At 38.0% G+C, this 576,716-nt stretch overlaps 4 protein-coding genes across 11 annotated transcripts; 1 reads left to right on the top strand and 3 right to left on the bottom strand.

Moving 5' to 3' along the window:
• Positions 1-12,829: 12,829 nt before the first annotated feature.
• Positions 12,830-18,459, bottom strand: SDHAF4 (succinate dehydrogenase complex assembly factor 4). Its single transcript, XM_084890412.1, has 3 exons — positions 18,367-18,459; positions 13,403-13,558; positions 12,830-13,251 (listed from the first exon to the last, which is right to left on the bottom strand). Exons 1-3 carry the CDS (start codon positions 18,419-18,421, stop codon positions 13,142-13,144), a joined length of 321 nt encoding a protein of 106 aa, XP_084746538.1. The 5' UTR covers positions 18,422-18,459; the 3' UTR covers positions 12,830-13,141.
• Positions 18,460-22,040: 3,581 nt separating this feature from the next.
• FAM135A (family with sequence similarity 135 member A) lies at positions 22,041-105,681 on the bottom strand. 7 transcript variants are annotated; one of them, XM_084890382.1, is made up of 21 exons: positions 105,315-105,681; positions 94,938-95,058; positions 89,503-89,582; positions 78,307-78,446; positions 78,127-78,197; positions 77,634-77,807; positions 74,314-74,440; positions 72,383-72,536; positions 67,120-67,197; positions 63,455-63,504; positions 61,150-61,305; positions 51,077-51,150; positions 49,701-49,855; positions 47,124-49,479; positions 45,209-45,369; positions 42,745-42,836; positions 42,142-42,239; positions 39,936-40,087; positions 37,817-37,927; positions 25,892-26,005; positions 22,041-23,431 (listed from the first exon to the last, which is right to left on the bottom strand). In XM_084890382.1, the coding sequence occupies exons 2-21, from the start codon at positions 95,012-95,014 to the stop codon at positions 23,226-23,228; spliced, it is 4,626 nt and encodes a 1,541-aa protein (XP_084746508.1). In that variant the 5' UTR covers positions 95,015-95,058; positions 105,315-105,681; the 3' UTR covers positions 22,041-23,225. The 7 variants fall into 7 exon arrangements, with proteins under 7 accessions (XP_084746508.1, XP_084746507.1, XP_084746511.1 ...); XM_084890381.1 differs by lacking the exon at positions 105,315-105,681 and adding an exon at positions 96,742-96,833; XM_084890385.1 differs by lacking the exon at positions 105,315-105,681 and adding an exon at positions 96,742-96,833 and having other exon boundaries at positions 47,124-48,897.
• Positions 105,682-179,586: 73,905 nt separating this feature from the next.
• COL9A1 (collagen type IX alpha 1 chain) lies at positions 179,587-266,236 on the top strand. Of its 2 annotated transcripts, XM_084890397.1 has the most exons (38): positions 179,587-179,719; positions 180,220-180,296; positions 181,465-181,542; positions 181,680-181,812; positions 187,937-188,333; positions 200,230-200,313; positions 201,014-201,034; positions 202,670-202,744; positions 203,068-203,103; positions 203,227-203,289; positions 210,877-210,930; positions 211,191-211,226; positions 212,663-212,686; positions 213,029-213,082; positions 214,304-214,357; positions 214,990-215,022; positions 215,740-215,796; positions 217,865-217,918; positions 218,332-218,385; positions 221,198-221,251; positions 225,683-225,736; positions 227,078-227,131; positions 227,270-227,323; positions 227,456-227,509; positions 227,938-227,991; positions 229,003-229,047; positions 230,328-230,381; positions 230,483-230,536; positions 240,499-240,552; positions 241,163-241,234; positions 241,785-241,820; positions 243,137-243,181; positions 245,347-245,379; positions 248,669-248,815; positions 249,017-249,071; positions 250,826-251,014; positions 258,186-258,263; positions 265,865-266,236. In XM_084890397.1, the coding sequence occupies exons 1-38, from the start codon at positions 179,706-179,708 to the stop codon at positions 266,044-266,046; spliced, it is 2,766 nt and encodes a 921-aa protein (XP_084746523.1). In that variant the 5' UTR covers positions 179,587-179,705; the 3' UTR covers positions 266,047-266,236. The 2 variants fall into 2 exon arrangements, with proteins under 2 accessions (XP_084746523.1, XP_084746524.1); XM_084890398.1 differs by lacking the exons at positions 179,587-179,719; positions 180,220-180,296; positions 181,465-181,542; ... (2 more) ...; positions 200,230-200,313; positions 201,014-201,034 and adding an exon at positions 200,790-200,938.
• A 9,377-nt stretch (positions 266,237-275,613) lies between these two features.
• On the bottom strand, positions 275,614-552,547 carry COL19A1 (collagen type XIX alpha 1 chain). The gene is made up of 51 exons (XM_084890396.1): positions 552,461-552,547; positions 538,802-538,928; positions 530,575-530,649; positions 528,955-529,054; positions 506,514-506,637; positions 502,614-502,889; positions 498,450-498,530; positions 494,915-495,040; positions 493,533-493,595; positions 471,943-471,987; positions 468,919-468,963; positions 434,263-434,316; positions 429,308-429,361; positions 427,657-427,692; positions 407,198-407,251; positions 376,362-376,415; positions 352,386-352,439; positions 345,050-345,094; positions 339,281-339,343; positions 334,715-334,750; positions 333,379-333,414; positions 333,230-333,283; positions 332,509-332,562; positions 330,139-330,192; positions 329,362-329,451; positions 328,555-328,599; positions 328,370-328,447; positions 326,783-326,818; positions 326,632-326,676; positions 326,487-326,540; positions 325,152-325,193; positions 321,438-321,542; positions 321,300-321,353; positions 320,988-321,041; positions 317,811-317,864; positions 315,877-315,930; positions 313,079-313,123; positions 311,099-311,149; positions 310,977-311,021; positions 310,492-310,518; positions 306,165-306,218; positions 303,413-303,457; positions 300,305-300,349; positions 300,152-300,214; positions 295,496-295,531; positions 294,936-294,980; positions 291,916-292,086; positions 290,170-290,236; positions 282,734-282,862; positions 276,033-276,110; positions 275,614-275,861 (listed from the first exon to the last, which is right to left on the bottom strand). The coding sequence occupies exons 2-51, from the start codon at positions 538,890-538,892 to the stop codon at positions 275,734-275,736; spliced, it is 3,414 nt and encodes a 1,137-aa protein (XP_084746522.1). The 5' UTR covers positions 538,893-538,928; positions 552,461-552,547; the 3' UTR covers positions 275,614-275,733.
• Between the last annotated feature and the right edge of the window lie 24,169 nt (positions 552,548-576,716).

The following is a 576,716-nucleotide window of genomic DNA, read 5'->3' as shown; positions in this document are numbered from 1 at the left end:
TAAGAAATATCTAGTTATTCAGATTTCGAAGGGGGTGGGAATGGGAAATATATTTAATTACAGAAATAGCAATGACATTTCATGCCTAAGCATCTTCCTGGCGACTGACCCTGGCGCGGTGACAAGGCCTCCTGAGTGCCTGCAGCGGGGATGGCGCGTGGGGGTGGTGAGGCCTGGCCGGAAACCAGCAGCCGCTCGTCCCCCCGCTGGTGATCATCTACGTCGGGCTGCTCCGTGCCAGGAGAGGAGCTTTGCCTTGGCAGAGTGTCTGAAAATGTCAGCGTTGCTTTCCTCTGAAACTACTTATACCTTTCACATTCTAATCGTTCTGAATTTTGGAAACTGTCTGAACATGGTGAAGAGTCTTTATTCTGTTATTTTGGCACTCGCTGTGCTTATATATTGATTCCCATCTCTAGTGAGTTCTTTTTAGATTTCTTGGTAACAATTCAATGCAAAAACAAATATGGGTAGCTTAAGTGAATTTAATGGTTCTGAAAAGTAAGTGGGGTCAGCCTTCCATACCCTGGAATTCTTGGTTTCATTGACAGAGAATGAGAGCAACTCTCTCATGGCTCAGCTTGTGGCTTCATAAAAATAACGTTGATGTCAGGACCAGTCTCAGACATTTTGAGACGAAGCTTGTTAATGGGTTGGATTCCTCCCTACGTGGCACTCCTCAGCCCGTCTGTCTTCTCTCAAGCAGCACATTAGCTTGGCCCAACCTCAGCTTCCTTAACCACTGCCTACCTTTTAAAATCACCTGCCCTACAGCTCGCGTGGTAACTTTTGCTACTTTCTCTTGCCAACGTTAAAAATCTTAGATGCCAAATCTTTTCGTATTTTGGGTGGTCTTAAAAATAATGCATTTTTTATTGAATAAGTCAATTCCTTAAAAAAAAAAAGGGGGGGGTACATTTTTACAGCAATTTAAAGTTTTAAGAAGGCTTCTCATTATATTTTCTAAGTTAAAGTAAACAGTATTATGAATTTAAATATTTTTTGAGTGACTTAAGATTATTTTAACTTCACCTCGGGGACTCAGCTGGACCAATTCCAGATGGGCCAAGTAACTGTTATTAGAGGGGACAGTCTCAGAAGAAAACGGGTCTACCTTCTGGGCAGAGAAGATGGCCAGGCTGTACGCTCTGAGAAGGACGGTCAGTCCAGCAGGCTTAATGCAGCACAGACGTTATCACAATAAGTAGTAGGCGGGAGCTCACACACGTGTGGTTCCATAGAGAAGAGAGATTCACTGCAAAGTAACAGAAGTGATGTCATATGCAGACAGAACATGGCAAGATGGAATTCAAGACCAGTAACTTGTTGTTGATTGGAGGGCTTTGTTTCTCTTAAGAGAGACAATGGTAAGAGTTTGACAGAGCTAGTCTCAGAGGGATTTGTGTTTAAATAATCAAAACAAGAATCCAGTTATCCAAACTAAAAGGTCTTAAATCCAGTCCAGTCATTGATCTGCAATTCAAGGCCAATGCCCTAGTAATAGCAGCTTGAATACTGTATCTGATTTCTATTGCAGCACATGAAGTTATGACATAGTGGCTTAAAACAACACAAATTTATTATTCACAGCTTCCTAAAAGAAGAGTTTGGGCACCAGTTAGCTGTGTCTTCATCTCAGGGTTTCACTAAGTTGAAATCAAGGTTTTGGCTGGGTCTGAGATCTCATTGGACACACAGAATCCTCTTCCAACCTCATTCAGGTATTTGGCAGAATTCAGAGCCTCGTGGCTATAGGACTGAGGGACTTGTTTTCTTGCTGTCAGTCAGAGGTCACTGTCAGCTGCTAGAGGCTGCCTTCAGTTCCTAGCCAATGATACTCTCACCACATGCATCTTACTTCTTCAAAGCCAGAGTTGGCTACAGTGGAGCCTTATGAAGGTAATGTGACCACTAGAATGACTATTTCATTATCTATCTATATACTAGAGGCCCAGTGCACAAAATTCATACACGGGGAAGGGGGGTTCCCCTTAGCCCAGCCAGCAAACTCTCTAAATCCGGGACCCTTTGGGGGATGTCTGACTGGTAATCAGTCTTTCCTCTCACAATCCTGGACTGTTGGCTCCTAATCAGTCACTTGCCTGCCTGCCTGTTCATCCCTAACTCTCCCCTCCCCCCCCCAGACTGGTTGCCCCCAACTGCCCCCCCCCATTGGCCTAGTTGCCCCTCACTACCTCCCCTGCCATCCTAATCACACCCAACTGTCTCCCCTGCTGATCTGGTCACCCCCAACTGTACCACCTAACTGCCTCTTCCCCCCACCAGCCTGGCCGCCTTTTACTGCCCCCTTGCTGGCCTGGTCACTCCTCCCTGCTGGCCTGGTCACCCCCAAATGCCCACCCCCCCCGCCAGCCTGGTTGCCCCACTGTTTAGTCATTTGTTCATCCCTCACTAACCCTCCCCACCACCACCAGCCTGGTCATAGGCAACCATCTTGTGAGGGTGAGGGTCAATTTGCATATTACTTCTTTATTATATAGGATATAAAAGCCTCATGTGCTAAGTGTCTGACTGTTCGACTGTTCAAACAGTAGCTATGACATGCACTGACTGCCAGCTGGCAGACACTCCAACCAGTAGGTTAGCTTGCTGCTGGGGTCTGGCTGATCAGGACTGGGCGAGATAGGCCAGACACATCCTGGAACCCTCCTGCAGTCTCTCCCAGGCTCCATCCTGTGGGGATTAGGCCAAAACCAGCAGTCCAACAAACCCTGAGGGGTCCTGGATTGAGGGGGGGTGCAGGCCAAGCTGAGGGACCCCACTGGTGCATGAATCCGTGCACCAGGCCTTTAGTGTTCCATAATGTAACTTAATCAAGGGAGTGATTTTCTCATTATATTCACAGGTCCCACCCACACTGGAAGAGGTGGGGGTTATACAGTTCAGGTACCCCAGGGGGAGGAGCCCCGGGGGCCATTGTGGAGCTCTGCCTATCACAAATACTGAATTATTCAACACTGAGCAAACATTTATTGAGTTTACTAAATACATAACACTGTACTGCACTCGGGTACCCAATAAATTCAGAATACCAAGATAAATGAGAAAGCCCACAACATAACGGGAAAGATAGTATGGGGGGGGGGGGGAGGGCAATGGTATATGTACACAGATAATAATTTAAATAAATAAATAAATAAATAAATAAATAAATAAATAAAGTATCATACATACACACACAAAAATAATGGGAAAGATAGAATTGAAGATTACTAAACAAGTTATTATGTCTATAATAGTTTATTGTGCAAATCACACAGTAATGATAGTGAAGGGGGTAAGGTATAGCTCAATAGGAGTTTGCTAGGCAGATAGTAAAGAAAAGGGCATTTCAAACAGGTGGCATGTTTATCTATCAAGATGTGGAGGTTTGAAAAGCCTGGTTGAGAGGCTGTGAATGGTGAGGCCTGAATGGAATGGATGGGGCCTGACCAGGGTCAAGGGTCAAGCCAGGTAGGACACAGAATATAAGGCTTCATCCTTGGTAGGAACCACTGAAGGAGTTTGTGAAGGCGTATTAAGAGATTAAGATCTCAAAAGACAAGTTGTGCAAAGTAAAAAAAAAAAAAAAAAAAAGACCCCATAAAAAGGATCAAAACATCTACTGAACAAGAAAAACTGAAAACAAAGTCTCATACAAATTAATAACAAAAGGGTGACATTTAATAGAAAATGAGCAAAAGACATGATAAAGCAATTGATAGAAGAAATGCAAAGGACTAATAAACATAGGGAAAAGTGTTATCATCCCTTGTCATCAAGAAAGTGAAGATTAAAATAGTGAAATATCACTTTTGCTATGAAATTGTTAGGGTAACAGCTACATAAAAATATGTATATATACTTAAGATTATTGAAGAACAATCCATCAAAGGTGAAGTGGGTATAGAGGTTTTATAGATCAGTTTTTTTTTCTTTTTTATACTTTATTTTCTAAATTTCCCCAATGAATCCGTATAAATTTAAATAACAATATATTCATTTATTTTAAGAAATAGAACTTCTGCCCCGCCAGTGTGGTTCAGTGATTGAGCATTGTCCCATGCAACAAGAGGTCATCAGTTGATTCCTGGTCAGGGCGCATGCCTAAGTTTCCGGCTTCATCCCCGGTAGGGGGCATGCAGGAGGCAGCCAATCAATGATTCTCTATCGTCATTGATGTTTCTCTTTCTCCTTCTCCCTTCCTCTCTGAAATCAATAAAATATTTATACATATTAAATAATATGACCAAACCAGGGTTGTCATCTCTGCCACAATGAATAATGTCGGGAATTACATCAGTACAGGGATATACTAACATAGTAGTAATCTAGGAATCAGGCGTCGTGCTCCAGGAGTCAAACTTTTTTCTTTGCGAGAATATTTCACTTATCTCATTTATCCCTACCCCCATCCACAGGACTAGCGACTAGATGCTGGAGTGCTGCTGCAGGCAAACCCAGTCTGACCACTGTGCCAGCCACGAATAAGAGCTAGCAGCAGGGTGATGGCTCTGCTCATAGCTCCTTTCCAATCTCAGCAAGTGCATCTCATTGGCAGAACGTAGTCCTTGGCATTCTAACCTCCACAGAACTGAAAGGCTACCCAGAAAATTGGAATAGAGAGCCTGGGCTGTCACCACAACCACCACAGGACATCTGTGCAGAGGGTAGTGATCTGCATGTCAGCCACATGTCTACAAGAGGGATGAGGAACTGCTGCAGGGATAGGCATGATCAGAGGCGGTATGACTAAGTAGCTGGAAAAAAATAAGGTCTGGCATGAATCAAACTTTTTTCCCCCCCCAGAGGACATTTCACTCACCTCATTTATTCCTAGCCTCATTCCACAAAAGGGTTGAAAGGAGAGAGAAGAGATATGTGCTGGTAGAGAAGGGCAGGGGCATTCTAGTCAGTATTAGTCTATATAAAACTACGAGATGAAAAGATTTGGGTTGTGTGGTCAGGTTGAAACACTTGCTACGTAGGTATGGATAACGGCAGAGAGCTGTGACTCAGATAACCAAGGGTTCAGATTTGAGGAGACAACCCTCTCGGAAGTCCTGACATTTCTGACCAGCAGAATGAACAGGAGGGGATAACTACCCACACAAAAGCTGTGTAACCTTTTTAAAAATAAGGGATCTGCCTGGGCCATTGGCTTAGGAATGAGGCAAAATATGAAGCTCTTTTGGCAAACCAAAGAATACAAATTTTATATGCCTTGAACGTAAGTACCAATCTGAATATAATGACCTCAAGTGTTAAGGAATGTACAGTTTTTTGAGGTAATGGTTACACTCCACAGTCTGTAGCATCTCAATTTACAAATTCAGAAATTTCCAAAGGGTTATTTAAGACATCCTGCAAAGACACTTTCTTGGTTTTTTCCCTTGTGGGTGTTTTCAGCTTCCAATATCCTAAGTTGCTTCTGAAAGCTTTGCTTTTCTTCTCCTTCTCACACCTGCATCAACAACAGACTCCTTTCTCAATCTGTCCATGAACAGCTAATTAGGAGTACTTGCGGTTTCAAGGTTTCAGACAAGATTCCACTTACTAAGACCAAGTTAGAAATACACGGCCTAAATATACCCATACCGTATTTTAAAGAATATAAGATGTTACAGAATTTTAAGCAACTTCCATGTAACTAAACTTCATATTCATTAATCTAGGCTAGGGGTGTCGAACTCACTCAGAGAAGGGGCCAAAATCTAAAATCCAGCCTAAATCGCGGGCTGAATGGTTTACTGAACAGTCATAAACTGACAATGTCATAAACTGACAGCGGAGTGCAGTGATGACAGCGCGGTGCGGGCCACATTGCAAGGCCTGGCGGGCTGGATTTGGCCCGCGGGCCTTGTGTTTGACACATGTGATCTAGGCTATGTAAAAGGCATAAAAATAAATTATAGGCTCAAATGTCCAATGTTTATGGAAGCATTCTTCATATGAGCAGGAATAGATATCTAACATGTTTCAGGGATTATTTAAGTCATTTTTACACTTAAAATTTTTTTCTATATTGTATGCCCCCATAAAATGGATTCTCAGCTGGCTGTTTCCTTAGATGATGGTGTGAATAAGTAACAGCTGTGTCTGCCAAAAGCCCTATAAACACCTTCTCGAGAACTAGGAACAAGTATACTTCTCAGCCTCCCCTAGGCCGCAGACATCAGACCTTAGTGTCCGCCAATCAAATACATCAACGTAAGACAAATGCAGAAAAGGGTGAGATGAGGGGAAAAGGAAGCTACTGGGACTTCATTTTGCAGGACTTCAATTGGCAGGAGTCACAGGGGTCCGGGGCCTGTGGTGGAGGTGGCTCAGGCTGCTGCCTGAAGAGGGACAGTAATTGATTTCAGGCAGCAGCTCCCTCTCCAGCCAGCACGCTTGTGCAGTTCTGAAACTCGGTCTTGGGGGCTCAGCCTGTTCTGCCAGCTCTTCCAGTGTCTGCATTTAGTACTTCCCTTCGGAAATGTGTGGTCTTTCAGGGGGATCTGCAAGATCCTCCCTTATCCAACTCCGTATCTGTATGAAGCCAGCTTTTATTACATGTCTACCAAAACAATATCACAACAGGTTGAATGCAGAAGATGATAGGAGAATACAACTGCCTTCCGTTAAGTTAGATATTAAAGACTAAAGCACTCTTCTTAATTGCTTGCGGTTTTGGAAATGTTATTTTACTTATTTTTCAAAAGATGTTATTTTATGTTGACATGTAATGGATTTATTATTGGGTTATTTTCAAATGAATTAAATATTTTACAGATTACTCAGTTTTTATTCATAATACAGCAAGTACCAATAGACATAACACAAAAGCAAAAGTTCTGCCGAAACCGGTTTGGCTCAGTGGTAGAGCATTGGTCTGCAGACTGAAGGGTCCCAGGTTTGATTCTGGTCAGGGGCATGTACCTTGGTTGTGGGCACATCCCCGGTAGGAGGTGTGCAAGAGGCAGCTGGTCAATGTTTCTCTCTCATCGACGTTTCTAGCTCTCTATCTCTCTCCATTCCTCTCTGTAAAAAATCAATAAAATATATTTTTTTTTAAAAGAAATTTAAAAAAAAAGCAAAAGTTCTTTGGCGTCCTAAACAATTTAAAGACCTAAAAGAAAAAAGTTAAAAGTATACTTTGACAGAAACCTAAGATAAAAAATTTTAATAGCCACTGAAATAAAGTAGATTATATCATCTTATATAAAAACCACAAATAATGGAAAATACTACATTTTTTTTAATTCTCTGCTGAGATTTGGGTGCATATAAGAGAAAATATATGATATTGCTCCCTAAAGAGAAGGAAAAGGAGGGAGATGCAAAAAGCAGCATATGTTAGAACCAAGGCCAAGAGTTTATAGGAATGCCAGAAAAAGGTATCTATTTCTACAAATGACAGAGCTTGCCCAGAGGACACAGAGCTGATTTGAATACTTACTAGTCACACATATTTCTTGGTATTCACTCATATGCTCCAACTCACGGACTGTGTAATAATATTTATAATTCATTCATGGTAGCCAACCCTTGCTTAGGGAAGTCAGAGGCAGCTTTAGTTCCAGTGTTTCTGCAGAGGGATGCCCACCAAAATGCTCCTCTTGAGCCAAGAATGGCTTGAGGAATCTTTCTACGTCCAGGAATATTAATTATATGATTTTACTCAATCCTATCTTCTTCTAGGTCAATGTCTAAAAAGGCTGATATCTGGCAAGGGCAGAACACGTTTGATCGCAGTATAAATATTTGACTAATAAGTATCTCAGTCAGTTTAGATTAAAAAGTTGAAAACCAGGTTTCTAGTATCAAAACCCCAGGAAGTAATAGCCTCATCAAACCTGGGAAGTCTGCTTTGGTTAGTTTGGGATGCATCAGAGTCACTTGCAATCCATTCAGTCTTCTGTCATTTGTCTGTTGGCACTGTTCTCATGAGCAGATCAAACCCACCAGATTTTATGCCAAAATGGCAAGGTCTCTGTTTCATTTATCGCAAAATACACCGATCCTAGCAGAATATCTGGCACATGGCAGACAAATAATTGGCACTGATTAAATGAATCAACTGAATGAATGAATGAATGAACGAACGAACTCATCAGGCACTCATCACTTTACTTTCCTTCCTAATTCATCAATCAGAGGCTAATAGTTGCCTTTTTTTTTTTTTTTTTTAAATCCTCACCCAAAGATATTTTTCCATTGACTTTTAGAGAGAGAAGAGGGAAAGACAAAGAGAAATATTGATGTGAGAGAAACACATTGATTGGGCCCTGTCAAGGAGAAGTCTGCAACCAAGGTACATGCTCTTGCCCAGAATCGAATCTGGGACTCTTCAGTTCGCAGGCTGACGCTCAATCCACTGAGCCAAACCGACTAGAGTTTGACTGCCATTTTTATCCTGCACTTATAAAAAGTACCTTCTTGTGCCAAAACCGGTTTGGCTCAATGGATAGAGCAGTGATTCCCAAAGTGGTCTATATCGACCCTCAGGGGTCTATGACAACCTGCAAGGGGTCTACGTCAGCGAAAAAAAAATTTGGGGGTCCATGAAATGAAAATGGGGGTCCACGATAGTGGATCTCAACATACACTGATAGTACCTATTTACTTACATCATATTATCTTATAATATAAAAACATATAAATTATTTATAAAAGAACCTATGAAGTAAAAAATTTATTATATATGTTTATAAAATTGTGTAAGTTGTAGGATAAAAACCTGCACATAATGATATACCAGTATCATCTTGTTACAAGCATACGCGCAGTAAACATTCTTGCCAATTTTTGTCTCAAAGCTTCGCGAACTTGCACCGACTTGTTCAATTCGACACTCTATAAATATGAATGTGAGAAAAATACGTTCATTCGTTTCCTGAATATTGAATAGGAAAGTGCTGAGAAAATATTTAAAAAAATATAAACTGGTAGTTTATCATAGAAATTATAGTGAATCAGTGTTATTTAGTTTGAGAATGCCGGAGAAAAGTAGGTACATTATTTTTTATTAAATTTTAACACTAAACTTCACTACAGTTAGAAATTTACAAAAAAATCAATATCAGGTAAGTAGGGGGTCTACCCAAAACCGAAAAACATGGCAAGGGGTCTACGGCACAAACAAGTTTGGGAACCTCTGGGATAGAGTGTCGGCTTGGGGACTGAAAGGTCCTGGGTTCGATTCTGGTCAAGGGCATGTACCTTGGTTTGCGAGCACATCCCCCCAGTAGGGGGTGTGCAAGAGGCAGCTGATCAATGATTCTTTTTCATCAATGTTTCTAACTCTCTATCCCTCTCTCTTCCTCTCTGTAAAAAATCAATAAAATGTATTTTTAAAAAGTACCATCTTCTGAAATTATCACTAAAATTGCTGATATATTAATAATTAACTAATAGAAAGTTTGCTCATTATAAACTATTCTATTCATCCAACATTATTTACCAGCAGAACGTGGCTTGAGGCTTCTTCTTAACTAGACTAATAATAGGTAATATTATATTTTGATTCATGTTAAGTTGCAACAACTGACATCAAAATAAGAAGAAATGCTGGACATAATTCAATTCCACTAAAACACCTATTATGTACAAGGCTCCATGGCATGAGCCTTGTACATAAAAGCTCAGCCTGTAATTTCCCAGAAATCCCCCAAGCAATGTAAAATTAAAGTGTTTAAACTATAATTACACTAGAAAAAGTCACAAGCTTTGTGTGACATTTTCTGAAAATCTGTAAATTGTTCTGTTAAACTTATCCATATTAATTTGGATTTTCTGAGAAACAGATGCGAAGATGGGATTAAACATGAAAGATATTTTTATTGGGGAGACTTGTGAATTATAAGGGGGAGGAACAGGCAGAGTCTAACACCTGTGAAGGGAAGGGGGAAGGGCAGGATTGAGTAAAAAGAGTCTCAGACAGCAGCACAGTCCTAAGAAAATTCTGGTAAGGCTGGTGGGGAGTCCTTGAAGCAACGTCACCCATCAAGGGAGTTGGCCACCATCTTCATTCCTTGTAGCCCCACCATACTCATTCACTGGCTAGAAACAGCATGAAGGAAGCATGGCCTCAGCACATTTAATTTGACTAATTAGTACTTCCCTTATCCAACTACATAGCTGTATGAAGCCAGCTTCCAGTAATGGATCCAATGGGGCAACAGCTGGAGTTCTCAGTTGATTCTACTTCCAATCAAGGGGACAATTTGCATATTAGCCTTTTATTATATAGGACTAGAGGCTCGGTGTATGAAAATTCATGCACTGAAGGGGGCGGGTCGCTCAGCCCAGCCTGCCCCCTCTCACAGTCAAGGAGCCCTGAGGCAGAAGGCGATCCGGTGATCAGGGCAAGGCATTGCCCCCATCATACCTCTGCTGCTGCCAATGCCAGCAGTGCAAGCCTTGGTCACCTGGTTACCTGATCCTCGGGAGGCTCTGGGTTGCTGGGTAGCCACCATCCGAGGCTTGCCTACACCTTGGGCTGGCCCTGGGTGGCTGGGGGCTGAGGGGACTGGGAATTCCAGATGCAGGCGCACAGCATGGCCAGACCCACCTGGGGGGGGGGGGGGCAGCGTGGCCATGCTGCGTGCCTGTTGCCCTGGTGGGGCTGAGCGCCACCATCTTGTGGCTGTGGGTGCTGCCATCCTTAAGGGTGTGGCAGTCAATTAGCATATTCCCTCCTTATTGGCTGTGGCTGCTGCCATCTTTGTGAGGTCATGATAGCCAATTAGCATATTCCCTCTTTATTAGATAGGATACTTAGGTTGTTACACATTTTATATTAGTTTTAAAGTATGTAAGCTACTTTAGTGTGCAATCCAGGTAAAACTAGACAACACAAAATAATTTAACACAGTATTTCTGAAATGTTAACTGTTAGGTCTGATCACTTCACAATTGGCTTAGACCACATTCCACTTATTAAGACCATTATCCTTCCTCTCTGGACCTTCCCAGGACTATATCCACCCTGAGTATTCTCTGCCCAGAAAAAGCCCGCCTAGAGTCCTTTAAATCTGACTCCCTGTCCCTGGGTGCTGGCACCATTTTGAGGCTCAGCCCACCTGGTATTAACTTAGTAAAAACCTTCACTAATTTGGGCTAATTAGAGGTTGACTAAATTACAGCTTAGTTTTATAGGAATGTGGTTATTACGTAGTATACACAGTAACTGCAATTAGAGAACAAATCTTGACTAAGAGAGAATGTTATGAAGACCAAATGACTAGTCCCAATTACCACACTAGTTTCTAGGGAGAACATACTTTTTAAAAAGTTTATTCTCTTTAACAAGTCTCCCTACAATCTTCTCATTGCACTTGATTCATAAGACACAAATAGTCCACTGCATTCTGTCTATAGGTTTTGCAAGCTTTCTTCCTAATTTAAGTGTAGCCTGAGGCTTCTGAAGGCCCAATCCCCGTAGCTGAGTGAGGCCACAAAACAACAAAGGAGGCCTTAAGAGGGCCCCAGTAGTTCCCATGCTTCCTTCACCCCAAATCCGTAAACTGGACTTGACTTCTCCTGACCCAGTTAGTTATCCAAAGGCCACAGGGGTAGGACCTAATGAGTCATCAGAACCAAGCTGGTCAATTCTAAGCACTGCTTTTTTCATATTTGCCCTCTGTACTTGAATTTCATGTTTCACAAATGAATATATATATCATCAGTTCACCTATGCAAATAATCACTAATTTTCTAACCGATGGCTTTTTAATACTTTTTATACTCATATAAAACAATTTCAACTCAAGTACAGTCAAACCTCATTTTTCGAATGTCTCCTATATTGAACAATTCCATTCTCAACTAAGTTGTTCACAGAAAAAATGTCCCAGTTGTCTGACAACCCTTTCAAGCTGATACCTCAGCATGACAAAAAGTGTCTCTCAGTCAACAAAGGAGAAAACGCTTTTGCGCCTAGGGAAATAAAAGATTAGCACACTTTCAAAACATAAAAAGGCCATCAAGAACGCTAATGTTGCCAATCCAGGCATGTGCCTTTGACCAAAACTGAACACGGGACCCTTCAGGCTGATATGTACTCTGCTGAGCCAAACCAGCTATGGCTTACGTTAATTCTAATGGGAAAAAATGATTCGGTTTTCAAACAAATAGCTTCTGCAACAAATTAAGTTTAAGAACAGAGGTTCCACTGTATTTAAAATTTCAGTTTCTTAATCCAGCCCCTCCCCCCCAGCCACCCCCCCCCCCCCCCCCGACACACACACACACAAACACACACCTTGCAGGAAGCCTAGAGACTTGGCAAAGTACACTCATGACTTAAGAACAACTAACATTACTGAGAGGTATGTGCTATGTACTGTGCCAAGTGGTTTTCAGGTTTTTATTCACTAAATCTTCTCAACTGCTCAGTGTGGTAGAACTAATTTTATCTCCAACTTACTGAAACAGAAAAATTAAATAACTTACCCAAGGTCACATAGCTAGTAAGTAGTAGAACCAGGTTTTGTACCCAAGTAATTTGGCTCCAAGTTAAAGACTGTTATTACTGTGGCTTTCTTAAATATAATGTACTACTTAACTCACTTTTAAAAAGTCGATATCAGCATCAAACAGACAGTCAAATGACAGCGGGAAGGATAGAGAGAGGTGGGGGAGATAATAGATCAACCAAAAGACTTGTGTGCATGCATATAAGCATAACCAATGGACGCAAAACTCTGGGGGGCGGTGAGGGCATGTATGGGAGTGGGGGAGGGGGGGAGACAATGGTAAGATGTATACATATAATACCTTAATAAAAAAATGAAAAAAATATAAAAAATAAAAAGTCAGTATCATCTAGCACAAGGCAATACAATCATTTTTAAAAAGTTGCTTTATTTACATTTGCATTTTATAAGCGGCTGATTAAACTAAGACATGATGAAAGAAGTGTACAATTCTAATCATCACTTATATACCCCAATACATTTAAGTTAAAATTAATATGTTAATACAGAAATATCTTCCCTTTCCTAACTTATGGCAGCATATTTTCTTCCAAAGCCATCATATACTAGTATACTTTTAAATACATTATAGAAATTAGAATATTAAAGGATATGCAGCAGAAATAAATTAATTCAGATGTGTGTATTCAGGAAAAGATAGAGATTAAAGAATATGCGGCTTAAAAATCAATACAGCGTCCTTTTCGTTCCCAGTCTCCATATCGGGTAGGTTCTGGGCCCCTGGGTCCACCTCTTTCTTCGGTCACAGGATTAACGTCATCTGGAAATCCTGAAGATGTGAACAAAGCAGTCAATAGAGACAGGAAAAGCAGTATGGTCAATTTTGAAGACAAGGTTGCTCGGTTAAGCAGTTAGGAGGCTGGACACCATGACTGAGCTACCGTGCAGTCTTGAAATGTGAGCAGCTTCACTGTACTTACTGGTCAGTGGTTCTTTCTCTAAATGGGTATCATCTTCTGGTGCATCAAAACGGCCTTGTGGTAAGTTTGGCTTCTTTAGGGGTTGTTTGGTAGGCTCAGACTTTTCTCCTTGAGAAGAACTTGTTTTCCTCAAAGAATGACACAGAAGGGGTGATCCTAGTAGAGTGATGATAGTGGAAAAATAGAAGCTGTTCATTTATTCTATTTTTAAAATTTAGTAATTTTACTGAATTTGTTTTTAGTTATACATTCACATTTGTCAATTTTCAAAAAGTAGAAAAGTACATACAGTGAAAATTCTTCCCTCAGTCCATATTTTCCAGACAACCATTTCCTCTCCTTGGAGGCAACCACTGTTATCAATGTGAAAAGAAGAGCTTTGAAATGAGCTGGTTAACCATTATCAAAACAGTAGAATCAGTTTTCAATACTGATTCCTGTCTGAATGGAGATGCAGAAAAAGAAGCCCCTTATGATATTTTGAAGCCACTTGGCTGACCACATCTTTGTTTATTCCTGATTATACACGATCTGTGTGGCACATATCCCCCCCTCCACGCCAAGAGGGGCATCTTACTATAAAGTGGGCCCACGTTGAAGTGCTCTCAGACATATGGCAAAGCAGAAGCAAATTCTCTGAGAAATAATTTTTCAATCCATTTCTCATGAAAGTCTCACAGAATCCCAGAAATTCTGGAGCCGAAGAACTCAATAATGAAATGAGGAATGTATGAGAGCGCACTGGAAATAGAGCAGTCCAGATGGAAGAGAGAATTAACAACCTTAAAGGGAGAAACCTAGCAATGACCCAGGAAGAAGAAAAGAGAGAACTAAGAGGGTTTTTTTTAATGAAAGAACTCTATCTCACTACATCAGAGGGAGCAACATAGGGTAACAGATATATCAGACGGAGAAGAAAAGAAGGGAACAGAGAGCCTACTAAAAGAAATAATTGATAAGAATTTCCCAAGCCCATGGAAAGAACTTTCAAATGGAGAACACCTAATTATAACAATCCAAAAAGATGTTTTCCGAGATAAATTTTCCAAGACACATTTTATTGAAACTATCAAAAATTAATGACAAAGAAAGAATTCTCAAAGCAACCAGTGAAAACAGGACTGTACCATTCAAAGGAAACCCTATTAAACCATCATCAGATTGCTCAACAGAAACATTACAAGATAGGAGAAAGTGGAAGGAAATCTTCAAAATATTTTTTTAAATATACTTTTATTCCTGGTCAGGGCACATGCCCAGGTTGCGGGCTTGATCTCTAGTGTGGCAAGTGTAGGAGGCATCCGATCAATGATTCTCTCTCATCATTGCTGTTTCTATCTCTCTCCCTCTCCCTTCTCTCTGAAATCAATACAAATTATATATATATATTTAAAAAGCTGTGGTTCATTTACATTATTGAAAGATCCCTTACCCTTTAAGACAGCATGGAGGGACCTGGAGGGTATTGTGCTAAGCAAAATAAGCCAGAGAAAGACAAGACTTGCATGATCTCTCTCACATGTGGAATCTAAAAAACAAAATGAACTGAAGAACAAAATAGATCCAGAGATATAAAACATGGAACAGACTGTAGAATCTCAGAAATAAGGCAGGATGGGTGAGTGGATGGGATGAGATTAACTAAATAACTTATATGCACATATGCATAACCCATGGACAAAGACAACAGTGCGGTGAATTCAGGCCTGGAATGGGAGGTGGGTTTTGGATAGAAGTGGCCAGTGGGGGGGGGGAAGGGACACACACATTCATAATACTGGCAACGATAAATATTTTTAAAAAATAATAAGATCAATAAAAACAACAAAAAAATTGAGCAGTATTAATCAAATCCCAAAAGAAATTTTATTTATTTTTAAAAAGAATTTGATATGAAAAGCAGATACCCGAGAATAGACACTTCTGAAAAATAAGGATAGGAGGTCTTACCCTACTAGATATCGAGATTAATTACAAAGGTAAGATTATTAAAGGCAGGTGGCATCAGTACATGAACAGACAAATAGAGTAATGCAATTGAAAAGAGTCAAAGAAATAAACTCAGGAATATGTATAGTCGAGGCCTGATGCAAGTCGAAATTTGTGCAAGAGTAGGCCTTCCTTCCCCTGGCTGCTGGCACTGGCTTCCCTCCGGCCCCAGCTCCGTCCAGAATGATGTCCGGTCTAATTAGTATGATATGCTTTTACTATTATAGAGGATTATATATATATATACACACATAATACATACATAATATATAAAATGTAAACTTGATGTATTTTATTTATTTATTTAAATTAGGGACTTATTTTTTAAAATATATTTTTATTTCAGAGAGGAAGAGAGAGGGAGAGAAACATCAATGATGAGAATCACTGACCCATTGCCTCCTGCGGATCCCCTCAGCCTGCAACCCAGGTATGTGCCCTTGACTGGAATTGAGCCCAGGACCCTGTAGTCCGCAGGCCGATGCTCTATCCACTGAGTCAAACTAGCTAGGGCTACAGGTAAACTTGATTTATGAATAGCTGGTAACATATCAGTTCGAGAAAGGGACCTGGGACAACTGGTTATTGCTATGAAAAAAAAATGAAATTGGTTTCCTGCCTTACACCGTACACAAAAATCAATTTCTGGTAAAAAAAAAAAAAAAAGACAAGACTATAGAGCTTTCAGAAGAAAATATAGAAAAATATATTTATGACTTTAGGGTAGAAAAGACTTTATTAGACAAGATCACAAAGCACTGAAATAAAAGAATTATAAGATTAAAATTATGAATCAAGACATTTTTGAAGCTATGTGATTGTACATACAGATTCATTATTGTATTCTGTATACTGTCTTACATGACTTAAAAAAAACAGACACCATACAAGTCACAAAAACAGCTCACAAACTGAGGTATTTGGTACTTACAAAACTAAAATAGGGCCGAAACAGGTTTGGCTCAGTGGTAGAGCGTCGGTCTGCGGACTGAAAGGTCCCAGGTTCAATTCTGGTCAAGGGCATGTACCTTGGTTGCGGGCACATCCCCGGTGGGGGGTGTGCAAGAGGCAGCTGGTCGATGTTTCTTTCTCATCGACGTTTCTAGCTCTCTATCTCTCTCCCTTCCTCTCTGTGAAAAATCAATAAAATATATTTTAAAAAACCCCAAAAAACTAAAAAAGGCTTAGTATTAAAATATGTGGAAAATATAAATAAGACAAACAATCCATGAAGAAAACAAAGATATTTCAGAACAAAACTAACAGTTTGAAAAGATTTTTAATTTATCTCACCATAGGGAAGCAAAATTGCAGTAAGATACTATTTCAGCATCTTACAGTCACACAAAAATGAACATTTCTGATGATATCAAGTGTTGGCAAGTATGTGGAGCAACAGGAATTCATATTCTTCTGGTAGAAGTGTAAGCTGCCAGTAAGAATGGACAATGAATGCCTTTATAACTGGCATCGTACTGTAAAATTGGACAGACCTCTACCTTATGCTCCAGGAATTCCATTCCTTGAACGAGAGCACCAATCCTATATAATAAAGAGGTAATATGCCAATTGACCATCACGCCCTTGTACCAGATGGCCACTCCCATGTGGTCTCAAGATGGCCACCACAAGTTGGTGGCAGGGGAGGGCAGTTGGGGGCGACCAGGCCAGCAGGGAAACAGTTAGGCATCCATCAAGCTGGCAGAGGAGTCGTTAGGTGATGGTGAGGCTGGCAGGCAGGTGAGCATTTGGGAGCCAGCAATCCGATTGTGGGAGGGATATCCAACTGCTGGTTTAGGCCCGATCTAAATGGGCAGTCAGACATCCCCTGAAGGATCCCAGACTGGAGAGGGTGCAGGCTGGGCTGAGGGACACCCGCTGCACCCCCACCCCCCCCACCCCCCCCCCCCCCCCGCATGAATTTCGTGCACCCAGCTCCTAGTAACATATAAGAATGTGTAGCAACCAAACCTGGTGTTTCTAGAATTATCCAAATGCTCATTGAGGAGAATGGAAGAATGTATGATATGTTTTATGTTTTCATAGTTGAGCAAATAACTACAACCTCTAACATCACTATGGATGAATCTCAAAATACACAGTTGAAAAAAAGCAAGTAAAAATAAAACAGAAAAAGGGTGGTTGTGTGAACACAACAAAATGTTAGTGTTATTACCTTGGAGTTTGGATAACGTGGGGCTTTCACTTTTTATATTATTCATTCTGGACCATTTAAAATGTTTACTCTTAACAAATGATATGCTTGGGGAGAAATGATTACAGAAAGGAAAACCAACTGCATAGAAACTTGGGACCCACGAGTATGAGGGGCAGTAATCCTGTTTCCAATTTACACAATTCCTCCCAGATGTCCTAACTTAAAACTATGCTTAGCATACATACTCTGTGGGTTAGGTCTGTACTACACTGAGAAAATGTCCAACCAAAAGGGATTAAGAAATACCAGTTTTCACTGCAAGTATCCATACTTTCCCTGCATTAACAATTCCTAGCTGCATCTAATTTTTATTATTTATTTGCCTGTGGCCCGCTTCTGCACTTCTCCAATTTTTTTTTTTCATAGTGTTAACTGCACAAATCCTCTGTGATGTAAATAAATAAATACACGAATGACTCCCATTCCCGAAGGGCCCACTTTTCCACTGTTGCCACAAGCATAGAGTCTAGTGCGCTGAGCAAGTCCCCCAATACGCTCCCGGGAACGCTTGCTGGGGGTCCCCGGGTCAGAGCAGCGCCCGGAGGAAGCGGGCGGCCGGCGGGAAGGGCGTTGGGATCGTCCCGCTCCGGTCCCAGCCCCGAGGGCCCAGCCGCCGGCACCCGCCGGGGCCGAGCGGAGTGACCGAGGAGCTCGGCGGCCTTCCGCACCCTCTAACGCCGCCGACACATCGGCTTCCCCTTCCTCGCGGCGCCGGGGACCCCGCCCGCGACCCCGGCTCCGGGGCCGGGCGCCTTACTTGCCGTTCTCCACGCTGCAGCCGGAGCGCGACCTACAAACCCCGCGGCGGCCATGGCGCGGACTCCCTCCTGTAGGAGGCGGGACTGCGTGAGTCCGGTGGGCGGGGCCTCCTCGTGGGGCGGGGCTTCCGCCCTCCAGCGTTTGGCTCAGGCTTTTTGTAGACAAAGGAGGCCAGGAGGGACGGCGGCCCAAATTACAATATTAAACCCCCACATCGTGGCTGAAGTGGGATGAGGGAATAATTTCGTTTATATATCTAAATCTGAGGGATTAGGTCTCTTGGAAGATCTCTTTTATAGTATACAAAGATTGAGCATCTTTTACCCTTTGCCCTCAGTTCTCGCTCTCGGTTACTTTTTAATCTATTGTTTAGTGAACTCCTCATCCGTCAGTCATTGACCAAATGACCTGAAAGATGAGTTTTGGGTGAAGTACAGGGCAAGGAAAAGCTTTCCGTCTGGTCCAGGCTGCTGTGAAAGGAGTCCTGCCAATTGGCCCCTTAAGTTCCAACAGTTCCAATTTGTTGGGAGCATATGTGGCAGACCAGGAGGCTTCATGTAACCCGTGGAAGTCTTTTTTTAAATTTTTATTTTATTTTAGAGAGAAAGGAAGAGAGAGGGAGAGAGAGAAGCATTGATGGCAGAGAGAAACATCCATGGGGTGCCTCCTGCATGCTCCCTATTGCGGGTGGAGCCCAAAACAGGGAGAGGGGGTGGTGGGGTGAAGGGGAGATGTGCCCTCACCAAGAATGGAACCAGGGACCTCTTGGTGCATGGGTCAATGCTCAACCACTGAGTCTCACTGGCCAAGCTGGAAGTCTTAACAGAATTATAGTATAGAGCTCCAGACTTTGTCTGACCACTTGACGTCAGGTGGCTATGCAATCTGAGTTTCCCAACAAGAACTGGTTGTTATCTTGTTATCTGGTCCTTTTAGATTTTTTTTTTTTTTTTACTAAGAGGAAGTGGTTTATACAGAACAGGGCCAGAGACCCCTCCGCCCCAAACAAACAAACCACAGCCAATTTTCATTAGCATACTTTTGACCCAGAGCTAATATCTACAGTTTAACAAGGAGTTCCTTGTGTGAGAAAAAAAACCTCAAAGATGGATTACAGCCCTAACCTGTTTGGCTCAGTGGATAGAGCATTGGCTGGCAGATTGAAAAGTCCCAGGTTTGATTCTGGTCAAGGGCATGTAACTGGGTTGCAGGCATATCCCCAGCAGGAAGTGTGCAGGAAGCAACTGATCAATGTCTCTTTCTCATTGATGTTTCTAACTCTCTATCCTTCTCCCTTCCTCTCTGTAAAAAAAGCAATGATATATATTTTAAAGATGGATTACAGATGAGTTTGCTCAATGCACTGACCCAGCTGGCAAGGGACTGGCTTTGGCTTTAAAGACCCATTTATGAGAGACCCTCAGGAACAGCAGCGAGGGGGAAAAATCCTCCTGGAGGCCGAACGTTATCTTGTAATTTGTCTGGAAGGAGATATGACATTTCCTTGGCACTGATTTAGTCAAGTGGTAAGGGACTGGGAAAAGGCTTTGGGATACTTCTGTGGAATTGGACCTCTCATAATGGCCCCAAAGCATAAGAATATTTTGATCTGATTGAATGCTCAAAAAAGGTTCTCATTGCCAAAGGGCTCTTAATCAGAACAAGTTTACTTCATTGCAAACATACTATACCAAAATTTTATGGTTTAAAAAACACTTATTCTCTCCCACTTTTTGTGCATCAGGAATCCAGGTGCCAGAGTGCCTCTGGCTCTACCTCTTAAATGAGGTTACAGTCAAGCTGTTAGCTGCAGTTCCAGCCTCATATGGAGGCATGACTAGGAGAGGGATCTGTTTCCAAACTCACTCTCATGATTGTTGGCAGGGTGTTTCAGTTGAACTACATGCCTCCTTTAGTTCTTTGCTATGTGGGCTTCTCCAAAGATCATCTCATAACAGAGAAGCTGCTTTTTCCATAGACTGAACAAATAAGAGGAAGGGGGGGGGGTGATCAAGATGAGAGACAGTCATTTTGAACCTCATCTCAGAAGTGACATCTATCACTTTTGCTGTATTCTAGCATGAGAAATAAACTAGATCCATCCCACTCTCAAAGGGGGGGTGGGGGGGGTGGGTTCACACAAGGGGTGAATACAGGCAGGTGGGGTTTTTTGAAGGCCATTTTGGAGGCTATCACAATGACCCACTCTGTAGACAAGAGTCTCCTTCTCCCACCAGTTTTCAGAGGCATCAATGCCATCAGAAATATAAAAAACTTCCAGGTCTTTTTGAGATTGGAACATGGCTCTGATTTTGCTCATCTAGCTTCCTTTATTTTCTACTGTTTACCAGAGCTGGTTCTCCAGCCTCTCCATCAATTCTAAGAGCTGCCTAATATTCTTCTTAAGTTTATCTTATTTTCTGTTGTTTTAACCAAGAATTCATATTGGTATACCCTATATAATAATAGCCTAATATGCTAAGTGTCCGGTAGACCAGTTGGCCACTCAACCAATTGAAGTATAATATACTGATATGCTAAGGCCACTTAAATGCTTGCTATGATGTGCATTGACCACCAGGGGGCAGTTGCTCTGATTGGTAGGTTAGATTGCTGCTGGGTCCGGCAGATCAGGACTGAGCCAGATGAATCAGACACACTCTGGAGCCCTCCCCAGCCCTGATCATGCACCAATGGGGCCCCTCAACCTGGCCTGCACCCTCTCACAATCCAGGATTCCTCTGGGGATGTCAGAGAGCCGGTTTTGGCCTGATGGCATTATGAAAAGTGGCTATGATGCGCATTGACCACCAGGGGGAAGATGCTCAACACAGGAGCTGCCCCCTGGTGAACAGTGAGCTCCCACAGGAGAAGTGCTGCTCAGCCAGAAGCCGGGCTCACAGCTGGTGAGTGCAGCAGCAGTGGCAGGAGACTCCTGCCTCTGTGACAGCACTAAGGATGTCCAACTGATGGCTGATGGACCCCCGAGTGCATGGATTTCATGCACCAGGCCTCTAGTGTTTTAATATACTTCAATCTCTAAAAGACAATTATTCTGTTTCAGATAATCATTCCCCAACCCACTCCTGCAATCTGAATTTGGAGGGGAATAGCATATGATAGCTTCCCTGGTGATCCAGAAGTAAAGTTTGTTAAATTTTTGAACCATGATTATGGATAGGCTTTTAAAACTGTATTAATACAACCAATAACCAATTAACCAACCATGATCATAAGAGCAATCTACCCTTAAATACAATTATATGATTATGAGTAAAAAGAATCCTTTGATTATCCTGGAAGAGATTATTCAAACTTAGAAATAAGCATGGCATTTCAAATTCAGGGTCAAGATACGTGAAGATGAAAAATGTGTGTGGCAAAAATACATGATAGATAATACATATATTTACATTTTCCAGTTACAATGCACTTGGTATATTATTGCTTAATCATTTCATTGAATTTTCAAGTACTTTTTTAAAAAGTAAAGATTTATGGAGAGCAATCAATGAAATACTGTATAATATATGCAAAAGTTGTAAGTTATAAAAATACTTTACAAAAGCTATAAGTTATATAATCATACTAGCCTATAATTAATATATTCAATTATAAATAAAAATATACCTCTAGTATTCTGAAAATAAGCAAGTGTTTTTTAGCTGTTCCTCTAGTCATTTGTTCATTTATTAACACCAGAGGCAGTGACACAATGCTAAAAATAAACATGCATCAATTATACAATACATACTTACAAAAACCTTACGTTTAATCACAACTGGTGAATAATGCAAGCAGACCTTCTATCCACCTTAGTGCACTATGATTTTCGCAAGTAAAACAATAAAGGAAAACAAAATTTAATGCTGTTCAGCACCTTTAGTAAAGTCTTATCATCTCCATATCAAAAACATTTGCATCTGTATCACCAAACATGTAAAGTTAGTTATTTTGTTCTATTTTTAACATGAATTATTTTATTTACATCACTCTATAGTTCAACAAAATTTAACAATATTTAAAAATTATCTAAATTCATAAAAGTATTTCATAAATTTCAACATTTAATTATTATGTACAGAAATCCATGAAAAAAGTTAAAAGAAATGTAGTCAGAAAGTTCAAGCAACATTACCAAATTTAACAAAATTCCAACTAAATCAAGGCATTCAAACATTCAAAAATCTCTAGATGTTGCTAACATGAACATGAAAAGTTCCAGTAATAAAAGGCAATGTGAGAAACAATGTTGAAATCACCAGTAGAAAATATATTGTAATAGGCATGACATATGTTTTAATAGTAGTAATGAATTTTTGTAGAAAACTTTTATAACATTGTCACTACCTCATTTGGCAGGGCTGAAGAATTGATTTAAAAAAAAATATATTTTAGCAGCCATAATTTTATTTCCAGTTAAAACATAGTAAAATGTTAAAAGTAAAATTTGTAATTAACTAAATATACCCAATACTAGAAAATTTAAAATCCCATGCTGTTCTAGCAATCATGGCCTCGAGTATGATGTGTCTGAATATATGGATTGTGGAAAGCCAATAATAATCAGACATACATATGGGCTTAAAGTTTCACTGAAATACTTATGTAGCAAAATATATTAAAAAGTAATAGAAAAGTAAAAAGATAAAATTTAAAAAATATTGCACAGCCATGTTACCTATAAAGTAAAGTTGATGTTTAAAAAGCACTAAATATGGATGATATAAATTATCTTCCATATAAAAAGGTATAAATATTTCTTAGAACTTACCAACATCTATAGTTTAAATATAATACATTATTTGAATCATTGTTGAATGAGGTAATTGTTAAGTATCTTAACAATGTTTTATCCTACTGGAAATATTTGAGAGCAGCAACCAGAAAGAATTTCTCTAAAAATATTTCTGAATCAAGAACAGCTATATGTGCAGCTCTCCCAATGAGTGAGTCAGCTGTATTAGGCAATGCGTTGATGACATTATATCGAACCAAATTACAGTCCTTGCTTTGCAAAATTGGGCGAAGCAAATTGTGGATCATTTCTGAATAGATCTGTCCTATGGAAAAAGAGAAAAAGTAAAGTTAGTTCACATGATTAACTGAAAAATATTCTATGCTATTTTAAAACTTTAATATATATATATATATATATATAATTTCAGAGAGGAAGAGAGAGAAACATCAATGATGAGAGAGAATCATGATTGGCTGCCTCCTGCATGCCCCCTAGGGGATCGAGCCTGCAATGGCTCACTGGGAATGGAACCATAATCTCCTGGTTCTTAGGTCAAACACCGGTTGGGCTCTATGCCTAGTTTAGTATAATTTATAAAATTTAGTTACTTTATTTCTATTTAAAGTAGAAAAAGTTGTCCATGTCTATGTGTCATATATATATTTTTGCTTAATCCCTTCACCTTTTCCCACTCAGCTCCCCAATCTTCCTCCCCTGATGTATTTAAATCTCTGTTTCTATTGTTTGTTAAATTATTTTTTTATTATATTATACTTTAAACCTGTATGGTTTTATTAATCAATATCACCTCAGTCGATTCAATAAAAAAAGTATTAAATGTTATTTTGAAAGATTTTATTTTCCTTTAATTATCATTTTTGAGACAGTTTTAAAGAAAACATGATTCTATTATTTACCTAGCCAAGTAAAAATAACATATTTATTATACATAATTCTTATCAATTTAATATTTTTAATTCAAAGCAATAAATATAACAGAGCAAATAGTTTTCTTCAACATTAAGTCTCCTATGATTCATTAAATCATGAAAAGGTAGCCATGCTGAGACATTTTGATAAGGCAAAATTTAAAACTTGTCTACAGCAAGTTTCCACAGCAGTTGACATTTCCCCACATATTTCCACAATACAGGGATTGATAAAAGTAGGTTAATAATAATAAATAATACAATAATTAATGGATAAATAATAATAAAGTAATTAAGGAATAAATAATACAAAAAATAAACTGTTCGTGTACTCACAACTGTAAACCTACTTTCGCCTATCCCTGTATTTTGAGAAGAATGCCAACTTTCTATACTAGTCAGAAGAACACTGTGAGTTTGGCTCAAAGATCAAAGAGGATCCTTTTTTTCTGCTCTGAGTATTTATTTAATGCTTGGTTATGCTTTTAATTCTAAAGTTATGCTTCTTTCTCTCTCTTTTTGGTTAATTCTTATAATGGACTTATTGAGGTCATGCTAAGCATAAAAGATCAAAGTTAGATATGTATACACATAAAACACAAACTACTTATAAGGAGCAAAACAGTTGTTAATGCTTATGCATTACTACATTACTAACAGATGAGTGCTAACACATATCCACAGAACCTATAAATTTTAGAAAGGCAGGTATTACATTTTGGAGGAGAGGCAGATAGGAATGAAAAGAAGGCAATCATATATAGAAGTACAATTAGAGAAAGGAGAAGTATTTTAGAGGAAGATTAATATCACATAGATTCACAGACAACCTCTTCTCTTAGTTTTCACTGCTAGTCAAGTTGGATTTCTGGTTTCAAGCTATTTAAAAATTATTCTTACATAGGAAGAAATCCAAACCTCTATTAGATTTTCCCTGTCCCCCAGCGGCAAAACAAAGGACATTTATCTAGTTTTAGTGACCCATCTGAATAAATCTCTTCTAAATTTTTGTCCAAAGTGGACTCTTACTATGACAAAAGTAAAAACACATACACACACAAGTTATTCTGATGTCTCCAAATACTAAGAAAATATGTTAAATGAGCAGAGTGCCAGCACCCTGCTAGGCAAGTCTAATACCAATGTATCTAAGAGTCTCTGCCTAAAGAAGCTGTTCACTGTCATAATGTGGGAAAAGCAAAGATTTAAGAATTTGTTTAAAATTAACCTTATTCCAAAAAAGGAACAGAGGCAACACAGAGGTAACACCCAAGTTCTTATCCTAAGCCTATAATTAACCACCAGGGACTTTGTATATGACACTTAGCATCTCTGGGCCCCAGTTACAAAGTGAGCAAACAGGACCGAAGTTTCCTTCTGGCGGCAAATAGCTATGATTTCTTTTGTTATTCAAAATTAGCAGAAGAATAAATAAATACATTCTTCATCAGCCACTATCAATAAAGTGGTGCAACTCCCTGTTGCCATCTGAGGTACAAAACGAAGATTCAGACCAACATGTAGCTTGACCATTACCCTGATCACCAGTCCCAATAATCCCGAGGAAATCAAAGTACAAATTGTTTATGAGGCAGCAAAATGGAGAAGCATTTGTAATTAGATGAGCTATTTCATAAGAACTATTACTGTTTCACTGGTAGACACAACTGATGTGGTGGGAGCAAAGAAAGGAAGAAAAATGGAGGAAGGATAGCTGTTAATATCAGTGGGTGGTCAACGAAGTAAAAGAAAAAAGAAGGATGAGACGAAGAAGAAAATGACTACAAGAAACGTTTGGGAGAAAACTCAGGTATAGCTATAACTCTTCAAAATACTTCTAATGACTTTGTTACCTGACTGTTTGTCCTTTAAAGCTGTTTTACACATTTCAATGCGGGCAGAGTGATAAGGAACATAACGATCCTGCAGAGATCCCACTAGCACAACATTTTTGAAATAATGAAGCCCTGTGAAAAGAAAATAGCAATTATAATGCAATAATTAACCAGATTTAGGATTTATTATTTTAAAAGTCTAGTTTTATTTTTTAAATGTATTTATTTATTTTAGAGCTAGGAAGAAAGAGGGGTAGAGACAGAAACACCAATGAGAGAGAAACATGGATGGCTTCCTCCTGCAAGCCCCCTACTGGGAATGGAGGAATCAAACCGGTAATATATTGCTTCATGGGCCAAGGCTCAACCACTAAGCCACAACAGTTGGACTAGTAGCATACTAAGTGACCAAAATATTTTATTTCCTCAGTAGCACTGTTTATGGTTTTTAAAATACCTACTGAATTTTCTCTAAATATCTATATATTACCTATAACCCCCTACCCAAGCTTCATTTATGTAGTGTATGTGCTCATATGAGACGTGTGTTTGCAGAGTGAAAGCAAGGATTGTGGTGTGGTGGTATGAGGGATGGGGAGAAATTAGATATGGTGGACTAAAATTCCATAGGAAATATTTCACATTCTTACTTTTCAAAGGATATTTCTCAATATTTAGTAATATTTCCCATGAAACCTATATTCTTCCTTTAAAAACAAATGAAACATATGAATTCATTTAAAGCTTTTTAACTTTTTTATTTCACTCTTTCCTAATGTTCACATTTTTTCCTTACTTAAATATGATGTCAAGAGGATACATACTTTGATTTTTTTTTGAGTAATAATAATAATGGGCTTCATGATCCATCCCTAGACCTGTCAGATTCCTTTATTTTTATATTCTATTAAACTAAGTGATTTGTGATATTAACTAAGTACTGAAACTATGTTCTTAACCACTTATTGTGGTTAATGTTCCAGTTTTACTATTTGTCTCAGACTAGTAAGAAATAAACATTTTATGTGATTATTAAATAACATACAAATCAATAATGGCAATACATTACAATTGGGGTGTGTAGTGTATACAATTTTGTTTCTGGAATGTTCCAGATTAAAATTTTGATACTTTTTGTCCACTGAAATTCATATTTTTAGATAAACCAACTGTGGGAACTATTGTGGATCCAGAATAAAGGAAGCCTTTGTAACTAAGGGTCCTAATAATGAGAAGACTATAGATCCCCATTCAGCCAGTTGAGACTGTATATAACCTTTATACCAAATGTAAGACCATTTTCCTTTTTTTTTTTTTCCCACAATGAGGAGATAACAGCAATTTAAGTATAGAAAATCCAAGGGATATAAGTAAAATAAACATCTACAATAGGAATTCAATTACACAATCATATTTTAAGGATATTAAGAAAAATTGATTTCCCCCTCCATTTTCACATTTCATGAGACAAATTCATTCTACTTTGGCTCCATTTGACAGCAATGTCTTCATCAGCAATTAGTGCTACTTTAGGAATTATCTACGTATCTTAGAGCAGATAGATCTTCAAAGTGGTATACATTTCCCCCTTAGGTAATTTAAGACTCTCTTAATTTGGAGGTGAGCGATAATTGTAAAGGTGTATAAAGTCCAAAGACAGGTTGAATGATTTTTTAAAAATGGGAGATATTATAGTGGTTTGCTACTGACAAGAATAATCTGTACAAAAGAGAAAATTGATGTGAGAGAGGGATGGGGCAGCTATTAAGCCAAGGCTTTAAATAAGCAGGGAGTAGATGGGCATGAATAGCTTTAAGGAAACTGATTTCCAAAATCCAACTTCCATATGAGCACTTTTCTATAAATGGCTTGTCCTGCTCCCACATTACAAGAAAAAGATATTTCTCCAATTTATTTCAGATTTTATCATGATGTATAGCCTTGGGGCACACATCTTCCATAAATCGAATTAAAATAATCTTTATATTTTTATGATGACATATTTACAGTAAATATGTACAACTGGATATGTTAGAAAACATATCCTCTGCAACTATTTCAAATGATAGAAAGTGTTTTTAGATGTCACCCTAAAATTTTATTAGGGGGTATACACTTTTGCAAAAAATTTTTAGTGGTTAAATGAGCCAAACATGTGAAAACCGTCCTACTATATGTCATTACTTCCAAGTGGTTTTTGATACTGCACTTTGTAAATCTAAGTATGCTGCTGTTACTGAAATTTTATCCCAAGTTGCATGAAACTAGTCATATAACAAAACAATTAGCTTCTTTATTTATCTAAAAGGTATATATATGTATACTCCATAAAGGGCTACCATATTGCACAATTTTAGGGGCACAATTCATACCACACTCTGCATAAACAATACTACTTGGAGCTGTGCATTCCATAGTCTATGCTTAATAACGTTCATTTTTATTTTTTCCTATTTTTCCTTAAACTGCCAGCATCTTCTATCCCCTCTTCACTCTTGCTTTCTATTTCACTGAGAATATGATAGAAAAGAACTTCCACATACTCCCACCTTAACACAAACCCACTTACCATACCTGTACTTTCATGTTCTGCCTTCACCCTAGCTCCTTCTGATGAACTGTTCATGCTCCCACCTCAGGCTAGCCTTTTTTTAAAAAAATTTCTTTATTGATTAAGGTATCACATATTTGTCCTCAACCCCCATTCCAACCCCCACTCCTCCCCACTCATGCCCCCATCCCCTATTGTCCTTGACATTGGTTAGGCTCATATGTATGTACCTAAGTCCTTTGGTTGATCTCTCCCTTTTATCCCCAACCTCCCTTTGAGGTCCAACAGTCTGACCCATGGATCCTTATCTCTGGGTCTGTTCTTGTTCATCAGTCTATGTTGTTCACCATTTCCCCTAGATGCGTGAGATCATCTCCTACTGGAAGTATACTTATAATAAAACATGAGACAAGCAATAATCGTTTAGCCCTTATACTTGTATGCTAGTATCCCTCCTGCTTATTTAAGGCTATGGCTCTAGTAGCTTTCCCATCCCCCTCTTACATTAGTTTTCTCTTTTGTATAGATCATTCTTATCAGTAGCAAAACATTATAATCTCTTCCATTAAAAAAAAAAAATCAATCAACCTGTCTTTGGACTTTATACAACATTACAATTACCCCTCACCCCCAATTCCTTTTTTTATTTTTTTTCAAATATATTTTATTGATTTTTTTATAGAGAGGGAGAGAGATAGAGAGCTAGAAACATCGACGAGAGAGACATCGACCATCTGCCTCCTGCACATCCCACACCAGGGAGGTGCCCGCAACCAGTGTACATGCCCTTGACCAGAATCGAACCTGGGACCGCTATATCCACTGAGCCAAACCGGTTTCGGCTCACCTCCAATTTCTTGGTACATCTTTATATAGTTATATCATAAAAATAGTAGGCATTACATTTAAAAATTACATTAAATATGCTTTTCAAAATAATAGCTTTTTGCAGAGAATATGATATACTTTAAAATATATATCTAAGATATATATATTTATATATATTTATATATAGATATATATACATATATATTTATTGAGTTTGGAGAGGGAGAGAAAGACAGAAACATCAATGATGAGAGAATTACTGCTCAACTGCCTCCCACACCTCCCCCACTGGGGATCGAGCCCACAACCCGGGCATGTTCCCTGACTGGGAATCAAACCATGACCTTCTGGTTCATAGGTTGACGCTCAATCATTGATTCAGCTAGTTTGGTTGATATGCTTCTATAGTGAAATGACACTCAGGTTGAGAATCACTGCTTTAGACTGACATCCTTGAGGGAAGTGTCTATGTCTCCCCAAGTTCAGGCATCTCAATGGAAGAAAGGTAAAATCAATAATGATTAGATTGAGGACATTTCTTTTTTTAAAAAATTGATTTTTAGAGAGAGAGGAGGGGAGAGGGAGAGAGAGAAACATTAGATCAGCTACCTCCTGCACACCCCCTACTGGAGTTGGATCCTGTAACCCATTAAGTGCCCTGACTGGGAATCAAACCTGCAACCTCTCAGTGCATGGGACCAACTCAGCCACACTGACGGGGCTAGTTGAGGGAATTTCTAAGACACTTTAAAGTGTTAGATTCCATGATGATGAAATAGAATAAAAGATCCTAATTCTATCCTAGCTGGTTTGGCTCAGTGGATAGAATGTTGGCCTACAGACTGATGGGTCCCTGGTTCGATTCCGGTCAAAGGCTTGAGGGCTTGATCCCCAGTAGGGGGTGTGCAGGAGGCAATGATTCTCTCGTCATTGATGTTTCTATCTCTCGTTCCCTTTCTCTCTGAATTCAATAAAAATATATTTTAAAAAAGATCCTAATACTGATATAAATATATTGTCATATTTTGAAATGTGATTCCTAAGACAGTACTTTACTTTTAAGATGTATTTTAAATTTAGTAATCAATCTATCTCAATAGTTTTCAACATAAATTAATACTAAAAATGTACTTTTGTTTAGATGATTTGATTTTGTGTTATCCAAGAACCAAGTAGTTAAATAGATTGTGACTCTTTTTGAATCTTTGGGTTTCAATTCCTTGAAATTGTGTTGGCTGGAGAAGGCACAAACTCAAAGTGAAACATGGTAGGCTCAGAGTCTCAATGGGAAGTAAGGGAATAGATAATCTGAGTTGAAGTCCATCTAATAAAAATGTCTGGAGTTTTTTTATTTTATTTTGGAAGCCTTTTATTCTAGGTTCATCTTCTCTGCACCTACACTGATTCTACCTGCTCAAAGATGACCTAGTTAACGGCCTTCAGGTTAGCACTTCCCTCAGCCCCTAAAGTGGCTAATTTTTGGGTGAAGTTACATTTAACTTGTGAAAGTAACAAGATTTTCACCATCTACAGAATGAAATAGAATTTAAAAAGTTTTAAAAATAATTTAGTTTACTTTTCAAGATTACCAAGAAAAAGATTAAAGTAAATCGTCAATATTTTTCTGTACTGTGTAATAACATGATTTATATGAACACTGTAAGTGATGAGTTTCATTTTCATTATTATAGTCTTCCTAATACTTTTGGAGTCTCATTTTTTTCTGAAACTTTAATGTTTTAAAGCAATTCATATTGATTCATTTTATCTACTTTTTGAAATTGGCTAAAGCCCTGGTTGTTTTGCATATTAAAGGACTTTTAGCAGAGTCTAGAGACATTTTTGTTGTCACACTGTGGATTGGGGGTTTTAAGAGTGCATGTTTTACTGGTATTTTGTGGGTAGAGGCCAGGGATGCTAAATATACCTACTATAATGCATAGGACAATGCATGATGACAAAGAATTATCCAGCCAGAATGTCAATAGTGCTGAAACTGAGAAAACCTTGTACTCATAAAACGGACATATTCTAAGCAATATTAAACTATTCTTATTATTACTTATTTTAAATACTATGTTAGAAAGAATTTGCTCCCTAAAATGTTAGCTGATGCTGATTCGTTCCCATATTTTCAGAAACAAAATACAAATGTTATTTACAAATCCAGTGATACCTATTATTAAACACCCCTATAATCTACTGGAAGAGAAAATTATCTTGAGCCACAGTAGCACAGCAGGAAACTCCTTTATTTGTCAGAAAACAACCAGTGGTAAAGAGAATCTAAGCAGATGTTTTTGGGAAGACCTTAAAAGGATAGTATGTTTTGTAAGTTTCAACATGAATAGATTCTTTTCTGCCTATATTTGAGCCCTTATAATGGAATGTAAAAGTGCCCATGATCCTTGTCTCTATGTAATCTTGACTACTTCACCATTGGTGTCACCTAATATATATATAATATTCATTTACCTTCCACATTGCTCTAGTTCCTTCATCTAAGACTTTGTACCTTTCACAGAGTGAAACCATAAAAGAGAAATCACCACTAGGACGTTTTGTTTAAAAACACCTAATAATCGCATTTTGGTTACTTAAAACGGTTATGTAAACATTGTTCTATGCTTTTTTGCTTTACTTATGTTTCTAATGTGAACCCATATATTTCTACATTGTGAATAAAGTAATTATATGTATGTTAGAGGCCCGGTGCATGAAATTCATTCACTCGGGGGTTCCCTCAGCCTGGCCTGTGCCCTCTTGCAGTCCGGGAGCCCTTGGGGGATGTCTGACTGCTGCAGTGGCAAGAGAGGCTCCCGCCACTACCTCTGCACTGGCCAGCCATGACCACAGCTTCTGGCTGAGCAGCGAGCCCCCTGTGGGAGCACACTGACCACCAGGGGGCAGCTCCTCCATTAAGTGTCTGCCCTCTGGTGGTCAGTGTGCGTTTTGGCAACCGGTCGTTCCACCATTTGGTGAATTTTCATATTATTCTTTTATTATACAGGATAGAATATACAGTGTAATAATTTCCTAGGAATTGACTACTCATTTCTCACAATTCTCTAAATGACAAAAAAGGGAGGAGGGGGACATGGCTCAAAACAAACTTGCTCCAACCCCTGTGATAATGTTATAATTTAAAAACCAATATTTGTTGATATTTAAAATTGCAATTAGAAATAGCCTCTAAAGAGAAATCATGTAATGAAAATATACATTAATGGCTTAACATAACATGGCTTGAACCATGCTTGAATGCTTACTAACTCTGTGACCTGCAGCAAATCACCCAACCTCTCTATGCCTCAGTGTCCTAATCTGTAGAATGGGGACAATAATAGTACTACTTCATAAAGCTAAATCAGCTAATATGTTTAGTATGCTTAAGTGGTATCTGGAATATAGAAATGTATGTTTCAGCTATTATTTATTCCAATATTTTAGTATTATTTACTGCACTGGTCATCATTATTAGAAAAAAAGTCTTCTTTCATGTTATAGTCCAATAATAATATTAATTGAATTTAGGCATATATTAATAAACTTATATCTGGGTATAAGTAGAAATCTTAAAACATGACAATTTTCATAAGTCATTTAAATAATTTTTATGGCTGGAAAAATTGACATTTAGATGAGCTGATATTTTGTTGTTGTTAATCTTCACTCGAGGATACTTTTTTCATTGATTTTTAGAGAGAGTGGAAGGGAGGGAGGATTGACAGAGAGAAACATCTCTGTGAGAGAGAAATATCAATTAGTTGCTTCTGGCATGCACTTGAGGCCAGGGGTTGAGCCTGCAACCAAGGTACATGCCTTTGACTGGAATTGAACCTCTAACCCTCAATCTACGGGCTGATGCTCTAACCATTGAGCCAAATCAACCAGGCCTACTTGAGCTGATTTTTAACAATTTTGTTAAAATATTTCCTAAAATAGATTCATGTGGGCAAATTTCTATTATCTAAAACACTAATATTATTTTAGTTCAGACACTTCTTCATTTAGAGCTATTTTTACTATTTAACATTTATTGAGTTTTAATGCTATTCAGAATGGTAATTGTTTACATTGCATTATCTCAAGTAATCTTTAACAGTCCTGTAAGGAAGATATTATTCCCATTCTACCAATGAAGAAACTAAGCTTATTTAGATTAAGTAACCTAGTCAGTGTTTCAACCAGAACTAATACCTATGTGTACCTTCAAGTTTGGCTGTTACATAGTGTTAGGCTGGTACAACCAGAAGGGAGGTGAGAATCTTGCCATACATTATAAATCAAATAATAAATTAATAACTTATAAGCAAAAGTTTTAACTATTCCTTTAGAAATAACTCAAGTGCAAAAGACCTACTCATATCTATTAATAATTATAATCTTAATTAGAGGCCCAGTGCATGGAGGGGGAAGGGGAAGCTCCCTCAGCCCGGCCTGCACCCTCTCACAATCTGGAACCCCTTGGGGATGTCTGACTGCCGGTTAAGGCCTGCCTGTGGGATCGCCCCTAACCCCTCTGCCTGCCTGCCCCTAACTGCCTCTGCCTTGGCCCCTCCTGCTGCAGCTTCATCCCAAAGGACGTCCAGAATAATGTCCGGAATGACATCTGGAAGGTGGTTTGGCTGGCTGTCTGGTCCAATTAGCAGATTACGCTTTTATTATTAGAGATCATGCAAATCTGTTTGGATGAAGAATGTCATTGAGTATATAATTTTTGTACGATTTTATAGTTATGTTTTTATTTTATTTTTATTATAGTAGTACATATATCTCCTTTTTGTTTTTATTTTCTTATGTTGCTAATTAAATTTTACTTTGTAAAATGCACAAACCCTGGGAAACATTTATATTTAATTTTACCTTTCATATATTTCCTTACCCATTAGGAGCAGTGGTAAAAACTTCACACTACACAAAATGGTTCTAGTTAGTGTAAGTTTTTCTCACATGAGAACTATACACTATATTTAAAATTAAGGATTTTATATTTGATTTTATAAGAATATCTTGCAGTTTTACTGATCATATATATATTTCTGTACACTGTAAGAAACTTATTGTTGATCTGTACCTTTAGAAACAAGGTCATAAAACTCAACTTATAAAAAAAGTTTCTTTCATTGATTCTAATAACAGACAATCCATGAAATAACCATCCCTGATTTTTTATCATATTAATAGCAACATTTAAGGTAGAATCCTGAAAGGCTAAAGCAGGACTCAAATGAAGTAGTTATATTCAATTACTAAATCTGTCCAGTGTTCATATCAAATGTTTTAAGAGCAGGATGGAAGATAAAGGATAGATTTAAAAGACCAAAGATTAAGTTTATACAGTCAAGTTACTTCAGACTTGGAACTATCAGTCACCAATATACGGATTTGATTTTCAGCTTACCATATATCTGACCTGCTTTTGGATACTGAAAATAATATTGAGAAGATCACTCATTAATTCAATGGATTTATACCAAACAACTATTAGGAAGAACTATAGTAAATTCTAGGTGTATATATATGAAGGGTGGAAAGGGTTGTTACAGCAAATCCTATTTAAAGAAAGGAAGATAAGATATATAAAAATGAGGCACATCAGATAAACTGTAAGGAGTATGACAAAATAGGTTCATATATAATATTAATAGGAATTCAGAGATATTAGCAATCTTGGGCTGTGGGACACAAAGAATCTTAGGCTGTGGAATCAAAGATGGCATTGAGGTGTTTCAAACCAAGTAATTTAGACGATAGAGTGCCCCGTAAAAAAGGATGAAAAAAGAGATTGCAAAAGAAGACAATATGTTCAGTAGTAAACATATTTAATTTAATATGTAAGTAGAGATGTCTAGCAGGCCAATGAGGATAGGAATTCATTGATGAAGTAAATCCTGGAAACAAAAGATTTGAGATATAAAGGCATATATTAGGTACTGAGAGCAGAGTAGCATTGAATCAGAGAGCATCAAGAAAAGCTTTTGATAGTAGGTGGTGCTTGACTTTAACTTTAGTTTTGAAAAGAAGGGCAAACACATCAGGAGAAACAGTAGTAGAAAAAGTATGGGTAAATGTAAAGAAGCATAAAACATGTGTGGTATGACTAAAGAAAAGGATGTGTATGTGGGAAGAGTACGAGAGTAAGCAATTAAAATAAATAGGGACCAGATTATAAAGGATTCAATGCCCTAAGCCTTAGAATTTAAACTTAAATTTAAAAGTTGCAAGGTATTATGAAAAGATTTTCAAATAGGAGCAATATAGTCTGATTTAATTTTTAGGAGATAATTTCATCTCATAAGGAAGTGAGATTGGAGAGAAGGGGTCATACAGGAGGCAGGGTAACCAGTCTGGAGGCCACAGCAATAACCTAGTAAGTAAAAAGTGATGGAGGTTGAATGAGAGCTGTGGCAAAGAAAAGAAAGAGAAGTCAAAGAAAGCTGAATGTTTCAGGGCTTGATAACTCCATAGATATGAGGAGAGAGGGAGAAATTGGAGTCTGGAACAACTTTTAAGTTTCAATCTGGGTAGATGATAATGGTGCCATTCCTATAGTTGTAAAATCCAGAGAATTAAATCTGAGTTGAAAGAGGGGGTGTCTGAAGCATCTGAGGCACCCATCCTATAATAAAGAGGGAATATGCAAATTGACCATCACTCTGCCACAAAGATGGCTGCGCCTATAGCAGAGATGGGGTTTCCTTAACATAAGATGGCTGCACCCACAGCAGAGGCTGAGTTCTGGTTATGAACCTTAACGAGCAATCAGCAGGGGACCTGAGGCTGCGCCTTCCACCCCTGCCCAGCGGGGCTTGATGGGGGACCTCAGGACGTGCTCCCCTTCCCGGAAGGGCTTGACGGGAGACCTCAGGCCACACCGCCCATCCTGGCACCAGGTCAGGGGACCTGAGGCTGGACCCCCCACATGGTGGGGCTTGACAAAGGTGAGACTGGCCAGGTCTGGATCTAGCCCAATTTGGGGAGGAGGGGAAGGGACCAGCCAGGTCTGGGTCTCGTGCAATTTTAAAGCCTACGTGGATGGGTGGGGACTTGACTCTGGGTCCTATGGTGTGCCCCAGACTCTGACAAGAGAAAGGTTTTAATATACATTTTACTAATTTTCTTTCATCTCTGACATTTCTATTATAGAAAAAGGGCAAATAGCAATATTAAAATATTTCTTCTAATTAATCCAATTTTAATGTGCATGAAGTTCATGCACCAGGACAATTACTAGTTTAGTTATTGACATTTAAGTGAGTATATTCAGTATATTGGGTTCAGTAGGCCGTAGGGATACAATATCTGAGCAGTGCCAATGGTGAAGAAGATGGATATGAAATGATACTATCAAAGGAGAATGTACAGAGTGAGAACAGCAGGTGAGAGAGGCTGGAAAGGAGCCTATGTAGGAAGCAGAGAGCCAAGAATAAAGAAAACCAAGAGAGGCCGTTTTTACAGAATTGGAGGGAGGAAAATGATTCAAGAAGGAGGGTATTTTCATTAATTTATGTATTGTTTATGGCTATTTTTGTGGTATGATGGTATTGTTGAGTAGTTGCAACAGAGATCATATGGTCCACAAAGCCAAATATTTATTATCTGGCCCTTTAGAAAAAAAATTTGCCAACCTCGGCTCTACAGAGAATAGTGGGGAAATAGGGGTGTGTTATTATCTAGGTTTCAGTTATATCTCTACTTTCAGAAGAAAGAGAAGATAACATTCTTGGAAGAAGATAAAGATGGAGATTTTAAAAAAATTTATTGATTTTTAAATTTGACTTGTTATTGAGAGAGAAAGGGAGAGGGAGAGAAAGAAATATCATTGATGAGAGAGAATCACTGATCTGCTGCCTCCTGCATGCCTTCTATGGGGATTGAGCCCACAACCCCGGCATGTACCCTAACTGGGAATTGAATCCTGACCTTTTCAGTGGAAAGAATGTATGGGGAACCGGTTCCTAATCACTCTGCAGCTGGTTTTTAAGATTGTGGAATATTCAATTCTACTTTTGGTGCTTCTAATATTACATAAGATAGTAAATTTATTATTTAATAACAAGCTAATAAGAGATGAAGAACAAGACTCATCAGTGGTAACAATGTGAAGAAGGAATAACTGTTACTAGTTTCGTTATTTACATTTTCCAGAAATGTTTGACAGCCTTAGTACAGGAAAGTAGAACAATAGAACAATATGTGTCAGTTTATAAGAAGATTCAAGATTGGGGTACGAGGCAGCTAGAAGGACAGGAGGGCTAGGATATGCAGAGGACTCGGTCAAAAACTGACTAACTTGTAAGGATTACAAATGGTAAAAATTTTAGGATAATTTCAATGTAGCTGTGCAGCTCTTAAAAAATAAGTATGATCATGTGAAGAAATTAAACCATGTTATCAATTGCTTAGTTTTAAATGTGAGTCTGCTATTTCATTTACCAAGAAGTTACAATTGACCAATACTTTTTAATCAGCAGAAAGACAGTAGATAATTTACTTGCTAAAGGTTTTTCTAAAAAGGATTTGCAAGTCAATGTTTTTATAAACTGTTACTATATACTTACCCGCTTTATTACTAAGCTTGTATAAGAAAGTTTGGCGAGGGTCTGAATGATCTCGACATGTCAATTGCAAAAGAGAACCTGATTTTTTCCATTTCTGCATAAACCACAGACCTAGAGAGTTATAAATGATATGTGAGTAAAACTAGAAATATATAGTAACATATGCCAAGGTTATTAATTTTAATATATTTCATTTCAGAAGAGACATCCTCCAAATTAGCATTCTGTTGGCTAATAAATATATTTACATAATATTTTCATTTTTTTTTATAACAAATGTATACACATCCACATATAGGTTAACTGTGGGTTAACGGACATTAAAATGGTTATTTCTTTCTCTATCAGTAATAAAATAGATAATGATCTATGAAGAATAAATCTGGGAAATTGATTTTGTCTTTCAGTTCTTTCATTGACAAATTATTAAGAAGGGGGAGATAAAACTTCAAACAAAGTAGTAGATCTGAACACCTAAGTACTGAGACTTTACACTATAAATAATTATAGTTAAGTTATGGCAGACTGATTATATAAGATCAACTCTGAGAATGAGGACTTGGTTAATGTTTGTTAGCAATAGTTGAATATAATTTAACTTTCATATTTAACTGTATTTCTTTATATTACCAGTTACCCATATTTAAATGTATTTTCTGTGAAACCCTAATCACTCTGGAATTGGTTTTCAAGATTATGGAATATTCAATTTTACTTTTGGTGCTTCTAATATTACAGAAGGGAAGAGGAGAAATTAAGAAAAAAAACTTAATTGATTAAATCTGATATTGAAAGCCTATTTTGGTGAAAGTTTAGTGAAGAAAGAAATACAAAGTATTGCATCTTATTTATATGGGGTTCTATCTTTTTATTATTATTTATGGATTTCATTTTTCTCATGTCCTAATTTTCAATCTGAAAACATTTAGAACTAGCTATATTTTGGATACCAGCATTTAAATAAGACACAAAAGAAAATTTTTTTGTGTGTGTGTGTTTTTTTGTCAATGAAAGAAGTGAAAGACAAAATAAAAATAATAGTTTTAAGGCTCAATAAAAAACAAAAACAAAATGAAATATAGTTTATCCTCTCAATAGAAATCAATTGACTAAATTATAAAAACCATTAAAAAAAAAAATCTAAGGAAAAACAAAGCCAAATAAAAAGTAAATCAAGAATGAGGGCCCTAACCGGTTTGGCCCAGTGGATAGAGTGTCGGTCTGTGGACAGAAAGGTTCCAGGTTCAATTCCAGTCAAGGGCATGTACCTTGGTTGTGGGCACATCCCCAGTAGGGGGTGTGCAGGAGGCAGCTGGTCATTGTTTCTCATTGATGTTTCTGGCTCTCTCTCTCCTTTCCTCTCTGTGAAAAATCAATAAACTATATTTAATTAAAAAAAGAATAAAAGAATGAGGTTAGTGATGTCCTAGCTGGTTTGGCTCAATGGATAGAGTGTCAGCCTGCAGACTGAAGGGTCCCAGGTTGAATTCCGGTAAAGAGCACATGCATCGGTTGCAGGCTTGATCCCCAGTAGGGTTTATGCAAGAGGCAGCTGATCAAAGATTCTCATTATTGATGTTTCTATCTCTCGTTCCCTTTTCCTTTCTCTCTGAAATCAATAAAAAAATACTTATATATTTTTAAAAAGAATGAGATTAGTGAGAATATTTTTTCTAATCAAAATGGGCTCTTAACTTTCATTTTAATTTCTTTAAAAATTTTAGAATTTATTTCCTCATAATACCACTGTTAAAATCAGTTAACATTCTATATAAAATATTTTATAACTTATATATTAAATATAGACATTTACTGGCTATCTGTTTAACTGATAGAACAACAGAATAGCCTGTTTATAAGATAAACATTTACTAAAAAGATTTAGTTTAATTAAAAAAAATGCTCTAGTTACTTTTTACAAATGTCAACTTCAATATAATATTCATTTTCTGAAATGACTTATCAGCTTATTTCATGGGCATGACAAAACAGAAAACAGCTACATATTTTTTTTCATGAATTTTCAAGTATGTGACAAATTGGCTCTAAAATAAACACACACTATATTTGACTTTTCTTCCCATACCATATTTTTATACTGAACAATAAAACTTTTTACCTGTATTAACAAGAGCACTGCTGTTGTAGAGTGTACCGAGGTGAGGTCCAGAAAGAGACAGAAATGTATGAAGTTTGTGGAGGTAATATTTAAACCTTGGCCTTGTAAGCACTGAACGAATTATTAAATTGCCCAACGAATGTCCAATAAAGCTTTAAGAGGAAAAAAAAAAGACATTTCTTCCATATGATATTTTTAAAAACAAATATCAAAGTGATATGACTACTCATAGATGTAAAATATTAAGAGTTAAAAATTTTCTAGTATGTTTTAAAATTATGGTTTGATACTTTGAAATGAGATAACTTACATTTTGAAGGAAAAAAAATGTTACTATAGTAGAAAGTTCCTATTAGTAATTTAAATTGCTTACTCTATGGAAACAATATATTATATAGAAAATGTTACTTATACTTTGTAATTGCTTAGAAATAAGTATAATTGCTTACACTTTATAAATAATATACACTGACTAGATAAATTTGTCTCCCTAGGCACACACACAATTATTTTCTTAAACAATAATTGAAAACAAACTTTTCTGGACCACAGTCAAAAGTAGGCAGTTCTTCTGACTACTCTCAAGGCACAGCTAAAACGTGCATTTTCCTACTATAAGTCTAAGATCATTTATAAAGTATTTCACCTTTATTAAGAAATAGTTTAAACGAAAAGAGCCTTTATAGTTTAAATGAAAAGAAACTTAGCATTATTTTACAATAGATAATATATGAATTCCTGGGGACAATAACAAAAAAAGAGCCCTGACTGGTTTGGCTCAGTGGATAGAGCGTCAGCCTGTAGACTAAAGGGTCCCAGGTTGGATTCCGGTCAAGGGCATGTACTTCGGTTGCAGGCACATTCCCCGTAGAGGGTGTGCAGGAGGCAGCTGATCAATGTTTCTCTCTCATCGATATTTCTAACTCGCTATTCCTCTCCCTTCCTCTTTGTAAAAAAATCAATAATATATAGGTATGTATATATAAAGAAATGAAAGATGTTTAAACACTGGTTTATCCATGTAACTAGTGAGAAGTTCAGGATGAACTTTCCTCCTGAACTGATTTTCCTAAAGCTGTGGGGTGAGAGTAACTAACAGTCCTCAATCAACTAGATCAGGCTTTTGGATAATGGGTGATTATAACTGACAACCTAATCTGAAGAGGGAATACTTTTGTGGATGAATGAAAAAATTAAATATTTTTCTCATAAAATAGTAAATGAATAAAAAAACATGAGGATCACTGTAGAAAATTTAGTAAGCAAGGAGTATTTTAAAATTCTATAAGTGAAGAGGATTAGAATGAGAAAATAATTTCTTCTCCCAACATACTTGTAGCTATCCCTATATCTTAACAGAAATCTGTTTTGTGTTTTTCTTTAAACTTTAAGTAGAAACTTGTTCATCTATTTCCCTAAAATGCATGTTTTAGCCTTGAGAGTAGTCAAAGAACTTCCCACTTTTGAGTGTGGACCAGAAAATACTTTTATACTTTAGACTGGAAACTACAAATGCTTATAGTATACAGAGCAAGCTTCTTCCTCTAACTTAATGGGGATATGAAGATAATTAGTTTATTCATTTTGAAGAATGAAGGTTAGTTTTTACTTAATTCCTAATATACTAGAAGAAATATTTTTCTCTCTCCCATGTATATCCTCAATATCTGATTAAATAATGAGACATATTGGTTTAATCACATCTCTTACTTGTAGAAAACTAACTTATAGTCATAAAACTTTGAAAATATTTTTATTGTTTTATGTGTTTATATATCCATTTTCCTTCTAACTTCTCTTTTTTGTAATATCTTTTTTGATATATAATTCACATACCATATAATTCATCCACTTAAAGTATATAATTCAATATTATTTAGTGTATTCAGCCATTACTACAAGAAATTTCATAACATTTTCACCAGGAAGAAATGCTATCCTTTTAGCTATCAACTACCTACCTGCCATTTCCCCCCCACTCTAAACAATCCCTAATCTACTTCTGTCTATAGATTTGCAAATTCTGGACAATTCATATAAACAGAATCACATAATATGTGATCTTTTAAGTTTTTCTTTTCTCTTCCAATTAATTTGAATTGTGATCTCCTATATTCAGAATAGGATGACAAAACTGTCACAAATATTTTTTAGGTTTTCTATAATTTATAGAGATATAAAAATAGTTGTGTAATATAGAAGTTACCTTATTTTTGAAACTGTTAGACTGTATATCTGAATATATTGTATTATCTCATCCAGAAGACGATCAGTCATGCTATCAAAATCAGCAAAAGTATCATTCTAAACAAAAGTAAAATAGACACATTACATACTGAAAATGTATAATCACATGAAAAATTGAACATAAATATTATTTTTAATTTAGGTACTAAAATATGGTTAAGAACAGTGTTTTTTAAAGATAATTTGGTGAATGTAATATTGATTGTATTAAAATAATCAAAAAATGGTGAGTTTCTAGGGAAAAAAGGTTCAATGTTCTTAATAACACTTCATTTAGTTGTTTAACTGTTTAGCCAACTACCAGCATTTAATATGTTATTTATAATGATTTCATTAATGGAATATTTGCATAGAAATGTAAATCTAGAAATTCTGCATATGTGAAGAGCTAACAAATAGAACTATCAATCATTTAATTTACTGGGGATATGCATTAATGTTAAATTTTTTAGAAATTAGAAAAACCATTTCTACTACTGTTGGCATTTTGTAGTAAGCAAACATTTAGGTAGAAAGTAGTACAAAATTATTTGCTTCCATTGAAAATACTGTGATATTGTACCTGATTTCTCTCAGACATAAGAAAATCAACTCTTCCCCCAGGCAGTCCAAGTTCAATATAAGTTTTTACTAATCGCAGATCTGCACTGTTTCCTAGAAAATAAAGAATTCCATCTAAGAAGATAAAGTAAAAGGCATGACTAACTGTGCCAGTTATAAACAGATAGTGCATTGTAAAACAGAGTCCTCAATTTTTATTTCAAAGCTGACTTCCATTGGCCAGACAATGTCTTTCAACAGTTTTGTCTCTTAAGTTTTGGTCACATTGATGCTTTCACTTTCTTACTTAACTGTGTCTTTAACTGTCAGCACTCACTTGGGTGACTGACTACTGGTTATAGTAGCTGTGAACGACTGACTGAAGTACTCCATACCATGACTACTCTAGATGATAATTTTACAAACTTTGAATTTATTTTAGAAGTAGATTTAATCTGTTGACTTTCCTTTGACGGTGCTGGCATAGACGAATGAAAATAAAAATCCATATAAATAATCTAGGATGGTTTATCTTAATTACTAACTTAAATAGAAATAGAAAATATTAATACACAAAATAGAAAATATTAATAATACATAAATATAAAAATCATTATTATCTTTAAAAATTAGTTTAGTAGCTTATTTAGGAATGAGCATGTCATTATCAATTGTTGAATTTTTACCCTCTCTATATAAATCTTTTAGATATTTCATGCACTGACAGGGATAACTGTTTTATTCCGAACTTTAAAAGAAACACTTCTAGTGTTTAATTACTAAGTATATGTTTCCCACTGGCTGGAAATATATTTAATCACATTAATAAAAGCTAGTGCTATTTAAGGTTTCAAGTTTGATGCTTAGTTGTAATAACTGGGAATACTGAATTTTATCAATAGTTTCTTACTTGATTTCTGATATATTAATAAATTTCTTTATATTTATTGTACTTGTTTCTGCATTCTGGGATTAAATCCTATTTGCTAGAGGTCTTTTTGACATTCAAAAAATTAATTGGCCTAGCTGGTTTGGCTCAGGGAATAGAGAGTTGACCTGCGGACTGAAGGGTCCCGGGTTCAATTCTAGTCAAGGGTACATGCCCGGGTTGCGAGCTTAATCCCCAGTAGGGGGCATGCAGGAGGCAGCTGATCAATGATTCCCTCTCATCATTGATGTTTCTATCTCTCTCTCCCTCTCCCTTTCTGAAATCAATAAAAATATATTTAAAAATAAATTATTTTTTTGCGTATGGGGTATGATACCTTTTTCAGACTTGATAACAAGGTTAGGTGAATGTTAAGAAACAAAATAAACTATGTTCCATCGTGTGTTTTTTTCCATTCTGCCATAATTTATATAACATAGGGAAAATTTTTTCTTCAATACCAGAAATTCTACTGGAATTAGCCTTGGGAGCATATTCATGAAAATTTTATTACTGTGGTGAAAGAGGTTAGTACTGGAGGCATTTTATTCCTAGAGAATGAGTTGTTTTTTAAAGAACTTACTATTTCAATCCATTTTAGTATTTTTATAATCTATAAAATCTTTTGTCAATTTGTTCTTATGAAATAACATTATAGCAATACCCTAATAGTCTAGAGATACTTGGCATCTTTTAATATAATTTTTAATAAAGAAAAAAAGTCTGTAATAATGTGAACAATAAAGATTGATTTAAAAAAATAATAAAATAAATAAATAAATAAATAAATAAATAAAAAGTCTGTTGAATAATAAAAATAGCCATCATAAAACCATGGCACTAAAGCTAGGTATTTAGAATTTAAATTAATCCCTAATTAACTAGTGAATCTTTAATTTTTTTAAACAATGTATTTTTATTGATTTCAGAGAGGAAGAAAGAGGGAGAGAAAGACAGAAACATCAATGATGAGAGAGAACCCTCGATTGGCTGCCTCCTGACAACCCACAATGGGGATGGAGCCTGCAACCCAGGCATAAGCCTGGACCAGGAATCAAAACATGACCCTCCTTGCTCATAGGTCAACGCTCAACCACTGAGCTATGTGGCTGGGCTGAATCTTTAATTTTAAGGTGTTAACTATTCTACTCCTGTGGTACCCATGAGGTTTAAAGCATCAAGCTAAAAGGGAACTAGGAAGACAATCAAAGGGAGACAAAATAATTGCTATGATCTAATAACTGGGGAAAAAAAAATCAACAAACACAAACAGTATCTCTGTACAGTGATGCTGTACAGAGAAAAATCCAGTTAAAATAAATAAAATGTTGGCACATGGATGTTAGTTCCATGTAAAATTTACTTAAAAGGAAATCTAATATTATACTTAGCACAATTAAGCATATTCCTATTTTAGAATATGTTTAAAATTCAATTAATTTAAGCAATTTAAAAAATCCTTTTTGCAGTTCAAAGAGTAAATAGAATGGAATGAGATTTATTAGGGAAATAAAACATAATTGAGTTGCTATGTGTTACATCAGTAGATGCTTCATACCATCTAAACCATGCACGCAGACAATGAGATGTACTCCATCTTCAGAACCACCCTCTTCTTCCGTGCTAAAGTAAGGGGCTGAGGATGCCAGCAGAGGAGCATCACTGTACATAAACCCAGGGAGTTTAAGTTGCTTCAATTCTTCTTTTGCCTGAAGGAAGCTAAAGCAAATATATTTAGTTTTAGAACCAAAAAGATAATCTGTTGAATTTATGGAAGAGAAGAGGAAGCCCAGAAATTGATTTTAAAATAATCAAAATATGTGGGATCACCTAAATGATTTAAAAATCAGAGAGTAATTTTCTTTACTATTTTTAGTATATATTCTGTTCAAATACAACTACTATTTTAAATCTGAAATTAAATTTAAGATATTCTTTTAAACTTAAAATTAACAAAGAAAATTAGAGGAGTGGAGTTAATGCTCTCTATAAAATTTTATATTTTATGCATAGAAAAGCTGGAAAAAGTATTGGAAAAATGACAATCTGATACTCATCCTGTAATCAAATCTTGTCCTTTTTACTCCTTTTTACTTTTAATTTTTGTTAATCCTCACCTGAAGATATTTTCCCATTGATTTTTAGAGAGAATGGAAAAGAGAGAGAGAGACAGAGAGAGAAAAGATGACTGCAGTCTAACTGGGGCCAGGGATTTAGCCTGGGATCAAGCCTGCAACTGAGGTTCCCCGAGTAGGGCCAGGGATCAAGCCTGGGATGGAGCCTGCAACCCAAGGTACGTGCCTGCAACCCAGAATCAAACCGACAAACCTTCCGTCTTGGGCAGAAGAATTATCCACTGAGCCAAACTGGCTAGGGTTTCTTTAATTTTACATAAACGGAAGGGAAGGAGCTGTTGTAAAAAGTGTAACAATAAGAATGAAGTTATAGTATTAAGTAGATTAAGTTATTTCATTTCCTCTAAACATATCAATCAGAAGGAGCAAAACCAAGAGGGGGATGTGACTAAATATAACTGGCGACATATATTCATTTGGAATGAGTAACTACTCAACTTGGATGCTGCAAACATAAAAAATTATTTTAACATTATATCATTTAGACTGATAAAAATAAACTCAAAGAAGCTCAACAGAGTAGGATACACTAGGTGAAGACCTATAGACCATGTTTTTCATTAATTACTTAGAAACAGTTGAGGTACCCAGATGGTGATATAACCTTTAGTTTTCTATCATACTATAATTCTCTAATAGGCTGTTATCACCTATCTGGTTTCACTAGCTTTAGGAACTATAGATTTTAATTATGTTTATAATCATATTAATTTGGGAATTTAAAAAATCTCCAATAGGCATGCCCAGACCTTTCACTTGAGGGATTATATCTCTATCTGGAGAAAGACAGTACAATATTTTGAAAGCCAGTGCCAGGCTAGTAAACCTATATCATCTTCACATTTTTCTGGATTTTTTTTTACTGGTCCATGAAATCTCAATTCTGGAAACCCTAACTTTGCTGAGGCAATCTGGGTCTGATAGGTTTAGGAAGTCTCTACTAACCACTTATTCATTAACTAATATTGTCCTTATTTGTTAGATGCACCTGACTTTTGTCTGGGAGTTAATGGGGCAAAATAAGGTAGTAATGAAAGAAGAGTTTTAATTGCAATTATTCCATACTTCTAACAAAAAAATAACCAATGGAAAATTTATATCAGGAATGTCTAGCCTATAGAATAGGACAATCATATGGGAAATTATAGGTCTGTCAAGTTGTATGAGTTCATTATTCCATTTTAGATAGCTAATGAAAGAAACACTTTTGTATTACAGAAACCAGAGAATATGAAATATTACCAGAGAAATACATATATTTATAATATTCATATAAAACATAAAAGCTATATGTTTCTCTCGCTCTATTAGGACATATTATTATGCTCCATTACTTACGCTTGTATTTGAGGTTTTGGTGAATTTTCATACCAGGAAACTGATGAAGTGAAGTTGAAAGAAGCGCTGCTTGGCTGCTTTGTAATGGCATCAAATTTACTTTTAGAAGGATGCTTAACACTACAAGGAGACTCTCTTGGTGCAGACGGGAAGGACAAACAACCAGAAGTACAGACAGCAGGCATACTTATACCATCCCTCAGAAATTGGCTGTTTATGTTTTCAGATTTTATAAGTCTTTCTTCTTCTAGTGCATCACTCTTTGTATAGTGAGCATTTACAGTTCCATCCAAAGCTGAATAATCTGTTTCTTCATAATACCCATTTTGAACCATCTGTTGATCCTGCTCTTCCTCCTCATCCTTTTTACCCTGTTCCTGCTGAAGATTACTAATTCCCTTTTCAGGAGTTTCCTTCTGAGGGCTAAGTGAATTGTTAAAGCTAATAGCACATGTGTCAGAAATATCTGTACTGCTTTGACAGCCAAAATAATTTTCCACTAGCCCTTGTTTTACCATATCAGGACTAGCTGAAAACGGGTCACTTGTACCCAGATGAGTTTCACTTATAACTGTAGGGGCTTCTGAATTTATATGTTTGAGATCTAATACATCACTATTTTTTCTTTTCACAGTTCTATCTTCACTACCTTCTATATGAGTAGAAATGGAACCTGAAACAACACAAGGGGAGCCTAAACAAACCGGTTTTGAATTTAATGTAACTGCTGTTCCTGCAGGGTTATTAGATTTATCAGGATTCTGGGAGTCTTTACACATAGTGTCCAAATTATGTTTGGAGTTGCAACTACTTTTTACAACACTGGAAGTATCTTCATCTGAAAAAACAACTTGTAAAGGGTCTTTAGTGCTTGAATTTAAGAAACTTATTGCTATAGTTTCATTGTCCAAATGCCCTGAAAATATGACACTCTGCTGTTGTAAAACAATACTTGAGTTTTTACTAGCATCACATTTTGGCAAATCAATGGTTCCCAGGTTTAAAACTGTTTTGCTATCACTTAAATGGCATTCGGGCACAACAGATTTCTTAGAATTTTCATCAGGTGACAGTTCATCATCAGAAGGTAGAGAGTTTATGGATGTCAAAGATGACTGTATTTCACTTACAGCACTTGTACTCTCAGTACAATGGCTTCCTAATGAAAATTTTATATTATAATCAGGTTTCATCAAAAGCTGAGGAAATAATCTTTCATTATTGTAAGGACCTTGACCTTGAACAATTTCGAACACTATATCCGGGTTAGGATGTGTTGCAAAAGAACTTGGTTCACTTTCAACACCTGAATCTGAAAATCTAGATGAGGCATATGTGGCATTAATATCTGGTAACTTAATTGTGTCTCCACTTACTACAACATGATATTCTTTTGTAGAAGAAGTAGGTTGATTACTTCTTAACTTAGCTAATGATTCTCCAACAGAACAGCACTTAACTTCCTGCAAAGATTCCTTTTCAAGTGTTTTGTCTATAGATTTAGATTTACCATTAGATTCTAAAGACTCAAAGTTGGGTAGCTGTATATTATCCACAAGTATTTCATCTCGTTGAAGCTCTGTCCAGGGACCTATTTTAACAGTTTTTTCCTCTGCACTGAAAGGATCTTTATTACTGGGATTTACTTCAATTGTCCTAATTCCTGAAGATGGAATTGCTTGATGATCATGGCAATCGTCTGATAAACTTCTGGTTGCCACACTGAGTTCCACTTGTGTAATTTCACTATCGTCCTGGGAGATATCAAGTTTACCTGAAATGGACAAATTTGCACAAAGATTTAGGCTGCCAGAGTTCAAAGGATTAAACAGGTCTGGTTGCATATTTTCAGTATCTGAAGACTTTTTTTCAGTTTTATTTGTTGGCAAATAGCTAGCTTCCTTTTGACTTGTCTGTCTGATGTAGGTCTTTAGGCCAAAATTATATCCACATACTGTGGTATCCAGACCTTCCTTCTGACTATGTGAAGGGTTGCCTTCAAAGCATGTAAAGAGATCACTTGATGCTGTACTTTTCAAACATTTGTAGCCTACCAAAACCACAGAATCCTTAGAGTTCTGTTTTATTAATTTTTTGGTATTTTCAGGTTTCATTGTTTTCATGAGTTTAGTGACCTTAACCTTGGATTTATTTGATTCTTCATTCTTTCCTTTTAGAGATTTTGGTAGCTGCTTTTCACCTTCTGTATAGCAAAAACTGGAGGCACCAGCAGGTCTGACTTTCACCTCTGGGCTAGAAAGTCCAGCTATAGATCTTTCTTCAGTCTCATATTTATCCATTCTAGTGGACTCTGATCTCTGAAGATTCTGAATTCCCATCCAGGGTGCATCTAAGTCTTTTATCCAAAGAAAAAAAGATTCAGGTTTAAAATATGGTCTGAGAACTCATATGATTAAGATTATTTTTCTAACTATAACTTCCTAATATCCTCAAAAATAAGTAAAACTGGACGGGAAAATAAATGGACCTACATTAGGGAATGGTTTTATGTATATTAGGAAAAATATACTGAAAACGGACACAACAGCTTATATATTTTAGTTAGATTATACTTACCTTCAATAACTGAATCTAAATACCTATCTTCAAAGATTATAGGTAATGAATTGAGATCTCCATCTAATTCACTACATTCAATAGGTAGGGGTGGAAGAGAACTGCAGAAGGAAGTATTTTTGATAGCGGTGCACATCTGTAGATGACTCTGAGCACTGAAAAATATTTCTTAAGTCAGACTGTAATTTTTAAAAATTACACCTAATTCCACTTTACAGACTCTATACCCATTCCCCTTCCCCTCACCATTCCTATGCTCCTTCCTCAAAATGTAACCTCATTATGAAAGAGCTCCTTGTTTAGAAAAAACTGGTAAGAAGAAAATTAGTTTGTTGACAATAAAGTATTAGCTTATAAAATTATGGCTTATTAAAAACTTATTAATTTCCATTATATTCTTTTATACTTTTTAATGTTATTTCAGTGACTTATCTATGCTTGATGTCTGAACTTTCTAATTTGCTGAGACTAGAATAAAGGTGAAACTCAAATGCCTACTAAAGACTTGATGGTAGGAAAAAAATGTATTCCATTACTATTGCTATACTTATCTCATATTGATTAATAAACCCAATCACTTAGCCTCAACAATTAACATAGTACCCTTCTTGTTTTATTTATACCCCTACTTACTACCTTTCCCCACACTCTATTACTATTAATAGTTATTTTTTAGGTAAATTCACATCTATTGAAATATACAAATCTTAGCTATCTATAACAAATGTATACATAATACAGATTATTTTCATCTACCTGGAGAGTATCCTCATGGTTTTTCCACTCAAGTCAACTCCCAGCTTAAGTCAATAAGACAACCAGTTTGATTTTTTCACCTTAGTTTTGCATGTTTCAAAACTTCATATAGATAGAATATTGAATCTACTCTTTTATGTCCAACTTCTTTCTGTGCAATTTCCTCAAAATATTCTTTAAAGCCAAAGAAAGGCAACTGAAATTTACTCAGTAACAGACACAACAGAACGTAGTTACTTTTACATATTACTTATGAAAATCTGTAATATGTAATAATGAATATAAGAGATTCTGACCTGTGGAAATAGAGATGCAACAGGATGGCCAAATACAAAGCTGGAGTCAGAGCTGTATGGGACTACCAAGGTTATAGTAGATCTGATTTGGGGAGGGGGGGGGGGGGGGGGGGGCCCAGAGATAAAGTGTAACACCCTTCTTTATATGGGTACTTCATAAAGTAATTCATAAGATTAAACCCAATTTGATTAAAAAGGATCTATCAGAACACCAAATAGTTCTCTTTCTTCATTTTAAATATTGTATATTCTGTCACTAAATTCTACAATAGTTATCTATGTGAAAGGAAATAAATAATTTAATTTTGGATTTAAGCTACTCACTGAAGTTCCTGGTATGCAATGACAGCTTCTCTTGGATGTTCAAAACAAAAGAATGCCTCAGAAAATCTGCGTACCTGAAAAATTCAAAAAGGAAATTTGAATAACATTGCACATTTAAAAAATCAATCAGGCATGGGATGGTAGGGAAAGAAACCCCTTCATTAGGCCTCCCATAACCAGCCCTAGGAGACTCAATATCCCTCCTCAGTGTTGCCAAAACACTGTATTTTGTGTGACACTGTGTGAAAGAAAAGAAACAATAGAATGTAGAATGAGGAATTTAAGTTTGCATTATAGATTTGTTTTATTTGCTACTATATCTGTTTGTCTTATAAGCTACTTTAATTGCCAATATAGTCCCACAATTAGTGCCCAGCACATGGGAAAAATGAATTTCTATTATGCCACATGTCAGGCATCCAAGTATGTGCCAGCTGAACTGAGTCACTGACTTATTGGAAGTGTGACTTTGGGCATTTCACCTGAGCCTTGGACGACTCAATTTTCAAATTCTGTTTAATACTTGTTTTCTGTAAAAGATTATTTTGAAAATAGATAAAAACAAACTATTTGATAGCAGTTTTTAATCTGGAAAGTGTATGTAAATATAAACCATTATAATTGCCAGTAGTTCACATTTTTCCTTAAAATAATTGCATATGTGAAGCCCTAGCTGGTTTGGCTCAGTGGATAGTGTCGGCCTGTGGATTAAAGGGTTCAGTTTCAATTCCGGTCAAGGGCACATGCCCGGTTTGTGGGCTTGATCCCCATTAGGGGGTGTGCAGGAGGCAGCAGATCAATGATTCTTTCTCATCATTGATGTTTCTATCCTCTCTCCCTCTCTGAAATAAAAAATACATTTAAAAAAATAATTGCATATGTGAATTATCTCCTCTTTAATGTGTAATGTTCCTTAGAGTAGGAACTATATTTTGACTAGAGGCCTGGTGCACAAATTCATGCATGGGTGGGGTCTCTCAGGGTGGCCTGCGAGGATCAGGCCCAAACCTGCAGCCCAATGCTGCCTGCAGCTCTTCCCTGCCACTCCCGCTCATCCCGGCCCCACTGCGCCTGCTGCAGGCTCATGCCCAATCAGTCCTGATTGGGAGAGGCTCACTCCGCTGCTGCAGCAGCGCTCACCAGCCATGAGCCCTATATCTGGCACCTTCCCAAGAGAAGTGGCCTGTGGGATTGGGCTGAAACGGGCTCTCTGGCATACCCCAAGGGGTCCCGGATTGTGAGAGGGCACAGGTCAGGCCAAGGGACCCCATTGGTGCACAATCAGGGCTGGAGAGGGACCGCAGGAGGGCTCCAGGGTGTGTCCAGCCCATCTCGCTCAGTCCCAATGGGCCAGACCCCAACAGCAAGCTAACCTACAGGTTGGAGCATCTGTCCCGTGGTGGTCAGTGCACATTATAGCGACTGGTCTGTGTTCTGGTCTTCAGTGCATGTCATAGTGAGTGGTTGAGTGGCCTTAGCATATCATTAGCACATTACGTTTTGATTGGTTCAACAGTCGACCAGTCACCAGACAACTGGACACTTAGCATATTAGGCTTTTATTATAGATTCTATAATATAGAAGATGATTGTTGTTATTCCCCCAAATATATATCTTGGTATGTTACAGAAACAAGTACTTGGGTATTGGTTGAATCTTCCATTATATTTGTATTTTGATCCTTACATTTTTAATTATGGAAGAAAAGGCTCTGTCAGCTATTGGAGTAATATAAAGCAACAGTAAGGAAATGGAAAAATGTTTTGCTTGGCAGGTACATGAAGGAGAAATGATTTTATATCTTGAAATTATATTACATCTAAGTTTCTTTTCTAAAGGGAAACATAATTTACGATTCTTTGGTGTTAAACATATATTGAATTGGTGACATATTTTACTTGTTATCAAGATGTGGCCAGTTGAATTTCTGACTTATTACACTTGTTTCCCTAAGCTGATGAGATTAGGTCTTCAGAGGAACAAGACAGTGAGAGAAGTAGGGAGAGGAAGATATGAGGAATCTATGAGGATGCAACTTGTGCCTTTACTTTCAAATGTCCATTTGCCTCTTTATCCTCTCTAACACTAAAGATGAGGAGAAATATCTGTCTGCTTGTCTATCTATTAAGAGATGTTTCCCCTGACGGCTATAAAATATGAAGAAATGCAGCCTGAAGTCATCTGGATTCCTGTAGTTGCAGCTGGGCCTGTAAAACTAGCTAGTTGCTTTTCCTTCTCTACCTTCTCTGATTCCTACAATAACTATCATTTCTTGATAGCATTCTACCTACCAGGCTCTGGGCTAAAAAGGCACATTATTGTCTCCCTCTTCTCCCCTCCACTCCCCTCCTCCCTCTCTCTCTCTCTCTCTCTCTTGATAATCCTCACCCAAAGTTATTTTTTCCATTAATTTTTAGAGAGAAGGGAGGGAAGGAGGTAGACACACACACACACACACACACACACACACACACACACACACACAGACTGGGTGCCGGGAATGGAACCTGCAACTGGAATTGAACCCATGACACTCTGGTGACAGGTTGGCACTCTCACCATTGAGAAACCCAGCCATGGCTCAATTCTTTCATTTAAACCATATAGAAACCCAATGAGTGAGGAAGTGGGCACAAAGAGATTATGTACCTGGCTAAGATAACATACCCAGCAAGTGATAAAATTGGATTCAAGTACAAACTTGAGAAATTCTAAATCTTGTGCTCCAAATCGCTTACTTCGTCCCTTCTATATAAGACTTCATTACCAGAAAGTCTTTTCTCTCCTCTATGCTACCATACAAAATTTTCTTTCTAAATTTTCTCCTGTCAATATTTTCATGCTGTGGCAATGTGTAATGAAAAAGCCTATTAACTGTATTGTGTAGGCATAATTAAGGTATGACTGCCACTTGATGGGGCAAAAGACATGCATAGAAACAATGTTAAAATTATAAATTCAAACTTAGGATATCAGTAATATATTTTATTAGGGGCCCAGTACACAAATTCGTGCACCTTGAAAGAACTGTGGGCTGCAATAGGCACAGGTGAGGGTCTTGGTCCGTCCTCCGTGCCCCAGCCTGGCCCCTACCGCCACAGCCTCCCTGCCTCCCCTACCCTCCCCGCGTCTCCTGTCTGTTGGCAGCCCTGCTCTGCTGCCGCCGCTCACACGTAGACGGCAGTGGCCCCGTTGTACCTGCTGCTTCCCCCATTGCCCCCCAGAAGCAGGGGGCGGTGGAAAAGCCCTCAGGGGCGGTGGGGGCTGGCAGCCACCCGTACATCCACTGACAGCACCAAGTGATCAGGACCGGCACTGGGTGCAAATGTTGGCTCCAGTGCTGGCAATGAGTGTGAGTGGGGCCGGCACCAGCAGTAGGTGTGAGTGCCAGGTGGGACTGTGGTGTGTGCAAGCAAAATATTTTCAGTAACCACCAGAGGCTTGCCCCAGTGACAGCGACTGGTGTCCTACCTTGGTTTGGCGCTCCTGCTCACCTGCTCCACCATCCTGCCACCCACCATGTTCTGCATGTGCCCCCCGGTGGTCAGCATGTCATAGTGACTAGTTGTATGTTCTGTGGTTAGGTCTATTTGCATATTAGGGTTTTTGTTTTTAAAAAAATATATTTTATTGATTTTTTACAGAGAGGAAGAGAGAGGGATAGAGAGCTAGAAACATCGATGAGAGAGAATAATCTATCAGCTGCCTCCTGCTCACTCCCCACTAGGGATGTGCCCACAACCAATGTACATGCCCTTGGCCGGAATCGAACCTGGGACCTTTCAGTCCACAGGCAGATGCTCTATCTACTGAGCCAAACCGGTTTCGGTACATATTAGGGTTTTATATATATAGATAGGAAAGGAGGCATGTCACTTGGGCAGCTTCACTGAAAGCTGCAATTTCACACTCCTGAGGGAACAACTAGCCCATTCTGTGCAGATAACTGGGGGAAGGAGTCCAACAAAAGAGAGACAGATGCATGCCCAGTGAAGTTAGGGTGACATAGGGAAGGTACTTGCCCATCAGTCAAACCTGGGGACAGAGATCACTGACCAGAGTGGTGGAGCCAATACAAGCTCATGAATATTTGGGAATACATAATCCTAGACAAAGGAATTTGTATGGTGTAAAAATGTGTTCCAGCTTCATATATATGTGTGTGTGTGTGTGTGTGTGTGTGTGTTCCAGCTTCATATATATATATGTGTGTGTGTGTGTGTGTGTGTCCAGCTTCATATATATATATATATATATATATATATATATATTTTTTTTTTTTTAATGTAGCTGTCCAATTTTCCCCAACACCATTTATTAAATAGACTGTCCTTACCCCACTGTATATTCCTATCTTTTGTCAATATTAATTGACAATAAATGCATGGATTTATTTCTGGGCTATTTTGTTCCATTGATCTATGTCTGTTTTTATGCCAGCACTATGTTGTTTTTATTACTATAGCCTTGTAGTATACCAGGTAGTGTGACACCTCCAACTTTGTTCTTCTTTCTTAAGATTGCCGGGGCTATTTGGGGTCTTTTGTGATTCCATATAAATTTTTAAAATATTTGTTCTAGTTCTGTGAGATATGCCATTGTTATTTTAATAGAAATTGTGTTGAATCTATAGATTGCCTTAAGTAGTATGGACATTTTAATTATGTTAATTCTTCCTATCACTGAACACGGCATAGGCTTCCACATATTTGTATTTTCCTAAATTTCATTTTTTTAGTAACCTATAACTTTCCAAGTATAATTTATTCATAGGTACATTACTAGTTTTTTTTCAATTGTAAATGAGATTGTTTTCTTAGTTTTTCTTTCTGATAGCTCATTATTGGTCTACAAAAAGGCCATCAATTTCTGAATATTTTGTATCCTACTTTACTGAGTTCATTTATCAGTTCTAGTAGTTTTTTTGTTAAGTGTTTAGAGTTTTCTATATGCATCCTTTCATCCGCAAATAATGACAGTTTTGCTTCCACCTTTCCAATCTGGATGCCTTTTATTTCTTCTTCTTGTCTCATTGATTGTCTGGATAAAATTTCTAGAATTATGTTAAATAAGAATGGTTAAAGTGGTTATCCCTGTATTATTCTTGATCTTAAGGGAAACGCTTTCAGATTTTGTCCATTGTTTGTGATGCTGGCTGTGGGTTTGTCAGATAAGGCCTTTATTATGTTGACATATATTCCATTTATTATGACTTTGCTGAGAGTTTTTATCATAAACGGGTCATGGATTTTATCAAATGCTTTTTCTGCATCTATTGATATGATCATGTGATTTTTATCTTTCATTTTGTTTATATGATATATCATGTTTACTGATTTACAAATATTGTACTAACCTTGCATCCCTAGAATAAATCCCACTTGATCACAGTGTATGATCTTTTTAATCAGGTATGCGAATATTTTGTTGAGCATTTTAGCAGCAAGGTAATTTTTCAAGTGGGAATTAAATCTCAACTTACATAAGTATTTGTTCCAATACTGATTAAAAACACCAAAACTTATTCCCTTTAATTTATTTCACCAGTTAATTTGTTAAACAGAAGAAGCAGATATTAGATTTTTATGCCTGGTTTTTGAAACGTTCCCAATAATTCAAGAAGCTTGCATTGGAGTTTATAAATGTTAGATCTCTTGAATGCAAAGTTTTTGTGCTAAGCCTCTGAGGACTATGAATTTTTAAATATCTAATATATACTGATATCAGACATGAGAATCTACTGTAAAATAAATACATTAATTAATTTAGATTTAAAAAACATTTTCTTCTCCATTGCCATACGGATTTATCTCAAACATTTAATAAATTAGTGATTTCAAGAAAACTGGAGTCCTGTGAGGACATAGTGAGAAGACAAAAATCTATGAACCAGGAAGTGGGCTCTCGTCAGACATGAAATCTGCCAGTACTGGGAACTTCACAGCCTCCAGAATGGTGAGAAATAAATATTTGTTGTTAAAGCTATTAAGTCTATGGTTTTTTTTGTTATAGCAGCCTGAGCAGACTAAGACAGAGAGATGAATGTGGCTGATACCTTCCTTCTACCCTTTACTCTCTTGAAAGCTGATGTCTAGAGTCCTGGCAACTATTTTTAATTTTAAATTGATTTCAGGAAAAGAGGAAAAGAGAGGGAAAAATCAGTGTCAGATAGAAACATCAATTGTTTTTTTTTGTGTTTTTTTAAAAATATATTTTATTGATTTTTTACAGAGAGGAGGAGAGAGGGATAGAGAGCTAGAAACGTCGATGAGATAGAAACATTGACCAGCTGCCTCTTGCACACCCCCTACCGGGGATGTGCCCGCAACCAATGTACATGCCCTTGACAGGAATTGAACCTGGGACCTTTCAGTCCGGAGACCGACGCTCTATCACTGAGCCAAACTGGTTTCAGCTAGAAGCATCAATTGTTGTGTCCTGTATGCACCCTGACCAGAGATCGAACCTGCAACCTTGGTTATGTGCCTTGATTGGGAATAGAGCCCATGGCCTTTCAGTGTATGATAGGATGCTCCAACTGAGCCACACCAGCCAGGGCCAGGAAAGTATTTTTTAACTTTGAATTATGCACAGAGTATTGGCCTAGACTTTAATGACAATACTCCTTACATCCAAAATTGTTGTGTGAAAAAAAAACACCTTATTTGAGTCACTGTTGGTTAAGTGTTCTATAATGTGCAGCTCAAATAGTAGACAACTACTAGAGATAGTATCCTACATAATAAGAGAGTAATATGCAAATTAACCATCACTCTGCTATACCCACAAACCATGCCCACCCGCCAATCAGAGCAAATATACAAATAAACCTAACCAAGATGTCTACAGCCACAGAGAGCAGGAGGGAGGCTTGGGTTTCCCGGGCAATGGAGGAAGCCAAGCTTTCCACCTGCCCTAGCCGGCCTAAGCCTCCACTCAAGGCTACAAAGTTTCAATTATAGAAGGTAAACAAATCCAAACAGAAATGGCAGCAGCCACGGAGATGGAAAGAGTGGGAGGTTAGGGATGCCCTCGGCAATGGAAGAAGCAAAGCTTTCCGCACACCCTAGCCTGTCCAGGCCTCTGCCTAAGGCTATAAAGTTTCAATTGTAGAAGGTAAATAAATTAGAGATACCAGGGCCTCCACTTGGGTTGCCAGGGGGCATGGTTGGCCTACAAACCACCGCAGGCCCCTCTCTCAGGCCGCCTCACATCCCAAGGGAACCCCCACCCTGATCTGGGACACCCTTCAGGGCAAACCACCTGGCCCCCACCTATGCACCAGGCCTTTATCCTATCCAATAAAAGAATAATATGTAGATTGACCATCACCCCAAAACACAATATGGCTGCCCTCATGTGGTCAAAGATCCTGCCCTATGTGGACACAAGATGGCCACCACAAGATGGCCAGCAAGGGAGGGCAGTTGAGAGGGACCAGGCCTGCGAGGAAGGGCAGTTGGAGACAATCAATCCTGCAGGGGAGAGCAGTCAGGGGTGACCAGGCCAGAATAGGAGGGAAGTTGGGGGCAAACAGGCTGGCAGGGGAGCAGTTAGACATCAATCAGTCTGGCTTGGGAGTGATTAGGGGGTGATCAGGCTGGCAGGCAGAAGCAGTTAGGGGCAATCAGGAAGGAAGACAGGTGAGCAGTTAGGGCCAGCAGTCATGTATTGTGAGAGGGATATCCGACTGAGAGGGATATCCTGGTGGGATCAGGTCTAAAAGGTCAGTCGGACATCCCTCGAGGTGTTCCAGATTGGAGAGCGTTCAGGGTGGGCTGAGAGACACTCCCCCACCTCCCCCGTGCATGAATTTCGTTTACCGGACCTCTAGTAATTCTATATGAAGCAATAATTTAAAAATACAAATTATGAATTAAACTGATTTCCTGCCTACATTATTTCAATATTTTCAACAGATATTTGCAAGAGTTGATGCCTTGTAAGAAAAAATATAAAGTATCACTAGATCTTACTTAAAGACTTAACTATGAAGACCCTACTTCCATAATATAGATGATAATAATTTTCAGAGTTATTGGAGGACAAATACTAAAAGGATTCACAGAATTAAAATAAAGGATTCACAGAATTGTATTTTTATTTACAGTATCAAGAAATACTGTATTCTTGCCATTGTTAGATAGAGAATGAAACAAAATTTCTTTGAGTGTGCTTTTAAAAACTGATTTCAAGTTTTAAAAGCTCTTCATCCCAAGATTATACTAATCATTTGACTGGATATTTAAAAAAATATATATATTTTTATTGATTTCAGAGAGGAAGGGAAAGAGGGAGAGAGAGACAGAAACATCAATGATATGAGAAAATAATTGATTGGCTGTCTCCTGTACGTCCCCTACTGGGGATTAACCCAAAACCTGGGCATGTATCCTTGACTGGAATCAAACCTGGGACCCTTCAGTCCGAAGGCCGACACTTTATTTGCTGAGTCAAACCGGCTAAGGCTGGAATTTTTCATTTTTATAGTTTTATTGTGTATTTTTGTTAACCATTTTAATTTGGCCAGAATTAATTTTTAATAGTGTGATGGTGTGAGAGAGAGATCAAACTTTCTTATTTTAACACAGTGTTCCCAACTATATATTGGGTTATTTATCCTCTCTTCATTTATTTCAGCTGCCACCATTCATCACTCAATGGTGATGTACATGTGTATATGTATACAGGATTGGGCAAAAATAGGTTTATAGTTATGAATATGGAAAACAAAGTTTATCTTGCACTATTTTTACTAGAGGCCCAGTGCATGAATTTGTGCACTAGTGGTGTCCCTTGGCCTGGCCTGCAGGATTGGGCTGAAACCAGCTCTCAGAAATCCCTCAAGGGGTCCCAAATTGCAAGAAGGCACAGGGCAAAGGGACCCCACCAGTGCATGATCGGAGCCAGGGAGGAATGTGGGAGGTTGGCGAGCTAGGGAAGGACTGTGGGAGGGCTTCAGAGCATGTCCAGCCCATCTTGCTCAAGTCTCAATTGGTTGAAACCCAGCAGCAAGCTAACCTACCAGATGGAGCATCTGCCCCCTGGTAGTCAGTGCACATCATAGTGACTGGTCAACAGGTCGACTGTCTACTCCCTGGTGGTCAGTGCACGTCATAGCAAGCAGTTGATTGGTTTTAAGCATATCATTAGCATATTACTCTTTGATTGAGAATCCTTAGCATATCATTAGCATATTATGCTTTGATTGGTTGAATGACAGACTGGATGACTGGACATTTAGCGTATTAGGCTTTTATTATATAGGATTAATTTTATTATTTTTCATATGAATAACTATAAACCTACTTTTGTCCCACACTGTATGTCTTGCCAAATTTGGAATGTTTTCAGTCATTATTTCTTTGAATATTTTTCAGCTCATCATTCTTTCTCTTCTACTGAGGATATAGTAGTATTTGTCTCACAAGTCCATGAGACTGTTTTTTCTTTTTTTTTTCTCCCTCAGTCTTTTTTCTCTCTGCTGTGCAGACTAAGTAAAATCTATTGGTCAGAATTCAGCTTTCTGGTTTTATCCTCTGTCATTTTTACTCTGCTATTGAGCCCATCTAGTAAGTTCTTATTTCAGTTATATTTTTAGTTTTATAGTTTACAATTTTTAACAAGAAATTGGTGTCTTTTTAAAAAATATATATATTTTTAATTGAGCAAGGGAGGAGAAAGAGAGAAAAATATCAATGATGAGAGAGAATCATTGATTGGCTACCTCCTGCAACCCTTTTAGGGGATTAAACTCGAAACACACCCCCCCCCACACACACACACACAAAAGAAAACTGTACCAGTTTTATACAACAATTTTCCTCAATTAAAAAAGTTATATCATTTAAAAATTTTGCCAAAAATAAATAAATAAAAACCCTGTTGAATATTTTTGTGTGTTTTTTTTCTATTATTACCTTTAGAAATCAGAGACAATAACAAAATAAATGTCTCTTTTCTGATTTATCAACATATGAAGTAAAAATCAGGCTTTTCACTCATAAGAAATTTCTGAAGATAAATGTTAATACTTATTAAAATGCTCTAATACCACTTTTCTTTAACTTACCCTCAAAGTATGGTTTTCTTGTGCTAATAAATGATGTAGTTCTTCATGTAGTGTTATAACTTCCAGAAATTGTCCCCATAAAGCCATTAGAAGTGAACAAAGTTGTGCAAGATTCATATTTATATGTTCTGCCAGTTCATCAGGGTTTTCTATTTTCTGAAATGACAAAAAAAAAACAAAAAACCCTTAACTGTTCTCTGAGACTTATTATAACACACCTAAAAATAATACATTATTGAGAATATTAATACAAAGGCACATTTTTAGTTTTAAAAAGAAATATGTGTGTATGTGTAGAAAGAAAACTGACCTGTGGTTTTTTTCTATTTGATAATTACTATAGCAATTTTCAACAACTTAACAAATATTTTAATATCTGAGGTATCTTATAACTGCAATAATGTCAAATCCAGTACAAAATTATAAATCAGGATTCTATAGAGCATGATCAACTTCAAATGCTAAAAACTTGGAATTTTAAATACAATATACAAATCATACTGAAAGTTAGAAAATTTTTGAAAGATGAAATCTTAATTTTTTCCCCCCCTCCAATCAGCGAATGTAAAGAACTTAAAAAGATCTGTAACTTCTCATAAAGGACTATCTATAGTACTGCTTTTGCATCACTCCTGTTTCTTACATTTCATTTTGCTGATGATAATTCTTTTACACAGTTGTCAAACACTTTTTCTCTTTATAATATTCATCTACTGTTTATTGAACACATTTTAAATGTTAGGGCCTAACATTCTACAGATACAAAGATTAATATGAGAAGCTCACAGTCTAGTGAGGAAAAAGTGGTGGGTAAACAATTATGCTATTATGAGTGTTCTAACAGTGGTATTAAATTATTCCATTTATTTAAATATTCACCTAAACTGATGATAAGAGTTCTAGGTTATACTATGGAAGTAGATTCTATTTATTTAAATATTCACCTAAAGTTAGGAGTTCTAGGTTATACTATGGAACTAGATTATACAGAATCTTATAAAAAAGCATTTGGTTTTCTTGAATGATAAAATAAGGATTTTTGAATAAAGTATAAAGTGTATGTGTATGTATGTGTGTGTGTGTGTGTGTGTGTGTTTGTATATATATATATATATCACCAAGGATGACTGCTTCTCTTTTGGACAAGCATTTTGATTATGAGGACAGGTATTTCTTTATTTCACCATGACGGTAGTCAGTTTTCAGGAAGATAATTTCTTACTGCAAAAATTTTGTATTCAATTACTAGTAATACTAGGACACCTACTCTAAATATATGGATAGATGCTGATTTCATTTCCCTATCCTAAAGAAGGCAGAAGTAGTATATCGAGTTTGAAGTTGAAAAGTCACTCCCATGGTACTATCTTAATACCACGGACAGCTAAATTTATATCTCTGAATCACATCTCTTTTGACCTATTACCTACTGGATGACTATACCTGGACGTGAAAATAAAGTTGTTCAAGTTCAAATTGTGCCAAATTATACTAATTATATCTCCATACCTTGTAATTATTAATTTTATTTCTCAGGGATCATAGCACCACAGTTCTGAGAGAGGACTTTAGTATGTTCATTTTGGGAAAGCAACTCTTAAAGTATAAATAAGCTACACTTCTTCTGGTTTATATAAATCTTTATATAAGTCTTAAAATGTTAATAATAAATTACTTTTATGTTAAAAAGAAAATTAGTATTAAGTTTGAGAAGGTATTTTATACTTATTAATGTAGGAATAAGATCTTACATTTGTGTTTTTTAAAATAGCCTTGATTATCATATCTTACATGGAATATACACTATTTAAAAACATGCATTGAGTTTGTTTGATTACAAAGATTTTTTTAGTGCCATTTTTACTGAATATCACAATATGAACATTTTCCTACATCATCAAACATTTGTTGAAAGTGCCATTTTAAAGTTGTACAAAAATTCGACCTATTGAAATAAAACAAATTTTCATTTCTGAATATCATTTTATAAAAATATGCTAGTTTAAGTGATGCTTTAAAAACTTGTCTAGAAGTTCTTTGAGTAAACTAATTGAAAAAAAAGCACACTTTTGATCAGTTGACTGCTATTTCACTTATATGCAGAATAACACACATTTTAAAGATAATTTTAACTTCACGCTCCAGTCAAATGTCTTTTGACTGTGCTTCTACTATAATCAACAATTTTGTTTTTGCATTTTAGGAAAGATAATTAATTACTAAGTTTTCTTAGACACAACTTTTAGAATAAAAAACACAATCCACTCAAATGACTTGATCATATGAATTTTAAAAATCCAAGTACCTTAACTTCTTCACATAGTTCAGTAAGCCGAGCTTCTACATCCATATCCTCTGAAAGGATTAAAGAGCAATTAGAGAAAGTATTTCAACGTTTTACCTGAAAACTATTTTTGAAATCATATAAATTAAATTACCTTTTAAAAAACAGAAATATTTTGACTATATTCAATGAATTACATTTCAACATAATGTATATTCATAAATACATTAATCATGTGGGCAATGTGATAATCATTAAATTCTATGCTCTATTAAATAGAGTGCTTCAGTTCCCATAAGAGGCTAACACAGTCAAGGAAATATTGCCTATTTACCTAAAATAACATGTACTGTAACATCACAGAAAAGACAAAACATATAATTAGGTTTTATTGTATTCCACATATTAAAAATTTCACTAAAGCTTAGTAGTCTGTCTTTTATTGCTTAAAGAGAGTTTAATTGATCCTTCTCACACAAAGGCAAGAATACTTTCTTTAAAATCCTGAATTCACTCATCAACTTACTATCTCATAAGGCATACTGAATGTTTACTACTTAATAAAAAGAATGATAAACATTTAATTTGATAAAATAAGCAGTTACAATTATACAGTAAATACAACCAAACTATGCTGTGAACGACAGATGTTCTACTGGTAACTAAAACTAGTAGAACACATATGTTTTGTAATTGACAAAATATATAAATAAAATTATATTTAGTTATTAAAATACACCAAGAAATAGATTACAAATTTGGTCAACCCACTGATAACTAAAGAAATCTGGTAAAATTTCACAAATTATTTCATTGTTAGATAAATCAGCAGCTTCTACTATTAAGTTTTCCAAAATTGAAAAGAAATCAGCAGCAGACCCTGTTTTAAAATCATAACTTTCATATGCCAATACTGTTTTCACATTACTCATGATCTTTTCATGTGATAGAAAAAGTTTTAGTAGTTACATATCCTAGAAATTTTTTAAAAATGAAAAATTTTTAAGTTTGAGTTTTGATACTTTTTAAAATCTTTACATAAAGGATCCAAATGCATAAACTGGTACATTTATATTATGGCTAGTGAAAGCTACTTCAATGTAACCAATATCTTAAAGAATGTTTAAAAGCAAAACTTAACCTCAAAATCTTTTGAGTTCAAATGACTTCAAAATCATATAGGACTGTTATCTGAGTTTAAAATTCTACTTCAATTAATTTTTCTTCTTAACATTATACATACACACACACACACACACACACACACACACACACACACAATTTTATAGAAATGTATAAATGTGATATATTATCTTACATAAAATAATTTTAGCTCCTCCTGCTAATCCTAGGTTAGCACCTTGAACATATTTTTCAAACATACATACATATACATATATTAAGTTTTGGAGTTGCTGTTTTACAAAAATGGGGTATTTTACACATTTTCAGCAATTTGCCTTTTTCTTTCTCTCAGCACTCCATGAAAATCTGGAGCCCTAAAACATTTTCTAAAATGGATGCATAATATTCCTTTGTGTGAGTACCACATAATTTCTTCTATACTCCACTTTGCCAGATGATGAACATTTATTTTGAGTGTTTTAACACTAAGAACAATATAACAATAAACATGCTTATACATATATCTTTACATACTAGTACTCTTATTTCTGTTATATAGGTTAACTAAAGTGGGATTGTTAGGTCAAAGGGTAAAGTCTATTTTCTAAATCCATCCATTCATTCATCTATTCTGTTATTCAACAGATATTTGTAACATAGCACAGAAAATGCCAATATAATGTTAGCATTTATGAATCAAAGATATCTTAATAGAAGTATTATTTAATAAAAGTATTAATAAAAATTATAATTTAATTCATTACAGTTCAGTTTTAAATCAAGTCTTTTCCCACACAACTAAAAACTGCGCCCTTCTTTATATAGGCCTTATTACATAAGTAGCATTCTGTAAAATTATTTAAAATGTAAATTGACAGGCTTACAAGTTTATATGAAAATTTTATATATATATATATATATATATATATATATATATATATATATATGTTTTCTAGTACAACTGCTTATTCTTTTTTTTAAAGATTTTTATTAATGGTATTGGGGGAGAAGTATATTTTTATTGCTAGAAAGAACACTAACACATTTCAAACAATCAAAGCATAATATGATAATGATATGCTAAGGCTACTCAACCACTCGCTATGACATGCACTGACCACCAGGGTTTAGACAGTTGACTTGCCAACCAGTCACTATGATGTGCACTGACCACCAGGAGGCAGATGCTCCAACTGGTAAGTTAGCTTGCTGCTGGAGTCCAGCCAATCAGGACTGAGCGAGATGGGCCCTGGAGACCTCTTGTGGTCCTTCCCCGGCTGACCAACCTCCCCTGTCTCTTCCCGGCCCTGATCATGCACTGGTAGGGTCCCTCAGCCTGGCTTGTGTCCTCTTGCAATTCAGGACTACTTGAGGGATGTCAGAGAGCTGGTTTCAGCCCAATCCTTCAGGCCAGGCTGAGGGACCCCACTAGTGCACAAGTTCATGCACTGAGCCTCTAGTGAGAATATAAAATTGTATTCCAAAGTAGTGATTATAACAAACCTTCAACTTTGTTTTTTCTTCCTGATAAGAAAATAATTTTCTCTCTTAAGTTTTTTTTTATTAAATTGTATTTATTAAGCTTTTTTAATATAACATTTAATATTCATAAATTGAGGTAAATTTCAAAATTTTTACATTTCTTAAGTGACCTGCTATTTAATTTAATTTAAATATGAAAGAAAAAGAATGATTTATAAACATATTACCCCCCTCCGTAGTTCTCTCTTAAGTTTTAATGAAAACTGACCCAACTTAAGTATTCTGAGCTAGTTTTCATCTGAGAAATGTTAAGGAAGATTTTGGCTCATTAATTTCCTTTTGTTTATAATCCTAAAAACTAGGAAACATGGTGATTTTATTTTATTTTTTTATTACTACAGTCTTTCATAACTTTTTAGAAATGTAATTGGGATGGTCTATCCAGCTCAAAGTAAAAACTTTCAATATACTTGTAAAAAAGATAGTAAATTAAATTCTAGTTAATAACAAACTAAAATATATAATAAAATATATCAATAAATTAAGGAGATTAAAATATTTCCTTTACAACATGTAACATACTAGATGGTACTGATACTACTTAACTTTTAAAATTTAGAATAAAAAATAAAAGCAAAATGATATAAAAAGCAAAACCAAATAATAAAGATGTTTCTCTTCTTTATTTCTGTAATGCATGAAACTAACTTCAGTTTTTAAACCACATTTCATTATCATCAGTCATACCTAAAGATAAATTGAAGGCAATATAATTAAATCAACAAATTCTGGCAATAAATATGATTTCCAAAACGTGCTGTTTGTGGGATTCTAGAAGAAAATGGAAAGAGCCAAAGAAATCTTTGCATTTATCATTTCTAGTTTTAAATAAAAACTTCAATATTACAAATTAAGAAATTAACCAAAGCTTATCTACAAATCAAATTCTAAAAGTTCTTAAGTAACGGTGGTAGAAACACACTATATAAATACATATTTATAAAATTTTGACACTAATTTAGAGCAAAATTTAGTACTAATTAAAAGGGATTATTTACTTAACCTATTTATAAACATACCTAGACAGGTGTCTTTCTGGGATCGTGGCTGTTTTCTTCTGAGGAGGCGCTCATAAAGGACCTGCATGTTGGCTTTGGCTAGTTATAAGGATTGCACACAGCACTAGTTACTATACTCCTTTTACAACAAAATTTATTAGAATTTCCAAAGTTGCTATTAATAGATTTAGCATTGATCTGATAATGCAATTAGATTAGAATTCTGAAGCAGAATCTTTGAGTTAGTTAATTAGCTTATTAGAGTTACAAATGATGTACATTCAAGTTTATATTACTATGTTCTCTTTCCTATTTAAATGTAAGCGCCACTCAACATTTCATAATCGATATTTTCATGTTTTAATTTTTTAGACTCAGAATTTTAGAGATGGCAGTGATCTCAAAGATCAGCTAAGTCAAACCCTTGCTTTTACAAGTGTGGATATTGGAGCCCAGACCAACACTTGCCAAAGCCTAGATTCCAGAACTTGTGACTCCCATTTTAGTAAGAGTTCTTGGCACCAAACCAATATTTAACTATATGCCATCAAAAAAATGTACATCATTCATCTAGGAGAAAATAAAAAGGCAAAAGCAGAAAGGAATTCAAGGCACATTTTAAAAGGCAAAGCAGAGTTTAGATACATTTTCAAAGCATGGTGGAGTTAAAGACTTCTACATATATTTATTTGAAAACTCAAGAAAAATGCTAAATAGTAGAAGGAAATAAAATAAATCTTTTAATCAAGAATTACTTTAAGTCCACTTATTAAAACTGGTGAATATGATGAGGTTCAGACAACAGTGTTTTAAGGATGTATTATCTAGTGCCTATAATTTAATTTTGGTAGAATAAAAATAAACAACATTAATATTAATAGCTAAGAATATGCAGTTTATTTGGAATAGTTGATAGTATTTTAGAGGTTCTCCTAGAAGATGCATTCAAGAATAAAATAATAAACTAAGTCAAAATAAATAGAAAATATAAATAGTAATGAAAAGTTTAAGAATAATACAAAGTATTACCAATACATATTTATTGAAGAGGAGTCTTGATTTTAAAAATCCCTAGGAAACTGCTATAAGCTATGTATTGATGCCTATAAACTTTTCAAGTAACAACAAAAACTATATTATGCTGTTTTATTTATTCAATCATTCACTCATTCAATAAATATATTTGAGTAAATAGATGAATAAGGTAGTAATAATTTTATTCTATTACTATTATTTACTTATTAAAATTAAAGTTTGGGTTTGCTTTAGAACTTTTTTTTTTTTAAATATATTTTATTGACTTTTTACAGAGAGGAAGGGAGAGAGAGATAAAGAGCTAGAAACATCGATGAGAGAGAAATATCGACCAGCTGCCTCTTGCACACCCCCTACCGGGGATGTGCCCGCAACCAATGTACATGCCCTTGACCGGAATCGAACCTAGGACCCTTCAGTCCGCAGACCGACGCTCTACCACTGAGCCAAACCGGCTTCAGCAGAACTTTATTTTTTGATATAATATTAACCATATAATTTAAAATAAAGTTGAAATTAAGTAAATATAAAAGCTCTTTTAATTATGAAATTTTCTACATTGCATCTAGAAGCCCAAAGCAACATATAGGATAAAAAAAGCAATTCTTACCTGAGAGAAACTTAAAGGCCTTGTAAATAAATGATCACACTGAAGTTAGAGTAATAAATTAGCAAAAAAGTGCTAATATTGTCTAACATATTTAAAATAAATCTTTGCCTTTGAAAAGAGATGCCTGATTTCTTTAAACATCACTTTCTTTTAGAGGAAGATTTTAAGTTAAAATGTAGTTCATGTGTTATTTCATTCACAAATAATAATCTATTTGAAAATTAAATGCTCATAGACTTCTTCCTTATACAAGCATATATAGGCCCATCTCGTATGTAACTCTCTACATCACATGTGTCAAACACAAGGCCCGCGGGCCAAATCCAGCCTGCCAGGCCTTGCAATGTGGCCCGCACCGCGCTGTCATCACTGCACTCCGCTGTCAGTTTATGACATTGTCAGTTTATGACTGTTCAGTAAACCATTCGGCCCGTGATTTAGGCTGGATTTTAGATTTTGGCCCCTTCTCTGATTGAGTTCGACACCCCTACTCTACATTAAAACCACAAGAAGCCCCGTCTTGCGGGAGAGCTTCTCTCATTCATCCCTATACTGAACTGATTACTTATTAAGGGAAGGGGAGAAGTCAAAGCTATTTAAAGACAGAGACCCTATTCTTTCCTCAGCATCTGACACATTAGGTACTCATAAAAAGCCCAAGGTAATTATACCATTAAGAAATCTTACTCCTAGAGCTGCCTTATACCCTCTATCTTTTGGATGTCTTCATCTTTCCTGCCAAACTCATGCACCATATTTGGTTCCCTTTAATTTCCCCTACTCCTTTAGAATGAAATTCGCTTTGCTAGTAAGTAACAGAAATGGCTCCAAACATGTACTCTTTAGCACTACAAGATAAGGCCTCCATAAATTCTACATCAAAACTATTAACAAATTTTTTTGTATAAGTAGTATTACACACGGCTTCTAAGTTTCACACCACTACTTTTTATAACACTACTTTTCAGGTATGTGGTACTGTCTTTCACTAATATTGTGGTTTAATAATTTTGTGGTCTGGTCATTAAATCTAAATTAACCAAAATTTATTATATAACTAGAGGCCTGGTGCACGAAATTTGTGCCTGGGGGGGAGGGTGTGTTTGTGTGTCCCTCAGTCCAGCCTGCACCCTCTCCAATCTGGGACCCCTCGAGGGATGCCCGACTGCCCATTTAGGCCCAATCATGATAGAATCGGGCATAAATGGGCAGCTGTACATCCCTCTCACAGTCCAGAACTGCTGGCTCCCAAATGCTCGCCTGCCTGCCTTCCTGATTGCCCCTAACCGCTTCTGGCTGCCAGTCTGATCACCCCCTAACCATTCCTCTGCCAGCCTGATCACCCCTAACTTCCCTCCCTGCAGGCTTGATCACCCCCAACTGCCCTCCCTTGCAGGCCTGGTCCCTCCCAATTGCCCTCCCCTGCTGGCCATCTTGTGTCCACATGGGGACAGCCACTTTGTGTGTTGGGGTGATGGTCAATTTGCATATTATTCTTTTTCCCCCCCTTTTTTATTAGATAGGATTCTCCTAAGAAAATGTCTGAGTTCCAAAGAACCAAGTTAAAAAATATATGCACCATAATTTTTCCATCAATTGAGGAAAAGTGATAGCCTAAATTCATCAATCCTACAAACAATCCTTTCATTTTAAAAAGTTTGTATTTTAAGCAGGATTTTTTAAGTCTCTTACAGGATTTTCCTAAGGGAAATAGAAAGATTCAAACTATAGGAAATAATAGGAAGGAAAAAGAAAATTTCAGAGGATAGTAATCTAAAGGCTTTCACACTTCCATTTTTATCTTTAGAAAGAACACATGAGCAAAAAAGAACAAACACACATTCCTATTGGTTGTGTTTCATGTATACATTGGGATTTTTGCATCAAATATCCTAAATAGACAATTGATACCTGCTTCTTGGTAAGTTAAAAAAGTTTGAACTGAACTAATGGAATTAATCAAACCCTCTGGAGTAGTTGATGATAGGGAATGGCACAATATCCAGCATTTTCTGACAGCTGAATTTAAGTAAGGTACAAATTATTATACTTTCTTATAGTTCTTTTGCATTCCCAAATAGGCAATTATAAAAATAGGCTAATTAGTCTCAAACCCAAGAACTATTTTCAATAACAGTAACTATTTTTAAATGCATCAATATTGTTAAAAGACTGAGATTCTCGAGTAACAAAAGAAATAAACAAAGAACCCTGAAAAAATTTAAGATTTAAAATGTAACTTCTGATTTATTCAAATGTAAAATAAAAATAATTTACTCGGTTCCCAGGTTCAATTCTGGCCAAGGGCACATGCCCGGGTTGTGGCCTCGATCCCCAATAGGGGGCGTGCAGGAGGTATCCGATCAATGATTCTCTCTCGTCATTGATGTTTCTATCTCTTTCTCTCTCTTCCTCTCTGAAATGAATAACATATATATATATATATATATATATATATATATATATTAAAAATAATTTATTCGGGCTGAAACTGGTTTGGCTCAGTGGTAGAGCGTCGGTCTGCGGACTGAAAGGTTCCAGGTTCGATTCCAGTCAGGGGAATGTACATCGGTTGTGGGCACATCCCCGGTAGGGGGTGTGCAAGAGGCAGCTGGTCGATGTTTCTCTCTCATTGACGTTTCTAGCTCACTATCTTTCTCCCTTCCTCTCTGTAAGAAATCAATAAAATATATTTTTAAAAAATAATTTATTTTGAAGAGATCACTAAAATGTGCTTTTATGATGAGCTATAACTTGATACTTTAAAATAAAAGCTTATTAAAAAACTATCATTGAAAGTCTAAGTAAAAACTTATTTCTGCTAATCCCAATAATTTGTCTTTTGTGAAATTATATATGTACAAGGATTTTGCAAACTATAAAGGACATACAAAGTTAAGGCAGTACGATTTTTTAAAATTTATTTTATTGAGATAGGAAGGGAAGAGGGAAGAGAGAGAGAGAACTATCAGTGATGAGAGAGAATCATTGATTGGCTGCCTTCTGTACACCCCTACTGAGGATTGAGCCTGCAACCTGGGCATGAGCCCTGAGCAGGAATCGAAATGTGACCTCCTGATTCACGGGTAAATGCTCAACCACTGGGCCACACCAGCTGGGCAAAACAATATAATTTTTTTTATCATCTACTGTAACATATATGTAGATATTATTGTTGGATTAAAATTAAAGTTTAATTCTTTTTTGAAATGAAATAAATAAGATCTGAGTTCACTTAAAACCAAATGTATATAAAAATGTCCCAAATACCTATACTCTTCTTCAATTTTTAAATATTTGGAAATATGAGTTTAATTTATGTTCCCATGATTCTATAATTATATTTGCTTTCCAATATACTTTCTGATTATAGTTGAAGTAGATTTTTTAATAAAAGCATATGTTCATATACTATCAAAAGACTCATTTCAAACTTAGCATCAAGAAGTTAGTTCTCAACATCATAAATTGCAGAAAGTAATTACCAAATGTGGAAAAAGATGGAACTGAGAGAAGGAAAAGTGAAGCACTTAACATTACAGTTTTAGTATAGAAAAACTATGTCAAAGCTGATAACTAGTAATAGGAGAATGAAGAAAATTACTTGACTATAAGATAGGTCTGACTACTTTAACATACCTAGTTCTAGTTTCTGACAAGAGGGTATCTCTTCTGTTACCGTGATGAAGTAGCTGTGCAATCCCTTGAAGGCTAGCAGCAAAGTGGCACAAAGTGTATAATGAAAATGATAAGCATGATGTAGGAAGGAGTCTGCAATAATAAAGCTGCAACCCTAAATAAAGAATAGATTTGGGATATAGAGTGTTAGTAACCAAAATATAAAAATGTTACACTTGAAATTTAAGAGAAAAGAAATGAAAAACTTAAGCATTTACTAATTACAGCTTTCCTAAAACATAAGAAATATGGCAATATTTTAAGGAGTTGCTCTTACTACAAGCAATTTAAACATGAAATGCAACTAGCAATTTCAGTGACAGATTTTTAAAACAAGCAGATTATGAGGGTTTTTAAAAAAAACAAAAAACTTTGAGGTTCAAATTACATTTGGACTGAGGGACAGATACTCTACTTTTATAGTATAAGTAGTGTCCTGGTGCACAGATTTGTGCACAATGAAAGAAAATTAATTAGAAGAAATATTTTAATATTGCTATTCGCCCTTTCCCTATAATAGAAGTATCAACCAAATTCACGATTGACAATGACAGATTGAAACATATGCGTGCGATTGGCGCCAGGGAGAGCTTTATATGTATCATATATGCGTGAGTGAACTTAGCCTTTTATATATATATAGAACAAACTTGCTTAATTAGACTTGCTTTCTGATTTATCTAAACTTTTCCCAGCCCAGTGAAGCACCTCAACTTCTCTTTCAGGTAATTGTTAGCAACACAGCAGTAAATACCAACACGAAACAGATTATTATTATAGATCACTCAGGGAGAACAAAGGGTAAAATATTTAACTGTAGCAGTGTTTGACTGTATTCTGCACAGTGAGAAAACCTGAAGTCATTTTCAAGGTTTTCAGTTGGGTCAAGTTTCTAAACTTTCTAAATCTCTGTTTTCCAGCTAATAAAAAGAAAATAGGATCCTACTGAGTCTTCTATCTACCTACTTCAGGAGTTCTGTGAGGATCAAATGAAATGAGGCACATAAACATTTGATTAAAGTTGTGTTCCTGGGCTAAAGAAACTCAAAGGAGACTAGTTGCTAGGGAGAGGAAGCCGGGCGTTGCTATGTGATGTCATTACATGGAGCCCACAGCAACCTTTTCTGGCTGGGCTGTGGGCTGCATTTTGCGCCATGGGGTCTTAGCAGCACTGGCTGTGATTTGATGGGGTACTGCTCCAGGGTGGTGGCAGGGCCTGTGTCCCTCCTGGGGGAAGCCAAGTGTTAGTTTGTTGGTGCCAGGTCCGCAGTGCTGTTTATTTTTAAATGGCCAGTGTGTGTCATGGCAGCTCTTGCATTGAGCATCTGCCCCCAGGTGGTCAGTGCGCGTCATAGCTACTGGTCAGATGGACCCTTAGCCTTTTCCTTTCAGAGGAGTAATGGCTATACTTGTACTACTACAAGTTGGGCCTAACTTTGCCAAATGTTCTTTACAGGCACTTTTGGAATGATTCTAGCAGGTCTGTTAAGAGAGCAAGAGGTGTCAATTACAAGTTTAAAAAGGCAAAGATCTCTATCTATTAAATTTAGTAAAATCTTTAAGTATCCAGTTAAAATTTCAAAATAAACAACTGGAACCAACCAATTTGTTAGAATCATATTTACTGTGTTTCCCCAAAAATAAGACATCCTCCAAAAATAAGACCTAGTGCATGGAAAGATAAGACATTCCCTGAAAATAAGACCTAGTGCAACTTTGGGAGAAAAAATTAATATAAGACACTGTCTTATTTTGGGAAACAGGGTAATTAGGTCTATAAGTTGTTGAGCTCAAAATATTAATATAAAAAAAATCACATTCACAGATAAAACATTAAAGAAACATCTCATTTTAAATAAGAAGGAAGGATCTATAAACATATTAGTTCTTACATCTGGTGATAGCTGTTTTGTGTAGTTAATACCGAAGACCACACTTTCAAGAGTTGGAATCACAGAATCTCTGTTTTGTGCTGGTGCATTTCTATTTAACCAAGTAGTCTTCACAGGGCGAGGAAAGCTGGAGGAATAAGTACATTATGATCACAATAGTCTACTTGAATAATAATTTAAATATTTAAAAAGAAAAGTCTTATAGGAATAGAATAAAAAGCAAAGGTTTTGCAAGTTTATGATTTCTAAAGTATTCCAAAGTAATTTTTCCTTTAGTAATTAGAATTATTATGAAAAGACATAATGAATATATATTTTTTAAAACTGAGATTAGATGCTTGAGATTATTTTTTTTATAACTGGGCTTCAGGGAGCCTCAAAGGATCCCGAAGATAAAACAGTGGGATCCAGAGCAGTTAAATGACAAATGAGGGTCAAGCTTTAATTTGGAAATAACGATCTGTCAGAACTGGTTACCAACTTTATAAAGTTAACACTTACGTAATCAAATATGGATACTACATAGATAAGTTGAGAGCTCCCACATTAAATGTAGGAAAATTACTAAATTTATTTGTGCCTCTATTTCTCGAAAAAAGGTATTTTCTTTCTCTTCACTAAAAGGCTATGAACTATTAAGATATTCTTTATATGTGCTTCAGGGCACCATCTCAACCATATATTATATGAACCACTGTTGCTAGTGTTAACATTACATTTCATATATAAAATTCTATAGAATAAGAAGTCTATCCTGTTTGAAAGTTTAAAAATCATACACAATATTATTTGAGATAAAGTACTGGATAATCATACACAGGCCAAAGCATATAGACTATTTGGCAATGTGAAAAAAGGGAAAAGACAAGAAAGTAAATCAGTTTTGCCATAAGCTGAGAATAGCCTTCATCTGCAAAATCAAAATCCCCAGTAAAGAAGGGAGCAAGTCAATGGTAAATTCCACTTGCTAAGATGCATTTTTGAGAACTGAGTTATAAAAGTTGTACATAAAGAATCTATAATAATAAAAGTATAATATGCTAATTGGAATGGGGGAAGCCAGGGCTGAAAGGGAAGCCCGGGTCCCGGGTGCCTGAGGGAAGTCGGTGCTGGCAGCTGGGAGGAAGAAGGGCCTCCTCTTGCACAAATTTCGTGCATCAGGCCTCCAGTTCATATATAACAAACAGGTTACATAAAAAACAAGCAAACAAAGAAATCCTAACCCCACTTAATTTGACATAACTGATTTAATGGCTATAGTTGGGTTGATCATATAAATTATTTAATGAAAAGGATAATATTATAAATTAAAATTTTTTCATTTTTGTTTCAAGATAAAAAATTCACCTATAATAAAACTTCAGGAAAAACTTGACGAAGCATAATGAGGAATATTACCCTTAACATGACCCCTCTACCAGCACACCACCAGCAAAAAGCTGTCCCTTACCCTCTCCTTACTTCCCTTCTCCAGCCTCATATACAGGCAAAGAAAGGCAGGGAAAGATGTTGCTTCTTTCAGGGCAAAATTCTAGCAGCAAGAGAGGGAAATCAGGCAGGGCCCATGGCAGCTAGGTAAAGAACAGAGCCTCAGATGTTGCAGGCCCCTAATTTTCTTTCCCAATCACTAACCAGAGCCAACACTTAATCCTCTTGGCTTCTGATTCTGAGCCAAAAATGTCTTCTTCCAGCAAACAGTCTCTAGGAGATGAGGTGTCCCTTTCTCCTACTAGTCTGTGGCAAAAACTGCTGCATTACAAGAGGAAGTACACATTTAACTCACTAGGATTAGTATGAATATTGCTACTATATGTATTCAAGGCCTTAGAAAGCAACATTAATAACCTGAGCTAATCTCTATGTACTATGTATTTTTCAGAAGAAAAACTAAGTCAGTGCTATAAAGAAAAAAGAATGGTAGATTTAGTTTAGTTAGGGATTCTTATTGAAAATACAAAAATAAGAGCTTCATAAAACTACAGAAATGTATTTCATAAACAAACTTTCATCATTATAACCTAATATGCAATTCATATAAAAGTAGCATTACATACTACTTATTTCAAAGTTATATTTCAAAAACCACTTTCTTGTTAGAAAGTTTCATTCAGTTATCATATTACATATTAATTCAATCAAAATCTAAAAAATTTTGAAGAAGTTTATGATAAAATAATATATAATAGTACATGGTTCTATTTACAGAAGTTACAAGCAATCGAGAAAAAACACTCAAAGTGCCTAAGAGGTAAGACAAAGATGGCCAAAGATTAGTTACTCATTAGAGAACTAGATCTTACTAGAGAATAAGGAAGGCAAAGCAAGTCATCAAACAGATCTCTTCCTGGCCTCTGCTCTAAAAGAGTTTATGGGAAAATACTATGGAAGAGGTTCTCACTTAAGTTTTTAAAACAATAAAGATATGCCACAGGAGGCTCTTACTTGTGGGCAATATGTTAAATTGTGGAAGTATTCTGCAAATTCTCAGGATAATTCTACAAAATTACCTACTCAATGTTCCCCACAAATTAGTCTAATATCATAACCTTTAAGCATCATCCCTAATATCAGTTGTTGGAATCAGATTTGTCAGAAATTATAAAATAGACAATTCAAAAATCCAATGAATTTGGAGTCTTTTCATATATTACTGATTTGAAGTGTCCATGAATTTCCCATACCATAAGGAAAATGTTTTATTATAAAAATGAGAGCTTGAATTGTATTCTTACATTAATAAAAGAAAATGTATCTCCCCAGGGTAGTGGGCAGAACAAAATAATTTCTCCAATGCATTTATTATGATCAGAATTTTATGCACTTTTAAGCTAAAGTGATATACATAATTTTAAAAGATTTAGTCAAGATGTATTAAAATTGATTGAGTTAGAAGACAAGAATTATATTGTATAGATTTAAGAAGATAAAATTAGTCCATCCAGACAAGAGACAAACAAAAATCTAAGAAAAAATTAATATACTTTTCCAGAGGATGAATAATTACAGTGTAGCTCTGCATGAAAACATAAATTCAGTCTAAACAATAATATACGGTTATTTTCAGACTGCATTATTTTTCTTGGTCAGTTTATCTGACAATGATTGCTGCATATTTCTGTAATAATAAAGCTATTATTCAAATGTTCCTATATTCTTCAATTTTATTAATCGAATATTTTAGTATAAAATGAAAGTATTTATTAAATAACTATGAATTAGAAATTCCTTAGTTCTTCAGTTATCTTTATCAAAGTATCTGTTTTCACTATAAAAATAAAAGATATTACATTAATAAAGACCAGGTATTGGGTTAAATTTACCTTATTAGTGGCTGGTGTAGTGCAACCAAAGATGCATGGACTGTAACAGTCACAACAGAAAGGTGGAAATAATCAAACATAACATTAACATGATGATGAAGACCTCTATGGATGTTAAAGTGCAGCTTCAATGTTCGGCTACTTATTAGTTGCAAGGCATTCAGATCATCTGCCCTAGAAAAAGCAACATATGTGCAAATAAGTATAGAATATTTCCTAAAGGCTAATATTCTGTAAAGCTGTTTAAACTATTCAAACATTTAGTTACTTATTTTTTAAAAACTGATAATGTAAATAAATTTTAAAGCATATTTACATATAGACAGCGATATAAAATCTTGTTTGATTTCACTACCTGAAGCTCATGGCATAAAGGAGTATGCTTAACCACTGGGGAAATGTTGAATTCTAAGAAGTAAATGAGGAATCTAATATTAACAGGTAATAGTCACGATTAACTATGGATTTTTAATTGTTTTCTTTGCCTACTTACGAATAATCTCCATCTGTAAAGTGCAAATCCAAGGATAACAGAAAACCCATTTCCTCAAGAGTTTCTTCAATCTGAAGAAAAATTATAATACAAAGTACTTTTAAAATATTTATAGAAATTATAAATATGCCTTGAGGCTTTACAAAAAAGTTATCTAAATATATATAAAGAGATATTTACCTTTTTTTCATCCAACAACATTTTAACTTTGAAGATCATAACATCATTTAAAGCAACCTCCTCATTTTTATATAGAATTTGAAATGTTTTACTGCAAATCAGAGAATCATGAACTGAAGCTGGAAAGGCTAAAGACGTACCTAAAACAAATAAGATACATAAGTGACAGGTAAAGGACAAAATATATTACAAGTAAATTAAAACTTTTACCTTAAAACACTGTAAACTTGATTATATTACTCCAATGCCAATATCATTTTATTTAGCAATATTAAAACATTTCTGATAATTTATTCATCTCTATGATTAAAAAATGAGAGATAAGTACATTATAATCATTATTAAGTTGTACAATTATCTTAATCCAAGAAGGTAATATGGAAATCACAAAGTAGATATTTTAAAAGTAAAAAATTGATATGTATACCACAAAAGAAAGCAAGTTAGTTTTTCATAGCTTGCATAATAAAGAATTTGGTTTGCTTTTGTCCTGGTTGCTAGGAAGTAACCTCTAAACCTTGGAATAAAGAGATACTAGGTATCTCTAATACTACCAACAATAAAAATATACTTAAAAAATAAATAAAACAAAACAATGACAAAAAGGAATCTGGCTGGTCATTGTCCCTGACTTCTGGAAGGTGATCTCTGAATCCTTGGAATTTCTCAGTGATAGAAGTGTCTCTGTTATTCATAGTGGGCTCTGAGAGTTTATGTTAATAAGGTGATTCAAGGTGGGCCCCTAGATAATTTATGCTAAGGAGATTCAGGATGGGAGTTGGCCCCACCAGTAAGACCAACCACATGATTAGAGCTGGGACTTTGAACCACATGATGTAAATCCAACCTCCAGGGAAGGGAAAGGGGCTTGAGATGATAATTCAATCAACCATACCTATATAATAAATCACAAATAAAAACGTTGGACATTAAAGTTTGGGTGAGCTTCCCTGGTTGGCAATATTCTATATTTTGTAACATATCAATATTCTGGGAGGGTAATGCATCCTGACTCCATGAGGAGAGAATAACAGAAGCCTCACAAATCTAGGATTCTCCCAGATCTTGCCTTATGCATTTCTTCTTCAGATTCTAATTTTATCCTTTTGCTATATAATAAAACTGTAAGACAAGTAGAATGCTTTCCTGAGTTATATGACTTATTTTAGTGAATTGTCAAACTGGCAAAGGTAATACAGGAACCAAACTTTATAGCCGGTCAGAAGTGAGAGTAATTTCAAAGACCATGTCCTTAGCCTATCAAGTATGGTCTGCCCTCTGAGTTGTTGTTATCAAGTCAATCCAACAGGCCACCTGCTGTCTTATTTCTCTATCCTCAGATATAACATGATATGAGGATCCATCAAAGAAACTGGAGATGTTTAAGCCAGAGATAAAGCAAGGTGGGCATCTCTCTGGGTCAGCAAGCCCAGTGTGGGATATCAGGGTCCAACTGGAATATAGGAGGGTGGTCTATTCATATTGGGCGGTAGTCTGATGTCTGAGCCTGTGCCTGGTGAGAAGAGCAACTGTAGTTAAGTATCAGAACCTGAGCAGGGTGAAGAGGGCAATCTAGGTGAAGGGGTGACTTAAGAGTGAGGTATTGGTAGCCACGCAAGCTGAGGAGGGCAACTGTATGGGAGGGTACCTAAAGTTGGAGAGCTGGAGTTCAAATTAGGTAAGGAAGGTGTCCTTGTAGATAGGCATCTGGTATAGGGTATAGGAGTCCAAAAGAGAAGACAAAACTTTCATATGGGGAGAGGGTAAGTATGGACAGTCTGACACACTCTGATTGAGCCCAAGTAAGGTAAGAAGGGTGTCCACATAGGGGAGTCAGCTGATATGAGGTGTTGAAGCCCAAGTAGCCCATGACAGAGAGGGAATAGTGACAAGGACTGGCACATATAAGGGACTGATTAAATCAGAAAATGTATTAAGGATGTTTAAATATACACATGTGTACAAAATGCACTCACTAGCTGTGTCCACTTAAAGGGCCTAGGATCAGAACAGCCCCAAATACTGATTTTTAGATACTATTATCTAAAAAGGAATCAAGGCTTTTAGAGAAATGGCTGAATCCAGAGCTGTGGCACCAATCGGATGAGAAAAGCCTGGTCCATCTTTTTATACCAGAAAATAAGAAAGTGCTAAAAGAATGGGAAGACACATAAAAAATACATAAATGCCTTCATATAATTCTGTAAATTACATCTGCACTGAGTGTTCCAAAGAAGAGCAGCTATAGGATCTTATAATATGAGAATGAGCCTGGTCTGTGGAGTCAGGAAAGCTTTTGTTGACAATATAGCATTTGAATTGAAATACCATGATAAAGTATTAGTTAAATAAAGATGGAAAGAAAGAGCACTACATTTCAAGAAGGAACTGAAATTTATTGAAGGCAAAGCTCATGTCTCATATTTCTTACTTCATATAATATGAACATGGTCAGCACTAGTGGAAAAAAATGGAACCCGTGTACACTGTTGATGAGAATGTAAAATGGTGTACTTGCTATTGAAAACAATATGAAAACAATATGGAGGTTCTTCAAAAAACTAAAAATAGGACTATCATTAATCCAGCAATCCCACTTCTGGAAAATAGGATCTCAAAGACATGTATGCATTCCCATGTTCATTATAGCAATTTCACAGTAGCAAAGAGGTAGAAACAACCTAAATGTCCATTAATGGATAAAGAAAATGAGGTATAGGATGGAATATTTTCAGTCTTAAAAAAGAAAGAAATCCGGTCATACAACATGAATGAACTATGAGGACTGAAACTACACGAAATAGGCCAGACAATGATTCTACTTGTACTGAGTTTATCCAAAATAGTCAAACTGACTAAAACAGAAAGTAGAATGATGGTTGCTAGGGGCTGAGAAGAGGGGGAAATGAAAAATTGCTTTGTATGATATAGTTTCAGTCACACAAGATGAAAAAATTCTAGTGACCTTCTGTATAACAATGTGCATGTAGTTAACAACACTGTACTGTACCCTTAAACATTTGTTAAAAGGGCAGATTTCATGTTATGTTTTTGTTTTGTATTAGCCACAAAACAAAAGGAATGAATGTTTTACTCTGGAGTGTTAATACCCCAGGGCAATATCCTATAAAATAAAATCCCAATATGCTAAGTGTCAAATCATTCATTTGACATTCGACCAGTTGCTATGATGTATGCCGACAGGTAGGTTAGCTTGCTCTGGGGTCTGGCTGATCGGGACTAGACGAGATGGGCCAGTCACACCTTGGAGCCCTTCTGCGGTCCCTCTTGGCCCTGATAATGCACCGGTGGGGTCCCTTGGCTGGGACTGTGCCTCTCGCAATCAGGGACCCCTCTGGGGATGTAGGAGAATTGGTTTCAGCCTGATTCCCAAAGGCAAGGCCAAGGGACCCCACCAGTGCACAAATCCATACACCAGAAAAGCCCTGAGGTTTCTGTCCTAAGATAAATAATAATCTTCCTGACATTCTGTATTTGGGCCTGAGTGCCCATCTATACCACAGCTTACCCAATTACAAACCTTTATCCCTGTTTTCAGGCTCACCGTTCACCTCCTTTCATCTATTATACCTGCCTAAAATTCCTGGAAGGTGTTCCAGAAGGTAGTTTGGCTCCCACTTGAGTTTTCTGTCCTTCAAAAATTTATTGAAATATTTGTCTGCTACTCCTTTTTGTGCTTTTATATCGCGATTACTAAAGAGTATTGGAAACAAAAAACCCAAAGCATATATGATGCTCAGTTTGTCTTGAGTCTGAAGCCCTCTTTGCTTTTAATATTTACTAGATGATACTCTGCCTATGAACTTAGGAACCACTTATATCTTTTTCATTGCTTTAATTTAAGGGTAAGCACTATGTTTTATACATAATAGGACTCAGCATTATATACTCAAAGGAAAGAAAAACAGAGTTTTCAATAGATATATGTACTCTCATTGTTTACTGCAGCATTATTCACGACAGACAGGATATGTAAACACCTGAATGTATAAAAAGGTGTGATATGTATTTACAATGGAATATTACACAGTCATGAGAAAGGAGTATATCCTGCCATCTAACAACATAGATTGACCCTGAACACATTATGCTAAGTGAGATAAGTCAAATAGAGAAAGACAAATAGTATATATCACTTATGTAGAATCTAAAAAAGTCAAATTCATAAAAAAAAAAAAGAGTAAAATGGTAGTTATCAAGGGATGAGTAATTTGGACATAGCTAGTTTCACATTTTGTTTTGCCACCCAGCTATGTATAAATTTAAGGTGTACAACATGTTACTTTGATACACATATATTGTAATATGATTGCCTTTGTAATTTTTTACATTACATAATTATAGTGAACTATTTTTTAATATATTTTTATTCATTTCAGAGAGGAAGAGAGAGAGAGTTAAAGAGAGAGATAGAAATATCAATGATGAGAGAGAATCACTGATTGGCTGCCTCTTGCACGCCCCCCCTGGGGGAATTGAGCTTGCAACCCAGGCATCAAGCCCTTGACTGGAATCGAACCTGGGATCCCTCAGTCTATAGGCCAATGCTCTATCCACTGAGCCAAACCAGTTAGGGCTGTAGTAAACTATTGTTGTCTATATACATTATAGTGTGCATTAAATCTCTACGGCTTATTTACTACACAATGAAGAGTTGTACCTACCCTTAAACTGCTCCCCCTGCTGGCCTGATTGCCTCCACTTTACCTCTCCACTGGCCTGCTGACCCCCAACTGCCCCCCTACTGCCTGCTCACTCAAAACTACCCCCCTCCACTGTCCTGATCACCTCGAACTGACCACCACTGATGGCCTGTTCACGCCCAACTGGCCCCCCTGCTGGTCTGCTTACCCCCAATGGCCCCGCCCTCCAAAAACCTGATCATCCACAACTGCTATACTACCCTGTCCTGATCACGCCCCAGCAACCCAAGCTCCCAGCCCCTTTTATTCTTTTCCTTTTTTTTTTTCCCCAGCACCTCCTTGAGCAGAGGCCAGAGTCAGTTAGAAGCAGGTATCTGGGATTTATTTATCTTCTATAATTGAAACTTTGTAGCTTTGAGTGGAGGCCAGGGCCAGCCAGCCAAGACAGGCAGGAAGTTTGGCTTCCTCCATTGCCGGGGCAACCCAAGCCTCCTGCTCGCTCCAGTTCCATGGCCTCTGCCATCTTGATTGGGATAATTTGCATACTTGCTCCTGATTGGCTGATAGGTGTGGCTTGTGGGCATAGCAAAGGTACAGTCAATTTGCATGTTTCTCTTTTATTAGTGTAGATGAGCCAAAACTTGACTGCTTCTCAGTCTTTCTCATTTCACCAAGAAGTCCAATAATAATATTTTACATGTATAGAACCCTTTACAATTTGCTAAGAACTTTTAGTTATTTCACACCTTATTTAACTTATTTCAACAGCCTTGTAAGGTGTAGGAAACACATTTCACAGATGAGAAACTGAAGCTCACACGTTATGCGAATTTTCCAAGGTAATATAAAAAGGAAGCTGGAGTCCTGATTCCAAGTCGCTACTTTATTAACTACAACAGAACCTCATCTTTGAATCTACAACTTCTAAAATACCAAAGATCTATATATCACAGGTGACCCAGATCAATACCAAAATGGTAACTAGAATTGTCTTGTTTTTCCAGAAACGTATGATCCTCTTTCTGTATGCTAAATAGCATTTCAATTTTATAAACCCTTTTCCCTGTTGTGTTACTATAAAAATGTAAATGTTGTTACTTATTTTAACATTTGGAACCAACCCATAGAACAGTGTTTCCCAACCTTCTCTCATGATGAGAATCACCTGGTGGAGTTGTTAAAACACAGATTCCTGAATCCCAACTAAGAAGTGCTAAACTAGAATTTTTGAGAACATATAGGTAAAATTGCATACCTAACTTAGTGCTCTGTATATAACATCTGTCTTAGAGCACTAGTTAAGTATACAATTTTACCTATATGTTCCCAAAAATTCTAGTTTAGCACTTCTTAGTTGGGATTCAGGAATCTGTGTTTTAACAACTCCACCAGGTGATTCTCATCATGAGAGAAGGTTGGGAAACACTGCCATAGAAAAAGCACATAAGATTTAACTACTAAACAGAATATGAATATTAGCAACCTTAATAATATAAAACACAATATATCTAACAGGTTGGGAGGTAGAGAAAAAGAGAAAATTTGAATAAAAATATAAGATTGTATATTTCCTTACTTAATAAGATGCCTGTCATATTTGATGAAACAAAGTATAAAGCCTTATGTATATTATTTGAAGGTATAGTAATGGTAAGATATGCTGGTGGGAATGCAGACTGGTGCAACCACTGTGGAGAACAGTATGGAGCTTCCTCAAAAAACTGAAAATGGAACTCCCATTTGACCCAGTAATCCCACTCCTAGGATTCTATCCCAAGAAACTAGAAACACCAATCAGAAAGGATATATGCACCCCTATGTTCATAGCAGCACAATCTACAATAGCTAGGATTTGGAAACAGCCTAGGTGCCCGTCAGCAGATGATTGGATAAAAAAACTATGGTGTTTTAATTGGCTCATTTATCTTCCTTTTATTAAGTTGTATAAGCTGCCTGTAGATGTTGGAGATTAAACCTTTATCAGTGATAACATTTGCAAATATGTTCTCCCATTCAGTGGGCTTTCTTGTTGTTTTGTTGATGGTTTCTTTTGCTATAAAAAAGCTTTTTATTTTGATGTAGTCCCATTTGCTTATTTTCTCTTTAGCTTCCATTGCCCTAGGGGCAGTATCAGTGAAGAAGTTCTTTTGGCATATGTCTGAGATTTTGCTGCCTGTGGATGCCTCTAGTATTTTTATGGTTTCCCGTCTTATGTTTAAGTCCTGTATCCATTTTGAGTTTATTTTTGTGTATGGTGTAAGTTGGTGATCTAGTTTCATTCTTTTGCATGTATCTGTCCAATTTTCCCAACACCATTTATTGAAGAGACTGTCTTGACTCCATTGTATATTCATGCCTCCTTCACCAAATATTAATTGAGCATAGTGATTTGGGTTGATATCTGGATTCTTCATTCTATTCCATTGATCTATATGTCTGTTCTTGTGCCTGTACCAGGCTGTTTTGAGAACAGTGGCTTTGAAATACAGCTTGAAATCTGGTATTGAGATCCCTCCTACTTTACTCTTGGCTGACTTCTGTATGTAAGACACCCCTCGATTTTCAGTCTAATTTTAGAAAAAAAATAGTGTCTTATACAGTACATGGAAAAATACAGTACTGCTAGAGAGATGTCTAAGACTCTCCCATTGCTTTCTTTGTGTATCCAAACTGAAACCAATTCCTGAATGGCCACCTCTGGCTTGTGGAGTCCCACCTTTTCAAAAGCTGCTCTCAAGTATCAGCCGGCTTTCCAAAGATCACACCACTCTAAATGGAGGACTGCAATTTGCCACCAAACAGTTAAGCTGAACCTAGAGTAAAGCCACTCCCATCCTTGAATTCCTAAAACAGTTAAGGAAACAACCTGTATCGAACCCATCAACGCCACTTACTCTTACAATGATTTCCAAAAGGCAGTTAACAAACTCCTAACTGCATCCCTGTAAAGATCTACCATTTGCTCTGATATCTCCTGCGCTTTCTAATTAAGAAAGTAGTACAATTTACACAGCCCAGAGCTGAGAAAGGAATGCCTTCTCAACTAAACTGCCCTGTGCTGACAAGCTGAATATCCATCCAAGAGGCCCATTACTCAACTACAGGAAATAAACATTTTGAGCACTCACTCTTGACAGACCCTGTGGATAAAACGAGAACTTCAATAGAGAATTAGTCAAAAAGGGCAATGTTGAAAAAAAAAAAGTCTATTCTCCACATTCAGTTCTCCCCCCCAATTTATTATGCCTAACTGAATGAACTCTTACTAGGTATCTACTTATTAATGGGAGGCGGGGGGGGGGGGGGGGGGGGGTAGGCTACTACTTCTTTGTTACCCAACCTTCTTAACAGGCATTGTGGAAAGCGGGAGGTTAGCTATTCTCAAAAAATTTCCTAAGTAAACTCTTCTCTAACATTTATTTTTAGGGAGATAGTTGAATTAAACTGAATAACTTGACCAAAAAAATGGTAGAAATATGTTTTATCTCCCAGATATTATTTTTTTATTTTTTATTTTATTGATTTTTTACAGAGAGGTAGAGAGAGGGACAGAGGGCTAGAAACATGGATGAGAGAGAAGCATCGACCAGCTGCCTCCTGCACATCCCCTCTGGGGTTGTGCCCACAACCAAGGTATTATACATGCCCTTGACCAGAATTGAACCTGGGACCTTTTAGTCTGTAGGCCGACGCTCTATCCACTGAGCCAAACCGGTTTCGGCTATCTCCCAGCTTTTATATGGAGAGGTCTACAATGGAGTTAAACAGGTACGTGTTCTATAGGGAATATATTTCCTGCTTCTTGGCATCCAAACTTTAGTAGAGAGGAATAAAACATATTCCAAAAGACCAAAGAAAAAGGATTATATTTTCTATACTAACTGCCAGTGGATTAAAATATTTCAGTCTGTATGTTTCCTGGAGTAGCACTTAATGCACTTTCCAATCCATTGCAAACTTTCCAGGATTGCTTCTAACTTCAAAGAAACTTACTATGAAAAGTCTCAGCCTAATATAACCTGAAGTTAGAATTTTAGTGTCACTGTTTTCCTACATAGATTCACTTTAGATCTATCTGAACAAGAAAGTGTATGTACTCTTGTAACACTACAGTGTTTATTTAGATGAGTCAAAATGTAGAAGTCAACATAAATAAAATGCTTGAGACTGGTCTTTTCACACACCTATAGTAAAGAGTGAAACCTGTGTATGATCCTGGTTAATTGGACATTTAAAGGATCAGAAAACAGATTGCTAAAGATTTATCATATGCCCCCTTATTTTTTAGTTTTGCTTTTTCCTATTCTCTCTTATCTAAGTGGCATCAAAATCTTAAAGCATTAATATTGAATAGAATCATAAATTCTATAAATGTGGAGCAACTTTATGTGGCATCAAAATCTTAAAGCATTAATAGAATCATAAATTCTATAAATGTGTAGCAACTTTAGGAGGCAGAAGGATGTTTATAACCTACCTACAGGCCCAATGAACAAAACTGGTGCCCAAGGGGCTCAGCCCTTGCAGCAGCGGTGGCTTGCCTGGGCCTTTGCAGCCCTGGCTTTGGCTTCATCTGGAAGGTCGTTTGGCTATCTGGCCTAATTATCATGTTATGCTTTTATTGTTTTTTTCCTAAATATATTTTATTGATTTTTTACAGAGTGGGAGGGAGAGGAATAGAGATTAGAAACATCAATGAGAGAGAAACATCAATCAGCTGCCTCCTGCACACTCCCCTCTGGGGATGTGCCCGCAACCAAGGTACATACCCTTGACCGGAGTTGAACCTGGGACCCCTCAGTCCGCAGGCCAACGCTCTATCCACTGAGCCAAACAGGCTAGAGCAATGCTTTTATTATTATAGAAGGTAATTATTTTACTGAGAGTTAGTAGTCTTAAGGCAAAAAAGGAGAGGATTGCAAAAGGTAGAAAAAAATATTTGTTAGTGAAAAATTACTGAACTGAAACCAAATCATACTGTTTTTAGAAACTGTTCCTATGTAGATATTTTCTATGAAACTGGTTTTAAAAATGTTACAACCTGTTTTTTAGGGATAGGTGAGAAAAATAGGGATAGATTATAAAAACAACATAAAGTAGAACTGTCATATAATTCAGCAAGCCTACACATCTACTTAATCCTACATAATAAAAGAGTAATATGCAAATTAACCATCACTCCTCTCCACAAGCAACACCCAGCAGCCAATCAGAGTGAGTATGCAAATTAACCCCAAACAAGATGGCTGTGGCCATAGAGAACAGCAAGGAGGCTTGGGTTTCTCTGGCAATAGAAGAAGCTAAGCTTTCCACCTGCCCTAGCAGGCCTAAGCCTCCACTCCAGGCTGCAAAGTTTCAATTATAGAAGATAAACAAATCCAAACAGAAATGGCTGCAGCCATAGAGTGAGCAGAAGGCTTGGCTCCGCTCCAGGCTACAAGGTTTCAATTGTAGAAGATAAACAAATCCAAACAGAAATGGCTGCAGCCATAGAGTGAGCAGAAGGCTTGGCTCCGCTCCAGGCTACAAGGTTTCAATTGTAGAAGGTAAATAAATCCCAGATACCAGGGCTTCAACTTGGGTCACGAGGGGGCATGGCTAGCCTGCAAACCACCACAGGCCCCTCACTCAGGCACCCCATACCCCAAAGGAACCCGCACCCTGATCCTGGACACCCTTCAGGGCAAACCAGCTGTCCCCCACCTATGCACCAGGCCTCTATCCTATCTGATAAAAGAGAAATATACAGATTGACCATCTCTCCAACACACAATATGGCTGCCCCCATGTGGTCAAAGATCCTGCCCTATGTGGACACAAGATGGCTGGGGAGGTCAGTTGGGAGGGACCAGGCCTGCAAGGGAGGGCAGATATGGGTAATCAGGTAAGTAGGAGAGGGCAGTTGGGAGGCACCAGGCCTGCAAGGGGGGGCTCTTGGGAGGGACTAGGCCTGCAAGGGAGGGCAGTTGAGGGTGATCAAGCCTGCAGGGAGGGAAGTTAGGGGTGACCAGGCTGGCAGAGGAGGGAAGTTAGGGGTGACCAGGCTGGCAGAGGAGGGAAGTTAGGAGTGACCAGGCATACAAGGAAGGGCAGTTGGGGGGGCGGGGGGGGGGACACCAGGCCTGCAGGGGAGGGTAGTTAAGGGGAAATAAGGCTGGCAGGGGAATGGTTAGGGGGTGATCAGGCTGGCAGGCAGGCGAGCAGTTGGACAGGCAGGCAAGCGGAAAGGGCTTACTATATATTTTTAAATTACATTTCAGTTCTTAGGTTTTTCTCCCTGGAAATTTCACATACATTTCTTTTTTCATTTGCTTATAGTAAGAGAGTTAAGAGGGAAACAAGTAATCTATAAGCAAGTCTGTTTTACTGAAAGTCTTAAATATATTTCTTATAAGAAGTATAATGATGCTCTTTGGTATCCTGTATTTGTACAAAATAATTATAAAAAGTCATAAGTCATTGGCTAGTATAATGTTTCAGATCTTTTTTTTAAGTTGAAAATATTCCTGGTTTAAAATATTTCTTGGCTTACCTGTTGCATGAAACAAACTAGCTTCTACTCTGTGGGGAACTCTTGGTGGAATTTTCATCGATGCACGGATCTGGTAAAAACTAAAGCAAAAGAGACAAATAAACCATTTAAAATACGCAATGCCCCAATTTCTATATAGCTATACATACTAAAGAAATAAATTTGATCTGCTAATATCATTCTCCCATAATATTTACCAATGGTAGAAAATAAAATATGAGATCCACAGATTAAATATTAGTGTGGGATAAAACCCAAAGGGAAATCAGTATATTTAAAGATAAATGGGAAAAATGTAAGAAATATATATGGTATTTCTTATTTAAATGAGAGAATGCCATCGCAACCAGAGGAATTAATAAGGCACTTATAGGAATTAATAAGTTAAGAATTTCATTGCTTAATTTTATTTTTTTAAAGACAATAAGGATAAATTATTCTATGTACAATTTTGAAAAATGAGTTATGTTAAAAATTGATTTCATACTATAAAAACCTACCCACTCAAAACAAATCTTAGATGTAACATGTTCTCTATCTGCCTAAAGTTTAATTACTGCTTAATCAATTATCATGTGACAACAATGGTGGCAAATTAAACACTAAGATATTTAGATGAGCAGGAAAAGAACCATAATGAAACATGCACAAGAAATGTTTCCTCACATTCATTTCCATTTACTCCTTATTGGGCTACAATTCCAATGTTATTCAGTAAGATATTTACTGATGTTTGTTTTTGTTTGTTTTTTTTTTAATATATTCTATTGACTTTTTACAGAGAGGAAGGGAGAGGGACAGAGAGCCAGAAACATCGATGAGAGAGAATCATCGATCAGCTGCCTCCCACACATCCCCTACTGGGGATGCGCCCGCAACCAGCGCACATGCCCCTGACCAGAATCAAACCCAGGACCCCTCAGTCCACAGGCCGACGCTCTATCTGCTGAGCCAAACCGGTTTCAGCGATGTTATTTTTTAAATATCACAATAAAATATTGCATAGGAATTACTTGAGAGTTTAAGTTTTTCATCTAAGTATCCTAAGTAATCATTTGAAAATAAACTAGCAAAGAAAATTTTATTTCCTAATATAAATTTAGGTAATTTATGTATGTTTATCTACCAGAGCTGACAGTAACATAACAGCTAAACACAAATTTGAAATTAACTAGCTTAAATGACAGAATTAGTAAGGACCCTAAGTAGCATAAAGAAAAGATGTAGCCGAAAATGGTTTGGCTCAGTGGATAGAGCATCAGCCTGTGGACTGAAAGGTCCCGAGTTCGATTCTGGTCAAGGGCATGTACCTTGGTTGCAGGCACATCCCCAGTAGGGGGTGTGCAAGAAGCAGATGATCGATGATTCTCTCTCATCGATGTTTCTAGCTCTCTATCACTCTCCCTTCCTCTCTGTAAAAAAAATGAATAAAATATATTAAAAAGAAAAAAAAAGGAAAAGATGTAAAAGATTTAAAAAAAAGATAAATCAAAATAGAAAAAAAGAGTAAATTATATCCTTGAAAATACTCTCACAAATAAGTCAAGCCTTATATCTAAAAACAGTAAGCCTCTCATTAGATTTTTAAAAGATCAGAAGCAATATTCTTCAAAAGTCCTCAATTGATAGGGAATCAGATTGAAGAATAGCAAATTAATAGAAGCTGTAATTATACATGCTATATTTATGCTGGTTGACAATAAAAGGGAATGATAACTCACTTAATCCTTATACCCAGTTCCAAACCTCCAATTATTTATAAACTACCTCCACTAGGATATGTTAAAGAGAAAACCACAGGCCCAAATAGTTATTTATGCTAAAACCCATCTCAAAGAACCTAGACTTAATACCTCACCCAACCGCAGTTTCAACCTTTTCTAGGAATGTTATCTTAATTGGTTAGTCTGGAATTTTCTGGCCACTACCTCAATGAGATAATCTGTCAAACAGGCCCTCTCCATCCACCAAAGGAAGTTCAGACAATCTGCCTGATAAGATCCCTTCTTTCCGTAAGATAACCTTACTTGAAACAACTCTATTTTCTAAGAGCTTTCTTGTCATAACTAGTTTCTGTCTAAAAGCGTCTTCCTCCTGGGGTTCCTCTCTACTTGCTAAATGGGATACTGCCTGATTCATAAATCACTCAATAAAGCCAACTGTTGAATTTTTATTCATTAACATATCTCATTTCAAACTCAACATAAATGAACTAATTTTGAGTCCTACACCCTTCATCTTCTTCAGTATTACTAATATTGTCTAAGTCAATGTGATTTAAAACTTCAGTGTTATCTTTTAAATCTCATATTACAAATTCTAAATCTGTAAAAAGTCAAGCAATGAACTGATATGCCCACTACCTATTTCCATCAATTAAAAAATGTTTGCCATGTTTGATTAAACTGTACTTTTTCCCTTTGTTGAGCTATTTCAAAGTAATCCTAGACATCATGCAAATCCATACCTCTTCATATATATCGTGTTTCCCCGAAAATAACACATCCTCCAAAAATAAGACCTACTTACAGGTTTCCTTCTGAGTGAAATATAAGGCATCCCCTGAAAATAAGGCACCCCCTAGGCTAAACATGAGAGATTTGGTCCACTGATTCTGAAAGAAATGGAGTCACAAGAAATTCACCAGGAAATTCAGGAATTGGATTGTTATGATGATGTTCCAGAAGATGATGACATGATTGTCATTGAATAAATGAGTAAATTCTTGATACTGTAGGATTCACAGTTTGTCTGGTTTGTGTTGACAACTACCGTACTACCGTACCGTATACAGGTAATAAATTTCCTTTATTTTCATTTAACAATAAATGTGTACCGTATGCTTCTTCATGGAAAAATAAGACATCCCCTGAAAATAAGACCTAGCCCATCTTTGGGAGCAAAAATTAATATAAGACACTGTCTTATTTTCGGGGAAACGGTATTATTAAGTGTTTTCTCTCAGCATCATCCTCTAAATGGAATCAATCATTAACTCCTACTATTTATTCCCCAAAATGCCTCTAGAAATTAAGGTGTGACAGATTGATTTTAAAAGTGTTTCCAATTTTTTTGCCTATCCCTGTTTCTAAATCTCTTGCAATGTGACTTTCATTAAAAAGTGAGTGTAGTCCCCAACCCCTTGAATCTGGGCCGGCTTTATGACTTGTTGTGGGAAATACAATGTTGCAGAGATGACAGTGTGCTAAAGCCTAGGTCTTACAGTCTTCTTATATAATTTCTTTCCCTTTAGAAACCTGGTTTTTCCATGAGAATAAGCTGGAATATGAGGGGTCATAAACATAACTGAGTCCATCCAAGTGAGGCAGTAAGGCTATTTTGCATCAACTAGTACCCAGCCAACCCAGAAAAGATTAGTCAAGCCAGCCCAGATCAGCTGACCCACTCAACTGATTTATAGATTTAAAGCAAAAATAAATGTTTATTGTTGTGATGCCACCGAGGCTTTGTATTTGTTATTAGCTGCATTACTATGGCAATATAGAATTAATACAGAAATTGGTGCATAACAAAAACTTAAAAATATGTGGCACTGACTTGGAGACCAAAGTAACAGGTTATAGAAGCAAGAAAAATAAGGAAACTATAGGAGACTTATAAAATGGTAACACGTGTTATGTAGTGAAAATTTATGTAAATATAATGTCAGCAATAACTTAGAAGAATTTAGACAATGTACCTAAGAAATTTTTGTACTTAGCAAGCTAAATTCCAGGCAGAAGGCTAAATGTCACTGGCTGCTCTTACCTAAGTATAAGATTTTGCAAGAAGGAGATAAGCTAAAGAAACAAGTGGTCATCTTACAAGCAGAATCTAAGAGACCAGGACTTGCTGGGTTAAAATATAAAACTGTTTCCCTAAAGATTTTTCAAAATAAAATGCAGCCATAGACAAAGATCAAATCACGGGTGTGGCTATAAATCCCTTTCTTAAGCTCTCTAAAGGAATTAAGGCAGTGTCTAAGTACACGTTTTGTTTGACAAGAGGGTTTTTGGGGAATTTAAGGGTATGATCCCACAGAATTCTGATCCTCCAGGAGTAGTGACTACATCTAGAGAATAGTCATGCCTTAAAATACAATTTTGGGTATAGGTTTCATGGAATGAGTTATATAAAAATATAGATACCCAAGAAAAAAGGAGAAGAAGAAAAAGAAAAAATATATAGATATCCATAAAGTTTTAAATTTTATTGGCCAAAGAACCACTAGCCTACACACCTTGTCTGGTCTTGTAACTTGCTTAGCCAATAGAATGCAGTGGAAGTAACAAGTAGGCCTATTCCAGGGGCCTTGAATCCTCTGCTCTTTCTTGCTAACCTGCCTCTACCAAGAGAAGCAGCCTCAGCTGTCCTACTGAGGGATGACAGATCATGTGGAGCAGAGCAGAGCACAATTTGTTTTATATTTTCAACAAAATGGCAATGCCAAGCAAAAACAAACAAATAAAAAACAACAAAAGATTTCTCTCATTCTATTCCTGTTAAGTCACAGCTGCACTACTACCATTCTCAGTACAGACCTTTGGGTATATATCTTGAGTAAGTGCAAGCACCTCTAAACTGTTCTGCCTGCTTCTATTTCTTATACACAACCAACCATCAATCTAATATATCACAATCTTCATCAAGTTAGTAAGTCCTTATTGTAATAATAGTAATAATTTCATTCTTACTTGGAAACCATCAATAGCTATCCTAGTCTCTAGTCTCAACTCTTCCCCAGATATTAAAAGGCTTTCACAAACATAGCCTCTACTTTTTTTTTTTTTTTTACTATCTTTTCTTCTAGAGAATATCCAATCTCCTAAGTATTTTTTGAAATAACATACTAATTCCCAGTTCCAAGACTTGATTCATGCTGCTCTCTCTTAGATGTGTGGATCTCATACTTTTTTTTTTACACCAATAATAAATATTATGAGACTGATATTATAAGATAATTTATCCTTTGCTTATCCAAGTCTTATTCATACTTTGATCCTATCATTCCATAATGACTTTCCTAATATATAACTAGAAATATATTTTTCCTAGAGCACTTCCTACATACACTTACTGAACATTCATCATTTTGTGTCCTTCTTTAATGTTTCAGATATATATTTTATTTTCCCTGAATACTATAAGCTTTTTAAAAAGGAGAAATGAGATCTTATACATTTTCATTAAAGTTCTCTCAATTATTGGTATAAATATATAAACATATGTTAAATATATCCAGTATTATCATTATATCCATGTAGATAATTCTCAAACATGTATTTAAAAATAAATTTCTCTGAGAAAATAATTACTTGAATATACCTCATTGTTTTCCTTATATATACTGGAACAAAAGTGTGTAATTAAATATAAAAGAAAACTGTACATATTATCTTATACAAAATATATAGTTTTCACATTAAAATACATACCCTCTCTGAAATAAATCCACATTGTAGAACTTGTTTAGCTCCACGGAGAATTCTACCATTGCTTGAATTTCAGTCATTTTTAATTTATATTCAGAAGACAAATCTGGTAACACCACCGTGGCTAAAGAAGGGGAAAAAATAATGAGAAGCTCAACAACAAAATACCAACTTACAAAAACACTACTATTTAAACATATTTGAGTATCATATATAGGCAGACGAGAAAAGTGAAGCAAATTAGTGTATCTAACTTAGACTAACCCAACAAAATAGCACCAGAATCTATACTTACAAAGTATATTTACTAATAATATATTTAGTAGACTAGCATTCTATAATATAATTTAAGGTATGTCCTGTTAGAATGCTTTTTCTAAGATTTGTTTCCCTTCGTGGCATATGATAATAAATAATACACCAAATTACTAAAAGAAACTCTTGACTTTATCTATCATAAGTGAAATAGTAACTCATTAAGGAAAAATAATAATCTTCTTCTAGTTCTACATTGCACAAAAAGGCAACTCCAAAGTTAACATTCTTTTATCCCCATTTATACTCATGAAGGTTTTTCTCTGTTAGGTGAAGTTCTTAAATCATATTCATCTTTAAATTTCAAAAAAATTTTCTTCCTCATTACAAAAACCTGAAAGCATTCATCTTCAAAAATGTTAAAATACAGATAGGCAAAAAAGAAAACACAATTCTATTCACTAAATATACACTTTCGTATATATTCTTCATATGTATGTGCATTTGTACAATTTCTATAAAGGGTATCAAACCACATGTGTATTTTATAATCAGTTTATTTCACTTAATTTTTTGTTGTTGTTAATTCTCACCTGAGGATATGTTTTTACTGATTTTAGACAGAGGAAAGGAGTGGGGAGAGAGAGAAAAAGAGAGAAGCAACCTGTGAGAGAGAAACATTGATCAGTTGCCTCCCGTATGCACCTCACCTGGGGACTGAACCCCAAACCTGAGTATGTGCCCTGACCAGAGGAAATCAAACCTGTGACCTTTTCGTATACAGGACAATGCTCCAATCAACTGAGCCACATTGGCCAGGGCTCACTTAATATTTTTGATGAACATCTATGTCAATAAATGTAGTTTTGCAACATTATTTTTAAGTGTTAACTATTACACTATGAATGTTATAATTGAAACAATCTCCTATTATTGGATATTTCACTGGTTTCCATCTTTCCACTATTTAAAAAAAGCATAGCTATAATCATCTTTATCGATAATACATGCTTTATAAAACAATTCAGAGAAGGAAGTATTGAAAGACAATTTCTAGAGTCTTGCGTTTCTGTATGTCTTGCAGGTAGAGACAATGACTACTTATTGTTCCAGGCTATTTTTCAAGGATGTGTTTAGCAAAAACTAAGGAAATCAGAGATAGTATTTCATTCTAGAACACAGGGCAAATATGTTTACTATCCCAAGTAAAAGAGATAAAGTGTCACCCTGAAGCATAAGTCAGGCAAGATTATTGTCCAAAAAAATAATATTCAGGTACCCTTAGCTCAGGGTTCCTCTACTATAACACAACCTACTCATATATAGGTGTAGCCTGGTACTCTAGCTACTTCTACTAGTATAAACTGTCCTCCTTGATCCGAGTCTCAAGCCTTCTGACCACATCCACAGCACTGGTGGCAGGATAACTTGTTAGCTTGCAAGTGGGATAGAATCTTAGACCCTTCACAGCTCTTGAAATAGTTCTTCATGGAAATTTGACATACAATCTGATTTTTATTAATTAAATGCAAAAGAAATGCCATATTCTTACCTCTACTGGTCAAAGCTTCATTTTAACATTATTAAATAAGAAATCTTGTATTTCCAGTTACTGATTCTTGTTAAAAATATATTGTTTCTCCTATGAAAAAGGAAAAATAACATCTCAAACAAAACAGTAAATATAAGAGTCCTCTTTAAGGAAACCTATGCTTTGTTAGTTATTTAATATTCTCAATATATCTAAGAGATCTATATCCTCTGTAAGGTTTAGGAATAAGTTTTAGAGATTTTGTTTTCATTCACAGTTTCATTAACTATTATATCTTTGTTAAAGATCCACTTGTACATATTTTAAAGCACAATAATAAATAGAATACTACTTTCTTCTGCTTAGTGGTTCAGAAAAAATCTTCATGACTATCCAAAACATTATAAGTCTATTAATTTTTAAGATGTAGAACTCAGTTTTTAAATAACTCCATGGGTAAATGATTTCAAAATCATTTCTGAATAAAATATGTGCATGCACAAACACACAATAACACGTGCTAAATTACCTAAAATATTTTGACAAAAATGTTGCCTAGATATGCTATAGTTTTTCCCAAACTCCAAATATTTATTGCTTAAATTAAAAATGAAATCTTTTGCCATTGGTATAATTATTTTAGGTACTAAAAACCTATACATATTAAACCCTAATATGTAAATAGACCAAACAGTGAAACAACCAAACTGGTCGCTATGATGTGCACTGACCACCAGGGGCATGCAAAGAACATGGTGGGCATCAGCTGTAGGGGGATGGTGGAGCAGGTAAATGGAGACACCAGACCAAGGTGGGGTGCCAGTTGCTATCATAAGGGTGAGCCTCTGGTGGTTACTGAAAATTCTTTGCTCCCGTGAGCCATGGTCCAGCCCTGCACTCACTCCTGCTGCCAGTGCAGCACTGGTCCAGATCTCTCAGCGCAGTCAGCAGTTTCAAGCTGCGGCTGCAGGCCCCAATCGCCCCTGGAGGCTCTTCCACCTCCCCTTGCTCCTGAGGGGCAATCAGGGCAGCAGCAGCAGCTGCTTGCATCTATAATACTGACAGTGCCAGCCCTGCTCTTATCTGCTGCTGGCACCAGTCCCAATCATTCCACACCGTCAGCGGGTATGAGAAGGGCCGGGGCCATCAGTGCATGGGAGCAGGGCTGCAGGCAGACAGCGGACTGGGGGTTTGGAGGGAGGGGCCAGGTGGAGGCGTGGAGGATGGGCCGAGACTTGCCTCTGTGCCCACCGCAGCCTTGTGTCCCACAGTTCCTTTTAAGGTGTATGAAGTCATGAATTAGGGCCCCCGTTGTTAGAATAAAGACCATGTGTACTCTTTGGCAGATAATTTCTTCTCTCCATCATAAAGATGTAGACTACCACCTTCCTTAACTGCTATTTTGAACCTTAATAATCAAATCAAAAAGCATAAGTTACATACAGTTATGTATTGAGAACAATCAGCCAATGACATATAAATTAATCTTACATTTAAACCTGTTATCTGGTGTAATTCTGGCCACCTAAATTGTTTAAATCTTCATGGTTGGTTCAGTCTAAATATCTGTCCTATTTTTTGATGCAGTTGCCTTTTTGATTGGCTAAGGCCCTAACACTGCATAGTTCCCGCTTGTAAAGGTTAAATATGCTAAGTCACTGGATTATATCCTGCTTTAAAATGGCCAAGCCACCTGTTACTAGTCTGAATCTGAAAATCATCACCATTCAGATGGCTTAAGCCTTCTTTTGCCTTCACAATTATTCACATGCATACACACTTTCATCAGTGATATTTCATTTAAAAAGTGATTTACAGTGAAGATGAGTTTATCAGAATCATTACAATAGAGGGGACATGGACAGTCACTGGTCTAGAAACTTTTGCTCCCACTCCTTAGACATCAAAATGAACTCCTGAGGGCCAGTCATATGCTATACTGCAGAAATTATAGAAATATTTAAGAAGATAAAATTCTTCTCTTTTGTGGAGAGAAGGTAGATCTTCAAAGAAAGACAAAGAGAATAGCTTGATAGACAAACTTTTTAAAAACCTCTCCCTTTTGATACCAAATACAGACCAAATAACAATATAAAATCGAAACCAAACAGAACAGACATTCAAAACTTTTTGGAGCACCTACTCTTACATCAGTTAACTTTAACTATGTTATTTTATTTAATTATCATAAAAATGCAAAAAAGCTGTTATTACTCTATTTTACAGGTGAGCAAACTAAGGATCAGAATGGTTACATAATTTATCCAAAGTCACATTTAGGAAATAATGAAAAATGACAAAAATCTCAAATGTATAAAACTCCACAGTTTACATTTAAATTTGCATATTTCTAAAGCCTACACCTGAATTGTTATAGCAAACAGATTCAATGATCATCAAGCCATAAGATAAATATACCAATAATAAAACAAAAACTGAAATCAGAATGCAACAATGAAAAAACATTTGCACTTGATAAATCACTACAGTCAATTTTCTATCTAATTAACATTATTCCCTAACCATGAAACATTCTAATTTCCCACATCCCATAAACACCATGTCTGAAGTTTTAAAGCATTGTTCTTGCCCTGACCTATGTGGCTTAGTTGGTTGGAGCATCATCCAGCACAACTAAAGGTCTTCTTGATCAGGGCACATACCTAGATTGTGGGTTAGATCCTTTACCCTGGTGGAGGTTGGGGGCATGTGGGAGGCAACTCTCAAAACAGAAAACTATTCATTTTGTATAAATGTGTTAATATAATAGAAAATCCATATAAACTTATCTTTAAACATAATGTAAAAAAAAAAGTTAGGAACTTTTGAGAGCCTTTCCATGGTTAACTTAGTATATGAGTATGAAGTTAAGAAACAGAAAAAACTTTGATTGCTTATTATGGGGCACTTAATGAAAGTGCCCCATAATAGCAATCAAAGCACTAAGCATGGCACTTGGAGCTCAATAAGTTGCTGACATTTTATTTTATCTCAATTTATTTTATCTCAATAAGCACCTCTCACATTATATGGAAAACAGGATTTAAGTTATCAAAAGCAGTTCATATATATTTTTCAGGGATACATCTATACCACATGTGTCAAACACAAGGCCCGCGGGCCAAATCCAGCCCGCCAGGCCTTGCAATGTGGCCCGCACCGCGCTGTCATCACTGCACTCCGCTGTCAGTTTATGACATTGTCAGTTTATGACTGTTCAGTAAACCATTCGGCCCGCGATTTAGGCTGGATTTTAGATTTTGGCCCCTTCTCTGATTGAGTTCGACACCCCTAATATACCATAAAACAAACCTGCCAGTAACATAAGACAGAGTGCCTTTGAATATATCATGTTATTATATGCCTTAAAAAAAAAACACAAAAAAACAGGATAGCCCAAAGTACCAAAAACTAGTTACTCTTTTTAACATAAAGAGAAATTCGGAAAGAACTACAGTCGTCATCTACTTCCTAGTTAGGGAATCTGCCCAGCATTCCTTAAAATATTTAGTGTTATTAGTTATCTCAACTAAGAAAAAAGCTCAGAATAAGAACAAATTACAATCCTCTTTCTGAAAAATATTCTAAGAAACAATTTTTCTTAACTGCCTATGCTTTCTTTAGTCTACATGTAACTTTGGTATCAGACAGACCTAGATTCTAATTCTGACTCCAAGCCTAAATTTTTTCAAAAAGAAATATTTATAATTGCTAGGTCAAAAGGTTAAGGCTTAAAAAGGTTAAATATACAAAATTTAAACGAAGCACTAAGCATAGCACTTGGAGCTCAATAAGTTGCTGACATTTTATTTTATCTCAATTTTTAAATATGATTTCATTCAAGAAAATGTCTATTCAAAATAATGCAACTAAACTAAACAGGCCATTAGTATAAGTTTCAATTGCATGGTTTGAAAATATTTTCATTTATAGGCCATAGGACTTCAAAGGGAGAAGAACTGGCCTCCAATTAAGATCTTGGAAACAAAACAACAAAAAACAAGACAGTGAATATTTCAACTTTCTAATTTGAACAGTATTTCTATTTCATTCCTTATTGACATTTCTCTAGTTCCCCCTGCCTGAAGGACTATTTCAGAACTTCTTTACCAAACTGGGGCCCTTGGCAAGCATTACATTAAATAATTATTATACTAACATAAAATAGTTGTAAGATTAGAGAAGAGGACTGGTGACAGCCTACAGTTTAATCTTATTACCTGAGGAAAGTAACTACAATAATTTTCAGTCTTAAAGTAGATCTGAGTAAGAATGAGAGTGGTTTTAAAATCTGGATTTTTCAATTCCAAAAGATAATAGTAATGGCAAAGGCTTCCAAGGTCTTAAATTGTGATTAACAATAAGCCCTTTCTTTACTGCTTAGACATTTACAATTAGCAGTACATATTTCCAATTGAAGCCAATAACTTACTGCCAACTTGGAGACATCAAAGAGCAGGTGTCAGAGATAACACTGCTCTAAAAAACCAGTCATGAATGAAGCAGCTGCATCCTTTAAGGCAACTTCAAGGATATTTAACTAAATGCTTCTAGTTAAGAATATATTAAGAACTACAGCAAAAGGAAAATTAATAAAAATTAACAGAAATAATACTATCAATATCAGAACTCTACATAATGACATAATTGAGAAATACTTTGTATATTAGATGGTCGAAGAGACCGAATCCCGTAAAAGGAAATATTTTCTCAGAATGCTCTCCAGTTGAGGGACAGTTCATAAAAAATATTTCATCAAAACAAAAATCACCTAAGGGGTTATTCAAGTAGGAGACATCTCTTAATGGTATATGCCTGACGCCTTTACATTCCCATTAAAAAAAGACTAATTTTTATTAAATTTATCACATCATTGGTAACCACGTACGTACCTGTTAAAAAAACAGTAATCTTTAAAAATAAAATTTAAAACCTTTGTGGAGTTGTTTCACTCTATTCCTTCTAAAAAATCTAGATCTGATTAACAACTTGTGTGCTTCATAACTTTTCTGAAAAAACCATTAGGTCCATTAAGAATGCTTTCTTCTTTACCACCACTCTGCTTCTTATTCTTACTCATCTCTAAACAAACCTTCTTCCTGACAAAGAACTCAGGGGGGAAAAGAAACCATCACTCCAGCCGAAACCGGTTTGTCTCAGTGAATAGAGCGTCAGCCTGCGGACTGAAAGGTCCCAGGTTCGATTCCGGTCATGGGCATGTACATTGGTTGCGGGCACATCCCCGGTAGGGGGTGTGCAAGAGGCAGCTGTTCGATGTTTCTCTCTCATTGACATTTCTAGCTCTCTATCTCTCTCCCTTCCTCTCTGTAAAAAAATCAATTAAAAAAAAGAAAAGAAAAGAGAGAAACCATCACTCCAGATCTATATGCTCCCATCTTTCACCTATTTCTTTAATGCACACGTAAGCATTACAAAGCTTACTGTGAAGCATTTTCCCCTCAATACTTTAGAGTTAAAGCAAAGGAAATCCTTGCCCTTTCTATCCTCTCCAGTGTTTCCCAAACTTCTCTCAGGATGAGAATCACCTGGTGGAGTTGTTAAACTACAGATTCCTAAATCCCTACTAAGAAGTGCTAAACTAGAATTTTTGGGAACATATAGGTAAAATTGTATACTTAACTAGGGCTCTAAGACAAAGCACTAATTGTATACTTAACTAGGGCTCTAAGACAAAGCACTAATTGTATACTTAACTAGGGCTCTGAGACAGAGCCCTAGTTAAGTATACAATTTTACCTATATGTTACCAAAAATTCTAGTTTAGCACTTCTTAGTTGGGTTTCAGGAATCTGTACTTTAACAACTCCACCAGGTGATTCTCATCCTGAGAGAAGTTTGGGAAACACTGAAACAATACCCATTCTCAAGGGTCTATTACCTACAGTAAACAAAGCTAAAATTTAAGATAAGAGAAACATTGTAGGTAACCAAAGGTATAACTCTTACATTTTCAGTGCCAAATCCTGGGGAACAAAGGCCATAGTTGTTCATACAACTAAATGCTGTAGCGTTTGTTTTGCTGTAAATGAACATTAATCTAAGCTAGTCCATAGTTCACAGCTTTCTACGACTTTTCACAGAAATCTAAAATTAAAACAAAACAAAACTAAATCCCAATGATTTGGGATTTAAGATTTCATTTACACACTACTACACAGTCTAAAAGAGATAAAATTAATACTTATGCAGCAATTTTTGTCTGTGGTGGCCCTAAGCATGTTTATAAATAATTAAGGCTCAGTCTGCTACTAAAAGATTACTGGATGGTTACTCCCTTCCACCCCCCGACCCCCAAATTACAGGTAGAGACACCAAGTCATAGAGGTTAAGTGGCTTCTATAACCAAATGTCATGAGTCATCATAAGAGTTTAGATCTTCTGACTTCTAGTCCTGTACCTGCTATCAACCATTAATTCTTAATTTCTAAGAGCACAGAATCAACTCATTAAAAAATACCAACAAGAATTTGTAAGCATTTAGTTTTTTAATGTATAGCTATCTAAAAATAAAAGACTTGCTTTTGAAAAGGCAGGAAAGCTTTCTTCCGAAGCAGCAGTTATCTATATGCACTGGAAAAAAATCATTAAAAAAACAAACAAACTTAAAAGCTGAGGAGTGCATCACTGTACCACACACACAATAACTGAGGTTCTTCCAAAAGAGGTGTGGCTTAATTGCGTCAGATCCTAACCTGTTTCTCTCTCTACCTTTACCTTTACTATCACTTTGAATAAGAAACTACATTTTTTGTCTTGGTGTTTCCCTTTGTACAACAGAAACCGAAAATTTTAATTCCTGACATAGACAGCATAGGGAAGAATTTACTGTTTGTGGACACCCATGAGATTCCAGAAAGAAATACATAATTAAGTTAATCTTAAACTCTGGGATAAAGGCAAACTTAACTAAAAGCAACTGCTTCAGGAGATGCCTTCAAAATAAGATATACTATATCATGATTTATATACAGACAAGTTTTATGTAAGCCAAATCTTGATCACAGGGAAATGGGGAAAATTTTTCCAAAACTGTTTAGAAAGGTCTTTTGCTCAATTAAAAATTTAATATTTGTGTTCTCACATATTTCTCCTTCAGTAAAGCACACTAATTCTATTATTTAGTAGACATTGTAGGCAATTACTAAAGGGGATAGAGACCATCAGGAAAATGATGCAATCGACTGAAATAGCAAATGTATGAAAATAAACACCCAATTTTATAAAATAACACTTTGTTAAATCTCATTGAAGATTTGTTCGTCCCCAAATTTTAACCTTATTAGTTTATAGCTCAGCCTTTTAACAAATCTTAACCCTTTATAATTTCATCCAATCTATACTCAAGTTGTTTCTCCTACTCTGTCAGGTACACCTAATTCTTAAAAAACGAAAACTTCAACCAGTAAGTGTAACAGGTTATTGCCACTGCCACTCTTTTGGTGACAGTTCCATTCGGTGAAGAAAGACGACGAAGAGATGTTATCAAACTGAAAACTGAACTAAAAAAAAAAAAAAATTGAGTAGACAGTCACCTTAGCAGCTTAGGGAGAAAGCAGAAGGGACCAGAACTGTTGAGTGAATACAAAGTTCAATGGACTGAAGTTAAGAGACTCGACCTAAGCAAATAGGAAGAAAAAAAATTCTAGGTGTGAGTGTTGGGGAGAGGGGAGGGGAATCAAGACTAGAGACCAGAATGGGATCAGAGTGGGAAAAGACAGGCGGAGGGGCAGGGGCCACAGCCGGACCGCGGCCGGGCTGGGTACCAGGGGAGGGAAGGGCTGGGGGAGTGAGGGCCTTCGAGGGGAGGGAAGGAGCGGGGACAGAATCAGCTCAAGCGATGCTGAAGCAGCAAGACGCACAATCGGAAACTAACAAAAGACCAGGAGGATGAAGCACCGAGAGGAGGCATACCGTATAGGAGGATAAAAGGCGGCCAAGGAAGAAATCAGAGATGTGTAAATGAAATCTTAAATCCCGGAGTGAGAAACCTGGTCCGGGAGAGGAATACACATCGATCGAGGGCCAGACCGGGGATGCAGAGCGAGAGGGGAGAAATCGAGGGGGAGTACCAGGATGCCCTGCCTCCCTCCGACCCGGGGACCGACCACCGGGGCGAAAAGGCACGTGGGAGGCGGGGGTGAAGGGGCTGCACCCCGAAAGGAGGGGTAAAGACAAGGGACGGAGGAGCAAGGATGGAGCAGAGGGCGAAGGGCAAGCAAGCTCCGTCCGGGGAAGGAACCGCCGGAGGGAGGGAGCTTCAGGCAAAGTCGGCCAAGGGACGCCTCCGATCCGGATCCGGGGCGGCAGGGGGCGGGGGGGACCCCGGCGAGCGGCGCCCCCGAGCGCACTCGGCACCGCCGTCCCCACCGACCTTCAGCGGGCCCGGGACCCGGCTCCGAGCGGGAGCCGCCGAGCCAGGGGCCGGGGCGGACGAGGGGGGCCAGCGAGGAGGAGGCCGCTTCCTGCCCGGCCCGTGGGAAAGAGGGGCGGCGGGCGGAGGGGAGGGGAGGGGAGGGGGCGGCGGTGTCGGGAGCCCGGAGGAGGAGACGGAGGAGAGAGTGAGCGGGGCTTACCTCTCGCCCGGCTCGGCCACCCCCACCGCCTGTCGGACGGAGGAGCTCGTAGTCCTACTGGAAGAATACGGCCCTTCTTCCCGGGGAAGCACCATCCCGCCTCGGGCCCCCCTCACATCGCCATCGCAGCCCCCGCAACCACCGCCGCCGCCGCCGGTTCGTCACCGCCGCTCGGCTACGGGCCCGACGAGGCCCCGGAGCATGCGCACTCGCCCCCGTCCCGAGGGAGCCCGGACCAGTCGGCGCTACCTGCGATCAACAGGTCCCCCGGCCGCTCGGCCCCGCCCCCCGCCTTCCCTCGCCGGCCCCGCCCACCTATCCCCTCCCCTTTCCGAGCCTAGGCCACGCCCCCTCCCAGCCGGGCGCCCCGCCCCTCCTCCTCTCTCCTCCTCCTCCGTGGAAGCCCTTCTTGGCCGCGGCTTCGGCTCCCAGGCCGACCGAGATTTCGAGAGGCTTGTCCGCCCCGGTACGGCTCCCGCTCCCGAGATCCCGCGAGAATTGGAGAGTTGCGTCAATAAAAAGCGCGAGGCCCAAGGGTCCGGCGGGGCTGCGGGCTGAAGGGAACTAGAAGAGCACAGGCGAGGAGGCGGCGGATGCTGCAGAAGAAGGAACCAGAGGAGGGCAGAAAGGGGGCGTTTCTCACGTTGTCCTTGATTCTTCCCTCTTCACATGCCCCCTGTGGTCCCGGATAAACTGCCGGTTCCTGCCCCACGCCCTCTGGGGAAAGGAAGCCGCAGGAGACCCACGCGGGCTCTCGACAGCTGTCTTTTAGGGGCTTGGTTGTTGCATTTCTTTGGGGAGATGTGGGTGCTGCTGCGGGTCCTTGTCAGTGACTGATGCTCCCGAGGGCGGGCGCGGGGGAGGCGATGAAGTGAACCTTTGCCTCATAATGCCCACGACCACAAGCAGATGACGGGTAGCCTGTGAAGGGTCATGAGTGGAGCCCACAGAAAGCTTTGTGGTGCATAACGCCCAGTAAGTTACTAAAACAAAGTGAATGGGAAGAAGGAAGGTGCGGCTGCAGCCTGTGTGTTAGAAGTGGATGAGGGTGATGGTTGTACAACAATATGTCTGTACTTCATGGCAATGAACTGTACTTTTTGTAAAGTGTTGAAATGGCACGTGGTATGTATGTTTTATCATAATAATAAAAATGAATTTGAAGGAAAAGCTTTGTGTACCTGTTTGGGAATATCTTCCCGCCTTGTAGTCTAGGCCATTTGGGAGGCAGGCTTGGAATATCATTTAACCACTGATTTTTCTTCATCTTGGTATGTATTTTCAACAATAGGAAATGTCCTGTTGTACCAAAGATAACAGCCAATGTCGTGCTTTCCTGGTTCTTAATCTTGGTCGTTCTTATTAATAGCCAAATCTCATTTCTCATTCGACTATCCTTTCTCATAAGGGCCTTTGTTATTTGTTTTGTGATCTGAATTGTATCCTCAAAATTGAAATCCTCTTCTATTTTTTTAAGTTCTGTCTCAGGAAAGTATACCAAATATTCATTTATTTGCATTTCTACATCTATGCCTTTCCTGAAATGCACTCTGTGCCAAGATGACATCCCTGTTACTTGTTCTTTTTATTCAAATCACATATTAAAATAATCTATGTGCCATTCAGTGTACTAATCATAGAGGATACCACCAAAACAATTTGGGTGGAGTATTTGCATAGTTACTTTATGATGTGATAGTACAGTGCAGATATGTGGTCAGAGAACTAATGGCTGGTTGTCAGAAGCATTAATTCAGTTGAGGTTGGGAGAGGTTATAAGTCAGGAAATATTGCAGGAGAAAATGACTCCAGAGAGTTATTGAAGTGGGATGTGTGAGGGGGAGGTGGGAGAGGTGAGAGATAAAAGAAGAAAGGGATCGCTTGAAGGTAAGAAACCATACATTGAGAAACATCACACCACTAAAACTAAGAACAATCTGATGCCATAATTCGAGGAAGTGAGGCTAGAGAAGTAGGCAAAGGTCAGGTCATGGTGAGCATTTTAAGGATTTTAAAATTTAAGGATAAGTTTAAGTAATATTTTTGAATACTAGTGTGCACCAAGTATAAGGTCCAGTGAGGATTAAGATTCAGTTCCAATTGTAAGAGTTTACAATCCAGTACGGGTAAGACAAGTCATCAGATATCAGTGAATTGTCTCTGTGCAAAGTATTGATGTAATCACTTGCAGGCACTAGGTGAGTGCCCCCAATACTCAAGGGTAAGATTTTTAAAAATTATATAATCTTAACAAATATGAGATGGAGCTAAACAAGGTTTCATTAAGGACTTCCCCATGGCTTAGTAACAGCTACAAACCATGAGGACAAATGTACCGTATTACTCCATAACAATGTTGTAATGTTACTTTATGACTTAATAGCTATGCCTATCTAGAGGAACCGCCATATAAAACTCAATTACCAAGTTTTTCTTCCTTGTAATGTAATAGCAAACTCTTAAAGATTATTTCTTTTTTATTTTAACTGACAATGTTAGTTGCTTGTGAGAGGGAAATTTGGAGCCTGGGTGTTTGGTGAGGGGAGGGAAAGGAGACTTTTATTGTATATTTTTCTGAGTACCGGTACACAATAGTGAGTGTATTAAAGAAAAATATTTGAGTCTCTGTAAAACGAATGCGGGTTTAAAAATGCATATACCGCCAAAACCCGTTTGGCTCAGTGGATAGAGCATCAGTCTGCGGACTGAAGGGTCCCGGATTCAATTCCAGTCAAGGGCATGTACTTTGGTTGCAGGCACATCCCCAGTAGGGGGTGTGCAGGAGGCAGCTGATCAATGTTTCTAACTCTCTATCTCTCTCCCTTCCTCTCTGTAAAAAATCAATAAAATATATTTTTAAAAAATGCATAATGTCTTTGGTAATGACATTATGGAAAAAAACCCTGATAGCTACATAATTGATTAAATGGCAAACAAATTTTTTCTATAAAGTGTGAAAGGTGCACTAAAGCAGTGAATTCTTGATTGCAGCTCAGATTACCTGGATTTCCCAAAAACAGAGTGTCTGCTCAGATCATTCAGAGAGAATCTGTCAGACAGAAGATATTCCTCCCACCACCATTCTACTGAATCATTTCTGTGAAGGATAAGTATCTAGTATCAAATGACAGTAATGAAATAATTTCTGAATATTCTCTTCCTTATATACTTGAAGCTTACCATGGTTGTTTTTAAAATAATATTTATACTTGATGCTAATTGATGTGTGATAGCAAACATGTTAGGGCAGTTATCTCTCTCTTATAATTATCTTGATTCCTGATCTTTAAACCAACTCCAGGCACATAGCGACTGCTTCATATTAGATCCTGTCACTTAGTTTACCTGTTGACTCCTCTTAGTCTATCCCAAATGCAATTCATCCTGCTCGTCTTTCCCCATTACACACAACTCCATCTTTCTCCCAACCTTCTAGTTTTTATTGATGATCCCCCCACCACCCATTTACCTAAGCCAGAAACACACAGCCATATTAGCACATAATCAAACTTCAAAATATTTTTCTGTATCTGTGACCCTATACATTTACATAACTTTATTTTCTAATTTCCTGATCTGTAATGTGGCTCCTATATAATAAAAGCCTAACATGCAAATCAACAGAATGGCGTAACAACTGCAGCAATGATTGGATTGTCACTATGACATGCACTGACCATTAGGGGGAAGATGCTCAATTCAGGAGCTTCCCCCAGCTCCCAGGCCCCAGGCCAGCCAAGGTGGGTGCCAGTGGGGAACTCCCCAATTGCCCCTCCAGTCGCCCTGCAGAGGGAGGTGACCAACAGTGGCAGCTGGCTAGCTGGTAGCGCCAGACTGGTCAAGGTGGGTGCCAGCGGTGACCCCCCATCACCCCGCCGGTTGCCCCACAGATTGGCCCTGATCAACAGCCAGGCCTAGGAACCCTACCTGTGCACCAGGCCTCTAGTATTATAATAAGAAGAAGCTGCTTCATCCAGGTGTTGTGAAATTATTACAAAGATCCTTTACAAAAAAAAAAAAAGTATTTATTTCTGATTTTTCCTATCACTGACAGAAGTAGTGAAAAGTAATGACAGATTAATATATCAATAGAACTTAGAATAAAAGACAACTATAATTAGTGCTTAAGTCCCTCTTAACAAATAAGATATACAACTCTAAATTCCTACAATTTGCAAGACTCCATAGGGAATTAAAATTAACTTCATGGTTTAAAATCTCTTCAGCAGAAATTTTAAGTTACTACTTTAAAAATACCTTTACTATTTTTTATCTTGGTTTAAAATGATCATATGAATACTATATTGTCATGATTAAAATTTGCAGATAAAAATTGTACAACGCTTTAAGCAAATCTTTATTAGATTTTAAAATAATTTATTGAGATGCAATTAACATGCTACACTTATTTAACATGCACAGTTTGATAAGTTGTTGCTTGTAAAATCATCACCATAATTAAGATAAGGAACATATCCATGACCATAAAAAGTTTCCTTGTGCCTCTTTGTAATCCCTATATCCTACCCCCTTCCCTACCTATACCCATACCTAAGCAAGCACTGAACTGATTTACTTCATTATAGATTAAATTGAGTTTTCTATAATTTATATGAATGGAATCATATAGTACATACTTTTTTGTCTGACTACTTTCACTTAGCACAATTATTTTGAGATTTATCTATGTTATTGCACATACCAATAGTTGGCTCCTTTTTATTGTTGAATAGTAAATAGTTCATTGTATTAGTCAGTTCTGGCTGCCATAACAAAATACCACAGACTCGGTGGCTTAAACAACAGAAATTTCTTTCTTACAGGTCCAAGACCAAGGTGCTGGCCTATTCAGTTCCTGGTCAGAGTTTTGTTCTTGGCTCTTAGACAGCTACCTTCTTGCTGTGAATTCACATGATGGACAAAAGGAAAAAAGATAACTCTTTCTTCTTCTTTTTATAAGACCACCAATCCTATTGGATTAGGGTCCCACATTTATGACCCAATTTAACTTTAATTACCTCCTAAAGACCTTTTTTAAAATACAGTCATATTGATGGCTAGGGCTTCACTTTGGTCCATGGGGGTTAGAGAAGGGGCACAATTCAGTCCATAGCATCCATTATGTGTATTACTTTATTCATTCACTCGATTATGGTTCTTTGGGTTGTTTCCAATTCTGGACTGTTATAATTAAAGCTACTATGAACATTTTAACATGTATTTATATGGACACATGCCTTAATTTCTCTTGGATAAACACTGCCATAGCTATAGGCTATATTAAAGATGTTGATATGCTTGTTTTAAATTTCATTCTGTTCAAAATACCTTTTAATTTCCTGTTTCACTCCATCTTTGCCCCACAGGATAATTAAAAGAATGGCATTAAGGTTCAAAATATTTGAGGATATATTAGAGATATTTATTTATTTATTTTTAAATATATTTTTTAATTAATTTTTTGCAGAGAGGAAAGGAGAGGGATAGAGAGTTAGAAACATCGACGAGAGTGAATCATCAATCAGCTGCCTCTTGCACACCCCCTGTTGGGGATGTGCCTGCAACCAAGATACATGCCCTTGACTGGAGTTGAATCCGGGACCCTTCAGTCCACAGGCTGATGCTTTATCCACTGAGCCAAACCGGTTTCAGCAGAGATATTTCCTTATTGATTTATAATTTTATTCTATTGTGGTTAGAGAATATACTTTGTATGCAGGAATTCTTTTAAATTCATAATACTTTTTAAATGGATCCTATTATGAACTATTTTTATAAATATTCTATGTGCACTTGAAAAGTCTATATTCTGCTATTATTCCGTGAAGTATTCTAGACATGTCATTTTTGTCAATTTGATTAATAGAATGTTGTTCAAATATTCTATACCCTTACTGGTTTTCTGTCCACTGTTTCTATAAATTATCAAGAGTCAGATGTTGAAAATTCTAATTATAATTGTGGATTTGCTATTTCTGCCTGTGGGTTTATATAACTTTTTATCCTTTTATTTTTAACCCATTTGTGTCCTTATATTTAAAGTGGGTTTCTTATAAGAATCATATAGATATGTATTGCTTTTTTATCCAAACTGACAATCTACCTTTTAATTGGGATGTGTAGACCGTTTTCATATGGTGTAATTATTGACATGCCTTGGTTTAATTAAACTTATCATCATTCTGTTCATTTTTTATCTGTGTTATCTGTTCTTTATTCATGACTTTTTTGTACAACCCATGCACTAGGAATAGTTTTCTCATTTTTAAAGGTTTCAGTTTTTTTTTTAAAAGTATGTGATGAAAATGTTAAGTGGCCTATAAAGCCTAAAACATTTAATATCTGGCCCTTTATAGAAAAAGTTTGCTGATCCCTGTTCTAAAATTTTGTTACTGGTTTTTTAAATATATTTCCCATATCTCTATTTAACATGTTCAATATTTCCTCTAGTTTTATGAATATGTGAATATGGTTATAACTCTTTTTTTAAAATCCTCACCTGAGGATATACTTATTGCTTTTAGACAGAGATATAGAGAGAAAGAGAAACATTGATGTGAGAGAGAAACATCAGTTGTTGTTTCCTGAATGTGCCCTGACCAGGGATCCAACCCAAACCTTTTGGTGCAGTGTTTCCCAAACTTTTGACATATGTGTACCCCTTCTATAATTTTCGTAACGCTGAGTACCCCTCGTACTCATGAGGACGTAGAATTAGGCGCAGCTAAGCACGGTGCAGTGCATATCCCCATCAAACTCTTCCCGTAACCCTGGGGGTACGCGTACCACACTTAGGGAAACGCTGGTAGGGGATGACAATCCAAACAACTAAGTTACCCTGCCAGGGCCAGTAATAACTCTTTTTAATATCCTGTATATTAATCTGTATCTTATCATCTATATCATCTCCAGGTTAATTTCAATGAATTGAATTTTCTTATGATGGTTTGCATTTTCCTGCTTATTTGAATGCCCACTATTTATTTGATTGCCAATATTGTAAATTTTATCTTGTAGGGTTTGAAAATTTTTTGTTCCTGGAGCTTGTTCTGGAAAACAGTATGATATTTTTTTTTTAGGTCTTGCTTTTATATTTTGACATGTGATATAAGAGCAGAATTTAGTCTAGGATAAATTTTTCCCTAATATGAGGTACAACCCTTTGAGTACTCTATGAAATTCTGCAGATTGTGATGTTTTTACTCGGTCTCATAGGAAGAGGCATCATTCTCAGCTCTGTATGAGCTCTGGGGATTGTTTATGCTAACCCTTTTCAAGGGTTTCCTTCCCAGTTTCAGGTGGTATTTTCACACATATGCACTGTTCAGTACTCAGATGAAGATTTGTGAGGGACTCACTGAAGATTAGCTCTCACCTCCCCTGTACTCTACTCTGTGATTTCTACCTACCACAGCTTCTCTGGACTCTCATCTCTATCTCCTCACTCAAGGAGCTCACCAGGCTTTGCCTGGGATCCTCTCCCGGATTTGCACTCTGAATACTCTCTCCATAAAATAAATTAGAGCAATTGTGGGGCTCATCTCATTTATTTCTTGTCTCTCAGGGATTATTGTCCTTTCTTGTGTGATATTCTTTTTCTTGAAAATTGTTATATATATATACATATATACAAGAGGCCCGATGCACGAAATTCATGGAAGAGGCTTGGCCATTGCAGCCCTGGCTGGCCCTCCCAGCCCCACCTTTGTCTGGAAGGTCATCCAGACAGTTCTGCTCTTTGGTCTAATCAGCATATTAGCCCTTTATTATATAGGGTATTTATTTAGTTGCTTTATGCAGGAAGTTTTGGGTGGGCAAGGGAGTAGTAATTCCAGTTCTTGTTACTCCATTCTAGCCTAAGCAGATGTTCACTTGATATTTTAACAATATTTTAAAGTTGATTTTAGAGAGAGAAAAAAGGAGAGGGAGAGAGCACTAAAAACATTGATGAGAGAGAAATATCAACATCATTTGGCTGCCTCCTGCACACCTCTTGCTGGAGATAGAGTTCAAAACCAGGGCATGAGCCCTCGCCTGGAATTGAACTGATGACATCATGGTGCATTGGTCAATGCTCAGCCATTGAGCCACCCTGGCGGGGCTCAGATTTTTTTAAGGCCCTTCACAATTAACATCTACCTACCATTCCAACTTAGCCTTTGTCTTAGCTAAACTGGAGGTATTTCAGTATTGGCATTTTGTTCACTTTCTCACCTCTACCTGAGTTTCCTTCCACCTTTTCTAAATTTGACACAACAAGACTGCTATGGTTTGAATGCTTATGTCTCCCCCTCCTCACCCCAACTCTTACGTTGAAATCTAACCCCCAAGATGATGTCATTAGAAGGTGGGAGCTGATTTGGTCATGCAGGCTCTATTCTCATGGATAGTAGTAGTGCCCTTATAAAAGCAGCCCAAGAAAGCTCCTTTGCCCCGTTTTCTCAGTGAGAACACAATGGAAAGATGCCATCTATAACCAGAAAGTGGGCTGTCACCAGACATTGAATGTACTAGTGCCTTGATCTTGGACTTTAAGCCTCTAGTCTAGAACTATGAGAAATAAATTTATATTGTTTATAAGCCACCCAGTTTATGGTATTTTGTTACAGCACCCTCAACAGACTAAGACAAGAAATAGATACCCCAGGCTTTTAGTCTCTTAGCATTAGGGGTCTTCTAGTTTCCCAGAGAATTTTTACTTTAGATTGCCTTTGCCATACCATCAGCATAGGAAAATAGAAGGGACTAAAAGTGGAAGATATTTTCTCTGAAACTCCTTTCAAAAATACTTTGCATAAGGCAGAAAAAGTTTGAGCTGGACTGCACCTAAATATAAATAATTTACTACTTAGGTTTTTCCAGGGAGAACTAGTCTACCTGTTGATTTGATACAAAGAAAAGACTGCTATTGAATTACTTATCTGGAAAACTAGATTCAAACCTTAGTGCGTCACTAATTGTGTTAATCTGGTCAAGCCATGTAACCACCTGCACAGAAGCTGTATCATTTGGCATTGTCCCACTACAGGCTGCTGTATGAAAACATAGCAGGGAGCCTAGTGTTTCTCTTAGTGGAGAGAAGGGCATATGCTTCCAGGGCCGTTTTTCTTCCAGGTGGAGGAGGAACTGTTGAATTTTCAGTTTTATTTAATCACCATCGACTCTTACTTTCTATTTCTTACTTCCACACTCCCTACGTTAGGATGCTGCTCTGTGCTTTATGAAACAGCTCACCGCTTCATCTAAGTCAAAATGAACAAATATGTATTGCTCTTTTATAACAAACAAGGCGACATAATTTGAAAGAACAAAAAATGATGATGTGGACAATGCATCATTTTATCTGTTAGCCACAGTGCTTGTGTAGAAATGGAGATGACATTCGGCCTTTAGCAGCAGTACTTAGGGCAGATGAGTAGTTTGTTGAAGTATGATTATAAAAACACCTGACTCAACAAACTATTTCCTACAATAGTTAGCTGGGTGGAGGCTCACCAAGTTAATAACTAAACCCAACCCTCGAGTCTATTGGCAGAGAGCATATTTCAGCTTAATGACTCTGTATCCACCCAGAAAGATAAAGTTGACTGTGAAGAGGAACATGACTCATTAGGTGCCTGAGACACTGAATGAGTGGCCTGTATTGGGAATCTTCTGAAAGGTGAGTTGAAGTACGAAACCAGTCTTTTGGAGACCACACCACAGTAAGCCTGAGGCAGATGATGATTCAAAAAGAGAGACAACCTTGTGCAAGAGAAACACAGGGCAAAACAAATAACCTTTGCATCATGAACACTTGAGTCAAGAGTTAGAAAAAGGAAACTAAATAATGTACCTACACAAGTTTAGAACATTTCCTATCTAATTATATTATTAAAGGACCTAATGTATTTAAAGGATATAGTCTAATGTCTGGCTGGTATATAGTGTCACTCAACATATGTTTCTTCCCTTCATCTCTCATCTGAGCTTTTTTTTTTTTTTTTTTTTTTTTTGAGAAAGAGCATCCTATCTAATAAAGAGGGAATATACAAATTGACCATCATACCCTCACAGAGATGGTGGCCCCCACAGGGGAGGCAGGATTTCCATAACACAAGATGGCTGCACCTACAATAGAGGCTGAGTTCCCGTAATGAGCCTTAAGGAGCAATCAGCAGGGATCTGAGGCTGGGCAGTGATGGACCTGAGCCTGCGCTCCCCTCCTGGTGGGGCTTGATGGGGGACCTGAGACTGCAGCCCCTGCCTGGTGCCAAGCCAGGGGATCTGAGGCTGCGCCCTCTGCCTGGCAGGGCTTGATGGGGTGGGGCCAGCCACGTCTGGATCTTGCCCAATGGAGGTGGGGCTGGCTGGGTCTGGGTCTTGCGCAATTTTGAGGCGCTATGGGTAGGCAGAGACTTGACTCTGGGTCCCCCAGCATGCCCTAGACTCTGACAGGAGGAAGATTTTCATATGCATTTTACTGATTTTCTTTCATCTCTGACACTTCTATTATGGAGAGAGGGCAAATAGCAATATTAAAATATTTTCTCTAATTAATCCTCTTTTAATGTGCACAAATTTCATGCACCAGACCACTAGTTTTAAGATAATATCTCTAACAGTTTCTAAGGTATCAGTGTCTAAAATCTAGCTCTCTCCATTCGTTTTACTCTTAACAGTAACCAAACATGATAGCAAGTATAGTTATCGGTATCAGACTTTTGCCATATGGCTGAGCAACTATTTTGGGAAACATTTTGGAATGAAGAACATTAGTTTACTTTGGTATACTTCCTATGATTTTTTCTCCCCAAAACTACCCATGGCCAAAATGTGAATTTTTAAATATCACTGATCACTCCATGTAGTTACTCATTTTTTAATGCTCAATCTGGAACCAATCTTTCTAGTTCTTTCCCTGAGAAAACAAATGATGCTTGAAATGGTAACAAATAACAAATAAGAGCATCGTTTTAGCTCTTCTATGATAAATTATTCCATAAGTACCACTAAAGGCCTTGCATTCTGGCCCTGGCTGGGTAGCCCAGTTGGTTGGAGCATCATCTTGTATACCAAAAGGTTGTGGGTTCTATTCCCAGTCAGAGCACATACCTGGGTCAATTAAAAACACAATATATCCTCAGGTGAGGTTTAAGAAAAATGTCCTTGCATTCTGAATTAGGGTGACAAACTTTCTCATACATTTAAAAATATATATATAAGGAATAAACAATCTAAAATATTTGCCTCTTTTTCAACTCTACCCAGTTACTAATTTACTTAATGTGTATAGCTAATATATAAAGTTCTATATATTTAGAAATATATTAAGTTCTATATATTTAGAACTTTATTAAACTTAAGTTTATAAAATAACCTTAATATAATTTTTGTCAATGACATTTAATCATATATCTCTCATTTAATGATGTTTTACTGAAGTTTTCTTTCTAGAAAATGCTAACATTGCTCTCCTCTAGAGCAAAATAGCAGGAAAAAGGTCACGAGGATTTACTTGACTGAGTATATATAGGCTGGATTCTAACTCTCTTGAAAATCCACTTTCCTATTTGAATTCCCCCTTTTCACTAAGTCCTTTTGACCCAGCACACACCCTTTTGGGGAGTTTCACTTCAACAGATACAACCTTGTTGTTGGGCCAGTCTGTCGACGGACAGGATGTAACTTGTAAGAGAAGCTGCATCAACAGTGTGCCAGAAAGACTGAGGTGGCCAGCTGAGGGGCAAATCTGCCTCTTCTCTTTACTTTGCTGCCCAGTATTTGGGTTCCTGCAGAAGCAGACTGCTGTTACTGATAACAGGCTCTTTGTAAGGAAAGGGGAGAATGCAGAATGCAGGATCGTTGAAGGGCAGGAGGTGCTTCCAAAAGAAGGAGAAAACAGCTATGAAGGGTGGTTTGAAGACTTCAAAGATTTAGCAACTTCTTATCTAGGGCCAGTGTGGGATGTGTGTGTGTGTGTGTGTGTGTGTGTGTGTGTGTGTGTGTGTAGGTGCCCATGTGAATGTGTATACAGGAAGGAACTAGCATTGTGAAATATCCTTAGACACCATTGATCACTCTGCCTGTTTTTGTAACACAGCAATAAAAAACAAACTATTTTGAATAATTTTGTAGCAGGAAGTAACGCACTGAAAACTGGAGAATGGTGATATGGAAAAATCTAAGAACCTACAACAACAGAAGCTAAATAACTTAACATACTATACATAATTGAAGGTAAGAGTAAATAGAAAGGGGGTTTTAGGCATCCAGTTTAGTTTACTAGGCCTCAAACGCAACTAAGAGTCAACTATGTGCCAGGCTTTCAAATATATTAATAGATTTTTAATCTCTCCTCTTCAAATAATTGTAACCCACGTTCTTTTTGCATTGCTGCTGTCTTAAATTCAAATAATAGTAGTAAAAATTGCCAAAGGAATTGACAAAAACAAAAGTGTTGGTAATTAGAAAAATCTAGCTAGCAAATATGAATGAGTTATTATAGAAAAAAAAGGCATATTTCACATTTCACCTTAGTCAAATTAGAGCAAGTTTTTCTTCTTGTTATGAGTAGAGATGTCGTGTGTGGCTACTTATTAGACAACCATTGTTTTTTGTCTTATAAGAATTACTAAAAATACAGTTCTGAAAATCATTTATATCTACATATAATCTAGATGATTATAAGAAGAGGATACCAGAAGTAATAATATATACACAAACAATATCATGATGAAAAGTGTTAAGGGATATGGTTCTTTGCCTATCAATTCTAATTCATTTATTATTTTCACAGTCTATCTCATTTCAAGACCTGTATTTTCATTTTCTTCTTTTAGACACAGAATACCTCTGTTGTCTTATCATGAATTCCTTCTTACGTGACCTTTACCTTTGTTTCATTGACAGAATGTCAAACAAGGGAGGAAGTGGAAAGAAGGGACTTGAAGATGTGCTTCTGGTGAAAACAAATTTTATCTATTTTCCAATTCTACTAGTGGGAAGCCTCCTAATTGTCATTTGCGCTACACTTCCGAAGTTATTGGACGTGTCTGAGGAACTAAAGTTCAGGGCAGCTCTTCATAGGCTTATTGTTTAGACTTGGTTTATTCTGAAGAATTTGCCTTACAAATGTTGTTTATAAAATGCACCTTATGTTCTTATATTAATTCTTTCCTTATCACTACTCTTTATCTTCACTTACCTTGTTCACCTCAGTTTGATTTATTATCCTTCAATAAATTGTCTTGTCCCTCATTCACTGACCTATTTTAAGATGCTGTATTTTTTATATTGACAGTGGATTCCTTGGGAAGAGGGAAAGTAGTGATTGGTGAGCTTAACTATTACTTCTATGACAATGTTTTGTGAGTAATGTTTGAGGGATTAAATAAATTCTATCTTTGAAATGATCATTGAAAAGATTGCTTATTTACACTCAAAAGAATTTACAACAAAGGACTGGATACTAAAATTGAACAAAAATGCATTTATCTACATGAACTATTCAAAATAATTAATTCTAAAATGTCTGTCATGCTGGTAGTGCACTCTATGAGAGGTTTAAACCATTCAGATGGAAGACAAAAAGTCCTCCAGACTTTCATACTAACCGTGAATACTCAGCTATGAGACGGATGTTTCTGTGACTAAGACTTGTACTTTGTGTAGCTTGTTACATAATCAGTTATAACCATTTAGAGTAGTTGAAATTAAAACAATAATCTTTCCTTTTCCAATAGCTAGCTTACATGTTAACAAGTTAAATTCAACCTTCTTTCTCATTAGTTTTAAAAAATTCTAGGAAATTCTTTCTATTGTATGCTATGAGAGATTTTGTTATTGGATTAAAATCTTTCCAGTAGATAATAGGTACATGAGTATTCTATATCATAAGCCAATACTACACTGCAAGGTAAATCTTAAAATGGACTAACTTTGATTTTTTCTCCTTTGTGTTATGGTAAAAATAGCCATGTTTTAAATTTTGCACACCACATCTCAAATTCTCCATTCTGAATCAATCTAACCACTTTCTTCTCACGCTCAGGACACTGGGAAAGTTCCTTGAGGGAAAATTTCATACTTTTATTAAATGTCTGCTGGGTCCTCGTGTGGTTGAAATATAGTGGCAACCATACTTTGGTAAAAACTGCTGTTTGAATTTTAACCCTTCTAGCTTGGCTCTTGTACCTGATTAAACATGGGGGGGAGGGGGGGTAGTGGGGGGGAGCTATTTACCTTAGCTTTCAGGTGGAGACTTAGAGGCTAAGGCAATTTTCCCTTGCCTGGGACCAGGACCACAAGAGTTTAATTCCCACTAACTCAGTAACCTTCAGAGATAGAAACTGTAGATAACCTCTGAGCTCTGCTTCTGTGTTATTGGCTATCACAAGATAGGGCCACATTCCAATGTCCAGCAGGATGTGACTAGCAATGACCCTGTGGGCTGACCCCAGTCTTTAGAATGTAGTCTTTAAGATTTAGAATTTAGAACAAAGGAAAATTCCTGTGGTGAACCTTTAAAAGGGACTTCCAACCCCTGAAATGGTGCAGTCGTGTGGAGACCACCTGCATGTGGTGCTCTTGTGGCTGTCCTGGTCAGATATTTCAATACATCTTTGCCTGCTTTTTAATCAATCATCAGCCTCTGGTAGTCTTATTCTGAACCCAGGGTTCGACCCCACAACATGGTTTGTTTGGTTTTGGTTTTTGAGAAGGCACATCTCTGGCTATCCTCCTACATTGACTATTCCTAAACCTCACTGCTGCACTGACTGCCCACATTTGGCCATAGATAGCCTTGCTCTTTCTTCGTTGACAAAACTGAAGCAGGAGTCGGGAACTTTTTCCAGCTTTGCTACCATTTGCAAACTTACGTGCTTCTATGCACATTCTACAGTTATCTTTTTCTGCAAGTGGAAGGGGTGTCCGCCTTCGAGGAAGGCTAACCCACTCATCTGTGTTCTAGATCACAGGCCCTCCAAAGTCTTATGCCTTTGCTCCATCACTTACTCTCTCCCTCTTCTTCTTTATTTTTTACTGGTCCCTTGTCACAGACCTTAGTCCTCTACCCAGTCCACAAATTAGGATGTTCCACAGGTTCCGTTCTCACCCCTTTTCTTCTCTCACGTGTAACATCACACAGGAAATTTTATCCACATCCATGGCTTCAGGCTCACATCAAAGGCATCTTGCATCTGCCTTCAGGCCAACTTCTCTCCTAAGCTCTTGGTGTCCACAGAATATCTCTATCTGCCCAAAGATAGAGATATCATCTCTATCATTTAATCATTAAATGTTCAAAATGAACCCTTTCCAACTGGACTGTTTTATAACCTTCTCTTCCAACTGAAAGGCACTACAGTTTGTCTAACTATGAAACCTAGAAATCATTTTTATATCTTCCCTCTCTCTGATTCTTTCATCTTCAGAGATTTACCAAGCTCTGTTGAATTTATTTATTTAATTTTCTATATATTTTTATTGTCTGTTAAAATTAATAATAATTAATACTTCTTAATATGGGCCAGGCATTTTTCTAAGAGGATTATGTGTGCCATCTCATTTCATCTTCGGTCACCAAATTATGTGGGTGGCTATTATTATCTCCATTTTAAAGGTAAGAACACTAGGCACAGTGAGCCAGAATAATTTGCCCAGTTCACTGGGTAGTAAAGGACTGAGCTGGGATTTATGCCCAGGCCTTTTAATAATCACACAATGCTGCCTTCCAACATGTCAGGATCCCAAATATCTCTTCAATTCACTTCCTCCTATTCTTTCTCATTGTGGTGACTTGATTCATGGCTTCCTTAGTTTTTGCTGGTGTAACTTCCTATAATTTCCTGCCCAAAGTCCATTATCTAGGATATGTCTGATTAATCAGTCTTAACCCAATTTTTTGGGTGTGTTGGCTAAACTATGTCTTTTTAATCTATAGTTTTGATTCTTAATTTTAGGAACATTTATTCAATTATATACTGGATTTTCCTCCCATTCCATGTATTTTCTTCTAGAATAGTGGTTATTTGTATGTTGTCTATATTTATCATCTTTTTATAATTCTCTCTCTTTGTTCTTATCCATTTCATTTTGTTATTCCTCAAGCCTGCCCTCTTTGTCTTTGACTATATTTTTATTCATATCTATTTTACCTTTTGTTGATTCTAATGAGAAGCTCACATCTGTAATAGTTTCATTTTATTCTTCTATTAATTCATTTTTCATCTTCTATTTTCTTTTCATCTCTCTTTTTAAAAAATCTCTTATTAGTCTTTCAGGCTTATTAATTTAGGAAGGCCAAATTGCTTTTAGTTTCTTTGAATCTTGGGAGAACTACTTGTTTAAAATTGACCCATTTTTCTAGGAAAGGTCCTGTGTCCTTTATTTAACTCTTGTTTGTCTCTCTCCTTTGTGTTTTTCTTCAATATCCATGTTTTCATCAGCAAAATGATGTTTTAGAAAGAATAACATATAAAGACACATGATAACTTGGCAGATGGAAGTCAGACTGCTATACATGGAAATGGTAAGTGTGAAGGAATATGAGGGATGCCTGGCTTTTCCTTCCCAGGTGGCAAGGATGCTGACTTCACATGACCTTTGGTTATGTGAGCCAATCAATTTCTCTGGTGGCAGGGCTCTGTGACATAAAAGCGGAGGCAGAGAGAGGACCAAGCAGAGATGCGGAGGGCTGCAGCCAGAAGGGGCAGAAAAGAGGTGGTGTCAGCAATGCATAAGCCAGAAGAAAGAAGTGAGAATTTAAAAGCCATATCGTGTTACACCACAGCTCATTTACGCTGAACATATGCAATTTATTCATTTCTGTCTATAACAAATCTGGTCTTTGGCAAAGCTTCTAGCTTCTGATTAGTAGAAAAATATTAACATTTTAAGCCTATGACATTTAAAATTTGCTGTAGCATGTAACCTAAATAGTCCTTCCAAATAAAGTTCAGTCTCATGGAAGATAACCCCTTAGGTACCTTCCATTCCCACATCTCCTACTAGTAACTCCTCCACAGGTCATGTCTAGGTCCCTGGAGAGAGGTGTGTCTTACTTGACTTCCTAATGGTGAGTCACAGTCCTCAGATGTAATAATCCCTTGGTCCTCTGGTTCCCATGTGTTTTCCTTTATATCTACGTAAGGTTAAACTAAGATACATTTCATTTAGCCACAATCCACAAGACACAATTGGTTATAATTCTTTACTGGTTTTGCATACCTAGTGCATATTTGCTATCTGCTTATTATCTTTTCTGGCAACAGTCTCAGATTCTCTGGCCACATAAGTGGTCATGTGACCTAATCAGATAATCAGAGTGCCTCACCTGCTAATCATAATTACCTAAGGAATGGTCTTGTACCTCCACTGGCCCTGTCAGAGCTCTTGGCTAGAGTTTTTTGTTTTTTTTTTTTAATATATTTTATTGATTTTTACAGACAGATAGAGCGTTAGAAACATCGATGAGAAACATTGATCAGCTATCTCCTTACACCCCTTACTGGGGATGTGCCTGCAACCAAGGTACATGCCCTTGACTGGAATTCAGAACCTGGGACCCTTCAGTCCTCAGACCGACGCTCTATCCACTGAGCCAAACCAGTTAGGGCTTGTCTGGAGTTTTTAATCTGGAGCTGAGAAGAAATGGGAAAGAGGTGAAGCTAGAACTACGGACAACAATGCCCCTTCCTTGACGGAGAAACTGTTCTGAGAGAATGAGACCAGCATTCATTGAGAAGCAGAAATAAGAACTAGAGAAAAATTCTAATGAAATTAAAAATTTTGCTTCCAATCAACCCCCCAGGCCAACTCTACCTTTTTCTTGTCTACTGTTTGGCTATTTGAGCCAATTATTTTCTCTTTCTAGAATTTGCTTTAATACTTGTAACCAAGACAATCAACGAGGGAAAGTTAAAATTGTTGCTTTATGGGAATGAAAAGTGTAAACTTGTACAACCACTTTGGAGAAACAATTTGTATTATCTATGTACTAAAGTTAAAGATATCCATACCTATTACCTAAGAATTCCACACCTAGATATTCACTTCTAAGAAATGTTTGCACAGGAATACCAAGAGACATGACTAAGAGTGTTTACAGCATCATTAGCTCTCAATCTGGTAACAATCCAAGAGCCTTCTGTAAGTATGAACATAAGATGAATACTTTATGACATATATTAATACAATTGAATACACATTGAGAACAGATAGATTTATCAGCATGGTAAATAAAAAGTACAATGATGAATAAAGAAAGTTTATTGAAGAAAACTATTATATGATTTTAATTATATAATTCTTAAAAATATGTAAAAATGAACAATAGACATAATTATATGTACTGCATACATGTGGTAAAACTGAAAAGCATGGTGTGAGATTGATGAAATTCAGGATAGTGCTTGTCTCTTAAAAAGGAGAAAGGGAACAAAGATTTTAGTTACTATGTGTTTTTTCTTAAGTTGTGTTGTGTGTACATGCATGTTTATTCTTTAAACTGCATGTATAAGTTATACTTTCTTATTTGTATGATATATATTTTTTAAAGAAAAAACAATTAATTAATTTGGAAGTAGCACATTATTAGGTTGGGTCCATTTTCCGTCTTCTGGTAATAAATCACAGGAAATTAGAAACATTTTAAGAATTCAACGGAAGGAGTTGTTACCAACTCTGATAAAAAATTGTTTTTATTTTAAATTTCTAATTATTTTATAATAAAATGAATAATAACAATAACATGGACACACAATTCAAAGCTGTCTTATCTAGAGGTTAAAACAGTGCTAGTTAATTAAAATAATGAAGTGGTAAAAGAGAAAATAAAGTGATATACCATAGCTATTGACTATTAACTACATTTTCATCCTCGAATGTCTTGGTTAAAGTTTTAGTTTAGTCTCTGGTGAAATACATCAAAAGCAAAATAAATGCAGGGATCTTTCAAAGTGGCAACATGGCAATGTCTGCCTTTGTAAAACTCAGAAAATGACTCATCTTCCATTTTAGGACATATGTTATTTTTTCATATGCGGTTGGGAACCATAGAAACTATGGCTGCAAACAGTGTTGGGACAAGCAAACACAGCTATTTTTAAGACTATGATGATTTTGAATATAATCAGCCCTGAACTAATAAATCATATGGAATTAGATTGGTTATATATTTAGTGTTGAGTGGATCCTGGCAACCTCTGGTCAAATGCTTTGCAATTAAACATCACAATACCTCCAGGTGTGAGTCCTCTGGGCCAGTACACAGATAAATATTTACATAAACCTGCTGCACAGCAGCTCTCTATTATCCTAGTAGTCCACATGGAGACACAACTCAAACATCAATAATAGGTACATCAAGTGCCTCCTTTGGGTTTTATTTACTAAATTTATCTTTTAAAAAACTTTTTAAATTTGATTTTGAAATATACATACACAGAAATGTGTAAAACAAAAATAGACAAGTGTTTCAAAGGGGAGACCAGTGTAACCACCGGTCCAAGAAATAGAGGCCAGCAATGTGCCTTTCCTGGAGCAACCCCCTCGGTACCTTTGACAAGGAACCACTATCTATCCTCATGTTTGTGCTAATTCCTTGTTTTGCTTTCTAGCTTGGCTTCCTAACGATGTATTACCAAACTACATAGTTTAGTTGTCTGTTCTTAATCCTTACAAATGGAATCATAATGTTTATGATACTGTGTCTACCTTCTTTTGTTTATTATTATGCTCCATTAGCTCCATCCCTGTTATTATATAGAGTTGCTCTCATAAAACTCCTTAATCTTTCTTATATCCTCTGCCATGCTTTGTAATTTCTATAGCATTCTGCTGATGAGAGGAACCAATAATTCTACTTTGGTATGTATATAATTACAATCTCCCTGGCTCTCCCAGCATATAATAATATATATTTTAAATTATAACTTTTATTCACCATGTGCTAGGACAGCATAAAACACTGTTCATGTAGTATTACTATACTCAAAATAATTCTATGTGGCATGTAGGTTTAACATACTGTTTTTAGATAAGAAACTGAAATTCAGAAAGATAAGTTCTGGGTGTAGCCTTTCTGATATTTAGGTTCAGCAGCACAAATCTAGTTTTTTTATTATTATTATTATTATTATTATTATTATTATTATCTTGCGATTTTAGTGACATTAAGTGGGTAAATAAGTAAACTTGCCATTTCATAGCAGTCTTTGTCTATCTCACAAAGCCCTTGGCATTTTGCCCTAAGGTTCCATTGGTGCACACGCCCCCACCGGGGAAGTGCCTGCAACCAAAGTACATGCCCTTGACCAGAATCTAACCCGGGACCCCTCAATCGCAGACCGAGGCTCTACCACTGAGCCAAACCGGTTTCGGCGGTGCTTGCATCTTTTGTATTCCCTTTAAAGTAACAGTCCCCCCCCCCCCCCCCCGCCCCTATTATTCACACAGCGGTCACTTCTTTCTGGCCTATGACACCTGCAGAATATCTCTGTAAACTTACTTTCGTGGGAGTATTAGAGAGGGGACTGCCTTCTTGTAGGAACCCAGGAGGAGGTCAGTCTAAATAGGCAGGGTGTCAGGGTGGGAAGAGCACAGAGCTGAGAGGCTACATCAGTTCTACATGGGCTTGTCAGCTGGCTGTGTGACCTTGGGTAAGTCACTTACCCACTATAGGGCTCAGTTTCTTCACGTGTAAGTGAGGGAGTTGCTCAGTAATTTTCAAAGTGGAGTTCAAGGACCATCCTGAGTTCTGACTTTAAATGCAGTATTTTTGGACCTCATAAAAACCCTCCAATGTGGGAATCCATATGTGTAACAAGCTCCCAAGTGATTCTGACACCCACCAAGAGTGAAAGCTTGTAGAGGGCCCTCTGGGAAGGCACATGGACATTCTTTTAATTCTTAGCAGCTGAGCCCATGGCACTGGCAGAGTCCTGTTGCCAGTTACAACCCCCCCAAGAAGGCAGGGGGTGTTATCAGTCTTGATTTACCTTAGTCCAGGTTTCGGGAGAGGGCTTTGAGATGTAAATCCAGTCTAGCACCGGGAAAGAGGGAATGAATAGGACCTGGGCCCACCCAAGCTTCTTTGATCCTAAGTTTTCCAGTGAAACCCCTTTGTATTTTGGAGGATAAATAAATGTGCTGTGCATTGCCTGTGAGTGTGACTGTCCCTCCATCAGGGTGACAGCCTCCACCTGGCACCCAGCTGTGGATCTATTTCTGCCTCTTGTCTCTTTCTTCCTTTTTTCTTAATCCCCAGCTCCTCCACTCAGGAACCTGTCCTTCTCCCTTTCCGTGAGGGACATGGAAAAAGGAGAAGCACCCCATCACAAAAGCCAACGAAGCAGGAGATATCTAACCCAAGTCTCCTCTAATTTTAAAATTCTGGGATAGAATTTGAACTTTGGTTCCTTAGTATTTTTTTTTTAATATATTTTATTGATTTTTACAGAGAGGAAGGAAGAGGGGATAGAAAGCTAGAAACGTCAATGAGAAAGAAACATCGACCAGCTGCCTCCTGCACACCCCCCACTGGGGATGTGCCTGCAACCAAGGTACATGCCCTTGATGGGAATCAAACCCGGGACCCTTCAGTACCCAGGCAGACTCTCTATCCACTGAGCCAAACCGATTTCGGCGGTTCCTTAGTATTTTTCGTTGGAGCTAGGTGCCTACTTATTGCAAAGCATTCTGTTTGCTTTTGTTAACAAAAATAAATACAAAGCCATTAAAATTTAAGGTGCTAAATAAATACTGGCTATAATTGCTATGAGTAAACAATGATAACACAGGTCTAAGGTATTAGTCATCAAAACAGCTTGGGGCTGTTTGGTATTCATAAACTGGGGGAAAAAAAGATTGCTCTGATGGAATTCTATTATATCATTAAGAACTATTAATACAATATAGCAGGAAAAGCAATATTGTCTGTCTACAGGACACAGCAGGGTCAGTGTAATTAGCAATGAATAATATAGAATGCTATATAGTCATTAAAAAAACCTAAATAGTAATTTAGAGTCTCAAGACAACTTTAAGCCCAGAGGTGTGGCTCAGTGGTTGTGTGTGGACCTAAGAACAAGGAGGTCATAGTTCAATTCCAGGTCAGGGCACATGTCTGGGTTGCAGGCCTGATCCTTCATGTGGGGTGTGCAAGAGCTAGCTGATCAATGGTTCTCTCTCATTGATGCTTTTATCTCCCTCTCCTTTCTTCTCTATGAAATCAATTAAAATATATTAAAAAAAACCCCAACAACTTTAAAAGTCAGTTTACTTAATTGTGAAATATGCTAAATATATCACCCAACAGATTGGAGACAGTCTGTTGGCTGATTTATTTTTACTTTGATTATTACATTTCTTGCATATTTTTCAAATTCCTTTGCAATTACTTAGGGGAGAGGGCTCTCCTTATACTATTTAACACTTTCCTGGAGCTATTCTTTATATCCTGAGGAATTGAGTCACCCAACTAATTGCTTTCATTTTTGTGTGATTTATTTTTCACTGGGAATAACTAACTTGAAATTTCTGCCTTTTCCCACCCAAAATAGCCTGTAGTCATTCTCAAACCCATTCCTGAGCCCAGAGGTACACTCATCAGTAAGAAGACTCATAAACCATGGATTCTCAGGTAGGGGGCTTAGCCCCCGAAGGAGATGATAATGGGATCTCCAGGAATGTGTGTAATTTTGAAAAGCTCCCCAGGTATTTTTCTCTAATGCTTGAATCCCTAAGCTGGATCCAAAACCTGTCACATAGCAGTTGTTCATATATTCAGTAGCAGTCTAGAGACCTTTAACACAGGAGTTGCTATGCTGCTGTAAAAACAAGATATTACTCTTTGAAGTGAAGAGAAAACTTTAATATCAAAAGTATATAAATGCATAGACAGGAATAACACTTTTCAAAATCGTATGGTTATTGATCTCTACATTGATGTTGACATTTTTATTTATTTTCTTAATCAATTCCCCATACCTTTTCCCACTTTTCTTCCTTCTAGCACACCAGAAAGGTAAAACAAACAAAATTGTTTAGTAATTATTCCTACTCTTTCTTTTTCACAGAAAACTTGTAAATTAATCTGGTCTTGAAGGATGGGTAGGCTTGATTACCTGAGAAAATGCAGACAGTGTATCAGTCAGAAGGAAGATGAGTGTGCTCAGTGACTTGGAATTTAAGAACAGTGAGAAGTCCATTTTGGCTGAAGTAGAGGGGAAGATGATGATAAGATGTAAGTGGAGGACCAATCCTGGCCAAATGTCAAATTTCAGGCTAAGAAGAGTATAAGAGAGAGGAACTGTTGAAGGTTTCTTTCTTTTATTTTTTTTTTACTGTGTGATTCCACTTCATTTTAAAAAAATTTTTATTGTTGAAAGTATTACATATGTTCCCCTTTAGCCCCATTGATCCCTTCTAACCCTCCCCCTCCCATCCCAGGCCTTCACCACTCTGTTGTCTGTGTCCATGGGTTATGCAGCTATGCGTACAAGTTCTTTGGTTGATCACTTCTCACTCACCTGAAATTTTCTTTTTGTTAAATGCAAAAGCAAACTTTTATTTTTCATTTTTTTCAAACTTTTATTTTTAAATTGAGATATAATTGATGTTTAACATTACATTAGCTTCAGGTGTACAACATAATGATTTAATATTTGCATATGTTGCAAAATAAGCACTATGATAAATCTCGTTGGTATTCATTATCATGCATAGTTGCAATTTTCTTTGTGCGATGAGAACTTTTAAGATCTAGTTTCCTGCTGAAGCTTTTTAAATGGAGACTCACATGAAACAACTGATGTTCTAGAAGATTAATCTGGCAGCTGGGTGGAGTATGGCTTGGAGAGCAAGCAGAAGCAAGGGGAGTAGTTGGGAGGACTGAAAGCAGGTCAGAGACAAAGAAGTCTTGACAAGCAACTGCAGAAAAGAGAAGAAGAGTAAGTCTTGAACAGAATTTAAATGAAATACCAATAGACATGTTTGCTTACTAGACTCTGAGAATAAAGAAGAAACAGATGCAAGGTCTTCAGTCTGGGGGCTTCCTGGGATCCTGCTTCCTTCAGAGTAGCCATTTCATTTCTTTTTTTTAACTGTCAAACTTCTTTTGTTGTTGTTGTTTATTTGTTTATTATTTTTAAAAAGCTTTATTCTTGAAAGAGTTATGCTCAAATGCTGTCTTTGCAACCTACTTCTGCTCCCATTCCTCCATTGAAATGGTTCTGGCAAAGATCTCCGACGATTTGGCTGCTTAAATGGAGCAGCCTCTTTTCAGCTCTTATTCTCTTAGCCCACTCTGGAGCATTTGGTAATGCTGACTTGTTTCTAGATTCTAAAATATTCATTTCCATTGTCTTTTATAACATTGTATTTGACTCCCCAGATTTTTGGTTATTTTTCAAAATCTTTTAATGATGGCTCCTCTTCCTCTGCCAATATTATTATATAAATATTGGTATGTGTACTGGGCCACCAGAATTTCATTCTTAATCTTATCAATCATATTCCCTGAAATCACCCGCACTACTGCCAAATTCTAACTTATCAACTTCTATAACTTGGCTTATCATCTATAACAATTCCCAAAGTTATAACTTATGCCCATATGGCTCTCCTGAACCACGGAATTGTGTTTCCATTGCCTTCTGGATAGCACCACTTGGATGAAGCATAGATATTTCAAAATTAATATGTTCAAAACTGAACTCAATATATTCCACTCTAAAACCTGCTTCTCCATCTCTATTTCCATCTCAATTAATGATCTTGCTCTCCGATTATGTGGCTAAGCTAAATCTATGCATGCTTCTCCACTAATGCTTACATATGGTCTGTTTCACATGGTCTTGCTCATTCTCTATCCTCCCTGCCATTGCCACTGAGTTTGTTCAGGTTCATGCACTTTCCCACTGAGACCCTTCCTACCTCATTCCAGTTCCTCCAGTCTCTGTCCACTCCATCTGTGCTCCACAGCATCACCAGAGACATTTGTCTAAAACCAATCTCTATTTATCTTCTGTGAACAAATAGCTTTCACTCTCTCTGGCCTTAAGATGGAATCCAATTTTTTTCATTATGGCATTCAGGGGATGATCTGACCACAAACAGCTTTTCCCAACTTATCTCCCATCATCGCTCAAAGCAATGCTCAGTTTCTGCTTCACTTAGGTTAAAGGTTATGTGAACAAAATACTTCATTTCCTGCCTCTGTGTTTTCACACTTTGTTCTTTGAGGTTTCCTTCTGAATTCCTCACCAGGTAAATTCCTATCCCCTTGTCAAAATCCAACTCAAATCACCTCAGAGACTGGTCTGCGACTTGTGCTGGACCTCTCTTTGCCATTGATTCAGAGCCTGATCCTCCACTTAGCGAGATAGAAACCTGGAGTTTTCTGAGAGTTTAGATGAAAGAGGATTGATTTATATCGGTTAGACTAATGGAATTCACATAAATACAACTTTGAACCAATTTATTAATTTACAATGAAAATCATAACTATCAAGCAAATTTTAAAGTTCATGATCACTAGTGTGGAACTCACTTATAGGAAAATCTCTATAGGAAGCTACATTATAATTAGGTTGCTAGTTGACCATGAAATCAGTGCAAGAAGGCTACAGTGAATGATACTAATGGCTGTTGACACCAACACAGCCTGCTGCATCTATCTACGTCCTAAGAATATATGTGCCAGATGGGCTAAATGTGAAAATATGGCAGGAATTTGCCTACCTGGGATAATGTTAGAGACAGACTAGAAAAGCCATTGCTCCCTTTTCTTAGACAGCAGTGTTCACTATGTGCCTTTTGGTCCTGTATCTTTTCTCTATAGCCACGAAACTTGAACATCTCAGGCTTTTCAAGCTGTGATTATAAATGTAGTCATCATGATTGCAAAGTCTCTGATAGATCCTACTGTCTGTCCCCTTCAGGGACTTCTAAGAATGCTTACTTGGGTTCATGCATAAGCCTTAGTAAACCCCCTATGGCATAAACACTGTAGCTTTCACACATTGGTATTTCCAAATAGCAGCAGCTCAAATTTAGAATTCTGCTGCCTACCTATAATAATAAAAGTGTAATATGCTAACTAAACTGGACAGCCAAATGACCTTCCGGACATCCTTCCAGACAATTTTTTGGATGAAGCCACTGTGGTGGGGGCGAGGCAGAGGCGGTTAGACGTGATCAGGTAAGCGGGAGATCAGGCAGGCCGGTGAGCTGTTAGGGATGATCAGGCAGGGAGGCAGAGTGGTTAGGGGTGATCAGGCAGGCAGTTAGGAACCAGCAGTCCTGGATTGTGAGAGGGATGTCCGATGGGTCCTGAATTATGAGAGGGTGCAGACCAGGCTGAGGAACCCCATCCCTCCCATGCACGGATTTTGTGCACCGGGCCTCTAATGTATTCATGAAATTGTATATCTACCACCTAGTGACTATAATCACTATCATTTCTTGCCTGAGGTATAGCATCTTAGGGGTCTCTCTTAGCCCTCCTATAATCTATTTTCCATATAGTAACTGAGTACAGGCATAACTCAGAGAAATTACGGGTTTGATTGCAAACTACCTCAATAAAGCAAATACTGTAAAAAAGCAAATAAAATTTTTTTTTGTTTACAAGTGCATATAAAAGTTATTTTTATGCTATACTGTGGTCTAATAAGTAGGCAAAAGCATTATGTCTAAAAAACAATTTATATACTTTAATTAAAAAATACTATATTGCTAAAAAATGGTAACCATCATCTGAGCCTTCAGTGATTTGTAATCTTTTTGCTGGTGGAGGATCTTGCCTTGATGATGATGCCTGCTGACTAATCAGGGTGGTGCTTGCTGAAGGTTGGGGTGACTGCAGCAATTTAAGACAGCAACGAGATTTGTCATACCAATAGACTCTTACTTTCAGAGCAATTTCTCCATTGCATTCAATGTTGTTTGAGAGCATTTTGCACTCAGAACTTCTTTCAAGATTGGAATCAATTCTTTCAAACAAAGTTGCTGCTTTATCACCTAAGTTTATGTAACATTCCCAGTTATTGGTTGTCATTTCAACAATCTTCCCAGCATCTTCATCAGGAGTAGAGTCCATATCAAGAAACCACTTTCTCTGCTCATCCATAAAAAGAAGCCACTAGAATAGTATCAGGAGATTGAAGCAATTCAGTCACATCTTCAGGCTCCACTTCTAATTCTGTTTTTCTCTTGCTATTTCCATCACATGTACAGTTACTTTATCCACTGAAGACTCAAACCCCTCAAAGTCATCTGTGAGGGTTGGATTCAACTTCTTCTAAACTCTTGTTAATGTTGGTATTTTGATCTCTTCCCATGAATCATGAATGTTCTTAATGACATCTAGAATGATGAATTCTTTCCAGAGGTTTTCAATTTACTTTGCCTAGATCCACCAGGAATTCAGTCTCTTGCAGCTATAGCCTTACAAAGTGTATTTCTTAAATAATAATACTTGATCCATGAGCTGCAGAATAGATGTTGTATAAGCAGGCATGAAAACATTAATCTTGCCTGGCCCTCGTGGCTCAGTGGTTGAGCACTGACCTATGAATCAAGAGGTCACAGTTGTATTCCCAATCAGGGCACATGCCTGGGTTGTGAGCTCGATCCCCACTGGGGTGCATACAGGAGGCAGCCAATCAATGATTCTCTCTCATCATGGATGTTTCTATCTTTCTCTCCCTCTTCCTTCCTCTCTGAAATCAATAATATATATTTAAAATAAAACATTAATCTTTTACATCTCTATCAGAGCTCTTGGACAGTAATATTTTGAAAGGAATATTTCTTTTCATGAGCAATAGGTCTCAATAGTGAGCATAAAATATTTAATAAACCATGTTGTAAACAGATGTGCTGTTCTCCAGGCTTTGTTGTTCCATTTGCAGACCACAGGCAGAGGAGAGTTAGCATTCTTCTTTAGGGCCCAAGGATTTTCAACTGGAAAGTGAGCACTGGCTTCCGCTTAAAGTCACCAGCTGCATTAGCCCTTAATAAGAGTCAGTCTGTCCTTTGAAGCTTTGAAGCCAGGCAATGACGTCTCCTCTCAAGCTCTGAAAATCCCAAATACAATAGCATCTTCTTCCAATATAAGGTTGTTTTAACTACATTGAAAGTCTGATGCGGAGTGTAGCCACCTTCATTATCTTAGCCAGACCTTCTGGATAACTTGCTGCAGCGTCTACATCAGCACTTGCTGCTTCACCTTGCATTTTTACGTTATGGAGCCTGCTTATTTCCTCATGAACCGACCTCTGCTGGCTTCAAACTTTTCTTCTGCAGGTTCCTCACCTCTCTCGGCCTTCATAGAACTGGAGAGATTTAGGGCCTGGATCTGGGTTAGCTTTAGGTTTAAGGGAATGTTGTGGCTGGTGTGATCTTCTGTCCAGACCCTAAGACTTTCTCAGCAATAGGGCTATTTCATGTTCTTTTTTTTTTTTTTTTTTTTACATTTTTACATGTTTATTTATATATACGTATATGGACATGTACAGATACACAAACATCTGGAATTCCAGGCAGTTTTAGGTCTTGGAGTTCTCATGCTAAATAAGACAGACAAGGTCCCTATTTTCATCGTGCAGGATGAGGAGCCAAATGGGTAGACTTATGGTAGTTGGAGATGAGAGTTCCAGACAGTGTCAGAAAACGTGGGGTGGGGTGTTGGGTGGAGGATCATTCAAAGTTCAGTCATCCTCTGAAATCTTGACCCAACCTATTTCATGTTCTTATCATTCCTGTATTCACTAGAGTAGCACTTCTAATTTCCTTCAACAACTTTTCCTTTGCATTCACAATTTGGTACTGTTTGGTACAAGAGGCCTAGCTTTCCACCTTATCTTAATTTTCCACATGCCTTCCTAACTAAGCTTAATCATTTCTAGCTTTTGATTTAAAGTGAGAGATATGTGACTCTCCTTTTCACTTAAATATTTAGAGACCATTTTAAGGTTATTAATTGGCCTAATGTCAATATCGTGTGTCTCAGGGAATAGCAAGAGGCCCCAGGAGAAGGAGAGAGACAGGGAAATGACAGGTTGGTGAAACAGTCAGAACATACACATCTATTAAGTCAGCAAGTTTCACGGTTGGTGGTGCCCTATTACAATGGTAATATCCAAGATCACTGACCATGGATCACTGCAACAAATACAATAATAATGAGAAAATATGAAATATTGTGAGAATTACCAAAATGTGACACAAACACATGAAGTGAGCAAATGCTGTTGTAAAAATGGCACCAATAGGCCTGCTCAATACAGGGTCCCCACAAACCTTCAATTTGTAATAAAGACAGTATCTGCAGATTGAAGCACAATGAAATGAGGCATGGTGGTAATGTTTAAAATCAGGTCAGCTTACGTTATTCCTTTGCTCAAAACCGTCTAATGGCTTTCCATTTCACTCAGAGAAGGGTTTGTCTCCTTTCATTCTCTCCCTGGATAACTCTGCTCCAGCCACACTGGCCTCCTTGATATTCTATGAACACACTGGCACACCCTGACCTTGGACCTTTGCAGTTGCTGTTTCCTTAGCCTGGTATTCTTTTCCCTTGATATTCTCATGGCCTCCCCTCTCACTAAATTTAAAAATCAACCTTCTTTATCTCCCATTTTGGCTTTATTTTTCTTCATAGCTCTTACACCATTTAGTTCACTGTGTATTTGTTTGTCTATTATCTGTGTCTGGTTATTAGATGATAAACCCCATGAAGTCTGAGGTTTTGGTTTTTAAAATATAAATATAAATATAAATATAAATATAAATATAAATATAAATATAAATATAAATATAAATATAAATATAAATATAAATATAAATATAAATATAAATATATATATATATATATATATATTTTTTTATTTCAGGGAGTAAGGGAGAAAGGGAGAGAGAGAATGAAACATCCATGATGAGAGACAATCATTGATTGGCTGCCTCCTGCATGCCCCCAACTGGGAATAGAGCTTGCAACCCATACATGTGCCCCAACAGGAAGAAAACCATGACACAAGGTCTGAGGTTTTGTCTCTTTTGTTCTCTGTTACATTCCCCCTGAGAACTGGGACACTGCAGGGTCTGCCACGTGGCAGGTGCTCCTAAACATCTGCTGAGTAAGTGAACCCAGAGTCTTTGCTTTCACTCCTTTCATGAAGGTACAGGTTTGTAAAAGCAATAATAGGACAAGTATTTCTATTTATCTCCTTTTTTTTTTTTGTTTTTTAAAGAAGAAAGTGTTTCTTTTTGGCTCCTGTATTAGGTTTTTTCAGTGAAACAGAACCAAAAGGATGTGTATGTGTATAAAAAGATCTATCTATCTATCTATCTATCTATCTATCTATCATCTTTATATGAGATAGAGATTTGAAGAAATTTGCTGGTGTGATTATGGGGCCTGACAACTCCATATCTGAAAGGTCGGGCAGCAGGTGGGAGACCCAGGCAAGAGTTAATGTTGCAGCTTGAGTCCAGAGGCACCCTGCAGACAGAATCACCTCCTTCTCTCACCTCCTTCTCGGGGGAACCTCAGTCTGTTTTCTCTTAAAGGCCTTCAGCTGATTGCACGGCGCCTATCCACATTATGGAGGATAATCTGCTTACCTCTAAGTCTACTGGCTTAAATGTTAACAGCCTCTAAACAATACTTTCACAGGAATATCCAGACTGGCACTTGACCAATATCTGGGTGCCATGGCCTAGCCAAGTTAGTACATAAAATTAACCATCCAGTTTCCTAGTCTTGCTTTTTCTGGCTCTTGGCATTCAGCGAGGATCTACTGATAGCCATTGTTCATGCAGCCGAATGTTGTTGGTAGTCTGTTGAACCTTGTGGTTCTTTTATTTTTCTGTATCAGCAGAAAATTTATTAATTTACCAGATTACTAGTTTATTCATTACTAACTTGCTTTGACCTTAGCTTACTCAATGTTTTCTCATCAGTAGCTTATTATTACAGTTCCTATAGCAACTAATTCTCTACTCCTAGTGTCTTCTAAGCTGATTTTAATACAGATTACTTTTTGAAAGAATAGACTTTTAAAATACACATAAATTTTAGGTTTAAAAAATGCATTTTAAATTATTTCATTAAAAGCTATCTGAGGTCTGAAAACAACAACAAAAATGTATTTTGGACATGATGTGAAAGCAGGAATGTATTTTACGAATGTTTCTTCAGTAATATACTTTTGTTTTCTGAAATACTGTTAACCCCATCATTATCCTTACCAACTGCTTTTATCTGAGCAGTTACTCTTTGATTATTAACTCTTCTGACTAAAGCCTAGCAGATGCCTGGGTCACAGGTTCAATTCTTACGTAGTCCAATTAGCCAACTTGTGTTGGTGTCTGCTGGCCCACTCCTAGGCCACCTGCAGCCATTGTGCAAATGTATGAAAACAGTGGTTCTCAACCTTTCTAATGTTGAGACCCTTTAATACAGTTCCTCATGTTGAGGTGACCCCCAACCATAAAATGATTTTTGTTGTTACTTCATAACTGTAATTTTATGGTTGGCGGTCACCACAACATGAGGAACTGTATTAAAGGGTCTTGGCATTAGAAAGGTTGAGAACCACTGTTCTAAAAGAATGCATTGATGTTTGCAAATTGATGATGGAAAATCAATTGGAAGTCCATCACCCTATTCACAGTGATTTAGTAGTATACGCAAAAGCACTTTGGAAAAAAGGGTGCTTTATTAAGTGTCTTCAATTATTTATTTGTGTCTTCCTCCTTAAGAACAGAAGAAAAGAATTCCAATGGAAATTTTTTTTTTTATATTCCTTCTCCTAGACATTCTGAAGATTTCTCTAACATTTCATGTTTTGTTTTGTTTTTCTTTCCCCAGAGTAACCTTTTATAGTCATGTGAAAATCACGATCTCTTAGATTTTCCTTCTGAACATCTTCAGTGAGGTAGGTAGGACTTCTGTAAGGTATTTGGAAATAAACACGACTTTATTTTGTTTCTTCCAGAACATTTTTAGATTAAATAGAAAAGCTTTGGAAAGCTTTGAGATATCTGGCACACAAGTAAGTCAATTTCTCACCTTTTTTTCTTTTTCAAAAATAATTTTTGCAATCGTGACTAGTAATATGATAGATGATTGAGGGGGAAATTTAGTTGGATGTTAGATATAACATGTTAGAAATAACTTAAAGTGATTTGAAATGGGTGATTAAGAAATTAAAAAATGAATAATTACTTCATATTTGAAATTTAGGCTGTGCTCTAAACAGCATTCTTAGATCACCAGTCATCCATCATGTCCTGTTTGTCCTCTAACAGTACAGGTACCTCTGACTTTAAGGGTTTGAAGTGAGGCTGCATCATTAATCCTAACTCTTCAGCTAATTTCTGACAGAGACCTTTTTTCAGATTTTATCAAGGTCAGGTGAAAAACTGCTCAAAACATTTTTTTTGCTGAGAACTAAAACTCCAGTGGAATATAGGATGCAGCTTTTTCATTTTGCAGTACTTAGATCTTATCCCTTCCCACGTCAGTGAAACAACGGACTTGTAGGGACTTGCAGAAAATTTGTGTCAGAATTTGGTAGCATGAATTTGTAGGCCTTTGGCCATGGTTTCCATAGATTCCCAGTTGACAAACTGGGCAACATTATATTTCTGTCTTTTGGAACTATTTTCACATTAATTAGCACAGTTGCTTAAGAAGTAGTTTTTTTTTTTTCTTTTTCAAGCCTTTCTTTATATTTTTCTTAAATAATTTTAAAATGTTTACATTTTTTTTAAGACAACAAATTCAAATACTGAAGTCCAGGTGCCCTGTGACCACTCCTGCTCCCTGGTGCCTTCTCCAGAGGCAATCACTGCTATTATCAGCTGGGGTGTTTGTTTGTTTTTGTTTTCTTTTACAGCCCCTTCTCTATGGGGTTATATACATATATGTAGAGGGTATACATATTAGGAATGTAGTATGTGTCGAAAGAGGCAGTCAAAAATGTGTCTTATTGTCCTCGTTTCTATTTTAGATTTTTTGCTGCCCACAATATTTATTATACTCAAGGTTTTGCTACACTTGATTAAATTTATCTGTGGACTTTGTCAGTTTCCAGACTTCCTTGTCCTTATCAGGTTCCCACACATTTCTAGTGATAGCCCTTTTTATTTTCTTGTTCTTTTGGCCCCATGATATAGCACAATGTGATACATACTTGCAACATTCACATACCGTGTCTTATCACCAAACATATTCTAATCTCAGCTAGCAAATTAGGGCCGGATCAAACAAAATTGGCCAGGAAAAAAAAAAACACTCTTTTTCTTGCAGTCTTTCTCTTTTAGTTTGCTGGACATGATAGAGGTTTTTGAGTGGCATGGAATACCAGTTAGGGGCTTTTTGGAAAAAGGAGTTGTAATTTTTAAACACCTTCCCTTTTCTGGAGTCACAGAGGGTTTTATGACCTTGGCAGTCTGAATCTATCTAGAAAGACTCATACTCTGAGACAGGATTGTTGTTTCATTGAAATGGAACAGGTAGCTCAGTTAGTCAACAATATCCAATAGTGACCACCCTACAGCCAGGACTTAACAGTAGATTTGTTCCTCATAAAAGTTAAGGCCCCGAATTTGTACAGAGCATCATATTTTACATGGAGGAGGAGATTTTTATCCAGGAATTCTTGTTGCAAGATTCCAACCCAAATCATTAGATTCTTAAATTCTGAGTCTGTACAGTCCCTTGTTTCTGCTTTTTTGTCTGCAGTGTTCTCCCGTCTTCATACTGTCCTCACCTCCGCTTTCCCCAACCGTGGCCCGCTGCGTGCAGTTTCGGTTCCCTATGACTGTAGCATGCATTCCGCTTGGTTTTGCTGTGGTATACATTTGCTGTGGCTCAGTTCCAGAAACACACACAAGTGGGCTTGCTCTGTTTTTGTTCCATCAGTCTTATGGTCAGCCGATAAATCAGCCAGCCGTGGGCAGTCTTGGTCCAACCACGTGTGCCTGGGGTGAGGAATGAAGTTACACACTACAAACAAGGGTATCCTTGGGTGGGTTATAGGTAAAGGTAGTTTGCAGAGGCAGAGGCTGTGGATGGGGCAGATAGGGTTGGCACTAGAAATAATCACAACTATTTAAATGAAAGCCTTTTGTTGATTCTTTAAATTTTTTTTTTTTTTTTTTTTTTTTTTTTTTTTTTTTTTTTACATAGACTTTGTTACAATAAAGTATGTATCGTTGCCAGCAAAGGCATGGTGTGATTAAAATTGTTGGAATACACAATGTGGGGATGGTAAAATTCACCACAGGAGCAAAGAGAAAAGCAGTTTCTTTTATTCTCATTTCTATCCTGTTAGGAAATGTACATTTTTCTCTTCTGTTTTATAAAAATACACGTAAAATACAATTTAAGATTTTATTTCACGAAGTTAACTTTTCTCTGTTACCTATACTATCTGGCACTTCAGTAAGAACTTCTGATTCTCTCCTAAAATGTATCCTGAATCTGACTATATCCCCTGGCCATTGTTACTTCTTTGCTTGAAACCATCTAATGTCTTCTCACTAAAGTGAAACCGACACCCAAACTTTTTATCATGTTTGACAAGAGCCTGTATCCTCTCACCTCAGCCAACTTCATCTCACTTCACTCTCCCCCATCTACTGTGTTCCACCCTTATAGAATCTACCTCTTCCCCCCACAGCTAGGCTTATTCTCATTTCTGCGTGTTTTCACTTGCTTGTTTGTTCCCTTTGCCTGGAACTCTGTTTTCCCAGATCTGACACAGTTTGCTCCTTCTTATCTGTCTGGCGTAAGCGCAAATGTCACCCGCACATACAGACCTTTTCTGACTCTCTGAGCCAAAGCAGCCTTTCCCCCTCATGACTCTTTATTCCATCATCCTTTTGAATGTTCTTCATAGCTTTTTCCACTTCAAAAGGGAGCTGATCTTATTTTTAGGTATCTGTATTTCTTATCTGTATCTATCCACTACAAGGCAGGTAGGTCCGTGAGTTAAGAATTTTGTATTGTTTATTGATGTATTCCAGTGTCTAGGATAAAGACTAGTAAACAGTCATCGCTATCCAAATATTTGCTGAATGAGTGAATAAAAGGAAGAACAAATGAATGCAGTCATGTTTCACATTCTGTTATGTTTCTTATCTGTATTAAAATACTAGGTGGGGCACACATTTTGAAATAGGCAGTCTTGTTTGTCCCTGGGCCTCCTTCATGTTATAATTACAAATCTACCGGTAAATTCTATCTGTATGTCTATAGATGCAAGTATTAAGTGTTTGTTGGAAAATTTCATAAATGACTACTCTCTCTAGAGGACACAATAAAGAAGCCAGAAAATTGTTCTTAGAGACAGAGAGATCTGGGTTTGAATCTGGGCAATTATTAGCTTATTAATTTTGCCACCTTAGGCCAGTGGTTTATCAGATATAAAATGCCTGGTACAATGCTCAGTGTGGGTGGAAATTGCTCTCATTACATTGTACACAGCTTTTATTAAATGAGTTTATGAGGCATTTTGTGTGTCATCTGTATTGTTATTGGCAGATTAGGGTTAAGTTTGAGAAACAGCACTCATGAGAAATAAAATTAATTTAATGCAAACTTGACCATTTGGTCAGATGCTATTTCAATATAGGTAGTCTTCTAAGTAAGTTTCTTTTTTTTTCATTTTTTTAAATTAAGGTATTATACGTGTACATATCTTACCATTGCTCCCCCCACTCCCATGTGTGCCCTCACCCGCCCCCCCGAGTTTTACGTCCATTGGTTATACTTATATGCATGCACACAAGTCCTCCGGTTGATCTGTTATCTCCCCCACCTCTCCCTAACTTTCCCACTGTAATTTGACAGTCTGTTTGATGCTTTACTGTCTCTGTATCTATCTCTTTGTTCATCAGTTTATAATGTTCTTTATTATCCATGAATGAGTGAGGTCATGTGGTATTTTTCTTTCATTGACTGGCTTATTTCACTGAGCATAATGTTCTCCAATTCCATCCAGGTTGCTGTAAATGGTAAGAATTCCTTCTTTTTTATGGCAGCATACCCTGTTTCTCCGAAAATTAGACAGTGTCTTATGATATATTAATTTTTTCTCCCAAAGTTGCACTAGGTCTTATTTTCAGGGGATGTCTTATCTTTCCATGTGCTAGGTCTTATTTTCGGAGGATGTCTTATTTTCGAGGAAACACGGTAGTATTTCATTGTGTAGATGTACCATAGTTTTCTGATCTGGTCATCTGCTGATGGAAACCTAGGCTGTTTCCAAATCTTAGCTATTGTAAATTGTGCTGCTATGAACATAGGGTAAGTAAATTTCTTAATAGTAATACTTTTTATCAAGAGGCAAAATAAATAGATATAAAAAGAATAGTATATTTTATAGTGTCATGTCTTATAAAATTTACAAATTTTATAATTCATAAGTAAAATGAACAAAGAGAAAATGAAGGTAGAGCTACATAAACTGGCTTTTGAAAACAAAAATAATCAAGTTTTGTTTATTCATTAATTTATCAAAAAAATTTTGAGTGTCTATTCAAGCTAGGCTTGGAGTGCTATATTGAAATCACAAATTCATTTGTAATATATAAGTGAATAATCTTAGTCTGTTTGAGTTTCAGGAAAGCACTTGGGACAATATTCTTGATTTTACTTTAAAACATATTTAAATTATATAAAATATAATATGTTACCCGGACCAAGACAATTCAACAATTTGGCAATAACAGTCTTTTGAACAAATGGTGCTGGGACAACTGGATATCCACATGCAAAAGAATGACATTGGACTCCTACTTCACACATAAAAATTCACTCAAGATGGATCATTGACCTAATGTAAGAACTACAACTGTCAAATTCTTAGAAGAAAACATAGGAGTAAATCTTTGTGACTTTAGGTCAGCAATGGCTTTTTAGATATAACATAAAAAGCAAAAGTGACTAAAGAAAATGTAGAAAATTAAGTTACATTAAAAAACAAAATCCTTTTGTGCTACAAAGAATGCCATTGAGAAAGTGAAAAGACAACCTTAAATATGGGAAAAATATTTGTAAATAATATATCAGAAAAGGAATTTAAGTAGAAAAAATGTATAAAAACTTCATGGAACTCAATAATAATAAGACAACCCGATGACAATGAGCAAAGAATTCAAATAGACATTTCCCCAAACAAAACATACAAATGGCCAGTAACTACATGAAAAATGTTTAATATCATTAGGCATTAGGGAAGTGCAAATGAAAGTCACAATGAAATACTACTTCACACTATAACTCTATGCTGCTATTAAAAAAACACAAAAACTGTACAACCTCCAGAAAATAGCACTTGGGACACTTGTTTATTGCTAGTGGGAATGGAAAAGGGTGCAACCACTGTGGAAAATGGTTTGGTGGTTCTTCAGGATGTTAAACAAATAATTATATAACTTGCAATTACATTGTAAGTATATATCCCAAAATTTGAAAATAGAGAGTCAAACAAGTACATGTATGCCAATGTTCATTATTTCAAGTATGCCAAGTAGCATTATTCATAATAGCCAAAAGAATTCAAATAGACATTATAAATGTTGAGAGTTCATAAATTGATGAGATAAAAATGTGGTTTATATTAATAATATCTAATAATGCCAATATGGTATACAAAAATTATATTTTCAGCTATAAAATAGAATAAAGTTACCATTGGGGAAACTGGATATATAAGGTACATGAGGCCCTTTTGAGTTATTTATTTAACTGCATGGAAATCTAAAATTACCTTAAATAAAAAGTTTAATTTTTTTTAAAAAAGGAATGAAGTTTGGATACATGCTTCAATGTGAATAAACCTTGAAAATATTATGCTAAGTGTGTGAAGCCAGTCACAAAAGAGCACATATTGTGTGTTTCCGTTTGCATGAAATATCCTGAATAGGCAAATCTATAGAAACACAAAGTAGATTGGTGCTTGCTGAGGAGACTGGTTAAAGCAGGTGGGTTTTCATGGCCAGTGGGTACAAGGTTTATTTTAAGGGAGACAAACTGTTCTAAAATGAGATTGTGGTGATGGTTATATAAATTTGTGACCATTCTGGAAAATATTGAATTGTATGTACACTTTCAATGGTTAAATTGTAGATTATGTGAATTTTATCTCAATAAAGCTGTTAAAAATGTTGTTTGGAGTAAAAATTACTGTTGGGATTTATAAATGAGGAGCTACATTTAAAGACATTTAAATGACTGAATATGCCACCAGCTGGTTTCACTTAAAATTAAACTAATTTATTAATCTTTAAGTCTATGTTTCTAATAGTTGCATACATATATTTATCTGAGTTATACCAAAGTAGATGGAGGAGAGAACCATGGGTTTTAATCCCTATAGCTCTCTTATTGTTTTTTTCATTGTAATATTTATCATAGTGAAAATTAGACAAATATCAGGAAATACATTTTTGCCTTTAACCAAATTTCTTTCCTACTCTCATGTGTTCCAAATTATAAAATTCCAGTAGCTTAAATTTTCATAAGGGAAATGTAAATCTGGTATAAGTAAAGACTCATTAATTCTTTTTTCCTGCTTTGACCCAAAGAAGTATAAATTTTTTTTCTTTGTGCTTACCATGTTATTTTTGTTTGCTGGTTTTTGTTAATCCTCACTGGAGGATACCTTTTCAATTGATTTTTAGAAAGAGTGGAAGGAAGGGGCAGAAGGTGGAAGGAGAGAGAAATTGGCGGGAGGGGAGAGAAACTTCAATTAGAGATAGATACATTGATTGGTTACTGGCCAGGTATCTAACCTGCAACCTAGGTACATACTGTTGACCAGGAATCAAACCTGTAATTCTTTGGTGTGAGGACCAACACTCTAACCACTAAACAACACTGGTTGCTATGCCTACCATTTTTATAAGATTTTGAACAACACAAACTGATGAACAAAAACAGATCCAGAGACAGAAAAACATCCATCAGACCATCAAACTTCAGAGGGAAGGTAGGGGAGGGTGGGGTAAGAGGGAGAGATCAACCAAAGGACTTGTATGCATGCATATAGGCATATCCAATGGACACAGACAACAGGGGTTGAGGGCATGAGTGGGAGGTATAGGAGGTGATGGGGGGATAAGGACACATATGTAATAACTTAATAAAGAAATGTAAAAAAAAAAAAAGGATTTTGTATTTTACGTTTTAACTTGCACTTTTAGGTCAAGACTGGGTCTCCAAGTCTCTGCCATCTAGTGGCAATATTGAAGAAATACAAGCTTTCTACACGCTTAAATGTATGTTTTTTATGTTAAAAGTCAAGAGTAGGATGTCTCTGCCTGGCTGGTATGGCTCAGTGGTTGAGTGCTGACTCATGAACCAAGAGGTCACAAGTTAGATTCCTGGTCAGGACACATGCCTGGATTGTGGGCTGGATAAAGGGTGTGCAGGAGGCAGCCCATTGATAATGTTTCTTTTTCATGGATGTTTCTATCTCTCTATCCCTCTCCCTTCCTCTCTCTCTTTAAAAATCAATAAAAAAATATTTTTAAAAAATCCCCTTAGAAAAATATTTAAAATGAGTTTTAAACAAACAAAATAATAGGATGTATAATTAATTAGCATGTATATATGCACTGATGGTAATGGCTTTATCTACTGTTAACATGATAAGAAAGCTATTTTAAAGCTGTCTTATAATATGTATATTAAATTCTCATAATAAGTTATCTTCTGAGTGATCAACTTTTATAACATTTGCTTGGACCAGCTAATTGTATTCAATGAAAGAAAAAGACTTCTTTACTAAATGTGGAAAATGCTCATGGTTAGTTTAAAAAGTAAAATAAAATACACTGTAGATTCATTATGGCTCACTTCTGAATAAATGTTAATTTACTTTTAGAAAAGACATGTCAGACATGTGGGCAACATATTCAGTAATAACTTGGGTAGAAATTTTAATAAATCCTCCTTCCAGATACTCAGCTGTAGCATTTATATTCAAATGAACCAGAGTCTTATTATTATGGATGAATTTAGAGAGAATAAGCTTAGAACTTAATTCTCAATCCCGTTTGGAACTGACACTGGCAGACTGTGAATCTTTCCATCTCTTTAGGAAATAGAATAATTAGCATGTGCCTGTGTTCGTAAATTATAAAGTTGTTCATTCTTAATAGGGTTGCACAGGGGAAGGAGTACAGGGGCTGGTGAAAACAGTACAGCTAGTGCATTCTCTTTTTACCTAAATGCATTAAGGGCTGCCATGTTCCATTGTACCATATTCCTCACAATCCTAAAATTATGGACTGCAAGAGTTTTAGGACTGAAATGGAACTTAAACAAGTCACCAGTCAAGCCACAATATTTCTGAGCACAGCAGCACTCTGGGATGTAAGACCATCTTTTTTGTTGTTGACACACCCTGACTCATGGCTACATGAACTAGGATGCCAACTGCCATAGCAAACCCTTTGCCAGCACCCATACAGAGACCATACCCCTACTTTTCATATTGGCTTGGTTTGTCTATCTATATACTTGCCTACTTTGGGGATGTGACTAATCATTATTTTTTCAGTTTTGATGAATTTCCAGAGATGTTCACTGGATGTACATATGAGAATGATATTTTAATTGTTTTTTTCCCCCAGAAAGATTATACGATTTGCCACTTAGAGGCCTGGATGTTATGCTCTGGTCATTTGGATGCCAGGGCCAGACAGCCAGTTAAACTATTAACTCCAGCCCAGAAATCTGTATAAATTAGGACTTTGAAATGGAAAACAGTGAATAATGTAGAAGTGTAGAAAAAAAAAGAGAGAGAAATGTTAAGTCTTGTAATTGACACCTATAAATTTTGAAAAATTTCCCTTAGGAATGAATATAGGGTGTCCCAAAAATGTATATATACTCTTTGAATAATTATAAAGGCAGTATTTATTAAAATACATGTCATTTTCAAAATTGAGTATATATTGTATACATTTTTAGTCACACCTATATATGGGAAAATAAGTAGCTGTCTTTATGGCAAAAGAAGCAGTTTGTCTCTTTGAAGATGTCCATTATTAAGAAAGAAGAGGAAATTCAGGAAAGAACTCAAGTGTCAACAGAAAAGTTATGGAAGAATCCAGAAGAGATAGCTGCCTCTGAAGCCAGACCAGAGAATAACTCAGTTCACAGAAACACGCACAGCCAAAAGGAGAACCGAGCATAAAGGATTTTGAGCAAGAGAAGACTCCTGATGACTTTGGATTCCTGTCCAAAGGATGGGGCCGCTAGTCATTACCATCCCTTGATGACAGAAGGGGGCAGCAGAGAGCTGCTAGGGTGACCTGGTTGAATTAGTTAATTTAGAAGATGAGAAATGCAAAGAAGTTGCAAAAAGAGGCTGAGAGCCAGAAAGCCTCCCACGGATTGTTAAAGAAGTGCTGGCTAGGCTGATTAGGTCAAACATGTCAAACTCAAAGGCTAACACAGGACAAATAAACAAGGTTTAACTTCATGTGGGCCGCAGAAAACAAAAGCTTCAATTTTCATAGAAATGCAGGTTTATTTCGATAGAGACATGCTGAATACAAAGGGCTGAAATAATGAGTAATCGTTAACATAAAATAATAGAACATCTTTAAAAAATTAATATTTTTTTCTTGAACATTAACTTACCAGACACTGAATAACTGCACAAATTAATAAGCATAACACATATAAACATATTTTTCTTGTTCTCTGAAAGCAAAATGTTTCCTGCTATGCACACCAAACAAGTCAGCACAAGGCTAATGATGTGGCAATCAACTGCTAGTATCAGTGGAGAGAAATAATGCGCCTGCGCATAAGGCACGTAAGGGAAATGAATGCAATACGATTATAGTAATCAGTCACTAGCGAACGTTGTAGTTTGTTATTAATAATTATGTATAACAGGATATTTTAAAAATTAAGTTACAAAATTTTTATTAAAACATTCTTACAGCCGAAGCCGGTTTGGCTCAGTGGATAGAGTGTCAGCCTGCAGACTGAAAGGTCCCAGGTTCGATTCTGGCCAAGGGCATGTACCTTGATTGCGGGCACATCCCCAGTAGTGGGTGTGCAGGAGGCAGCTGATCAATGATTCTCTCTCATTGATGTTTCTAGCTCTCTATCCCTCTCTCTTCCTCTCTGTAAAAAAAATCAATAAAATATATTAAAAATAAATAAAACGTTATTACATACCATTATATTGACTGGGCCACAAATACATTCATTGTGGGTTGCATGCAGCCCTCAGGCCAGGAGTTTGACATGCTTGGATTATGTGGTTAAGGCCTGTAAAGGAAGCTACCAGCACAATTCTCTAGCCCCAGAATGCCTTTTTTTTTTTTTTTTTTTTTTTTTTTTTTTAAATGCCATTCAAATACCCACTTTGTCATGGCTGGGTAATAAATGGCTCTGGTCCTAAGAGAGATACCAGCCTGTAGTACTTTATCCAGAGCCTATTACTCACATTTAGCCACATGAAGGGTACAAAACCGGTGGTGATATCAATAGTGAATGAGACTGTCTTTCTATCAGTTGCTTCCACATAGGTTCCTCGTATTACTCAGTATTGTCTCTAGGTGTCATACTTGACATTGATTTCTATGTTACTGCTGCTGAACTTCCATCTGCCTGATCTCAACATAATTTTAGAAGCAAGTCTGGACAGTTTGAGTACTCCAAAAGCAATCTCCCCATTGGTTCTGGGCAATGCTTTTGTTACATCTGTTCCTGGAAGTGTAATTAGCAACATCACTGTTAGGACCAAGGTCAAGTTCAAGCTAGTGAGCCAAGGTAGGGAGGAGCAGGCTAGTGCTGTGCTAGGAAGGCACAATAGTTTAGTCTTTTCATATATATATATATATATATATATATATATATATATATATATATATATATATATATATATTTCATTTTGTCTTCCATAAATGGGCAGCCCTGGCTCAACCATTGACTAAAGCCAGAAGGAGGTTGACGGCCCCATAGGTGGTGGTTGGTTGGTTGTTGATGCATTCATCAGGTGCTTATTGAGGACTAATAGAAGTGGTGCATTTGAACCAGCTTATACTGAGCCCGGAAAGCCAATTGTTAGCGTCTCAATAATATCACATTGATAGCCTGAAAAAGGTCATGAAGGGAATATTAATACCACAGAAATTGAAAAGCCCAACAAATGAACCTCCCACAATCTGTAAAACTGGGTGTTGTATCTTTACCAGGACACTACTAGGCATTAGGTCCACTGTTATGTCCTAATTCAGGTATGGGCAGAAATGATAGGATTAGCCCACCCTTTTCATGTCTTCTCTACTTTTTTCTTATTAGAATTTCCAAAGCTGCTCAGTATTATAAATCACTACAGTGAAAGATGACAATTTTTCCACTTACCCTCTGACTTTGCAGTTATGGATGTCCACCCACCCCCCTCCCAAATATCCCATTTCCGGTATGAGGTCAAATGGTTTGGGTCAGGTCGCGAGGTCATGGAGCTGGCTGTGTGGCAGAGGAGCAACATGAAATAAACAAACGAGAAGACAAGAAAAATAGTGTTCCCTTTACCACTCATTAACTTGAGTGAGACAAATATCCTCCCCAAACCCGAGTTTTATGGTCTATAAAATAAAGGGGCTTGGTCTAGTTATTTCTGCTCTGGCCTTCTGCATTACAAACCTAATTTTCTTTTAAATGTCAAGTATCTATGTACTTAGAGAGGGTTATCTATCATCATCTCTAAATAATTTGCTCAGAGCCTCTATTTGTACTAAACCATCTTTTTATTCCACAAAATTATGCTGTGTCAAGTCTCTCTGGGCCTTTGTATTTAATGTTCCGTTTTATGAAATGTCGTACCTTCTCCTCTGTCCATCTGACAAAACCCTGCTTGTGTGGCCACTGCTGTAAAGCATTCCAGGACTCACTCAGCACGCTTTAATGCGATTTTGTTGTTTCTTATTGCACCAGCAGCGCTCTCCCCTGACATAGCGGAGGCTGGCTATATGTGTGGGTCCTCCTGATGCTCTCCTGGCTTCATCCATATCCTGCGTATCCTCTTGAGTTCATTTGCTCCATTTGGCTTGGCTGAGTTTTGGATTCCATTACTGCTTGATTTTCCCTTCTCTGTCCACCACTCCCCACTCTGGACTTGATGTGTTAGAGCAGTGGTCGGCAAACTCATTAGTCAACAGAGCCAAATATCAACAGTACAATGATGGAAATTTCTTTTTGAGAGCCACATTTTTTAAACTTAAACTTCTTTTAACGCCACTTCTTCAAAATAGACTTGCCCAGGCTGTGGTATTTTGTGGAAGAGCCATACTCAAGGGGCCAAAGAGTCACATGTGGCTTGCGAGCCGCAGTTTGCTGACCACGGTGTTAGAGGATGCCTTTTTGTTTTTGTTTTGTTACTCCTCACCTGAGGATATTTTTCCATTGATTTTTTTAGAGAGAATGGAAGGGAGAGGGAGGGACAGAGAGAATCATCGATGTGAGAGAGCACATTGATTGGTTGCCTCCTGCACACACTACAATCAGGGCCGGGGAACCTGCAGCCAGGGTACATGCCCTTGATTGGAATTGAACCTGGGACCCTTCAGTCAAAGAGCTGGCACTCTATGCACTAAGCCAAACCAGCTAGGGCTAGAGAATGCCTTTGATATCATTTCCATTCTCCTTTTGTTCCTGACCCCTACCAGCCATTTCTCTTACCCCATTCCCATGCCTTATTCCGATTCCCGAAATACTGGCCAGATACCCAATTCCCTACATGCCTAAGAAGGCAGTTTTGATAAGAGCTTGGAAATTCTTTAGGGAAGGAACTATTCTTTCACCTATGTGTCCTCAACACTTATAATCATATAAGTGTTCAATGGATGTTTATTAAATACATGAATATATGAATGAATATGGCAAGAAGAACTAATCTGGCAGAAGCTCCTACTTAGGGGATACTAGTGAAAAGCAGGCTTCATCTCACTTTTTTTTAATAAATATATTTTATTGATTTTTTTACAGAGAAGAGAGAGGGAGAGAGTGTTAGAAACATCGATGAGAGAGAAACATTGATCAGCTGCCTCCTGTACACCCCCTACTGGAGATGTGCCCACAACCTAGGTACATGCCTTTGACCGGAATCAAACATGGGACCCTTCAGTCCGCAGGCTGACACTCTATCCACTGAGCCAAACCGGCTTTGGCCATCTTACTTCTTGAATGGTGATCACTGAGTTTGGATTTTGCCCTATAGATTGGGGATTCTCAACCTTTTTAGGGCCTGAGGGAGGATAAAACAAAAAAACAAAAAACCCTAGATATTTCTCCCAGCAAAATAATTTTCTACAACATACAAAACTTGCACAGAATTTCACCATCTTTAAAAATTCCCTTGAAGCCCATCTGTGAATGCCTGGTATAACCCAGTTATACCCAATGGAGAAGCATAGAAAGTTTTATAGTTTTCATCATGTCTGGATATGGGAAGATGAAATGATGCTTGAAGGAGGTGTTCAGAATAGACTCGAAGGTAGGGCACTCTGAAGAGCTAGGATCTGGGTGTAAGGTGATGAGGGGCTAAGATAGAATATGATACAGTGTGAATAAAAGAAATGGTTAGATATAAGAGACATTGGAAAGAAAAAATAGAGGGGCTTGATTATCAATTTTATGGAGGAACTAAAGAATAGTTATTCTGTGCTCTTGAAAAAAGGTTCTTAAAGAAGTTAAAGTCTGAGGCAATTGATTCAACAATCATCACTTTTTAAAATGAGTGATACTGATACACGTAAAATAGATTAATATTTCCAAATATATTGACTCATTTGTTGGGAACAGTAAATTTACCTGCCCAGTAATCTGATGACTTGATCATCATTGGCTTAGAAATTCAGTGGGAGAGAACAGAAGTAGGATGGAGGTGTAGTTTACAAGTTACCAAATTTTAAAACTACTGTGTTTCCCCGAAAATAAGACATCCCCTGAAAATAAGACCTAGCACAACTTTGGGAGAAAAAATTAATATAAGATACTGTCTTATTTTCGGGGAAACAGGGTAGCACCTTTCCTTCCCTCCCTCTTTCCTTTCATTCCTTTCTTTCTGTCTCTTTCATATAAAGCAGAACACACTTTTCTGTAAATTACACTTCCCCAACCATTTAAAAAGTGAAATATACCTATTCTGTTGTTTGGTGCTCAATTAAAACAAAATGCCTTCCTGTAAAACCTGTCCACGATGCCGTTGTACTTCTGCGTTCAGGTTGGTGAAGTCTCTCATACTTCAGCAATTGCCTATTTGAATTTATGATATTGCTTGTGTGCATGGAGCATGAGTAACTCTGCCTAGAAATGCATTAAAAGCCTGTAAGATTTAGAAGATATCAGGCTTAGCATAAATTAAAACTAGGCATTAAATGTGGTCTGTGGGGATAAACCTGAATGAATGCAACTATGTGAAAAAGATTAATACAAGCTCAGTCATTTGGAAATTCCTTTGATTACACTTCTCTCAGAAGATGGGAAAAGGTGGCCCATTTTTGCTATTACTAGGTTTTCTACAATCTTTAATCATTTCTCCTCTAATTTCTTTGTTTCTTTTTCCATTTTACCTTCCATTGCTCTTGTCTGTGAGCAAACACTCCTTTTGAGACTTACTTCTTTGTGTCTTTAATTTTAGTCTTCCATTTCTTTTTATGAAAATGGATCCATCTATTATGTTCTTTCTTTACCTGACCAGTCTCTTTATTGCCTCCTCACTTAGGTGCAAACAAGCTCAAATGGGCTCAAATAGGCTCACTATTATTTTATGTAATTATCTTCTCTTTCTCCATCCCTCCTTTGTTCACATCCTGTGTAGCTACACTTTTACTTTTTTAAAATATATTTGTTGATTTTTTTACAGAGAGGAAGGGAAGAGGGATAGAGAGCTAGAAACATCGATGAGAGAGAAACATCGACCAGCTGCCTCCTGCACGCCCCCATACCGAGGATATGCCCGCAACCAATGTACATGCCCGACCGGAATCGAACCTGGGACCTTTCAGTCCGCAAACCAATGCTCTATCCACTGAGCCAAACCAGTTTCGGCTGTAGCTACTCTTTTTGCCTCACCTCCCAGTATATTTTTCACATTAATTAAGATGCATGGTAGGTTATGCTATGACAACAAATACACGCTGAACTCTCAGAGGCTGAGCAAGACATGTGTATCCCTTTACACCACAGTCTGATAAAGGCTGGGAAGGCTGCTCCTCTCCCAGTGGCAACCGGGAGGCCTGGGCTGCATCCAGCTCAGCACTGCCCTGCTCGGGTGGAGTCCTTTGATTCAGCCACACAGACAAGGGAGAGAGTGTGCATGTAGATGAAACCCTTGACTTGAACTGCCCAGACCAGAAGAACCACCTCATTTCCCCTTTTGTTCCTTTGATGAGAAACAGTCATATTATCTCAATTTGGTGCATGAAGGTGGAAAATGTTGAGGAGCACATGGATTTTTGATGAGCAATAACGGTCTTGTCCTTATCCCCATTCCCTCAATATCATGTTTCTCACCCCTTTGAAGGAGTAAAAGAACAGGTCACAGCTTGATTATGCCCCATGTCCCTCAGGCTGCACCTGGGCGCATTCTGTGTCCTTCAGGCTGCATCTGGCCAATGCTTTGGAAGGCGAGGCTATACTAAACTGAATATATGATTTGAAATGTTAAACTGGCCTACACTGGACTGGATTTCTAAAATATTCCAACTGAGCAGAAAGCTATGGGGTCTTCCTGAAATGCTGTTAGGAGCCTGGAAAGAGATTTGACAAAGCATATTTGAAAATGGTGATTGAGAAAAATAAAATTGTTTGTACCTTATTGGGTTTAAGACTGTCCAATATAAAGCCTGTGTTGAGTTTAGAGAACAATATAATTAGATAGAAATAAAACTATGCCACATTTTATTGTTAAATGTAAGCTACATGAAACAAAGTCGTTTTTTGTCTTTGAATAAGCTTGGCGATTTTACTTCAATTTAGATGACAGAAAAGGAATCTTAATCACATTTTAAATTAAATTCAAAGATAGATGTAAAAATAATTGAAGTTTGGTGAAGGCCTTTCTGCTAAGAGTGCTGTGAAACTCTCATAATTAGATTACTGCTTAATGCCCGTGGAGCATTGCAGCCAGTGTGGATCAGGCCTAATCGTCAAGTGCGTCCCCTCTAAACAAAGCAAGTGCTCTGCAATGCCCTCACAGTGACCCCCTGAGTGGAGTTTTCAAATTCTAACAAATCCTCACACGTGCTTTTAACTTCTAGGGATTTTAGTGTGAATTATCATTTAAAGATAGAGTTTGATGAATAAAGTATCCCCATGGGTAATGAAAAAAGAAGTCTTTTGTTATGGCAAATAAAATACTTTAGGTATGAAGCGAATGACTCAGATGATATTCAGAGGGCTGGGATAGGCCTGACATGTTATCTCAACCTTCTTCTTCCTTACGCCCTCCCACCACAATCAGCCTTGTTTCTAAGGATCTCCAGAGGAAAAGGATTTCCACATCACACTGCTCAGCCATCCTTCTGGTCACTCAACTAAATCTGTATATTATTGATTAAACGGAATATTATTTATTATAGATTTCTTAAAGCCATGCCTATTGTGTTCTTACAATTTTTCTTACTTATGATTGTATTAATTCTTTACACTTTCAAGTGCCTTTTCTCTCCTGGAAGACAAGGCATTTATTTGTTAGGATATAGCAAATTGTTGGGATCTAAAATAATGTTGGGATTGAAAAGATATTTGTCATTTGGTTTTAAAATGGGAAGGATCCCACCAGGACATCTATGGCACATATGGACATCTATCTAATTTGCAGATTCTAAAGAACTCTGCAAGTTCATTTGATTGGTGGAAGAGCTGGGACTCAAGTGATTTTTCATGCTGGTGCTTTGTGCCTTATATAATAATTTCTCCATTCTGTGTACCTCTTTATGGACATAGAGTGGGTGGAAAGACTGAGTTGGGATATATGCAAGCAAGATTAGTATCAGTAACTAAAAAAGACGATGGACATATTGCTTAGAGGGTATAGACAAAATAAAATCAAAATTATTATTTGTAATTATACTCTAATTTGTTTAATTACTCTCTGCCTGACCCATTAAATTGTAAGCTCCAAAACAGCAGTAATATTTTAAATTATGTTTTAAGAACAGGCATATGGTTGCCATTTCTTAAAGAGATATTTAATTAGGCAATTTGTCATTTCTCTTTAAGTATTTTCTCTAATATTATATTAGCAGTTCCACAGGTGATTTCCCAGGTCTAAAATTTGTGAATTTAATGATTCCGTCTTTTTTCACAAAGTCATCCTTTAAATTAATTGCTAAAGTACTTTATATATATCTCTGTATATAAAAATCTCAGCTACCAAACGACTGAATGATTGAACAACTGGTTGATTGGTTGCTGTGACACAAACTGACCACCAGGGAACAGACACTCAATGCACAGGATCAGGCTCCCTCTTGCCTGGATAGGGCCTGTGGGGATTGGGCCGAAACTGGCTTTCTGACATCCCAGGTCCCAGATTGCAAGAGAGTGCAGGTCAGGCTGAGGGATCCCATCAGTGCATGAATCCATGCACCGAGACTCTAGTACAATATATACATGTTTCTAAATATATTGATATATACATACACACACACATAATATACATATATATGTACTAGTATATACACACATACATACATACATACATATTTCTAAATGTCATCAGAAAAGCCATGGTGTAGGGGTCTCTTGGAATTTTTGATAAAAGGATATTTCTAGTGGAATACTTGTTAATTGCATCATTTTAAAGTAGACAAATGGACCAATGAGTCATCTTACAAATTGAGAGCCACTATTGATGAAACTATCCATTGATGTATTTCATTGATGGATCATTCAACCTGCAGTTGGTCCAATTCTGAAGGTTAGGAGATAACTGGAGGTGTCCCTATAAATGAATTATAGATCTCCCTCCCTCCTTGATTTGACTTTATTTTAAATTGCCAAAGAGTACATTGATATATTCTCATACAAAAGTTAAACAAAATAGCAGTTACAGAGCAAAACCTAAATTTTTTCCTTAATAATTTATTAATATTTTCAGGCTGCCATAAAAACAAAACACCATAGACTGAGATTTTCTCACAGTTCTGCAAGCTGGAAGACTGAGATTACGGTGACAGCATGGCCAGGTTCTGATGTGAGCTTTCTCACTGGCTGTGATGGCTGCCTTCTCACTGTGTGCTCACATGGTGGACAGAGAGAACAAGCTCTCTGGTGTCTCTTCTTGTAAGGCCACTAATCCCATGAAGAGGGTACCACAGTCATAACCTATTGGGGCCCAATTACCTCCCAAAGGCCCCATCTTTAAATACTTATCACCTTGTGGGTAGGACTTCAACATACAGATTTAGGAGGGATACAAGACAGTCCAGGGAAATAATATTGATGAATTTGTGTAATGTTTGCTAATTTATATAATGTGAATTCTGTTCCAGGATCTGTCCTAAACAATACTTGCACGTTATATACATTTTACAGATGAGGAAACAGGGATCCAGAGAAAACACTGAGCTAATAAGTGGTGGAGCCGGGACTCAAATTAGGAGATTTCATCATAAAGTCCTTGCCTTAAATTCTACTTCACAAGATTCTCTAAGACCTCACTCTTTCTATAAAACCCTTTCAGTGGTGGCCAACCTTCCGGACCTCATGGACCACAGTTGGGGACCACTGGGTGATGTTTTTTTTGTGTGTGTGTTTTTTTCTCGCTGAGTTCATCAGGAGAGTACCTGATATAGCACGTGGCATATAGAACAGAACATGCTAAGCCTCTGGGCTGCTCCTCTTCCTGTATCCACCCTACCCTGCTTTCCTCATTCATGCTTGTCAGTCCTTAGGATTTCAACCTAGCAGCACTTCATTACGGAGGTTTCCCTGATTTCCCACCCCATTTATTATAGAGTAAGAAAATGAGATCCAGAGAGGTAAAGTTTTTCCAAGAGGCTGCCTTGCTACTTGGTATCAAAATTAGGACTAGAATTCATGCCCGTTGATTTAAGAGAGCTCTCTTTCAGCCCATTAGTTGGATTTTCTGAAACTCAAACTCACCACTATGACTCAAGGGAGGAATTCATAAGAGTACTATAGTCTTGGGCTTTGGAGTATTTTGGAAAGACACACTTTAGAAGTTGAATCTATAAGCTGATTTTTAAAAAAGCAGCTGCAAGATAATAGAGACCTCTCTAGACTTCAGCACAAGGCACAAAATAAAAATTTGAAATTAGTTCTGTGAAAGACAAGGTCACTTAAAATGATTTTTTTGGTTATAAGTTACACGAAGGTATGGAGGCAGTACTACTAGTATCTATTAGAAAAACAGAGAGGATCAAATTGTTTTAAGAATTTAAATCTAAATGTGTAAGTGAATATGTATTAGTTGCCTATTGTTACCAGCAAATTATAATAAATTCAGCAGCTTAAAACAACTCATTTATTATTTTACAATTGCATAGGTCAGAAGTCTGGTAGGCTTTGCTGATTTCTTTGCTATGGGTGCCATAAGGCTGAAATCAAGGTTTTGGCCAGGGTAGAGGCCCTGAAGAAGAATCCACTGCAAGGCTCATGTGGGTTGTTGGCTAAGGGTTATTTTCTGTTTCAGAGGCTGCCTGCATTCCCTGGCTTGTGGGCTTCTTCCTCCATCCTTAAAGCCAGCAACAATAGGTTCAGTCCTTCTCATACGTATCTCTTTGATGTCATTCTCCTTTTTGCATCAACTTCCCTGCCTTCTTTTCTGCCGTAACTCTCTGATTAACTCTTCCACTTTTCTCTCCTACTTTAAAGCACCTTGCTTAATAACATATTGGGCCCAGCTGAATACTCCAGGATAGTATCACTATTTTAGTGTCCATAGTCATAATCACATTGATATCTTGCCATATAAAGTCACACTGTTCTGGGAATTCGGGTGTGGAAATCTTTGGGAGTTCATTATTCTGCTTGCCAGAGTCTATCTTCTGGCCCTGAAAGAGTCACATCCATCCCACATAACCAAATACATTCATCTCATCCCAAGATCCCCAACGATCTCATCCCATCACAACATCAACTTAAATCAAGATCGCATCAAAATGTCATCACTTCCAAAATTCCAGATCTAATCACCTAATTTATCTAAATCAGAGGATAATCCTTCTTAAAGCACAACTCCTATCCTTTAGGCCTTTGAAACTAAAGAAATCAGTTATTTGCTCCAAACCTATGATGATGGGACAGGCATCGGATAATAGTTATAGACATTCTGGTTCAGAAGGGAGAAAATGAAAAGATGAAAGGAGTCACTGGTGCCAAGTGATTTTGGAATCCAGCCATGCAGATTTCATTAGATTTCAAGGTTTTGGGAGGAAAATCCTCTGGGTTCTTGTCTACATCCTCTTGGGCTCTTATTTCCTTTCTCAGAGTCACACCATCTTTTCCAAGAAAAGGAGCACAGTTTGCAACTGAGTAGTTTTGTCGGCCTGTTTTCTGCAGGTAGAATGGTGGGGGTCTGACAGCCTCTTTCAGTTCTGGCTGGCAGTGTTTCCACCGTCATAATATCCTCAAGAGTTTGGTGAGTCTCCCCTGTGTGTCCTGGGGGTTCACCTTGTACACAGGTCTTTCTTAGATAATCTTAAACTATTTAGGCTTCTGCTGATACGACTGAAGGTCTTTATGAATCACATCCATAGTCTCTTCAAATAGCCCCTGTGCAACTGAATATTCGGAACTTTTGAACTTTCTAAGGCATTAGCAGAAGGTGTTACAGACACATGTGCCTGCTGTCTCTGTAATGGGGCTTCCTGACGAAAGGATCTCTTCAAAGCCAGAGATGGTGGGTCAAGCCCTTCTCAAGTTTTGAATCTGACTTCTCCTTTGGCTTCAGATCTCCTCTGCCTCTTTTGTTTCTTTACCTCCTTATGATTGAATCCAGCCATAGAAATTTCTCTACTTTTAAGTGCTCACGTCTCCCTAATGTTCCTATTTTGGGATCCATAACCTTAATCACATTTTCAATGTCTGTTTTGCCCCATAACATAATATTTATAAGTTCTGTGGATTAGCATGTGGTAATCATTGGTGGGCCTTTTTTTTTTCTTTCTTTTTTTCTTTTTCCCTCCTACCTACAACAGAATATTATTCCACAGATCTATCAGGTCATGGTAGGAATATGAGAGGGGAGGTGGGAACTGAAGAGAGAATAGATCCTGACAGCCAAAGGAAATTGGAAAACATTCAATGTGTTACGGACCTTGATTTCAGAGTAGCTACGTACAGTAGGTTGGTGGCTGAGAGTACCAAGCAACTGCTGAGTAGCCTGACAAAGCTAGAAAAGCCTTTCTGGTTTGAACAGGAAGGTAAATGAGGCAGCAAGGAAGCCCAAGTAGAAGAAAAAATTGCCTTCATCTTTAGTCCTCATGAACAAGTCTGGCCATAGGTTATAGGTGTGCGAGTAGAGAGATACGAGAGCCTCACAGATCAACACTGAACTATGCTATTTTACGTTAAGTGTTTTTATTTTATTTTATTTTATTTTATTTTTTTTATATTTTATTGATTTTTCACAGAGAGGAAGAGAGAGGGATAGAGAGTTAGAAACATCAATGAGAGAGAATCATCGATCAGCTGCCTCTTGCACACCCCCAACTGGGATGTGCCCGCAACCAAGGTACATGCCCTTGACAGGAATCGAACCCGGGACCTTTCAGTCCACAGGCTGACGCTCTATCCACTGAGCCAAACCGGTCCCAGCACGTTAAGTGTTTTTAATTCACTTCTGCAGTAAGAGTACTAGCCTGCTGATCTCCTACTGCAGAGATTCTCATGAATGAGAGTGTCTGGGTGGATAATAAACCAATAACATCTAATTCCTGGAAACCCTTTACTTGGAGTACTCCTGTGAGAACACAGAGGCGTAATAGCTTCTATCGCGTCTCTGAGTAACGGTATGGTAATTGTCTATTTATTTTTTCCTGCAGTAGAATTATTCATCTGGATCTCAGGAGTCACACTCCTCCTAACCTGGCAGCTCCACAGGAGTAGCAGATCGTCAGCGGTAAATCATATGAAGATAGGCTGTGGCACTTCACTAAGAGACTCCTCAATCCTGGAAGAGTGTGCAGGCATCTATTTAAGGACTCTGCCATTTCCATCTGCTGCAGTTTCAATTACACTGCCAGTGTGATGTTTAAACTGCCGCGTACTAGAAAATTAATCAGAGAACCTCATTCATTCCAGTTTGCTTTTCTGCGGTGCTGGCTCACCAGTACAGATATATGATGAGATACCATATTTAGCTTAGCACGTAAATCAAGGTTACAAGAATACACAGTGACATTAGTGTGTTTAATACTCCTTTCCTGGCCCTGAAGGCTGCTTTCTAAATGGGATTCTTTCCAAATCCTCTCCATAGGGGAAAGTAAAAGTAATTTAGAATACAAGCCAGTATTTAGTAATTCACACAACATGTTTAATATGAAAGCTAAATCTTAAACTAAAATTTTATTCCAAGCACCAAGAATTTGGACGTAAGCCACAGTAATAACTGAAAGGTCTTCCTTTTCTTTTTTTCCTCCCTCTCTCTCTCTCTCTCTCTCTATCTCTCTCTCTCTCTCTCTCTTTCTCTCTCTTTGGTGGTGAAATAGAAACCATGATCAGGGAGTAACATTGTGTGCGTATGTTTATTGTTTTTTCTCATTTATATCTTTCTTAAAGATATAGTACTTAATATTTATATATGCTGGTACTTAAATATTGGGATATTACCTTTGCACTCCATCCCAGAGCACCATTCAGTCTTGTGTGGAAGTGACTTCTCTTCATGTGCCATAATCACCTGGGACAGTGTGGCTGGGACAGGGGAGTCTGTGTGAGTTTGTCTCTTTGCTTACCTAAATTTATGGCCATTTACTTTTGTTTCTTATTATCATTCTTCCATCCTGTGCCACAAATAATTTGTGCCCAAAGTCCAGTTTTATTCCAAGGTGAAGGAATTTAAGTTATAAGCTTCAGAGGTTTAAGAGTCATGATCAGCCCTAGTTGGTTTGGCTCAGTGGATAGACCGTTGGCCTGCTGATTGAAGGGTCCCGGATTTGATTCCAGTCAAGGGCACATGCCTGGGTTGTGGGCTTGATCCCTAGTAGGGGGCATGCAAGAGGCAGTCAATCAATGATTTTCTCTCATCATTAATGTTTCTCTCTCTCTCTCCCTCTCATTTCCTCTCTGATATATATAAAACTCTGTTAGTGTCAAAAGTCTCACTTGCCATCTCAGCCTGTGGCAGTGGCCTCTCCAGTGAATGTCGCCCAGTTACCTCAGGCTCTTAGCCCACGTCACCTTATGGTAGGAGCCAGAGATGACTTGAAAGAACAAGAAGGTAATGATAGGTTTTGAAAGGTATTTGTGGAATGATGTGCGAAGTGACCTTTTCTCACCCCCCCAACTCCCCACCCCTGCCACTGAAACCTTCAGTCAGTTCTATTAACCACATGAAAGATTTATTTTTCTGTCCGAATTGATGCCTAGCAAAGTAGAGACACATTTGTGGGGGCAGACACCCGAGAGCAGAGGAGAATAAATCACCTGAAATCTAGCATAGTTCTAGGAAGGGCTTTGGACTTGCACAGACCAGGGCAACTTCATTTAGAACTCAAGGAGTAGGGAAGACCCCAGGTACTATCTGTATTGTGCATGCTAACACAATAAGGTGTTTAAATGTCACTGTCAAAACCTTCATCGGCAAATACCAGTGTTGACTGAAAGTTCAGCTTAATAGAAGCATTTTTTTCCCCTTGCGAAAAAAATACAAGTGTGATCTTTGCCCTCCTGATATTATCATTCAATCTGGAAAGACTTGACCACAGTACAAGTGTGATCTTTGCCCTCCTGATATTATCATTCAATCTGGAAAGACTTGACCATCTCTATATATCTCATTCCAAACGTCACACCATTTATTTCCTTCCTAGGCTTACTCTAATCTCACTTGAAAATGACACAAAGCCATATTGCCTTGTCTCCCAGAGGTGTACCCTTAGTTACAATTAACTGCTCACTAAGGGGAGGCTGCTGTTTGAACAGTAAATACACTTTGCCACGTCTTTGATATCGAGTTGGCAATTTCGAGAACATATCATTTCATATGAGCAACAAAGTCAAAAATGTTTCAGGAAATCTGCAAGTCCAACACTGAAGGTCGGTTGTCTCTTCAGATCTGTGAGCATAGCCTGGGAGCGAGGGCTCTGCTCCTTGTTTGTTCTGAGGCCGCTGTTCAGTGAACGCCGTTTCAAGTATAAAGGGGGCTCTGAGTTTTTAACGTCTCACTGAAAGAAACGCTTTTTGCCTCTTGCCTGGCCCTCCTTAGACTTTCCCAAGGAGACATGGCTGGACCCACAAGAAGTTTCCTTGTCTGCTGTGGAGATGCCAGAAAAGCGACGAGAAGAGCACACCAGGCCCATTTATAAAGTAAAACGGTTTCAAGCCACAACGGGTAGCATTTCTAATCCAATTTTCCATGCTGCCTGCATCCGTAACATTGGAAGAAACATTTTTTCTAACGTGTTAAACATTTCTCTGAATTCTTAAATTTTAGATGTTTTATCATTTGGTACTGTATTTGAGATATAAAGAGACAGGGGGTTATTTTGTGTGTGTGGGAGTTGCTGATTTATTTGAATATCACATTAAGAAATATTCTGAGATGTGTCAAGTTGTGGCTATAAATACGTTGTTCTGGGAGCTGGGTATGTCATTGATGGGCTCTTCACATCTTGAAATAATTTGGAACAGGATTTCCTGCAGTGATATATTTGTTCTACCTAACTTTCCCGTGCTCCCAGGTACTGAAAATAAGGAAAGAGTAGCACCATCTTCAGAAAAATAAGGTGAATACACAGTCAATTTTTTTTGGTTTTGAATTTCAGTGGAATCATTCTGGGTTAAGTTTTGATGATGAACAAATTTGATTTGGCTCAATATTGTTGGCTCACCCTGTACAAATCATTAGAACCTCACCCTATTTAGTATTTCCTGCATGTAACAAAAATTTCTCTTGTTCAATAAGGACTTTACTAATACTTTAGTAATAACATCTAACATGTAGTATTGAGTGCTTCCATGTGATAGGCATGTGTTCAGCACTTCAATGCATTGTTTCATTTAATCCTCAGAGCAACTCCATGCTGTGGTATTATTAATCGTATTTTGCAGATGAAATTGTTCAGGTTCCATGAGGTTAGGTAACTTGACCATGAGGTTGGTAAATTGTGGAACTGGGGTCTATAAGAATAAAAGGGTAATATGCTAATTAGACTGGGAGACCTTCTGGACATCCTTCCAGACAATGCCATGGTGGTGAGGCCAAGGCAGAGGTGGTTAGGGGCGATCAGGCCATGAGGGGAGGGCAGTTGGGGGCAATCAGGCCAGCAGGGGGGCATTTGGGGGCGAGCAGGCCAGCAGGCAAAGTGGTTAGGGGAGATCAGGCAGGCAGGTAGGTGAGCAGTTAGGAGCCAGTCGCCCCAGATTTCGAGAGAGATATCCAACTGCTTAAGGGGCCCCAGATTGAAGAGGGTGCAGGCCAGGCTGAGGGACAGCCTTCCCCTGCCCCCATGCATGAATTTTATGCATCAGGCCACTAGTATAATAGTAATAATATTGATAGTAATAATAATAATAATAATAATTGCTAAGATTATATAACATAAACACATTGAATCTTCACATTAACCCAACAATGAGGGAAAGAAGAATAACAGAATAAGTTGTGAAGCCAGAGTTTGAACCATTTGACTCCAACTCTGGAGATTAAGTATTAACTATGAGTTTTAAGGCCTGATGTTCCTTATGATAGCCACAATTCAAATGTAAATGAACATTTTTAGGAAGTTCAGCTGTTTAGTTGTACTAGTTATATTCAAGTGCTCAATAGCCATATATGGCTAGTGGCTACCATATTGGACAACACAGATTACAATGCACTCCCATCATTGAAAAAACTTTTATTAAACAGCACTGGTCTATAATGTTTTCCTGATGAAATTTTAGTGAAATACTGTGGACTCCAGGTAGAGATTTGGGAAACACATTATGTTTTATTGCCAACACATGAACTAATCATCATTTGGGGTGAAATAATTTTACTAATAACTCATCAAATTTTATTTTTATTATTTTCATCATAAAGTTTATGGGAGAAAAATTTCTAATCTTGCCCCTAAATTCTAGGAATTTTGTATCTGTGACTTTCTTTTCATGGGCTACATAACTCCTAATAACCCCATTTGGGAATATTTTCAAAGAGACAAGATGTGCAAGAGAGTATTGAAAATATACCCCAAAATTGGAATTCTTCCAATGCACATATTTACAGATTTCTTTGCTAAGAGAAATAATGATATTTAAAATAACCACTCCCCCACACCCATTCTCTGTTTATTTCCTCCACATTATATCCTGCTTAGACATATGAAACATACCTTGTCTTTTCTGAATGGTGTTCTTTGCTCTATTCTAATGCTGTTTCAAAAGTAAAATAATGGAGAAGTAATTTTCTTACTCTGAATATCTTTGTATTTTTATATACATCTAAGTTCGGTTCTTCTCTTTGGATTTCTTTATTTTTAAATAATTAAATAAAAATAAGAAAATGCAGCTTACTGCTTAAATGCTGACATTCTGAGTACCTGCTAAATTAATTCCAATTTATAAAGTTATTCTGAATGATAATTTCAGAATTGATTGGATGCATTTCTGATGAAGCCCCGTTTCTATAGCAACACATTGGATTTACAGATTAAAAGACTATTCCAAACAGCATTAAGTAAAATTGCATATGCATAGGACGAGTCCCCTCATTCCCTAGAAAAATTTATTAAAAGAAGAAATTATCCAGCCACCTATACGTTGTCTATCCAGCCCTAGAAATAGTTAATTTTATAGCCAATATCCTCTGAGGGGAGAGGGCTCCTTATCAGCGAAGTAGTAGAGTGCCAGTACTGGCAGGTGAGGACATTGTTACTGACAGGTTACTTGTGGGAGTGTCTTTGGTGCCTGAAGTGGGTCAAAGGTGAAGCTAAGGTCTGAGCCTGGGAATGAGTAGTTCAGGCACCAAAGCAAAAACAAAACTGAAGTGAAGTAGTAGACTCAACATGGAGAAACCTCTGGAGAGCAGAATGGAGAAAAATGGGGCAATCTGAGACCGGGGTAGTGAATGTAGCGTTTCTGAGGAGGATAGCACTGTGCTGCCCTAAATAGCAATAGGAGATCTTTAAAGTAAGAACTGTGAGCTATATTTCAGCATGACGTTTTAGTACCTAGTCAGTGTTGAGGGATAATTCTCCATGGGTCTATTAAGTTTCTGTATATCTCATAAGCAGAGGCAATAACTATGCTTATTCCAGATTTTCTTTTCAAAGACTTTTGTAGAATTGAGCAGCCTTGGAAGATACAGTGTCTCTGGAACAAAGTCAAGTTTGTTTACTCACTAGTATAGTAAATATGTCTTCCTAAATGGCAAGGCCTGGCAGGCTTACTGCCCATTATAAAAGACTAGAGGCCTAATGCATAAAATTCGTGCAAGAGTAGGCCTTCCTTCCCTGGCTGCCTGCACCAGCTTCCCTCTGGCACCTGGGACCTGAGCTTCCCCCACAGCCCTGGCTTCATCCTGAAGGTGGTCCAGAAGGACGTCCGGTCTAATTAGCATATTAAGCTTTTATTATTATAGATTTGGGTTTCCTAAGCACTTCTGCAATGGGTCCCCCTATGAAGACAAGGATCACCTGGCCTTCTTCACATCACCCTGTCGGAACTGGGGTTCAGGGAACATGCACAAATGCTGCTACTGTTTACAGCTATGAATAGTAACCTGTGCTTTGTCTCTGACCCAGGAATCTCATGTCTTTGCCAGCGGCTATGAATCCCTGCTAGCCTATCTTATTAGCTTGCAATTAGGGTAACTTTTTAGGCCCTTCCCAGCTCTCCACACTCAGTATGGCTTGAACATTTCCTCATCTTCCTCAGCTTGAGCCCTGAAGCAATGAAAAACGTACTGTTATCACCTAAGGCGCCAACCAACACTGGGCTTCTGCTTCCTCATGCTCTCGTCACTGAAGTGCTGGGGTGAGCAGAGCCCTTGACCCTTTGACTAGGTTTCTGGCATTTCTTGCTGCCCTGCTTCCAAAGGTCTCGGGTGTAAAGGGTAGAGGAATATACTCTGTCCTCACACATAGGTGTTGGCTTGCACTGGGTTTTGTGTCTAGCAATAGCGTCTAGTTTTAACCTTATTTATCACATTTGAACATTTATGCAAAACCAGTAAATAAGCATTTTGCCCTTTTGTTTAGATTGCTTCCTTTTTTTTATCATCAGCGCTCTCTACTATCTCACATGGATACTGACATCTACTTTGAATGGGGTTTTTACTCTTAGATTTGGCTGCTGGGAACCACTCTTCAATACACATTATATGGCTTGCCTGGGTGTGGCAATGTGTTTGACAAGTCCCTCCTAGGAGATTGTTATGACACAACTAATCAATATTCAGGATATGGAGAAAATATTCACGTGACAAATGAGAAACGTTAGAACTTTAATCATAAAGCCAAAACTCTCTTAGTAACGGGAAAGAAACATTATTAGATTCTAAAATCATTTCCTGTTTTGTCCTCTTGCAGAGGATAACAAAATAAATGTAACTCACAGTTTGCTGATGCCGGGTATAAGATGCTTTTGAGAAGCTTTCAACCTGGTCTTGACTTGGTGAGAATTCCAAAAACACTTGATCGAGGATTCTTCTAGATCATCCCCTCCCCTACTTCATGCCATTACAGCTTCACACAAAGTCTAAGTTTCTGGAGGGAAAAAAAAAATTGTGTAAAAGTTTCTACAGAATGGAGACTGTAAAAGCCAATTTCCCTACTCTACAACCAGCTTGAGAGTTATTTCTGTTCTTGTCACATTCAATTTCCTGTATAACAAGGTGACCTTTTAAAAAATGCACAAATTAGTTGTTTTAATTTCATCCACACTACAGAAATTTGGGAATTCTAATGGCACTGGCAATTAACTTGTCCATTTGTGCCCAATCTTGTCACGCTAATGTATAATGATTGGTGCAGAAAAGAGCAGAGCATAAGTAAATAGGAAACATGACCTATGATTTATAATTACACATGCCTTACATTGACTTTGTATTTAGAAACAGTGCTGAGCTTTTAACCCTTTGAACTGAGTTTTCATGCAAAGGCATTAATTATTTTAGAGGCATTTACGACTCAATTTGTATCGCTACTCAGAGTGTCCATCTGTTCTTCTTGAGTTCTGGGAATTAGTGAAACCTACATGTTTATTTCCTGCCCCCCCCACCCCCCGCACCCCCAGTGGTAAAGTAGCAGAATATAACCATAGAAGGACATCTGCATATTTATTAGCCAAATAAAAAGTACAGTACAACCATTAAGATTTTCAAGAGTTTACAGGTATTACAATGATAAAATTTGGTTTGCTTTTATTTCAGGTAATTTTTTTTTTTTTTTCATTTTTCCCCTGGTAGTACAGATGAAGCAGCTATGAGGATTAAAAAAAAAAAAAAAAAATCTTGCAATACTATTAGATTTATACTAAATCGAGATAGTACTTAAAGTAAAAAGAACTAAACTGTTCTCTTTCACTCTCGATTTTTTATGTTCCTCATCAGCTGGTTGTAGAATTCCCAGCCCTGTCTCCTCCTGCTCATGCATATGAGCTTCAGATGCTGTGAGAACCTGTTTTAGTTTGGGATACTATTACAAATTACCATAGACAGGATGGCTTACAAACAACAGAAATGGGTTATAGTCTGGATCCTGGGAAGTCCAAGATCAAGGTCCCAGCAGATTTGGTGTGTGATGAGGACCCAATTTCTGGTTCATAGGTGTTCATCTTCTCCATGTGTCCCCACGTGGTGGAAGAGGCAAGAGAGCTCTCTGTGTCTATTTTATAATCCCATCCATAAAGACTCCACCCCCATGACTTAGTCACCTCCCAAAGACCCCACCTCCTAATTTATTCTATCCAATTTAGGAATTTGGGGTAGAGGCACAAAAAATTCAGTCCATAGCCGAGTCCATTTAACTTAAATATAAAGTTCAGAGGGAGTCAGCCTTGCTATCAGGGACTATTGCACATCTCTTAGAAAACATCTACTACAATGTACCAAGGCCAGTTAGTAAAAGCTGCCAGAAGATACTTGAGTCTCAAAGGCATTTTATTAAATGTTTCCAGATGTCAGCAGTGTTTGGTAAACCACAACTTTAGATACTTTGCAAATAATTGAGACCTTGACAATGTTAGTGCTTGTTGCAGATTCTCCACTTGTAAATCTGGTTGTCCCACCACATTTAAGAGATTTAAACTTTTTAAAACTTACTGAGCAACGTTAAGGTGGTGTGATATAAGAGCACACATTTTTAAAAATTAGTTTAAGGTCAGCACCAGAACGGCTACCCCTCTGTCATGCTGTTGAGAGATTCATATTGGAGCCTGATCTCAGTTGTCACACATTGGCAAGACTCAACCTCATTAACACTGACAGATGTCAATTCCTGTTCTCCAAATGCAGCTAATAGAAGGAAATCTCCTTTGGTATGCACTTTTCCAAAGAATCAGTGCCAGGGGCGAATGATAGGATTGAATTGTAGGAAGAAATTAGGAGTATACAAGAATGTCAAGTAAAAAAACAGCAGACAAGAACTGCTTTAGGAGTATCCTTGTAATTATGTTGGTCTAATACTATGTGCCAATTTAACTCAGATTTGTATGTATGCTGAGAAAAAAAAATCCTCATAATTAATATTTAAATTATAAATCAATAGTTTCTTGTCCTTTTAAGACAGTTCTTAAATAGCAGCTTTATGATTCTGTTTTTCTTTATAAGCATGTAGGATAAGTCAAAATACAAAAATTTAAGCAACAAATCATATTACACTAAATCTGATTATTCACTCTAGGGAGAAATAATTAGGAACTAAATATTTATACACATGAATAGATTTTTTTAAAAAAAAAAAAACCTAAGGCCATAGTATTTTATTTGAATATTGAAAGGATGTTATAAAAAAATCTTATGCATTTGACTTTGAGCAATTGGTAATCCACCAATTAGCTGCCGGTTGTCTTATTTATGTCCTATTGTATATTTGATTGAATTCATACAGATTGTGATATTTTATTTCCACTCTTTCTCTGTGTCATTATTTGATTTTACTTTGGCTCTTATAAAATCTCCTCTATGTAGGTATTCTTAAAATGTATTATGGTTGATGGACTTCAGAATGCAAGAGGCAGAGAGAAAGAGACTGAGCCCGAGCTTTGAAGTCAGAAGAAGTAGGCCTGAATCCCAGCTCTACCATGTATTTCTAGCATGGTCCTGGGCAGGACACTTAATTTATCAGAGCCTAATTTCTTTAAGTTACAATATTGGAACAATGACGGTCATCTTCCACAACTGTTGGGAGGATACCAGGTAATACCGTATGTATATAGCACCATAGTGGTTCTCACGTGGCGGCTGGTAGTATCAATCCAGCCCTCTTTGGCACACATTGAAAGATGATCTGGCCTGAAAGATGGGTCCAATAGCTCAAAGTGTACTCATAACTGGATTCTGATTCTGGTTGTTTATGGGGTAACCAACCATCTCAATGTGCCTGGGTCTGAGGTGGGAGTGTAGTTCCCAGGACCCCAGACTTCCAGTGCTAAAACTGGGACAGGCCTGGGAAAACTTGGATGAGTTGGTCATTCCAGATTTTTTGTTTATGTACTATTGAGGATAAAATGTGAATTCTTTGCAAAGATTGTGTGTGTGTGTGTGTGTGTGTGTGTGTGTGTGTGTGACATGAACCTAAGCCTAGCGGTTTTATAAAACAAAGAACCACTCATACTGAGTGTCATGAGAATTAGGTCTCACTGCATATTGCATATGGCAGGGAAAATAATTCTTGCACTTTGAGAAAAGAGTCTCAATCTAGATGCCTAACCTGAAAATAAAACCAACCAGGAATGAAAGGTAACTGCAAACAAGGCCAAGCAAGTTCCCCCTATATCCTGGACTTCAAAGCTGGAGTCATACAATCTCTTTGAAGGGATGATTTTTTTTTTAACAGTTCTATGTCTTGTCCTAATTACTATCAATAGTCTATGCTTCTTTGTTTTCTTGGCTCAGAGTCTTATTAGCATGTAAATATAATTTCCCCTCCCAAACAACTTTGCTGCCTCATTAGCAAGTTCAGCGATGTCGCATACAGCTGGTATGAAGATAATGAAGTTAGAATGGCTTGGCTAGTCCCTTGAGCAGTACTGGGAATATTTTAATATTTGTATCCATGTTTGTAGGGAAAAAAAAAGAAATAATTTGGTGAATAGATTTGATCCTATTTTTACCTCAGATACAATCTTTTTTGTTTTTGTTTTTTGTTAATCCTGGCCTCTGTTGACATGTTTTTCTTGCGCCGCCTGTGATTAGGATTCTGCGGGAGCTTGCAGAAATTGCTAACCGTACCATCAGCCTCTTACTAGGGTGCTTCCCAGCTCTGCTGAATCTCCACGGTCACCCCGCTTCTTCTCATATCCATCTGCCTTACAGCACCGGTCAATCAAAAGCCAGATTTGGTCCTTTTTACCTTTTTCTGGAAAGAAAAACCCAGTCTTTAAAAACAGATTCTAGGCTCTGACATCTTCTGTCAAAGGTATCCTTGAGCATCTAATTCTAAGCCTTCCCATGTGTCCATCTTTACAGACCTAACTCATTCCCAGGAAGCACTTTCTTTGTTGTGTTTATCATCATGTGTTGACATTGTTGTCACACGTGTGTCCTTCGTGCTGGATAGGTGACAGCGACCCACCATGTTAGCCTGTTTTTGGATATTTGTTAAATTGAGTTGAAGTCCTGGGGGTATCGCTTAAGGAACTTACTATTTACTACCTTGTATTTTATGTACTAAGGTTTATGTCTCTCTTTTCCTGCTATATTTTAGAAAGCTCTTGAGAGTTGAGACTTGGCTTTCTTTAGTGTTCAAAACTGCCCTGCATGTGATAGGTACTTTCTAAATGTTTCTGAAACAGCAATGACCTTTGCAGAGGACTGTATACTTTACAAAGTTTTCCCACCTGGATTAGCTCATTGAGGCTCTCAGTGAGCTCTCAGGGCAGTCCCCATCTGGCAGGAAAGGAACAGGCTCAGTGGTGTTACAAGACTAATGAATGGAAGGACACACACTGGTGGAACAAGGACGGTCTCAAGGCCACATCTGACTTAAGATGTCCCTGCTTTCTCGTCTATACTCTCCTGCCTGTGAAACTTCAATGTGCCATCGTTTTGTGTAAGTAGCTTTTCCTAAGCGTGGTCAGAATGGAGAACATCTGGCTGGAGGCACAGGAGAGCTTTGTGGAAGAGATGGGCTTGCTTGAGAAGGGCTGGGAAGTCTGCTTTGAAAGGGCATGCAGTAAGGCCAACAGAGAAGAGGAATGATGTTTCAGAAGATAGAACACATGAAGAGAAAGGTCCTGTATTTAAATTACTTTCACTATTCCACATTTGAGGAAATAGCAGTACTTAGTTTTGGCAGAAAAGCGGTTGTTTTTAAAGGAAACCCATGAATTACAACTATACAAATTAAATTTGTCACCAGTGTAACTGGTCACAGAGCAATAGGAATGACTATGGTGGGCTCTGTAAGCAACACAGCAAAACTCAGGCTTTTTATAAGCGTTCAATTTCTTAAATAAGCCTTTTTATGGTTATTTATAATCCAATGAGGGTCAACTAACTTGGGGTGTCTTTTTTTCTTTTTAAATAACTGCTCATAATAATGCACCAAGGATCTGTCACTTAGCCTTGTGATCTGACATCAAAGTTATTTATTTCTCGCCTTCTGTGTTTATAGTGTATATTTATGGACAGCTTTATTATGGTACAAATCTGTAGCCAAATGACATTTTCTGGCATTGTACCAAGAGATAGATTTCTACTGGTTACTCCTGTGATTCTTGTAATAACATTTTATACATTCTTCTGGCTTTCCAACAGTGTCCTGTCAGATAACAAAGCTTAAAAGAATATACAGCGGTGAAAGCCTCGAGAGGCCACAATTTCTCTACATCTACTTCTGAAACCAACCTTATGTAGCAAGTTATGCTTGGCGAGGCCAATAATTCTAGGTCATCCATTCTTTGATTGCTTCTTTACTGTTTTGTTCCACTTGACTAAATAGGTCCTAGGAAACACACCATGGGCATGCTGATTTCCACTTAAGTTGCTCCAGCTACACTCTGCGTTTTTCTCTGTCTCCCTTTTGAGCTCCACGAGAGAGCTCATTTCACTGTTCAGAGCAACTTCAATTTTCAAATCTTTTTTTCTGCCTCGCCCATTCTTGGCTCTGTGCCTTCCTTCTTGCAGTCTGAAACTATTGCTTAGTATGTAACCAGAATTCTCTTAGACGTTTCTTTTTGGACGTAGTGTTATCTTTGTTTACTGATCAGCTTTCCCCCAAGGACATGAAAGCTTCGCTAACTGCTTATGCCATTGACCCTTCTTAGCACCCAACTTTAGCCAAGCTTAGTAGTCTATTACTAGCATTGATGGAAAAAACAAATTGTAACTTACTAGTAAGTGGTAGCAAATAACTTGTTTGTACTAGAGAAGACACCTTGCCTCTTTTACCCCTGAGGCTGCTAACAGGGCCACCTGGTGTTTCTTCAGAATATAAATAATATATATATATTATTGAGTTTTTTATAGAGAGGAAGGGAGGGGGATAGAGAGTTAGAAACATGGGTCAGCTGCCTCCTGCACACCCCCTACTGGGGATGTGCCTGCAACTAAGGTACATGACCTTGACTGGTGTCTAACCTGGGATCTTTCAGTCCACAGACCAACGCTCTATCCACTGATCCAAACCAGTTAGGGCTGTTTCTTTTTTTTTTTTTTTCCTTTTCTTTCTTTTTAAAAAAATATATTTTATTGATTTTCCACAGAGAGGAAGGGAGAGGGATAGAAAGTTAGAAACATCGATGAGAGAGTAACACTGATCAGCTGCCTCCTGCACACCCCCTACTGGGGATGTGCCCGCAACCCAGGTACATGCCCTTGACCAGAATCGAACCCGGGATCCTTGAGTCCGCAGGCCGACGCTCTATCCATTGAGTCAAACCTGTTTTGGCTGTTTCTTAAGTCTTGATGAAATCCTCAAACTGAGAATCCTTTGCAGACAACAAAAAAGTTCTCCTAGAACTTGCCCCTCTATAGCTGAAGCACTTTTTACATTTCCCACTCTAGCAAATGGATTGCTGATTTATTTTTCAGTGACAAAATACTAATGGATAGGCAGCCTAATATAAGGTAGGCATAAACATTGTTGGACTGTTTACTAAATGTACCTTAATGATACTATTTTTCTCCATCCCCGAGTTCAGTGACATACAAATAATATTTTCAAAAGTTAAAACATGCCTTTAACATAATGAAATACATTCTACACATTATCATGCCTTTGAGGTTTTGTTCTCATTATCTCGACTGCCTTGTAACCCTTTCTGCCCTTTTCTGTCTTGTCAAATATGATTTATTCCTTAAGACCAAGTTAAAATGTCACTTTCTCTGTGAAACGCTTTTGAATCCTGGACAGTATCAATTACTTTTGATTTTCTTGTCTCTGGGACAATTTGTTTATGATTTTAAACAACTTATTTTCTTTGGGGGTTTCTTTTAGGCCAAAGTGTGCTTCATAGTTTTAGTGCGTGTGTGTCCTTTTTCCTTGAGGGCAAATAAGGCATTATTTGGCTCTGAAAATGTTCTTAGTACCCAGCACTGTGCTTTAAATATAGTGTTGGTTGAGCATTTGACTCCCAAAGACTATACAACATAATGTCTGCAGTAGGTAATAAAAAGGAAGTATGGGAGAGGTAATGAATTATTGATGTCCTTAACCGGTGAGAATTTAGAATCTGAGGCAAATCTTGATATACATAGAACCACAGGAAAATATAGAAATGACCTTTCCTGCTGCCATTACTTACGAAAAGCACCACTAAGGTAAATCTTTGGACACAGCTTGCTCAGTGAGGGCACCAAGTTGGTGACCAGTACAATGGGCAAAACTAATCAGCTCTTGCAGGACTGCTTGGTGGTTTATGAAAAAAAGAAAATAATAGTGGAGGATTAGGTGCACAGTGAAATGGAAAATATACTTAAGCAAATTGCATTTTGTGTGTGTGTGTGTGTGTGTGTGTGTGTGTACTCAGAAACAACACATTAGAGGAAAAACATTGGCTTTGATGTCAGATAAACTCAAGTTTAGTTTTGGCCTGTCATCTGAGATTCCCCTCGCAAGTTATCAAACATCTTGAAACCTCGCTTACCTCACCTATAAAATGACTATGACTGTGCTAATGCGAGGGCCCTTTCATCTTGTAAGGGCTCCAAGTTCAGCCTTTGAGAACAAGGGTTCTTTATCACCTGCCCATGTGTCAGTCGCTATTGCTATTTCTGGCATTAATCATGGTTTCAGGGATATTTGAAATGCAGTATTGGCAGGAGGTGGCACGCCCCTGTGGCTGCCCTTGGGTGCCTCTGGAATGTCTACTGAGACCTCTGCTGCTCTGTGGTTAGTCAGTTAGTTGGGAGTTTACAGTCCCACATGATTTTGGGTGAGAAAGAGAAGTGTTTCCCCCAGTTACTCAAACATGTCTCTGGAATTGTTTCTTTTTCAAGGTTACAGTAGTTACAGTTAAAATCCATCATCTTGACTTCAAGACAAAGTTCTTACACCTGGGCTTTGGTATCTACTTTGTGCTATATGATTGCATTTAACTTTTGTGAAAGAAAATGTGTAAGTACTTTAAGTGATGAGCATTTATGCAAGTTGTCCAACTATGAAGAGTATGACTACAACTTGTGCATAGAAAAAGGACTAGGAGAAAACAGTCTAAAATGTTAATGGTGAGTTGTCTCACTGAGTGATCTATGTCTACATTTTCTATAATTTCACATATTCTCAAATGAAGAAAACAATTATATATAATTATATATATAATTTCTTCATTCTCAAATGAAGAAAACAATTATATATAATTATATATACAATTATATATAATTATAAATATATATATATATATTTATAAACAGCTGTTTCACTGTTGCTACAGTGGTTAGTAGGGTTGCCTTTTCTTTGTGTCGTTTCAAGATTCAGTCAATACTGGAGTACCTTTTTGTCACCAGGTAACTATGGATTTATACATTCCCCCCCCCCCCCCCCCTTTTTCACCTAAGTTTCTTCACCGGGAAAACAGAATGGTCACAACTATCTTGTTGGATTGTTGTGAGGTACAAAGGAGGTTATGATGATAAACATTCTTGGAAAAATCATAGCATGTTATGAAAGAGAAGGTCTCATTGATGCTGAAGTAAACTTAAAGGATTCATAAATCACAGTTTTGCAGGAGGAAAAATCAAAAGTGAAGCAAATAACCAAAGATCTGAGTATTAAAGGGAGGAGGGGGCTTTGAATTGATTAACTTTGGTTATCTATAGGTGAATTTTTCAGTAGTTGTATATTTTCTAAGAGTTTTGAGTTTCTAGCACCGCTACATTCTTTCTTACTAAGAAGAAATAAATGCACCACTATTTACTGCAGCAGAGTGGGGTTGAGTGGGAGAATTAAGAAGAGTGCGTTATAATAACAAGAACATTTGTAGCTAAAATTTATTGAGTTCGAGGAATCATTTTAAGCTCTAGTTTAATTCTTATAACTATAACACGGGTACTTTTATTGTCCACATTTACAGGTGAGAAATTGAGTCACGGTGAGGTTTATTATCTCTCCAGGGTCTCCCAGCTAGCAAGTGTTGGTGCCGAGATTTGAACCTAAGCTGTCTGACTCTAGAGCCCCCAACATTAACCCTGGAGATGCCTTCAGGCTCCAAATTGGTGGTGGTGAGGGAGGGCAGAGAGCATGGCTCATATATATTGATGGAGAACAACCAAGAGTGGAATATTTGCATAAACATCAAAGTTATCTACCTAAAGACTGGAAATCAAATTCTAGTTGGATTTCTTTGCTTACGTTTCAAATATCAGGATTACACTGCCACCTAGTGCAGACAAAACATTTCGCAGAGCGTGAAAGCTAGTGAAATGCATATAAAATTTCATAGGCTGTAACATAAAGCAACATTTATTTAAGGGCTCTTTCATAAAAGAGAAGGAACCATTTCAGAATCAAGGTTCTCTCTCTTTCACTGATAAAGGGTAACAAAGAATTCAGGAGCACACATACTCTTTGGTTGATAAATGATAATAGTGCAGAAGGGAATCCTTGGGTTTCTGCAGTTAATTCGGCAGTAAATTTATTTTAAAAAATGTTTTTTATTTATTTATTTTAGAGAAAGAGGAAGGGAGAGGAAGAGAGAGATAGAAACATCAATTAGCTTTTTCCTGTACATCCCCAGTCTGAATCCAGTCCGCAATGCGAACATGTGCCCTAACCGGGAATGGAACCATGACCTCTTGGTTCATAGGTCCACGCTCAACCACTGAGCCTCACGGGACGGGCTCCCAAGTAAATTTCTTAATACACATCCAGTAAGAAAATTAGAATAAGTTTTTTTCATGAGCTCAAAAGTTACCAGCAGTTCTTATGAGTTCAACGGGTAATTATTTAAAAAATTAAACAAAAAGCAACAGATGAACAAAAAACCCTAAACAAACTCTGAGATACAGACCAGAGAACGAAGGTTATCAGAAGGGGAGGGTGGGGGGAGGATGAAGAAGATAAAGGGGGCCACGTGGTGAAGGAAGGGGACTAGACTTTGGGTGGAGAGCACATAATAGCGCATACAAGGGTCATATATTTAAGCTAACACCTGAAATTTATATGTTATTAACTGATGTAAAAAAATAAAATGAAAACTATTCAGCAAATACTTATGAAACACTCACAGTCTGCAAGTCAGTATCAGTTGCAAAGGTGGCCATAGCGGCAGCATTTCTCACTGGTCCGCAGCACCAGCAGCACCGGGGAGCTGGTTGAAAATGTAAATTCTCAGACCCAGAATTTTAAATCTCCGGAATCAGAAACTGCTGGGCGGAGCCAGCGCTATGCTTTTAACAAGCCACTCAGGTGGTTCTGATGAAGCTTTGGGTAGCCCTGCTAGAAAGGACGGCTGCCTGGCCTGCGTGGCTCAGGGCTGAGTGTTTACCTACGAACCATGCCCGGGTTTCAGGCTTCAGGCCCAGTGAGGGGCGTGCAGGAGGCAGCTGATCAATGATCCTCTCTCACCATTGATGTTTCTATTTCTATCTCTCCCTCTCCCTTCCTCTCTGAAATAAAAAAAAAAAAAAAATTATAAAAGAAAGAAAGGCTTCCCACTGTGCAGAGAAACGCAGATGGGCCAGCATGTGAGGTTATTGGAAGAAACCAAAGAGACTTAGGACATGCATCAGATGCTACAAACAGAAGAACCACAACGCAGCAAATATAAAGCAACAGCTCCTAGATGCGCATGGGCCATGAAGGGAATTGATTTCTCTCTTCCTTGGGAAAAATGGAAATGCTCATATTTTAGAGAAAGCACAAGTAATATGCTGAAAAGCTTGAGGGTGTGTGTGTGTGTGTGTGTGTGGTTTGTGTTAAATAACACATTCTGGTTTTTTAATGGTCCATGGCGAGAACACATTCATTTGTGAGTGATTTCAGAGAGAAATGGCTATCGTCATGGGGCTCCATTTGCTTGCTATGTATGATTAGGCTACAATTACAAGGATAGAACCAAAGCAAGCAGATTAAAAATAGAGCTTTGATTGTGGTGAAATTTCTTTACAGTAAAACTGAACCCAGTGCGAAACTGTGGGAGTCCTAGTTTTAGCAACTCCCTGATTGTTAATCAGCTTCTCAGCTGGAGATTTCCATGGTAAATTTTAGGCTCTAGCTGGGGCTGATTTGCAGCATCCTCACACAACTGCTGTGTTCTACCGGGCATTTTGGGTCTTTTATTTTCAAAACCAAGCTAGATAGAGAAGAAAGCTTAAAACTAGGCACTCTTAGGAAGCTAGTTTTTAGTGCTTGTTTGTTTTTATCCATAAAGTGAGTCAAAAATAGTACTCATGCATCTTTAATTAATGTTACTAGTTTTTGGTGACTTCACTTCAAAAGAATACTTGCAAAATAATATAGTCATATTAAAGCTAAGGAACTGGTCCTACTATTCTATGAATTTTATGAGGCATTTCAGCTGTTGTGCACGGCAAATAAAGAACTTCAGTGGAGAGGGTTCCTTTGGAAAATGCCCTTTTCCCCCCTGTGGATTATGGGCTGGCTTACCTTGTGTGATTTTGGTATGTCAGGGAGGGCCCTGTTGTACAATTCCTCCTCTGAAGTCCTACCATTAGAGGTTCAGTTCTTTGGGTTAATAAACCGCTCCATTTAAATAGGCCCTGGTCGACTTATAAGAATGAGCGAGTCTATGACCACTTGTGACTTGGCCAAAATACCTGCCCCTAGGGAACTGGAATTCTGACAGATGGAAGGAGAATGACAGGGCCTCATGGAAAGCTCCAACTGATGTGAGGAACTGGATGTCCCTATGCCATGAGGGCCCCAACAGGTAGTACTCGACTAGTAAAGGAATGCCGAACAAGTGGCACAGATATTCAAGGTTTCCTAGTTCCCAGCTGATCAGAGCAAACTCTCCATTGAGCTGAGGGAGGCAGAGGAGGAAAGAAAATTTATAAAAATAAAAAAAAGGAAACAATGCTATTTATTTTTCAATTAATTTAAAAATAAAAAAATGTTCAAGGAAGCAAAACTACCTTATGCTAGAATACCACAATTTATTAAGATAACTGGATCTTCTGAACCTAAATGTCCCTGTTATAGGACAGGACTGTCATATCCCCTAAGATGGAGCAGAAACAGACTATCCTGAGTGGGTGGGTGGGGTCTCTCTCTCTCTCTCTCTCTCTCTCTCTCTCTCTCTCGGAGCTTGGTTCTGGACAGAGAGTGTGTATGTGTGACATGGTCCTGACAAAATTTCTCTCTTCAGGTCTGTGCTCCCTGTAACCTGTCTCAACTTTGTTATAGACTACTGCTTATTTCCAAAGATATTCTGCTTGGCTCTGGTAATTATCGAGTTTAAGAAGAAATAAGAACTAGGGGACTGGATGTTAGGTTTATCAAGTATGAAGAAGAGGGAGCTAATGTGTATTGAGTAATTAGCTGTGAAACTTTGGACAAGTTACTTCATTTCTGTGCCCACTTTTCTTATTCATAGATTAGGAAACATTTTAGTCTTACCATACAGGGAGAGAATTAAAGTCATTAAACTTTGCCCTGACCGGTGTGGCTCAGTGGATAGAGCGTCGGCCTGTGGACTGAAGGGTCCCAGGTTGGATTCTGGTCAAGGGCATGTGCCTTGCATGCGGGCAGATCCCCAGTAGGGATGTTCAGGAGGCAGTTGATGGATGTTTCTTTCTCATCATTAATGTTTCTATTTCTCTCCCTTCATCTCTGTGAAAGATCAGTGAAATATATATATATTTTTTAAAAAGTCATTATGCTTTTGGCATTTTCCACAGAGTGGAATGCAGTAAAGTGTTAGCTAGAATGATGCAAATATGAGGAATGATGATCTCCTGAGGCAAGCATTAGATTCTCTGAGTTGCTATCTTGCTTAATTCTCAAAACGATTGTTTTAGGAACTGCTTTCAACCTGTTTTTCAATGAAGGCAACAGGGTGTGACAAGCAGATTAGCTAACTTGCCTAAGGATATGTAACAAGTAAACTTCAGAACAAACGGGGATTCAAACCTAGGTTGGATGGACGCCAAGGCTCCCAAGAGTTCCCACATCTCTTCCTGTGAGCTCTCCACACCCCAGTCCTCTGAAAGGTTCGCTGTGTTCCTATAGCGGTTCTCAAAGCGTCCTCTGTGTTCCTATAGCAGTTTGCCTGGGTTTTTCTAGTGAATTTCTCCACATCCTGAAATGTGTGTGGTTTTTTTTTTTTTCTTTTCAGCAAATTTTCCCTTGCTAATCCCTCCTTCAGTGTAACCTTGTTAGCCTTGGGGCCACACCCCCCACCTTTCCCCACCCCTTCCTTCTCCTTTGGTTTAAAGTGTCACCAGATGGCTCTGGTCCACTCTTTTGCTTGTAGCCCTGACTGGGGCAGGAGGAACCAAGGCTGGGTCCAGAACTGCACAGTCCTGGGGTGACAGTGAAGGGGTCTTTGGGGAGTACTGACTCCCCAACAATCCCTGCTTCATTGGGACGATTGGTAACAACAGAAAACCAATTGGGAAAATGAAGACCTTCTGGTAAGACCTTGACACTGGAAAGAGTGGTGGGGAGATGGGCAGGGGTGACAAGATGAGGGGAGGTGAAGGGAGAGATGAGAGGAGAGAGACAGGAACAGAGACAGAAATAGAGAGAGACAGATGAGACAAAAGAAGAAAAAAAAAAAAAAGCAAACATAGGAGACAGAAGAGAGAGACAGAGAACAAGGGAAAGACAGCCACCAAAATAAAGAGGCAGAAAAACAAAGATGAAAGAAGACAGAGACAAGGAAATATATAACAGGGAGGTAGGTAGAAATGGAAGACAGTGAGGTAGAAAAAACAACAATGACTGGGAGTAGGAGGATTCTTTAAATTTCTCAATAAGACTCCAAAGTAAAAAAAAACAAAAACAAAAAAACAAGAAACTATATGCGATTTGATCGCATACATTAATTAGGCTTTTACCATGCTTAAAAATACTAAAGTAGTCCCCAGCTGGAGGGACTTCTGTATGAGTCATTTTCTTTTCTCCTTTTCAGGAAAATTTCAGTTTTCTTCTTTGTATGCGGTTTCCTGGAACCCTGTGCGTCTGCGACTGCTGTCAAGCGTCGCCCAAGTAAGGGCCACGGTTTCTAGATTTTGAAATATCACTTGTTACGGGAGGGATCTGGCAGGGCGGTGGCTCAGTGAGGACTGAGTGAGGCATCCTTGGTCTCTCGTACCCTCTCTCCAATTCTGCTCTGGCCCTGGTCGACTTATAAGAAAGGGTGCTCTATTGTTTTCTGTGGTAAATGCTGGGCATAAAGCAGAAGTCATGGCTGTGATCAAAGTTGGCAGGAAAACCAGTTTGTTCAGATGGCTAGGTGGCTGGCTGGCTGAATGGATGGATGGATGGATGAATAGATGTATAGAAGCCATTAATTTGGGGTTACAGGGGCATTTGTTTGATGTACTGGGATGTCTGGGCCAAAGCTTTGCAGCTGTAAGATGCTTTTTCTGGAGTGCAGGATGTTTCTACCACCAGGTGAGTCTCCGCAGGGCACAAGGGTTGCATAGTTACAATAGGTGGAGAAAAACACTCCTTCGCCACAACCTTCCACCTGAGTAAGGAGCACCCAGTTTCATTTTAGGAATCCCCATCAAATGTTGCATTTAATCCTTTTCATGTTCTTCTTCCTACTCTTCCTCATTTTAGGATACTAGCAACAGTCCAGTTGGGACCCTTATTTGATCTCTTAGAATGAGCTTCTGAAATTAAATGTGCTCTTTATATTTTATTTAAGATTAGTAAATTAGAGACTCCACCAAATGCCCCCTCTGTTTGACAAAGATTCCTCAGAACTGCCCTATCCAGAACTCTCACTGAACTGGCTCAAGGCCGGCTCTGGATTCTCTTGGGAATTCTAAAATGTGTGGTGTTTAAGGAATATTTCCTAGCCCAAGCCACCCAAAGTTTTCCAAACAGGCCTCTCTGTCTGACACTGAGCCATTCAGAACGTTGTGCAGCTCCAGTTCCAAAAGGAACACATTCCCAATTTCCTTCAAAGGAACCTTTTCCCAGCACAAATTATTAAAGCACCTTTGTGCCTTGCTTCCCTTCCAGGATGAATCGAAATTAATGAGCTATAATCACAGTCATAGCGTGAAAGCCAAATACACTTACAAGCAAGCTGCTTGGTATAATGTAGTGTTTTAAATAATTGCTCAGCTCTTATTATTATTGACACATTCCCCACGATCCCAGTAAGAGGTGAGGTAAGAATGACATGTGATCTCTTTTGCAGGGTTTCCTATCAATTCAGTTCCTAATGGTGAAAATGAGCTCTGTCCAAAAGTCAGAATTGGCCAAGATGATTTACCAGGTGTGTAGCAATGAATCATATTGAAAATGCATGCCTTCTGTAAACCTATCTACAATATTATTTTATTTGGGTAGGCTGTGGAAAGGAACAAAACCAATCTCAATGTGGAATTTTCATTTTTTGTTCCCTTTTTATAGGGTTTGACTTGATTTCTCAGTTCCAGGTAGATAAAGCAGCATCTAGAAGAGCTATACAAAGGATAGTGGGATCAACTGCATTACAAGTGGCTTACAAATTGGGAAATAATGTAGACTTCAGGATTCCAACCAGGTAATATTAAAAAAAATTAGTCTAATCATCTGCCTCCAATGTAATTAAAAAAATACATTTTTATTGATTTCAGAGAGGAAGGTAGAGGGAGAGAGAGATAGAAACATCAACCATCAGCCAAAACCAGTTTGGCTCAGTGAATAGAGCATCAGCCTGCAGACTGAAAGGTCCCAAATTCGATTCTGGTCAAGGGCATGTACCTTGGTTGTGGGCACACCACCAGTAAGGGGTGTGCAAGAGGCAGCTGATCCATATTTCTCTCTCATCGATGTTTCTAACTATCTCTCTCCCTTCCTCTCTGTAAAAAAAAAAAAAAAAAAAAAAAAAAAAAAAAATCAATAAAATATATTTTAAAAAAACAAAGAAACAACAACCATGAGAGAGAATCATTGATCGCTGCCTCCTAAAGGCCCCCTACTGGGGATCGAGCCTGCAACTCAGGCATGTGCCCTTGACTGGAATTGAACCCAGAACCTTTCAGTCCGCAGGCCGATGCTCTATCCACCAAGCCAAACCAGCTAGGGCCCTCAAATGCATTTTTTTTTTTTTTTTTTAATAAAAAGCTAGCCAATGTTAGAGAAATTTCTTGCTCAATGTTTCTTGAATTATGATTTTATTTAAATATGAAGGAATTATTTACTTATCTCTCTACAGTGCCTGAATATATGAATGCCTTTCATGTTTTCAGGATGTAATTTCCCATTCCAGGGGTGAGGGTTGGGGATGGAGGTGGATCACTGAGACTATTTATTATACATTGATTCAGGTCAAGTTCTTATTACTCAATGCACTGTTTTTCTATAATTTGTCTGGTTTTCACTGAAAGAAGTCTCTGTGAGAAGTGCCAGAGGTTAAGCATAAATTTAACTAGGAGCCACTGGGTGGTAAGAGGACTCACAATGGTGCTGTTCAAACGTCCTGGTGCTGAAATGGAAACACACATGCAGTGCTTGGCTCCTGGCAGGAACCAAAGTAAAACTAAGGCCCTGGAGGAGTAGCTCAGTTGGTTAGAGCATAATTCTGATACACCAATGTTGTGGGTTCAATCCCTGGCCAGGGGACCTACAAGAATGAACCAATGAATGCATAAATAAGTAGAACAACAAATCAATGTTTCTCTCTCTCTCTCTGAAAATCAATGTTAAAAAATCAAAACTAAAGCAATGATAACTGGAACAATGGTAGTGATAATAATAATAACACCCCCCACACTTCATTTATCTCTTTCTCTGGAACTCTTTTTATCCTTCAAACAACTAATTACTGAGATGCTTTTGTGTATGTGTAAGTGTTGTCATCCCATTGTTATAAATGAGCTTTCAGTTTGATGTCACCTAGTACCTTATATGTGACTATTATGATTGCATCTTAATACACTGAAAAAAAATTAAGGTTCCTTTGGTAGATGAACAAGCAATTCAAGGCTTTAATAGAAATTATGGTGTAAAGGTAAATAATGATTAATTAGAACAGTAAAGAATAGTATAGAAACTCTAAATGTTTAAGATAATGAAAAATTTGCTGTATATATACTTTTGATAAAATTTCCAATTAACATTAAACCTCATCTTCATCACACCTCTGTGGTGGGACATTATTATCCATATTTTATGGAGGAGGAAACTGAAGTTAGAGAGTTTAAGTTACTTGCATAAGATCACAGGGTTGGGAGGTGCTGGGAAGACTGAAACCACAGGTAGAATGGCTCCGGAGGCTGTGCTTCTAGCCACGATTCGATGCCGACCCTGGAAAAACCATTCACATTTGGAACAATTAAAGGCATAATAACAGCAATTAAGATTTTTCTCTTATATTTTATTTTCATGCACAGAGCTGGTAGTTGTCTTCCTAAATAATTTTTTAAAATGTTCATATTTTAATTTCTTTAATAAAATAGCAAAACATGACAAAAACTCCAGTTTGCTGACTTAATTTTCTCTTCTACAATCTAAGGTACAGACTGGAGTATCACTGACTTTGAATTCAGAGACTGAAGGGCACATAGATCCCCTACCTCCTGTGCACCTTTTTTTGCTTTAAGGGCCTAGAATTACTCCAAATACTTTATAACAGGTCATAGTCAATGTCCCAGATTCTCTATCTCTGTGACTCTCTGTATCCCCACAAATACTAAAAACTCTTGCTTTACTGGCAAGGCTTATTAAGTTGAAAAAAAGAAAGGACATAAAAAAAAAAAAAGAAAGGATGAAGAAGGAAATAGGAGAAAGAAATCCAAAGAGAAGGAGGAGAGCCAAAGGCCTAAATGTAGTCCCAAATAGGTAATAAAGTCCACTCTTGGGCAAGCTACTTAAATACACTTAGCTTCAGTGCCTTTAGACTGAAATTAGGAGTAATAATAACTGATAAGAGCTCCAGTGAGGGGCAAATGTAAATCAATGGAGAGGGCTTGAGTAGAGCCTGGTACAGAGTGGTAGTTGCCATAAGTGGTGGAGAGCACTAGAATGAGAGAGTGTATGCAGGTGGGAGTCTTTTCTCCTTAGTGAATGCTTTCTTTTCAAGCTGCCCTCTAAGTCCTAATCATTAAAAACCAGGTGGCAAGACAGGCTGGAATTGCTCTCAGATCATGGAGGGGTTAGGCTGCCTTGATGTAAAGAAAATTTCTATGGAAAATATAGACTCTGAATGAGCAAAATAGAAACTTAGTAGTGGGAAGATGACTATGGCATTTGGGATGAACGAGATGGAGACACAGATTACTCTTACTTTTCTTTTCAATTTTATTTTGAAAGATCATGAGACAATATTTTGCTTTTTGCATTCTTTATTTTGGGCACCATAGTTTTTCATTCTCAACTCATACTTACAAACATGCCTTAACAAATACAATCCATACCTTTTCCTTGGGTTAAGGTCATAAACAAATGTTTCAAGGTCTAAGACTTATCTTTTATTCAAATCCTTATAGTTCTCCTTTTAAGATACTCAGTGCAGATTGTAACATAATGAAATAAATGATGTATAGGCCCAGTTTCTCTTAAATTATGTATGCTGTCAAGTTTACTTATCCATGTGCATAACATGGATATCCATGTGCGTATTTGCAAGAACAGAATCTGAGGTGTTTAAAAAAAAGACAGTGGGACTGACTGTTCTATAAATAAATGAGGACTTCTAAAATGGTCTTAGGTCTATACAAATACATATATATTTCATTAATTTGAGACAGAAAGAATTTTTTCTCTCTTATATTAACATGCTATTTTAGCCTAGTTTAAACTATTAATAACATTATAATTTTGATTAGGTTTGTATATATAAGCACACACAAATTATATATGTCTATATATGCATATAATCTTCCTGGACATAAAGAAAGATAGATAAATATCATTTGTTTAGTAATATGTCTATAAATGAATTGTTCTTCTAGCAACCTCACCATGACTCCATTTTTAAAAAGTTTTTGATATTACATAACCAAGTTAGAAGTAAATGGGGACATCATGCCTTATGCTATTGTCAACATAATCTCTTTGCTCACATAGCAGGAAAGATTGGGTAAAACACAAATTGGGAGGGATCCCTCACTTAACCTCATGTCTTTGCAAAAGAGTTGCTCAAGAAAGTTATCATGACTTCTAAATTCAAATCAAATGCTTTTTTTTCTTCTGGGACTGATGAAATCTACATCCTCGCTCAGCACATGTGTAAACACATAAATAGGTAACATAGAGTTTTAAAAAGCCTATACAAAGAGTTTTTTAAGAAAGAGAAGAGGACAAAGCATTAGAATTTTTCTTCTATAAAAACCTCAGACCTCAACAATAACTGTCTTGGACAAAAAAGAAAAACCAATTCTTTAAGCATCTAATTATATCCAGATTATTAAATGAAAATAATATTAAATAACCTATTTGTAACTTAAACGGATACTAGTCAAATTTCACCATTGGGTAAATCTTTTAAAAAATTATTTTGTTAATCCTCACCCGAGGATATTTTCCCATTGATTTTTAAAGAGAGTGAAAGGGTAGAGGAGAGACATAGAAGAGACACATCAATTGATTGCCTCCTGCAGGGCCCGGGGCTGGGATGGAGCCTGCAACTGAGGTACGAAGTAAGTGTCCTTGAGCAGAATTGAACCTGGGACCCTTCAGTTCGTGGGCTGATGCTTTATCCACTGAGCCAAACTGGCTAAGGCTGAATAAAACTTTTAAAAGTTATCTTCCAGCTCCAAATTGAAGTCATAGAGTATATATCACTAGTAATCATTTAAGAATGTGTACTGACAAAAAAATTCACCCAATATTATAAATAAGAGGCAGTCATTTTAGAAAATAATATCTAAAAGAAATCCTTGGAATGATAAAAGAGTATTCAGATGAAAAGTTTCACATTTTTATAAAACTAACAAAGCATTTAAATTTGTTGACATAGTTGACCCATATTATTGAAGGCTTGCAAAACTGTTTGCAATTAAGAGTTATATATTTGTTTATTGCTATTATAAGGATGACAAAGTTTTATAGAGTAAAAGCAAAGGCAGAAAAATCTTAGCAAGTTGAGTAATTTTATGTATTGCTAAACATGCTTAGAACAGAGGAATTTTTTGGTTTAGAAATTACTGACCCCAACAATATGTTTGGATGTAATTGGCAACAACACATATGCCAGTACAATAAATTTATGTGTTAAGAATTTTAGTTTGCAGCACATTAAGTCAGCATCCACTGAGGTATTTATTTTTGCTTTTCTCTTTTTACTCCTCACAAGAAGGGGGCTATACACCAGGAGTTTGACCTGGAGAGAGATTCTGTGGGACTTTGGTTCTTGGTCTGTAACTGTTCTCAGAAATGTCAACTTTTATTATTTAGTTAGAACAATTCATTGGCATCTACTTTTCCTAGCATTTCTTCCTTACTTAGGAATATTTCTAAACTTAGGAGGAGGAAGGTAGGAGGATAAAACCCTTCTAGCCCTTGAAGGTGAAGTTTACATTTAATATGTTTTGATTTTCTTAAAATTTTGGTCCTGGGTACTAGCAAGTTTGGTTCAACAGAAGGTAGTTGTTGCAGCCACAGATAACAGTTCTTGCACAGACTGGAGATGCCTGAGGGCCACTGATAGTCTTAGGCTGCCATTTAAAGCAATGATACAGCCGAAACCGGTTTGGCTCAGTGGTAGAGCGTCGGTCTGTGGACTGAAAGGTCCCGGGTTCGATTCTGGTCAAGGGCATGTACCTTGGTTGCGGGCACACCCCCGGTAGGGGGTGTACAAGAGGCAACTGGTCGATGTTTCTCTCTCATCGACGTTTCTAGCTCTCTATCTCTCTCCCTTCCTCTCTTTCTAGCTCTCTATCTCTCTCCCTTCCTCTCTGTAAAAAATCAATAAAATATATTTAAAAAAATATCATAAAGCAATGATACAGATTCGATTGTCAGATGGAGGAACAGCTAGGTTGGAGCAGAGGATTAAGAACTGTTCACTTTTCCCTTGTCATACATCTAGTGACAAACAACAGCTGCTAATTTAACATCACACTTCGCAACTCCCTAAAAATGGAAAACAGGCTCAGTGTGAAAGAATTACTCAAGTCTGAACAATTATCGATTCTCAGAATTCTTATATGGGTGGAGGATATAATCATGGAGGGAAAGACCCAAGCAATTATGGAAATAGCAAATAATCCTGACATGTTATGTTAAAATAAAATTAAAATTAAATAAAAGCTGCTTTAATTAAGTGGTCTCATAAACTAGTGGAGCTGATTTGGATTCCAAAAAATTTCTTCTTTCATACGTAGGAGAACTGGTGCCAAGAACTTTGTAAGAACTCTTGGCTGAGATGAAATTGCTGAACAGTAGCTCTTTAGGCAGCATAAATAGTAATATTGTTGGGATTGTGTGGCATTGGGAACTCTCTAGCTTTGAGGGAGGGCTTTTTTTTTTTTTTAATGTGTATTTTAGGATGGAGCATAAATGTACATGAATAATTGAACTTCTGTGAAGGCCTTTATGGACAGTCATGAAAGAACAAATAGTGCATCGTTTTTCACACTGTAGCTTTTCTGTAGAGCTAGAATCTAAAATAGCATAAGAGAAGATGATAATATGCATGGGTACAGAAAACAAGATTTATGTTTACTGTTTTAAAATTTGCTCAGGCATTTATATCCCGGTGGACTGCCTGAAGAATACTCCTTTTTAACTACTTTTCGGATGACTGGAAGCACACTTGAAAAGCACTGGAGCATTTGGCAGATTCAGGACTCCTCAGGGAAGGAGCAAGTTGGCGTGAAGATTAATGGCCAAACAAAATCTGTTGCATTTTCATACAAGGGGCTGGATGGAAGTCTCCAGTCTGCAGCCTTTTCAAACTTGCCCTCCTTGTTTGACTCCCAGTGGCATAAGGTTATGATTGGAGTGGAAAGGAGCAGTGCTACTCTTTTTGTTGACTGCAAAAGGATTGAATCCTTGCCCATAAAGCCAAGAGGCCAAATCAATGTCGATGGCTTTGCTGTGCTGGGAAAACTTGTAGATAATCCTCAAGTTTCTGTGCCGGTAAGTATAAAATCACACACTATGGTAGATTAGATCAAAGCCAGATTGCTAAAGATGAATACCTCTGAGATCTTCAGTAATCATCTACATGTCTTAAACAATGAACAGTTATTCATCGTTTTTTATTCACTCAAGCACTTCTTAGAAAAGCTCTCAGTACTATTTTGAGTATAGCATGTACCAGATAGAATGGGGATTCAGAGGAATTTAAGTAGATGGCTCCTGGTCTCAGGAGCTTAAAGTCTACTTGGAAGTTGCTATATGTCCACCTGGAGTACCCAGAATCCTTTGGAGGGGACTTAAACCAATACTCATGTGGTACATATTGTGTATAAATAATTAATGCAAAGATTCTAAGTAAGGTTAAGATGAATGATGGATTCAGTTAGTCAAGAATTCCATGCTTCTTGAAAGCAATGAACCTTGAAATGGAAAGATTTGAATTGGCAAAAGAAGAGAAAGTGCATTCTAGCTTAGAAGAGCATTAAAAAAAAAAGAAGCAGAGAATAAGTAGACCACATTCAAAGATCTGAAATGTGGTTGGTTTGAATGAAATGCATTTGAGAAAATGTCTGTGTGTGTGTGTGTGTGTGTGTGTGTGTGTGTGTGTGTGTGAGGGGAGTGGGTGAGGGAGACTAACTGCAGAATGTTGAAGATGTGGTTAGGAAGCCATATGGTGTCTGTTAAGCAAGAATGAAAATTGTATAGAGGACAAAATAATTATTTATTCAGAAGTAGGTCTTGCATGGAGTATTATAAAAGGAAAGAATTTTAAAGCTCTGTTCATAATTATATCATAGAGATCCATCGATGTAAAGGTAAGGAATAATATGACACATAACTGTGACAACAGTACCATATAATTCTGTCATTTTGAATTGTTAAATTCTCACTGAATAATTGTTTAAAATATTTTATAGCAGTATGACAGAATATATATATATATATATATTCACACACATATATGGACAAGTGCTCTTTGGGGGAAAAGAATTTATGAATCAATAAATTATTGATGCCAATCTCCCTCTCTCTCTCTCTCTCTCTCTCTCTCTCTCTCTGAGCTATTAAACTCTAGTTACCTAACTCATGTCATGAAATGTAGCAGCAGTGACACAACAATTTTGAATTGTTTCTCTGCTCTTCTCCAAAGGGGGAAAGGTTATCAGACATCTCAGTAACAGAATAGTTCAAATAACTTATTTCCAAGGGAAGTATTGTGATTTATGTGAAAGGTAGTGTGAAATTTCTATATTCTGCGATGGACAGGAAACAATTTGAAACTGCCACATTGCTGCTCTGGCTTGTAGACACTTGAGAAAGTATTTCTTCAATGAATTGAGTTATCACATCTCAAGTGTGCTGGGTCAGAAAGCCCATGGGACCACTGTGGTGCCATTCTGAATTCTAGGTAGTCTAACCTTTGCAATGGCACTGGGGTGGTTTTCAGACAACACTGAACTCCTGCAATGTCAGGGATGAGGAGGAAAAGACCTAACGTTATCCCCTCACTGTGTTGTATATTGATCAAGTCCTTGTAAAACTGATTTCTTGATTCATTAGCCTTGAAAACAGTACAAGTAATTATAATTCTGAATTCTGGTGCTAGAATGCTATTAAATTATCTGGTTGCCAGAACAGTCAAGCCACAATATTATTTCATTATATTACAGTATTGCCAATAATGTTAAAGCTGATTGTAAGTTTTCTGACAAGTCTGGTCGCATCACCATGGAGACTAGTTAGGACCAGTTACCTTCTACTTTATTCTGTCTAGTTCAGGAATGCAGCAGAGAGCCTGGGAGCTGCTGTTACATTTTGCTGCTGGTTCACCAAGGAGTTTGTCAGTCAGTACAGTGTAGCCAATGTTAAAAGTACTTGAAACAGACCTGAACAATTTTTTCTTTTGTACTGACTTCTGACTCTCCCACAGGAAACACAAGAGACTTAGTATAATAAGGGTATGAAAAATTTCATATTTGATGACATAGTGGTGGTAATGGTAGTGACAAAAACTAAAATAGATCAAGGATATAGGCCAAAAAATTTTCACTTATATCCAAGGACTTAGTGACAATGACAAATTCAAACTCGTCACCAAAATGCATTCCTCAACTTACACTCTGTATAAGAAAAAGAAGAAATCTCTATGTAAGAATAGCCCACTTATGCTTTAAAGAACATTTTATTACCCTTAATATACCAATGTAATGTTTTCAAAATTCTTTCATTCCCATTAACTTATTTGATCCTTGCAAAACTTTTATAAGTTGACAAGCTCAGGTAGGATTATCTCCATTTCTCAGTTGAAGAAGTAATCTCAAGCAGTTTCTGAGCTTTCAAGAAACAGGGTTAGGCATAACATTTCTAATCTACATTATTTTCTGCTATGGCAACTAACTTTCCTCTGATAAAAAACAAAAAGATGTGCGATCATATGTCCTTCTTTATAAAGCTCATCATTTTTATTTTGGAAGACATTTTTGATTTGCATAGATTTTCCCAAATTTACTTTGCAGGACAAACAATTAATTAATTAATTAATTAATTAATTAATTTATAAAAAGAAGGAACATGTCCTCAGACATTAATCCTACTTGTTGATTTACTTAACGAATGTGAATGTCATCATGTGCTTAAATACTGGGTATAAAAAGTTAATTGCAGCTTTTATGTTTTTCAGTCTATAGAGGGTGAGGGGTTGAGATGGTAAACAATCTATACTAATAAAAGGGTAATATGCTAATTAGACTGGATGTCTTTCAGCTATCTATCAGGACATCCTTCCAGACAAAGCCACAGTGGTGGGGGCCAAGGCAGAAGCAGTTAGGGGCGATCAAGCCAGCAGGGGTGGGAAGTTGGGGGAGACCAGGCAGGCAAGGGAGGGCAGTTGGGGCAATTAGACAGGTAGGCAGAGAGGTTAGGGGTGACAAGGCAGGCAGGCAGGTGAGTGGTTAGGAGCCAGCAGTCCCAGATTGTGAGAGGGATGTCTGACTGTAGGACATCCCCTGAGAGGTCCTGGATTGGAGAGGGTGCAGGCAGGGCTGAGGGACACCCCCCCCCCCCATGCACAAATTTCATGCACTGGGCCTCTAGTGACAATATAACACAATAAGGACCATGACAGTGAATGGAAGCACATGGGAAAAACTTGTCACTCAAATTAGGGCAGAAAGGCCTGAGAGTGGAATTCAAGGATGTTTCCTAAAGGAGATGATGGAAATGAGTAAAAGTTACCCAGATGAAGATAAGGTCTAATATTCTAGGCAAGGGGACTCTCATTTGTGAATTCTCATGTTTACCAAGTCTTTTCTTTTTAAACTTTATTAGTTTTCTAAACTGCTCCTCACTTTTCCAGACTAAGAATGGTCAAATACCCATACAAGTTCCCAGACAAAGTTCTCACAAATTGTCCCTTTGCCCTCTCTTTAAAAAAAAAATAAAAAATATTTTATTTATTTTTTACAGAGAGGAAGAGAGAGGGATAGTTAGAAACATCGATGAGAGAGAATCATTGATCAGCTGCCCCTTGCACACTCAACCAAGGTATATACCCTTGACAGGAATCAAACCTGGGACCTTTCAGTCTGCAGGCTGACGCTCTAGTCACTGAGCCAAACCAGTTTTGGCCCTTTGCCCTCTTTTATTTTATGTCCTATGATATCACCAACTGGCTGAAACTGGAGTTGCTGACAATTACTGAGATTAAGTGACTCCATGTCCCTTAGAAGACTTAGAGAGTGATGAATATTGGTATCCATCTATTCTGGGAGGTAGGAGAAGTACGTTGATAGGGCACCCTTTTCTCAATTTGCAAACAGCAAATATTCAGTATCACTATGTGAGAAATTTTAAATTAAAATGAAATGTGCCAGTAGCATGAAAACAACAATGAACAGTGTATTTTTCAAATTTCTTTCATGAAATTGGATTCATTCTAATCTTTGACACTGCATTAGTTGAATACTTTTTTTTTTTTTTCTTTCCAGAACCAATGGTTGCTTTTGTTTAGTGAGTAAAACAAAAGCTAATGTCCCTTCTATAGGCAATTACAGATGTCAAGAGGTAGCCCTAGGAACTGCTTAATAAAAAAGGCAATTGAAAACAACATTTGACAGAGCATCAATGCTAAAAGGCTCATTTATATTGCACTTGTTTGTGACTTTCCCCTGTCTATTGTCTGTTTTCCATTTTTAAATTGGAAAAAGAAACCAATTTCAGGAGGTTTTCCTAAGGCTTGCAATACAGCTGCTCACGCGGTCTACAACTCAAACACCTTCTCATCCTATGGTTATTTAGTGGCTTTGGAGCATTTTATATTTTTTCCCAATGTACTGCTGTAAGACATTGTTAGTTTTATTTTAAAGCAATAAATCTCATATTTCCTATTCTCCGTTGTGCATATATTTTAGGATGGTGCCATTTATCCCACTGCTAAGCTCAGTTTCCTGGCAGCATATCATAAAAAACATGTTACTTTATGACAGGTTCTTTATTGTTTGTTGTCAGCATGATTGCCTGGGAGAGTTATTTGGCACAGCTCTATTAGAAAACAAAGTTAGCCTTTTTTTTCCTTTTCAGGGATGTACACTGGGGGTTTTGGGCTGGTTTGAGGGAGGATAAAAGTTTATGTGGCATTACAAATCCTGTGTATATTCCAAATAAAGCAACGTGGAACGGGATTAATCAGACAGATAAGTGCTTTTAAAAGTATATTTCAAATGTGACACTCTGTTGTTTTTGTTAAATTAAGAGAAAATGTGAGAGTAAATAGAAAGAATAAAATAAAAAAACCTACCCAAAAACTGTTGATGGAGGAGCTATCTGTCCTGTTCTCTACTCCATAGAATTAAATTATACTAACCTCCAAATGTAACAACAGGGCAAGTGTCATAGATGATAATATGGAAAAATCAGCTATGAAGTTGTAATTAATATTGTTTCTGGTATTTAAGAAACATTGTAGGGAAGTTATTAGTGATTTAGGAAATGCATAATACCTACTATGCATAGTATCCAAACTATAAAGTTGGCTTATAAAATTGTTTTTGACAAGTACACCTTTTACAAATATGCTTTCAGTTGGAAGTAATAAATAAATACAAAAGAAATGGCAATGTTATTTGAACCATATTCATAGAAAATACTTTTTAAATCACTTTGATGAGACTTGATTTGAATGCTGTCAAAACAATTTTTTTGGAGATAAAACCTAGCCTGCTGCATTGTAGACCACATTAACAACATCAGCTGGATTTTCCACTAGGTGGCAATGAAAGGGGAAGAACACACAGTAAAAGAGATGCCAACATAGGGGAAGCCTAATTGGGGGAAAGGACTAAGATAACTAGAATAAAAAGGAAATGATGGTCATTTTAATGAAAAATTGAAAAAGTAAAAATTTTTATTGGCCTTAGCTGTGCCCATACTGTTGCAATTTAAAAAAAAAAAAAAAATCAGGGCTGTTCGTTTTTCTATTTCTATTAAAATGTGTGTGGACTAAGGGCATAAAGAAATCTTTGTTATGTACAATAGATTGGGTGGCTAGAAGGCAAGAAGTTAAATCAGTGATGGTTTTCCTTTTCCTTTTTTTCATTTTGATTTCTGCATGGTTAGTGGTTTTGGTTACAATATGTTGGTGTCAATAGACTCATGGGCTCTCAGAGCTGGAGGAAACTTGAGTGTGTCTAATCCAAATCTCTCAGTTTATAGGTGAGAAATGGAAACCTAGGCAGGGGAGAGGGCTTGCCCCAACTCTTAATCAAATCAGAGGAAAAATACTATTAATTCTTTTTTCACTATATTGCTTGTCCACTGCTATGCATTCATTTATTAACACTAAACAACTATTTATTAAATATCTGCTAAGTTATAGACAGAAATTAAAGCTCAAATGGAGCTTACATTCATTCTGGGGAGAAGAGAAGTACACAAATGAATAAGTGAGTAAATGTATAGTATGCCAGGTGGTCACAAATGCTATGGAGAAAAATGAAGCAGGAAATTGTGCCTGGAGAGAGGGCCTTATTGAGAAAAACATTTTTTAGGAGAAACCTGAAAGAGTTAAGGGAATTAGCATCTGGATATCTCAGAAAGGAGAATTCAAGGAGTAGGGAACATAGAGTGAAAAGAAACTGGTGTTTGAGCTGTCTGTTATGTTTGAGGAGAGCATGGAGACAAGTGTGGCTACAATGAGACTGAAAGACGTAGGCAGTGAGGTAACAAGATAGAGTAAGGATGGGAATATTGTGTTAGTATTTTGGATCTCCTTCTGTGTAAGATGGGAAGCTACCAGATGGTTTTTGGATAGATTATCAGTATGTTATCATTTATAAAAAGCATCTTTTTGGTTGCTGTTTGACTAAATATACTGTAGGGGGAGAGAAGTACAGAACATTTAAGGGATCCTTAAGAGAAGAGGGTGGATGTGGTACACAATGGGCAGATGCTGATAATATTTTGAGGGTAAAGAAACAGGATTTGAAGTATAAGAGAGCAGAATCAAGGATGACATCAATATTTTTTTACTGAGTTGGGAAAGGCTGTGGTGACAGCTGGCATCAATGAGAATATTAGGAGTTAGTTTGGAACATCTAAGTTGATCACAATTTTAGACATCTAAGTGAGGATACTGAGCAGGCAGTTTGATATGTTCTTCTGGAGTTCAAGCGACAGGTCCTGCTGGGAATAGAACTCTGGGACTTGTCAACATGCATATGGTATTAAAAGCTATGGAGCAAGATTAAATTACTGAGAGATGAGTGTGATAGAGAAGACTTGCATTGAACTCTGAAACAGCCAACATATAGAAGTTGCTGAGATGAGGAAGATTCATCCAGAGACTAAGAAAAGTAGCCTCTGAGATAGGAGAGAACTAGCAGATTATAGTTCCCTGAAAATCAAGAGAAAATAGTATTTCAAGGAGGATGGAATGGTCAACACACTCAAATGTTGTACATGGATCAAGTAAGATGAGGACTAAGAGTGGATCATTGGATTTAGAAACCAATGAGGGTAAATCTGAGAAAAGACCAATTAGAGTAATGGGAGGAAAAGCTGAGTTGGAAAGAATTCAAGAGAGAATGGAAGGGAAAGGAATTGGAGTCAATGGATATAGACAACTCTTTTATATTTTATAGGAAGAGGAACAGAAAAAGATGGCAGCTAAAGAGGGATGTGGCATGAAGGAAGGTGTTTGCGTTGTTGTTTTTAAGTGGGCAAATAACTCAGAATGCCTTAGCATGGTTCAGAGGATAACACTTCTTAATGCTATACTAGAGCAGCCTTCTTCTGCCTCAAAGGATCAGGCACTTATTACCGCCTGAATCTCCTCGAAACGCCCTTTTCAATTAGGCCGCCTTTTCCCCATCCCTATCTCTGTGGCAGACAAATTTTAATAGACATCCAATAATCAGCTACCCAACAATGTTAAAATTCCTTAGCTTAGAATTCAAGGGGCAAAAATCTGTCTACTCTTTGCAACAGCAAATTTGATCTCTTTTCTGCATCACTTTCCACCCTGGTACCTTGTTAGTGTCATCTCTCTTCAGAACTTGGTCACCCTCCTCATCTTTGCTTATGAAAATCTCAATTGTTTCTGGGCCCTACTCACATATGACATGTGATCCCCTTGTTGATATCACATGTCAACGCAATAGTATTTATTGTCAAACACATTTTTTTTTTTTTGCTTAGATACTGGCCTATATACTAAATATTTTTGTGCCTTCCATAGTTTTGATATCAAAGTACACAAATGTATCACATAAAGATATGTTGACAAAAAAATGAATAAATTACCACAATCCAGGTCTGCTACCTTCAAGTCATCTGTTCTCTTTCCTTTCATCATTCTGCTTCCGGTATGATTCAGATGATTGTCACCTACTCATATTTAACTACAATTCCTAGCTCTGTGTGTGAAACTGCATGGCCTAGTGTACCTAGAGTTGGGGAAATTTCTCATTTCAATGCAACTGAGAGCCTCCTGCTCAGTAGCTAGGAAGCTTCACTTGAAGGAGGTCCCTTATGATGGTAGAAACCAACATTTTCAGTTTGACATAAACTGAAAAGAAGAATGAGATCAAGTATAAGAATTCAACTATTTTTTCAAATATATGTTGCCACTGAGTAGACTGAGGCTTAATGAAACATCTTTCTGGTTAAAAAGAATATTTGAAGAGCTAGTTTTTAGGTATTTTATACTTGCAAAATTTAATCATAATTCAGTTTGCAAAAAAACCCACCCAAGCTTTGTGTCATTCTTATTAACACTGAGTGAAATTCCATAGTCTGTCAATAGAATTCTCTCAGGAGGAAAATATAGCTGTCTGCGATTAGTTTTTGTCTAGTTCTTTTGAAGGAATTAAATACCTTATTAATTTTTCTCAACAACCTAGCAAAATAAATAGAAATCACTCATCCTACTAAAGGAGTAGAGAGTTGGGGCCAGAATTACTTGCTTTAATGAGTTGTCAGTTGGACACTATTTTGTCTTAGGGGCTGGAATTATACCTTAGTTTCCTAAAGAAAATAATTGGATAATGCCAAGCTGGGCATATGTAAGGCACCTTACACTCACAGAAGTCCCTGAGACATGGCAAAGTATTTTATGTTGAGAAGGATGGACTGTTTTATCCCTAAAACACATTAACACATTAAAAAAACAAAACAAAACAACAACAACAACCACAAACATCTTTTTAAATTTCTTTGCTTGGATTTGTCAAATCTTACAAACTGTAAACTTTTTGTGGGGGTGGGGGAGAATATGTCTGGTTTCCCTGGAATGTTTCCTTTGTGCCTGGCTTATATTGGGGCTTAAAAGATGTTGCCTGAAGGACTAAATTAAAATATTTGTCAGATATATTTTGTCATTGTGCATTCAAAGAGAAGAATGATTCCAGGTATGAAAATGAGAAATGGGAGGAAATCAGCATTTTAGAAGTATAATGAAAGTGACTTTTACCAAGGAACTCTGCCAGTCTTCCTTCAAAATAATTAACATGCAAATTGGAATTCATATTGCATGCCGAAAAATGATTTTGTAGAGATGATTATTAGTACGTAGGTGGTGTTTATGTGGATGCACAGATGTGTTCAGAAACTTCTGATCTACGCCCCACTCTGAACAACACAGCCTGTATTCACAGATGAATTACATTTCACCCCCCCCATTATCCTGTGCCACAATTCCATCTCACATATTTAAACAGGTGTGCCAATTTATCCAGAGAGAATTACATTTTTTGAGAAAACAGCTTAATGAATCATTTTGCATTTGCAATAAGTATAATTAAAGCTTCTCAAGATGATTGAGGTATAAATTATTATTGAGAATTAAAATATTGCACACACACTCTCCATTCTAAGTCTGAGTTATTTCCAATTCACGAAGGACTTAGTGAATAAAATGATATATGGTCTCTCTTATTTTGATAGGTAGGGAGTGGAAATATATATTTTCTTATTTTGGTAATATTTTTTATCTGGTCACTGAGAAAAAATTAAAATTATTTTTCCTAATGATATTTCATTATATACATTAATATGAAACTGCATATAGAAATAGCTGTCAGTTTTTGGAAGAACACTAGAAATTTTGCTCTGGACATATTTCTGTAACAAGCATGCAAATAGGAAAAGGTTTGAATTCTTATGAAAGTTTCTTAGCCTAGTTCTGAAGTTTTTCTAGCAGATGTTGGAAACTAGCTTACGTAATTTTAATTTATAAATAATTCTTTTCTATTCATCTTTAATAAATACAAATATTCATCTATCATATGCCTTGGTTACCTCCTTATAAAATTATAACTCATTCTGTATTATTTGGGGAGGCTGAGTAGGGTAGTAGAGAATTCCCATTTTAGAGTCAGGCACATTTGGAATGCTAGCTCTGCCTTTTACTACCGTGTTTCCCCGAAAATAAGACATCCTCCGAAAATAAGACCTAGCACATGGAAAGATAAGACATCCCCTGAAAATAAGACCTACTGCAACTTTGGGAGAAAAAATTAATATAAGACACTGTCTTATTTTCGGGGAAACAGGGTAGCTGTGTGACCTGTGGCAAAATGATTTAACCTCTCTGCTCCACTTTACCCCAGGTGTGATCTGCTTCAGAGTTGTTTGAGGCCCTGCCAGGTAATTAGTATTCATTTAGGAAAAGGTTGTTCTATTTTTTCTCTTTTAAAATTCCCACTGCAATTTAGAACAAAACAAAATAAAATCTCTTCCAAACAAACAAAAGTATTCCAATAAAAATAGTGTTTGATGAAAGTAATTTCCTTACCTGCAAGACATTTTGTCTTTCCAAAGCAGTTCTTTTGAAGAATGTCAGTATAATAATATTAAATAGTTCCAACCATGAAGAAACAGATAATTGTCACACAATCCACAGATGAATTTCCATCTTAAGATATGTCTTGATTTAGTGGCTCACTTTCTTTTCATCCTACTTAAACTCATTTTTCCAGATGTCCACATCTTCTGGAGAAAAGGCATGGTAAGGTTGAGAGAAACAAGAATAATGGAGAAAGAGGACTCTAGGATACTTAAATCATATAAGAAGAGGCATCAGTGCAGGAATTTGCAAGTTTAATGTCTTATTCTAACCTTTAAGGGAAAACTTCATTTGTCGAACTTTCCATTCATTGTGGGCAGAAGGGAAAGATGTCATCCTTCATCCTGTCCAATTCTGACCTCCCATCCAGTAATTTCAACTCTGGATGATTCCATAGGAGTGGAAAAAATGTATCCAAGTTAATTCTAGATCCAGCAGATCTAGAGGCAGTTTGGCAGGTGGGATGGAGTACAATTCATTGTTTGACTAAAAAAAGAGATAATGTTTAGATTTGGGACCTGGACACTTAACTAGACATCCATATAATGCCAGAAGAATTGACTGACCAAGAAATATGGGTCTGACTTGAAATATCTAGCAATGAACGTTCTCAATTTAAGAGGGGCCAGCAAGGCACCTAGTGGCCTGCTCCTTGTGGAATACATCTGTGTGTGTCTTGTTTTGTTGTCTCCCCCTCCTTCCCCCCCCCCCTCCGCCCCCTTGTCTCCTGAAGCTCTCAGATTCAGATCTGGCCACTCCTCCTTTGGCCTGTAACTTTTCTATTCCACTTTTTTTTTTTTTTTAATCTCCCTCAGCACCTGTTAAAATGTAAGAAGTTGGATTTCTAGTGCTAAGAATTTTATATCTTTGCAACCAATGAGTAAAATTATATCAAATCTTTTTTTTAAATTTTTTTATTATCTTGCTTTCCCCCTGAGTCCTAGATTTCCCTATCATTTCCACCATTTCTGGTCTTTCCCATTTTTATTTCAGGCTGTGACCGCTCCATGGAGAATGTCTTCTCTAGCATGCATATTTCTTCCAGGATCAGATGTTCTTTCCTTGGCTTTATTCCTGGGTGCCACCTCTTTGGCTGCCGGTCCTTCATCTCCTCCCCTATGAACTCTTAGCACATGTATTCTCTGTGGAGTTCAGTAGGCCTGGGTTCCAATTCACCTCTAACTCTTACTGGCCTGTGACTAGGACATTTTTTTGTTCTCTCTTGTCTCATTTTTATAGAATGGACTTCTTGGGGGTTGTGGTGAGGACAGAAATAGAAAATCCGTGCCCAGCAACCGGTTTTCTGCTGGAGTAATGCAGAGCTAAAGACATCTGCATCCAATGATCAGAGAAACTTGGGATTCCAGCCCATTTCCAGGGGAAATTTATATTCAAGGAACAATGAAAGTCCTGGTGCACTGAGATCAACCAGTTCAAATTGGTCCCCAGTCACTTAGCAATTGGACCAACTTACCAACCCACCTCTCTCTAAAAAGACCGTTTCTGTCCTCCAGAAGCACCTGAATTGACTGTCTGCTTGCTATCTTTGTCCAGTTTGAACTTCAGTGGATGCTGATCCATTGTGACCCACTTAGACCCAGCAGAGAAACTTGCCACGAGCTGCCAGCCAGGATAACGGTGAGTCCCCCTGGACCGTCTGCCCCTTCCATCCAGCTGATTCCTCCACATCCTGCCGACTCCCATACTCCTCCAAACAAGTCTGGGCTTTTGCTGTCCCCATCGGATAGCTATTAAGGAAGCACAGCCTGGAGGGTAGAAACCACCAAGAGGCACCTGATTCTACCTTTGGTCGCTTACTCCCTTCCAAAAACGCTCCCCCAAGAAAGCTGAAGGTCTGCTCGAGGCCCACCAAGGCGCGCAGGCCACCCGAGGCGGCTCTGAGGACAGCCAGGCGCTGCGGTGGGACGGTGGGCGGAGGCAGAGCCTGGGCGGGCGGTTGGGGAAAGGGTTAAGGGGACTGTTGTCATTTTATCCGTCCTCCGGGCCGCCAGCTCTCCTCCAATCCCCAGGACCCTCTCCGGGGCCATTCATAAACAGGAGGCACGTAGGCCTCCCCCGCCCGCCCAGGCACCTTTGCAACCACTAACCCGGGGGCGCTTTTTGCACCACTCGGTGCGCCTGGCGGAGGCAGCCTGGGCCCGGGCATCAGCAGAGGGAGGTGGGCATGGCCTGGACGGCGCGGGACCACCGGGCCCTGGGGCTGCGGCTGCTGCTGTCAGGGCTCTGCCTGTGCGCCGCGCAAGTAAGTTGTGCGAGAGTTTGGGGCGCGGGGCGGGGCGCCTTCTCACGTTCCTTCCCCCATCTTTTTCTCCCCCAGCCCAGCCAGGCTCCCGAGCAGGTAAGCTGGAGGCGAAAGCGTGTTTGCATTTTTCCCAGCTCACACGGGGGGAAAGGCTGGGGGCGCAGCTGTGGAGGGAGCTCGGGTAGGGAAGGGTCGGAGCATCTTTTGGGCTGAGGGGGGCGCCCTCCCTTCAGCCGGGAGCACCTGCAGCAATCTGCAAATACCATGGGAATGGGGACCCCAGGTGACCCACCTGCCCGGGAAAGGGCACCTCCTCCCACTTGGGACCTAACGCTGCTGCAGGCTCAGACCCCAAAGGTCCTCGGTGTCTCCAGATTTAGCTTTAATTTTTAGCTCGGTTTCCTTTTACCTCCCCTTCTCTCCCCTCTCTCTCTCCTGGACACAGCCAGGGAGCCGGGGATGGCGGGCGAGAACTCAGGCCAGCGCCCCTCAACCTCCCTCTCCTGCTGCTCCCCCAGCCCGCGGTGGCAGCTCTAAACCTTGTGTCCTGCCGAAACCGGTTTTGCTCAGTGGGTAGAGCGTCGGCCTGCGGACTGAAAGGTCCCGGGTTCGATTCCGGCCAAGGGCATGTGCATTGGTTGCGGGCACATCCCCAGTGGGGGGTGTGCAGGAGGCAGCTGATCGATGATTCTCTCTCATCGATGTTTCTAATTCTCTATTCCTCTGTAAAAAAATCAATAAAATACATTAAAAAAAAATAAACCGTGCGTGCTGCCAGGGGTGCCCGCGGCTTGAGGACTGGCCTTGGGCAGCCTTGGCGCCCAGAGACATTTCAGCAGCTTCCCCAAGGCTCCGGCATCCCTCCCGCCCGAGCCGGGGGCGGGGAGTGTGGCCAGGGTTTGAGGTTTCACTGACAAAGACCCCATTGTAACCTGTCTGCTCACTGGAGCTTAGAAAAAAAACCAAAGTTTTCCTTGATGAAAGAAGCTTTTTCTCCTTTCTTTCTTTTACATTTAGAAGGGTGGAAAAGTCCCCCACACGCCCTAAGCAACATGCTCACACTATTTTCAAAGCTCAGCTGCTCCCAAGCGATAAGAGGGGTCACTCCTTAGAGTCAGTGAAATTTGGAGGCGAGGTGCAAAGACCTCATGCATAGAAAGCGTCCCTGCAGGTGAATCTGAAATGAGGCCGGGTGCTCGCTGGGAGTCAGGGGCCTTCTGCCCCTCTCTTCCCCATGGATCTTTCCCTCAAGAGTACGCCCCTCAGCCTTCTACTGGGCTGGAGAGATTTACAAAAAACGATATGGTAACCCATCTGATCCAGAGTGCCTCCAGCCTTAGCGGTTCCATTTGAGCCCAAACACTGACTTGCAATTACTGATTCAACCAAGGTATCCGGTGACCACCGTTTTCGAGATTGAATCCCTTCAAGGGGGGATCAGGCCCTCCCTTCCTCCCTCCCAGCCCCCTTTGGGTTTAGTGCACTTTGTAGAGGTGAGGCCCTGGGACCCCTCTCCCCATGTGGGGGGCTTAGATGAGGCTCCAACCCCACTGTTCAGCCTTGTTCAGAGCCCAGGCAACCTGTGCAGCTTGGAAGTTTGATCCATTTGCTCTATTTGGGTTTCAAAACCCGGCCTCCTCAGGGGGAGGAGGTGGAGGCCTCAGGACCCCGCGCCCAGTTTCTCCCTGTTGCCCAGTCTGTGCCACTAACCGCGTGTGCTGTTTTTGTCAGAGAGGTCCCCCAGGCGAGCAGGGCCCGCCCGGGCCTCCAGGGCCCCCTGGAGTTCCCGGCATCGATGGCATCGACGTAAGTTTCTCTCTCCAGCCCCCCTGTCTTCCAGTCCTGCCCTTTCCTACCCTTTCTCCAGAGGCTGCGGCTCTGAGGCTGCTTTTTGAGGGGACAAGTTGCCCCCCCCCCCCCCAAAGGCGGGATTGGACCTGGGTGACATGGGGCTTGGATCTCAGAAGACTGGGGATTTTCCGAGGGAGGAGGCAGTTGTCTCCAGTGGTCACGAACCTCCACCATGCACCTTGTTTCTGTCCCCATCGGTGTGGGGAACGTGGTGGGATTCTCTCAGAGGGTCCCCAGCATCTCGGTGACTGCTCTTTCCTTCTCTCCTGCCTCTCCAGGGTGACCGAGGCCCAAAGGGTCCGCCAGGCCCCCCGGTAAGTTGATCAGCGCGTTTGCACCCCACTGGGTTCCTTTGGATGTGGTTTGCAGCCACCTGTGTCCACAGGGACTCAACGCTGCACCTTTCTCTCTCCTTACCTCCCCCTTCCCCCGCTCAGGGTCCTCCTGGAGAACCTGGGAAACCCGGAGCTTCTGGCAAGCCTGGCACACCTGGCGCTGACGTGAGTAGGCGTGTGTGTGTGTGTGTAGGGGAGGGAGGAGAAGGGCAGGAGGAGGGGGGAGACTCAGTGCTGGGAGGCGGTAGACCTAGTTGGAACGGGCCGTGGCCCTGAATCTGCCTGGCTGACTCGGAGGCAGCAGCTTTCTGCCAAGAGGCCTGCCAGGGTGAAGTGCCCGCATACCTCAGGGCTCTCTGGGGACTGGCACGCAGCGCTGGCATTTTCAGCTTTCAGAAAAACAGCACTGGCACCAGGTTCCTGCCTCAGACCGTCCATTCTCTGCTCACCTTCTGCACTCTCAGCCCCACTTGGGGGCACAAGAGGTGCTGGGGGAGATGGACGCCTACTGGTCTCCGCTGGGGCTTCGGAGCACGCTGTCTTTGCTCTTGTCCTCTTACTGCCATTCCCTAGATTAATTCAGAAAAACAACCTCAGGCAGGGAAAAGGAAAGAAAAAAAAGAAATGGGTTGAGGGGAGGGCCGGAAGTGAGTGGGGTGTTTGGGGGTGGGGCAGGGCAATGAATGGCCAGCACACATGGAATAGGAAATTTAAAACCAGTTTTCTCTCTTTCCATGGGGTTTTCTTAGATAAGAATAAGCTGGCTAGGGTTGCATGAAGAGGAACCAGCAACTGTTGCCCAATATACCCTTCTCCATACTCCCTTCCCCCATCAGCAGGAAACTCAGATACTGACCCTAACCCTGAATAATATTTCCTCGGAGAAAGATTACTTCAGGACGCCCAGCTTCTCCCGTCTTTAGGCGCTCAGCTCATACTGACTGAGTTCCCAGTACAGGCCAGTCCTGGACTTTGTGGTTGAGACACCAAGTGGAGAAGGTTATGGCATCTCTTCTCAGAGCACAGACAGTGGTGCCTCCACGTTATCCTTCAAGTCATCACTTTATGTTGTTTCCCAAAACTAAAGACTTTTCTGACTCACAGGAAGCACCTGAAAACCGGTGGCTGTAATCTCCAGGAATGTTTGATTTGAGTTTAGGACAAATCCTTCATTTTGAGAAAAGCAAAATAGCAAGATTTCAACAGCTAGCAAGATGTGCTTTCTTTATCCAGATTATCATAATGAGGACATTTGTCTATGGTATTTATGCTTTAGGAAGTAGATTGTTTTACATTTCAAAGCCTCTAGTTTGAACTTTCTATGTTATGTATGTAAAGTGATAGTGTGTGAGGCCCCCAAGGATGAATATTTGGAGAATACAAGCTGAATAACAAATTAACTTTTGTATAATATACACTCTGAATGACTTGAAACAGTCCCATAACAAAAATGTCTAATAAATATGAGACCACTGAAAAACTAGTAGCCCAATATAGATTGGGTTTATTTTTGCATTTCTTTGAAACTTTGATTTGACTTTTGTGTGAAAAGAAATTTTATGATTGAATTATTATCATTATTATTTCTGTTAGTATTATCATTATTAATTTTTGTGGTAGTTGAAGCACTTGCTATTGAGTTGCAATAATCTCAGACAGAGGGCTAGACTTCTCTGTGCCTTTGTTTTATGGTCTTATGTAGCATGCTCAACGAATTCTTTATTTTTTACCTTAAGGTCAGAAAGATAATACCTAGTTTTGCTTTATAAACTCCCATTTGTTTATCCCTACATAAATAGATATTTTGGATAAACAAATGGGAGTGCTTCAAAATCTTCAGAAGTAAATGTAAATAACAATTTTTCTGTGTCTGCAGTTGCAGTACTATAGTACAGAACAAACCAGATTCCCAAAGTTTAAAAATGTAAGAGTTTGTGCCTTACTTTGATCCTGGAAGGCCCTCAGGGAGAGTCTGATGAGGATATTGAGTCAGTCTCCTGGGATTGAGAAGGAAAGCAAGAGAAAAAGAGAAAGGAAGAAGGAAAAAAGGAAGAAATCCATCTATGTGCCAGTATTTTAGGCATTTCCTAGAACTAAGCAAAATATTAACTATGCCAATTTGCACTTTTCTCAAGCACCCTAACAAACATCATTTCCTTCAAACTTACCGCACTCTGGAAAGCAGGTTTGGCTAATGTTATTCTCCACAGATAAGGAAACTGAACAGTTATGAGGAGACTAGGTTCCGCAGGGACCTAGAGTTCTTTAGTGGCTAAGAAAGAAACCAGATTTCTTGATTTTTAGAATTACTCTTTTTTAGATAGTTTTGCTTTAGTCAGATACAAATGAGGTTCTTAAATAGATGGATAATCAGAGAAAATAGAGAGAAAAAGAATAACTGTGAATTTTTAGAATCTGAATTACTAATGAAAAATGGTATGGATAATTCAGTGGGTAATAAAAATAACTTATAATTGATATTTTATAATTATTTATAAATATTTCTATGATTTTTATGAAATGGAGCCACATCTACACTAATAAAAGGGTAAGATGCAAATTGACCCTACCTTCGTGGCACTCACCAGCCAATCAGGAGTGAGTATGTAAATTAACCCAATAAATAGCAGGTTAATTTGCATTCGCAGGCGCCAAGTGGCGAGGGGAGGTACGGGCCTTTGGGCAGTGTGGGAAAGTGGGAAGGTGGCTCCAGGCTGGAGAGAAAAGATGGCTCGGGACGGAGCAAAGGCAGTGCCGGCAGCCAGGGGATGGAAGGCCCATTTTAAAAAAAAATATACTTTATTGAGTTTTTACAGAGAGGAAGAGAGAGGGATAGAGAGTTAGAAACATTGATAAGAGAGAAACATCCATCAACTGCCTCTTGCACACCCCCTACTGGGGATGTGCCTGCAACCAAGGTACATGCCCTTGACTGGAATTGAACCTGGGACCTTTCAGTCCACAGGCCGATGCTCTATCCGCTGAGCCAAACCGGTTTCGGCGGAAGGCCCATTCTTGCATGAATCTTTGTGCATTGGGCCTCTAGTAAGACTTATAAGATTCTTAGCCAAAAAGTTTTCTTACTCCACCCTTTGTCTCATTTGACATTTTAAATATGTCTTTTATTCTAAATTCAGGATAGACATTGAGAATAAAGAAAGACATTGAAAATAAACAGACATTGTGTTTGTTTGTCCCTGGACATAGGGCAGTAGGAAAGCTTCAATAATGTTTTTATAATAGGTGAACCTGAGTGTAATTGTAGGACCATAAACCTCCAATCTCCGTCTTCTGCTGTTTCTATCATTGCAAAGCTGTATTTTTTTTTTTTTTGCATTTAGTTAACATTACCACATGTTAACATTACCAGATGATATTTGGAAGAATTTGAAAGGAACATGGTTTAAAGGTAATTATCTCAAATTAAGTGGATTTTTGACAGAAAAGATAAAAAGTGGTGGCAGTTGTTATGCCTGAGTCTCCAGACCTGAGTCATTGGAATGCGGGAGGAAATTAGATCGAGGGCTGGTATGCCTTGTGCTCCCTGCCAAGCAGCAGCGTAAAAGTTCGAAACAGTCACCTTCACTATCATCCTATATAGAACTTTATCTTTTTAAACACTCATGTAAAAGCAATTTTTTCTGCCACTGGTAAAATTGCTCTCTTTTCTTTCTTTAATAAGAATTATTAAAAATTAAAATTGTGCGTGTGTGTGTGCATGTATGTGTGTGTAAATGTAAATGTGGGGGAAATATATATCTAATCTTTTAAAAATATATATTTTTATTGATTTCAGAGAGGATGGGAGGAGGAGTTAGAAACATCAATGGAGAGAATCATTGATTGTCTGCCTCCTGCAAGCTCCCCCCGCGCCCCCTCCCCCCCTCCCCAGGATTGAGCCTGTAAGCAGGCCACATGCCTCTGACCAGAATTGAACCTGGGACCCTTCAGTCCGTAGGCTGATACTTTCTCCACTGAGCCAAACTGGCTAGGCTTATATACAGAATCTTTTCCTTCCTGCTATGACTTTAAGTTCTTTGCCCCCATAGACATGTAAAATTAGAGAAGTCGGAGCTTGGTTATAAGCTTGTACCCAATGGACAACTATGTTATTATCTATCTTCTATATATATAAAAGGCTAAGAGAACGGCTGACTGGCCTGTAGGTATGATGCGCACTGACCACCAGGGGGTAGACACTCAACTCAGGAATTGCTGAGCAACAGCAACTTTGCAGAGTGCCCTCTTGCACTCTGGGACCCCTCAGGGGATGTCAGAGAGCTGGTTTCAGCCCGATCTCCTCAAGCCAGGTTGAGGGACCCCACCTGCCAGAGGGATCCCACTTACTCTGCTGATACCCTTTAAGCCCTGTGCCACCTCAGGTGCATCCAGCCAAGGAGGGACTATGGAAGGTTGGCTACAGGGTGTGTCTGGCCCCTCTTGCCCAGTCCCGCCCCCACTGGCCATCTTTTAATTTCCTTTCAATATGCATGGATCTGTGCACTGGGCCTCTACTCATTAATAATATTTCTAGAGACATGCTTATAGGCACTATTTGCTGTGACATGCTCAGTGAGCTCTGCAAAAACAGTATTTTATTTATTCTTTTAAAAAAAATATATTTTATTGATCTTTTTTTTTTTTTCACAGAGAGGAAGAGAGAGGGATAGAGAGTTAGAAACATCAATGAGAGAGAATCATCGATCAGCTGCCTCTTGCACAACCTCCACTGGGGAAGTGCCCGCAACCAAGGTATCGAACCTGGGACTGGAATCGAACCTGGGACCTTTCAGTCCACAGGCCGACGCTCTATCCACTGAGCCAAACCGGTTTCAGCATTTTATTTATTCTTATAGCATACATCTAAGATAGGAAGAAGAATAATTAGAATTAATTATAGGAATTATACTTAAACCATGCCCTTTCTACAGGAAAGAGGTTAGTACATACTCTGAATGTATATAACTATTATTCCTGGGGGATGTTATATGTTTAGCATAGTGAGTTATTATGAAATTATTCTCAAAAGTCAGTATAAGCAGAACTAGTAAGGCTTCAAAGCAATGTGAGAGGTCTGTGAGTACAGTGCCTGTGGTTAGTGTCTGTATTTGTTTGTTTGTTTGCAGAACTCTTTCCCAGAGAACAGGAAACATGTCTTATGATTCATGTGAGCCTTTCCCAGCATCTAGAACAGGGCTGATGATGTAATAATGATGACAATAAGAGTAGCTAACGTTTATTCAGAGCACGCTCTGCCAGGCACTGGTGTAAGCACTTGGTGTGTTATATCCCATTTAACCTTCCACATTGCCACATGAGGTAGATATTATTATTATTATAATTACATCTATTTTACAGATTAGGAAACTGAGGCACTATGTAGTTAAGCAACTTGTGAATGGTTGCATAGCTAATAAGCGGCAGAGCTGGGGTTTCAACAAAAAATAAAGATGATGTTTAAGGGACAGGTGTCATATCCTCACACCTACCAGGCTGACCTAAATTAATTTTATTCCATAGTCAGGTATTGAGTATGTATTAGATTCTTGAGGCAATGTTCTAGAATCTAATGGACGCATAGCTCTTGTCCTCCTGGAGTGTATTTTTTACATTTCTAAAAATGTCAATTTCAGCTCATGGAGTTTTATGCCTTTCTACATGGCTATTTCATAACAGAGTACACTGCAACATCTGATACCAGAATATATTTTCAATTTAATTCAGAGAGATTCCTAGGGATAGACATCTTTATCATGTCCTGTGGAGGACACTAAGTAAGGAGAGACCTGGAAGCAACCTCCAGGTTCTCCAGCCCTTTACTTGGTTCTGCTCTATTCTTGTGCAGCTGGAATTCTACCATAAATAGAAGCCACTGTCTCCTAATCTCATCAGTTATTCAAGTCACAGACTGAGGATGTCTAGTGGGTTGTGTGTGAAAATTGGCCAGGATTGTTCTTGGCGGACATATACATCAAGTGGGAGTTAGAGGTTCCATTAGTTAAACATGCTCCGAGGTTTAGAAAATCTATGTGCCATACATGCCTCCAGAGAGGGTTCCTGGATGTATGTTTGTTTGCTGAAGTATAGAAGCCAGCGTTCCATTCCCACAGCTGCTCAGCAACTAAGATGTTGGGGCTTGTTCCCAAATTAGAGTGTTGTAATCAGACTAGGGCAGTGGTTGGCAAACTCATTAGTCAACAGAATCAAATATTAACAGTACAATGATTGAAATTTTTTTTGAGAGCCAAATTTTTTAAACTTAAGCTTCTTCTAATGCCATTTTTTTCAAAATAGACTCACTCATGCCGTGGTATTTTGTGGAAGAGCCACACTCAAGGGGCCAAAGAGCCGCATGTGGCTTGAGAGTTGCAGTTTTCCCGACCACGGGATTAGGGCAATTGAAAATAAGAGACAGTCTGTCAAAAATTCTTTTGTGTGGGTTTAATAATTTTCTTCATTGGCACACTTCCAGTAATTAACATTTTTAATTAATTTTTTCTACTTTTATTCACTCTATGGAGTTATGAAAGAAATTAATTAATATAGAGAAATGTAAAAATGGTGACCAGTGAACAAATTTTCTCTATAAATTACATGAAAGCATTTTATTGATAATTATGTAGACTATGACTGATTAAAAATGGATTTTGATGATCCATTTTTAAGTAGGGTTTTTATAATTTCAAGGAAACCTTCCCTCAATTAATATCACTTGAATCTTTTTCAAAATTTGAATAATAGATAGGTTTTATAAGACACTTATATAATCATGCATTATGTATATGTACAAACCTGTACATATACACATACATAAAATTATCTTTAGCAAGGTTTAATTTCTAGATTACATTATAAATGACATCTAAAAGAGTCTAAGAGTAACTAAAATTAAAAATATAAAAATGTATCTTCACGAAATAGGAAAATTCAAATAACACAGTGTTATCTTGCTTTAATATCTACTTTATGTTGAGAATGACAATAAAATAAGTACTGGAAAAAATGAGCACTCTTTGGAGACATGCTTTAATAATTGCTTTAGTATTAAATATAAGAGTTATAAAGTGTTTTCTAGTAAGTGGCTTAAATTTTAAATACATAGCACACATGAAATTATATTCTTAATTATAGCATAGCTATTTTTATTAAGGAAGATAATATAGAAACATTCATGCTCTCAAATGTTTCAACTTTAAAAGCTGATGTTCTTGAATAAGCAGTCATTGCTAGAAGATGGCTAGAGGGCTTTACGTAGGTGGCTATAAGGTAATAAGGATATTGTTTATTTTAAATTCCTATCGAAGAAACATTAAATCAATTCTCAAGATATTATTAGAGAGTTATAGAGACACATAGTACTTTTATTTTATAAATGAAGTAAAGGAGGTGTTAAAACATAGATAAGTCACACAGCCAAGACCTGTTGTTCCATCAGATTTAGCTATTAGAATACTGTAGTTGCTATGTTGCATTTTTTTCAAAGCTATGGCAAAAAACATTGTCATTGAGCTCTGTGATAAACAATGTAGCTAGCAAGAAGTTAGGAATGTAATCACATTTATCAATATGAAGTAACTAACAGATGGCATGTTAAACATTACCTTTGAGTAAGAATATAGGAAGATATTTTTATGAATATTTGCATTATACATAGGTAACCATTTGAACATAATTAATAAATAAAATGAAATTATTAGCTTAATGATTTGACTAAGGATGCTATAATATTCTAATATCAACTTGCTTTGTTAGGGATTAACAGGACCTGATGGATCTCCTGGCTCTGGGGGGCAAAGAGGACAAAAAGTAAGTTAGCCTTCTGGTATTGCTTGTTGGTGTTAATTAAATGCCGAAATATAATTTTATTGTAATGACTGCAAATCAACTAATAAAGTTGTGAAGCAGCTGAAATACACTGTTCAACTAAAATAGTGTTTTGGCTGAGTTAAATTGAATAAAAAACACCCAGGTGGAGTGTTTTAATGATTTTAATATTAATACAGTTTGTATACTTACATATTTATACTACAAGAAGCTAAGTACAATGAAGCTATTTTTATTTTTAGGGAGAACCTGGTGTGCCGGGATCACGTGGATTTCCAGTGAGTGCATGTAAAGCAATAGAATTGCAAATCTATCTTTAGGTAAAAATTTGCCACTGTGGAAATTTTAAATGTAGTTTTCTACATAATATGAATTACAAAAAAAAAAAAAGTTATGACTTACCTGGCATGGTAAGTATTCTGAATATGTGTAGAAACACCTTAGAGAATGGACAGTAAAATATGTGTTTGTTTGTAGGTGGTATTTCCCAATGGAAAACACCTCCTCCGCTCTAATTGACAGAAAACATTTCTTGCTTAACATCAGCAAATTGAAGTATTCAGTGTTTAGCCCATAATAACACACTAGTTTCTTCATAACTGGTTTTTATCTCTTACTAGAGGCCTGATGCATGGAATTTGTGCAAGAGTAGGCCTTCCTTCTCTCTGGCTGCCAGCACCTGGGACCTTGGCTTTCCTCTGTGAGGGAAGCCTGCCTCCTCTGTGGGGCGATCATGGGGCAATGGCTGGGCCCCCGACCAATCACATTGCACCCACCTTGGCTGGCCTGGTATCAGACAGAGATAGCTGTGAAGAAAAGTGATTCAAGCCTGAGTAGGCGAGAAAAGAGTTATGAGGAACCCCAAGAGAGGAAAGGTGAACCTGGAAAGCAAAGAGAGAAAGTAAGGGATTTTAGGCAGCTGGTGTTCAGTTTATTAATAAAGTTTAATGAGCATATAGTTAGGGTTTATTATATACTGAGCCTTGTGCTAGGAATTGAGGCTTGGAGGATGAATATGATGTGGTTTCAACCCCTAATCATAAACAGTTTGGTTTGCTAAAGAGATATACAGTGTAAAGGAGAGGGGGATGGAATGCTAGTTTTAAAATCGAATTCAGCCTGTCCCATCATAGATCATTTCAGGAGTGGCACCATTTTACATTTAATATCTACTGCATTTGGTGTCTGGGAATAGAGTCCTGCCTGTCAAGGAGTGTGTGTTTGGACCCCTTTTCCCCGCTTGCCTCCCTGCGCTGTCTATTTGTCTGGGAGAACATCCAGATGTCATGTTATAAATTATAAAACATTGCACTATGTTGCTGTTAATGTAGGTTTCTTATAAAACACGACAAATGAAAAGCTCTTTAAACTGTCAGGCTGTGATGTGTCTCTTTGTGAGTGATGTTAAGTTTTCTTGAGGGCAAGCATGGGTGACTTCTTTACTTTGGTTTTCTTTAAAAGAAAGATTGGAAAAAAATATAACTGGTTAGCTTAGACATCAGAGGGACGTGTGAGGAGCTGGCACAAGCTTCCACTTCCTTTAGAAGCGGAGCCATGTTTGTTTTTCTTTATCCAGTGCTTTCTTTAGAACGAGCATCATGTATTTATTTAGTGATAGAGTGAATAATTTATTTTTGAACTGAGTCAGGCCTGTGTCTGCCTTTATACTAAATATAAATCACATGTCATTGTAATTTTCATTTTAATCCTTTAGGGCCGTGGCATTCCTGGACCCCCTGTGAGTATCGTCTTTTGATTTATTTTTTACATAGTCTATAAAAATGGCCTAGTTCTCAGATCTCAACCTTACTCTCCAACTAACATCCTACCTACTGGTGTTCATAGTGTCCCCCCCGCTATGACAGCACCTCTATTAGGCTAAACAAAATATTTTATTAGCTAGAGAAATTCCTGTTCTACTTTAGTAATTAAAATTTGGTCAGATGGCTTACTGTTTCTCCAGAGACCAAAGTTAGCACAGACACATAATTCTAAGTCAGTTGTTTATCATGCTGGATGTCAATTGTGCTGGGTTGTTAAAATATGCACCAGTGACCCTGTCCCTTTAATTTGTCTGCAGGGTCCTCCTGGGGGAGCAGGTCTCCCTGGAGAGCTTGGCCGTGTGGGACCAATTGTGAGTACTACAACGTCTTTTGATAGACATTCGCTGATTTAAAAGGTGATGTTATTAGGGAAGGCAAATTACCCAAACTGTATATTATTCTCTGGCACATCCAAAAGAATGACAGATGAATTTTATTCAGTTCATAATATCGATGGAGACCAAAGATAACAATGTTACCTTGTTTTTGTACAGTGATTTAAAATTTTCCCCAAAGTTTTTAGGGAAATTTTCTTCCCAACTTTCAGAATTAGTGATCAAGTCAGGAAGTGTCACCTCTATTTTACAGACTCAGCCAGGAGTGGGGCCCAGTGTTTTTTCATGAAATGATCAGTGAATAGGCTACAATTATTACACGGGTATTTATGTTAATGTTGTTAGTCTAATCAAATTAAAAGAACAGCTTAAGGCAATAAAGGGCTGAACTTCATAGAAGAAATTACTGGTCATAAGTGCTTGATGTTAATATTCAATACCTATTTCAAAAATGAAACACTGATGTGATGTAAATTCCTTGAGAGTAGGAATCACTCTGAAGTGTGATTATATGCCTTTCTTGTTTACTGTTTGACAAATTTACTTACTCAACAACTGAATGAATATGAAATGATTATGAAGTTAAATTAAATCTAAGATGCTTTTGACGTCTTCTAGTAGAAGATTATGAGGGAAAACATATGCCAGGAGTAAACTCTGGATATGAAGACTAATTGGAATCCATTTTCCCTGAATGGCTTGTTTGAACTTAGCCACATTTGATCTTCTGTCTCAATTGCAAGAGAGTGCAGTCACAGAGCAAGGGACAAGCACCAGGGAGAGTCTGGCTCTGCAGAGATTCACCTTCCATCTCACACCTTCAGGCTGGATGCAGGCCTTCTTTTGCTGCCATTAGATGGATGGCACTAGCAGTATTGTCCTTCAGTTCCTCTGCAAATCAGCTAGAAAAATATGTAGTGTTTCCAGGTTGTTTTCAGAATAGAGAAAGTGACCATTTTATAGAGAAGTTTGCTTTCCCCTAAGTCTTCCTCTGCCCTGTTTTATTCCTTTGGAACCCCTTCTGGTTTGGTGGAGCTGATTGGATTATGGGCCACCCATTGATTTTGGTGACAGGTATATGCATCACTGAGCTCTGTAGGGGTTTCTAGTCATATCATTCTCTCATGCCTCACCAGTTTTCTGCACTGTGTTTTGACATGTATGTAACTGCTGTGTCACAATTTTCAAATAACTTAGGGTGACCCTGGGAAAAGAGGACCACCTGGCCCCCCTGGACCCCCAGGACCCAGTGTAAGTTATCTGCAGCTTAAATTTCTCTGTATCTGAGATTTGGGATTAGAGAAACCTAAGAACCCAAAGATGGAAGTACCTTGTAATTAGCCATTGTCCTAAAATTCCAAAATAGCCACCAACTTTTTGCACTCATTCAGAACACTGTTCTTTTTAGGCAAGAAAAGTAGAGGAATCACAATAATTTTAAACGTGGTTTTCTCAGGGAATGGCTTACTCATTATATTTAAAGTCCTTTGATATTTGTGACTCTCAAATGCTCAGAACTTGGACGTATGAAAGAACATTTTCAAATGAACTAGTTTTTACAAAGGGTTTACACAGTAAGAAATTAGAAAATGGAAGTTCAAGTAGGAGATAATCCATATCTTAAGTTTATGATTCCAAGTTCCCCATATTTTCTATTCCTCTCATTTCACCTCCTTTCAATCCCCTGAAAGAAATAATCTACGCAATTTAGGGTTCTCCAAAAGATATACACCCATGAGGCAAGGTTTTGGAATATTATATCTCTTTGTTCCTTATATTTTTATTGAACAAATATATTTTGTCCAGTGAACTTTCTATTATCATTAGTAGTAGGTTTAAATATATTTAAGTGTATTCTTAATTCTAACGTTTTGTTACTTTAGGGAACGATTGGCTTTCATGATGGCGATCCGCTGGTAAGATGTTTTCCTCTGAACAAAATAGTTTTGAGTCAGAGACCATGTAATCTTCAGATGAATTCTCTTTAAACTTACCTCACTGGAATATGTTGTATTTCTGTGCTTTATTCAGATGACAGAGCAAGCCGTAGCATTAGTGGACTGGTAGCTTGTATACACTCAGATTGTAACTGTTTTTCATTATAGAAATATCTTTGTTTTTCTATAATAGTTTTACTTTATGTCTAAGGCATTTTGTTTTCACTAGATCACCCCCATTTTAAAAGACAGAAGTCAAAGACTTGTTTTACTTATAGACTGATTTGCAAATGATGTTGGTAAACTGCACTAAATGCAATTTTGGCACATTTGATGAGGGGCTGTGACCCTTAGGAGGGAGGTAATCCAATGGAGGGGGGAAGGGAAAAAGATCCAGTTATGGTATAATGGGTTATCTGGCTACATTTAAAAAAATAAATTAAATCTTAAATAAGTATGGCAAAATATTAGTATTTATTAAATCTGGATGGTGGATACATGAGGGAAAGGTTTGCTATATTCTCTGTACTTTTCTAAAGAAAAAACGAAATAATAAAAAAAAGGAAAGGGTTATTCCAAGTTATTTAATGAATATAATTGCATTGGGGTTCTATGGCTGGAATTCCTAAAAAAAATACCATTTTGCCATAAAGTGGAAACTCTAGTTAATGCATTTTCTCTCTATCTCTCTGTCAGTGTCCCAATGCCTGTCCACCAGGTCGCTCAGGATATCCAGGCATTCCTGGCATGAGGGTAAGAGAATAATTTCAGTATTTTATTTTCGAGGGTGTTATTCACAGCAAAAATAGAGCCTTTCCTTTAAGCCAGGGGTCTTCAAACTACGGCCTGCGGGCCACATGCGGCCCGCAGAGGAGTCTGATCCGGCCCACCAGGTTTTTTGGGCAGTGAGCGCAGCCGAGGTGTTACAGTAGGAATTAGTAGTTCATATAGTCCGGCCCTCCAGCTCTCTGAGGGACCGTGATCTGGCCCCCACTTTAAAAAGTTTGAGGACCCTGCTTTAAGCAGACCCCACTTGATGAGTCAAGCAAGTCTGCGTTTGCTCATGGTGTGGCTTAGTCTGTGTCCTTATTCATCCTAGAAATTCCTGCTGGTGCCCCCGACAGATCTTCCTACCGAGTCACAGATATGTGATTATACAGAGCTTTTGTCATTGTTCAGGGAAGAAATACTAATATTGTATTTCTTTGTGACACTTTAGACACCAAATTAAAAGTTAGAAATTTGCCTTCTATGAAGGGTGGGGGGAGTTGTACACATCATGTAGTTGAAACTATTTTAGTTTGAATAAGAAAAACAGCCAAGGCCGGTTTGGCTCAATGGATAGAGCATTGGCTTGGGGACTGAAAGGTCCCGGGTTCGATTCCGGTCAAGGGCATGTACCTTGGTTGTGGGCGCATCCCCGGTAGGGGGTGTGCAGGAGGTAGCTGATCGATGATTCTCTTTCATCGATGTTTCTAACTCTCTATCCCTCTCTCTTCCTCTCTGTAAAAAAAAATCAAAAAAAAAAAAGAAGAAGAAAAAAAGAAAAACAGTAAAATAGGCAAGAAAAGGGACATTCCAAAAGCATTTTTTCTTTCACTCTGCCATTATAATTCAAATTTTCCATTAAAAAATAAAAAGACAAAACCAAATGCTAGGATCAAATGGTTTTCTACCTCTGGTCTATGAGTCTGAAGTGATTTTGAAAAATGTCAGACCAATGGAGTTCTGCTATGATCTGAAATGCCCCAAGGCACTGATTTTCCAATTATGGTTTTTCCTAAGTTTACTTTTGATGGATTCCCATAGTTGCCTGGATTGGTGTCTTATTACTTACAAAGACTGGCACTCTCAGAATAAGAAAGGCTCTGAGAGTGAAAACTCTGATACACTTACGTTGGAATGTTCATTTCATACTTGCCTCATGTAACTGCCCAAAGCACATCCATGTGTAGAACAGCTGTCCTAACAAGAAAAGATGGGGATCTTTTCTCATGCTATGCAGCCCTCCCTGACTGCCTTTTAGAGATTTCCTTTTGCATTTAAAACTGTGCATTAAAAGAGGCAGAGAGTTGTGCATCTAGGGAAGTTCACACCTTTTTAAAAATGTTTTTTATTTCAGAGAGAGGAAGGGGAAGAGAGAGAGAGAGATAGAAACATCAATAATGAGAGAGAATCATTGATCGGCTGCCTCCTTCACAACCCCACTTGGGATCAAGCCTCAAACTTCGGCCTGTGCCCTGCCTAGGAATTGAACTATGACCTCCTGGTTCATAGGTTGATGCTACACCACTGAACTACACTGGCTGGGTGGAAGTACACTTCTTACACCAGCCCTTCTTCACCTCCAGGAAGGAGATGGGTCTGAAAGAGTCAGAAGGGTTTTCAGAGTAGCTTCCACAGAGCATAAGACACCAGGTGAGTTGGATCAGAGCTGTCACCTTGGAAAGTAACTTACTGAGAAAGACAATGCTCTTAATCCAACTGTGAGAGGAAGTTTGGGATGGAGGGATCTAGGGGCCTCAAGTCAATGAACCAAATTGCTGAACCAGGTTATGGAGCTTTTGTTATTCTAGAACAGTGTTTTTCTATTAACTAAGACTAATACTTACCATATGTAGCAGTCATGTAATACATATGGCATTACTGAGGTCATTTAAGGCAGTCACACAATCTTTTTCTGAGCAGCACATTGACACAGAATTAAGGAAGTAAGATCACTTAGTGAGCCTTCTGACCACTTTCTGTGCCAATCCCAATACAAGTATTCTTTTTTATTTGTTTGTTTATTTATTTATTTATTTATTTTTTCATTTGTTAGGGACATAAAGGGGCTAAAGGAGAAATTGGTGAACCTGGAAGACAAGGTCATAAGGTAAGGAAAATGAGTGTTGTAGTGTGTGGAAAAGTTTGCATAGTATGATCTTATTTTTATAGTAATACTCCCTAACACATGCACACCTGAAATATATATGCATACATGTTCTCTCTCTGTCTCTCTGTCTCCCTCCTCCCTCCCTCTCATTTTCTCCTGCGCATCTTTCTTTAAAAAAGCATCTAAAAAGTTACAGGTATTTATATTTAAAAGGTAAAATTTGGGTGGCTTTATTTGTATACTATAATGTTTTATAATTAATATGGATTACTCATGTAAAATAATGTTTTAAGGCATAGTAGAGTAAGGCAGAGGATGCCAAATAAATTTAAAATATGCAGATTTAGACCAAGCCTATTTCTATGCTCCTTTGCTAGAATAACAGCAGGTGTGCTCTTTGATTGCTTTTTTAGGGTGAAGAAGGTGACCAAGGAGAACCAGGAGAAGTTGGAGCTCCAGGACCTCCAGTAAAGTATTTTTAAAAGATTTAACTAGGACATGCAAATATTCTTTTCAGGACATTTGGGATATTTTCTATTTGGCATTTGGATTAATTGTATTGCATTAACATGATATTCTCTATTTTTCTGCCAAGCCAGTCTTAGGAAATTATTATTTTTTTCAAAATAGGAAAGATCCCCATTGTATATTCAAGCACCATTTTAACAGGAAAATTATACATATAGTTATATTTTTTCATTTACTAAATTTTAGGGATAGGCAATCTGGAAAAATATTGAACACTGAGAATGATATATATTTCCTGTGTTCCATGGCACTATTTATTACATGATATAATGAGAAAATTTTGTGTATCCTTAATATTCAGCAGGTATATCACCTGGATTTAATGTATCGTATGCCAGCATGCAGTTATTTTAATTAGAACATTCCCCTCTTCCCAATCTTCACCTGAGGACATGCATAGAGAGAGGAAGGGGGAGGGATGGGGAAAGAGAGAGAGAAAGAGAGAGAGAAAAAGAGAGAGAGAGAGAGAGAGAGAGAGAGAGAGAGAGAGAGAGAGAGAGATTGAGAGAGATTGGTTGACTTCCCTAGAGACAGAGAGAGAGAGAGAGAGAGAGAGAGAGAGAGAGAGAGATTGAGAGAGAGAGATTGAGAGAGAGAGATTGAGAGAGAGAGATTGAGATTGGTTGACTTCCCTATGCTCCCTGACCAGGGATCAAACCTGCAACCTGGGTATGTGCCCCAACCAGGAATGCAACTGGCAATCTTTTGGTGCATAGGGCAAACTCAAGCATATGAGCCACACTCCAACTGGGCTAATTAGAACATGCTTAATTGCTTGTCTTCATATCTTTTAATAAAAAGTTGATCCCTTGTGCTTTGGCAAATAGCTGCAATAACATGCACAGTGAGGAAATTGGGGCTATCAGCATACTTCATTTAAAAAATGTTTGTTAAATCAGAATTTACATATATGAAAATGGAAGTGCCACTTTTTGGTCACAATGAGTAATAACAACCATGGGAATAATAATTTCAAGATAGTCACTGAACATTGTAGCTAGCCAAGGCTGGGTCCTGTTCTCAGAAACTAGAATTAAGTAGGACAAACACGGGGCCACCCTTGCTCCGTTCTCCCTGCACAACTGGCTTTTATAAAGGTGCAGGGAGCGTGCAGATCAGTGCTTACCAGAGCCGATGGGAAATCAAGCTAAAGGAAATGAGTCAGAGAATCTGTAAGAAATAAACTCTACTTTTAAGCCATGTGAGAACTTTAAGAAAATCTGAGGAGTCCAAGGGTGTTTGTTCCAGAAGCTTGCCTTCCTCTAGCCTTGCTATGAAACACTGTTTGTGGGTGGAAAATAGAGATAAATAGTGTGAGAGACTTATACTTTATTTTTTACCTGATGAAAATTTGATAGGGACTTTAAAAAGTTATTTAAAAAGCCATTCCCAAAAATTCTACAAACAGGATTTTGCAAGGAGCATTTGAAAAGTGCTCATGGATTAAGGAATCTCTGTTGGGTGATTCATGGCTCAAATGGCCCATTGGGGATATCATTAGTGCTTGCTGACCTTCTGGAGTTTGGGGGTGGATATGTAAAGATGTTTTTGTAAAATTCACAGATTTTCACTTTTTAAACATATCTCTAGAAAGTTATGTACAGATTTAAAAAAATATATACATTTTGGAACATTTAAAAACAAGCTCTGCCCTTCAAAGTAGTCACCCTGAGGGATGATACCTGGCATTGTCATGACTCAGAATCACCTTTGAAAGGAGCAATTTGAACTGAGGTGGCCACATCTCACATCACATCCTAAGTGAATATCCTAAACTGGATCGTCCTGCATATTTGCATTTCAGGTCAATCCTAACTGGTCTACATAGACTTTGTGACTGACCTGGATGCAGAGTTGGCCATGGAATGACCCCATTTTCTCCACATGAGAGCACAAGGGGAATAATTGGCCTTGAGCTACTTTATTTAAGCCAGCTACCGCGGACAGTCAGCAAGGTGTTCGGAAGTAGCTACCCTACTTCTTGCTGAAGCATCTACCTATAGCTGCTCCCTGGGGAGCTCTTAGGCTCACTTTTCACAGGATTCATTTTTGGGGGCCCTTCTGCTGTGGGATCAGGGAGCCAAGAGGTAACAATTTAGTAGTGAAAGGGATACTAGAAATCACACTCCACACCTTCATTTTTAGGATTACCCACTCCGGTGCCAGGGATTGGATGAGATGGTTTTCTACTGGAGTTGGAGTTCAGAACACACTTATCATAACCCTGGAAATGGGTTAATGAATAGTGACTACAGGTGGCTAATGGAGACTTAAGCAGCTGCATTCATAGGCCACAAGCTTTCGCTGGTTAGCTTGGGAATTTAGTTGCCTTTGATGGCATACAATGGGGAGAAAAAAATTATCCCAAGGTCTAAAATCACAACCATGTTACATGTAACCAATTTACAAACCATGGAGGAGGTGAGATTGGCAGTGTATTCTGTATATATTAAAAGCTAAGTCATATGTATTACCATAATTTTCTGGTGCCAGTGATAGTTACTTCTTTGACATTAGTAATTGTTTGAACTCCAGGTGTGTAAGTCTTCAACATTTTAAACAAGGATTTATCATCAGAAGAATTCTCCTTGGACTTTTCTTTCTAAACTAGAAAAGTTCATCTATATGATGTCACTATTTGTTAATGTTACCTTAGGTTGTAATAACATCCTTCTGGATTAGTTTTTGTGATGAGATAAATGAGTGTGTGCTTCAACTACAATGATTCACTTTTCTTTTTTACATTTCCAGGGCTCTCAAGGACTGAGAGGTATCACCGGCATAGTTGGGGAAAAGGGAGAAAAAGTAAGAATATGATGATTATCCTATCTAATAAAGAGGGAATATGCTAATTGACCTTCACACCATTGCAAAGATGGTGGCTCCCACAGCCAATAAGGAGGGAATATGCTAATTGACTGTTACACCCTTGAAGATGGCGGTGCTACAGCCATAAGATGGCAGTGCCCAGTCCTCCAAGCCCCACCAGAGCGCTTGCCTCTGAGTCCCCCAGTCACCTCAGTCCTCCAGCCGCCCAGGATTGGCCTGAGGCACAGACAAGCCTCGGATGGTGGCTACCCAGCCACCAAGGGCTGCCCAAGGCTCAGGTAACTAGGACCGGCTAAGGCTTGTGCTGCTGGCAGTGTCAGCAGCAGAGGTGTGATTGGGTGTCGCCTTCCCCTGATGGCTGTGTCACCTCCTGCCCCTGAGGGCTCCCAGACTGTGAGAGGGGGCAGCTTGGACTGAGGGACCCCCTCCTCCAGTGCATGAATGTTCATGCACTGGGCCTCTAGTCTATACTAATAAAAGGGTAATATGTTAATTAGACCAGATAGACTGGATATCTTTTGGACGTCCTTCCAGACAAAGCCACAGCGGCTGCGAGGACTGAGGGCCAGTGGCACAGGAGAGGCCACAGCACGGGAGAGGCCGTGGTGTAGGCCGGTCCAGCACTGTGGTCGCTTTTGTAGAGGCAGCAGGAGAGGGGGCTGTGAGGGCCCAGTCCCGGTGCTATGCCTCTGAAGAATATGGACAGGGTATGATCTGTTGTGCCTCTATCTTCCACAGCTCCTCCTCCTGCTGGCCTGGGGGTCAGCACTAAGAAGCAAGGGCCGAGGGCTAGCAGCATCAGTGGCCGGCAGTGGCAGCAGCAGCAGGGTGATGGGGGCAGTGCCTTCCCTGATTGGCCCAGTTGCCTCCTGCAGAGGGAGGCCATACTGTGGTTTAGGTTTGCTCCCCATGGGGAGCAGGGCTAAGCCATCAGTAGGACATCCCCTTAGGGCTCCTGGATTGTGAGAGGGGGCAGGCCAGGCTGAGGGACCCCCACTCCCCAATGCATGAATTTTCATGCACTGAGCCTCTAGTCTATATATATATATATATATATATATATATATATATATATATATAAGCCTAATATACAAATTGTTTGACCAGGAGACCCGGAGTTCAATTGCTCGCTATGACATACGCTGACCATCAGGGGGTGGTGTGGAATGAAGGAAGGCCCTCGCCAGTACCTGGGAAAGGGAGGCCCCAGCTGGCAGCCGGAAAGTCCCAGTTGGCCCTGATCTCTGGCCAGGCCTAGGGACCTTACCCATGCACGAATTTCATGCACCAGGCCTCTAGCATAATATAAAAATGTATAAATGTTTAAATTTTTGGCCATTTAAAAATATCTTTATCTTCAACAACATCACTTTTTTAATTATTATTTTTAAAATATATTTTTATTGATTTCAGGGTAGAAGGGAGAGAGAGAGAGAGAAAGAGAAACATCAATGATGAGAGAGAATCATTGGTCAGCTGCCTCCTGCATGTCCCCTACTAAGGATCGAACCTGCAACCTGGGCATGTGCCCTGATCGGGAATCTAACCAGGACTTCTTGGTTCCTAGGTCCATGTTCAACTACTGAGGCATACCAGCTGGCCACTTTTTACTTTGTGTTTGGTGCTTTGTAGATGTTTGGTTAGTCTCACATTTCTGTTTATGACTTAGCTGATAAAAATGAGTAATATGCATAATACTTATCATGTATTATATATTTTAAATAGGCAAATAGTTATAAAGAGGGCCATTATACTTTACCTCTTTATCATTAATGGTGTTAACACTGGTAACACTGATGCAATACCTGAAGAGCCAGGCTAGGACAGCAGAAGATGGAAAGGGAGAGTGAGAGAAGGCAAGATACACTCAAGGACACCGGGGCCTTCAGTGGCTGTGCTGCCACGCTGATCACTGAGCTCCCCCCCTTAGCAGGGATCATACCCTTGTGACCGGAGTTCACCAACTTGTTCTTAGCCTGGTCTCAGAGCCCAGGTTCTCCTAGCATTTCCATAGCAAGGTGCTCTGTGCGATGCTGGGGAGAGTCAAAGAGGAATAAGGACTTTTGCAAGTTTGTTATTGGGAGAAAACAGCTAATTATAATGCAAACAAGAGAGCTATCAATTTCAGGACAAGTGGTATGAGGGAGTGAAGAACGAATAGATAACCTCGATGGGGAAACTGGGAGGGCTCCTGAAGGCACTGGCATCAGAAGGATGTCAGCCTGGAAGGATGAGGTGTTTCTTCTAGCAGAGGACTGAGATCAAAAGATGCCTGGCTGAGTGAATATCATAAGCAAAAGCAATGGAAACCTGAAAGTTCATGATGTGCTCAGAAGTGTCTGTCTTGCTCTTTATGTGTGCATGCATGTGTGTCTAGCTTCTTTATCAGACTTTAAGAAAACAGTTACCACTTCTTAGAAAGTATGTTGGGAAAGTAGGATCCAGAAAAAAATAAAATAAATAAAAAGCACTTTTGCCAACCACCACACCTGATTCTTACCCCATTTCCTTTAGAACGTCTATGGTTAATGGCTAATTTGTATCATTCCACACAGAAGCATACAGCCTTCCATTAACAACCAAACAAGAATAATTTGCACACTGTCAGTACTCAATAAATAAAATTAAATGTGTTTTTAAGGAGATGCACATTTTTGTGTATTGGAAGAATGATTTTGTGAATACTTTCTTTAGCTTCATTTTTTTTCAGCCTCTTTTAGGTATTCTCAGTCTGGCTGATTTCCTCTTTCATTTCTTTAAAAAACAAAAACATTGCACTTTAAAAAATATTTTATATTTCTATATTCATGTCACCTTAAGTAACATTCTGTGTGTATTTTTTCTGTTACTAAATAAGAAATCCCATTTATTTCACAGTTGCACATACCCAGGCCTTTGCTTTTTCTGGATTTAAATCATTCTTAATATATATGATCCCTCACTTTGAAACCATTCACCGATCTTGATATGCTTTTTATTTGAGGTGTTTTTCTAGTTGCTATTTTTCAAAATGTCTCATTTCCTCTGATTCCTGTCAAATTGCTACCAATTAAAAAAGAAAAGAAAAGAAGGCTCTTCTTGTGAACTCAGACCCGTTGAGCGGTTTCCTAGTAACAACGATTTGGGTCTGAGCTCTTGCTGAACAGCATGAGAGAGAAGGTGCATCAAAGCCATTTCTGTAACGCAAGGCTGGGCGTCTCTCTCACAACACAGGCTGAATGATGAAGCCAAACTCTTTCCCAGGTCTTCCAAACCCCTTCTTCCCTGGTGAATGGAGAATGCCTACTGGTTTGTTCTAGTTTTTAGGGATCAAAGATTTTCAGGGCTTTGTGATATTTTCTCTGCGGTGTTCTTTCTTCGATTCTACCTATGTCTGAACCTTCTATCACAGGTTTTCTAATTTCTAATTCTTACTACAGGCACTGTTCACCTGGATTTCTTGGCCTGACATCTATTCAATACTCTTTTGACTGTTTTCCATTTATTTTATCGTCTCCCCATCTCAACCCTGTTCATTAGAAGATGGCCTGTTCACTTCAATTGCCTTCTCGGTCACTTAATAGAAGAAAAAAAGATTTAAAGAAGGGGATTGCATTTTGTCACACAGCATATGTAGACAGCACTAAAAAATACCATATTTTTGTTTTAAAATCACATTTTGATTTTTATAATGAAAAAGAGGAGGTTATATATGTAATATATAACCAAGTCAGAGATAATTCAAGATAGATTTATAAAGCTTCGTAGTTCTTACGCCACATCCCTTGACAGGGTAAATCTGTTGTTGAGAGAGTAGATCAATTAATTGCTTTATGCAAACTGGTCCTAACATCTATCTGGGATGGGAGAGGGGCTGCTCAAATCCTTATTACAATCCATTCTTCAAAATCACATGGCTGGACTTCTGATTCTAAATCTGATTCTTTCTTGGTGGAAATCCAGAATCCCACCCCCCCTCCTCCCCCACTCAGCTCTAGCAGCAGCAGCAGAGTTCCTGGCAGCTACTTTTGGGGCGGCTCCTTGGTCTTTGCCATGAATGAATTTCCATAGGGTTTCTGAGTGTCCTGGAGGGGGACTACCAAATCTCTTCCAATAAATCTGCCAAGTTCTCCAGTGTCTTTATTCCTTCAGCAATCAAGAATGGGCACGGTGTTAACTTCAAATATCCAGAGTGCTACCAAGGTTTTGGTGTAAGCACTTTTGGTGGGATGAGAAGACGTAGACTAGAGTTTTCATATTTCAGGTGTCATATCTACTTTTTGGGGGTTCAGTGATGAATAGGATATATATCAAACACACAAAACCTCCTTTTTAAGTGGCTATTAAAATCCTTTAGAAAGACTGACATGCCCTTTAACATAATAATATATGACTGAACTCATCTTCATTTCGTCTGGTTTTTTGCAGGGTGCTCGGGGCTTTGATGGAGAACCTGGGCCTCGAGGTATTCCTGGTGCATTTGTAAGTAGTTTTCCTTTAACAACACCGCATGATGTGCTTTTTGTTGTTGTTTTTTTAAAGTAGTGATCAATGATAGATTTTTTTGCTATATGCAAATGTCCCCTACATGTGAATAATTAAAGTGAAAAAATGGGCACTAGTTTTTATATTTATTTAAAACATTTAATATTTAAGATAAGTATCTCTTTCTTGGGTTGACCTGTTTTTGTTTTTTTTCATAGGTAAAGTAAAATTGTTAAGCTTTTATCTTTGCTATGTTTTCCTTTCGTTTTAGTTGTCAGCATGCTTAGAATTATAGTAACTATCTCATGTCAAGTTCTTGGGTAGTTCTATCCTTTTCTTTCTCTATGACTTCTGATCTCATTATTCCATATTTTGACTGCCATAGGTATAGGTGTCAATATTGTGGGCTGCCTCACACCTTTCCCCCTTTCTGAAAGCAAATTAGGAAGCCATTCATTAATGATAACCTATACACATAGAGAGTAGAAAAGGTATAAGATAGAATTTCCAACTATCAAGGTCCTATGGTGCAGTGTGAAAGGCAGAATGTAACTAAACCATTCATTATAAGGTCAAACACTAGCGCATGTGGTAAAGGTAATCCAAGCAAGAGGCCCTCAGAGGAGGCTTGGCCTGGAGAGCAGCAGAATACAACTGAGAAGAAGCACCTTGAATGGGTGGGGTTGCTTTCGCAGACACTGCCACTGTCTGGAGTGGAAAGTTTATGCTGAGAAGATGCCATCGCATAGATAAGGCAGAACCACCTTGTGGAGAGTGTTTCATGCCAATCTTAGCAAGAGGAACTGATCCAGTAGCAATAGGAAGCCATTTGAGGTTTTAGAGGAGGTAAACAATCCAACAAAAGCTGTATTTTAGGAAGACACATCCCCCATCTGTTGCCACCTATACCATATATCAACAGGAGCTTGATAATTTTTACAGAAACCATTATTATTAACCGGGGAATTAAATAATATGGAGAAAAGCTTGGCAACGAATCCAAACCTTAACCCACCAGGATAATCAATGGGAGTAGCTGATATGTACACATAGTTACAAGTGTCAAAGTTACTTGCAACATGGACCTTCATTTTATTTTACCTATACATCCAAAGAGCAAAGAAGCATATGCACTTAAAATGAAAGTAAAAGATAAGTACTAAGTCTTGATGATTCCGATGGAAAATCATTTTTTAAGACACGATTTTTTTTTAGAAAAAGATTTCTTGAGCTAAAGCTATTGGGATGGCAGAGGTAAGGTGGATGGTATCTTACAATTTCAAAAGTCTATCGATAAGCAACTTTCGCTTACAGTAACAACATTTTGTTTTCACACAGGGTGATCAAGGACAGCGAGGACCTCCAGGAGAAGCAGGTCCCAAGGGAGACAGAGTGAGTTCAAAGGAGTGTTCGTCACCGCGAGCAGCATGATTTCTAGCGTCCTCTGCTGACTATGCTCACCTCTTTGCCATGTCCTAAGCGTGGTGATAATTGAGCACGATTTGTCTATCCTTTCCCTTTTGCCCTCAGGGGGCTCCAGGTTCTAGAGGAATTCCTGGCCTCCCTGGGACCAAAGGAGACACGGTATGTCTTGAGCAGTAGTCATGGAGCACATTTTTCTAAGCAATTATTAACTCAAAATAAAACTTTAAAAAAATAACGGAGGGGAGAAGAATGTGTTTCTAAGAGACAGTGTGCTTCTTTGTGTGTCCTTAGGGCTTGCCAGGTGTGGACGGCCATGATGGGATCCCTGGAATACCCGGAACAAAGGTAGCTGTGTGATTCAGTCCAAGAGCAAATAGGGCCATCTCTACCCTGGCCAACCAAGCTAGCGTTTCCATTACTATGTTACTGGTTTTGACTTCTTTCCTCCTTTTAATTTTTAAATCCAGTGTCCATTCAAAGTGCTTATTAGAATGGAATGCTTATTTGCTTGGTGGCAGGAACTCAGTCCCATTGATGCAAGTAGGCTGAAGGAAATTGTATATTTTGATTGAATATACAATTGTGTATTTTGATTTATATCCAAAGTCTTATCCCACCCCAACCTCTGCCCTTTATTGGGTCACATTATGAAAGTGCATGTAAGTCAGCTGTGGGGATAATCCTTTCACTCTGAGTCCTTCCTTTCTTAAAAGCAATACAGCAGTTGAGACAAGTTCAAAGATGCAATAAAAAACTATTTTCCCCCCCTGCAGGGTGAACCAGGGAAACCCGGGCCTCCTGGGGATGCAGGACTGCAGGGGTTACCTGTGAGTACTTAGCTCTTTAAATGCCTATTGATTTATATACATATAGTGATTTACACACATAGATATGAATTTTGGGGGAGAAACATATTAAGTAAATTGCTAAGGCCTGGGGAAAGATCTGGTGCTTTAATTTTTTTTTTTTTAATATTTACATTTTTGTACTTTTTCTCTGAGTAGCTATTTTTCTAATAACATACTAAGCTTTAATTTTACATTTTGCATCCCTCTTTAGTTCACTCAATCTTCTCTATATCTTTTTCCTAACCCTGAGCTGTGGGCCAGGGTCACATGCTTTCTCCTACTTTTAACCAGTTCTGAAGCTTTTGTTAGCAGGGTTGAGCTGTAAGACAGTTGTTATGTTGCACATTGTTCTTGATGGTAAGCTCAAAAACAACGTGAGACATAAGATACCGTTTCTGAGTATGTGCTATTTTGAATGATTCAAATTGGTGTTTCCCTGCATTAATGTGGCTAGAATTCCATGTGGATTATACCATGTGTGTTCTTGGCTCTTTGGAAGCAAATGTTTCAAGTTAATAAGAAATAGTTGGTCATACAGAGAACTGGCCTCAAATTTATTTTCTGACACTTTAAAAATAACCAGAGAATATTAGGATTCCCAATAGTATCAAATCTTAATTAGACCCAGCATTCTCCTGCCATTCTTTCTTTAACTTAAGCTTAATTCCCCCCTCCCCTCATCAGTCCTTGTTTTGTTGCTCAGTACATGAAATCATGCCGATAAAAGCTCCCCTTGACAAAATGTAAGTTCAAAAATAACTAGGGTGGAGGTAGGCTTTGCTTTATGGGTGTTCAGATTTAACAAGCCAGATACAGTAAAGACATACCTTCTAAATTCTTCAGAGTTGGAGAACTAGGAGAATCTTTCTCCCGCCAAATCTTTGAGGTTGTCATGATTCCCTCAGTCCCTGGGCAGTGTGCAGTAGGCTTGGCAAGTCCCAGATTCTCAAATAAGATGAATAAAACTGTGCTCTGCCTGCATTCTTTTAGGGTGTGCCTGGAACTCCTGGTGCAAAGGGTACTGCGGGTGAAAAGGTAAAAGATTGAGCCTTTTCAATTAATGCCTTTTTAAAGTTCTTTACTGTGTTAACATATTTAGTTATCATTTTAAATATTTACAACCTGCCTTTTATTTTATATTTGACACGAAGAAGAAATTAAAAAAGCTTTAAGTTTTCAAATGCTAATCTCTTTGCCAGCTGTGGAAAGAATACTCTGACAAAGTGTTGTTGATCAGATTTCCTTCTAGACAGCGTCATCTTTTGCTAGTGTAAAACGGAGGAAGGGTTACTCTAGTAAAAGTTTTACACAAGTAACACAGGAAGACATTATTAAGCCATACAAATTATGCCAGAGAATATTATTATGATGGTTAAGCTTACACTGAAAAAGATGTTAGGCATTTCTTGTCCACATACTGATCGATTAGTGCTTATATTCATTTATTATTTTTAATAGGTGAAAGAAAAAATAGATAAATAGAATAATGTAGAAACTGGGTACTATTAGATCACATGGCTACAGCCCTCCAATCATATTGGTCCATAGTGTGCTGACCAGAGACGTGCCTTGAAAGTGGATGGTGAGCCGAAACTGGTTTGGCTCAGTGGTAGAGCGTCGGTCTGCGGACTGAAAGGTCCTGGGTTCGATTCTGTCAGGGGCATGTACGTTGGTTGCGGGCACATCCCCAGTGGGGGGGGGGGGGTGCAGGAGGCAGCTGGTCGATGTTTCTCTCTCATTGACGTTTCTAGCTCTCTAGCTCTCTTCCTTCCTCTCTGTAAAAAATCAATAAAATATATTTTTAAAAAAAGAAAGTGGATGGTGAGAGATGGATGGGGAGATGGTGTCCCCAGACCAGTGCCTTCCCTGGAGCTTGCTGGAAGGGGTTCTCAACAGCACATTCTCTCATATTTCCTCATGTTGACATAATTGTTTATAATTTGAATAGTGTCAGTGTCAGGTAAAAGGGCTCCAAGAGGTATATTGGAGGTGAAAATGGTAGAGGGAAGACATATAGTTAATATAGTAAATAAAGAAGAATCCTCTCATATTCTTGTCAGGTAAAAACATTTGACATTTGACATTCACTTTTTTGGGCATTTTTGACACTTTCCTATACTCCTGGGAATAACAAAACATTATCCTGCATCTGAAGAACTGTGATGTATCCACCAAGAAGGAGACTGTACAACCTCCCACATTCTCAATGTAAAATCGAGAAATGAATGCTGTTGAAGTGTAAGACATCACCGGGCTGGGTGAGACAGATGGATGATTATGCTTACTGTCTGAATTACGCTGCATTTTACCTTTAGGGTAACACAGGCGCTCCAGGGAAACCCGGACAATTGGGGAATTCAGGCAAACCGGTAAGATGCCATAAGTTCTTCCCACATATTGTAACCTGCTATAATCACTAAACAAGGGACTAGGGGATGTTAACTTTTCTCTACCTGCTTCCTCATAACAGGGCCAACAGGGGCCGCCAGGAGAGGTGGGACCCCGAGGACCCCAAGGGCTTCCAGTGAGTATCCTTTCCTTAGGACCCTCCCAAAGAGCCTTCTCAGGGCTTTGCTGGGCCTTCCTTCCTTCCTTCCTTCCTTCCTTCCTTCCTTCCTTCCTTCCTTCCTTCCTTCCTCCCTCCCTCCCTCCCTCCCTCCCTCCCTCCCTCCCTCCCTCCTTCCTTCCTTCCTTCCTTCCTTCCTTCCTTCCTTCTTTCCTTCCTTCCTCCCTCCCTCCCTCCCTCCTTCCTTCCCTCCTTCCTTCCCTCCTTCCTTCCTCCTTCCTTCCTTCCTTCTTTCCTCCCTCCCTCCCTCCCTCCCTCCCTCCCTCCCTCCCTCCCTCCCTCCCTCCTTCCTTCCTTCCTTCCTTCCTTCCTTCCTTCCTTCCTTCATCCGCCTATGTCTCCTGATGTTTGAGCATGTGCGAGTCTATAAAGACAAGGAAACTGGAAAGCTATTTAGAACTACAAGGCACTTGTTTTTTTTTGAGGAAGTGGAAACGAAAATGAACTATTTTAAAAAAGCATGACAATCTTTTCTGCTCTCATCTCAGGTTAAGGAAATACTTTTGTGTGATAAAAAACAACTAAATCAAGAGAGAACTCATATACTATGTAATTCACCCAGTTAAAGCATACAATTAATTGATTTTTAGAATATTTACAGAATTGTGCAGCCATTGTCACAGTATATTTCAAGACATTATCACTCCCCAAAAAAGAAACTGTATTCACTTGTAGTCATTCAACTTACCCTTGAATCCTCTCAGCCCTATGCAACTGCCAGTCTAGTTCTGTCTCTAAAGATTTGCCTTTGCTGGAAATTTCATATAAATATTATTATGCAATATGTGGGTTTTTAAATAATTGGCTTCTCTCATTTGCATGTTTTTAAGCTCATCTATGTTGCACCATATATCAATACTTCATTTTTATTGTTAAGTAATATTTAATTGTATGGATATACCACATTTTATTCACCCCATTCATTCATTGACAGACATTTGGGTCATTTCCACTTTTTTGGCCATCACGAATAATGCTGCTATGAATATTTTTCTACAAGTTTTTGTTTAGACATTTATTTTCATTTATCTTGAGTACATAACTAGGATTAGTGGTAACTCTATGTTTAATCTTTTGAGAAAATGGAGGTTTCTTTAAGTGTGAGTTTGCAATATCTGTGTTGCAGCAAATATAGCAATGCATATATTCTCAATAGATATAACTTAACCCTTAGAGAGAAACTGATGAGGAAATTAAACATTATGCACTTCAATTTAACTTTAAAAAAATTATCTCTGCCCTTCTACTAGTAAGTTCTTCATTTTGAAAGCCTGCTGGGCAAGAAAAAGAACTCCAACTGGGAAAACAGAAACATTTTCAATCATTATTTCTTGTAAAGAATTTCTTGAGCATGATGAATTAGATGTTCATGATTTAGGAAAGTGAACTACTCCAGGTGTCTTGTGACATGTTAGCGCTTTCCCTTCTCACTGATACCTGTCACCTGATGTCTGTGGATTCCATAAGTTCCTCTGCAGCCACAGAAACCAGCTCCTGCTCCTCACTGTGCTCCTGGCTCTCTCACTCCTCACTTATCCTTTCCTTCTCTCTTGCTCAGAGCCTGTGAATATCTAATAAAAATACTTTCATTAGACTGTCAAAGCAATGAAGATACAGCCAGGTCACACTTCCACAACCATGAAGATGCTTATATGACTGGGAGAGGGCACTGGGACTTTGAGAATACTGACCATCATGTCTACGTAGTTTTCACTTGATAGAGTGGAAAACTGTATCTTGGAGCATCTGCTGTGTGCCAGCACCATGCACCGACACAAAAACTGACACAGGTAGAGAGGGCCTGGCCCCTCACCAGTAAAGTGCCACGGGATGTACAAAGCAACGATCAGAGGCAAAACTGCAGGAGGAGGCAAGGTGGTGTGGTGTGTGTGTGTGTGTGTGTGTGTGTGTGTGTGTGTTTAATATTCTCATGTGAGGAGTGGCAGATCCCAGAGGAAATTATGCCTATGCAATGTTTAATGTTTTGATTTTTGAGTTTTTATGAATCCAAATTGTTCCTGTTACTGAGGCTCAGAGCTTTGTTTGGTATTCTTCTTCACATATCCTATGTCCAGTAGGACCTTTTGCTTCTATTGCCTCCTTTTTCTAAGCTCTGTTATATCCACTCTTCTCTTCTTCGCCCTCCTTTACCACCCTGGCTCAGATCAGTCACTGCTGCTGGGATTATTTCTGTCATCTCCTGATTTGCCTTCTCAGTCTTTCCTTCGTCTCCCAGTGTCTACCCACAGGATACTTGGTATTGTGGTTGGGGTGGGTCTTCGGTCTCCAGGACTCTTGCACATTGCAGGGTGTCTGCATCTCTGACCTCCACCGTGGAATTCCAGCAGTGTCCCCACAGTCATGGAACAAACAAAAACGCCAAACCCAATTCCGAAGGCCTGGGGAATGGCAGCACTCCACGTGGTCACCCATCACCATGCTGCTGGTCTTCCCAAAGCACAGCTTCCATCATCCCTTCACTTAAAAATCATTAATCCAGCCGAAACTGGTTTGGCTCAGTGGATAGAACATCGGCCTACGGACTGAAAGGTCCCAGGTTCGATTCCAGTCAAGGGCATGTACCTTGGTTGTGGGCACATCCCCGATGGGGGGTGTGCAGGAGGCAGCTGGTCGATGATTCTCTCTCATGGACGTTTCTAGCTCTCTGTCCCTCTCTCTTCCTCTCTGTATAAAAATCAATAAAATATATTTAAAAAAATTATTAATCCATCTCCCCTGAAAGTAATAGAAAGGACAATAGCCTAAACAGACTGTTTATGCCTGGGTTTTCTTTCCATTTTCGGCCTTGCTCAGAGCCTGTGCTCAAGTCCATGCTAACTGCCCAGTACTTTCTGCACTTCCCCACCCTGCCTGCTTTCTTCTGTTACACCTTTCTTCTTCATTTATCTGGCTCAACTTCCCACGTACCTTCTGAGGTGTAACTAGCATGTGAATTCCACAGTGAAATCATCTCTGATTGTGTCCTGTCCCCCAGAGAGAAGTGACCTCTCCTTATTCTGAACCCCGTCATCCTTGGCCCATTTCCACCCTAGCTGTGGAAACTGCCGGAAGGGACGTGTCTGACCCACCTTCTGTATCTTACATCCCTTTCCTCAGGGTCTGCCACAAGTAGTAAATATTTCTTGAAAAGAGCTGAATTGGAGCTATCATAAATCTTGTTATGCTGCTTACGTAATAATTGACTTCTCACCTACTATAAATTTTTCAGGAGTGTCACGAGATGTTATAAATATTTCAGTTCTGGAGTACAGCTTCTACACCAAATCTCCTTGCTGAAAGATACATTAGTTCTTTCATTTTACATCATTAAATTCCGTTTCATAGACAAGTTCACACATTTTCAACTAGTCCTCACAAGTGGATCAGTTTTTCCTGCAAATCTCAAACTGAGAAGCTGAGTAGAAAGAATGAAAACCCATTTCTAATATGCTCTACTAATGGATCAGAGCTCATTTGAACCCGTCTTTGAAATTAAGTGGTATTCCCCCTTTCCACATCATCATTCCATTAACTTTTGCCAATACTACAGCAAAAAAAATATTGAAGTATTTTGGTATCTCTTGTGGTTATATGTGAGCATATACCTTTATCACTTGGACTGAGCTTCTGGCCCTCACCATGGCACGTCACTCGGTTTATAACTGAGTCTGGGTGGCTCTAGGTTTGAAGTAGGCAAGTGGCTGAGGCCTCTGATTTGGTTCTACCATGATGTGGTTCCCGGTCCAATTTCCTTTTCCAGGCCTCTCAAAACTAGCCAGGCTTTTGCTGGGAGGGAGGGGATTCGGTTCCTCTGATCTCATGATTCTTAATGGGATGAGTGCCATGCTGGTCTCCCTCCAGTTTTCTAAAGATTATGTAATTCCGGGGAAGCCTGAATCATGGTTTTTTTTCTTTTCTTTATTGATTAAGGTATTACACAGTGTCCTTATACCCCCATGGTCCCTTACCCCACTCCTCCACTCATTACCTTACCCCCTGGTGTCTGTGTCCATTGGTTAGGCTTATATCATGCATACACGTCCTTTGGTTGATCTCTCCTCCTTACCTTCCCCTTCCAGGCCATCCCTCTGAGGTCTGACGGTCTGATTGATGATTCTCTGTCTCTGGATCTGTTTTTGTTCATCAGTTTATGTTATTCATTATATTCCATAAATGAGTGAGATCATGTAATATTTATCTTTCTCCAACTGACTTATTTCGCTTAGCATAATGTTCTCCAGGTCCATCCATGCTGTTGCAAATGGTAGGAGTCCCTTTCTTTTAATAGCAGTGTAGTATTCTACAGTTTTTTAAACCACTCATCTGCTGATGGGCACTTAGGCTGTTTCCAAATCTTAGCTATGGTTAATTGTGCTGCTATGAACACAGGGGTGTATATATTCTTTTCTTATTGGTGTTTCTAGTTTCTTGGGATATATTCCTAGAAGTGGAATTACTGGGTCAAATGGGAGTTCCATTTTTAGTTTTTTTTGTTTTGTTTGTTTTTTTTTAAGGGATTTCCATACTATTCCCCACAGTGGCTGCACCAGTCTGTATTCCCACTAGCAGTGCATGAGGGTTTCTTTTTCTTTGCATCCTCACAGCACTTGTAATTTTTTGATTTGTTGATGATTGCCATTCTGACAGGTGTGAGATGGTACCATATTGTTGTTTTGATATGCATCTCTAGGATTATTAGTGACTTTGAGCATATTTTCATATATCTATTGGCCTTCCTTCTGTCTTCTTTCGAAAAGATTCTATTTAGCTCCGTTTCCCATTTTTTGTTTGGGTTGTTTATCTTCCTTTTGCTAAGTTGTATGGGTTCCCTTTAAATGTTGAAGATTAAACTCTTATTGGAGATAACATTGGCAAATATGTTCTCCCATGCAGTGGGCTTTCTTATTGTTATGTTGATGGTTTCTTTTGCTGTACAGAAGCTTTTTGTTTAGATATAGTGTTTATTTTCTCTTTAGTTTCCATTGTCTTAGGAGCTGTATCAGTGAAGAAATTGCTTTGGCATATATCTGAGATTTTGCTACCTGTGGATTCCTCTAAGATTTTTATAGTTTCCCATCTACGTTTAAGCCCTTTATCCATTCTGAGATTATTTTTGTATATGGTGTAAGTTGGTGGTCTAATTTCATTTTTTTTTTTTTTGCTTGTATCTATCCAATTTTCCCAACACCATTTATTGAAGAGACTGTCTTGATTCCATTGTATGCTCTTGCCTCCTTTGTCAAATATTAATTGAGCATAGTAGTTTGGGTCAATTTCTGGGTTCTCTATTCTATTCGATTGGTCTATATGTTCTTATGCCAGTACCAGGCAGTTTTGAGAACAGTGGTTTTGTAATGCAGCTTGATATCTGGTATTGAGATCCCTCCTACTTTGTTCTTCTTTCTCAAGTGAATCATGTTTCTTAAAGTCCTTCCCCTCCACCCTATTTTCAACAGCCTCAAGCACAGAGGCTCCCATAAGGTATGTTGTTGAGTGACTTGAGCTGTCTTCCTATCCCACCCAGGCCCCAGAATGTTACCCCTGTCAATAATTTGTGAAACAACTGTGATAGTTATAGTTTAGACAGATTTTTATCTAATCTGTGCATGAGGGAATATTTAAACCTACACCAGAGAGAAACAGAAACTATATATTTTTGTGAAATTGAATAGATTTAAAAATATCTTTGTGCCAAACCTAAAAAGTATTATTGTGGTAGGACTAACGTGATATTTTGAAGTTAATATGTAAATAGGTATGGAAAAGCAACAATTGATAGAAATTATAATTGATTTTCTGGCTTAATCAGCATCCTTTTTGCCAAAGAGAGGCACTTAGTATAGTGATTTATATTTCCCATTTCTAAAATTGGCAAGGTACTAAAGATAATGTTTATCTTTCAGCTAGTTAGCATTTTGGGTAATCAGGCAAACACAATCACTATCCCAGTCTAGAGCACAATGAAATAAAAATCCTTTTTTTGGGGTAAAATAATTATGACAATGCAAGTATTTTTCTGCATTATTTTAAAAGTCTAATAGTTTCATTTTTTAAAAGGGAGACTTCCAAATAGAATTATTTTTTTTGTATTTATTAAAATGAGCATTTTTGAGTAGCTCATTATATATATATTTTAAATACTATAGTGAGTCTTCAAATAACATCGGTTTAATCAATGTCATTTCCTCATAACATTGATGAGATACCATAGGAACTTAACTCTCATTCTTATCAATTAGCCTTTTATTATACATTGCTTCACCTAAAATTGCAGAACCTATTGATGATGTTAAGTGAGAATCTTCTGTGCTTGCTTCTTAAGAAAGTGCCCTCCTACTAATCAATGATCTTAACAGAAACTCAAGAAATGAGGACCAGATACTCATTTTGTCCAAGCACAACGTGTGCTTTTAAAGAAACATAAGAGAGTTGAAAGGCAAAAAACATGTAATCATTTAATTAAAAAAAACAATTTTGACTGTTTTTCTTTAATCTTTGAATGAAAACATGGATAAAAAATAATATTTCTATAAACTCCCTATGAGCCAGAGACTGTTCTAAGTGCTTCATGCATCTAATCCATCCTCTCAGATAGGTACTGCTTTTAAGCCCCACTTTCTAAACGAGGAAACCCAGGCACAAAGATTGCGCTGTGTACCCAGTGTTAGTTGATGCACGGGGAGCCAGACTCCAGGCCTGGCAATGGGCTCAGTGCCCGCACCTCACCTCTACCCGCAAATGCCTCCCTGCTCGAGTTAAGACTCCACAGGATGGTTCTTATTGGAAGTTAGCTTGCCAGATTCCAATGGTACAAGATATATTTAACAAATTTTAGTATTTGTAGAACTTTTGTAGTGAGCATTTATCAAAAGTCTAAGAAAAGCTCTTAAAGACAGACATACACAACATAAGCCCAAACAGATTCTTAAGTCTTACCCCAAGCCTACAGGATCAGAATCTGGGGGAGAAGGGTGGAATATGAGGAGGAATGGAAAGAGGAACTGGTGGAAGATACATAGTGAAATACATTTCTAAAAAGCCCTCCAGATTCTGATGCACAGCCAGAATCAGGAATCACTGATCGAGGGTCTGCATCTTTTTTTTTTTTTTTTTTTAAAGTTTTGCTTGGCTTTTTAAAAAGGGATGAACTGGCTGATGTATCTGCATATGTCAGAGTTATAGTAGTATGTGGTGGCACAGAGCATCCAAGAGCAAATTATAGCTTTTTATTATGGTGCTTACATTTTTAATGGCTATTGCCTTTCCCCTCCTGGTCACTTCAATTCTCGTATAAAAGAAGTTATAACTCTATTGTCATGGAGTGTGTAGATATTTGCCACTGGGCAGAATAACATTTTCCCTACCAGCCTTTCTCACCCACATCTGAGAATGTGTTTATCATCACAGCTGTTGAAACGTAGGAGATTTAGCATTTATTTAGCATGCTTGTGGTTACCAGGTCAGGGTTGATTGCTCTCTGCAGAATATGTTTAGTTTACTCTATCCTTTCAGAAATTACTGTGTATGTTTGATTATTCATGTTCATCTTAGTAACAGGTGAAATTCCAGAACTTGGAGAATGATTATGCATGTTTTTGCAATACCTAGACATGTTAAGCATGGCCATTAGAAAATCTTGCCCTAATGCTTTGTTTGTAGCTGTTTGATCATTGTTGTAAAAACAATCATTACTTTTTTCCCCCCACAGTGAGATGATGTGTATAGAAATAAGTACGTTTAGAATGGCTAAGGATTTGTAGGATGGAAGCGAAATGAAAATGAGGAGTTATATGCTATTTGTGCAGTAACAGATGAGTAAATGCTCATAATCTCACCGATCCTTCCCACGGTCCTACGAGTGTTGGGCTGTCATGTGTACACAAGTTCAGCAGAGCAGGCTGGAGGGTTCTGAGCCACTCATATGTTTTGCCAAGGGCCTGCCAGTGGTTGAGAAATACTTATGAACTGAATAATTAGAGCTCACCAAAGACAGAGAAAATAAGATTCCAGCAGAGAAAATCCTTGTCTTTGACTGGAAAGATAATTAATCTCTCCAAAAATAAATGAAAGGCTATACAATCCTTTCTTTTGACTTAGCCCTTTCATTGTGGAAGAGAAAAAAGGTACTATATCCATCATCTTTATTTTGGGTAAGATGGCATAATGGCTCATTTATTTAGAAGTGAATGCTTGAGGTTGTGTCAAGAGTTGAGTTCTCCCCTCCCAATATGATTAATTGTGTTCTTCACCGATGACTACTAATTGTTCTGTGAATTAAAGTCATGTTAGCCCAATGACATTTAGGATCTCAATCATGATGCAGTTCAGAAATTATTTGAAAATGCCAAAAGAGCAGCTTTACTAAAGAAAAATCTGTCTTGAACTTTGAAGTGCTGGGCCAAATTAATGGGTGGGACCTAATATTCTATTTATAGGTGAACAGAAGAATCTATCACAGTGATTGGTTTTCATTTAGATTTGTATCAAAGGCACTGTCTCTGGCTTCCAAGCTTCTTACATGGTGAAGGACCAATGTGTTATCCAAACTCATACACTAGTCAGGTTGTTTATATAAAAGTTTTAGAAATTTGCCCTGGCAGGATGGCTAAGTTGGTTGGAGTGTCATCCTATACACCAAAAGGTACTGGGTTCAATTCCTGGTCAGGGCACATATCTAGGTTGTGGGTTTGATCCATGGTAGGGGCATGTACAGAGGCAACTAATTGATGTCTTTCTCCCTCCCTCACTCCCTCCCTTCTCAAAATCAATAAAAATATTGATTTTATCCTTGGGTGAGAATTAAAGGAAAGAAGAAATTTTGGCAAGTATTTAAGAGCATTTCATTTAAATCACCTATAAGTCATATGAAATTACTGCTACAAAATTATGCCTCATAGTTAGAAACTGGTAATTTGGCAAATATTTTTTAACCCTTTTAGAGAAATTAAAAGTTCAGTAGGTTTATGGATCCTGACACCTTGTTCAACTTATAGATGAATGAATAGCATATGGGTCAGATCAGGATAATCTTACCAGAAGTATTTACAAATATTAAACATTAATATGAAATTGTCGTGTCATTTTAAAGAAAAACAAATTTCCATTTTTAAAGCATTGTCCAGTGATTATTTATCTAATAACCTCAGTGTTCAGCTTAGTTGAATATGCTTAGAAATAACACAAGCTTTTATCAGACAGCATAAAACTATATGAAGTTCTCAGGGAAAGAAATGGAAGAGTTCATGTGTCTCCTCAAAGTCCTTATTTTTTCAAATAAAAATCTAAATTGGCTCAGAAAATGAAATTAGAGTACTGCTGTTGGTGTGCCTTCATTATAAATTGTACTTTTCAAAGTGTTTAATCTTTTAAGACACATTTAAGACATGAGTAGAGCAAAGAATTTTTAATTTCAGAAACTATAAATTTCTACTATGTCTTTCCCAAGTTGCAACAGTAATTTAAAGGCAAACTTTTCTGTCTTCGTCTCCTTTTCACTCTTTTTAGGTTCAAGATCATTTGCCAGATAGTGCTTTAAAGTGTGCTGTTTATTCTGAGTTTTAGGCATGGTGTGGCATTCAAAAGTAATGTACCTACACCTCAAGCACACAGAGTCTAAATGAGGGGATAAAACATGTACATACAGACCCATCACATAAGTCAGGTGGTGATTTCGATGCTGGAAACTACCGGGTGCATTTCGTACAGATGTACCAGTTATTTCTAATGGTCTGTAACCACAACGAACAGCACCGACGGCATTTGCCGAAGGATGAACACTGAAGAGGCTGAGGCGTTGGTACAAAGGTGTCTGCCGTTAGATGTGAATACTTTAATGGCATATTCAAACAAAGCCCCTGGTAGGATGTGGTTTTATCGGCATGGTAATTAAGCATTTGGGTGTCTGTGTTGTGTTTTTCCAGGGCAGCAGAGGAGAAGTTGGACCCATGGGACCCCCAGGCGTACCAGGTAAACTGGTAAGTCATGTTTTCAGGCTCCAGCAGTTTATCTGCTTCGTATAAAACACGGTGCATTAAAAAAGAAATAAGCAAGGAGAGAAAAACGATTCACAAAGGGCAATTTAATCATCCTTTTTTGATTCTTGTTGTTTTTGTGAAGATGTGAAAAAAGTAAGTGGGTAATTTCAAACTATATTTAAAACGCCCTCCGAGGGCATTTTAATCAGTGCAGTTTGAAGCATACATTTTAAAACAGGGACAGACATCAGTTGCTACATTTGGCCTCTGGTTGTTCTTGGACTGGAAGGGACTGTGCTGAATGCCACCTTCTCCTCCTCCAGCTGGCTGCGCTTGTTTACACAGCGAGAGGAGCAGCGCCCTGGCAGGGGCAGGCTCAAAGAGCCCACTGTTGGGAAGGAGTGCAAACTGGAGAACAGGGAGCTCAGAGGTGGGGGAGAAGGGGTAGGGGGGCTGGTCTCTCTTCTGAGAATGTGGGAAAGAGGCAGGTTTGAGGAACAGGGTAAAACCAAAACCACACAGCTCATTAATTTCAGACAGGCGTCAACACACCCGGGGCCTGTGTGCTTTCAGCAGCAGTGATTCTGGGGACACGGTGTTTGCTTTTCAGGGTTCTCCTGGCAGCCCTGGCCTCCCTGGCCTGCCTGGCCCCCCCGGACTTCCTGGAATGAAAGGTGACAGGGTAAGAAGCTTTCTAGCCCTCCAAAAGGCCCCTTGTTTGGAAGGGATTTCTACGATGCTGAGAAAACCAATCCTGCTTTTGGCTTTGCTTTTAGAAAGTTCTAAATTTTTTGAACTTATCACAGAGAGCTATCAAGACAGGTACTTGAAATTACTGAGAGCTGATATTAGGAAGCCAAAAAACAACAACAAAAAAACACCCTATTAATATAATAATTTATCAGGAGGGTGGGGAAATGGAAGAAAGTAAAAATTTCTGTTGTAATCATGCTCTCTATTTAGATCTGAACTTACATTCTTACTAGTCAAATTGTACATGAATGGGATCAAAGAATGTCCCAAGTTGCCCCAATGCCCTGGGGGGGTGGGGGGTGCAATTGCCTGTTTCTCTAGGTCTTACCTGACTCTTATTAGGTGGTGAGAGAAGGAGATGTTCTCTTCTTTCACAATATTTGTATTTGTGCTTATCCACCAGCCCAATAAAGGGGGTTGAGTCATTTCAGACTAAATATTAAAACACTGAAAAAAATATTATATTTCATGCATTACAGGGTGTAGTCGGTGAACCTGGTCCAAAGGGTGAACAGGTAGGTCCTAGTTGAATGGTAGTATAAAATGCAGGGTTTAATGTGCATGACTATGCTCTACCAGCAGGGGGCACTAGCTGGCTTATGGGTGTAACCAAAATGTTGGAGGCCAGTGGTTTTTCTCGCTGTGTTTCACCATGAGTGACACCTAGAGTTTAGTTTGGACTGTAGCCTTAGTCACTGTTTTTATAAGCTGGAGCTAACGATGGCTCTGCTTCCAGAGCTACACATTTTCCTTCCTTTGAAAAAACTGGCCCTGCCTCTCTCCTTCACCAAATCGGTTTATTCTGATGAAGCCTTCCTTTTAAGTTTCTCTGTGTCAAGGAATTAACAAATAACCTATGCATATGAATTAGAATCAGTCCTTTCTCTGGAGATCTTTTCATACTGTAAGAGCCCTTTGTCAAAGATTACCTAATTATAAGGTTGCTGAATACTCTCAGTAATCCTTCATTTTAGCAGAAACTTGGCCTCACCTTCTGGCCACTTCCTTTTGTTTTCTTCTCACATATGGATTCTTTTAAATTTTATTTTTTAATTACAGTTTACATCCAATATTATTTTGTCTTATTTAGGTGTACAGCATACAAAATGCTCCCCTCAATATTTCCAGTACCCACCTGTCTAGGCCATTAAATTAAATTAATTCATTAACTAATTAACTAATTTTTTAAAAATATATTTTATTGATTTTTTACAGAGAAGAAGAAAGAGGGATAGAGAGAGTTAGAAACATCGATGAGAGAGAGTCATCGATCAGCTGCCTCTTGCACACCCCCTACTGGGGATTATGCCCGCAACCAAGGTACATGCCCTTGACCGGAATTGAACCCGGGACTTTTCAGTCCGCAGACTGACGCTCTACCACAGTGCCAAACCGGTTTCGGCTAATTAACTAATTTTTAATTTTTACTCAAGGACATGCTTAGAGAGAGGAAGGGAGAGATAGATAGAGAAAGAGACATATCAGTGTGAGAGAGAAACATCAATCAGTTAACTTTTGTACATGCCCTAACAGGGGATTGAACCCCAACCTAGGTATGTGCCCTGACTAGGAATCCAACCAGCAACCTTTTGGTGTATAGGATGACACTCAAACAACTGAGCCACCCTGACCAGGCTAGGCCATTTCTGATTTGGCCTGGCCACTGACAGCTAGATTGGAAAGCCACTGAGAGCATTTTGTATTTCTGCATGATCCTGGAAGCAGTGTGGCCATTTATGAGTGCCCATTAGTTTGACTAAGCAGGGGAAGGGGGGGTGCTAAGAATTTTAAAATGTGAGTCTTAAATTTTCAAATGTGACTGAATTTTCAGGGTGCTGCTGGTGAAGAAGGTGAAGCAGGAGAAAGGGGTGAACTTGTAAGACATCTTTTTTTTCTGGTTAATGATGGAGACTTACTGACTTCAAACTCTATTACAACATACATTTTTCCTTTTCTCTGCCCATCTTATCTTTTGTCTTCTTTAAAAGTTAAGATGTTTCTTATATAACATAACAAATGACTCTCCAAGATTACAGCCAAGATCAAGTAAGGCAGAGGGGAAACATTGAGATGGTGATAGACTGAGCCTTAAACCTTTGGAGAACAAAGTGTTCCTATTCCCTTAGACATGGTGAATTCTCCTGTGGGTTTACATATACACAATCAGGGTAATATATCATAAAGAGGCGATATGCAAATTGACCATCATACCCTCATAAGATGGCTGCCTACAACCAGGCCAGCAAGGGGGTTAGTGAGGAATGACCAAATGGCTGAACAAGGAGGCTGCAATCAGCTGGCAGGGGAGTTAGTGAGGGTCGACCAAACAACTGAACAGCAGGCTACATGGGACGATCAGGCCAGCGGGGGGGTCATAAGGGGCAACCAGGCCAGTAGGAGGGCAGTTGGGGGCGACCAGGCTGGCAGCGGAGGCAGTAAGGGGTGACCAGGCTGGCAGTAACGGGGCAGTTGGGGCCGATCTGGCCAGCAGGGGAGGCAGTTATGAGTGATCAGGACGGCATACAGAGGCAGTGAGGGGCAATCAGGCTGGCAGGGGGCGGGGGGGGGGGGAGAGGGCAGTTAGGGGTGACTAGGCAGGCAGGCAGGTAAGCGATTAGAAGGTAGTGGTCCAGGATTGTGAGAGCGATGTCCCACTGCCGGTTTAGGCCCAATACCCAGGATCAGGCCTAAACCGGCAGTCAGACATTCCCTGAGGGATCCCAGATTGGATAGGGTGCAGGCTGGGCTGAGGGGGCCTCTAGTGTGTGTGTGTGGTGTGTGTGTGTGTGTGTGTGTGTATATATATATATATATATATATATATATATATATATATATATATGTATATTATTGATTTCAGAGAGGAAAGGAGAGGGAGAAAGAGATAGAAGCTTCAATGATGAGAGAGAATCATTGATTGGCTGCCTCCTGCATGCCCTACACAGGATCAAGCCATAACAAGGGCATGTGCTGACCAGGAACCGAACCGTGACCTCCTGGTTTTTACGTTGACACTCATGTGCTGACTATAGAAAGTCTGTGAATATTGCCTCTCATGGAAAGAAAACATTAAAGTTTTAGTATAGTTAAAAAACTGTGGCTCACAGGTGGGCATTCTCTTTGCTCTAAAACCCTCCAAAGTGGTGACCCCCATCTCTACCTGCAGCTAAACCCACAGGAAGACAATAAGGACAAGTAATTGTTACTGCCAGGACAGCTAGGTACCTTGGTTCATCCTTAGGTTTTGACGACGTCTAGCATGACCTAGTGTGGAAGCTAATGTTTGGTCCTTGGGGGTGGGTGTGATGGATTCCTCATAAATTAGTTTTGGAGATCTTTTAGTGCAGGAAAATATTCTGATAATGTTTTTATTCAGATTTACAGGATTTAGAGTTCGTATAAATGTAACATTTGAATTAGGCAAAGCTTCCTAACTATTAAGCAAATTCCACAAATAATTATTTCTATTTTAGTCTTCTGTTAAAATTGTTCATTTTATGGACTAAGGGGAAGTTTTAAATCTTCTGTTCGGTAGTGAAGATGAACTAATGTGCTAAAACTTGAGCTGCATTCATATCTAGACTTGATGGTGGGAGATTTTTAAGGTGTTTTTTTTTTTTTTGGCCTAAAATATGCATATTTGGCTTGATAGACTTCCGGGATTCATTTTAAAATATTGTTAGAGTTTGGAAAACAAAGTCATAGGTTTAAATGCCTATTAGGTTTTATAACAGAATGCTAGTTTAATACCTTTTGACACTTTAATTCTCACCGCCTAGCATTTTAGATCTGGATGGAGCTTGGATAGCTCTGATTCAACCCTGTTACTTAACCAGATAAGTTAGCCAAGTTTGGGAGGTTCCCTGGCTCACACAGGGTAGCAAAGCTAAGTAGCAAAACTGGGAGGAGAATTCAACTTTTGAGTCTAATGGCTTTCTGTGGTGTCAGGGTTCATCTCTGTTCACGGTTTTCTATAGATTTCAGCAGCATAATATCTTTGTGAGTACAGTGTTCTAATATAATTTTGTTTTATTGATTTAGGGAGATACAGGATTACCTGGCCCAAAGGGAACTGTAAGTATAATGAACAGTAATGGTTCAAAAATAAAAATATCAATAATGCTGGAGAAAATGCAATGTTTTGCTTTATGAAATCATTCTGTAAATTCAATTCTTAATAGATTTATCTTCAAGGAAATGAATGTCTAAATTTATTCTTTACATAGTGGATTAATTCAAAGAACTAAACAACAGAGCAAATAGATCTGCCTATTGAACTAAACATTCTAACGGATATGTTTTTTCTTTCTTTCATATTACAAGTGGCTCAATGAATATATTACATGGTAATTTCTTCCCCAAATGGGCCATGTTTAAAGAACTGACTTGTGCTTCATGGTGATGAGAGAGTATAATTGAGTTTTGTTGGCAGTTGTACAATTTGTTGGCAAATATTTCAGTAATTTTCTTAATCTCCAGGGTATTCTATTTGGGGAAGTAAGATAGAGACAGAATGCATAAGAAAATGTAATAGAGAATTATTAGAGCTGAAAAACAATTACCTTTTTTAATTAATCATTTTGTAGAAACTAAACTGATGTCCTTAGAGATTAGATGAATTCAGAATGATAGAACCAATTAGCGGCAGACCTGGGATGACCTATAATTTGAAAGGCATGCACTAGGACAATAAAGATTTAGTGTAAGGAGAAAAGATGAAGCTCAGACCTCAATCTCAGATGTCACTAGCCACCAGCTGCCAGTGAGTCTCCAAGTCCTTCCTATTTCTGGAATCTCCCCCACTCCTCTCCATCCCTGTCCAACTTATGATCCTTGTGGCAGCCATGGACATCTAGAGAGAAAAGATAAAACACACTACCCCTGCTCTGCTTTAAATCCTTCAGGGATAATAGTTGATGGAGTAAAATTGGATTCTTAGCAAGGTGCCCACAGCTTTTGACAAAGTGTTGTCTGCCTTGCCTGTCTCCTCTCCTCTCCTTCACGTCTGGAATTGCATCTGTTTGCAGCTCTTACATGGCATGCTGTCTGGTGCCTTGTGCTGTTCACCCAGCCTGCTGCCTTCTGTTTCTTCCCTTAAAACAGCCACCTCCTCCTATACAGTCAGCCCCACTTTCTCTGGGGAGACTCACCCAGACTTGGTCACAAAGCCCTGCCCTAGGTTCTTTACACACCACTGAGGTGGCAATTATTACTAAGTTGTATTAACTTAGCTGCTTGCATCCAGCCTCTAAATGCCATCTCAAGATTAAAGTAACATTTTTCTGCCTAAGAATCGTAGATGGAAATGGTTTGGGATTGAGAAAATGTAAAAGATAAGCCACCTTAGAATTTGGTAATAAAGATGCTCTTTCATGGTGCAGCAATAATTGTTAATGTTCAAGCTATAAAAGAAAAATGAATAATGCAGTGATCACTTCATTTAAATTTGGACATAATACTAGGAATTAGCTCTTGATTCCTCACCTTTCTTTCTATTTCCCCCCACCCCCTTTCTCCAACACGACTCGGGTGATACTGATGAAATTAAAGTGTACTGTCCCAGAATCAGGGGAAATAGTCACTAACAGAAGACTTTTGCTGTCCTTAGTGATTTCAGCGTAGACTAACTTGATACCAAGTAAAGCCTGTTTCTACTTTACCATACCTCTCCTCATCTGAGGATTTCCCCCCAAAGATCCAGGATCCTTATCATATCCTGGTGCCTTGATCTCTTCATCAAAAATTTCTTGTCTCTTGTTCCAACAATATGTTAGCATTGTCAGCAGAAACTACACTGATTCGGTCTCCTTTGTTTCCTGCCAGCTCGTTAATGCATTTCTGCATTCATTTGGCTTCTCCTCTGGGTTGCTTCAGAAGCTCTGACAGTTCTGCACTCTAGTCACCTGACAACTCCCCAGCCTTCCATCGCACATCCTTCCCTCTCCCTGTCGACACTGTCTTTCAGGAAGTCTTTTAGCTGTAATTTCTTCCTAGGAGCAATTTTGACAGGTTGAGTTAGATGAATATCTTTTTTTAAAAATTTTTTTGCATAAAGAGAGATTGGAAAAAGCACACTTGCTGAGATTTCTTTGGATGTGTCTGGTGAAAGCATTCCTTCGTTGCCTTCTTCCCTTCAGTTGGAGACATTTGAGTGTTTTGAAGAGCTTTTTGTAGAGAAATGTTTCATAGGAAAAGGAAGCAGGATTAAGTTGCTTTATGAACATTTGTATCTTGAACTCTAGCATCCCTTGCTGCCTCCTGTTCTTCTTCTTTTTTTTAAAATATATTTTATTGATTTTTTTACAGAGAGGAAGGGAGAGAGAGATAGAGAGCTAGAAACATTGATGAGAGAGAAACATCGACGAGAGAGAAACATCGACCAGCTGCCTCTTGCACACCCCCTACCGGGGATGTGCCCACAACCAATGTACATGCCCTTGACCGGAATCAAACCTGGGACCTTTCAGTCCGCAGACCGACACTCTACCACTGAGCCAAACCGGCTTCGGCTGCCTCCTGTCCTTTTATCTTCTCATTCTTATTCTATAAACAACAGTACATTGTAACTACTGCGCCACAAACTCTACCAGAGGTAGCTTAACAAAAAGTGAATTAATTTAGTCTCTTTCTAAAAGCAGTTATTGTGCTCGAGGATTCTTTTAAATGCTTTCAGTGGCCTGCTTCCAGAAAACAAAAATCTAATGTGTATATGCTTTTGTGCTAAGGAAACAGTTTATTTCTAACTTCATAAATATTTAGATTTTTAACTTTTCAATACTTAAATTATGGACTTACTTGTTTTGTTCCAGTATTTTAAAAGCATTGATTTTAAATGCAATGTTGTCAATGTGGTGTTTTACATGCATTGGTTTAGTTCATGTTAGTATTTTATAATTACTGGATATATCTGGAATCTTCAAATTCTCCGAAGAATCTTATAAAAGCTAAATACCTCATGTTCTCAGAGATATCTTTGTTTTATGCTTGCTGTGTTGGTGATATACAAAGTAACATGTAAGAACTTGTTGGCCTTTTTGTGGGAAGAAAAAGTTAAGCCTTATTAACCACTAACTTGCTCTTAGGACGTGGCTTAAAGTATAAAGAATGTGGTTTTAAAAATGTATTATTTCAATCACCAATTTGAAATAACAACTGTACAAAAAGGAAAGATTCTTTAAAAGTTTGCTTGAACTGGAGTTCTAGGAGACTGGTGAGTTGTGTGGCACTGTGTGTCTACGCTGAGGAATTCTCACCTCTGACTGAACAGAACGTAGTAAACCTCAAAGTTTGAATATTAATACTGTAGCAATATTCAGCAGACTTGTACTTAGTCCTGGTTTCACCCTGTGCCACTTTGTTGTAGGTGGGTAACCCCGGGGAGCCTGGCTTGCGGGGACCTGAAGGCGGCCGGGGGCTCCCCGGAGTGGAGGGCCCGAAAGGACCGCCGGGACCCCGAGGCGTGCAGGGAGAGCAGGGTGCCACCGGCCTGCCTGGCATCGAGGGCCCTCCAGTGAGTGGCAGGGGACCCCACCCACAGCACAAGGGGCTGGGGCCCCCTGGCGAGCCCAGACACCCGCTCCTGGGCAGTGTGGGCGGTTGTCCTGTTGTGAATCCAGCCACCTGTCCCCTGCCACGTGTGCCCATGCACCCTGTAACAGAGCCCTGTCTGTGGCTCCGTGGGTAACTCACTGCTTTTTCCTTCCTGCCCCAGGGGAGAGCGCCCACAGATCAGCACATCAAGCAGGTCTGCATGAGGGTCATGCAAGGTAAATAAATCATAATGCTTGATGTTTTGTATGCTTTAAAGGAGGGAGTTTTTAAATAATACTCATGTCCGTTCTGTTTTATCCAACTGGTCGTCATCACAATAGCTTATAGCTTCAAAGAAAAAGAAAAACAATGCCTTTCTGGATTAGCCTGAGATTGTTTTTTGGCCAAAGGTATTAATTTACAAGAAAGTGTGTGTACACACACACCACACACACACACACACACACACACACACACACACACTACACACACACACACGCACACACACACACACACACACACACTTTCCCCTGTTGAAACTACAATTCTCAGGTATCTTCCCCTTCTTCAACACCCACCACTCTGAGTACCCAGCGCTGATCGGGGCTCTCTCTGTAGATTGCGTGAGAAGTAACTGACAGACTCCAGGCGGTAAGAGCATCAGGACAGTACGGCTGCTCCTGTACCACCTTTATAGAAAATCAAGAACTAGTATTTTACCAAAATGGCAGCATTTGTTCACATTCATGAACCTTTATCTAAACTGATCTGTGGCTATGGCGACTGCTGTTTGCCACAGCTGCTTCGGAACCGGCCTGGCTCTGCAATCACACAGAAAACGGAGGTGTGCCAACCCTCCTGTGGCAGGAGGCCTGGCAACCCTGGGCGCTCTGACAAGTCATTGTCGTACTCTGGTGGGAACCACTCCCGGCAGAAAGGAATACTCTTCTCTGTAGGCTCATGAGATGGTCTGATTTGTCTCGTAGACTGGTAGAGTTTTCCAGAATGAAACGGTCACCTCTGGATTTGAAAACCAATCTCTCTTTACTGCAGACATTGTATCTTGAAAGGATGCTTCCATTTTAAGCAGCACCTATCCAGAAAATGGTAACTTTGTACTAGCTCTTCCTTATGCAAGGCACACTTAGCATACTCACATTGCGACAGTTGTAAAATATTGGTTAGAAATGTGTTTCCAATTCCTATTCTTCTTTGCACCCTAAAGCGTGAAAATATATTACATCAGAATTTGTTCCTGAGAGTACTATAATGGGAACATTGCCTTGTTCTCTATGGTTTCAGTGGATGATTCTTAATCTACTTAATGGTTCCTGAAAAAGCCCACAAAGTTATTAATATTTAAGACAGACTGCAACCATTCCCAGGAAGCAGGCAATTTTTAATGTTTATTATCTACTCCAAGCATGAAAAAAAAAAAAAACTTTGAAAAGAAGAATTCATAAGAAGTCATGAATTCGCAAAATATTTCAAGTTACTTAGTATCTTCAAGCTAAACCTGTGAGGCTAGGTCTCAAATGGTGTCTTCATGCTCCTTCTGGACAATGTCCTTGGCTTTTAATAAGCTCCAGACATCCTTCTACCTCTTCAAAGAAACTCATTTTCTCCCCATCCTGGGCTTTCCGATAGCAAGCCAGGATGCAGGTGACACCCGCATTCTTTTAGAACATCGCTCACCCCAGAGCCCTGCGGTGTAGTTAATTTTTTTTTTTTTAAATCCCCATCCTTTTGTCCCTGGTCTCACACCAGCAGGACCAAATATATCCAGGCAGAGCTGAACAGAACAGCCCCGTGAAGCTTCCTGGCAGGGAGCCCCTGGGAAAATGATCCAACTTGATTCACTTCTCACCACCAATTTTGAAGTTCTGGTGACACTTTTTTTTTTTTAAAGGCACTTGAAATACCTCTCTTTTCATGTGTATCCCTTTCATGTCTCTGACTTTCCTGGGCTGTTTTGTTTATTATCTTTTAGAGCATCTTGCTGAGATGGCTGCTAGTCTCAAGCGTCCAGACTCGGGAGCTTCCGGCCTTCCCGGGAGGCCTGGACTCCCGGGGCCCCCGGGGCCCCCCGGAGAGAATGGCTTCCCGGGTCAGATGGGACTCCGCGGCCTCCCGGGCATGAAGGGGCCCCCTGGTGCTCTTGGTCTGAGGGGGCCTAAAGGTAAGCCTTTGAGCCCAGGTGGGTCCAAGGAACACACAGTCCTTTTTCAGGTGTATTCACATGTCCTACCAAGCTCCAGGTTTTCTGAGTGCTAAGATGTGTTATTCTCTTTTGCAATGCTGCTGGTAAGGATTAGAAAACTGTTGGATGGTATTCCCTTGACCTTGCTCTATGACAGTGGTCGGCAAACTCATTAGTCAACAGAGCTAAATATCAACAGTACAACGATTGGAATTTCTTTTGAGAGCCAAATTTTTTAAACCTAAACTTCTTCTAATGCCTCTTTTTCAAAATTAGATTTGCCCAGGCTGTGGTATTTTGTGGAAGAGCCACACTCAAGGGGCCAAAGAGTCACATGTGGCTCCACAGCCACAGTTTTCCAGGCACTGCTCTATGACAACAGTAAACACCAGCATTAAGGTCCCTTGACTTCCAGCATTGACCTTTTCCAATTATATGCTGCCTCAACCCTATCATTCAGAATTAACGACAGGACCTAGTACAGGATCATTCAGCTGTTTATTTTTTATTTTTTCCAGACTCTAAAATTAGTGTAGAGGTCTTCTAAGGTGACAACCAGCCTTAGGATGTTTGTATCGGTTACTTAAACGAACAAAACTTGTTAGCAGCACATAAGAAACATTACATTAAGAGTTGCAGCTGCCTCTCCCTTCTAAAATGTGACATTGATTTGGTTTTGATGGATTTTTTTTTTTTTTTAGTTCTGAAGTACAATCAAACTTTATTCCTTCTTAAACACGTGAGGGAGTACAAGAGAGTCTGTTTCTTCCCCCTCTACTTAAAGCACATTAAGCTCTGGTATCCAGTATTTTTTCAGAAAAACAGGGTTGTGGTTAGGTATTAAATGGGACTTGCAGAAGGACTGGCTGCCTCAGATGGCATTTGCCAGTTGAGGTGAGTGTGTGATCTTGGGGTGAGTGAGCCCCGGATCCTTTCCAGAGAGGATGAGATACAACAAGGAGTTTCTATATCGTGATGACTGACTGACTGCTCTCTGGGAAACTTCAGAAAGCTGTGGCATAAAATAAACAAGAGAAAGACTTATTTTTAAAATGGTGGTGCTCCCATTAGGATTAAATATTACGGTGTGAATGGTCAGAGGCCAAGCAAGCTGCCTCTTTGGATCTATAAATGAATTGCTGATGCATTTGGCTAACTATACCCTCAGCTGGGATAATTTCCTTAATTACATTGTTTTTGGCGTGTTCATGTTAACAAATGAACCCTGACTGGCACCATTTCAGAGTTTTCAGAGGCTACATAAAACCAGATAAGGAGAGAGCTCAGAGTTTATCTCAGAGAGAACTGGAGAAAAAATTTATCTGAGAAAATCGAATAGGCATTCATCGCTGTTCTGCTTTCAGCTGTTAGTTTAGAAACGCATGCCATAGGTGCTTTACAGTTAGTTCCCATTCATTCTGTGAACCATTTTAAGAAACTCCATTACCTTGGGCAGTAGCTGGCGTGGTTGGCTCCATTGGCGTACCTAGGATGTCTTCTTAGCTCTGGGGAGTTCACTTCGGAGCCGTGACTGTGAAAGAGAGGCCCCAGGAGCTTCGCAGCACCAGGGACCTTGCTAAGAATGCAGGCTCTCCCGCCCACCAGCCCCACTGATCAGGCCCCGGAGGTGGGGCCCAGCAGTCTGCGTTCTAACCAGAGGCCAGATCCCCATGCAGCTAAGTGCAGGAGGCCCATTTCCCACTGAAAAGGGACACCTGTAGGGCCCATAGAAACCACAGCCCTGGTGTCATTGGTTAAAAGGAAGTTTCCATATTTGGATAGAGCCTAACTTGATTAGTAACAGAACGCTCCTCCAGTCCCATCTGATTCCTTTAAAATCGGAAGCTGTTGACTTATTCCTAATTTGCTCCTTAGGAGAGGCTGCCTAGGGCTGCGTTCCGCAGGCGGGGCTGTGCGCTGGGACCACCTGAGGAGCTTTAGGAATAACTCGCCTGTGGGTCCCCTTCCCAGGGATGCTGATTTAACTGGTCTGGGCTTTGGAATTTAAAAATACACCCCAGGTGATTTCAATGTGCAACCAGGGCTGAAGACCACTGGAAACAAAGATGAAATTTGGAAACTCTCCTGAAAGCTCTTTTAAAAATATATTTTTATAGATTTCAGAGAGGAAGAGAAAGAGAGAGAGAGAGAGAAAGAGAGAGAGAGAGAGAGAGAGAGAGAGAGAGAGAGAGAGAGAGAGGAACATCAATGATGAGAGAGAATCATTGATCGGCTGCCTCCTGCATGCCCCACACTGGGGATTGAGCCCACAACATAGGCATTGCCCTGACCGGGAATCGAATGAACCTTGGCCAGGCTGGAAAGCTCTTAATAGCACTGACTTGTGGCTGGGCTGGCCTGGGATGGGCTGGGTTAGCCCCAGCAGATAAACCTAATATTGAGGAGGAGAAAGGTGCATTTCTATACTTGGAACCTGGGTAATGTCTCCACCACGAAGTCCATTCATCAAGCAGAGCTTGATCACATAAGGGATTTCCCCCTAATTTTCCTTCTGTATTTATGACGTAGTCTATAGTCTAGAAGCAATGCAGTCCTTTTCTTTTTTCTAAGGACTTTCTCTCCAGCGCCCTCCATCTCTTTCTTGTCACTGGATCCCTTTAAAGCAGCTCCTTTTTACGTTTCATTTCTTAAAACTTGGGGTGTATGCAAAAAAGTAATCAGATTTTTTTAAATCAATGAATGTGGTCACACACTTGGGAAAGTATGATTCTAGTCATTGGACTTGACCTCTCTTGTCCCCCCACATTCATTAACAATGGCACATAATAGAAAATATAGTGTTTCACCATCCAAAGGTTACAATCACCTTTTCCATGGGAATAAGCACTTCCCCATTTGAGACGTAAATGTTCAGCCCATTGGAGAAGAGAGATGCATTTCAATGTCAGCTGTTGCCATTTCCCCATCCCTCATAAAGATATGGAGCCTTGCTCTGCCATGTTGTCACTTTGAGATGTTTTTTTCTAGAGAAATCGTCATGTAAGTAACAAAGAAATAAGTTTTACTAAAGCTCTTAATAGTTCAGGCTATGTCTTAAGTCACTATTTTCCTCCTAAAAATTACTCTGAAAAACCCAGTCACACATTTTCAATAGGAGCCAGTAGAAATAGGCATCAAGTCATACTCAAGAGTTCAAGTCATTTATACATACGTTATATGTTTTTGTTTTTCATCAATATATCTCATACAACATGTCTCGGCCCATGCATGGTGTACATTTTATTTGTGTACTCAAACAGACGCAAGAGAACATCTAACAGCCTATGTTCACTTTGCTTGGTATTAAGTCAGTCTTTCGTGTCATAAATACCATTTTTGAATGTTCAGTGTGGATTCCTTTGAAGTCCTTACGAGTAAAGCTGCTATTTTTTCAGATATTTCAGTGTGAGTCAGACAGGCATGTCAGTATGTGAGTGAAGGTTTGAGAAAGTACAGTCATACTGTGACCAACTCTTTTTAAACTATTAAGATGCTCACATGATGATGGACCTCCCATTATAACTTTCTAACAAATCAAAGAGCAACAATGGAGCGATAAACATTTATTTAGTTTTAGCCACTCTGTTCATAATAAACTGTTTTTCTCTTCAAACTGTGTGCTTTGCTTCATGCCTTATGTAAAGCTGATTTTATAAGCTTTTTATATGTATTTTATGACACAATCAGCGAACAGAGGTGGACAGTGACTTCTTTGAGCTGCTTTTTGAACATCTCAGAGGAAGGCGGGCCCAGGGCTTGAGGAAGTACAATAGGTTAACCCTGGTGACAGACAGAACCAGGCTGTGGAACAGCAGTCAGCAGCATGGCTGTCTCGGGGCCCATCTGAAATTTGTTTTCTGATGACCATTAACCAGAATGCAGCATCACAACTGAGACGGCAGTCTTCCTCCTTGCAAGCAACGTTTCCAAGTTGTCATGGCTTCATGCTGAATGTGTTTAACTTTCGCTATCTGTGTGAAAGTTGCATTTTAATTTATAATTTCATCTCATGTATGAAAAAACATGGCACATTTAGAGATTCTCTTCTCACTGCCAGTCTTCAGAATTGCAGTGAAATGACATTTAAATTGCTAAGTTAACTGGAGTTCTTCAGCTGCTAGTTTTAAAAATGCCAATTGTCATATCTTCCTAATACAAGAAGACTAGATTAATAATGAGTGTGAAAAAGTAGCTTATGTGAATATGAGTCCACCCTGAACTCTGTTCCTTACACAGTAGTTACATAAATTTAAATTGCTTTGAGAATGTAGTTGTTTCACCATAAAGATATCCACACAAGGACATTCATAGTAAAAATCAAAGTATGATAACTGAACAGTCCTTCATAATGAGATGGTTGATATTTGACTAACGTATCGATGGTTGTACAGATGTGCTTCCTATTTTTGTTGTGTACATGCCTTTGTTTTTAAATTATTGCAAAGACTCAGTATTGAATGAGGTTGGGCTGATACAGATGTTTGGTAAAAATGATTTTGTATAGAATTCGTTACAAAATACCATTGCATTTTCTGAAAGTGCAGAAAATAATATCATACCATACTAATGAGAGAGCAGGACAATGCCTGCTTGTGCTGAGAGCACTAGAAGTCATTCAGGACCAGTGTGTTAATGAGGCAGAGTTTCTGGGTTTGGTCTCTGCAGGCAGCGGGATAATTAATGCAGCTTTCTTTCTGTGGCTGCTGATTCCCTGAATTTAATCAACTGTCATACAGATACACATGGTTGGTTCCAATCCAAACCACATTCTCTGTACATAGTGAGTCCATAGTAAAATGTAGGCACTTTTGATAGCACACTTTTAAAATTTTGAAATTCATTAATTTGTATTTGGTAATATTAACTTGCATTATTTAATAATCTTAAATATATAGGAAATATTCAGCAAAGAGTTTTTCTGTCACTCCTGTCTCCCATTTGCTGAGGTCATCTTCTTCCCCAGAGGTCATCACTATTGTTAATTTTTTCTATATCCTTACTAACTATGATATGCAAGGATATATGAATATAGTGTATTTGTCCTAGATCTGTGGTTGGCAAACTGCAGCTCGCAAGCCATATGCGGCTCTTTGGCCCCTTGAGTGTGGCTCTTTCAAAAAATGCCACGGCCTGGGCGAGTATATTTTGAAGAAGTGGTGTTAGAAGAAGTTTAACTTTAAAAAATTTGGCTCTCAAAATAAATTTCAATCATTGTGCTATTGATATTTGGCTCTGTTGACTAATGAGTTTGCTGACCACTGCATTCTTTAAAAAACAAGTCATATTGTATTATAGTAAGTGGTCTGGACTGTGTGTTTTTCACTTAACAATGTCTTGAAGATCATGTCAAAGAGCTTCCTGATTCTTCTTCACAGCTGCATAGTATTCCATTCTGTGGAAGTACCATAATGTGTATAACTCTTTAATGGACATGTGTTTTCAATCTTCTGCTATTACAGTAAGGCTGCAGTGAAGCTGCATATGTTCCATTTTTGTACAAATATCAACATAAGTTCTATATCTCTAGGATAAATTTCTAGAAGTGGACTTGCTGGGTAAAATGGTAGTTCTAATTTTGATAGTTATTAAGTAATTCTCCAGGAGACTGTACCAATTAACACTCGTATCAGCAATGTGTAATAGTGTATTTTTCAACAGCTAGAACATATTTAATTAAACTTTGGATTTTTTGCTGATCATGTAGGTTAAAATAGCATCCTTATTATCCTAACTTTACATTAATTCTGTTATGAGAGTGAAGTCAGGGAATTTTTTTTATATAGGTAAGAGCCTTTTATTTCATTTTACTGACTTTTTTGCTCATGTATTTTGCTTATTGTTTATTGTGTTGGTGGCCTTTTTGTATTGATTTTAGGAGCTCCTCATATTAGAGTTAGAACTCTTCATATCATACTAGAAAGGTCAACTTAAATCTGAGGTGGTGAAATAATCCTCCCTTGTTTTCTTTTGGTTCTTAAATTCATTTAAAATATTTGATACATTTGCCATTTATTCTGGCTTGTGGTGTGAGAAATAGATCCAACATGTTTTATTTCAAGTAGGCTACTCACTTTTGCAACACTATTTATTGAATTATTAAACTTTTTCCCACTTAGAGATGACACCTTTAAAACAACCTAATTCGTATGTGTATTTCGGTCTCTTTTTGGATTTTCTATTCTGTTTCACTGGTCTGTCTAATCATGTACCAGTCCCACAATATTTTAATGGTTTAATATTTGGTAGGGTTAATTCCCTTCAAGTTGCTTTTCTTTTGGGAATTCTTATGGCTATTCTGTTTTATGTGTGTGTGTTTTTTTCTATACAAACTTCAAAATCACCTATTTGGTTAAAAAAATCTGTATTTTTATTGGATCATGATGAAAATTCAGTGTAGGGCGAACTGATAACATTTATGATGATGTCATTCCAGATGAGAACATTTCCTCAGTCTTTTGATATCCTTTAGAAATATCAAGTGTTTTCATGTTGTATTTGCATATTTCTGATTAAACACATTCCTAGTATTTACTATTTTAATTGCTATTACAGATGGTATCATTTTTCACTACCAATTACTTTTTTATATATGAAAATTATTGATTTCCATATTTTAACTTTGTATGTTGCCATTTTACTGAATTATCTTGTTGTCTGTAGTACATTTGGAGTTGATTTTCTAGGGTTTAATATATATACACATAGAACCTGAAAACAGATGGTCTTCACTTCTCAAACCAAATGATAGTAGTGATACAGGGGGAATCTTGATAATGTTCTGACTGTTGTGGGGCTGCTTATTGTGTTTCTCATTAAGCATCATGCTAGCTTTTGGGTTGAGAGAAGAGAGTAATTTTTTTCACGTTAAGAAGGTAGCTATTGATTATTATTTTATTGACTGTTGCATCAGGAATGTGTGTTCAATATTTTTCAAATGTCTTTTCAGCATCTATGGCTGTGGTTATTTGATTCCCCCTCCCCCCTTTAGATCCATTATTATAATTAACTTGATTTTTGCTTTGCTACAATCTAGTTGTGACAATTTTATGACATTTTGGTTTTAGAGTTTGGGCTTTGATTAAAATTTAAAGTTACAGAACTTTATTTTTATATATATATAGCAATAAAACATTTCTCTAACACTCTGCAGGTGAATTGGGAGAAAAGGGAGAACGTGGCCCTCCAGGAAGAGGTGCCAAGGGTTTGCCTGGAGCTACAGGTCTGCCAGGTAAGTGTGATGTGTGGCAGGATGAGGTCGAGGAGTTGGCAGCAAGTGGGATAATATTTTAAAGAATTGTTCTTTAATTACTTAAGCATATCATGTGATACTCGAGAATGGCTGGCATCAATTTTTCCAGACCAACTTTAATGAAGACTTAAATGATCTCTAAGTCACATTTGTACTCTTTGTGAGAAAATATATGGCAGGACTTGAAATATTAATTTTTTAATGGATATTTTAAAAATTGTTGGCCCAGCCACATGCACTTCGTTTGAAATGCTGAAGAAATGGGGTCTTCTCCATTTCAATCTCAGTTGATAGTTTTCTGTTTTGTTTTTTTAATTTTAACTAAAAAGTCAGAGCAACAGGAAAATTCATCCAAAGTCTTCAAACTATTGCACAGAGAATCACTAAAAATTTATTTTAAAAGCTCCTGTTTCAAACATCCTGAACTTCTAGAAACCCATATCCCCAAAATAAATAAATATGTAACCTGAGTATTCCTACACAAACACAAAGAGCCACACACAGGCCACATATCACTGCTGTGTCAACTGAGGCCACAGAGCAGTCTGTGTGAGAGCCTGGATTCTCTCACTGGGTCTCTGTTCTCTCCTTACACACTGGTGACTCTGTCTCCCGGAGTTCAGGCTGCAGCACACTCGTCCACTGGGAAATGACTTATAGGCCCAGCCACAGAAGCCGCATAGCAGGATCAAAAAGCCAGCCAGCTTAAGAGCAAGAGTGAGGGGCTGTTTCACAACACACTCTCTTACCGCTGCTCAGTAAGGCTCGCAAACCCCGGAGCTGAGGAGAGGTGAGGTCAGAGGAGTTGGGCAGACAAAGGGTGGCTCATATTTCCACAATAGATTTGCAAAACTTGTTTTAAGGAAATTTAGAAAAAGAAATAATCATGTTCTAATTCTGCCACAGGCTTACGTATTCAATCATGGCTATAATTGCAGCCCCAAACATCATTGCTTTCTAATTATACATTTCATTGCTCCTGGGGATTGCTTTCTCATTAAAATACATTTTAAAAATATGAACACATTTGGAGATAGCTCCAACACTGCCTCTCTAAAACTGTGGGCTCGTCAAGATATTTTCATAAATTGATGATTTTGTGTGTGTGTGTGTGTGATTGGAAAAGGGAAGAATCTGCTTGGAGCTAAATAGGACCAAGGGAAGAGTATTTTAGAGGAGCCTGGATTCATTGATAGGTGTTTAGAAGAGAGAAACAAGAAGTAGAATTTACCGAGTCATTGCCTTTATCAATGGCAGCAATAGGAGGGTTTAAAGCTATTAAAATTCCATCATTACAATGGACTCAATTATCTATTTACATATAAGATAACTTACAACTTCTCCTCCCATTTTGTTGAGAAATCACTTCTTGAAACAACCACTTGCACTATTGGCAAGATGTTCCTCTAACAAAAATATATTATGGCTTCTGGTGACTCTTTCAAAAAGTCTGCTGATAAACAACATTTTAAGCTTAAAAATGGGGAGACTGAGGAAGACTAGCTCTGTATATGCAGTATATCAGGCTGCAACCCGAGGCGCATGATCCCCCACATGCAGTAGCCCACTAGGGGGGAAGAGGGGACGGTGCCCCTACGTCTGGCTGGAAGGGGTTGACAAGTGCTCCCTCCTGTTCTGCCAAAATAGGACTTGGCTGATTTGCTTTTCAGTACAGGAGACGTCCTTGTAGGGGCAAAATGGTAAGGTAGGACCAGCTCACCATTGGCCGCTCTACCTGGCCGTCCTCTTTTCTCCCTCATAAGTAAATTTGTTGCAGCTGGTCTTGGATCTCATATTTAAACTTGATTTATTAAAAAATGTTATGGGCTCCCTTTTGTAGGACTCCTGAGGCCTGCCCTTCTCCTCTCTGCCTTTGCCAGTCCTTCTCCTGCCTCCCTGGTACTACTCTGAAATTCCTGTCTTTCTTTTTCTGAGCTTCTGTTATACTTTCATTGGAAGGATATTGGACATTGTTTGTTTGTTTTTTAAAAAACAAAAAAACAAAAACAAAGGCTAACTTTCAAAAGCACACAGGCACACGGGGGCCTCTGTTATTGCACTCTTTGAGGCAATAGGACTTTAGAACCTGGGGAACCTTCACATCACTCTTTGCAGGAGCTCTCTGGAACCTTCTAGGTCAATATGTATCTTACCTAAAAGAAAGAACCCGCAGACCAAGGTACTCTACAACCTTCTCTGCTGTGCCTTCTGTTAAAATTTAAACGCAAACCCTCCTAAACAGAATAAAGATCATTTTGGTCATTCTTCTTTCTGCTCACCTATCTGATATTTGAAAAAAAGTGTAGCCAAGGCCTTCGTTACCTATCAATTACCAGAATTTCTTTATTCTTTCTGCACAGCGTAAGGTCTGACTCCCCTTCATATCTGTCACTTTGGTTCAGGGTTAAGAATTACATGGCCCTTTGGGCTGTAATGCTACATCACCTCATATGGACCACAGGTTATTATTATAGCATCACATCGACTCTCATTCAGCTGCAGCTCTAATGGCCACAGAGTACACAGATGCCATGTGGTTTGTTTCTTCTCACAGTCAGGAGTCAGGGCAGGTATGTAAGACGTCTGGGCTCTGGGACCAAGCTGCCAGGTGTCTGCACTGCTGTCTTACTTATTTTCAGCTCCTCTTCCTCTTAGTGCTTCAGTTTCTCCCCGGCATGACGGCAATAATAACCACACCTACCTTGTAGGGCCATCTAGGGGGGCCTATGTACGTGCTACCACATGGAAAGCACTTAGCGTAGCGCCTGGCATATGGCACACCTTCTGCAAATTGAGCTGTTATGATTGCCATTCTCTTTTTATATTTGAGGAAGTAGGGACTTACAAAGGACACATCTCCTGACAAAGTCCTCTCGGTAACAGGTGATAGAGGCAGATATTTATGCTTCCTGCATTCAGGCTCACTTAGTAGGCAAAATGATGGGGTGACTGGTTAGTAATAAGATTAGTTTGTCCCCGCCAACCCTAACCATTTAGTATCTCGATTCCCTTTCTGCCTCTTTCACATGGCTGTGTGGATCACAGTTGAGGCCCCTGGGACTCTAGAACCCCCTCAATCCCTGGCCCCACCTCCAGTTTCTTACCAGAGGCCCTTAGTGGCATTACTTGACTGGGTCATCTCATTAAGTGGAACTCTGTCTTCTGATACTGAACTTTGCAGTAAGTTCCTTGGCACTCTGAGGAGTTCAAAGAAAACTATTTAATTATGGGTCCTGACCTCCTTCATATGCAAACTCATGAGGGAAAGGAGTTGAATGAGGAATCATAGGTATGTGGCCACCAGGCCTGTGACTTGCGAGCTGAGCGGCTTTTCCCTTCTTGGATGGGGAGGGCAGAGCTGGCTTTACCCTGCGCCACACTGGATGGATGGGTTATTCTGCATTCTCCCAACATCTGCACACAGGTGAACTCTGCTGGTGACTGCTGAGTGGGAAAAGCAAAAAGCAAACGAAGGGCACATTTAGTTCAGCAATACGTTTAAAAGTAGTCATTACTCTTATTTCCATTGCTGCAACTATCACGCAAACAAACCACTATATACCTATTTCTTAAACATCTGTGCTTAAAAAAAATGTACGCTCAGCATAAGGTGAGAAATATAAGAAAGTCCCTGGCACATAAATCATTTTACATAAGCAATAGTTTAAAATCGAACACCCTACTTAATACTTTATTTTCGGGTTTCTGTGTTATTCCCCCTTTAAAGTCTTCATAAACAGTTCCTTTCATTCTGTGGTTTGCATTAGATTCTTCAGAATACTGGTGTGGCTTGGCCTCCATCAATGTGACAAGACTACCCTCTAGTGTTCGCACAGGGAATGACATAGACCTTCAGTTTTAAAAGCCACCAAAGTTTGGCAATGGCCTTTTCATAGGTCCTTGAAATTTCAGAACACTGTGTAGTCATCCGGCAGGCAGAGCAGAATGGCAACACTTTAGATCTGTGCTTTCTCTTCTTAAGACTTGAAAAGTAGTTTAAACATATTTGTTCATGCAGCTACTGGAGTTTTTGAATGACTTGGACTGTGACATTGTTTTACTCCCAAATTAGCTCTTAATAATTTTAGAGCACCTTTGAGAGTGAATGCCAGTGTCAGGGCTCATCAGAAACTGGCAGTCTGTTATGTGAAGGCTGGTTTATGTTTCCTCCGACCATTTCTACAGAGTAAAACCTGAGAGAAAAATCATTAGTTTCTTATGATAGGTGGAGCTCTAGAAAAATTAATACTATCTCTTGGCTATTGTGTCTCTTTCTACTTTATGGGAAATTCAGGCCCAAAAAATTAAACAAAATACACTACATTACATACACACACACATGCACACACACACACACAGACACCCTCCCTCAGCAGAGTTAACAAATCAATGGGTATGGAAATACAGTTAGGTAAGGTTAGTAGGCCCTCGTTTCTAACTCCAACACTTTCTAGCTATGTGATTATGGACAATTGTTTAATCTTCCTAACTCTCAGGTTGCACATGAGGAAAATGGATCAACAATGAGCACAGTGCGTGGGCAGGGTAAAGGGAAGGCACTTTGTGATGATGATAATTGATGTTGATGATAACATCACCCAAAGCTCTGTAGGGTGAATTGCTGTTTTTGCCAGAGGGAGAGTTGGGCTAGACGAGCCTTTTATAAACTAAATCAAGGCTAGACTGGATGGCTTTGTCAATTCCTTCCTCAAAGGATGAGCAGGAATCTGAAATGAACTCAGCGAGTGGGAAGAAAAAGCCTCTCCTACAAGGTGTTGAAATACGGAGCTAAGCATGAAAACCTATAATGTGCTCCTTCTGCTTTTTAATAGTCTGTGTATTAAAGAATGGCTTTCCTTAAATTGAAGGAAAGCCATTCTCTAGGCAGGAGGCTGGCTCTGCAAACGTTAAATAAAATTTTGAATTAGTTGCTAACATTATAAGTTGAGAGCTATTTATTTAAAAACTCAGCTTCCTACCTTCTCTTGAAGAACGTCAGAGGTCCCGGCAGTCCTGGTCCATGCTCCCTCCTGGCGGCTGAGAGCTGGAGCAGAGCCGCTGCCGACATCTGCTCTCTAGGTCATCACCGGCCTCAGTCCTCCATGCTGCCTCCCAAAGCTGATCTGGACTCTCATTATCCATTCCAATTTTCATCACTTGTGCCATCAGTTTTCTTCCAGAAAAGACAGGACTTTCTTAATCCAGGGCTGTTTCTTTATGACAGTGGGAGTGAGCAAACTTTTTTTTGTGTGTGAAGGAGCATGTGTTTTGGTTTTAGGGCCATGTGTATTCTGTTGAAGTGACTCAGCTCTACCCTTGTCTTGCAAAAGCAGCCATAAGCAACCTATCAACTAATAACCATGGCTGTGCTCTAATTAGACCACTTACCAAAGTAGGACTTGGCTCGTCGGCTGCCATTTGCCCACCATGACCTCCATACCGGCCTTGTCCCTGTGGTCATTTGGTTTGCAACCTTACCCTTGGGTGTTTTCTGCTCCTAATCGTGATTGATTTTAGCCTACACCTGGTATTGCTCCTGATGATGTGCATGTAAACCTCCTTTTATATGCACTTATGTCTGGCCTATATCTTAAACCTTAAAAAATGACCTTTAAGTGACCCCAGTGTGAATAGGCTCTGCTAAGGCCCGGTTCTGCTGGAGAATCATTCATAGGTGCTCTGGGTGAGAGAGGAACCATCTCAGGGGCCTCATCTTTAGAGGAAAACACATAATCACTGGCTTCATCACAACCTGATATAGTCGAATGAAAGCTTATGGGATAAACGCGGGGAAATTATATCAGTGCTTACCTACAGCCTTGAGATGGACATTATCAAAGATAATTATTCCCTTGAAACTTATTAATGTTTTGTCCTATAGCATTGCTTTATGTGGCTCTACTTTGTAAGCTTCTTGGGGAGAATGAGATGTTAAATGTAAAATAGGATCTCTAACCTACTTGCTTTCTAAAAGTATATGCGTTTATGTAATAAGATCGTGTAATAAGACCAAGGAGACATATATAACATCACCACTAACATAGAAAAGGAAAGCTAAACACCACTGAGAAGGAAAGAAACAAGCCTCAGCAAATGTGCCATTGAACATGCAGATTTAGCTTTCACCTTTTGGCCGAATGGACAACTTAAGATGGCTGAGATAGAAGGAGAGTCTCTATAGAACTAAGTAATCATCACAGATACAAGTTGTTTTACACTGATTTCTTACTGCCACCGTTGTAATAATAGCACGAAGCACTGCTGGTGTGGAGCGGCAAACATTCGGCAGAAATCCCTCTCTGTTAGGGGTTGTTGGTGCCTCACTGAAGGAACCAAACACACAAAGGGAAGAAATGCCCCCGAAAAAGTGAGACTGGAGTGAGGTGCCCTTGGGTTAGGGCCCTGAGTAGACTGTCAGGGAGCTCGGTAGGGTGCATTGCACAGTTCTCTAAAGACATTAATCAATAATACCCTCATAATTATAGTAATAGCCCCCATTTATCAGATGCTTTCAGGCATAGAATTTAATTACAAGGAAAGCATTATCCCATCAGAAAGTGAGAAATTAGTGACTTGCTAATGTCACCCTGTCTGTAAACGGCAGAGTTAGACTTCGAGCCATGTGTCTGTCTGCACAGCCTGTTCTTCTCACCACTGAGCTATTTTTATCCCTGTCTGCATATTGACCACCTATTAGGAGTAAGGGTGCCGCTACTGGAGTGCTGTGCAAAGAAAAGTACTGGGAGTCCTAAATGCCAGCTGCACCTGTGTGTAAATTTAGATCTTTGAAATAAGTCAGATGGAAAAGTATGTGGGTTATAAGACTGAAAACAACAAATGAACAAATAAGACAAACCAATAAAAACTCATAGACACGGACAACAGTATGGTGGTTACCAGAGGGAAGGGCAGTGGTGGGGTGGGGTGGGTAGTAAAGGGTAAAGGGGGTCAGATATATGGTGACAGAAGGAGATCTGACTTTGGGTGGTAAACAAACAATGCAATATACAGATGATGTATTACAGAATTATACATTTGAAACCTATTTAATTTTATTAACCAATGTCATTTCGATAAATGTAATAAAATAAAAAAAAAACAGTTTTGGGATTATGAAAAATAAACTTTAAGTTGGCTCATTAAAAAAGTCTAAAGAATCAGGTGTAATTAATTTTAATAAAATAGTTTCTTTAACAAAATATCACACCATGTATAAATACAAACATTATGAACAAAATAGTTTTCATTTTTTCAGAGTTTAGGTGAGTTTATAGTTCATCTCATTTTGACTTAGCCTCATTTCAGTGCTCAATAGACATATGTGGCCAGAGGCTACCAACTCAGACAGAACAGCTCTACAAAATGGAAGTGTGGGTTCAAGATGCTGAGATCTTACACTTTTAATTTCTAAGAAACCTAAGTCCAATGAAGGGATTTTATCATCGTCATCATAGCATCACCCATCATTTCTCAAAGCTCCTGTGTACACATGCTGGGCTGCAAGGTCTGGTGCCTACTGCCAGTTTGCAGCCTTGAGTGTTCTCGTGTTCACATTGGACATTTTTCTGTGTGTGTTTCAGGTGACCCAGGTCCTGCCAGCTTTGGGAGGAATGGCCGGGATGGTGAGCGAGGCCCTCAAGGGGTGGCAGGCATTCCTGGTGTGCCCGGTCCCCCAGGCCCTGCTGGCCCTCCTGGGTTCTGCGAGCCAGCGTCCTGCACCATGCAGGCCGGCCAGCGAGCCTTCAGCAAAGGGCCAGTCTAGTGAGAGGCTTAGTGCTGCTTGGCTGTCTGCATACACCAGCCCTGGCAAAGGCGTCGGAGGACAAACACCACCCGAAGCTGGGGCAAGAGACGACAGTGTATTACCTTCAACATTATTGCAGAAGTCCTACTTGACAATCAGATTTAGATCCATGGTGCTATTCAATAAATCCTCTTTCCTTTTCCTTGGAGGAGAGACAGCAGAGTCATTGGTAAAAACAAACAAAACCTCCCTTTGAATGCATTTATAATCCTGTTCCCAGGGTCTTGAACTTTAGTGTGCTATACATATGTGACAGTGCGGGCCCCTGGGCCAATAAACAGAAACAACCGTTTGGTTTACCTCAGTTGCAGTAGTTATTTTCATTTGTAATGGGATGTTCTCAGATGATTGCTCAGATATATAGAGGATTTGCAGACTAGCTATGAAGAAACCTCTCTGTAGTCAATAGAACTGGTGCCTAAAATCCCAATCAGTGTGCTCTCCGGAGTGACGAGAAAGAAAGGGCTGTGCTATGAGGAATGATTTCTTCACAGCACATGTTGGTTTCCATGGTCAGCCTGATTTTATTTTGTGGAATTGTACTGTATCCCAAACCTATTAACATTTTGAGCTCTTCTATGTGAAAGTAAAGAAGGACTTTTAATATCCTGTCCCGGGCGTAAGATTTATTGATGAGATTATTTATTTTTTAAGGTGTGAGGTAACATCTCTGGTTGTACCCAAGAAGAAATAAATATGGTTTCTTAATCTCTTGCATGTTTTCTTGTAAATAATCATGTTCAATAAAAAGGAGTCACTGAACTTATTTAGATACATTAAAAATTATAAATCACTGCTATTTCTCTAAGTTTATGTTTATATTAGTGCTTTTCTTTTTTTTGCACAGAGAAATTAATTCTCCCTATTGTTCCCTGGAAGCTGCTACCCAGGCACAGAAATCTATTGTATATGGGTGTGTGGTGTAGGGCAGACAGCTTCATAGACCTTTTGGAAATTCTAATGAAAGCTATGGACCCAAACCCTGGAAGAATGCACAAATGCTTATGCACAAACATGTCTGCAGACCGTTTCAGAGACTTGATCAACCCCTTAAGTCTAGCCTTGCTCAGGCTCCTGCCTTCATTGCAATGGTTTGTTAGCTCCCTCCTATTCAGAACGTCACTGCTGCAAAATGACTATTTCACCATTTTTCTTACCCATTTTATAAAAGCAGCTCCACTAAAACACTGGATTCTTATCAGTAAGCAAGGTATAGCCTGACCAACTCAAGCATTTGATTATCATGTACGTAATCACATTGGTTTGCTATTTTACCGACATCCACATAAATGATCGATGAGCCTTATTGAGGTCATTCTATGTCACAGTGCATACGAGACTTTGTCCCAGAGCCCAGCACAAAATAGTCAATGCCTTCAGTTAGTTTATGGAACTCAATTCTCTCAAGTCAAGGGGAATGAGCTCTAAGAGGGTTTTTTTTTTTTGTTTTGTTTTTTTCCTTCTGTGTACACTCTATACCTTTAAACATTTTAGCCCTATATATTTGGCCAAATCAATTATTGTGTAATCTGCATTTGGGATTCTTTCACATTGCTTCCAGCATCTATTCTGTACTCCCAGCATAGACTGTAGTTAAGAAGAGAGATTTCAACCTGGCTCCATAGATCATGCTATTTACGTCCCACTGAGAGGGACGTTATTCCTTCATGTGGAGTAGATACATTTTAGAAATAGAGTTATCAGTTTGAGCTACTTGAAATGATCATTATAAAAGTGGCAAACCTTCTCAGGGTCTGAGACATATAATCAAATAAATGCAAAGAAACTGCCTTGTCTTTTTCACCAAGTGGTTTTATTTTAACTGGAGTGATATAATTAAATACAATAAAAGAAAAATAAGGTTACCAAATAAATATGTTTCTCAGTTCGGTAATATAATATTCATCAGAAGAATATATTGCAATGTATTTTTTCATTTACTTACAAATAAAGGTTTAGGTTGATAAAAAAAAAAGATTGGCAGCTATGTTGAGAACAAAATGGAGAAGAAAATATATTTCTAATTTGTCACAAATATTCAAACCAGTTAAAAAATAATTTCATAAGAAAACAAAACAAAAACCCCTCAAAGGAACAGGTCATTCAAATGTTTTTACAAACTTGATATCTAGAAGGCTACCCACCAACCTCCACAGGTATCATAAGCAATATTGGAAACAACTACATACAAATAGATTATGTAAAACTAACAGATCCCCAGTGGTGGTGAAGTGAAATAGTTTACAGAAGCAGTAAATACTTGACAGAGAAATTGCAAACCATCCAGCAATGCCTCTCTATAAAAGAGTTGATAAATATTGAATTAGACCAAATATATTTTTGTGGCAAAACAGAAATCTTCAAAACCTTCAGGTATTTTTTAAAAGTTGGATGAAGTATTGCCGGGAGCACTTGCTGAGACAGGAGTGTGTGACCTAAGTTGGTTAGAAACTGGCAGGTTATTCGGGGCCACTGATATCCAACTGTTTTCCAGCCAGGGCTTCTGTGGCATTTTCATCCCAAATAACTGACAGTTTGGATAAGACCTATGGAAATCACTTCCCTGTCTGACTGAACTCATAACCTCACTGGCATGGTTTGGCATAATGACCTCTCTCTATCAGAAGAGTTGAGTGAATAGTCATATCAGTTATGCAATTGACTTGGTTACAGACACTTAATATTTCAATCTACTTAACCACATATTGCTATTCTTAAACATCATTAATTAAATCTGATTTATTTATTTGCAATCAGAAATAAGCTTAACGTAAATCCCTACTTCAGAAGACCACGTTTGATTGTATTATTTAATTTTGGGCTATTATGGTGTCTCTGACTAATGATAATCTTAAAGTAAACCAATATAAGGGGAAGGTCACTAGAAATACATAAAATTATACCAAGTGTCAAGGGAATTGCTTTTAGACATGTCTTAGAAGCTAAAGTAAAAGTGAAAAAGCAATAATAAGAACAATAATACTAGTGAACTAGTTTTTCTGTTTACAAATGGGCAATGGATATAAATGGTTTTGAAAATATATATATTTAAGAAAAGAATACTTATGCTCAATAAATACAGATGAAGTCCTTTCATTTCATAGAGTAAATAAATTTTAGTTGTATACTTCATCCTTTTTCATAAGCGTGTGCTCTAGGACATGGCAGTATTTTTTTAAAATATATTTTATTGATTTTTCACAGAGAGGAAGGGAGAGAGATAGAGAGCTAGAAACGTCGATGAGAGAGAAACATCGACCAGCTGCCTCTTGCACACCCCCTACTGGGGATATGCCCGCAACCCAGGTACATGCCCTTGACCAGAATCAGACCCAGGACCTTTCAGTCCACAGACCGATGCTCTACCACTGAGCCAAACCGGTTTCGGCTAGGACTGGCAGTATTAAGTCCATATGGCTCAGTAAACATTAAGCCTAAAGTGGTGATTATACAAATGTGTGGCTATGAATTCAGATGCTCAAATGCTTTTTAAATGATTAAGTAGAGGAGGTGCACCATATTCATTAGATTATCAGAAAGTATTGACTGCTTTATGTTTAGTCTTAATAATATTACTATTAATAGTCTTAATAAATGACAATCCATGCTAACTCTCCCTTAACATGCCTTCACCTTTTTGCTTTTGAGCCGAGTTTTCTAAGAACAATAGAAAGAGAACAAATGATGGAAATTGGCTCCAATGAAGTAACTTCCTTTTTGAGAATCATTTGAATTTGTCTTTGCCCTCCAAGTTGAAACTTTGTGTGTGAAAAGGCTTAAGAATATTTCTGAGAGAGCTTCTGGTTGGTTTACTACATGCAAGGGGACCTGAAGATGAGAATAGTGTAAGTAATTTATAAGTAAACATGTCAATCTATTGACATGTTTTAATGTAATTAGTTTCTGTTAAGGAGACATGCTGTGGATTAACTCATTATTGCCTATTATCACTAATGATGACGTTTATGAGTAAGTTACTAGTAATTGTGATATTCCTAATCTTGCACCGGCCTCTCTACTACAAGGAGTCCTGAGTGACTTTGGTGAAAAGGTCACTTTGTGGGACAGAAGTTGCAAAGGCCTGCCTGCTCTCTGACGTTCGCTTCTGTTTCTAATTATCATCTTAATCATTAGATCAGACCTTTCATGAGCTGCCACGGAGATGAGTCATACATGTAAATAGCGTGAACTAAGCATTGGTTTATGTGACAAACAAAACTATAACGACCAGCACAGTATAAACAAGAGCTCTGCAATAGACCAATTGACAGGTGACTTGGCACCTGTGTGGCTCATGACTGGTATGGGAGTGCTCTCGGTGCATTCTTGTCATTGTGGCCTAACAATGCAACTCAAGTGTGGCTCTTTGGCCACAAGAGGTGGTGACGAGTAGACATGATGTTGATAACTGCACCTCAGAATTCCTGGATTTAAGATCAAATTCTTTATTGCTGAGATAAGCGACAAGCATCATGAGTATATTTAGGAATCAAGGCCTCAAAGCATTATATCCACATGAGACTTAGAATAAAATTAGTGCCATTCCACTTAACATGAGTATGTTGAATTCAACCTTTAACAGTTTGATGAGGTAAAAAAGAGAACAAACAAAATAGGAAAATGTTATTTTTGGCACAGTTAGTTATAAAATATGCCATAAAACAATCTGAATTTAAATACAAGAATACACTGACAAGTATTTAACCCTAAAATATACTTTAAATAATACAGCAAAATAAAAAGTTGTAATCACCAACTTTACACCCACAAGCTTATTATAGTCAAACAACTGGCACCCTTTTGACAAACTTAAATCTTATTGAACTACCCTCCGAGTTCAATGAAGTCTCCTAATTTATTGGCAGTATTCACTTTTGACAAATTCATGAAGTTAAGTATCAATAGTTAACTCCTTGAGTTGTACTACTCACTATTGGACCTAAACATGAATTTTTTTTTTCCCAATGAGATTTTTCTTAGACTTGGCTTTGGTTTTATAAGCCTTCCTAATCATTGAGGTAGATTTTTACTGTTCTGGGTCTGTTTGTCTGAATGAGTTTTCTCTGTGTTTATCTTGTTCTTTATTTAATTTAACCAAAGTGACCAGATATTCTGGCATGATTTTGTTGAGAAAAATGTTGGGGTACACCACACAATGAAAATGAAGACATCCATTTGGTTTGTTTCTTGAGACTCCTACTGGTTAAACAAATTTAATTAATTAATGCTCCTGATACCAGCCAACCAATAAATAAATACAATTCAAAGGTTAAGTCACTTTGAAATATCCAGGCATAAAATGTACAAATTCAATTCTTTTCTGCATCTCCTCCTCTTAGAAGTCTGAGAGGAAATCATATAAAAAATGGGTATGTTCCTCAACACTAGAATGTTAAGAAAAAACATTGAGAAACAATAACAATACACATTGTGTCTTAAGGCGGTGAACATGAACAAATAGGAAAAATAATTTAAGAACAAGAGCAATGAGCAAATCTACAAAACTTTTATGAGAATTCATTGAAAAACTTCAGCATATAAACAATCTAGAAATTCTCAGTCTCAGGATAATATTACCAATGTTAGGAAAATTAAAATGGTATTTTGAAAACGAGGTTCCTTACTTTACTTTTGTAAACAGTGATATAGTTCTAGAAAAAAATAAATATTATACAAATCTAATTGTAAAATTTTAAGTACTTTGAACAATATGATGATTTATTGGTAGACAGTGGGTAATTTTATAAATGGTCAACATCTTGTATTAAGCTAAATAAATGAGTTTGCTTGTCTGTCAAAAGCGAGAATATATCCTGTATACAAGGTAGGATGACTTCTTAGGTGTTTTCATGTTAATCATTAAAATATGAGGGTAGTGTACAAACAAAAGTTACAAATAGTAAATCTTCAAGTTAACTAAGGTATATAAACCCACTGAAGAAATAAAATTGAAAGAGCTAACAAATCAAAGGTTATTTTGTCTGTTTCAAAGAGATACTTACAATGAGAAAATATATAAATTAACAAAAATTAATAAAACATAAGTTAACAAGGATTTATTTACAAAAGTAAAAAGAAAAGTGCAAAGGCAAAGGTCTGATTTAGTTGTTGTCCACTAAATGGTTTTTACCATTGCATTTCTGCAAGTCTGTTCAGCTCTGATACAAATTGCTTAAAAACACCATCTTGTGGACAAAAGGAGGTATATCACCGGTTCTCAACAGATGTGAGAGACTGCAGAAAGGCTAAATCTTATTTAACTCCGAAAACATACTCTTAAAAAATTATTTAAAAATCTAAACATCAAATGACAATTCTTACAGAGAACATATGTTAAGATAATTATTTAAGCTCCATAATATAAGTCATTAAAATTTTAAAGTTTCAACAATGTCATGAAATATAAGCATATGGGATTAGAATCATTAACTAAATTACTTTGATCACAAGATGACAAATTTCAGCGGTTAAGACTAGCTATGTTTCTGTTATGCTTAGGGGAAAAATGTTAATGTCTTCAGTAGGAAAGAACAATGAACAAACTCATGAATGATTTTTCATTTTTTCTTTAGATTACGATGGCCATGATTACTAATTGACGTTATACCTTGTTGTTGTTTTTGCATAGAAAGATTTCTATTTGAAGTGTTAATTTATCTTGGTATAAAATGTTTGATTGGAATTTAAAATATGTATATAGGGCAAAAACAATTTTAATTACTAATTGTCTCATGGCCTATAATTATTTTGTATTTCAACATTTATGTCGTCTGGAGTCCGAACAAGATAAATTAGGAAATTTGATAATTCTTCTTCCCTGCTGTGGACATTACTGACATCTATGTGAAAGCAAACAAATGTTTTGGAATGGAGTAAAATGATATAAGAGATTTGGCAACCACCAAGTTATTTAGGAGAGAATTTCTTACCCTACTTTGGGGCCTAAATTATCCATTTTCTTTTTTTTTATTAAAAAAAATAGGCAAATGCCAAATATCCACTTTATCTGGTGTTTATATTAGCTGGACCCAGGATGGGGTATCATTTATCCAGAGATGAGGCAGGAACAAGTGTTGGAAGGTAGATATTACAGTAAGGTGAGAAAGGCTCATCCCAGGGAACACAGCCCTGTTTCGATGGTTTTGCCAAAGATATATTTAGTCATACGTGTCAGTTATAAAAAATGAGTTTGACAGCTCTACTTTGTAATACACATCATATACCATTATAACCCCACCATACTCAAATCATCTGAATAAATACAAATTCTTGACACAGGAATAAACCACACCAGCATTAATGGAATTTAGAAAAAAAAAGAGAAAAAAAAAAGGTTCCTAAATATACAATTTGTAAGAAAGAATACATGACATAATCTGTGGAATTAAAATGAACAGAAGTTATGAAACAAGGAAATGAATTGAGTCTTTTGATGTAGATGAATGGATCAACTCAAAGAAAACAAAGGAAAATACATTGATCACCATCAGCAAAAAGTTCATGAAAACATTAAAATGCTAAAATAAAATAAATACTTCTTAATTAGTAAAAAGGTATAAGGATAAACAACCTACTAATATGAAAAAATAATTTTTGAAAACATAAAATATCTAGCTTCATGACAAATTCAATTAAATTAATGAATGGCAGATGAGCTATAAGCTTTCAGAAAAGTCAACGAATTAAAAGCTCCAGATATACACATAGCACCAGATTTAGATCTTTGTATATATATGGTTTTTTTTTTATAAATGATCATTGTACTAAAAAATGCATATGCATGTTCAAATTGTATAATTTTAAAACACAGCACCATTGTAAGTATTGCACAAGAAAGAGAATAAAGAACAAAATCAATTTAAAGTTAAAACCATTTGAAATAAATAAAATAACCTTGGAAAAAAAATAAATAAACTTGGAATTGAAATATACAACATAATTCAATATGAAATAACCAAAAGGTTGTATGTATGCACAACCATGTAGATATCCCTGACCAGCAGTCCATTAATCTACAAAGAAAATCAGTTCAACTCATGGGTGCATTTGAACAAAGCCTGTCTTAATCTAGGCATGCTCCCAACGCAACTCTGTTCACAGCTTTTCCAATTTCAGTGGGTTTGCCTTCCTAAACTCACTTTTCAATGAACAGATGAAAGCTGTCATCCTAGCGGCCTGATTTGGCTAAGGTGGAATCGGCCCTGTTTCTTGAAGAGGCGAGAGAGACCTCCTGGTTTCTGTGACAGGAGGGCTGTGGGCGCCGCAGGCTCTCAGCACCGGTGGGACCCAATCCTTAGATTTCAGCAGCATCCTCATGCCCAATGTTCCAGAAAATGAGTTGCTTTCAACCCACAGTCTCTCAAAGAAAATGTATGTTAGGCAATACCAGTATCATTTAGTGATGTGGTTGGCGATCTCTGCATTTCCGTTCCCAGCCAGAAGACGCAGTCTCTTGCAGCCCTTGTGGTTCCCCCTGAAGCGAGTGTTAACTCTTTGGTCTGAGCACCGGTTGTGTCTCCGGTCCCATGGCTTTCTGTCGCTGCCTGAACCCTCTGCTGCAGCTTTCTGGGGAAACGTGATTCTCCATAAGAGCTTCTGGGCTTCACCTTATCCACGTGCATCTGTCACACCACGGGACAGGGAAAGGGTTTTCTTTCCAGCCGCTACTCATCTTGTCCTTTGTCCTGATGGCCGGGCCTCCTCTTAGGGCCTGAGCGTGATGAGGTCAGAAGGATAATGGATACAGGGGTCCAAAGTGCTTGCTGGGACCAAAGACAGCTTGGTGCCTTCTCCACCGAAGACCTCTTGGGGGAAACAGCTTTATGTTTCCCAGCGGAGGAACTCAGCGAAGGGACCACAGTGCTGGGCTTTCCTTGTGGGACTCGTACACAATGGGGCGTCGTTTCTTCCTTTCCATGCCGTACATATTCACGCCGGTGATGACTGCTTTGAGTTTGGCTCATTATACAGATTTAAGAAAATTATTTTAATACTTGGCTATATTGGGTTTGGGGGGCTCCCTGATAAAACAGCCTCCTGGTAACCCCTCAAAAATATGATATAGAGTGAAACTCTTATTGCCTATCTATTTCTCTGCAGAAGTAGGATGGATGTAGGGTGGTGGGAGAATTCTTAAGCTATAAAAAGTAGTCAAAAAACATTCAGCAGGAGCAATGCACTATATCAAAAAAGATGGCATTTTTTAGCAATGATAGCAAATTTAACCACCAAGAAAAACCTCAAGATAACTCTGAAACTTTAAAATTCAGAACTCAAAGGCCAAATACAAGTTGATGAGACTACAAAATGTACCTCACCATCAGTCTACTAAATCATAAAACGTAATTTTCTCTTGAAGAAGAGCTAATGATAAGATTTGCTTGTGTATTTCATAGAAAACCCTGAATAAAAATCAGTAATGCTGAAGCAAAACATATGGAATGAATTTGGGAAAAATTCTTAAAAAATGCTGATATCGCAATCGCTATAGAAATAGGATTCAAATTGTTGCTTTTAATGTCTGCCTACACAAAAAAGAAAGAAAGAAAAAAAAAAAGCCACCCACATATCATGAGGGCTTGACTGTATGAAGATAGCTCCAACACAAGAGGATATCACCCAAAATCAAGTCCTCCTCCAGTGTGCTTATTTCCCACCTGTCCGCTGACGGGCATGAGATACAGGATAGAGGCAATCTTCTGGGTTACATCTTCCATAAGGTCCTGGGGGTCCCTGGGGACCTGGGGCACCTGGTGAGCCTGGCAACCCTGGAGCTAAGGAAATAAAAGACCCCATCACAATGTAGATCACATATGGCTCTTTCTTCCTACTCCCACCGACATTATTCAACCTCTCCTGTAGCAACACATAAGGGCATAGTGGAAAAGGAATGGCTCCTTGTCTTAGAAGCTTGCTTGTGTTGTACAGATAAATATCACTATTACCTGAAGTCCCAGGGAGACCTGGACTCCCTGGAATTCCAATTCCAGGTTCCCCTCTTTCTCCTTTCTGTCCTCGGTAGCCTAAGGGAGAGATATATAAAAAAAGAGAGAGACACAAAAGTAAGAGAATTCTATGGCAGCACAGTACAAATAAAAGCCATGTTTCTAGTCTAGGATATTTCTGTAATTTGTTCACTTAACATAGAGCTAATATACTACTTTAACTGTCTGTTTTTGCATTAACTACCTATCAAATTTACATGCCAGATTAGATGCAATAGGCAATGAGGATCTTAGAAATATGCAACTACTATAAGAAGTACAACTAGTCAAATGTTTGATAGTGAGACTTTGGGTACTGAAAACGATACCTAAGTAACTCAAATCAATCATTGCAATCTTCCTTCAAATAGCTATGACAAGGTGTGCGAGCGTCTTCAATAGGAATTCTGACTGGAGGGTAGGTTCAGGCTAAATATAAATATACTGAGAGTTCTGCTTACTACAAGGACAAAATAATTTGACAGCAAGAAACTGGACCTTAGTCTAAGAATTAAAGGGAATGAAAGGAACAAAAAATCATCCTTTTAATAAATGACAGTAAGAGTGTGAATATATGCGAGTTCACCCATCTCGGAGTCTGGAGAGGAAGAAATCGGGACTTGGTTCAAATGACTGTCTATAGCAACATGATATCCTTTCTAGTGAAGTTACAACAGCAACCTCCTGTTTAATATGGAACTTCAGCAGTTCCAGAATGTAAGGGAAGACTGAGGGATCCTTCTAAACTCACTTCATCAATTTAAGCTACTTTAACCAAAATAAATTAGGCCTAGGATCTCTGTACATTTTAAGACAAAAATCACTCCTGTTACTGAAGATGCTTATTATTACTCCAGGTAGAAAGATACAGAGCAGTTTGTGCCTCTTATCCATGCTTTAAGAAAGCATAAAACATTTTAGTCTGGGTTTTATATAATGTCTTCATCCATGTAAGACATTGAATAAAAGGTTCTGTGGCTGTAAGTTTTACAGTGATGGTAAATGGAGTTTTAATTTCCAACTTCCTCAGACTTAAACCATGGCTCATGGTCCTGATGGAACAGAGCGGTCATGCAGAGTCATGTGAACACACAGCAAGGCTAATGTATCTTACTTAGTCCTAACTTAGTTATGCCTGTCCATAAAGGTGTGTTATTATAGTGGACGTGATAGGAGGAGAACATTTAATGTCCTCTATGAACAGTATATAGAACCGATTATTTCCCATTATTGCTCAGAATTAGACATCAGTTTGGGAGCAATAGTCTTGACTTGACCATACTGTGTATACATTATTATCCAAATAACATTAGCAATGTAATCATCACATCGTTATTTCTTGGTTTCGGAGGTATGACCTGACCATAAATGTGAAAATATTCAAAAATAGGATTACATTCAGGATATATTTTAAGGTGCATACTAGAAATATACCCAATGGGAATCTTCACACATTTATATCTGAAAACTATGTTATAGACACTCAATACAATCCTAGATTCTAGAGAGAGCAATGGCTTGAACATGTGGCCCAGTGCCCTAAATTGATACATATTCAACTTCAAAATATTCTCAGGATTTCTTGTATATAAATGACTTTCATTTAACACATGTAAATAATAAGAAATGATGTTTGTACTTGGGGTCATTTTGAAAGCACCCTTTAAATGCATTATTTAAACTTTCCTGCAGTAAAATAACATTTCATGCCTGAGGTATATTTGATAGTCCAACCTAGGTTTTACAGTTACAGAAAGATTATAAAGTTGACCCTCAAGCTATCTCAGTAGGTGCTTAAGATCATAGGCTAAAAAATGAGGAAGAAAAAAATATGACTAAAGATATACAAACTTTAAAATATATATATATATATATATATATATATATATATATATATATATATATATATTATTGATTTTAGAGAGGAAGGGAGAGGGAGAGAGAGATAGAAACATCAATGATGAGAGAGAATCATTGATTGGCTGCCTCCTGCAACTCCCTACTGGGGATTGAGCCTGCAACCCAGGTATGTGCCCTTGGCCAGAATCAAACCTGGGACCCTTCAGTTTGCAGGCTGATGCTCTATCCATTGAGCCAAACCAGCTAGGACAAGATATACAAACTTTTGGTTAACAAGAGAATTATTAACAAGGTTGCAACACAATTCCAAATGACTAATATATCTGTTAAAATCTATATATTTAAATTTAGTTCTCAGATTTTAACTAAGGCAAAAATATGTTATTCCACATGAATTTAAGTGAACATGGTATCACAAAACAAGAATTAATAATTTGTATATTTGTATAAGAGGGTGACATATACACTTTTCCTATCAAATGTATTAATTTATTTGTACAGATCTCTCAGTTCTTTGGTTAATAACAACCTACTATTAACAGACAAAGCTGTTGAATTGCACAAGGTCCCAAACTCATCGTGGATGAAGGCTGTCATAAAGGGTCTTATTTTAGAATTGCTTCACAACAAAATTTCAGATTAGAATGCTAATAAAGTCAATAACAGATTTCTTTTAAAAAAATATATTTTATTGATTTTTTTACAGAGAAGAAAAGAGAGGGACAGAGAGTTAGAAACATCAATGAGAGAGAATCATTGATCAGCTGCCTCTCTCACACCCCTACTGGGGATGTGCCCACAACCGAGGTACATGCCCTTGATCGGAATCGAACCTGGGACCTTTCAGTCCGCAGGCTGACGCTCTATCCACTGAGCCAAATTGGTTTCAGCAATAACAGCTTTCTTACTATCTAGAATTAAACTTTTCACCCACTTAGGGTAGGCCTTCTCTGAAATTTGGAAAAGACTAAAAGGCGGGCCTATTTGCAAAGGCACATGTATTTTCATAGTCTGGAAGTCCGGAGGGTGACTGTCTGACATCACTGTAGTTTATGTAAGGAAGCAGAAATCCAACCACAGCAGCGTCCTCATCTAAAGCACCTAGAGGAATTAAGTGAAGAAATCAGGGTGCTGCTGTAGTTTTTCAGGTGGCAGGCTTCATTTATTGCCGGTAGGGAGAATTCCATCTTAATGCCAGGGATATTCTTCCAAAGTTATAGGTCTCTGCATCTGTACGCCTACTGGGCAAACGAGACCAGCAGAGGAGTGTTACTGGCATTTCTTCAGGTGGGGGCCTGCCTCAAGTTTCATCAGTGGTTCGGCCACCCTGGTTTCTTCTGCTAATGGACCACAGGGCCCTTCCGTCATTTTGACACACACATGCCTCCCATTCCTTAAGCTCCCTACTGCTGACAAATTTTAAAGGTCAAATCCATATCCATCACATGCACTACTCTATGGGCCACTGGCTTACAAATAACAGCAAGTTTCCTTCCTTCTAAACCAGTAACAGGTAAACTTTGAAAGTTTAAAAGTAAGAAAAATATTGTAATTCCCAGCAGTGCCTTTTCAAAACCGATGGAGGTTAAGTGCAACGGCTGGGCCTGTTTTCTCCTGACCCCACATCCACACAGTGGGGGACACATGGGGCTGTTTGTCCTGAGCGGACAGGGCTTTCCGCTGTGGCCTCTGTCTGTCCCGGCTTTCACAGAGGTGGAGAAATAGCTATGTTTTGGAACAAGTTGAAATAAAGTTCTTTCTCTTAAACTCGTTCAAGAGGCTCAGGTCTGTTAGGAAAATGCTCCTCTCTTGCTTACACACAGGAGAAGCCCGCTGGATGGAGGCTTCTTTGATCCTAACGTGGCACAATCTCCCTCATCCCAGGCGGGACAAATGAGGAGAGCCGCCCTGCCAGGCAGACTGAGGGGCAACGCGCACCAAGGAAGGTGCTCTCTGTGGGCAGCGGGAAGGCCAGAATCAGGAACCCACGGGGTGGTTAAACTGTAAGGCTGTTTGGAAATGCTTCTGAGTTTAAAGAAGATCCCAACAGTCACCCACTTTGAGAATTTAGAAAAAACATAAACGAGGTGACCCAACTCAGATCAGAATGATTTTCATTATTTTAACTTAGAGATCAGGGGGCTCCATTAGGGCCCCCCAGTTTTCATGATCACAACTCAGGCAGGAGCAGTACCTCTGTTTCCCAAGTTGGATCATGTACTTCTAATACTCTTTTATGGATCTTCTCCTTGCTTTTTACACATTTTCCGCTTTTTAAAATAAGCACAGGAACCTAGTGAGACAGACCCCTTAAAATGTGTGTCCTTCCCTACATATCTATGATATAATAAAAGCAGAATATGCTAATTAGACCGGATGTCCTTCCAGACGAAGCCAGGGCTCTGAGGGAGGTCGGAGTCCCCGGTGCCAGAGGGAAGCCAATGCCAGCAGCTGAGGGAAGGAAGGCCAACTCTTGCACAAATTTCCTGCATTGAGCTTCTAGTAGTAATATAATAAGGGACTCATTCTATAGTGCATATTTCAAACCAAATCACTTTATTTCAAATGAAAACGGATTTCTTTTCTGAAAAACACTGAAAAGCTAATTCTTTTAGAAATTTCAGAGGAGCCACCATCAAACAGAATTCATGAGTGGGCAGACACGCTGTTGCTCAGCGCCCACATTTCCTTTCCCTCTCTGGGCTGCGTCCTCACTTCAACCTTGTCTCAGACTCAGCCAGGCCATGTGTTAAGAGGACGGATTCAGCCAGCGACATCTGAGGTTTATATGGCCACTAGGGTAGCAGTTTTATATGCACTTTTTTTCCTTTTCTTTTTGAGAAAACTTTTACATTGAGCAAAGCTTTGAAGTTACATGTATAAATTCATCGTCTGAGCACTTCATTCTATTTATCTACCAGAGAGTAGCACTTCAATTCCTTGTGAACTCCTGGGGAGGCATCAAAAACCAAGCGGTAGCCTCTTGATTTCTTTTTTTCCAGTCAGGTTTCTCTGTGGCTTTATTTTTTTTAAATTTACTTGTTTATTTGTTTTTGGTTAACCCTCACCCGAGGCTATTTTTCTATTGATTTTTAGGGGGAGCAGAAGAGAGAAAGATGAGAGAAACATCGATGTGAGAGAAATACATTGATTGGCTGCCTCCTGCATGGGTCTGGGTTGGGGTGAAACCTGCAACTAAGGTATGTGCCCTTGACCAGAATCGAATCCAGAAGGCTTTGGTCCACAGGCTGATGTTCTATCCACTGAGCAAACTGGCTTAGGGCTTCTCTGTGGCTTTAGAATTATCAGTATAGCTTGATGACAGGCAAATATTCCTTCAAAAGTGAATTCCATAGTTTGCAAGTTTTATTTTTCTGCTGCATTTCTGGCATTTAACAAATACTGCAAAGGAGATATCAGGGAAACCCTGCGGAGTCACCAAGCTGAATTATACTCAAGACATGTCTGTTGTCAGAAACCCTCAGATGAGACCAAAGTTTTATCAACTTCACTAAACTTTGGTTTTAAAAAAAATTGAAAATCATTTGGGCAAGTCTTTCAAATTCAAGAATTGCATCCAAAATGTCTATTAGGAGTGGAAGCAGGCTGTAAGATCTCCTCAGCAGAACTGCAGGTAGAACTCATAGGAATCACATCACAAAATGGAAGTCTGGTTTCCAAAAGCTTTGCTGACACTGTGGACTTAGCCTTGCCTTTGAGATCCTTCCAGGTGGGCCTTCCCTACCCGGGAAGGGAGCCTGGAGACAGGTGTTGTGTGGACAGGTGACTCCTTGGCATCCTGACTTTCCACTGTCCTTGTCCTCTCCAACTGTCACTGTTTGAGGCATCTGTCCAAGGCTTTTCTCCTAAAAGTGTTAACAGTCCGTACTCTTCAGGTCTTTTGAGGCATCACACATCTTCAGATGGGCTTTCAAGCTCTTTGTTCCAGTCTCATAAACTCTAACTTCAGAACAGACCCAACTAATGAAAGATAATAATTAGCCACCCTCTATACAACAGTGTACACACAGAAGGCTGATTCTACAGTGCACCTGATTCTACACTTTTCTTCTGATTATCTGCCAAACTCTCTATTATGGATCAGGACAGCCCCCACCCATGCAACAGGCCTCTATCCTATCTAATAAAAGAGTAATATGCAGATTGACCATCACTCCAACACACAAGATCAAGATAGCTGCCCTCAAGTGGTCAAAGATCCTGCCCCCATGCAGACACAAGATGGCCACCACAATATGGCCGGCAGGGGGCGGGCAGTTGGGAGGGACCAGGCCTGTAAGGGAGGCCAGTTGGGGGTGATCAACACTGAAGGGGAGGGCAGTTAAGGGTGACCAAGCTGGCAGAGGAGGGAAGTTGGGGGCAAACAGGCTGGCAGGGGAGCAGTTAAACTTCAATCAGGCTGGCATGGGAGTAGTTAGGGGGTGATCAGGCTGGCAGGCAGAAGCAGTTAGGGGCAATCAGAAAGGCAGGCAGGCGAGCAGTTGGGAGCCAGCAGTCCTGGATTGTAAGAGGGATGTCTGACTGCCTGTTTAGGCCCGATCTCAGTAGGATCAGGCCTAAATGGACAGTCGGACATCCCTCGAGGGGTCCCAGATTGGAGAAGGTGCAGGCTGGGATGAGGGACATCACCACCCCCTTCCCCCCATGCACGAATTTCGTGCACCAGGCCCTCTAGTGTGTGTGTGTATGTGTGTGTGTGTGTATTGCCTAACTGTGATTAGCACGTTATAAATATGGAACGTTAAAGAACTGGTAAACAAATATTATACCTGAGGACTTACCTTGAGGTCCAGGATCTCCTGGTGGCCCAGGTAACCCATCCTTTCCTGGTGGCCCAGGCCTCCCATGAGCTTGAGAAGCCAACATTGCCGCCGGTAGCTTGAGTTGGGAGAGGAACACAGCCATCCTCTCTGCATTTATGAAAGAAAAAAATAATATATCATGCTATAAGAATACTTTTAGATTTAAAAAAAGCCAAATATTTTTTAATATGAAAGTCAATGAAGAAAAAGATTTGGCTTTCAATTTAAGCACATCTAATTTACCAAGTGGTCTGATTGCTGATTGGTGATTGGTCAAATAAAATGGGTTGCACAAAGTTGTTTGAATATAAATGAGGACCAGGTGTGCTGATCACAGGATCTGAGAGTGTATGGTGCATCAGACATACAGCCGATCTAGTGGACAGAACAGTTACCTAGAATCTAACTAACCTCTGGCAATGACTTGTGGAGAGAATTTAGGTATGAACCTAAAAAAATAGTTTTAAATAAATTTAAGCTACTTTCCAACAATCTTGTGAATGTGCAGTGATTTAAAATAGGTTTACAAATTCTTTGACATGCCCTTCCAAACAGAATCAGGGGAAGTCTAATTCCTCCACTCTCCAGTGTGGCCTGGAACTTATTTTTCATTTCTAGTAAATAGAAAAAAGGAGAACTAATAGTGTGTAACAAGGGAGACTAAGTCACCCAAGGCACTGAAGACACTCACAATGTTCCCTGGAGAGACCCACATGGGGACAAACTGAAGCCACCTGCCAGCAGCCAGGTAAGTCCACCTGGAAGTGGGTCTTCCAGCCCGTCCAGCTTGTGGATAAACTCCACTCTGCCTCACATCCTGACTTTGTTGTAGACAGAACCACACAACTAAGCAACCTTTCAAGTATCTGACCCACAGAAAATGTGAGATAATAATTTTTTTTTTAAGTCACTGAAGTTTTGAGTTGTTTTCTTTAAAAAAGAAATCCTCATTAGAGGATATGTTTTTATTGATTTTAGAGAAAGAAAGAGAGAGAGAGACATTAATGTGAGAGTGAAACATTTATTAGCTGCCTCTTGTATGTGCCCCAACCAGGGATCAAACCTGCAACCTAGGTATGTGTCCTGACTGGGATTTGAACCTGCAGCCTTTCAGTGCAGCGGATGATGTTGCAGCCAACTGAGGCCAACCAGCCAGGGCTTGAGCCATTTTCTTATGCAGCAACAGATAACACATGCAGTATTTGAAACTTTATATCCTTGAATGAAACTGCATTAGTAATAGATAAAACACATTTATCATTAATATATAGTTATAATTTTGCATATCTACACTTTAAATGTAGTTATATCTTTATTATATTAAATTATAAACTGGGTGTTTTATAAACAAATATGAAAGTCAATGATTATAGCTTGAAACTTTGCAAACTATTTGTGTTTTGAATTTAAAAGATATATATATATATATATATATATATATTAATTAATATATGTGCATTTCAGTATAATTTTTCTTAATTTAAGACATATCTCATTGAATACCTTTAATGTCTAAATGCAAGTATCATCCATAGTACTAATTTTTCCTCTCTCATGTATGAATTAAGTTTACAAGTAATTTGCTTGGGGTGGTTTTTAATATTTTCAGTAAAACAGAAAATTTTAGAATAATTGCTTTTAGCTGTAAATTATCTAGCTTTAAGATATGCTCAGAAATAGCCATTTAGTATAAGGTAATTACTTCTTCAGAACCCTACTCTAATGCTCTATTATTTAAAATAGCATGCTTCTGAGCCTCTAAATAAATTGTAAAGACCTGTGTTTTTTATTGCCTTTCCTCTGTTTTCAGCGATTTTTCACCAATGAAACTGTTTTTGGCTATGCTTTCTAATGAGGCAGGAAATTGAAGAGTTCAGACAGGAGCTTGCACAAGCCAAACTCACAAATCCCATCTGCCAAGGCAAACCCTCAAACAAATAAGACCGATGGTTTGCCTTCCTTGGAGAATGAGTTCAGTAATGCAATGCAAACATTAATAATAAAGTAATGAGAAGTCACCTATACGAAGAAGGGGTATTCAGATGTCATCTAGCCCACGTTTATCTTCTATTTCACAGATAGGATTTGTAAATATTTCCAAAGAGAGAAATTCATCTTTTCTCCTAATGCTCATTCAAATGTTTAACTGCCCATTTTCTTGGTACAGCTTCAGCTTATTTTCTTTTGCTACTCCATAATGGAAACAGAGGGCAGCTAATGAGTATTTCTCTTAGGAAATCAGTCACATACTTAAAACCATTGTTACTTCTTAGCCTTTGGGTTAAACAACTTTTACTCGTAGGCTTGGTAATCTGTTTTGTAAACCACTTTTTGGCTCCCCTATCCCAGGGCTTTTCCATACATCGCTTAAATGTGGAAACCAAAACTAGATGCAGTTCTCTCATAAGGGGCAAACGCATCAACAGAGTAATTTCCCCTCATATTGTAGTAATTATTTTTCTGATTCATTTTAACTGCAAATTCAATAGCATTGGTTGATGAATTCATATTCATTTTGTGGTTCATCATCAACCAAAGGTTGTTCCTGCCACACTTAACTCTGGCCCAGTCCTTTACCACCTTTATAAATAGGTTGCTTTGACATGTTATTGTGGGTTAGGATGGTGGACTGAACACATACATCTGTTTTAACTCTTTCCTGAATCCCTGAAAAACAGATGAGATATTTTTAAAGGCATAAAACCACAGGAATAGAGAGACCATGAAAGGAGAGAGTATAACAAAATGTTGGAAGCTGACAACCAGAAAGATGGGAATTGGCATTGCTTCTGGAAATGGGGGTAAGGGATGGAACTAAAATAAGGAGAATTGGTTCAAAGCCTGTTCAAGAAATGGTCAGAAATCTCTGTATCTGCTCTACACAGCTGGGCTTGCCCCTGCCCAAGCCTAGCAAAAGACTGAAGGTTTGTTATCTGAAAAGGCTAAACAGACGGTCTCTGCGCTGGGGGCCACACCCTCCACTGAGATGTGGGCTTTCCTTCTGAAGCAAGGAGAATAAATGAGCATTCACAGGTTCTGTGCTAAAGCCCCAGCTCAGTTTTCCAGCTTTGCTCCCCAAATGCTGGCAGCTGGGAGGAAGTGGAAGTGCTTTCATTGGGGGATCTGATCATATTAAGAGGAGAGACTTAAAGACACTGAAATCGGAGGATTCCTCAATGAAAAAGCCCAGCTAGATTGCCTTAAAGTGAAGCTCACGTTGCCATGGTGTATCAGTGGTTGAGGGTTGACCTATGAACCTAGAGTTTACCAGGTTCAATTCCAATCAGGGCACATGACTGGTTTGCAGGTGCTATGCCCAGTGGGGGGCCTGCAGGAAACAGTAGGCCAATGTCTCTCTCCCTCATTGATATTTGTATCTCTTTCTTTCTTCCTCTCTCAAATAAAAAAACAAAAACATATTTAAAATAATAAAATGAAGCTCACAATTGGCAAGCCTCACCATTCACTCACAACTCTCAATTTGTTAGAACACAATTCTTATGCAGGAACAGACAGCCATGGAAATCCTATAAACTGAATGACAGATCCAACAACAACAACAAAAAACACAAAACAGGAAGAAATTAGATGAAATAGAGATTATACTATGGAAAATATTTTTAACTGTAACTGTTTTAACATGTAAAAGTTACTCTGCTTTTACAGAGAAAGCTTTCTTGAAAAGGAGAACCGTGACCTTGGAGCTCTATGACTTGTGAAAATAGAGTTATTCTTTTTTCTTTTTGTAAGTAGTGTTCAGAAGCCATGGGAAAGAGATTTCTAAATGGAAAAGTAAATGGACTGAATTGGGTTAATCTTGGGACAAGTGAACTAAAGTGCTAAATAACTAAATTCTGGGTTTCAGGAACAATTTTGTTTGGGAGAAGTGAGTTTTGTGGGACTGGTGCCAACAGAGGTAGAAGGAGAGGAGGTATCACAGGTGGAGTCTCAGCGTCAAGATGTCTCAGGAAAGAATCTCCTTATGAGCCATTTGAGAATATTGTCTTGAGGCTGAGACATCAGGGGCTTGTGAGGGAGCAGGACTCAGCCAGGCTGGAGAGGCTGAGAGAGGTGATGGGAGAGATGCGGTGAAGCCAGAAGAGAGCTGGGGAGACTGCACCTGCAGGTTCCAGTGGACAGGGGGGGGGCCCTGAGAGAGAAAGAAGGGGTGGAAATGCAGAGGGGGGGCTGGAAGACTGAGAGGAGGAGTTGTCAAGCAAGTGCAAGCCAGGCGAGCTGCCCCAAGACAGCCAAGAGCGATCCAATCCCCCTGGCCTCCTCCGCAGCAGGCTGACAGCCTCTTGTGGGAGTAACCACAGAATGTCTGGGAGTGGGCACCCCGGGAGCCTCTCCCAGGAAGAAGGAGCCATGTCTCCTCTGCTCAAGGCATAGGACATGGCACCGGGGGCCAGGTCTTCACCCAGCGCCCGCAGGACTTGAAAATGAATATCTCGCAGATCTCAATGCAAAACAGTTCCTGGTAGTGCTTGGTTATATTTTCTGACATTCTTAACCAACTCTTAAGAAAGTGAGACTAATGAACTGCTGAAGTATTTTATATACATTTTTATCTAAAGTCTTTTGCAAAATTGATGTTCAACATTAAAGCTGCTTGAGATGAAAAATAAAATAGAGGTGGGCAAAGGGTGGGAAGAGATGGGGGATGTCTGTAACAGTGTCAACAACAAATTTTTTTTTTTCAACGATCTCTTTACATCATCTATTCAGTGTGGTTTGTTTGAGTCCACAACTCCATGCCAAACAATAAAACATTGAGACCCATCATCTCATAAATGGAACTCACTATATTTACCATAATATATAGATTATCCTGCAATGTTAAGACATTTTTTTTTACATCGAATCTAGAAAGTATTATCAACTACCACTGTTATTTCAATAAAATACCCATGGGCCCACCAACCCTTGTAAGAAAAAAAAAAAAAGGTAAACTGAGATCAACAGCACAAATTCATGATAACATTTCCCCCCCAATTTTGTCACCGAAGTGGCTGAAAGTCCCTGTGTTCCTCTGCTCTGTGTCCAGTGTTCATGTGAAATAAAATAATGTGCACTCAAGCACTGAGATTTTGGTCTCTGATGCTAATTACTGCTTAAAATAATCAGAGCTTCTTGGAGAGTAGCTAACTCCATATTTGCAGTAGAAATGTTAATAGATGAACTTGGGGCATTTTGTAATCTTATTCCTTGTAAATTTAACAATCTATTTTTAGCTTAGCAAGGGCAGGGCTCTCTGCAAAAGAAGCAGAAACTACTTTGAGAGCCAATGTTTATTTATTTGTAGTTCTGACAAATAACTCCCGCTCTATTAAGTTCACAGTGGAGGGGAGTGATCTTGATTTTAGCAAATCACCTGACAAAATCATGTGATATCCTGTGGATAAAAAAAAAAAAATGCAGAGTAGATTTCAGGACAACTACATGGATTCAGCACTCACAACAACAAAAGACTAACAGATGGCATACAAATGGGCAGGAGGAATGCAATGGCATTTAGAAAGGCCTAATCCTTGACTCTTTTTTAAAAATTTAAAATGACTATCAATAATTAGAATGATGAAACTTCCCCTTCCCCTCCCCCAGAGGCATACCTGTGACATTCCTCTCCCCTTCTTTCCCCCACATGAACCTATTACTCTAACCTCTAAAAGACCCACAAGACTTGCAACCAGGGGAACAATGGGCAGTGGCAGCTTGTCCCAGGCAAGCCCCTGAACTGGTCTGCAAGGTCCTCTTTTCTCTGACTTCCCAGTGAGCCAGGGCAGCCAAGCCTACGCTTTCCTGTTGCTTCTTCTATGCTTTTCTTTATTTCCCCACCCTAAGTGTCAAAGTTCTGGCTGCTGTCAATGAATTCTTGGTTGTTTTTCTAAAAAAAACCCCACACAATTAGAATAACGAGATGTTTATAAAATTTAGAGATAACACAAAGTTATGAAGGTCAGCCAACCTGCCTTATGAGACAACATTCCAAAAGGTATCTTCAGGTTGGAACAATGTGTGAACAAGAATCACTTGAAATTTAATTAAGAAGTAACATAAAATAGCGCAGTAAGTAAAAAAGTAACATAAAATAGATTTTAAATATGGAAAACAGTGAATAATGAGAAATAGCTAATTTAAAAAACTTTGTACAAGAAAGATCCAAAGTTGCTAGTTAATTAAAAACTCAATATGAATCAATGATGTGATATGGATGCTTATCAAAAAATGCTATCTTAGGCTGTGATATTGAAGTGTCTGTATCAGGGGTCAGAAAACTTGCTCTGCAAAAGTAAATATTTAGCTGAGACCGGTTTGGCTCAATGGATAGAGCGTCGGCTTGGTGACTGAAGGGACCCAGGTTCGATTCCGGTCAAGGGCATGTACCTTGGTTGCGGGCATATCCCCAGTAGGGGGTGTGCAAGAGGCAGCTGATCGATGACTCTCTCTAGCTTTCTATCTCTCTCCCTTCCTCTCTGTACAAAATCAATAAAATATATTATAATAACTGTAGAAAAAAAATTAAAAAAAGTAAATATTTAAGGCTTTGTAGGCTATACTGTCCCTGTCACAACTACTTAATTCTGCCACCCTAGCAGAAAATACATAAAGGAATGAGTGTGACTGTGTTTCAATCAAACTTTATTTATGAACACAAATTTGAATTCTAGGTCATTTTCACTAGTCATGAAATATTCTTTTTGATTAAAAAAACCATTAAAAAATGTACTGCCCTGCACCTCCCCTCCAAAGTAAAACCCATTCTCCTTTGGGCCGCACTAAAACAGATGGTGGGTGGATCTGGCTGGTGGACCATAGTTTGCTGACCCTGGCCTACGTCAAAAGACACTACCCTGTTCAAATACTCTTTGGTGAATGAAGGATATTTAAAGATTAAATATTTCTAAAGGGCAATGATCATGGAGGAGCTGGACACACTCCACTAAAGAGAAAACAAAGGAGGATATTCAAAAATACATGGGCCCTGGCTGGGTAGTTCAGTTTGATTCGAGCATCGTCTGGATACGCCAAGGTTGTCAGGGCACATGCAAGAAGCAACCAATGAATGCAAAAATAAGCGCAACAACCATGTTTCTCTCTTCCTCTCTGAAATCAATAAATAAAAAAAGAAAAAGGAAAAATACCCGAAGTGTGGTCACACTTGAACAGAGAAAGATACTTTACCTGCGTTGTTGCAGCAGACCAAGAATGATGATGGGAAGTGACGGTGAGGCAACTTTAACTTGGCATAAGGAAAATGTTTCTATCAAACACTAGTGGAGCTTCCCATCACAAAGCGGGCTGCCTCTTAAACTTGTTTAATGACCACCTTTTGAGAATGTTGCTGGCAGGGATTTCCCACAATGGATGAGAATTGGTAAAGGATTCAGAAATGTTTATTAAGCAAGTCTAACCTTCAAAAATCCTTTGTACCTCTTGATTAATATACTTCTTTATTTCTTCAAATGAAACTGCATCAGCCTAAAGAAGAAAAAAAAAAGGTCTGTTAAAATAGAGCCCAGCAGAAATGGAGAACAGAAATATTGAGTTGGCATGCATACTTGAAGCTTCTATACAGATACATTTATCAGGCAAAATGCTTTTGGCCACTGACTATATTAAGCAATACATTTGTTTTGTTTTGATCAAATGCTAGAAAGAAGTTGAAGTGCATAATTGCTTTAAAAGCTGTGGGCTGAAATCATAACCAGTGATGTGAACATATTTCCTATTGAATGGGGAGACATGGTTTCATATAATCAGGAAAGACATTTCCTATTACTTCATCTTCTGAAGTTATAGAATTTGAGCAGTGTTATCATGATGTTAAATATCCCAGGCACAGCTAAACTTCTAACCAATCACTGGACACTGGTACAGTTATTAACTCACTGATATCATGCATTTTCAAAGGAAGACAACCTAGAAAAGAATTCTAAGTATTCCAGATTATTTTTTAAATGTTTTGTGCATGGGATAAGACTTACTAAGTTTTCTGCATGTCATGGTAAAGTTTATTCTGTAATTTATACTTTGCAGGCCTATTTCTACTAAGTAGTTTTCTTTTTTAAGAGAAAATGCAAGTAGGTAAATAATGTCAGTTGAGTTTTTAATTTCTTCACAAATAAATTTACATGACGTTGACAAAGAATCTACCCATATAATAGTAATGTTTTACCATAGACCATGATATTTCAAAAGGGAGCTATCATTTTTTCATGATGAATAGGATTTCAAAGTATTTTATTACTCTTCTTTGTATTTGGTGGTTACTACCCAGGGGTATAAAATGAAAGACAATGTGATGGGCTCAGATGATGATTGCTGTTAGGACTCAGTAGTTCCAAGAATGTCCTATTTCAACATTTTATTTTCACTGCAGATGGGACAAATAAACTTGAATTAATGCATCAAATACCAATTATTGACACAGCACCGAGAAGCCATTCTACAGGTTTTATTCAAGTAGAGCTCAGGGGAAGTGGGTAAAAATAAAGAAATATGAAAATTATGGGACTGCTCAATTTGGCCCTGTCTGGTAATGACATCTGAGGACAGCATGTCCTTAACTCCCTGACCTTACTCCCAAACACTCCTTTCTTCCTGACATGGACATTTTCACATGAAGTTCCTCTGTGGAGTGGCACTCACCATGCTTTCTGAGGATTTAATAAAGACATGGGCTTTTTTAACCAAACACTCTTGGCCCCAATGGTCTCCAATTCAGAGCACGACTCAGCAGCTCTGCTGTTCTGATATTCATCAAAGTGAAGTTTTAATATGAAACAGATGTAGTATGTATTTTCTGTGTAGTGGAAGGAGGCATTATAGATAGTACTTAAGAGGAAGCTTTGGAGTCCGTCGAACCTGGGTTTGATCCACTAAATAACTGTGACCTTGGACAAGTTTTTGCTTTTGCTAAGTTGGATGGAAAGAACAGCCATCCTCCCAGGTTCATTGAGAGGATGCAGGGAGGTCACATGTTGGAAGTGCTTTGCAGAGGGTCTGGTACATAACTTGAAAGAAATGACAGCAACTGTACCCTCACAGGGACCACTTTAGGCTCATTTCATTTATTTGAAGGAACTATTGTTGCTTTCATGAGAAAAGGGATAGTGGTCAGTACCAGCCAGGAGTCTGGAGCTCTCAGTACCACTTACCGGAGTGCCGGGGATGCCCGGGATGCCAGGAGGGCCTTGGTGCCCGGGGGACCCCACAGAGCCCTTGTTTCCAGGTGGCCCCACAGGACCAACGTCTCCCTTCATGCCTGGAAGGCCTGGCTTTCCCTGTTCACCTTGTGGGCCTCGGTCTCCAGGAATCCCCTGATCACCCTGATAAGGAAAGAATTAAGTATAAAGAATGATCTCTTCTACAACAGCAACAGCTGTAGCTCAGACAAAGGATCGGGATGGACACTGGAACTACCTAGCTGTGGGACTTTGGGTGAGTGAATTAAATTCTCTGTGACCAACTTCCTCTTCCGAAAAGTGAGGGTGTTAATAGTGTCCACTAAGCAGTGTGATGCTGAAAATAAAAGAGTTAATTCAAGTTTGTGCTTAGAACTATGTCGGGCACGCTGAAAACACTCAGTGAACGGTAATGACAATGTCAGGTGTACTGTTTCCAGTCTAGAATAATGTCAGTTTTGAAAGTCAGTAGCAGCTGTCACTTTAGGCCTGGGTCTCCTTTGCAATAATAAAGGATGATTACAAGAGGATTTCATCACTGAAATTTTTCACTCAGAAAAACAAGACACTCAAAATACCTCCTAAATCATGTACTCTCCCCCCTCCCCCTGCTTGCTATTGTATGTTTCGTCTTTATTAGATTCTGTGGGTTGATTTCTATACAGATGTTGTGTGTGTGTGTGTGTGTGTGTGAGAGAGAGAGAGAGAGAGAGAGAGAGAGAGAGAGAGAGAGAGAGAGGAAGACAGATAGATCACGGTAGGTGTTTCAGTTATAGATATTTCTAATATTCACTTTCATTACTCCATGTGGTAATGACCAAACCAAATATGATGAAATGATGCACTGAGGCTGCCCTATATTTCACTGTATTATTCTTTTATTTGTTGTGGCTCCACTGCAAAAGTCCAAAGCTTATTTCTCATTAAAAACTAGAGGCCCAGTGCATGAATTCATGCATGGGTGGGGTTCCTCAGCCAGTGATCAGGGCTGGTCAAAGGGAGAGACCTCAGGAGGTTGGCTGGCTGTGGGAGTTGGCTGTAGTAGCACAATGACTTCCAATTGAGTGTCTGACCCCTGGTGATCAGTGCATGTCATATTGACCAGCTAGGTCAACCAATTGTTTGGCTGCTTAGGCTTTTATATATATAGATGATGAAAACAAGTGAACAATTACTGAGACCTGTTTGATCATGGCATAGAGAGGTGTAGAAAGAAGCCATGTAGATCAAGCATGTCAAATTTGCAGCCCATGGGCCACATGTGGCTCACAACAAATCTTCTTGCTGTCCAACCAATACAACGGTATTTAAGAAATGTTTTAACAAAAATATCATAACTTAATTTTTACAATATCCTGTTATACATAATTATTACTAATGAACTACAATGTTTGCTAATGACTTATTACTATAATTGTGTTGCATTCATTTCCCTTACACGCCTTACATGCAGGTTCACCATTTCTTTCCACTAATATTAGAAGTGAGTATTTTAGCAGCTGATTGCCACCTCATTAGACTTGGACTGACTTGTTTGGAGTGTGCAACAGGAAATATTTTGCTTTCAAAGAACAAGAAAAATAGGTTTATTTGCGTTACGCTAATTAATTTGTGCAGTTATTCAGTGTCTGGTAAATTAATGTTCAAGAAAAAAATATTAATTTTTATGAAAATGTTCTATTATTTTATGTTAATGATTACTCATTATTTCAGCCCTTTGTATTCAGTATTGTCTCTATTAAAATAAACCCATCTTTCTATGAAAATTGAAGCTTTTGTTTTTTTTGTGGCCCAACTAAACATAAACATTGTTTATTTGTCCTGTGTTAGCCTTTGAGTTTGACATGCTTGATATAGATGGACCTAATTTTAGTGCTACTGTCTTGGTTATAAAAATGTATTTGTGCCCAATTGGCATGGCTCAGTGAGTGAGTGTCGACCTATGAACAAGGAGGTCATGGTTCAATTCCCAGTCAGGGCACATGCCTGGGTTGTGGGATTAGTCCCCAGTGTGGGACGTGTGGGAGGCAGCCTATTGGTGATTATCTTTCATCATTGATGTTTCAATCTCTCTTTCTCTCTGAAATCAATAAAAATATTTTAAAAAAATGTATCTGCATGCAAGTATATCAATCCAGATCACATTTGGAGAAATATCTGAGACTATTAACATAAAAAAATAGATAAAAGAAATACTAGCACACTTTGATCAATACCCTGATCATGTGCAAAATAAACACAATCTTTAATGTATTAAAATTATTTTATAATCTAGGGACAAAGATGCTCATTATAGTGATGTTTATAATATGAAAACTGGGAGAAATCTAAATACCCCCAAAAGGGGGACTGAGTAAGTGAAATAAGGTATATCCAAACAGTGGAATAACGTGTAGCCACTAACAAGTAGCAGCAGCTGTATATTTACTGACATGGAAAGGCAGTCATTATATATTATGAGGCAAAAAAAGACATTTACAAAAAAATTTGAATTCACTTTTATAAAAAAGTATATATTCTTTTGTATTGATTCATTAAGTATATGTATATGTTTTGAATAAGAGTGAGAGAAATGGAAACTGGGTCAAAATATCAATAGTGCTTGAATGTAGTGGGGTAAGGTAGATTTTTTTTTACTTTCTTCATGTTATTTCCTCTATTTTCATATTTCCTTCAGTTATTATGAATTATCTGTGGAATTATAAGTAAAAGCTTTTATTCCACAAATCCTCCTATGACATAGGATGATAAAGCTTTCCAAACCAACAAGACTTAGCTGTTTAAAAAAGCCAGCCATGCAGGTGCATTTGCCACGTGGCCTGATTCTGGGTCTTCAATGGTCCTGCTTTACTTTTAGCCAGATCTAGGATCACATATGCTCTACCCTTTTCATGCTGAGAGATTTATAGGAAGTCTACATACATAATTGGGAAGTCAAATGATGGCACAGGTGTAGCAGACAGACTTAATAATCAAAATAATAATATACATACACGTTCTCCTTTGGGGCCTCTGTCTCCAGGCTTACCCACGATGCCCTGAAAAACAGATGTCAGCATGAAAAGTCACTGCATGTCGAGATTTCCCTTCAGTTCGGTCCTCCAGGTATTCTGCGGTTGTGCATCAGAACACTTATTTTAAAGTAGAGGCCTAGTGCAGGAAATTCATGCACTCAGGAGCAGGGGGGGTCCCTCAGCTCAGATTGCGAGAAATCTGAGGGACCAGATCCCTCGCAGGCCAGGCCGAGGGACCCCACTCGTGCACGATAGTGGCCTGGGAGGGATGTGGGAGGTTGGCCAGTCAGAGGGGGACTGTGGGAGGGCTTCAGGGTGTATCCAGTCCATCTTGCTCAGTCCGATTGGCTGGACCCCAGCATCAAGCTAACCTACCAGTCAGAGTGTCTGCCTCCTGGTGGTCAGTGCATATCATAGTGAGTGGTTGAATGGCCTTAGCATATCATTAGCATATTACGCTTTGATTGATTGAATGGATGATCAGACAACTGGACACTTAGCATATTAGGCTTTATTATATAGGATGGTATTTTCCATACCTGAGCACCTGGTAATCCATCTTTTCCATTTATTCCCTGTAAAGACAAAAAAATGGTTAATATTTCTAATTCTGCACTGACAGACATGGTTAAATACAACAAAAGGGTAGAGACCCAAGGACTTCATCATATTCCTGCAGAGATTTTGGTGATGCAGTATGGTGAAATGGAAAACAAAATCGATAGAACCAGATAGTAGTTCCACGTTTAAATTCTGACTCTGCCACTGAAAAGTTCCATTTACTTTAGGCCAGTGGTCAGCAAACTCATTAGTCAACAGAGCCAAATATCAACAGTACAACGATCGAAATTTCTTTTGAGAACCAAATTTTTTAAACTTAAACTTCTTCTAACACCACTTCTTCAAAATAGACTCACCCAGGCCGTGGTATTTTGTGGAAGAGCCACACTCAAAGGGCCAAAGAGCTGCATGTGGCTCGCGAGCCGCAGTTTGCCTACCATGGCTTTAGGGCAATTTACTTAACCTTAACAGCATTGGCTCCTTCACTTAGAAAGTCAGGGTAAAATAATGGCCTTAAGACAAAAGATTTAGTGAAATAGTAGAACATGCCAAGCTCACTGTAAACAGGCGACAGGGTGATTTTCCTTACTTATTCTATCAGGTACGTTCTGAGAAATAAGAAGGTGCCCAATAGTGCCGGGTGGCTGGTGGATGGCATTTACTGCTGCTACCTCCTTACAATTTTTCCAGCACGAGGAGTCATTCTCAGTAAATGGTCTCCGCTGCTGCTGGGGAAATTTCATAACATGGCCAGAGCATGATCTTAATATGAAATAAACTGTCAGTCAGAGAAAGAATGTTATTTTTCAGCTGGAAAATATAAAGGGGAAGCAAGGGATGTGTAATCACGGTTTCTGAGTATCAAATAGTGGCTTTTTATTAGTAAACTGCAAGTTTTCTGAACTTTATATAAGGGAGTTCTGGAGGTGGTAATAAAAGCTCAGGGATTTATAAGACGGTGAGAACTATCGGCCAGGAGATGTGAGAAGGAAAAGCACTTGGGGGGTCAAATGAAATACCTAGAGTCCGAGAGCAGATGTGTTTTTGAGATTTGATTTGAAGAGGGAGATCAAGGTGAGGAAAATGATTTCTTAGCCAGCAGGTGATTTCATGGACATGCTCCTCTGAAAAGCCGAGGGGACTTTCATTGTGCGCCCGGGAATGGATTCTATGCCGAACTGCAGACAACCTCATGTGCTCAGCGCTGTAAATTACACTATCGTCTGTCACAGCTGAGAGCCCAGCCAAAGTCCCCGACCTCTCTGAAAGATCCTGGGAATTGTCCAGAATACTTTTACTGAGAACATGTTACCCGAAGGGTATGGTTCAAAGAATTTATGACATCCAGAAACACAAGCAACAAAGATACAGCTGACTGAGCAGAGGATGTGAAGAAACAGCTGTGCCACTTGATTAAAAGAAGATAAATCTAGTGTGGAAATCTAGTGTAATTCATGTCTTTGGTAACAGTATAGGAAAGGAAATAACCCTTATAGTCTTTTATTTTGGGGGGTGGGGGTCTCATAATTCATCAAAGACTGTCCTGTGTGTTTTTTTTGCATATGAAGGTGTTACTAACTTGCTTTTCATAGCATATCCTGTTCTCAGAGATTTTTTACAATAACCTATGTGTACTGGACTTCCGCTCCCTCCCCTCATCTCACTTCTCTGGAAGAATCCATTTCCGGTAGAGCCAACTTTCTGTCTATTGTGCCTCTGAATCTGAGCGTCCGACTGTGGTTGAAGAAGACCACGAGTTCTTGCTCACTTGTTCCAATCTAAGTGAAGGATGGCAGAGGGCAAGCAGCCCTCCTGCGTTATCAGGTTTCCCTTCTGTATTTTCTGACTTGACTCCCACCCCTTCTCTCCAAAAATACTCTTTCACATATTTCCTATCTCTTCAAAAGTCCAGCATCATCACCCCACTCTTCAGGGCCAGCCGATGACCCCGATTCTTCTTCCCCTGAGGCAATAAACAGGAGAGAACCACCTTCCCTTCCCTCCACCCGACCCACCAGTTACATGCATTTGTATTTTGACTTGTGTCTCCTGTTAAAGAGGAATGAACAGCCCCCATTCTCTGTTAAGACCAATTTCCTTTTGTGAGTGGAATACCAGTCTTCTACACATGCCCAAAGTTACCTGCACTCTCTTACATCATCTGAATTTCCTCTCTCAATTGGGCCATTCTTATCAAGATGCTAACATGCTGGAATCTCTCCCACCACAACCTCCTCTTTGCAAAACCCAGTGTTGGATTATCAGCTCTCATGTCACTTGCCTGTATGTTTATCACTCCTTTCTTTTAAAACACTTTCTTTTAAAACACCCAGGAAGCCTCATTCACCTGGTTTTTCTTCCCATCTCTTGGCTGCACTTTCTCAGTCTTTCCGCTAGATCCTCCTCTCTGCCTCACCACAGTGACTGTTTCACCCCGGCTCAGCTTTAAGTACCCTGATTGGTTTCTGTAGTCCAGCCTCGCCATTAACTCCAGATGCTTCTCTCCACTGCTTACTTGGCATTCCCCTTGGATATCTACTTGTGCTTCAAGATGAATGTATCTCACCTAGACAATTCTTGGTTTTCCCACCCCAAACCACCCATCTCCAGTCTTTCCCATCTCACCAAACACTTCACTCCGACACGATGGCTCATTCTCCAAACCACAGCTTTGTCTCCCTCACATGCCACAGCTGGTGCCTCAGCCAGTCTTGTTGGCTGTCCCTTCAACCCCACCTCTTCCTCCTCATGATTTCCCTGTTCTCACCATCTTTCTCTCTCATGGGGGCTATGGCAGTTCCTCCTCACTGTTCTGTCTGCTTTCACCCTACAGTCTGCTCTCCATACACTGGTCAGAGTGGTCATTTAAAATGTGGTCAAATAGTTTTCCTTCCCCTCCACAAACACCCCAGCGAGTTTCTATCAGGATGCAAGTGAAATCCAAGCTCTGTTCAGAACCGAGAAGTTCCTTGTGGTCTGGCCACTGCCTACCCCTACCTCAGGATCTTTCCCACTTTTCTTTAGCTTAGTTCACTCTGAACTTCATGCCTTTTGCTGTTTTTTAAACACATCATGCTCTTGCTAGCCATTTCTTTTTCTTAAAATAATGCCCCCACCCCAACCTCCTCAGGACTTGATCTCTCACTTCGTGCAGGTCCTGCTCCAATGGCTTTCCTTTTTTGTCCACCCTGTTAAAGGCTACTCTAGTACTTCACCCTGTTTAGATCTTCTTCTACCTGAAATTGTGTGTGTTTGTTGTCTGTGGCCCTATCACAGCATGTAAATCCCATGAGTTGCTAGCACGCAGAACGGTGCCTACCATAGAGTAGGTGCTTAAGAAATATTTGCTGAATAAACAAATTGCCTTTTGTCTCATCCCCTAGGCACTCTGTGGTAAGCATTAAAATGAGATGTTGTTCAGGGGTTAGAAGTGGAAAGTTGGTAAGAGAAAGCAGGGATTAAACTAATATTTATTGAGCGCCTCCCATGGGTAGGCACTGGAAATGCTTTCCCTATGTCATGTTACTCAAGTGACTCACAATACCCTTGGAGTCATAATTCAAACCCAGATCTTCCTAACACATTTTTTCACGTTGCCTTCTCTAGGGAGGTGGCAGTCAGGGAATGCACCAACCCTGAATGTTTCACAAAGATTCTAAGCGGCCTCATGAGTTCTGTGCTGCTTGTTTACATTCAGTACCCTCTCCTCCTTTTACATACAGAGCAAATAAACAAGCAAAGGGAGCAGTGACCTTCTTTGTTTTTTATTTTTTTAATGTATTTTTTTAAATAGATTTCAGAGAGGAAGCTAGAGGGAGAGAGAGATAGAAACATCCATGATGAGAGAGAATCATTGATTGGCTGCCTCCTCCATGCCCCCTACCGGGGATAGAGCCTGCAACCTGGGCATATGCCCTGATTGATAATTGAACTTTGACCTCCTGGTTCATAAGGTCGACGCCCAACCTCTGAGCCACTTTGGCACAGCAGTAGTGACCTTCTATAAAGAAAAAAAACCTGAGACTGGGGTATGTCTTATTCATCTTTATATCCCTCCCTCTGGGCTCAGTACATCCTTAGCAAACGCATGGATATATGTTGAACTGGATTAGTAGGAATGACTGTTACAGTGTCACAGCAATACTATATATCAGCAGCCCAGAGCTCTTTAGGACACAGGGGGATGATATATTTGGCAGCAGTGATTTATGAAAGTGTAGGAACAAGGCGCATAGATAAGGGAGGGATCCTGAGAAAACAGCTTCTACTTTAATCTTTAGCTTCACACACAGGTGTTATATCTGTGAGTCTTGTTTCTTTATATTTTAGGATGTGAAGGGCCATTTTATTTTTAAGTCCACTGAGCACATTAGACTTAAGAAACAATGAGTTTAATTCGCTGACACTTAAAACGAAAAGAACCTCAGCTTCGTCTCCCTTGTGTAAGACATAAAGATACCTCATAGAGAGCCAGGACACTCAGTGAGAGCCACACCCCAGAATCCATTTGCAGAACCTCACTTACTTCCTGAGAAACAACTTGCTTAAATCTCAGGTGTTCTGAGGAGATGGAGAGGAGGCATTGCTTAGAACATTTCTCAAGTTGGCAAAGTTTAAACCACGGAAGTTCTTACCGGCTTTCCCGAGAGTCCTTCCGGTCCGGGGAAACCAATGTCTCCCACAGGTCCTCTCTCCCCCTGCGGAGATGTCCACAAATGTTAGTCACCAAGAAAGCTTTAGAACTGCACGTGATGCAACACACGTACAACTGTTAGTAATGAACTCACCGGTTCCCCTGGAACTCCTGGAGGCCCCGGGGCGCCAGGTTTCCCCTGGGAAATCAAACCAAGGAGAACTGTTAGGAGCCAAATTACTGAATGATGCCACGTGCTCAACCCCCACACGCTGAGCTTAATGTGCCTTTAGGCTGTGGCACTGCACTCAGATGGCACTCCTGGTGGGACAGAGTCCCAGGAGCCCCTACTCAACCCTGCAGGCTCCTAGGGACAGGCTGGGGAACAGTTCCATGAAAGCACACATGTGTGTATGTTGGGTAGGTGAGTAGGAAGGATAATAAGTTTTGAAAATATTAAGAAAATGCATTTTCATTTCTGGAAATCTCTCTGGTGCCTATTTGGCAGTTTGTCTTTACTTTAGGGGGGAGGGGGGAGGGAAGGCACAGAGGCTAAACAAAATCTTGCCTAGACTTTGAGTTTCACAAGAAGGTTTCTAAGTAGGATAGCTTGGCAAAGAGCATGTTTGACTTGAAAAGCTGTGTTTTGTTGAAAGGGAGAGGACAAGATCGATTTGTTCCAATACACATGCAGTGACAACAGAAGAATCTTGGGGGAGAGCAGAAGGAGACCACAGGGATGATACATGTAAGAAGGATGGTCCCACAGATTTCTGGAAGTGGGAAAGTGCAAGGGTCCAGAGTGGGCATAAAGACGTTGCCTTTGGGAAGGAACTGCCCATGATCCCTTGGACCTAACGTGGTTGGAAAGACCGACTAAGCGGGGATGCAGGTGTACGGTTGAGACCATAGGAACCACAGTGGGTTACGAGGGAATCTGAAAAGGGAGGGCTTTCCCCATTTGCTGTTTGGAGTTTTGGGAGGAGATCCCCTCCCAGGTGAAGATATGGCTGAGCAGTGAAGATGGGCAGACGCCAAGCCTGAGAGAGCATCCTGGCTCTCCACAGCCTGTGTGGGCAAGCAGAGACTCCTGAGATTCCTGTGGGCCCAAGTGGGGGAGCCGAGTGGTGGAGGGGAGCGCACCAACCGGAGGTCACACCCACTGCCCACGCATACAGATACTTCTTCTGTGTCCCCAAAAGCCATTCTGGCAGGGCTGGGGAGAAGAAGCCCGGGGAAACCTCTGGACAGGCCTGAATATGCGAGAAAGGGACAGACTGGTCTGCTCTAGGAAGGGCAGGGCTGGGTTCTCTGGGTACTCAGCAGAATGGTGGTGATGTGTTTGTCCAGGTAGGTCTCAACTAGAACAATCACCTTACATAGTAAGAAAAAAAACTAAAAATCTACCATTTTAAAGTGTAAAATTCAGGGATATTAAATATATTCCCACCCTTATGTAACCATCACCACTATTTCCAGAATGTTTTTTCTTCTGAGCCACCATCAGGTCCAGTTATAAAGAACTGTCATGTATTTAATTACACTGCCCTATATTTGCAAGGTGTAAAATTTCTACCCCTTCTCGATTTTTGTAATTGTCAGTGCATTCTCTTAATTATGAGGTAAGAAAACTGCAATTACCCCTTATTTCAATCATGCTGTAGTTTTCAAAAATTTCTTTGGAATTCTTCATTTGGATTGAGTCTGTCACTCATTTTTTATCTTTATTTAAAAAATATTTTTATTGATTTCAGAGAGGAAGGGAGGAGAGGGAAATAGAAACACCTATGATGAGAATCATTGGTTTGCTGCATCCTGCATGCTCCCCACCCGGGCATGTGTCCTGACTGAAAATCAATCCTGGTTAATAGGCTGCCACTCAACCACTGAGCAACACCGGCCGGGCACTCATCTTTTAAATACCTTCAGTGGTTGCCAATGTTTTTCTCTGGTGAGAGATTTAATTTAGGGTAGTAGCCAAAAGTGACCTGTAGCACACGTGGGTGAATACAGTGGAGTATTAAACTGCATAATACCCTGTGGAAACAAACACGGGGTGTGAGTGAATCTAAGTGGTGTGGGTTGTATGGGCAATTCTGCAATTCTGGAAACAAATTTCCAAATACATTTCTAGGATGGTAGTGAGGGGAGGGGAAAGGAATGGGATAAAGTGTGAGCCAACTTTCAAGAAGAGTACTTTCTTGATTAAAAAACTCTGTAGTGTTGCTAAAGAAAATATTTCCATGTTACTTTTCAATCATACTAATATTTTCGCTTGATCTAGAATAGCTGAATAAGGAAATATCTCCTGTAAAGGATGGTTTTCAGTGGACTGTGGACAGAATTAATTAATTGTTGTTCTTAGATTTAGCAATAAAATAAAGTAGAGTGGCTACTGGCCTTTTAAGGGACGGGGGTGGTGGGAGGTGGTGATGGAGAGTAGAGGGGTGCTGTGGCTGGTAGCAGGGGGTTCTGGGTGGTATTGGGTCGTGATGGGTGGTGCTGGTAGGACCCTTTGTATCTTTCTCATGTTCTAGCACGTGGTTTCCACTGACTTTCCTACCCTGCAGGGACACTGAGCAGGAGGATAAATGGGCTGTTATTCATAAAGCATGACCACAAAATTTTAATTAGAGATTTGTGAATGAAGATCAGAACGATCCCTGGGGCTCAGAGAAATGATTTCAACCTTTCCTGCAGCACTTTCTATTCATCTGAAAAGACCTTGATGAGATTAAAACATTTGACATCAGAGAGCAACAAAGATGATTGATATGATTGAAGGGCTAGTTTATGAGGAGACATTAGCAGCAATAAAGCTGTGCTAATAATGCTGGGCTGAGGAAAGTCTCAGGCAGATTGCAGTTTAATGCAAAGAACCTGAACTACATGCCCCAGGATGAAAACTTTACCTTTTGAGGACCAAGAAACCTTGACATATGACAAAAGCAGAGCAACAAAACAAACTTCTCAAAGCTGTGCTTGTATATTAATGTACCATCACAGGTAACTGGCCTGCCCTTATCCCGTTAGTGAGTTGGGAAGAATAAAAATACAACAGAAAATAAGAGGTGGAAATGAAGAAAGGAGCATTCTTCAAATGGGAGAGGGACAGGTAGCTTTGTTAAACTGGAGGTTTCAGGAACCTCGTATCATAGGAGTTGCCACCTGCTCCCCAGTCCTCCTCACAATCCTCAGCTGTAGGTTTACTGTGGAGACAACTGTTTACTTGAGAAAATAATGAGAGATAATTTGGACTTACCACCATGCCGGCTACTCCTGGGGGACCCACTGGGCCTCGATCTCCCTTTTAGGGTTAAAGAAAAATGGTACTTATAATGATATCTATAGAATCTTTACCTATAAAATTAGTGCTTAAAATTATTTAAATTTGGTAAAGTTTTTCTTTGAAATTGATAAGCATTATTAATGTTAACTGATGTGAAGCTAGAGGGTATAGATAATTGGAAAAGTAACAAAATAAGTAGCCAATTGAATGTGTTAGTAAAACTAGATAAAATAATCTTAATGAAAAGAAGTATTCATCTGGTCATTTCTATGACCTATTGTTAATAGGACCCTATATATCCTTGCAGCTAAAATTAGTCAATATTTTTATTCCACATATTTAAAAGTAATTCATTAAAGTACTTGAATTTTACTTAAAAGCTTTCCCTACACTTGTGTTATTGGGTATAGGGTTGAATAAAAATATTTAGAACAAGGGATTATGTAGTTCTCATTAGCCCAATCAGAAGATCTCTTTAATTGCTCTGAACAGTAGAGTGACTCAACGTTTTGTCCAAAGGCAACATGGTATTTTAGATAAAGCTGACCATGCTAAAAATACTAACGATTATATCTATATGGGATAATAAAATGGCAATTTTTATTGAGCAGAACCTACATTATAAACTTCCTAACTTCCTTCAGGGACATAAAAGAAGACCTGATTAAATGGAGAGATACGTTTTGTTCTTGGAGGGCAAGACAATGTTGTAAAGGTGTCACTGCCACCCAACTAATTTATCAATTTAATACAATTCTTATGAAATTGCAGCTTAAACAAATAATAGTATAGCTCACTCATGATAATAAATAGAAGATAAAAGAAAAATGTTAAAATAAGATTAACAATACCAATATTTAAACACATAATATTCCATCCCTTCTATGATCTCAATTTTGTGTATTCCAACTTTGGATCACCATCTCTTATTGTCATAATCTACTCACTTGGGTACTTGAATTCCTGATACTTGATGCCACCAAGACCTCTAATCCATTAATTGACAAATTTTTCATTACATTTCACTCCCTGGATGACCTCTCTATTTATCTATAGTTTAAACTCCATGGTCACTTGTTATAACTATTCCCCTGTGTATACTGGTAACTCTTTTGACCCATTGCTACTTCTAGTGCTCAACTGTCAAAACTACAGTAAAACTTGGTTTAAATACAGCTCCCCTCCTATTCTGTACTTTTGCCTGAGAGTCTGTACATGGCTGGAAAAGCACTAATAATTTTGCTAACTAGTCTCACTTCAACTCATGACCACGAGTCTTAAAGGAGCCATCACTTTGCAGTCCCTGAACTCTTCCTCTCTCCTAGAAGATCTTTTCCTTAAATCTCCAATCTCTTCTCCCTACCCCACTCTCAGATGATTACCTTGCTTTTTTCATCTTAGAAAATTTAATAAATCAGAAAAGAACTTCTATGGAATCCAACCAATTCATCTCTCTACATATCAACATGTGTACCACTATGCTTCTGTTTTCCCACCTGTTACCCTAGATGAACTACCCTCTCTGAAAACAAATCCTCCATTTATACGCTAGGTCCCCATCCCTCTTAGCTATTTAGGGACAACATTTCAGCAGTTCTTCCCTTTACTTCTATATAATTCATCAAATCTTCCTACTGGATCATTCCTTTAGCATACAAAACATTCTGGTATTTCTATAGTCTTAAAAATCCATTTTATCGCCACCAGCTTTGCTCAATTGTTGAGTGTCGAGTGTCTACCTATAAACCAGGAGGTCAGGGTTCTATTCCCAGCCATGGCACATGCCTGAGTTTCAGGCTCAATCCTAGTGTGGTGAGTACAGGAGGCAACCAATCAATGATTCTCTCTCAACATTAATGTTTCTCTTCTCTTCTCTTCTCTTCTCTTCTCTTCTCTTCTCTTCTCTTCTCTTCTCTTCTCTTCTCTTCTCTTCTCTTCTCTTCTCTCTTCTCTTCTCTTCTCTTCTCTTCTCTTCTCTCTTCTCTTCTTTCTCTTCTCTCCTCCTCCTCCTCCTCCTCCTCCTCCTCCTCCTCCTCCTCCTCCTCCTCCTCCTCCCCTCTTCCTCCTCCTCCCCTCCTCCTCCTCCTCCTCCCCTCCTCCTCCTCCTCCTCCCCCTCCTCCTCCTCCTCCTCCTCCTCCTCCTCCTCCTCCTCCTCCTCCTCCTCCTCCTCCTCCTCCTCCTTCTTCTTCTTCTTCTTCTTCTTCTTCTCTCTCTCTCTCTCTCTCTCTCTCTCTCTCTCTCTCTCTCTCTCTCATTGAGAACACTTAGCAAGTACAGAGTTTAGTATTGTAATCTATTGTCACGAAGCCATACAACAGATCTCTAGAACATACTTTTCTTGCCTGGCACATTCTTCCTGCAGAAGACTTGGTTAGCTCCCCCTCGCCTGTTTCAAGTCTTTGATCAGCTATTGCTATTTGATCAGACAACCCTATTAAAAAATCACCTTTCTCCACTTCAGCACTCCTTGATCCCTTTAACCTGCTCTTTTTCTTCCCATTAGCACTGACCAACAATATAATTTAGTTATTTGTGCTTACTCATTTAATTTCTATATCCTCTTCTTGGAATATAAGTTCCATGAGGTTAGGGATTTTTGCCTGTTCTGTTCCCTCATGTACTCCCAAACATAAAATAGTTCCTGGTACAATAGTAGGTGCACAGTAAACATTAAACATGTTTGAGTGTTGAAGCAGTGAATGCATTTCTAAGCCCTGTACTTACCTTTATGCCTGGAAATCCTTCCAGCCCTGGCAAACCCATTGCACCAGGTTCTCCCTGTTAAACAGGAACACAAGGAACTCAGGAGCAATGATTAAATGAATTTCAAACACTGGTTTTCAAAAGCAAAGATATATTTTTCCTAAATCTACTCCCTCTAACATTGATTCATAATCTAGCAAGTAAATGGAATGCTTTATTTTGAAGCATTTGTATTCTTGCTTTTGGTGTTTGAAAACAGTTTGAGAATAAGGCTATTCCCTGGAGAAGTATGAGTCTATTTTCTGATTAGTTGTTTTTATTCTGACTAGGAATCTAATCAGAATGAATCCATCTAGTTGGTGGTAACTCCAATTGCAATAAGAATTAGAAGAAAAAGCTGTCTTAATAACGTCGGCCAATTTGGGAGGTTCCCGGGGCTGCTAGATTACTGGGAATAAGACTATGTATGCCCTTTAAGAGTAGAAGAAGATGAGTTCTCATAGCAGAGTTTGTCATCCTCCAGTCTTCTCTGAACCTGTAACGGGACATGAATTGTGATGCCAGGAGCAGCATTTCAATGATTTTAAAAGTTACTGATCAGTCTGGCCAGCGGGGTTCAGTGATTGAATGTTGACCTAGGAACCAGGAGGTCATGGTTAGATTCCTGGTCAGGGCACATGCGCAGGTTGCTGTCTTGACCACCATTGTGGGGCATGCAGGAGGCTGCTGATCAATGATTCTCTCTTATCATTGGTGTTTCTATCTCTCTCTCTCTTCCTTCATCTCTGAAATCAATAAAAATATATTTTAAAAATGTTACTGATCAAGCTGATGGGTGACTGATAGGAGATGGGTAACCATTTCCATTAAAAAAATCTTTAGTGTGTGGTCTCAAGCTTACTAGAGACTTCTGATCCTCAAGGAACACATTTAGACAAGTTAGAGTGAAAGAAACTGCTCACTTTGAACAAATAGACTTTAAAAAAAATATTTTTTTGTTAATACTCATCTCAGGATATTCCCCCCGCCCCCCCATTGATTTTTAGGGAGAGTGGAGGAGAGAGGAAAAAACAGAAATATAGATGTGAGAGAAACACATTAATTGTCTGCCACCTGCATGAGACCCAACCAGGACCCAGGCTGAGGAGGAGCCTACAACCAAGGTACGTGCCCTAGATTGGAACAGAACCTGGGACCGTTTGATTTGAAGTCTGACACTGTATCCACTGAGGCAAACTGGCGAGGGCGAACAAATAAACTTTTTAATCAAGAGAGATAAAGTGGGTAGCATAGGACTTGATAATATTTTTCTTTTCTCAATTTTTAAAAAAAGTAATTATTTTTCAATTATAGTTGACATTCAATATTATTTTATATTAGTTTCAGGTGTACAACGTAGTGGTTATAAAATTATGATTTCTAAAGCGAGTCCCCCGATAATTCAAGTATCCACCTGGCACCATACATAGTTCTTACAATATTATTAACCATATTCCCTATGCTGAACTTTACACCTCTGTGACTATTTTGTAACTACCAGTTTGTATTTTTTTAAACCCTCACCTGAGGATATTTTTCCATTGAATTTTAGAGAGAGTGGAAAGACAGAGAGAAATATCGATGTGAGAAAAACACATCAATTAGTTGCCCCCTGCACAAGCCCTGACCAGGGCCCGGACTGGGGAGGAGCCTACAACTAAGATATGTGCCCTTGACCAGAACTGAATCCAAGACCCTTTGGTCCGCAGTCAGATGCTCTATCCACTGAGCAAAACCTAGGGCTCAATTTGTACTTTTTAATCCCTATACCTTTTTAACCAGTTTGGCTCAGTGGTAGAGCGTCGGTCTACGGACTGAAAGGTCCCAGGTTTGATTCCTGTCAAGGGCATGTACATTGGTTGCGGGAACATTCCCGCAACTGGTAGTTACAAAATAGTGTGCAAGAGGCAGCTGGTCAATGTTTCTCTCTCATCGACGTTTCTAGCTCTCTATCTCTCTCCCTTCCTCTCTGTAAAAAAATCAATAAAATATATATATAAAAAAAACACCAGAAATAGACTCATTAATAATGCTTCATAAATCTTTTAAAATGTCTATAACTATGTAACCTGTCAATAAGAAAAAAAAAGATATTCAAATTTTATTCTACATAAAGCTCTGTAAAAGAGTCTTTGGGTTATTGGCAAAGGAAACAAGCATTTTATTCTCTTTGTTTACAATCCCAACAATCCTCAGGACAGAGAAAGGTGCTGAGACAATCAATAGTTGTTTGGAAGCAGCTAATAATAAAATATTTAATTGAAATCCACTTACAAATTGTACACCAAAGAAATGAAATGGAGCACCTCAGAAAATAATTTAGGTAATTTTCATCTATAAAGGTCTACTAAGTTGATTAGAAACAGGTGATCTGGTGCCATGGGGCCTGAAGGATTCTCCGAGAGTAAAGCTACCCCTACCCACTTCTCAATGACTTCTCCATCTTCTATTCTGTGACCTAAAATCCTACCATTTCTACCTTATTTTTAATGGCATTAGATATTATTTTCCCCTTCTGGGCAACTGATGGGAAATGAAGGCAGTTGCGTGGTGGTGCTGACATAGAGACCAGAAGAGTATTTTCCAAGTTTTACCTAAGATAAACCTGAAGGTTTACACAGGATTTAATTTCATGATTCCACATTCTGATTTTGTGCTTCACTCACTTAATTAATCTTCTAAAGGCAAGGAACATCCTTTAATTAGCTTCGATTCTCTATCCTTTGTTGCAGCTAAGAAATTTGCAGTGTACTCTCTTAAAATTCTACCCAAATTCCTGCATTGTTGCAATCAACTTTCCAATCCAAGTGAATTATAATTTATCTTTATTATAATGCTTTTTTTTAAAAAAAAAGCTTTTTTTTTCCACCTTAATCGTCAGTTATTAATGATAAAACTTGAATGTTGCAGAAAAGCTAGTGAGAAGTCTAGGAGCCCCTAAATGATTCAGAGGGGATGTTTTGTGTGTGTGAGGATGAGAAGGAAAGACCATGAGGAAATTTTTATCAACAAGATGAAAGAAAATTAAAACTAGGATGAAATATATAGGTGGTGTATGCATAACAAATGTTACAGATAAAGCCCTGGTCGATGTGGCCCAGTTGGTTGAGCGTTTTCCAATGTGCCAAGAGGTTGCTGGTTCGATTCCTGGTCAGGGCACATGTCAAGGTTTCTGTGGCTTGATCCCCAGTAGGAGGAATGCAGCAGGGAGCCCAACTATCATTCTCTCTACTTCATATTAAAAAAAAAGTTACAGATAAAGCAAGGGAAGAATGGGTAGCAAAACAAAGGAAACTTCTTGATGACATATTTGGGGTTTGAAAATGCTGGTCAAAATCATGCTTTCAGGAGAAAACAAATTGGCTTTTAATATGCAGTGCCCCATAACAAAAATACGCTCTTCAATCCATCTTCTTTGAAAATACATTTAGTTGTGAAAAGATTACTTCGTATGGTTTGTTCTTTTGCTCATTTAAAATTTATTCATCTAGTTTTACCAAACTGTAAGGAAAGGGCCTCACATTTTCTCACATGATGATGGAAAGTGGTTTGAACGTTTACTTCTTTAATTTCAGGTACAGTTGAGTCCAGGTATATACCCCGAAGTTAAAAAAAAGGATATACAAACGTAATATAAATGATGGAAAGTATGCTTATAAAGGACATGAAGGGAACACTGCCAAAAAATGAAGGGGCTGTAATTGAATGTGGGGGGACTTTCACAGTGATGCCCCCTGGCGGGTAGGATGCTTGAGAACAATAACCATTCTTTTAGCAGCTGAGGACAGGATTTCTTTCTGAGCTGAGTGTTAACCTCCTGGTACATTACTCCCAAGAAGCGGGTTTATGACAGCACAGCACATCTCCTGCAGAATAATTGCCTCACATTCAACGCAGATAAACAGTCTCCCTGCTTCCTTTTGCTGGGTAGATAGCCGACATATTAAAGGATTTCTTTCCAGTAACTATTTCTCTCTTCTACAATCTACTTAACATGGAATCAATCATCAACATTGTTCTAGTAGAAGAAAGTGTCCCATTTATCAGGAGCTGTGTATGTGCCTTCCTTCACAGGGCGATTTTAAAACAGTGATGAAAGAGACGAACGCCAAGGGCAGTGACTTCAGGACGGATGCGTCTTACAAATGAAGAGCACGCTACTGGCATCTCTTCCATGGCTCTCCTGCCGCCTCCAGCACATTAAATCGTGAACATCTAAGAAGGTAGGGCATCTCTGCCTGATGCTCCGCTTTCAAACTTTAGTCAAGACATATTTGCTAAGTGACATAAATCGTGGGAATATACATACCATTGGGCCAGGATCACCTTTTGGGCCCTGTGAGAGAAAAAAAGGAAAGCTATTTTTAAAAGCATGATGGAAGCAAAACTACCAAAGAGGAAGAAGCATTTTTGGGGGGTCTGATTTGCTTTAATACACATACAAATATTTGCAAGTTTTGTTCATCTACAGTTTGGATTTGAAGAATGAGATGAAGAAACATAATTTGATGGAACTTTCATGACAGCAATTGATTGGAAATTGATTTAGTTCTTAGACTTTTAATGCGAAAAGTGGCACAGCGATGCATAATGCTACTTTTCATTATTTTTGGCTGTGTACATTTTCTCAGTTTTATTATAATTGGTTTTTATGTCCTCCAGCATAACATTTTGGTTATATCTGTAACAGTATTTTTGTGTGTGCACTTTTAGGAGTTATTTTTGTTTGTGTTGTTTTGTTTTAGTTGTGGTTGTTCAGCTAAGGTATGCTTGGTGATAAACAACTGTACTCACAGGGGGTCCAGGAGGTCCTGGATAACTGGGAACAGTCACGCCTCCCTTAAAAAAAAAGGATGATAAGAATTATATTAATCCATAACCAAAAAGCTATTCTATGTAATTATAAAGGCAAATACCTGGATTTTATATAAACTGCTCATTCCATTTCCTTCAGTGAATGGCACACCCTTAGGAAAGAAAAGAGACATAGAATTATTCCTTTATTTTTTTTTTTTTACAAAAAAGGTATTTTTCCTGTTCTATTTTAGGAAGTGAGTTTAATACCATAAGTAAAACAACACGATGTTTCTATTTTGGGCTCTTCCAAAGCAAATGTAGAGGAAGAAATGGGAAGGAGTGTGAACTCCACCTGGAGCACACAGGCACATCCAGGAGGGGTGTGATGAATGCTCAGGTTTGACAGGCGAGACGCTAATGCACTCGGAGGAAAAATGTTATTGGTGCATTAAAATTCAGCTTCCGAATTGCCGATTTATGCAAACTGTTTACAGCCCGCTGACCTGCAGGCTGTACCACAGTCCTGCTGATGAAGATGTGAATAGGGAACAATTTGGCTACTGAAAAGTCATTTTTCCCACAGTCGCTTCATACTAAACAGAAAATTAAGGTTAAATGGGACGGTGTTATTCACAACCCTCTGTGGCTGTTTCTACAAAAACATATTCTTGAGAACAACGGGGAATAAGAACTTCCTAATGAAATTGGCTTGTGATTGGAAAGTCCCAAAATAACTAACACAGAGAACTCATTTGAGACCTTTAAAAATCACACGCGTTGGCATTCAGGAAAAATTTGCATATGAAAATTTTACTTAGGATCTTTCATCATTTTTAAACAAATTTCCATACAATCACTAATCTGCATTTCTCTTTTTACGGCTTTCACATTTCCCGTGCAAAGTTGAAGAAGCCACCATTTCACTGTTTTAGGATAATGGTTATCATTTGAAGACTTGCATCTTCAAATCACTAGTGATGGAAGAAAAAAATGCTCCATTCATTTACGTCTTTATTATTTCACTCACTAATTTGACAACTGCTGAATGTCTACTCTATTTTAGTGTGCTAAGTCCTGGGACGATGGAGGATAATTTTGTCCGAGATTCCCCTCCTCACCCCAAAGGTGAGAGGCTTCCCCCAAAAGACAACATTAATCTGTCTTGAAGAATAAGTAATTTTGGAGGATTCAGGGGGAAGAGGAAGATTTTTTTAAGCCCGTTATAAAATACAGGTCTCTTTTGTGGGTTCAGTTTATATTTTGCTGCTTTGTCCACTGGAGAGGGGGTGTATCTTAGGATCTGAGCCCCAAATGCTTTCTGTCCTGTTTCCCTGTCAAGGGAGAAGGAAAACAGAGTGAAAATCCCTCCTTTGAGTGTGCAAAGTCTACATTCCCATAAAGACTATATTCATATCTCTGTTGTCTTCAAAAAGTCACAGAGGAATTCTGCCCCTTCTCCAGTGAGTTTGGCTTCTAAAGTATTCCTAGGAGGCAGGGTGGACCACAGTTCTGCTGCGATTTGAGCATGGCCCCACACGAGGGCAGACTTGCTACAGAGAGAGGTGCCTCTTCTCTTCGCCTCCTGACCAAGTGCATATCTGTCTCAATCAGGAGCATAAAAACACTGATGGCTCTTGTACATTTTATCCAGCAGGTGCTATATAAAGAGAATTTCCTTGCATCTCAGACATAATGGACTGCAATGAACACATATAATACCAAACCCTGCACCTACTCACGTCGTTGGAAGGGATCTCTTTTTAAAGCCCACCTGTTTTCTGTGAATGAGGCTGGCTGAGGTTTAATGACTTTTTCATGACCCCCCAGGCAGGAAGTGGAGAGTCTGGGCACCTACCCAGGTCTTCTGAGTCCACAGCAAGGAGGCCTGCAGTATGCAAACCTGAGCACTTCTCACTGGAGCAGAGCCAAAGGGGAAACACCAGGTCTCCCCAAAGCTACTCTGGCTAACATGTATATGGATACATAAAACACAGGTGACTTTTTATCCTTAAGAACCTCTACATGTAGTGTGACCTCTGAGATGCAGACGTTCTAAGTAGGCAGACACAGATTTAACTTTTAAACCTGAAGCAACTCACAGGCGGGCCAGGAGGTCCAGGTCTCCCAGGAGGTCCTTCGCTGCCCTGCAAGGGATATTCAGACCAAAAATCAATGGTTTAGACATTTCCACCCCAGGCTGATGGACCAGATTGTTCCTGCTCTGAGAACCACAGTTTGAAATCAATATGGGCTGTCCTTGTGTTTTGGCCTTGCAAGGTCTTCTTCAGCTTGGCTTTTCTCTTTCATCAGGAAATACATGTCTAGACCGCATGAAAGGTAAATGCCTTTTCCTATACTCATTCAGATCCTTACTCTGGGAGCCCAGGGATGAGGCTTATTTTTCGATGGAGCCAGACAACCCAGGAAATCCCATCCTGGGCTTCGAGAGCAGCGGGGGGAACTCTCCACTTGTGGGGGTGCAGAGCAGAGCTCGGGCAAGCAGGGGACAAACCACTCACGTCAGCCTCACCGCTATGCCTCCAACTTTTGGGACCCATAGGGGTCATCTGCGTAATCTGACTAAAGTAGAAAATCACAACCTATTTCATGTCTGCAGGAAGAAAAGCCTCTCTCACCTCCTAAGCTCATATTAGACTTTATAGCCAAGTCAGGCATGTCCCACGGAACAGAAGTGACTGTGGTTCGACACTCTTTCAGATAAATGTTCTGTACAATTTAAACAGCCTCAGACATTCTGTTTACAGGAGAAGCAGACTGAAAAATGAATTCAAGTTGAAACCTGAGAAATGGATTTCACTTTTATTTTTATAAAACCAGAATGCTGATCAGTCCATAACAAGCAGAGATATTGTGGTCCTTTTGGTGCCTTTAATAAATTCTTCCTATAAATTTTCTTTTAGAATCTTTTAAGTCCCTTAAGACCATTGGCATGAAATGGTTAATTTAAAAAAAAGAATTCAGAATTCCTACTTACTGTGTCCCCAAATTTTGAGGGATTTCAACCCATTTCTATAAATTTAATGAAGGGTTTCAGTCCCATCTCCCCATTTTTAAAGAACAGCATCATAAGAAAACCTTTCGTTTGTATCTTTGTCAATGAAAATAAACTGTAAAGTTTTTCTTGCCATGTGTCTGACTGAGAATGTGACAATGAGAATATTGTATCTTTGCCCAAATCGCTTTGATGGCGGCTATCTCTCCAGGACATGTCAGATTCCGCTGACTGCGGGCAGTGTCCTTCCAGAATTATGTCATAGATCTCACGAGCTATGAGGGGACAACAAACAAGGGAAAATGTGTGCCCGTTGAAAAGACTTTTATTCCTGGCACAATTAAAAGACATTTTTTCATCCTCAACTGCGCCCTAAAGCTCATCCAGTGTGGAATCCCGTTAACTTCAAAAGGCACATCTCTGCCCGAATAATTTCCACAGAGAACAGAGAAGAAAGGCTGGCGGGGACGGGCAAGTGCCTTGGAACACTATCAGGAAAACATGCGTTAAGACTATTTAGAAGAAGCACATTGTTTCCTTTCACATTTTTGAGGGGATTCCTTTGTTTCCCTGATGCCATTTTGTCCCACTTTGGTGATTTCAGGGCAGAAGCCACTTGCATGCCTCGTGTGGACTTTTGATTGTTACTGCCCTCATCTGCATAGCTAGTCTTAATTCACTCATTTTTCTGGCTCTGTCTGGATTCACATTGCGGGGCCGATTTAGATGCTAAATCAGGTAAACGTATGAAGCCCTGTGGCCTTCCGGTCTGTCTCCTGTATTGCTGCTCCTCCCTTCTGACCACAGCAACCCATTATTTGCGCAATCAGCAGCCTCTCCAGGAAATAAGCCGCCCTGGTGAGGAGGAAAGAGGAGGAAGCTAGGCAACCAGGAATTGGGACCATGGGGGTGGGGAAACAAAACCAGGGAACCCAGCTAAGGGAGTCCCTAAGGCATCTCAACTGGGCGGGGAAAGAAGGACACCTGTAAGAGGCACGGACTTTAAAATGTACAGATGTTGCTAAGACAGGCAGCTTGCAGATAACCACTCACAAGACAGTGAGGCATACAACCAATCCCAAGAATATTATTAAGGCACAATTCTTTGAAAAGACCATTTAGGAGCTAGCAAGGTGTAATCCACCCCCTACTTAAAAAAGTGGGCGCCTCCTCTCACCCTCACCCTTCTCCCTGGCACGCATTGGGTTCCTGACATCCCTGTGGTGCGGGGGCACATCCCTGCCCCACGTGGCGTATGGCTGATAGACCTGAACACCCGGCCGTGACATGGGAAGGCAGCTCTGGCACTGCCTGATCCTGGGACCCCAGCTGCCCCTTTTCTAGGGCGGATTTCTCTCAATAAACGTTGGTTCCACTAATCGCTTTTTTCTTTGGTTTTGCAGGACAATGGAACTCAGACTCAAACCCCCACCCTTTGGTTTCACTACTGGTTCCTTAGTAAATTTCTCCCACGACTCTCACATAACAGAATTGCCGGATTTTCTCGGCAGCCGCCTGCTGACCAGCCTGCTCTCCGAAGCCTGGGCCCCTGTGGCTGTAAGCCCCGACACAGACAAGAGGTGCTGGGACTTCACCTCTTCAGGAGGCTGCTCCCACTCCCCCTTCCACAAAGCGCCACGGCCAGGACCCGGGTCCGGCTTCGCCTTTTGCTATATGGCGCCAGCGTTCTCTTCATCTTTACTCTAGGAACGTATTTCCTGTGTTCGTTCAGGCCAATTTTTTGACCTACGTCCTTCTAAGCCCACTATCAGAAGAGCTATTCCCTGACATCAATTCCACTGTGGTGATCTCTTTGTAAATGGCCTCAGCCTGCCCCGACCCCAGGCCCCAGTTCAAACACTAAAGGAGGCTTCTCCTCCGTACCTTGTCACCCTTAGATCCAGAGGGACCCGGATGCCCGGTTCTTCCCAACAAGCCCTGTAAGACACAAAACTAAGTTCGCTACAGAAAACAACAACAAAGTGGCCACAGGGTATTGACAGTTGGTCTAAAACTGATACATTTTGAAGGTCATTTAATCCTAATTAAATCAGTCTTACAAGCTTCCATTTCTTTAGGCTGATGCAGCAGCTGTAGCCTGCTGATAAGCTCTTGCAAGGGTAAAATTTGTATTTGTGGCTGCTTTTCACCTTGGCCAACCACATTTAATGACCTTAATTGGAACCTTTTGATACATTTAAGAATTTAGCCTTGCTGTTTAAATGGCAATTTACATAACATTATGCCTTCCTAAATGAGCTATAATTTTGGTAGCGATCAACATTTTACATACTTCAATACGCGGCAGAATTAACAATGTGCATATTGAGTTATGTGATCTGCAACTTACCAGTGGAAAATAAAATTTAATGTTAATTCTTTTTTTGAGAATAGAGTTAGCTATAATTTTCATGGTTCCTTTCACAACCCTCTTTCTTAATTTTTAATTTTAGTCTACAATTTAAAGCCAGGTTTGTTCGTACATAACTGTGGTGAAAGCAAAAATGATAAAATTTTAATTATGGCAAATCCATGATTCAACACATTAAGGAAAGTGATTACATTCTCACTTGTGTGGTAAATACCATTTGCATAGGAACTCTAAGAAGGGAAGGGTTGCAGAAGTTAAGAATAGTGTTGCTATCTTTAGCAAATGAAAATACAATATTTGGCCGGGACCAGTTTGGCTCAGTGGTAGAGTGTTGGCCTGCGGAATGAAAGGTCCCGGGTTCGATTCCGGGCAAGGGCATGTACCTTGGTTGCGGGCACATCCCCAGTAGGGGGTGTGCAAGAGGCAGCTGATCGATGATTCTCTCTCTCATCGATGTTTCTAACTCTCTATCTCTCTCTTCCTCTCTGTGAAAAATCAATAAAATATATTTATTAAAAAAAAAAAGAAGAAAATAATATTTGGGCCCTGGGTCCTGGGGCTCAGTTGGCTGGAGTGTGTTCCCATGCACTGAAAAGTCTCAGGTTTGGTTCCTGGTCAGGGCACACACACAGGCTTCAGTTTCAATCCCTGGTCCTTTGCTTGTAAGGGCAACTGATATATGCTATAGAGCAACCTATCTATGTTTCTCTCATTGATATTTCTCTCTCTCCCCCTCACCCTTACTTCATCTCTAAAAATCAATGAAAAAACATATCCTTGGATGAGGATTAAAAAATACACTATTTGGGACATTCTAAAAATATTGTTCAGATGACATTAAAATTGAACTGAGTGTCCTATATTTTAACCGGAAACACTAGACTTGAGCTTTGCTTTGATGAGAAACTGGATCTAGCAGGTGGAAAAGGAAAATATATTTTATTTTTTTTGAAACACAATATAACCAAAGACACAAAGACGATGGTGTTGTGTCTGAGGGTAAGTGAGAAAGGTACTGAGTAAAGTAGAGGGCATTTTCATTCATAAATGGGAATGAAAATAAATTGAATCTGATGATCCATGACCAATTTCTTCCCTGTAGAAAATAAATTCTTAGTTTATGGTGCTCAAGAATGTAAAGGTGTAACCATCTAAATATCTCTTCCAAAGGTTAATGCCAAAAAAGTACAATTAAAAAATGGAATATTCTTTTCTATCCAACTTCTTTTCAAATAACTAGCTTAATCCCAGACTTATTTCTGGTCAGGTAGCAACCCTGAACAACCTTAATACTAAATGAAAATAGTAGATGCTACTTTTCTATGCAACAGCTGGAAAATCTACATAGAAGCATAGAGAACAAAAAAACAATGAAAAAATATTAGTTCACCTTTCATCACTCCAGCAGATATGAACCATGGGCAGGACAGTTCTAGAAAATACTTACAGGGGGTCCAGTTGGACCTGGAGCACCCGGAATGCCTGGAATTCCTTGAAGACCCTAGAAGAGACAGTTCCTACCATAAAATCTATCAGATCAGTGAAAACAAGGCATTTTACTAAACCAAGTAATTTTACTATTGAAAATTAAACATCTATGTTGACTAATCAAAAACCATGATACATGGTTACAAATACCCTATTACAAATACCCAATTTCAAAGAATCTTGTGTAATGGGGAGGAGGAGATCAATGGGGGAATAAAGAGGGACATTTGTAATATTTTCAACAATAAAGATAAATTTAAATAAAAGACTCTTGGGGAAAATCTTATGTGTGCTTGTGTTAAATAATGTGGACATATTCTTTCTTCAAGATGATATCATCATCACTGGTAATACTATGTGTGAGTGTGTGTGTTCATCCACACCGGCATGTATATGTGTGAATGGTATGAGTTAGGACAGTGGTAAGCAAACTCATTAGTCAACAGAGCAAAATATCAACAGTACAACGATTTAAATTTATTTTGAGAGCCAAATTTTTTAAACTTAAACTATACAGGTAGGTACATTGTTATTAACTTAATCAGGGTAAGTAGTATTTTGTGGAAGAGCCACGCTCAAGGGGCCAAAGAGCTGCATGTGGCTCAAGAGCTGCAGTTTGCCAACCACTGAGTTAGGATATTGTACTGGCTCTTTTTATTCATCCACCATTATTCTTTTTACAGGTGTATAAGTAGAAAGAAAAAAAATTCCTTTGGGAATGGCAGCTCTAAATATCTGGAAATTAGAAATGCTATGCCACAAATTGCTTTATCTAAAAATACCAACATCTTCATAAAATTCTCTCCATATGTATATGTATAAAATATGCATTTACTTATGTAATTTTTTGCTACTCTTAGTTTCAGCACTGAATCAGCCTAGAGATGCTGAGTGAGTCTTTAGGCAGTCTAATTTATAAGCTTGGGACTCATTAACCTTTGATGATCACATTAAACTTTGAAATAAATCTCAGTCCATAAATAAAAAAATCATTCTTGGCAGTCTTTTTCTGAACAAGCTGAAATTTTGGAGTAAGGGTAAAAGTTTCTATGGATGCATAAAGGGCAATAAGATAATTTTAGAAGACAAGGTGGTCATTAAAGAAGATGAATACATATTAAAGAGTAGGACAGTCAATTTAGCATATAGTGCCAAGCTAAAATATAAATTAAAATTTATTGCATAGATATTCAGGGACAACTAAGTTCTTTCCCTGCTCTAATATTTTCATTTTGCAAGTCCTAGCCCAGCTGCTACAAGAAAATTTATTTATTCATTGTAATAATTTATGGCTGACAATATTTTCACGTCCTACTTATTAATTATTATTCTGAGATGTTATAGGAAGGCCTGCATTCCAAGCAAGAATTTACTTTGACTATAAGATGTGTGTTCTATTTGCAACTTACAAATTGCTACCTTAAGTTGTGAAACATCTACAAAAAACACAGAAGATAATGTCACTTTTTCTAAGACCAATAAACAAACAGACAAATCCTGTCTCTAAATTTCCAGATAGAACTTAACTTTCTGGAATTCCCTATATAATAAGAGTCTTGTGCAAGATATTGTGCACTCTGTTAAAGGTCCATCAGGTGTCCTTAAGGAAAAAAAACACTAAGATAGCAGAGGAATAATAGCAATGGATTTCAATTCACCAAAAGGATGAAGTATCTATCCTATTAAATCAATAAAAATTAACTTCTAGTAAATTTGACTTAGAGTCCCTTAAAAAAAGGCCTGAATTCTAATTATTTCATGGTCTTTTTGTCATTACCTTCTCAATCGCCTGTGAAGCCTACCTCTTGAATCTAGGCACTTAACAGATATTAGAATATTAAAATCAGTTATTGTGCTTGTATTTCAATGAAACATCATATGGAACATGAAGAAGCAACTCTTAATTTGAAAATAAAATGCCCTTACAGTCTTATTTATGAATGAAAATAAATATTATGTTCCTATTCTTCAATTTTCAATTTGGAAAAAATCAAGAGCCAACCCTCAGTTTTATAGAATAGGATCTATATTAATGAAAAAGAATAATACACAATGATCACTTACAATTTGAAATAAAACTCCAACTCAAAAAATAGATCTACTTTATACCATTATGATTTTCTGTACTAATATCAAGGTTAATATATGCCAGATGGCTTACTTACTTTCATTAAGAATTATTAGCATCAAAACTGTTTAAACTAACAACAATTCATCATCCTAATAGGTTTTTCTAGTAGTTAATGTGAATTATGCAGGAGAAGAATGATACCCTGAGCATTACCATGGCTTCGAGTCAGAAACTTATAGCATCATCTCAAAAGCACATTTGACTTTGAACCTTAGTCTGGGGATGGGCAACTGATTTAAGCTAGTCCAATCAGATTCTTTTCTCCCAAGGGTTTGAAAGTTGAGCAGACACACTGACAAAACAAGGTCATTGAAATTGAGTCATATTAGAGCCAAGTTCCAGAAAAGCCCTGCTGAGTTCTGGGGCTGTTCTTATCCCTAGATTGGTTCTTTAACTATTCTTCCCATCCTACTAGCTATCTTGGGATATTTGTCAATGAAACCCCCCTTCTCCAACCCCATGCTTTTTTTTCTTCTTCTTAATTGTCTTTTTAAAAAATTTAAATTCTTTATTGTTTAAAGTATTACAATGCTCCCTTTTCTCCCATTGACCTCTCCCCAGGCACCCCAACCCCCATGCACAAGCCCTCATCCCCCTACTGTCTGTTCCAATGGTTTTGCTCATATGCATGCATACAAGTCCTTTGATTGATCTCTTGCTCTCACTGCCACCCCACCACCCTTTCCCCCTTGGTCTTCCCTTATACAACTCCTGGATTTTATTTTGGGAGCGCTAAAATTATCATCTGCTACATGAAAATAGAAACATAACTGATATATTAACTTTGTGTTTTAATTTCATTGTCTTAAAAACTGGACCATTGATAATAAACCTTAACATATTAATATATTTAAAATGTTGCTAACATTTGAAAAGACCTAAGTCTTTATGTTTTTTTGTTTTGTTTCAGTATTAAATATGAATTCTAGAAAAATTATGTCTTTCTTTTGATGAGTTACATAAAGAGAATCAATAGGACTATATTATCAGAGAAGAATCTTTTACCTCATCGCCTTTCTCCCCAGGTATGCCAGGGTAGCCCCGTTCTCCTTTGCTTCCCTAAAAAGACAACACACTCAGCAAGTACACCCAGTCACTGTGTCATCTTTTGAAATAATGACAGTGTCTTTTCTCAGGATACTTGGGCCATATAACTTGGACAGAGTTAGGGAACAAATAAATCACATTTGCCAATGGCTATATACCAATTTTCCAAAAATATTTTTTGTAAGAAGTAGTGTATTTCACAACAGGTTTCCTTTTTTCACACTGAATTGGAGGTCACACAAAGGGGAGTGAAGAAGAGACCTTCCTTACCTTTGGTCCTTCTCTGCCTGGGATTCCTGGAGGACCCCGTGGCCCCATGTCACCCTGGAGGACAGGGGAATAACAGGTCTGAGAGAAGGCTCTATGTGTCACCTACAAAGCCCATCCATACCCAGCCTGCCTTTTTACCTTCTGGGCTATAGAATCATACTTTCCAGGCTCACCAGCGCCTCCTTCTTCTCCTTTGTTGCTTTTCAGCCCAGGGACACTGGCTTGGCAGTTGCCACAAACGTTCTAAGGAGTAAAAAGACAAGGAGACTGAGAGATTCATGAAAGTCATCTATAAAAGGGAGGCTTGATCAAATTTGGAGTTCTAATTGAGCGGTTGCCAGAGATAAGTGATAGAACAATTGCTATATCATCACTTTCAGAAACTTAATTTATCCAATTTGAAAAGACTATTTTTTTGTGAAGTAAAAACTTCGCAAAAGAGATGCCTGAGGACTAGTCACTAATATCTAGTCACTAATATCTGTTTCTGATACTGGTGAGCTACTTAAGAAACATGTCTATGATGATATTTTAAAAGGAAAATTCTAAATAAATAAGGAATAGACATGTCAGTCAAGACTGATGTCAACTGCCTAGTAGCATGTTTAAAAAAAGAGGTGGGGAAATTAAGAATAAAAAGAGAGGTGGCATTATAGCTTATAATAACAAGCAAGATTACAGAGCTCATACAGCCAGTACAATAAATTCTTAACAGAAAAAGAAAAAGCTGTTAGAGAATTCTACATAGTTTACCGACATTTTATTTGTCAATGGAAGCACTCATGTGATTAATAATTACTTGAGTGACTTGGACCTGACTTCTATGTCAGATCCAAGTACAGATAGGAAATCTAAGTGGAATTACCTTTTAATTGCCTTCTCAGTAACCTTTAGCTGTTGGAAAAGGCTTGAATTTAAGTGTCTGAGCTTCCAAGATAAACATCTTACCATGTATCTAAAGAAAAATTGTCTGCAAAAAGCCCTGGAAAGGCTTATTGTTAAATAAACTGTTAAATGAAAATATTATCAGGAAAGGCACAAAATAGGAACCATTGGATGGGAGAGAAAGTTTAGTTTTAACAGTTGACAGAAGATAGGACACTAGAAGCCTCTACCCTTTCATCCCTTTCACCAAAGGGAAGATTCTTTAAGCATGAAGAGGGAACTAAAGCTTGCTATTGTGAAGCTAGAAAAAAAATTGCTCATGGCTGTTCAAGTTCAATATTTTTGACCCATTGAATATTAGCCTAAGTCTGATTTCCAAATAAATTAGTTTCCCTGGAAAACTAATTTTATATGATAGTGAAAAGATTCTAAGACAATTCATCTAAAAAAAAAAATGCTGGGCTAGAGCTCTTTGCATGGTAGGCCTTCTTAGTTCTCTTCATGGTGGGATGTGTAAATGGGGACTAAAGTACTCATTGTTTCTTAAACTAATTTCACCATCAGGATCTTTTTACAGACGCAATGAGTTGGCAGAGGAGTTAAAAAAAATACATATACAATTGTAGACGACCACTTATAATGTCTGAAAAACCATAATGACAGAGAGAGAGAGATGCTGAGGACTTAAGAGAACCAAAAAGTTTCTCATATTTAAAAAAGTATGAAAAATGAATTATTGTATCTATAAGCATACATATAAATGTAGAATATCAGTAGAGAGCAAAACCCTGACATATTAATATACAACAACATTTTAGAATAGAGTATTCAATGGATTATTTTAATAAAACATAAAAAATATGGCAATCATTAAGAGTCAATAGAATTTTCTAAGTGTCATTTCAAACTGTCCTCATCTTCTGTAGTGTAGGATTACCAGAATGGTAAATTAATGGTAAACTAATTTTCATTAATGGTAAATTAGTTTTTATTAAGCTTCTTGAAAAAAATGTCCTAAGATTTCCTTATGAAGAAGATAAGGATGCACCGATTATTAGTCAATACATAGGGTATCATTTGTATCTGGAATTATTTCGCTCTTTTCAATACTTTAATCAAAGATATTTTTGAAAACAGAAATCAGGATGACTAAATTTGCTAAAGACTCAAGACAGAGAAGGAAAGTTAATGAGTTGAATAACAGGGTCAGGATTTAAAATGGCATTATTAAGTTGGCCTAATAGAGCCAATCCCCAATCTAAATTTCTGTATTAGATTTTGCTTCGGGGAATTACAAGCTTTCCTATTCTATTGAATACAGTTTGTGGGGACTATCAGTCAACGTTTCCTGCCCACCTCTTGCCAATCGGCTCTCCTGGGTCTCAGAGCCTCAGCTGAGATGCTAGGCCTGGAAGAATGGCAGAGAGCTGGATTAGAGGGGTGCTGCCCTAGTGAAACTGTCTGAATTCCAAGAGCCTTGCAGTCCTGGTCCCTCACCATGTCAGAGCCTACTCTGTCTTTTTGAGCCACCCCATATCCCATCGGGATATTCATTTCTGCTTATGTGTATACATTTTTGATCCTTACAGTAAAGAACCCTATTTTGGAATGGTATGACACTTACAATTCGGCTATTTACAATATTACTGCATTGTAAAGAACTGAGACAATGTCTGAGGACTTGTATTCCTATGTTCATGTTACACTTATGAGCTGTGTGACTCTGAGCAAGTTACTTAACTGCTGCGGGCCTCAGTCTTCCATCTACAGAATGGGGATACTACCACAGCCTGAACTCACAGGATTGTTGTGAAATTAAGTGAGATTACAAAAGTAGAGCAGCACACTGCCTGGCATGTAATTTTAACTCAATAAATATAAGATATTCTTGAAATGCCCATAAATATTCTTTTCTTATTAGACAATGTTGACCTTTGAAGGTTTTAAAAACTTCTATAATATATTTTTATATATATTCATATTGAAATTCATATTTACATTTATATATATCTATTCTCAAAACTTTAATCACCTAACAAGTATATATACTAGAATTCCTGAGTGTTTTAAATTCAACAAATATTCCTGCTGCCTACTACTATGTAAATAATTATACAAAACATTGGGTAAATGCCAGGAATATAAAATAAATACATATACACACACATAACCCAAATGTATGTGTCTCTCTCTGTGTGTATACACATATACACTGTCCATTCACACAGAGACAGATAAAACACATTAACATTTGAATATAATGTAAAGAATCAGATTTTCATGTGGGTTCACTCTATCTTAGCATACCATGAAGAAATGCAAATACATAAGAGTTATGGAAGTCCCATTATCATTCCCCCCATCTGTTTTACAAATAAAACACAGGGAAGTATTAGAGAAAAATGGCAGCAAGATTTATTCCCTCTGAGATGGAAAGAAGTAGATATACTTCTTATTTGACAGAGTAACAGGTGTTAAGGCAATTGTTGGCTTTGGATCTTGAGAGTTCATTTTGTAAACTCCCATGATATCAAACCTCAGCCTTGCAATCTAGCTGTTTATTGAGAAGCACTGGTTTTCATCCTGGGTCTGGCCAGGGCAGATACAGAGAGGAGGATTCGGTTTCTCAGTGGTGAATAAACACCCGTTAGGAGAGGAGAGAATGATCTACTCAAGGGTGTCAGTGACAGGATTCCTTCCCGGTGGTTCATCTCAGTATTAGCATCTCTCCCCTCCCCCCACTTCTACACCCAAAACGGGAGGGTGGTGATGAAGGAGAGAGTAGAGGGATTAGTATAAAGGGCGCAAGGTACATAAAAATACATGTTCCTTTTTTCTATCTTATAGATGTTCTGCCACTTAAAAATTGAATTTTAGTTCAGGCTAAGCAATTAACTTCTTGTAAAGATTTCCTTTCAGATTTTTCCTGGAAATTAACATGTAATTTCTTACATAGCAACAAAGTACCTTGAGCAAAACACCGATGTCTCCCAAGAGAGGAAGTGCAATCTGTGGTTGAGAAAGAAGCAGATCCATGTATTTGTACATATACGGGCACACAATACGATGCAGACATTCAACACAATGTAGACATTTTAAATAAATACTCATTATTCCTCTCCTACGAACAGCCAAACACATGCATATTATTGTTTTGATTCTGTGTCTCTATTTCATATTTTCATGACCATGGCAACCTTTATGCCAACCCTAACATATTACTGGTTTTACACTTGATCTCAGCCGAAAGGCTGAGAAGCAATTTACTGTTAACGTTTTAAATAATGCATAAAGGTAAATCATTTATTCAAAGAAAATCACTCTTCTGCCAGGCAAATTATCAAGCTGTTGAAAAATATAAAAATTACAGGATGAATTTGCCTTCAAGTTCTTTCTCACTGAAACTTAAAAGAGCCTATATGTGGCTTAAGGGATGGGCAAGACAGATCCGGAGGGAATTCAGGCAGTGTTTTGGCCTCATGCCTTAAGTTGTCCCTTCAAAGAGACACTGTAAACCCAAGGAACACTTTACAAGATTCCCAGATGATGCACCGTGATTCACTCGGTGGTGGAGTTCAAGTACTGCTGAAACATGCCTCTGCATGTAGCTTATAAAGGCACACAGGGCCCAGCCAGTGTGGGAACTAGAAGGATTTGTGAGGCTTAGAACTGAGGCCAGATTTGGATTTTATTATACGAAACTCTTAATGCAATGTCATGTTCCATATGGCCTCTCAAATTAGAGCTGTTGAATCTGAGGCTATTTAAAGATTTCTCTGTCGCTCAAAGCAAGATTTAAGCTAAAATAAAACTTTGGAACACACAATTAGTGCCTAAACTCATTTTGTAAGAGCCCATTCCAGACACTTTTTTGTAATCTAATCATTTCAGCATTTTAAAGCCACAGAATCAATGGCTACATACCATATTGTAAGTAACTTACCTGCAAACTTCCATTTAGAGAAATGAAATTCATTTAGCCACTAGCATTAGAAAGAACAGAAATTGTGGCTATAGATTTTAACTCAATTTTCCATGGGATTGAGACATTATATGCCAAGGCACAGCCTGGGGCAAAAATTGTACAGCTGAACTATACCCTGAGGAAGTAAATATTCATCACACACGCAAAAATGCTGACACAGCTTGACTTTTTCCCCCTCTACAAAATAATGGGGACAAACAAAATCACCAGGCAGTCACTGAGCATTCTAATTAGTTTGGACAGCAAAACTTGCTTGGTAGGCTGTTTGGCTTCTGGGTGTATTAAAGGTACATAAATCAGGCAGTCTGTTGACATACCGGGTCACCTGGGGGGCCTGGCAGGCCTGGCTTTCCATCCCTCCCTGGAGCTCCCTGAAAACAGAAACATGTTCACATCTCCGCACAGAGGAACAGGTGAGATTAAACAGGTTGTGGGGGAGGAGTCGGCCCAGACTGTCCTTACATCATTCCCCGGAGTTCCTGGCAATCCAGGGTGGCCTCGAGGACCCTGGAAAAGGGGGGAAATAGTGACTTATGAGGATGGTCTTTCAGTAATTTCCCCCAGGTCAGCAAGCTGGATTTTCGGTGCCTCATAAATTGGCTGAGCCACTAACCTGAATCCCTGGCTCTCCAGCTGGTCCTTGGGAGCCCTGAGTGGAATGAGATGCAATGATCAAAATTCTGCCAGCAATGTCCATGAATTACCCAAGGGGATAAAGGGCTAAGGATGGGTATTTACTTAGTGGAACCACGCGGCTTACCACCAAGCACACCCTGAACACTCTCTGCAAAGTCATCCCAGATTTTTGGGTGACAGGTAAACACTTCACTAGATGCCTGTTTCTGGAAACATCCACATGGTTTGGCTCAGCTGCCACACAGTTTTGCTCTCTCAGCACCATCTTCAGTCCCTGTACCCTCATGAATGCACAAACAGTGCATCCAAATGCTACTTCTTCAGAAACTGACCGCCCACAGAGTAACTGGATAAGGGCTTCCTTCTCCTGCTTCTACTTTGTGTCATTTCTCTGTTTGAAGAAATTTCCAGAACCGGTGTCCAGTGACAGGAGTAGGAAGTAAAACATTAGTCAGCTGTCGGTTTCTACTTCAACAAATCAGAGTTTGAGGTACGGTAACTAAAATGAGGTTGGGTGGTCATCAGTGACCCTAATGATGACAGCTCCAAGACTAGTATGTGACCAGGGAGCACTAAATGAGGAAGTGACAACCAAGTAAGTAAAGAGCTGGTTTCCCCGCAGCTGGCGTCAGCAATGGCTCCCAGACCTTTCCTTTTCTTAAACAGTCACAGCACTGTTTTTGTCAAAGCTACTTTTGTTCCCTATTTGTGCTGTTTTTTTTTTGTTTGTTTGTTTGTTTTTTGCTTCAACCTCCTCTGCTCCCCTAATAATTTTCTGATCTATTTTCTTTTACTTCGTTTAATCTCCAGTGGTCTTTTATAGTCTTGCCCTGGAAAATCAAACACACAACTGACTTCACTACTGATACCTCCTTTTAGCTTTCATAACTTCATTATAAGAGCAGTTTCCCAAATGTCATTAAAATAAGCATGTATTCCATTTTTACTGGCCCAGAATCATTGTGTTTTTAAAATAGCAAATAACAAGCTTTATTGCTTATTATTATTTAGTCAGCAAGTATGCATACACTGGTCATTATTACCAGGCACTCTCCTTATAGCTAAAACATGTAAAAAAAAACTTGCCTATTCTTTGTCTTAACTATTAAAAACAAATTCTCTATTCTTTAAGATAATACTTAGAGATGTTTCATATCATCCCTTTCAAACATAATCCATTCACTTTAAATATTACCTTTTTATTTTATTCTACTTAAAAGCAAATAATAATCTATGATAACCTAATAGTAGGCATTTCGATAATTGTACAAACATTCACTCGTACTTTTTAGTATATAGAATAGAGGAATGAAAGGTTAGATAACTGTTTCTATTCCATAATCAGTGTATGTATGGCCAGCCCTGTAAGTCACACACTGAGTGCCCTCTCTGTGCTTTGTAACGTATCCTCAGTGCCCTTTAATTCTCTCCCTCTGACCAGTATTTATTGGTATTTCCTCCTCAGACCCTTTTATTCTTTTCTCCTTTTCAAACTTGTCACTGGATTTTGTTTCACAATATTGGAATCAACAGGGTTTCAAAAACTCAATTGGATTCCACTTACTGTTCGGCCAGGAATTCCGACCCCTGGTGGGCCTATGTCACCTGGGGAGCCGTGGACACCAGGCAGTCCTCTTTCTCCCTGGAAATGAGCCGCTTCTGTTAGTGCAGTGCCCAAAGGATGTAAGCTTTATGGCTGTATTATATTAATGAATAATTCTTTAAAAATCGTCTATGATATTTTTATACCTTTGGCCCACGGGGCCCAGGTGCTCCAGGATTTCCATCCAATCCCTAAAAGAATAAAAAAGGTAAATACATTTCTTTTTCTAAAAAGGTTAATAACATTTAAGTAATCATTAACTCAAAATTATGTTATTGTTCTCCATCCTTCTTGAATAAACCCTTTTCTATAAAATAATAATAAACAAGAAATACAAATTTCACTAGGGTATGGGTTTTATATAGTTACATTAAAATACCTTTTCTTCTTTAAAATAAGGCATGCAATACTGAGAACTATTTATCATTATTAATTAATATGAAAGGTCAAAGGGGATGAGAAAAATGCATATGAAGCAGGCATACTGGTTAGATTTTCCCAGCTAACCAGTTTCCTATGTCCTGGAAACAGCCTGGACCAGCAGGACACTTTCTGCAAATGACCACCTGTGGCCACACCTGCAGAGCCCCAGGAAGGAAAATTCAGGCAGTTCTTCTGTTTCAACATAGTGTCCTAGCAAGGCTTATTGTTTAAAACTGGTGTTCCTTACTGGGCTTCAAAGATCCCTAAAGAATCTATGCCTTCTGCAGAGCGGGCCTGTGAAGCTTCCAAAATTGGCTGTAAAATGGTGCATGCACATCTTTCTTCAGAAGAAAGGCCCTTGCTTACATAAAATTTCCAAAGAGATTAGGTCTCTAAGCTGAAGAATAAGATGAATATTTATTTTTCTGCAGATCTAAACATGTTCCTGTACTTCTGACCTGAAACTGGGAGCACACAAAGGACAACTAACAATCTTTCCAGGGAAATATAGATAAAAGAGCTGTACTTACAGGATCTCCAGGCAGGCTTTTCCCGGGAGGACCGGCCTCACCTTTTGGACCTGGGAGCCCAGGAGGGCCGATGATCCCACCTGGATCTCCCTGCGGAAAACAGGTAAGATTCTTACTTCCTTGGCCAGGTTCATGGTGGGAGGTGTGGAGACAGTAGTTTCCATTCATTGAAATTCTTATTATAGCCAGTCAAACTTCATTCATTCACTCTTTCTACAATATTTAGGAGTGCCTAATACATGCTAGGGCACTGTTCTAGTTATCTTAAGTGCTTTTAGATTTTGTAGTGAGTTATGTTAAAAATAAGTTTCGCAGTATCATGACATATGTATGTGCATAAATATATGCACAATAAAGTAATTTATTCATAAAACTCATCAGCTGATCTTTATGCTTTCTTTAAGTTAGTCCCCAGAAATGGTTCAACACTAATATCCTATTTCCACATGGACATCAAGAAACAGGTCCTGAAAGATTGAGACTTCTTAGGTCCATATCAGAGGAAGCAGCTGAGTCTGAAGCAGACTTTCTGAGTCCTGAGATCTTCCTCTCTGAGTTAGTTCATTTTGTCAGATTGTGTTTTTATGCCAGAACCAGGGCTTCCACAAATGCATAATATTATTCACCCGATGGTTTATATGGCTGTCACTTCCCTTCATAACCCTAGCAGTTGAGTCCTGAGTCCTGTTCTTTCACTGCCCCAATGCCCTTTGACCCTCTGCTTCTTCCTCTGCCTTAGCCACTTAATATGCACAATGAGTAAAATGGAAGCTATACCTTTTCTCCTTTAATGCCTTGTTTTCCTGGGATACCATGTTCTCCTGGCAACCCCTAGACAGTTTAGAATTAAATGGAAATAACAATTAGAAAATCTCTTGTTATAATGACACTAGAGGCCTGGTGCATAAAATTTGTGTACAGGGTGGGTGGTGGGTGTCCCTCAGCCCAATCTGCACCCTCTCCAATATGGGACCCCATGGGGGATGTCTGATTATCAGTTGGTCGGATCCCGCAAGGATTCCAAAATCGACAGTCGGACATCCATCTCACAATCTGGGACTGCTGGGTCCTAACCACTTGCCTGCCTGCCTGCCTGCCTAATTGCCCCTAATCACTCTGCCTGACAACCTGATTTCCCCTAATTGCTTCCCTGCTGGCCTGACTGATGCCTAACTGCTCCCCTGTCAGCATGATTGCTCCTAACTACTCTCCCCTGCTGGCCTGATCACCTCTAACTGCCCTTTCCTGCTGGTCTGATCATCCCCAATTGCCTTCCCCTGAGGATGCTAGGGGACTGAGGCTAGATGAGGCGGTGCTGATGGTACTGGGGGCTGAGGCTGGATGGGGCAGAGCTGAGGGGCCTGGACGCTGCCATCTTGTGGCTGTGGACACCACCATCTTGTGAGGGCATGGCAATCAATTAGCATATTCCCTCTTTATTGGCTGTGGGCACCACCGTACCATCTTGTGAGGGTGTGAGGGTCAATTAGCATATTCTCTCTTATTAGATAGGATTTTTTTCTGAGTCTTTGTCAAGAAAACAGAATTTTAATAAATAAAGTGTGTGGGGATGGGCTGAATTTGATATTTTAGAGAGGAAACATTTTAGTGAAAGTATGTTGATTCAAGGGAAATAACCGGGGTATAGTGGAAAGAAACTAAACAAGGTAGAATTCAACCAAATATTGCCAAGAAGGAGTGGGATCCTGATGATTGTAGTGTCTCATGATGCAGAAGGACAATAGGATAAATAGAAAAATATGCTTTAGCTATATTTCAGCAGTAGGGGTCCTTCCCCTTTTGATTTTGTTCTCTCTTTTTTAGTTTCAGCCTCTATTACTTCCCTTTACTTCCTGGGCATCTTGTGGCTTCATCTGTGCCACCAACATTTTTTCTCTTTCCATAGGATCTCTTCACTAGGGACACCTGTAATGGTTCATTCACTGCCTTGGGGAATCAACAAAAAGCTTATCTCTATGAACTGAATGTTCAAAGCACTGAGCAGAACAAAATGCACTACAAGATAGACCTCTGGAGTATGCAAAACAGAGCAAGGGCTCATGGAGCTGTCTCCAAGGTGATGGCCTAAGGAGAGATTCTAATACTTGTTTAGAGGGTACTGGAATTGTGGCTAAACAGAGATCAGTTTCCAAGAAGATAGGGGCAAGCATTTTTCTTGTTTTGCTCAAGTGAGGACTGATGGTATGTCTCAGCTCCAAAGGTGCCAGAAGGCTAGGGAGGTAGTTAGTCCAAGGGACAGAAGGCTTACTTGGAGGCATGTTTAAGGAGCATGTGTTTATGTGTGTGTGGGGGGGTGTGGTGTGTGTGTGTGTGTGTGTGTGTGTGTGTGTGTGAGAGAGAGAGAGAGAGAGAGAGAGAGAGAGAGAATATGAATCCACTAAATATAGTTTATAATGCAACCTGAGGACCTTTCTCTAATTGCATTATAGAACTATTTTCAGCCAAAAGACTTGTTCTTTTGGGAGGCTCACACAAGAAAGAACAACAGAAGCTTTGGAATATATATATATATATATATATATATATATATATATATATATATATAATTTTTTTTTTTATGGAGAACTGGACCAAGGCCAAACATAATGGAAATGCTTGCTTTCTCTCTTGATTTTCCTTATTTCTTTTGATGTTTCCCATCTCCTTTACTATTGGTACACCAATGACAAGCATATAAAATGATAATTTAGTTAACATGTGTCCCAAAGACCAATTTATTAGGTTATTGATATTAAAAAAGACCTCACATGAATATATGAAGGTACTGGCCTCCACAATAGCCCTTGACATTAGCTATGATAACTTCTTTTTTTTTAACAAGAGAAAAACAAATTTAATTACATACATATATATGGAAACCTCAGATACATGAGTGTCAGAGACCCCACATACATGAATTATTTAGAGGCAGACAAGCAAAATGAAGTATATATGACATCCTGAGCTAAGGAATGCAGTTAGACACAGGGAGCTATGATCACTTTAGTGGTAGAGATGACCTATGACTTTAAAAAATGCAGCAGAACTCAGTCAGTCACATGAACAGATGTTGAGATTCTTTAAAACAAGTCTCAGTCTCAATTTAATTTTCAAATATCAAAGACCCTTGTATCTACTAATACATACAATATCTCCAGGTGGTCCTCTGGGTCCCATAGAGCCTGCAGGTCCTTGCTGACCCTAAAGTAGAAGGTGACATGTACTTTTAACTGGCTAACAGAATGTACCTGAATATATATAAAACATGGTGTGACTTATATCTGTAGAAATGTGGACCTTCCACCCTGCTACCTTCTCTGAATAACACTGAAATGTGCTGTGGGCTTACAAGAGAGCTTTAAGATGTTCTCACTTTAATGGATTTCATCAGCAGGTGAGGCCTGGATAACTTGCCTTACCTGTTGGTGGGAGCATCTCATGTGAATCTCTCCTCCACCTCTCAACAGGGGGCCTTTCTTGGGACACTTCCCCAGATCCCAGATGGGGAACTCAAGCATCTCAGGGATGCACAATTTTGGCTTAGAAAATTGACCCCTGAACCCTGCTTACTTTAAGAAAATAGTTCAGGGACATAGATTTAGCTCACATTGTTTACTCTTGACACTTTTAGGGGTGCTATTGTGAATATGTTCTGAAAAAGAATTTAAATCCCTATTGTGAATCAAAAGGCACAGCTACTGTGTGTGTAATAAATGCAGCCTATGAGGGGAAATCACCATGGAAACATGATAAAGCTGCTGAGAACATTTGTGAAGAAAATGAGTGGCACTAGACTACCTTGTTTCACATAGAAATGGTGATAACTCCAAAATTATTTCCTCCTTTATTTCAGTTATTTCTTATATACCTTGAGTCCTGGGCTTCCTATTAAACCCGGGGGACCAGGATCTCCAGGTTCACCCTAAGCAAAGGAGAGAAAAGGAAATTAAACCGGTTACTTTGATTTTCACACTATCATTAGATTGGAGATGCAATTGAAGAATGTCAGGAGATTACCTTTATTCCTTGTGATCCTATTATCCCCGGTTCTCCCTGTAAATAAAATAATCAGTGTGTGTGTGTGTGTGTGTGTGTGTATATATATATATATATATATATATATATATATATATATATAATGCTTAAATTCAGATGGAGATGAGCATTTGTTGTCATGAATTCATTTGCATTTCCACTAATTAGCATAGACCAAAGGGGGAAGACATGACGAAGTCAAGGAGGGTTCATTCTAAAACATGATTTAAAATACTTATTGCTAATAAATAAACAACATTTTTCTTTTCTTTTTTTCTTTGTAAATTTTTTTCTGTGTTGCTTTTGACACTGTAAACATCACGTTCATCACATTCCATTAGCATTAACTGCCTTCTCCACTCAGCTGACATTGTTACAATTTGCCATAGGCTAATCTTTTATCTCAGAGAATGAAAAATTCAGATGAGGAGGTAAAGATGAGTAGAATTGAAGTTGCTGTGTCATGGTGATTCTACTATCAGGTTTATGTACTTAATTAAAAAAACAAAACAAAACAGAAAAATAAAGGTTATACACAAGACAATGATATTGGCAATATTAAGTTTGCTTTTATATTTCCCATGACTTATTATTGACCATTTTGATAAAATTATCCTGGTTGATAAATCTAATTTGTATCATTAAGATAATTTTTGAAAAACTGTATTTTGTATTTTATATATCTTACTAGAGGCCCATTACATGAAGAGATTTGTGCAATAGGCTTTCCTACCCTTGGCTTCCAGCACCAGTTTTCCTCTGGCACCCAGAACCCAGGTCTTTGCTCTGGCTGGAGTCTGCCATCTTTGTCTCCACTGAGGCACTCCATTTCTATAGATCCCTTCACCTCCCCTCCACCCCCCGCCCTCCCTCTCATAGTAGGCGTCCTGCCCCTCCTGTCCACTCTGCACTTGGAGCAGCTGGGCAGCCACCATTTTTTACCTTCTAATTTGCATACTCACTCTGATTGGCTTAGTGGGCATAGTGAAGGTATGGTCAATTTACATGTTCGTTTATTATTAGGTAAGAAGTGGGTATATTTCAAAAGATTCATGTCCAATCACAAAAAGTAATGGGTTAAAAAAATATACTCTACCCATACCAGATGTTAAAGTATCATCAGAGGATAAAATTTAACAAGGTTTAAAATTTTTCATTTATCAAAATAAAAGAGTCAAAATACATAGAGGAAAAGGTAAAATGCTCAGGGACCTTCTTTCATCAAATCTATTAGACTCCAAAGTAAACATACCAGGAATCAGAGAGAAAGAAATCAATGAAGTAGAAAACCCAAGATAGTGATAAAACATCCACTTACTTTATCTCCCTTTTCACCTTTTGTAAAAGGTTCCCCCTAGGAAAATGGGTAGAAAACAGAATCAATTATAAATACTTTTAGAAATAAACTCTCCAGAACTGAAATTGAATATCCTGCAGGGCAACCCAGACTCCATTCAGGCACTCCTCTGCAATGGTCCAGAATACCACACAGTACCCTGTACAGCTTAAAGGCAGTATATGAGAATTAGTTACAAAAAACTTACACATTCCCAAATAAACAATAAGCTAATCATTCTAATACTATTTTGAAAATCCTGAGTGGATGACAAATTGAAATTGAAATGCTGCCCAAGTCCAAAGTTTCCTTTTACACAGTTCACATAGAAGGTAAACACACACACACACACACACACACACACACACACACACACTTTCTCTTATTAGCTTCTATTCCTGAAGTTCTATGCCCATAATCTCATTTACTCTTATATCAGTGCTATGGAGAAGACATTGTCTCATTTCAAACATGAGGAAAGAGATTCAGAAAGTTATTTCCCCTAAAATAGCATGTGAACTTTATGCTCCCTTATTTATCATGCCTATAAACTCTGAAATGTAGAGATGTAGTTAATCTTGACTAACACAGCATCTCTGGTGTACACTGTTGGTACCCAATAAAATTTTAGTAAATTAGAGAATTTAAAGTTATGCAGATATTACAATAATGGCTGATATTTGTTAAATTCTTATAGTGCACCAAACACTTCTAATCACATTATATGTATGAAAACATTAATCACCATATGTTAGTGGATTAGGTACTAGTAGTATATTCATTTACAGATGAGGAAACTGAGAAGTTAACCAATTTCGCCAAGGTCACATAGCCATCAAGAGGTTGTTCAGGCCGAAACCGGTTTGGCTCAGTGGATAGAGCGTTGGCCTGTGGACTGAAATGTCCCAGGTTCAATTCCTGTCAAGGGCATGTACCTTGGTTGCGGGCTCATCCCCAGTGGGGGGTGTGCAAGAGGCAGCTGATCGATGTTTCTCTCTCATCAATGTTTCTAACTCTCTATCACTCTCTCTTCCTCTGTAAAAAATCAATAAAATATATTAAAAAAAAAAAAAAAAAAAGAGGTCGTTCAGGGTTTAAACCCAGGCAGCCTGACTTCAATCTCTGTTTTGAAGGCTTTGGTTGCTCAATTTGTTTGATTTAATTTGTTATTTGATTTATTTAAATTAGGTGAAATGATAAGGACAAATTAAAATAAATTAAAAATATTTCTTTTGCAAGAGAACATGTGAGAACAATCATGGACACTCTCTAAGGCCCTCTTAGGGTTTGTCATTCTTTTCAACAAATCACTAAAGAGAAGTAAGTGGTTACTAAATGAACCTCCGTGATTTTCACCTCCTCTCCTATGAGGTAGGAACTATGGGGCTCACCTTCTCTCCCATTATTGCTAGCCCCCTTGCAGATACATGGGCCTTACAGTTAGTTTTGGCAATGAAATGAGAGCATAAGTGACATGTGGTACTTGCAGGCTACTGCAGGGAAAGTCCATTCACAATCCTTCAGTCCCACACTTCCTGCAGTAATGACTAAGAAGGTTGTGTGTACCAGATGGCTTAGCTACATGGTGATAATCAGCCTGGAAACTGAGTGTGGTTTGGAGTAGAACACTCATTCCTCCCAATGGAACCATGCTGGGCATGCAGCACAAGCAAGAGATAACCTTTCTTGGGTTAAGCCACAGAAATGTCAGGGATAATTTGCTGCTTAGCATAACCTCACCTACTCTTACTAATATGTCCCAATACTTAGCCAACATGATTAAATCTCTTAATATTGGTTAATTTCTCACATTAGAGTAGAGCTTTATTTACATTCTTACCTTTCAGCTTTAATTCTTAAACATCTACTTGACTTTTAAGATAGGAGATGATGTTAATTAGATATAAGCAATGGGTAACACTGCTTATATAACAGCTCATTTCTGCTTATCTTATGTCATTGCTCATTTAGAGCCACTATCAGGCCACATTGACTAAAGTAACTGGTTTTAAAAAACGCACAAAAACAGTAATCTGCTTGTTTAGAGACTTGATGCTTAGTCTAACTCCCATGGCTACTGCCTGGGTCAAATCACTTAATTTTTAGAACTTCTCTTTCATTATCTACAAAATCATGGGATTCAACTAGATGATCTATTACATGTATTTTAGCTCTGATACGTTTCAGGAGACACTTAGTCAAATACTCAATGTCCAGTTGTGGGGGGCACACTGCCATTTGAGATAGGTAGTTCAGAATTTAATTTGCCTGAATTTTTTGGATGAGTTGTTTGAACCTTCTGGTTACTATGCAAAGTCAAGTCCAGATCCTGTTCTAGAATAGACATGTTGAGGCTATAGAAAGCTAAACTTCTCTGCATAATCATGTAAAAATGTGCTTTTTTTACGTTGCGGGGGGGATGTCAAGCAAAGTTGTATAAGGAGGTGGGATAATTAAGGAAGTAATAGGGAACTTGCAAGAAGACGAATTAAAAGAAAAGAAGGTTGTTCACCTGGGTAAGCCTGATAGGTGGGCTGCCCCCAAATGTTGGTGGTAGGAGGGAATGCCAGAGGGAATCTCTGAGGAGTTGTGAAATCCTCCAGTCCTTGCTATTCAAAGTGTGACCCATGGGCCAACAGCAGAAGGCCTGCCAGGGCGCTTTGTGAGAAATGCAACTTCTCAAACCCCACCCAAGATCTAGTGAATTAGAACCAGCTTTTCAAAAGGATCCCCAGGTGATTCAAGTGCACCTTTGAGAAGCAGGAAGTATCTCCTTTTGCTATACACGTTCCCGATTGTCCAGTAGAATTTTAGTAAATCTTATTGCCAGGCCTGCCATCTGTCACGTGGAAATTAAGGGTCAGTGTTCAAGCTTGGAGAGGAGTCAGTGGAGATGTGGAGAAGCAGTTAGGAGTTGGTAAGAGGTGTCAAGCGTGGAGCATCAGGAGTGAGTTGGCAGATGGAAGGGGCAGTGACCACTAGACTGGATTGTGGAACATGTGAGTTTCCTAGACATTCATGGGAACACCAACTTGGGGAACCCTGTTAAAGATCGTTACTTTCTGCAGAGGGTGGGGTGGAGGTTTGGGCTTGATACTAAGGGCAAGCATGACCTCTGAAGGTAGGAGAATGTAGGGTACCTGGGTCACAGCACTCACTCTGAAGTTGCCTGAAAGTTTACTGTCATTGCCAGAGATGTTTAACCTTTAAAGCTGAAGCCCAGGGAACGTTTTGCTTTGTAATATTGAATACGTTTAATAATTGTTCCTGTTTGGCATGCAGACATTTTAGTGCCTCGTCATTCATTATCCCTGGTGAACCAATATCCTTTATTCATCCTGGCGGGGAAAAGTAAAGGTGATTTTTAACAAGTATGACCTTTTTGTTTATTTAAAAAAAAAATGAAACATTTGTTAAGTCTGGCTCTTGCTGATTTATATAAAGAACTCCATAGCTTGTCTGTCTGTTTGTTTTAGCATTTAAAAAAAGTTATTTTTGTAACTAGGACTCATGTAATCTCTATATGTGGTCCTATTTGAATACAAAGGATACTATAGGGTTCCCCCACCATCAACAAAATAACTAAGTTTTTAAAGAAACTGGCCTCAGTAACAATGACAAGTGGCTTGAGAGGCCACTTTGATCTTACAAGAACCAAAAAAGGAAAGTAACTTCAGGAAATATACTGAGAGCAGTTGTTGTAGCAAATAGACAGGTTCCTAATTTTTTTGATAAATTAGCCCCAGTCTTTAGATATACTGATTTAATTATTCATTTCAGCTACAATATTTATAGCTGGGAAGCTTAATGGTTTTTAAATCCTGGTTCTAGAATCAGACTACTGAAGTGGGAGTCATGGCTCTAAGATTTATTAGCTGTGTAACCTTGGGCAAGTTACTTACCCTCTCTGTGCCTCAGTTTCCTCAACTCAGGGTGATAGGAGCCTACCTCAACTGGTTTTCTTTTGAAAGAATTAAATCCCTACAAGTAAAATGTGGGGAGCGACTGTGGGGTTATTCCTCAGACTGTGCTGTGGCAGGGCCACAAACAAGTCCCAGCTTGGAGGGCAGAGCCCTTGTAGCATAATTAAGCTTGACCTTATAGCCCTCCCTAGCTCCTTCCTAGGTAGCTAATGGGCTGCGGGAGGTGCAGCGAGTGCTGCCAAAACAAGGTGAAACTCACAAGAACATTGTAAACATGTTGACCACTATCCTTGTTTTGATCTCACTATCAAATCAAGCCTGAGCTTGCAGGCAGGATCTTTCTGTGTCCTCATCCAGGCATGGGAGATCTGCCGAGCCCCAGCTGTATTCTCTTGTCTGCGTGGCTGTAGTCCTTCACCACCCCTCCTCAGGGTCACCGAACCCTGTGGCTGTGCTGGCCCGGCACAGTAAAAGACTCAGTGCCTCGCATAGAGCACTTGCTCAAATATTGGAGCTACTGTTCTTGGCCATGGCAGGGGCAACCAAGGTATATAGAAGTGAAGCTAATTAGGAAAAACATACATTTTAGATATTCTTTCTTGGCCCTAAAAGCTAAAATACTTACAGATTCTCCTTTTTGGCCTTTAGGGCCAACAGACCCTGGAAATCCTGGTTGTCCAGTTTCTCCCTTTCAAAAAGAGAGCAGAAGAGAGATTTTGCATGAGGTCAGATGAGATGAGTACTGTTGTGACGATCAGAGTCAGACTAATTGCTCGAGCTGCTTCTAACCTATTATCTTCCCAAGAGACAATGACAAGTTCTTAATGGAGTTAGGCTACTTGCATAGCAATGTGTTTGCCAGCACTTCACAATGCCTTTAGGTCTTTTAGACATCCATAATATTCGCTATATTTAAAATTAATCTGAAACAAAATTATTTTTCTGAGAAAAGAACGTCTAGAGGAGAAAAAATTATAATTTTGCCCTGCTGTACCAAAAATTTTTTGTGTGATCTTACAGACATCAGATTGTTTAACTGACACAATAATCCAGACTTATTTTATTTCAGACACTTCTTTCTTTTTTTAGCTGGGGGGTGATGGAGGAGTGGAGAGACAGGAAGACAATGGGTCTCTCAGCTGTTTTCAGAATTTACATTGCAGCTTAAATGATTGGCTATGGACAAAGAAGACATTCTTGTCAATGCAGTGACAGCATCAGCTTAGAAATGTCTAAGGATGTCTTAGATCTTGAAGAGGAATTTGTATGCAACATATAATTGAAAAAAAAAATACAATTTTAGAAATAATACTTGTGGAGAGGAAATTATCTCACTAATCAGATTTCAGAAGAATCTTCAGCACTGTGCTACTTTTTAATGTTTACCAAAATCCTTGACTATGGCATACTTGTATATCCCATAAACATAGCCGCTAGAAGTTATATAATTTTTTTCCCCCTTAACCTCAAGAGCATTTTTGCAAAATGATGTTTCTAGGCTTATACTTTTCTCACCTGTTTTGTCTATTTTTTTTATTAAAAAAATAAATACAGAAAACATAAAGTTGAATTATGTCAAACCTCCATGACCCAGGCCTCCAAAATTTAAAAAAAGAATTAGAAGGTATCTCCTATATTTCCCTCTCCATTCCTGTCCCAGGGAGAATCACACTCCTGAATTTAGCACTCATATTTTTAGTCCATATGTTTGTACTTTTACTACATACATGAAATCATAAACAATATATTATTCTGAATATTTAAAACAAATTCTATAAATAGCTTAATCTTGTATATAACATTCCGTGACTTGTTTTTTTCACTGAACATTGTTTTTAATATTCATTTCTATTGATACATATAGAACTAGTTCCTTCATTATAAGTGTTGAATTATGTAATGTTATATAACTATCCTATATAAAAAAGCCTAATATGCTAAATGTCTAGTCCTCTGGTCAGCAGTTCAACCAATCAAAGCGTAATATGCTAGTGATATGCTAAGGTGGTTCAAATGCTTGCTATGACATGCACTGACCACCAGAGGGAAGATGCTCCAACTGGTAGGTTAGCTTGCTGCTGGGGTCCAACAATCAGGACTGAGCAAGACTGGCCGGACATACCCTGTAGCCCTCCTGCGGTCCCTCTCGCCCTGATCATGCACTGGTGGGATCCCTTGGTTTGGCCTGTGCCCTCTCGCAATTCGGGACCTATGGGGGATATCAGAGAGCCAGTTTAAGCCCAATCCCGCAGGCCAGGCCAAAAGACCCCACAAATGCATGAATTCATGTACTGGGCCTCTAGTAGCATTATATAATGCTAATGTACCAGAGCTTAGCCATATTCTATTTATGGGCCCCTGGGTTGTCCCTAGCTTTTCTTCATTATAAACAAGGCTTCAATGAACATCTCAACATGTGTCCCCTTGTATGGACATATTTGTTTGTTTATTTTGAAGCCTCAAACAATAGTCTACCCAAAATACTTCAAGTACAAACTGATTACAGTCCTGTAATAAGTGTTGGCTTAATTCTAGATTCCTATCCAAATCAGTGTCTTGTGATTTTAGATTAGAGGAAGAGGGAGCTTGTCATTTGTAATCGGTAGACAGGATCATGTTTTTAATTGAGTTTCCTAGATTTTTGGAATATATCTCATAAATTTAATCTTGATTTTATTAATATAATTATTTTTCATTCTAGTATCTAAGTATCTAATATGCCACCAATCTTATACAGGCAAGGAGAAGGCATTTTCCCCTTAGAGAGAATATCTTCCAATCAAAGTAAAACGAGGGAGAAATTGGTAGATACATTTCAGGGACCAATTGGTGTTGGTTTTAAAGAGGCAATAAAAAGTTGTCCTATTATGAGCACTAGGGTGTACAGTGTGACCATCCTATTACCTATCTGGTAGGTGCTAAAATCCCCAGTGCACACTAGTGAAGGAAAATATTCCCAGTAGTTAGACTGATCTGCAAAAAATTAAAGTAGAATTCAGGAAGGGGTCTAGAAATGACTATAAAATTCACATCTGCACAATACCAAAAGGGAAGTGGGGATGAACATGGAGAAAGAGTAATTATATTCATAGCTCATATTCACTGAACTGATGTAAATAGGTCTCCTTTGGAATGTAGATGAAGGGCCCAGCAGAGACTTTGATCCATCTCTCTGTGTGGTACATTGATGTGGTTGGGTTTAGAAAAAGATGGCAGGAACCAATTCCCTCATATAAAATCCTGGAAACAAAAGCATTTCAGACCTGAATCTTAGACACATGTGGGGTGCTTTTTCACATTTAAAATGGATGCTCAGTGATTTGTCACTGTGGATATGAGTTGAAAGGCAAGTGATGAATTTATTTAGCTTCAGAAAAGGCTGTCCCTGGACACTTTAGTGCTATTTTTAAACTTGGTGCTTTTGTGGCTTTATATTTTCTCTCTGACAGTGGGGCCCCCAAAATCCCTGCCAATTTCTCAGAAGTATTTAAATATTCACCACCTTATCCCACTGTCTCTGTAAAAAAGCAGTTCTTCTTAATCACCTTACAAACACATTATTCCTTCTCCACATTTAGTTAGTTGCAGTCAAGTTCCAGAGCAGAGATCACTATTTCAATACTGGTAGATATGTAACATGAGGGCCACTGATGGCTACCATTATGCCTTCATGTTCCTTTCTGTCTCTTAGTGCTCCTGACACTTGGTACAGGATGTGGCTGCTAAACCAGGAGTGACCCATGTATAGAGTCCCTGGTTGTGTCTGTTCTAGTGCATCTGGGTAGGGTTCCAAATTTTGCTGGTTTTGTGATTCTGTTTTGCCCATCAGCATATTGAGAAGTGATAATTCATTTAGGTGCTGAAATTGTACTTCTCGTTAAGTCTTTTATTCCACAACAGAAATGCTGTCCCTTTTCTGTCAAAATGACGGTGGAAGATGAAACAATGAGCAAGACCATGTGTTAAGGATGGTAATGCCTAGTAACACCAAAAAGAAATATATGAGACCTCTGAGAAGAGAGAAAGTCTGGAGTGGATGAACAGAAAGGAACACGTCTTTAGTGAGGGTTTAACATGGGTCAGGTGTTATGCTTTCAGGTAAGCTCATATCACTGCATTTATTTTTAATCTTGACATCAACTTTGTTTAGATACCATTATGCCCATTTTTTACACGAGGAAAATGACACTCAGATAAATAGAGTGAATTTCCCAAGGAGACACAGCTATTATGAGCACAATCAACTTTTGCCCCAAAGACCATGCTCTTTCCACCATTCACTGGTTTTCAACCTGGCTGCCAGTTAGAATCATGGGCAGTATTTTTAAGTGACAGTGATATGTAACCCACCCCAGATCAACCAGAGGTGTGCCCCAAATCAGAGTCTCTCATGATGGAAACTGAACAATGGTATTTTCTAAAAACCCTCCAGGTGATCCCAGGGTGCAGCCAGGGTTTGGAATAGGGGTGTCGAACTCAATCAGAGAAGGGGCCAAAATCTAAAATCCAGCCTAAATCGCGGGCCGAATGGTTTACTGAACAGTCATAAACTGACAATGTCATAAACTGACAGCGGAGTGCAGTGATGACAGCGCGGTGCGGGCCACATTGCAAGGCCTGGCGGGCTGGATTTGGCCCGCGGGCCTTGTGTTTGACACATGTGGTTTGGAACCACTGTAGTCCACCGCAGGTGCAAGCAAATCTGTGGAGCAGATTGCAGGAGCTTTAAATTCTCACTACAGTGATCCTTGAACTGAACTATAATTTAAAAAACCAATGTATTGATTCAGAACAGCAGCCTGGGTAAGGGAGGGGTGATTTCACTCCTCTAGCAAATGCTATGCTTAACATTTTTTAGTTTATTTTATGGATTATTTATTGGCAGTCTTTCTCCTGTTAATTAAAATTCTTACAAATCATTTTCTATGCACATTTATATCAGGTTTTACATCAGGTTCCCTGCAGACTCTTCGAGAGGTTATTTCTTTGAGTGGGAGGAGGGGACAGACATGCCACTGGCTTTTGTAATTCCATTGAAGACTCTGAAGCAATTAAAAATATTTGAGCAATAGAAAAGCTCCTTAGAGCTTGAAATACACCTGTTTCACAGAATCAAATTTCTCATCATTGAGGTCTTAAGAATTTCCAAGTAACATATGTTTCCTAATGAACATAGCAGAACAGAAGCCAGCTGTTTTGTTTCGAGAAATGAATCATCATTTAAATACTTTAAAAGTGCCACAGCTCCCTTCTTTGCTCAGCTGTCCTATGTGACAAGCTCTGTGGCTTTATTTTGCTCCCCCCCCCCTTAGCTTGCAGGTGTCCAGTAGTAATTGCTTCAAATGTAATGTGTTCTTTACGGAGGCATAGGAATTCTGTAAGCTATTTGGTTACAGGAAATAGTGCTAATGTACTAACAGTACAATCCAAGACGCACAAATGGCTTGTTATTGCTGTATAATAAATATTTTGGCTGTCTTTTGAGGAATGTCAAGGTTTTATTTATTTTTTTTGCAGAAAATTTCATTTTCAATGGCCAGTCTCTAAAAAGCCCTGACTTCCTGTGGAAACTATCTTTTAGCAGTATTTTTTGGTGATGGATGTATGATCTTGTGACTAGATTGGCTGCACTGATTTATAAGGCAAGAAAGTCATATTTCCTTGGATTTCATGTCGAAATACCCTGCCCTCAATCAAGAGGATTTTTACTGGGTGAATGAATGAAGGTAGCACTCACAGGCCACATTCCCTCAGAGTATTTTCAAACCCACTCATCTCTGTCTGTAGATTTAATGTGTACTGTGCCCCCCGCCCCCCGACAATGGCACATTCACACGAATCCAAGGTCATCACAATTTCTGAATCAAATGGGAGAGAAGCATCTTTCTGAGCGGGCAAGCAGATCTGTCATCTTCACAGCTAACACAATTAAGCCTGTGAATGATGATGATAAGAATGCTTCGGACACTCATCAGCAGTTTAATTTTAAAACTGTTTTGAAAGAATTATTTGGTTAAACCATGACTGTACATTATAAAACCACCAAAAAGATGCTCCCACAATGGGCTATATTTGGATACTTAAGGAGACACAAAAAGAGTGGGCCTGAGCCTGAGGCATCTTGCTAAAGGTTTTGTCATCTACATGGACACATGTAGCACTTAATTATAAATGGAGGCTTGTACCCTAACTTCATTTACCTTGTTACAGGCATTTCCCCTTCATGTGTTCCCTTCCTTGTAGCAACTGCCGCTGGGCCGTCTTCACAGAGGAGCTGATTTCAATCCCGCTTCCTCTGGACGGAACCCCTGTGGCAACAGCACCTCCCCTGACATGTGAACGCGCGACTGTCTGAAACCCCAGATGTTTTTATTCATTTTGAAAATCTGATTACCTTCTCTCCTTTTGGGCCACCAGCTCCATGTTCACCAAAGTTTCCCTAGGTAAACATAAAACAAAAAACACACAACATTTATCTTTTAATACATTCAATCTCTACTTTAAAAATATAAATAGATAATAGTACTGTAACAGTTCCCACGGGTACCATTTTAATCACTTTTGCCTCTCTCACCTTCCATTAACTATTCCTGCAAAATTCCAACTTTGGGTACACTCTCATCTTCTCTGGGATGTCTCCCTTGGGGTGACTCTGGAGAAATATCATTTCCAGGGGAAAACTGTCCCTACTCCAAAGTAATGCCTGGGAACCTCACCATTCCATGGATATGATTCTCTAATGTTGTTCGTGATATTTTTGTTGCTTAGTATGATGGACATTGTGTTAATTGGCCTCTTGGCTGTACTTGCCACTCTCTTGACTTGTAGATTCCTCACCCTCTTTTTCTTACTATCTCTCTGATGCCCCCTCCTCTTTCCCCACCTAATTGGCAAAGGCTGCACCTCTTCTAGGCTCTTCCCTCCTGTAATATAACATTTTCTCCGAGGCCTTCTTATCTACCCTCATGATTTAGGTGTCATCTACCATACACAGAGAAAATTGTAACCCTGCAAACGAGGTCTCCTTTCTGAGTTTTGACTCTATATATATATATATGTATAATTTTCTATTTGTTGTATTCATTTGCAAAATCTAAAAGAAATTCATACTCAACAAGTTCAAAACTAAATTTAAAAATATAAGCCCTGGCTGGCATTGCTAAGTGGTTAGAGCACTGGCTCATGCATTGAAGGGTCATGGGTTCAATTCCTGGGCAAGGGCATGGACCTGGGTTGCCAGTTTGAACCCCAGCCCTGGTGCAGGAGGCAACTGATATATGTCAATGTTTCTCCCCCTTCCCCCTAAAAATCAATGGGAAAATTATCCTTGGGTGAGGATTAACAACAACAGCAACAAAAATACAACAGACACACACATACATATATAAGAGAGAAAGATGTAAGAATTATATCATCCTGTTAACATTCGTTAGTTCAGAAGTATGAGAATGACTAACTTCTTCCTAGTGTAAGTCTTCAGTTTGAATTGTTAAGATGAGTGGTGATTTCATTTTAAAATTGAAAAAAAAAAGTCAAGGAAAGAAAACAATTTGAATTCACCCTCTACGTTCCATGAATGCTTCCTTCTTCAATCTGCATGTCCTCCTTACCACCACCCTATTCATTCCTCTGGGACAATCAGTCTGATGGCCTTTGTCTCCAAAACCTCTTCTCACGCTACCTGCCTTCACTCTGGGAAGGACACCATTGTGCCTTGCTGGATCACTCAGTAGCTCTCTCGATGGCCCTCTATACTCCACTCTTGCTCCCCCCCCCCCCCCACACACACACTAAATAAGGTCAGAGTGAGATCTTTAAAAGACATCCTAACTTCATTCCTTCTCAACTTTAACAAAGCCATCAAAACCAGGCATGAATTGAACTCATTTTCATCTTCAGCATCATCTTGGCCAGTCTTCTCCCTCATAAGTTCCAGCTATAATGGCCTTCTCTCCACTTCTTAAATGGACCAAGATCCTTCCCATTTCACCCTCTAAATCCTTCTCCCCAACAACCTAGAGGAGTTAAAGATGCTATGACTGGAATGAAGAAATGCCTCTTCAGTACTAAGTCAAATTATTTTATCCATATACTCCATTATTCTAAAATTTTGATTTTCCTGGTGGATTTTCCACCCAGAAGAACAATAGTGTCATTTACTTCCTAGCAGAGCACCATATGTTTGCTTCACTCAATAGCTAAGCCAGGAAATTTATCTAATCAAGGATCCGCAGGGCCTCTATAAGTGTTTTCCATTCTTGGGCTAACAATACTCAATGCAGATTCAAAATTGAACTTCAGGAGCATTTATTCATTGACATTTAAGATTCTCTTCTCTACTTTCTCAAGATAACTGCACCAGACAATTACTTGGCTCTACAGAAATAATAAAACATATTATTATTATTGTGAAATAATAAGACATTATTACTGTGAAATAATAAGGCATATTATTATTGTGTTTCTGGGAACCTGCAATTCTGCCTCAGATACTATTCTAATTTTACTAGGTCATTTTTGTACCCTGGTGTCATGTTATTTGAATGCATTATTATAAGCCTTTTGAATAAATATAATAGCTGTACAATTTTGAATGTTTTTATTTAAAAGTTCCTGGTGTAGTGTTGAGGGTTTGGGTTGAAGAGTGCTAATTAGCTGGCCCATTTCAAGAATTCTGGGATGTCCTTTGTTCTTTTGTGGATTGTGGTGAACAGAACTTTGAAATGTATACTCAGGCAAGTGGGAAGACTTTAAGCTATTTCAATGGCCCTGGAGAGGGTATTTTCTAGAAAGAAGGGAACATACCTAGATGTATATAGGTTCAACCATAAGAGATGGCCATTTTATAGGCCCTAAAGATTCAAATATCAGCAGTTTCCTGTGGCTCAATATAGTAAAAGAGACCAAGGACATGAACCTTCTTCCAGGATATAGGGTAATTAAAAATCCCCTAGTTTAGCCCTCGGGGAGTTTGCTATAAAATCCTAAACGCGAGGGAACATAACAATACAAAACAACAACAGGTGATCTATTATGGATTGAGTTGTGTTTCTCCCCACAATTCATATGTTGAAGCCTTTAACTCCCAGCACTTCACAATGTGACCTTATTTAGAAATAAGTTCTTTGCATATGCAATTAATTAATGAAATCATACTAGAGTAAAGTAGACCCCCTGGTTCAATACAATTGGGTCCTCATAAGAACACACTTTGAACCAGAGACATGCACACAGGGAGAACGCCATGGGAAGGTGGGAGTTATGCTGCCACAAGCCGAGGAATCACCAGGAGCCAGGAGGGAGGCCTGGAACACGTGCCTCCCCACACCTTCCTAGAGAGCATGGCCATGCTGACACGCTCAGTTTGCACTTCCAGCCTTCACGACTGTGAGACACTGAATTTCTGATGTTTAAGCCACTCGTGTTGTAATATTTTGTTACAGTAGTCTTAGCAAGTTAATATATAATATGTAGCCTTGAAAATAAGACCTAAAGCTGGCTTCAAGCCCAACCTTTCAGTTTCTTGCAAGAAGCCATTTCACCAGCTCCAAGTGTGATGGGCCACAGAGGGGAGGGGGAAACCCAGGAGAGCCTCAGGGTTCTCTCTAATAAAACTAAGATCCAAAACTAAGATGCATCTGTGCCTCAATTCCCGATATTCTCCAAAGCTACTGGGTCTTATATAGGGAGAGACAGGAAGTTAGGACTTAAATTTTATTTCCCAATCTTTGGGCCCAGAGGGTTGCTTCTGGTGTCTCTAAGGAAGCCTTCACTTTCTGTGCCATTTTTGGGTTCAACTCACAGCTTGGGAAGACCATGAATATTTGATTTTGGAGAAAGGTTTTCTGTCCTTCCTAGTCTGTGAATATTAAAGTGAAGTTATGACTTGATATGCTAGCAAATCAGTGGATTTTTTTGGATCAACATTTGGAGAAGTGAACACCAGAATTGGCTGCTGGGGGACACAGCGTCAATCTCCAACAACTGAGACTGATTTTCTGCACATTTCACCGAGTGTGGTAACGTAAGATAGCACAACCGCACATTTTCACTGTGGATCTATAAAAACAGCTTGAAATATAAAATATGCCATTCTGTGGCCTCCACAGATAACACTTTATCCCCCATCTACAATGTTGTCAAGGGGCTCCGGATCTGATGGCTTTAGCAGTTGACAGAGCCTATCAAAGTCTTCCGAAAATCCCCAGAGCTGGAGACAATGAAGAGCAGTTTGCTGGTAAGTGAGCAGATTTTCCTTCCGGGGAAGAATATGTTCAGTATTCCTACTTCTTTGCAAACAATCTTGCAGATTGGGAGCAGCTGTTTTGCAAATTATTTTTGTGATAGAGAGGGAAATCTCCTACCTTTTTTCTTTGCATCCTCATGTGGACATGAAAAAATACAGATAAACACATTTGGATAATCTCCCTGACCTTAGTCTCTCTCTATTCCTTACTTCCTTTTTGCTTCCCTATTTGCTTTTGGATTTGTGTTGCAGGGAGAGAAAGGGTCTTTTAGGTCTGACCTTCTCCCTCTGATGGCTTAAGAAAAAATAGAGGGGTGGAGGGGAAATCAGCACTTGAACAGGACCCAAAGGCGTGTGTGGGTAGCTGCTGGTCATCTTCCTGGGGTCGCTGCTTCAACAGGCTGCCCAACCACTGTAGCCTCTTCGAGCTGAGGAGCTGAGGTTTAGGACTTCAGCGCAGAAATACATAAATCAATGCCAATTCAAAAGGGAAGATTATTTTAACCTTGAAATGTCACTTTTATATATCAATCCATGTTCCATTATTTAATCTCCATGAAAGTTTCATTCTGAACCCCCCCCCCCCTCAATCCCCCTCCCTCTGTGTTCATTTGTTACAGCCATACTATCTGGCTTGCATTGAGTTGCAAAATAAAAGAACCTCAGTATCCAAAAAATAGATTGAGGTTTGGGATGGGGCAGTGGGGGTGGAGGGGAACACTGCCAATGAAAACATACTTCTTACCCATTATGGCACATCTGGCCCTGTCTTCTGTGAAGCTGAGGGTGAGAAAGGGGTGGCTACCTTTCAGAAACATTGGTCCTTTCAGAAACATTGGTCAGTGTAGGTACCGGGATGTTGGGCCTCACCTCTATCAATGTAACAGCTCTAACGCTTTGCAGAAGGAAACCAACTGTAGTGTTTGGGAAGTGGCCTTGCATTAATCCCCAGATGGGTCTAAGCCTCCTGATGCTAAGTGCCTACAATGCATCATTTGGGGAAGAAAAGCTATGGTCTCTCTCCCTCTCTCTCTCTCTCTCTCTCTCTCTCTCTCTCTCTCTCTTTTTTTTTTTTTTTTTTTTTTTTTTTTTTTTTATCCAGGAAGTTCCAGTTCTACAGCCATGTTTTGAGCACATGTGGAGTAATTACCTGGGAGCCCCTTTCCTGTAATGGCAATAAGAATAGCTGGAGTTCTCTTAGGTGAATTAATTAGCTAAGTTCAAAGAACTGGCTTGCTATTGGCCCTGGCTGAATAGTTCAGTTGGTTAGAGCCTCACCCTGATACACCAAGGTTGTGGGTTCTATTCCTGGTCAGTGCACACACAAGAATCAACCAATGAATGCATAAAAAGTGGACGAACAAATTAATGTTTCTCTTTCTCCCTTCTTCTATTCCTGAAAATCAATCAATCAATTTTCTTTTATGTTTTTATTTTAGAGAGAGAGTAAGGGGAAAGGAAAAGAGTGAGAAGGAGAGGGAGAGGAACGGAGAAATGTCAATAGGAGAAACATCGATCTGTTGCCACTAGTATGGCATCCCCACCAGAGACCTAACCCAAAACCTGAGCATGTTCCCTGACTGGAATTGAATGAGTGATCTTTTGGTGCACAGGATGACTCTCAACTAACTGAGCCACATCGGCCAGGACAATCATTTTTTAAATGTTTTTTAAAGTATTGGTTTGCTATCAACAAGACTCTCTACTCACTTAGCCCCATTTTTTGAAATATAACCTTAATGCTTAAAAATTTACATTCTTTAGACTAAAATATAAATGCTCCATATATCTTCATTTAAGGGAAAACCGACTCATTGGCAAGATAAAGTATATATACAAGCAGTATTAGGAGACCTGTAAAGATACGAGCTTTAAAAGTTTTGCAAGGGATAGCAAATATTTAAGTAGCTGAGTCGCAACTTAGTAAATTTTATACTAAGAATGAAAGTAATATAGTGTGTTCTCCAAGTTTTTCTAGCTGACACTGTGACATTAGAGCCAACTAATTCTCATTATTTTGAAGCATTTATGATAAATCCTTTTTTGTAATAGATGTCATTACAAAAAAGCATTGTATTTTTATTTATTTTAGACATGATTCATTTACTTTTTTCACTTGTGCCAAGCCCTAATGTTTTGAATAAGCTAGTATAGATCTATTCAGAGAATGTTTAATTATACCAAAAACTTTATTCCTAATATAATTCTCCCTGGAAAATCTAAGTAAATGAAAAAATGTAAGATAAGCTTACTTAGGAAGTGTAACAAACTTTCCACACATTTGAAATTTAGCAACCCCAAATGATGTAGGCCTTTATGCTGAACTTAACCTGATGAACAAAGAATTGGGATTTAAAAAATGAATTAGCTCATCATTTAATAAACACTTTTCTGAGCACCTGCTATCTTGAAGGCCCCTGCTAGCACATAATGTCTTTTTGGGGTTTCTAAACAAAAAGGAATAGCAGTAGTCAGGAATTTATAGGAAAGCATAAACTAGAGGAGTGTATCTGAATTTGTTTGTGTAGAGGCACAATGACCAGCACTGTGTCAATGATGAGCTAATTTGTATGAAAGGGATCCTCGTCAGTGGACAGAATACCTTACAGCAAGGGGTTACACCCAAATATTTGTTATTGAATGATGATGAATCAATCAATAGTCTCACACAGGTCTCTCAGTCTTACTTCATTGCCAGCACCTTGTGCTTTCTTGGAGAAGAAGAAGCAAAACTGTCTTGTCTTATTCCTCTCAGATACTTCTCCATGTCAGGATTCCACCCATCCTATCTGGAATTTAAAAACCTTGGGGAAGTTAAAAGTGGCTCCTCCTTGAAAGATGGGGGACCCCCTGCTTTGACCTATGGGATATAAATATTTGCTTGACATTGTAGTGTAGCAACTGTTGGTTTTGATAAGAAACCTATCAGCAATTATGTTACCCAGAGCTTCAAGGTAGCAAATAATCTCTATCCTCAGAGAAACTGGATATATGCCATTATCAATGTGAAATATAATTTTTGTATTTATTGTTTGCATGCACATTTTTAAAATTTGAAGTGAACTTTTTTTTTTTAATATATTAAGAAAATATCCTGGTTTTGAAAAAAAGATACTGAGCAAAATATTTTTTTTAGAAATATTTTCAGTACGAAAAGATATTAAGAATATGTGACCATGATTCAAGTCTGAGAGTTAGGAATTAATGTGTGTGTTTTGTTTTTCAGAAATACAATCACATAGCCCTGGTTGGCTCAGTTGGTTGGAGCACCATCCTGTACACCAAAAGATGTGGGTTCGATCTCCTTAGGGGTGCATACGGGAGGCAACTAATAGATGTTTCTCTCTCACATCAGCCCCCTTTTTCTCTCTCTCTAAAATTCAATAAAAACATACCTTGGTGATGATTAAAAAAATAAAATTTAAAAAATATGATCAAGTGAAATCTCTGTGTATATAATGTGTGAAAATAAAAGGACACATACCTTATGATAATATCCACTAAGATTCTGCTGCATTTCTTGTGGTCCAGGAGGTCCCTGTATTAGAAACAAATAAAAAATAAAAACCTAAACATTTACCAAATAATGTGAATTTAAATAATATATCTAAGAACTCTTGAAATCTTAGTTAAGGAAAAGGAAGAGTATGTTCAGTCAAATATTCCAATTAATGGAGAATTTACAGGGGCATTAACTCAGCAGGTTCCTAAAGGTATATCAAGGTTAAATCCTGCATGAATTCAAAGAGGTCCTTAATGGGAACATGTAACATTTCACCAGAAGGTCAGCATCAGCATATTTTTATTAAAAGGAATTGTGCCCATAAAACTCTTCAAGGGAAGAGATTTTAGCTTCAGTTTATTTTTGACACTTTTCATAGGGCTTTGATTGATGTGTTATAGAAATGTGTGGCCACTTGTTATTAACTTAGAAAATATGGGAAAATATGTTTTCTATTGCTTTATCCTTTTGAATGGGTTGCACATGACTTTCAGGACAGGAAAAGATGTTTGCTCTAAGACCACAGATTTCAGATATTTAAACACATACTTTTTAGTTTATATGGAAACATTTGCTAAGCACTATGGTGAGCTTTGGGAGACAGTAAAGATATAAAGGTTTTCCCCCTAAAACTTCCAAAAAGAGAGAAAGAGAAGAGTTGTTGTTTTTAGTTTTTCAGGGATTAAATTTTGGGGAGAGGGCCATAAGATAATACAAAGCTTAGCATTATTTTAAATCAAGTAGTTCAAGCCAACAGAGAGGCCGCTATTTAAAAGAAAAAGATTGCAGTCCAGCGGTGCGGCTCAGTGGTTGAGCTTCAACTTATGAACCAGGAGATCATGGTTCAATTTTCCGTCAGGGCACAGGCTCAGGTTGGAGACTCAGTCCTCAGTAGGGAGCGTGCAGGAGGCAGCCAGTCAATGATTCTCTCTCACCATTGATGTTTCTACCTCTCTCTTCCTCTCTCTGAAATAAATAAAAACATTTAAAAAAAAAAAAAAAGATTGCGTATTTCATAGATCTTTAAGATGCCCAGGAGAAAATATTATAGAAGCAAAATTATTTACATTTTACCTTAGAGGATAAGACAAAGAAAGATTATGATTGAGTAAACCAAACATTACTGTTGAATAAAGATTATTTTAAAAAAAGAAAAAAAGAAAAAGGTATTTATAGCTTTAAAAAATGGAGAAAAAATTTAAGGAACCATTGCCAGCTGCACACATTGATCTAGGTACCATGGAAAAAAATTAACATTAACATTTGAGACTGGTATTTCTTAGGAAAGACTTGTGACTAATGATCTCTTCTAATATGAAACCTCTGCCTTGTGCCACTAAATGTAGAGGACACAGAGATGTAGTGATGGATGTTGGAAGCAGGTTGGTATAACTCTTAAGAAAATAATAGGCCTCCTGAGTAATGGGGCCGTCTGTGATTGGAAAGACAAATGATGCTGTTGCCTTGCTGAAGTAAAAACAAAGCTAATGTCAGAAAAGAACTCTCATCGCATTATATATTGCTCATGTTTGTTTTTTTTCCCCTCCCTGCCAGCCAGCTTTGTGTAAAGTACCTAGGTCAGTTAGATGAAGCAATGAGGAAAGCAATCACTGAGTTGGAGATTGCTGCACAAAGGTTCCAGCCAAGAAGATGCAAGTTAAAAACTTGTTCTTGAAACTCATGAGACATGAGATTCATACACATTGATCCACTTGCAATTATATAATGTGGTAAGAAGTTTTAGATGCCATGTGTAGTATCATTAACAGGTAACTCAGGTAGTAGATGCTTGGTAGATGGTGAATGTGTGCTAATAATGCCAGTTAGAAAAAAGAATAGTGATACAGTGGGTAAATTTTGCTTTATACACATTCAATCTAGTTAAAACGGGAGTCTTATAATTAGGGATCCCAAATATGGCAGAATAATTAGTAATAGAGTCCTTAAATAAAGCAAAAGGAGCAATCAAATAATAATAGCAAATATATATTGCTTATTGTATGCCAGGTGTTATATCAGGGGCTTTATGTGGATTAATTTATTTAATCCCCACAACGACACTATGAGATACCTAAGATCATTATTTCCAATTCAACAGTACAGAAAATGAGGCTTGAAACTGTTAACTGGCCCAAGATCACACAGCTGGTAAGTGGCAGGGCTAATGTTGAACATAGGCAGCCAGGGCCCAAACTCTACCATCTTAATTTAAAAGCAGACTCTCAGCCTAAGATAATGTCTTCAGTAATTTCTTTATCATGCTGACTGTGCTGTTGAGAATACTAGGTGATCACTCTCCCATGTTTTACTTCCCATACTGAAATTGAAAAAAAAAAAAATCAACAAAACTGGTACTCAGCACTTCTCATGAGCTAGACTGTGCTTGATGCAGGGGGTGGAGGGGAGTGGAGGTGGAGAAAGAAATAAGAACTTTGACTTTAGATGTATTGTAGTACCAGCAGATAGCTGTTCCCTACATCTCCCATCTATCTGCATATAATCACTCAAGACATGCTAGGAAGATTATGCCTGAATATTACAAAAAATTCCTCTCAATCCACAACTGTACTAAAACGCATCCTATCTTTGTTTGCAGAGGTTAGAAGAGCAGGTGGTCAAAGGGTAGAAGTGGGCACCTTCAAAAGGGGTCCTGGGAGGGAGTGAGGAGAAAGAAGCACAACAGCAAACAGTGTGAGAGGGGTTTCTTGGTACAGAACAGGTAAATGGATGAAATAGTAAAAATAACAGGATGGTGATAACTTTTTAACAAATTGGGTGAAAATGGGTCTGATCTTTTACAGACTGGCTATCTGCCTATAGCACATAGGAGAAATACAGAATATGTTTCTCATTTTGTATCCTGACCTTGCTGTTGAGTGTATCATTGGGGATAGGGTAGGAGAGCTCTAAGATCAATATCAAGAGCATACATAGCTCACAGAACGGAGCCACTGGCCAATAGAAAAGTTTGAACAATATTATTCAGATATCCACAGGATTAATAAACCCTATAAAAGTCACTGCCATGTTTTCATATGTTGTGTTCTTGCTATAAAATGTCATATCCAAAAAGTAGTGCTCCAAATGGGGTCAATCTGAAATTTTAGTCTCCTCTGCTTAATCGGCTGATGAGCATTTATGATGACATTTTCTTCCTTGTTCTTTCAGTCACCGGGATACTTTGGGTACCACACATTTCAAGTTGAATGTAACAGAGATTTATCGCTAACAGCCTACCCTGCAGGCAATACTTCCCACAAGCTCTCCCAGGGGGCTGAAGAAACCCTGCAGCAACTGAAAGAAGATACCAGCACAGAGTCCTCAGGCTGGCTACCTGTGCGCTGAGAGCAGTCAGTACAGCAGCCACTCACTGGGTTGTTCTCAAACTGTCAGAAGCAAACAACGGTGATCAATGTGGCAACAGTGACCACAGAGAAACACTCTGCACATAAATGCCAAGAGCAACTCTGCTTATGGTAAGAAAAACAATATAGACCCTGGGGTCTTGGAATCCGTGGCTGTCCTATTAGCCACCTTCCCCAAGAGATGGGATATTGTGCTATTTTCTATTCTAGCACAAAAGCACAGTTGGAGAAGATCCAAAGAGCCATTTGTTTCCTCCTTTAGCAAGAGCTGTCAGTCTTGTAGACGATCAATCAACTCCGAGGAAGGACAAGTAAAGACCTGTGATAAGTGACAGGTCTCCTGGCATCACGCAGTTTTAGTAAATGCTCCAGGGCACTTGGGAGGTCACTTTCTCTGAGGTTTGCAATTATAAGGATTCCCCAGGATGAGTGGAGAAGAGAGGTCAGTTATGGAGGGCATATCAGCCTTGAGTAATGCTCACAGGAGCTCCACTAGGAAAACCATTTGCAGATTTATAGAAAAAAAATGTCCCAAATCTGGCTCAGGATGGTGACCTGCAATACACTGATACAGAAATCATGGTCATGTAGTGTCTATCTTTTACGCATTTCTGCTTCACTCTATTTGTACTGGGTTGGGAGACACAGGACATCTGGGTTAATGTGATGGGTACACAGTTAGAGAGCAGCTTTAAAGTGAATTCCAGGGAGATATTCCTGTTCAGAATCCAACTTTCCTTAAGTGTAATTACCTGAGAGAGCCTGTTGTTGTTTCTTACTGCAAAGAACCAAATCAAGTGTGAACAAGTGAATTAAAGCTACATTCAGTTTGGGAGTGTATACACTCATCAATAGTTTAAGGATTTTTTTTTTTTGGGGGGGGAGCTAAAATCTTGTTAAAGATGGAAAATAGAGAAATATGTCCGCCACCAGCATCATCAGTTGGGTAGTGTAAAAATGGGGAGTTGATTGCATGATCAAAGATTGGAAATGTTCTCAGTTAAAAACCATGTTTCCTTAGTCCTGGTCCCAGCTTCATTTTCATTTCCAGCCGGTTGATGTAGCACACTTAGTTGGAAGAACTCAACTTTTGCCTCCCCCCCCCCCACTTCCCTGATCTTTGCTATAAACTCTGTGCAAGTCAAGGTTCAGATCCTTTGATTCAGCTTTAGCACACTGTAGATATTCTAAATCAAGGTCTCCCTGGCTCCTAGGTCAACTATTTCATTCCCTCTCTGATCCTCCCTCCTGAACTATTTTCCTTTCTCCCTTGCATCCTTTAGTTCTTCATATTGCTGCTAGTGTCCTTGAGCCATCTGGGTGCCACTCTCCAGGCACCATAGCTTTTCAACCTCTTATTAGGAACTCCTTTCAGGGTTCACAAATACATATTTTCAGGCTACACATACCTGCCTTTGGCCTGTGGGTTTCCAATTAACTTCAGTAACAACCTCTGAAATACCAAGAGCCTCTGTGAAGAAAGTTGTACTAGTCAACTCTCTTTAACATGCCAAAAATTGCTTTGTGATAGAACAAATAGAAAGTTTGTTATTGTAAAATCATTTGTGCTAATTTTCAAGAAGTGGTCCCAATTTTCTAAAAGCCAGTAAAAAAAAAAAAAAAAGGCAGAATTCCTTCATTTTTATAGCAGTGTAGTATTCCATTGTGTAGATGGGCCATAGTTTTCTTTCTTTCTTTCTTTTAATATATTTTATTGATTTTTTTACAGAGAGGAAAGGAGAGGGATAGAAAGTTAGAAACATCGATGAGAGAGAATCATCGATCAGGTGCCTCCTGCATATTCCCTACTGGGTATGTGCCCACAACCAAGGTACATGCCCTTGACCGGAATCGAATCGGGATCTTTCAGTCCGCAGGCTGACGCTCTTTCCACTGAGCCAAACCAGGTTCTGCTGTACCATAGTTTTCTAATCTGATGGGTATTTAGGCTGTTTCCAAATCTTAGCTATGGTGAATTGTGCTGCTATGAACATAGGAGTGCATATATCCTTTCTGATTGGTGTTTCTAGTTTTTTGGGATATATTCCTAGAAGTGGGATTATCTGGAGAGCATCATGTTAAATGAAATAAGCCAGGCAATGAAAGAAAAATACCACATGATCTCACTCAATTATGAAAAATAAAGAACATTATAACCTGATGAACAAAAAGATAGATACAGAGGCAGTAAAGCATTGAACAGACTGTCAGACTACAGTGAGATAGCTGGGGAGTGTTGGGGAGGATGGAAAGAAATCAACCAAAGGACTTGTATGCATGCATATAAGCACACCAATGAACTCAAAACACTGGGGCAGGGGGATGAGGGCATGCAACAGGGAATAGGGGAGGGTGGGGGAAGATGAATTGGGGGGGAAAAGGAGCTATATGTACTACTATGTGTAATACTTTAAACAATAAAAAAGAAATTTAAAAAAAAGGCAGAGATCAGTAATTTCTTTTTCCTTGGTAGTAAAATAAATATTATAAATCCTAAACTAATTCACAGGAATGGGAAGATGAAGCACCTTTCAATAGGCAGTATCCTGGAAAAGCTAATGCCAGAGTTTTTCTCTCATATAAATTTCCATCTCTAACATTATTTATAACTTGTGCTCTGACTCTAGCGGCTTATGAACATGCCTGTTTTTCTAGTTGGAATGAAAATTCCTCGCAGGCCAGGAGTTTACATTTTTTCATCCTACCATAACACGGGATGTGGTACATAGTAGCTCTCCCTTCCCCCCAAATGTCTGTTGAATTCAGTAGAATAATTACTTTTACAAGAAAAAATCTGAGGGGAAAGACAATTTCTTGCTCGTTGGTTTTGGTTTCAGTTAGAAATGGCAGCAAACAGAGCACAGGTCTTGCTGCTTCCAAACTCACCAATGACAGGGCCAACAGATTGAGAGTGATCTAAGAATCCCCCTAAATAATTAAAAACTAAGTTGCAGCAAGCTCCAGTTAAGTAAGAAAGAGCTTATAAATAGATTAAAATATATATATAAGATTAATATATAATATTATTTATATTTATATAATATATTATATAAATAAAATTTATATATAATAGATTATATTTATATAATAGATTAAAATATATAAATAAGCTGATAATAAAACCCAATGCCAAAATATTAAATATTAAAATATTTAAATATATAAATATTAAATATTAAAATATATAAATAAGCTGATTTATATATTTATATAAGTGGATATTATTATATTCTCCAACAAGGAACAAAATGAGAGATCCCTTTTGCCAACCTAATCGCACAATAAACAAATAGTAGAACCAAGTCTAAGAGCTGTCCCACTGTAATATATTCCTATGAAAGTCAGACTCAGGGCCCTCACATTCAGCATGAGGCTGTGAGAAATGGAGCTACTTCTGAATCAAAGTTCTTGGGAATAATTACTTATTCCTCTCTGAAATAAGTAATATATATATATATATATATATATATATACACAATATATATATATATATATTGTATATATATATATATTTTTAAAATTTATTATTTTTTTTTAACTTATTTCAGAGAGGAAGGGAGAGGGAGAGAGAGAGAAAGATTGAAGTATAAATGATGAGAGAGAATCATTGATCAGCTGCCTCCTGCATGCCCCACACTGGGGATTGAGCCCACAACCCTGACCAGGAACGAATCATGACCTCCTGGTTCATAGGTTGATGCTTAGTCACTGAGCCATGCTGTCCGGGCTGAATGGATTTTATTTATTTATTTATTTGTTTGTTTGTTTGTTTGTTTATTTTTTACTAGAACTACAATGCAGAAAGTTGTATTCTAATTCTGAGAGAAAAATCAATAATGCTCTTCAGATAGAAAATATTTGGGAAACCGCCAAAATCGGTTTGGCTCAATGGATAGAGTGTAGACCTGCAGACTCAAGGGTCCCGGGTTCAATTCCGGTCAAGGGCATGTGGGGATAGGGGGTGTGCAGGAGGCAGCTGATTGATGTTCCTCTCTCATCAGTGTTTCTAACTTTCTATCCCTCTCCCTTCCTCTCTGTAAAAAAAAATCAATAAAATATATTTTAAAAAAAGAAAATATTTGGGAAACCAATTGCTTTTTCTTTTAAACACACATCCTTTTACTTATCTTAAATATCTGCTCTAAAAGAATTTTTATTTCTCTTGGGACTTAATTATGTAGGTTTAGCAACTGTAATTTTATAATGGTTTATTTTTCTGAGAATGCATCTGCTACAAATTTTTTTTGTGATTGTGGAGATGCCACGAAATTGCTGAAAATGCTCGAACTGCAAATATTATTTCTGAAGTCAGGAGAAAGTTCACTGATGTTTATATTATGTTTACATTTCAATACAGAACTTCCCCTTCTGGTATTACATGTAGTACAGAGCTACTACGCACCACATATATTAGATAAATTTAAGGTTCCTGAGAAGAAGCTCTTATTCCTCAAAGTATTCCACCTACTTTCTCTGGTTTATGCCTAAAACTCCATAAAGGTAGTTGAATTATTTGGCATTGGGTTTTATTATCAGCTCAAATGCAAATGTTCCTGGAGATGTAAAACTAACCCTTCATACTTAGACAGCTCAGAATAATTCTAAAAGCGCTTTCACTTATATTTTCTTGGATAGTAGGATGGTGTGATTGCAAAACACATGATATTATTTGGTGTTCCTAATACCCAAGTGAGATGGATATTATTATATTCTCCGACATGGAACAAAATGAGAGATCCCTTTTGCCAACCTAATCGCACAATAAACAAATAGTAGAACCAAATCTAAGAGCTGTCCCACTGTAATATATTCCTATGAAAGTCAGACTCAGGGCCCTCACTTTCAGCACAAGGGTGTGAGAAATGGAGCTACTTCTGAATCAAATATTGAGGTTAACTTAGCTTATAAGAGGTGGGAACTCAAAAATAAGCTCAGGAGAAACTCCTATTTCAAGCTAATCAGAAGGGCATATTACATTCATTTGTCCAATATACAGACATAAACATGAAATTGGAAGTGCCCTCATCATTAAGTAGATGCTTTCAAGTGTTGTTGTTTTTTTCACATTGAAAATAGAATCTAATGAGTTTTTCTGGATGATGAATAAGTCAATGAAAGTATTTAGGTCAACATTCTTAGACAGACGAAGTTTCTCTATAAAAACTTGAATGGAAGAAATAGAAAGAAGAAGAGCAAAGCAGGTAAAAGAAAACATTACATGAGAATGAGAAGGACAGAATTGGGGAAAGTATCAACACTTCTGCTTTAGAAATGGTAGGCCCTGGGCTAAGCCCTGGGAAAGAAATAATGAGCAAATGGCAGAGAATGATTAAATAAATATTAATAAATAACAATACTTTCCCTAAGAAAACAATAACTATACAGATATTATTGAAATCTGTAATTTTATAATGGGTTATAATGAGGTAGGTATTACCATTATTTTGCATGTAACAAAAGGTTAACCATCTTATTCAAGGTCATAAAACTAGTAGACAAAAGCTAGGTTTCAACTCAACTCAGCCTGATCCCATAGCTTTGATCTTTTCTCTTTTGTTTATCTGCCTCACAGTAAGTGGGGTGACAAATAAAAAAAATATATATATATATAGATCATCTTAAAGCTGCTTTAAAAAATCATGGAGGGCATTTAATAGAATCCCTTAATGAGATACAGAATCAATAGGGGCAAGAAAAGAGAGTTCCAAGACATATAGATACACATTTTTCAAAGATATAGATGACAAGAAGAGATCAAGAGAAAGTGACTCGTATGAAAAGAAGGCAGACACTGAGAACTGTTTAAATCTTGGAGGGCTTAGATTAGAGAGAGATAAGGAGAGAGGTTTCTGAGAAGGCAAAAGAAAGACGTTGGCAATTTTTAAAAACATATGTATTTTTATTGATTTCAGAGAGGAAGGGAAAAGGAGAAAGAGATAGAAACATCAATAATAAGAGAGTATCACTGATTGGCTGCCTTCTGCATGCCCATACTAGGGATGAAACCCACAACCCAGGCGTGCCCTGACTGGGAATCGAACCATGACCTCTTGGTTCATAGATCCATGCTTAACCACTGAACCATGCTGGCAGGGCGACTTGGTAATCTTAATCAGCATCTTAACTTTGAGGTTCAAATGACACCAAACAAAAGGTAAAAATTCATAGCATTTATGAGATGATAGAAGGAAAGGAAAAAAGAAAAATGGACATAGTAGAAACAAGACTAGCTATCCCAGAGAGTAAATTGCAAGGGGATGACTTTGATAAGCTTAAATTCCTATGAGCATGAAATTGCAGCGAAGAACAGTTATGGGAAAATTGTCACACTTAGAGGAAATGAAATATCCTTCAAATAAGACTACAATAGCACCCACTGCCTTTGCGGTGGAGGAGAGATTTGTGTATTAGCATTCTGGGAATCTGAAGGATTTAAGTGATACAACAATACACTGGTTTAAGCATCCGTCAAGGGCATCTTCTGGGGACGTCTAACGAAAGTAATAGCAGCTTTGTTGGAGGCCAGCAGCCACACACTCATTCTGGGTTAATCTCCGGAAGTCCTGAGCAGCACTGTGATCCATGTTCTTCTCTCATCGCAGCCAGTTTTCCCCTGACAGCAGCATCTACCTGCACCATGCTCGGGAAGATCGATAACTTCTAAGCATCCCAGCCTAAGATATTGCCAGCATTCTTGGTTCAGAAGTTCAGAAGCAGGGCGATTAATAGGTGAGGAATTGCAGCAAAGGCAGCTTCTGAATCTCGAATGAGAATTTATCACATCTGCCACTTTGGACATTTTTCAAACGATTCCCCTGTGTGTTCCAGGAAGTGCTCACTTGAGCTGGGCTTGTCTCTTCTGGCCTGCATACTGAGCTGTGTAATTGAGGGAACTCAAGCAATAGGCAGTTTATGGTTGTATGAATAAGCAAAATACTCAATATGTGACCTGATTGTTTTCCAAAAACGGCACAGTCCCCGGTTTTAGTTGTCATTTTGGAGCAGGAGTGGGAGGATGAGACTGACAGTGAATACATTCAATGGGTATAATTAGCCCATTTCATGAAAGCAGATTTTCTAACTGATGCTATGAAGCTCATACAATTTTAACACTTTCTTTTCTACCGGAGAGAGGGGATATTTTTTTTTAAAGGTTGCTTATTTTTCCCCCTGATCTCATGAAACAAATCCATCAAATTGGCATACAACTCTTGCATTATTGATAGAGTGGGAAACTTTTGACTGATTTCCATGACATGATGGTTGGGGAAAAATGATTCCTCCTCTAATGCTGCCATTATGCTTAGCCACCACAAAATATTTCAAATTCCCCTCTCCTCAGTATGTCCTACAAAAGGAAAAATGTTATTTGTCAGCTTCCTGCAATACGAGGAGCAGCAGGAATTTTGAGAGTGCCTGGCCATCCCACAGAAGCAACACCATCCACCCATTACAAAGTGATAAAGCCACAGGGGCATGACAACCAGTAAGGATGGAAATGTGTGAAACAACTTACTTGTATCCAGTGGTGTCCCCCAAAGCTCACCATCAGCAAAACCTGTACCTGGGGAACAACTGTGCCTCTACCCCCTGGTCTGACCTCAGGCATCTCTCAATATGCTGCCCACATCTGGAGGGAAGGTGGTTCCCATAGCAGCACCTATCAATGCTTTGAGTTTCCATTTACTGTAATTAAGTGATAGCATTCACTCTCTTTCAAAGTGTTGGTAGAGCCCGGGAGGCACGGCTTAGTGATTGAGTGTTGACCTATGAACCAGGAAGTCATGGTTTGATTCCTGGTCAGCGCACATGCCGAGGTTGTGGGCTTGATCCCTAATGTGGGGTGTGCAGGAGGCAGCCGATCAATAGTTATCTCTCATCATTGATGTTTCTATCTCTCTTTCCCTCTCCCTTCCTTTCTGAAATCAAATATATATATATATAAAATTTAAAGCGCTGGTAGAATGACAATGCTTTCTGTGCAAGGAAAAGGCAAGTTCGAAGGTAAATTGCTAGGATTTAAAATATCCAGGCTGATGGCCTAGCTTATACACTGCCAGCAGTTACACAGAACCCAAGAGCGTGGGCAAAGTTTGAATAGTTGGGGACATTCTGAACAGCTCTGGGGGGAAAGCAAAATGAACAATCTGTAGGTTTTATTGGGGTGAGTGTTTTGTAGTCTCCAGTTTCAACTTGAATGTGTAACATCAAGGTTTCTGTCTGATCTAATAATAAATCTACAAATGACAATTGTTAGCTCAAGTGAACACCATGGCTACAGAGGGCATACTCAGGGCAGTTCTAATTAAAAAAAAATGCTTAATTATTTAATTTTTAAAACATCTAGGACTATTCCACAGAAAAGTTCAGAGGAGTAGATACTGACACTGTAGGCCAGTGAATAAGTAATTAGTGATATTAACCTTTGCTAATCCCATAAAATGACTTTTCTATTTTTGAAAATAAATTTAGAATATTTCTAGTATGTTGAGAAGTATAGGAAATTATACAATAAATATTGATGAATCCACAATCCAATGTTGTCAGATTCGAACCATCTGCCATATTTACTTCAGATCTTTTTACTTTTTAACAAACATACAGATAGAACTAAAGCTCCTGCAAATCTTTTTTTTTCTATGAAATTTCCTTCCATGTTTCAGACCCCCCACCCAGATAATGCTGAAAACTTGTTGCTTCTCTAGTCACATAATTTCTGTCAGCATTTCCTTTGATCAGAACAGTTTCCTGCCACGTTTCAGTGCTTTCGTAGAGAAAACTGACTGTAGGGATTTAGCAAAGCCCCTTACTTTCCAAGGCCCAGAGTTTTCTTATTGTTAAAATGGACATAATCTGTTCTTGCCCACCTCACAGAGCCATACAGTGGTAAAATTAAATTTCTGTAAGGAGACACTTTTGAAAACTCTATCATCAAATACAAACTATATGGTACCTTAGGAAATAAATCTCCCTTTCTGAATATCTCCTCCAAGGCCAATCAGATGTATTAAAACCTTAATGTCTAGCTGAACTGGTTTGGCTCAGTGGATAGAGAATTGGCCTGTGGACTGAAGGGTCTCAGGTTTGATTCCGGTCAAGGACATGTACCTTGGTTGTGAGCATATCCCCAGTGGGGGGTGTGCAGGAGGCAGCTGATTTATGTTTCTCTCTCATCGATGTTTTTAACTCTCTATCCCTCTCTCTTCCTTTCTGTAAAAAAAAAAAAAAAAAAAAAAAATTATATATATAAAATTATATATAAAATTATATATATAATAAAAAAATTATATATATATAAAATTATATATATAATACATACATATATATATATAATCAAAAGTCTCAAAATACATATAATCAAAATACATATAATCAATATGTAATAAAAAAAATATATATTTAAATAATATATATTAAAAATTATATATAAAATTTTTATATTATTAAAAATAAAACCTTAATGTCTATCCGCCACAGAGAAATGGTGCATAATTCATGCCCTGGCCCAACTAATAATAAATTTGGTGGCCATACCTAGGATTTTAAATATTCTGTTCTATAATTGCTATACAGAATACATGTTCAGATGTCTCAGTAGTTGGTTTCATAATCCAAGATGAAAAAATGTAAGTAGTGGCTGCAAAATAAAATCCCTTTTCTTTAGAGTGGAGCTATAATTAGTGAAAAACCCAGGAAGTCAGAAAGGGGCTACTAATGTCTCACTGCTGCTGTTCACAGGGAGAGAAGAAGAGTAATTAGGGAATCGGACCCTAGTGCTAGTTTTCACCACCTGATAGCCTCAGCTGCCTCACTTGCATGTCTACATATTCTGTGGCAACACAAGGTGACATCGGAATTTTAGCAATGTTGGCAACAGCTGTTTTGTCTGGGACCATGACCCTAGTGGGGAACAAGTGGCAATAAAATGATTAACTGGCCATGTTTCCATTTTATAGGTCGTAATTATCTTTGTTTTTAAAACCTAAGGAAGTCACCTTATTTTTAAGAAATAAAATTACCATACCCATTGATTCAAATAAATCAGGGATCTTCACACTATGGCCCGCGGGCCACATGCGGCCCGCAGAGGAGTCTGATCCGGCCCGCCAGGTTTTTTGGGCAGTGAGCGCAGCCGAGGTGTTACAGTAGGAAAGTTCATATAGTCTGGCCCTCCAGCTCTCTGAGGGACCGTGATCTGGCCCCCACTTTAAAAAGTTTGAGGACCCCTGAAATAAATGCTTAGGTTCATTTTTTCATTAAGATATTATCATTACAGTACATGGCCCTTGGTTATTTAATAGGCCCAAGAGACTCAGATTCTTTGCTGAAAGGAACACTGAAAAATATGACAAAACCCTGATCAGTTCAAGGCTCCTGGAAGGGATGTTAAGAATATGAATTAAGTTCCCAAATGAGACATAAAAGTTTCAAAATACATATAATCATCGACCAGGCGTTTGGATAAGAAGTCAAATGTTTCAATCAGACATTTATTTTGTCATCCGTCTTACTCAGCAGTCCAAAATGTTTGGGGTACTAATTTGTTTTGGAAGTGGGCCTTGCTATATGTGGAAAACAATAACTTTGCACCTCGAGTTCTCAGTATATCATACAATACATAAAGTTGGAGATAGAAGACATAAAAGTTGAGGATAGCAATAGATCATGGGTTACAGGTACAGTTCTATGGTGTTTTGAAGGCATACATGCTCATTGCTTTGGCTGTTCATCTGATCCAACCTAGAACTTATCAGAAAGGAAGCAACAGGACAAAATGGACTTACTTTATGTGATTAGAGTCTCCATCTTTGAGGAAAAATGTAGCAGCCGCTGGATTTAGGCAAGATTAAAATTAAATGGGCTACTAACAAAGACTTGTCAGTTTTCTTTCAACAAACAAACCTACTTCCTGTGTATGTAAAGACTAAAAATATCTGTTAAAATTGATGTGGACATTAGAATTATCAGTAGAAACAATGATGTTATCACATGAAAATAAAAATCTAACCATCTCAGGTACAACCACAAATAAGAAGACTTACAAAGAGAGATGTGACAGGTTGACCATTTTCCTTGCCATTTATTACCATTAACTACCCAGCCTCCCCTCCTCCTACTTCCTCTCTCATTGGGCCCTGCATGATAACAGCTACTCAGTTCCAAAACCTCTTCTGATACTATTCTTCTCCTAGCTCCTTTACGTTTATTAAATACAGTCAGCTCTTTCCCACCTCAGGCCCTTTGATGCCCTGATCTTTCTGAGTGGGAAGTTCCCATTCTGGCCCTCACATGGCTAGCTCCTTTTATGGTAATGTCATCTAGAAGTCACTCAGAGACACCACCTGGACCACCTTATCTAGAGTAACAACTCTTCCTTCCAAATCATTCTCATATACTCATTCAATTCCCCTATACTTATAGCACCTCAGGCTAAACTGAAATCATTTTGTCTGCTTATTGAATTGCTCATTAATCACTGCTCCCCCTCCCACACAACAGTGTAAGTTCCTGAAGGTAGAGGCCTTGTCTGTAGTTTGTGCGTTGCTATGTTGTTTTTTAAACCACCATCTCAATGTTTGTTATAGTGATTAACACACAGTAGATGATCAATAAGTATGTGTTGAATAAGTGAATTCAATTTCACACTCTAAGTTTACTCTTTTAATTGTGTACCACTGTGGTATAACCATGACCTTCAGGACTGCACAATGAGTCACACTTTAAAGGTGAATGAAGTTCTATCCTGAAATTAAAGCTATAATAGAAACAACAAGGTTATATATATTTTAAACCATATTGTTGTTTTAGAAAAGAAGCTTAACTTCCATTGGAGTCAGCTCCCACAAAATTAGCACTGTAGACTTTTGTTAGCATTTTACAATAGATGGGCATTAAAGATCCATGAGCTAAGGGCTTTCACTTCAAGAGAGCATCTCATTGACATTGGAAATGACTGTAATGAAACAGCATTTGTATTTAAAATTCAAGATAAGCAGAAAATGCAACAAAACCCTAAAAATAAATTTTGAAAATCATGTAGATTTCCAATTAAGCATCACTGAAAATTTTCCATACCTTGAACTTCCTTCAAAGTGTTATTCTTTGCTCAGAGCTTTACAGTGAAAACAGTAGAGGGTGCTGCTGCCCCACATTACAAATTTCTTAAATTTCTGTTTTCAACACAAATTGCTATGCACTGAAATGTGACACATTTGAGCCCACTGCTCAATTCTCATGCTGCAATAATGAAACAATGCACAAAAACAATGCCAGAAAAAAGAGAAAGGAAATCAAGAGCCCTGTCTGGAACAGAGAGAAATAATAACACATCTTAAAATTAATGTGGTTTTAAATAAACACTTTTTACAGTGATGATGAATGAGAAGTAAAGTTAATGTCAAATGGATGGGCTAATCGTAGGTCCTTTAATGGCTCATTAGTTAAAGTCTCCTGCCCTCCCTTCTGCCTGCCTCATTCTCAGCTGCTCCCCTCTCTTTTCTGAAGCAAAGAAAAATCAGAATGTTTTGAAATAAACTAAGACATTTCATATCTCAAGACTTTCCAAGTCTCATTATCATAACAGAAAGCCACTATTTTCTGTTGCTTATTCTACTCAGATAACAGAAGGCTTTAAAGAATAAGAGATATTTTTATTAGAGTGAGAGGGATAGTAGTTGAGACTTAGAGAAGATCACAGCTAATAAAATGCAACAGCTCAGATCATGGATAAACCAGCTCCACAAGCAAGGAAAAGGCTGTAAATCAGAGAAGAAAAAACATCAATGAAAAAACAATGCTTAGACATGGTTGTTAGCACTACTACTACCTGATTGTGAGTAACTTTTAGGTATCTCTTCGTGAGTAGATTTGCATACCTAGAATAAATATTCCATGTTGAGCATATGGCCTTTCATTTTAGCAATTGTTTGAAAGACATTCAAATGTTTAATTGAATTTTGAGAAATTGGTAAGAGAAAAAAATGTGTTGGCTCAGTTACAGATTCAAGACAATCTCTTCCATCTACAATACTATGTGAGTGAATGGATGCTCTGAAAGAGTGATGGCTTTAAGTGTATTTAGATAGAGAATTTTACAAGAAAGTTCTTTCACATTCTTGGCATTTGATTCTTCCAGCAACTGTGTAAAGTTGACGTGTCATTTCAAATTTGCAGAAAAGGGAAGCCCAACACGGAAATGCCAAGTGAACTGTCCGAGGACACACTCGTGAGGAGGATCAGTTTCCTCACTGTCTGCGTACACTGTCCCACTGTCCTATGGCTCTGCAGCATCATGAGTTGCCTTGGAAAAATCAAACTATTTTCTGTGTGTGGTGTGAAAAGTAAAGCTGATTTAGTCAAATTGTAAACTGGAAACTTTTCTTTCACACCTGTGATCCAGTAGAATAAAGTTGGGTTTAAGGATCAGTTCCTGGGTGTTAATTCTGGCTGCTCCCACTTACACTGGTGTGGCCTTGGACATTATAAACTGAAGATAATTTCTGCTTCTCACCAAGCTGTGAGGCTGGCACAAGGCATTGGCAGGAGAGTACCCTAAGCAGAGCTAGTGCAGTAATAAGCTCTCCTGAGCCATTCCTTTCTTTTGAACTTATTTCCTCGTTAGTGCTATTTCGTCCCCCTGGGAGATGCTTAATGCTTGTATGCTTCCTCTATGAAAAACTGCTCTCCACCATAATTTCAGTGTATTTGCTGGTACTAGCAATCCAAGACTTCTCTACTTAATGGTTTTCCTCCAGTGAAGAATATTCATTCAAAATGAGATGGCAGAAGTTATTCAGGGGCATTTAAAAGCTTTTCCCCTTTATAGGTAAGATCAAAGAAAAAGCTGGACCAATGTTTTATAAAAAAAAAAAAAAAAAAAAAAAATTCATCATAAAGTATTCTGGCTAGCTCTATTAACCAGTTAGCTGCTCTTCAAGCATTTTGATTAAGAATAATCCTACATAATAAAAGGCTAATATGCAAATTGACTAAATGGTGGAACCAAACAACCAATTCCTATGACATGCACTGACCACCAGGGGGTGCGCACAGAACATGGCGGGTGTTGGCAGTAGACAGCAAAGTGTGGAACATGGTGGGCGTTGGCTGGGGTAGGGATGGTGGAGAGGTGAGTGGGGGTGGGTGGAGGGGTATCAGACCAAGGCAGAGAGCTAGTCGATGTCATCTGGGTGAGACTCCAGTGGTTACTGAAAATTCTTTGCTCCCGTGTGCTGCTCACACCCACTGCGAGTCAGGGCCCTGATGGCTCAGAGCCGTCAGTGGGTGCAAGTGGGGCCAGTGGCATGAGTGGGGCTGCTGGCAGACAGGGGACCAGGGGCCTCGGCGGATGGATTGAGACCCACCCCTGTGCCCACCACAGCCTCGTGACCCACAGTTCCTTTCAAGGTGCATGAATTCATGCACTGGGTCCCCAATTTCATTATATTAAGATTACATATGTGTAAATTTCAAATGAGTTTTCCCCAAAGAGAGGAAAAATTGCCATTCAATGTGGGGAGACGAGGAGCTAAAATGCAGGAATATGTATGGCTTTGATGAAACACTAATTAATCAAGACAATTTAATAACATTAGTTCACTAGATCTACTTTTAGTAAATATTTCATATAAGAATTTTTTCCCTAGGAAATATACTTTTTCAGTGGGAAAGAGGTTATATATTAAATGGAAAGTTGTGGGGAAAATTATTCTTTGTAAACAACATCTTTTTGGTACAAATCTTTCTATAAAAAGTGAGAAAATACAAATTTGGCTTCAGAACAAAGATTCACAAGTAGAAAAAAAAATGGTTAAAATGTTTTAATTATGGGAGTTGCTTCAGGCCATTAAAATTTCTTTTAGTTCTATTTTTAAAAAAATTCTTTGACACTCCCTAAATAACAACACTGCCTTTGATTGAAGGAAAATCTCTAAAGCCCCACAGGGAAGAACATTTTCTTGAAGAAATTGAGTAGAGAAGGCTGTTATCAAAGGATCCATGCCTTCTAATAACTCCTATTCTTCTTTGGTTCTTTTCAGATAATTACACTGAAGTTTTTTCCCCTCTAACTTTTCTACGGGCAAATTGCTTACAAATACATGCTAAAATTTTATACTCTTCATTTGAAGGATAGTACATATTATTTGATTGCTATTTGATAAGAGAGATAAAATGTATATATTTTTACATTTCAAATTATCTTAAGAAATTCTAACACGTGCTTCAGGGATCACACATGCAAGCCACTAGAGTGAGTCATACACCGTCTCCCAATCTCAACCAGAAGTGTTTTGGCTCTGATCAGCCTTTCCCTCTTTCTCATGTTACCTTCCTTCCTGCTGTGAAATGGGGCTCATGTCACACAGGGTCCAGTGTTAAAAACAAAGAAAATATAATGTTTTGACTCATAAATGTCCACAAAGGTTAGAAATTACAAATAGTCCCATGGGACATCTTAACAGAGATAAGAAAATATTCTGCTGATACTTTAAAAATAGTAAATAGACTAGAAGAGATAAATCAAAGAACTTATATACTTGTGTGTATAGCCCATGGTCATGAGCAGTAGGATAGTGAAGACCTGGGAAAGTGGGTAGGGACTGTGAGGAGGGAGTGAAAGGGGGAGGGAATGGGAGATATCATTAATACTATCAACAATAAATATATATTAAAAAATACTAAATAATATGATAGCTGCAATGAATGGTGCTCATTCTCTCAACAGTCCAACTCTACTGTGCCACTAGAGTAACCTATCAATGAAATCTGGCATGGGACGCTCCACTTAGAACTCCTCACAGATTTTATATTGCTGCATGACCGTGGGGTTTGACATGAGGCTTACCAGGACCCTGCCTGGGCTTGACCTGTCAGTGCCGTGTCAGAACTGCGTGGGCTGCCCGCCTGCCGCCAATCCCCAGAAATTCAGCACGTAATTGTTTTTGTTCAGGCTGTTTTCTTCTATCCACACTACATAGCTTGCATTGCATTTTTTTCCCCTCTATTTACTACTCTGAAAAAACCTTCTCAACTTTTTTATTTTTATTTTATTTTTTTAATCACATTCCATTTTTAAAAAAATATACTTTATTGATTTTTTACAGAGAGGAAGGGAGAGAGATAGAGAGTTAGAAATGTCGATGAGAGAGAAACATCGACCAGCTGCCTCTTGCACACCCCCTACTGGGGATGTGCCTGCAACCCAGGTACATGCCCTTGACCGGAATCGAATCTGGGACCTTTCAGTCCCCAGACCGACGCTCTACCATTGAGCCAAACCGGTTTTGGCCCTTCTCAACTTTTAAAAAATAGCTTTATTAGGAGTAACTGATATAAAAAGAACTGTAGATATTTCGTGCATGCGATTTGATGAGTTTGGACAAATACACACAGTTAAGGCAGACAATTTGAAATGTAATAATATAAACATTTTATTCTCTTATCAAATAGCATAAAAATATGTAATATCTCTCAAATGAATAGTATATAATTTTAGCATGTACTTTTAAGCAATTAGCCCATGTAACAATCACCACAGTTAAGGTGTTGACATATTCAACACCTCCCAGTTTGTTTCATTTAGTTTTTCTGTTTATTTCTGTAGTAGAACACCTAACAGGAGGTCTACCATCTTAACAAATTCTGAAGTGAATGTTATATTGTTAACGATAAGCATTATGCTATATAGTACAACTCTAGAATTTATTAATCTTGTATAACTAAAACTTTATACCCATTGAATAACAACTCTCCATATCTCCCTTCCCCCCTGCCTCTGGCAACCAACTATTGTGTTCCCTGCTTTTATGAGTTTGACTATTTTAAAAATTTTATATAAGTGGAATCATGCTGTCTTTGTCCTTCTGTGACTGGATTTCACTAAGTATAATGTCCTCCAGATTCATCCATGGAATTGCTTCTTTTTGTAAGGCTCAACCTTTATGCTTCAATTTTCAATTCCTGAAGGAAACCACCCCAACCATTATCTTTTCTAAATTGTCACCCTCTGTTCACATTTCTGTGGACTAAACTTGAATCCCTAAAAGACAAGGACACTCATTTTTTTGCAAGCCCAGCTCCTACCAGAGTGGTAGGCATCTAAATGGCCTTAAAAAAAATGTTTGTGTAATTGTTAAACAATGTGAATGAGGAATAGTTTCATTGCTTTTATGAGCTAATTTTCTTCAAATATTAGTTTATATGATCTTGAAACGACTGATTTCAAAAATCTCTCTTCATTTTTAACATTTTGGAAACAATAATCCTCTTGCTAAAGTACATTATGCTTAGGAAATGAAACAAAGGTGGTAAAGAAAAACGTTATTTTACTTTCCTGTCCAATGCTGCCCTTAGCTGATTCTTGTAAGTATGAGTAGGTGCTTCAGAGGAGTTTCTGCAGCCTGCTGGTATGCACATCATCAATTCAACCAAACATGCAAATAACTTCAGAAAAACCCAACAACTGATATAAACTATACCCCAAGACATAGGTTTTTTAATTCATGAAAAGATATTTTAGTCAACTAGAAGAGTTATTTCAGAATAAAAAAAACAAAACAAGGAGTTTCCATAAACCATAATTCTTAAACAAAAAGTAAGCTGATGGTCTAGTATCTTACTTTTTCTTTTAAGTGAAAACTGACCTATAATAAAAAATCTTCTCTTTTTTTGCTTAGTTTCCTCCCCTTATTTTTGTAGTCTAACAAATTGGTATCTTATAATATTACAAAGGATAAAAAAAACATTTTTCTTTTAAATACTGTAGACTTAGAATTCAGTGCTACTGTATATTAGACCCATAGCTGAGTTTAAGTTATAAATCTAATATTTGAAATAAAATAAATACCTCTCTATCCAAACATTTTGGAAATAAACTAAAACCTGTGGAATTGAATATTATACATATTTTCATATAGTTGCATTTTTTTAATCTTCTAAATTCTCTAGCCAAATCATTTGATCTGTAGTTGAGAACTCATTCCAGGATTTGGTGTAATCCTTTTCTCTCTTGGACATTTGGCAAGCTTGTCATAAAGGCCTTCAAATTCAAATTCCTTCTTTGAGAAAACAATTATCCTGTCTTGACTGCAGCATCATACATTCAGAAAACATATGAAGGTCTAATCTTGCCTTTTAGCATTCACCAGCTTTTCTTCTTTGTAGCAGAAAACAATTATTGAGAATCCTATAATGTGTTCTCTGTTTTGCCAGAGACCTTGGAATAAAAATCAACAAAGCTGATTCCTTTGAAGACTAGATTCCAGGGTGCCAAATTCATGCCTCTTTTGTTAACCCCCACTTACTTTTATAATCAATATCAACGGACACCAGTACATTACTGGCAGAACAATTCCCTTGAATGGCTAAAGTAGATGAAATGAAATTCATGACAAGACAGCAATCATTTTTGTCACATGAACCACACCCTATTGGAGTCTCAAAGTTCTAGGTCTGGCCTGAGCCTTCTAATGGTGGTTCAGGACTTTAAAAAGTCCCTTACTTTTGGTCTTCATTTTCTCATCTACAAAATATTGTACATTAATTTGTTTACTTATTCATCAAGTAATAACCACATACTACATGCCAGAAATTTTGCTAGGCAATGGTGACAAAATAGAGGTTTAAAAAATTCATAGTGCAGTGGGCAGACAAATAAGGAAAATAACAGTTGCAAAATCATGTGCTATATCTGTAGGAAGGATAATGTTATAGGATCATGGAAGATGACATCACACTTACTGAGAGCCCCTGGCAAAGGACATGTAGGAGAACTGATGTCTGAGCTGAATCATGAAGACAGAGGGATGCTTTTTTAGGTCTGTGGGAGAACATTGTGAAGTATGGCGTTTTTGAGATAGTAAAGGATGATTACACTGTAAATTGCAAATGAAGGAAGGGCACATTGGAGCATAGGCAAAGATGGGTCCAGGGCAAACTACGAAGGGTCGAGTATGGCATACAGAAAATGTGGGATTCTATTTGAAGAGAAGTTATTAAACAGTTGTAAGCCAAAAAGTTACATGGTTAGGGTAATGATTTAGAAATATTCATCTGCTTATAGAAGGTAGAGGCAATGAAACCAGCTCTGAGATGGCTATAAAAACACAAATATGAATCGATAAGGGCCTAAACTATGTCAGTGGCAATGAGGAAAGAGAGAAGGAAGAGAAAGTTCATGGGTTACTGGGATGTAGAATTGACATAATTTAGACACTATCTTGATGTGGAGGATGAGGGAGAGTTTGGGGCATTCTACTACTTTTGTAGTACATAGGAGACCTCCAAGTGGAGATGCTGGAACTCAGGAGGAATGTCTGGGTTGAAAAGACTGAGAATCTTTAACCCATGGGACGAAAAGGTAGGGAAAGAGGGAATCTTGGGGAGCACACGAGACTTGGTTGGAAAGTTTGTAAGGAGAACATTCTGAGAAAAGGGAAGCGTATGGAAAGTTGCCTTCCCTGTTTACAGAAATTCCGACTTAAGGGAGACTTAGGGGAATTCTGAAGGCGGAGTCCCTAATTATTCCTTGACCTTTCCAAACAAGTCTGGGCATGTGCAGACCCCAGGTACTTACTGGAATCCTTATGCCTAATCTTTGGGTGCCCTTGTCTTGAGGACAATGTAAACACATATGTTCTCCCAAATAACTCACCCTACTGATTGTATTTAAAGATAAAAACTGCAATAAAAGCTGAATGAGGCAGGCAATCAGGGCTGTCTGGTTGTTATAGCCAAGCAGTCCTTTAGCATCTCTTTCACAAACATGCCAGAGTAATCCATTTATCCACTGCTCACGTCTGCTGGCCAGCTGGCAAGGGAATGTTGTTAATGAAAGAGAAAAAGAAAAAGAAAAAGAAAAAGAAAAAGAATGGTCCCAGAGGTAGGAGGAAAAAGGTGAATGTCACTAAACCAAGAGAAAAGAGAGTTTCAAGGAGGCAGCAGTCAACAATGAGAATTCCTACATAGCAGCAAAATAAGATGGAGCCTGAAAAGTGTCCTGGGAATCTCACACTGTAGAGACCATTGGTGACTACAGAGATGGCAGTCGCAGTGGAGTAGCTTAGACATGAACCAGATTCTAGTGGGTTAAAGAGTCAGTAGAACTACAAGAAATGAAATACTTTTTCGAGAAGCTTGGGATAAAGGAACAGAACCACTAATTGGCTAGAAGATCTTTATAGCTTTCGTTAGCAACAACATTCAATGAAATTTTACTTACAAAAGAATGTATCAAGAAATGGGGCATGCTTCCCCAGAGATCTCACTACCAGCCTGGCTATTAAAAGAAATTGAGGAGATGGAGTCAGGTGGGTTTGTAACAGGATTCATGTAATGGAGCCTTGGCTTAGAGTGCTCATGCAGGCAGTATAGTTGTTTCTGCAGTGTAATGAGATGCGGGTGAGGTGTGTGGACAACTACCAGCCTCCCTTATCTTCTGGTTGATGGGGTGGTAGGAGGTATAGGCAGTACAACCATTTTCAACAGTAGAAAGATGTAAATTATTACCTACCAGGGAGTAAAATAGCCCATAGATAAACACACAGAAATGAAGAGGGATTCTCTGCAAAAAACAGTCATCCTATTGTTTACTCACAGGGGGCCCTGGGGGTCCTGGTTTTCCTGGAGGACCTGTTTTTCCTCGTCTTCCCTTAAAAATAAAAGAGAAACAGACAATAAATGATGTGACTCCATTTTCTTTTAAGATGAGACAATATTAAATGGCAATGTTAAAGACAGTAAAAATTAAAAGTTAAAAAAAAAAAACATTCCAAATCCACATGACCTTTAAACATCAATGAAGCCTGAAAGTTATGAGCCAGATATTAACAATCAAGATGAGAAAAACAGTGCCTGGAATAAATAAATCTTAATTGTCATTAGCAATCCCTGATACTCTAATAAAATAGTATAAAGTATCTGAAAGATGACCTAAGATTGGCATTTTATCTGATGATTCCGTGGTTTCAGATGCATTTGTCATCTTAAATTGGTGTTTCTCAAAGAGTGATCTGAATTCTAATTTTATACGAGTTGCCGAGGATGGGATTGGATGTTAAAAATGATATTATGGGCTCCGACCTAGACTTACTGGTTTAAAATTTCTGGGGAAGGAAGCTGTGAATCTGCATTTTAAAAATCACTTCAGGTAATTCTTATGCTCACTAAAGTTTGAAATGCACTTCCCTAAGTCATATCATAATTATATATGCTGTATAAAGTACATTAATGAACTCTTTTCTTCCCTTTGGGTAGTCAAGCTCTTTTATAAGGGAACTAAAACGTATACTTGCTTATTAATTTTCATTATTGTAACTGAATGTTAACTCCCCCAAATTTACAGCCAGCTAAATTCCAATTGTAAGAGTTAGAAAAATAAGATCATGCTAACGTTTAAAATTGTAATTGTTTACCTAATATCCTAAAGAGTGGTTATTTATTAGAAATTAATTCTCTTTAAAATTTTCCCTTTCTAATAGAAGGAAGTAAGCTTAGGTATTGAAAACGTTTTGAATAAGAAGAATTTCTGAGCATGTTTTCTAAATATGGCCATGCTATTTCATTGTTACTAATAACTTTTTAGTTACCACATTGGTAGTATATTAATACATATTAAGGCTTGTTTCTACTGAAAAAGTAAAAATTATTGGGTTGATCTTGTAAGGACTTTTTGGGAGAATTATAAGCATAAAAACAGAAAGGCCCATTTCATTACTAATTTTCTTGCTCTAAGTAAGGCGAAGTTTGATCACTCCGTCTTGGAGTGGGGTAGCAGGTCCAGTGGGAGCTATCTAATCACATACTACACTCTGATTCTGTGGAAATGCTTCTATTGTGGCTGCAGGCAAGTTAAATTCATACCACCAGGCCTTTTAAAAACAGCAGCTTTTTCATAAATAATCCTAGCTAACATCTCCAGAACAGATTTTAAAACATTTTATCAAAAATAAAAATACAATTAGTGGTATTTTCATCTACCCTCTGTTTTAGAGAGATCTGTGAACACTGGAGTTCCTTTGGGAGATTGTAAGATTGGAATAAATATATAATTTAATATTCTGTATCTACAAAAATGTTATACACATGTACGTCATTTTTCTAGTCTTATACAATAGTTTAACATTCTGAAAATCAATATATTGGGTCTTTCAGTAAATGTAAGTCAATTAGCCCCTGAGAATTAATCAATGATAAAAATGTTTACTTAGAAAGTGGAAGCACTGTAATCTAATTCACAAGAGGACAAAGGAACAAAATCAATGGCATTCAAGTAGTTGGTTTCTTTTTTAGGTTGAGGTAAGTTAAATGCAGGATCAACGTTAGTGTGCATTCTCCTTTCTTTAAAGGAGACAGATTTATTGAGTTGGCCAGGAAGTGGGGAAAATGAAGCTGACTATTGATCAACTTTTATCGCAGAGTTAACGTTGAAGACAAACCAAGTGTCAGATACTGCGATATAGCATTGGCATGTCTTAAGATGAGGAGTGAAAAACATTCTAGATTCAGTATGGTTGGGCAAACATCCAGATATCTTGAATATCACTGCTGAATTACACGATCTTTTAAGTCAGTCTTGCATTGTCGGCGTGCACTGATGTGTATGTCTAGAGTGCAGGGGAATGCTGATTGGGCTTATGCATCCTTGCTAAGAGTGTTCATGCAGATCAGATATTTTCGAGGCTGTTAAATTATTGGAACATATTGTGGGCAGGTAACTTCAGCCAGCACATGGTGTCAGTTTAAATGTGGTTTCTAGTCTTAAATTCCTAGTAACACCTAAAGCAGATTTGAAGAATTTTTTTAAAGGATGTGCTTTACAAAGCAATGTAGTCACCATGTTCTTAGCCGTTCCACCAAATATATTTTAGGAACAGGGTTTACTTTCAGTCCTCCTCTCAGCAACCTGTAGAAGGGGCTTTGACAAGACGGGGCAGAAGGGTGAATGGATGAAAACATGGGTGGAAACTCCAGAATATTGGGGGCCACAATGTAATAGTTCAAGCCCATTCCCAAATATCATCCTTCCCTCCAAGAAGCCCCAGGAATGAACTCCTTTGCCTTCTTCCCCACAATCAAGGCCCCCAAGCTGCACTGAACACGGTCTCATAGATTCGTATTCCTCCAAAAGATCTCTCTTTTCACTTAGAGGCATCAGGGAAAGGCAAGAGCCCACTTAAGAGACAAAGTAGATTTTTGGTAAGGTAAATTTTTTATGATTTAAGCTGGGATAATTTGGGGTGTATTTTATTATTAATAATTGTGCTAAGTCAACAGGCATAAACTGCAACTCTCACCCTAGGGCTAAAATGAGATCCCTCCATTTTTCTGGGGAGAGTGTAACCAGTGAATCTGTTCTTTTCCTCACAGGGGACAGAGGAATTAGATGCGGCCACCTGGTGCCAGGGGCTGAGGGTGGGCTGCTGACACTGATGGGAGGAATGGTTATGGTGTGTTTGCTCCCCTTTCTGTCTCCTTTTACTTCAGTTCCTTCATTCCAGGGCTCACTGGGGACCCATTCATTGTAATGTGAGACAAAGAGTAGGGAGTTGGCTGTGGGTGGGGATGAAAATCCTGGCAGATTACAGACACATGCTGAGCTGCGTGAGGCCTTCCTGGTTAGGATTTCTTTTCCCAGGTCACCATTTGTTCCTAAGCAAATTGGAGTCTGGCCGCATCTCCAAATGGATGGAGAACTACTGTTACAGCATAATTACACTCAGTTAATCCAACACTTTTCTAAAAACTGGAACATAAAGCACAAAATACAGATTTACTATATCAGGTTGCCCTAGAAACCTCCACGCTCAACATGTCAGTTTCCTGCTTGGCAAAAATGTAAAGGTTATTAAACAGTAGTTTGGATATTTTCAGAATAATTTAAGCCCAGTGGTGCTCAAACCTGATCATGAATCAGCCTGGCCAAGAGGGCTGGTTAAAACAGATTGCTGTCTCCACTTCCAGAGTTTCTGACTTAGTGGGTTTGGGGTGAGACCTGAGAATTTGCATTTCTAACAGTTTCCCAGGAAGGCTGATGCTACTGGCCTGGAGACCACACTTGGAGAGCTCCTGCTCTAAATCTCAAGCTCTCACTTCACATTTAAAGTCAGCCAATCTTGTAGAGTCCCTAATACCTTATAAACCTTGTAGCTCAGAACTCAAGAGCTTGAGTTCTGTCGTAATGTGGACCCATTGTCAAGTTCAGGAGCACCGGGACTGAAATCTGGCTTTTCTCTTATGGAAACTTTTAGTATCAAGATGTCATTTCTGTGCCTGGCTGGTGTGGCTCAATGGCTGAGCATCAGCCTGTGAAACAGGAAATCACAGTTCGTTTCTCAGTCAGGGCACATGCTCAGGTTGCAGGCTCAACCCTCAGTAAGATGTGCAAGAGACAGCCAATCAATGATTCTTTCTCATCATTGATGTTTCTATCTCTCTTCCTCTCTCCCTCCCTCTCTGAAATCAATAAAAATATATTTTTTAAAAATTATGTCATTGCTGTAAAACTGATACTTAGACTTTGCAACAAGTTTGTTAAGGATTAAAGAAAGAGATCATATACAAAATTCCTATCACACATCCACTAGGATGGCTACTTTAAAAAACAGAAAATAAATATTGGTGAGGATGTGGAAAATCTGGAATGCTTTTGCACTGTTGGTGAGATTGTAAAATGGTGCAATTGCTCTGGAATGCACTATACAGGTTCTTAAAAAAATTAATAGCCAAACTACAATATGATCCAAAAATCCTACTTCTGGGTATATTCAAAATAATTGAAAAGAGGGTCTTGAAGAGATATTTGCACACCCATGTTCATAACAGCACTATTCAGAATATCTGAGAGGTGGAAGCAAGCCAAATGTGCATTAATAGGTAAATGTATAAACAAAATATGGTATCTATACTAATAAAAGGATAATATGCAAATTGGTCATGATGCCCTCACAGTAACAACTGAATAGCAGGCTGCATGAGGCGACAGGCTGTCAGGGGTGTTAGCAAGGGATGACCAAATGACTGACCAGCAGGCTGCATGGGGCGACCAAGTCAGCAGAGGGGGCAGTTGGGGGCAACCAGGCCAGCAGGCATGGCACTAAGGGGCAACCAAGCCAGCAGAGGAGGCAGTTGGGGGCGACCAGGACGGCTGGGGGTGGTGGGGAATTGGGGGCGACCAGAATGGCAGTGGGGGCAGTTAGTGGTGATCAGACTGTCAGGCAGAGGCAGTTAGGGGCTATCAGGCAGGCAGACAAATGAGCAGTTAATAGCCAGCAGTTTTGTATTGTGAGAGGGATGTCTGACTGCTGGTTTTGTACATCCCCCAAGTGTCCTGGATTGGAGAGGGTGCAGGCTGGGCTGAAGGTACCCCCTACCCGCCATGCATGAGTTTCGTGCACCTGGCCTCTAGTATATGTATAATGGAACATTATTTAGCCTTAAAAAGTAGAGAAATACTGTTATGTGCTACAACATGGATGAATCTTGATAACATTGTGTTAACTGAAATAAGTGTAGTGAAATGAGTCACTACAGGATAAATACTGCCCGATTCCACTTACATAAGGTACTTAGAGTAGCTAGATTAATAGAAACAGACAGTAGAATGGAGGTTACCAGAGGTCGGGGTGGAGGAAGGGAATATGCTATTTTAGTTTTACAAGCTGAAAAGGTCCTGGAAACCTGTTTTACAACAATGTGAATAGACTTCACACTATTGAACTATACACTCGAAGATGAGAATTTTATATGTGCTTTTAACACAATTTTGTTTTTAAAAGCACTCCAAATGCAATGTCTGATACATGGTGGTAATAATAAATGTTAGTCCCTTTCTTTCCTGTCTTTCTACCATCTTGAATCCAATATCCAGTTCTCCTTTTTTTTTTTTTAATTTAAAAAGATTTGACAATATATCAAGAAAACCTTCTAAAATATGCACTGTGGATCAGTTTAAAAGTGTAACCAATTCTTAACTATGCACATGGAATTTTTCATCTAAAATAACTATCAAGATGGCCATTGAGAGTAGAAATAGAAAAAAATAAATTGTGGGTTATTCATACAATGGACTACTATATAGCAATGAAAATGAATGGAATATAACTACCTGCAACAGTGTGGATGAATCTTTCAAAACATAATGTTGATCCATTTATACAAGGAATTAAAACAGGCAAAACTAACCTATTCTGTTATAACAGGTTACTGATGTAAGAGTGGGGGTATCTAAAAGAGCATTACCGGTGTTTATGGGGTTGGTGACATGGATATTCCTTACTGTGCGCTGATTTACAGGGGTGTGCTGAATTTCTGAAAAACCATCAAGTTGTATTTGTATGGTATATGTATTTTTCTGAATATATGTTATACTTTAATAAAATTGAAAAAATGCCCATAATAAATTTGGCTCAGTGGATAGAGCATCAGTCTGCAGACTGAAGGGTCCTGGGTTCAATTCTGTCGAGGGCATGTACCTTGGTTGCGGGCACATCCCCAGTAGGGGGCGTGCAGGAGGCAGCTGATCGATGATTCTCTCTCATTGATGTTTCTAACTCTCTTCCTCTCCCTTCCTTTCTGTAAAAAATCAATAAAACATACTACATTTTTAAAATGAAACCAGATTACTACAATTAAATACTTTTATTTGAATTATCTGATGACTTTACCTATCTGCATTTACTATGTGCAAGGACATGGAGGGTCTCCATTGTCAGGAAGATAAAAGCAAATCAAGGCTTTTTAAACGAATAACATCTACAAATCTGCAGCAGTAAAAATAACCTGATGCATCCAGGATGACTTGCAGGAGGAGAGCACGTGTTTCTTAAATTAGCCACTTGATTTATAAACATTTGGCCCCCACGAGCATTAAGAAGGGAAGAATGCAAATAATGGACGACTGCTACTAATCTGACAGATGGTTTTTGCTGTAGATGAGGATGAGGGTGATAAGGATACAGCAGTAATTGGACTTAAATAAAGGATGGTATGTAGACCCCAAACCCATGGAGGAGATGTGTGTAAATAGTCTCTCTAAATTGCCAGGTCTTGCTAATACAGCTGTCTCCTCTTAAATATTTCTGTCCCCATGTGTGTATTTAGCACACTCTTAGGCATCAGCTCAGTCTGAACAAGGTATCAAGGAAATGTCAAGGAAGAGGAGACAGGGCCTTGACTGGCACCCACAACTGTGAATGAGGTGTTAATTACACAGGAAAACATTACACACTATCTGGGAAGTTTCATTTTCTTTTTTTACATTGTGAGCGGAAGTAAGATTGATGGCAGATGTTGTAAAAAGTTACCACATTTTGAAATCAGTGATAGGTGAAAAAAGGGGAATGGAATACTTATGTGCACAATGAATAATATCCTAAGTGCATTTTATTTCTTAACAGAGATTTAAAAATACACATATGACAGCCACAACACTAGTCACAAAGGTCTCATTATTTCAGGGATCAGACAAGTGGCTCTTGTAAGGACATGGGAAGAAGATGTAATTCAGCATGAGCAAACGATTCGAAATAGGTTTAGAGCTCAGGGAAAATGAATCCACACTGTGAGGCTATTCTCTACATTGCCTTCCTCATTCAGATTGGAATCCCAAAACTTCTAAATCATTCCACAATTTTTCTATCTCTCTGTCCCTTTCCTTTCTTATATTGGGTGGAATGTACAAGTAACTTATGTGGCTTTTCAAAACAAGTCAGACATTATGACATTATTACCTAAGCCCCCTCAATGGCAACTGAACAAATGATAATATGAATAAATGATAACACTACATCAAAACAAGTGGTGTGGTCTATGGTCAGTAATGTCGACAGTCACTGTTCAAGATTTCTATTAAGTTATCCTGTTGATACCAACTTGGTCATGAAAATAAATATAGCCAAGGTTTGGCCTCTTAACGCCTTCTGACTGGATGGACCCAATAATCTACTCCCCTCTTCTGCCTTGAGCTGTCCATGTTATGCTAGGAAAATATAAGAAAGGTCTATGAATAATGACCATTAAAATGGTTACCACTGATCAAATGCTTGCCGTGGTTCAGGCATGCTAAGTACCAATTATGTGATTTCATTTAATCCTTTCAAAATCTCAGTGGTAGGTTGTATTGTTCCCATTTTACAAAGCAAGTTTAAACATCTAGCTCCAAATTACTCTCCTCTTACTTGGGGGGGGGGGGGGGGGAGAGGGGAGGGGAGGAGACATTTAAAATCAAGTATCTGACATTATGCTAAATGAAATAAGCCAGTCAGAGAAAAGATACAAATCACATGATCTCACTCATTTGTGGAATATAACGAACAACATAAACTGATGAACAAAAACAGATCCAGAGACAGAGAAGCATCGACCAGACCGTCAAACCTCAGAGGGAAGGTAGGGGAAAGTGGGGGTAAGAGGGAGAGATCAATCAAAGGACTGTATGAATGCATATAGGCATACCCAATAGACACAGACAACATGAGGGTGAGGGCATGAGTGGGGAGAGTAATGGGGGAATAAGGACACATATGTAATACCTTAATCAATAAAGAAATTAAAAATTAAAAAAAAACACACACAAGTGTATCGGATTTTAAAACCCATAATCCTCAGGTTTAAGGTGTCGTTGGTGGGTATCCTGATCTTTCACAATTTAGGTTACTTTGCTGCTGTAATTGTTGAAGTTCTCTTGTTTTCTCACAATCAAGCCAGATTCTTAAGTGTCCCACTTATTTGCTCTTAGGAATTTGGGTCTTACTAGTTCTCACCTGCTCATCTGATTCCTGCTTGCCCTCGCCTCAGAGTCTCCTCTGACTTCTGCAGGCCCGCCAGCATGCCAACCACAACCTTCCATTTGGATTTGTCTGGACTCCTGATTGCCTTGCCAAACCACCAACTCTCTCAGCCCTGATCTCTGGCTCTGTTTCCTGGGCCTGCCATTGTCAATCTCTGCCAAGGCACTTGATTTGTCTTGGTATCAGGGGTGGGGCATTGGCAGGGTGTGGCTACACAACTTCCTGAACGTGCTGTGATATATTTCAACATCTTTGTATCACATTAACAGGGCGGATGCTGGAAGTGCCCATTTCTGCATATTTGGAAGTTCCCAGCAGGTACGTGCCAGACTGGCGGAGGGGAATCAGGCCTTACAGTCTGCCTTCCTCATCCGAGCATTATGCTACTGGGCTGCCACATCAACATACATCTCACAATGCCTCAGGAATGCAGAATTTTCTCCTCCATTTTTATTAAGGGAATTAGTATATTTTTAATCTCAGAGTAGGTGAAATAACAGGTAGAGGAATAAATAATGCATATAAACTGATAGCATGTTATTGAATAGACATGTTAAAAGGAAAACAATGCAGTGAGGTTCCTCAACAAACTTCAGACAGGTCAGAATCTGGGCCAGTGGAACAGGAATAAGCTCAGCCTCACTAAGTACAGAACAAAAAAATCACTAATGACATGTTACGTTTGGATTTGAGTTAGTAAAGTTATAAAGGGTGTATTTTCACCATTTTTTTAAAAAATATATTTTATTGATTTTACACAGAGAGGAATTGAGAGGGACAGAGAGTTAGAAACGTCGATGAGAGAGAAACATCGACCAGCTGCCTCTTGCACACCCCCTACTGGGGATGTGCCCACAACCAAGGTACATGCCCTTGACCGGAATCGAACCCGGGACCTTTCAGTCCACAGGCCGATGCTCTATCCACTGAGCCAAACCGGTCCCGGCCATTTTTTTTTTTTTTTGAGTTGCCTCCTTTAAAAGATGAAATGTATCCTCAAGGGGTACAATTTTGGAACTTCATTTTCGATGTGAAGGATCAAAATGACTAGCACCAAATGAATTCACAGGAATGCATTTTGTAGCTATGCAATAACTGCTTGGAAAATGAAGAGAATTCCAGAGGATCTGTAAGATGAAACTATAAAGGTCACCCAGTTTTGAAACAGAAGAATTTTCCATGCATAATTCTCAATTCATTAATTTGAATTAAAAAAAAATCTTTATTGTTGAAAGTATTTATATGTTCCCCCCCTTCCCACTGACCTCTTCTAGCCTTCCCCTACTCCCACCCCAGACCTTCGCTACCCTAATGTCTGTGTCAATGGGGTATGCATATATGCATATAAGTTCTTTGGTTGATCTTTTCCCACCCACCCACCCACGCACCCCATCCATACACCCCTGCCTTCCTTTTGAGATTTGACAGTCTGTTTCATGCTTCTATGTCTCTGGATCTATTTTGTTCTAAGCAAAAGAAGCTAGTCAGAGAAAGACAAGTATCATGTGGACTCTAATGAACAAAATAAATTGATGAACATTAATATGAATTTAATGGATTAAACTACATTTGATTTTTTAATCAAACCCTATCATAAAGGCGAATCTAATAAACAAAATAAACAATATAGAACAGACTAATCAATACAGGGAACAGACTGACAGCTGTCAGAGGGAAGGAGGTTTGAGGGACTGCGTGAAAAAGGTGAAGGGATTAAGCAAAGAAAAAGAACACTCAGACAAAGACAACAGTATGGTGATTATCAGAGAAATGGGAGGGGATATAGAAGAGGGTAAAAGGCATATAAATGGTGATGAAAGAAGACTTGACTTGGGGTTGTCAGCACACAATATAATATGCAAATGATGTATTATAGAATTGTACACCTGAAATCTATATAATTTTATAACCACTTTCACCCCAATAAAATGTTTGAAAATATTTAAAAAGATGAGTAAATTTGATGGTCTGTGTTTTACATAAGAGAAAATGCATTAAAAATGATTAAGTCTGGATCTTGCCTTCAAGGTAGAAGAGGAGGGAGAGTTATGCCTAACAGCCATTGAATAGACCTGTTCATTTGGTTATAGCTAAGCTCGGGAGTTCTGGGGAGGAATAGTGAGTATTAAGTTCTTTGCCAAACTACTCATGTTCTACCTTTCCATAACTCTCTCCAACCTTCCCTTTGGTAGGGGAAGAAGGGCCGTGGGACATCAGATGGGAGGGAAATGTTGGCAGTGGAAGCTGTCTGTACACCTTCAGCAATAAGAAGGGGGACTAAACCCTGAAAATTCCCTTCAAATAGGGGCAGTTCTCCCTGGATGCTTCCGCACTGACATAGATGTATGCATCCTCTTTGGTCCTTCTCCCCTCTAAGACTTTCCACCAGCCTTTCAATCAAGTGTGTTCAGAAGGTATTTCCTAGCCTGCCGCTCCTGATCTTGCTTGATTGATATAAGTACTGAGGAAATGTATTAATGACCTTCAAAAGCTGAATACTTGGGGACATGCCATTATACAATTACTGGTTATATTTTTTCTTGATTTGAATATTTTTCATTTCCTTTAACTTAGCACTCAATGTCACTTAAAACTGTCACTGGGTAAGGCAATCAATCTGTCTCCCCATAGTCTCTTTCTCCTTCAGCTCCAACCTTTTCCCAGCATAAGGTTAGGGTTTCCCAGTAGGTCCTTCCAGCCCCACCAGTGGGTCCTTTGTGAACTATGTTAATGTTTTCCTTTGACTTTTCCATCCCCTGTAGGGAACTATCTCATGGGCCAAAATCCTGGTTATGTCTTGTTCTCTGCACCCTGATACATGTAGTACACACACACACACACACACACACACACACACACACACACACAAATACACACATAGAGCCTCTCCAACTGATCTTTCTCAACTGCAAAAAATTTCTATAATAATTTTTAAACTCTCCATTTGTTCACTACCAGCTCTTCACAGTGTTTTCATAGGACATTTTTCCTACTCTCAGCTGTCTCATGCCCAGATTCATTCATTAATTCATTCAGCAAACACTTACTGACTTTCTACTGTGGCCAGAACCTTTTCTACACTGTGGAAATACCATGTCCTTGTACAGTTTATATTCCAATGGTCATAATAAATAGTAGTAGATGATGAATTTCATGCACTGGGCCACTAGTAATATGATAAACAGCCTTGCACTTGTATTTCTATATATTGCTACTTTGTAAATTGTGAGAGGGTGCAGGCCAGGCTGAAGGGAGGGACACGGGAGTTTGGCCAGGTCGGGAGGGGCTGCAGGAGGACTCCAGGATGTGTCTGGCCTATGTTGCTCATTCCTAATCTGCTGGACCCCAGCAGCAAGCTAACCTACCAGTCTGAGCATCTGCTCCCTGGTGGTCAGTCCATGTCATAATAAGCGGTTTTGCAGCCTTAGCATATCATTAGCATAGTACACTTTGATTGGTTGAATGGCTGACTAGATAACCAGACACTTAGCATATTATGCTTTTATTATATAGGATAAGGCAAAGTCTCAATTGTGTTTTTCTTCAGGTTTTCTATAATGGGGTCTTTTGTTGCTGAAGTCTTCCACCCAAGAAAAGACCTAACAACCCATGGAATCCAGAAATTTAGCACAATTTTATTTTCTCTGCTAGAAAAACTTTATCCTATAAAATGTCAATTCAATTATTAATACATGGTAAATGCAGCAATAACACAATTCACTTCCAATATTTCAATTTATTCAGCTAAATGCTAAAATACCTAATTGGAAATCACAAGGGACTTCCAGTTACATAAAACATTAGTGGTCTCTTTAACAACATCATGGTGGCAAATATTTTAAAATGGCATTTAAAATGTAAACTGAGCAAGATGAAATTAAATCTGGGCCTCCTGATCCAAAGTATCGGTTTCTTAGAGCTTTAAAATAGAGTATCCACTTACTATAAGCTCAATATATGGTTACCTTAAAAAAGACTTCCATCATATTTCATAACATCAAGGAATGGAAATAGAAAGAATAAATCCTTATGAAACATTTGCAGTCCATAAAACATTTCAAAAAGTACTTGTCAACCTGTTATAGTTTACTCCTGATGTGTTGCTGGGTTTTACAAGCATCTCTATAATGACAAAGAGAAGAACCTCTCAAAACTGTTGGAAAATATATTATAAGTACAAATATCTTGGGAGGTAGGGAGCCAGTTGCATTAAAATTTATTCACCTAGCACTTTATTAAATGGAAAAGTTCACCAAATGACACTTCCAAGCTTCTATAGGATAGTGTTGACTATTGATGCAGGAGATGGGGACATCAGTAAGCTGAGAAGGTACCTTTGTATGAATAAGAAAAAGACACCCTGACCCTGGCTGCATAGCTCAGTTGGCTAGAGCACTGTCCAATATGCCAAGGTTGCGGGTTCAATCCCTGATTGGGGCATATACCAGAAGCAACCAATGAATGCATAAATAAGTGGAACAATAAATCAATGCTTCTCTCTCTCTCTCTCTCTCTCTCTCTCTCTCTCTCTCTCTCTCTCTCTCTCCTCTCAATCAATAAATAAAATTTTTTAAAAAATGTAAAGAAAAAGATTCCTTCCTCCTGGTGGCTTCAGCCCTACGCTGGGGCACACAGTTGGTTTGTGGGGCATGGGCTGGACGTCAGCCCCCAAGCACCTGTTGACTGGTTGCACTTTCTCAGGGCAATTGTGCTAAGTGACAAGTCCACAAAAGTCTCTGGAATTCTAAAAGAACCACTAAACCTTTCCCATGGTTTTAGTGCTAGCAAATTTAATTGTGCTCAAGTAGTTGGAAGTGAATATTGTAAGCATGATATCATAATTTAGCAATTATTGAGCATCTATATGTGGCACGGCCTGTACTGGTTACTTTACATACATATTTTTCTAACCATCACTTTTGGACAGGCATCCTTAATATCATTTCTGTTGCATGACTGGAGAACCTGAGGTTCAGAAAGGCTGGGTAGCAGTGCCTGGGCTGCAGAGCCAGGGCTCACCTACGAGTCTACATGACTCCAGAACCCGTGACCTTTGAGGTGTACATTGCTGACATGGTGTAGAGGTTAACATTTTATTAATAAAAAGTTCAAGGAGCCAGAGCTCTCTACAAGGCATGAACCTATCAAATGATGAATGGCCATCCTTCCATTGGCAAGGTTTATGGGTTGCTCTGGCTACCCCCACCAAGGTCATTCTACAGCAGGAGGAATAGCATCTGTGTCACCAGCCAGCATTCATGTGCAAAGTTTCAGGTCAGGGGAGAGAAGGAAAGTTGAAAGGGTTAGTAGGGAAATGAATCAAGGCAGTTCCAAACAGACAAGGGGCTGGGCAGAGACAAATAGGCAGAGAAGCTTTGGTACCAGGGGTGGTCTCTGACGCCACCCATTTCCCTCTACCGTGGTTACAATCTATTTTGTTTATTCTATTGTATTTTTTAAAACAGTCTGATTGTGACCCACTCAGTTGATTTCTGACATGCTAATAGATCGTGACACATGGTTCGAAAAATATGGCTACTGCAGAACCAGAACTTGGCAGTGGACTTTTGTTAGAACCTGACAACCAATTTCTTTTTTTTTTTTTGACCCTGAACAAGTCACTTTAAATTCTTTAAGCCTCAGTGTAATTATCTGAAAAGTGGAGGTAATACTCCTTGAGAGAGAGGGATGTTGTAAGTAACCAGGATAATATAGCATTGCCATAAATGATATTTTATTGCTATAATATTGCATATATTAATGTTATTGCTATAATAACGGATGAGATGGTCCAATTTTATTCAGTTTTGTGACCAAGTCAGCTTTAGCCATGACAAAATTAGGCATGTTCATCTTACCTAAAGCAAGCCAGTCAGCAGGAGCTTAAGCTCAGCCATAAAGTTAGTTATCTTCACAGACCCTCCTCTAGATACCTTCAACTGTGTCTTGTGTGCCTGTCTGTACACCTGAATCCAACACATAATTGCCTTTTCCTCTGCACTCTAGGCTGTTAAATTCTTTGTGTAAAATGCATCCTCAGATCTCAAAAACAGTCAGACGACTGTTCAGACTTGACCCCTTAACTTCCATTTTATCTTCTTCCCAAGGAGAAAACTGGGAGAGGAGGGGGTCTTTTTCCTCTTAGAATACTTTTCAGACATTCCATGTACAAAATCACTTTTAGCCTCACAGGTTATCTTGACCTGCATATAGATTCCAAAAGAACAAATCTAGGTAGCCAGAAATAAAGCAATCACAAGTAAAACAAGTTATCCTTATTTTATACAGAATATGGGTACCTGCATTCTAAGTCCTGGTATTACATTCTGCATAGCTGAGAACTCCTTTTAATAGCTAATTCTTTTTAAAAATTTATCTATATTGTTGAAAGTATTACAGATGTCCCCTTCCTCCATTTATATCTCCCCCCAACTCCCACTCCTCCCCTCCCCTCAGGCCTTCACTGCACTATTATCTTTGTCCAGGGGTTTTGCATATATGCATACAAGTTCTTTGGTTGATCTCGTCCCACCTCTCTCTCCCCCTCCCCCTTCCATCTTCAATTCCTCAGTCAATTCCATGCTTTATGTCTCTGGATCTACTTTGTTCTTCAGTTTATTTTGTTCATTAGATTTCACATATAAGTGAGATCATGTGATACTTGTCTTTTTCTAACTGGCTTATTTCACTTACCATAATACTCTCTAGGTCCCTCCGTGCTGTCTCAAAGGATAAGAGATCCTTCTGTTTTACAGCTGCATAGTATTCCATAGTGTAAATGTCCCACAGCTTTTTTTTATATACTCATCTACTGATGGGCACTGGGGCTGTTTCTGGATCTTAGCTACTGGAAATAGCACTGCCATGAACATAGGGGTGAATATATTATATTCTAATTAGTGTTTCAGAATTCTTAGCATCTATTCCTAGAAGAGATGTCATGGTTAAATTCACATTTCTCTTAATTATACTGTTTTTACTAAATTTTTTAAAATATATTTTTATTGATTCAGAGGGAAAGGGAGAGGGAGAGAGTAATAGAAATATCAATGAGGAGAGAGTGTCATTGATGGCTGCCTCCTGCATGCCTCACACTGGGGATTGAGCCACAACCCAGGCATGTGGCCTGACAGGGAATCAAACCATGACCTCCTGGTTCATAGGTTGATGCTCAACCACTGAGCTACACCAGCCAGGAACAAGTTAAACTATTTCAAAAGCCTAGTTAGGTCCTGGCCAGCTTGACTCAGAGTGAATAGAGCTTTGGCCTGTGGACTGAAGGGTCGTAAGTTGAATTCCAGTAAGGGGCACATGCCCGAGTTGTGGGCTCGATCCCAAGTAGGGAACGTGCAGGAGGCAGCCGATCAGTGATCCTCTCTCATTATTGATGTTTCTACCTCTCCCTCTCCCTTCAGCTGTGTAATCAATAAAAAATATATTAAAATTAAAAAAAGCCTAGTTAGTAATACTTAAATAAGAAAAAAATTTTCTGCTAGTGATTAAGGTTTTGTTGTTACAGTTTTAGGCTATTGTCAGTACAATTCACTAAATTAATGCTTTCCTAACTCTATTGAAACATTTTAAAATTTCCAATTTGATGTGCGCTGGTAATTAATAAAATATAATAAAACTGGATTGCTAGAAAAAAAATGAAATATGGGCATACAAATTATAAGTCCCAATGTTTATTACTAAATTCAACAGACATAAAATTATATTTTAATAAAAATAATCAAGGGAACCACCAATATAGTATTTCTGAAAAAAGTGATTGCAGATAAAATGTAGTCAATCAGTGTTGAATCACAATAAAGAACTTAAATATGGAGTTATATAATAGAAGAACTAACTATTGATAAACACACTAAACAGTATTAATTCTAAAAACGTTGTTGTTAATATTATTAAGTAGCTCAGATAAAAACTGCAATTCTCAAATGAGGAGACATGTAATATTAGATATACAATAGTCATCATCTTGCATCTGAAATATTGAAAAGCAAAATGGGGACAGGGAAAGAAACATGATGTAAAAGTGCACTACAGTATTCCACTTTCATTCTTGATACTTATAATAAGAGCAAGTAAGCACACTTTTTCTTTAAAGAGTTAAATTAACTATTAAGTAAATATAAATATATTATATAATAAATACACCTTGTGTGACAGGTGGACCTTGAGAGTAGTTTGCTAAGTGAAATAAACCAGTCAGAGAAAGACAAATAACCATATGATCTCACTTATATGTGGAATCTAATGAGTAAAATAAATTGAAGAACAAAATGGGATCAGAAGTATGAATACATGGAACAGACTGGTTGGCGCTCGAGGGGAGGATAAAGAAGTTGAAGGAAATACCTAAGGAACATACATGCATTTCCCATTGACATAGGTAATAACTGGTAAAGGTGAAGGAAGGCGGAGGTGGGGGAGGGTGGTGGTGGACAAAATGGAGGGAGGGAGGGGGACTCCTGCAATAATGTCAACATTAACAGATTTTTTAATTAAAAAAAAATCCTGTGAAGCTTCTTTTACCATCAGTTACTTAGGGTTATGAATAAGTAAATAACAAATTTTACTTCCCTAACTTGATTAAAATAAAAAATAAAATAGTAGCATAAAAATACACGACTGCATTTCCTCAGATTTTTGTGTATTACAGTTGACAAGCTAGCCTGAAAATGCTACATGTTGTGATGTGGCCTTATTGCTCATGACTTGTAGGCAGCAAGTACTGCTGTGACCCTCCATGTGAGTTCAACAACATACCACCTCTTTTATCATCTGTTCTACTTAGATCCGACCACAGCAAACTGCAGCTCTCGAGCCACATGTGGCTCTTTGGCCCCTTGAGTGTGTCTCTTCTATAAAATACCACGACCTGGGCAAGTCTATTTTGAAGAAGTGGCGTTAGAAGAAGTTTAAGTTTAAAGAATGTGGCTCTCAAAAGAAATTTCCATCATTGTACTGTTGATATTTGGCTCTGTTAACTAATGAGTTTGCCGAACACTGGCTTAGATTACACAGAAATGTTAAATTGCTTTAAAAATTTCTAAACATGTATTTTAAATTTCTGTACATATTATGGTTTGGTAACACTGTGCATCACACTTGAATAGCACTGCACAGCGCCATGGTTTAATTCTTATCTATTGTTTGGGGACAAATCTCCACTCTTCTGCTTCCTTTTACATCCTTTTAACTAAGTAGACAGTAGTCTGTGCTTTAAAAGGAAACAAATAAAGGGTCAATTGTAAGAAAAATGCAGGTAAGACAGGGTCTATTTCCTTTGTCCTTGTCCCCCTTTCCTCTATCTCCATCACATAGATCTCCCAGGGACATTCTAGGCCCATCACCCACAATGGTCTTGTTTCATTAGATGACTTTTTCTCACTTAGTCACCTGTCTTAGCTCATTTCTGTGTCTCTAGAAAGTGAAGCTGCTGACATTTTTATAACAAAATCAAATTAAGTAAAAACAATTCTAAGTCATAGAATATTATACAAGAATGTCCTAATTTGATTTTTCAAGGGAAGATCTGAGAAAATTTCATAAATCTGCTCATCTTTGGAACTGTGATATTGCTAGAAAATGTGTCTAATTGTTGGAAATAATGTGGCAGGAACAGAAAGGTCATCAACTGTTTGTTTTTAAGAAAAGTCATTATAGGTAATTAGATTTGAAATGGAATAGCAAGATAGAAAGAAAGAATATAGAGGTGGAGCAGGAGGGAGATAATTAGGAATGTTGCATCTCTTAAGGATAGAAGATTAGAAATGAAAGCCTCATCACACTAAATGCTGTGGGGAATTCACCAATTTAATTTTTGCTCTGGTTTTTCTTTTACTAGAAATTATCCAATAAAAGTATATTAGACACACTTAAGTCATGCAATTTTGACAGAATATAAAAGAAAGGGAAGAGTGCACCATCTTAAATATTAAATTAGAAGCATAACCTCTTTTGAATTAGTAATTTTTGTGCTCTCACATTTTAAAAGGTTTTTATCTCTATGGTAACCATGCAGAGAAATACACCATATTCATTTCTATCAGCTCCCAGTGAAAAGTATTTTAAGCCCATCGTAAGTTAGCAGTATACCATATAAAAATTTATAACTATAATCACAAGGATTTATTGATAAAAGACACAGGCAGGACCACTTATCTGGTAAACTGGTCTCTTGACATTTCCTAGCTTGGGAATTATACTTAATTAGCATGCTTCAAAAATTTTATATCATTTGAGAAAAAAATAAATGACAGTTTACAGAATGTGTACAGAGCTATAAAAAGTGAAAATTGCCAAAAGCAATAAAGATAAGAACAATTTAATTTTGGCAATATTTTACTCTGACATTACTTACATTATACCAATAAAACTAAGTTTCCCAAGAAGTTAGAACTGTATTCTAGCAAAAATGGATTTATAAAATGAAATGAATGAATTCAGACAAATGGCTGATAACAGAAATGTTCGAAGATACCCCTGGTAATTTACAAAAGAAAGAAGGCATAGACAGAGGAGATAAAAAGAAATGCCTACATTTTCACCAGCTGCTTCAAGAACCTAGGAAAAGTCTGAAATTGCAGCAGTAGACCTTTGCTTCTCCAAATGGCCCACCCCTCTCCACCAGTTTCAAGTTTGGCTTTCTCTGCTTCTGTATTTCTCTCTGCTTTCACTTGACTAAATGGGGCTTGCTGTTCATGAAGGAAGAAAGCAGTAGCCATCTGAAAACTATGAACAGTCTTGAGACTGAGGCCTCTTATGAACAGCAGAAGTTTTATTCAATTGTGTCGACACTGAAAAATTCTTTCTGTATGAGATGAATATGCACAGTTTGGATTCCTACTTTGCCCCCTAAGTGAGTGGCCATGACCCTCTTACCTCCCATGTGTCCTCAAAGTAGAGGTGCTGGTCCATATTTACCCATGTGTGTTTTCTAACCTCTGCTGGTACTTCTGGATTATCATTGTTTCCTGTTGCTTGCACCTTCAATTTTTCCCTACTCATTAATTCCCTTGCCTAAGTTTACCAATGTAGTCAATTACCAGAAAAAATAATTTCCTTAACCTCTCCAAATGTGGTCGGATGTCATCTTCATACCCAGCTTCTGAAAAAAAATAGTCTCTAATCCTCTGACTTTCTCAGTACTTACTACAATTCCCAAGACCTAACCTGTACAATGTCCTATCCACCTCTGCGCAGAGCAGTGAGTCTCAGAAACCAGCTTCATTCAAGATCACTGATGGCTTTGCCTCAGACCCCAGCCTCTCTGATGCATCTGAAGCATTTCCGATCAGTTGACCACCTCCGCCCTTTCAAAACTTTTATTATTTCTCCATACTTTTAACAATCTCATTCACTTCACAATCTACTGCTTTTAAGATTTTGCCCTTAGTTATTTTCTTTCTGTAGTCTCTCCCTTGGCCATTCTACCCACGCGAGTGGCTTCAATTATCACCATAAATTGATGATTTCCTAATAATAAGCTCTGTCCCTTTCCTTATGATCTTAATCCAGATTTTAAAGGGTCAGCATTTTCTATTTGCAGATCCTTTCAGCAGATATAATGCTATAGGCTTGGAGTTGACTCTTCCCTCAAAGAATATTGTCCTCCAGGGTTTTCTACTTTGGTTAAAGCCACTATCACCATTTCAGATTTGAAATGTCAGTAACCCCCATTTCCCCTGTTAATCCTCACCTGAGGATATTTTTCCATTGATTAATTTTAGAGAGAGTGGAAGGGAGGGAGGGAGAGGGTGGTAGAGGAAGAGACAAAGCACCAATGTGAGAGACACAGATTGATTGATTACCTTCCACACAGGTCCACATGAGGGCCAAGGGTCAAACCTGAAACCCAGGTAAGTGCCCTTGACTAGGAATCAAGCCTTGACCCTTCAGTACTTGAGCCAATGCTCTGTTCATTGAACCACACTGACTTTTGATGCATAAATCCATTGTCTTATCTCTGTGCTCATTTTTTTCCTCTGATGTCTGTCCCATTTTGTCCCATTTCACTTTGTGTTTACAAATGTGACCAGAGGTTTGCCTTTTATTACTTACTGATTAGACTAAAAAAACAGTTCTGTCATCTACTCCAATATAACCCTCCCCCCCCCCACTCTCTCTCTCTTTTTCTCTCTTGGTGGTGAGGTGAATATTATCAAAGTTTTCATTATGTCTTCACTTCCACTTAAAAGCCATTGTGGACGCTGCTTTGGTAATAATATGGATGGTGTTTTATTCTGCCTCTGATGCAGATGGTATTGGTGCCAAGTTTGGTTGGTACCCAACTACCATGGTGTTGGCTACTAATGACTTCTGTCTGCACCCATCTGCCTTAGTCTACAGGAGCTGGAGATACCTGAAAAGGTACTTTCCCACCTTGACCGGTTTGGCTCAGTGGATAGAGCGTCAGCCTGCAAACTGAAAGGTCCCAGGTTTGAGGTACTTTCCCACCCTGACCGGTTTGGCTCAGTGGATAGAGCGTCAGCCTGCAAACTGAAAGGTCCCAGGTTTGATTCCAGTCAAGGGCATGTACCTTGGTTGTGGGCATATTCCCAGTAGGGAGTGTGCAGGAGGCAGCTGATCAATGTTTCTCTCTCATTGGTGTTTCTAACTCTCCCTCCCTCTCCCTCTTCTCTGTGAAAAAATCAATACAAAAATATATATTTTTAAAAAGGTACTTTTCCTATTCCCACTCAGTGTGTTTTTGGGTATCAAAGCCTAGCTCCTTGCTCCAAGATAGGATAAAATCTATGATGCTCCTGATTGCCTTGTGGGATCAGGATGAAACTAGACTTCTGAAGCGACGTTTGCCTCCTTTTTCTTCTTTTTTCAGGTTTCTTTTATAAATCATGTGCACAAGAATTCCATCTTAGATCACTATGCTTTTAGGGAAACCCAACTTAAGCCACTTCCATGATATCTCATACAAAACAGGCACTAAATTTATTTTGCAAAATAAATTACATTTGTTTTCAATAGCTCTACTTCTCCTTGAAAAATGAAATATAACATATTGAGAAAACTAAAGTACTATCAAATTAAACTTACTTTGAGAATTCTGCGCTATCAACTAAAGTAGTTCAAGCAATCAGGAGATTCAAGTTCTCAGGAGAGAACTTGGGGGTCAACAGAGGTGGGGCAAAGACCCTTGCCAACCCTCCCTGCAACATGGCAGGCACCTGAACCTTCTCCCATTCTGAGGGAGGTCTCCTGCCCCCTTGGCTGCTTCGCTTCCCATGCACAGCTCAAAGTGGGACCCAGGTAACAGACAGAGACTTGGCTGACAGCAGCTGCCCTCTCACTGCAACAAGACTTATTTAAGAGGTCTCATACCCATGGTGTGGGCAAGTGGGTTTTTAATATCCAAGTCCAGCCTAGCAGCAGGAATGCTCAGGCCCTTCTCAAGAAGGGAAATAATCAACTCCACGAATGCACACATGGTAAATGAGATTGATGCTAGAGTGTTGAGTATGACAGATGAATGATAGCGAATTTCTCAGAGGAGAGTAATGTGGCTAATGGAAATAAATGAATATTCTAATAAAAAAAAACTGATTGTACTGTTCAAAAAGCTGTTCCTAAAAGGTTAACAAAAATTCTTATTAGCAGAGCATCCCACGGTAAAATTGCACAACATGTTATGAACCTAAAGTAGTCTTAGTGTAGCACAAATAAGTTAAAATTTAAAAGTTATCAAGACTACAGTATAAGATTTCCAAAAGTCTCCTATTATTTAAAGTAAAAAAGGGGGTGACAGTGTAAGAATATCATGTAAGGAAAAATATCCTGAGAATAATTTACATCTAAAAAATTTGTGCTTTAGAAAATTAACCTTCATTCGAAACACTAATAGCAAGATACCCATGAAAATACACACATGGTGACAAAACAAGCCAGGGGAAAATCATTTGGGAGGGGATAAATGGAAAAGAATCCCAAATCAAATTTAAAGAAAATATCCCTTTATTAACTTTTGGTCGAGAATATGTTTGTATATTTTCAGAAAACAACTCTGAGACCATCTGGAATCCTGTAATAGAGAGGAATAGACAGAAGTGCTCCAGCCAAGAAGACAGAAGAGACAAAATTCAGAGATGGAAGATGCTGACGACGCCTCAGCATACCAGCAGACAGCAGCTGTGGGTTGCTGAAGAATGCCCAGGACCAAACCAGAGATGGCCAGATCTGCATTACCACCATTTGTCCACCAACCAGATCTGAAATATCATGGCTGACATGTACACATAAGGAACTATCTGGCATTGAAATTGGGACTCAAAAGAACTGTTGGCCCAGAAAGGAACTCACTACAGACTGATTCATTTGCTTCTCAGCATAACCATTATGGCTTGTTGCAGTTTAGGTTCTTACAAGGGTATTTCTTGGATCACATGATCTCACACATCTAGAGGAAATAATGAACAACATAAACAGACCCAGAGAAAGAGAACTAGTGATCAGACTCTCAAACCTCAGATGGAAAGTAAGGGAGGATGGGGAAAGGGGAAGAGATCAACCAAAGGACTTGTTTGCATACATATGGGCCTAGCCAGTGGCCATGGACAACAGAGGTTGGGGAGGGGGTGGCATATCTAGGGAGGGGTTTGGGATGGGAATGGGGGAATAAGGACAATTATGTGAGACCATAATCAATAAAAAATAAATAAATAAAGTAGTTCAAAATACTATGGAATTGTACCAAATTAAGGTAATATACTATTTATTAGAAACATAATTTGCTAGCTTTCAAAGTCACTAGGCCATAAAAATACTTCAAGTTCCAAATGTTTTGCATTTCTGAAAACTTATTTTAGTATTTCCCAAATTGATTAATAACATGTAATTATTGGTTTTGGCAGCCATCCACACATATATTCACTGTGTCCAAATGGATAAATAACGTTGTACTTGACATTTCCAATGGTAACTGTACCAAGTAGGTACTAATGTATTCAGTGCGATGTGCTGAGTAAAAATATGGATGCAGGAGTATTAGCATATCGCCACTGTGGTGTAAAGTGTCCTCTCCTTTCTATTCCCTTTAAGTGTTTATGTGGCTTAGTAGGTAATATTTTTAAGACTCTTTCATAGAACACCCGTCGCCAGGGTGCTTTCAAAGTGCTTGTGGCTTAATCCCATTATATACCAGAGGGCTGAGTTATGATGAAACACAGATTTAGATGAGAATCTTGAGTGATTTGCCAGAAGTCACAAATCAACCCAACTCTACAGCTGATAAAGAGCAGCTCTGACTCCCACCCCTGCTCCCCACAAACCAGGCAAGGCTGGTTCCCAACCGGTCATGCCAGATAAGCAGGCCATGGGGACATAATGTCACTCTTTACAATATGTAGAGACCACGACAGGACCAACAGGACGCATGTGCATTTGTTCCTTATAATGTCTGGCCTTAATTAGATAATCAAGTAGCTTTGGTTACATTCTCAATATTCTCCATTTTAAAGACATGCAATCTAGACTTTGGTTTGAGACCACAAAATAAAACACGGTGCTCCTTGGGGGCATATGTGTGGAGGGGTTTGGGATGGGAATGGGGGGATGAGGACAATTAAGTGATATCATAATCAATAAAATTAAAACAAAAACCAAAAAACAAACAAACAAAAAAACATGGTGCTCTCTCTCACATAGAATAACTAAGACATCCCTGCAGACTGGAGAATGGCTGAATGTTTCAGGACCTCAGTTCCCTTACTTGGTGGACTGGAGCGAGATTACAGTTCTCTTTCAGCTCTAACATAAAAAATGTGATGACCCTGGTATAGGCCTTCCTCTCAGGCCCCTCCCTCTGCAGTGGCTCCAGTCTCCCCAAACCTCAGGGCCTGGGTGTCTCCAGTTGGAAGAACTTCCTAAGAGATGGGATGCTATTTCCACAGCAGACTTAACACCTTAGGTCTGTTAATATAAACAAGCCACTTAGTGTCAGATTTCTGTTTGAAAAACATGAAACAATGCCTTCTTTACTAATCCAAATAACAGAGATAGCTTATAAAACTATTGTGTTACACAAATAAATACTCACTTGAATGAATAAGAAGCCTAACTCCTTGTGGCTTAACGACTCATACATGCATTATTGAAACACAAACATTGGTTGTCATCTTTTTTTTTTTCCTGTGGTTGTTGTTGTCACAGCCTTCCCAGGGTCCTTTGTCTTCTGTTTCAAGTGTTCTACAGAGACTCACTAATTAGAGTGAAGTTTACCACGGTGGACCACAGGCACACTGTCACTGGATGGCTATGATATTTAACTTGATCTAAGGGATGGCCTACTCTCACAAAGTCTGGGCTGCATCTCCCACTGTGTCTCTTTTTCACCAGTTCTAATTAGAGTGAGCTAGCAGTTGTCTCCCAACATCTTGTTCTTTTGATTTATTGTTCCCACCAGTCATGGAGTGCGAGGCAAAAGTGGAGGATTCTTGTCCTTGCTCCACAACTACTCTCTGGCGGACACTTGTCTTACATTAACATGTATTAACTTCTTCCCCTTCTTCCTGCCTTACTCCATTACTTCAGAAGCTATATTTGATGTAGCCCTGGGGACACCAAGCTAGAATGAGCAGGAGTATCTGGGTGGCAGGACACTAGGAAGAGATTTTGAAGTACAATTTTTTTCAGATAAAGCAGACTGATGTCATTCCTTGAAATTTTGTCGTTTTCTGAAATTCTGATTCTATATCTCGAGGGGCATTTAACTGACAAAAACCCTAAAATGCTATTAAAAATTTTTACAGATATTAAATCACACCTAAATATGTGAAACAGTAAGTGGTGAAGTCACATGCTTAATACTTAATCACATGCTATTTGGGACTTCATCAGTTAGGACTAGCACAGGAAGGTAATTTGTAAATGATCTATTTTTGCCCTGAGAAATGCATCATATGACAAAGGGACTAAGACTAGTATGTAATTCTTATATTCTATACTGATTTCTCATTTAATCACTGAAATGAGGACTAAAACAATGGAAGCATGTAGGTGACTTCATACACACACAAACAACATATAGCACTCAAAGCACATAAGCAAGAACTGAGTAAAGTCGGGTTACAAATGTGTATAACCTGTAAATATGATATATAGTGACACAGATACGTATAGTGTTTCAATGCCTTACATTCCTAGTACAAATGCTACTTCATACAAAGAAAATATAAATGCAAAATAAATCATTATATGATTTAGGATATGGTAGAATTTATCTACTACAGTATATTTTTTTCTCTCCCCAGGTGGCAAATTTAACTCAATAAGAGTTTTCTCAATTATATAAAATCATCCCATCATAAGTATTAATTTGAAAAGTCTCATAGGTAAACTGGAGATAGCTAGATAATCCTAAATGATGAGTTTCTAGAAAGACAGCAAGACAAAGCCAGCAATATCAGCCATTAAAACAATAGTGAAGTTTCCCCAAAGTGAGCTTCAAAGCTCTGCAAAAAGAAATGCAGTGATAATTGTAGATTTTATCATTTTTATCTCTGACTCTCATTAGTTTTATAAATTCTAGTAAGGTGTTGGGGGAAAACTGCCAATCTCTTGGGACCTGAACAGGGTACACACTTTCCCAGTTACCCATTAGAAATGTCAGATAGGATCAAAGTTGATATCTTTTGTAAACTCTCAAGGTATCCTCAAGGAGACTATTTCATAGGAAGTAAAGTGGAAATTTAAAACATGCACAATAAACATGAACTACTCGTTGAATAAAGAACCTCTAAAATGTTACATAAAATATGCATATTTACACATTTATATATGGATCCAACCCCCCTTGCTCCTGTTCTACCTAGGACCAGAGCAGAATTATTATTTAAAATAATTTTCCTGTTAGCAATCCAAACTCTTGGTACAAGGACACTAGTCATAGCTTTAGTGAGTGAACATAATTTTTGTACATGCTCACTGTGCATTTTACCGGTCAATGTCAGTTTTAATACATAAAGATAGGAAAACAATCTCCTATTTCCCTCTAATGATACTGTACAACTAACCAAATTACTTTGTGAGCTGAAAATTTATCACTATTCATTCTTTTCTTCATAAGGTTCCTCCCCCAAATTCAGGCTCATGTAAAAGAATTGAATTGCAACTACAGAGAATTATTAGTGGTTCTCCCAGCCCCTGAACTTGCTTCATTGAAACTCTGAGGTCATTCTATGGCTGTGGAGTTAGCAGGGTGGAATAAGCTATCCTAGAGTGGGAAGAAATGATTTTATACTGTGGGGAAGTAGGGCAGTCCTGATCTGCTTTACTGGCTTGCTGTGTTCTATGAAGCCTTCACTGAAGATGGGTAGGCTATCTGGGTAAAATTTTACTTGAAAAAGATATCAAGTCCCATAAAAGCAAATCAGCTTAAGGAAAATTTTGCTTACATGAGTTCTATAGCATGTGCTGATTTCACAGAGGCAGTGATTTTGTTGCCCTTTTTCCCCTAATGAGATTGATATAACTCAGGGATTATTAGAGCATTATTTATATTACTTGTATCTTCTCAGATAAAGGATATGAATCAATCAATCCAGAAACAAGCCAAAAGAAGGACAAGGTTTTTCCATGAATACTTGGTGAATTTATACATGATCAGCACAATTTATGCACTAAATAAGCATTAAGGCCTAAGCTACTCTATGATGAAGACACCAATCCTCATCTCTAATCCTTTAAATAAAATTTTTTTAGGTATTTCATTTTATTATGAAGCTGGGTAAACACTGGGCCTCATAAAGCTTCTGGGATATTAGAACATGGGGGAGGACATACAAAGAAAGAAAGAATTCAGATAAGAGTTCAATAAGATGAGTTCAATGGAGTGGGAATGAAAACAGTCATTTTACTTTATGACTTTATTTTAGTACTTTTTTTTGGCTAACTAGATATTCCCTTTAGTCAACTCCTACCGTACTACTCTAAATTTTCTTCCATTCTATAAACAGCTTCAATCACTAGCCAGCAGTCCTGGATTGTGAGAAGGATGTCTGACCAGTGGGATTGAGCCTAAATGGACAGTTGGACATCTCTCGAGGGGTCCCAGATTGGAGAAGGTGCAGGCTGGGCTAAGGAACATCCCCTCCCATGCATGAATTTCGTGTGCTGGGCCTCTAGATTTTTTGTGTGTGTTTTTAAAAATATATATTTTGGAGGATTCTATTAGGAATATTAGGAAATCCTATAAGAAATCCATATCTCAGAGGGAATGTTTATAAACATGCCAGTTCTTTTGAGATGTTCATCTAAATGTCAATGAATAGGGCTCAGCTCTGAATTTCCTCACCATTCATAAAGATACCTTTTCCAGAGTGCCCTCTAGTTCCTACCCTTATCCCTCTACTAGATTTCCCACTTCTGCCTCTCCAATTTATGTTTCCAAGTAGAGGCCTGGTGCATGAACTTGTGCACAGATGGGGTCCAGCTGCCCTCCCCTCCCATTGGGGCCAATTGGGTGGTGGAGGGGACATGGGAGGTTGGCTGGTCGGCCCTGCCCACTGGTCTAACTCCCAAACTCCTGGTCATATTCCAGGTTGAGGGGACAATTTGCATATTAGGGGGAGGGGATGTGGGAGGTTAACTGGTTGGCCCTGCCCACTGGTTTAACTCCCAGTCAAACTCCTGGTCATACTTCTGGTTGAGGGGACTGCTATTAGCTTTTTATTATATAGGATTATTATATAGGATGCTCTCCTGATTATCCAACTAAAACCTCTCAGCTGGCACCAATTCCAACCACCTCTTTTCTTATCCACCATCTCTATGTTACAAATTTAAATCCTATTGAGCCCTCCTTGCATCTTGAACCTCTCTTATGTTGACTTATTGGCCCTGCAGTGTCCTGGCCCTCTGTCCTCCTCATGATGTTTTTTATTATAAACTCCAATGAAATGTAAAAATTACTGGCCTTATCTTTAAGTATGTGTGTGTATGTATATATACATATGCACACTCACAGATACATTTCTATGCCTAAAAGAGCTGAATTCTACCTAACTCTTGCACAGGGAAGAAATAGTGGCACTAATATGGACCTAAATGTAAATATGAAAGCATGCTCATTTCTTAAATGAATTAAGCATGCTCTCTTTCAAGTAGCTTATAAAACAGATATCACTGAGAATATTTTAAAATAATCATTTGTAAATGTGGATAATATCAATAATACTTACTTCTAGCTACCTTTTCTCTACAAATATAACACCTGTAAAAGACCAATAATAAAGACAAACCATGTCTAACAGTAGCTTTAAAGTCTGTTCTTTAGTTTCTTACACTGTATCACTCTTGATAGAAGAGAAAATGAAGGTAATATAAAATAATCTAGACTCTGCATATTTATAAATAGAGCAAACTTGCAGAGAACAGTGGGTGAACTTTATAATTTGAATATATTCCTCCACAATTATCATGAAGAATAGATAAGTTTAATTTATTCTTTAACCCAACTTCTGAAATGTAAGTTTTGCTAGGGTACAATCTCAAATTCAAGCATTATTATTTTTTAAAAAGCCTCATTAAAATATTTTCTTTATTTTAGCTATTATGACAAAGACCCTCATAATTATCTTACAGGCCAAATTAAGACAGGTGAGTGGGAAGGAAGTAGAAATCAAATGTATTTGTTTATGATTTGATTATCATGCCACAGGATATTAATGGTAGACAAGATGGCAGCCTTTGCTGGTGTTACATAGAAATGCCAGACCCTATTCTATTCAGGATACATTAATGATTTGAATGAGTACTTAGAGGGGAGACTCATCAAAATTTGAGACATATAAAACTGGGTACTATTTCACTGGGGAAACAAAACAAAACTAAAAAGCCCAACTAATAGAATGGTATTATGGACTCATCCAGAAGATGAAATTTAATAATGACATGAATCAATTTCTACTCAGTGATTCAAAATGGCAACTGTACAACAACAGAATGGGTGACTATATGACTTGGCAGGGTTTTTCATTAAAACAAAAGGGGAGGAAATGAATTGACCACATGTCTGTATGCACAAAAGTGCAATATCATTGTGCCCTTAAAAATTTGTTAAGAGGGTAGGTCTCAGGTTAAATGTTCTTCTCACAGACACAAACACATGCACATACACATGTATACACATGTGCTCTGCCATCTCAAATTACTTAGCGAGTATAAGTGGGTGGTTTTTTTTTTCAGTTATAACTGAAAAATCTGTTTATTATTATTTTCTAGATTATTGAGTTATACTTGATAATTAAAAATTGTGCATATTTAAGGTGTACATCTTTATGATTTGATATATAATACTTCATACATGTTGTGAAGTATTCACCACAATCAAGCTAACTTAATCCAGCTATCATTTCATATTTACTGTTTTGTGTGTGGTGATAACACTTAAGATATACCCTTTTAGCAAATTTCAAGTATATGATACAGTATTTTCAACCTATGTTGTACATTAGAGCTCCATAACTTATTTATCTTGGATAACTGAAATTTTGTATCCCTTTACCAACATATCTCCAAATCTCTCTCCCCCCCCCACTAATCACCCTCTACTCTCTGTTTCTATTAATTAGACATTTTTAGATTTCACTTATAAGTGAGAATATGCAGTAGTTGTTTTTCAGTATCTGGCTTATTTCATTTAGCATTATGTCTTCTAGGTTCATCCATGTTATCATAAATGGCATGATTTCCTTTTTTTTTAAAGCTGAATAATATTCAATTTTGTATGTATGGAAATATATATATTTCCTTCTTTATACATTCCTCTGTCAATGGACATTTAGGTTGTTTCCATATCTTGGCTATTGTGAATGGAGCTGTGATGAATAAGAATAAATATCCCTATACTATCTGTAGAAATTATAACATTTTGTCTTTCTGATAATAGCATTCTAGTAGATATGACATCTCATTGTGGTTTTGATTTGCATTTCCCTGAAGAGCACGTTTTCATATACCTGTTAGTCATTTGTATGTCTTCCTTTGAAAAATGTCTATTAGGTCTTTTGCCCATTTTTAAATAGGATTATTGATTTCTTTGCTATTGAGTTCTTTATATATTTTGGATATTAATTAGAAAGTATAAGTTATCACTAGTTTTCCAGGAAGGTGTAGTTCTTAGAAGAAAAATGTTCCCTGGATGCTGAAAAATGCATTTAATTCAGAAACAGATGCAATATACACCTTGGCCATCACTGTGAGAACACAGAATAAGAAGCTTAGAAATTAACTTCATAAGGTCATTTCATCCATTTCTCTGCCCACAATGGGTTAAATGCTTAAGACAGCCTCAAAGCACAGATCTAAGGAAGTAATTTTTATCACTAAAGACTATTTAAATTTCTGATTCAGGTAGATTAATGAACTCTAAAAGGGAATGGGGCTACAGAGTTAAAGGGGTAACTACTGTACACATTTGTGCTGCCAATCTTGAAAATATATAGAATTTTCTGAATTGTCTCTGTCAAAATCTCAAATTTCAGCTCAAAACTCAGATGTCAGCCTTCAGACAGTTGATACTCTCCTTATGCCTCTCTGCTTGTTATATTTTGGTTTTATTTCTATTAGTGTTCAGAAATAAGTAACCCCTGAATTAGAGATGCCTGCTAGTTGTTCCAAGTTTACTTACCCTCTGACCCTCTTTTCCAGGTGGACCTTGGGGGCCTTGAATCCCCAGGGATCCCTATGAGGAGAAAAGGATACATGTTAGTGGCCTGTTTTCTGTACACCCTCCTCACAAAGAATGTTGTAAAAATTAACACCTACTTTACTGTTCAAACAAAACTTTTAAAGTGATTTGAGCTCTTCCAAGATTAGACTATGAAATATATTAACAATGATGAACTGTTCTACTCTGAATGGTCTATCTTTATAGTTAACTCCAGAAAAGAAAAACGGTGACTCCAATCCTGGTGTGAGGTCTAATGTTCACTCCCAGTGAAATATCCCACGTGATCAGAACCATGTTTCACCAAACTAATGTTTGCAGGCAGAAAAAATATATTTAAACACTATAAACACAATTATATTTTCCGTAGAGAACAGCTCTGTAAGTATCGCTAAGAAAACACAAGGTATGAGAATGACTTCAACATATGTCTATTCATAACCTTTAATTTTTAGTATCATAGACATTATTTAATACTTTCTCACAATATTGCCAAGTGGTAGGGAAAACAAACATTTGTTCAGATCATAAAAAAGGCCCAGGAAATGCCTGGTGTTGTTATTCTGAAAGTCAAGTCTCCTGATTCTTACAGTTACTATTACACAAGCATCCCGATTCATCATGACACTCAAAATGACAATACTGCTGATTATATAAAATCTTCGGCAGTTATTGCTAAGTTGTTACTGCTCTGAAAGCTCATTCTGAATATCTCCTGATCTTTTTCTTCCTTATTCACCTGTAATTGTGGGAGATCTAGGCTCTTTTTTCTCAGTCCACATTCTCTCATCAGTGAGCTTTGAATTCTCTAGGCTAATAATTCTAAGTTTTATAATCCAAGTTTATTTTCTGCGCTGAAGATCCACATATCCAACTCTCTGCTTGACCATACCCACGGTCTCCTCTAGCTCCTGGACATTCAAACTGAGGCATGTAGAACAGCGAACTTAGGACCCTCTCTCAAAAGTGAGACCTTCCAGCATTCCTCAACTCAATAAACCCATACAACATCCTCTTGGTGCTCGTGACAAAATCTAGACTACATCCTCCATACATCCCTGCCTCAAATTTCTTCTTCACACCCAGTGCCCAAGTTCTTTTAATGCATTTCCAAAGTATATTTGGATCCACCTATATCTATTCTTAATGCTCCCATTATCGATTCTTGCTTGCTCATCTGTAAGAGCTCCCTCGTTGACACTAGACACAGACCTACCATTCTCTACATCACAGCCACACTGACCTCGAGGAAACCCAGCCTGACCTTCCCTGACTTTCCACATGAAGAGATGGTGGCCTGTTTCACAGTCTCACAGTGCCTTACACTTGACCTTTAAAGTACTGGCGACCAGTTCATTTAAATGATTGTTCCTGCAATGATCAGTTTATCTCACAAGACTCTAAGGACAGTAGATAAATCTGTGTTTTATTCATCGTGCATGTGCCTATTAATGTCTGCGTAAAAAATAAAATTCATATAAGGAAATTGATTAACTCCAATAAAAGCTTTTGGGTAAAGGCAGTGATTTTCAAATGATTTTGCAAATATTTTTGATTAATTCATCATCTATTAAATGACTTAAATGGCTTGAATAAATGAGAAGTCTAGTGTATATATATATATATATATATATATATATATATTCAAACAAACTTGAAATCACGTTCATTTCAAAAGAAACATTTTATTGTTACCCAATTTAAAAATAATTAGGATTCATTTTCATAATATGACCTTTTTATTTAAAAGTCATGGCTACTATTAAACTAAAACATCAAATGTGCTTGTGATGACCTACTTTATCGTGTATATATTCAATTTTTCCTTTTTTCATAGAAACTAAATTTTCATAATTTTACTATCTAATTTATTTTGAATAGAAAAAGGTTATAAACATTTTAATTTTTTTATTCAGATAGGTTTCATTTGACTAAAGTCAGAATTTAGTATAAATTGTTGAAACTAATTTTCTAAAAACATTAGTACAAAAAATTCTGCACATACCACTAATCCACAGTATTCTCTATAAGTCTTTCTGACTCTTTCATAAAACACCAATAAAGTATAGGTATTTATAATTTTTAATTCTTTTATCTATTTTGGAAAATTTTAATATTATAGGGACATACGGAGTCTATGTTTTACTGACTTAGGCAGGAATAAAATCCTAGGAATGAAAATAAAGTTTTTTTCTTGCTATGAACGTGTTATGTAACCAAGAAAATTTGGCTTATTAGGCCATTATAGGGTTGGTAAATTCCTAATGTGTATAAGAAAACAAATGCTGAAAACCAAATATAATAAGTATTAATTACAATATAATTATAGGGAGTTGTGTCATTATTTACAAGAAGGACACAATCTTGGCTCTAGATTAAACGCTTTCCTCTTACCCTTAGGAAACTATTATCATTTCATGAATAGTCAAACTTATATATAACATTTTTGATATCCATCCAAATGCTGACAGCCCTTTCAGTGTTTTAAATATGAGCCACTAAAAATACACACATCATTCATTAATGGAGTACAATTAGTTCTGAGCCACATATATCAGTAATAAAAGTTTCACTTCCTTTACTTTCTGAAGAAGTTACATAACAAAAGTTTACATAATGTAAAAATATTAAAATTGATGTAAAATGTTAAAATATATATATGAGATTAAAAAATATATATGAGAACATTTTGTGAGCAATGTCCAAACAGTAAGATAAAGTTCACTCACATATATAACCCACTTATATGCCACTTGGATCTTCATGATTCTGAATCCTCCCTTCACCCTTAACCTATGCTAACTCTAGGACCTATTGAAAATTATTTTTAATTTCCAATGGAATATTCAGTATTTGAATTATTCATGACCAATTTTTAATCCCTAGCCACATTGCATTAATGTTCAGAATATTTTTGGGCTGCCCTTTATAAAATATTATTTGAAATTTATAAAGAAAAATTATATGATATTGTCATTAGTAAAGTACAGGCCAACAACTGCAGAAAAATCGTATTTTTTATAATGCATTAAAATTTGGTGATGAGTTATTATTTAAATTATCCAGCTCACTACTCCCCTCATTTAGTAAAGTCTAAAAATGGACTTACTTACCACATACTATGACAATTACAGATATACTGAAGCTCTAGCCTACTTAAATTAAACTTGGGTAGAGCCCAGCATTTGTCTCAGATCTCTCCCATAATTCATTCTTACTATGGTCTTGTAAATGCCATTATGCATGTATTTTACTTATTATTTTAATTAACTAAGAGTTCTAGAGGATTACTTATATATTTATTTTTAATTAAACTTATTGGGGTGACATTGGTTAATTAAATTATATAGGTTTCAGCCCTGACCAGTGTATCTCAGTGGTTACAGTGTCAGCCTGGGCACAGAAGGGTTTTGTGTTCGATTGCTGGTCAAGGGCATGTACCTGGGTTGCAGGTTTGATTTCTGACCCAGTCAAGGCATGTGTGGGAGATAACCAATCCAATCCATGTGTTTCTCCCACATGGATGTTTCTCTCTCTCCTCCTCATCCCTTCCTTCTATTCTCCCTAAAAATCAATGGGGGGGGGGGGGGAATCTTTGAGTGAGGATTAACAAAATACAACAACAACAAATTATATATGTTTCAGGTATAAAATTCTACAATACATCACCTGTATACTGTATTGTGTGTTTACTTCTCCAAGTCCAGTCTCCTTCCATGACCATTTATCCCTTCTTTATCCTCTTCTACCTCTCCCTCCCTCCTTCCCAGAGGACAGAGGATTCATTTCCCCCCCACCCCCACTATCTTCTACCATACACAGAAGAGACTCAATAAACACTTAGTAAATTGAAAGAAAAAGAAAACGCAGTGATAAAATAATAATAGGTGGTGGTGGTAGGAAATAGGTTTCTGCTGTCCATATATTCATATTCAGTTTTAAAACTTGGACTTGGACTTTAATACCTTCAGTCTCCTCTTCATTCCTCATAAAAAGTGATCATTCCATTCCTTGATGACAAAGAGTAAACTGTCTTACAGTTAGTTCATTTAAGAATTATCATTTACCACCTATAACATCGCCTCTGTTATGAAACTTACTTAAATCTTTGACCTCTACTTGACTATTTGAGATTTAACAGATTATAACATTTTTCTAGTTAGAAAATCATACCTTTAGTAACTATGCACATAGCACATCTGCATAATGTGTATATTATTTTCTTTGATTTAATTGGTTGAAGAATAATACCTATCTATTTCTTTCTACTTTTTTTCCATCCAGTTAGTCTGCTATAAAAATAGCTGTAAATTGTTTTATTCCTAAATTCCACAAATGTAAAGATTTTTTACTTTTTGGAAAGAGAAACTTGAGAATATATTTAGAATAGTCACAATGTAAACATCTGCATGTGTCTATCAGGCTTTTTTTTTTTTTTTTAAGTGGAATTCTGGACAATAAAAATGTTGACCAATAGCGAAATTCATGAGGCTGTTACCTCTTTGGGTTAGGATAAAAATATGCACAAACAGTTCAGTCCAGTTAAGCCATTCTAAGTTTCAGTGGATACCTGTTATAGAGGGTCCCATTTCACACAGCCTTTTCTGGACAATTGGCAGATTATTTAAGACAGACTAGAGCTTATCATCAGGGAAGCTCCTGTAAATATTTAACTGGGAAATTACTTAGAATTAACTGGTTCAGAACATAATTTTGAAGTGTTTAACAAATACAGCAGATGTTTAGTAGAGTTAATAGGTTAGATTAATTGCATGTGAACACAGATAAATTGTGAAAAGAGGCAAGCCATATTCATAACTTCTCAACCAAAGAAGGGAGCTCAAGTGAACAAGGAAAGTCTCATTTTAATGTATTATTTACACTCCCTTGCCAGGAATGTTGAGGAACATATATCTAAAACTGACTTCAACAAAAATGTTGTGCAAGTAAGTGTATTTTAACTGTTATGATTATTGCTTTGGAATATACTTCATAGACTTGAAACATAAGATTAAGCAAAAACTGAATAAATTCTTAACATGCCACTAGGGCATTTTTTGTGCTTCAAATAGAGTACATAAAATTAAAATTGAAAACAGACTTTATCTGTTATTATAGAAAGTTTCATGCTTTAATATGAGAACAATGGGAACACATTTTATAAGTTGGAGACATCAGAACAAACTACAAAAAGCAAATAAATAAAAATATAAAAGGCATGCAGTCCAGTCATGGGAAGAGATTTTCATATTAGTTCTGAGAAGTGGCATTTAAGACTTTATGCTCATAAATTAAAGGAGCAACCATTTTTATGTTATTTCACAGAAGTATAATGACACAAGAAAGAATTTCCCTCGGGGTGTGTAAGTATTCAGAAAGAGAAATTCTATGTTATATTTCAAAAGCCTATCATTTTATCATAAGCAGTTGTCAGTGCATGCTAGGAAATAGGTGTCTTTGAATAAACAACAATAGAATCTCTTCCATATACCGAAAGAAGCCCTTCAAGCCTGTCTAGTAACACTGGCAAGAGAAAAATAAGAACTGTCACTAGAAAGAATACTCAATGAAATATCTGTGTGGGCAGGAATGCTTCAATCAATCATTATCATTTACAGTAAACAGGTTTCATAACTAGATGGACAATTTTACCCTACCTTTGACAATTTAAAAATTAGAGGTCATTTTTAGTGCTTTCAAAACTTAACTTCATTCTAAAGTCTTGGCAGCATTTTAAACACGAGACATAAGTGAATTATGGTCTCATGTGGATGCAGGGATAGATTTTAATAATAATCTTTTTCTATGCTTTTGAACTCAGAAATCACATTTCTTTTTGTTATATAGATTCTGAAACAGCATGACCTTAGTCTATACTGATTCAGTCAATTAAACTAAAAGTATTATAAATTAACTAATAGATTAGATAGTCTGTAAATTGGATTCTGTTCTTTTCTCTAACAATGATTTTTTGCCCTTATTTGAGACATTCCACTTCATAAATTGTATATATTCTTGGTTCCCTTCCACTTTGTATATTACCTAGCATAATGGATTGCATTTAGTAGGTGTTAAATGGATGAATGACTGCTAAGATTCTGATTCTTTATACTTCTCTTGGTACTTCTGCTATAGTGAGAACATTAATTGTCATAATTACAGAAATTCCAATTTAGAAACTTACATTATTCATCAACAAATCCCACTTGATATAAAAGTAATTCAAGTTATAATTCTTATACTTCTATATGAAGAAGTTAGTCCTTCATTAGAGGAAGAAATACAACCTGAATTCTTTGATTTATCTCTTAGTGATGAGCATTAAATACTTAGTTTTTGAAAAACAACAACATGAACTGAAAAGATTAAAGCATCTAATCCAGGGGTCCTCAAACTTTTTAAAGTGGGGGCCAGATCACGGTCCCTCAGAGAGCTGGAGGGCCGGACTATATGAACTACTAATTCCTACTGTAACACCTCGGCTGCGCTCACTGCCCAAAAAACCTGGCGGGCCGGATCAGACTCCTCTGCGGGCCGCATGTGGCCCGCGGGCCGTAGTTTGAAGACCCCTGAATTCTAATCAAACCATTTATTAATAAGAAGTGGAACCAACCAAGTTACTTAAAATGTTATCATTTAAAATAATGTAGTTTCACATTTGGTAATTATTCTTGATTTACTTTTATTTGTCATAAGTAATTTCACATTTTGGTCATATCATGTTTGTAATTATTCTAGACTATGAAAAACTGTGTAGATTTGCTTTATTTGCTTCACCTAATAAATGAAGTCATTTGATTTTTGTGGACTCAAAGGTCTGTTGACAAGTAAAAATAAATTGATAGGCTATGGTCTGTCAAATTCACTTGTATCATGTCTTAATGATTTATGAGGGAAAATATATATGATTTATTCAGTTTTAATGATTAGTCTGATCAAATAACAGTCTGTATTTCTGGACTGGATTTTCCACAGGTGAGTGTCCACATGGAAACATGGTTCCATTGCACAAAACGGGAATAATCTACACATTCTAGTAGGCTGTTTTTAAATGCATTCTGATGTTTTCTGAGGAATGGACAGCATAATAGAAATGTAAGTCCAAATGTAATATCATCAATAACTTTTGTGTGTGGGTTAAGGAACAAATGACCAGAATGAAGAAAACTTAATCTAGTAATTTCAGGGTTAAAACATAACTCAATACAGAGATGTTCACACATCACATGAAAGACTCAGGTATTTAATGCAGATAACTGGAATGATGATTCATACAATATCAGGCCAAGTTACAACTGAGTAAGCTGGTGAAAGCCAAACTTTTAAGAGGGGAAAATGCTGCATACTTTAATAAAAAATTTTCAATACTAAAAACATACATTTAAGTACTTTCTCCTAGGAATTAAGATTTAACTATATAGTGCATTTTAGTAATTTATGCATTATTTAATCAGTAAAGTAGTTACATTATCTATTTATCAGCTTTTAATAGATAAGTTTTTATATTGATAAAAAAAGACTAATTTTTGAAAATATTAACTTGTCAGACTTAGTTAAATACATCTCAAGGATAACTTCTTTTTGCTTTTAAAAATCTTTTCTGAGGACATGCTTATTGATATAGAGAGAAAAGGACAGAGAATTTGATCTATTATTTTCTCATATCAGGGATTGGATCCGCAACCTAGGTATGTGGCCTGACCAGAATCAAACCCCACAACCTTTCAGTGTACAGGACGATGCTCCAACCAACTGAGCCACAATTGCAAGGTCTCAGTAATGCATGGTGTATATTGTAGGTCAATGGACAAATCAGTCTTATACATATTTCTTTAAATAAAAGAATTTAGAAATGGAGTAAAACATTTACCCCTCATAATCACACCTACTTAATGATTGGTTAACTTAAGGCTGTGTCAGAGTAACTTCAATTCAGTGCCAGTGGCATTATAAGATTAGTTGTGATGTGTCATATTGACCCTTCAGGATATTGTTCCTATGTCACTCTTCAACCTGTTGGGTTGGCAACACAATATGTTTTCCAAGTAAGCAGAACTGATTTATCAAAGCCAGAAACAAATCACTTCATTTTCAAGCTACCAATCAAACACTAGAAAGTTAGCATGAAAGTAAATTGCAATTATTGTTTTCATAATATTTCAATAAAATGGAGGAATCAGAAAGTTATTTTCAAGCTTCTGAAAAAGAATAGTGTATCAAGTGAACAAATCAAGATAATTTGAGAGTCACTGTACTAATATAAAGCTATAACAAGAATACAAACAGTAGTGGGTAAAAAGATAATACAAACAACCCATAAAAAGACTTTCATACTTGCACAGAATCAAAAGACAGAAGCCCATCGTCATTTCAACAAATCTTTTAAAAACCTTCACTCACTCACAATACCAAATTAGGAAGAGGTTAAAGAATTGGCATTGAGTACCTGCTATTGTCAGAAATCCCACTAATCATTTTACGTAAGTGATTTTATTTAATTCTAACAACACTAAGAAATAGAATTTTCCCTTTCATAGATGAGAAAAACTTCCTAAAATAACACTGCAAATAAGAGGGGGACCTGAATCAAACTCAAATATGTCTGACCCAAAACTCTACCCCACTTCCAATGTATTCTACTTCCACTTCCAAAGAAATATTTGGAGCATAACATTTATGTGAATATGCATCATCATAGTGCATGAATGGAGTTTCAGGTCAATCTCACCAGATTTAAAACACAGAATCACTTTTATGTTTTTTATACATAGAGGTATTAAACCTTCCAGAATATATTAGGAAACTAATAAGTGGTTGTAAAACAGGGTGGCATTCTATAAAAAAAAAAATGGAATGAAAAATCAACAGCCTGAAGGGAAGTAAAAATAGCCAAGCCCCAGAAAGCCATCTGAGGATTAGACTAGGTGAGGAGCTGAATGGGGCAGTAGTAAGGTTAGTAATACTGTGGTAAAAGAACAACCATTTGCTAGGGTTTGTTTTAAAAGGTATAGCATGCATAAGAGAATTCTTGGTGACAATTCTCCATCCATTAGTTTGCATTTCTACTTGTCTTGCGAGTCACTAACTGCTCTATGTTCTGAACTATATTTTTACCCTTCAGGTAGTTGTCTATCCAAAAGGCGACCTAGAAAGTGCCAACTTAATTCTGGCTCTGCCACCAAATGCTCTTGTTGACTTGACTGACATGTCCTAGACCAAAAAGATAATGGCCTCTTGGTTTAGCACATTGCTCGCTCAGCACTCATTTGGCTAATGAGGAAGACAGAATGGGTCTCTGTAAGTTTTATTAAGATGTCGTGTCCTTGTTGATGAATTTGGATTGCTGCCTCACATCTAGGGGAAAGATCAATTCAGAAACTTAAGGAGAAAATAATCTGGCTTTCTAAGGTGAATTTGGGTAATTTATAAGATTTGTTTAGCTGGTGGGGTCTGGGGTCCTATAGGTTGGCCTCATCTACTTGCTTGGGGTCATTAATGGTAGCCCATAATAAATGCCATATGAGACAAACTGAACACTTTTGGTCTTAGCCTCTGCTTGTAGGGATAATCAGAATGGTTGATGGAGTAGCATACTCACAGGAAAATTTGCCAGAAGTCAAGTCAGTAACACAGAAAAGAGGGAGGAGCCGAAACTGGTTTGGCTCAGTAGTAGAGCATTGGTCTGCGGACTGAAGGATCCCAGGTTCGATTCCAGTCAGGGGCATGTACGTTGGTTGCGGGCACATTCCCGGTGGGGGGTGAGCAGGAGGCAGCTGGTCGATGTTCCTCTCTCATCGACGTTTCTAGCTCTCTATCTCTCCCCCTTCCTCTCTGTAAAAAATCAATAAAATATATTTAAAAAAAAAAAAAAAAAGAGGGAGGAATATTGTTGGGAGACAATGAATCTTTCCAGGGTTTTTCATGTTCCTGCGTGTCTTATGAGGGAGATACTAAATGCCGTTTTGTTCTGCACTCTCTTATTAAGGCTGTTTCTATTGAAAAACAAAGGGCAGGTTTGCTTAATGTTCTGAATATTAAAGAAAATGTCTCCCTCTGGGGCAAAGAGAAGGCTTCCTTGTAGACCAGTGGTTCTCAACCTTTCTAATGCCACGACCCTTTAATTCAGTTCCTCATGTTGTGGTGACCCCCCAACCATAAAACTACTTTCATTGTTAATTCATAACTGTAATTTTGCTACTTTTATGAATTGTAATGTAAATATCTGTGTTTTCTGATGGTCTTAGACGACCCTGGTAGTGGTTCTCAACCTATGGGTCATGGCATTAGAAGGGTTGAGAACCACTGTTGTAGACCATTATGAAAGAGCTGGGTTTCCTGAGCATGGAGTTCCTCAGTTGTGACACAAACATACTGTGTGTCAGTACCAATGGATTACTCCTGAGGCCTAGCAGCAGGGAAACCAATTTCACACCTTTCACAGTTCTTGACACTGGTAAGTCAAACCTTGCTCTATATTGGAAATACATCTGATTTAATTAAATAATTCTTTATATTTAATCTCTAACTTTTTAAAATAATGTGATGAAAAAGAATTTAAAGAAAAAATATTATTGCCGAAACCGGTTTGGCTCAGTGGATAGAGCGTCAGCCTGAGGACTGAAAGGTTCCGGGTTTGATTCCGGTCAAGGGCATGTACATTGGTTATGGGCACATCCCTAGTAGCGGGTGTGCAGGAGGCAACTGAATTCAGGTCTGCATGACTCCTAAACTACATTTCATGAATTTTTGGTTTGTTAAAACAGTTGAATAGTTAATTGGAATAAATATAGTTCTAATCCTTTTAGAGAGCAATCATTTTAAAATTCAATTTTATAGATAAAAAATGTTAAATTCTTAAATAAAGTGGAATTGAGTTAAAGTAATTTCTGTGTAGATTCATGACTTAAGTACACATTTTTATGCATATAATTTTTTAAAAGTCTTTTCTATTTTATAATTTTCCATTGGCACATAAGATACATTTTAATGTTTTTTCTAAATTGCTAAATATCATGACATAAAATAGTTCTTTCATGAAAGTACCAAAATGCCAAAGTAGAGCACTTTTAGGATAGAAAATTTGACTAAGTTTTAAAATACATAATTTAGAATTCTGATGAAAACATTTTAAAATGTCTTTTGAAACAGAATCAAACTATAAACAGAAGGGCAGAAGGAGCTATTCTTAAATCATGCATCCGATGGAAGATATATAAATCACCTCCCTGACAAATGAACTGATGGTAGGTTTTCTACAATATAAATCTTCTCTCAGGCTAAACATAAATCTTTCTAGGGCCTTAAGCATCAACTCCACTATATTTCTTCATAGAGTCAATAAAAATAGCCTTATAGTATAGAAATGCTTTCTATTTTAATCAACAAATTCATTTATATGTCTTTTGCCCTCAAATTTTAGAAGAAGGCTGGGTTTTTAATAAAATTTCAACTGCTTTTCTTCTACTGGCTCACTCGTACCCTAAACATCATTGAGCTGGATCGCCAATTTCAGAAAGTTAACAATGAATTTAATGTGAATTCTGAAACATTTTAAGGCTAATAGTATTAATTCAAATTCAGGCAATTCATAGAAAGAGCATATAAATAACCCATATTTTAATATGAAGGAAATCTAAAACAATGTTAAATTGAATTGCCTGTTAATTACTATGCTACAGAACATATGTTTATCCTAGTCAGAACAGAAAGAGAAATTATGCTTCATGCACATTTAACAAGAATACAATATTTCATTCACTTAAAAAGAGAAGGCCTGGGGTGGGACAGGGGCTGGGAGGAGGGAAGTAAAGGGGGGAGAAATTGGGGGACACCTGTAATACTGTCATCAATAAAATAAAATTTTAAAAAGAGATGGTTACAGTTCCTTAGAAATTTTAGTAAAAAAATAATTATTTAATAGTTGAGTCTGTGATTTAAATGTATTTAAAGTGAATAACCAAATTATAGCATTAGAATTCTAGTAAAAAATATTTTTTCAGAAATAACTAAATGTTTTTGTGTAGTACCAGCATAACTATAGTTGTACAAATACTTGTAGGACATTTATGTATTAATTTCAAATGATCAGTTTAAAAATGAGCAATTTTATAACCAACTGGTTGCTTTTTTCTTAAACCTAATAGGTTCCAAAAAGGCAAAAACAGTACCTTGTGTAGTGTCTGACACATAGAATTTGAGTAACTGGGCAGGTTAAAAGGAAGGAGGCAGGGATGGAAGGGGCCATCTTATCTACTGATCATTTCTGCACCTTGTTTATGCTAATATATATATTTTTTAAAAAAGATATTGCAAGGCTTCCCTTATATGAATACTGTATTGTCTCTTGTGCATTAGGGCCATCTTTAATTTGTATGTCATCTGACTTATAAACAAGCAGCTGCAGTTTCCTCTCAGTTGCTTATGGTATTTAGGTAGCTTTCATAGGGTGAAATCTGTCCTCCATCTCTGTGCCTTTTTCCCTTAAGCTGGATTTCTCTGGGCCCTAAGGAACTGGCATTTAAAGTCTCATTTAGTAAGCACGTCTAAGACACTTGCACTGTTGACTCTCTAAACCTTTGGCTTCTTGTGTAAACATTTGGTGCCATCTGAATGAGTCTTTAATAACTCCCCAAAGAGACAGGGCCAGAGCCACACAGTCATGTTCCTTGGGAACTAAAATTAGTGGGTAAATGATGTGAGGTAGCACTGTCCTGCCTTTCTCCACCCATCTCTTCTGACATGACACGCAAAGGCCAAAAGAGAAGAGAAGGAAAGAAGTATTAACCAGTTGCCTCATTTTAATAAGGCCTCGCTTCTGGTAAGGATTTTAGCAAAACTTGACTATGAAAACAGCAGTATATTTATTTGAGGAGAAGCTGGAAATAGTGAGTAAATAGTAAGGACATAAAACGTATACACAAGTTTAGGAAGTTATATGGAAAGACACACTACATTTACACAGAATTAAGATTTTAACAACAAACGACAAAGAACCAAAGGATCTGTACTTATTATAGCTGCATATTGAAATGTAAAGATTTATAGTTATATTTAAATGTCAAGAAAAGGTTAATGTAAAATGCCAAAATTGAAAAATACAAATAAACCAGAATGGATCTTTAACATAAGTTTTCATTATAATCTTAGATACATTGTTTTTTAAACAAACTTGGAAGTTATTACATGTTTTCCTTATTCAGTGTTGGTTTTAGCCCACATAAATATAGGGTACTGGGCTGCCAGTTGTATAAAAGTGTAGCACATAAAATTATGGACAGTACATAATACTTGATAATGATAATAAATAACTAAGTTATTGGTTTATGTGTGCATATATATGTAAACACACACACACACACACACACACACACACACACACACACATCAGAGGCCTGGTGCATGACATTCCTGCACTGGGGAGGGGTGTCCCTCAGCCCAGCCTGCTCCTCTCACAGTCCACCTCCTCTATCGATTGCTCCAAAGAGGGAGGCCCTGCCCATCTACTGCAGCCTGCAGGCCGGTGGCCTGGGCTTCCCTCTTTGGGGTGATTGATCGTGGAGCCCTCCAATCAATCACCCCATGGAGGGTGGCCTAGACCTCTCTCTTTGGAGTGATTATGGAGCCCTCCCCAGCCCGATTGATTGCCCCGCCACCGGTGGCCTGGGCCTCCCTCTGCAGGGCGATTGTGGGACCCCCGCAACCAATCCAATGGCACCCGCCATGGCTGGCCTGGCCTCAGTGCGTGTCATAGCGTGGTCATCTGGACAGTCTTTCTGCTGTTCGGCCATTCGGTTGATTTGCATATTATGCTTTTATTATTATAATTATACATAATACATGTACACATATATATTCTTTACTGTTGACTGTATTACAGATGTCACCCAATTTCCCCAACTTTGCCCCTCTCCACCCAGCCCCCACTTCACCCCAGGCTTTCATGACAATTTTTTTCCATGTCCATATTTTTTTATGCTTATTTTAGAGCAGGGCTGGGGAATGTGCAGCCTGTGGGCTGTATAAAGCCCATGACATTATTTGGCCTGGCCCTGCCAAGGCAACCGCAGGCAGGACTCAAAATTCAAGTCTAGGAGGTTTGTTTTTTTTCATAGCAACATAAATTTATACTAAGTGAATTATATTAAGCAATGATGTTACAAATATCTAACTGGCCCTTGGCCAAATAAAGGTCCCCCATCCCTGTTTTAGAGTATAGTCTCTTTACCTATAAATAAAAAGTTTGCTGTATAACAGTATGCCTGTTACCCAGGCAGCAGTCTCATACATCTCATACTTACTTTGTCTCTTAATCACATCATTTCCTCTTGTACTTGGTTTAATCTTGTGTTGTTTGGTACAGTAATATGACATACAGCTTATAGCGTAGGAGCAATATACCATAACATAGCATAGGTGTACTGTAGGCTATTCCACCTAGGTTTATGTATAAGTGCACTCTAATGTCTGCTTTGAAAATTATAAATGCCAACAGAAGAGACATTTTAAACTCATCAAGAACTCACTCTCCCCCCAGTTTTATTGAGATAAAATTGACATATAATATTGTGTAAGAGTCAGGTATACAATCTGATTTTATACACACATATATAGTGAGATGATTATCATAATTAGGTTAGCTAACAACTCCATCATCTAACATAAATACCTTTGTGTGTTGTGTGTGTGTGTGTGTTGATATCATGTAAGATTTAGTCTGTTAGTAACTTTCAAATATCTAATACAGTATTGTTAACAGTAGTTACCATGCTATACATTTGGTCCCCAGAACTTACTCATAACTCTAAGTTTTTATCCTCAACCAATATTTTCCAATTTCCCTCATTCTCCACCTCAGCAACCCTAATTCTATGATCTGTTCCTATAAATTTGGTTCTGCATATAGGTGAAAACATTTAGTATTTGTCTTTCTGATTTATTTCACTTAGCATAAGACCTTCAAGGTCCATCCATGCACTTGCAAATGGGAGGATTTTCTTCTTTTTATGGCTGGATAATTGTATATTCATTTACTCATTCATCTATCAATAGACTTAGGTTGGTTGAATCTCCTGGCTATTCTGAAGAATGCTGAAATGAACATGGAAATACAGATTGTCTCTTTGAGATAGGACTGCATTTCTTTTAGATATGTACTCAGATCATATGGTAATTTTATTTTTAATATTTTGAGTAACCTCCACACTATTTTCCATAGTGGCTGCACCAATTTACAATCCCACCAACAATACACAAGGGTTTCATTTTTCTCCACATCCTCACCAACAAATTTTTGCTTGTTTTTTTTTATAATAGTCATTCTAACATATGTGAGAGGATTTCTTACTGTGGTTTTGATGTACATTTCCCTGATGAGTAGTGATGTTGAGAATCATTTTATGTACTTGTTGGCAGTTTGTATGTCTTTTTTGAAAAAAAAAAAAAGTCGATGTAATTATCTGTGTGTGTGTGTGTGTGTGTGTGTGTGTGTGTGTGTGTTTGCTATTGGATTATATGAATTCCTTATATATTTTGGATATTAACCCCTTATCAGATATATGGTTTGCAAATATTTCCTCCCATTTCATAGGTTGCCTTTCCTTATTTCTTCTACACTTGGCTTCTTTCATTCCTTTATCCATCTCCTCCACGAAGACCCAATTTTATACCACCAGTTCAAAGGAAAGTATAACCAAGAAACAAAGTAACATTTCATTAAAATAGATGGATAGTTTTATATATTGGATTTATGAAATAAAATGGTTCTACATGATTTTTAAAATTTAAAATAATAGCCAAAGCACAGTAATCCGCAGGGACATGAAAATACCAGTGATAAACACAATCCTAAAAAAGTCCTGTATCCAAAAGGATTACCTTGCATCAGTAAACTTAGTGTTTCAGTGTGCTCAATTACTATTGCTCTCAATTTCTTATTAAGCAAAATTCAAATAAAACCAAAACAAATATGGTGTGAATGCTTTCCAGGGAAAAAAGGGTTCAACATTTCCCACCCGTATTTATTCAGGGCAGTTCAGGTCTGTATGCTTGGTCTCTGAGGTTCTATGTGCTGGACTTGCTAATGCTGAGTCCTGCTCAAATGCCTTTCAGCATAACGATTATTACTTATCTCATTTTTTATTCTTATAAGTATATTTCCAGTAGGACATGATCTCACTCATCTAGGGGAAATGGTGAACAACATAGACTGGTGAACAAGAACAGACCCAGAGATAATGAGCCATGGGTCAGACTGTCAGACCTCAAAGGGAGGGTGGGGATAAAAGGGAGAGATCAACTAAAGGACTTATGTGCACACATATGAGCCCAACCAATGGTCAAGGACAATAGGGGGTGGGGGCATGAGTGAGGGGGGGGATGGAATGGGGGGGATTGAGGACAAATATATGATAAAGAAATTAATTTTAAAAAAAGGATTATTGATGGACGTACAAGTGGGTTGTAAATGTGCAGATGGAAGGTCCTGGTCATCCTCTAGAATCAATTAATCAGGAACCAAATCACCGGTACTAATAGAGAGTCTGCATTTCCTGGAAGTGCTTCTGAAAGTAGTCAGGTTGGGTGTTTTTGATACAGATGCTGAAGTAAGGAGTAATTCTAAAATGTTGGCTCCGCCTCTGAAAGAGGAAGCTGTGGAGAAAAGTATTCGACACGCCTTCAGAGCATTAGTTCTCACCCTTGGCTGCACATTGGAAGTGCTGGGGGGGGAATTAAACAGATGAGAGATTCTCATTTTTATTTTTATTTTTTTGCATAAGGTTCAGCCTGGGAATTGGAGCCTTTAAAGCACCTCAGGTGATTCTAATGTGCACTACAGGTGGAGAAGCACCGATCTGTGGAAGGAAGTGGAGTCTGCAGCATAGTTAGATGTTAAGCCCTGTGACTCCAGGTGTGGTCTGAGGACCAGTAGCATCCGCATCCTCTCATTACAAATGTAGAATCTTAGCCACCCCACCTCTGACTTATGGAATGAAATGTGCATTTAAACAAGACCCCTAAGGTTCACATGCACATTAAATTTTGAGATTGTCTTCAGTCTGAGCCCACAGGAGTCCTTGAATGGTTAGGTTAAGGCTATAATTAAAGATACCTTCCTAGCCCTCATTTCCTCCACTTAACCAAACAGGCTTCAGTCTCACTTTAGTTTTACTATTATGCCTCCCAAATGGAAAGAGCTATTTCTTTATTACAACACATTAAGTTGAATTTAAGATGAAAGCTAGGCTTTCTTCAAAAGTCTCAAGGAATTTTCCAAGTAGGAAAAGAAAGCTCGTTCCATTATAGTGCCAGAAACAGTGGCTTTCAACTCCCACTGCATACATAATTACCTGGAGAGCTTTATAAACGTACTGGTTCCACATCATATCTATTGAATTATAATTTCTCAGGGTGGAGGCACACATTGGTACATTTTAAAGCTCTCCCGTGGAGTTTAGTGTGCAGCTAGCTATGAGAATCACCGTGGTTGAACTCTAAGTTTATTCACTCCTATATATTAGTGCCTCATTTCTTTATTTTTTATTTTTTTGTTAATTTTCACCCTAGGGCATTTTTCCATTGATTTTTAGGGAGAGTGGAAAGGAGGGAGGGAAGGAGAGAGAAAGAGACAGAAACATCAATGTGAGAAAAGGACACCGATTGGTTGCCTCCTGCATGCTTCCCAATGGGGGCTGAGGATCAAATCTGCAACCCAGGTATGTGCCCTTGATTAGGAATTTAAGACACTCAAACCATTGAACAACACCAGCCAGGGTTTGGTGCCTCATTTCATTCAAATATAATAGACTCAGTCATTGTGGCTTCCTTGAGACTGTTATCAATCACTTCATTAAAATGTATCAATGTGCATTATAAGATCAATTAAATATTTAGTGTGCATGGTAATTCGGCATTCATTTAAGTTCATCCCTATTTCAAAGTTAACAGTTGATTATCTACATTAATAAAGTAATGCTGACCTAACCAGTTTGGCTCAGTGGATAAGATTGTTGTCCTGTGGACTGAAGGGTCCCAGGTTTGATTACAATCAAGGGCATGCACCTTGGTTGCAGGCACATCCCCAGTAGGGGCGTGCAGGAGGCATCTAATCAGTGTTTCTCATCCATGTTTTTAACTCTCTATCCCTCTCTCTTCTGCTCTGTAAAAAATCAATAAAATATATTTAAAAAAATAAAATAAAGTAATGCCAAGTATACAGATGGTCATATCCAAATAGTACAAATTTTTTTCCTTTATGAAATAAAACATTTCCTTTCATTGTCGTTTTGCCTTGACATATCCTTAGTTAAGTATAAACATTAGCTTGTACCGCTCAGTATCTGCCAGCTGAGTAGTGCCAAGAGACACCTATAGGGTGCTACTTGGCAGGAAGACATCAGCTGTCATTTAAAAATCTACAAAACTGATACCATCCAATACAACTTTCTGATTACAGAGCCAAAACTGCACATGCGGTGAACTGATACACTGATAAACTGCATTTTGGAACTGGTTGAGCAAATCACTTGACTGAAGAGAAACAAGCAGGGGACTTAACCCCAAATCACTGCCAAATAATTTTAAAAATAAATTCCACATAGTATAAAAATTGAATAATGTACAGAGAAAGCTTCCTCTAAATACACAGATTTTATTCCCATCTTGAAAACAAAAGCTTCAAGCACAGAATTCCATTGCAAATAGAATTTGGTTATTCCTAATAAAGTCATCTTTTTGGTTTCTTAGATTTTTCTATTTATACTTGTCCCTTAAGTAAGCACTGCAAAGACTATGTGTAAGACAAGCATGTCAAACTCAAAAGCTAACCAAGGCCAAATAAACAAGGTTTAAGTTTATACGGGCCAAAAAAAACACACAAAAGCTTCAATTTTCATAGAAACAGGATTATTTTTATAGAGACATGCTGAATACAGAGGGCTAAAATAAATGAGTAACCATTAACATAAAATAATAGAACATTTTTATAAAAATTAATGTTTTTTCTTGAACATTAACTTATCAGACAATGAATAAACTACACAAATTAATAAGCAATACACAAATAAACCTATTTTTCTTATTCTCCAAAAGTGAAATATTTCCTGTTGTGCACACCAAACAAGTCAGTACAAGACTAATGATGTGACAATCAGCTGCTAAAATATTCCCTGCTAGTATTAGTGGAGAGAAATGGTGTGCCAGTGCGTAAGGTGCATAGGAAAATGAATGCAATATGATTATAGTAATCAGTCATTAGTGAACGTTGTAGTTTGTTATTAATAATTATGTATAACAGGATAATGTAAAATTTAAGTTATGAAATTTTTATTAAAACTTTTTTTACATACCATTATATTGGCCGGGCCACAAAAATATTCCTTGTGGGCCACAAGTTTGACATGCTTGGTCTAAGACATTACTAAAGTATTGTCCAAATGACATTGTCTATTATATAGCGACACGTAAATGTTACCAAAGCCATACACAGCTTTTGAGATTCCTGTTCTGCTCTGTTGGGAAAAGCTCCATCCAGATGCTAGAAGACTTTTTTCAATGTGAGCTTTTATAACCAGGACAGGTCTTTGAAAAACGATGACTTAAATTCTTAACTTATGTCATTAAGTCACACCAACATTAAATTCGAGAGACCTCAGGCTATAAACGATCATTCTTTAATTAAAAACTTTTTTTCTTTTCTATTAGGCTTAGAGTCATTCTTAAATCAATTCTTTAAGTTAAATGAGAATCCTTAATGGCCTAGGAACAAGATCTATAGTAGTAAATTGTATATAAATATAAAATGATTACATATTTATGATTAAGTTCTTAATAAATGATGAACTATTTAAATGAAAATAACCCCACTGTGTGCACATTATAAATTTTTCTCATAAACGTGTTTCTGAAATATCGCCATTTTATCATTTTCAAATCTTATAATCAAATCATACAGAAAAAAAACAATAGTCTTGGACAGGTGTGGGGAAATGTAACAATCCACTTTAAATAGGTAACTGTTCTTACCACTGGGTGATTATGATTTATTTTGTTCTTTTTCAGTTTGTAGAGTATGCAGAACTGTCCCTGCTTCCATTAACTTTAAATGTTCTATTAAGAATGTATAATCAACCATCTAAGGGGTAAAATTATGAACCGCAGGGAAGGAAGAAAGGTATTGCTCAGGACAGGTACTGCTTCCAGACTTTTCTGGTAACCACTTATGTAACCTCAGTTCAAGTATGTCACTACTGTGAGTAGATGCCCCATTTTTTAACATTTGGAGGTTTGGCTAACTCCACCCTGAAGTCACTATCAATTCTCAAAATAGTCTATGTGGGTTAAAATTCTGGTGTAGCATGATGTAGTGTAAATAATAAGTAGGATAACATATTTCAGTTTTACATTTTGACTTAAAGCATACTTACAGTTAAGGCTGGTGGTCCTGGAGGTCCTGTTTCACCCTAAAATAAATTAAAGTTGCAGTTACCAGTAACCTCTTTTTACACATAATCTTTATAAATTTTCTAAATAGACAGAAACAATATCTGAATAGATAAATAAATCCTGAAGAAAAGGAAAATAGAAGTTTATCTTGATAAAAGCACACGGAGAGATGCATCACCTGCTTTGAACTCTCATGCTATAAATATCACCTGGTGCATGCTCATGCTTTTTGCAGGACTTGTTTTGAAAAGCTAAAATAATCTGATTTCTATACTTTTGTCCACTGAACCAAAATTAGAAAGAATATCTCTTCAAATATGATTACTTGCCAATGCAACAGCTGGGACGTGTCATAATGACGGGCACTTTTTCTGACAAAGTTAGTATGAGGATCAGCAGAAATAATAAATGGATGTCCCCACTTCATGCCTCCCAGCTGCAAGAAGTGGTTCCATTTCCTCTTCTAACACTCGGCTGCATTGGCATTGCACTTGCCATTAATTGTAAAAGGCTCTGCCCATATTTATGTATTTTTAAATACTAGCATTGCTTTGCTGATGTATGTGAATACAAATTACCAGATGGATGTATTGACAAACGAGTCAACGTCTTTAAAAAATGGTCCATCTAAAAGTTCACTATTTTCTGATATGTAAATATGTCCACCCATATGCCACCTTCTTGTATCAGTGCCCCTGTTTAATACATAAGAACTCTGAGTCATTAAGACCAAGCATCATGGCTCTAATCCTTATTTAAGTGGAGACGATGGAGAGCATATGCTGTGGCATGGGGCACTGGGACCTTGTAGTCTCAGGTTGAAAGTATCTCTATAACTTTCTCTTTTCTCATCTAATATAGTCAGCTCAAAAGTTAAGACAGCATTGTGTAATCACTATTTGGGGGAATGGCTGAATACAAATGACCAATCCTTGTCAAGAAACATTGATGTAGCTTAAATGACTCACTGAGGACCGATTTACAAGACCAGCTTTAAGGCAGAGGTAAATATTGACGACAGACAAAGATTTCTAAATGCGCTGATGGTGGAGAACTACATATAGTGCAAAACACCCACGCCTACTATTCTCATCAAATTGGGATCATCCAATGACCTTGCGCCAAATGACTCTTGCTTTTACTATTTCTTAATTCTCTTTTCAAGGTCAATTGCCAATATGCCACTAAACTAGTAAAAGGGCATATAAGAAAAGGTGGCAGGAAATGGAGCATTTAGACTAAGATGCTAAATTAGCATTCTTCCCCCCAAAGGCCACCTGCTTCACCATTACAGCAGCAGCTCAGTGTTCCTGGCAAAGTTCCCTGATACAGGACACGGTTGCTAATTTGGGGATGGAATACCCAATGCTGTTAAGCAAGAAAGAGAAAAGGGAAATCTTATAAGCACAAATTAATGTTGACTAGCAATTGTGCATTTAGTCTCCTCAAACTAATTAATTAACCAAAAAATAAAAAGGCTTTTCTTGTTCAGATGCCTTTAACATAAAAGCCTTTGGTTCATGTGAACAAAATTAACTTTTGGCAGTTAAATGGCATCAATGAAAAGTCACTGCCCAGGTTCTAGGGAGTTTCCTGAGAAAAGATCGGCACTTTTCTCAGTGAGTCTGATACCTTTTCTCCTTTGGGGCCAGGTGCTCCACGGGGACCCAAGTCACCTTTCAAACCCTGTACAAAAAAAAAAACACCAATGTGATTTCTACACACAGTGCACAGAAAGCTTCAATCTCTAACGAGTCATTAGTCACAAAATAAATCATAATTTACTGAGCTCCCAAACCCCATTCTGCAGTGTGTGGAACGGAGAGAAATAGAGACAACTGGCAGTGAAATGACAAGCAACATCTGCGCCGGTGTGGGTACAGATAGGTTCAATCAGTGTGAGTCCTCTGCGCCGGTGTGGGTACAGATAGGTTCAATCAGTGTGAGTCCTCCATTGTGCATATCTGTGCAACTTTGCTTCCTACTAGAATAACATTAATTCACCACCTGGGAGAACGTCAGTTAGATCTATATAAGCTTTAAGTATCCACTTTGGATTAAATGTATAGATGATGTAAATACCTCTGATTTAGCATTAATTTGCCCCCAAAATTCAAGATTTAAATAAAAAATATTTTTATGTCTCTATCAGGAAATCTCATTGTTTGGGGAAAAGAAATGAGAGATGTATTCTTTTCCAATCACTCACAAAGCTGAAGCTAAAATGTAATCTCTTTTCTATTTTAAAATATGATTTAGTTCTTGAATTTCTCTCTTTTTTTTTTAAACCTGGATTTATGAAGCTATCAAATGAAACTATATAAAATACAGCATACCAGATAGTAAATATATTCCTAAATCTTCTAGACGCTTGGGTATTTTAGTGGGTATTTAGTTGATTGACTCAGAAATGACAGCTTTCAGAATATCACAACACATTTCACCACAGGAGATCAGTTTTATGGCCAAATGTACTCACAGTGTAAATACAAAGAAAGCTAGATAGACACACTCTGACTGTGTGGTAAATAGGAAAAAATATATTTCCTTATACTTAACACATTGAATAAGGGAAGAACAATACTGGAAAAAGAAATATTCTGAAGCCATACAATACACAGAGAATCTAGGCGTCTTACTATTCCTGAAGGGTCCAGCTATCACTGCTCTGACATTTTGTAGTAAATAAACAATGCCTAATGCCATCACCTATAGCTTACTCAATGCAGAACCCAATGATAAATGTAAAGGAACAAAAGAAACTGGATACTTAAAATCTTGTTGCAGAGAATATGTGAAAACTATAGTCTTTAAGAAAAAAAAAAAGAATGAAAATAGCATCTAATTGGGAAAAAAAACCACAAAAAAACCTTTGCAGTTGCATAAACACCTTTGTGGATGTAACTTATAGCGATGTTTCTTTCATCATTACCTTGGAGTAGTGATAGACCAAAAATGAGTGAAAAATAAATCATATTTGAGATGTGATATTCAGGGTTGGACACAATCTCTCTTCCCTATTGTAATACCCATACAAGCTAGAGTTTTGAATAAAAAGTCCTCCTCCTTACCATTTTAATTTTTTTTTCCTTAACAAAAATCAAGATCACTGCCCTTATAGAACTCATGCTTTAAGAGAAAGGTGATTGGCAATAAATAGGTCAACTGGCAGAATGTGATAAAGCTGGTAAGGAAGAGAGAACTACTACTTCAGCTGGGGTGGTCAGAAACAGCTTCTCTGTGTAGATGACATTTGTTGTTTCAAAAGATCCAGCCATGCAAGGATCCTGGGGAAAAGCACTGGGGTTGAGGGAACAGATAGCACACAGCCCCCCCCTCCCCCCCCCGCCCCTGGGGTGAAGGAGTGTCATGAGTAAGCAGACCAGGAACCAGAGAATAAGTCAAGGTTAGCCAGGGGTCATGGCATGCTAATTGCTGTCCATGGTAAGAAGGATAGGTTTTGTTCTAAGTACAATGGGAAGCCACTTAATGTTTCAAACATGGAAATAACCTGTTGTGACTGTGTTTCAAAAATAAACCACTGGCCACAACATGAAAATAGACTAAAGGCAGCCAGAGTGGAAGCAGAAAAGGAGCTATGGTGGTAGAGAGGGAGAGATACATCAATGTCTGAGAGAAACATTGACCAGTTGAGTTCTCATATGTCATGGGGATTGAACATGCAACCTAGGTATGTGTGCTGTCTGGGAATCAAACCTGCAACCTTGCCAAGACCGGTGTGGCTCAGTGGATAGAGCATCAGTCTGTGGACTGAAAGGTCCCAGGTTCGATTCTGGTCAAAGGCATGTACCTTAATTGCGGCATATCCCCAGTAGGGGGTGTGCAAGAGGCAGCTGATCGATATCTCTCTCTCTCATTGATGTTTCTAACTCTCTATCCCTCTTCCTTCCTCTCTAAAAAATCAATAAAATATACTTAAAACAAACAAACAAAAAAACAAACAAAAAAAACAAAACCCTGCAACCTTGTTGGGGTATGGATGATACTCAACCAACTGAATCAACTGGCCAGGCAGGAGTCACATTTTATGCATAACCTTTTGTAAGTTATTTAAGCTTCCCTATAAAATACACCATAAATAATAATTATCTGGAAAGGTGGTTCTGAGAATCATATGTTGTAAGAACACTTAGCACATGGTAGGTACTTAAGAAATGCTGCTTCTACTTTTCAAGTCAAGTTGAATGGATAATCAATAGTTGAGTTTTGTACTCAAGTTGATGGATATGTACAATTGTGCTTTAACTCACATGAGGATAAAATGCAATTGAGAAGTATTGCTTTCGTCAAGCTTCTGCTTTTATGGCCACTGAAGTGGGCCCATGTAACTCATGGCTTCCTGTGACAGAGTACAATGATTTTAAGGCTGTGGCATCATAATAGGCTCTGAGAAACAGATCTGTAATGCTTTTCTCAAGTGCAATTTTTCTCCTCATGTCACACTGGTGCTGCTATCAGTGGTTATTGAATACTGGGGAGAAAAAGATATAGTGCTCACCACAAAGCATAAAGAATCAAATGGAACAGACTCTGAATTCAATATTGAATAGGGTAGGCATCCATTACCATGGTTCTCAATAAAATTCATGTATATAAAAATTCTCAAAAATATAGTACTTGATTCTGTATGCGATGCAGAGACAACACTTCATCCAAAGGCAAGTGGAAAGCTGAAGGACAATTGTAACCACATTTATAAAAGCAGGTAGATGATGAAATTAGTTTTTATTGGAAGATCTACTCATGATATGTAGAATTTTTGAAAATCAGAAGATGATACAAAATAATGTTATTTGTTAAAATTTTTAACCCATCAATGATGTTTTACCCATCTTCCACTGTCTGCATCTTACTCCCCAGCAATGGCACCAGCTATTCAAATATTTTTTATTCAGGATTACAGACTGCATTGGTATAAGGAGATTAACATGATTATTTTAGGGACATCAGTTGCCGTAATTCTGATAAGGAATGTTTGAAAGACAATAATAAAGATGCAGAGGAAGAGACTAAACTCAACGATTGAAATCTACTTTCCTAAGATTATATAATTCCCCAAAACAAATGAGTGAATAGCTATTTCTACTGGAGACAGGCGTATTTTATTTAATATAGTTTCTAAAAATATAGTTTCTAAAAAAAAAAAAAAGCAAGGGTTTACATAGCTCTTACTGTATGTGAGGCTTGTTCTACATGCTTTACATAGGATAAGCCCTATCATCCTCAGCAAAAGCCTCTGCATTAAGTTTTATTAATATGAAGACCCCATTGTGTAAATGAAGAAACTGAGGCCAGAGAGTATAAGTAATGTACTAAGTAGTATGACAGCCAGGCAGTGGCTGAGCTGGGATCTGAGCCCAGACATCTGACTTCAAAGGCCACATTAACAATGTTGCAAGTCTCCCTCTCAAGTCTTCCTCTGAGGTGCCATTGCTGAATGTGTCTCACAGTAGGTCACAATCATAATCACTTAATTATAAACTAAAATGTCTTAAACCTGGGGTCTTGTATTTTGAAGGCTAATTTGTAGCAATTCAAAATTTTGACAATTTCAATATATGTCTGCCATGCATTATTTAAACTATACATTTTGTATGCAATCTATAATAATAAAAGTATAATATGCTAAAGAGACCAGACAGCTGAATGACCTTCTGGATGACCTTCTGGGTGAAGGGGGGGCTGCGAGGGCTGAGCTCCTTGCATGAATTTTGTGCATCAGGCCTCTAGTATTTAATATTTAAACTGTATGTGTTTAGTCAATACCGTTGGTTTAATACCCAAATATTCTGGAGATCAATCCACAGTTCACACACACACACACACACACACACACACACACACACACACACAGAGGGAGGGAGGAGGAGGAAAAGAGAGGAAGAGAGAGAAAGAGAGTCAACATTGAACTTAGAAAGATGTCAGAGCCTTTTTTTTCTATTCTAATGAAGGCAGTCCTACGTGGCAAAGAAATGTCTTGCCCCAAATGCCAACATTATCCCCTTGAGAGAGACCAAACCACTGTACCCTCCCCTTCAAACAAGGTCTACACTTTCTGAAGAGAACTTGCACATTTTGTAGGAAAGCTTGCACAGAAATTATTAAAAGATACATTTATATCAAGGTATATGTAATATGTAAAAATAAAGACTATAAAAAATGCCTTTGGTTCGTATAGTAGGAATATTAAATTCTTCCAATTTTCTCTGACTTGGAAAGAAGCTAGAATGAGCTGGCCCATTGAGTTCATTCACTACACATTCTAACAGAATATTCCTGAAGTTATAATCCCCATCATGGCTTGACTTCAATTCAAATGGAAATAGCCACTATAATAGCCTCCATTCCCTAGGAATGTGTACCTGTGCTTACTGAAAGTCAAAGTCACTGTCATAAGTGCCGAGTGATTTTTAGCTTGCAGAGTCTGTTTACTTCGGCATTGAAAAATAGACAATAGCAAGGGTGGCATGAGTTAGTGGGAAAATAAGAGACTTTTCAGTTAAACGTGTAGGGTGAAAGGATGATTTTGCCATTTTTTTTTTTAAAAAAAAGAGAGTTGGGCTTACATCTTTTCCATTAATGCCAGCCAGACCCGGATCGCCTTTTTCTCCTTGTTCACCCTAGAAAAAAAAGCAATTTATACAATGAAAAATATTATATATAAAAAGAACCTTTACTAAGAAAAAAATAAAAGAGTTACACTGTTTGGGTATTTATAAAAAATGTGATTACTTTGTTAATCCCTTGAAAGAAACATTTCCTTAAAAAACAATTTTGAGTTCTAGAATCAGAGAGAGGGTTATAGGTCTAAGAAAAGCTGCATAAAAATGATTAGAGTAGAAATAAAACAAGGATTATTTGTTTGCCTCTATAAGCAACAAGGAACTTTCTGGAGGGCAATCTGACAATATATATCAGGGTCTTAAATCTGTTCATTTCATTTGGCTCAGTGATTTCACTTCTGAGATTGTAACATAAGGAAATAATACGAGTAGGAAAAAGAAATACAGACTAGGTTATATTACCACAGTGGGTATAAAACTGGTAGAGAAATGGCACCCAGTGGATCAATATCTCTCACTTATCAAGTTCTCTTAATCTTGGCATCATTGGCATCCGCTGTTTAGCGCTCCTCTCTCCATTGTAGGATGTTTAGCATCATCTCTGGCTTCTATTCTCTAGAGGCCAGTAGCCGGCCTCTCCCTCAGCTCCTCTACTCTCAATCCTGAAAAATAAAAATGTCTCTAGACATTGCCAAATTTCCCACAGAGGGCAAAACTGCCTCTAGTTGAGAACCACTAATATATTATATATCATGAAGATATATGTAACAGATTTGTAATATGAAATGTTACAACAGGCTGGAATGATATAATAAACAGCATGGACTTCATTAAGAATAAATGTGCAGTTTTTAATTCTCTATAGGTTAGAGAGCCCACTTAAAAATGAAAATATTAAAGGAGCAGAAGAAAATATAAGTGAACATAGCTTAGAGCTCATAGTAAGTAAGATGTCTTTAAGCATGAAACCTAGAGAAGAAATTTATAATAGAAAAAAATTATATATGTGATAAAATATTAATTATATACTTGTAAGACAACAATAAATACCACAAATTAAACAAAAAGGCAAGTGAAAAAATGGGGAAAAGTATACGGTGACTTACTAGTTAACACACAGTTTTTATCATACATAAGGAAAAGAATAATATCTCAATTGGTAACTGAGCAAAGGATATATAAGGTAATTTACTACAAGCAATAAAAACGAAATGCAAGATGACATTAATATTTTAACTGGTATTAATTCATCAGGTTATGTTTGGAACTAGGTGAACTCTAAAGCACCTCCATTGTAAATTCTATCATTCTTGGGGGGGGGGGGTGGTGAGGGCAGGGGGAGTTCTATATCCAGACAAAAACATAATGATATTCAAGCATTGCATACTAAATAACTCCTAAACAAAAGAAAGTTGACAATAGTAGCCAGCTGTTCCTTTTTTATTCACTAGGGAGAAAATGAGTAAAAACACAGCACTACAGATTTAAGCTAGAATTAAAGGAAATTTTATTTACCACCAGAGGTTGTTGAAGAGTAGAAGCATTTAGATTGCCTTTCAATGTCTGGAGAAGTTCAAACGCAGGAAAAAATTAAAAATACAAACCCAACAGAACATCTCTGAAGAGTTCTTGGAAAATACAGTAAATCATTCTAGACTGATAGAAACTTTTTTTTTAATATTTTATTGATTTTTTACAGAGAGGAAGGGAGAGAGATAGAGAGCCAGAAACATCGATGAGAGAGAAACATCGACCAGCAGCCTCCTGCACATCCCCCACCGGGGATGTGCCCGCAGCCAACGTACATGCCCTTGACCGGAATCCAACCCGGGACCTTTCAGTCCGCAGACCGACGCTCTACCACTGAGCCAAACCGGTTTCGGCTAGACTGATAGAAACTTAAAGTGCAATACCAACCGAAGGAAAGAGGATGAATGGGAATTAGATGACATTTAAGATTTTTCCAATGTCTATTCTTTGATGAAACTAACTTGAAAACTATGTGAAAAGTTAATGTCCTTCCAAATGAAACCACAATGCTTTGGTATTTAAGCTATTACATTTAGGAAAGTAGGGAAACCTTTTTATAGAGGTTGAATTAATCAATTATTATCCATTATGCAGGTACAGTAGTTACTAACATTACTAATGTTTCAATAGACACCAGCAATAATATATTGGCTCCTGTTTTATGTTCACTCCTACATGCCAGACCCCATGCGAAGTGCTTGCATACTGTAGTAAGGACTCTTTTAGATTCTAGCAGTAATTATCAGTGGGGGTTCTCATCTCCATTTACTGATGATAAATGAACATCTCAGGGGACATATGTAACTTTCACACGGTCAAAGAACTCCTCCTATTATCTCAAGTTATTTGCTCAATTACTTTGACTCATAGGGACTTTCATTCAATTGGTCTAATTTGACCTTGTACCACATGCCCTCAGCTTCCTTCAGTTTTCAGCTCAAGTTGTGGTGTTCAGTTCCTATAGGAGCTGTCGACATCTCACCTCAAGCTCAACTTTCCTTCCTATCTTTGTTTTCCTAACTGTAGTGTTTCTGAAGCTGGAGTATTTTTTTTCATTCCCAGAAGGCAGCCTGGAAGGAAGGCGGTGTGGGGGAGGATATATTATACGATCCCTGGAAGCAGTCTTCCACCAAAAAGTGACAGGAGCTGGTGGATTCATGTGTCCATGTCCATTTTCTAGCCTGTCATGACAATTGCAAGGCATGTTCCACATGATTCCTCAGAAGGTCCCCAGCGTAACTCAGTTCCAGTCCCCTACAATGATAACCAGCCTAAAACACACCCTGTTATTAACTTTTTCTTGTTACTTGACTTATCCTTCCCACCCCCTAACACCTGTTTCTTGAGATCCCTCTCAGATAAACTACCTGCCCCAAGCATTGTCTTGAACCTTGTTTCAGGGTAACCCAAGTGAAGGTGATGTCCATCAGCCCCCAGTGCCTGCATTTTTTTCCATACTCAAGATCTATCCTTCAACTGCTTTGAAGTGAGTGAGGAGCAATGGGATGCAGACAAGAAGTATGGAAGGTCTGGTTCAATGTTTCCCTGAAAATGGAAGGAGGCGGGTGAAGCAGAAACTGACAAGAGATGTTATCACTATACACACCCTGGACCTTCTCTGTCTTCCCAATGGCGCCAAGCTCAGAGAATCCAACTATCCATCTTCTCTCTTGTTCCTAGGCTGTTGACTAATTCTAGAGACATTTATATAAGTGGGCAGTTAAGCACCATTGTAAATTCATGATAATCAATCTCATTCTAGGTTGTTAAACTACTCTATTACCTTCAAACCCTTAGTATTGGGATTTCTGCCCTTACTCTCAGGTGACCATGCTTCCTACAGAGAAAACAGAAGCCATCCAAGACGCTTTCCCTGGATGCCTTGAAATCTATGAATTCACTTAGATCTATTCCATCATTCCCTCTATTCTTATGCATGGAAGAACTGTTTCATTCTCTCTTTAATACTTATCCCTCAACCTGTGCTTTCAATTCCATCTTCTCTCTTCTCATGCAATTTATGTTTAAATTTATGCCCCTTTACTCTGAATCCTCAACACTCTTCCTCCTACTCACTTCTTTCCAACTACAGTGAAACATACAGTTGAATCTTTTATGGAAACAAAAACCTCTCACTTGCATCTCTTGTCAGTTTCTGCTTCACCCACCTCCTTCCATTTTCAGGGAAACATTGAACCAGACCTTCCATACTTCTTGTCTGCATCCCATTGCTCCTCACTCACTTCAAAGTTCACTCCAGATCTCCCTGTTCCCTTCCTGCTCCTCAGAAGCTTCTCATTCCAAGGTCTCAGGAGCCACCATTAGACACCTTCTGGTGTGTTTTCTTCTTTGAGCCATTTATAGCTTTTATTTTGACCAGCACCCTCTGAGCAATACTTGCTTGCTGAGACACTATAATATTTTCTTCTACTTCTATAACCACATTTTCTCATTTTCTTTTGTGCTGGGTGCTCTAAGCATTACTAGCCTGTAGGGATCTGTACCAGATTCTTAAATTTTCCCTTTCAATGGACTTTCTCTAGGTATCTTCTCCACTTTTATAATTATAGGGGCCATCTATATGCTAATGAGTCTCAAATTCCTACTTCCAGAATAGACATTTTTTTTTATCTTTAAAGTACAACTTATACACCATAATAATGACATGTTTTGCTTGTACAGTTCAATGAGTTTTAGTGCAATTATTTCATTGTGCAACCATCATCAGATTGAAGGGTTTTCCTGTGCTCAGTTTGTAGTCAGTTCCTATCATATCTATAACCCAGGCAATCACTGATACACTTTCTCTCTTCTTTCCCTCCCTTTCTCCTTCCCTCCCTCCCTTTTTTCTAGAAATTTCATATACAACATGCAGCTTTTTTGGGTCTGGCTTTTATGATGTAGCATAGTGGTTTTGAAGTTTACCCATGTTGTTAGAAGGATAAGTACTTCATTACTAATTTCTGAGCAGTATTCTTTGTATGAATATATATGTACTGCACTTTGTTTATCCACTCGCCAATTTCCCATATTTAGCAATCCTATATAATAAAGGGCTAATATGCAAATCGATCGAACAGTGAAAGGCGAAACGACTGGTTGCTATGATGTGCACTGACTACCTGGGGGCAAACATTCAATGCAGGAGCTGCCCCCTGGTGGTCAGTGCACTCACACAGGAGGAACACTGCTCAGCAAGAAGCTGGGCTCATGGCTGGGGAACACAGAGACAGTTGCGGGAGGCTCTCCTGCCTCCACAGCAGCGCTAAGGATGTCCGACTGCTGGGTTGGGCCTGCTCCCTGAGAATGGGCCTAACCTGGCAGTTGGACATCCCCTGAGGGCTCCTGGACTGCCAGAGGGTGCAGCCAGGCTGAGGGTCCCCCTTCTACCCCCCACCCCACACACACACCAAGTCAATGAATCTCCTGCACTGGGCCTTTAGTTCTAAATAAGATTGTTATGGACAATGACATACATGTATTTCTGTGAACATGTATTTTAACTTCTCCTGGGTAAATAAATATCCTGGAGTGTACTTACCAGATCATATAATAAGTGCATTTTAACTTTTTAGGAAACTTCCAAACCTATTTCCAAAGTGCCTGTATCATTTTACATTATCATCATCAGTGTATAAGGGTTTCAGATTTCTACTAATCCTCACCAACAGTTGGTATTGTCAGTCTTATTTTATTACAGCCACTCCAGTGGGTGCAAAGTGATACCTCACTGCAGTTTTAATTTGCATTTTTTTAATGATTAATGATTTTTTTCATATGCTTATTAGCCATACACATATCTTCTCTGATGAAGTGCCCATTCAAATATTTTGCTCATCTTTAGTTAATTTTCCTAACTTATTATTGAGTTGTAAAAGTTCTTTACATGTTATTTATACAAGTTCTTTACATATTATCAGATATATAATTTGTAAATATTTTCTCCCAAAATTTAGTTTGGCTTTATATTTTTGTAATGTGTTTTTAAACTTTAAAATTTTCTATATCTTTATTAAGGCATAATTGACAATAAACTACACATGTATGATGTGTATAAATTGATAAGTTTTGATGTATATATTTGCCCATAAGAAACATCAACATTATATTAACAAACATTTCCAAGGATTTTAATTTGTTTTGTTTTTGCATTTCCTTAATGACTAATGTTGAGCATTTTTCATGTGTTTATAGAGAGTGTTTATTCAAATTATTTATTCCTTTTTAAAAAATGGGATTTTTAGAGTCATTTATATATTTTGATACAAACCTTTTAATGATATATGTAATTTGCAAAGATTTTCTCCCAATGTGGTTTGTTTTTTCATTCTTTTAGCAGACTCTTTAAAAAATGACTTTAAATTTTTATAAACTCTAACATATAAACTTTTTCTTTTATGGATTATCTTTTTAGTGTCATATCTAAGACTTTATTTACAAATAAATTTAGTTATTTTATAAATTGTATAAATGCACCTGTAATGAATAATGTGACAGATGTGAATTGAAAGTCTTTTATTTAAAAAAATTAATATTTAATTATTTCAACAGTTTTGTTAGAAAACAACAACAACAAAAAAAACCTATCCATTATCTACTGAATTGTCTTTGTACCACTTTTAAAATTGTCCATATATATGTGGGGTTATTTCTGGGCTCTATTCTTTTCCATTTGTCTATTTGTCTATCTTAACACTAACATGATACTTTCTTTATTACTTTATCTTTATGGTAAATGTTAAAATCAGATAGTATTAGTCCTTCAGATTTTTCTTTAAAAGTTGTTTTGCTTATACCAGGTTATCTGTATTCCCATATGACTTTTATTTTTACATTATTTTATTTTTATAAGTGGCAAAGGAGGAAATTATTGAAGATATCTGCTATTCCATTTTCACAGTAGGGAAACAGTCGTAGACAAGACTCCCAGCCCAGTGCTAAAAGACCCAAACTGTTCCATCCATGACAACAAACTTTCACCTCATGACAGAGTTGTCTTCACTGGTGGGTAGGAGATGATTTTTAGAGTATTCAATACATTTAAATGGATATCAAATTCACTAATGCATCATTTAAAATATAACCTCCTTTGATTTTGCCCCTTTGATTCTTTTTCCTACCTGTTCCATTTAATCTTTGATTAAACCACTTTGCTGGACTTAAAACTCTATCTCCCAAGAGCTTTAATCATGTCTCCACATAGCTTCTCTCACCGCATAGGAGAGGATTAAAGATGAAGAGCAGCAACAGGCTTGATGAGGTTTAACCTAGTCCTGCAGAGAGCAGCTCAACTTGCCTTGGCCAGGGCAAAGACTTTCTCCCTGCCACCCTCTCCACAGATCCCTGCACTTTTGCACAGATCCCTGGGTTCCAAAGAGCCATGCTAGAATTTAAATCACCTGAGGATTCTGGGTCTGCATTCTCCTTATTCACTGGTTTATCTCCAACTTTTAGTGCAAGAGCTAAACTATAGCACTTCCTTGCCCTGGCCAGTGTGGCTCAGTTGGTTGGAGCATTATTCTGTACCCAAAAGGTGGTGGGTGCCATTCCCATTCAGGGCACATGTCCAGGTTGTAGGTTCAATCCTTGGTCAGGGCACGTGTGGGAGGCAGCCAATCGATGCTTCTCTCACATTGATGTCTGTCTGTCTGTCTTCCTCTACTCCTTCCTCTTCCTAAAATCAGTTTTAAAATCTAAAATCAATTAAAAAAATAAAAATGAACTACAGTAGTTTCTCAATTAATGATCATTGAATGGATTCATAAATTAATAGAATGGCCCTAGCCAGTTTGGCTCAGTGTATAGAGTGTTGGCCTGCAGACTGAAAGGTCCCAGATTTGATTCTGATCAAGGACACATACCTTGGTTGCAAGCTCAATCCCTAGTCCTGGTCATGTGTGTGGAAGGCAACCAATCAATGCGTGTGTGTCTTCTTGCCCCTCTCGTCCTCTCTCTCAAAAATCAATGGGAAAATATCCTCTGGTGAGGATTAACAACAACAACAAAAAATAGAATGAATCTTAAAAATCTGACAAGGAAGCTTAGCTCCATTGTCCTTGAAATTATTTTGACTTGATGGGCCCACAGCACAGGAAGCCAAGATTTCTGAATGGCATTTTGCTCAGCTACAAACCTCAGAAGATAGTCTCTGCCCTTCCAGGTCTGGGGGCCATTATGGTGATTGTGAATAAATACATAAATATAAGTATAAATGTAAATATATATAATCATAAATTCTCCTTGAAATGAAATATAATGCAATGACCCATTAATCCCATTTTAAAGATGAGGGGAAAAAGGCATTAACACATAAGTCAAGCATTTAAAGCCCCTCATGAGTGACTTGAAGGATAGATGTCCAACTGACAGACGTGAAGCCTCTACTGCCCAGTTTTCTTCTAAGAGTAAGTAAACTGCCCATATGACTTTAGATCATATTTAATGTAATTTTGGTATGGGGGCTATCCATGTGCAAAAAAAAAACAAAACAAAAAAAACCAAACAAACCAACTTTAGTTCACAAATCTCATCCCACATGAAAACGAACTCAAATGAAATTTAGACTCAAATATGAATCTAAAACTACAAAATTTCTAGAAAGAAACATAGAAGAAGTCATTTGTGACCTTGGGTTAGGTAAAGGTTTCTATTGTGTTATGTAATTTTCATATGCCTCGTATCATTTTAATTCCTTCGATCTTTTTTTCACTGCCTTCATTTTATTAAAAATATTTTTAGCATGCCATTTTATTTTCTCTTATAATTATGTAGCTTTTGTGAGAGTTTTAAAAAGTATTTGCTTTAGCCGAGACTGGTTTGGCTCAATGGATAGAGCGTCGGCTTGGGGACTGAAGGGTCCCGGGTTTGATTCCAGTCAAGGGCATGTACCTTGGTTGCGGGCACATCCCCAGTAGGGGTTGTGCAAGAAGCAGCTGATCGATGACTCTCTCTCATCGATGTTTCTAACTCTCTATCTCTCTCCCTTCCTCTCTGTACAAAATCAATAAAAAATATATTTTTTAAAGTATTTGCTTTAGCACTTACAATATGCATCTTTATCTTATCATAATCTAGTTCCACTAATACTGACTTAATTTCAGTAAACTATGGCAAATTTACTACAATTAAGCTTCATTTCCTTCCCCTTTTGTGTATTACTATGGTCATATATATTATATCCATCTAGTATAAACCTAACAGTACGGTGTTATAGTTCTGCTTTAAAATATGCTTTTAAGGAAATTAAAAGTAGAAAAGAGAATAAAAAAGTATACATTTATACACACATACATGCATACATATAGAGAACTTTTTACATTGACCCATCTATTTACAATTTCCAGTATGTTTCCTTCCTTCTTATGCATTCAAATTACTTTCTGTTATCATTTATTTTCACCCTGAAAGATTTCTTTAATAACTCTTATAGGTCAAGTCTGCTGGCAAAAATTCATTTTATTTTTTTGTTATTTGGAAACCTATTTTTGCCTTCATCTTTTTTTTTTTTTTAAATATAATTTATTGATTTTTTACAGAGAGGAAGGGAGAGAGATAGAGAGCTAGAAACATCGATGAGAGAGAAACATCGACCAGCTGCCTCTTGCACACCCCCTACTGGGGATGTGCCCGAAACCAACGTACATGCCCCTGACCGGAATCGAACCTGGGACCTTTCAGTCCGCAGACCGACGCTCTACCACTGAACCAAACTGGTTTGGGCTTGCCTTCATCTTTGAAAGATATTTTCACTGAATATAGAATTATTGGTTGACAATTTATTTTTGAATATGCCATTTTTACTGTTTTCTGGTCTCCATTGTTTCTAAAGAGACGTAAGCCACTATTCTTATTGTGATTCCATGCACATGATGGTTTTCTCTTGGTGCTTTCAAGATTTACTGTTTGTCTTTGGCTTATCAGCAATTTCACTATGATGTGTCTACATGTGGTCCTCTGTGATTATACTACTTCGGTTCTGTTGAGTTTCTTGGATCTAGAGACTAATATTTTTTATCAAATTTCGGAAGTTTTTGGCTCTTGTTTGTATCTTGTTTAATATCTTTCCCCCCCTCCTGGGACTCCCATGACATAAACTGGTTTCCTTGGGATCACTCCTATGTCCAAATAGTTTAGTGATAATCCAAGGGTTTAGACAGAAGTTGTGTTCTAGCACCTCAAGTCCATAAGGCTTCCACCCTTTTCTGATCAAGCTGTGGATGGGCTGGAGAATTCATTTAATGTTGTAGCCCTTTGTCAAATCTTTCTTCTCACTTTTTTGCTGGGCTTATTCAGATTACCCCTGCATATATACATGGTTTCCCAATCATCCTTTTATCCTGTTAGATTGCATATGTATTTTATATAAAATGCAAATATATTTTTATATTATATGTGAGAGCAATACAAACTCTAAGAAAATAAATTGATATATGTTATAAGGAGACAGCTCTATTGCAATAGAAGTAAATCTACTCAGTTTAGGAGATCAGAAACAAAACACATTTCTTTGGTGAATTATTAAGGTGTAAAGATTTAAATAAACTTATATAATTAGTTTTTTCTGTAATTTAAACTATTAAAATATTTTATTGATTATAAATACACACATATAGTATACTAGTAACCTATATATATATATATATATATATATATATATATATATATTAAATAAGTTATAAAACAGAACTTTTATAAATTATTTTCTAATATAAAGATATCTGTGATTCATACCTTATAATAGATAATAATTTACTGCTTTGTTGTTGTTATTTATGATGATAAAAAAGAAGTAACTGAGTATGTCTCTGGAAGCTAAATATATACTGAGAAACATGATAGATTTTCAAAAACTGCCCAGCCAGAGCTTGAGGTTCTAATTGTGATCTACTGAACTGAGTCTGACACTTGGAAACAAAAGGTCTAAGTCTAATAACAATTCTGTCTCTACAGCTATGTGAATCTTCATAGTCTTTCCCATTATTGGCCTTTTGGGAATTTAACTGGCAAAAGCAACTAACTCCTATACCTAGTATTGTTATAATGTTGAAATGAAAAAAGTTATATGTAAGGTGCTATATTATGAAATACATGGAGGCTGTCAATGGGGAGGGGGGAGTAGGGGAAAGAGACACCTGTAATACTGTCAATAATAAAGATAACTTAAAACAAAACAACACATGGCTTAACACATACAGGATGCATAAAAACAAAGGCTGAGACAATTTTATCTTAGAGACCAATGCCCCTGCTTTGTAAATCTTCACAATGACTATCTTGATAAACTTACTGGTTATGTCACAAATTGTAATTCTTTTATCTAAATGGATTAGAGCCAAGATTACTCACCTAATTGCTTTTGTGACATAAACCTAATTAAGTTATCTCTTCAATGGGAAGAACTTAATCTAACAAAATAACTTCTATAAAATCAGTCATATCAATTTCCTTTAGTAACTAAACATGTAGATATATTAACAATTACAGATTATAAACTTATTGTGGTTCATATTTTGTATATAAAAGAACAAATAGTTTTTCAAGAAACACTCTCTATAATTCAACCATAGGAAGACAAACAATCTAATTTAAAAAAATAGAAATAGTCCCAATGTACCATGCTAGCAAGATGATATGCTACAGCCCCCCTTCCCACTTAGCTTAAAATTGTGGTCACAACTTTAGGCATGACAAATAATATGGCCCAAAGTATTTTCAGATTAGCTGAGGGGGGCAGTTGGGGAGAGGACAGAAGGGGAGGGTGGAGAGGGGGACATAGAAAGGAGAGGAGGACAGGAGAGGACAGGAGAAGAGAAGAGAGGGGAAGTGGAGGGGAGGAGAAGGAGAATGAATGAATCCTGGGAAATGTGATATAATAAGAGACTGCCTCTTAGGGAAGCCAGGCCTAAGTTGATGTCTGAGCAAGTGGATGGAGCATGAGCAGGGAGTGGCAGGATGTGAGATATGCTAATGTAGGCCCATTCCTCATAAGTCTAGTCTGCCACTCTCCTAAGATGCACATAGGCAGAGACACTCATTAGGTCTTCCAAAAATATTTTTGAATGAAATATCATCAAGGAAAATTTTGAATAAAACAAGGGCATCTTAAATGACAGTGCTTCTGGCTGATTTGGAACTCATGCCATATCTAGAGTGAATTTTCAAAACTGCAAAGTCATCTGGGTATTAGTATAAAAATTTCTGCATTATAATAATATATGTAATAATATTTCAGGCCCTTTTAAAATTCTCTATTTTATTTCATTTTGTGATGAGGAAAGAAGATAAAACTTTATACTCATTGGAGAGAGACAGTTCATTCTGTCACAGCTGCTGCCTGGGAATCCAGTGAGAATGACTGATCTAGAAGGGAACTCTCCACACTCATAACAGGCAAATCGAAATGAGATCCAAGGACCAATTCCTCTCATGCTGTCTGTAACTTGTTTTTTGTTTGACCAGGATGCATGGACTAGAGAGTTTTCTTCTCTGTTTGCTTTGGCATTAAATCTATAAACTTTCTACAAGGTCTCACTCAATTAGAGTCAGCAAGATTTATAGAGGGAAGAATTTAACACCACTAAAACCTTTCAGGCTTCAGTTTCCTTATCGATAAACTTGTCTAATAATATCATCTATCTCTTGGCATTATTTTGAGCTGCTGCCTGAGAAATGTGTTTATAAACTGTGCATAAGTGTTACTTATTTCTGTTAAAATCAAAATATGTAATTAATTAATGTAACCATAAAACTGACTGTTGTGATTATGTAAGAGAATATCCCTGCTCTTAGAAAATACACAATGAAATATTTAGAGATAAAGGGCCATGACAAAAGTAACAGTATCAAATTACTGGTATATAAAAATAAATATTTGTTTTCCAAATACCAAATGACTATTTAATGACATTAAGAAATTACTGTTAAAGAGGGAAAGGGGGGTAGGGGAGGTACAAGAGGATAAAAGGGGAGGAAGGGGTGATGGAATGGCACTTGACTTAGGGTAGTGAGCACACAATATAACGTATAGATGTAGAATTATATGCCCGAACCCTCTATAGTTTTATATTAACCTAAAGGATATAGGTTAATAAATAAATTCAATAAAAATTTAAGAAGCCTATAAAAAGGAAATTACTGTTAAAACTTATAAGTGTGATAATGGTATAGAGGTTATATAAGAAAATGTTCTTACCATTTAGAGATACATATAAAACTGTCTGGAATTGCTTCAAAATCATAAAGGAAGGGGGTCTAGCTTAAACAAGATTGGCCATGAGTTGAGCCAGTTGGTGTATTCATAGGGATTCCTTATCCTATTCTATATACTACTGTTTGTTTGAAATTATCTTTAATAACTTCTTTTAAATGCCTGACTATAGGTTCTTTATTTTATATAAAGGTAAGTGAAATATATTTTTCATGCCCACAAATAAAGAGATGTGTTATTTATACATATCTTTAAACTTTTTAATACCTAAATAAAAACTTGCTTAAAGGGTAAAGCCCTAGAAATTAAAGTTATTCATTCACAAATGATGTCTAGCATTAGATCTTCTATGCTTGAGACACCATTCTCAGAGCTTTGATTTATTTACCTCACCACAGCACCATGGATTAAGATCATTTCCCCCATTTTTTTAGCTAATAAGTTGGCAGAACCAGGGTTTGGACCCAGGCAGTTCTACTCCATGGCTCAAGCTCTTAAACTTTAGTCTACATTTAAGTTCTGTACCTAATTATTGGTCAAGTTCCTATGCTTTAGGCAGGATCTACATCAAAAGGAATGAAGGAAGGCTACTCCAGAACAAGGTAAAGGTAAAAGTACAAACATAAGGACCAGCAAGTTACTTGGTTTGAGGCAAGCACAGGATTCTGAACAAGAGAAATGTTGTGAAATGAAGTTGGAAAGTCAGACAAGACTGGATTGTGACCTACCATGAAGAATAAGTTAGTGGTGTCAGAACAGCCTTCAGTAACTATTTGGGAGGCACTGACTCTTTGGAGTGGAAGATTGACACTATAGTTTTTGGAGATTAATGGAGCTTTATCTATAGGGGAAATTATTGGGAGGGTTGAGATTAGAAGTCAGGATTCAGTTAGAAGGCTACTCCAACAGGTTAGGCAAAAGCAAGAAAGGCTGGAGTTTATGCCAATATGTGGAAATGAAAAAAGAAGGGCAACAATTAGAAATGAGATGCTCCAGAAGCAAGAGATAGAGAGAAATAAGAGTTGATGGAAATGACAAGTTTGGGGCCTGGGCAAAACTTGGGAGGATGGTGATGTCATCACCACTAATAGAAAGAGCAAAATGCAGAAAGAGAACCAGATGTGAGAGAAAAGAGGAAGAATTTTGTTTTGAACACATTGAACTACATGAAACAAACAAGCCTTCCAAGAAGACAGGTCTAGTAGATAAAAGGGTATAAAGTGGACTGAAACCCGGAGAGAACCCAGGTGGAGGGTGTAGTTTTGGGATTGAGAGGTGATAGTTGATCAGATAAGACTAGCTGAGACTGCTGAAGGAAAAAGGGAAGGCAGTTTGGCTGGAATCTCTAACAGTATTTTGAGTCTTTTTAAGATACATGAATGCTGTCTGCTATTATTTTCCATTTAAAATAGAACTCAATAAACTCTTTTGTCTGAATCATGAAGAAATATGAGGTGCTAACATCTCTTTTCATAGAGTGCTTTGATTTCCCAAATGATCCTAGTAAAGTATTTATTTATTAGTAGTGAGAATGGTTTAATTTTTTACTGTCCCATCTGGGAACCAACTAATAGGGAAAGGACAAATCTCAAAAGCAAGCTTGTAGTGGAGGACTAAAAACCCTTTTCAGATAATTCAGACATGTAATTCTATTTTAGATGGAGGCATCTTTATTTTCTGGTCTATATTTCTCAACAGTGATAGTGTCACAATTCACTATTGAATTGGTAGTCAAGTCTAACCAATATGAGAAGTAAAGAAAATGGTACATAACTTTTTACTTGCCTTGAACATAATAAATGACTGAAACCATAGGAACGAAGAAAGAAAACTATAACAATGCTGCACTTTTAAATAATTTCTAATTTAAGTTTAAATTTTTCTTTAAAAACTAAAATAAAGATCTGCCCTAAACCAATTTGACTCTGTGAATAGAGCATCGGCCTGCGGACTGAAAGGTCCCAGGTTAGATTCCAGTCAAGGGCATGTACCTTGGTTGTGGGCACATCCCCAGTAGGAGGTGTGCAGGAGGCAGCTGATTGATGTTTTTCTCTCATCAATGTTTCTAACTTTCTATCTTTCTCCCTTCCTCTCAGTAAAAAAAATCAATAAAATATATATATTAAAAAAAACTAAAAACTAAAATAAAGATCTGTTTCTTACAGCAAGGCCAATAGCAAAGCATTGTCTTTTCCAGAACCCATATGAGTCAGAATATTTAGTCTAAAGCTTTAAGGATCAAAATTAATTATCTTTTTTTTCTTCTTCTTCTTAGTTTATGCCTCCCATGTCAAAACTCGATGTTCGTACTTCGTTTCAAACTTTTCACATTTTCCATTTACTGCAAATTTGGGCTGAGGGAGCCCATTATTTGACTGGATTTTATAGGGTATTAGCAACTCTATTCAGTAGGGGTTCTCTACGAGAGAAGGAAGAATATTAATCAGAGAGCTGCTAAGTAAGCACAGCTGGGAATCCTTATCAACAATCAAGAACCAACCCCACAAGGCAGTTAAACACAGCTGGGAAGCATTCTGTCAGATCCAAGTCTTAGCAGCCAGTAAATGGAAGAGCCATGATGCAAATGGCAGTGCTTATGGCTTTAACTTTTAGAAAACTTCACAAGCTTATAAGAACATTGGTGATTTGCTTATTGTGAACAAAGTAACCAGGCAATTCTTTTAAAGACTTTAAGCTAGCAGTGTGATATTTATTTTAATTTTTTTCCCAACCATCATAGTTGATGCTTCTCAGTAGCAAATGAACTTTCCTTCAATGTAGCCTTGTATCTGTGCCACAAATATGCAAAAGGTGCTACTGCTTGTACTACGTACCACAATGAAAGAAAACAGGGAGGGAAATGTAGAGATAGGCTTATTAGTTAATAATAGAATTTCACTTTTTTATAATTCCATTTTTGAGGAAGACTATAGAATGAAAAATGACATGACAAAGGGTTTTTGTTTTGCTGTCTTTTGTGTTGGTACAGCTAGTGGTGCAGTCAGATAAGAGTCCGTTATAATCACTGAGTTCATCCATAGGCCATAAGTGGACACGTCTGGGGTGATGCCTTTTGATTTTGAACCACCAAAATGACTTTTTTAAAACACCCAAAGTCCTAGCAAGAGGAGAAGATTTCCAATGAACAACTGTGCTCAAATCTCTACTCTATACATTTTAAAACTGCTACTACAAAGTTAGAATTGGGAAACTTGGCATTGGATCCACAAAGCTCAGTGGCCTCTCATGTAAATCCAATGTTGGTAGTACAGATCAGGACTGGTTTAAAAATAAGTGTTCCTGGAAGAATGTTTATGGGGTTATAGCCACACTCTGCAGTCAGACTACACACCCAGCTAGCAGATTTCAGTCTCGATAGGACTTGGGTGTGGACTGCATTATGTGATTGGGTTTGTAGATTAAAATAACCACTTCTTTCAAATCTCAGTTGTTGTGCAAGAATCTCTGGATTCATTAAAATATAAATTTCACTGCACATGCCTAGACTTCTTCTCAAGTAGATCTAAGGACTTAGGAGAAACAGGCATTGCTAAGCACCCAGGAGATTCTGATGTAGTTGGTCTGTAGACCACATTATGGAAAACACTGGATATAATCTAGGTTCAATGCCTTTCATTAAAGTATATCCATTGATAAAACAATTAATAACCTCAGCTTAAGCTGAAACACATATACCCTCACTCTTCTGAAACATGAAAGAATTTTTCTATACACAGTAATCTGTGTCATTAAACACTTTTACAGATGAATTATTATTATTATTATTATTATTATTATTATTATTGTAGTTGTTATTTTTTCCCCTGTGCTCCTGAGCAGCTGCATCACCCTTGACAGGTCACAGTACCCTGGGATATTTCTGTGGCAGATGGAAAAATCATCTGCTTGGGACTGCATCCAGGTCAGAGTGAGTCTGCATGAAGATGTTACTTTTAAATGACATTTTCTTTCTATGTATATTCTTTGAAACAAAAAACAATGTAATTAATTGTAAAAGTTGTTTTCTTCCTGCCTTCATAGACTTACTGGGGGGGAAAAAACTTCTCTATTTTTCTTTTTCTTAACTAAGCAAAATAAATATATCCAAGCCCTAGGTTACCAGAGCAAACTCTCTAAGTGGAATATGACATGAAGAAAATGTATGTTTTAACAAGGCCCTGAACTGTGTTTTCCAAAGATCCTAATGGGCCCATTGTAGTTGCTATAATCTATTAAGTTCAATTTATGTAGGTGGAAAGTCCTTTAATATGCATTTTATGATAATATGCATTTTAAGATGTCCCCTTGACATATATTATGCACACTACTGAACCATAATGACTATTAACACAGTAAAATTAATAATACACATTTTTAAATGGATTAAACTTTCAAAGACACTCAGGAGAGAGACACTTTTCTGAGTAAAGTTTCTGAAGTAAGAGACATTCTTTGCAGTTTTGTGTACAATGAAATAGATGATTAAGGAACTTTTGAAGATGTTCAGTAATGGTTAAGGGTTCCAGGACCCAGGTCTCTGCTTTTCCCTCTCTAGGATAAGTTTTAAGAGGTCCTAGATTTTTCTGACTAAGCTCTGTCTCCAACAGATCTAAATGCAAAGCCTCTGAGTCTTCCTTTATTTTTTGTCTCCTCTTCTAATGGTGCTGAATGTACCACTGGACCATGGACCTCTGGATGGCAGAAAGGGTGTTTCTATTGAGAGGAAAAAGTAGAAAAGGACTCGAATGTGTCTCGATTTGGCATTAGTCACTCTCCATGAACTCATTTAGAGTCTCTTCCAAAATAAAGTCAAAACCTGGCTAATTTAAACAAGTGGAATCATTAAGCTCAAGATTCCAAAACCATCCCACACAACGAAACTCAGGTTAAATACTTCTAACCTTGTACTATCAAAATTTCAATAGCGAGCAGTTCATTTTCGAGTCTTCTATTGCCCAAGGAACGGATCTCTCCTCTCAAAGACATAGCTTCAGTATACTTTATATGTGGACTCCAACTACAAGTAGGGGGACCTGTACCTACCCAAATGAAATCTAAAAAAAAAAAAAAAATCCCCTTAAATACAACCAGCTCTTAAACGAAGCCCTTAAACCAATTCAGTAAAATTAATTAACATGCACAACACATTTGATTCCTTCATTTGTATTAATTCCATCTTTAAAGTGAGGAGAATTATCAGTCTCATATAAAAAAAGAAAAGATTTTAGGCTGGTTGCAGATAACTCCACAGCAACATTCAACACTCAATAATGTTAGTAGACCAATAGCTAAAATGTCTTCAAGAAAACAGACTGTTCCAAGAACTATAAATCCAACTAAGCTGTCATTAAGTATAGGAAAAATTTTTGAGGGGCTCCCCACATAATCTGCATATACATCTTTCATGAACTTAACATTTTTATATTTATTTTAGAGAGAGAGATTGAGAGAGTGAGAGATTGACTTTTGCTGTTCCACTTGGTTGCTTTTTGTAGGTGTCCTCATCAGAGACTGAACCCACAACCTTGGCATTTTGGGACGACACTCTAACAAACTGAGCTTATGTGGCTCACGAACGTTTTAAAAACAAAACTAGAAGACAAGCATCAACCAAATAAAAGAAAAACACTAAACATGTGTGCAAAGACTGAACACAGATCCCATTTAGCTGTAAGATTAAAAGAAAAATTGGGTATTGTGAATAGAACAAAATATTGAAAAATGTTAAAATTACATGTCTAACTGTCTAACAAAAACTGGAAGGAGAAGGGAGGGAAAAAGTGAGTGGCAATGTGAGCGCAAGAATTCCTTTATCATTTGTGATGAGATATTTAAAGTTCATCTTAAAGCCATATTAAGCAACAAAGACTAGCATATCAATAAAACTAAGGAAAAAAAAAACTAATGTACTTCATTTAAGTCAGACAATTGCAGGGATGGAAGAAATGGAAACATATTAATTCTGCCATCCTATAGAAGGAAATCAAGATACTGAGGGGAAATAGAGAACTTAGCTTATGACTATAACATCTGTAAAATGTGGGGTTCTTTGGTAAATATGACTATTTATTAGCAGGTAAAGCCAGGAATTCACAACTTATGCTTTATCATCAAATGCTAAAACTTTGGCTACATTTCATGCTTTTTCTTTTCTTTCTTCAATCAAAGAAAGGATAAAATAGGATCTTAACTAGCATAATAGAAGCCAAATCCATTTACCCTCTTACACTAAAACTTTCAGTTTTATAAATGGCAAGAATAAAGAAAATAGAGAGCTTCAGAAATTCCTGGGAAATGCCAAGCAAAGAGCTTATCTAAAGTCTCTTTAAGCCAGCACGAGTCTCTAATCTTTTGTCTGGAGACTTCACATGGATCTTCTAGCAGGAATATTCTTCCAAAAATATAAAAGTTCCCTACCATAATGATTGCTTGCTTGGAGGTCAGGTGGTGCCCCTCCCGGGTGAGTGAGCTAAACATGCCATCAGCTGAACTCTCAGAGGGAACCTCTTGATGTTATTTCCTGGCGATTCTTCTGGTTGAGCGCTCTACCGGAAGCTGTGCTTCAGTCGGCTTTTCAAAGTTCTTTTCCTTTTTTTCCTCTGATAGTCACTGCTTTTCATTTTGTCTCACAACAGACTCCCTCTGGTTCTCTGTACATCCTGTGGTTTATCCCTCTCTGTGCCTCTGAGTGAATTTTTCTATTTGCTTCTTCCTTGTTCTGGAGAACTACTTATCCTTCAAGATTCACTCATGGATCCTTACCCAATTCACTTCCCTCTGCCAGGCAGAGTTAAGCACCTCCTCCTCTTTCTTCTCACAGCATCCTTTATCAACCATCGGACAGTTTGCCCATGATCTTCAGAAAAATGATCTGTCTCTTTCATCTCTGTTAATCTTGTGCTGAACATAGTATCCGGTATACAGTAGGTAGTAAGTAATCAAACAAATGGATGAATTAAAAACAACTATGTTCTAAAATCTGGCATAACGTTTGGGAAAAAAAAATCAATATCACCTTGGGTTATGATTGGCATCAAACTGCTTTGAAAATAAAGTGAAGGCTTTTTAAAATCCACTGATTCTAGATAACCACTCTTGAGACAAAGAAAGATATTAAGAGAGGAGAGGACAAGGTAGAGACAGATACTAAGAGCTCATGGAAATTAGCCACTGACATAAATTTCTGAGATTTTGGAGAAGAAAAAGTCAAAATACAGTCATGTTTTCTCAATTAAAAAATATACATGAGTAAGTTGGGTATTGATCCTTGGCAAAATTCTAGAATTATTACACAAATTGGTTTTAAACTATTAGTAAAGAATATGATTACGAAGAGGGTATATCACATTAAAAACAAAACAATAATTATGCAAAGGTTATGAGATTGGTTTATTTACTTCAGTTAGACATGTGTTGGATAAATGTGGGTCAAACTGCAGTGAAATAAGGGAGTAAATGGTTAAATAAAAATATTTATTTTTACTTCATTCAGGTTTAGTTGTCTAGAAAGAGGAGTGCAGTGGTGTGCCACAGAGCTTTGTGTTATTCAATATTTATATCAGTTATTCACAAAGACCCAGAACTTATCTATACAAAATCCGTGGCTATCACAAAGCTGAGGAAAGTGAATATTGCAATAGATGTCAGAATAAAGAGTTAAAAGTTGACAAGTAGACACACTAGGCTAAAACCCCAAAATAAAAGTTGGCACATATAAATATAAATGTTTACATTTTAATTAAAAAAACACAAAACATGTCTGACAGTAGTTTAGACCCTTTATAGTCTGCAATTCATTCTAGCTCTACACCTTTATGATTCTAGACTCTAGAGGTAATGCAGCCTCCTTTTTCAGGGGAATCCTTGCATCAATTGGAGGTGGAGCCAGGATTAGGGCTCAGCTCTACTAAATCCCAGTTCCTTCACTTTCGCAACGCCGGTTTTACTCTCTGTTCAAAACACACTGGAAGAACTCTGTATACGAATGAGCATCACAGTAACAGGACGCTGATGAGCTATCGTATCGTGAGATTAAGGCTGTGAGGAATATGAGGATCTACAAGCCAGAATCCAAGCAGCACAATGGAAAAACCCTGGAATTCTAACATGGTTTAGAAGAGCACATTAGCTACCTTCAGCTCTCCAAAAGGTTGTCAGTCACTTGGAAAAAGGAATAATCTGAGAATGCAGTCTTCTAAAGGATAATAACTGAGATAAATTGGTCAAAATAACAGGCATTGGATAGATTTTGGCTTAAAATAAAGAACTTAGAATAGTTGCTATTTAGCCTTAATAAGCAGAGTCTAGATGACCACCTGCCAAAAGCTGAATAACAAGAGAGTCAAAGTGGATTACCTCCTAAGTTCCCTCTTACCAGGTAAGGACCCCTTGGTTTGACCAGAGCCTACAGGGTGCTACTATGTGACTCAGCCCTTTGGTTTCTCCCAACACGTCAACTCCATGAATCATCTGTACCCACAAGTAAACCTTAAGTGGAGGAAGGATCACTATCAGAGAAGCCCTGGAACACAGCCAGCTGGTGAAGCCATCTGCATTGCCACACTCCTCCCCAGGGCTGGACAAGTGCAGGTACTTAAAATAACATTCCACGACATGTTTGCTCAAAGCATTAATGTGTCACCATTTTGTCTTTATTTTTTTTTATCTCACGGTATAATTATTGGCGGAACACGAAGAACAGCAAGGAGAAATGTAGAAACGACAAACCCAATGTGGATTGCTTTCTGTATCGTGTCTAATTCGTCCTCAACTGCTATTAGAGCAGATCACTGAGGGGGGAATTAGTTATATGGCTTAAAGGGGATTGTGGAGATTAACAAGGAAAAGTAGGGACCAAGAATAATTTCTGTAAGAAGTTAAACTACGAAGCAATAGATGTCCGTAAGCCCAGATGAGAACTTGTCACACAGTCATGGCACAACATCCACTTAGGACAGCAGCTGCACCAACACCTCCATTTTTCTGTGCAGTGGAATTCTGCTATTTAAGTCTGGTGGGACACACTTGTTCAGTAATTACTACACAGTGAATTGCTTTTACACTGAATGTGAAAGAGGTTCACATGCCAGTGGCTTCTAAATAAAAATGCACCTGTCATCTAATATTTGGTGATGTTGAATTAATTATCTTCCTGCCATCTGGAATGCAGTTCCTACAGTTTTAGTTAATAAAATATATTAACTGAGATTTAGTGAAAACAGGCAATGATGAATATTTGATGGTTATGCTGAGCAGAAGCAATTGCTAGATTAATTTAAAAATCCATTTCATTTAAAAAAAATTTAAAACATTTTTATACACTAAAATCTGCTACCAAGTGAAGAGTTGCCTTTACCTTACTCTTAATTTAATTGAGTACAAAAATCTCTCCAGAGTCAGCTGTTCATGAATTCATTTATTTATATGAAAAATTCTCTTCCTTTCTGAGAGCTTCCTGAAATAAAAATAGAATGTACTAGTAACCTGAAAAGAGAATCAGGCATGGATGGGATGAAAGCAAGACAGGTGGAAAAGAAAACTGTGGGGGTGGGAAGATGAAGAAGAAGCTGAGGAACGTAGAGCCAAGGGGACGTGGAGGAAGTTGAGTCTATGGCATAGACAGACCCTGGAAAAAGGTAAGACGGGCTAAAACATAAGAGTAGAAATCTGAGAAAATGCTAGAGCCTGGAGTGAAGAAACAGGATAAGTGGAATAAAGATCAAAATAAAAGCAAGCCCAACCATTGTAGCTCAGTATTTGACCTATAAACCAGGAGGTCATTGTTCCATTCCTGGGCAGGGTCAAGACACATGCTCATGGTTTCAGGCTTAGTCCCTGCTAGGGGACGTGCAGAAAGAGGCCAGTCAATGACTCATCAATGATTCTCTCTCATCATTGATGTTTTTATCTCTCTCTCCCCCTCCCTTTCTCTCTGAAATAAATAAATAAATAAATAAATAAATAAATAAATGAAAAAATAAAGAAGCAAATAATAAACCACCCTTTTAGAATATTCAGCACTAATTAATGAGAAGCTATCAAAAGCAGCCTTAATTATTATATAATGATTGTTGACTAAACACTCATTGTGTGACCCCAAATTTCCATTTCTTTGTCCCTAAATTATATACAATAGGGACTAAATACATTTCTTTAACAAAACCAACCTAAGGTCACTATGGTCAGAGGTTCCAAAATTCTATATAATTGCAACTAAAAATTAGGGCACAATCAATAGACAACCTTTAACACTACTGTGAACTTAAAAAGATACCACAATAGCTGGTATTAAAAGAACTGTATTATTTTATTTTATTGAATCAGGAGCTAAATAGCATCTATTTGGCACTGTGTTTCACAAATAATAAAAAATAAAAATATGCTAACTGTTCTATTCTCTGCACATCCTATATAAAAAAAGGCTAATATGCAAATAGATTGAAAGGCGGAACAACTGAACAACCAAACAACCGGTTGCTATTATGTGTGCTGACCACCAGGGGCTGTGCGTGGAACATGGTGGGTGTCAGCAGTAGGCAGCAGAGCATGGAACATGGCAGGTGTTGGCTGTGGCGGGATGGTGGAGCAGGTGAGTGGGGGCACCAGACCAAGGCGGGATGCCAGTTGCTGTCATTGGGGCGAGACTCTGGTGGTTACTGAAAATTCTTTGCTCCTGCATGCCACAGTCCTGCCCAGCGCTCATGCCTGCTGCCGGCAACAGAGCCACCACTCACACCTGCTGGCACCCAGCACTGGCCCTGATCGCTTGGCACCATCAGCAGGTATGAGCAGTGGGTGTGAGCAGTAGCTGTCACTCCAATTGCCCCTGAGGGCTTCTCCATCTCCCACTGCTCCTGATGGGCAATCAGGGCAGTAGCTGCTGCTCGCTCCCAGGACTGCACCAGCCCTGCTCGCACCACTAAAGGCAACCAGCCACAATCACACCACATCGTCATCGGGTGTAAGCGGGGCTTGCACTGTCAGCGTGTGGGAGCAGCAGCAGCAGAAGCATGGCTGCTGGCTGACAGGGTACCAAGGGCTGAGGCAGGAGGGGCCTGGTGGGGGTGCAGAGGATGGGCTGAGGCCCGCCCCTGTGCCCACAATAGCCTCACAGCCCACAGTTCCTTTTAAGGTGCAAGAATTCGTGCACTGGGCCCCTAGTTTTAGTATATTACTAAATATATTAATGTTTTATGTATTGTCATTTTTGAAACATCATTTCAAGTGCCATACATATAAAGTTAATTTTGATCTCTAACTCTACTTCATAAATTCAATAGCAGGAATCTGAAAAAATAGGGTTGATTTTGAATCAAATTAATAAAAATAATAATTATCAAATATTTCAAAAAAGAAACACTACTTAACCTTGTCTACACTGCTCTCCTCCAGTATGGGAATAATTAACTGAATTCTTCTATGTGCTATGCATTATGCTGGGTGCTGGAGAAAAAGGCATAAACAGACACATATGGTTGCTGGACTCATGCTGGTCTACTCTAACAGATGGAGATGGAGAGAAATGGATAGATTTAAACTATAATTGGGTCATAAAACTGATGGACAGAATATTGCTCAATAATATTAATGGCTACACCTTTGTCATAGTCTTGATTTTAATTGGAATAACTTAATATAACGTTATTAGTGATATTAGTATGACATTCCTTAAGAAGTATAAGACATTTGTGACTCTCTAAATCAGCTTGGTCTGTACTTTTCTTTTTCTTGATCAAGAATATTTCCCTATTAAGGGCCTCATGACTACTTTTGACACTGGTGTATTAAAGTTTTCTTCAATAATCCATATCCCTTCCAGCTTCTGTTCTATTGTGTTTGCCCATATCACAGCCAGCTTTAACATATATAAAAGAGATTTTAAAACATCAAATTGTAGTTCCAATTATGTATCCATTCATTGGTTGATTCTTGTATGTGCCCTGACTAGAACTTGGACCCACAACCTTGGTGTATTGAGATCAATGCTCTAACCAACTGAATTATCCAGCCTAGGCCACAGCCAACTTTTGAGAGAATGTTCTAAATGCTCTCATCTGAAATTTACTCTTAAACAAATTCCAAATTGGCATTTACCCTCATTATTACACTGAAATTACCTTTGCCAAAGTCATCAATGACCTATAGTGACAATTGATATTATTACTTTATTGACTCCTATGTAATGTTTTGAACATTTAAACACTCATGTTCTTAAATATTTTCTTCTACTTGGCAACACATTCTACTTGTTTTTCCTGTACTTCTACAGATGCCTCTTTTCCATACTCTTCTCCCTCCTCTACTCAACTTCTGAATATAAGTTTCTCCACTCACAGTCACAGGTTCTATTCTACTTCCAACCTCTCCTTATGCAATCTCACCCACTCCCATGGCTAAATGCTGGCTACCTCCATTTGTAACTGCAGTATAAACTTTTCTCTGAACTTCAACTTAGGTCTAATGAGATGCCTTACAAGCCTCTCAAATTCATGGTATAAACCCCCATCCAAATGTGTTCCTTCTCCAAAGCATGATGTCCAGAAATGTGACAATAATCCCTATCACCACTTTTCTCTTCATCCCCAAATCACCAAAATCAGTTGACACTATCTCCAAATTATATCTCAAATCTGTGTACTTCTTTCAATCTCCACCAAAACTGCAATCATCTCTTGCTTGACTACTGTAGAGGTCTCCTAAATAGTCACCCTACCTTGACCCTTTCTATCCTTCATCTTTCACCAATCCACAGCAAGACATAAAACATGAAGAAAATTAAAATAATTGGAACGAAGAAGCCAAAATCACTATATGTGAATTTCCTATAATACTATCATATATATCCCATTGCTTTCAACTAAAAAACCAATAGAATTAATAAAATTAGCAAATAGAGCCAACAAGAAATTTAGTAAATGCACAGGTACTTAACAGAAATCAAGAGCTTTTCCAAATATAAGCAATATTCACAGTCCTATGACTGCCAATTATTTTCTTCTTCCCCACACCCCCTCTTAAAAACCCCATACACTGTCTATAAGTCAGCTGAGTTGGCTGCAGGGGTTTTTAGACACAGGTGATCAGACCAGTGGTGAGTCAATTAGATTATCGATATTCACGATGGGGACATGAGACTCCATGACCACAGTTTTTATTAGCCCTGGATTTAATAAAGTTACACAAACTGAGGGACTAGGCTGCCATTGGGAGTGGTCTTTAATACTAAGCTTAAGCATCAGCAAATAAAGTCAGGTTGTAAGACAAGCAAGAGAACAAAGTAGTTTCCCAGAGAAAGAGAAATCATTCAGCCAGAGAAGAAAAGAGAATGCAGAACTGTGTAGGTCAAGCATGTCAAACTCTCGGCCCACAGGCTGCATGTGGCCCACAACATATATTTTTGTGGCCTAGCCAATATAATGATATGTAAAAAACATTTTAATAAAAATTTTGTAACTTAATTTTTACAATATTAATATTATATATAATGTTATGTGTAATTATTATAAAATCCTGTTATACATAATTATTAAAAACAAACTACAAAGTTTGCTTATGACTGATTCCTATAATCGTGTTGCACTCGTTTCCCTATGCGCCTTACACACAGGCGCACCATTTCTCTCCACTAATACTAGCAGTGGATATTTTAGCAGTTGATTGCCACATCATTAGTCTTGGACTGACTTGTTTGGTGAGTGCAACAGGAAATATTTTGCTTTCAGAGAACAAGAAATATAGGTTTATTTGCATTACACTTATTAAATTGTGCAGTTATTCGGTGTCTGGTAAATTAATGTTCAAGAAAAAATATTAATTTTATAAAAATGTTCTATTATTTTATGTTAATGATTACTCATTTATTTCAGCCCTTTGAATTCAAAAGGACTGAAATAAATAAAGGTTTATTTGTCTCTATTGAAATAAACCTATATTTCTATGAAAATTGAAGCTTTTGGGTTTTTTGTGGCCCACATAAACTTAAACCTTGTTTATCTGGCCTATGTTAGTCTTTGAGTTTAACATGCTTGTTTTAGGTTCTTAAGAGCTTTTTTAGTTCCTAATTCCAACCCCGCTGAGGTTCAACCACACTCTGCTACATCCAGAATCAATATGTATATTTAACATAAACCAATGTACCAATGCTATTTATATTTTGGAACTAGGTGAACTGATACTAATTTCATAAGAGAGACAAAAATAAAAGCAAGAACTTAGCATATTTCTATGTGCTGGGCACTGATTAGAATCCTTTGCATGATGTGTACATAACCAGTAGGTATCATTATTATTCCCAGTTGAAAGTTAAAGTGGGTAACTATCCAAATATAAATGTCTAGCAAGCAATACTATAAATGAGTAAAAACATGCAAGGAAACATTTGAAAAGAAGAGAAGTTTTAGTGCTACATATTAAAACATATTATAAAGGCTAAAGTAAAATAATGTGGTGTCAATATAATAATAACAGAGAGAATACATATCTTCCCCCAAATAATCTTAGTACATAAGAATTAGCATATAATAAAGCATCATGAACAAATGTTTAAGGAAATTATTATAAGACACAAAACTGAGTTGGAAAAGTTGATTTTCATTTTCATATTAAATTAATCACCAAAATAAGTTTTAGAATGAAGCAAGGATTAACATATATAAAAACAAAACTGGGAGAAATGAGAGTGAATATTAAAACTGAATGATTTCTTAAAGCATAAAAATTGAAAACACAGAGGTAGATAAGGAGATTTTTTTAAAAGACCCCAAGTGAAATAAGAAATTTAGAATTTCTATATATCAATATATAGTAAAAGATAAAAGCAAATCTTAAGATGAGAATATTTGTAATTCAAATGATATAAGATTATTATCTGAGTTGTGTATGTGTATAAACATTTAACTAGATATAATTAAGGAAATGCAAAATATAAATAAAAAGTTAAATAGAATAATATTTATTGAGTTAAAAACTTGTAAACATTAAAAAATCCAATGCTTAAAATAAGTTAGGCTAGAATAAAGATGCAACAACAGCAAGTGTAAACTGGTTTACAAAAACAAACAAACAAAAAACAACAACACACAAAACCTTTCAGGAAAGTTAATTTTAATATATGTATCAAGTATTTTTTTTAAATTTCCATAATTATTAACCCAATGATTCTAATTCCTGAAATTTAGTTTAAAGGAAGAACAAGAAATATGTTCAAAGATGCTTGTCAAAGTATGCCAATTCTGCATTATATGTATTAGCTAAAAGAAAAAAAAATTGAAAATACAACAACTAGGAAAGACTTGAATTTCCAACAATGGAATGGTTAAATAAAATATAACATATCCATATAAAGAAATATTATGTATTTATTAAAAATAATACTTGAAAATTTAACACTTAAGTAATATCAGAGCCCTTGATGATTATTCTCCTTTGTTTCATGTCTCTCCTTTTTATACTTTATTTTTTCTATAGCCACTATTAAAGATTCAGCAAAAGCATATTTCACATAATCTACAGTTATTCACTAGCCCTATAAAGAATGTTTTTTTAAAGGCACACAATCAGTAATGACTAACATTAAGCCTCTTGTTTGGCTATGGGATCACCATTACACTTCCCAATTTCCTGCTACCATGGCTAATTAAAAGTTGGCATGGTTACTCCCATACCAATTGGCATTGGTCACAGATAAATTTCTGTGATTTTTTGAAATCATAGTTATTATTCTACTCCATCTGTTCTATTCAGTTTTTAAGTCAGCTGTCAAATTAAACAAGTTAGCCCTTCCTAAAAGTTGTAGAAATTTTATATATTACCAAGGTAAATAAAATAATTGCATAACATGCTTTTGTTCAGTAGAATTCTACAAGATGAACTAAGAGAGAATTCACAGGAAATAATGTGACGTGTCGACAGTGATGATGGGGAAGTGCTATAATTATAACAGTAGTTAACATTCTTGCATTAGTTTTGAATATGAGGCATAACTGCCAAGAAAGTTTTAATAGTAAAATCCTAAAAATACATCTCAACTCTGACCACCTGCTTTTTCCAGTTATACTCTCTGTTTTACATTATCTAAAATCAATAAGCTCAGGAGATTATGTAAAAGTACTAAATCATTTTTGGTTTAATTATTTGATATATTTCCCTATTCCCATTCCAATTAAGAATTTCATTTTTCTATAATATTTTCCTATTACATACAAAGCATCCCTACCATTTTAAAGAGAAAAGTATCTTTGGCACAGTCTCCAAGTTCCACTATGTAATCATAATTTTAAGAATTATACTGCAAGTCATGGGAGAAGAATAAGAAAAAATATTCTAATAGCTAAATCTACTCAACCTTTTCACTCTGGAATTTGTTATACTAAAATAAAACATTTATCTCATTTGTGTTCAATTTATTACAAAAGTAGTCTAATTTTTCACCCTTCATGTATCTATAACCCTTGCAATCTTGCTGTACAAATCATCAAGAAGTGGTATCTATTTTCCTACTCCTTAGATCTGGGCTGGACTTAGGACTTGTTCTAGTCAACTAGATGTGGCACAGATGATGGGATGCTAGTTCTGAGCTGGGGGCCTCTAGAGGCCTTATATGCTTCTGCTTATCCTATATAATAAAGGGGTAATATGTAAATTGACCATCATTCCAACACACAAGATGGTGCTCCCCATGTGGTCAAAGATGGCTGCACCATGTGGACACAAGATGACCACCACAAGATAGCCAGGAGAGGGCAGTTGTGGGCAATCAGGCCAGCAGGGGAGGGCAGTTGGGAGAGACCAGACCTGCAAGGGAGGGCAGTTGTGGGGGACCAGGCCAGCAGGGGAGGGCAGTTGGGGGCAATTGAGCCAGCAGGGGAGGAGATAGGCATTAATCAGGCTGGCAGGGGAGTGGTTAGGGGGTGTCAGGCTGGTAGGCAGGCAAACAGTTGAGAACCTTCAGTCCTGGATTGTGAGAGGGATGTCTGAGATCAAGCCTAATGGGCAGTTGGATGTCCCTCAAGGGGTCCCAGATTGGAGAGGGTGCACACTGGGCTGAGGGACATACACTCCCCCCCCCGCCCCCAATGCACAAATTTTGTGCACTGGGCCTCTAATCTTTTATGTTTCTGCTTGCCTTTATCTTGAGATCAAGAACAAGATAATGTTGGAGAATGAGGAGACACATTATCTATCAGAAGCCAACCTAGACCAGCCACTCTCAGCCAACTTGCCAGCTAAGAAGAGATATATAAGCAAACTGAATAAGATTGGCTGAGACCCAAGAATCACTGAAATAAAGCCAGTCTAAATTGCTAATCTACGGAATCATCAGCTAGATTAATGAATATTGTTTTTAGCCACTATATTTTGGGATGATTTGTTAAAAACCAGTAGCTAACTAATACATCCTTGTCTCCTATTTACTTATTTAGAAAGAAAACAAGGAAGTAATATTAGCAAATTAAAAATTTTGACATAACTATATAAAATCTATTTTCCTCATGATATCAATATTTACATTTTTCCTATTTTGGCTGTTGGGGATATTAACATTTATAAACACTTTTAATTTATGGGTATTATTTAACTCTTACAATGATCCTCTGAGGTAGGAATTAGGGTTTTTTTATATAAAAGGAAACTAAGGTAAAGAAAGCACGGAAAATGTCCAGATTCACATAACTGTCATCACAGAGGTAGATGGGAATTGAATAAAGGACTATATCAATCCATGTATTCCATGAGAATCAATCTACCGTATTTTCTGGCGTATAAGAGGACTTTTGAAATGGAAAAAATAGTCAACCAAAAATCAGGGGCAAAAGAACAAAATTGTACAAAAATTACCTGCAGATCTTGATGGCAAAGTAAGTCTTTTCTTCGATGTGTGGGGTAGTCTTATACAGCAAATATAGGCCTAAACCTATATTTTAAATGTATTGATAAAATTAGGGTGTCGTTTTATACGCCGGAAAATACGGTACAACCAAACTGTAGAGTTTAGGCACTTTTTGGAATTGTATTTTAGAAACCAAACTTGTGTGCTCCCTGAAGAATGACTTAGATCCTGTCCCCAGAATGATCTGAAGATTAATCTATGCATATACTTACTCACTTGGGCTTTTTCTCATTCTCTAACATTTTCTCATTTTAAAAGGGCCAAAATGTCAGTGATCTTTTCAAATTCTCAAGTTCTAACGTGCAATCGATATAACAACTGAATGAAAAATGAACATATAAATAAGTAAAAATATATTCCAGTGTAAAAGCTCTTGATTTATTTGAAATCATAACTATTGTTTTTAGTAGCAAATGATTACTATTAATTGTCTCCTGGACTATAATCTAATTTAATACTAACAGTCAATATTTAGTGATTTACTGGCAGGCAAAATCATGTTTTTGTGGGACTAGTATAAGAATAGTCTCAATTTCTAAGTTTGGTTGTGTCTCAGGTGCTGGTACATTTTTAATACTTAAAAAGCAACTAGTGTTGATTTTATGTATGTCATGTAGCTTTCTGCCTTTAATGGTTGCTTTTGAAGACGTGATAGGAGGAATGGAAAATGCTTACTAGAAAGTGTCCTTACGTGTCTATTTTATGGCTTTATCATTAATTTTGGTTTCTAGACAAGTGATTACTGTAGAGCAGCAGCCCTGAATCCCTTTCCTGCTCTTTTGCTGTGAGAATTTGCTTCTACATGTGCCTAAGTGCACTTAGATATCACTACCAAATGAACTAAAATCAACATTTTACCTAGAAATTGTAGGGACATTATCAGGAAAAGTGTGGCATGAGTAACAATTGCCACTTGTTTCTTTCTCATGCTCTAATGATATTTAACAATAAAGTTTAATGGAATCCCACTTAACACTGAAGAAATTAGTTTTTCAACTTGAAGTTTGTCAGGGCTTGAATGACAATATACAAATGACTATTTTAAAAGTAAACAAAATTATATGATTTAAAGCAATTACTTAAAAATAGTGACTGCTATAATAAAGCAGATGTTTACATTTATTTTTTATTTGCTTCATCTTCTCATAAATGTAACCAAGTTATATTCCTGTTTTCATAGAGACCTAAAGTAAAAAACTTGGTCTCAGGGTTTAGAAATGATGATCATTTCCATGACCCCTGCTAAACGTTCCTTTTCTAATGTGATGTTCAGAGCTTAGTTCATGCATTTACATTTGGTCATATAATAAGAGTTTAACTACATCACTGCCAGGAAGGCTGATATCAGGGGATAGCTGTTACCCAAGAATAGACCCCATTTTGTTCACTGGTAGCAGTTGCCCACACAATCCCTACAAAAATACTGAAGTAACCTAAGGAAACCTCCCCCCCGTCCCTGCCACAAGCAGGGGTGTTGAAGATAATTCCTATGGAAGCAGAGAAGTCAGAATCTAGACCTCAGCGGTGGGACTGTCCCTCAGCAAGGATGTAGACCCCGTTCCTCCTGCCTTGTGGACGATGCTGTTAGAGTGGAAGGATGAATGAGCGATGACCACCTGACTTAGCCAGTCAGGTGTGGGGCAGTGGAATGGGATCGTTCCTATACACCAGAATGATAAACCAGACCGTGATAAACCTGAAAATAGCTGTGTTCTGGGAGACTCCTGTCAGCATAAGTAACTCATGTTTGAGAGAACGAACCACCCCTTCAAGTAATTTTTACTTGAGAACTGACTTGGCTGGATGTGTTTGCTCAGGTACTATATGTTGCTATGGACTGAGGAATATACTTTCAATTGAAGTCCTCTATACTTCTTTCAATTCCATGGACTGAGGGCAGCATGCTCAACACACGAAGAAACCACTTACTCTGAATATATATGTGTGTGTGTGTGTGTGTGTGTGTGTGTGTGTGTGTGTGTGTATCCTATATAATAAAAGGATAATATTCAAATCAACAGAATGGCAGAATGACCAGTTGCTATGACACACACTGACCACTAGGGGGCAGATGCTCAATGCAGGAGCTGCCCTTAGTGGTCAGTGTGCTCCCACAAGGGGTGCACTGCTCAGCCAGAAGCTGCTCAGGGCTAGTGGGTGCAGCAGTGGTGGTAGGAGCCTTTCCTGCCTCCAAGATAGTTGGACATCCCCCAAGGGCTCCCAGACTGTGAGAGGGCACAGGCTGGGCTGACTGATGGCCCCCTCTGAATGCACAAATTTTGTGCACTGGGCCTCTAGAGTGTGTGTGTGTGTGTATGTGTGTGTGTGTGTGTGTATGCATATATATGCGTACATACATATATATTTGATATGTAGTAAATAATAAATCAAAGCAGAACATATATTTTACTTATAAGAGGTATTATATGAATCTTACTATAAACCATTTGAATTATAATTTTCATTGTCCTTTCTCTTTGATGCTTTATTTCTTCAGGATATCTCAATTATTCTCCATAAATATTATCATTTATGGTGAAACTGACTATTTAAAGGCAATAGTTTATTGGTATGAAAGATCAGAAGGGAAATCTTTGCAGTCAAATGTATTGAATGTTTTTCTATACCTCAGAGCCTATGAGAATCAATTTATTACTGAGCAATACTAACTATGTATAAAAATATCAAAATAACTACTAAGATTTTAGTGAGATTAAGACTTTAAATTATAGAGAATACAGCTGCTGTTTTCCTTGTCTATTCTTACTTATTCTTACAGGTAAAATCCCATTAAGTAAACAGGAATATGTATAAATAAAGCATTTATTTGAAGTCGTGGTCTTGCAATGACTGTCATTCTAAAGCAAAAATATTTAAGGGATTCTTTAGAAGAGAAATCCATTTTTTTAAAAAGTTATCACTCAATTATTCTCAATTATATGATTTATATGGCTATCCTATTACCTCTCTCATAGTTCTGTGAGGAAAAGTAATTTTCCAGTAGCTTACAACATGCATTTTTTTATCTTATAGTTACAATAGATGCTCATTCTTATGCTATAAATAGTTATTAAAGAAACAAATAATTGATCACCACCAATAAGACTAAATAAAGGTAATTTAATATTTGAGACTACGCTAATTTGAGGTTATAACACAAAAATATAATCTATCTATAATAATAAAAGCCTAAGTGACCATTGCAACTAAACGGGCTTTGTGGGGCGACTAGGCCAGCAGGGGGGTTAGTGAGGGCGGACCAAATGACTGAGCAGCAGGCTGGCAGGGGGGTGACCAGGCCGGCAGCTAGGGACAATCAGAAAGACAGGCAGGTGAGCAGTTAGGCGCCAGTGGTCTCAGATTGTAAGAAGGATATCCAACTGCCGGTTTAGGCCCCATTCTAAACTGGACATCCCCCGAGGGGTCCTGGATTAGAGAGGGGTGCAGACTGGGCTGAGGGGAGTCCCCCCCCCATACACGAATTTCATGCACTGGGGTTCTAGTGTATGTGTGTGTGTGTGTGTGTGTGTGTGTATAAAAGCCTAAGTGACCTTTACAATTGGTTGACTGACCAATTGCTATGACATGCACTGACCACCAGGGGTGCAGATGCTCAATGTGGTTAGTGCGCTCCCACAGCCAACCTCCCATGGCCAGCCATCCTCCTGTGGTCCTTCCCTGCCACCGGTCAACCCCTATTGGCCCTGATTGCCAGCCAGGCCGAGGGACCCCATCTGAGCACGAATTCATGTACCAGGCCTCTAGTGCTTAATAAATGTCTAAAGCATTTATATATTTATGGAATGTATTCAACTAATAATGTCTAGATATAAGGCTCATCTAAACTTGTTTAGGAATATTTCTGACAAGCATCAATATATAAAGTCTACCTTACTTGAAACAAATATTTTAAATCATTTCTATAAAATTATTGAATTGCTTATGAAAGCACAAAGCAAGTTAGGTATTCCACTTGAAAGTATTTTCAAGTACACAATTTATCTTTATAAATGTGTATGTCAAGGGAGATATTTACCTTTTCACCAATTTCTCCTTTGCTGCCTTCAACACCTTGTTCTCCCTATAGAAGAAAAACACAATGTGAATAATAATAAGAAAACTAGTTTTAACATATATAATTATTATACTAATTATTACAGCATTTCTAACATTTAAAAAGCAATAATTATAAAGATTATTTCTAATATGTAAGCTCTAAATCAATACTAAGTTACATACAATTTAAATATTCCTAATTACTGAAGGAATACTTTTCTAGTGTATAAGATACAACTTCGCTACTTCGAATGAAATTTAATCTCCATAAAACTTAATTTATCCATATATAGTACCTTTCTCATAGTTTTGTGAATTGAATGCATCAACATATGCCCTAAAACAGACTAAGTTAGTCCTTATTGTTACCATCTATTTCACTAGGTCTAATGGAAACATCCTTCTCAAGCTGACTTCTATGACTACTGTTCCAGTGAGTGTTGTATGATAAACAAGTTCAGGTTTGAACCCCAGAGTTCTGGCTCCAACTCTGATACCAGCATCATGATCTTCATTACCCAGATCTCCCTCCTCTCCGTCACAGAAGGGGGACTGGCTCTCAATCACGACATTTATTCTAAAAGGCATAAATCCCGTTCTTCAACTAAACCCTCTTTGACCTGACAAATGTACTTTCCCATTTATTTCTGCACCAATATTTACATTATTGATGTTTCACTCATACATTCAACAAATGTTTTTCTTGAACACCAAATATATGTCAGACAGGCATGACAACATAGACAGCAAGCAAGTCATATGAATCCCTTCAAAAGAAAAAAAAAACAAGATTGCTTGAATATTGGATTAATTTCTTTCCTCAGCTTCTATCTGGCCAAAAGAAGCTCTTAGCAAACATTTCCTGAGCATACCAAGGCAAAAGATAAAGGGATTCTTATGGGGTTTTTTTTTTCCTGCAATGCTACAATAGAGTAATACTTAATATAATTTAAATCCATGTTTAAAAAGGAATGCCAGCTTTTTATTATATATATATATATATATATATATATATATATATATATATATATATATACACATATATATATAGATAGATTCACTTTGTGTAAAATATAGATCTAATATATATAATCCTATATAATAAAGAGCTAATATGCTAATTAGACCAGACAACAGAATGACCTTTGGGAATGACCAGTGGTGGGGCTGCAGGGCCACAGGGCCGGGGAGGGGGGGGGGGGTACGAGGCAGCCAGGGCTGTGAGGGTTGAGGCAGCCAGGGCTGAGAGCTGAGCCCCTTGCACAAATTTCATGCATCAGTCCTCTAGTAAAATGTGCATAGGTACACACATAAGATTAAACTATTTCTGCTTCATCTACCCTCAAAAAAGGTATTCAGGGAAAAAAATAGTATTTGGTTATATCTGCCACTGAATTCATGGTGTACCTTTTTTCCCACCATTTTTCCTAAAAGATAGACTTTGACTTGATCTGTTAATTCAAGCTGACATTGAAGCTGCTAAACACCCGCACCCCCCCTCCCCCCACATCAGCCCAATGACGGCATGATGCAGCCACCACAAACAACTGCTGGAAAGTCCGAAACTATTTCCCAGCAGATAAATCTGCACATCCCTTGGCTTGTAACTTGACTTGCAGAGGCAGCACATGCTGTAGCAATGGGTTTTGTCTAGGACTGCTGTGAAGAAATTCAGAAGCTTGCTATTTCCTGGCTGCCAGCTCAATCTGATCATCTTTATCAAGCCAAGTAAAGGAAGGGTTTTTCAAACACTGTACCTATAAGTGTTTTTTGAATGGTAATTTTTAGCCACAGAGAAAAACCTAGATGTAATAGTAACTTCTGTTGCTAAAACCTGTAAAACTCCCCCAGAGCATAGAAATGCCATGCTTGGCTTTGGTGGGCATCTATTATTGCATCTGTAATGCTCTTCCTGTGGTGGGGTCATCTGGGTGGTGTGACAGCTGGCCCCTCCTGAAGGGGCTCCCAGTCCCTCCAGGAAACTGGAATAGACCAGCCTTTGTGCTTACAGCCATGCTGATAACACACAAGCATACTCCTTCCCAGGAGAAAGAAGCCCTTGGACAGGGAAAAGGTAAAAATGAGGTTCACCTTGGCTAAGAGGAAGACACTGGGCACAGAAAGAAGAAGGCTCACCAATGCACAAATCCTTACTTACTGTGAACTTATCATTCTGAATGAAAGATGTTTTTGAAGAGATTAGGTGCAGCATCTTTGCAGTATTTAATAATTTGCCATTGTAGTGATTATGTTTAGCTCCATAGGGGGTATACAAAAAGGAAGATAAAGATATAACCAAACACAGTCGAAGGCGATAAACACTGCCCCATTATTCATTTTAGATCCTGTCAGATAGCAGGGAAAACTGCTGTGTACCCTCCTAGGGCCCCTGGAGAGCACCACGGCCCCAGTCTCTGGAGAAGCCCGTTGCTAAAACTCTCTGATTAAGTCTCTCCTAGTGCGCTGGTGCCTTGAGAAGGGACAGCTTCATGGGTTCTCTTCGGAGAGATGGGTTAGTGGGTTGTCTTCAGAAAGATTAGTTAATGGTTTTCTGAAAGTCTCTCAGGGAATTCAGCTTCATCAACTACATTTTCTGAATCTTCACTATATTATATACAAATTCAATGTTCAAGCTGTTAACATTTTTAACTTATATACAATACTCAAAAACTCTTTACCTTGCCGGCCAGCAGGGCTCAGTGGTTGATTCCTGGTCAGGGCACATGCCTGGGTTGTGGGGGTCAATTCCCAGTGGGGGGGCATGCAAAAGGCAGCCAATCCATGAATCTCTTTCATTATTGATGTTTTTCTCCCTCTCTGTCTCTCTCCCTCTCTCCCTCTCTCCCTCTCTCCCTCTCCCTCTCTCTATCTCTATCTCTATCTCTATCTCTATCTCTATCTCTATCTCTATCTCTATCTCTCTCTTCCCCCCTCTCTCTTTTGATCTCTCTCTCTAAAAATCAATGAACACATATGAAAAAACACACAAAAAAAACCTCTTTACCTTTTGACCAGGTAAGCCTGGAGCTCCATGGAAACCATTTTCACCCTAAAGGAAATATACAGAATAAATGCTATTAACTATAAAAACAAAAACAAAAAACAAAACAAAACAAATGAGTATAGAACTTTTTGCAGCTTTTAAGAGCTAGCTCTAATGCTGCAAGGAAAGGTAGCCAAATTCTGAATGTCAGTCATGCAGGGGCTTTCCTTCTGTCCCTTACCTCACAAATCCAGGACCAGGACTTCCTTTATAAAAACAGGAAAATGGGGGCTCTGAGAGGTTCAGCTACAACTGGTGGCATCAGCCGAGATTTGAACCGAGTTTTCTGACTCTGTAGCCCATGTTTTCCCACAGCTATTCAGTACCCCTTATTTCATTTTCTCTCTTTCAAACTTCTAGGCATAATATTAAAGTCTGACATAGACTGCCTAAGAGCCAGACACTGTTCTCACAACAAACCTATCAGGTAGATACTATTATTATGTCCACATATTATAGATGATTACACAATTAATAGGAGCTAGAACTGAGATTTGAACCCATACACTTCAGCTTTGTGTACCTCATCACCACCCTATACTCTCTCATGAGAAAGATTTAATTCTGGCTTGTAAGTGACCTCTTGCCTATCTGTCTGTCTATCTACGTATCTATCATCTCTCTCTCTCTCTCTCTCTCTCTCTCTCTCTCTCTCTCTCTCTCTCTCTCTCTCTCTTTTTCTCTCTCTCTCTCTCTCTCATCTATCTATCTGCATATATATATTTACTTTCTTGCTTATCTCTTGATTGCCTTTGGATCAATTTTTAATTCATATCCAATCTCATTTTACTTGAAACAATTACTTGGGAGAACTTTTCGTTCCTCCCATTCATCTTGCCCCTGTCTTGGGTAAAAAGGTTTCCAGCAGATGCCTATCAGTTTCCATTACTGGAATTCATGGATCATCTCTCTGAGTCTGGCTTGTAAACAATACACCAGCTAGATGGAGGTACTCCTGGGAGGATCCACATGTTCTTGATAGAAGCTTAGGAATTTAGTTGCTAATAGGAATTGACTTTGGCTCCTGAGATTCAGGTTTAGACAGCTCAAAATAAATGAACAATTTCACTGACCTGTCATATTTTTAGCAAACATATATAATGAATTTATAAGGCAACAAATTATTATGCATTTAGATATCATTAGAATTCCTTAAATAAAATTTGAATATATGAAGAAAAATATTGCATCTTAAAACTTTAAAATAGCAATAATATTTTTTCTAAATCTAAATAGGTCTTTACTCTCATTAATTAATTCATTTTGGAAAGTTTCAATCATTTGCACCAGAGGTGCACCGCTATACACAGATACACATATTACTTTAAAGACTAAGGCTTTTTTTTTTTTTTAAAATATCAGGTTAAATTATCTTAGTGTTCTACAGTATATACTAAACACTAAAGGCAACACTTTGTTGATAATGTAATTAACTGTTGGAGTAACAATCCTGTATTTTAAAAATATAACATGCAAATGGTCGTTACATCGTGAAGCATAATGACCGACCACATAACAACCGGATCATGGATTAGCAGGAGGGAGGGCAGTGAGCTACAAGCGGGTGGCAGAGAGCTACAGAAGGGGGCAGCGAAGGGGGGATTGCAGAGGGAGCTACAGGGCAGCAGTGCGCTACTGGAGCATGGATTTGTGCGCAGGGCTACTAGTCTATAATAATAAAAGCTAATTGGGAGGTGGGGGAGGAGAAACAATTGTAATAATCTGAACAATAAAGATTTATTTTAAAAAAATAAAATAAAATAAAAAGTAAATATTTACACTACATGCAACCTAAAAAAAATAAAATAAAAGCCAATTAGGCCGGACGCCCTTCTGGACCAATCTGGGGCTGTGAGGGAAGGCAGGGCTGTGGGTGCCTGCTGATGGCCAGAGGGAAGAAAGGGTCCCGGATATCCAGAGGGAAGCTGGTGCCAGCAGGCGGGGGAAGGAAGACCTTCTCTTACACGAATTTCGTGCCTTGGGCCTCTAGTAAAATATAATGTGCTTAATCTGTGTAATAAATATATTTGTATTATTAAATTTTTTGTTGGACTTCTAGACCTCAGGGATCACACAATATACTAGGAACTTCCAATTTCACTTGGTCAAGAAATGGTAAGAGCACATTAAGTATATGATGCCAGGGAACAGTCTGTAGAAATTAAGCATCTGTTGCTCATCAGAGAAATATGTCCACTTGTCCATAAAGAGCAGAATTATTTTCATCTGTTGGTCCAATATAATGTTTTATATCATATTACAAGTTACACATGATAATAAGATATGGCATGTAACCCAGTAACGGACACTGATACAGTATACACTGCCAAAAATACTTTCTGGAGAGAAAAAAAAAGTAGTGACAGTATCTCCTCTTTTTCTTTGCTCACAGCAAACTCCTATGTACCATATGCTCTGAGTACTCACACCTAAAGTCCCACTTCTGACATATGTCAGGTTAGGGTTACACCCAGACCTGATAACTGGGTACCAAAAACTCTAAAACTGTGATGTATAGCATGTTTTTTAATAGACACCAGCTACCAGCTAGGGTTGTTTTTAACCAGCTATAGTTGGCCCTAGCTGGTTTTGCTTAGAGCACTGGCCTGCAGAATGAAGGGTTCTGAGTTAAATTTCAGTCAACGGCACATGCTCAGGTTTCTGGCTCAATTCCCAGCAGTAGGCAGCTGATCAATAATTCTCCCTCATGTTTCTATCTCTCTTGCCCTCTCTCTTTCTCTCTGAAATCCATAAAAATACATTTTTTTTGTTTGAATTAAAATGTGTTTTCCTATGGCCAGTGTTATTTGGTTTTAGCTCTTTCTTGACTAGACATTCGTCTTATAAACATAATTCTAAACTCCAAGATAACCCAATGAACACTTGGGGACATTTACTCTCATAAGAAATAAGTCAGTTTCACATTTCACAACATGTGGAAGGTTTGAGATAGTTTAGATAGATTTTTGAAGTTATAAAGTTTGCAACGTGGGTATTCAGAAACTTTGGTCTTCTTTTCCTCCTTTACTGATTACCTTTTATTTTCTCATTGATTTTGAGCGAGCGAGAGAGAGAGAGAGAGAGAGAGAGAATGAGAATCATCCATGTGAGAGAAAAACATCCATCATCCTCCTCCCATATGCACCCAGACCAGAGATTGAACCCACAACCTAGGTATGTCCCCTGACTGGGACTCAAACCTGAAACCTTTTGGTGTACAGGATATCACTCCAACCAACTGAGCTACACTGGCCAGGGCTTTACTGATTTTTCTTGAAATTAGCAGAGATGTCCTACTAGAATCTTTTGTAATGATTTAAAATATTTTGTCATTTTCTATGTCCAAAAAAAGAAAGACTTATTAAATAGCCTGAAAACTAAAGAAGAAAATAGTCTTTGAGAACAAAATTTTGTTTAACAGATTAATGGACAATGATGTTTCTGCCTGGACTTTATTTGAAACCTAATTGATGTCAACAGAATGAGCCCCTCTTCATGCTCACTCTGAAGTGCAATTTCAAAGCACCAGTACCCCATGCAATTTGGGGCCAAATTTAATTCCATCTATCCAATAAATGCCTGTCAACAATGACTGGATGGGCAAATGTTAGCTGTTTTTCCTGAACTCTAGTTTCCCCTCCTTCGTCCCAATCTCAGAGCAAGAAAGAAATATGAAGCTTTTCCTTTAGCTTCCAATCAATGTTTTAGCCCGTTATTGGAAGAAAATTATAATCAGTGTTTACTAGAGCAACCATAAGTTTCAAAACTTGCTACTGAGGCATTTGTTTTCTGCTATGGGTTTTCCACCAAAGGGTGGTGCACCTTTCTTGTTACAAAATCAAGCTACTGATGGGCAAATGAATGAGTCTGGGCAATATGAAGTGGGGCAAATTCTACCACTGCTGCTGATAGCACTGTGCCATGTTATTACTGTAACACATAGCATGTCTTCAGCTTCATGGAACAATCAAGAGCACCCTTTCCAGAATTCCAAGTAACCTCTGTGGGTGCTGTTCACCTGAAATTAATACCAGAAAAGTGTTGAATGCAAAAAAGAAAAAAAGAAGAAAGTAGCTTCTTTGAGAAGATTTTTGGGGAAAATTAGGTATGTTTTAGGGCCAGCTGAGGGCTTTCTGAAAAACTGATTGAAATATTTCATTTTTACTTCCTTTTCATCACTGCCCATGTCCCTGAAGTAATCACAGCTAGCCATAAAAGATAAATTATTAGTTTTCCTGACTCACTTAACATTGGAATTAATGTCTTTTCTTATTATGCAGGAAATGCATGTTGTCTAAAGGGCACTTAATAAGGAATCACACTCCCCAGGGCTATGGTTTGCAAACCTAGTACCAATGAGACCAAGCAAAGAAGGATAAAGTAAGTACACAAAATTTTGTTAATAACTAAATCTAAGCCCAGAAAATAAAAAGTTATATACTAAAACATGTATTTTTTCTTTAGTTAGGCATTCAGCCTTAGATTAAAAATTCTGAGATCCTATTATAACACTGTTTCCATATTTAAAATTTAATTTAACCTATTATTTCATTTAAAGCTTGTTTTGGGGGAACATAATCTTCTGTATGAGTTTAGTGTACACTTAGAAATATATCAATATTTTCCCACTAGTTCATATTTATTAAGAGAAAATTTACTTAAATTGAATGTTGAATGCAATAGCTGGAAGAAACATCTGAAGTAGCATGCCAAAATTCTGGCATAAAAACCAATAAAAAAAAATAAGTGGCTAAAAATAAATCTGCTTTTGTGTATTAACTTGACCTCTTCCTTTCTAACTATAGTCCTGCTTTATTCAAGATGTAATCTTAGGAAATTGAATTTTTATATGGTTCTTAAATTGTTGGAACTCAAATATTTCAGGAAATAGAATATAAAGCACTTTTTTCACCCAAATGTCTCATCAATCTTAGTCCTTATTTCAAGGAGTATTTTTTTCTTCTATTTTTTTCTTCATATTTCCAAGAAATATATTTCAAGTTAAAAAATACATATACTGCATAAAGTTTTAAACTTTAAACTTCTTAAATTATTTATATATGTTGGACCTTTAATGCAGCTAACACATGGAGTTGTATTATCACATTAATACTCAGAACAATAAAAATTTAAAACATTCTTACTCATAAAATGAATGAGACTCTATTATTACTTATTATTATTGATCATTTCAAAGAAGAGGACACCAGCCCACCAAAGAATGTATGGTCAATGTCTGTCTGAATCATAGTAAAGTGAACATGGAAAGTTAGTAAGTAGCAGTTGAATTCAACATCTACTATTTCAAAATCTACTGACCTAAGTGTATATGCATGTGTGTATACAAAATTATATGCAGATGCACATACCTAGAAGACAAGCTGGATGGGTGTTCTAAATTATAGGAACAAGTACAAATTCATACATTTATATTAACCACTTTCACCAAAGAATCTGTTGAGATACTGAATCTACTGAATGTTAGTTAAAGTCAGGCACTTTTGCTGTTTAAATTGCATTGTCAAGAACAAACAAAAGAATCCTAGGTGAGGCCGAAACAGGTTTGGCTCAGTGGATAGAGCGTCGGCCTGCAGACTGAAGGGTCCTGGGTTTGATTCAGATCAAGGGCATGTACCTGGGTTGCGGGCACGTCCACAGTAGGGGGCGTGCAAGAGGCAGCTGATCGATGACTCTCTCTCATCAATGTTTCTAGCTCTCTATTTCTCTCTTCCTCTCTGTAAAAAATCAATAAAATATATATTTTTTTTTAAAGGAATTCTAGGTGAGGATACTGAAACAATGTTTTCTGAACCCAAATTAACTTTCCCAGATTTCTGCCCATTTGTCTTATTTCACACAGAAAGAAACATCTTATGGGTCTTGTACATGATATCCCTTTGTTTCCTGTCAAGCCTTCTGCTCAGTCCAGTTATTGATCAAATGATAGTTTGGATTCCCTTAATATTATGATCACTATTCTCTAGGTAAACACTGGTTAGCCAATATGTCTTTTAAAATGTGGTGCTCAGGCCCAGAAGGTGTGGCTCAGTGGTTGAGCACTGACCCAGTAACCAAGAGGTTATGGGTTCAATTCCTAGTCAGGGCGCATGCCGGGGTTGTAAATTCAATCCCCAAAGTGGGTGTGCAGGAGGCAGCCGATCAATTATGTTTCTCTCTCCCTTCCTTTCTAAAAAAAAAAAAAAAAAAAAAAAAAAATCAATGAAAAATTAAATGTGGCACTCAGAATTCAGTGTATCATTCCAGAAATGGTCCCTCATACTCATAATAGAGAGCAGGACTGTTAGACACACACACACACACACACACACACACACACACACACACACACCCCTAGTTCTGAATACTATATTGTCTCTATTAATACAACTTACTTTTTTAATGCTAACTTGCATGTGTATTATGAAAGTTATAGTCAACTACCACCATTAAGTTTTCCTTTCAAAGACAAAGGTTTTACAATCTTTTATCAAATCAACTGAATACAAATTATACTAACTTATTTCAATTTAAAAATATTGAAGTGGTTTAGAGAAGTAAGCATTTCAAGTCAGGGAATTGAGCCTTGGCCAATGCTGTAGAGCCCATTACAATACCTGGGCTTGTGTGTAATTGTGGTGATTTTCTTAAAGTGAATCTATCAAGAACAAGTGTTTGGGCTCTTCACTTTGTTGTGAAGCTAGTTGTGAGGCAGTTTTTAAGTAAAGTTGAAACTTCACAAAGGTACTAGGGAAACCAAAGTATAGAAATTGAAGTCTGAATTAAGTATTGTAACAAGTGAAAGATGATTTAAGATATGAAGAGGACAGTGTCACTGGTAAGCTCCTAATTGAGGAAAGCGAGATACCGGTAACTGCAACTATTTCCTGTCCCAAGTATTCCTCGTGATGAGTAATTTATAGTTCTACTTCTCTGCTTCATATCAATTACTTCTACTGGAGCTTAAATGCACTAAAGTCATTGGTTAATTATCTTTAGCCCTGAAGTAAATGGTTGTTAAGATATGGAGAAATAACATTCCTTAGCACTGTTGTCAGAGATAGGAGATTTTCAAACCAAGTTTGGAAAAAAGAAAAGAGCAAGATAACTTGAACATTTATGCTTGAGAGAGAATAGAGAGCATAGTTCCTCCAAGAGAAAATGGGAAGCAAGTTCCAGAGCTATACACACTTCTATTTCATGCTAGGAAACACTCTCTATGAGCTTTGCTAGGTAGGTAATATAGTCTCCTGCCCTCCTATTTCCTCAAAGTATGCTTTTGTAGAAAATACAGAAAGCTTGCACAGAGACATCTCTGCCATCTGGGCTTTTCCCAATATCCTCCCAGGAGGGTTTTCTAACAATCATCTTCTATTTCTGAACAACATAACAAATATATGTCTGGAACAAATCAGGTGCTATATGTTGGGCCAGGTGTTGGGGTTCCAGGGGTGAAAGAGATACCAAGTCCTTGTTCTTTGGGAGTTCATCCTGGGGACAAAGGCACAAACTCTATTGATAATGTAAATGAAGTACCATGTGAGCTGAGTGAAAGGGTTGTTAAATCTGCCTGGTGACCAGGGAGACTTCATGAAAAAGATGCAATTTGTCTTAAAAGTTGAGTTTAGCCGAAACCAGTTTGGCTCAGTGGTAGAGCATCGGTCTGTGGACTGAAAGGTCCTGGGTTCGATTCCGGTCAAGGGCATGTACCTTGGTTGCGGGCACATCCCCGGTAGGGGGTGTGCAAGAGGCAGCTGGTCGATGTTTCTCTCTCATCGACGTTTCTAGCTCTCTATCTCTCTCCCTTCCTCTCTGTAAAAAATCAATAAAATGTATTAAAAAAAAAAGTTGAGTTTAGTCATCTGTGAAGACACCGTGAATTGTCTGTGATCACCCCCTCAAATCTCCTACCTACAATTCCATTCAGCACCTTACACTGGCCTAGTTGTTCCTGACTTGGCTGGCTATAGACTGTTTTAAGGAAACCCTAATATCTGAAATTTTCTATGTCTATAAAATACCAGTTACCTTTAAATTCACTGTAGCTCAGCAGTCAACACCAAGAATGAAGCGAGTAGCTGCTAATCTATGCAGAGGAACAGAGTGTGTGATATCTTTTTTATGGAAATATTTTACTATTTATGTGCTTTATTCTCATAATGCATTAAACCAAATAGGAGCATTAGCAGCCGAGGTTCTTGAAATCTGGCTGTTTAGCAAATAGAAGTCAAGTGCCTGGGTGCCAGATCCACTGCATGTGTTGAGCTTGTCATCCATCTGTTGTGCTCTCTGCCAACTGCTCCACTTGGGGTGCGAGTGGAAGGCATTAGGAAGGAATAAGAAACCATTAAGAAATGAAATCAACTGCAGAGTGAGCAAGTTTCTTTTTCTTTTCCTGTCCTTCTATTACCTCTGTCCTTCTCATGTTTCTGCTTATTTTAGTGCCCTATTGTATCAATATACTACCCACAGATAAGACAATTAAATGAGACCTTCTCCATGTAAAGGCAGTAATTTTTCACTGTTAATCCAAGCTATCATTCTTGTGACTATATTAAGTAAAGTTAACAAGTCCCTTAACAAAACTGTTTTCTTATTACTTACCATGGCTCAAATGCAACTATTTAATTTTCAAAATGTTTTCTATTTCTGAGTTCTTTAAAATACTCAGAAAAGGACTTTTCATGAAAATATATTTTACCCTAAGAGTTCTATCCTTATTCACATGGAATTTGTTCATTATGCCAGTTATCTCAAACTGCTCTCAGATTCCCCAAACCATCTAGAAGTCCTCCCATTTTGTCTCCTCATATCTCAGAATAGGGCTCTACCAACATCTAATGCATCCCATTGGCTTGGTTCTTCTCCTGTCTTGAAATGGTTAGTCTTCCAGGGAGGTACCTTGGTGGGATAAACTGCACAGCTGATGACTGCATATTAAAGCTTTTTATTTTAAAACTCAAAAAAACACACAAAACATTGTTTTCTTTGTGGTCATTTTTTCCTTTGATTATTGGTACAATAAAAAAGTTCAATCTTTTGTGCAGAATTGACTCTACCTTCATTCATTTCAGAATTTTCTGAAAGAAAGAAATATACAGATGATTCTCTATTTAACTGGCATTTTCTCTAACATGGAGCTCATGCTTGTTTTTAAACCTTGACAATCTCATAGGAAGGAAACAGCTCAATGTTACAATAAAGTTAGGTTGTCAGATATAAATACGTAATTCAACTTTCTTTTTTATCTTGGAAAAGACAATGAAATTAATTGTATTCCTGAATTTCAATGGGAAATTGGGTGAAATGATGTAATAGAGACAGCCAAATGAATTTTTTAAATTCTCTAGGTTTTTTTTTTTTTTCAATAAACATCTCTGAGTTTCTGAGTCTCTGAGGCATTAATGCTACATCTGGACCAGGGCTGTCGCGGAGTTCATTATAATTCACAGCAGCTATGGGTCTTGTATGCGCTTTCATAAACTGCAAACCATCTGCCTTTATTTCTAGAAGCTGTAGTCTTCTCATAAAATGTCTTTTTAAGAGAAAATCAAGATACAAAGACCACAGTCATTTCATTTTCCAACAGAAAAGAAATAAACAGACAGAGAAGAATGGGTCTGTCCAATTCAATCTCACTCACCTGCGAAGACTGAGGCCTTGAGAGTTTATGGTGGGGGGGGGGGGGGGAAGCAACAACCCATCATACAATGCACCTCATAATGAGGACAGTGAGCCTGACTATTTTTAAGACAAGCACTTTGGCAACTCTCTCTTCATGTTCTCAGATATACCTCTTAAGTGCCCTTAATGCATATGCCTTTTTACCTCTGGAAATTTGTGTGTGTGTGTGTGTGTGTGTGTGTGTGTGTGTGTGTGTGTGTGTTTAATTTGGACACCTACTTTTCAGTGGTGTGTTAGCAGGAAGGTTGTATATATCAGGTTAGAATGCAAGTTTGTATGAGGTGATGGGTATCATAAATATAAAACAGCATAATTAAATTCCACAGTTCATCATCCTCAAAGTGTCCATGACTCCCTATTCCATAAATTGATTTCATAATAAGTACAGTGTTGGTTAGTAAACTATTTTTCTCCCGGGCCTCAGAAGAAAAATGCTGCCTCAGTAAACTAATATTTAGTTCAGGGACTTTACTTTTAAAAAAAAATTATTGCTATCACCTAATACACTTCAAGGTATAGGTTTACTTTAGAATAATGGGACTCATATAGAGATCACTTAATTTATTACTCCATGACATTGGAAGTAAGTACAGCTAATATACAAATTCTATTCTGCACTGCTCAGAATATGTCTCACTCCATTATTATAAATCAGTTTGTTAGTTTAAATATTAAACCTTCAAAAACAAAAAACTTGCCCTGTCTGGGTTGTTCAGTTAGTTGGAGCATCATCCCAAACAACAAAAGGCTTCGGGTTTGATCCCGTCAGGGGACATACAGGAGGCAACCAACGAATGTTTATCTCTCACATTGATGTTTCTCTCTCTTCCTTCCTCTCTCTCTAAAAATCAATAAAAGCATATCATCGGGTGAGGATAAACTGAAAAATAAATAAATAAATAAATAAATAAATAAATAAATAAATAAAGGACTTCACTTTGGAAATATTACACCAGAGGTATACCTGGAGGTATATATGTTCTTGCTCCAAGGAAGGTTTTTACTTTATATTTTAATAGAACTCTTAAGCATTTTTATTAATTAGAAAAAGAACACCAAGAATCACAAATGCTGAAAAGCAGAATCAAAGTGAAGCTTGGGATGCTGAATGAGTACTCTGGGAGATGCATTAAACCAACAGTGGGAGATACAGCTCTGAGGGTACATAGTACTTTAAGAACTAATGAATTTTCCTTGGAAACTTGCTTAGAAAAATCCATCAAATCAATTTCATCATAAAACAATAAAAGTAGTTTATACCAAATGTAAGTGCTCATATTTACAACTTTAATTAAAAATTTTTGAAATTTTAGAGAACAGTCTAGGTCCTTTGCCCATTTTTTTAATTGATTATATTCCTTTGTTAAGTCATATGAGTTCTAATTAACCTCTTATCAGATATATCATTGGCAAATATGGTCTCTCATACAGTGGGATCCCTTTTCATTTTGTTGATGGTTTCTTTTGCTGTGCAGAAGCTTTTTATTTTGATATACTCCCATTTTTTTAAATTTTCTCTCTTGTTTCCCTTACCCTAGGAGATGTATCAAACACATTGCTATGAGAGATGTCAGAGAAAGACAAGTATCACATAATTCTCTCAAATGTGGAATCTAATAAACAAAATAAACTGATCAACAAAATAGATCCAGAGACATAGAAGCATAGAATAGACTGATGAATCTCAGAGGGAAGGAGTGGTAAGAAGAGATTAACCAAAGAATTTATATGCATATATTCATAAACCTTGGATACAGACAACAGTGCAGTGAAGGCCTGGGGCAGAGGGAGGGTGATGGGGGAGCATGGAATCAATGGGGAAAGAAAAAGGGAACATCTTTTATACTTTTAACAATAAAGAGATATTTTAAAAATAAAATAAAATATAAAATTTTTGAAAATTTTAAAAAATTTTGATATATTTTTATTGGAGTCAATTATTTATACCATATTAACCATACCCTCACATAATATAGTAACTTTCTTGTTATTTTTATTTTGTATATATTCATTAAAATTATTTTAAATAAATGGTAACCTGGGAATTTCGGAAGTAAAAACAAAAATATTCCTGAAGTGATATTCCTTCACTTGTGAGTGTTATGTCCCTTTAACACCTAAGTGAAGTGACAAATTAGAAGCAGGTATGGCACCACCAGAGACTGTATCTTAGGAGAGGATATGGTCAAAGTCTCAGCGATTCTACAGACACTGGGAGGGTCGATAAAGATGCATGAAACCAGGATCCCAGGGCCAAGTGGAGCCTAATGCTATGTTTGGCACCATGGGAAGCTGCATGAATTTTCTAATGGTCTGTGAGGCCCTTTACCAACAACTCAAGTAAAATAGACCCAAATAAAACTGCTTTTGAAAAAAAAAGAAGAAAACTGCTTGAGGAAACATGAGAGAGTGTTTACCAGGATAATCTCTGTTGATTTTAGAACACCATAGATACAGCTTTTCTTATCACATTAACATTTAAGTTCCTTGAAGACAGAGTCTTTACACACTGAAACCCATTGATTTTTGTGAGACTCACTCTGTGACCATTTTGACCAAATGGGCCCAAGGGCTGACACTTCTATTCCCATAATCACTAGGTTCAACCAGTTTATCAGTAGCTGGTATGTTCCTTTATATTCACTGAAGTTTTATGTTAAGTAGAGTGCAGGATGAATCATCACACAAAATTCTTCGTACAAATTTAGAATTCTGGGAAAAGAAGCAAAATCTTGAATCCTGAGTAGCGTTTGTCTCTGCAACATCATGTCTTACTCCATTTCCTTCCTGCTGCCTCAAATATTCTCTTTCCTAAGAAACTATTTTATTTCTTGTTAATCTGCACCTGAGGACACCATTTCCATTGATTTTTAGAGACTGTAAGGGAGGGAAGGTGTTTGTGTGTGTGTGTGTGTGTGTGTGTGTGTGTGTGTGTGAGAGAGAGAGAGAGAGAGAGAGAGAGAGAGAGAGAGACATTGATATGAGAGAAACATATTGATTTGTTGCCTCTCACATTCACCCCAACAAGGGCATGGATGGGACCTACAACCCTTCAGTTTGAGGGCTGATGTTCTAACTACTGAATCCCAACAGCCAGGGCAGAAACTATATTTTTAACAGAGAATTTCTTAACTTAATTACTTAACCTTCTAGCCTGTTACTGACTTGCTCTCCTGGATGCCCTTTGATTGAGATTGAGTTGATCAACTTTTACTGATTGAACCTGTTGATTACTTAATTTAGTTCTCATTCTGAATCCAATCTGCTGATGGTACCTCTCAGGAGTTGAAAGCTTTGTCCCAGCCAATCAATAGCAGTTTATACCTGGTTTCCCCAAATAGGATCCAGGAGAAGTCATTTTGGAGCACTGAAATTAATGGCATTTTATACTAATCTTAGTAAATTTTGTTCAAAAGTATTCTAGGGGAATTTTATTCTGCTTTCCCATAATCCACTGTGTAAACTTATATAAAGCTTACTTTACAAAAAGAAGTAAAGAAGTTCAATAATATATTTTATAGTTAAAGTACTCCAGTGATTCTGTATTTGGCTTTGTTGAGACAGAGACAGAGACAGAGACAGAGACAGAGACAGAGACAGAGACAGAGAGAGAGAGAGAGAGAGAGAGAGAGAGAGGAGAGAGATCCCACATGTATTCAAATGATTTTTTTTTAAATCTGATTTCTATTATATATTTTAGAAAGAGATCGGTGGAATGAGAGGATAAAACAAATTTGGATTGGGGCAATCTCTTAAGGAATTAAGGGAAGTACTAAGAGTAGTATTCTCTAGGAGAAAAGGCATTTTGAAGGAATTCGTCCATCTTCAACATGTATTTAAAGGAACTTTTATTCCATGATGAAGAGAAATGTCACTAACAAGCTTAAGCAAGAGGCTAGAAGCACAAATAAATATTAACTTGTATCAAGTATGCATCATTGTTCAACACAATTTGTTGGATTTCACAGAGTCTAACAGTTACACTACTATAGGAGTAAAATAATTTGCATATCAGGCTGAGTAATTTCTAAAAGAAAAGAAGCAACATCAATCAAGCAGTCAGATATCAGACACATTGAAGAAGAATTTAAAAAAAAATCTGGATGTGGGATATAAAACTGAAACTCATAGACCAGTGGTCGGCAAACTCATTAGTCAACAGAGCCAAATATCAACAGTACAAACGACTGAAATTTCTTTTGAGAGCTGAAAACCAACTTCTGTGTATGGGCCACGAAGTTTCAATCACACTATGTGTGCACACGCGCCCGCATGTGGTATTTTGTGGAAGAGCCACATTCAAGGGATCAAAGAGCCAAATGTGGCTCGTGAGCCACAGTTTGCTGACCACTGTCATAGACAAAGACAACACTATGGCGGTTACCAGAGAGAAGGGCAGTCGAGGGTAGTAAAGGGTAAATGGGGATAAATATACAATGATGAAAGGTGATTTGATTTTGGGTGTGGGGGGCACATAATGCAATATACAGATCAGGTATCATAGAAATGTGCACTTGAAACCTATATGACCTTAACATGAACCTCTTTGAACCAATGTCACCCCAATAAATTTAACCAAAAAAAAGAACAATATTTATCAAACTATTACAAAATTTGAATGGTAGTTTCTGAACCTTCTACCACTTCAACTTTAGTTACTACTGTGACAGCTTTAGGTTAATAACCACCACGGCCATGGCCTTCTAGATAATGAGTCACAAGAAGGTGTGATGCTCCCAGAACAATGGCCAGTGCTCTAGAGCAGGCAGGGGCCCACAACTTTTCTGCAAAGGGCCTGACAGTAAATATTTTAGGCATTGTGGGCCATATGATCTCTGCCACAAAGACCTAATGTTGCTATGTAGCATAAAAGCAGACTTTTTATAATATGCAAACACTGAATATGGCTGGGTTATAGTTAAACAATTAGAAAATTATACAGCAGTTTGTGGCTGCTCCCTGCAGGGACACAGTGTGTCCCTGACTTCCAGACTTGTTCTATTATATATACGTCCCTTTCCTATCTGATACAACCGTATAAAACAGCCACAAAGTTTAATCAAGTAGCAAATCAACATACCCTTTCCCCAGGAATTCCAGGAGCACCAAATTCACCTTTAATACCAACTGCACCCCAAAATATAGAATTGCTCATTAGGAGGCTTTTTCAAAGGTGTATTAACTGCTAATCTTGTTGAAGAAAATCTACAACTTCTTAGATGAGTTGCTTTGGCTTGTCCCAAAGTCTGTTCCCTAAGTTCCTTCCTCTTACTGTCCTCAAGTTATTAAACTATATAGTTTATAATTAATGTTCAAACTATTAATAACGAATAAATATCAAAGTGCTAATCAAAACTAAACTCTGGGTTAACCCAATCTCTGGGTTAACAAATTAGACTATTCAGAATAGAAATTTCCAGGTAGCGAAATTAGAGGGTGGAGTAGTAGAAATTTTTTTACTATAGAGTCAAGTAAATAAACTTAATAAATTTTAAATTAATTTGATTTTCTCTAAAAATATATTAGCAAAGCAATCATTTCATAAAGCCTACACTTTGGGTAATTAACTGGAAATGTGAAAGATAATACAAAAATGAACTAGAAAATTATTCCCAAAATAGAGCTCAGCTCACACCCGCCCTTAGGTTCGGGAACATTGAAATTGAGCTGCTATTTTATAAAACTCAGAGAATTTCAGAGTTTTCTCTGAAGTGGGTGAGGGTTTTAACAAGGGTCTTAAAGAACTGAGAATGGAAAGTGGTTGCTAAGTAATTAGGTTGCCACCTATACTTGCTAAGAAAGGGGAATGAGAAGTTTCAGAAAATTATAATAATTTAATCTGAAAAAAATTCATTATTTGAAATAATGTCACTCAGAGTTTAGTCTTGAACAGAGGGCATAGTTAGAATGGTTTGATTAGGTGCCTTGACACAGAATACTGATCATATCTAGGTGTTCAAACATAAGCAGTGTTTGAATTTCAAACCATCTTACTGCATGAGAGAAGGTCATCATCTTTATCAAACATTTAAAAAGCTGTGAATCTGATTAATGAAGCATCACAGCAGGGATGAGAATATAGGCAAATAGAAAAATATAGGAAAGCATGTGGCTTTCCCCCATATATTTCTGATTTTTCATTAACAAATTGGTAGTATCAACCTAAAATTAGTTAGGTCACTATGTGAAAATAATTTTTGTATTTTTAAAGGAAAAAAGTGTAGCGGAACAATATTGAATAATGTAACAATCCTTTATGATTTATCTAGCTCTTTGCAAATTGACTCTTTGTGCTGCCTGGCAGGATCCCTGAGCAATTGGAGCATTGAATTTATAGATTCTAGAAATAGCTGAGTTGATTTAGACTATAGTGCTCATTCATTCATTCAACGTATTTTTAGCTCTTATTATGTGCTGTTCTATGTATGGTGCTCAAAGAAATCATATGCTAGTGGGGGGAAATAAATAGATGCAAAATGAAGACATGTAAGGTGGCAATAAAAGTGCTAAGAAAGAAGACAGAGGTGGAAAGAAGAGTGATTTTCACATATAGATGCAGAATAGGATTTTAAACTGATTTTTATATAGAAATGTCAGAATAGGATTTCAAACGGATTCCTGAGCAGGAGCCTGCAAGATGTGAGGAGCACCAAATGGATATCTAGCAGAACATCCCAGGGGTATGTAAACTGGTGCAAAGACCTGAGAGCAGGAGTGAACAGAGGAGAGGGTAGGAGATGATACAGGATGTGAGGGGTGGGGTAGGATGAGTACTATACATTATGTGAAGCCTTGCAGCCCATGGTTAGAGCTCTAGTGTTTATTTGATGGAGACAGAAAGCCATGGGTGGGTTCTGACTCAGGTTGGACAGGACTTACATGATTATGCAAAATAGCTGTCAAACTCATAGTACATGGGCATAAATAAAAGTAAAATTTGCTCTTATAAAACTGCCCCAGATCACAGTAAAGTTTCTCAAAATTTACAATAAGTAATACATAACTTGTTATGTCAGGTCACATAACAAACTACAATTCAACCTAAAGGGATCATCTCCACCTGTCCTTCAACATGTGAGCAATTGCACTGTAGATAGGAAAGCAGAGAAAACATATTTGTTGAATATCCATTATGTGCCAGTTTCTGATACTACAAGCTTTTTATATATTCCATTGTATAAAATAAACAATGGACAAGGTGTTATTAAAGATCATTTTCAAAGCAAGTAAAAGGTACATAGGACTCAATCCCAAATGGTTTGGGCTCCAACGTGAGACTCCTGCTGCTACACTGTTCTGGCTCCCCTAAATTCCTTCCTTGGCCTTCTAGGCAAGGAAAATCGTGAGAACAGCGTCTGGTCCCCTTAGTAACACTGGTCATGTCACAACATTAACTATTCAATATGCCTTGGAGAAAAAAAGGCTTTTAATTTCAAGCTATTTAGACATTATTTTATACACCTGCTCTAATATCTAAAATTATATACCAGACTTAAACACAGAGAAATGCCATCTTTATTTACTGCACATTAAAGTGCAGAATCACACAGTATAATAAAAACAGGAATGGACTTATCGTCAAATGAAACAATATATCCAAGTTTATTACAAATGCCAGGAAAGCTGAACACATAAATGGCCATGGTCATCTGAAGTCCTATTTACACAGAAAGGGCTATACTGGTTTAATCAAATGCTAGTGTTTCTATTAAAAAATAATGGACATATACTGATTATTTGTCTTGTAGATTATTATCCCATTTATTTTATCCCAGCTATTTTGCCTTGCCTTTCTTGACATTACAAGTTTTGTATAGCCTGGAAGTAAAAATGAATGTTAATATTTTAAAGATATATCACAAATGGGAAGCCATGTAATGCACTGTAATTTTGAGATACATTTTGGTATATTTTATAGGTTTGGCATGCAATAACTTAGCTAATAAATATAATTTTTAATGATTCCTTCCTTCCTAGTTTTTTCTTTTCATTCCTGCAGCGGAGGGAAGGCTTCTTGAATGAATCATCTCTAGAGTATAGACTCAGTGAGATTAAGTATAAACTCAGTATGCTTTCTCAATACTGCTATGGCTCCAGAACTTAGCACACTTTTGATTATAATTGGAACAATAAATAATTATTGATGAGTGAATGTGTTATATTAGGCAGTTAGATGGCATGCACATAGGAGGAACAATAGGCTAAGTACAAAAGGTCATCCGAGTGAAAAGCCCCCAGTACCCAGCAATGGGCAAAGTGAGCTAGGATCCTGCCTCCAGAGTGACCTTTCCTTGCCTAGCATATTGATGGTCATGCTGGTCATGAGGTTTAGGCACCCTGACCTTACATATCGCTGGTGATGTAGTTTGGACTCTTTGCTGACATTTCCTCCCCTGGCATGTCACTAGTCAGTGGTAGATCCCCTTAGAGGAGGAACGAGGAGGCCAGAGAATATCTCATAGCCTCCTATACAAGCCTGTGCATGCCACTCCCTTAAGCATTAAGCTATTAGAGGTAACATCTAGGTCTCAGTTGTATTTCAGCTACAGGCCTATAAATATACAACCTACCAAGACTGGATTATGATAAAATAGAAAATCTGAACAGACTGATTGCTAACAAGGTGATTAAATCAATAATTGACAATTTCCCAATAAACAAAAGCATAGGACCAGAGGGCTTCTATGGTGAATTCTACCAAACATTCAAAGAAGAATTATACCAATCCTTCTCAAACTCTGCCAAAAAAAAAAAAAAAAAAAAAAAAAAAGAAAGAAAGAAAGAGAAAAGAAAAGAAAAGAAGTCTTCCAAATTCACTTTATGAGGCCAACATTACTCTGACACCAAAACCAGACAAGAAGACCACAAGAAAAGAAAATTATAGGCCAATATCCCTGAAGTATGTGACTTCATTAAACTAAAAAGCTTCTGCACAGCAGTGGAAACCATCAACAAAATAAAAGGGTAACCTACTGAATGGAAGAAAATATTTGTAAATTATATATCTGATAAGGGGCTAATATCTAAAACCTTTAAAGAATGCATGCAATTTAATAGCAAAAAAACAAACTATCAATTAAAAAATGGGCAGAAGATCTGAATGGACAATGAAGACCTACAGATGACCAACAGGTACATAAAGAGAATTTTTAACATCATTTATAATCAGAGAAATGCAAATTTTAACCACAATAATGTATTAACTCACACCTGTTAGACTATTATAAAAAAGACAGGCAATAACAAGTGGTGGTGAGGGCGTGAAGAAATGTAAATTGGTGTAGCAACTATGGAAAACAATACAGAAGTTCCTCATAAAATTTTAAAAAAAATAATTACTTTTTAATGCAGCAATTCCACTTCTGGGTATCTACCAAAGAAAACAAAAACACTACCTCAAAAATGTATGTGCATGCCCCCCGCCCCATGTTAGTTACAGCATTATTTACCATAGCCAAGATAGAATAACGGCCTAGTGTACATTGATGGATAAATGGAGAATGAAACTGTAGCTTGTGTGTGTTTGTGTATGTATGTAACGAGTCATACAAAAGAAGACAAATACTATATGTGCTCTCTTACAGAGCAGTGATTGGCAGTTGCCAGATGTGGGGGTTGGTAGTAGGGGAGTTGAGAGAATGGGTGAAGGGAACACATATATTAAGTTTAAAAAAGTTCAGCAGGGACCCATCAGCAGACTAGAGAAGCAAGAATTCAAGTATTTAAAAAAGAGAATGTTGAGAATCCAAGATGGCTGCTCGGGTAGGCAACTAGCCGCAGCCGCACACAACAATTTCAATAAAATACAACTAAAATATAAAATGGACATTACCCAGAACTACAGGAAAGTCGACTGACTGGAAATCCTACAACAAGAAGCAAGGAGAAAACCAGAAGGAAGCGCGGAGGAGCTGTAAAAGCCTAAGGTACGGAGACACGCGGTGCGCAGAGAGGACGGAGCCAGAGAGGAGGGAGGCTGAGTGCCTGGCTGGCGTTCCCAAGCGGGAAGCAGAGAAAAGCTCCAATTGTGCTGGGCCCAGCTCCAACTGCTCTGAACCCCAATTCTAGGCCAGACCCTGGGGACCCAGGCTCACCCATAGGGAGCTGGGCTGTAAGGCGGAACCCCAGGGAACGGCAAGAGGAGGTCCTGGAGGCGCGCACAGTGCGCGCAGAGAAGGGCTGGCCGGCTGTGCTGCGGGATTGCCCTGACGGGAAGGAGACAGGGGCTCCAGACTGCTCTGAACGCCACCTCCAACTCCACTTCCAACTGAACTGAACCCCAATACCGGACTCATTGGGGGAGAGCATAGACAGTTTGGCAGCAGGCAAAAATCGAGGGCACCTTTCTCTCAGAGGCTCTTGCAACAAGTACTGAAGGACCCTGATTCTCAGGAGTCGCATAGGGCGGGGCTGATGGAAGCCAAAGCTGTAGGCTCCACCCTGAAACCCCGCCCCATCAGGAAAGCTGCCTGCAAAAATGCCTAAACCAAATAGATCACAAACGAAAGAAATGGAGGACAAAAAACGACTGGATATAGAGTTCAAAACCACACTTATAAGGTTTTTCAAGAGACTCCTAGAAAAGGCCGATAAAATAAATGAGACCTATGAGGATATGAAAAGAGATCAACAAGAAATGATAAGGGATCAACAAGAAATAAAGAATACATTGTCTGAAATAAAAAATATTATACAGAGTCCTAAAAACAGAATAGAAGATCGCAAGAATCAAGTCAAAGATTTGGAACATAAAGAGCCAGAAGACACTCCTCTGCAGAAGCTAGAAGGCAAGAGAATCCAGAAAATTGAAGATGATGTAAGAAACCTCTGGGACAACTTCAAACGATCCAACATCAGAATTATGGGGGTCCCAGAAGATGAAAGAGAGCAAGATATCGAAAACATACTGAAAGAAATAGTGACAGAAAACTTCCCCCACCTGGTGAAAGAATTGGACTTACAAGTGCAGGAAGCACACAGAACTCCAAATAAGAGGAATCCAAAGAGGACCACACCAAGACAAATCATAATTAAGATTCCAAGAGCAAAAGACAAAGAGAGAATATTAAAAGCAGCAAGAGCTAAGCAGGTAGTTACCTATAAAGGAACACCTATACGATTGTCAGCTGATTTCTCAACAGAAACCATGCATGCCAGACGGGAATGGCAAGAAATATTCAAGGTGATGAATAGTAAGAACCTACAGCCAAAGATAATCTATCCAGCAAAGTTATCACTCAGATTCGAAGGTCAGATAAAGAGCTTCACTAATAAAAAAAAGCTAAAGGAGTTCATCACCACCAAACCAGAATTATATGAATTGCTGAAGGGGGTTCTCTCAGAAGAGAAAGTAAATAAAGATAAAAATTATGAACAACAAATACGTAACTATCAACAAGTGAATCTAAAAACCACGGAAACTAAAAAAAAATCTGAGGAACAATATTAACTGTTGAATATAATAGAATCAGAGATATGGAAGGGGAGTGAACTGATGATTCTTGGGGAAAAGGGGAGAGGGAGATGTGGGAAGAGACTGAACATAAATTGTGCACCTATGGATGAGGACAATGGGGGGTGGGGAAAGGACAGAGGGTGGGGTGAGAAGGGGGGGAAAGGAACATTTGTAATAATATGAACAATAAAAATTTATTTAAAAAAAAAAAAAAAAGAGAATGTTAAAGAAGGCTAGGGCACAACTAAAAAACGAAACTTTCTTGCGTCACAATTTTGTTTACTGTTTATAGGTACAAGGATTTGGGTTTGAATCCAAATACAAATGGGACATAGAAAAATGAGAAAATTTTTTATTTTTAAGTTACTTTAGAACAAATCCACTTTCACCCCAACAGTACTGGGTGGTGTCTTACCGGTTCTCCTTTATCCCCTTTCTGACCTGGTGAGCCCGGTACTCCGGGTAATCCTGCTTCTCCCTGAGAAAAAAATGAATTTCTATGTTATCAAACAATCTGTCACACTGAGCTGAAGATAGGTGGTTTATATATATTATGCCAACAATATTAAGATAAATCCTTGCTCCCTCTGAGCTGATGCTGGGCCCTCCACTGAAGTGTCCTTCTTCCCTTGCTCATGACGCTCATGGCTCTCCCTCATGAGCTCCTCCATGTGACCTTCCATGGACTGGGACACGGGCTGCTCCTCTGTGGGGCCCTTGCACCTTGTACTTGCCTTTCTGTGGAGCTTTCCATGCAGCATTAGTCCTTACAGGAGATATAAGATTCCTCTAAACTTACACCTAATCCTGATCCCCACTCCTCCAGCCAGGGGTGAAGCAGGCGCAGGATGTATTACGTCTCCAGGCATGCATTCAGTCACAGTGCTAGGGGACACACAGCCTCTCTAGGCACTGTAGCAAGTTTTCCTTCCCTCTTTCCTTTCCTCAGGTATGGGCAGAGAGGAAAACCATACTTAGCCCACTTTTTAGCAGAGGCCTTGTGACTGCCATTTATATCCACAAAAGTAGTGAATGTAGGTCCATGAGCCTAGACTTCCCGACCACAGGACCATACTGGTGCAAGCAAGACAAATTCTCTGAGTATTTCCCATACAAGTTATGACAGAGGGAGCTGGCTATAAGTCAGGGATACCGGATACGCAGTCTTGATACAACAAAGGCATTCTATGTAGTGTCTTTGTATTTGTGTTGAAGAGCAGGCACTGTGTTTCCGTCAACTAAGAATCCCCAGAATTGAAGCCTATTCCTGGCACATGGAAAGTACTCAATACCAGTGTGTTATATAGGTTTTTCCTCTCTTCACCTTCCTATTCATTCTCATTCACACCTGGAAAGAGGTCTGATGGGCTCAGGACCATCCAGATAAAAACCCAGAAAATCCCCAACCCCCTTCTCTTTTTTTAAAAAAATTAATATATTTTTATTGATTTCAGAGAAGGGAGAGGGAGAGGTAGAAACACCAATGATGAGAGAGAATCATTGATCAGCTCTCTCCTGCACACCCCACACTGGAGATTGAGCCTGCAACCGGGGCATGTGCCCTGACCAGGAATTGAACTGTGACTTCCTTGTTCCTAGGTGGATGCTCAGCCACTGAGCCATGCTTGGCCTGGCCCAACCCCCTTCTCTTAATTCAACCCCCATGGTTCAGTGCCTTGGGCATTTGATTCAACTAGCAATGAAGGACAAACACATCCTGTGCCCCAGGGCCACATTCAAGGGGCTGGCTCCCGGGTGGAGGGGCTTCTCAGTGGGCATAGATTAATACGAGCATACCTTGTTTGGAATGCATTGGCACTGGTTTTCAAGTTCCTGCTTTGCTGGCAAATATGCAGACACTTTGCTGGCATGAGCGGGTAGTGATAATGATGTGGTACTTCCAATGCCATCCTGCTCTGAGCACTACAATCCAAAAAAGAGGCTTTAGGAAACGGGTGAATTTCAAACATTCCGACATTTTAAACACTGGTTCCCACCAACTATGAATGACGAGGTGACCTGTTAGAACTACCTTCTAATTCATCAAAAGTTGACACGAGCATGTGAAAGTGTATACTTTTCTCTTTTACTAGGTCCCCTATGTGTTTTATTACACTGACAACACATTAGAAATGCATCAAAATGTTGGTTTCAGGGAGACATTTTAAAGCTATTACAGGAGACTTTATGACAAGTATAGTAATGACAAACACTTACAATAATTGCTTTGTTACAATAAAATAATTTACACAACATCTGTAGATGTGTTTTGGGGGGAACTTTTTGAAAATGAACTTTTTTTTAAAATATATTTTATTGATTTTTCACAGAGAGGAAGAGAGAGGGATAGAGAGTTAGAAACATCGATGAGAGAGAGTCATTGATCAGCTGCCTCTTGCACACCCCCTACTGGGGATGTGCCCGCAACCAAGGTACATGCCCTTGACCGGAATCGAACCCAGGACCTTTCAATCCGCAGACTGACGATCTACCACTGAGCCAAACCGGTCCCGGCTGAAAATGAACTTTTAAGACATAGTTTACAACAAGATGATTGTCAAGGCATGTAAAAGTAGAAGATAAATTCTTTTTTACACTGTAAGATGCTATGTATTTAATTAAAATATATCTTCTTCCAGTCCATTGCCCTTTAAAGTTATTAAAAAGTTTCCACTATAATAGACATGTGGTGAATTTTATACTTATTTAGTGGGTTCAGTACATGTGGGACATTAAAGACAAATTTGGTTATGAAGCAATGAATTTTTTCTCTCTCTCTCTCAAAAAAAAAAAAAAAAAAAAAAATCAATCCAGATGGAGAGACTAAAGAGGATAAATACATCCTTTTCTCTCAACATCATTTACCAGGCTCCTTCCTCACCACAGTTTGTAATTCTGAATTTGCAATGTAGGGGAAGGAATTCACACATGACTGCATATTATAAATTAGATATGCATAGAAAATACTGTCAGGATACAAAACTAAAAGACTGTCAATGGTTCTTTATTGTGGTACGATCAGGATTGATACTACTTTTGACTTTGAATTTGGCTATATTTGCCAAGTTTTTTTTTTTTTTTATAAGAAATACACATAACTTTTGAACCAAAAGCAAATTATTTTGAAAACTGGGTAGTACTCTAATGTTTGTGATAACAATACAAAATATTTTAAAAATAGCACCCAGGAATACTGGGACTCATTTCCTGTCTCCCCACTTGTCTCTTTCCAGAGTTAATAATTAGCTCTTTAGTTATCTTAATAAGTTTCCAGGTCCATAAGTATAAAAATCACATTAGAATGAAACATGACTATCACATAGCACATATGATCTGACACAATTTCCTAGCCAGTTTCTGTCCAATAGATTCCTAGTCAGGTAACCAAGACCCAGTTGGAGATCACAATTTTGCTCTGATTCACTATTAAATTGGGGATTTAAATGACTTTGAAATTATGTCTCAGCCTTCACTATAAAACTGTCCACACTCTCCAAAAAGTACCTAAAGGAAACAAAATGTACAAGGACTTCTCCTCTTGTAAAACCTCTGGTTTTGATTTGACACATATTTAATTAATTGACCCTCAAAATTTGAATCACATTTCTCATTTATTTTCATCAAATGTTCCTGATTTCCTTCTTCTGTTATTTGTTCTTCATTTTATGTCTGAAGTTATGAAACTGGACTACTTCAGAAACAGAAAATTGAATCAATAAAAGCAAAGAAGTATGTCTATAGATTATCTTGAATAAATTTCACCTTTGAAATATGATATAAAATATTAATAAAAAGCATGTCTGATTTGAAATTCCAGAACAAAATGGTATTTTTAAGTTGAATTAAAATTTTCTAAATTCAACACATTAAAACCACACACAAAATAACAGTTGATGTCAAAATTATAGTAGATGCACTTAAATTGCTTTTATTTAACTTCCAAACTATGCATTCCCATTTGTAAAATGTAGGTTGTTCTATTTTGTTAATCATTAACAGAACGCTGATGTCCCTCTAAATAATTATCAGCAGAAAAATAAGTGGTCTTTTGTTATTTTTTCTATAGTTAGAGATAAATTTTTATCTTATTTTATACTCTTTAAAACTAACTCCTAAGTATTAATTTTAAAACATGATTAAAGTTATTTTTCATAATTTTTTTAAGTCAAGTCACTACTTTTAATAATCAAACCACTCTATCAAATCCACACCTATACTTGCTTAAAGAGTTTTCTCATAATTTGAGTTGACATGTCTATTATGTGAAAACACAGAATAGTAACTGTTGGTCAAGAATATTTTTGAGCCCAGCCTGTGTGGCTCAGTGATTGAGTGTCGACCAATGAACCAGAAAGTCAGGGTTCCATCCCTGGTCAGAGTACATGCCTATGCCAGATCCCTAGTGGGGAGTCCACAGGAAGCAACTGATCAATGATTCTCTCTCATCAATTATGTTTCTATCATTCCTTTTTCCTTCCTTTCTGAAATAAAGAAAAAAAATTATATATATATATATATATATAAATAAAATTTGGATATATCAAAACATAATTATGTTACTTTTCAATAACAGAAAATTATTATATTAAGAGCTCTTACATCACAAAAGGATGATTATCTTTTAAAAACTTTTAAATCATCTTCAAGATTTAAATGTGTGACTCCAGTAAGTCTAGGTATTTCAAGGCTGTAGACTGGCATTCTAAATTATCTTTTTAGATATTTATAGAAAGACATTTGGCTGGATTTCATTTTACTAGAAATAAGAGCCATAAAATGGGGGGTGGGGGAGAAGAACCATAAATTAGGTTGGAAATATGCTTTATAAAACCAAGTGACAAAAGCAAAACATAAACATTTGAAAGACTTATCAATGCTTTGAATTAGCTGGTCACATTATTATTCTACTACCCTATCCATAGTGAGTGATAGAAGTTAAAAATAGGTTTTTTTTGCATTAAACTGTTGATAAAAATTTTCACTTTTTTTTTTTTTTTTTTTTTTGGTAAGTGTAGAACATCTGGGAAATCTGAGATACAAAGAAAAACATTTTCACTCCTGTAACTGGAGAATGATGATGCTACTGTTATAACACAGTCTTTTACTTATGTTGAACCCAAAGTGAGGATATATAGTTCCCAAAGTTCAGAATGAAAACACTAGGATTAAAATATTTAACAGAACTCTCGGAGAGTTCTAAGATGGGTTTCTTACTTGGAACAAATCACTCACCTGGCTTCAACAGAAGCAATTAAGTGCTGCCCTATTTTGGGCACTATAGACTAGACAACTGGCATTCTACCATCTTCACATGCCAAGAAAATTAACTTACCTTAGTATCTGATATGTCGCAACAAGTTTCTCTAGCTATGAGATTTGAGTCACAGTAGATTTTAAGTTTGTGAAGTTCAATCTATTAAAAAATTAGTAAAAGATATATCATTAATTTTTTAGAAAATCACATTTAGGCATTAAGAACTATGGTAATTTAATTGACAAGAAATAAAGAAGCTAATACAAATAAATTACCAGTAGATATTTTTAAATATTTTTATTAATGTAGGATCATGGTTTTATGGGCCATTTGAGAAATATTCAATTATCGAGATGAGTCTATATGTGATGCAAATCAAGGAATGAATGCAATTGCAAGCCTCAGCTAGTTGTTTAAACAGTATAAAATAAGTATTTAATTAAAGAGAGGCATTGCTATTCACTAGAATAAAGTATATGCCCACAAAATGAAGACTATATCAAAATAAACATTTGGGAAAAAACAATAAAATAAAAGGTCTGAGCAGATGTTGGGAAAACTATCTATAGTTCCAGACATATCTGAGAAACGGAAAAAGATGGTCACTTCCCATAAGAAAAAAAAAAAACACGTATTTTGTTTTTTATCTATTTTTCGTGGATTCTGTCTAATACCTATGAGCTTTATATTAAATTGGCAGAGTCTTGAGCAGGATGCACAGTCTTTACAAAAATAATGATTATTTCTATTTGCTCAGCAGATTCATGCTTTTTGGCATTTGGACATGAAATTAAAGTAGTTCCAGGAAAATATAATCATGCCTTTAAATGCAAGATCAAACAACCACATAAGAGCAAGCAAATAGTACAGACTATTAATAAAATTTCAATATGAGAGATGCTTAATTAGGCTATTTTTAATTATTTTGTGGTTGAAAGTTTAATAATGTAATTAATAATTAATCATATGATGATTAGACATATAAAACAGGTCAGGAACAATCTTGTACCTACACTCCTCCTCCCTGCCCCTTTCTCTGTCTCTTTTTCTGTCTCCCAAAATAACAGAGCTAGATTATGCTTTACTTTGAGGTCAGTAAGTACTTTCTACAGAAAGACCCAACTGTAATATTATAATAATTAATTCTATGAAAATAGAAAGCAGACATCTGAAGTTATAAATCCCACCCCAACACAAAAAATGGGGGGGGGGGAAGGAGAGAAAAAAATTGTAACTGACAGTCTACACTGGGATAAACAAAATCAGTTCAGCTCATAGGAAGCATTAGGAACTCCAGACATCTTGTGAATTCATGAGCTGCCTAAGATTTGCAGCCAATGCAAAATTATGAGATGAAATGAATTTCTTTTCTACAAGTTTCCCCAGGGTTATTAAAGTTAAATTTTATTTATAAAGTTTAAATACACATAGTCTAATGAAATACCAGGCAGTAACATTCAACCCATTCTGTCGAATGAAGAAGTGGGACAATTAATTTTCATCATTTTTATCAAAATAGTCAATAAATATTGGGATTCTATTGTGTATAACCACTGTGTTAAGCCTTTCAGATGAATTAGTATTTTACTTAACTGAAGATAGATGATCAATTTTCACTAAACCTTATCAAGTTACCCATGACTCTGAAACTACAATCAAGCCAAGTTTAATCATGCTTTTGTTATTCATGAGTTACTTTAGAGTCCTTCATTGGCACAGTACTTTAGAATGAGGATGTTCAGGCTGTCTTTTACTGACCCTTATCACACAGGATTTGCTAGGTTAAAAAAAATCCTTTCTATCAGCATTGTAATCTATCTCTTTCTCATAAAAGCACACATGTAGCATATGTAAAATAAAACCCAATCATTTGAATTTTTTCAATAATATACATTCTGAATAAATAAAACTTTTTCAATTACAACAGATCTTATGAATCACAGAACTTGTAAGAAGATAAAAAATTAGTCCACTTAAAGTTTTAACAGCTTATCTGTTACTTAATATTACAGTAAAAGCTGCATTACTGTGATATGCCTTTCATTTTATCCTTAAATGAACTGATTCCATATTGAACTATTAAACTACTATAACACTATACTTTTCACACTATGTGTTTTTATAAGGATACACCTGATATTCTTCAGCCTCAGATTCTGGCTGAATTTTTTCTTTGGGTGAGAAGTTAATAACAGGACAGACACTCAACTTTCAGAGGGTGAGCTCTGAGCCCGGCCACCGTTCTTGCAATAACTTGTTCCTCTCTCCTTACTGTTTCTCCCTGAGATTATGATTTTTTTTCTCAGTGTACTCTCTGGAACCAGAGTCCACTTTGCTCTCACTAGTCCTAAAGGGACCAGATTCTAGTCCTTAACTCTGGTACATGCAGCAGGTACTACTGCCATTCCCTACTTCTGTTGCTAGAATTCCCTAAAGCTGACTTCCAATCTGCCTGCATTCCATGTACTGCTGGGAGAAACATCTCTGCTGTTCCAGCAGCTGGTCTCCAATTCCTCTCTTTGGAGAGGCCTTTCTGAAAGCTCTGGTTAGTAATGTTGTTATTTCAAGTAATACTGTTATTATTTACTGCCATAGACTTTAATCCTTACATTGGCCTTCGAGAACTTTGAGGGCAAGAATGGAAGGTATTTTTCTTCTACTTACTTTCTTATTCTAGGGTTGAATGCCATGTCTGACCCCTAATAATGAATTTACAGAGAGCTATTCGTGTTCAAGACACTACAATAGATACTCTACACCAGTGTTTTTCAACCTTTTTTGGGCAAAGGCACACTTGTTTCATGAAAAAAATCACGAGGCACACCACCATTAGAAAATGTTTAAAAATTTAACTCTGTGCCTATATTGACTATATATAAAGTAATTCTCTTGAATAGGAATCAAATAAACACAAAGAAAGTATTTTATAATTACTTTATTATGAAATATTAAGTAAACAAAATAGTGAAAAATTATAAAATTCTTGTCTTGTCTGCACCTACGGCACACCAGGCAACATCTCGCGGCACACTAGTGTGCCGCGGAACAGCGGTTGAAAAACGCTGCTCTACACAATAACAAGTAATTATATCTATTGACACTCTTATAATTGAGGATACTGAGACTCTGAAAAATTAACAGCTAACAAGATTAATTAGCAGATCATAGAGTTAAGTATATGAGATAGGATTTATGACCAGAACCGTCTGATCCCCAAGCTGATATCTTGTCCCCGGATGGGCTTAATGCTCTGCCTATTTTGCTGATTATTGTTGAATCCCAGTTATGGCATTCTCACTAAGTTTTTCACTATCTTTAAGAGAAGACAGTTTAAAAACAACATTTCATTGAAAAAATGTGTGTGTGTGTGTGTGTGTGTGTAAAATCAGTTGGCCAAATATATATCTGCTAAGAATTATACTTTTGAAATAAAATTGAACTGTTCAGTGTTTTTGGGTTAACAGCAATATCAATTCCTATTGGTTACCTGCATTTTGATTATTTTTATATGATTCTATGATTTTCCATGATTCTACTCATAAGAAAATGTAAAATCATCAAAGTCAGATATATCTTGTTTTGTAAAGATTATAGACCTACTTCTCTAGGGAAGTCAATTATAAATCTTTATCATCTGAGTATCAAAAGTAATTTTAAAGGAATTTTTCATCTGAGAGAGTTTTGGTATCTAACTGTTCTCATCCAAATGACCTACTGATATAATTAGTGGCTATGTTTTAGTCTACTAGAGCCATAGAAAGTCATTATAAGCTCATGAGAAATAGTTTGCAATACAAAGCAGTTGCTACTGAGGATGAATAAATAGTCTATTGTATTTGAATACACCAGATAATCTGGAACCTTTTAAAGTTCATCCTTTTCCAGTCCTTTCTATTCAAAACATATAAGCCTAGACACCAAGCTTGCTTTTTTACTATATTTTCTCTTTTACTAAAATTTAATTTTAGAAACCTTATATTTTAAGGCATGCCCTAATTCTTTTAAATTCTCAGACTGAAAAAAATGGGTGAAAGAAAAGTGGGTGAAAATACACAGAAGATACATGTGAAAATATAGTGCATAGCTAACTTTCTCATATCTGATGGAAAATTAATTTCAACAGTGTTAAGAAGGCCATGTCTTACATAGTATTGTAATTAAAGAAATAAGTTTTAAGTAAGATACTTTGTTTTGATTTAGAAATTTGACTACTTCTCTTTTACAATCAACATCACAACTCACGTCCACAGGCTTGCCATCTGAAGCTCGTGCGGTGATAACCGTCCTTCCTTGAATGTCCACAGCATCCTTTTCATCGGTATGCCGGCTTGCAATTAAATTACAATCCATATAGAGTGAAACTCCCCGGGATTGTATGCCAATGCCAAGTTTATGCCACTGACGATCAAACAAAGAACGGAGCTCCCGATTTTTAAACATGTAGTTCAGCACTTCTCCCTCAGCGGCACGGAACATAAATTCCACCACCTTCTTTCCACCATCAACTACTACAGAAACCTGCAAAAAATGCAAATTATCTTTAAATATTTTAAAATCAGTGTTTGAAATTATTAAAGCACACAAATAAAAACTCAGCATACATGTTAGTATAACTGAGGCTCTTAGTAAAATGTCTCAGATAACACCTGTGTCCTCCAGATTACTTAACGTAAAAGAACAGCAAAATACCCAGCTAAATAATAGTTTAACTCTGGAGTATTCTGGTGAATGTAATATGCTCCTTTCTAAACAGAACATCTAGGAGCATGCATGTGTGTGCATGTGTGTGTTTCTGTTTGAGTAAGTCAAGAATTAAATGATACTGATTTTATAAGAATAAGAATATGATCACTTTGATACCATTGTAATTAACCTAGTTATTATTGGGTCGGCAACTAAGTAATTGCGGGTTTCACACATATATGGCTTCAGTTGAATTTTTAGGTTTGCAGACGTAGTACAAATGTAAAACACATTTTGTATTTGATAGTTGGATATTCAGCTGTTAATCAGTAAAAAAAGTTTTTTGATCTGTTTTGTAGTTTTTGTTTGGCGTTCGTTGAAAAATGGAAAATCAAAAGGAACATTTTCGTCATATTTTGCTTTTTTATTTCCGCAAAGGGAAAAATGCATAGCAGGCTCATAAAAAGTTATGTGCTGTTTATGGTGACGAAGCCTTAAAAGAACGGCAGTGTCAAAATTGGTTTGCCAAATTTCGTTCTGGTGATTTTTCACTCAAAGCTGAAAGACGCTCTGGTCGTCCAGTTGAAGTTGATGACGCCCTAATCAAAGCAATAATCAATTCGGACTGTCACAGTACAACACGTGAGATTGCAGAGAAGCTTCATGTATCACATACATGCATTGAAAATCACTTAAAACAACTTGGCTATGTTCAAAAACTCGATACATGGGTTCCTCACGAACTGAAAGAATCATAGTTAATGCAACGCATTAGCAGCTGCGATTTGCTAAAGAAACGTAATGAAAATGATCCATTTTTAAAACGACTGATAACTGGCAATGAAAAATGGGTTGTTTACAACAATATCAAGCGGAAAAGATCGTGGAGCAGGCCAGGTGAACCAACTCAAACAACATCAAAAGCTGATATTCATCAAAAGAAGGTTTTGTTATCAGTTTGGTGGGATTACAAAGGAATTGTCTACTTTGAACTCTTACCACCCAACCGAACGATCAATTCTGATGTCTACATTGAACAACTAACGAAATTAAACAATGCAGTTGAAGAAAAGCGGCCCGAATTGACAAATCGAAAAGGTGTTGTATTCCATCATGACAATGCAAGGCCACACACATCTTTGGTCACTCGGCAAAAATTAATGGAGCTTGGTTGGGATGTTTTGCCACATCCACCATATAGTCCTGACCTTGCACCATCTGATTACTTTTTGTTTCGATCTTTACAAAACTCCTCGAATGGTAAAAATTTCAATAATGATGATGATGTCAAATCGTACCTGATTCAGTTTTTTGCTAATAAAAACCAGAAGTTTTTTGAACGTGGGATTATGATGCTGCCTGAAAGATGGCAAAAGGTCATTGATCAAAATGGGCAATACATTACAGAATAAAGTTATTTAGTTCCATGAAAAAATTGTCTTTGATTTTCTTTTAAAAATCCGCAATTACTTAGCTGCCGACCCAATAATAACAGGAAAGGAGAAAAAAGAAGGCTAGATATTATAGGCATGCCATTTAGACAGCTTCACAGGAAGCTGCAACTTCACACTCCCCAGAGGACCAACAAAGGAGAGATAGACACATAAATTTGGGGTGACACAGGGAAGATGCTTACTGTCAGTCATACCTGAGAACAACTGTCAATGGCCAGAATGGGCATGGCTACTGCAAGGGCAAGAAATTTGGGATATTTAATCCCCTGAATGAAAGAATTCACTCCCTTGGTTCTTTTTGCCACTCTTGGCACTTTTGGGACTTGTGTGACTCTGGGTTTGTGGCATACTCCTGCATTCTCCCACATGGCCCAGGGCCATGGGGGTCCCACACAAATGCACTAATGGACTGTAACTATTCTGATGCTGAACTAGACCTGGCTCAAACACGGAAAGGAAACATTGGACACTGCCTCTGATTTTAGCTTTACGGAAGGGATGTAATCTATGGAAATAAAGCTTTCTACCATATCTCATCCTCCCATACGGGTCTCTGGTATGCTTATTCCAGCAGTACCTCAAGAGCCCCATTTCTACCGATAACAACTTCTCTTGGATTGGAAGGTGAGATCAACTTCTTTAACCTTAGATGATTTGCATGGTGCAGAGAAAATCCATTTTCATAGAGGACAGGTTCTTTCAGTTTGGTTCATCTTTTCATCATAAAATTATAACTGTATTAACATATTAAAAGATCATCCCAATGAATGTCTAAAGAAACAATCACAAATGTATGGTGCCAACAAGTAATAGTAATGTTCATCTCCCTCACTGGAGTACCCACAAGCCATCTCTTTAACAAGTAATCCTAGATTCTTATTGATTCTTATTCTCCCCATCCCCCATTTTGGCCAGCCGTCCTTCCCTATGTTTCTATAGTCTCCACCTAACTCTGAGCTTACCTCCATCACTGCACTTGTCACATTGTATTATGCTCTAGTATGCTGTTTTCCTAAATGACATCCCCTTAGACCATGTGCTCCTGAGGGCAGGAATTACACTTTTTATTTTAAATATATATATATTATTTTTTATAGAGAGGAAGGGAGAGGGAGAGAGAGTTAGAAATATTGATGAGAGCCGAGACCGGTTTGGCTCAATGGATAGAGCGTTGGTTTGGGGACTGAAGGGTCCCGGGTTCGATTCCGGTCAAGGGCATGTACCTTGGTTGCGGGCATATTCCCATTAGGGGGTGTTCAAGAGGCAGCTGATCGATGACTCACTCTCATTGATGTTTCTAACTCTCCCTTCCTCTCTGTACAAAAATCTCTCTCCCTTCCTCTCTGTACAAAAATCAATAAAATATATTTTTTTTAAAAAGAAAAGAAAAAGAAAAAGAAATATTGATGAGAAACATCAATCAGCTGTTTCCTGCACACCCCCTACTGGAGATGTGCCCGCAACTAAAGTACATGCCCTTGACTGGAATCGAACCTGAGACCCTTGAGTCCGAGGGCCGATGCTCTATCCACTGAGCCAAACCAGTTAGGGCAGAAATTACACTTTTAAAATCTCTTATCTTTGTTACTAACTAGCATATAGCATGTGTTTAAAAATTTTTACTGAGGGCATCAAAATTACTTCTAAGTTCACTAAGGATTTTCAGATGAAACAATGAACAGCTTTTAAAATAATACATAACATCAGAAATAATCACAAATATGTTATTAGTGAAGTGGACTTAGTGTCAATGAAGCAATTGTGAAGGAAGGGAAGTTTGAGTGTCTTTAGACAAAATATGAATCTAGAAGTAAATAGGAAAACTAATATCATCTCACCTACCAGTCTCCTATATTACTGATTTCATCAAGATGATACTCACTGTGAGAGTACCCAAATTTCCCTGTTGATGACTCTTCTAAAAGACAGAATATCTGGATGTTCCTAATTTGTACACACAGCTCCAAGATTCACTTGGCCTAAGCACCACTGCATGGTTCCTTACCTGTGGCATGTTCTGCTGGTTTAAAACCTGCCATAGAAACCACCGTTCCTTCTTAGTGCTTCTACGTACACGAAACATGGCTGCTATGGCATACTCCTCAGGAAGGCCTTTGGGGAATACCTTACTGTGGAGGAAAACAGAAAGATTGTGGGAAAACTGAAGAAGGCAAGGAAAGAAAATCTAGGTATGAAGTTCTACATAACACAATATCTTGGTCATATTTTTCTCCATAAATTAGGATTCATTATGCATTTTTATAGTAATCTACTTAGCAGATGTAGAGAAGCATTATGTAATTGTAATTTTTGTTCTTTCCCTTTTTCATATCTTCTGGTATGATACAGTGAAAGCTTGGGGTATATAAAAGCAAGCGAGTAGGCTATAGTACTACATTATGATATGACCTTACTCAACAAGATATGCCAACAGAGGAGACTCTCAGAACTCTCTGCAGTTTGGCAAACAGTAGAGATTTGTAAAGGAATAAACAGTATCTGTTGGTTTTGTCAAGAGAGTTACAAAGCTTTTCAAAGAGCACTGCTAACAATTACATATTTTCCAAAGGATAAGCTTAATGATATTAAACTTCTACAAATAATCTCTCTCTCTCTCTCTCTCTCTCTCTCTCTCTCTCTCTCTCTCTCTCTCACACACACACACACACACACACACACACACACACATGCACACACACAATGAAAACAGAGGTTTTAGCTTATTTTTCATTCCTAATGAAAATAAAATAAGCAAATTCTTACTAGATAGCAGAGAAAAGCTAAAAGCCAACTATCCTTCTGACTTATTTTATTAGTCTCCCTGAACTCATGAAGAAACTCAGGGAAATAAATAACAATGAATATGCCTCATCTATAGATATTCATGGGAAAACAAGGAGAAACACATTCCTCCACACTGAGTTTTAAATTTATCTGTGTTGTATGTAAAAACTCTGCAAGGCAGGAATTTTGCTTCTCTTTTAAAAAATCATGAAGAATAGTAGGTAAGAATTCTCTTAAGTACTACTATAGCTAGAAGCTGTTTATATAAATAAAACACCATGCACTGAGATGCCACTTAGAATATTACACTAAGGTATACTAAAACTGCAAACTAACTACTGAAACTGACGAACTGTCATGGAGAATTCCTGACTTTTGGTTTTACTTTTTGTGTTAAAAAGTAAACATGTAGTAGGGCAATCAAGAAAGTAATATGAAAAAGCTGTGCTGGCCTGAAGTTCTTATTTACTTACTGGGTTTAACACACACACATATACATAGTATATCAAAAATGTATACTTTAACAGCTGATAGCTTTATTTTGAAAATGAAATGTATTTTAATAAACACTGCCTTTATAATTATTCAAAGTGGGTATATACATTTTGGGGGATACTATCCTACCTAATAAAAGAGTGATATGCAAATTAACCATCACTCCACTACACCCACAAGGCACACCCACCTGCCATGCCCACCAGCCAATCAGAGTGAGTATGCAAATAAACCCAACCAAGATGGCTACCAGGAAGGAGGCTTGGGTTTCTCCGGCAATGGAAAAGGCCAAGCTTTCCACACACCCTGGCAGGCCCAGGCTTCCACTCCAGGCTACAAAGTTTCAATTGTAGAAGGTAAATAAATTCCAGATACCAGGGCCTCTGCTTGGGTCGCCAGGGGGCATGGCTGACCTGCAAACCACCACAGGTCCCTCGCCCAGGCCACCCCACATCCCAAGGGAATCCCACCCTGATCCTGGACACCCTTCAGGACAAACCAGCCAGTCCCCACCCATGCACCAGGCTCCTATCCTATCTAATAAAAGAGTAATATGCAGATTGACCATCACTCCAACACACAAGATTGCTGCTCCTGTGTGGTCAAAGATCCTGCCCCCATGTAGACATAAAATGACCACCACAAGATGGCCAGCAGGGGAGGGCAGTTGAGATGGATCAGGCCTGCAAGGGAGGGCAGTTAGGGGTGACCAGGCTGGTAGAGGAGGGAAGTTGGGGGCAAACAGGCTGATAGGGGAGCAGTTAGACATCAATCAGGCTGGCAGGCAGAAGAGTTAGGGGAAATTATGAAGGTGGGCAGATGAGCAGTTCGGAACCAATAGTCCTGGATTGTGAGAGGGATGTCTGAAGGCCCAGGCCTAAATGGGCAGTCAGACATCCCTCGAAGGATCCCAGATTGGAGAGGGTGCAAGCTGGGCTGAGGGACATCCCCCCAACCCCATGCCCCCATGCATGGTTTTCAGGTCAGCCATGCCCCCCATCAACCCAAGTGGAGGCCCTGGTATCTGGAATTTATTTACCTCCTACAATTGAAACTTTGTAGCCTGGAGTGGAGCCAAGCCTCCTGCTTGCTCCATGGCCAGCAGCCATTTCTGTTTGGATTTGTTTACCTTCTATAATTGAAACTTTGTAGCCTTGAGTGGAGGCCTAGGCGAGCAGGTGGAAAGTTTGGCTTCCTCCATTGCCTGGGAAACCCAAGCCTCTCTGTGGCTGTAGCCATCTTGGTTGGGTTTATTTGCATACTCGCTCTGATTGGCATACTTGTTCTGATTGGCTTGTGGGTGTGGCTTGTGGGTGTATTGAAGTGATAGTTAATTTGCATATTACTCTTTTATTAGGTAGGATAGTTTTTAACTGCAAATTTTTGATTTGCTTCTTCTTAATAATTTCTATTTATTAGTATGTTTTATTTAGTGAGACAACAAATGTATACTTTCCTTTAGTTCATCAGAAAGTTTCCTGTAGCAAATTGAACATATTTTAAGTAGCTGGGTTAAAGACTTTGCCAAGTAAATCTAATGTGTAGGTTTCCTCAAGAACAGTTTCTATTAACTGTTCTTTGTATAGACCATCATTTGTTTGTTTGCATTTATTTTTTAAATTAAATTTTTAATTTAAAAAAATAGACATTGTAAATAATATAACATGGCATCTCTGGGAATCAAATTATTTTCCACCCATTGGTGATTTGCTGTTGTTGTTTATTTTGGTTGTCAGTGTTGGTGCTGCTTGTTTGCTTCGTCATGTTCCTAAACTCATTTTTCAGAGTATGTACTCTGTCATGTGCAACCCACTGAAGTCTGATCAATTAATATAGTAGTCAGCTAATAATTGAGATGTTCAATGCTTATGATACATAAGAATCCCAGTCTCTGTTGTGGGATTATATATGCATGTTGGAGAATGCCTTCAATGCTCAAGCAGACAGTTTATAACTCTCCTTATAGCCTTCGCTTTATGCTTGTTCAGAGCTTTAAATCTGGCCAGAGCTACAAGCTTGGAGCCTTTTCAAATTTGGAGGGAGAGGGAGGCGTCATTCCCACAAAGCCCTTACATACACATGGGTGTTTTGATTCCCACAAATATGTTGGAGCTTTCTAATGATTTCTATGGACATTTCCTTTTAAAAATTTTTTTATCATCATCTTGCTTGCTGGAGTTGTTAAGTGTTGTCTTGGGCAGCTGCAATGTTACACAATCATGATTATTTTTATCAAATGCCAGGGGAAACGCTGTCCTTACTGAAAAGCTCTGAGTTAGGTCAAATAAAGATAATCCCTATGAGCACTACTGTCCAAGGAACTACCAGTCAGGTAAAATAATGAAAGTTCTCTAGAAACGGGGTTCTTATTGACCTCCAAATCCATTCTTCCTTCTCCAACGGTTGCTAGGCTGCTAGCTTGTACTTGAGATTACAAACCTGTTGTTTTTTCAAGCCCACCATTATGTAGGAGATAGAAGAATGTAAATAGGACAAGTTAAACGCCAGAAAGCTTGCTTAGTTAATTTTCAGAGTTCTGGTTTTGGGCATTTTTGCCTGTATTATCATTGTTTTATGAATGAGTGCATTTTCTAAGCTCTTTACTTTGCCATTCCTGCTGACTTCATCAGTAATACCTATTTGGACCTTTCAGTTTAGCTCAACTACAAGTTGCTTGCAGCCAAGAGAGCAATTGAGTGAACACCTATTGAAGCAGAAAAATAGATGAATCCTATTCATACTTCTGACACAGGTCATCATGAGAATACATTGTTGTTTTAAGTCACTAAGTTTTGTAGTAGTTTGTTACAAAGCAAAAAATAATGAAAACACCTTTCTCCTTACTTTCTACTTAAGATTATATCTATATAAGCACCTGACACATTTTAGCAAGAGATTGCAAACTCTTCAAAGGCAAAAACAACATTAAATCTCTCTTTGTATCAACCACAAAACCTAAGTGCAGTGCCAACAAGACACTCTATAACTATTTGTGAAATGAATGACTGATGCAGCAAATAAAACCGATGACAATATAGTTAATTTTGATATGATTCTACAATACCACATAAATAAAACTTAATATAGGTCTTTTTCAATAATTTAAAATCTCATTCAAAAATTGAAAATACTTCTATCACATGAAAAGATTCTTCTGTGACAAAATATAATAAAGCAAAATATTAATAACATAATACATAATAGTGTTAAGATAATATACATTGAAATAAATTTAGTAATGTTTAAAGAAAAATTAACTCTTCTTAGCATGTTTATAATGGGTAAAAATCTTTATAATTACTATACTTCCCTTTCAAGAATTCATGATCTGTTTTCAAAGCCAAATTGATTTTGCTTGCCAAGACTATAATTTTTGAAGAAAAATTTGTTTTAAAAATAATGTTACAAAATATATCTGCTCTTACAGACTATGTTTCTAATTTATACCATGCAAGCACAAACACTTACTGTGACAGAAATATTCTCTAGGTCTTGCCAAAGTTTCTATTATAAAAAAAGGCCATATTGGATTACTGGTCTGTTACCAGAGAGATATAATGACAGCTTGCTATGTCTAAGATATCCAGGCTTGAATATTTTTCAATGGAGTGTAATTTCCTATAAGAAATTCTATCCATTGCTTATTCAGTGATACTCCCATTAACAAAAATATTGTTGATCTGTATTTGCCAAACTCATTCATATATATATTTGGGTAGAAATTCTCAATGAAATAGTTTCTCCCTTCTCTTCCACTTTATAGACTGTCAATGTAAAATTAATCCATGTAAATTAATATTAATATATATTTGAAGAGCTCAAAGCTTTGTGAAATTTAAGTGTAATAAATTTTTTCCCATTGTCTAGTTTTCTTGTCATTGATCAAATTCTCCTAAATATTTGGTGAGGTATACCAAATTAACAAAATATTTAATCTAAAATTGACTTTTTAAATGGGACTAATTAAACTCAGAGAGAGCCAAGCTCCAGACATAGCAAGTTATACAACGGTGCCAAAAATAATGCCACCTGTGGAATCCTCTTTTCATTACCCCTGAGAAGGCCAGTCCAACCCGGAGTGTTTTTGAAGGCTTGTACAATAATTTACACACTTTAAACTTCTTTGAATTTGTAACTTATTTCAATGTTGAAAATATGTAGTGTTCACCTGCTCCCTAATGTTCTCTGTGTATAGCAGAGCTCTGTTTAATAATAAAGGAGAAGAAAGCACTATTAAACTGTAGGGGAAGTGGCAGAAGATAGAAATGGGACTCCTTACAATGACCAGCTATGGTGGAAGGCCATGTCTGGACCTGACAATCAGTACCAGTGAGACGCTGACCCAATAAAAAGTTGATGGCATAAAGACTTTAAAGTCAGAATGCTTCCCCTCTTGGTGTTAACATTAAGAGAAATTTTTATTTTCTTCTTTATATTTTCTCTATTTTCAAATTCTTGCAATTTGCATAAATTGTATTAATTGTCTTTTAAAAAACACTATTAACCTTTAAAATGACCTATTAATTAATCTTATATTCTCCCAGGACAATCATGAGGAAGAATTAACACTAAAATATTATTTTTGCTATTGTGAGTAAAAAAAAAAAATTCATAAAAGTATATAACTCCCAAATTATTGTCTTCATACTGAGTAAGTCATAAGGCTTTAAGACAAGATGATAAAAACTTCAAATGAAAATAAAATTTTCCTAATATCTTCTCCATATACTCCAAACAGAATATCTGACTACAAAATATTCATACTTGTATTTATGGAGTTGGATAAGAATTAACATCTTATTAAGCATGAATAAATTCACTGTATCAGATTTTAAGAATGGATTATATTTGTAAATAGCATATTAACAACATTCTCTAGATTTTTTTTCTCTCACTTGACAAATAAAAAATCTTTTCTTGGTAAAAATTTATTTAAAATCATTAGAAAATAAAGTAAAATTATGATGTGTAAAAGGTATCTATATAATATGAAAGATGTTGGCATGAAATGGAGGAAGCACACACTCTGTGTATGTATAATTGTTATTAAATAGGATTCTACAACCATTGTCTTTTGTATACCTGGTTATAAATTCAGAGATACCGACATTCTCCCTAACTAGGAAGTACTTTCACTGTCAAGCCAAAACACCTAATATTCTACAATTAGAACTTTCTCCCACCCTGGAAAATGCTTGTGTTTATAAAATAAAAGCTCTGTTACCATTAAAAATTAAAATAGTCGCTAGAAACCAGTCACACATTACTAACAAATTGTCTTATCATTAATTCTCACCATGGAAAGCACAGAACTGGGATCTGTGAAAGCACAGAACTGTCACAAAGCAAGGAAGTTTACATGGGGAATGTGTAGAGAGAGAAATAAACCCAGAGCAGGAAATACACCTGCTAAATAATTAGCACCCATGCTTCCATTGGCTCAAGGTGACCCTGTTGTCACCCAGGGGAGATGCCATTGTTGTGAGCCCTGGGTGACAAAAAGGTCACCTTGAGCCAATGGAAGCATAGGAGGAAAGCTCCTGAAAAAAGGAGGTGAGGCCAAAGGGGAGATGTAACCAAGAGAAACCTTGACTATTGCCCTTGCCTGTGGTGTGGACTCACATATTGAAGTCACTTGGCATCTCCACTTGGATATTAAAGGCACCTTTTAATAATTGAAATTGAACTTACTGTTTTCAATCAAACATATCCCTTTATGAGGGAGGATTCCACATCTTAATAAAAGACATGGCCATTCACCTAGGTGCTCCAGACAAACACCTAAAAGAAATTCTTGGTTCTTGCCTTTATTACCCTCCATGCCATACAATCTATTGGCAAGTCTTACTGTTTGTACCACCATCACAGATCCTGATTCTGCCCACGTCTCTTCAGTTCCACTATCGCTCCCTAATCCATGGTGCCACCATTCTTGGGACCCCTGTTATAGTGTGCTCTCCTTCCTTTTCCTCCCTTAAAGTCTACCCTGCCCAGAGCAGCTAGGATGAGTTTTTAAAACAGAAAGCAGATGAAGTCTTTTCCTTACTTATAACCTTCCTACAGTGTCCCCTGGGTCCTATAATAAAAGGCACATCCCAGATCATAGCTCACAGCCTAATGTGCTCTGACTCCTGCCTTCCTCTGACACATCATCTCCTATTTCCGTCTTGGTGTGGCACCCACGCTCCAGTTACAATGACCTGAATTTGGTTCCTTGAGCACACCAGGTTCATTGAGGTCTTAGGCCTTTAAACTTCCTGTTTCCTCTCCTGGGATGGCCATTCCCAGAAGTCTTTCTTAAATGGGTCTCCTCACTACTCAGGTCTCTAAGGTCACTTCCTATGAAAGGTCTACAGTTGACCTCACCTTAGTCAGTACCTAGCACCTTGTTATATTTGGTTCAGAGGTTTAAAACTACCCAACATGTTTCTTACATGTACTGGTCCATACATGTATTGCCTGTCTCCAGCAACTACATATGATGTCCATGAAAACAGGAACTCTGCCATACTTGTTGCTCTAGACCAGTGATTCTCAACCTTTCTAATGCCGTGACCCTTTAATACAGTTCCTCATGTTGTGGTGACCCCAACATTAAAATTATTTTTGTTGCTACTTTATAACTGTAATTTTGCTACTGTTATGAATTGTAATGTTAATATTCATGTTTTCCCATGGTCTTAGGTGACCCTGCTAGCGGTTCTCAACCTGTGTGTCGTGACCTACAGGTTGAGAACCACTGTTCTAGACTAACACCGGGTACATAAGAAGTACTCACAACAATTTATTCCATTCATGGAAAATCCATAATGATGCCTATGAGCAGTCATAATAGGTCCCAAACACTTGTATCCCATATAAAATATGTTAGCTTGCATCATGCCTTAAAGTTAAGGCCTCATGAGGCTGAGCTTCATCACCCTTGGCAGGAAACAGCAGAAGGAAAAGCCAAGCCCTATGGGGTTCTATAGCAGGTTAATAAAAAAGCTGACACAAAACAAGTCTGGGAACACAGTCAGTATTCTTACTTTCAAACACAAGTTGAAAGTCTCTACAAAATGGACTAGCTGCCCCAGGAAGACTTCACCAAAAGTGTGCTTTGACAGAATTCTCCAGTCCGCGTAAATGTTTCAAGACTCCCACATAATAGTTCCCTGTAGTTCTACACCTCTAAAGCTGAAAAGAACCTTAATAGTGATTTAAATCAACCATCTTACTTCATAAAAGAAAAATTAAAGCCATAGTTGTCAAATAATTGCTCCAGCATCACTTCACTAGACGGATGTCAGGATGGAATGAACTCTTAACTTCTAATTCCAAGGTCAGTTTTTTTCCGGTATATCAAGTTACTTGCATCCTCTGGGTTAAGAACAAATTTCCCTATTTTTTTTTTCCAACTGGACTTAAACATAATGTTTTTGGGACCATAAGGGAGAAAATCAATCTACTTTTCTGAGTACTGGGTAAAGTAGGGGGAAGGTAAATAAATATAAAACATTAATTTCAAGAAATGAATAATCAAAATATTTACAATAATATTGTAATACTAATAATAAATCCTATTTTGGGTTCTAAGCAAAGTATGCATTGTGACATTTGCAAATCCTAGGTGATCAGTGGCCCTAAGGGATAGATTCTTACAGTTCTTTCCCTTAATGATACTTTGAGCACAGATCAGGAAATATCACAAACCACACAGTGATATCTTTAAAAGAGGGAAGCTGTCTGCTGGATTTTAGGAAAGATATGCATGCTACAGAAGGTGATTACCAATCAGGAATATTTTCTACATATTCCTTAGAGGTCATTTCTCAGAAAGATTAGGATTTCTCACCAAGCATTTTTTTCTAAATGAGTTTTCAGGAAGTAGTGAGAATTATGAAAACAGTTTATATACCAATAACCATGCAATGTGAAGAAAAGTTTGAAGTAGTCTGATAAAAATTGCCTCTGTGTTTATTCTACTGGTGAGAAGGAACATATCAGGAAGAACATCAATAGAATGGTAATCTAACTAAAAAGACAAGTGATTCCTTAAAATGTGAAAAGAGAACCCTTAGCACTGAGGCTACGTTAATATTTTTCTGGCATAGGAATCAGTATTATCTTCCATTCCATTCATCCCCTGAAGTGTGAAATCAATGCCCAACACAGCTAGCTAGTCACAACGCTAAGTTAATGAAGGTGAAGTGTCTGGTCTCTCAGGGCCAGAAGGATGTTAAATGAACAAATAATGGCCATTCCTGGCTGTCCTAATTCATGACCAACCAAGTAGAACTGCCTTAGAGGGACAACTGCTTGCTCATACTCCCTTCCAGATAGGGAGCAGTGCAAGCATGGCAAAGCCATGGAAAACCACAAATGTTAAAAAATAATTCACTCTTTTAAAGTACATGCAAATACTTATTAAAAAGTTGTTTTATAGCCGAAGCCGGTTTGGCTCAGTGGTAGAGCGTCAGTCTGCAGACTGAAAGGTCCCAGGATCAATTCCGGTCAAAGGCATGTACCTTGGTTGCGGGCACATCCCCTGTAGGGGGTATGCAGGAGGCAGCTGGTCGATGTTTCTCTCTCATCAACATTTCTAGCTCTCTATCTCTCTCCCTTTCTCTCTGTTAAAAATCAATAAAATAAAATAAAAATAATAAAATGGGTTAACATCACAAGTTATATAATGCCCATTAAAAAAAAAAAAAGAGAGAGAGAGAGAAAAAAAAAAGTTGTTTTATAGAGATATGAAATCAAGCAGTAGGTCTCATTTATTCTCTATAACTAGGCCCTGGTGGTTTTCTGACAAGAAAAATAAAAACCATAATGAAGTTCATACATTTCTTGATTTCTTAATATCTCTCTATATATAAAAGCCTTTGTGACCATCCAACTGTTCAACCATCTGACCAGTAGCTATGATGTGCAATGACCACCAGGAGGCAGACACTTTGACCAGTAACTATGATGCACACTGACCACCAGGAGGCAGACACTTCGACCAGTAGCTATGATGCACACTGACCACCAGTGGGCAGATGCTCAACACAGCAGCTGTGACTTGGCAGTTGTAGTTCTCAGGTGACATAGCCAGAACCAGAGAAGAGGAAGCCTGATTCTGGGGTGCATCACCCGAGAACCATCCTCTCCCAATCTGGGACCCCTCAGGGGATGTCAGAGATCAGGTCAAGGGACTCCACTGGTCCATGAATCCATGCACCGGGCCTCTAGCATTAAATAATTGGTAATTTCATTATACAGTATATTCAATTTGATGTATTTATTCCACATTTCTAAAAGAAACATAGTTTGTCATGTTGCAAATAACATGCCTTTTTGTCATGTTGCAAATAATATGCCTTTCTCATGCATAGGAAATATAAAGGATAAAACCAAGCTACATCATGAGAGGATAAAGAAGAAACACCCAGGACTACCAGTTTCTTTTTTGTTCTTTTATCTAACTAAGTAATAAGGAATGTGTTGCAAGGAGTGAAATCTGTAAAAAAAAAAAAATATATATATATATGCCTATTAACAAGCTTTCACAATGTTAGTTCTCATAAACTGAAAAGCAAGAGGACACAATTATTGTAGGGAAATTTCATTTTGTAAATCATGTTCCCAAAATCAAGGGTAATATACTAGTACATTTATTAAACAAAGTGTTTAAATAGTTTACATACTAAGTATAACGGTTCCAGAGGTAATTCTTCAAATAATTCATAGCATAAGCCTTGAAGCAAGGCCTTTTTTTAAAAGTGTTATTTTGGTGGAGCTGAACTGAGTTTTCCAGATCATATTTAGCAAGCCTAACCTTTTTTTTTTTACTTTGAAAATTAAATTTTAAAAAATCTATTTTTAAATATCAAGAATTGGCTTTCAAATTAATTATTCCATTCTAAATAAGCGTGAAGCTGGGTTTATGAAGAACTTCCGTATTTACAAGTATCAATGGGGACTTTGACTTGCTGAATATCTTCCAGGAAGAGAAATAAGATACAAGTTACATTTCCTGAGAGTGAAGTGAGAGATGCTTGGAGTTTATAGTAAGTCATTTCTTTCCCAGCTGACATCCACCATCACCTGTCATGTTACAAGCAATTTGGCTAACAGGAGGGTTTGTCTGAAATGCCTTCCCTGCGAGCTGCATGATGATGAGCCCCAGAGACTCAGAAATCTTAGCCCTTTTGTGTTTGCTGAGGGGATACCAACAGATACATTGTTAATGGGAAAACAAAGTTTGGGTGACTCTCCCATAATCTTTTGCCTATTATGATTAGAACTAATTCACTGTGACATTGCAAATGACTTCCCACTGAAAACAAGCCTTACTACCAGATAGCATTCAGGCAATAAACATCGAGGATGGGTACACAAAGGCACTTTAGAGCAACTTTTAGGTCATTTCATTGGACTCGGGACAGTGGTCACTAGTAGCTTTGAAAGAGAAATGTCCAGTGTTCAAGAAGTCAGATATGAGAAGTTAAGAGATATGTATGGGGGGGGGGGGGGAGATAACATTGGCCAGTAATATTATTCCTTTGGAAAGTTTGGAAGTAAAAGGGACTGTCAAGGGAAAAATGCTTGGGATAAGGGAGGGTTAAGTATATAATTGTAGACTAAGAGGGCAGGATACTGTGGAGAGGGGCATTGAAAACAGAAGCGCAAAAGAGATCATGGGTTAATCAATGTCTTAGAGAAGATTGGCTAGGAGAAATTAAGAGCACACATGAAGGGGTTAATCTTTGAAAACAGGAGGGTCACCGGAAGATAAGACAGCTGAAGCAAAGAAATTCTGTGGTAGAGAACAGAAGTTGGATGGTTTAAATAAGAGGAATAACTTGGGTATAAAACATCTGGTCAATTCAATCTCCTATTCAACCCACAAGATGTTAATTCTACAAAGCATTATCTCAGTTATAGATATTAATTAAAAATTTTACCCAACCTGTGATTACTTTCAAGTTACATAGATAGAGCCATGGTGAGTGAAATTATTAAAATAATTTGAAATTTTTAAAAATTTAAAATTATAAGAATTTCACCTAATCTGGTACAAACTCATTATAGAAATATAAGTGCTTGCTAAAATGAGGCAATGGACAAGATGTTCAAAGCTTATATGAGTCAATGAAATAACAAAAGCAGCTCTTTGGCTTATTTTCTGATTAGCCTTTGTGGCTAAGTTGAAAAAAATTGAAATGATAATAAAGTTTATCATTGAAATCATAATTGTATCTTACTGATTCTGTGCCTAATAATAAGAATTAGACAACTCAATGTCATTTTATGAAACAAGGACTCCTATCAATCTACAAAAACATCTGTAGAATTATTATAAAGTTATACTTAAGAATTAGTAGAACAAATCATCATCATATTACAGTCAATTCTCTTGCTAGTTCATAAATTTGTCATGCTTACACTTAGATTTATAACCATTATAAAAGCAATACATTTGCAACTGTCAAAGGCTAATAACTAATTAATTCTCACCGTATTTCTATAGGCCAAATAAGACTAAAGATGACTGCAGTATGTTCCTCCATGCTTTATTTCTTTTGTAAACTCTGAAAACCCTCAGAGCACACTCTATAGATGCATGTAACCTCCACCCAAGCAAAAGCTCTGCTGTCCCTTAAAAGATTTGATTCATTGGATAAAAAAAATTAGTGAAGAAAGAAAAAAAATCTATACATAATCAGATAGTAGATTAATCAATGCCTGTCAAGACCCAAGTAATTACCAAAATAGAATAACTTAATTGTATTACTTTATGATAATATTTGCATCATTACTACTCCTAAGTAGTACATTTAACTAGTATCTTGCTAGTCTCAAGATAAATGGCATAAGGACATTTTAAGATGAGATAATTTACATGAAGGTAGCCATAATAAAATAGGAATAAAATCTACAGATCCACTATACCTATAACCAACAATAATATATTGTACAATTAAAAATTTGTTAAGATGGTAGGTATGTTAAATGGTCCTTCAGAAATAAAACAAAATAACAGAATAAAATAAAATTGATATGTTATAGAATCTACATACATATGATCAATTACTGATACTTTTTACTTTTCCCCAAGCAATCTTGAATTATATGAAATCTGTAGAAGGAAAAATCACAGCTTATTTAACTTTGATGACTATAATAGTAAATATTCCATAAATTGGTAAATGAAAATACTAAACTTATAATATTTCATATATTATTACAGTTTAATAGTGTTTGAGGATGTCATTGAGAGAATGTGACCTCAATTTAATCTGGAAGCTGGACCTGGCAATCAGAGGTTTCCATCCTTCTGCCACCATTCTCACGGGAGGTCCTCAAATAATATCATTTCATCCTATCTAAAATATATTTTATTGATTTTGTACAGAGAGGAAGGGAGAGAGATAGAAAGCTAGAAACATCGATGAGAGAGAGTCATCGATCAGCTGCCTCTTGCACACCCCCTACTGGGGATATGCCCGCAACCAAGGTACATGCCCTTGACCAGAATCGAACCCGGGTCCCTTCAGTCCCCAAGCCGATGCTCTATCCATTGAGCCAAACCGGTCTCGGCCATTTCATCCTAGAAGAGAAACATGCAAATTGACCATACTTCCACTACGCCCACAAATCATGCCCACCAGCCAAACAGGAGTGAGTATGCAAATTAACCCAACAAATATGGTGGCAGTCATGGAGCTGGAGAGAGCAAGAGGCTTGGGTTTCCCCCAGCAATGGAAGAAGCCAAGCTTCCCACCCGCCCTGGCTGGCCCTGGCCTCCACTCAGGCTACAAATTTTAATTATAGAAGATAAATAAATCCCAACAAAAATGGCGGCAGCCATGGAGCTGGAGAGAGCAGGACACTTGGGTTGCCCCTGGCAATGGAGGAAGCCAAGCTTCCCACTCACCTTAGCCAGCCCTGGCCTCCTCTCAAGGCTACAAAGTTTCAATTATAGAAGATAAATAAATCCAAGATACCAGGGCCTCCACTTGGGTCTCCAGAGGGTGTGGCTGGCCTGCAAACCATCACAAGCCCCTTGCCCAGGCCACCCCACACCCAAGGGAACCCCCATCCTGACTTGGAACAGCCTTCAGGGCAAACCAGCTGCCCCCAACCCATGGACCAGGCATCTATCCTATTTAATATAAGAGTAATATGCAAATTGACCATCACTCCAACACACAAGATGGCTGCCCCCATGTGGACACAAGATGGATGCCACAAGATGGCTAGCAGGCAAGGGCAGTTGAGAGGAACCAGGATGGCAAAGGAGGGAACTTGGGAGTGACTGGACCTGCAAGAAAGGGCAGTTTGCGGGGGGATCCAGGCCTGCAGGGCAGAGCAGTTGGGGGGAACATGCCTGCAGGGGAGGGCAGTTAGGGGTGACCAGGCCTTTAGGTGAGGGTTGTTAGGGGCAATCAGGCTGGCAGGGTAGTGGTTAGGGGGTGTTTAGGCTGGCAGGCAGAAGCAGTTGGGAGCAATCAGACAGGCAAGCATGGGAGCAGTTGGGAGCCAGCAGTCCTGGATTGTGAGAGGGATGTTGGACATCCCTGGTGGGGGTCTCAGATTGGAGAGGGTTCAGGCTGGGCTGAGGGACACACCCCCATGCATAAATTTTGTGCACCGGGCCTCTAGTTCATTATAACATTGATAAGAAAAAAAAATTTATTCCTTGTCAGTGCACCTGTCTGTTGGAATTTGCATGTTCTCCCCATGTCTGTGTGGGTTTCCTCTGGAAACTGAGAAGTGTCAGACAGTACAGAAGAATGGGATCTTAAACCAGCCAAAGGAACGACACTTCACTTTTTCATTTTTATTATTTTATTTTATTTTATTTTATTATTTCATTATTTCTCTTTTATTTTTTCCTTTTTTCTTTTGTTTTTTATTTTCTATTCCTTTCCACATTATTTTTTCATCATTCTAATTTTTTAATTTTATCCTATTTTTTAATTAATTTTTTTTAATTTTTATTATTTTTTTCTTCTATTTAAGACATATAGAGCAATGGAATAGAATAGAAAACCCAGAAATTGACCCAAGCCACTATGCTCAATTAATATTTGACAAAGGAGGTATGAACATACAATGGAGTGAAGACAGTCTCTTCAACAAATCATGTTGGGAAAATTGGACAGATACATGCAAAAAATGAAACTAGACCACCAACTTACACCACACATAAAAATAAACTCAAAATGGATGAAGGACTTAAACATAAGATGGGAAACCATAAAAATATTGGAGGAATCCATAGGCAGCAAAATTTCAGACTTATGCTGAAACAGTATCTTCACTGATACAGCTCCTAGGGCAATGGAAACTAAAGAGAAAATAAACAAATAGGACTACATCAAAATAAAAAGCCTCTGTACATCAAAAGAAACCATCAACAAAACAACAAGAAAGCCCACTACATGGGAGAACATATTTGCCAATGTTATTACTGATAAGGGTTTAATCTACAGGGAACTTATACTACCTAAAAAAGGAAGATAAACAACCCAATCAAAAAATGGGCAATGGATCTAAATAGATACTTTTCAAAAGAGGACATAAGGAAGGCCAAGAGACATATGAAAACATGGTCAAAGTCACTAATGCTCAAAGTCACTAATCATCCAAGAGATGCAAATCAAAATGACAATGTGGTACCATCTCACACCTGTCAGAATGACTATCATCAACAAATGACAAGTGCTGGAGAGGATGAGGAGAAAAAGGAACCCTCGTGCACTGCTGGTGGGAATGCATATTGGTGCAGCCACTGTGGAGAACAGTATGGAGTTTCCTCAGAAAAACTAAAAATGGAACTTCCATTTGACCCAGTGATCCCACTTTTAGGAATATATACCAAGAAACTAGAAACACCAATCAGAAAGGATATATGAACCCCTATGTTTATAGCACACAATTTGCCAGAGCTAAGATTTGGAAACAGCCTAAGTGCCCATCAGCAGATGAGTGGATTAAAAACCTATAGTACATCTACACAATGGAATACTATGCTGCAGTAAAAAAAAAAAAAAAAAAAAAAAAAAAAAAAAAAAAAAAAAGAATAAGCCCTAGCTGGTTTGGCTCACTGGATAGGTCGATGGCCTGTGGACTGAAGGGTCCCAGTTTCAATTCTGGCCAAGGGCTCATGCCTGGATTGTAGGCTCGATCCCCAGTAGGGGGCATGCAGGAAGCAGCTGATCAATGATTCTCTCTCATCATTGATGTTTCTATCTCTCTTCCCCTCTTCTTTCGTCTCTGAAATCAATAAAAATATATTTTAAAAATCAAAACAAAAATAAAGTAGAAATTCTTACCATTTGCAATAGCATGGATGGAACTGGAGAGCATTATGCTAAGTGAAATAAGCCAGCCAGAGAAAGATAAATATCACATGATCTCACTCATTTGTGGAATATAATGAACAAGATAAACTGATGGACAAAAACAGATTCAGAGATAGAGAAGCATCAATCAAACCTCATAGGGAAGGTAGGGGAGGGGAGGGGTAAGGGGGAGAGGTAAACCAAAGGACTTGTATGCATGCATATAAGCCTAACCAATGGATATAAACACAGTGGGGTGAGGGCATAAGTGGGGTGGTGGTGGTGGGAGTAATGGGAAGATAAGGGCACATATGTAATACCTTAATCAATAAAGAAAAATATTAAAGAAAAAAAATTGTGATAAGATGATCATACCTGACTAAAATAAAAACGCTAAGCAAGAATTCAGAATAAAATAAAAATCAATAACCATGAAAAAATGAGATAAATTGCAAATGAGACTATCTTCTACCAGCTGTTTTTTTTTTTTACCATGTAAAACTGTAAAACTGAATAGCACTTGCTTTCAGAAAGCAACCCCCAATTTGTGAAAGAGAGAGATGCCTCTTCCCTGGAGATATAGCAAAAGCTAAGGGACCATATCTGCGAATTATGCCACTGTGTCTAGCTCATAAAATCTTATTAAAATCAGTATGTGTTGGTTATTTTTTCACACATAACCTCATTTCCCCATTCTTAGAAACTGTTTCAATTGCAAAAACCAACATGTTGTTCACTGGAATCATCCTAAACCAGAGAAGCTACAGATGTGAAACACATATGAGCATTCCCTTCTCCCCTCTTTTTGCTAATGGATCACAGCACTCCCATCCCCTGAACCCCAAATGGACTCAGAATCTCTCTCAACACAGAATTCCAGATAGCCAGTAGGTATCAATCATAGAACCCGAGAGAGAAGGCTCTTTACCACCCTTGAATTCAATGACAAATCAGAACACTGCCTTCCCTGGTGCATTTACAATTGATTGATTTCCCCTATTGGCTGGTCAAAAGGGGGCAGATTCTGCAAGATGCCCCTTCAGAATCAGCAGTGTATCAAAATTTAACATTCATCAACTCTTCTAAAATATTCAACTACTAAGACATTTTTATTTAAAATGTGTTTCTATAGAAGCAAAAAAAAAATGTAAGGACTTTATTATTCTGAGAAAATAAGGTGCTCCACGTGTTTTGTGTATATCTCAAAACTTCAAAATTTTGCCCTCATAGCCGGGACCGGTTTGGCTCAGTGGATAGAGCGTCGGCCTGCAGACTGAAGGGTCCCGGGTTCGATTCTGGTCAAGGGCATGTACCTTGGTTGCGGGCACATCCCCAGTAGGGGCTGTGCAACAGGCAGCTGATCGATGTTTCTAACTCTCTATCCCTCTCTCTTCCTCTCTGTGAAAAATCAATAAAATATATTTATATAAAAAAAAAATTTTGGAGAGAATCCAAGATGGCTGCTCGGGTAGGCAACTAGCCGCAGCCGCACACAACAATTTTAATAAATACAACTAAAATATAAAATGGACATTACCCAGAACTACAGGAAAGTCGACTGACTGGAAATCCTACAACAAGAAGCAAGGAGAAAACCTGAAGGAAGCACGGAGGAGCTGTAAAAGCCTAAGGTACGGAGACACGCGGCGCACGGAGAGGACGGAGCCGGAGAGGAGGGAGGCCGAGTGCCTGGCGGGCGTTCCCTAGCGGAAAGGAGATAAAACTCCGACTGTGCTGGGCCCCCGACTGCTCTGAACCCCAGTTCTGGGCCAGACCCCGGGGACTCAGGCTCAGCCATAGGGAGCTGGGCTGTAAGTCGGAACCCCGGGGTAGCGGAGAAAGGAGGTCCCGGAGGCGCGCACACTGCCCCCAGAGAAGGGACGGTCGGCTGTGCCGCGGGATTGCCCTGACGGGAAGGAGACTGGGGCTCCAGACTGCTGTGAACGCCACCTCCAACTCCACTTCCAACTGAACTGAACCCCAGTTTCGGGCCCATTGCGGGAGAGCTTACACTGTTTGGTAGCAGGCGAAAATCGAGGGCACCTTTCTCTCAGAGGCGCTTGCAACAAGTACTGAAGGACCCTGAGTCTCAGGAGTCGCATAGGGCGGGGCTGACGGAAGCCGAGGCTGTAGGCTCCACCCTGAAACGCCGCCCCATCAGGAAAGCTGCCTGCGAAAATGCCTAAACCAAATAGATCACAAAGGAAAGAAATGGAGGACAAAAAGCGACTGGATATAGAGTTCAAAACCACACTTATAGGGTTTTTCAAGAGACTCCTAGAAAAGGCCGATAAAATAAATGAGACCTATGAGGATATGAAAAGGGATCAACAAGAAATGCTAAGGGATCAACAAGAAATAAAGAATACATTGTCTGAAATAAAAAATATTCTACAGAGTCCTAAAAACAGAAGGGAAGATCGCAAGAATCAAGTCAAAGATTTGGAACATAAAGAGCCAGAAGACACTCCTCCACAGAAGCTAGAAGGCAAGAGAATCCAGAAAATTGAAGATAATGTAAGAAACCTCTGGGACAACTTCAAACGATCCAACATCAGAATCATGGGGGTCCCAGAAGATGAGAGAGAGCAAGATATCGAAAACATACTGAAAGAAATAGTGACAGAAAACTTCCCCCACCTGGGGAAAGAATTGGACTTACAAGTCCAGGAAGCACACAGAACTCCAAATAAGAGGAATCCAAAGAGGACCACACCAAGACAAATCATAATTAAGATTCCAAGAGCAAAGGACAAAGAGAGAATATTAAAAGCAGCAAGAGCTAAGCAGGTGGTTACCTATAAAGGAGCACCTATACGATTGTCAGCTGATTTCTCAACAGAAACCATGCAGGCCAGACGGGAATGGCAAGAAATATTCAAGGTGATGAATAGCAAGAACCTACAGCCAAAAATACTCTACCCAGCAAAGCTATCACTCAGAATCGAAGGTCAGATAAAGAGCTTCACTAATAAAAAAAAGCTAAAGGAGTTCATCACCACCAAACCAGAATTATATGAATTGCTGAAGGGGGTTCTTTCAGAAGGGAAAGTAAATAAAGATAAAAATATGAACAACAAATACGTAACTATCAACAAGTGAATCTAAAAACCAAGGAAATTAAAAAAAAAATCTGATGAACAATATTAACTGTTGAATATAATAGAATCAGAGGTATGGAAGGGGAGTGAACTGATGATTCTTGGGGAAAAGGGGACAGGGGAATGTGGGAAGAGACTGAACATAAACTGTGCACCTATGGATGAGGACAATGGGGGTTGGGGAAAGGGCAGAGGGTGGGGTGGGAAGGGGGCGGAAAAGGAACACTTGTAATAATATGAACAATAAAAATTTATTTAAAAAAAAAAAAAAAAATTTTGCCCTGATAAATGCCAAAATACAATTTAAAGATAACCAGAATATGATAATCTATGGCATAGCTCTCTTTCAATATCTATAGAAATGATGAATTATTTATTTCACATAACAAGGGATATTTGTATAGATACATAAAGTCAAGGAATTGTTTTCTTAAAAGATAATTCTAGGAAACTAGGCAGCATGTACCCAGAATCTTTAAAACACCCAAATACATACCATTTGCTATCCCAAGGAATACTGCAGAAATGGACATGAATTTAAAATAAAACCAAGCACATAAAGTCCCTCAGATGTTCCCTGGGCCCATCCACCCTGAAGTGTGTACCATTTACTTGAAAGGCCCTTGCAAGAGCAGCCTGTGGTATCTCCACATTAAGCTGGGCTTACCGTACCAAGTGTGTCCAACAGGTCGGTATTTGACCAACACACTTAGTAGATCCCTCCCCTCATAACTCTCACCTGGAAGATAAAAACAATCTCAGGCACAGAATGAAGCCCCATTTTTCATATAAGATAATCTGGCTTTTCCCATGCTAATTCTGCAAGGCAGCTTATTTACAAATATATAAATAGCTGCAACTTTACTCCAGTCTCATTGAAAAATCAAAATGGCATCAGGCAAGAGAAGCATCCTAGCATACTTGGCGCAGTGAGTGAAATTAAGTGGAGATGTGCCAAGCTACTTGACACTTGCTAGTCAGCTTAACCAGATACCCTCCAGTTTCCTGTAGTGGAGGTAGCAGGGCTCTGCTGGGCAGAGTCAGAGAATTCACTTACGCTGATTGCCCAGGGATTGCACAGCGATTCAGAGCCAAAAGTGGGAAAAGGAAATTCTAGTTGTACGTAATATTTATTATCACACCAATTCAAAGAGGAATGACATTGCCTGAATGGGACAGCAAAATTTCCAATATAACTTCTTACAATTAGCTAAGTTTTCCTATGTACAGGCCCCATGAATTTTAAAAAGATTTATCACTCTAATCCTTTAGCCACTCAGCCAAAATTTCAGGGGTTTTAATCATTAAAAAGTGAGCATGAAAGAAAATGCATATTAATTTTTGGAAGAGAATTTATTGACTTTCTTAAATTAATTAATTAAATGTACCTACTAGTAAAGAAATATCTTCCTATATATATGAAATATATATGAGATACATATTAACTTGACTTCACTGCATATGACTATCCAACCATGAAACTGCCTTGCCCTGAGGATTTCACGCCTACATGTGAAACCACCTAAAATCCAATCACAATAGTTGCATCTGCTGAAGTGCCCCACCTAACTATCATTCATTATACCCATCAATATCAAATTACTCTCTTCCTTTAAACTCTTATTTTTAAATTAATTAATAAGCAATCTACTTCTAATGAACCATATCATTAAACTAAAAATATCTAAATCATCACAAAATAGAAGGCCTAAAAGAGATTTTTCTCATACACAAAAAAGCAACCTAAAAACATGGTTTATATGGAGCATCGGAGGATAGGCAATAAGATGAGAATTCAAATGCTGAGAGTCTCAACAACCCTATTTGGTAACTTAAATATTAGGCTACTCAACAGGACGTGAAAACATTCATACATGCTTTCACACAAGAAAAGCTATGCTGCATTTTAAACAAAAAAAAAAAAAAAAAAAATGATGCCTTTTTCATTGCAGTGTATTCATATACTAAAATGTTCATCTTGGACTACAAGACTAAATATCATGACCATATATGCCAGATGGGCCTTTCTGGTGGCTCAAGCTTTCTGAATTGCTATTTATCTACCCTCCAGTGACATATAGCCAACCATATGAGGAATTAATCCTTTCCTAAATAGTAGCTCACCAATTGTCAGTATTTAAATAGAAAGTGACTCCTTTTTTAACCCCAAGTTTATCGGGGGAAAAAGAATAGTAAAAATAAGGAAGTAAACCTTTGGTAAAGCCATTTTGAAATGAAACAAGTATCAAGACCAAAAATAAAACTGAAAAAACAGTTTTTCTCTACTATTTCCTCCACACAGAGTATAAAATAAATACATAAGGGCCACATTCTTTTATTTTAACTTACAATGAAGCTTATGTATATGCATAAAACATATAGAAATAAGTATAATAAACCTAAGCTTTTTGTCTCCAACTCTAAATTGTGCCTTACGTTTATATTTTAAAATCTAATGTTGGCCATGTCTACTTTAAATGAAAATATTCCTTTAAGAAGCAAACTTTTTTGCTATTCTCTAAAGATTATGCCACTATCTGTATGTGTGAGTGGTATTTACACCATAGAGCAAGACCAGATTGCAAAGATTATTAAAAAACAACAGATTTATAAACAAAACATTTATCACAGCATTCAAGTGAGTATGACAGTAGTTTGATGTTTTATTTTTTAACAAATTGTTTGGGACCCCATCAGAAAATAGTTCCTGTAGTATAATTTAAATATAAAGAAAAAGTATTTTACTTACATGGTATCTCTAATAAGAAGTGCACTTCCCAATTTGAAACAGGTTCTATCACCTTCACAAAATGCACGACGCAAAGAGAAGCTCTCTCCTAGATCAAAACCTGTAAAATGTGAGAAATGGTTTAATCCAGCAGTTTTATTAAATTTAGTAGACTCACACCAATACTGATTTTTAAATAAGATTTTTTTTTTCATTGTCCTTATCTATGCACTGATTTATTTCAACTAAAATCCTGCTGTTTGGGATTAGCAAAATTTATTTCATTCTCTTTTTGGGATGTAGAGGAATAAAATATGTTTCAAGAGACTAAAATATTAATTTTCCTTGACCCAAGGAATTATCCTAATAATCAGAATAGTTCATTGTAGCAGTTCTGATAACTAAAGACAGAAAGTCAGTTAAGTAAAAATTATTACCACCATTCAACTGAAAACTAAGCAGCCTTTTAAAAAATATAATACTTTAGAAAAATAAATATTGATGTGGGGAAAAGTAGAGAGATCTTCTTTCTCATTATCTGTTTTCAAAATTTCTACAATGTATACAACTTCTATAATCTATATATATATATATATATATATATATATATATATATATATACATATAAAAGACTAAAAAGCCTAAGTGACCGGCCAACCTTCTGGTAGCTATGATGCGCAATGTCATAGCTACTAGTCGGAGCGTCTGACCACAAGGGGGCAGACGCTCCGACTAGTAGCTATGACACATACTGACCACAAGGGAGCAGATGCTCAACACAGGAGCTGCCGAACTGCAGTGACTTGGCAGTTGTGATTCTCAGGTGATGCACCCAGAAGCAGAGAGGAGGGAGTCCCATTCTTGGGGTCACCCAAGAACTGCCTTCTTGCAATCCAGGACCCCTCAAGGAATGTCAGGGAGCCGGTTTCGGCCCAATCCCCACAGTTCAGGCCAAGGAACCCCACTGGTGCTCAAATCCACGCACTGGGCCTCTATCTCTCTCTATATAAAAGGCTAAGGGACTGACAGACTGTCTGTCCATCTGGTGCATATGATGCGCAATGTTGACTCGCGCATGCATGATACATATAAAGCTCTCACTGGCGCCAATTGCATGTGACCAACCGTCCAGTACATATGATGGGCACTGGCAATTCTATCCTAGATAATGAAAGCCTAATATGCAAATTGACCAAATGGCATAACAACCAGTCACTATGATGTGCACTGACCACCAGGGGGCAGATGCTCAGTGCAGGAGCTGCCCCCAGCCTGAAGGCCTCAGGTCAGCCAAGGCAGATGCCAGCAAGGGGACCCCTGATTGCCCTGCCAGTTGCCCCACAGATCAGCCCTGATCACTGGCCAGGCCTAGGGAACCTATCCATTCACAAATTTCGTGCATCAGGCCTCTAGTCTTAAATAACCTTTTTTTCTCCAAAAGGTTGAGTTGTTATTGGTCTTAAAACAATACAGAAATCTGTTTTTAGGAGATTTTCTACATCATCCATCTTCTTTGCTTTTCATTTTTTATACTGATGTCATCATCTTAAGTTATAATGTCAAGGAATCACCTACAATATATTATATTTTTAGTGATATTTTGACACGGCATGTGTCTCTGTAAAGGATTATAATGCTTACCTGAAACTTCAAGTTTATCTCTGTTGTCTTGGAAAAACTGATGTCCCTCTGTTCTCAGCATAGCACATTGTTTTTCTATTAAAAAGAAAAAGTACTAAGGATTTCCTATCAATTTTTTCAAATAAATTTGAATCACACAATATAAACAGAAACTTAAAAATGGGGATAAATTAAGCTAATTTATTAAATTTCTTTAAAATGAGGATAAGAAAATTACCTTCCTAATAGTGTGTTTGTGAAGATTACATGTAGTTATTTATGTATGTGAAGTGCTCAGAACAGTACATGGTATGCAGTAAATGGTTGTTAATGTTAGCTATTATCACTATTATTATTATCGTTATTCCAACATTCTAATTGTTGCTATATACTTGACATTAGGAAATTAGCTGGCTTTAGCATCATTAAATTTTCATATTCAAAGTATATTCCAATATTAAAACAAGTGAACTACCATTATATTTCTTTTATTTTTTCCATCACAATTTATCCCTCTATGACCTCCTCCACCACCACAATCACCACACTGTTTATTTCAACATGACTTTAATTCAGATTTTGATGTCAGGTGACATTAAACTTTAAAACAGAAGAGGACTAATATGGACAGATTGAGTGTCCAAAATTCATATATTGAGGCAATAATCCATAATGTAAGTATTTGGAGATGGGGCCATAGGAGAAAACTAGTTCTGGGGGAGGCCATAGTGGTGGGGCCCCCATGATGGGACTGTTGTCCTTATTTATCAGGGGATAGAGACAGAAGCTCTTCCTCTCTCTGCCATGTGAGGAAAACAGAAAGAGGACCCTCACCAGAACTTCACCTCTCTAGTGCCCTGACTCTGGACCTTCCAGCATCCATAACTGTGTGAAATATATGTTTGATGTTTAAGCCCCCCAGTCTAATACCATAGACTGAATTGACTAAGGCAGCAACATACATAGAAGTTATTACCGTATTTTCTGGCGTATAAGACGACCCCCTAATTTTACAGTTAAACATAGGTTTAGGTCTATATTCGCCTATTTTCGTGATATACTCGGCGTATAAGACGACCCCCACGGTTTTCGGTTGACTTTTTTTCATTTCAAAAGTCGTCTTATACGCCGGAAAATACAGTAAAATAAAATTAAAAGGCAAGAGTGAAATCAGTGGTTGAGCATCAACCTATGAACCGGGAGATCACAGTTCGATTCCCAGTCAAAGCACATTCCCTGGATGCAGACTCAATCCCCAGCAGGGGGCATGCAGAAGGCAGCTGATCAATGATTCTCCCTCTTCATTGATGTTTCTATTTCTCTCTCCCTCTCTGTTCCTCTCTGAAATCAATAATTGTATATATTGTGTGTGGGTTTTTTTTTTAAGTAAAGGCCTCTACTATAAACAAAACTGGCCTATAATGAGGGGAAAAAATCATTGAGAAAGTATTATGTGCTGAGACACTTAGTAATATTCAAAGAAATAAAAGATACATTTTGTCTCTACTCAAAGCAAATTTACATTTTCAATAGTACCACAACACACTCAAACAGTAATGTACATGTAGACACTAGTTTTTTATTATCTGGGTATGCTTAAATCTAATTCAGGCTAGATTCTAAAAATGTAAATCACAACCTTAATTCTCCACATCTAAGACTCCTGTTTGGGTTCAATGGCCTAAAAGTTTTAAATTCAGAGGGAAGATAAACTGCTTAAAATCAAATTGACCTTCTGCTCTGTGGAAAATGGAAATTACTGATTCTCCAGTTCAATTTCTGGGCTCCTGAGTCCTTTCTTTAACAAATGCATCACAAAATTCAGAGCATCGCCTTAATATATTTAACCAGAATAATAAATCAAATTCTAACTAGTGCTATCACTTAATCAATAGCTTCAATACACATAAAGGAAATTATAGCACAGAATAATTGTTGAGATTACTTAGTTAGCTACTATGGGAATTCCTACCTCAAAGATCTAAACATAACTGCAGGTCCTATATTATAGTAAAACTGGACATTTTGCAAACATTATCAATTTTTAAACTTGATTTCATAGTTGTCTGGGGGTTTCTTTGTGGTTTTTTTTTTTTTTTTTTTTTTTTTTTTGGTTGTTAATCCTTACCTAAAAATATTTCCCATTGATTTTTTAGGGAGAGTAGAAGAGAGGGAAAGACAGAGAGAAACATCGAAGTGGTAGGAACACATCAATTGGTTGCCTCCTGCATGAGCCCCTATCAGGGTTTGGGCCAGGGAGGAGCCTGCAACCAAATTATGACGTGCCCTTGACTAGAACAGAATCAAACCTGCGACCCTTTGGTCCACAGGCCGACACTCTATCCACTGAGCCAAACCAGCTAGGACAAGCATGTCAAACTCACGGCCTGTGGCCACATGTGGCCCATAACAATATTTTTGTGGCTCAGCCAATATAACGGTATGTAAAAAATGTTTTAATAAAAATTTCGTAACTTAATTTTTACAATATCCTATAATTATGAATAACGAACTACAACATTCACTAATGACTGATTATTATAATAGTGTTGCGTTCATTTCCCTTACATGCAGGCACACCATTTCAGCCAATTGCTCATCATTAGCCTTGGACTGCTTGTGTGCAACAGGAAATATTTTGCTTTCAGAAAACAAGAAAAATAGGTTTATTTGCATTACGCTTATTAATTTGTGCAGTTATTCAGTGTCTGGTAAGTTAATGTTCAAGAAAAAAATGTTAACTTTTATGAAAATGTTCTATTGTTTTATATTAACAATTACTCATTTATTTCAGCCCTTTGTATTCAGCATGTCTCTATCAAAAGAGACCTACATTTCTATGAAAATTGAAGCTTTTGTCTTTTTGCGGCCCACATAAACTTAAACCTTGTGTATTTGGCCCATGTTAGCCTGTGAGTTTGACATGCTTGAGCTAGAATCATAGTCACTTTCATAAAACCAAGCATTTCATCAAGATCTCTGCACCAAAAACTAGAGAATATTGCTGAGAGACATTAAATACCAGAGTAACTGAAGAGATTAGCCAGAGTATTTAGATAGGAAGATTCAACATTGTTAAGCTGTCAATTGTCAATTTATTTTCAGATTCAATGCAATAGCAATTGAAATCCCAACAGGTTGTGTGTGAGTGTATAAGTGTATGTGTGTATGTGAGCCTGTGTGTTTTGAGTGTGTTTGGTGTGTGTGTGTGTGTGTGTGTGTGTGTGTGTTTGAACTGACAAGCTGATTCTCAAATTTATATGGAACTACAAAAAACTAACATAGCTAAGGCAAAATCAAAGAAGAATAAGCTAGAAAATGTACAGTCAGATATCAGGAATTTTTATAATATAGTATTTGTTGGTATACATGTAGATAAATAGATGAATGAAACAAAGTGTCTAAAAACATTTTGCATATCTGATCTTGTTTACCATAAAAGGGCCACTGATATACAATGGAAAAAGAATCATCTTTCAATAAATAGTTCTGAGTCAACTAGATCTCCATGTAGGAAAACACCAAACTTTGACCCTTATCTCACACTATGCACAAAAATTAATTAGAGATTATCTTAGACCTAACTTTAAAAGATAAAACAATAAAGAAAAAAAAACATAAAATCTTCATGAACTTGGGGTAGCAAAGGTTTTTTAAAAGGGATGTAGAAAGTACTAATTATAAAAGATAAATTGGACTTCATTAAAATTAAAATATTTATTAATCAAAAGACATTAAAAGAGCAAAAAAGCAAGCCACAGACTAGGAACTACAGACTATTGCAACACACATCCTATAAAGCAGCGTTTTTCAACCGCTGTTCCGCGGCACACTAGTGTGCCGCGAGATGTTGCCTGGTGTGCCGTAGGTGCAGACAAGACAAGAATTTTATAATTTTTCACTATTTTGTTTACTTAATATTTCATAATAAAGTAATTATAAAATACTTTCTTTGTGTTTATTTGATTCCTATTCAAGAGAATTACTTTATATATAGTCAATATAGGCACAGAGTTAAATTTTTTAACATTTTCTAATGGTGGTGTGCCTCGTGATTTTTTTCATGAAACAAGTGTGCCTTTGCCCAAAAAAGGTTGAAAAACACTGCTATAAAGTATCTTATCCAGAATATACAAAGATTCTCACAAATCAATAATAAGAAAATTGAAGCCCTATTTTGAAAATGCACACACACACACAAACACACACAAGCACACACACACATATACACACACACGCGCGCGCGCGTGCACGCAAACACAACTTAAGCACTTCACAAAAAAGAATATCCAAATTGTCAACCAGCATATGAAAGATTGCTCAACATCTTCAGTAATCAGGGAAATGCAAAGTCAAACCCCAATGAGATACAAGTAAATGACTAAAAATTAAAGAACTGACCGTACTAAGTGCTGATGAGGAAGTGGAGCAAGGAGAATGCTCCTACATTGCTTATGGGAGTAGAAACAGGACCACCACTTTAGAAAACTGTTTGGCAGCACTTAACAAAAGCTAAATATACCTGAACTCTAAGACCTAGATATTCAATAACCTAAGAGAAATAGGGAAAGCACACTGGACCAGAATATAACAAAAATAATACAGAAAAGTGATCAAACAAGAAAAAAGAGGGGGAGAGGAAGAAAGCTATTTTAAGAGAGAGATCACAAAAGGTCACAGAATCTTCACTGCTTATTTTGTTTCCAAAGCTATTCCTCCACAGGAGAGAACACTGGTGGAGGAGCAATGCCTTTTCTGAACATCTGTGAAGCTTTTCTCCACTTAGTCACAAAGTGCCTTGGTCAGCAGCACCATGCTTACATGTGCCATACTCAACATGAGAAATTCTTGAAAACACAAAATAATATTTTCTATATGACAGCATACTTTTTACTCTGAATTTCAGAGTGCAGTGTTTGTCAATTGGTAAAAGCCAAATTTCAGAATGTATTTTTTTTTCTTGAAATTAATATAAAACTAATTTAAAATGGTTTATGTGTATAGTTTGGAACCCAAGTTTATAATCAATTAAATATAAATACTTAACTTGAGGTTTTATCATAAGTAAATATATATATTTAGTTGGCATTCTATCATATTTCTTTGTATTTAGTTGTGTGGGTTTATTTTTTGTTGGTTTTGTTTTTTGATGCTTTTCCTTATTCTGCTTAATGTTACTGTTGATGATAACTCGATATTTTATCTTAAAGAGAAAGAGAAGAGCAAGAGAAAAAAGGAACCTTTAATTAATTATATATTTAAAAGCCTAAGTGACTGTTACAACCAGTTGACAGAATGACCCATCGACCGGTCACTGTGATGGGGTCAGATGCTTAATGCAAGAACTGCCTCCTGGTGGTCAGTGTGCTCCCACAGCCAGCCTCCCATGGTCGGGCAACCTCCTGCAGTCTCTCCCTGATCAGGGTCCCCCCCCCCCCCCCCAGCTAAGGGGCCCCCATCTGTGCACGAATTTGTGCACTAAGCCGATTTGATACATAAGTAGCTATCACAGAAGAAAGTTTTAAGTAACTGAGTATAGTAAGTTTTGAGTTGATCTACATGCGTATAATTTTTAATACAACTCTCTTCCCCACCGTCTTTTGACAATTAAGTTGAAACTGCCACATTCAAACAGAAGTTCATCTGTAGCATAAAAATACGCAAATATGCCTTATCTCATAAACTCCACATAATGGTACAATTGATGAAAAACGTGAAGCAAATTCTAAGTAGCCTCATGATTTTAAAATTCAAGTTGTTATTGAAACACTCCATATTACACTTGAATTCTGTCCCAAATAGGACAATATTCAAGTAATTGCTAAAGATACCATAGAGTCAATGTAAAGCAATTAAAAGACTCCATTCATCCTTCATATGTTTAGGTTTAACAGTAGACTGTTGACAACTTCAGACTCCAGAGCTGAAACCTTAGCCTCTCCCTCAGATTGGTTATATTTTATTTTTAGATGTAATCACTTCCCTCCGGTAAATGGTTAGTGACCGCATGCACAGGTCTGCACATGAGGAAACTAAAACTGGAACCTGCGCTGTGAATCAGCGACTCAAGACACAAGACGACGATGCCCATTGGGTCATCATCTTCAATAATCCTCATGACAGTGCTGTGGTGACATGGTAATTAAAGCGAATGATACTTGGAGTTAAGCAATTTCCATGGCACGTGCAGTATGTATGACTCTGCGGGCACCTACTACCTAATGGCATGATAAAAATCAACCCTTCCTGTTGTTCTTAATGTCCTTTAGTACTTTATGTTATGTGAATCCTGTTAGAGTTCAGATTGATTTTGAATTCATACTCTTATCAGATAGATTAAGTTGGTAAGTTAATGGGCCAGCATACATACATTTCTGTTGTCCTACATACGGTATAACCTGATAAAGAACTGAGATACCAACGCTGCAAAAGCAAAACATTCAGGGGAATCCCAAGCTGGAAAGTTTCAGTTATGCAAGATGATTAGGTTCCAGAGATCCACTGTCCTACACTGTGCCTATAGTCAACACTGCTGTATGATCGATTTAGACATTTGTTGAGGGTAGATCCCATGTTATGTGTTCTCACCCCAATAAAGGAAAAGTTATTAAAAGTAAAATAAATAAATAAATAAATAAATAAATAAATAAATAAATAAAATAAACCCAATAGCATAAGATGTAAGAAAACCAACGCCATTATGCTAACGGTGTTTTCTTTAGACATGCTGCATTAGATTGACCTCGGGAGCTTGCTAAACATGTAAATGAATGAATCCTACCCAAGGCTGACTTGCATGATGGGAATTTCTGAGACTGGGGCTTGCAAATTAATACCCCTAATGATACATGCTCACACTGAGACTGGAAATCCACTTATGCAGATCTTTCAAATAATTATCATCAAAATCATTTATTACACACTAGCATGTGCCTAAAAACTGTGTTCTACTTAATCGGAGATTCATTTTCCTTTCTAACCCAAAACAGTCCTGTTCCCTCTCAGTAGCAATTTGCTTTCCCTCTAGCTCTCTTAAAAGAGTCATAAATGAATCCAGAATAGTAACAGCTTTGTCAGAATAAACTCCCCTGCTCCATGTACTTCTTTTTGCCATGAGTCTTTCTTGATTTCTTTCTCATTAAAGAAAGAGTTCCCCACACCCCCCCAAAAAAAAATTTGACAGCCACAGAATGTCATTTATACAGTGGTAGGATACACAAACTTTCATGTAAATTATTTTAGGAAATGTACTTCCTGCCAAATTAATAAGAATAAAAAAAAGAGTCATAAAGACTCACATAACACTCAGAAACTAAAATTTGTTATGCTTTATAAGAGATTGCTTTTATTTTATGTGTGCCTCACACTCAAAAGTTTCTATCAGAGTGTATTCATACATGTTTGGCAAAAATTATTAAAGGATATACTTAAAAGAATAGGCACAATGAGACTCATACTCAGTATACATCATCACATGTGACCATAATCAGAATACAATATATGTAATTGCACAGAAGGAGAGCTGAAGTTTCTTTTTGCTTAGAAAATGGCTTTTTCAACTTTTATTTATGAGGTACATCTAGATTGGTACCTTACACATACTCAGTGTTCAAGAAAAACCTTCCAAATTAGTCACATAATTAGCTATAAAAATTAGAGGTAGAATTAAATGTTTCAAATTGCCTTCAAACCCTTTGGAAATATTTATGAGGTTGACAATCTAACAATTACAATTAAATATTACCTAGTTAGTTGAAATCTTTTGTTCACCTCATCTGAGATATTACAAAACTGATGTATAATTAAACGACATTTCCTTTTATATCTCCTATTCTGTTTTTCACTTTTTCCTAATTAAGATTAGCTATGTCCCCAGTTAATCCTAAATGGTAATGAGTTTCTGTACTTATAATTTAAATAAATTCAAATAATTTAAAACTTAAAGGAGAAAGGGAGAAATATACACACAGAAATGAACACAAATATATGTATATTTGCAAATATCAATGCGAGAAAGAAAAGGCATTTAGACCAATATGATATGCATATGAAAAAAAATGAGATAATTTTAGGAATTCTCAATGTTCAAATGAAGGTGAATGGGGAAAACAATATATTATTTATTTTGTCTTAATAAAGTTAACCCCTGGCCTCTTCAACTTAAACAAGGTTTATCTTCATGATTTAAAAAATAATTTAAAGGCTATAAATAGCATTTGATGACTGGGAAAAGAGGGAGCCTGGATACCTGGCTTGTCCCTGACCGTCACGGAAGTGGAAGCAGGAAGCAGGAGCGCGGCCGCGCAGAGCCAAAGTTTCCAAGAGCCAGCGTGACTCATTGTGCTTCGAAACCACGTGAACAAGTGACCACAGATCTGCAACACAACAAGATATTAGAATTGAGCTTATTATGTAATTCCTCTCATTGTATCTCCAGAAAATCCTCATCACCAATAAGAGCATATAATAGATTTTTACATTGTGTATAATTATATACAGTTGTCTTTGGTATCGATGGCAGATTGATTCCAGGACCCCCAAGGATACTAAAATATTTGGGTGCTCAAGTCCCTAATATAAAATGGAATAGTAATTACATATCTATACTAATAAAAGGGTAATATGCTAATTAGACAAGAAAGACCGGACATCCTTCCGGATGTGCTTCCTGACAAAGCCGGGGTGTGACTAGCCTGCAAACCACGCACAATCCCTCGACCAGGCTGGCCCTACCTCTCAGTGGGGATCCCCACCCTGATAGGGTGCATGGCTGGTGTGCAAACCACCTGTGGACCCTTGCCCAGGCCGACCCTGCCACCCAGAGGGGACCCCCACTCCAATCAGGATGTGGCCAGCCTGCAAACTACTCGCAGCCCCTCATCCAGGCTGGCCAAACTACTCACAGCCCCCCAATGAGTATCTCCCACCCCAATCTAGGGCCCCCTTCAGGAAAGGCCAGCTGGCCACCACCTATGCACCAGGCCTCTATCCTATAAAATAAAAGGGAAATAGGGCCCTAACGGCAGGACAACCAGAACAACTGCTGGACCAGTCACTATGAGGTGCACTGACCACCTCTTGGTCCCTTTCCCCAGCCAGCAGGCTCCAATCGCCTGATGGCCACCCATGACAGGGACGGGGCCAGTGAGCAGGCAAGAACAGCCAACCTCTCAGTCCCTTCCCCTGACCGTCAGGCACTGATCATCCATGGCAAATGGGGAACTGGGGGTGGGTGGTGGTGGGGGGTGGGGCTGGCTGCAGGCAGCTGGGGAAGATGGCCCTGATCACAGGCCAGGCTTAAATACCATACCCACACACAAATTTTATGCTCCAGGCCTCTAGTCCTAAATAATGAAACCCTAATATGCAAATTGACTGTACAGCCAAACGACCGGTAGAACAATCAGTTGCTATGACATGCACTGGACACCAGGGGACACTCAACACAGGAGCTGCCCCCAGCCCTCAGGCCCTACCAGCAGTGGCAGCAGGGGGTGTGGGGGCGGTGAGCAGGCCGCACCAGGCCAGCCAAGGCAGGTACCAGCAGGGGCCTCAATCACCCCACCAATCGCCTCACAGATAGGCCCTGATGGCCAGCCAGGCCTAGGGACCCTACCCGTGCACAAATTTTGTGCAGTGGGCCTCTAGTAATCTATATTTGCAGATGGGCTACGTATAACTTCATCTGACTGGCTCATTTCACTTAGCTTATCTCACATACCACTTCATTTGAGTGGATTCAACACAGTGCTTGGCAAGTGGCAAATTCAAATTTTGCTTTTTGAAACTTTCTGGGCTTTTTCCCCCTGAATATTTTTAATCCAAAGATTGTTGAATCTGTGGACACAAAACCTGCAGGTACAGAGGGGTGACTGTAATCGGATATTGATTATATATGCAATTATACATAATGTATCAATTCACACCTTTTTAAAATCTTTATCATTGAAAGTATTATATGTTCCCTTTTTTACCCCACTAACCCCCTCCAGCCTCCCCCCATCCTTCACTCAGACCTTCACCATCCTATTGTCTGTGTCCATGGGCTATGCATATATGCATACAAGTTCTTTGGTTGATCTCATCTCACCCATCCACCTTTGCCTTCCTCTGAGATTCCATGTTTATGTCTCTAGATCTATTTTGTTCATTAGATTCCACATATGAGAGAGATCATGTGATGCTTGTCTTTCTCTGACTGGTGTGTGTCACTCTCCAGATCCCTCTATGCTATTTCAAAGGGTAAGAGATTCTTTTTTTATTTTTATCTTTTCACTGCTGCATAGTATTTCCTAGTGCAAATGTACCACAGATTTTTTTATCCATTCATCTACTGGGCTGCTTCCAGATTTTAGCTATTATAAACAGCATACATTCTTTCTGATTAATGTTTTGGGTTTCTTGGATATATTCCTAGAAGTGGGATCACTGGATCAAATGGGAGTTCCATTTTTAGTTTTTGAGGACACTCCATACTGTCTTCCATAGTGGCTGCACCAGTCTGCATTCCCTCCAGCAGTGCACTAGGGTTCGCTTTTCTCCACATCCTCACCAGCACTTCTCATTTCTTAATTTGTTGATATAGCCATTCTGACAGGTGTGAAGTGATATTTCATTGTTTTAATTTGTATCCCTCTGATGATCAATGATTTTGAGCATTTCTTCATATGTCTCTTGGCTATCTGTATGTCCTCTCTGGAGAAGTGTCTATTTAGGTCCTTTGCTCATTTTTAATTGGATTATCTGTCTTCTGCTTGTTAAGCTGTATAAGATCCTTATATATTTTAGATATTAATCCTTTGTCAGATGTCTCATTGCCAAATACATTCATAATGTATCAACATATACTTTAATATGTATGAAAAAACTCTGAATATATTTTCAGATTAGTTCCTAATTATCAGTTTATACAGCCTTTTATAATTTAAATTTTGTCTTCTTTAAAAATGTTTAACATCATATCACTTAAAATAATTTATATATTTTATTGTTTTTTTAATCCTGGTAAATGACACCTAACATAAAATTTAATATTGTATATTTTAATGGCATTAAATAACTTCACATTGACCTCTAATAATCTATATGTGCAGATGGGCTACATATCACTTCATTTGACTGGCTTATTTCACTTAGCTTATCTCACATACCACTTCATTTGAGTGCTTGGCAAGTGGCAAATTCAAGTTTTGCTTTTTGCTTAACTATTTTGTTACTGGATTGAATAATCACTGCTACTGGAGTAATTACTGCACACATAAAATATTTTTTCGTCTATTTAAAGTGTAAAATGGATCTATGCAATGCCCAACACATGTGAAACTGCCACTAACATCATAATTAATATTAATGTAAGAATCACCACCATCCATAACTTTTCACCTTGCAAAACTGAAATTCTGTAACTCCCCATTTCTCCCTTCCCCGGCCTCTGGCAACCACAATTCTACTGTCTATTCTACAGATATGTCTATTCTAAGTACCTCATATAAATGGAATCACACAGTAGTTATCCTTTTGTGACTTTATTTCATAATTTATCAAAGTCTGTCTATGTTGTAGCATGTGTCAGAATTTCCTTCTTTATTAAGGCTGAATAATATTATACAGTATGTTTATATTATATATTGTTTATCCATTCACCCTTTGATGGAAGTTTGGTTTCTCCCATCTTTTGGCTATTGTGAATAATGGATATTCAAATAATATGAATATATAAACATCTGTTCGTGTCCCTGCTTTCAATTCTTTTGAGTATATACCTAGAATGGAATTGCTGGATCACATTATAATTCTATTTTTAATTTTCTGAGGAACCACCATACTGTTTTCTATAGAAGCTGACCCATTTTACATTCCCAGCAATAATTTACAACAGTTCCAATTTCTCCACATCTTCACCAACATTATTTTCTGGTGTGCGTGCATATGTGTGTGTGGAGGGGGCGGGGGGGACGTGCACGCGGGCGTTTAAAAGCAGCCTCTGATGGGTGTGAGATGATATCTCATTGCGGTGTTAATTTTCATTTCCCTAAGGATCAATGATATTGAACACTTTCATGTGCTTATTAGCTATTTTTGTACCTTCTATGGAAAAAAGGTCTATTTAAATCTTGCCCATTTTTAAATTTGGTTTGTGTTGTTGTTGCTGACTTGTAGGAATTCTTTATATATTCTGATTATTAACGCCTTGTCAGACATATGATTTGCAAATTTTTTTTTCCACATGGTGGGTTGCCTTTTCATTCTGTTTCTTCTGGCCTTTGCAGCACATTTTTTAATTTTTATGTAGTCCAAATTAATTTTTCTTTTATTGCTTGTTCTTTAGGTGTCATATAATTATTTAAATCTTTAAAACATAATTTTATGACTTACAATTCTATTTTCTCTTATGAATAATAATTTTCCATATTTTGACTTAATTAATATCATCACATTTTCTATAAAATTAACTGTTTTGTTACTGGATTGAATAACACTGCTACTGAAGTAATTACTGCACACATAAAAAATATTTTTTCCTTCTATTTAAAGTGTAAAATGGATTTATGCAATGTCCAACACATCTGAGCCTGCCACTAACATCATATTTAAAACTAATGTATTACTCCCAAAATTGTTTGTCTTTCTGAATTCAGATTACTACTTTACAGAAATTCCAATAAAAGATTTAGTAAATAGAACCCCTGTAATGGAAAGCTTTAACATTACTTAAATTAATTTTTATAGTGCAGTAACTAACATGGAAATGAATAGCAATTAAAAATATAATGGCTCCTTCAGTGTACTTGACAAGCATAGTATAATTAGAATAGCTATTCTAAGAGTTCTAAATATGCAAATAATATTGTCATATATTTGCCACCATTTAAAGTTTACTCAAGAGTCAAATATAAAATAAGCCATTGTACCAGTGTCTAAATGTTGTCCATAGACACTCTTTAGAAGAAAACTAAAGCCACCATCTTTGGTATTCTGCATGTGCCGAACACCCTAAGATCAGCATTTTAAAATTAACTCAAGATTGGATATTTCTGAGAGAATAGCTAGAAGCGGCAATTGTAATATTAAAATCATATGTGTGGTTCTAATATCAAACAGCTGGTTTTATACTTATTTCTTTTGAACTCTCTCATCTAGATATAGTCCTAATCCCAATGTGACTTTGCAAACATATCCTAGCTATGACTTCAAGTCAGTTGGTAACTATTAAAGCAATTAATTCTATTTCAAGGAAACAAGCTCACAAACATTGATCAGACTCACAAATATTGATCTAACTTTCAGAGAGATTCTTGATCACTTTCATTTTTAAACAAAGTGATTTTTATTAGTTGATAAATTAGCAGCACAATATAGTAGCTAAAGCCATGGCTTTGTGTCTGAGCTTTGCCGTTTATGTATTTTCACCAAGCCTTCATTTATTCACTTGAAAACCAGGAGCAATACTATTTAATACTTGGAAAGAGTAAAGCAGAGAGCCCTGAACACAGTAAGTGTTCAAAAAAAAAAAAAAAAAATACCCGCTACTATAATTGTTCACTCTACATACTCATAAATAAGAATTAGTAAAAATGTAATTGCATTTCTCTCTTTAACCTGATATAAATATTGATATTTGCACAATGAAGAAGTGCCAAGGCATCCTTAAAATTAGTTCATTGAAGTTTTGGTCCCTGTTCAGCAACAAAGAACCAGAGGGTTATATAGCCAATAAGCATAAGCAATCTATTTAAGCCGCTTAGAGAATAAATGTACTCAGCTTCACTTATCCAAAAGGTTTGAAGAACAAGATGTTATTGTTAGTTGACTAAGTATTCTATTCACTAAAGAATTGCCATTCCACTGAAATGGTGAGATCACCATGGCCAACCTACTGAAATGTCACTGGCCAACTTCAGCAAGATCTTGAAAGAAGTCTTTTTCTTACCCAGCTCAGTTAGCTCTGGTGTAGCTCAGTTGGTTGAGCATCTACCTATCAACCAGGAGATCACAGTTCAATTCCTGGTCAGGGTACATGCCTGGGTTGCCAGGCTCAATCCCCAATGTGGGCCATGCAGGAGAGAATCAATGATTCTCTCTCATGATTGATGTTTCTCTCTCTCTCTCTCTCTCTCTCTCTCTCTCTCTCTCTCTCTCTCTCTCTCTCTCCCTCTCCCTCTCTCCCTCCCTCCCTCCCTCCCTCCCTCCCTCTCCCTTCCTCTCTGAAATCAATAAAAACATATATTTTAAAAAAGAAAAAAAAGAAAAAGAATCCTTTTCTCTCCTTATCTAATTCAACTGACAAATCTAAAATTTACATCTCCAGCCCAAACCTCTTCTCTGAACTTTAGGCTTTGCATCCACCTGCCTATTCAATCTCTCTTAGATATCACACAGACATCTGTAATTATACAAATAAAACATTTGATTCTCAACACCACTTGTTCCTCTAATTCTCTTCCAAATCTCAGTAATTAGCACCCAACAAAATGCTCAAACAAGAAACCTAAGCACACATGGATTCTTCTGTCTTCCTTATCATCTCCCACACCCAAACCATCATACCAGAGTTACCCTGCACACATTTCAAATCCATTCGTTGCTTTGCAGTCCTCTACCACTATCCTAGGTCAGATTGTCCTGATCTAGACTCCTTGGCAGTTCCCTAAACTAATTTCCCTCATCCACCATCAACTCTGGACAAAATTCACTCTCAACATAGCCTTAGAGAGATTTTCTTAAAAATCAAAGTTGGATCATGTCATTTCCAGCTTTAAACCCTTTAGTTGTTTCCCATTATATTTCAAATGCAATCCAAAAAATCCTATCTATGGCCTAGGAGTCTCAAATAATCTGGACCCTGCCCACCTTTTCAGTATATTCCTCTTCACTAATGTTTTATTCCTCAAATTCCCTGACTCTTGCCAATCTCAGGGCTTTTGTGTGTCTGGGAATATGCTGGATCCTGCTCTTCCTTACATCTTTCAATTTAAATCTTACTAAGTGGAAAAGCCATTGCCTGTCCATGCCCTGGCCCCATTTTTCTCTATCTCAGACTATTTGTCCGTATGTTTATTGCTCTTACTCAATTCTAAGCTCCTTGAGAACAGGGATTACTGTAAATCTGTTCTATCACTGTGTCCTGAGCACTTGACACAGTACCTGGAAAAGCAGAGACTCAATAAATATTTGCAGAAAAGATGAAGAGATTGAGAACCACAAATCTTGGTAGTCACAAAATAGTACAGGGGATGTAAACTGCATCACAGGAAATATAGTAAATAATATTATATAAACATATAGAGTGCCAGGTGGGTACTTGAAATACCAGAGGGATCACTTTGTAAAGCATATGATTGCCTAACTATCATGCCGTACACTTAAAACTAACACAACTTAGTATTGTATGTAAACTGTAATTGAAAAATAAAAAAATTTAAATATTTACTGAATTTTAAAAAGTAAAAAGCTGCCAGTCTTCAAATCTTGAGATACAGTAAATTATACTTATCTTTGAATCTACAGTGACAATAATTTTATCTTTATTGTATAATTCTTAATGCATCTCAGAACATTTGCTCTTTGCATAGTTCTAAAATATGTTTACTATCTGATGTTCCTGTTGCTCCAACCTTAATTAAATAGAGACATACTCCACTCAGCTAAGAATATTAGAAATAACTTTTTATCGCATTCTCAAAATGAATCCTGTATATGTTTAAAAGGGACAAAAAAACAAAAACAAAAAACACACCTTTTTCAGATCTTTAATCTCTGCTGTAAGCTGTTGACAAGGGTTGACTCCCCCCAAAAATTGTCGAGGACAAAGCTTTTTTTGGGGTCTTTCTGGACTCTCCTCCGGATCCTTCTTACCCTCCCCAGACACCTGCTGTTCTCAGGCTGCTTCCTGCTGCCTTCCCTGGTGCCCTCCCGGATTTCTCAATTCTGGGCTTTGTCCACAATCTCGTTTCTCAGCAAAAATTGCCTCTTTGCTATTCTGTCCCTCAGATCCCAGCTACGTAGTTATCAAGTTAGCTTTATAAATGAATCTAGGCCAGTGTTTAATGTGTTCCTCCCAGGTAAGATTTAAACTTTACCGCAGACCTTTAATGTTTTCCCAATGGAGTAAGTAATGTAGTAGAAACTTAGAATAATATAGTGGATGCTGAGCTTTCTTAAGGTTTTCAAATCATGTTTTTCAAATTGTGTACAAGGATGTCTCATGATTCATTTTAAGAAGGATATGAAGAAAGCTGGTCATCATTGTTGTCATTTTCTGCAGTAGAATTTCTTTTACTTGTATATATGGTATTTATTTTAATACTCAGAATAACGTAAGAGGCAGGCATGCCTGCCCCTCACATCACCAGGGTTAGGGAAAGAGATCTACATAACATGTGTCAAATATTAGAAAGTTAAAAACAAAGCTAATAAAACTGATAATAGATATATGTGGTTTCTTTTCTTCCTTTCTTTCTTTCTTTCTTTCTTTCTTTCTTTCTTTCTTTCTTTCTTTCTTTTTTTTTCTTCTTCCTTTTATCTTGGTAAATATATCTTGACAAAAACCTGAAGGCCAAAGTCAAGTTTAAAATTGACAGCACAGACTGCAAGGAATACACTGGCCTTTGGCCTGGACCAAAGTCCAGCCCTCACTCTTTCCCATTCCTGGCTCCGTCTATACCAGGAGGGGCATCAACCACACATATGAGAACATCCCAATAATTCTAAGCTCCGCGCACAGCACCTGCCAACAGCCACCCCTTGACCACTCCCTTGGGCCTAGGAGTGTTCACACCTAGTGACTTGCTCTGGCCCTGGGAAGATGGATCCCAGGGCCTTCTAAAGTAGAGGGCTCAGAGCAGGGACCCTTTTGCCCAGGCCTCAGGGTGGCACTGAAGACAGGTAGCAGGTCCCTGTTCTGCAGATGGGAAACACTAAACCTCAATAGAAGATCCCACAATCGGGGATTCAAGTCCAGGTCTGCTTGACTAATAAGCCTTTACTGTTACACCATGTTTACCATCAGGATGTAGGACAGACCGATCACATTCTATACATTTCCTTTTAAATTTTCAGCCATTCTCTATCAGTATCCAAGTCAGACTCCATACAGTTCCTTCCTGGTGCTACCAAGTACTACGTCATAATTGTTAGTGCGCCCAGCAATGGTAATCTTAAGCAGACAACACTGCTAGAGCCTATGAACCTCTAAAATCATCCAGACAGTCCTGCGTTTAAATCAAACCATCTTGACTACCCTTCAGTATGCCTGTATGTAACTCCACCAAAAAAAAAAAAATCTGGCCATACGGTTATGAAGTGACACATCTTGTAAATGAGCAAAACAACAGGTGTCTTACATCTGTTCTTTACCAATCTTTAGAATCTATCTTTCATAAAGCTATACTAGGGTCTATAGACAATTAGATAAAACCGACTGCAAAGTTATACCTATAGAGTTAAAACTCCAAGCCAATAATAGGACAAATATCCTCTAAGATTAGAACTAGATCTAGCATTATTTCATGATATTTTTCATTGACTGTAGTAATAAAACAGGTTATTTTGGGAAGTCTTTTGTAGCTTAGGCAAACTAGCTTATAAAGTTTCTACCCTCTTTATATTCTACAGATACCTCTTGACCTTCATATTTCAGTTACAGGCAACATCATTAATTCAGGAGCCTAAATCAGAAATTTCAAAATCATCTTCAACCCCTTCTCTACCCTACATATCAAATTTCCAAGTTTATCAGATCTACTTTTAAAATGTCTTTGGAATCCATACCAACGTTCTCATCCCCACAAAAACTGCCTTAGTTCATGTGCTTACTAGTTTTAATCTGGAAAAGTGCAATAGCCTCCCAATTAGACTCCTTTCCTTCAGTCGTTTTAAAAAATACCAGAGGCCCGATGCACGAAATCCGTGTAAGAGCAGGCCTTCCTTCCCGGCCGCCACAATCGCCAGGCTCCTCTAGTCTTGTTCCCCTTAACGGCATCTCCTACTGCTAAGTAATTCCATTTCTAAACCAAAACTTTAATCACATTCGTGTTCTGCTTTGCTGAAGTCTCCTGGTGGCTTTTCACTGCCCAGTCCTCAGAGAGGTGCTCCAGGCTCTTTGACAGTAGGGCCTCAACTCTCAATCAGTCCAGTCTCAAGCCCTGCTCTGCCTTCCAAATGACCTCCACTCCATCAGATTATTCACAATTCCCCAATGTGCCAGGCTTCTGCACAGACTGTTTTGGCTGCTGGAAATGTCCTTCTAATTCTCTCTCCATCTGGTGAACATTTACTCTGCCTTCCACATGCAGTTCAAATGTGGAAGAAGTCTGCAAGATCCGTCAGATACAGAGTTTGTTACTCACTGCCTTGAGGGCCAGCAGAGCTTAGTAGCCATTGTAACAATGTATGTGTATTCTGTCTCCTATCCATAGTCAACATCTTGGAGAAAAATAATTGCAACTTATCGGTTGGGTTTTGTTTAAACTTGGCATTTAGTAGGTACTCATTCATTCTATTTGTAGGATCAATATAGTCTAAAGCAATACCTCTGTACTAAAATTAATCAAATGAAAGGTTGGAACTGTCGAGTAATATATCTAGAGAGGAAATGGATGAAGTAAAAAAAAATTATAGAAAAATATTTTTTTTTAAAATTACTAAAAGGCTCAGTGCATGCAATTTCAGTTCTTTTGGGGACAAAAAAAAAAAATATTATCAAGGTTCTCTTCTTCAAAAAAAAATATATTCCTTGGTTCTGAATGTCTCTATTCCTCTAAAATTTATCAACTTTATCACCTTTTCTCAGAGTTCCATGTTATTTCTCCTGTCACTTCAACCCTAGTGCCTACTTCCTATTGGATCTCTAACTTCATGTTCCCCTGGAGCATGTTAATCCATCCTCTCTATCCCATAGGAATCTATTCTCAATCTCAACCCTCGTGACTGGCCTACATTTTTTTCAGTTTTAATTCTTTAGCTCCATTTCCACAGATCTATGTCAATAATCCATTGTCTCTTAAAATTTTAAATATATATATTTATATATATTCCTCCATTTTTTCTAATTGTTCCATTTGAAGAGCTGTACTAGCTTTCTGATTGAATAATCTTACAATCTAATTAGTTACCTTTGATTTCTCTCAAAGAGAGAGAGAGAGAGACAGAGAGAGAGACAGAGAGAGAGAGGGAGAGATCAATAGGCCTGTGTTATCCGATGCATGGATAACACAGGCCTATTGTTTCACTCTTGCATCCAAAGTCTTTCCATCAATTTACAAATTCAATGAGCAATTTCCTTACCTGATTATCTCGCCACTTGCCTATAAAATAACACCCGAAAGCGCCCCTTGCCTCTTAGCCTCTCCTTTCCAATCTCTCCTTGGCAGGTGCTATCTGCTTTCTTCATCTCAGGTTTCACCCCAGTTTGGATTCTCTGCCTTACCGGGCACATGACTACTCACTCCCACCTCTAAGCCTTCACACATGCCATTCCTTCTGGCTGGAATGTCCTCCCTCTTGCTCTCTTCTGCTACGCCTTTCTATTCGCTGCCTCTTTAAGATATATGTCCTCAGCATGGCCTGCCTTAAATAATCCAACTCAGTCACATTCATTCTATTTTTTCCAGCATCCTTTCCAGGTTATAAATTTGCATCTCCCTTAAGTTCAGCTAGTTTTTATTTCTGTTTATTTTTCATTCTTCTCTTGAGTTGCAGTTATGTCACCAATTAGCAATACAATACCTCCATATCTTCCCCTGCCTCTAAAACCAAGACTCTGTGTACCCACTGGGCATTTTTGTCTGGGGGGTGAGGGGAAGGGATGAACTAAAACTGCAGCAGGAGAGATTCAACTGGAAGACCAGAAAGTAGATGGAAAATTTCCATTTCTGGAGAATAGCATGGGCTCCCATCTGTTTTAGATGGTTTCCTTGGATGATGATTCAGATACAGAGATAGTGTCCAAACTGTGATAACAATCCCATTTGATTTTCTTTCACCTTCTTGCTCTTTCTCTGACCTGTCCCTGTCCGGCTCAGGCTCCCCTCCCTGCTCTGTTTTTCATCTTCGCCCTCCTTTCCGAGAAAAGGCTACTTAGACTGCCTACCAGTTTGAGAAACCAGTCTGGACAAAACCTCAAGGAAGCACCTACTAGTTTCTTTCTCCATTTTCCTATCCCCTGGGGAGAGAATGAATTTTTCCACCCCTGGGGATCACACTTCCTTTTTGCCACTCAAGACAAATATTTCCGCTCCTATCAGCTTCTCCTAAAAAATAGGCTTTTCGGTGAGTTTTGCACCATCTGGACACGACCATCCCAGCTCCTCTTTGCAGACACCTATTGAAGATCTCCACTTAGAGAGGGTCCTAGATTTTCTTGCCATGCACCAGCCAGGGGATGCGAAAAGATCCCACATTGGAACAGAGCAGGTTCTAAGAAGCCCTTAAAGAACTTCAGCAGTGCTTGATTTGAGCAGAATGAGAAGCACCTTGTGCGCACTCTCTGTCTCTGTCTCTCTCTGTTTTTGGTTATGGTCTGGGGCAGGGATGGGGTTGGGGGGTATTTCATGCCCTCCATTCTCAGGCTGGTAGACATTCCTCTTGAGCTTCCTGACCACCCTCCCATCTTTTTCTGCACAGATTTCTCCCCTCCAAGCAGAGGGGACCAGGACGTCTTGGCTTTGGGGGTGGCAGGAGGCAGCACAATTTTCCCCCTTTACCCTTGCATTTCCCAACTTCAAACTGGTCACTCCCTCACTCCCTGCTGCATTTCCTTGATGGTCCCATGAAAACTCCAGGCATTTTCAGGATCTTTTTGACCCCCAGCTACTGCTAGCTCTGCATTGCCACATCCCCTCCGCCCTCTCCCAAACCAGGGTCTCTCCGAGGCGCCCGCACCCTGGCCCGCGCCCCACGGCGCTCACCTGCCCGCGCTCCCCGCGCCCTCCCGCCCGCAGGGGCCCGCGAGGGGCAGGCTTCGCTTACACGCCCGTGTGCCCTGGAGGAGCCAGTGCGCCTGGTTCCGCGCCAACAAACTTCTTCTGCGGGACCCGCGGCGGCCCGGCGGGTGGCGCGGCCGCTCCCCCTCCCGCTCCCCGCGGCGCCGGCGCACTGGCGGCCGCGGCGGCCGTTCCCCGGCGGAGGCGGCGGAGGAGGCGGGGGCCGCGTTCTCCCTCCGGGCGCCGAGCAGCCCGGACGTTCCCGCGGCGGCGGCGGCTGCGGGGCCGGGGACGGCGACCGCGCTGCAGGGTGATTGGGCGCCGGGCCGGAGGCTCCGGGGAGCGCGGCCCGGGAGGAGGCCGAGGTCCCGGGGTCCCGCGCTCGCGCCCCCGCCAAGTCGCACTTGGGAGAAACGCCCGCAGGTCGGCATTAGCGACCCTGGTCCGAGACCCCGGCACCGGCACACGTTCTCCTCGCTTCCTTCCCCGGGGGGGGAGGGGAGGGGTAACCTCTCTAGACACTGACCCAACCTTCATCCTTAGCGGCGTGCATGGATGCTGTTTGTTTTTGGGCAATGAACACCATATATAATATATATATTATTCTGCATTAGATGTCTGTTCTCGCCCGCAGTGCTCTTAGTTCTGCTTTACCAACCCACACGGAGCCCGAGATAAGCCACCTAGAACTAAAGTAGAGCGCGCACAGCCCGCAGGATGCGCCCGCGGAACGCGGACTGCGGCGCCCGGAGCCCGGGGTAAAGCGGCCGCGTCGCGCCCAACGCTCCGGGTCCCCCGGGGAAGCTACCTCTGCGAATGCGTAATTGCAGGTGTGCGTGCTTCCTCCGCCCAAACGGACCTCCGTGCGGCGGCGCGGGTCTTACCTGCTGGTGGAAAGCAGATGCACGCCAAGGATCGGAAACGCGGCCCCGGGTGCGGGCGAGGGAGTGGAAGGGGCCGGCCGGCCGCAGAGCCGCGCCGCTTACCTTGGCCGTGGGCGCGGGGCCCCGCGGGCGCCGTGGAGTCCGGGCCGGGCTGCCGCACCGCCGTGGAGTGGCCCGCGCGAGCTCCCTGCGAGTGGGGACGGGGGACGCGCCGCTGCCCTTATTAGTCTCTCCCCGCTGACCCTCCCCCTCGGCGGGGAGGACGGAGGGCTCTGCGGGGCCGGACTCCGCCAACTCGTGCACAGGTCTCCCCTGAACCGTAACAAGGTCGCCTGGGAGCTGGGAATAATGCATTTCGGGTTTACTGTTTTTTATTCGGTTTCCACAAGATAGGATGGTGGGTCGGATGCCAGGTGCTCAGTTTCTCACTTGTGATTACGAAATGTCTTCAAAGTATTCTGTGTGGCATACATTCACAGGTAGATAATTGGCTTTGCTAAAGAAAGGATAGTATGTATGTTTCATTTTTCACTTTTTTTGGGGGGGAGGGGTCAGTTTACATAAAGTTCATCAAAAGAACCTGCCTGCCTTCCAATCATGCTCTTTATGTACAGGTTGGTGTGACTTGGGTTTGTCCCAGGGCGCAAAACTGTTTTTGATTTTCAATATCGGATCTTTCCTGGATTTTGAACCCCATGGGATCGCTTTGAATATGTGAAGGTGACATTTGTCTACAGATTTCTGTGTGTGTAGAGTATAGATAGATATACACATACATATGTGGATATAGATCTACGTATTTAGTAAACATATACATATATTTGTAGATATATACATGTGTATATATACACATAGTGTATATGTGTGTATGTATAGGCGTGTATATATTTGGGGGGGGGAAATAGAACCAATATCAAATTTCAAAAAGTAATCTAGTCGTTAGAAAAGAGATACATTGATTTAGTATTTTTTAGTTCAGAATTGCCCCAATTGGGGAAACAGGATAAATTGTATTGATCCACAATGTGAAAATCATTATGCTTAAAAGTTACCTTAAACCATAGAAATGCACTTCACCTGCCAGGTCTCACGTGTCAGAAAACAACTAAAATCAATCTCACAAAAAATTAAAATGTTAAAAAATTTTAGGAGATAGCTAGCTTCCGCTGCATTGAAGTGAAACTGTCTAAGAATCAACTCGTGGTTTTTAATCCTGTCTTTCATATCATCAAAATACCTGCAGTTTTAGAGCTTTCCATCCACAATGAGGCAAACCATGTTTATGTGTCGGGAACTAAAACCCACCGATGAATTTCCTCCTTGTGTGATTTTCATCACTAATTTCTGGTTGACTGTGGAAAGAGGCCAAGCAGGGAGGATATTACATGAGTCACGCTGCTCAAATGGCCATTTGAAAACATGATCCACAAACTTTCATCAGACTTTTGGTGATCGTTTGCTACGTTTTTTAAAAGGATTATCACTGTTTGGATTTTTTATTTTCTCTAAGCAACTGAATTTTACCTTTTAATTGTCAGTAAATTGAAATAAGAGTACCCAGGCCTTATTTCTGTAATAGACTAGAAAATTCATCATATTTGCATTTAATTGGTACTGTTTAAGGCAAACTATCGAACAGGACGTAGAAAATTGTGTCTCTAATTTGTACAGGTAATCCACCTTTAAATGTAAAGCATTATTTTGAAAACATCTTAATAATTTCATAATCTTTAAGATATTTTTTTTTTAAATAGCCAAACACTTATATTTTTTGTTTGTATCTTAAGTTTGTTCCTTTTCCTACTCAAAATGTTAAACTAAAGTTTTTGGAAGAAAGTGAGGAATGAGTAAATAAGGTTTGAAATAATTATTACCTGCCGTTCACTTTGTTCCTAGATATACCAACATCCCCAAATCAGTAAATATCCCTGTGTTTTTCTTTTAGGAAAGGGTTCCAATTTGGATCGGTTTCGTGATCACAAACTATTGTATCCCTAGGCTATGGTCCTTTATCCAATTTTTTTAAATTGAATTTTAAAGTGACTTCATGTCTAATCAAGAGCCTCTCTTTTATCTAACCCAAATAAAATTGTAAATGACCAGTCTTTCCACTTGCTTCTGAAGCAATTGCTGGTGAACAAACATCTGAAAACAACAGGAGATTCTGACAGGACTTGGAATTCCGGTGAACAGCTTAAGGGACTTTTAACATGTTTGTATGTAAATTTTTTTTTAATTTCAAAAACAAACTGCTTTCAACATGTATAACCCATGAAAGACACATTCAACTATTTTTATGCCAGTAAAATAAATTAGAGATAATTCCATTTAATGCATTAAAAAATCTGTTCCATATTTGTAATGCCCACTTACATAATTTAAACAACTTAAAGTTTACTTGTACTGGGTTTTTATAATTGCCTGATAATAAATTTAAAGAATGTGTTTTTTTCTAAGCCTCACTTCCTAATCTCTTGTTTGATAGCTATTTTTCCTCCTCCTCCCCCCCCCTCCTCCTCCTCCTCCTCCTCCTCCTCCTCCTCCTTCTTCTTCTTCTTCTTCTTCTGTACTTTTGTATTCCCCAGCCTTGTAATTTTTTTCTCCCCCCTTTTACATTTATTTCACTTTTCTCCTCCTTCATAGTTTCCATCTTCCAAGAAGAATTTCAGCATTGCCCCCAGCTAATTTCTTAGTTACCAAACCATAAAAGTGTTCATTCTTTATTGAATTTATGGAGCACGGCCATACATGACTTCCATACATAGCCCATGGAAATGCTTCACTGCATCAATAGCAGATGAACAGACGTTACTGTTCACTGTAATTACCAAATCTGACTTGTCATCACCAGCATGCACTTCCCAGTCTATTCTTTCTAGGCCAAAAGAGCAAAAAGAGCAAAAAGAAAGTTAGCATCTAAGTGATACTTTTTAGGCATCATCAAAAGTAAGTTAGGGCATTTTTTAAATTTATATGCTATTTTTACCATTGTTTCTGAAAATGATTCTCTTCATACTGAAAATAATATTTCACTGGTGGTTATGTTTGCTTCCAGATTCCTGGAAGACATTCTAGCTCATGACATTGACTCAGCTTAGACGTAGAGGAAGAGGTGATCATAGATATGACTGTCACTCAGTTTATTACACCCTCTTCTAGAGATCGGTGACTCTGAAAGGAGATATGGTAAAAGGCAAACGCCTGGCTGGGGAAAATGTTTATTAATACACATCCCATTCTCAGAAATCATTTTTAAAAGGGAGGAAGAGAAATATCCCAATAGAAAAATAAGCAAAAATGTGAAGAGGCCATTCACAAGGGAAATACAATGAACACATGAAAAAAAATATTCAATTTAATTAGTATCAATGAAAAACACATGTATAAAGGAATGATTTTCCTCCTACCCATTTCACCAGGGTTAATATTCGTGATTGGTATAAATGAGGAACATTCTTAATAACTCTAAAAGGAGTTTTAGTTTTTCTGCTGAGCCATGTGTATGAAAAGCTTTTTAAAATGGATGTAAAATCTGCTTCATAAACTCCTAAAACAGTAACTTATTTCTGAGTTAGGATTGTGGGAGATTTTTATTTCTTCCTTTTGCTTATCTGTGCTACATGAAATTTCCCCAGTAAACATGTATTACGGTCGTAATAAAAATCTAACAAACATGAATAAGTGTGGGGTTTTATATACTAGTATATCTCCGACAAATTCATGACACAGCAGTGGTAAGAAGAGCCGAGAAATTCACCTTTTGGGCACTCTTTTCAATCATCCCCAGAAGGAATCGTCTAGGTAAAAATTAGTATGTAACTTAAACCATTTAAACTTAGCCTAGTGATTTCACTAGGAAGCAGATATTAATTAAACTGTTCACTCGTTCTCTACATATTTTTTAAAGCCTCCTAAACAGAGCCCTGTGGAGTAAACAAAGATGGGTTGAACATGGGCCCTACCTTTTGGCGTTAACATTTGATAAGAAAGAGAAGACTTGTGCATATAGAATGATAATATGAAATGAAAATATAACATGCCATAGGCAAAGTAGATATAAAATACTGAGAGAGTTCCAAGGAGAGGGAAATTGTTCATATGTGAAAGTGTCAGGGTCAGAAAATTACAGTGAATGACATGCAGTCATTTTTTTAGTCAGTCACATGCATACACTTACAAATCGTCATCACGACTGGAAGGCCCATGGTAGCTAAATATTTGTGAAGTGATGAAATTTACTTTTTCTATTATAAATATTTGTTGGAAAAGTGAACAGAGAATAAGCCCACTTCCTCCTCATTCAGATGAGGAACATGACATTTCTTATTTCCTACTGACCTAAATCCTTTCCCTGTAATCCAAGGCCCTAACCAAGGTCACCTCAACTTACCCTCTTCACTTGGGCACATTATGCGCAGCCAGATGAGTTACTTATAACCGCATAATAAACACGTTCCCATCCACACCGCTGCCTTCTTCGGAACCTCCAAGTGGCTATTAAAATCCTGCCAGTCGCTGAGGCTTATTTTAGGCGTTATCTATAACAGGATTTCTTTCCTGGCCTCCTCCCACCAAACAGCCCCTCCCCGGCCTCTTAGGAGCAGAGCACAATTTACACGTTTGAAAGAACAATCTACTTCACCTTGTTTCACAAACACCTCTGCCTTTGTCTCTCCTTTGGATCGTAAACTCTTTGAGGACTAGAACTGTGTCTTCTTTCTTTTAATAATACCCAAAGCACCCAATACAATAAACTATTTTTTTTTTCTTAACTAATCTTTAAATATGTGTTGATATGAGGCCTGTGAAGATTATGGAACTGAAGACGGTGTAATTTTCTAATGACAAAGTATAGACTAAATCTCAGAGTTTGTATGGAAAAAAATGATACGTTCATTTGGGGATTATACCTAAGGGAATTCTTATACTGCTAAAATAATCACAGGATGACTTGTTCTCCCCTGTAAAAGACTCCCAGAACAGGCACCCTGGGGACAGCAACACGTCAAGACAGGACTGTAATTAGTTGGAAATGTCCTCATCGTAGGTACTCTTCACTCCTTTTCCAAGCTTAAGGTAACATTTCACTATTGAAAATTAGAACGAAACTTTGTTTAATCTATTATTAGAATGACCTAATTAAACTTTGTTCTAATTCCTAAATGTTTTTAAAGAACCAATCCAATATAAAAAAAATTTTAAATATAAGTGCAATTCACCTTGGTACATTATAAATGGTTAGCTAGTACATTATGTCTACAAAATTGTTTTTTTGTTTGTTTTTTCACTCTAACTTCTTTTGGGAACATTTCTTTTCAACTTAGAATTTATTTAACTTATGCTATGAGATTCTCATGGAATCATTTAAAAATCACCATGTGCTAGGTACAGTGTTTTACATATTTTATCTTTTTAAAAGCCTTCGACAATTCTGTTGTCGTATTTTTACAGTTTAGAACTAAGGCTCTGAACCAAACCCTCACAGAGCCAGGATTTTTCCCCCAAGCCCATCTCATTGCATAGTCCAGGCTCTTATCCACTATGCTCTGGAACCTTGTCTACAATCACTTTTTCAACAAACGTTTTTAAGCACATGTTTGCAACCCTACACACCCAGTAGACCATCTGGCAAAGCAGACACTTCATAGACACGTGGTCACAAACATAATAATTGCCCTTATAAGATAAAAATAAGTGAAAGAGAAAAATATGAAATAAACCTGTCTCTGTTTCAGACAAGTATCAATTTTAATTCAGAGAAAATCATGAACTCAATTAGTTGAACAAAAAAGTATTTTATTGCTCTCCTAGCATGGCTCAGTGATTGAGTATCAATCTATGAACCAGGAGGTCAAAGTTCAATTCTGGGTCACAGCACATGCCGGGTTGCTGGCTTGATCACCAGTAGGGGGAGTGCAGGAGGCAACTGATCAATGACTCTCTCTCATCATTGATGTTTCTATATCCCTCTCCCTCTTTGTTCCTTTCTGAAATCAATATATATATATATATATATATATATATATATATATATATATATATATATATAAATTTATTCAGGTGATGTGCTACAACATGCTTTAATCTTTAATCTGTGCTGACCTAAAAAAAAAATCTAAGATAGCAAACAAGGTAAAGTGCTTGACTATTCAACTAAGGCAAGGTAAGGTAAATTTGGCCAGACTCTGTTCTCTATCAAAGGTGACAGATTTACCTATTTTCTGATAGTCAAGGACATTCTTGCTGTCAAATTATTTTACCATAAACCCATTTTTACCTATCTTAAATGTAAACTTCTATGTTTATAAAACCCCTTTTAAGTCATTATGAGAAGTCATAAAACATAGTTCGTGAAGGAAATAATGATAGCTCATAAATCTATACTTATTTTTAAGCACTTTAGGAGTTAACCAAAAACTACAGAATATTTTTTTCCTATGTAGAGCAGTCCTTTATTTTTAATAAGAACCTCACAGCTTTTAGTGTTTGGACAGGCACGTTAAAATCCACTGCCTTTTATCGAAAGACTGGCTTGCCCTGGCTGCCAGACTGATACTCTCATGCTAATCCTGTCCCCAGCTGTGGACACTGCTCAGCAGGTTCTGCTGCGGTGCCATCACTCAGATTTGGCCCCAACCCTGGGATGCTGGCTACCTCAGGAGCTGGGTGCCATCTAAAGTAGAGGAAAGATTTATTTTCTCCATCAAGGTCAATCTAATGTTGGTGGCTTCTTTTTAAATGACAATCTCGTAGTAGGTGACGTAGATGGTATTCTCAGGCAATCTTCAGTTTATTTTCTTTTTTGTGCGTGTTTGTTGTTAATCTTCATCGAAGGATATTTTTTTTCCATTGATTCTTAGAGAGAGTGGAAGGGAGAGAGGAGGAAAGAGGGAGAGACACACATACACATCTATTGGTTGGTTGCCTCCTGCATGTGCTCTGTCCAAGGCCTGGGATGAACCTGAACCCCAGGTCTGTGCCCTTGACCAGGAATCAGGACCTTTCAGTGCGTGGGCTGACACTCTAACCACTGAGCAACAATAGCCAGGGCTGTGTTCAATTTCTTTACTGCAGTTATCATTACCGATTGCTGCATAATATCGTATCCCAAAATTCAGCAACGAAAAACAACAATCATTTATTGTTGCTTATGCATCTGCTGATTATTGTTCATCAGGAACAGGCTGGGTCAGCTGGGTTGTCTCATGTGTTCGCGTCAGTAGGATAGGCTGGTAATATGGTGGCTCAATTGGAACAAGTCTTCTCTTCTCCACATGATAACTCATCCTCCAATAGGCTAACCTGAACCAAGATATCACAAGGGTTGAGGACAGAGTGCAAGCATGCAAAGGCCTCTTGAGTTTAGGCTCAGAACAGGTACATAGTCTCTTCTACCACATTCTATTGAACAAAGCAAGTCACAAGGCCAGCTCAGAGTCAAAGTTTAGTCCCATGATGGGACAAGCTTCAAAGATTTTGCAAAGAGCCCAGACATAAGAGGATGATACTAGAAATCTTTTATGATTAGCAAGATACACAAGGAGTGTTTTCATTCGGCCCCCACCAATGGTCTGTCCCGTATCCTCTTCTGGACACCAGTTGCCTCTAGAACCACCACTAAGCAACTGCCAGGGCAGCTCTACAAGTTCTGTTTCTCAGCTAATTCCAGCCACTCTCACTCGGGATCATGAGGACTAAAGAGGTCCTTCACTTCACTTTCTCCCAGGAGTGCCATGTCCCCTCCTTCTTAGAAATCCTACCCTGTACTTAGCACATGTCTTGCCATGGCAGGGGAATCCAGAAAAGCTTCCTGCCCTCGGAAATCTCAAAAGAAGAAGTGAGTCTTGTCCTCAGTCCTCAGGAAGTCTCACCACACCTCAGGGGAGACAGATCCAGCACCCCAATAGGGTGACGATGAGCCTAAACTGAAGTTGCTATAATAGCCCTGGAGGACTCCTGTCTAACCACCTTGGATAAACTGAGGAAAGGAGAAAAGGAGACCGTGGGGAAAGACCAAGAGGATTCCAGAGAGAGAGGAGAGAACTTAAGTAAGGGACCTCTTTGCTTTCCATGAATCATAACTGTAATTATGAACACAAAGACACTTACAGGTTTACAGAAAGGAAAGGAGAAACTAAACACAATATTTTAGAGTGTGTTAGGGACTTGGTAAAATAAATCAAACCTAGAAATTCTCTGTTGATCTAATGTTTAGGTTTCTTTTAGACTTAAGCTCCTTACATAAGACAGCAAAATACTATTTTTAATAATCCAGTGATATAAATCTTGAGTCTGTCTTTTTAAAGTTTTGTAAAGACCATATACATTCACATAATTCCCTGATAAAGTAGGGAAATTAATCAAGTGAGTGGCTGAGGCCTGTGCCACTAGTCGATGCATCATCTTCAGTCATCCTAGGGTTCTGGTTCTGTGTAAAAGGCAGGGACCCCTATGATATTACAGTGCAACTAATGAATAAAAAAAGATAGGTGGACTCAATTTCCTGACATTTCTTCCTTTATTCACTAATCCTTCAATATTTTGGAGGCTGTGGATTTATCTTGGAAAAAGAGAAGATAAAAACCCTGTAATAAGAAAAAAAAACCCTGATATTTGTGTAATTTTTAAAAAAATATTGGAGTCCTATTAGTATTTATACGAACAAGGTTAAATTTAAAGTAAAACTTATTCATATTTTAAAATCATATAAATACACATGGAACCATTATTTTGAAATTGTTTACAAACAGCAAAATGCATTTTTTTTAAATGATCAAAAGTAAATCAGTTTGTAGGTCTTTCTTGTGTCTTCCATCCTAATGAGTCTTTCCAAGAATATGGTCTGAAAAGAGAAGAATCTGGGATGGCTTCTGCCTCTGAGACAAAGAATCTTTTTGCTTGACTGCATACAGAGGGGTGTAAATAAATAAGCAGGGTGATCCGATCGTTTATATACAAACAGGCACACTTTTAAGAGTGAAAGGAGGCTCTATAAATATTTTAACAGAGCACTGGTACATGCCCAGTGTGATGGTCCCAGGTTTAAAGCACACAATAAACCAACAAAATGTCAACAGAGAGAAGGGCCTAGTGTGCTTACCTTTGTATATAGAATTATTTTCGGGAATCAGATCGGAACTTAAGCATTTATTGATGAGTGGAAGCCCTTGATCATTGCTGCAGTAATGTAAGCTTTTGGATGAATATTGTTAATTTGCCATCTTCTTTCCGAGGCCTAAGACTCCCCAGTGCTTGTGTATCTCGTAGTTCTAAAATAACTCTCTGGAGGCTTGCAAGAGTTCATGTGCTTAGCATTAAATACCTTTTACTAGAGTGTGACTTGTGCTCTGAGCAAAACTGAGTTGCATGTTCTAGCATCTATTTGTTGCATATTTAAGGTAATATTATAGTTCCTAATACTATTGTCCAATTTCTTTTTTTTATTTACTTTTATAGTTGAAAGTATTACAAATGCCCCCCCCCCCCCCCCCCCCCCCCCGCCAATGACTCCTTCCACCCTACACCCCACCCCCAGGCTTTCACTGCACTATTGTCTGTGTCCATGGGTTATGCATATATGCATACAAGTTCTTTGGTTAATCTATTGTCCAATTTCTTCATGGTTTATATTGCCACCCATATAAATGAGTTAATTAGTATCATAGAGGTTTTTACTTTTTATAAAAAAGTAAAAACCTCAATAGTTTTTACTTTTTATAAAAAAGTAAAAACCTCAATCCTAAATTATGTCACCACAGGCTATGTAAAAATAATGAACTTAAACATGAATGTGTGTGTGAGTGTGTGTGTGTGTGTGTGTGTGTGTGTGTGTGTGTTATTAGAGAATGCTGAATGGATTGTTGGACTTAAGGAATCCTCATAAAGATAGTGTGTACTATAAAAAAAGTTGGATGGCATGAACAAGAGAGATCAAGTGCTATGTAATACTAAGGAGAACACATGCCCAAATTGACTTCTTATTAAAAAAAAAAAAAAAAAGCATTTATAAGTTGCAGCTGACTTTGGTTAATACCTTGGTAATTTACAAGGTTGAAACATTTGGCTTTGTGTTTTATTTGGAGATGCAAGAGAAAATAAAATATTTCTTCATCAAATAATCAAGAGGTTTTAATGACATAGAGCTGTATTTACAGGAGGGTAAATATACACATTCAAGAAATACTTATTGAGTCCCTTCCACTGTTTTTATTTCTTGGGAAACAACCATTAACAGGGAAGATAAGAGTCCGTGTCTCTTATATGAATTGTGATGGAGATAGCTACATATATTACCATCAATATTTGTGATCTAACCAGTTGCAGATATGTGTAAGGATTCTTCTAGGAGAGAGGAATGCATTGCAATTTTAACATGTCATTGCTATATTCTAACTAGAAGATTGAATTTAATTTCTGTGAATAGTTATCTTTCAATTGCTTAGAAGAGTTAAAAAATAAATAAATAAAACCTACTGTACTGAAAATGTTTCCTATGATGCATTGAACATTCATTATCCAACAAATATTTATCAAGTGCCACCATGTGCCAGGCACTCTGTAGTCACTGAGACACAAAAGAAAACAAAATAAAACCTTTCCCCCCATAGAGCTTATATCCCAAAGAAAGAGGTATATAGTACCTGCAGAAATAAGCAAATACTTACATAGTATGGCAGATGATAGTACATGGAATAAAATAAAATAAAATAAAGCAAAAAAGGAGATAGTGTCAGGGTGAATGCTGAGGGTAAAGCAGGGCATGAGGTCAGTGTTCTATAAAGAGTGATCAGAGGCCTCCCTGGAAAGGTAACATTTAGCAGAAACCTAAAAAATGTGAGGGAGTGGAATATAGAGACACATGGGGGGAAGCATATTTCGGGCAGAAGGAAAAGTTAGTGCAAAAGTTCTGAGTTAAGAATGTATCCTTTGTATCCATGTGTTCAATAAACACAGCGATGCTAAATTGGAGCCAAAAGGTGAGAAAAGTGTGAGATGGGGTCTGAGAGGCTGGGTTGTTTTAATTGCTGCACATGGTCGTTTCCTATTGAAGATTCGCTGGCAATAAGAAGAGGTGTTCGTTTGAAGACTATTGGGCATTTTAGAAGAAGCTGCTCTGCTCTATTTTAGTCTATTTATCCTTTTAAATTCTTTCTAGGCTCCTTATTTCTCATCTTTGGGATAACAATGTGTCATTTTTCAGGCTATGTGTATAAAATAAGATTTCTAAAATAGCTCCACTTTCTAAGAAATTTTTTAATTTTTTTTTTTTTTTTTTTTTTGCAAACAGTATAACATCCCTTCACTGAAGTGTCATTCAAAGGAGATTTTTTGTGTGTGTGTGAAGAATAAATCAAGAACACTTATTCCAACTCTGAAAGTCATTGTATGTTTTGTTACTAGACAAGTGAACTTGATTTTCCAGCCACTCTGCTATGTAAAGAAAAAACATATTTTCTCTCTCCTGTATACTAGTACATGTGTAACTATGCATATGTTATGTGTATGACAGTGTTTTTCTAAAATCTATTTCTAGTACATGATGAAACTAAAACTATTTCTAGAAAGTGAAGAAATAACCCTGTCTCAGATTGTACAAATTAAAAAGATTTTTTTTCCCTATTCATTGGCAGTTAGTTGTGTTATGGATTGGTGAGAAAGATACTGGATATTTTCTTAGAGAGTTAAGAGAAAGCACCAAAGAAGAGAAAACATAAAATTTCAAGAAGCAAAAAGAAAAGAAAAATTATCTCTTTTATGTATATTAATCTATACCTGAATCTACTGCCATTTTCAAGTAGAAAACCTAACATCACTCTAATTGCTTACCTTACACAGAAACTATTATTGGATATAATGTAAATGGAACCTTCAGAACAGTACCTAATCCTAAGATATAAAAACCCTGGGTCCATCACATCCACAGTGACCGAAGGCTCGACCTAACACCCAGGCTGCACGAGCAGTAGGCTCTGGTGGCTGGGGATTTGTGGCAGTGGAGATGGGGACTGGGGAGGTGGGGCTGGCACTCACACTCACTCACAACCACACACACACAACAGATACACACAGTGCCCACCAGCTCACAGCCTTTTCTCCCTTTCTTTCCCTTCCTCTCAGCTCACTCTTGGAGCCTCTCTTAGAATGAAGAAACAAAGCAGACAGGGGCCTGAAGAGTCCTGGATGGAAGGGAGGGCAGGCAGAGGGTGGGGCAGCTCCCGTTGGCCCTGCCCCCTCCCAGCCTGGAAAGAGGAAGAGGGAGACAGGGAGTCAGGGAGGCCTGGAGGACTGCTGAGAAAAATAAAAAGAGACAGAGACTGGGTGAGATCAGGCAGGCAGGGGAGGGTAGTTGGGGGAACCAGACCAACAGAGGAGAGCAGTTGGGGGGGGGGGGGAACAGGCAGGCAGGAAGAGGCAGTTAGGGGCAATCAGGGAGGCAGGCAGGTGAGCTGTTAGGAGTCAGCAGCCCCAGATTGCAAGAGAGATGTCCAACTCCCTGTAGAATCAGACCTAAACCAGCAGTCGGACATCACACAAGGGGTCCCCAATTGGAGAGGGTGCAGGCTGGGCTGAAGGAACCCCCAGCCATGCACAAATTTTGTGCACTGGGCCACTAGTATATAATAAATGCTCATTTCTTAACTCCTCCCTACTCTTTAAGTCCCTATGTTCAGCCAATTATTGTTTCATATTTATCCCTTCAGCACAAAGATTATTAAGTTCTATTTACCTGAATTTCACTCATTTATTTATTCAACAAACACTTACTGAGCTCAGGCCCTGCCCCAAGCACTGTACTGGGAGATAAGGAGAACAGCAAAAAATATAGAGAATTGCCAATGAGCTTTCAGTTTAAATAGCACTGCCTTGAATACTAATTTTAGATAAAATATCCCCTCCATACCTAGCATGGTGCCAAACATTGAGGATATTCCAAAATAGCCAGAGACTTAGTCTTGTAGAATTAGAAAAGAACCTAGAGATAATCCTATGTAAACCTCTCACTTTTATATAAAAGTTTGTGGCTAAGTTTAGCTCAATATTGAAAGGTGATGCTTCAAGTAACATAAACAAAGTGGTTTTGTTTATCACAATAACAGATCTCTTTATTTGGTAGATAAGATACAGTGTCATAGAACTTTATATTGTCCAAGGCTAGGAAAGTCACTAGAGTCAGAGATGAGATTAGAATATACTACAGTTAATCAACATATCCAAAAATTAGATGAAAAATGGAGAATTTTTAACATAAACTTAATTCTATAAAAATAATCAAGTGGAAAGTCTAAAAGTAAAAACAAACAAACAAAAAAACCTACCACAGTAATTGAAGTTAGCTCAATAAATTGGTTTAACAGTAAATTAGTCATAATAGAAAGGGAGGTTGGTAAAACTGGAATAACCTTACAGGTGTATGATGAAGACCACCCTTCCACTCTCTCTAAAAAAATCAATGGAAAAAATGTTCTCAGGTGAGGATTAATAATATATATTATTATATACCATACATGAATTAATAAAATTACTATTGTAAATATCCAGTTTCCCCTAAACTAATTCATTTTGATGTTATCCCAATAAAAATACCAAAAATTATTTTTTTTCAGTGTGCATTAATCAATAAGCAGATTCCAAAGTGGGTATAAAAATACAAAAAACTAAAGCAATCATGAAGAAGATGGCCAAAACTGGTTTGGCTCAGTGGATAGAGCTTCAGCCTGCAGACTGGCAGGTCCCAGGTTCGATTCCGGTCAAGGGCTTGTACCTTGGTTGTGGGCACATCCCCAGTAGGGGGTGTGCAAGAGGCAGCTGTTTGATGATTCTCTCTCATTGATGTTTCTAATTCTCTATCCGTCTCTCTTCCTCTCTGTAAAAAATAAATAAAATATATATATTTTTTAAAAATCATGAAGAAGATGATGGAAGTTGAGACTTACAGTTCCAAATATTAATTTATTACAGAGCTGACGTAATTAAGATTGTGAGGTATGGTTGTAAAGATAGGCAGAATAGGGGCACAAGAGACAAACCCACATTTATAGGATTTATGTCAAAAGTGGTAAGCAGGGTGTTGGAGAGAGGAGCGTATCAAAACATGTTTTCAATAAGTGGTGAGAAAGTGATTCCTACATGACACCATATTTTTAAAAATTAATTTCCAACTGGGTTATGGATTGAAATATAAACAAAATAAAGCTTTTCAAATAATGTAACAAAATATACTTATTACCTGATGAAAAGCAAACATTTTAAATAAAATACAGAAAAATATACCAATTTGAAGAAATGGAACATTGCTTTAAATGTAACTTTTCATTTTTAAATTTTATCTTCCTAATTAGATTCTCTCTGTATTTATTTTACAGTGATTTGCACAAAATATATATTGATAATATTTTTGTTGAGTGGTATTTAATCTATTGCTTTTGCTTAATGAGTCTTTCTTTCTTCTATAACTTTTCCATAATTCATGAAATATTTTAAGCATCTAACAAATTTGTTAAATACATTATTTATATTCTTATTTATAAACTCCAGATAGCTATTACCAGTTAGTAATGCTTCATTTCTATATAATCTTTGAAACAATGTTTTGAAATAAATCTAAAACTAAATCTCTACTATACTCATCCTATATAATGAAAGGTTAATATGCAAATCAACCAGACAACAGGATGACCAGTTGCTGTGGTGTGCACTGACCAGGAGGAGCACCACTCAGGGGGAGCTCACAGTTGGCGAGCACAGCGGCAGTGGTGGGACCTCTCCTGCCTCCGAGGCAGAGCTAAGGATGTCCAACTGCAGGCCTAAGCCATCAGTTGGACATCCCCTGAGGGCTCCTGGACTGGGACAGGCTGCAGGTCAGGTGGAAGGACCTCCCCAGTGCACGAATTTCATGCACTGGGCCTCTAGTTATTTATAAACCAAAGATAACGTAATTTTAGAGTTTCAAAGCCTTGAATGAACAGATTGCATGGAATGATGTCTATAGTAAAGAGCATTAGAGTCCTAATTTTTCAATTCTGGTCCCATAGTTAATGGCATGGCAACAGAGAATCCAGGGTTTTTCGCATTTAGAAGAGAGCTTTCTTTCTTTATACATTTTAGCCACTAAAAAGTTACTAACTAAATTACAGGTAGTTGGAAAACAGAAAAATAATGCCTTAAACTTCAACCTATCTGACAAAATCTTGTTTTTAACATATAATTGTTATTACAAATAATAATAGCATAAATAAAATCTTAAAATGGATTCTTCTTCTTTAAGTATTAAAAAACATATTTTGTTATGGTTTTAACAACTTGTATTTATAATACCTGCATAGTATGCCAACAATTGGTTGTAGTTAATCATTCTCCTATTTTGGAATGTTTAGTTGGTTTCCTCTTTTTTACTGCTAAAAATCATGATGAATATATTTGTGAATCAAATTTTCTATATTTGAGGTTCCCCATATTTCTAATTTCTTTTTTTAAATATATTTTATTGATTTTTCACAGAGAGGAAGGGAGAGAGATAGAGAGCTAGAAACGTCGATGAGAGAGAAACATCGACCAGTTGCCCCCTGCTCACCCCCCACCGGGGATGTGCCCGCAACTCAGGCATATGCCTTGACTGGAACCGAACCCGGGACCCTTCAGTCTGCAGACCAACGCTCTACCACTGAGCCAAACCGGTTTCGGCTAATTTCTTGTGACTCTTGATACACTCTGCTAAATTACTAAAAAGTAATATCACCAGCAATATAAAATATGCTATTTCATTAATGAGAAATAGTCTTTTTATTTATATGAATTATTTGTGATTTATCTTTAATTATTGAAAATAAAATAAGCATTTGCACATGTTTCTTTTATTTTTCCTCCTTTATAAATTATCCATTTATATCCTTTTTCTATGTAAGTGGGGTTTTAGTCCTATGTATTATCCACCTATCAATATTGGATGTTGATATTTAATATCAATTTTATTAATATCTCATCATCTAGAATAGTAATTCTGTATGTTATATTTGCTGAAAAAGATTTTCTATTTTTTCTTTGACCTCTACTACTATTTCCATTACTAGATAATCTAGTTACAAAAAAAATTATAATCTTTACTACATCTACCTACAAGTAAAGGCAACTAATCCCTCTCTTAGCTAGTAAATTTACATCATTTTAAAATTTTTGGATAGTGATCTAAAGGTGGTTTTGAATGTGCCTTGTGATGCACGAATTTGTGCATGGATGGGGTCTGGCTGGCCCGCCCCAATGTGGGCCAGGCTGGCAGGGGGGAGGGACTGTGGGCAGTTGGCCAGCTGGCCCCGCCCCTGAATGGGCAATGGGTGTCATAGGGACTGGTTGTTCAGGTCTTTCCGGTTGTTCTGGTTGTTCCAGCGTTCCGGTCACTGGTTTTTTATGTATATAGATTATTCTTCAGTTGTGTCATAGTAAAATTTATGACAAGTCAAGTCCACTCTTAATGTTTTTGTTATATTATTTTTTTTTAAAATATATTTTTATTGATTTTTCACAGAGAGGAAGAGAGAGGGATAGAGAGTTGGAAATATCGATGAGAGAGAATCATCGATCAGCTGCCTCTTGCACACCCCCTACCGGGGATGTGCCCACAACCAATGTACATGCCCTTGCCCGGAATCGAACCCGGGACCTTTCAGTCTGCAGGCCGACGCTCTATCCACTGAGCCAGGTCCCGGCTGTTATATTATTTTTATAGTAGAGGCCTGATGCACAAAATTCATGTAAGAGTAAGCCCTTTCAGCCCCAGCTTCATCCGGAAGGTCGTCTGGAACGTTGTCCAGACGGTCGGTCGTTTAACTGTTCGGCCATTTCGTCTATTTGCATATTTTGCTTTTATTATTATAGATTATGATAACTTATTATATTTTATGTTTTAACATCACAAAAGATTCCAGGAAAAATCTATGGGTAAATTAACTGGCCTGTAGTTAGTGGCAATAGTATGATTCAACATTCAAAGCTAATCCATTTACATGTGCATCAGGATTGCAAATTTACATATACCACAAGTTGAATGTGCATATATTGTGACTTCTTCATTTCTCTATAACTAATCTAATCTTCATGTCCCAACCCACCTCAGTCAGTAGGAAGTAAGGCTGAAAATTTAGCCTAATCTGTCTCAAATATTAGTCCAACCAATTATCTGAACAGATTATTAGCATAATCCTGAAGCAATCCTGCAACAATGTCTCATTATTCTTCCTCTATAATTCTTTTCAAGATGGCATTTGATGTGTTGGAGAAAAATCTAAGTCATGTCATGGCATTGGGGAAGAGAGTCCTCATGCTTGTCCTTAGGTATGTATTGATTAACCAACTGCTCAAATTTGATTGTCATTTATTGGTTGTGCTAGCAAAAATTTAAAAAAAAATACACAGTACAACATGGACACTTATAAATACAGACACTGGCTATAAACAGCCAGTTCAGTCATATTATGCATGCTGCGATGAATTATAGTTCTGCACCTGCTGCTAGTGTCTGATGCTAATAAATCCCTTGTCTATCCCATCTCAGCTTAGTCAGGATCCATTGGCTTCTTCCAGCTGACTGTGTCTCTCCAATCTGGTACTGAAGATCCCTGCCTTTGACTGCCTGCAAAAACCCCTAGACCAAGGGGGGCAGGCTTCCCTCTACATCATAACTTCTTCCTTCCAGAGAAGGCATCTTTCTTCCTCTGTCTTTTTTCCTGGAACTGTAATGGTGAACTTCATGTTGGGAGAGAAAACCAGCTTACCAATAAGAAGGAAAAAGAAAGACAAACATGTATTTTTAAAATATATTATACTTGTATTATACTGCTGATAAAATAAGAAAAGGGGTGCTATAGAAATATTAGAATAACAGAACTTCAAATATGCTTTAAAATAATGAATGAAAGTAATTAAACCCCTTTTTCCTTCATGTAGATTTGAGGCAAGGAATAATTCATTATAGGCTTGCTTCCAAAAGTTCTATCTGTCCATTCTGGCACCATAAAAGATTGAGATGAGCCTACATTCTTAATGCTAGTCATTTAAAACTCAAATAAGTATTTTATGTGGAAAAGATAATGAGCCAGTGGAAGTTACCTACTAGTAAGTAGACTACAATAACCTGAATTTGAGAGTAAGGAGGACATTTATTCCTTTTTTCCTATTCAACATCTTTTTTTTTTTTTTTAATATATTTTATTGATTTTGTACAGAGAGGAAGGGAGAGAGATAGAGAGCTAGAAACATCGATGAGAGAGAGTCATCGATCAGTTGCCTCTTGCACACCCCCTAATGGGGATATGCCCGCAACCAAGGTACATGCCCTTGACCGGAATCGAACCCGGGTTCCTTCAGTCCCCAAGCCGACGCTCTATCCATTGAGCTAAACCGGTCCTGGCTCCTATTCAACATCTTTCTTCTGGTAATATCATCGGGTTTTCCTTTCAGGAACCAGCTTTCCCACTTTCCGTTGATGGAGCTTCGCTGGAGATAACAATAGCCCTCTGATCCAGTAGTGGGCATGTGACCTCATCTTGCACCGTGAGCAGATTCCACCTCCTTTGCTTCAAGGATGGCTCAAGTTATCCAATGATACTTAGTGTTGGGGTTTTCTTAGAACTATTGAGAATAGCTAAGAGTAAGTCTAGAATTCCTAGAAGCCACGTTAGGTAGATGAGTTGCTTGAAACATATAACAAACACAGAGCAAATTATAGCTGGAAAATGAAAGAGAAATCTCTTGAGCACTGAATTTAGCAACCCCTGAAGCAGGACCTATCCCTTGAGTTTTCTGTAATGTTTGTCAATGAATTCCCTCTTTTTTTTTTAACTTGAACTTAAATTACTATTACTTGTAAACAAAAAACTGTTGAATAATATAGACTGATGTTCCTACTTCATATCATACCATTGCCTCAAATTTATCTGCTTTTCTTATAGTTTATTTAAATTTTTTCCAGAGGACTATATTCAGTATTTAATATATTAATCCGTGTTTTTTGTTTTGTTTTGTTTTGTTTTGTTTTTAAAAAGGAGTTTCGGTTTATTCTCTCTCAAGAGATATTATTGCAATTAGGTAAAAAAAAATAGTGCCTTGCAGATTGTGTGTACATGACAATTAAAACAAACAACAAAAAAGCAACCAGTAACAATATGACCAGAAATTACATATATACCTCTACCAGCTATCTCATTTCAAGTGCCAAAAGACCATAATTTTTTGTTACTTCAAACATAAATATAAGTCTAGGGATTAAAATGCCAACATTAGGAAGAATAATCAATTATAATATTCTAAATATGGCAGAAAACATAAATTACAACTAAAATATATGATGTCAGGCAAATAGATGACTTGAAAGCTTTTAGTAATATTTATCTACAAATGATTTAAAATTTTATTCTAGAGCATATTTACATATTTCTAAAATATTATGGGCCAACTTAATAACTTTTAATAGTAGCTACAGTCTTTAATCATCAAAAATTGCCTTTGTCTAGATTAGGGTTTTTATAAATTCTGCAAAATAAAAATTTCATTTTTAATAATATACCCATAAATATATGTAATGCATCCAGATTATAGACATAACTACCAGCAAAATACTAGGGTTCTGAAGTATTTCAGAAATACTTACATTTATCTTTAAAATATACTATGCTAGCTATGACTCAGTAGCTTGAGCATCAACCTATGAACCAGGAGATCCTGGTTGGATTCCCAGTAAGGACACATGCCCAGGTTGTGGGCTCAGTTCAGTGGGAGACATGCAGGAGGAAGTCCATCAATGATTCTCTCTCATCATTGATATGTCTATCTCTCTCCTGTTCTCTCTAAAATCAATAAAAATATATATTAAAAATAGATAAATAAAATAAAATATACTATGCTGCCCTAGCCAGTTTTGCTCAGTGGATAGAGCAGGCAGAAGATAGCCTGGTTGCAGGCTAGGCCTAGGGACCCTACCCGTATACAATTTTGTGCACTGGGCCTCTAGTTTTAATATAAGAAAGCTAGCTAGCAGTATAAAAATAATGTTTGAAATTCAGCTTTTACTTTAAATAATATGATATACTATATGAACTTGTACTAAATATTGAGTGTCTATATTTATTAAGAAATCAACACACTCTTTTTAGTGCATGTAATTCAGTCGGCAGTGTATGATAATAGCTTCATATCTTTGGTTAATAAGAATTGACTGTCAGAGTTGGAAGTTTCTTTTCTTGAATAACTGATATAAACAACCCTTAATAACTCACAATAGTTATACTCTATTCCAGGTCCAGTGCACGGAATCCAGAGCCAATATAGAGTCTTTATTTTATACAGCAAAAACCAGGAAGTTTTGCTAAAGGTGAAGACAAAGGAGATTATGTGCATTCTTGGGTGGGCCCAAGTCCTATCCCAGGGGTCTGCAACCTTTAAGACATAAAGAGCCACTTGGACCCGTTTCTGAAGGAAAAAAAAAACCTGGGAGCCGCAAAACCATTGCGACGTTTAAAACAAATATAACACTGCATATATTGTTTCTTACCTTAATGCTATATACCGACTGTGCAGTTAGCTGTCAATCTGAAGAAAAAAAGGACTTTTTCACTTAACAATGTAAAATATATTTTTGCAAATTAAGAGCTAATTAAAATATTTAATTTACCTGGTTAATGGGATTTTTGCTCCTGAACCTCAGTGCACAGTGTCAGCACATCAGGGCTGTAAGACGTTACCTTCATTTTCACACAGGCTTGCAAGTTGTCGGAGCAGCGGTAAAGCTTCAAAAGAGCCGCATGCGGCTCTGGAGCCGCAGGTTGCCGACACCTGTCCTATCCATTGCTGGTGCTTGGCTGGATTCAGGTAACGAAACCCACCCCCTGGGCCCTGGGCTGAAGGTAAAGCTGACAACATGCTTGCCTCTGGATTCAGCTGACAATAATTAAAGAAATGCCCATGTGCCTTCCCTGGCGCTCTCTACAGTTGATAGCATCTTTATTCCGTCTACTGACATTTTTCCTATTGTGACCCAAGTCACTCTGACTTACAAGAAGCTATCTGTTGATCTGAGAATCCCCACACACCAACAGATCTGAGAATCCCCACACACCAACCTGACTACCCTTTTATGTTTGATCTCATTTGTAATGTTACCCTCTTCTTGTTAGTTTGCTGTGTAAGAACCACCTTCAGAGCAAACCATTATATGTTTTATATTCCCATAATGTTGCATTCCATTTCTGTTTGAATATTTGTTAAAGGAGTTATCGGTTCCTAGAAAGGTGAACAAAAAATGAAGAGCCTAGGTTTTTACTCTCAACACTGTCACTTATATGTCACTGACATTGAATAAATCATCTAAACTCACCAACATTGGGTAAGCCATCTAAGCTCTCTAGATCTCAGCTTTCCTAAACTGTAAAGTGATAGAGTTGGACAGATAAATCTGAGCTTTTCCAGACCTAAACTTTGATAGATCTTTGAGATGTCTATGACCAAACAAACAATCCTAAAATATATACCCTATTCTAATGTTTCATAGCTGTATGAAAGTAAAACTCCCTGAATTTAACATATCTTTTCTATCTTGTTTAAAATCCATTAAGCTCTATCTGGTTTTGCTCAGTGGATTGAGCATCAGCCTGCAGACCAAAAAGTCCCAGGTTCCATTCTGGTCAAGGGCACATACATGAGTTGCAGGCTCCTCCCCAGTCTGGGCCCCGGTCAGGACTTGTGCAGAGGCAACCAAGCGATGTGTTTTTCTCACATTCTCACATTGATGTTTCTCTATGTCTTTCCCTCTCTTCCACTCTCACTAAAAATCAAAGAAAAAATATCCTCATGTGAGGATTAACTATATATATAATGCCAGTAATAAAGAAATTTAATGTTTGTGAGCTCTGGAAAGGCAAGTTTCATTCAGGTTTCTGTATCCTTATATCTCCCTTCATGATTGCAGATAACATGGATCCAACACTTGTTTATGAAGTGAAAGGCTAGAGAATGCTGATCTTTAACCTTTTTTCTTATTTTATGTTTTATCTTTCTTTTTCAATTTTTTGCTAATTCTAATTATATAAGGCTCTAACATGCTGAATCCATATCTTTATTTATAATATAAACTTTAAAAGTTTAAATGTAGATAATTATTTACCCATGAACCTTGCACATAATCACCACTTACTTCCCGAAATTAAGCATATAAACTTAGTGTGAAAGATTATATTTTGGTACCTAATGTTTGCTTTAGCATAGCTGAGCCTACACACATCTGCTATTCACAGATAAAAATATATAGAAATGATTAAAAATATCAGTAAGGAAATATTTTAAATCTGAGAGGAAATTCAAGCAAGAGAATTAAGACAACATTGTCCATTTTCTTTTAAGATTGAAAGGCATACAATATATGTATAATGAAGAAAAAAAGATAATCTAAGGGAAAAAAATGACTCTGTGGAAGAATATGAAAACATTTCTCAGGTCCAACCCTAAAAATCTAGGCAAATATTTCTATAGGAAATGGCTTACTTAGGCCAAATTCTTCCCATATTTCTTTTCATATATCAAAGTAATAAGGAGAAGTGAAAATGTGTTTTTGGCTAATTACTGAACAATGCCCATAAGCATTGGTCCATAAGTAGAATGGAAAAAAACATATTAGGATGTGCTGTTAATGGAACTACTGACTGAGAAAAGACTGAGATGACTAAGATAAACATGAACTTTCAGAGTATAATAGTATATGGAGACGTTTAAAGCAAATGACCTCAGAGCCAAGGTTATATAAAAATAATGATGCTTTGGGCATATTAGAAAACTGAGATTGGAGAGGAGGTTGTTCTGTGCCTAACAAGTTAAAATGTATGTCTTTCATTTTTCAACATTAAACATAAATTTAAACAAACAAACAAACAAACAAACAAACAAACGTATTTCATAGTCTGGCTGGTGCTAGAGAAGTCAAAAGAAAAAGTGTTGAAAAATACCCACAAATTAACAACAGATTGGATGTGCAGTCTGCTTATGTTATAAAAATAGATACAAACACAGAAAAGAAATGGGAAAAAATTCATCCTAGTAAAAATAGGTGGGCAACACAATAAAGTTTAAGAGTGTAAGTATCAGCAAAATGATTTTGTGGAAAGATCTTAGATCTGATGGGAATTTACAAGGCTTGGTTTGAGAGTCTTAGTCCCAAACCAAAACAGCTGAGTGACCACAGGCAAGTAACTTATTGTCCAATCTTTCAGTGCTATACATTTCAGATCTCATTTCTCAGTTCTGAACCAGGCACAAAAGGAACACAGAGATAAGTGAGGTCTCACTTTGTCTTCAGGGAGCTTAGATTTAGATTCTAAAGGAATAGATAAACTCAAAAATGGCTTTTTTGCTGAAACCTGTTTGGCCCAGTGGATAGAGTGTTAGGCTGCGGACTGAAGGGTCCTAGGTTCAATTCTGGTCAAGGGCATGTACCTTGGTTGCAAGCACCTCCCCAATAGGAGGTGTGCAGGAGGCAGCTGATCCATGTTTCTCTGTCATCAATGTTTCTAACTCTCTATCCCTCTCCCTTCCTCTCTGTAAAAAAAAAACAACAATAAAATGTATTTAATAATAATAATAACTATATGCACTCAGCACACACTCACAGACCCAGCTGCAATTGCCTGAGGAGGCAGCTGGAGGAGGGTGACATAGGCATGTTCTGGGAGGGGCGGTGATCGTGTGGCAGGCACGTAGGAGGCAGCTGTTCAATGATTCTCTCTCATCATTGATGTTTCTCTCTCTCCATTTTTCTTCCTCTATGAAATCAATTAAAAATATATTTTAATAAATAAATAAAAACACAAAACTTCTGCACAGCAAAAGAAATAATCAAACAAATCTCAAGAAAAATTTTAATGCATGATAAATCCATAAAAAAATAAAATGAATATTAAATGAACATGATTTTAAAAGCCCCTAAAAGTCTGCAAAAGCAACCAACTTTTAAAATCTGTCCTGCTAGTTCGTCCGAAGGTTGTGGGTTATTGTTAAGCTGATTAAAATCTGTCCTGCTTCTTAAAATTTAAAACACAAGTGGAATTCACTGGCTAGAAGATACTGAAGCAGAAAGCTTTGTGAGAGTGAAAATTATAACACATTTATAAAGCTAAGAATAGAACTAGAGTACCTAAGATAAAATTACAAGGACTCTAAATATTTACTCTTTAGGGTATAATGCTGGGATTACCAAGAAAATCTACTGGTGATTTATATTTTTAACTAGAGGCCCAATACACAACATTTGTGTAAGGGCCTTGGCCCCCACCGCAGCAGCAACTGCCTCTGCCTCAGGCCCCCCACCTGCTGTGGCTTTGTCCAT

The sequence above is a fragment of the Pipistrellus hanaki genome (genome assembly GCF_964339955.1).
Source record: "Pipistrellus hanaki genome assembly, chromosome: 7".
NCBI classification, from domain to species: Eukaryota; Metazoa; Chordata; class Mammalia; order Chiroptera; family Vespertilionidae; genus Pipistrellus; species Pipistrellus hanaki.
The sequence above is the reverse complement of the archived record's forward strand: the minus strand, read 5'-3'. Positions and strand labels throughout refer to the sequence as shown.

Bases quoted from the DNA above. Each gene is read 5' to 3' on its own strand.
- SDHAF4 (XM_084890412.1), bottom strand. From the start codon at position 18,421: ATGGCCGCCGCGGGGTTTGTAGGTCGCGCTCCGGCTGCAGCGTGGAGA. The intron at 13,559-18,366 runs GTAAGGCGCCCG...TCACTCTACTAG, and splicing joins TGCAGCGTGGAGAACGGCAA to GATCACCCCTTCTGTGTCAT. The intron at 13,252-13,402 runs GTAAGTACAGTG...TCACATCTTCAG, and splicing joins AGAGAAAGAACCACTGACCA to GATTTCCAGATGACGTTAAT.
- FAM135A (XM_084890382.1), bottom strand. From the start codon at position 95,014: ATGACTGAAATTCAAGCAATGGTAGAATTCTCCGTGGAGCTAAACAAG. The intron at 78,198-78,306 runs GTAAATATCTCT...ATTTTTCTTCAG, and splicing joins TGTTGTTGGATGAAAAAAAG to ATTGAAGAAACTCTTGAGGA. The intron at 26,006-37,816 runs GTAAGTATATAG...TTCTTTTCACAG, and splicing joins CAAGCTTAGTAATAAAGCGG to GGCTTCATTATTTCAAAAAT.
- COL9A1 (XM_084890397.1), top strand. The intron at 181,813-187,936 runs GTAATATTAAAA...AAATTTGCTCAG, and splicing joins GACTTCAGGATTCCAACCAG to GCATTTATATCCCGGTGGAC. The intron at 229,048-230,327 runs GTAAAAGATTGA...TTTTACCTTTAG, and splicing joins AGGGTACTGCGGGTGAAAAG to GGTAACACAGGCGCTCCAGG.
- COL19A1 (XM_084890396.1), bottom strand. From the start codon at position 538,892: ATGAGTCACGCTGGCTCTTGGAAACTTTGGCTCTGCGCGGCCGCGCTC. The intron at 332,563-333,229 runs GTATATAAGAAA...CTTCTACTTTAG, and splicing joins TAGGAAGCCCAGGACTCAAG to GGTCAGCAAGGACCTGCAGG. The intron at 326,819-328,369 runs GTAAGTGGAATC...CATTCCACTCAG, and splicing joins TCGGAATTCCTGGCCGAACA to GGCTCCCAAGGACCAGCTGG.